The 573,669-nt window shown below is 47.7% G+C and overlaps 7 protein-coding genes, 1 long non-coding RNA gene and 5 pseudogenes across 23 annotated transcripts; 5 read left to right on the top strand and 8 right to left on the bottom strand.

The window, feature by feature from the left end:
* The window catches only part of LOC150015632 (uncharacterized), a 7,657-nt pseudogene extending 63 nt beyond the window's left edge, over positions 1-7,594 (top strand).
* Positions 7,595-12,828: 5,234 nt separating this feature from the next.
* Positions 12,829-122,426, bottom strand: PTPN9 (protein tyrosine phosphatase non-receptor type 9). Its single transcript, XM_090269973.1, has 13 exons — positions 121,909-122,426; positions 72,559-72,702; positions 69,091-69,180; positions 66,224-66,348; positions 61,497-61,602; positions 41,969-42,079; positions 39,543-39,871; positions 29,095-29,188; positions 25,802-25,868; positions 17,339-17,417; positions 16,081-16,231; positions 15,451-15,658; positions 12,829-14,699 (listed from the first exon to the last, which is right to left on the bottom strand). The coding sequence occupies exons 1-13, from the start codon at positions 121,969-121,971 to the stop codon at positions 14,485-14,487; spliced, it is 1,782 nt and encodes a 593-aa protein (XP_090126099.1). The 5' UTR covers positions 121,972-122,426; the 3' UTR covers positions 12,829-14,484.
* A 9,264-nt stretch (positions 122,427-131,690) lies between these two features.
* SNUPN (snurportin 1) lies at positions 131,691-158,657 on the bottom strand. Its single transcript, XM_090269972.1, has 9 exons — positions 158,601-158,657; positions 155,319-155,481; positions 152,708-152,852; positions 147,670-147,774; positions 147,096-147,192; positions 143,204-143,301; positions 135,206-135,283; positions 133,663-133,743; positions 131,691-132,215 (listed from the first exon to the last, which is right to left on the bottom strand). Exons 2-9 carry the CDS (start codon positions 155,474-155,476, stop codon positions 131,901-131,903), a joined length of 1,077 nt encoding a protein of 358 aa, XP_090126098.1. The 5' UTR covers positions 155,477-155,481; positions 158,601-158,657; the 3' UTR covers positions 131,691-131,900.
* Positions 135,501-136,081, bottom strand: LOC150015630 (large ribosomal subunit protein eL14 pseudogene; annotated as a pseudogene).
* Positions 158,658-176,036: 17,379 nt separating the features above from the next.
* On the bottom strand, positions 176,037-177,549 carry IMP3 (IMP U3 small nucleolar ribonucleoprotein 3). The gene has a single exon (XM_090269971.1). It carries the CDS (start codon positions 177,104-177,106, stop codon positions 176,552-176,554), a length of 555 nt encoding a protein of 184 aa, XP_090126097.1. The 5' UTR covers positions 177,107-177,549; the 3' UTR covers positions 176,037-176,551.
* A 672-nt stretch (positions 177,550-178,221) lies between these two features.
* LOC150015627 (U1 spliceosomal RNA) lies at positions 178,222-178,370 on the top strand (annotated as a pseudogene).
* A 4,551-nt stretch (positions 178,371-182,921) lies between these two features.
* On the top strand, positions 182,922-217,468 carry SNX33 (sorting nexin 33). Of its 2 annotated transcripts, none has more exons than XM_090269969.1 (2): positions 182,922-185,609; positions 217,273-217,468. In XM_090269969.1, exons 1-2 carry the CDS (start codon positions 184,142-184,144, stop codon positions 217,326-217,328), a joined length of 1,524 nt encoding a protein of 507 aa, XP_090126095.1. In that variant the 5' UTR covers positions 182,922-184,141; the 3' UTR covers positions 217,329-217,468. The 2 variants fall into 2 exon arrangements, with proteins under 2 accessions (XP_090126095.1, XP_090126094.1); XM_090269968.1 differs by lacking the exon at positions 217,273-217,468 and adding an exon at positions 191,708-196,616 and having other exon boundaries at positions 182,923-185,609.
* Positions 203,466-203,641, bottom strand: LOC150015626 (U2 spliceosomal RNA; annotated as a pseudogene).
* On the bottom strand, positions 206,232-250,541 carry CSPG4 (chondroitin sulfate proteoglycan 4). The gene is made up of 10 exons (XM_090269955.1): positions 250,371-250,541; positions 231,273-231,436; positions 226,123-229,659; positions 224,483-224,965; positions 223,973-224,149; positions 222,258-222,456; positions 222,021-222,155; positions 221,748-221,914; positions 210,054-210,237; positions 206,232-209,758 (listed from the first exon to the last, which is right to left on the bottom strand). The coding sequence occupies exons 1-10, from the start codon at positions 250,456-250,458 to the stop codon at positions 207,924-207,926; spliced, it is 6,969 nt and encodes a 2,322-aa protein (XP_090126081.1). The 5' UTR covers positions 250,459-250,541; the 3' UTR covers positions 206,232-207,923.
* Positions 250,542-260,583: 10,042 nt separating this feature from the next.
* CIMAP1C (ciliary microtubule associated protein 1C) lies at positions 260,584-263,938 on the top strand. Its single transcript, XM_090269970.1, has 4 exons — positions 260,584-260,704; positions 261,703-261,813; positions 262,722-262,835; positions 263,370-263,938. The coding sequence occupies exons 1-4, from the start codon at positions 260,584-260,586 to the stop codon at positions 263,849-263,851; spliced, it is 828 nt and encodes a 275-aa protein (XP_090126096.1). The 3' UTR covers positions 263,852-263,938.
* A 49,362-nt stretch (positions 263,939-313,300) lies between these two features.
* Positions 313,301-323,929, bottom strand: LOC150015622 (uncharacterized). Its single transcript, XR_016509753.1, has 3 exons — positions 323,221-323,929; positions 319,143-319,321; positions 313,301-314,024 (listed from the first exon to the last, which is right to left on the bottom strand). It is a non-coding gene; the product is annotated as an uncharacterized LOC150015622 (long non-coding RNA).
* Positions 323,158-568,779, top strand: LINGO1 (leucine rich repeat and Ig domain containing 1). Of its 15 annotated transcripts, XM_090269957.1 has the most exons (7): positions 323,205-324,351; positions 347,153-347,268; positions 395,047-395,127; positions 460,168-460,255; positions 463,007-463,153; positions 466,656-466,741; positions 525,824-528,602. In XM_090269957.1, the coding sequence occupies exons 5-7, from the start codon at positions 463,045-463,047 to the stop codon at positions 527,678-527,680; spliced, it is 2,052 nt and encodes a 683-aa protein (XP_090126083.1). In that variant the 5' UTR covers positions 323,205-324,351; positions 347,153-347,268; positions 395,047-395,127; positions 460,168-460,255; positions 463,007-463,044; the 3' UTR covers positions 527,681-528,602. The 15 variants fall into 15 exon arrangements, 12 of the variants coding, with proteins under 12 accessions (XP_090126092.1, XP_090126083.1, XP_090126087.1 ...); XM_090269961.1 differs by lacking the exon at positions 395,047-395,127 and having other exon boundaries at positions 323,205-323,482; XM_090269956.1 differs by lacking the exon at positions 395,047-395,127.
* LOC150015621 (ubiquitin recognition factor in ER-associated degradation protein 1-like) lies at positions 440,488-448,421 on the bottom strand (annotated as a pseudogene).
* Positions 568,780-573,669: the final 4,890 nt, after the last annotated feature.

The following is a 573,669-nucleotide window of genomic DNA, read 5'->3' as shown; positions in this document are numbered from 1 at the left end:
AAATGAAATGAAAATATTTGGGTATATTTAGCAAAAGTGTTCTAAATATCCCTGAAGTTCGTCTTGCAGGAGGAACTTATGTTGAACAAACATTTACTACATGTCATATAGGTGTTTGTACTACCCTGGAAAACCTTTGAAATTATACTGTGTTTGAGCATGTCATTAAGAAAATAACCTGACTTCTGGCCAAGATGGAATTGTAGATGGACACACTGCATCTCCCTCCACAACTAAGAAGGAATACAACTATCTCAAACTGGAGACAACCCTGGCTGAAGTGCATCAGTGGATTGGGCATCGACCTGTGAACCAAAAGGTCGTTGGTTTGATTCCCAGTCAGGGCATATGCCTGGGTTGCAGGCCAGGTCCCCAGTTAGGGGTACTCAAGAGGCAACCACACATTGATGTTTCTCTCCCTTTCTTTCTCCCTCCTTTCCCGTCTCTCTAAACATAAATAAAATTTAAAAGAAAAGAAAAATTGGAGAGAACCAGAAGTTCCAGAAAATTGAGCTCCATGTATCTCCAGCAAAAAAAGATACAAAGAAGAAATACTGATCCAGACAGGTAGGAGGGGCAGAGCCAACGCAGAGAGGACAGGGTGTTGGAGGCAGTGGTGGTGGTGACAGTAGCCATGGTGAGCTGGTGGAAAGTGTAGTCACACATTAAAAAAAGTAGGAAAGGACTCCAGGGAAGTGATCCTAGCCTCAGACTAGACCTCACAGCTCATGGTTCCAGTGGTGGGGAAAATAAAGCCTATTGCTTCTGACTGTGAAAAACTGTAGGGGATTGGGGTGGCAGAAGAAACTGCCAGTCTCTCAGCAGAGTCCGCTTGTTTAGAGGCCCCACGGTCCTAGAATATCCACAGACCTTCCCACTCTGGGAACCACAGCCAGGGCAAAAGCTAGAGAGGTGCCAGTCCCATACCAAAAGTAGAAGTGCCTGGAAAAGAGGCGAGTGCTGAGCAGCGACATTGTTCCCTGTCGGACACCTCTCTCACATACAGCGCCACAATGTGGTAATACGGGTTACGCCATACTGACAAATACCTAACAATGTAACAGGTGCAACAGCTCTACCTCAGAGAGGCAAACACAGGGCCTGTAAAGTTGAGGAGACAGAGAAATATGTTTCAAAAGAGGGAACAGATCAAGGTTCCAGTGGGAAAACTAAGCGACGAGGAGATAGTCAACCTAACAGATGCAGAGTTCTAAACACTGGTGATAAAGATGCTCACAGACTTGACATATGCTTGAATGCAGCAAATGCAGAAGGGAAAAAGTGAAGGCTATGCTAAGTGAAATGAAGGAAAATCCACACAAAACACCAGTTTGGGGTTCAAATCAATGATTTGGAACTTAAGGAAGAAATAAACAGTACAGAATGAAGAAACAAGAATTGAAATAAATGAGGAGAGGCTTAGGAACCTCCGGGACAACTTTAAACATGCCAACATCTGAATTATAGGGGTGCCAGAAGAAGAACAAGAAATTGAAAACTTGTGAAAAAATAATGAAGGAAAACTACCCTAATTTGGTGAAGGAAATAGACACACAAGTCCAGGAAGCACAGAGAGTCCCAAACAAGCTGGACCCAAAGAGGACCACCCCAAGACACATCATAATTAAAATGCCAAAGGTTCAAGACAAAGAATCTTAAAAGCAGCAAGAGAAAAGAAGAGAATTATCTTCAAAGGGGTTTCCATAAGACTGTCAGCTGTTTTCTGAAAAGAAACTTTACAGGCAAGAAGGGACTGGCAAGAAGTAGTCAATGTGATGAAAAGCAAAGACCTACAGCCAAGATTACTCTATCCAGCAAAGCTATCATTTAGAGTGGAAGTGCAGATAAAGTGCTTCCCAGACAAGGTCAAGCTAAAGGAGTTCATCATCACCAAGACATTATTATATGAAATGTTAAAGGGACTTAAGAAAAAGAAAATCAAAACTATGAACATTAAAATGACAACAAACTCACAACTATCAACAACAGAACCTAAAAAATTAAAAACAAAAACACACTAAGCAAACAACCAGAATAAGAACAGAATAATAGGTATGGGGATCATTTGGAGGGTTTTCAGCTGGCAGGGGGAAAGGGGAGAAATGGAGAAATGGTGCAGGGATTAAGAAGCATAATTGGTAGGTACAAAATAGACAGGAGGAAGTTAAGAATAATATAGGAAAGGGTGAAGCCAAAGAACTTATATGCATGACCCAGGACATGAACTAATGAGGGTGTGATTGCTGGAGGGAAGTGGGGTACTGGGTGGAGGGGAGCAAAAGGAAAAGAAATTGGGACAACTGCAACAGCATAATCAATATAATACACTTTAAAAAAATGAAAATAACCTACTCCGGTATTTATAATGGGGACCTGTGGTAACTCTAAAGGATAGTGTAATGTTTTCCTTAAAGGTCGCTAATGTAGCCCCAGCTAGAGAGTGTGCAACTTTGTCAACTGTACTAAAAACTGTTCTGTGCTTTCAGCAGATGTGTAGATGAATTGCACCACCACCACTAATGTATCTTATGTTTTCGCTCATGTTAAATTGCCTGCAGGATAGTTTCTAATATGTGGAAGGACTGCTTATTTCTATGTTCCAGCAAACAGTCCTGGGGGACCATGCTCTCTGGGTAGACTGATGGTGTTCATGCCTCAGAAGCCCCACCCCACCCGAGCTCAACGGGAACTCTCCCTTGCACCTGATTGTAACAGCGATTTGCACCTTTTTCGCTCCGGTGAATATGTGCCTTTAACTATATTTGTAATGCCAGCCATGGTAACCTATTTGAAGGTAGAAATAAGTAGATTGGCCTGTGCTATAGCAAAAGCTTGGAATGCTACCTCACAAGCCATCAGTGCCATTAGTCAAGAATTCAGACAAGTTAGAGAAGCAGTATTAGAGAATTGCGCTGCTATAGACTACCTCCTTTTAAGACATAATCATGGATGTGAACAATTGAAAGGACTCTGCTGTTTCAACCTGACTGATAATTCACAGCTCATAAAGCATAAAATAAAGCAAGTAAATGAGGTACTATCCAACATAAAACAAAGGGAGGGATTCTTTGGTATTGATTTGTCTAAACTAACCTCCTGGTTCCCTAGTATTACTGGTCTTAGAGAGACACTTGTTTTTATTTTTGTTGTTTGGTTTTGTTTTGTTTTTCTTTCTTTTTTTTCAGTATCATAGCTTGTTGCTGCTTACAATGGGTCCCCTTTTGTAGTTCTGCAATTAAGTGTATTCCTAAGCCTCCTACCAGATGATCTAATGCTAAAATACATGATCAACAGCAAAATGAGCACTTCCATATGAAACTGGTCTCATAGAAATAAGACAATTTAAACTAACAGTGGGGACATGATGGGGGACTCAAATGTTGGAAAAAGTTTAGTTTCAAGTAATAGCTAATAAACTTAGCAATCAATATATGTAAAAAGCTGTTGTTTCAGGAACTAAAGGTATGACCCATCTTGACTCCAGGTGACCATAAGCAGTTCCATCTTTGTGCCTCAGGAGGACTGCAAGCAATCGAGATCATATCTGAGCCATTATACTTCACAGTGAGATGACCACTGCCCATGACACAGATGAAAGAATGCTACAGCTTTTATCTGATTAACTTTTTCCCTGAATTCCAAACCCCTTACCTACACTTCTCTTCTCCTTATAAAAAGGGTCCATTTATAGTGAAATTTAAAATGGTCTGTTAGGGCACAAACCTGCGATCTTCTCAGATCACTGACCATCTGAATAAAGCACCCATTAAGATCCAGTCTCTGTCTCTTTATTGGGTCTGGTAGGTGACAGGCAGCACGAATGCCAGCTTTTCTGGTTTCAGAAGGGCTCCAGACCCAACTGAGTAGATGCCACAGAAAGCGCTAAAGCAAGGCAGAAATTTATATATAAATAGATGTTCATAGGAGCTCAGAGCAGGTCGATGCTAGCTGAAGAAAACTAGGGAAGTCTTAATGGAGGAGGTGGTACTCAACTTGGGTCTTAAACGATTTCATCAGGCAGAAATGGAGGGGCAACAAGGGCACAAAGAAGTAAACGCAAAACATTGTTAAGGAACTTCAGTGTGGTTGTAGTCATGAAAACCAGGGTTGGAAAGATGGAACCAAATATCAGAATACTTCAGTACCTGGTTAAAATTCTTAGAATTGCACAAAAGAATGGGCAAGCATTACAGTCATAGGGCCACAGGCCCAGAACTATGATTTAGATACTCAACATTTCAGCACCTGGATGGGTTCTGAGGGTGGTTAAGTGAGGAGTACCTACAGATAGCAAGGTGAGGGCCCAAAGGCTATTGTAATACTGGGTTTGGAGACTGCAGATGTGTACCTTCTGGTGGGAGAGGTAGGTGAGGAAAACCAAGAGGTTTCTTTGCTCTCTCCAAGCCACCCAATCCAGAAAGCCTTCCCTACCTTCAAGCAGCCCTCAAGTCAAAGCTCTGACTCAGATTCTTCCTTGAATCATTTGCAGTACTTGTAACTTTCAACCAAAAGGAGTTTCTGTGGGACAGAGGCTACCGTACATGTCCTGTTGATTGAGGCACCCAGTAAAAGTAGTATGGATGAGGTAGTGTGTACAGAATATGAAGGGCCTTATGATCCTTTGGGCAGAATGGGGGCCTGCCGCCAGTTAGACTGTCCCATCGATTCAGGTATGATGTAATAAGGACTTAACCAGGGCAGTGGCAATAGGTAAGCAAGAATAAAAAATGAGAGATGTGTTTGAGAAAGTCTTAAGGGAACTGAGTGACTGATTTAGTGTGAGTAATGGAGGAAATGGAGTCAGTGGCTTCCTGTGTGAAGAGGGAGAAGAGCTTGAGGTTAGTGGTTAGGTAATCTGGGTTCTAGATTTAGCATGGCCAGTGACTGGTGGCAAGTCCCTTCCTCCTTTTAGGCCTGGTTCTGCCCTGTGAAATGGGGGATGGAAATTGGTAAAAAGGCTCTAAGGACAATTCCCTTTCATGGGGCTGGGGGGTCAGATGGGAAAGGAAACTTGACACTAATGTGAGAGGGCAGATAGGAATAAATACTGATTGGGAACAGCAGGGGGTCATATAGGTACAGTGGGGACTAGAACCTGGGTGGTAGCTTGGTTGACAGAATCACTGAGGGGGTGGGGGAAGCCAGGAGATAAGGACTAGTAGAGTCATGGAGGGTGAGATTTACTCTCAGAATGGGGGTTTCCTAGGGTAAGGACCAAGTTTTAGTATATCAGAACACACATCACCCGATATCTGAAGCCCCGTATCAGATTCCTGCTCCACTTCCGACGAAGCTGTGGCCTAGATGAAGGCATAACAGATAACTGTGTAAATGTGAGATGAGGCAGAGTGGTAGAGCAGAAAGCACATTAGTCTAAAAGTTGAGTCCCATGGATCCCACTTAGTCTCTTACGATCTATGGATCATCCTCCTGTCCTGTGCAAGAGGATAGCATAGCAGTCCTTGCCCTGTTATGAAGATCAAATGTAATGCTATTTAATACACCCAGTAAGGTTCTGAGCTTCTCTGGAGGCCGAAGGCCCAATCATTTGGTTCTAAGCCTGGACAGCACATGGTATATTGTAGATGAAGTTACTTATGGAGAATTTACCACTAGAATAGTTAATCCCACTCAAGAGAACCAGGCTTCACTGATACTCCCTACCTTCCTAAATGCACCACCCTGGTGGAAATCCCCTCCAGAACACCCCCTAGATTGAGTTCCTCTGGTACAACTACTCTAACTCACCATAGCAGTCAGCAGTCAGCACAAGAGGCCCATTGGAAGGAATCTAACAATTGCTTCTGACTCAGTACATAGATGCCTGCATAACATAGCAAGTCCCAGACTCTGTGAAAGCGAATGTTTGATTTGGTGACATTTACCCTCCGGCTGCACTTAAGGTCGCATCTACCCCACTTTTCTTTCCTCTATCCTATCAGTGAAGACAGACCAGTGAATGGATCTGGTGAGGGCCTTCCTTGGAGAAGAGACATTGAGGAGCTGGGTTCTGATTCCCAGGAAGCCTCTTTTGTGTGTTAGGGATTACTCACCTACTTGTTGTTGAACAAACTGAGGCTTGTTTGTAGTAGTGAGTAGTAGTAGTGACTTGCCCAAGTTGCCAAGGAAAGTGTGTCTGGGTCCAAACCCCAAGCTTTGAAGCACATGGGAACCCTCACATGCTGTCTGCATACACACTAAGGCCTATGATCTAGGTTGGGGCTTCTGGAGAAAAAGTACCTATCTTCTTGCTCCACCCTTCTTAACCTCCCTAACTCTAAGAGCAGTCTGTCCCCAGATAGTTCTAAATGATTTCTGGCCCTTCCAAAAATATTGTTTTTGGAGAAGCAAGATTTGTCATCCAAGTACATACATGTGTCCTCTTCAGCTCACATATACTCAAAACAACTGTCACCTCTTCAAACACTGTATCTCACAGGCACCTGACACCCACACCCACTCGCTCTCATTCACAGAAAGGACTCACAGTTCTTTAGGATGCCTATGGTAATGGTGACTGAGACATTTAGGCCCTGCACTTCAATGACTTTGAGGCAGGAAATAGAATAGGAAATCCTGAAACACTGCTGCTGTCATCAATTAGCATCCTGATAACAATCAGCACTGTGACTTCCTTAACAAGTGGGCAATCAAGGAGGATTGTGGGAACTCATATGTGTAGGTTAAAATCCTATAAAGCCTGTAACCAGCCAACAGAAGAGCCATTCCTTGGCTAAAGATGATCTGCTCCCATATCTTGGGACACTGAAGTCAAGAGAGCCAAGGTTGAAGCTACTATCCCTTTGGTTCCGGGAAGAAATGAGGATTTTGTGAGGTGGGATGATTTTGACTTTAGAATTTGTAAGATATATGTTTACTTTAGAATTAAATATTTAACTGTACTTTTCGTTATGAGTATATTCCTGCACGTAATTCTTAATTGGTAAAATGCAATTCTTGGCACTTTCTGTATGATTGAAGTCCCTATCCCCCCCCCTCCCCCCATCCTGATGATTAGGCCAAGGGTTGGGAGTAGGGAAGGGGTTAGCTACTAGGAGCAAAGAATTTGGAACTTTTAAGATGACCCCTAAAATACTGTAATGATGTGCTTTCTGCTAGTGGTTATTCACCTTGGTTTACCATGTTAAAACTGTAAATATAACATATGGCACTCTTTAATTGGATTGGGTTTTTCCCATATTTTTGCCTGACCACTTCAGCTACAGGCAGGTATAGGGCCATTTCAGGAGTTGGTCTCTCTCCAATTAAGTGGATCCTAATTGTCAGATTTCCCACTTATTTCCCTGGATATTTTGGTGGTCAGTATTGGCTCTGATGGGTGTTCCTGGTTTTAGGTTTTCTCCTGTTCCTTAGAGGATTTAACAAGTATGATGCCAGAAACTTTCTCTTGCTTGCTTTGCTTATCTTTGTGTGATCCATTCGATTCTTTGCGACCACCAAGAGCCTGGACCCTGTCTCCATTTGCAATAACTTTGTCAAAAAGATGGCAGTGCCAGTGCCCTGCTCACAGGACCTCTGGCAGTTACAGACCAACCATTGCCAGTATGGGAATATCCAGGTGAGGGGCATCTGAGGCTTGCTCCCCACCCGCAACGCAAAGCACCCTACAGGTTCCAGGGGAAAAACTCAAGCTATTGTTTAGAATCCATTTAGCTACTACCTAGCTGGATGTCTTTGACAGGTCATTTACTCATCTTTTTTATTTTCTCATCTGTAAACTAAGAATACCTACTGCAGGGGACTATAATATTAAAAACAAAAGTATGCCTAGCATTTAGTCTCAGACCTTTTTCTCCTTAATCTCCTCCCTACTCCCACTTCTCCTGGCTATTCAAATACAAAGTCCCATCCTGGTCCTGCAGTATGAGAGGAGGCCAGGACAGGCCAAAGGACCAACAATTCCATCGTGTGAAGAAAATCCATTTCTCTGGAAACAAGTTGGCTTAGGATGTACATATTCTATACTTCTGACTTCTGGGTGGCTTTGGATGCTTGGGATCTTTCAGTGGGTATTAAGACTGCTATGCACTGCCTTGAAATGCCATCCCCTCACTGAGCATTAATTTACCCCTCTGGGTCACTTCCAGCCCAAATCTAGAAAATAGGTAAGGTTACCTTTGTTTTTAAAGTGTTTCCTTTCTAGTTGTTTTTTAAATCTTTTTTTAAAGTGTATGTATTGATTTTGGAGAGAGGAGGATGGGACGGAGGGAGAGGGTTTGGGGAGAAATATGGATTTAGAAGAAACATTGACCAGTTGCCTCTGTAAAAGGATCGAACCCACAACCTAGGCATGTGCCCTAACTGGGACCCAAACTGGCAACCTTTTGGTTCACAGAATGATGCTCCAACCAAATGAGCCACATGGCCAGGGCTTTATCTTTTTTTTTTTTTTAAGATTTTTTAGAGAGAGGGGAAGGAGAGAAACATCAATGTGTTGTTGCCTCTTGTGCACCCCCAACTGGGAACCTGGCCTGCAATCCAGACATGTGCCCTGATGCGGAATCAAACCAGAGACCCTTTGGTTCGCAGGTCAGTTCTTCATCTTTTTTAAAAACAGCAGCAGTTTTCTTTGTTCAAATGAAAAAAAAAATTTTTTTTAAGAAATCTATTTTCTTTAAAGATTTTTATTTATTTTTAGAGAGAGGGGAAGGGAGGGAGAAAGACAGGGAGAAAAGCATCAATGTGTGGCTGCCTTTTGCACACCTCAAACCGGGGACCTGGCCTGCAGACCAGGCACTTGCTCTGGCTGGGAATCAAATGGGCGACTCTTTTAATTTGCAGGCTGGCGCTCAATCCACTGAGCCACACCAGCCTGGGCCAAACGAAATCTTAATCAGAGGCCTAATATATGAAAGGTGAGCCTTGCTTTGGTTGAACCAGAGACAGCCTGCACTGCTGTCTCCATTCCTTCATCTCCAATTCATGTCTCCTCCCTGTTAGCCAACCTCCTCCCAACCCCTCCGCTAAAAAGACTGGTAAAACTACATTTCTGAATCCTGTTCACTCATCCTAGCCACTCCCCACTCATAAACTCCCCACTGCTCACCAGTCTGTGAGAACACAGCCTGGCCTTGTCCTTGGTTACTGCCATTAATCGAAATCTTTCATAGGCTTTTCTTCATTCTCCCCTAAGTGTTCATGGCTCTCAAGGGTCTTCTCTATTGCCCTCCTCATTATCATGTTCTCACACACTTCCAAGGATCCTAGCTTCTATGTAAACTAAGTTCCCAATTCACATATCCAGCCCAGTATCTGCCTTGAACATCAGATTTCCTAAATTCACTGTCTGCTGGCCATAGAACAGGTATTCATTAAAGGTCAAGGAAGTAAAAAAAAGGGACCTCATAGGATAAACTGGTTGACCGAGGCTCAGATGCACATGTGGTCAGTCATGAGGTTTGAACAACTACATTAAACAAGTGGCCAGTTCTGATGCAGGGGAGTGGAAGAAAGTGAACCTAGAGTAGGGGAGGGGCAATGTGCACTCTGTCTTTTCTCTACATCTGTCTTGCTTTCCTATTATACTTTCATCTTCATCTGTCCTAACTATCAGGTACCCTGAAGTGTTGAAAGAAATCACTGCTTCCAGTCCATGTTGGCCTTAGCAGGAAAAAAAAAGATTGCAGCATCTAGCCTTGCCTGGTAGCTCAGTTGGTTGGGTGTCATCCGGCAAACCAAAAGGTTGCTGGTTCGATTCCCAGTCAGGGCACTTGCCTAGGTTGTGGGTTTGGTCCGCGGTCAGGGTGCATAGGGAAGGCAATCAATTGTTTTCCTCCCATTCACTCTCCCTTTCCCTCTCTAAAAATAAATAAATAAAATCTTTAAAAATATTGCAGCATATAGATTAAACAGAATGACTTTATAAAGCTGTGGTGACAGGCAGAAAGAAATGAAACAATGCAACAGGTTTGAATGCTAATTTGTTTGTGAAGAAGACCCAGTCTTCTCTGTGGTGTGCAGTGTAGTTGAAAATGCTTAATCTTCAGGACTATTTTGTGATGGTAACTACACGGCAGATAGCTCCCAAGAAAAAAATCTGTTTCTAAAGCTGATGGGAGCTTTTGCTCCTGCTCTTGGTAAGCTAACAGTGGTGAGTGGGTAGTGAACAAAACCTGAGACAAATCTATGACCTTGGCTCGAGGCTCTGGGTCCTTAGTTGAGTCACCCTATCTACTCTACATGGAGCAGCATGGAAGTTGAATGGTCTGTGGGTTACAGGGGAGACTTGACCTGTTTTCCAAGTTGGGGGCCAAGTGGGTAGGAAATATAGGGAAGTGGGAGCTGACCCACCTGGACAAGGTCCTGATGGTTCCTCTGCAGACATCCATTCTTTGGAGGGCCTGTAGTAGGATCATCTAATGCGGCCCCTTATTTTTACAAAAGGAAGCTAGGACTTGAGTGGTGAGACCTCAAAATTACCAAAGAGCTCAGTCATTCTAGGAAAGCAGTTCTATCTGGCCCACCTTCCTCCAGATCTCTGATTTGTGAGTTTCTATATGTGTGTCTGGTCATTCCTAGACATGGGAGTCCAATCCTCCTCAAGCTACAATGCTAAAATAGCCCAGTTTCCCAAGAACCAGTCCCATTCTGTCACTTATCTGCAAACGCGGACATGAAAATTGACAATGGCGGGTCTCCTAGGCTGAGAATGCTGGGGCACCCTTCACATCAGGAGTCCCATCCTAGCTGACAGGGATGCATAGGTGAAGGTACCAATTGTAGGCGGGGTATAAGCTAGGTGAAAAATGGCAATCAAATTAAAGATAGAAGCCTGAGTTAGCCCATGATGCTCTCTTCCCTGAACACTTGTTTCATTTTATGTTCTAAACTGTACAATCCAGCATTTGATTGTGGGTTCTCTCTCTTGCTTTGTTTACCAAATCTCCTGTGTGAAAGCCTTGACTTCCCAAACAAATTTGGGGCTTCTTCTATGTCTTCCCCTTTCTTTACCTTCTTTAATACTGAGTATCGATTATCTTCCCCATGGTAAAAGCTACAGGTGAACTATGGCCATGGGGATATTGATCCCTTTCTCTCAGATTTCGAAGACATCAATTTGCGAACCTTCCTCAGAGTCAGGGACATGGATGAAGACAGTGCTTCTGAAACCTGGCTCATTCTGTCACTCACTTAATCACATACAGGGCAGGACCCAGGAACCTGCATCTTTATGCAGCTCTTATAAATGATAACTTTGCCAACAATCAGATGTTCAAAAAGGAGCTTATGCCTAGCTTCTAAATTTATAGAGCAGTGGGTTAACAACTTCTTCAAATATATGACAGTTCAAGTCTACCTCTTCCAAATTTTTATCATTTAATCCTGTTTCCTATACATTTTACCAGAACCCTACCATTGCTGATCTCCCAGATTTCAGGTATCTCTGTTCTCCAATTTTGATTGCTTGCCCCAAGGGAGTAAAGGATCATCCAAGGAATGGACTGGCTTAATTTTCTCTACACTTCAGGTCTTTAGTCAGAAACTCATGAAAAATTTGTTGGCAGATCAGGAGATTAATCCTTAGAGGGAATCTAGTGTAAGAGTTAACATTAACAGCCGGTACTTTGAAGTCAGATGGTCCAGGTTCTTAGTGGCAAATTAATTTTCCTATGCTTCAATTTTTTCTTCTGTCAATACCTACCTCAAAAAGTTGTTTTGCGGGTGAATGAAATATACCTAGAAAGCACTTTAAGCAGTACCTGGCCAGTTAAGCACCCAGTAAATGTTAACTGCTACCACTTTTATTAAGAACACCTCTATATTTACATACACTCTAGGTCAGAACTGTTCCAACTGGGCAGGCTGTCAATAGGGAGTAGCTATGTGGCATGGGGAGTGGTCCTGCATGGATACAGCTTCTGATTCCATTCTAAGAGAGACATGCAAATAAATGACTCAAGATCTTCCCACACCTGGCTGCTGTGGCTCAGTGGATTGAGCGTCAGCCTGTGAACCAAGTGTCGCTGGTTCGATTCCCAGTCAGGGCACATTACTAGGTTGCACGTCAGGTCCCCAGTTGGGGGCGCGAGTGAGAGGCAACCACACAGTGATGTTTCTCTGCCTCTCTTTCTCCTTTCCTCTCTAAAAATAAACAAACAAATACATAAATTATTTTCTTAAAAAAAGATCTTCCCACAGATACCTGTGTACCCATAGGTATGGAGTGTCCCTGGAAGAATGACCCCTTTGGTATTCTGCAGACCTGAAGACCCTACACACAGAGGTCCTATATGGGAGAATCAGTCACCAAATCTGCTACCCTTCTAGTCTACTTCATGCAACATGAGCTCAAGATCAATTACCTGGAATTTTAAGAACTGTTTATACTCTGAAAGAGAGCTATTAAAAAACCCCTGTAGTTTCAAAAGACAAACACTATTGAGATCTTTGAAAGACAGCAATGCAGTGAAGAGGCCAAAGGCTTTATAAGCAGACCAACCTCAGTTCTAGTTCTAGAGCAAATCACTATAGCCCTCTGGATCTTACCTTCCTCATCTACATAGAAATAGAATAGAGGGAAAATAATCTATCATTGGAGTGTTGTAAGGTTTGATAAGGTAATGGGCAGGGGAAGCATCAAGCATAGAGACTGGCATCCCACGAGCACTCGACTGGTGCTGGTTCCCTATTTCTGCCCAGAGCTAAAGTCACGGCCTAAGGCAAGCTAGATGGCTTTCAAACCTGAAAGTCTCAGAGGCTAAAGACCTGGGTTCACCCCTGCCTCCCCATCCCTCCCAGACCAACTCTTGGACTCCCTCCTCACCTTCGCAGTCCCACACTGCTACTAAATTGATGAAGCTAAAAGGGTTTGATTATGTCAGTATATTTATATGTAAATACAAAACTATTGGTGTAAGATATTGAATATGAACATTTACAATTATTTTCTGAATCTGACTCAGTCAATTGATATTAAATACAAAACGAAAAGATTGTAAAAATAAGAACATATACATTCAAGAGCTTATTACAGTATAAAATTATTGAGGTCTGATCAGCTGCCAACCTCATCTGTGATGGGGGAAGGTTTAGGGGTTCCTGCGATTTCTTGGGAATGTAGAACACTGGGGACTCAATTCCATCCCTGGCACATCAGGCCGGGCAGGCTGGAAGCAGACAGGACAAGCTGAGTGAAAGGGGAATGGGGGGATGGAAGTTGCAGGGGACTGCCTCACCCAGCCAGGAATTAAGGTTTTTATTGACACAGAATCCATCCAGCTTGAGCTCCAGGGTCTGGCAGGCTACTAGGCAGAAAAAGATGCGCATCTGAGTAGATAGGGCCAAGCTGCGTAAGGAAAGGAACCCTTTGGGAAAAGGAAAAGGGGCACCAAGCTCATTCTTCCAGTGAAGGATTCTCATAGTAGTTTCTTTTCTCATACTTGGGCTCCTTCTCTTTTCTTCTAAGGCATTGTACCAATTGCTCTAGCCTCTGGCTGCTCAGTGAGTTCATCTGTACTCCAAGGCTCCAATCCCCGAGGGACAGGAAGAGGAAAGAGAGGGTCTGAAATCACAGTGGAGGTCTATTACCAAAATCAACAAAGTGAACGGATAAAAATCATTAGGTAAGGGCAATCCATGCTGAATTAAACCAGTGTCACCACAAACCAGTATTCTTGGCTCCAGCAGGTAGCATCCTGGAGAGAGAGAAGTCATTATGTAAAGATGAAGGCCCATAGCAGGAACATGGAAAATGGATGTGCCTGTGTCCTCTTCTACAACTCTGTCATCTGACAACAGGAGACATAATCCCTAACTGCAGCTAGTCCAGGATAAACAGTAGGGTACAAGAAGTCACAAGACCTGAACTGCAACATGGAGCCCCAGGAACTTCTACAAAGGAATAACTCTGTGTATATGTATTTATAGAATACAACATATTATCACATACAATAATATATTATATACACACGTACATATGGACCCATACACATAAGTGCACATACACACACACGCACACACACAGAGTAACAGAAAAGACTGGAATACACGTTCTAGGTATAAACGTGTGTGGCACTCGGGATATTCTCTAGAATATATAACTTGGTCAAGCTTTCTGGGAAGGAAGTTGGATGCTCACCAAACCTCCGCATCAAATCCTAGCAAAGGGAAAGGATGGGACAGAGACCTCCAGAAGGAGAATGCATTGGGAAAGAGGGTAGGGAGTTTCCTTTCCCACTTACCTGGCTTGGAGCCCCTGGCAAAAATCAATGGCCACAATTTGGTTATAAGGCACAGTTCAATGGCAGTTGCTAGGACTTAAGAACACATTGTTGCTGGCCCTTTCTATTAACAATTTCACCACATCTATCTTGCCAAAGGGAAAGGCTGCCTTGCGTGCACCAGGAGACACAAGAAAGGTTGGTTCATGGCTTCAGTGTAACTGATGGTGACCTACAGGCTCAGCAGTGTCCAGGATAGTTTAAGGTAGAAGGCTGGCCAGCAGGTAGGAGGCTCATGGGACAGTTATTGACCCTCCATGGCCAGGAGGTTGTGGCTGGATGGCACCATGCCCTCCCTTTCTGCAAACTCCAGTATTGCCTTGTAGCAAAAATAGTACTGCTCAGGGGTCTGGATGCTGAAGGCCCTCTGGGTCCTCATGCGGGATACCGTCTGGAACACATTAAGGGTACCAAGCTCCTCCAGCTGTGCCAGGCAGATGTCCAGTGAGCAGAAGGTACCTGAAGGAAGAAAGGAAGTAGTCATGCCTGGTTTACTTCTCCTCTCCCTATCCCTCTACCAAATAACCCAGGCAGGACTGGATGACTGAATTTAAAGGCAAGGGGCCTCAGGCCTGATAGGACTCGAGGAAGAGGGCACAGTGAGTGCTGGAGGCCACCAAAATAAGGCAGCCTTTTGTCATGTATATGGAAGTAATAGGAAGAAGAGGTGGAGAAGTGAAATCCCAGACAGAACAATAGCACTCCCACACCTGGGCCCTAATTTTCAGACTACAATTTTATCCCAGAGACCTAACACAAACCTACTCTTCCTGACCTTCTCCCAAAGGAATCTCTGATAAGAAATGCCAGCAGTCCCTGCAATGCACATCCCCTTAAGGCTAAAGTTGCTAAGTGGATCCAGAATGGAGAACAAAGAACAAGGTAAGGACCTCCCCAGGGAGGGGGGTGGGATGAAAGCAAGAGCCCAACTGAGCTCTCTGGACACCCACGTGACAGTGATGGGGTCAGAAGATGATCATGCCAATGGGCTATATAAAGCATGAACCCCAGAGGACTTGGCTTGTGAAGTGTATATTCTGGACACACATTTTGCACTAGGGATACCAAAAGGACACTAAAGAAGAATTTTTCATGGCAATTCATCACCAATGGACCAAATTCTCTCAATATGGCAAAGAAGAGCTTGGTTATTCCTTCCCCTCCACTATTGCCACCAGAGGCTTCGAGAGCTGCATCAGTGGATTATTACCTGTCCTGCCAATGCCTGCACTGCAATGGACCACAATGGGTGGCTCAGGGCACTGCCCTTTGGAGTCTACTCCCATGCTGCTGACAGCCAGCCTCTGCTGGCTCCTGACGGCTCTCAAGAAGTCAATGAGGGAAGCTGCTGAGGAGGGGACACCATAATCTGGCCAGCTCAGGAATTGAAAGTGAGTCACCTGGCGTTTCTGCCGCTCCTTGGCGAGAAAAAGAAGCAGAAGTTAGTGAGGTCACTTCTGTTTGCCTTGACTACTTTTGGCTTTTCCAGTTCTAGACGCCCTGGGATCCCTACCACCAAGATTCCTGCCTACCACCCTCAACTTTCTCCACAACTGCTTCTGTACAAACACAAAGGGAAGGTTTAATGTCTGGAAGGGGCAGAATTCCTATTTGTAGAACCTAGATTTCTTCTAAGTTTTATTCCTAAGTAATGCCCCTGTTGTGTTGAAAACAGTGTGGTTATTTTGGCTCTGAATTTGAATATCCTGATCTTATTCCCAGAAAAATGGAACTTAAAAGCAAGCACCCTAGAATCCTGCCTATTCCTTTTGGAGATTTTCTTTACAGTAAAAGTTCTCCCTTAACCCAAAAAAGTAAGAAAATAGAAACCTGGATTTACCTCTGTGTTATGAATTTCTAGCGTTGTTTTCTTATAATGGCTCATGTTCTCCACGCCTAGATTGGTCACTGTGAGGAAGCCAAATCGGATCCGAGAGTCTTTTTCTAAAGGCCAGTACTGGCCACACTTCCTCCTGCCGCCCTCCTCAAAGCTGAAGACACACAGAGCAAGGTAAGCCTCCCATCCTTCCCCTGCACAGCACTAACCGTGCCCTCCCCAGGACTGCTGCACCCTAAGCAGCAGCAGCATCTCTTGTGTTGCTACTAACTTACACCCTTGCCTTTTGGCAGAAAAGGAAGAAAACCTTCATTCTAAATGGATGTAACAGTGCAAGTTTCTGCATGTACTCATTTAGGAGATATTTGCTGAGCACCTACCCCTATCATTTGGCTCCTTTCCTGATATATCTGGGATAAATACTGAGTGGACAAAGAAAGACAGCAGAGAAAATGTTGTGGGCCAGATTGAACTCTCTGCCTTGTGTCTCAGCCACTGTTCATTCTCTTCCCCAATGAAGGCCCTTGGGTGATAGAGGAGTAAGAAAGGCACAGCTCCCAGGAGGTTTGTGTAAAGGCCTAAAATCTACCTCACTGCACTTCAGTGGCTCCAAAGTACTCCAAGGTGATACTTCTTCCATGACCTCCTCTCCAAATCAAAAGTTTGTTGTAAGAATGCCATGAAAAAGGGAAATGAGTTAACACTCTAATTTTTTTGTTCTCATCTGAAATAGGCTATAATTATCATAAAGGTGATGGTAATACTAATGAAATAGTAATTCCTGAAGTTTTGGAAGCTATGTAGACCAAAATTTTAAAAATATTCTTTTCATCAAGAGCTACCTACCTAATGAGCAAAAAATGGTCAAAGTAGCAGGGAAAGGGAGAGCAAAGGGGAACTGGTAATTCAGAAGCCAGGAAGACAGCTGCCCTTTGGAAGCACAGACCAGATTAAAAGTGAATTGTCCCATGTTTCCCAGAACTTCCACTAGTGGATAGGCCAGGACCTCAGAATAGGCTGTAACTGACACAGGGTCACCAGGGCCATGGATTAAAGCTTTGAAAAGTTAGATCTATCAATCATCTCCCCACCCTGGCTGTGTTATCTTTGGGTCAGCAAAAAAGATGTTACAACATATCAAACTCATGGCCATGGCTTTTGTAATCCTCATTGTTTCTACGAGCTAAAGTCCTTTTTTGAATCACCTATACTTGGTGTTAGGGCAGGGGCAGAGAGGTGGGAAGAAAAAAGGTGAACTCACCGAGTGGTCATGACAATCACCAAGACTTTTTGCTCCCATACCATGAGCCAGAAATCACGATAGGTATTCTCCAAAGGGCCTGGAAAAGAAAAGGTACGACTCTGTGAAGCACTTCTTTTCCTTCTTTGGCTGTTCTGTTTTCCTCCCAACTACTAAGTCCAAATCACAGATACTAGCTCCTTGCTCTTCTCACTACATCCCTGCTAGTCCCTTGAACCACCAGAACCAGCACAGACAACACAGGAGCATGGTAGAAATCACATCTTCATGTTAACAAGGTCCCCAGGTGAAACTGTAGGTAGGTTACAGTTTGAGAAGCATTCTTACAGACCCTTTCAGGGCCTTATTACCAGGACTTCACCTATCATATCTATACTGACATGTGTCTCTAGCTGTTTTCATATCATTCATCCCCTTCCATGTCCCATCATCTCAGATCCAACATATTTTCAGCCCCCTCCTTTAAATCTAGCTTTCTCTCTCTACTTTCCCATCTTTGGGAATAGTACTGGCAATCTTCAATCACTCGGTTTTTAAAAACAATTTTTTAGATTATTTATTATTTTTAGAGAGAGGGGAAGGGAGGAAACGAGGGAACATTGATTGGTTGCTTCTTGTGTGCCCCCAGCTGGGGACATGGCCCCCAACCAAGGCATGTGCCCTGACTGAATTGAACCAGTGGCCTTTCAGTTCGCAGTCCAGAACTCAATCCCCTGAGCCACACCAGCCAGGGCCTGTTACTCAGTTTTAAAAATTGGGAGTCAACTCTGACTCTTCCATTTTTTTTTTCTTTTTCTTAAGTATATTTGGTTGATTATGTTGTTACAGTTGTCCCAATTTCTTTTCCCTTTGCTCCCCTCTTCCCAGTATCCCCCTTCCCTCCAGCAATCCCACCTCCCTTAGTTCATGTCCATGGGTCGTGCATATAAGTTCTTTGGCTTCACCCTTTCCTATATTATTCGTAACCTCCCCCTGTCTATTTTGTATCAACCAATTATGCTTCTTAAGCCCTGCATCATTTCACCATTTCTCTCCCTCCCTTTCCCAGCTGATAACCCTCCAAATGATCCCCATAGCTATGATTCTGTTCCTGTTCTGGTTGTTTACTTAGTTTATATTTGTTTTTATTTTTCAGATTCGGTTGTTGATAGTTGTGAGTTTGTTGTCATTTTAATGTTCATAGTGTTGATTTTCTTTTTCTTAAATAAGTCCCTTTAACATTTCATATAATAATGGCTTGGTGATAATGAACTCCTTTAGCTTTACCTTGTCTGGGAAGCACTTTATCTGCCCTTCCATTCTAAATGATAGCTTTGCTGGATAAAGTAATCTTGGTTGTAGGTCCTTGCTTTTCATCCCTTTGAATACTTTTTGCCAGTCCCTTTTGCCTGCAAAGTTTCTTTTGAGAAATCAGCTGATAGTTTTATAGGCACCCCTTTGTAGGTAACTCTCTTCTTTTCTCTTGCTGCTTTTAAGATTCTCTCTTTATCTTGAACCTTTGGCATTTTAATTATGATGTGTCTTGGCGTGGTCCTCTTTGGGTCTAGCTTGTTTGGGACTCTCTGTGCTTCCTGGAGTTGTATGTCTATTTCCTTTGCCAAATTTGGGAAGTTTTCCTTCATTATTTTTTCACATAAGTTTTCAATTTCTTGCTCTTCTTCTCCTGGCACCCCTATGATTTGGATATTGGCACGTTTAAAGTTGTCCCAGAGGTTCCTAAGCCTCCCCTCATTTTTTTCAATTATTGTTTCCTCCTTCTGTACTGGTTGACTTTTTTTTTCTTCCTTATATTCCAAACTACTGATTTGAACCCGTTTCCTTCTCTTCACTGTTGGTTTTGTGTGGCTTTTCCTTCATTTCATTTAGCATAGCCTTCACTTCTTCCCTTATGCGTTTGCTATACTTAAGCATATCTGTTAAGTCTGTGAGCATCTTTATCACCAGTGTTTTGAACTCTGAATTTCTTAGGTTGGCTATAACCTCATCTGTTAAGTTGGCTATCTCCTCGTCGCTTAGTTCTCCCACTGGAACCTTCATCTGTTCCCTCTTTTGGGCCATACTTCTCTGTCTCCTAATCTTGACAGGCTCCTGTGTTTGTTTGCCTCTGTGTCTTAGGTAGAGCTGTTGCACCTGTTACATTGTAAGGGGCGGAGCCTTAGGTATTGTCAGTACAGGGCGATCTGTTTCACCACGTTTAGGTGCTGTTTGTGGGGAAGGGGTCTGAGAGGGAACAATGCCACTTGCTCAGCACTCGCTCCTTTTTCAGGCACTTCTCCCACTTTCGTATGGAACTGGTGCCTCTCTAGCTGTTGCCCTGGATGTTGTTCCCTGAGTGGGTGGGTCTGAAGACGTTCTAGGACCGTGGGGGCCCTTTAAACAAGCAGAGTCTTCTGAGAGACTGGCAGTTTCTTCCTCCACCCCAACCCCCACTGGTTTGCACAGTCAGACGCAATGAGGCTTTATTTTCCCCGTTACTGGAACCATGAGCTGTGTGGTCTGGTCTGGTCCTGGGAGCGCTCCCCAGGTGTCCCTCCTGACTTTTTAAACTGTGTGACTGCACTTTCTGCTGGCCTGCTGCTGCTGCCACTGCCACCACTGCTGCCAGCACTGCACCGTGTCCACTCCACCCCGGCTCTGCTCCTCCTACCTGTCTGGATGAGGATTTCTTCTTTATATCTTTGTTTGTTGACTTCCATGCAGCTTGGTTTTCTGGAACTTCTGGTTGTCTCTAGTTTTGAGGTAGTTGTATTCCTTCTTAGTTGTGGAGGGAGAGGCAGCATGTCTGTCTACGCCTCCCTCTTGGCTGGAAGTCTCTCAACCATTTTCTCTATCTACTAAGTCTTAAGAGATGTGTTACCTTTGAGTTGTTTCTGGTTTTTGTCCTTTTGTCCCTTTCCTAATTCCCTGCTCAATTTCACTGCTATGAGAACCAACCACATCATTTTTTGTCTTAGTACTTTCCTGAACAGGAGTCTCTCTTCCAATCTATTCTGGATACCCCTGCCAGTATAATCTTTCTAAAAAATTGCTTCCTCACAATATAGACAGATCATGCTCACTCCTCCTTATATCCTTTTCTTAAGCCATCTCTCACCTCCAATGCTGTTCATTTTCTACTCAGTTTCAAGTGCTGTCTCTTCCTTGAAACTTTCTCTAACTGTCACACCCCCTGTAGGGTTTCCCCTCCTCTTAGACATTAATGGCACAGCTAGATCAAAACAGCTGAACCATTTAATGTATATGGGCTTGTATACGACATTTAACTTTGTGAGAATTAATCACACCTCAGCAAACATGATGCTGACAGCAAGTGCCATGGTGTCAAATTCTTCTGTTAGAACCTGTACAGGATGAGCATTCAGCCAGAACACTGAAGATACCTGTGGGCCAATAACTCCCTTTCAATCATGGCAGTAACAACTCAGCATAATTCCTTGTACTTTCACAGTGCTTTTTCCTCCTCTGGTTGCACCAAGAGTTGATTTTTGTCCTGGATATTTGCTGGTTTCACTACCGTTTTTGCTAAAGCCTTTTTAGCAAGAACCAACCTTTTATGATACTAGAATTTCCTCTGTGCAGAAGTGGACACTTCCAAAAGTATGTAAAGTCTTAAAAACAAGCTAAATGTCTAACAAAAGAGGATTAAATTATTGCCTACCCCTAATTTGAACAGTCTGTAAGGTGATATTATAAGATCTGTATTTTTTGCTCTGGAAAGGTATGTATAAGATACCATCAAGTGAAAAAAGAGATAATGTATAGAAACAACCCATTTTGTTATATATTTTATATGCATAGAAAAAGGTTTAGAAGGAGATGCTGCAAAATGTTACTATCTCTGCGTCTCAGGGTTATGAGTGATTTTCATCTTCATTTAATGGCTATGTATTACCATAGTACACACATCAAGAAGAATATAAGAATACCCTCGCCCCATCTCTGATCTGTGGTTTATCCACATCCCACTACCCTGCATCACAGCACCTCTCAGATAGTTAACTTCGGACATTCAAACCACTGAAAAATTGGTGTTGCCTATCAGAGCACCTGGTAACCCAGATACCACTCAAACTCAGGCAGGCAGAGGTCATAATTTCCTCAAAGGCATGAGATATTTGGAAGGAAAAGTGGCACTCCCCAGATTACACTCTCTTTAACAGTAGACTTTTCTGAAGAAATAAAGTCACCAGTTTGTGCTGACATGAATAAAACAATCCACTGACTTGCCTTGCTAGGACTTTTGAACCAAACAGACATACTTTCAAACCCTGGCTTACTAGCCACTCATTAGCTGTGTTACACAAAGTCACCTGAGCTTTTTGGGCTTCAGTTTGTTCGTGGATTAACAAAACTTCCTTGCAGAGACTCTATAATAATTAGACGGAGATTGTGTACCTGATACATAATATATACTTTCAATAGATGACAAGATATTATTATAAATATTATGATGATTAAGAATCTGAATACTATAAATATAGCCAAGAAGGTTAGCCAGATAAATCAAATTAGCCTTCTCCACATCACAGGGCCCCCATCTTCTGGTGCTAACACCTTCTAAAGGTGATCAGTCTTTGACTCAAGAAACCCTCTGTCCTATATTCCTAGAGGAGTTTCTTCTGGACAGAGCCTACAGCATCAGCTTAAAGGACCCTATCCTGGCATAATTAGCAGTGCTAAGCAGTGGCCTTGCCTTCTAAACCTGGAGAAAGAAGCACTATGAAGCCCCTGAAAGTCAATCCTTACCCTCTATAAGCCTAAACACGCCAAGACCACCTCCTCAACAAAGGCCCTACTCTCTCAAGCAGATCACATCATATCCTATACCTGCCAAAATCTTTTCTGATAGCTCTCTTGTTTCTTCTTAGGGTCTGAAAGAACTCCTTTTGGAGGGAGTTGTCCCTCCTATGGGAAAAAATAAACCTGTGACCATAAGACCAATTAACAATGTACCAAGAATCCAAAGGCCCTTTTCCCTTTTGTCTCCCTCAGCTTTTATTTTGAAAAAAATTGAATCCAACAAAAAGCTGAAAGAATAGTACAGTATATGCTTATATTCTTTAGTTCAAAAGCTATCAATTTTAGCTATCATTTTGCAATATTTGCTTATCTTTATAGAGTAGTCCTCCTTTATTTGCAGGGGATATGCTCCAAGACTCCCAGTGAATGCCTAAAATCACAGATAGTACCAAACCCTATACATATACATATATATATATATATATATATACATATATATATATATATATATGTGTGTGTGTGTGTGTGTGTGTGTGTGAGTGTGTGTGTGTGTGTGTATGTATACACACACTATGTTTTTTCCCTATACATATATATGATACATAATTTATAACTTAGGCACAGTAAGAGATTAACAACAATAATAAAATAGAATAATTTTAATAATATATACTGTAATAAAAGTTATGTGAATATGGTCTCTCTGTCTCAAAATACCTTATTATATTCTACCCACCCTTTTCTTGTGATGGTGTGAGATGATACAATGCCTATGTGATGAGATGAAGTGAGGTGAATGATGGAGGCATTGTAACAGAGCGTGAGGCTACTGTAAGGGTGAATTGAACTGTGATACTGTGACAGTCAACCTGATAACTGAGGTGGCTACTATGTGACTAATAGGTAGGTAGTATAAACAGTGTTGATACACTGCACCAAGGGCTGAGTCACGTCCCAGGTGGGACCAGTGCTAGATTTCATCAGGCTACTCAGAACGGCATGCAATTTAAAACTTATGAATTGTTTATTTCTGGAACTTTCCATTTAATATTTTTGAAACAGCTGACCATGGGTAACTGCAGAAAGCAAAACTGTAGATAAGCGGAGACTACTGCAAACATACACATTTATTTTCTTTTTAACTGAACTATTTAAAAGTAAGTTTCAATTCTTTGGAAAAATATGATAAAGAATAAAGAAAAATAATTTTTAAAAATGTAATTCTAACTCTCAGAAATAAAAACTGTTTATTTTTGGTTAAAGAAAAAAAAAATTAAGTTTCAGCATGCTCTCCCTCTCGGGAGCCTGCTGGCATCTTTCCTTTTCCCCTCCTACTCCCTTAGATAAATTACCTTTGCCTTTCCCTCTCCTAAGCTCCAGGGACCCTTTCTTCTGCCTTTGTGACTTGGTTCCTTATCCTATGCAGTCTAGCTGACTCACTTCTACTACCTATGTAACTTTCTAAATAAACTTTCTCTTATAATTTGAAAGAAAAAAAGTATGTTTCAGACATTATGACATTTTACCCTTAAATACTTGAATACATATTTAGAAGAACCAAGACATTCTCCTACAGAACAATACCATTATTACACTTAAGCAACTAAACACTGATACAATAATATTACCTAATACATAGCCTCCAATTGTCCCAATAGTTTTGTTACAGAATGGGGGTGTCCAAAAACACCCAGGGCCTGCAGGCTAGGGGATGGGGAAAAGGAAGCAGCTTTCAGGATGCCTTTGCAGGCCTGGGGCTAGTGGCTAGTGTCTTTGTTACACAAATGGCTTTGATGCATCCAAGGCCCAGGTAGATGGGAGGGGTGTTGGACCGTGAGATGGTATGGAAAGAGCACACAGAGCCTGTGTGAGGTTCTGTGAATGGTCAGAACTGGGTACCATGCCCACTGCATCACAGGACGCAGTCAGGGATTTAAAAATAAGTGGCAGATATTTTTAACTAGAAACCCCATGCGGCTTTGAAAAGGGGTACTCCGTGAGGCTTTGAGAAGGGGGTACACCATGCAGTTTGGAGAAGAAAGGTACACCATGCTGCTTTAAGAAGGGAAAACTCCATGCAGTTTACAAGGAGGCTGGAAAATCCATGCAGTTCTGGATTAAAAGCTGGTGGACACCACAACACAGAAAGGCCTTCCCAATCAGAATTGAATGATTGGCAGCTACCGGTAAAGCTGAACTGTGTCTAGGAAGTAGGGAAACGGTATCTCTAAATTTTCTAAAACTAGCCTGGTGTGGTAGGGGGAGGCTGAATTATGTGTTTGTGGGTGTTTTACAGAAAATAAGACGTAACGGCAGAAATCCGCAAATAATCTAAAACTATAAAACCATTAAATAAATAATTCTTTTTCTTTTCACTAAGCTCTGGTATTAAGAGTTATAATTCTGGCGGCGGGTAATTGGGCCCCTAACAAAACAGCCTGTGGGTTCTGTTTCAATCTGAGAGTCCAGGGGTTCTGTTACAGTTTGTCTTTACAGTTTAATCCTCCAAACACAGGCTTCAATCATGGATCACACATTACCTTTGGTTATCATGTCGCTTTAGTCTCCTTTAATCTAGAATGGTTCTGAATTAAAAAAATTTTTTAACAGCATTAAAGTTGGAGAGTTTAAGCATGTTTCTTTTTAATTTTTTAAAAAAGATTTTCTTTATTTTTAGAGAGAGGGTAAGGGAGGGAGAAAGAGAGGGAAAGAAACATCAATGTGCGAAAGATACATAGACCGGTCTCCTCTTGCACACCCCCAACCAGGGACCTGGCCCACAACCCAGGTATGTGCAGTGACTAGGAATTCAACCGGTGACCTTTTGGCTCGCAGGCCAGTGCTCAATCCACTGAGCCACACCAGCCAGGGCTAAGCAAGTTTTCTTATTTTATGTCCCAGAATCTCGATTTGTTTGGTTTCTCATAATTAGATTCAGAATTAAAAACTGGCAATATGTATACAACATAGATTGTATGGTACAGTTCTCACTGTTTCACAGAAGGCAGTTTGATCACTTGGTTAAGGAAGTATCCATCAGATCTTTTGCTAACCATGTTCTGCAATGGTCAAAGGGCCTTAAGCCCTTATGGGGGCCTGTAATGTCCTCCTGTGTTGTGATTTCTGTCTACCCTCTTAGAAGACAACCTAATATTCTCCTTGAGATGGCAGGAGTACTGAGCCCACAGCAACATTTATAAAAACTCCACATGAAATTCTCCTAGAGCCCAGTACTTCATTGTCAGATCTAGCACAGACTATCCATGTTGGAAGACTGCTGAGATGCCCTGTGATGGTACAGGGATCAACAGAGCCTCTTAGGACAGCAATACCCTTTCACAGATTGGACTCAATTTCTAGAAGTCCCACTGCCACTCCTGGCCTCTTACTGGCCATAAATAAAGAGCACCTCACTAGCCAACGAGTTCTGACATCCTATCCCCTTGGATTGGCAATGTAAGACATAGTTCAAAAACTTGTACTAGTGTTGTGTGTTCAAATCTCCAGTTTATCTCTATGTAGTTTCTAGGCACATCTGATAATAGAAACTCTATACTTCTCAACTGCCTTCCTCAAAAACCCCTAATCTTTAGGAAAGGCCAAGATCTAGAGGCCACAACATCATATTAAGTAACCATTTTCTTTAAAAATTATGCTATCATCTGGTGCAAGAATCACACGTAGATGATTCAAAACCAACTTGTGGGGGGCAGACTAACTTACCTTGTGTACCAATGTAAGCATTCTTCTGCTTGTAGCCATCCATGAAACTGGCATTGATGTAATCTGTCTAATGATAAAAAAAGAAACATCATTACAGCTGTGTGGAATATTCCATTTGGGTGGGAAAATGATATACTAGTAGGTAAATAAAACCCAGGGTATGGACATTCTCTTCTAGTCAGGAAAAAAAAAAGAGAAGCAAAAGGGCCAATTTAAAACCTCACTTTCACAAATGTTGCTGGAACAACTGGATATCCACATGCAGAAAAAAAAAAAAAAATCAAGCTGACTCCTTCCTCACACCATACACAAAAACTAACTCAAAATGGATCACAGGCCTAATGTAAAAGCTAAAACTATAAAACTCTTAGAAGGATATATAGGATTATATCTTTTTGACATTGTGTTAGGCACGGCCTTCTTAGATATGACACCAAAGCACAAGCAACAAAAGAAAACAAGACAAATGCAAGTGCATTAAAAGTGAAAACGTTTGTGCTTCAAATAATACCATGAAGTGGAAAAAAACACAGAATGCATACATTTTTGATAAGAAATTTGTTTCTATAAAGAAATCTCACACCTCAGCAGTAAAGAGACAACCCAATTTTAAAATAACCATTTCTCCAAAGAAGACGTACAAATGGTCAACAAGCCCATGAAAGATGTTTAACATCATTAGCCATCAAGGAAATGCAGGTTAAAACCACAATGAGATACCATTTCACACCCATTAGGATGGCTACAGGTAAGAGATAGATAACAGGTTGGCAAACATGTGGAGAAACTTTGAAACCCTTATTCATTGCTGGCAGGAATGTAAAATGGTGCAGTCATTGTGGAAGAGTCTGGAAGGACCTCAGAATGTTACACACAGTTAACAAATGACCTAGCACTTCTACTTGGGAAAATAAAGTTTGTTTTTCAGGTGATAAAAATTTTCAAAAGTTCATTGTGGTGATGGCCGCACAACTCTGCAAAAACATTTAAAAAATCATTGAACTATATACTTTAAATGGGTAAATTGTAAGTTATGTTAATTACATATCAATAAAGCTGTTATTCACATAAAAGGGACTCCATTAAGACTTGCAGGACTACAGCTGAGAACCAAAAGGGAGGCAAGCCTAGCAAACTGAGCAGGACACTCTATCAATGCTGCCACACATAAAAGGCAAATGGTGACTTAAGAAGAAGGACCATTAACAGCATGGGTCACACACCCAGACTCCATTACTACCTGAATATTCAATAGAAACTATGACTAATAGTTTATAATTCTAGGAGCATATCTGGTGAACAATTCACTAATGAAACTGAATCTTCCATTTATTATGGAAATAAAGCCTCTGTCAATGTTTACAGTAATGAGAGGGATTATAACTCAAGTGATGATCTTCAGATTAATTACTGGATAACTAGAATAGTCTCTTGGTATACTGGAATTCACTCATTCCTTCACTCATTCCTGGAACATAATGAATGTCTGGTATGCACCAGGGACTGTTCTAAATATTGGAGACAGAGCACTCAACAAGACAGATAAAACACAGATATTTCTGATTCCAGAGCCCCAACTTAACCATTATACTCCATTAGTTCACAGGATATACTATGACAACTTCAATAATACAGGTGAATTTGCCCTCAGTCAGCCAGACTCTTAGCTAATGCTCCTACAGGAAAACCATCTGTAAGGGTCCTGGACAGGAATTAATTTTATGTGCTTAAAACATTAGGGTCAAAAGAGAATGAAACCTAGGGTCCTGATCCATGCACCATATACAAAATAATGATTCTCCATAAACTTATCTCCCAGAAACAGGAGAGGGGATATAACAATTCCCTATACTGTGTGTCATGTTAAAGTTAAGAGCGCTATTCAAATTCCTTTACTTTGAACCTCAATCAATGCTGTTTTGTTTTGTTTTTAATTTTAAATTTTATTTTACAAAGAGATAGAGAAAGAGAGAGGGAGAGAGAGAAGCATCAATTTGTTGTTTCACTTATTTATGCATTCAGCGGTTGATTCTTGTATGTGCCCTGACTGGAGATAAAACCTGTAACCCTGGTGTATTGGGATGATGCTTTAACCAACTGAGCTACCTGACCAGGGCCCAATGCTGTTTTTAATGTGTATACAAGTCACCAGACAGAACTGGTATATCAGAAGGAAAAAGAAAAAAAATGTAAATACCTTTCTAGTCATTGACCTCAAAATTGTTAGATGCTACTGTAAACAAATTATATTAAGAAGGACTTTAAAAAGGAATAAGTGAATAATTATGCTCTGGACAATGCATGAAGTGCAGGATGAATGAAAAGAAAAAACTATTGCCTAGCTGGTGTGGCTCAGTGAACTGAGCGCTGGCCTGTGAACCAAAAGGCTGCCAGTTCAATTCCCAGTCAAGGCACACGCTTAGGTTGTGGGCGGGTCCCCGGCTGGTGGCATGTGAGAGGCATGTTTCCCTACCTCTCTTTCTTTCTTTCTTTCTTTCTTTCTTTCTTTCTTTCTTTCTTTCTTTCTTTCTCCCTTCCACTCTCTCTAAAACCAAATAAAGTCTTTAAAAAAAGAAAGAAAAACCTGTGCTAATGTTATGTTAATAGTTTTCTGGTTTAGATTAAGTTTTGCAGTGACAACACCATGTACTTAAAAGGAAGTAAAAATAATGTGCTCTGGAAAACTGTTATACTGACTTAAAGACTAGATCCAAATGATGATAAAAACATTGATGTTAAATGTCTGAATAACATTTTCACTATATATCTCTACTATTATATGTGATTTTTAATATGCACAGATATGATCAAATTAATATATTAAATAATAAAATCATTTGACCATTTCATCCCTATCCCTAGATAGTTATGTATATACTAGTCCAAAAATTTTTTTCAGATCTTCTAAATGGAAAAAGCAGAGGTATTTATAATCGGAGTTGACTTATATTGATGCAAATATACTCATCAATATTGTGAATGATATGACTATGTTATACAACTAAGGAGTAAAAGGAGAAATAATTAAACATTTATCGGGCACCTAAATACACCAGACCTTGTGCTATCAGCATTTACATAAAGCATTTCACTTAACTTCCACTTGATACTATGAGACGGGCATATAGGGACTTGCCAGTGTTAACAACAGACTAGTATGTAGCAACATTAAAACTCAAACAGTGTGTCTCTGGCTTAGAATCCATGTTCTTTCAACTATAGTATTAGTAAGCTTCACTTTGTAAAAGGCTTAAATTTCCCTCAGTGCTCCTGAGAAGATGGCATTTGTCTACCTGAGTGTGGCCACTTCGTTTTATCAGCTTCACTCTTGTTTGGTCCAGACAGGGAACATCCCCATAGCGGTTCTTCTCCAGGTTTCCTGGAGACCTGAAGAAAATGAAACAAACAAGTAAAATAAAAAGAAAGAAAAAGTGGCTGCAGTGTGTATGTGTTATGTACAAAGCCTGGCAGTGCAAAAGTGGGTACACAGAGCTTTTCATTATCTAGTCTACATAATTCTATATCATTTAATATTTTTAATGATAAGTATGTATTACTGTCCCTGGCTGGTTTGGCTCAGTGGATTGAGCGTCGGCCTGCGAGCTAAGTGTCGCTGGTTCGATCTTCCAGTCAGGGCACATCAGAGAAGGAAAACTCTGACTCCAAAAAACCTCCGCTGCCTTGCGGCATACCTCTTCAGGGGAAAGGCTAAGGGAGTAAACCCCGACAGAAAATCCGGAGCCGGAGTCCCTAAGGCGGTTTGACGTTGTAGTCAACACCGGCAACTCCTGCGGCGCACCTGAAGCCAAGCTGTATTGACTCCGTCTTTCCCTTGGACCCTTCAGCTGCGAAGAGAGGGGGGGTCTGCTGCATGGGCAACAGCAGACCCTCCATATCACCCTGCCCAGGCTCTGTAGCTTCAGCTTCACTGGAGAGGACACTCCAGCGTCATCGCAAGATGTCGATTCAACACGGGAGGAGACAGATACCGTGTCACTCCCGAGTCGGACTGCGCAGCCATTCTCGGTGGTGCAGATAGACTCTTAAGAAGCTACACCATCGTCTCTCGAGACGGACGGCTGCTGATACGATACCGATATGTATTACTATGGAAGTATTTCCATTCAAAAAAGAAAAGAGAAATAGAGGTATAGCACCAACAAAATCTAGCTGCAAATAGAATTTTCTACTACTAATTTCCCAAAAGATGTTTAAAATAAATCTCCTAAGTTCCAATTTAACACGGTAGGTTGAAACACATGTTTGACACCACTCCATCCAGCAGCCTAATTAACATAAAAAAGTGAACTAATCAGTACAAACCCAAAGTGACAGCAGAGACATAAGTGGACCAAGAGAATTAAACTGATTTGGGCAGAAAGAAATCAGGATTCTGGCTAACTTGGCCAATTACAGAAAGCTAGGACCCACAGAGGTATATCTACGGAGAGACAAAACGACTTCCCCCTAGAAATCCCACACTTTGGGAGGCAACACGAAGCAGAGGACTAAAACAGAGGAATAAATGAAAATCTGAAGGACAGGCAGTGACAATATCCTGTCATTCTCCATGTCCTACCCTGTCTTAGACTCCTATCCAGGCTTGGACGCTACCAGGCAAAAGAGAGGAGGAAGTGAACACCCTACATAAAAGAATCCTGTCATCTGGAGTAAATCAGCAACAAGCGAGCTGGTCATTTTGAGTTGAAGCTCACTCATGCTAACAGTGCTTCCAAGCAGCTTTTAAGAACTCCACTCCTAAGCGTGAGCTAACAGCCAAGAATCTCCAGGTAATTAAGGAAAGCCCTTAACACAAAGGAGACCAATTCAAATACTCAGGGGGAAAAAAGCACAAAATAGAGTTAATCAAAGTTATAACTAATAACCTCAAAGAGAAAAAGATACTGCGTACATGAAATAAGATTAGTGATGCTATTTAAAAAAAAAAGAGAAGAAAAGCTCTTAGAAATTAAAAATTATATTTAAAGTAAGAATTTTAATAGAAAAAAATAGAGAATGCTGAGGAAATTTTCCAGAATATAGACCTAAAAGTCAAAGTGATGAAAAATATGGAAAATAAGAGAATCATTCTAGATAGGACTTGGCAAACTTTGGCCCGGCTACCTGTTTTTAGAAGTAAAAACTGTTACTGGAATACAGTCAAGCCCACCAGTTTAGCACTGTCTGACTGCTTTCACATTACAATAGCAGAGCTGAGTACTTGCAAGAGACTGTAAAGTCCCACAAGCCTAAGCATTTACCATCTTGCCCTTTAAGAAAAAGTTTGTCAGTGCCTGCTCTAGGAAATTCAACCAGACTGATAGGACCATCCCAGAGAGAAAGAATTGACATAATACAAGGAAAGAAATAATGGAAAAAAAAAGTTACAGAAAGTCCTAGAACAAAAGAACACAAGCCTTCAGAGTAAAAGAACCTATCAAGCACCTAACAAAATGGATGAAAAAAAAAGGACCCACACCAAGGCACATTATTGTGACATTTTTAAACAAGTAAGCATAGGAAAACATAAGGATAGGGACATAAAAAACTAAAAGCAATTAAAAAAATAAGACCACTACCACCAGAACAAAAAATGGAATTAATAAGATTTAATATGCTGGATTGTGTCATAGGAGCCCATTTCTCTCTGCAGTAAAAAAAAGAAAATTTACAGTTATAATAATGTACACTGACTTTATAAGATATTGTGACATAGATATACTGGAAAAACAGTTAAGAGAATCGGAGACAGAGTAAAAGAGCTAAATGCTTACCTACTGTAAAAATTAATGAAAGTATTTTAAGCATTTTATCTAGACTTATGGAAGAAATACCAGAAGAAACAGCTCCAAGAGCTGAAAATGTATGACTAGGACAGTGGGACTGAGGTTACAGAAAGGGATTGCTGTTTCTCTGTCACTGCTTTTTTTCTTTGGTACTCTTTTGAAAAATATTATTTGCACACATATTGATTAAAACCAGAAAAAATTAATAACAAAGACTACCAACATAAAGTAATACTCTATATTGTTCATGGGTACAAACATATATGGGACTGGACTGGAAAGAAACATGCCATATTTATACTAGAGGCTGCTTCTGGGACTGAGAATTTATGGTGAGGATTAGAAGGAATTTCAACTCCACAATGCTTTCTTGCATATAATAAAGAAAGATAAAATAAAAAATATATTAAAAATTGTCAGTAGCAATTCTGGTGATGGGAACATAGTTGTCTGTCATACTGTACTTGTCCATATTTTTAAAAATTCCCTCTTCCCACACAAATGTTTTAGTAGAGGAAGGATACTCTTTTCAACAAATGGTGCTGGAGCAATTATATATCTATATCTCCACCCCTTCTCCAATCAACCTAAACCTTATACCTTATACAGAAATTAACAGATTGAAGACTTAAATGTAAAACATAAAACTATAACACTTTTAGAGAAGAAAAAACAACAGGAGAAAATCTTTGGAATCCAGGGCTAGGCTAAGTGTTTACTTAGACTTGGTGCCTAGAGCATGATGATGTATAAAAGGTAAAACTCTGTAAAAGAACTTCATCAAAATAAAAACGTTTGCTTTGCAAGAGAGCTTGTTAAAGGATGAAGACAAGCTACAGACTGGAAGAAAATACAGGTATCCCCGTATAACACGGTACTTCTATAACATGGTTTCACTCTAACACGGTTAGAGAATTGGAGAAAACTCCTGTATAACACAAAATTAGGGAAATCCCTGTATTAAGAGCAAAAGATAACTCATTTAAAAATTTTCATTTGAGCACGTACATCGTGTCAGTTTACTCTAAAAAACATAAAGAAAGGCCTAGATTTAGCTGAACAGGTAGAGTCATGTTTCTTAAATGAAGATCCTTGCACTGAAAGGAGTACAAAGTTTACGAGAGAACTTCAAAAGTGCTTAGGACTGCATAATGAAATTTATAAAGATCTCTCAGCTAAAAGCAAGCAGTCTAAAATAACAGAGTTTTTGCAAAAGTAGAGCACAGAAATCAAGATAATGCTGAAGGAAGTTCAGAGGATGAGGATTTCTTGTCAAAAAGAAAACGCATTCTGTTAATGGACTCAGTAGTGATGATGAAGAAAACATTACTTAATTCATATTAATACATAATACTTTTGATGAAAATTGCTTTAAGAAAGGTTTCTCTTAATTATAAAAATATAATAGTATGTTTAAAAAAGTTTTGGAACCTAACTCTGCTTTCTGTACTAGTTCTTTGTTTTGTATAGCACGGATTCGCATAACAAGGCGTTTGTTAGGAACCTAACAACTGTTATGGGGGGCAGGGGGTACCTGTATTCCCAAATTATGTACCCAACAAAGAACTCTCAAATCTCAATAGTTTTTAAAAAATGCAAATAGAAAATAGGCAAAAGACATTTTACAAAAAGAATATACAGATGGTAAATAAGTATATGAAGAGATGTTCATTAGCAATTAGGGAAATGTAAATTCAAACCACTATGAGATCTTATTACACACCTATCAGAAGAGCTAAAATAAAAAACTGTGACATTGAATGCTGGTGAGGATGTAAAGAAAATGGATCACTCATACATTGCTGGCGGATATGCATAATGGTACAGCCACTCTAGAAAACAGCTAGACAGTTTCTCATAAATCTAAACATACAGTTACCATATGACTAGCAACTGTACTCTTGGACATTTATCTCAGAGAAATGGAAACTTATGTTTATACAAAACCTAGACACAAACATTCATAGCAGCTTTATTTGTAATAACCAGAAACCGGGAACAACCCAGATGTCCTTCAATAGCTGAATGGTTAAACAAAAACAAACAAACTAACTAAAAAAAAAAAAAAGAAAAGAAAAAAAAGAAAAGAAAAACTGCTCAGCAGTTACAAAAGAACCAACTAGTGAAACACATGAAAATTTACGTGAATCGCTAGTGAATTATACCTAAAAAAGGTAATCCCAAAAGGTTACATAAAGCATGTTTCCATTTATATAACATTCTTGAAATTATAAAATTATAGTAATGGAGAATATATTAGTGGTTGCAAGGGTTAGGGATGCAGAGGAGTGGGACAGAGATATGTGGTGATGGGATTCTTCTGTACCTTTTCCTGTGGTGATGGATACATAAACCTAAGTGTATGATAAAAATTACATAGAATTAACAACACACACACACACACACACACACACGCACACATGCACACACACCATGGGAAGATCTGAATAAGACTGGTGGATTATATCAATGTTAGGATCTGGTTGTAACATTTTGCTATACTTTTAGAAGATGTTACTATAGACAAATTGTGGAAGGGGTACATGTGATCTCCTGTATAATTTCTTACAATTGCATGAGAATCTACAATAACTTCATAATGAAAAGTTAAGGTTAAAAAACAAAATCTTTTTAAAAATGGTGTGTAAGGGGCCCTGGCTGGTGTGGCTCAGCAGACTGACCGCCGGCCTGAAAACTGAAAGGTCACTGGTTCAAGTCTCGGTCGGGGCCAGGTCCCTAGTTGGGCGAGTGTGAGAGGTAACTAATCGATGTTTCTCTCCCTTCCCCTTTCTCTAAAAATAAATAAATAAGTAAAAGAAAAAAGATGGTGTGTAAGGGGAAGAAAAAAGGGAATGAAAGTCTCTTGGTCCATGAGCATCCTGGACAACAGTGAGTACCTTGCCATCTACTTCATGAACTAAAATTCCAATGCAGAGTTTGTTCTGTGAGTAGCTTTAACTGGAATTTGATATAAGACAGAGACCTGGAGCTGATGAGGGTTCTGGGTTCTAGCTCCTAAAGTAGGGGGATCATTCATTCAATAAAGAGGCAAGATTAGGATGTCCTTTCATAGGACTGGGATGTGTTCTCTAATTGCAAAATAACAGCTGGTTTGGGTGATGACAAGAGAACAATTCAAACCTGCTTTTCTAACGTGGGGGGAGGAGGCCATGGTAGAAATGACATCTCAAGGACCCCACAGCAAAAGATCCCAGAGCAAGTAAAGAATCCCCAGGACAAGTGTGGGTCTTCTTGGTATAGCCCAGAGTTCCTCCCTGCTCCACATTACACCCCTGACTCAAAACTACAGGGGGGAAAACTGGTTGGAAAAAAATACTGGATGCACATAGGCATTTCGAACTACTACAGAAGAAACAAGAGCTATATGGGAGAAAAGAATACTTTCCACACTTGATAAACGCTCTGCTTTCTCTTTTTCTTCTCTTACTTTCCTTTGCATTCTTGATCTGCTTATTGACTTTTTTTCTCATTTGCTTCTCTCTTAATTCTTCACCTGTTTCCTAACTCATAATTTCCCTTTTTCCTTTTGCTAAAAGGCTCTTTTCCTGCATCTTCTTTACAGTACACTGACATAGTACAGTACATACAGTACACTGGATAGAAATTACAGAAGGGAAGAACTACTAAAAGAATAATGAATTCCTCAAACATTTAAGCTAGACACATAGGTGGATATCTGTCTAACATCACAGGAAAGCTGAAGTGTAGAGGAGGAAAAGAATTTGTGTAAGTCACAGAGGGCATTTTGGCTAGCCTGGAATTTAAGCCTGGGATCAACTGGGACAGCTTCCCCGATTTTCAACAGTTAGAGCTTGACTTGGAGAGAAAAAATTTCTGCTGCAGCCCACAAAAACATGTTAATATAAATGAGAGCAGCAGTGAGAGAAATGATCTATGTTCTATTGCCAACAATAGTTATCAAGCAGCTATGAACCAGTTATAAACTAACCAGGTGGTTTTGTCGTACAATTTGGATTGAAGGAAAATCTTATGAGGCTAAATTCCTAAGAGGCAACTCTTTGCCCTTACCGTGAATTATTTTGTTTTTGTTTTGTTTTGTTTTTCTCTTTTCAGAGGCCATCTGCAGTCTCTTTCTTCTTGCTGCTCTTGCCAACCCTGACACCAACACCAACTAAATTCTTTCATGATTCTAAATCTCAAATTTGCAAAGTACAACTGAAGGCATCAAGAGATCAAAGAAAATACAATATTGCAGTTTTCTATATTTCTTATGTTTCTTTCAAAAAGCCTTATTGTTGTTAAAATATATTTTGCTGGGAGATATTTCAACTAATTTGTCTTTCTCTGGAAACTGGAGACTTAGAGAAACAGCTTAACTGTAAGACCTGTTGCTGGTGCTCTTAGAGTCACAATCATAGAGGATTTCTGAGGCTGGCTACCCTGAGATACAACTTGTAGTAATTGGAAGTGTTTCTGTCAGAACCAGAGGCATTTCCTCACAATCTAGGGATTATTTCTCTGCCTTCACAAAGCACTGTAGAACATCTGCTTGGCTTTAGATCTGGAGTTATTAGAGATCATCTCAAGACAAGAAGATTTTTTATTAATGAATTTTTGAATCCTTACACAGAAGTGGAAAAACTCGAGGTTCTGCATTCTGTCAGTGTTATCAGTCAGTGCATCAGGGTTTTTGCTTGAAAGGATGTGCTATATGTTGCATGAAAGCAAAGAACGGAGACTGGTGAGACAGAATGAAAAACTAAGTATTGGATGTGTAGGCTTGGTGTCCATGGAGCACATTATGAGACTGCTGTTATGGTACCTAGAAATCAGGCACAAGGAAGAAAAGAAATACAACATGTGAGAGGAAGCTCTTAGACTGGGTTGATCTTTTGCAGTACATAGAAATCAGAAATGTTCACAGTTATGACTTATTAGATAAAGGTAAATGATATGAGAGAAATGGAAATTTAGAATTTCAAGTCCATAATATGTACACCTATGAGTTTTATAAAATCAGTTCTTTGGTAGGAAACAGTGGGAAGTATTTTGTTGCAACAATTGTGTAAACTTACTTTGATTTAATATGGCATCTAGAGATGTGTCTGCTGCTTTCCGAGGGAAAACTCCAAATAGCTTTCTTTTTGAGCATATTTAGAAGAGAGACTCATGTGGAAATAGATTCAGCTAGCAGTTTACCTTAAATTCAATTATTATTAAACCTCCTAGCTTCCTCTCCCTTCTTGCCAGGAAGCCATACTATATGTTGACTTAAGAATGTCTAACCCTGTAGAGAATTCTTATAAGAATTTGAGCCACACTACCGACCAAAATGGAGGCCTAGACAGACACACTGCATCTCCCTCCACAACTAAGAAGGAATACAACTACCTCAAAACTAGAGACAACCAGAAGTTCCAGAAAACTGAGCTGCATGGAACTTCAACAAACAAAGACATAAAGAAGAAATACTCATCCAGACAGGTAGGAGGAGCAGAGCCGGGGTGGAGAGGACATGGTGTGGTGGCGGTGGTGGCAGTGGCAGAAGATGCAGGCTGGCAGAAAGAGCAGTCACATGTTTTAAAAACTAGGGAGGGATACATGGGGAGTGCTCCATCACCAGACCAGACCATGCAGCTCATGGTCCCAGCGCCAGGGAAAATAAAGCCTCAAAGCTTCTGACTGTGCAAACCAGTGGGATTTGGGGCAGAGGAAGAAACTGCTGGTCTCTCAGCAGAGTCCGTTTGTTTAAAGGGCACCCACGGTCTTAGGATGTACACAGACCCACCCACTCTGGGAACCATGTCCAGGGCAACAGCTAGAGAGGCAGCAGTTCCATATAAGAAGTGGGAGAAGTGCTTGGAAAAGAGGAAAGTGCTGATCAAGCGGCATTGTTCCCTTTCAGACCCCTCCCCTACAAACAGTGGCACAATGTAGTGAAACAGGTTGCCCATATTGACGGATACCTAAGGCTTCGCCCCTCACACATAACAGCTCTACCTAAGACACAGAGGCAAATAAACACAGGAGCCTGTCAAGATGAGGAGACAGAAGTATGGCCCAAAAGAGGGAATGGTCAAGGTTCTAGTGGGAGAACTAAGCGACAAAGAGATAGCCAACCTAACAGATGAGGAGATAGCTAACCTAACAGATGTAAAGTTCAAAACACTGGTGATAAAGATGCTCAAAGGCTTGGCAAATATGTTCAAGTATGGCAAGCGCATAAGGGAAGAAGTGAAGGCTACGCTAAATGAAACGAAGGAAAATCAACACAAAACCAATGATGAAGGGAAGGAAATTGGGGTTCAAATCAATGATTTGGAACATAAGGAAGAAAAAAACAATCAACCAGTACAGAAGGAGGAAACAAGAATTGAAAAAATTGAGGACAGGCATAGGAACCTCTGGGACAATTTTAAACACACCAACACCCAAATCATAGGGGTGCCAGAAGGAGAAGAGAAAGAGCAAGAAATTGAAAGCTTATGTGAAAAAATAATGAAGGAAAACTTCCCAAATTTGGCAAAGGAAATAGACATACAAGTCCAGGAAGCACAGAGAGTCCCAAACAACCTAGACCCAAGGAGGACCACCCCAAGACACATCATAATTAAAATGCCAAAGGTTCAAGATAATCTTAAAAGCAACAAGAAGAAAGCAGAGAGTTACCTACAAAGGGGTGCCTATAAGACTCTCAGCTGATTTCTCAAAAGACACTTTGCAGGCAAGAAGGGGCTGGCAAGCAGTTCAATGTGATGAAAAGCAAGGACCTACAACCAAGATTACTCTATCCAGCAAGGCTATCATTTAGAATGGAAGGGCAGATAAAGTGCTTCCCAGACAAGGGAAAGCGAAAGGAGTTCATCATCACCAAGACATTATTATATGAAAGTCAAAGGGACTTAAGAAAAAGAAGATAAAAACTCTGAACATTAAAATGACAACAAACTCACAAGTATCAACAACTGAATCTAAAAAATAAAAACACAATCCAACCAAGCAAACCAGCATAGGAACAAAATCATAGCTATGGGGATAATTTGGAGAGTTATCAGCTGGGAGGGGGAAGGGGGAGAAATGGGGATATGGTGCAGGGATTAAGAAGCATAATTGGTTGGTACGAAATAGACAGGGGGAAGCTAAGAATAATATAGGAAAGGGTGAAGCCAAAGAACTTATATGCATGACCCATGGATATGAACTAAGGCGGGGTGGGGGAGCAAAGGGAAAAACAAATTGAGACTACTGTAACAACATAATGAATAAAATATACTTAAAAAAAAAAGGAAACATAATTGGTAGGTACAAAATAGATAGAGAGATATTAAGAATAGTACCAGAAAGGGAGATACCAAAGAACTTACATGTATGACCCATAGTCACGAAGTAAGCGGCGGGGGGATGATGGAGGGAAGGGCAGTACTGGGTAAAGGGGAGCTAAGGGGCGAAAATTGGGACAACTGTAACAGCATAATCAATAAAATATACTTTAAAAAGAAAAGGAGAAAAAAGAAAAAGAATTTGAGCCAAAATTGACAACAATTGCTGGGAAGCAATATCTCAAATGCTCCCATGAATTTCTTTGAAGGCACCTACATCTCTCCCTCAGAAAGTAATGTTACACTATAAATGCTTGAGAGAAAATGCGTAAATGAAAGCACCAGAGATTACTAAGGACAGGAACAGAGAGCCTACACGTCTGTGTTCTTCCTAAAAATACCTGCATTTCAGGAAACTGAATAAAACAATGTGTCCATTATTACAGGGTTTCCCTTTTGTTATCAAAGACCATCAGAAATTTCAGAGCCTAGAATGTTAGCAACAAGCACCAAAGCAGGAGGTACCTCTTTCTGGAGGAAAGAAACCATCACCTATGTGAGAGCGATGATCCCTAACACAGGCCCTGAAGTGCAGAAGGAGCTGTTGCCAGCACATGCCAGAGCATGGTGGTTGGCTCAAACTTTCCTACTTACATGGAACAATGAAAAGTGCCAACAGGGTTCTCACGACGAATGTCTTCATACTCCTCATATATCCCCTGCTTTTGCCTGGTGCTAACGTAATTCATCAACTCTTGGATGGTCATGGCATGGGGACCTGGAACATGCACTGAGTCCCAGTCTAAAGCAGGAGGGAGGGAGAGCAGGATGATCTCATCGAAGGGATCCGGGTGGCCATTCATCTGGGGTAGAAACTGGAAATTCCAAGTGGCAAGGTCCATTTTGATGTACCCACCCAGGTTTTCTGGAAGGCACTCTCTGGGCAGGTGCTGGATGACCTCAGATGTCTTCAATATCTGAATCTGGAAGGCCAGAAATAACCATGTGAGTATGTAGGGGGAAAAAAGGCAGAGAGTGAAGATACAGAACAGATGTGCTTCGGAGATGTAAATTACAGCACAGGGAATGCAGTCAATACTGTTGTACTAGTTTTGTATGGTGTCAGAAGGGTAGTTGAAATATCGAGGTGGGGGGATCACACTGTAAATTATGATTGTCTAACCACTATGCTGTACACCTGAAACTAATATAAAATAATATTAGGGTTGGAGAACAGGACGAGATTGGCCTGAAATACGTGATGTAGCTGTAAAAGTAGACAGTACTTCAACTGCCTGGGATTGAAGTCCTATGAATTTTCCAGACAATTCCCAGAATATATATTAAATTCACTCTTGGAATTAGGGGCTCTGTTATATACCATCTGAAAGGAAGGTATAGTGAACAAAGGTGTTATTTTATATTATTAGCAAGGCTTTCCAGTAACATTTGATGCGAGTACTCACCTATGACTACCAAGAATGCATAGGTAGTGTTATTTCTGTCAACTTTATACTATGCCTGTTAGCTTTTGCTTTAACTCATAGATTGGCATGGATATTCTCCAAGATAGGTTTCTATGAAAGACAAGACCAGGAAAAATGCTAGAGAAGTCATAGTAATACCTAATTCTGCTCTCTGCTTGACACAGCTATACTGGACCATATTACCCTAGTTGGTTGTTCTTGAAATCCATGTGGAATGAAGGTGCTGAACTCTTTGGCTGTTGCCTCTTCCTGGAATACCCTCTCTCCTTCCTTGGCCTCTTTAAGGACAGCTTATAGCATGTGAAGCCCATCTGCCCATGCAGTGTTCTCCTCTCTGCTCCTGCGGAACCACACTTGTCTATCTGTGTCTTCTATCAGAACCATGAGCATCTCCAGGGCCCAGAACCTGGACTGTAAAGGTGCTCAATATAGTTTGAGTTTATGCATGCATTTATGCTTGTATATATAAGTCTAAGAAGTTGCCTAACAAATCTTCTCAAAGAGTTATCTTAGGAAAGATCTACCCTAATCTGAGTCACTAAGTCCCTAAGCAGTTCCACAGAACCAAACATCTTCAGTTTCCCCCCTCCAACTCAAGTCACTTCAGCTATAAAGATCTGCATTGTTATTATTCATATAGCCTCATAAGCCTTTACTATAAAAATCTCTGATGATCTTTCACAACTTTATTATCTTATCCTATTGTTCAATGTTTCAGATGCCCTTTCTTTCAAGGGTAGAAATGAATGAATTTAAATAAGTAAAACCATAATCTTTCAGTTCTGGAATGGTTAGAGGATAACAGAATTAAGATAATTTTAGATAACACTTCTGAAGTTAGGAAGCAACAAGCTGTTTTAAAAGAAAATGCCAACTGCCCTGGCTGGTGTGGTTCAGTGGATTGATTGCCACCCTTTGAACCAAAGGGTAGTCAGTTCAATTCCGGTCAGGGCACATGCTTGGGTTGTGGGTGGGTCCCCAGTTGGGGGTGCATTAGAGGTAACTACACATTGATGTTTCTCTTTCTTTCTCCCTCCCTTCCCCTCTAATAAACAAACAAACAAATAAATAAATAAATAAAAGGGGGGGGTGATGCCAAGAATATAACTAGAGACATAGTAAGAGACTCTCCTCTGCCCCCAATGGTGGTCAAAGGACTGAGTGGTATTTTCAGTTGAACAGATTCAAACACCAGTTCCACTAATGGAATTATATTAGATGTTGTTAAATAATAAAGGCCTCTGTATAGCACTAGGCTAAATTTTGGTAGTAGCTATCACTAAGATACCCATGGGATACGTTCCTTCAGTACTATTTTTATGCCAGGAGCTATGATGGCAAGAGTACTCAACATAAAGTTGTCCAGTTCCTGACTTGAAAGAACTTGTAGTGCAATGGGAGAGCCAGCCTGCACTAAGCTGAGAAAGAACAAAGCAGAGGAAACACATGAACGCACTGACAGAAGCATAAAGTGCTCTAACACATAAGACAGCTGGATGTTTTTGAAGGTAGAAAATTAATTGGCAGGTTTCAACAGCAGCAATGGGAGTCTATCTATTCACCTCCAAATAAAATAAAGCTAGCTTGCCTTACCCTCTCACGGACTTTGTCCTTCAGGAGGAGGCTGATGATGGAATACGGCACTCGGAACCATATGGGTGCTCCCACAATCAGCACTTTCTTCAAACGAGCTGGAAATGCTCCCTGTGAAGAACACATATGAGGATTTCAAGATACCAGCCAGGGTACCGCAACAGAGCCTAATGGAACCTGTGACTATTCAGGCCTAAAGTTTAGGTTTTCCACCCTTCTCTCCATTCTTTCCCAGCAGGGCAAGTCTGCAGCCTAATTCAGGTTTCACTTGAGTAGCTGGAGAAAAAGTGGTTTAAAAGAAATTAAAAGCTGATTACCTTTAAAAGTAATGATGTTATATTCTTGTAGGCATAAACTTTATGGATCAAAACTATTCTCACTTTTCTTATCAGCATACAATGGCGAACCCCCCCCAAAACTGAACTTACCTATAAAAAATTGTGTTTATTCTTATGTTTAAACTTCATTCACTTTCAAAGTACTCTCCATTTGATGCAATATACCTATTGAGATATTTTTTTCCACTGCTCAAAACAGTTTTTGAATGCGTTGATTTTGATGCCATTTAGTGCTTCTGCAGTTTTTTCTTTCACCTCTCCCACATCTGTAAAATATTTCCCTTTGAGGACTTTTTTCAACCAGGGAAACAAAAACAAAAATCAAAAGCCACTAGGGGAGAGACTGGGTGAATAGGGAAGGTAGGGCAAGGGGATCATGTAGTTTTTGGTCAAAAACTGCTGAACATGAAGCGCAGTGCGGGCCGGTGTCCTTGTAAATCACGCATCATAAAATGGGCAAATGTGCTGAAAGAGTCTTCAAAAAAAATTCACTGAAGCCAAATGCAACCTCTTGTAACAAAATACCAGCTGGTATACAGACAGAGATGGGTTCCTAGAACACTCATCTAACAGGGGAAGCCTGTACTACAAGGGGCCTGCCCTCTCTCATACATGTGTGTATCCTTAAATTCTGTTTATTAAAACTTCAAGAAAAATTAGACCATGAATAAACTGAACATGAAAGAAACACTTCTCTCATAACTTTTTTTATTCTGATATCTGTGTATTTATAATATTTTTTTTTACTCAACTCTTCATCTCTTTACATATTCATTTATTTAACCGATAAGTAAGACCTCGTGGACACAAACGCAAATGAGGTCCAGGAGAAAAGGTGACACCCTGATCTGCACAAAGCATAAGAATGCAAAACAATGACTTCATAATCCACAGCTCTAGGTTTCCTTTAGTTTCTCAATATCTCAGCCTTTCTCATAGGCAGGGATACTATGTAATATTGACAATCTAACTGAGAAGAAATTATTCCCAAAGAAATCAAAAAAAGAGGAAACTACAGTATAGCTAAATATCTTCTACCACTTTCTCCCTCTTCTTTCTTAAAAAAAAAAAGTATGTTATTGATTATGCTGTTATAGTTGTCCAAATTTCTTTTCCCTTCGCTCCTCTCCGCCCAGTACCACCCCCCTTCAGCAATCCCACCCTCCTTAGTTCATGTCCATGGGTTGTGCATATAAGTTCTTTGGCTTCACCCTTTCCTATATTATTCTTAACTTCCCCCTGTCTATTTTGTACCAACCAATTATGCTTCTTAATCCCTGCACCATTTCCCCATTTCTCCCTGCTTCCACCTCCCAGCTGAAAACCCTCCAAATGATCCCCATAATTATAATTCTGTTCCTATTCCGGTTGCTTAGTTTTTCTTTTTCTCTTTTAGATTCTGTTGTTGATAGTTATGAGTTTATAGTCATTTTAATGTTTATAGCTTTGATCTTCTTTTTCTTAAATAAGTCCCTTTAACATTTCATATAATAAGGGCTTGGTGATGATGAAATACTTTAGCTTTACCTTTTCTGGGAAGCACTTTATCTGCCCTTCCATTCTAAATGACAGCTTTGCTGGATAGAGTAAGTAATCTTGGTTGTAGGTCCTTGCTTTTCATCACTTTGAATACTTCTTGCTAGGTCCTTCTTGCTTGCAAAGTTTCTTTTGAGAAATCAGCTGACAATCTATTGAGAACCCCTTCGTAGGTAACTCTCTTTTATTCCTCTCGCTGCTTTTAAGATTCTCTATCTTGAAAATTTGCCATTTTAATGATAATGTGTCTGGTGTGGTCCTCCTTGGGTCTAGCTTGTTCACTCTCAGTGCTTCCTGGACTTGTATATCTATTTCCTTTGCCAAATTTGGGAAGTTTTCCTTCATTATTTTTTCACATAGGTTTCAATTTCTTGCTCTTCTTCTTCTGGCACCCCTATGATTCGGATGTTGGCATGTTTAAAGTTGTCTCAGAAGTTCCTAAGACTCTCCTCATTTATTTCAATTTTTGTTTCCTCCTTCTGCACTGGTTAACTGTTTATTTCTTCCTTATGTTCCAAATTATTGATTTGAACCCTGGTTTCCTTCCCTTCACCATTGGTTTTGTGTGGATTGTCCTCTGTTTCATTTAGCTTAGCCTTCACTTCTCTCTTTTTACATTTGCTGTACTCAAGCATATCTGTCAAGTCTGTCAGAATCTTTATCACCAGTGTTTTGAACTCTGCATCTGTTAGGTTGGCTATCTCCTTGTCTGTTGGGTTGGCTATCTCCTCGACGCTTAGTCCTCCCACTGGAACCTTGATCCGTTCCCTCTTTTGGGCCATACATCTCTGTCTCCTCAACTTGACAGGCTCCTGTGTTTGCCTCTTTGTCTTAGGTAGAGCACCTGTCTGGATGAGTAGTTCTTATTTATACTTTTTTTTTGTTGGACTTCCATGCAGCTCGATTTTCTGGAACTTCTGGTTGCCTCCAGTCTTGAGGTAGTTTGTATTCCTTCTTACTTGTGGAGGGAGATGTAGCATGTCTACCTCCACCTCCACCTTGGCCGGAAGTCCTCTGGCTACTCTTCAGTTCTACTAATTTTGGGGTCTGCAAGCATTCCCTATAGAGAATATACAGCATCCAGAAATAACAAAACTATTCAAAGGCCTCTTCACTAAAATCTTAGAAATTACCTTTCACCTTTCGTTTCTGAAAGATGCAACAATTTATTTTCAGGGTCTAAATATAAATGGCCAAGGCTCCTTTAATAGACAAATAAAAAACCAGTCTCAAGAAACTGCTGTATTTCCACAAAAAGATAAATAGAAAGTGGAAGCCATTACTTCTGCTTTCAGGACAAAGAGATACAGACATAGACCTAGTTCTGTAAAATGACTTTTGGGCACACACATATACGACTCATGGGACAGTAACTTAGTAACACCTTATAAAAGGCAACTGGCATTGTATGTTCTTAAAGATGTGTGTATCCTCTGGGTAAGTCCATTTCTGAGACGCTATTCTAAGAAATAATGAGAAACACAAAGAATTATAAATAAAAATGCTTACTACACTTTTGTTTTTTTATTTTTAAAATCCTCACCCAAGAATATGTTTATTGATTTTTTTAGAGAGAAAAATCAATGTGAGAGAAAAACATCAACTCACTCACCCCCACATGCCTCATCTAGAGAACATACCCACAACCTAGGTATGTGCCCCAACTGGGAAATGAACCCACAACATTGTGGTGCATGAGACAATGCTCTAACCAACTGAGCCACCCAGCCAGGGCTACATTTTTATTTTTGACAGTTAAAAATAATACTTTAAAACTGTAAATAATATATGTCTGAAAACGAGTAGTGGTTAACAAAAATGGTATATCTCTTAATAAGATTGTTACTTAACGATTTCAAATATTTTTTAAACTTTGGAAAATGCTCACAATATAATCTTAATTCCAAAACTATAATCTTAATTTTGTTAAAAAAATTACCCACACACACTTTCACAGAAAAAAGATTATAAAAAATTATATCAAAAGCCAAATAGTTTATCTCTTATAAGTGGGATCATAATTTTAATTCTATTCTGTATATTTTATTTTCTATAATACTTTGTATTACTTTTATTTTTTACAACCTTATTTAAAATGTTTAATTCTTTATTCCAGTAATTCTACTTCTAGAAATTCACTTCAAACACATTACTTACTTAATGTGCAAACAAAATATGGATATAAATTGTTTATTATAGGAGGGTATGGGGGGAAAGGGGAAGGGTATAGTCAAAGAAAAGGTATAAAAAACCCATGGACATGGATAACAGGTTGGGGATTGACTGTGGGAGCAGGGGGTGGGCAGGGCAGGAGAGAGGGGAAAAATTGGGATAACTATAAAAGAACAATAAAAAAGTTAATATAGAAAATTTTTAAATCCAACAACATAGAAATAATTAAATATTTTATAGTAAATACAGCATAAACTAATATTCATAAAATAAAGTTGATGGAGCTTATTGTATATAAAAATTCTATAAACATAATTAAGACTGTATTGAAAAACCTCTAGAAGTGCCGTACACCTAAATATCAACAGTGCCATTTCTGTATGATAGTATCAAAGTTAATATTTCTTCTTAATGTATATTGTTTTGAGTTAAAATTTTCTACAATGAATGTTTTTCTAATTATAATAGTATTTTAAACAGTAAAACATATCTATGAAAAAATAAGCCACCCTATAAATAATAAGAATAAAAGTATAATTGTAAACACTTGATTTACAACAGCATGTGTGCACACACACACCACTCATACATCCTATCTGTTCATCTCTCTCTCTCTTTCCCTATAACTCACTGGTCTTAGGAAAAAGATGATTTATCTTTGGTGCATACTGTGTTTTATAAATGTATGGACATATTTTTTAACTTAGAAATATAAAAAAATGCAAGATAAATAATTTAAAAACTTTATTGAGTCCTGGCTGGAGTGGCCTGAATGCCGGCTGCAAAACGAAGGGTTGCTGGTTCGATTCCAGTAAGGGCACATTGCCTGGGTTGCTGGCAAGGTCTGCAGCTGGGGGTGTGTGTGAGAGGCAGCCACACATTGATGTTTCTCTCTCTCCTTCTCTCTTCTCCTCTCTCTAAAAATAAATAAAATCTTTTTTTTTTTTTTAAGATTTCATTTATTTATTTTAGAGAGAACGGAAGGAAGGGAGAAAGAGAGCGAGAGAACATCAGTGTGGAAGAAATACATTGACCAGTCACCTCCCACATGCCCCCAAATGGGAATTCAGCATGCAACCCAGGCATGTGCCATGACTGGGAATTGAACAGTTGATCCTTGGGTTTGCAGACTGGCACTCAATCCATAGAGCCACATCAGCCAGGGCATACATAAAATCTTTAAAACAAAAACTTTCTTGAAAGGCACAGCAAAGACATTTTTTTAAAAAGTATATTTTATTATGTTGTTACAGTAGTTCCAATTTTTTTACCCTTTGTTCCCCTCTGCGCAATACCCTTCTTCCCTCGAGCAATCCCACCCCTCTTAGTTCTTGTCCGTTGGTCATGCATATAAATTCTTTTCTCAACTTCCCCTGTCTATTTTGTACCAAACAATTATGCCTCTTATACCCTGCACCATTTCCCCATTTCACCCCCTTGCCCCTCCCAGCTGATAACCCTCCAAATGATTCCCATATCTATGATTCTGTTCCTATTCAGGTTTGCTTAGTTGGATTTTGTTTTTATTTTTTAGATTTAGTTGTTGATAGTTGTGGGTTTGTTGTCCTTTTAATGTGCATAGTTTTGATCTTTTTCTTAACCAAGTCCCTTTGACATTTCATATAATAAGGGCTTGGTGATGATGAACTCCTTTAGCTTTACCTTGTCTGGGAAGCACTTTATCTGCCCTTCTATTCTAAATGATAGCTTTGCTGGATAGAGTAATCTTGCTTGTAGGTCCTTGCTTTTCATCACTTTGAATACTTCTTGCCAGTCCCTTCTTGCCTGCAAAGTTACTTTTGTGAAATCAGTTGACAGTCATATAGGCACCCATTTGTAGGTAAATCTATGCTTTTCTCTTGCTGCTTTTAAGATTCTCTCTTTATCTTGAACCTTTGGCATTTTAATTATGATGTGTCTTAGTGTGGTCCTTTTTGGGTCTAGCTTGTTTGGAACTCTCTGTGCTCCTGAACTTGTTATGTCTTATTTCCTTTGCCAAATTTGGAGACTTTTCCTTCATTATTTTTTCACATAAGCTTTGAATTTCTTCCTCTTCCTCTTCTCCTTCTGGCACCCCTATGGTTCGGATGTTGGCACGGCTAAAGTAGTCCCAGAGGTTCCTAAGCCTCTCCTCATTTTTTTCCATCCTTGTTTCCTCCTTCTGTACTGGTTGACTGTTTTTTTCTTCCTTATGTTTCAAATCACTAATTTAACCCCAAGTTTCCTTCCCTTCACCACTGGTTTTGTGTGGATTTTCCTTTGTTTCATTTAGCATAGCCTTCACTTCTCCCCTTATGTTTGCTGTTCTTAAGAATATCTGTCAAGCCTGTGAGCATCTTTATCACCAGTGTTTTGAACTCTGTGTCTGTTAGGTTGGCTTCCTCCTTGTCGCTTAGTTCTCCCACTGGAACCTTCATCCGTTCCCTCTTTTGGGCCATACTTCTATGTCTCCTAATCTTTACAGGCTCCTGTGTTTGTTTGCCTCTGTGTCTTAGGTAGAGCTGTCGCTCCTCTTACGTTGTAAGGGGCAGAGCCTTAGGAATTCGTCAGTAGAGGGTGACCCGTTTCACCACCTTGTGGTGCTGTTTGTGGGGGAGGGGATCTGAGAGGGAACAATGTTGTTTGCTCAGCACTTGCCCCTTTTCCAGGCACTTCTCCCACTTTCGTATGGGACTGACGCCTCTCTAGCTGTTGCTCTGGCTGTTGTTCCCAGAGTGGGTAGGTCTGGGGATGTTCTAGGACCATGGGGGACCTTTAAGCAAGTGGACTCTGCTGAGGGAGTAGTAGTTTCCTCCTCTGCCCCAAACCCCACTAGTTTGCACAGTCAAAAGCAATGAGGCTCTATTTTTCCTGGCGCTGGGACCATGAGCTGTGTGGTCTGGTCTGGTGCTAGGAGCGCTCCCCAGGTGTCCCTCCCAACTTTTAAAAATGTGTGACTGTGCTTTCTGCTGGCCTGCCGCTGCCGCTGCCTCCACCACACCGAGTCTTCTCCGACCTTCCTAACTGTCTGGATGAGTATTTCTTCTTTATATCTTTGTTTGTTGGACTTCCATGGAGCTTGATTTCCTGGAAATTCTGGTTGTCTCTAGTTTTGAGGTAGTTGTATTCCTTCTTAGTTGTGGAGGGAGATGCAGCGTGTCTTTCTCGGTCTCCATCTTGGCCGGAAATCCCAAGACTTTTTTTTTTTAAATCACCAAAAAGGACTTATTCAGGAAAAAAGATTAGGGAGTCAGAGCCACACTGGTCCAAAAAAACTTTTAAAAAGCTTAGGATTTCTAAATGGGAGAAGACAGTACTGTAAAGACATCAATCCTCCCTAAGTTAATTTATTAATTATATTTGAATAAAATCCCAGAGTGTTTTATTTCATAAAACTTGACTAAATGACTCTAAAGTTCATCTAATCTAAAGATGAGAAAATTTTAAAAAATTTTCTCAGATTTATCATTTTGAAAAAGTTACCTTTGGGGAATGGCACTGGGGTGTCTGCGGGAGGGGAGTCAGAGACTTTTCTCTGAATTGCTTTTATAATTAAAATAACTAGTTGTAAACTTCATTTTAAGTATACATATTCTATATATCATAAATCCTTAAATAAAAGCACATAAAAGTGTATATATAAAAGAACATCTGTAAGATAGTTAAAACAACATAGAAATAAAAATTATGAGAAATCTTGTCCTACAAGATATTAAACTTTATTATAAGGCTATAATAAATAAAACAGTGCACACATTAGCCTATATGGCTAGATAAATGGAATTGAAGAGGAAGTCCAGAAATAGAAACACCAACCATATGGGAATCTAGCATAAGATAAAAATGTATTATCCCAAATGAATAAGAAAAAATGTATTAATTAGTAAATGTTAGCAGTAAAGCTAGTTGATAGCAGATTATTTTACCTATATTATGTATAAAATATAATGATACATTATTAAATATACTATAGCATATAGCATGGCATATAAAAATTACAATAAAAAATAAAACAGTATGACAATAGACACCATAAAGTTGAACAAATTACACACTACAAAAAATGCTGGCAACATGTACTTAATAATTTTTTTTTTGTTTTTAAAAATGTTTACTGATTTTAGAGAGAGAGGAAGGGAGGAAATGAGAGGGAAAAACATTGGTTGGTTGTCTCCTGTATGCACCCTCACCGTGGATGAAACCTGCAACCTTTTGGTGAATGGGAGAACGCCCCATCCAACTGAGCCACAATAGCAAGAGCCTTAATGATATTCTTTAAAAAAATTTATTTATTTATTTTTATGGAGAAGGGAAGGGAGGGAGGAAGAGAGGGAGAGAAACATCAATGTATAAGAGAGAAGCATCAGTTGGTTGCCTCTCACACACCCACAACTGGGGACCTGGCCCTCAATCCTGGCATGTGCCTTAAATGGGAATCGAATCAGCAAGCTTTGGTTTGCAGGCCAGCACTCAACCCACTGATCCACACCAGCCAGGGTTTGATATTCTTAATAACAAACCTTATAAATCAGTAAGAGAAATACTTTGGTACAAAAATTGGTAAAGCACATGAGAAGACATTTTTAAAAATAATTAGGGCTGGCTGGTGTGACTCAGTGGATTGAGCACTGTCATGTGAACCTATAAAAGTCGCAAGTTCAACCTTCTGGACAAGATGGAGGCCTAGACTGACACACTCCATCTCACCCCACAACTAAGAAGGAATACATCTACCGCAAAACCAGAAATACCAGAAATTCCAGAAAATAAAAGCTACATGGAAGTCCAATGTATGAAGTTACAAAGAAGTGGTGCTCGTCCAGACGGGTAGGAGGGGTGAAGTCGGGGCGGAGAGGTCAAACTGTGCTGAAGGCAGCAGCTGTGGCGACGACAGCAGGACAGCAGTAAGCACAGACACCCGTATTTAAAAAGTGAGAAATACCTGAGGAGAACCCCTGGCTGCAGACCAGACCTGTCAGCTCGCAATTCCAACACCAGGGAAGGCAGACTCCCTTGCCTCAGACTGTGAAGGCCAGAGGGGGTGAGAATGGAAGAAGAAGCTCAGTGGAGAGTAAATGGCAAGAATCCATCTTGGATCCCCACCCCCACACAAAACACCAGTATGGTGAGAAGGGTCTCCCAGTAGTGATGAGTGCATGGGGCTCTGCCCCCTATAGCATAGGTGGTATGACAGCCCCACCCAGGAAGCAAAGGTAAACACAAAACTGTCAGGATGGCACAGATCATGATAGAGATCCCAGTGACAAAGCTAACAGGACAGCAAATACTGATCTAACGGATCAGCAGATAGAAAATCTTTCTGAGGCACAGTTCAGAGCTTTGGTTATAAGAATGCTTATAGACCTGACAGCAGATCTTAAACAAGATGGGGAAGGAATGAAGGCCAGTCCTGCTGAAATGAACAAAAACACATACGTAACAAGTGGTGAGGGAAAGAAAACCAGGGATCAAATCAACAAATAGGGGCATAGGGAAAGAACAGTCAACCAGTGCAGAAAGAGGAAGTGAAAAGTGAGGGAAATGAGGAGAGGCTCAAAAATCTATGGGACAGCTATAAGCAAGCCAACATCCTAATCATAGGGTTGCCAGAAGGTGAAGAAGAAGAACTAGATATTGAAAAATTATGTGAAAAAATAATGAAGCAGAACTTCCCTTACTTGGGGAAGAAAATACTTACAGGTCCAGGAAGCACAGAGAGTTCCAAAAAAACGACCCAGGGAGAACCACACCAAGATACATTATAATCAAAATGTCAAAAATTAAGGATAAAGAGAGAATCTTAAAAGCAGCAAGAGAATTATGTACAAAGGGGTCCCAATAAGACTATTAGCTGATTTCTCAAAAGAAACGCTGCAGGCAAGAAGGGACTGGCAAGAAATATTCAAAATAATGAAAAGCAAAAACCTACAACCACAATTACTCTATCCAGCGAAGCTGTCATTCAGAATAGAAGGGCAGAGAAAGTGCTTCCAGGACAAATTAAAACTGAAGGAGTTCATCAGATCCAAACCACTGTTATATGAAATGTTAAAGGAACTTGTTTAGGAGAAAGAGGATCAAAACTACACACATTAAAATGAAAACTGTATCACAACAACCAACAACAGAAGCTAGGAAATCGAAACAAAGGCAAACTAAGTAGGCAACAAGAGTGGGAAAAGAATTATAGGTGTGGGGAACATTTTGGGGGGAGTTCAGCTGGGCGAGGGAAGGGGGGAAAGGGAGGGAAATGGTACAGGAATTAAGAAGCATAGTAGGAGGGAGTGGAGTAGACAGGAATGTGTTGAGAAGAACTATATGCATAACCAATGAACATGGACTAAGGGAGGGGGGGAAAACTGGAAGGAAAAAAAATTGGGACAACTGTAACAGCATAATCAATAAAGCGTAATTAAAAAAAAATAGTTGCAAGTTCAATTCCAGTCAGGGCAAATGCCTTGGTTGTGGGCCAGGTCCCCAGTTGGAGATGTGCAAGAGGCAGCCAACTGATATTTCTCTCACACACATCCATGTTTCCCTCTCTTTCTCCCTCCCTTCCCCTCTCTTAAAAAAAAAAAAAAAAAACAACTTAAAAAAAACATGAATATGATTAAAATCTGAATAATAAAGTCAAAGAGACTTGTGAAAAAAGGTGTTGATGGAGTGTAAATCTGAACTAAGTTTTGAGAGGGTTATTTGGCAATACTTACCAAATTTCAAATACAGGCACTCTTTGACTCTACAAATTTACTTACAGCAATTTACCCTGAGATGATTGGTTAAATATACAAAAATTTATGTAAAATGGTGTTCACTGAAGCCTTTAGAAATAAAACAAACAAAAAAGGCATGCAGGTAATTTTTCTGCTCGGAATATCTGCAGCCATTAAAAAAGTGAAGAAAAATATGAGTAAGAGCTATATGTATTGACAGAAAAATGAAGAAGATACACTGTTAAGTAAAAAATGGCAAATTACGCCCAGGCTGGTGTGGCTCAGTGGATTGAGTGCAGGCCTGCCAATGAAAGGGTCGCTGGTTCGATTCCCTGTCAGGGCGCATGCCTGGGTTGCAGGCCATGTCCCCAGCTGGGGGCACACAAGAGGCAACCACACACTGATGTTTCCCTCCCTCTCTTTCTCCCTTCCTTCCCTGCTCTCTAAAAATAAATAAGTAAAATCTTTTAAAAAAAAATGGCAAGTTACAACCACTGGATATAACACAACTCAATATTTGTAACAAAAAAAATTGTAGATATATATACACACACATATATACTTTGAAAGCCTCAAGCTCTATATACTTGCAATATCCAAAATGTATGATTATAATATCTTAGTTCTGTCACTTAAGAGCTTGTATTACCTTTGTTAAGTCCTTAATTCTCCAAGACTAAGTTTCTAGATATGTAAAATTGGGGTAGTAATACTAACAGCATCACCTCTCATAATACTGATGTCAGGATTAAACGAATTTTAAAGCATGAGAAGAGCTTAGAAGAGCAAGTAAAGCATTCAGTAAGTATTAGTAATTATTACTTCATAAATATCTACATTAATGAATTTTTTAAAGCTATATATTTTAGCCATGTGTTTCAACCATGCATCTCATAATCAGAAAAATAAAGATTTATTCATCAGGGATGAAGTCCATATTGTCTGGTTTAAATGGTTCATCTAAAACAGTAATTAAAGCCCTGGCCAGTGAGCCTCAGTTGGTTGGAGCTGTGTCCCATAATTGAAAGGTTGCGGGTTCCATTCCCAGTCAGGGCACATTATCCAGGTTGTGGGTTTGATCCCCAGTCTGGGTGTATATGGGAGGCAACCCATCAATGTTTCTCTCTGCATCAGTGCTTCTCTCTCCCCCTTCCTCTCTCTCTAAAATCAATGAAAAAATGCCCTCCGGTGAGGATTTAATAAATAAATTACTGTATTGTTCTCTCCATAAGACACATTTTCCCCCCCAAAGTGGGAGGAAATGTCTGTACGTCGTATGTAGTGAATATTGCATCACAGACCATGATGTGTATTACCTGACCTGTCAGTGGTGGTGACAGCTATTGGAAGAGGAAGCGGTGGGCCCATGCGAAACCCCTGGGGACACTTAAAATGTCCCACTTTACTGCTGAATCTCAGGGCGTCTGGTCAGTTGCTGTCCGTCTCTGCCCATCACCCGTGACCTTGGGAGAGTGCAGAGAATCACCTGACACTCCCAGCTCCAACCGCTGACCTGTTGTATCATCTGAGGCTAATAACGGGTATGAGGCACAGTGCCAACTGCCAATTGTCTTTGACACTGGGCGGGATCTGTGTCAGTAGAACTGCCTCCAAACACAAATCACTGTCTTAAGCTCTGCCAATCACGAGAGGCAGATGGGTGGAGCTGAAGTAACATGTTCTCCGCTGGCTACTGGATCTGTTAGATGCTATAGCTGTCTTGTCTACCTCCATACTGTTTCCAGTGCTCACCAGATTTCTGTGTGAGGAGGCCAGCAGTAACTGGGCGAGCAGCCATAAATGCTGAAGTTTGTAGTATATAAAAGGAGTTATGGTGGGGTCACTATTCTAGTAGTAACACAGGCACTGAGGGGATTAAGGAGTATCACTAGCCGTAATAGGCACTGGGGGTAGTCCGCCAGAACCTGTAACAAGGATAGTGATACTCTCAGTGACTGTTACAACTAGTGATACCTCTTAACTCCCTCAATGCCTGTTATTAAAGGCCCCCATAAATTCTGACACTAGTGATGATGAGTTCTTGGAGTTCCCAGAAAACTAGAAGAGTACTTGACCCTTAAAGTCTCTCCTCATTTGTTAATGACAGTGATGATGGTTCTTAATAATGCTGTTGACTGCTGTTCACTTACATGGTTGAAATATTATTCTGTTATATTTTATTAAATATTTTAGTACACCATTTGGTTCAGAATATTTTCTTCTTGTTTTCCTAGGTGCATCTTATAGTGCAAAAAAATAATTTAAAATAATAATGAAAGTTAAGAATCCATAAGATGGCAACCAAAATAGGGGTTATGACATCTTAAAATTTAAAATGAGAATTAATCCTATGAAATTTACCAAGATGGAAAAATCTACTCAGAGCTTAAAGTCAGAGATTATTATTTTATTCCAGTGTCATATTTTGATCCAATCCTCATCAAGTAACTGCTAGAAATTAATTTATACTTAATAGAAATCTGAAGTGTGAGACTGTTCATTAAAGATAAACTTCTATTTATAATTTTCTTGAGAATGAGGATGATAGGGGATTATATTTAAAATTGTTTGCAATCATAGAGCAACTAAGACACTAATAAGACCATGACATATAGATTCGATAGCAACAGGACTTAATTTCAACCTGTTTGAACTTATATAGCAAAAACAGCAGAACATCTATAGTACTTCATTATTTTGAACCAAATAAAGGAGGACACACAAACTGCATAAGAACATTTGAAAAAAAGATATGACTTTGTTATTACTTAAAGGAGTTTGAACAAACAAACAAAAAGGTTATTTTAGATCTTCTAAATTCAAAAACAGAAAAATTAGAGTAGATACTCATACTTGTTGGTGACAATATAAGTTTTTTTCCCAATGTATGAGGGTAATCTAGTAATAAACAAGAGATACAAGAATATTCATAATCATTAGCCAAATAATCCAAGTCTAGAAGTATCTTCTTAAAATAATTTACAAGGAAAAGCTAAAACGATCACAAGAGCGTTATTTAAGCAACCTGAACAACACAGAAAGACAATCAGATGGTTAGTTAAATTGTCTATAGTATAGTAATTTATCAGGTTAATGAGACTTTGTTAAAACTGACAGTCTAAGCTGTTGTGGAAAGGAGGGACTACTTGATATGTAAAACTGGGGGGGGAAAACAGCTAACCACATGGGGAAAAAAATCAGATTTCTACATCTCATACCATATTCTAAAATCAATTCCATAAAATTGAAACAAACCCACCTCAAAAAATCAATTCCAGAAAAATAAGGCCATAAAAAAAAGAATTTTAAACTTTTCAAAGAAAACAGACTTCCAGTGAAAATGGCAGCTATAGGCAGACAGGGCTCGCCTCTTTGCAGAACCATATAAAAATTATAACTAAAATATAAAACAACCATCACTCTGAACCATCAGAAATCGAGTTGAATGTAAGTCTGACAACTACAAAATTAAAGAAACCACATCCATCAAGACCGGTAAGAGGGGCACAGACGTGGAACAGGCTGGTCCTACACCCACATGTGGTAGATAAAAATTTCGGAGGGATATCTTGGGAGCAGGGAGTCCCAGCCCCCAAGCCCAGGGGTCCAGTGCCAAGAAGATAAGTCGCCACAACTTCAAAGTTTCAAAAACCAGCAGGTATTGAGTTGGTGGAAGAAATGTCTAGAGCCCCAAGCAGTTCCATCTTAAAGAAACCACACACAGATTCACCTACTCAGACTCATTCCCTCTAGCTCCAGCTCCAGGCAGCAGCTTGAAAGGCACCAGTGGGATACTGGGAGAAACTGACGTGTCCAGCATCAAGGTGAGCAGAGGCCATTGTCCCTTTTCTAAACTGTCCGCCCACTGAGCCACAGAGCCAGCAGGCTGGTGCCATATCTGACTCCATCAACTTGGCTAACAGTGTGTGACCCGCCTTGGAGATCCCCAGAGACTCCACCCCACCCAACTTACAGGCCCACCCAAGCTGCTTTTCTCTATGAATAGCTGGTCTTGACTCACACTACACAACTTCCTAAATCTTCAAACAAGCAACAGCCAGCCTCAATGAGGCACAGGCTCAGCACTAGCAACAGCCAGCCTAGAGCCACAGCTTGGCTTTGCCTGGGAATCTCCAAGCCCAACATAGGAAGCAGCCATCTCAGATTGCTTTACAACACAGGCAGGGTGTCCCCAAGCAAAAAACAGGTGGGGGCTGACCTTGGCCTGCACCACCCAGGAAACCCCAGGGCCAGCTAACCAGTGGACAGCTACAGACCACATTGGAGCACCAACCCCCGCCCCCTACACAGCTGATCCTCCATGGAGAACAGAGATTGGTGGTAAGTGGTCACAGACAAGCCTTGCAGCTGACTGGCCTCAGTAAATCCCTCTCATTGATCTGCCAAAAGCAACTGAGGCTCAACTATAAGAGGAGGGTGTACTCAGCCACACGAAGGATGTACCTCAAGTACCCAGCTTGGGTGATAGGGGAGGTTGTGCCACTGGATCCTACACAACACCTACTATATTAGGCCACACTACCGAGACACAGAGTCAAAGTACCTCTATTCAATACACAGAAACAAACACAGGGAGGCTGCCAAATTGAGAAGGCAAAGAAACATGGCCCAAATGAAAGAACAGAACAAAACCCCAGAAAAAAACCTAAACAGAACAGAGATAACCAACCTATCAGATGCAGAGCTCAAAACACTGGTTATAAGGATGCTCAAGGAACTTAGTGAGGACCTCAGCAGCATAAAAAAGATCAAGTCAGAAATGAAGGATATACTAATTGAAATAATGAACAATTTACAGGGAAACAACAGTAGAGTGGATGAAGCCAAGAATCAAATCAATGATTTGGAACATAAGGAAGCCAAAAACAACCAATCAGGACAGCAAGAAGAAAAAAGAAACCAAAAAATGAGGACAGTATAAGCAGCCTCTGGGACAACTTCAACAGATCCAATATTTGCATCAAGGGTGCCAAAAGGAGAAGAGAAAGAGCAAGAAATTGGAAATTTATTTGAAAAATAATGAAAGAAAACTTCCCTAATTTGGTGAAGGAAACAGACATGCAAGCCCAGGAAACACAGAGAGTCCCAAACAAGATGGATGCAAAGAGGCCCACACCAAGACACATAATTAAAACACCAGAGGTTAAAGATAAAGAGAGAATCTTAAAAGCAGCAAGAGAAGTTAATTGCCTATAGGGGAGTTCCCATGAGACTTGTCAGCTGATTTCTCAAAAGAAACTTTTCGGGCAGAAGAGATTGGCAAGAAATAGTCAAAGTTATGAAAAGCAGGGACCTACAGCCCAGATTGCTCTACCAAGCAAAGATGTTATTTAGAATCGAAGGGCAGATAAAGAATTTCCCAGACAAGAAAAAGGTAAAGGAGTTCATCATCACCAAACCATTATTATATGAAATGTTAAAGGGACTTATTTAAGAAAAAAAGATCAAAACTATGAACAATAAAATGGCAAATACATATCAACAACTGAATCTAAAAAACAAACTAAGCATACCAGAAGAACAGAGACAGAATCATGGATACAAAGAGCAAATTGATGGTTGCCACATGGGAGGGGAGTGTGGGAGAATGGGTGAGGAGGTGAGGGTATTAAGAAATACAAATAGGTAGTCACAGAATAGCCACAGGGATGTAAAGTACAGTAAAGGAAATGGAGTAGCCAAAGAACTTATATGCATTACCCATGGACATGAACAATGGTGTGGGGATGCCTGAGGGAGTGGAGGGTGCTGGGTGGAGTGGGGCAAAGGGGGAAAAATCAGATCAACTGCAATTGCATAATCAATAAAATATAATTAAAAAAAAAGAAAAGAGCTCCTCAAATGTTAAATGTAGAATTATCACATGATCCAATAATTCCACTTCTAGTATATGTGCAGAAGAATTGAAAGTAGGAACTCAAATAGATAACTTTGTACACCAATGTTCACAGCAGCATTATTCATAATAGCCAAAAGATGGAACAACCCAAATGTCCCATCAACAGGTGACTGGATAAACAAAATGTTGTACATACATACATACATACAATAAAATCTTTATTGTAATACAATATTAATCTTTTAAAAGGAATTAAATTCTGATATATACTATAATATAAATGAATCTGGAAATATTATGCTAGGTAAAATAAAACACACACAAAAGTATAAAAATATTGTGTGATTCTACTTCAATGAGGGCCTAGAAAAGGCAAATTACCAGAGGCTGGGGGATGGAAATTATTGGGAGACATTGTTTAGTGGGTACAGAATTTCTGTTTAGGATGACAAAATAGTTCTGAAAATGAATAGTGGTGATGGTTGCACTGTGAATGTAGTTAATGGCACTTAAGTGTACAGCTGTACACTTAGAAACTATTAAAATGGTGACTTTTGTTATGTATATTTTACCACATAAAAGATCAACTAAAAATAATAATACATATGGAATCTGTGGTAGAGCAGTAAAAAAATACATTAACATATTTTTGTGATTTTGGAATATGAAAAGATTTAAGAAGCAAACACATTAAACAGGAAATTCAGACACATTTAACCATATTAAAGTTAAGGACTTCTTAGTCAAAAAGACTTAAGTGAATAAACAAGCTATAAACTAAGACAGTATATATTAATACATATGGATATACCTGTATATGAATGGGTTAGTATTAATAATATATGAAAAACTACATAAATGGATAAACCAATAGAAAAATGGGTAAAAGCTATAAATAGGCATTTTACAGAAGAAGAAAACACAAATAAATATAATAAGAGATACTCTCACTAACAGGAGAATGCAAGTTATACTACAAGATGGTATTTTATCCCACTTGATTGGGAAAAATTAACAAGTCTAACATCACCAAGTGTTGAAGAGGATGTGTACCAATGGAAATTTTACACATGGCAGGTGGGTACAATCATTTAGGAAAATGATTTGACACTATTTTATGAAGATGAATCTTCATAGACCTTATGACCCCATATTTCTACTCCTTATGTGTATACTCTAGTGCATGCATTCTCAGTGGGGGTGATGATACCACCCCCAAAGGGATGAAATTAGTTTTAAGGAGAGTGGAGAATGGGCAAAAACATCATACTTTTTTATGCATAAACCACAGATATGCATTCAGTATAAAATGATATGTACAGTACATCTGTGGTATTAGAATTTCATTAAAAGGGCTAGGGGTGAGGGGTAGGGATTGTCTACAATAGGCTCCTTAGTGAGGTAATAATGAAAAAGTGGTCGAGAAACACATGCACCAGAAGACAAGTATAAAGCTATTCATAGCAGCACTGTTCAAATAGCAAGAAATCAGGAAACAATGCAAACAGCTATCGGTACAAGAGTAGATGAGTAAACTGATACATTCACCAATGGATGAAGAATTAAAAGGTAACAGTTCTTCAACTATCAATAAAAAGAAATGAATCACAGCTACACTGGAAGAATTTTAGCAAAATAATCATGAGTGAAAAATGCAAGTCCAGAAAACAACATGCAGTATAATACTTTATTTATATACTTTCTATTGTAAAACTGTAAAAGTAAATAAACAACTCTAGCCCTGGTTGGGTGGCTCAGTTGTTTAGAGCATTGTCCAGTACACCAAAAAAGTTGTATGTTTGATCCCTGGTCAGGGCACATACCTAGGTTGTGGGTTTGATCCCTGGTCGGGGCATGTACAACAGGCAACCCATTAATGTTTCTCTCTCTCTCCCTCCCTCCCTTCCTCTCTCTCTCTCAAGTCAATAAACATATCCTCAGGTGAGGGTTAAAAAATAAATAAGTAAATAAATAAATAAAAACATCTCCAGAAATTTAGTTCCATAGTATTCCCAGGTGAGGACCCAGAACAAAGACTGCTTAGACTTCTAGATGAATGTTTTTCAAACTGCAAGTTGTCACTCAATAGGTCCTGAAATTAACTTAATAGGTTATGACTAACATTTTAAAGATATGAACTAGAAGAGAATAATCAAAGTGACTGTACATAGTAAGGGTAAAGCTGACTTTGTGCTACTTTTTTGTTTTATAAACATGCACAGAGACATACACACCCACCCCTATTCAGAGATTCTGAAATCTAAATAACCATGAAAACCTTAAATTTCTTTTTTAAATTTGCTGCAAACTCATAGGCAGCAATATCTAACCTGAACTGCCCTAGGCTATTTAAAGCCTTTACTTTTCTCCACTCATTTTGAATACTATATTCCATTTCAGAATTAATGTTGGACTACAGACTGGCATACATATTACGTTTTGAAGTTCAAAACGTTAAAAAACACCTCTGGACTTAAGAGGTTGGGATAAGAGATCAAGAACCGTATCTATGTATGCAACTCTACATATATGTGTAAGTGTACATATATTTTTACAGACTAAGCTGTAATGTAAAACATATTTCTGACTAGATTATGTTTAAAAAGTCTGAAAGTCACTTGCTAGGTTACATCTTTGAAGGACATTGGCCATTTGTAGTCCTTCATTTACTCTTATTTGCAAAACTCCAGGAAAGGGACACCCACACCTTTATGATTCAGAATGTTTCTGTGTATTATTTAAATTCTTCCCACTTTACTCATAAGACCATTTCTTGTTCTGAGGAAGCAGGTATTAGTCTTCATTTACAGGTGACCTTTAAACAGAATACAACCTCTATAAAGTTTACACTATTCCTAAATCTCACAAAGAATAGAAAAAAGTATTCTAACCATTGTAGGACAGTTGAGAGGACCCTGTCACAGCCTTACCTTCAGCAAGTTTAGGACTTTCTTGCCAAGATCCAGCTCAAAGTTGGTATAATTAGAACCGCACATGTCATAGATAAACACCAGTCCATTCCTCTGAGTTTCAAAGCTGTAAACCAACCATTGAACAAAAACATTTAAGTAATCAGATGAATGAGGCCAGTTGAAAGCCTGGGGCAAAAACAAAAGTATGGGATACATTTGGGACCAAAATAACTGCCTCCCTGAACTCTGGTCTTGCAAAAGATGATTTACCTTTGGTATCTGCTATGCTTATTGTAATATTGTGACTTGTAATAAGAACTATATATTTGGTCTTGGACCCTGAAAATTCTTCGAATTTCCTAAGAGCTCAATAAAGGTATTTGTTATGTTAATGAGGTGACTGTTGGAATGCCCCAAAGTCACCTAGAATGAAGCTGGATGCCAGGGGACCAAACACCTGATTAGAGTTGGCATTTCAGTCCTACCCCACCCCCACCTGGGAAGGAAGGGTGGGTGAGAGGCTAGAGGCTGAGTTCAATCACCAATGACTAGTTATTTAATCAGTCATGCCTAAGTAATGAGGTCTCCATAAAAATTCAGTAGGATAGGGTTCAGAGAGCTTCCACCAGTTGGTGAACATGTTGAGGTGTTGGGATTCTCACAGAGGGCATGGAAACCCCATGCTTTTTCCCCATACCTTGTCTATGCATCACTTCCACCTGGCTGTTCCTGGGTCATATTATCATAAACCAGTAATCTAGTAAGTAAAATGTTTCTGAGTTCTGTGAGCCATTCTAGCATATTCATCAAACCCAAGAAGAGAGGGGTTAGAGCCTCTGATTTACATTCTGTTGGTCAGAAGCAGAGGTGATACTCTGAACTTGCCATTGTTGTCTCAAGTGGGTAGAAGGGGACAGTCTTGTAGGACTGTAAACCTTGAATCTGTGGAACCTAATGCTATCCCTAGGTGGACAGTGTCAGAATTGAGGTGCATTGTGGAACACTGAGCTGGTGTTGAAGAACTGCTTAGTGGTGTGGCAGAAAGCCTCTCATGTTGAAACTGGAATTGGAATTATACTTACTGACGCATATTTATCCAGATTTATCAAGGGCCAAACTTGTAAGTTACAAATGTTCCAGAGCATCTGGGTTGTCAAAATTTGAACTGTTTCTTCCTGTCTCTGAATCTGCCTATCCAAATTCTGTAACATTCCGTTTAGCTCAAAAGTTTCCTCTTCCATGAAGATCCCCCTGATAACTGTAATCAAATGTACTACCATCCTTTACCTTCTTGAAACTCCATAAATTTTCCTGTGTATCTTTATTGCAGCTCTTAGAGTACACAACTTTGTGTAGCTATCCGATTCTCTCCTAGAGTGGAAATGTGTTTTGGTCACTCATTATCTCCAATAGTCCCTTGCACAGCCTTTGCAACACAAGTCCATAAGGAATGGTCACTGAATTGTATACAGTGTACTGGAAGCATCACAAAAAAAACAAACAAACAAAAAAAAAAAAACAAAAAACTTTAGACTGTGGGAAACTGTAAAACAAAACTCGAAGCTTAATGATTGTGAATTTGTCCCTTTTGACTGTGAGGAAGAGAACCCCCAAATGGTCTTTGGAAAACATCTTCAAAAGTAAATTGAAAGGTGGTCAGTCTATTCCTAAATTGAAGTTAGGAATACATGCAGATATACAAAGTATTCCTCAACGCAATCTCCTAAACGCCTAAGGGCTTTTCAAAGTTGCCTCTTCCATTAAGCCAGATCTGTACTTGCTTTATTCTGTATACAGAATAAATGATTTGGCTGGACTATGCATAGACGATAGCAAGTTTTCACATTTACACTGGAACCTCGGTACTTGCTGTTAATTCATTGTGAGGAGTGGTGAGTAAGTGGTTATTGATGAAGCATTTTCTCTTGCGGGGTATCGTGACTCATACAAGTTCTAGCAAGTGTGAAGAGTGGCGAGCAAGCACAGAGTGCTGAAACATTTTTTCTCGTCAAAATGTGACAAGTACCAGGTTTGATGAGTTCTCAAGCCAGAGTACCAAGGCACCACTGTATTTAAAACTGAGAAGTTTTGGCACAAAACACAGTCATGAAATCAAGGGTCTCACGTTATTTTGTATACTATTGGATAGGCCAAAAAGTTCATTTGGTTTTTTCTGTAAGATTGTTATAGTATTGCTTAGTTTTCTTTACCTTCATTTGAAACAATTTTGTTAGATTGTATTGTGACAGCTGCGGTACCAATGTGCATTAAAGAAACAACTTAGCAAAACTGGCAAATTTTTGTGTAGCCATTTTAATATTGAAGATGGAGGAAAATATGCAAAATTTTCAGCATATTATGCTGTTATTTCAAGAAAGGTAGAAACACAACTGAAATGCAAGAACGATTTGTGCAGTGTATGGAGAAGGTGCTGTGACTAATCAAACATGTCAAAAGTGGTTTGGGAAGTTTTATGCTGGAGAGTCCTTGCTGGACAATGCTCCATCGTCGGGTAGAACAGTTGAAGTTGACAGCAATCAAATCAAGACAGTGAGAACAATCAATGTCACACCATGTGGTAGATAGCCAATATACTCAAAATATCCAAATCAATAAAGTTACCGGTGAAAATTTAAAAACATATCTTTTAGCCCTAGCTGGTGTGGTTCAGTGGATTGAGTGCTGACCTGCGAACCAAAGGGTCCCTGGTTCGATTCCCGGTCAGGACACATGCCTGGGTTGCAGGCCAGGTGTCCAGCCGGGGGCGCCTGAGAAGCAACCACTCATTGATGTCTCTCTCCCTCTCTTTCTCCCTCAATGATGTTTACCTATGTGCAGGTGCTCCTGTGGGACCCAATGCTCATCCTGGAAAGCACGAGCTCTGGTTAGGTCATGCCTGTGTGACAGCTCTGAGTGTCTAAGCTGCCCAAGGAGGAAGGCCAATATTGAGTCCTCCAGTAAAGGAAGCTTTCATTCATTCCCCTGAGCTACAATGCATTTCAAAGGAACCTATATTCTGGACATTGTGCTGAAGACCCATCCCAGAAAAGAAGAACTGAGACATTCCACACTTCTGATTATGCATTACTAGGCCTGAGACACTGCTCATCTTTCCTTAGTAACGTCTCTTTAACAGAACAACACTGTGTGGTTTAAATCTATCTCCCACTATGCATCAAAAGCAGAAGCTAATGACTATGAACAAGTTACATTAACAAGGCTGTTAACAAGTGAACTAGACAGAGAGCACCAACGAAGACAATCTTTTGGCTATTCCCATCCTCTAAGTCAGTGGTTCTCAACCTTCCTAATGCCGCGACCCTTTAATACAGTTCCTCATGTTGTGGTGACCCCCAACCATAACTAAAGCATAGTAATTAATCACAAAAACAATATGTAATTATATATGTGTTTTCTGATGGTCTTAGGCGACCCCTGTGAAAGGGTTATTTGACCCCAAAGGGGTCGCGACCCACAGGTTGAGAACCGCTGCTCTAAGTGCATAGTATGACCAATGCTGTGCACAGCTGTCTCCCTATCTCAGATCTCAGTCCTAGATGTATCACTCCTAAACCAGAGAACCAGCCCACAACACCCAGAGCAATAAGAAACTGCAAATGACAAGCACTAAGGGAAAAAAAATTATGGCAGAAAAACAATACAGTAGGGTATAAATAGCTCTGGCCAAGAGAAAAAGAAAAAACAACAGGATATTAGACCTAGTTGGAGCAACATGTGATGACTTAAGAGAGTCACATAACTTCCGGAGACTTCAGTTTCTTTGCCTTTAGAACAGTAATAATACCATTTACCTTAGAGGGGAAGAGATATGACATGAGCTGCTTCTTTTTGTTTATGTACCTACTGATAAAGATGATGTAGCTTAACTTTATACCTTTGTGCTCTTCTTTCCTGAATGAATGTTGAGTCTCAAAATCCTAAATGACTAACTGGCATTATTCCTACTTCACAAAGAAACTGAGGTCCCAGAGGGTTTTGAAAATCAACATCCAGGGAAGAATGAACCAAAAAGAACCAGCACAGGTCTTCTCCCCCTCAATAAGAATTCTTTAAAAAAAAAATTGTTTATTGATTTTAGAGAAAGAGGAAGAAAGGGAGGGAGGGAAGAGAGAGAGAGAGAAACATCAATTTGTTATTCCACTTATGCATTCATTGGTTGATTCTTTTTTTTTTAATTGTATTTATTTTTAGAGAGAGGGGAAGGAAGGGAGAAAGAGAATGAGAGAAACATCAACTGGTTGCCTCTCGTATGCTCCTAACCGGGGACCTAGCCTGCAACCCCGACATGGGCCCTGATCAGAGATAGAACAGGACCTCTTGGTTCAAAGGCTGGCATTCAATCCACTGAGCACACCACCTAGGGCTCAATCGTTGATTCTTATATGTGCCCTAACCAGGGTCTGAACATGCAACCTTGGCATATTGAGATGATGTGCTAACCAAATGAACTACCTGGCCAGGACTTCTCAATAAGTAATTCTTAATACATTGCGGATTGCTATTTAATTGGCTTTCTCAGCTTCTGTAATCCTGAAAAGAACCATCTTGATAGTACCTAGAAATATGCCAAGCCTTTAAGGACATGGGACATTTTCTATACAAAGCACTCACTGCCCAGGGCACATCCAAGGAGCATAGAAAAGGCACTGCTAAGTTTTATCAAATTGAGAACTGTCCCTTTCCCACCTGGATACAGACCACCTAAAAAATATTTCCATGCTCACCTATCCACAGCTCTGTCTAGTAGGTAAAACAGAGCCTGAAGTACCACATGTTGGACTGACTTGTGGGGATGATGCAATCTGGCAGTGAAGAGGGCGATGGAAGCTCCTGTTGGGTCCCGAACATTCTAGAGCAAATAAAATAAGAAACATTTAGAAATCATACAGAAAGTTCCAATAATAACTATGGCTTCTTATACCCTGGACACAGCTTTCCAATATGAAGAGAACAGATACTGGCAATACTTGTCTGGCTTGCATCAGTTGCTCCAGAAACGGAACAAAGGTTATGTCAGCCTGTGCCTGATTCTCAGCACCCCCCGCCCCCAACCATATTTTGATGATAGGAAAAAGACACATTATCTCAACTCTTCAGTTGCAGAGGTTAAAAGACAGTCTACACTGGCTGATTAACGAATTTTCCGGGCAGGATGCCCAAAGAAATAACAGCAGAGGAAAACAATAAAATCCACCCATTGTATAAATACTTACCTGAAAGGCTACGTCGTCTAAGTGAAGAAAGCTTGAATTCAATTAGATAGGATGGGCCTCTGACACATTACACAGGGGAACAATTTTTAACATAATTCCTGTTGAGTTCAATTTTTCAGCTGTTTTAGATTAAGTAGGCATGCTTGCTGATTTCAAAACTGCAGTTAGTTTTCTATCACATCAAGTTTTTTCTGTACAGCTCATCTTAATGCAACCACTCTAGGCTGGATAGAGCCTGGATCAAGGGAATCACTAGTGCTCTCCTATTGGCTGAGAGCAAACCTCCCTCGAGTGGGGAGGGCTGGGAGACAACCTTGGAGACCAGCAACAGGTTCATACTTGTCTAGGCTATTCAGTTACACATGTACAGTGTGCTGAGAGGTTATGTGCCGCTCTAAATAGTGAATCATATTCTGAAGTGTAGTCTGAGTTCTTGTCTGTATGCAAGGAGTTAGCAGAATTTATTTTTTTATTTACATACGTACTTATTTTCTTTCCTTCAGATCATGTCTGCCTCTGCTATTTCTCGTCATAAGTGCCCAAACAACCCTGATTCATTTTGTTATATCTGTGGCAGTTTCACCATTCCCAGTCAAAGGACAAACATCAGTGCATTTGTCAGGCAAGCCTATTTTGCATATTTTAAAGTAAAATTTGGTGATCAAGATAAGTCTCAGGCCCCCTCACAAGTTGTGCCAGTGGTGTGTCGACAGTTTATGGATGTGGACAAAGGAAATAGGTGATAAATTGCCATTTGGTATACCTGTGGTTTGGCGAGAGCCCAGAGACCATTCAAGTGACTGTTACTTTTGTATAATGAAAACGTCAGGCTATAACAAGAAAAATAAATGTAAAATAGAGTATCCTAGTCTACCATCAGCTATACGCGCAGTGCCTCATTCAGCTGAAATCCCAGTGCCAGTTTTCACTGAACTATCCTCTTTCAAAAAACAGGAGTCTGGTGAAGAACTAAGTGACAGCAATGATGAAGATTTTGAAATTGAAGATGACTCAGTTCGTAAGGGATTTGATCAGCATGAGTTGAATGATTTGGCACGAGATTCGGGACTATCCAAAAAGGCTTCAGAACTCCTAGCACCAAGGCTGCATGAGAAAAACTTGCTTGAAAAAGGCACGAAGGCATCCTACTTTCGATCAAGAGAAAGTGCATTTCTGCAGTGATGGTGGCTTTGTGTATTGCCATAACATACACGGTTTAATGGAGGAATTGTGAATTCCAATCTATAATGCAACTGAATGGTGACTGTTCATCGATAGCTCAAAGTGGAGCTTGAAGTGTGTCCTCCTCCACAATGGCAATTTATTTGGTGCAGTCCCAATTGGCCATTCAGTTTGTTTTAGTGAAGAATATGGAGACATAAAGAGAGTCATTGATCTGTTGCAATATCACAAGCACAACTGGATCATCTGTGTTGACCTTAAAATGGTCTACTTCCTTCTTGGTCAGCAACACGGATACACCAAGTATCCCTGTTTTCTGTGTATGTGGGAGAGCAGAGCTCGTGAGAAGCATTGGGTGGAGTCGTATTAGCCTCCAAGATCTGACCTCAAACCTGGTGATCCAAACATTCTACATGAGCCACTTGTTGACAGAAATAACGTTCTATTCCCACCTCTGCACATAAAACTGGGTCTCATGAAGCAATTTGTTAAAGCTTTGCCAACTGAAGGAGGCTGTTCTAAGAATCTCATTTTGGCATTTCCTAGCCTGTTGTTTGAAAAGATAAAATACCTTAATATGTATGTTTGGTAGCAGAACTTTACTACTTGTACACAATTTGACTTACAGTAACAATATATAGCCTTTATATGAATAAAATAACTAAATAAACAGTATATTCAGGCAATTTTTTCTTTATTTTCCTTTGTATGTACATTTTGAATGATTCTGGGGACAAAGGGAGGGTATCCTGTACCTTAAAAAGTTGACGTGATAGAGAAAAATTGGTATCACTTTTGGATTCAAATGCCAAGTTAGTCAAAAACAAGTGTCAGATCTAACTCAACGAAAATTGTGTTCCCCAGTGTTATATACCCATCACAAAGGCCTTGACTAACTTAAAAACCAATGAAGAAACTTTTCTAATTCTACTGTGCAACTGATTCTCAATAATTTCAATTATTACTGGAATAATTTTATGCCAAACTACATAGCTGCTTCATATCTGCTTCCAACTGTTGAGATTCTCTAGATTTAGGATAAGGTATCCTGCAAAAAAAAAGTCCAAAGAGGACAACAGCTATAAAAGGAAATAATGGAAAAAAGGGGGAAAAATAGAAAATAAATCTTTAATTTTTCTCCTGTTAAAAAAAACAGAAATAATGAGACAGTACAAGAGAGGTCCATGAAGACTCACTAAGATGGTGAATTTTCCATTAAGAATCTCAGAACGGAGAGGTTCTTCATGAGGTTTCAGCTTTACAATGCCTTCCTTCCTTCGTGTTTCCTAAAAATAAAGCACACAAGATGAATTACCATGAAAATATTATATATCCAGAACAGATTTATGCAATCACCAAATTTCAGAGATAAGGGAGGACTTCACAAGTCAGCTAACTGAATCATAAACTCCTTTGTAACCTCCTTCCATGCCAACTGAGTGGTATCAGCATTCCTTTCCTAATGCCACCTTTTCAGCCCCTTAGGTAGAATAGTTTCCTATGAATCAGGGTGAATTCTAACCCTGAGGACCAACCAATATGTATCATTAGCGTGCAGAGTCAAATTTCTTAAACATGCAGCAGTACAGATATTGTACCAGGATATTAAAATATGTGCCCCCAAACTGGCATCCTAACACATCTTCCAGGCACAAGTCTCTCCTATCTTAGAGTCTCCCCTCCTCTTCCCTCAATATCCTCTCCAATAACAGATGCCATGACCTCATTTTTCTCATCCTGAGAGCCAAATTCTTGTTTTTTACTTTTATTAGTATTTATTTTATGCTAAATTTACTCCCAGGCCATAGCTTTGTTTCTTTGGTTTCTTCTGGGATAACTTTTTCTTCTGTGCAACCTCCTCTTTCGGTTTAGGAAAAATCTGCTCTTCCTTTTTTTTTTGTTTTAAGTATATTTTATTGATTATGTTATTACAGTAGTTCCAATTTTTTCCCCTTTACTCCCCTCTGCCCAGTACCCCCCTTCCCTCTAGCAATCTGCTCTTCTTAATAAGATCATTTTAGTGTGGCAGGGAGAACTCATGAATGGGTTAATCCATCCATGAGCTCTGTGAGTTCTGTGCTACATCTTGGGACCTTTGTCCACTGGATGTGCTCAATGACCAGAGAATCTACGTCTAAACCCTTAAGTTCAGCATTACTCTGCATTTTTAAGAATGTGCTGCAAAAATTCAGCACTCTTTTTGGACCACGGACCCTGTGTCCAGCCCCACTGTTAGGCCTGGGCACACCTACCAACGCCACCACTGTAATGACAGAATGGCACGCATTGCTTCTATTAAGTGGCATCCTTCAGGTACTTGGTAACTTTTCAAATATGCATGCCCTTGATGACTTGGGCAGTTTCACGAGTGTTCTTAAAGTGAACGCAAAGATTTGAACCTCTCGATCTGCATGATTTTGTGGGGTTTTCTGGGTCAAGTGAATAGCAAACTAGTTTCAGAGGTCACCTAAAGCTGCTTTTGGGAAGAGTCATGGTCAGATTCTTTAGGCTCACCCTCAGATCCCTCAAGCTCGATCTAATGCATTCTCATGTTGTCTAACTACAGAAAGTCCTTACTATCACTGAATCCAGGAGACATTTTCAGTCCTCCTTTACGTAACAAGGTTGACCACTCACTTTCCCTTCTTGAGACATTCTCTATCTTTGACAGAGAATATTTTCTGGGTTTTGCTACTTCTTCAAATATTCCATCTAAGTCTCTTTTGTGGGCTCCCTCCCCCCATCCCTTTGCTCACTCACGGACTCATTCATCTATTCTGCAAATATTTGTAGAGCAACCATTATGTGCCATGCACTGAGCTAAGTGCTAGGAACATGCTGGTGAATAAAACAAACCAGGTGTTCCCAAATCCATCTTTAAAATCAAATTCAAATGCCTTCAGTAGCAAGTGAAGACAGTGTTGGCGCTGGGATCACAGAAGAGTACATGTCCTACCTAGAGCATTCAAATTCAACTTTTAAAAGAACTTTTCAGGCTGGTGTTGATGCCGACACCAGCCTGCTGTGTTGCATACTCAATAAACCCTCTTGTTCAGCAGAAAAACAAAATAAAACAAAAAACCCAACTTTTCAAACAAAGACAGCAAAAAGTCTTGAGGTGAGATTCTGTCCTACACACCCTCCTACTCCTCACATTCTCCCAGAATGACCTCGCTCATTCTCACGGCTCCAACATTCAGCTCTACTTTGGTCACTCCAAATCTCCACTGCAGTCCAGTTTTATTTTCTAAACCCTAGACTCATATTCCAACCACTTAGAGGTCGGGTCTATCTGGATATCCCAATGGCACTCCAAATTTAACATGGTCAGACTGAACTCACGACCTTCTCTGTCCATATACCTGCACCCATCCAATGTCTCCTGTATCAGTGAATATCCCTGCCATGTACCCTGTCATCCAAGTCAGAGAACTGGAACCCTGGTCTCCTCTTGCCTCACACACCCCTTTAAGCAACCCTGTCCTACTGATTTTACTTACAGAATCAGACTAATTTTTATCTATCTCCACTTTAAATTATGCCTCAAGACACCATAATCATCTCTTTCCCAATAAGTACAAGAGCCTTTTAATTTATCTGTCTTTAGTTTAGCCATTCTGATCCATTCTCTAAAGTACAGTAAGAAAAATCTTTCCTGAATGCAAATCTGATCAAGTCATTCTGCTGTTTATTTCAACAAATTTCTCTGCCCTCAAGAAAAAGCAGCATGGATGGACCTGGAGAGCATTATGCTAAGTGAAATAAGCCAGTCAGAGAAAGACAAGTACCATATGATTTCACTCATATGTGGACTCTAATGAACAGACTGAACTAACAAGCAAAACAGAGACAGAGCCATAGGTGGAGAGCAGATGACAGCTATGGGGGGTGGGGGGGTGGAGGAACTGAGCAAAAAGGAAAAAGGAGTCGTCGACATGGACAACAGTGCGGTGAGGAGGCTATACGGGGACTGCATGGTAATGGAGAAAATACAATAAAGGTTAAATTTTTAAAAAAAGAAAGAAAGAGAAGCAGCAGATAGATAACTCTCTTATCTGGCCCTGTTTACCCCTCAATCTCTTGCTACACCCCCACTCCCTCTCAGTGTTTTTGCTCAGCTCGATTTCTCCCTAGGTATCAGAAACCTGCTGTTATCTCTGTCATACTTTTGTGAACTTTCCCCCCCTAACTTTTAATTCCTACTCATTCTTTAAGATCTTAATTTAGAAGTCATTTCCTTCAGGAAGGCTCACACAGAAACCAGTACTGCCCTATCATAACGTTTCTATAATTGTTTACTCTGTCTTTCTTAACAGTAGTATCAACACCTGGAGCATAGCACTCTACATTTCCGCTGAATAACTGAATAAATATTGAAGGAGATGATCCACAAGATAAGTTTAAGTGAGCTTTTGTCTTAAATCAATACTAGTGCTTCTTACCCCCCTACACCCCCCTCTCTCTCTCTTTTTAATTTATGGGGATATCTCTTCAAAAGGACTCTCTGATCCCAAGGTAAAGCTCTTGAATACTTACCCTTTTTTTTTTTTTTTTTTAATGAGAGTGGAGAGAACACTTAGAACCACTGTGTGGAGAGTGGGGCAAAGAAAACAGGAACACAGAGAACCCAGCTGCCACAGGTCTGGTCCACCAGAGCTACGTACCCTGTAGGAGTGGAACAACTCTACGGCTCGGAGCACATCAAACTTCCGGGCCATGAGAAACTTGACAGCCACATTCCAAGAGAGAGGGGAAACGTTGTATTGAGCTGTCCACTTGTTAATCTCTTCAAGAAACTGCTTGGTGGCCTGTTTGACAAAGAAAGTAAAGAAAAATGACTAAGTAGAGAACATATTTACTGAAACAAAAAACAAACAAGCAAGAAAAAACTCAATCACCCTTTCCTGCAAGCAAGTCTGAAACCAAAGTTTAGGGAGCAGGTAAAGACAAGTTGGAAACATGCCTGAAACCAGAACAATTGAAAATTCATTTATACAACTCGACAAGGCCAGATGAAGGGGGGAGAGGAAGGATCACAAAAGAGATGCAAACTACTGGCCCCAAAGCAAAAAAGTAAGTTTGCTTTCTTTTTTTTTTTTTAAAGGTTAAAAAAAGGTAGATTGGTCCTCCGAAGGGTTATTGCATGATATGCTGTATAGTACAGGAGTCTCAGCTGCTGCTGTGAGCCCACACAAGCCAACTGGACACAGCAAAACAATCAGAAAATGGTTTTGGCTTTGGAATTAGCAGTACTGTTTGAGAGCTGCAAAACTATTAGGAAGAACTTAACAAATCAAAAGGAAAATTTCCCTTTGCAGCTGACTGATCCCACAGGCCCTCTTCATGCTTCCCATGGCAGCCCAAACCACACATGGACAAGAGGACCCAGAGAGTCATTATTGCCCTTTAATAGTGGTCTGGGAGAGAGACTGGGTGGAGAGTCTGATATTGGGGGGAGGGTGGGGAATTTTCATTTTCACTGTCCGATACCAAGCTGGCAAGATACATCTTTATTCATATCTCTTGATTAACCCACATTCTTTTATCCTCTCTCATCCTATTCCTCCTTACATTTTTAACCAATTTCCACTCTAATATACTATCCTTCCATTTCTTCATTACAAATAGAATTTACACGAGAATTTCTGCACAAAAAAATGTATATTGTGCCCTGTTTGATGTGGCTCAGTGGACTGAGTGCTGGCCTGCAAACCAAAGGGTCACCAGTTTGATTCCCAGTCACGTGCCTGGGTTGCAGGCCAGGTCCCCAGTTGGGGGCGCACAAGAGGCAACCACACATTGGTGTTTCTCACCCTCTCTTTCTCCCTCCCTTCCCCTCTCTCTAAAAATAAATAAAATCTTTTTTAAAAATGTAAATTGTTAAAAACTTTCTGCAGAGCTATTCAGTTCCTTCCACCCAAAAACTTTTCTCATATATTGGTCTAAAAGGTGATCAACTTGATAAGAAATCTGAAATTTAATTGACCAATCAATTCAGTTAAAATGTATTTATTAAATTATTGTTTTATTTATTAACAATTTTCAATAGCTGTGCTAAGAAGTATAAGGAATACAAAAATGAGATTTGTTCCAAAAAGTGTACGACCATTCTACTATGTAACCATGGACAAGGCAGTTCTCTCTTTACCTCTAAATTTTCTATTGAAAAACAAGGGGAGAAAGGGTAACAGCAATGACCTACTTTAGAGTCTTGGCAACAAGTCCTACCTTGCAAGTACTATCCAAATTGCTACCTACGTGTTAAAGCAAGTAGCATACTGGAGTACTAGGAGGGTTAGCAATTCCTCACCACAGACCACCTGATTTATTCATTCCCCAATTTCTAGGAAAGGAAAAAGGCACTTTACAAACCAGAGTAAAATCTAAGCGGTCTGGGGCAATACAGCTTATAATACTGGAAAAGGAGAGAAGCAGCAAAACAAATCAGGCAAAGTGCATAATATGATCCAAGAGATAAAGGCCATGAGGAAAAGCTTTCAGATGGTCACTTCGGCCCAGAACCAGCTGAAGTTAGACCAGAGATATGAGTCCCAGAGAAGACAAGACAAACTTAGAAAACAGTGTGAGTAGCCTCAGTGGGATGAATGGTCAGCATCAGAACGAAGAAAGACTGAATGGAAAAAGACGAGAAATAGGCACAGAAAGATCCCAGAAACAAAACTTCCACCAATCCAGAAGGTCCCCAGGAGATTTTGTAAAGGATGTTTGTTTTTTAAATAACATATCATCTTTCAAATCCTGCCCTCTTGGGCATTTTTGAAGCTGCTTGTAGAATAAAACACCAAAATATTAGTATAACATTCTTTTTCTCTTTTTCTAATAAAAACAATAGACAAATCAACACACAGGCAGGAGGAGGGGCAATATATATATGTATATGTAGTTAAATGACCAAGAGATGGGTGATATGAACTCATCACATATCTATTATGACAATTTTTTATTTTTCATAAATAAACCATGCCCCAATAAGAGAACACAGTTTTCAAACACTTAAATCAACATTTTTATTGGCTTCCTTCTATTAACTCAGTTCGTTCAAGATTCTTAATGTCCTGTAGCTCCCAAGAGCTGTTGCCTTGAACTGACCTCTTTCTCCTGCTGGTCAGGATGTTATTCTTGGCTTTAAGCAAGGGAACAATTCCTCCTGATTTGGCCTGTATAGTTTTCGCATGAGGAAAATGCAGTGTACTGTAAACAACGATGTGATATTTACAGATGCAAAGACACACACATCACCTGCCTCAGATTCACCCTCCTGCACATCCCAATCCATCTGAAAAAAGGCAGAAGGGAGGATCTCGCCTTTTTTTTTTTTTCTTTTTTTAAGATTTCATTTATTTATTTTTAGAGAAAGGAGGAGGGAGGGAGAAAGCATTGATGTGTGAGAGGTATACAGATCTGTTGCTTCTCACACACCCCCAATGGTGGACCTGGCCTGAAACCCAGGCATGTGCCCTGCCCTGGATTGGAACCGAACTGGTGACCTTTCGGTTCTGTTTGAAGGCCGGAGCTCAATCCACTGAGCCACACCAGCATGCCTCACCTTAAATAGCCTTCCACTAGACAGTTATTCAGATCTCTCCTTCGGTTTACACATGGATTTGGCACAACCAGTAAATACAGACCAAGCTGTGGTCCTGTTAGTTACCAGAAAACATGAAGAAAAGCTTTCAGAAAATCCAAATAGTCTAATGAGCAACACACTCTTCAGAAGGGGTAATTTAAATTCCTTAAATAAATATTCAGTGTATTCCTGGTGAAAGAAAGAATGAGCCAAAAGATCAGTCATAGCTTACAAAAAAAAAAAAAAATCTTCAACTCAAGGTCAATGGTTTGAATTTAACTAGGCTTCTTGTTTTTTAAAGTATATTTTATTAATTATGTTGTTACAGTTGTCCCAATATTTTTTCCCACTGCCCCCACTCTGCCCAGGACCCCCACTTCCCTCCAGCAATCCCCTCCCCCTTAGTTCATGTCCATGGGTCCTAAATGTAAGTTCTTTGGCTTCACCCTTTCCTATACTATTCTATTCTATTTTGTTTCTACCAATTATGCTTCTTAATCCCTGCACCATTCCCCCATTTCTCCCCCTTCCCCCTCCCTCCTGAAAGCCCTCTAAATGATCCCTATACCTGTTATTGTGTTCCTGTTCTGGTTGTTTGCTTGGTTTGATTTTGTTTTTTAGATTCACTTGTTGATAGTTGTAGGTTTGTTGTCATTTTCCTGTTCATAATTTTGATCTTCTTTTTCTTAAATAAGTCCCTTTGACATTTCATATAATAAGGGCTTGGTGATGATGAACTCCTTTAGCTTTACCTTCCCTGGGAAGCACTTTATCTACCCTTCCATTCTACATGATAGCTTTGCTGGATAGAGTAATTCTGGTTGTAGGTCCTTGCTTTTCATCCCTTTGAATACTTCTTGCCAGTCCCTTTTGCCTGCAAAGTTTCTTTTAAGAAATCAGCTGATAGTTGTATGGGAACTCCTCTGTAGGTAACTCTGCTTTTCTCTTGCTGCTTTTATTCTCCCTTTATCTTTAACCTTTGGCATTCTAATTATGATATGTCTTGGTGCGATCCTCTTTGGGTCCAACATGTTTGGGACTCTGTTTCCTGGACTTGTATTTTTACTTCCTTCATCAAATAAGGGAAGTTTTCCTTCATTATTTTTTCAACTAAGCTTTCAATTTCTTGATCTTCCTTTTCTACTTCTGACACCCCTATGATTCAGATGTTGGTACATTTAACGTTGTCCCAGGGATTCCTAATCCTCTCCTTGTTTTTTTCAGTTCTTGTTTCTTCCTTTTGTCCCAAATCAATTATTTGAATCCTGGCTTCCTTCCCATCACTGTTGGTTCCCTGTATATTTTTCTTTATTTCACTTTGTATAACCTTCACTTCTTCCTTTATTTTGTGGCCATAGTCAATAATTTCTCTGAGCATCCTGATTACCATTGTCTTGAACTACACTTCTGATAGATTGGCTATCTCTGTTTCATTTAGTTCTTTTTCTGGGGCTTTGTTCTGTCCTTTCATCTGGGTCATATTTCTTTGCCTCCTCAATTTGGCAGCCTCCCCGTGTTTGTTCCTATGTATTGAGTAGAGGTGCTTTGACTCTCTGTCTTGGTAGTATGGCCTAATGTAGAGTCCAGCGGCCCAGCCTCCCCTATGACCCAAACTGGGTACTCAAGGCGTGCCCTTCATGTGAGCTGAGTACACCCTACTCTTGTAGTTGAGCCTTAGTTGCTATTGGCAGAACCATGGGAGAGATTTACCCAGGCCAGTCAGCTGCAAGGCTTGACTGTGACCACTGACTACCAACCTCCACCCTCTGTGGAGGATCAGCTGTGCAGGGGCAGGGTGGTGGGGCTCTGACATGGTCTGTAGCTATTGACTGGGTGCACTGGCTCTGGGATTTCCCAGTGGGTGCAGGCCAAGGTCAGCCCCCACCTGTGTTTTGCCAGGTGCCACCCTGCCTGAGCTATAAAGCAACCTGAGATGGCTGCTGCTTGTGCTAGACTTGGATATTCCCAGGTGAAGCCAACTGTGAATCTAAGCTGGCTGCTGGTGGTACCAGACCTAGAGCTCACTAAGGCCAGCTGTTGCTTATCTGATAGGATTTAGGAAGTTGTGAAGCCTGAGCCAAGACCAGCCATTCACATGGAAAAGCAGCTTGAGTGGGCCGGTAAGTTGGGGAGGGCAGAGTGTCTGGGGCTCTCCTAGGTGGGTCAAACAGTGCTACCAGGTTGCTGGAGTCTCAGATATGGCACTAGCTTGCCATCTCTGTGAGGGGAGGGTTTAGAAAAAGAGACAGATCATAAAAAAGAAATTGAAAAAATCAAAAAAGAGACAACGGCCTCTGCTGGCCTAGATGCCAGACACTTCAGTTTCTCCCCGCACACCACTGATGCCTTTCAAGCTGCTATCTCATGTCAGGTTTCAGGGTTTGGCGGAGGTAGTGAAGGCCAGCAGCCAAATGCTGAACAGGATGGTTTATTGAGTATAGGGCACAACAGGCTGGAGTCTTGGAGTCTTGGAGTCAGACGCCAGCAGCTAGGGTCAGGGTGGGGTGAGTTTTTTAAGGAGTTTCTGGGGCTTGTAATGTGGAAACAGCACAGGATAGGCTAAGATGCCTCCTTATACGGCCAGCAGGTTGGCAATTGGCCCAGCTGCGATCTCCTGATAGTTGCCTGAGTCTAGGGCAGCTGGGGCAGGGGTATAGGTGAGCTGCCTCATGTTGGGTTTTTGAATGGCTGGCTTCTACTTCACAACCCAGTGCTGGAGCTCAGAGGGAGTGAGTCTTAGTAGATGACTCCATGTCTGGGTTAAGAGAAACTGCTTGGGGCTCCCTAAGTTTTCTTCACCGACTCAAACCCTGTTGGTTTTTGCAGATAGAAGTTGTGGGGTCTTCTCTTCCTGTCACTGGAACCCTGTGTTGGGGGGCCTAGTGTGGAGCTGGGACGCCTCACTCCTCAAATATCCCTCCTGAATTTTTATCCACCGCATGTGGATGACAGATCAGCCCCATCCGCGTCTGCACCCCTCCTACCCATCTCAACGAATGTGGTTTTCTTTAATTCCATAACTGTCAGATTCCCATTCAACTAGATTTTTGACAGTTCTGGCTGATAATTGTTCTATATTTTAGTTGTAATTTTGATGTGATTGTGTTACAGAACCCCTGGGCTGCTCCAATTGAAACAGAACCCATAGGCTGTTTTGTTAGGGGCCTGATTGCCCGCCACTAGAATTATAACTCTCAATACCAGAGTTTAGTAAAAAGAAAAAGAACTGTTTATTTAACAGTTATATAGATTTAGATTATTTGCGGATTTTTGCCGTTAAGTCTTATGTTCCTTAAAACACCCAACAACACATATTTCTGCCTCCCCCTACCAAACCAGGCTAGTTTTAGAAAAGTTAGAGAAACCGTTTCCCTACTTCCTAGACACAGTTCAGTTTTACCGGTAGCTGCCAATCATTCGATCCTGATTGGGAAGGTCTTTCTGTGTTGCGGTGTCTGCCAGCTTCCAATTCAGAACCACGTGAATTCCCAGCCTTCTTGTGAGCTGCATGGAGTTTTCCCTTCTTAAAGCAGCATGGTGTACCCTTCTTTGTAATTCACAAGGAGAACTTCTTAAAACCATATGGTCAGTCCCCTTCCTTTCAAAGCAGCATGGTGTGTGTACCCTCCTTTGTAATTCGCATGGAGAACCCCTTCACCAAAACCATATGGAGAACCTTCCTTTTCAAAACCGCATGGTCAGTCCTGTTAAAATGTCTGCCGCTTATTTTTAAATCCCTGACTGCGTCCTCTGACGCAGTCGGCATGGTCCCCAGTTTTGATCATTCACAGAACCTCACGCAGGCTCTGTGTGCTTTTACCATACCCCCCCCCCAAGACACCTCCCATCTTCCCAGGCCTTGGGTGCATTAAACCATTTGCATAACAAAGACACTAGTGCCTAGCCTCAGGCATGTGAAGGCATCCTGAAAGCTGCTTTCTTCTCCCCATGCCCCAGCTGCAAGCTGGGGTGGGGGGTTTGGACATCCCCCCTTCTGTAACAGTTTTGCGAAGAGGCAAGTTACATCTGCCTACGTCGCCATCATGACCAGATTCTATCTAGGCTTCTGAGTAACTATGGTGGTTAATGCTTGGCAGTTAAGGAGTGGTCACAGTTCAAACAGCCATGGTCTTCCTTCAGAGAAAGGTCTGAACTGATGTATAGAAAAACTAACATTACCACTTATAACCCTCCTCAACCAGCTTTTCAGATACAGGTAAAATTTGTTTCAGTGTAGTCAAAAACTTACTGTAATTACATACTTTTCCCACAATCATGTTTAAATAGATAACAACAAGTTTCTTGATTATAGCCATAAAGAAAAAGACACTAGATAACCTGCTATAAAATGGCTGAGAAATCTGTCAATTAAGTGAATTATACCCTGGCTACCATCTACTGGTGTTAAAATATGGTATAGAAAAAATAAAACTAACAAAATAGTAGTCTTCATGTTACAGCAAACTCCCCAAAAGATCAATAAAACTGTGCTGGCAGCCCTGGCTGGTGTGGCTCAGTAGATTAAGCACCAGCCTGTGAACCAAAGGGTCACTGGTTTGATTCCCAGTCAGGGCACATGTCTGGGTTTTGGGCCAGGTCCCTGGTTGAGGATGAAAGAGAAATAGCCAAACATTGATGTTTCTCTCCCTTTTTCTCCCTACTGTGCCCTCCTCTAAAAATAAAATAAATAAAATCTAAAAGTAAATGAAATATTTTTTTATATGTGCTGGCAGACTCAGTTTCACAAGTAGTACCTTAAATCCTGTTCTAAGAAAATGGAGGAGAGAGTGGAAGAGCCAGACCTATAAGAAACCTGTTCTTGAAATCAACTCCTGGATATCAGCTACCCAAGTAGCCTCGTGGGTTTGGGAGTCCAAAAAAAAACCCCATCCTCTCACTGCTATGTGACATTTGGGCAAGTCATTTAACCACTCTGAACCTCAATTTCCACCTCTGGAAAGACATGGCTTGAAAGAGACAAAAGACAGAAAAGCATCTACCACAGTACTTGGCATATGGAGATAGTCTCTGAATGGATGATTTTTTTCTTTTTATTCCAGTTATTTCACACTAAAACTTTTTCAACAGAGATAGAGTTCCTCAGAATCAAGTAACCTCTGTTGTTTCTCTTTATCCTATAGCAATTCAATCTCTCTAATCCATTTTATTCCAAGGCATAAACTTAAATTAGAAACTTCCAATATGTGTTAAACTGCAAAACAGAAGTCTCTAAAGAAATAACACCTCCTCATTCAGGGCTCTGTGGCAATATAGATGAAGCAGGCTCCAGAAGTGTTTATAACCCTATTTCCATCTCTAAATCCTGTGTCCCTACTTTCAGACCACACTGGCAGCTCTGGGAATTAACAATGCCATCCTGAACACAAGTCCTTTTTTTTTTAAATCCTCACTGGAGGGCATGCTTATTGATTTTAGAGAAGGGAAGGGGGGGAGAGAAACATCAGTGATGTAAGAGAGAAACATCAATGGGTTGCCTCCTGTACACGCCCCAACCAAGACAAACCCGCAACCCAGGTAAGTGCCCTGACTGGGAATGGAACCCGCAGCCCTTCAGGTTTACAGGACAACACTCCAACCAAATGAGCTACACCAGTCAGGGTGAGCAAATGTCCTTTTCACAGCATCAAACTGACTAAAGGCTATTTCTCATAATAAACAAGCAACTTTGTACAGTACAAACATCAGCAAGAAATGCAGTCACCCTGCACTGAATGCCTAAATAGAGAAAGTGATTCAGTAGAAGACTTAGGGTTGCCTTTTACAAATTGGAGATTACCTCTATGTTTCAGCAAATATGCCATTTCCACAAGAATTTCAGGGAGAAATGCATTAGTAAACTATCTTCCTCTTATGACCATTTTCCCATCTTTCCTTCTTTGTGAATTATTGCCTTGTTATGTCTAATAATATCTTTAGTCCTTATCAATATGCTAAGAAACAGAATCTGACCTAAGACACATTAGCTTGCTATATGTAGTAAAGTGAGGTTTGTTGAATTTTCAGAAACTAGTCTTTCCATTAGCCCTTTGTTAGTATGCCAGATATGGAAATATACTTATTCACTTAGAATTACTATTTACTGGTTTGTCACAAATATTTTCATTTTATCAGAAAAATCTTGTCTTTTCTTAAGATGTGATCTTAAAGAACAAAAGAGCCAGTGCTTTCTAAAATAGGGTTTTACGGCATCTGGAAAGGAAAAGTTTTTAGGACAAATTTCTAATTTTATCATATTATAGAACAATGTAATAAAAGAAATTTGCAAAAAAAAGAAAAGGTTACCAATAATCCTACATACCTATTTACGTGCTTTTAATAATTTAAAAATTAGGCCTGAACCGGTGTGGCTCAGCTGGTTGGACAACATCCTGCAAAGCAGAAGTCGCCGATTAATTCCCAGTCACATGCCTAGGTTGTGGGTTCGGTCCCCATTTGGGGTGCCTACGTTGCACGTCTCCATGTTTCTCTCCCTCTTTCTCCCTCCCTTCCCCTTTCTGTAAAAATAAATAAATCACATCTTTTAAAAAATTAAATTCAACAGAAAAATACTAATAAATACATAATTTTCTAAGTATATGTTCCCACAACCAACACCACCAAAAAAAAAAATCTTGGGGGGGACAGGGAAGAGCAGAAAAAGTAGAACTTTCAAGTATATATTGTTCTAGTTCAGAGAAGCATTTTCTCACTGGCAATTTTCCATGCCTAGCAGCAGTAGTGTTCCCCTTCAGGGCAAAAGAACAGTAGAGCTCTTTCAGGCATCCAGTTAGGTAGTCAGTCAAGCATTTACACGTATGTATCTGTTGAGGCCTACTCAGTGCTAAGCATACAGTGACTGCTGAGGAGCTGCAATTTAGAGATACTCTATTCTGAGCAGTGGGCAGTCATTTAAATACGGAGACAGATTTATTAATAGGTCATTCTCATATAATTTGATAAGTTCTAGGACAGACCTATGAGCCCAGTGCTAAGGGCAATTTTTAAAAAATCTTTTTAGCCCTGACAGGTGTGGCTGTTGGCTGGGTGTCGCCCTGCAAAAGAAGGTTGCTGGTTTGATTCCCAGTTGGGTCACATGCCTGGGGGTTGGGAGTTCGGTCCCCAGTGGGGGCCCATGCAAGAGGCAACCAATCAATGTTTCTCTCCCTCTCTTTCCCTCTCTCTATAAATAAATAAATAAATAAGTATTTTTAGAGGAGTGCCTTTAAAAGACGAGTAAAAATTTCCCAGGCAGGAACAAGCATTCTAGTTAGACAAAACAAAATGTGTAAAGGCAGAGTCATGAAAGAACAGAGATTATTGGGGATACAGTGTGTCCAGCAGTGTGTGACAGAGAGTGGAGGAACATGAGCTGATGTAGAGGCTGAGCTAACTGGGAAGGCTCTGTGCTTCCTATCTATTTCCTTAGCCAAATTTGCATGCTGTGTTCCAGCTTCCAGACAGTACAGACGGGAGGAGTCAACAGAGATCAAAGGGATGAGGGTATAAATTCGCTTTTCCTCCTCCCCCAACCCCACCCCAACCAAAATGACTTTGTTAGCCCAGACTGGAAGGAAAAAAATCTAGCAGCAATGACGAAAGTTTCCTGAAGGTAGGGATCCTGTGCATTTTATTCACCTAGTTGCTAGCACAGTGCCAAGCAAACATAATTACCTATAGTAGTATTTCCTAATAAGTAAGTTTGGTGAATGAATAATAAACAACAGAATTCTGAAGTCATTAACATTTACAGGACAGAGGAGAAAGAACAAAGGAACTTTTAAGATTTACTTTTAGAAAAACTATGACCACTGATTATCAAAGAAATGTAAATTAAAAAATAAGCTACCAAATATTCCCTACAGGAAAAAAAAAAAAAAAAAAAAAAACAGGCTCAGATGATTTTTACATAGTTTATTAAACTTTCAGGATACAGAAAACTCACATGGCATAGAAAGAACAATATAATAGAGGAAATATACATTATAAGAAAAGAGGGTTTATCCCAGGAATGAAAAGATAGTTTACTATTAGGAAATCTAGCAAAGTACTTTCTGTATTAACAGATAATAAGGTAGAAAAAGTGTATACAATCTTCTCAACAGACACTGAAAATGCATTGACTAAAATCCAGAACACATCATGATTTTTTAAAAGTATATTTTATTGATTATGCTGATATAGTTGTTCTGATTTCTTTTTCCTTTGCTCCCCACCACCCAGTACCTCCATTCCCTACAGCAATCCCATCCCATTTAGTTCATGTTCATGGGTTGTGCATATAAGTTCTTTGGCTTCACCCTTTCCTATATTATTCATTTCCCTATTTATTTTGTACCTACCAGTTATGCTTCTTAATACCTGCACCATTTCTCAATTTCTCCCCCTTGCCCATCCCACCTGAAAATTCTCCAAATGATCCCCATACCTATGATTCTGTTCCTATTCTGGTTGTTTGCTTAGTTTGTTTTTGTTTTTATTTTTTAGGTTTTGTTGTTGATAGTTGTGGGTTTGTTGTCATTTTAATGTGCATAGTTTTGATCTTCTTTTTCTTAAATAAATCCCTTTAACATTTCATACATTAAGGGCTTGGTGATGATGAACTCCTTTAGCTTTACCTTATCTGAGAAGCACTTTATCTGCCCTTCCATTCTAAATTATAGCTTTGCTGGATAGAGTAATCATGGTTGTAGGTCCTTGCTTTTCATTCCTTTGAATACTTCTTGCCAGTCCCTTTTGCCTGTAAAGTTTCTTTTAAGAAATCAGCTGATAGTCTTATAGGCACCCCTTTGTAGGTAATTCTCTGCTTTTCTCTTGCTGCTTTTAAGATTATCTCTTTATCTTTCACCTTTGGCATTTTAATTATGATGTGTCTTGGTATGGTCCTCTTTGGGTCTAGCTTGTTTGCAATACTCTGTGCTTCCTTTCTATTTCCTTAGCCAAATTTGAGAAGTTTTCCTTCATTATTTTTTCACATAAGCTTTCAATTTCTTGCTCTTCCTCTTCTCCTTCTGGCACCCCTATGATTTGGGTGTTGGCATGTTTGAAGTTGTCTCCGAGGTCTTAAGCCTCTCCTAGTTTTTTTCAATTCTTGTTTCTTCATTCTGTATTGCTTGACTGTTTATTTCTTCCTTATGTTGCAACTGATTTCAACCCGGTTTCCTTCCCTTCACCATTGGTTTCATGTGGATTACCCTTCATTTCACTTAGCATAGTCTTCCTTCTTCCCTTCTGCATTTGCGGTATTCAAGCATATCTGTCAAGTCTGTGAGCATCTCTATCACCAGTGCTTTGAACTCCGTGTCTGTAAGGTTGGCTATCTCCTTGTCAGTTCTCCCAATGGAACCTTGGTTGTTCCCTCTTTTGTCTGAGGTAGAGCTGTCATACCTATTATGTTGTAAGGGGCAGAGCCTCAGGGATTCGTCAGTACAGGGCAACCTTTTCACCACGTTGTGGCGCTCTATGTGAGGGATGGGACTGAGAGGCAACAATGCCGCTTGCTCGGCACTCACCCATTTTCCAGGCACTTCTCTCAGTTCCCATATAGGACTGGAACCTCTCTAGCTGTTTCCCTGGTTGTGGTTCACTGAGTGGATAGGTTTCTGGACTTTCTAGGACCATGTGGCCCTCTAAACAAGCAGACTCTGCTGAGAGACTGGCAGTTTCCTCCTCTGTCCCAACCCCCTCTCGTTTTCACAGTCAGAAATAATAAGGCTTTATTTTCCCCAGCACTGGAACCATGAGCTGTACTATCTGGTCTGGTCCTAGGAGTGCTCCCCAGGTTTCCCTGCCTACTTTTATAATGCATGACTGCACTTTCCACCGCCAGCCACAGCCACTGCCCTGCTGTCGCTGCCGTTGCCTCCATACCCCATCCTCTCTGCCCTGGCTCTGCCTCTTCCTGTCTAGATGAGTATTTCTTTTTTATATCTTTGTTGAACTTCCATGCAGCTAGATTTTCTGGAACTTCTGGTTGTCTCCACTTTTCAGGTAGTTGTATTCCTTCTTATCTGTGGAGGGAGATGCAGCGTGTCTACCTATGCCCCCATCTTGGCCAGAAGTCCCCCATCATGATTTTTTTAAACATTTAACAAACTAAGAACAGAAGGAACTACCTTAACTTGCTAAGAATTATCTAATAGAAACCTAAACAAGCAATTATTATCGTCGGCAGCCGTCCGTCTCGAGAGACGATGGTGTAGCTTCTTAAGAGTCTATCTGCACCGCCGAGAATGGTTGTGCAGTCCGACTCGGGAGTGACACGGTATCTGTCTCCTCCCGTGTTGAATCGACATCTTGTGATGACGCTGGAGTGTCCTCTCCAGTGAAGCTGAAGCTACAGAGCCTGGGCAGGGTGATATGGAGGGTCTGCTGTTGCCCATGCAGCAGACCCCTCCTCTCTTCGCAGCTGAAGGGTCCAAGGGAAAGACGGAGTCAATACAGCTTGGCTTCAGGTGCGCCGCAGGAGTTGCCGGTGTTGACTACAACGTCAAACCGCCTTAGGGTCTCCGGCTCCGGATTTTTTGTCGGGGTTTACTCCCTTAGCCTTTCCCCTGAAGAGGTATGCTGCAAGGCAGCGGAGGTTTTTTGGAGTCAGAGTTTTCCTTCTCTGAGCAATTATTATACTATTAATAAATATTGAAACATTCAAAGTGTTTCTTTTTCTATTTAAGATGGAAATGCCAGGAAGCCTTCTATTATCACTACTATGTAACACTATATTCAAGGCCATATAATGCAACAAGACAAGAAACCTGATACATAAAGACAGGTATTTTAAAGAGAGAATCCAGAAATAACCCTATGTATATGAGGGGAGACTCAAAAAAAATACCCAGAATTACCTTCTGGAGGGCAGGCCCCTTGTAGTACAGGCTTCCCCCAGTAGGTGAGTGTTCCAGAAAACCATCTGTATAAGTGTACCAGTTGGGGTTGTAGTGAGAGGCTGCCTTCGGCTTCAGTGAAATTTTTTTGAGACTCTTTCAACGCCTTTCCCAATTTCATGATGGGTGATTCACGAGTACACCTGCCCACACTGCACTGAGAGTTCAGCAGTTTTTGACCCAAAACGGCATGATCCCATATCTCACCTCCCTATTCACCTGATCTTTCCCAGAGTGACTTTATTTTGTTTCCCTGGATGAAAAAAGTCCTCAAAGGGAAACGTTTTGCTGATGTGGAAGAAGCGAAACAAAAACAGCAGCAGCACTAAAAGGCATCAAAATCGAGGAGTTCAAAAACTGTTTTAAGAAGTGGGGGAAAAAAGTCTCAGTAGGTGTATTGCATCAATTGGAAATACTTTGACAGTGACTGAAGTGAAACATGTAAGAACAGACAATTTTTTATAAATAAATTCCAGTTTTGGAGTGCATCCTCCCTCATATACTTTTTAATACAGACCTTTGTATAAATATGATTCAAGTTACATGCCAATTGATAGGAAATGTTTGGGTTTTTTTTTTAGATTTTATTTATTTATTTTTAGAGAGAGGGGAAGGGAGGGAGAAAAAGAGAGAGAGAAACATCAATGTGTGGTTACCTATTGCGCGCCCACAACTGGGGACCAGGCCCACAACCAGGCATGTGCCCTGACTAGGAATTGAACCAGCGGCCCTTTGAGTCACAGGATGGCACTCAATCCACTGAGCCACACCAGCCAGAGCTAGAAATGTTTTATATAAATTTATTCATATATGCATAAAATACTTGTAGGAGGATATATTTTAAAATAGGTAATATTGGTCACCTCTGGGGAGAGTAACTGAATTGGGGTGAGGAAATATAGTATGAGGGTAAACTATGGGCTTTCATGTCTTTTAAACTAGGTCCATATTAAACCTAGTAAAAAGCCAAATAAAATCTAAAAAGAAAAGATAAATTTAAAAAGCGATACCATTTCTATCAATTGACAAAAATTTAAATGACTGTTAACATACAGTACTGGCAATACTAAGGGATATGGAGGCTTTTGCACCATGTGGCAAGTACATATGTCACTACTCCTTTGTATCACTATGGTATGTATCTAGCACAGTCTTAAATGTACAAACACTATGACCCACACAACCACTTCTAGGAGTCTACTGTACAAAAACACAGAAACTTACAGAAGGTTCTGGCCGAGAGGAAGGTATAAGTAGACACGCTGAATCTCCCTCCACAATTAAGAAGGAATAAAACTACCTAAAACAAAACAACCAGAGTATGAGAAAATTGAACTGCATGGAAGTCCATCTAAGAAATAAAGAAGAAATACTCATCCAGACAGGCAGGAGAGTCAGAGACAGAAAAGAGAGGCTCAGTGCAGTGGCAGAGGCAGCAGCAGCAGGGCAGTGGCTGTGGCTAGCAGCAGAAAGTGCAGTCATACATTATAAAAGTTGGGAGGGAAATCTGGGAGAAAAACCTGGGGAGTGCTCCCAGGAACAGACCAGAGAGCGCAGCTCATGGTTCCAGTGTTGGGGAAAATAAAGCCTCACTGCTTCTGACTGTGAAAACCAGTGGGGGTTGGGGCAGAAACTGCCAGGATCTCAGCAGAGTCCACTTGTTTAGAGGGCCACATGGTCCTAGAAAGTCCAGAAACCCACCCACTCAGGGGACTACAACTAGGGGAACAGCTAGAGAGGTTCCAGTCCCATATAGGAAGTGGAAGAAGTGCCTGTAAAAGAGCGAGTTCTGAGCATTGTTCCCTCTCAGACCCCTCCCCAACATACAGCACCACAACGTGGTGAAATGGGTCATCCTGTACTGACGAATACCTAAAGCTCTACCCCTTACAATGTAACAGGAGCAACAGCTCTACCACAGAAAAAAAAGCAAATACAGGAGGCTGTCAAGTTGAGGAGACAGAGAAGTATGGCCCAAAAAGAGGGAACAGATCAAGGTTCCACTGGTAAACTGAGTGACGAGGAGATAACCAACCTAACAGAGGCAGAGTTCAAAATACTGGTGATAACAATGCTCACAGACTTGACAGATATGCTTAAGTAGGGCAAACGTTTAAGGGAAGAAATGAAGGCTATACTAAGTGAAATGACGAAAAGTTCACAGAAAACCAGTGGGGAAAGGAAGAAAGCTTGTGTTCAAATCAATGATTTGGAACATAAGGTAGAAAAAAAACAGTCAACCAGTACAGAATGAGAATATAAAAATTGAAAAAAAAGGAGAGGCTTAGGAACCTCTCAGACAACTTTAACATGCCAACACCCTACTCATAGGGGTGCCAGAAGGAGAAGGGGAAAAGCACAAACAAACTGAAAACTTATGTGAAAAACTATTGAAGGAATGCTTCCCTTATTTGGTGAAGGAAATGGACATACAAGTCCAGGAAGCACAGAGACTCCCAAACAAACTAGACCCAAAAAAGACCACAGCAAGACACATCATAATTAAAATGCCAAAGAGAGAAATCTTAAAAGCAGCAAATAAAAAGCAGAGTTACCTACAAAGGGATGCCTATAAGACTATCAGCTGATTTCTTAAAAGAAACTTTGCAGGCAAGAAAGGACTGGCAAGAAGTATTCAATGTGATGAAAAGCAAGGACCTACAGCCAAGATTACTCTATCCAGCAAAGCTATCATTTGGAATGGAAGTGCAGATACAGTGCTTCCCAGACAAGGTAAAGCTAAAGGAGTTCATCATCACCAAGCCATCATTATATGAAATGTTAAGGGAACTCATTTAAGAAAAAAAAAATCAAAACTATTAACATTAAAATGACAACAAACTCACAACTATAAACAACTGAATCTAAAAAATAAAAATAAAATCCAACAAAGCAAAGCAGAATAGGAACAGAATCATAGGTATGGGGATCATTTGGAGGGTTATCAGCTGGGAGTGGGGAGAGGGAGAAATAAGGATATGGTGCAGGAATTAAGAAGTATAATCAGTTGGTACAAAATAGACAGGGGGAAGTTAAGAATAATATAGGAAAGGGTGAAGGCAAAGAACTTACATGCATGACCTATGGACATGAACTAAGGGGGGTGGGATTGTCTGAGGGAACGTGGGTACTGGGCGGAGGGGAGCAAAGGGAAAAGAAATTGGGACAACTGTAACAGCATAATCACAGTTCAACTAACCAAATAAAATACTGTTAACACTTCAGTGAATTATCATTTGTATTCCTAGTGTACCTCCAGATGGGGTCAGTTCCTGGATCATTCTTACAGCTGAAAATGCACACAGAAGATAGTGGAGATGGTGCTTGCAATCAGATCTGTTTCACTTTAATTTTAAAGAAGTATTTACAGTATACTTAATTCTTATTGATTCCTACCACTTTTCTTCATTGTCCTTATTTATCTACTCTATTTCCATGGACCAAACTTCCTAAAAAATTAGTTTTACTTTCATTTGTTTTGATTTCCAATCTTTCCTTCAAAAAGCCAGATAAACTATAGGGTATTTTATTGTCTCTAAAATTTTTTTCTGATTCCTTGTGCAAGCCTTAGCTATAAAACATGACATGCAGTTCCTAAGTCCATCTATTCAAGTGGGTAAGACATTTTTACCTTTCAGTGGTTCCCTTCATTAAGTTTTCTCTACCAATATACTAAATAGCAAGTCCCTTCAGAGAGGACACAGTAAATGTAACTTACTTATGAAGATAAATCATTAATAGGACTACTGTGAACAATGTGGATAACAGTATTTTGGGAATTACAACCAACTACTTAAAACATCCAGCATAGAACCCTACACAGTGCGTATACAAAATTTTTCTTACTTTAAAAGATCTACCATTATCAGGTTTCTTTATTCTGGTATCCATGTATTGCAAAATGTAAAATCTCTTTTACCCATTAAGGGCTCAAGTGAACTTCAAACTCAAAGTCCTATAAATCCCATCAAAAATGCTAAGACTGAAAAAAGAAAAAGAAAAGAAAAAAGCTAAGACCAGATAACCATGAAGAAAAGCCTAGTGCCATCCTCCTGATGAACCCAAATGGAAATGGTTCTGAAATTCCACTCTTTCATATATTACATAAAGCATTGTGCAAAAACAAAACAAAAAACAAAAACAAAAAAACACAAACTGTTATTAAAGGATTAACATCACACTGGGAACTGCACAGTAAAAAACTGTCATGAGCATCTGTTCGTGATTGTCTTTCCTATAAGTCAGCCAGGCAGCTGCTCGGTTAGTTGCCTGCTGAACAGCGCAGCACCAAGGAATAGACAAGAGTCACACAGTAACTATGCTGTTCACTCAGCTTTTATTGATGCAGGGTCGCTAAAGTAGAACATCAACATGCATTAATACCCTATTCACACTCTAACAATCTAAGAGAATTTTAACACAAAAATACACAGCAATCAATGGGGGATAACAAACCCGAGTCCCCGAGTGTCTCAGTCTGCAGGTCCAGGAGAGAGCATGGTGGGCAAGGGAGTTGTCAGCGTCTTGCAAGGAAGGTCTCCGGAGCCAGGTAGGCAGCAGGGCAGACGAAGACCTCAGTCCAGCAGGCCAGAGCCTCTGGCGGCCAATGCCAAGGGAGATCAGCATGGCGTGGAGCAGCGCTCTGGTGTGTGGGGCTCAGCTGTCTTGGCAGTGGCTTGAAACTTGCCTTAGTTATACCTGAAAAGTGGTGTACTCCACCTTTTCGGGTCCTTTCGATACATGTTTCGGCACCCCTGATGCCAAGTTTGGAATTTGTCCAAGCACCTATGGGTGGTACATGGCTGTTTTGCTTGGCACCCCTGCTAGCAAGGGTGGAATTTCCCCAGGAGCCTATCTATGGGCGGTCCCTCTCTGAAGACGTGTCTGTTCTGACCACATGAGTAGATCTCTTAAGTGAGTCCCCTTGCCAGATGTGTCTTTAAGCAGTTTTCCTCATGGTTTACTGAAAGCCATTTTAGTTGACATGAGTGACTCCACTTTGTTTTATATACTTTATGCTATCTTGATCAGACCAGTGTCATTTTATTGGTCCTGCTCTCCACAAAAACCCAAAGTAAGGCTGACCAAATGAAGCTTCCCTTATGAGTCCATAGCTTTAGGCAACACTGAAGGGCCAGAATTAATTGAGCTATTAAACATGAAAAGCACCTCAAAGTTAATGGTTTCCTACCTACAGAAGTGAAGGCTAGGGTTTATCAGCACTCCATCAGCCAAGTGTGAAATCCCCCAGACCAGTAATAGCCAGCCTCCAATAACCTGACCAACAAAAAATATTCTATTCCTTTCAGAATCCTATTTTGGTCTCCCCTGGTTCATGGTTCCTTTTCATATGTTAAGAGAGCACTGGGTTACACATTACAGAAAAGACGGCAATTCAATCCAATCACTTGTTAGAGCAGGACTTTGCCCCTCCCAGTTCACACAAGCCAAAGAGGTGATCCAGCAAGAAATAACAATGGTATCAAACATTTGCAACGCATTTAACAGGTGCCAAAGAAGGAACTGTACATATGTCATACTCAACAGCTGTGGCAAGTAAAGTATTATTAACTATTAGGTAGGACATATAGCAAATCAAGGCAGGGAAGAGGAGGGAGACATGTCTCACCCATTAACTCACCACATAAATCAAAGTACATAGAGCCTAATAAACAAGTTGCCTAAGGTCACTCAACTAATAAATGACAAACCTGAGGTTTCAAGGTTTGAACCCAAGCCTTTTCAAATCCTATAGTCTTTCCACTCCACTAGGTGGTCTTGAGAAACACAAGACACATATCATTCATCTTAACAACAGATAATATATATATCATGTGTTTGTCTATGAACAAAATTACTCTGGAAGTATATACAAGAAACTGGTAATACTGTCTCAGAGAGCTATGTAGCTAAAAGACATGGTAAGAGGGAGAATATTTACCACATTCTCTTCTGTACTTTAAGTTTAAATCATGTGACTATATTATCTACTCAAAAAATAAAATGCATTGATCTTATATTGTCTTATATATAAATAATAGAGATATCTGAACATAATGCTTTAAAAGTAGTATTTTAATGGTGGATTTAAATGAACTGAAATTTTTTTCTTTCATTGTCAGTGCTGTGTGTCCTGTATAGCAAATTCTGCCTACTTCAAGGTCATGAAGATCTATGTTTCCTTCTAGAAGCTTTATGGTTGTGTTTCAAGTTTAGACCTATGATCCATCTTGAAATAATTTTTACATATTGACTATTTTTCTTTGCTATTACTTTGTCGTCACCTGACTGATAAGATTCTTCTAACCCTAAAGATGATCATTGTTCTCTTTGTGAGCTTTAATGGCAGAAGACTGCTCTGTAACTTCTACCAACCACTGCTGCCACCTATTCATTTATGTGTGTTTCCTCCTTGGTGATGGCTCACTGAATCGCAGAGAGATTGAGCCATATCTCTCTCTCCCCCCCTCTCTCCCCTCTCTCTCATAGCTACTCCCCATCACACTTTCAGGGCCTCCAAGGGACTGGTTTTAAAACAAAATATTTAGGAAAGGCATAGGAAAACAGCATCTTGTCCTAAAAAGTTGCCACCTGGAATAATGAAGTATTCCATGGGAATGCATGGTTATGTAAACTATGCCACCAAATGATAAGTTGGTTGATACCTTCATATTAGGGTCAGAGGGAAGAAGTTAGGGGCCTCTACAAAGGGGTAAAGGGTTATAGCTGCTTTTAGGAACCCCTAGCCCTAAACAGGGGATGTTCTCAGGTACTACGGGAACTGCGTCACATTGGGTTTCCTGCTGAAGGCATTGACCAGTGGCATGTTTACTAAATTCAAGCTGGCATCTCTCCTCTCAGACTTAAAAACCACTCTCCAGAAAAAGTCTATCAAAGAGTTTGATGAAGAATTCTCAGAGACAAGGGAGGAAATAATTCAACAACAAAACATTTCTAAATTATCATAAGAGAAAAGTCATGTCAAAAGGTTGAGGGGTAGAAGAATATAACAGAAAAGAAACAAAAATGTGGAGAATAAACAGGAAGCTCCTCACCATCAGCAAGAACAAAACCTTTCAGGTTCCCAGAAGGAGACAAGGGGGAGAGGAACAGATAGTTGATCACTCTCTATAAGGAAAAACCTAAAGGTAGCTTGCCAAATGGTTAAATGTGGGGTGAAGCACACTACCAGAAGAGACTTGGAGAGTCTTTCCAGGGGAAAAAAAATCTAAAGTACTTGGAGAAATAGGGAGTAGAAGAGGCCTTTAATAACAATATTGATCTATTCCAATTGATAGCTGGGACTTTAGAAAAGGAGGAATGTGAATGGCTGTCAATAAGTTGGGAGTTGACTTTCCAAATCACGCTAGAACATTCTTCTCTTTCCCCTACTCCCACATCTGACTTACTCCTAATTCACCCTATAGATGTCAGTCTCAATTCCACTTTTTCATCCTGAAAGTTTTTCCTGCCTTCCTGCCAGGCACACAGTATTCTAAAAGCTTATGTCTATCCTGTTCCCATTATACTATAAGCTTGGGGAGATGCAGGAGCCTAGACTCCCATGCTCACAACTGCATACTCAACACCAAGCACAGTGTGTCTGGACACTTGCCTATCTGATTATAAGAGCTTAACACTGAAAATAGAGGAAGAGAAAGAAATTCCTGGATAAAACTGGGAAAAAATATCAGGAATGACATAAGAATGGGAAAGGTGACTATTAAATGATAAAAGAAAATATCTGAGAATTCAGTTGCCAATATCTTAACTTCAGACATCTACTAGAGATATCCAAGATAAATTAATTTAAAATTTATGAATTTAATAAAATAAATAAATAGGGACATGATCGCTATCCATGAAAATTTGAGTTTAGTGGATTTGTGAGAGCAGTACAGTATGCCAATGGATGGGCAAATTTCATTCAAATTGTAAAAGGGAAAGTGGGATGGCAGGGTGTCTCAAAATGATATTCCCCAATAGAAATCCATAGACTGCACTGGATAATTTCTGAGAGAAACAGAGTAATGAGACATGACACAGCTATTGGAATACTCACACCCTGCTCAATAATGGAGAATGGATTGTTTTCTTGACTCAGGTCCCCAAATTGGCATACTGGCATGGTGATAAAGATGTTAGAGATAGAAACACCAAGCACCTCATCACTTGCTGGATATCACATTTATCTTAAAAGGATGGAGGGAGTAGAAAAATCTGATAAATTATTGCTGACAGTTTCATCCTAAAAGGATGAGGGAACTACTATTATAACGTTGATTGATCTCAGTTAATGTCTTGATTTGATTGCTATCAACTTCAACTGATCTACCCAATCGTGGAGTATTACCCAGCAAGAAATCTCTAGCACGAAACTTCCCAAACCACTTCTGACATGTTCCATCAGTCACAGCACCTTCTGCATACACTGCACAAATTTGTTTTCGCATTTAGTTGCATTTTTATCTTTCTTGGAATAATAAAACATAATATGCTGAAAATGCTGCACATTTTCTTCCATCTTCAATATTAAAATGGCTATACAAAAATTCACCAATTTTGATGCTTTTGTTTATTTTTTTAAATGCATGCTGATATGACAGCTCTCAAAATACAATCTAACAAAAGTGTTTGAATGACATTAAAGACAACTAAGCACTCGTAGAACCATCTTAACGGAAAAAACCCAAATGAACTTTTTGGCCAATCCAATATCTGCCTAGCTCACATGGTCAAATAACTGGCTGTCTGTAAAAGCATTATGCAACCTTACTATACTGATTTAAGTAACACCAGACCTTTAACAAACCCCTGGCTGGTTTGGCTCAGTGGATTGAGCGTCGGCCTGCGAGCTAAGTGTCGCTGGTTCGATCTTCCAGTCAGGGCACATCAGAGAAGGAAAACTCTGACTCCAAAAAACCTCCGCTGCCTTGCGGCATACCTCTTCAGGGGAAAGGCTAAGGGAGTAAACCCCGACAGAAAATCCGGAGCCGGAGTCCCTAAGGCGGTTTGACGTTGTAGTCAACACCGGCAACTCCTGTGGCGCACCTGAAGCCAAGCTGTATTGACTCCGTCTTTCCCTTGGACCCTTCAGCTGCGAAGAGAGGGGGGGTCTGCTGCATGGGCAACAGCAGACCCTCCATATCACCCTGCCCAGGCTCTGTAGCTTCAGCTTCACTGGAGAGGACACTCCAGCGTCATCGTAAGATGTCGATTCAACACGGGAGGAGACAGATACCGTGTCACTCCCGAGTTGGACTGCACAGCCATTCTCGGCGGTGCAGATAGACTCTTAAGAAGCTACACCATCGTCTCTCGAGACGGACGGCTGCCGACGACGAGACCTTTAACAAAATTAGCTACTAACAATAGCTAATATTTATTGGGTACTGAGGTCTATTCACCAGTCAAGATACTGAATTTTACAGGGGGACTGTCAAATTCTCTCAGTGGCCCTAGGAGGTCAATACCATATTATAGATTTTAAAAAACTAAGATCTCCAACTGTTAAGCAACTGCCCAAAGTCCCAAAACAAGAAAAATGGTGGAACCTGAATCAGTTCTAGGTTTTCTGATTCTAGAAAGCCCACATTTTTATCTATTGTGTTAGAGTGCTATTAAAATGTAGATTTCACAAAATTAAAATCTAATAATCTAAAACTTTAAAGAAGACAGATGCTGGTATTTTTATTTATTGATTTTAGAGAGAAGAAAAGTGGGGAGAGTTTTTTTTTTTTTTTTTGAAGAGGGGAAGGGAGGGAGAAAGAGAGGGAGAGAAACATTAATGTGTGGTTGCCTCTTGCGCACCCCCAACTGGGGACTCTGGCCTGCAATGCAGGCATGTGTCCTGACTGGAACTCAAACTGGTGACCCTTTGATTCGCAGGCTGGTGCTCAATCCATTGAGCCACACCAGCCAGGGCTGTTTCACTTATTTATGCATTCATTCATTGCTTCTTATATGTGCCCTAACCAGGGATCAAACCCTCAACCTTGGCGTATTTGGATGATGCTCTAACCAACTGCGCTACCCAACCAGAGTGATGCTATTTTTTTTCTTTTCTTTTTGAATTCCAGAGAGAAAGGAAGGGTGAGAGAGAGAGGGAAACAACAATGTGAAAGAAATATTCAATCAGTTGCCTTCCATGTGTACCCCGACTGGGGATGGAACCACAACCTAGGTATGTACCCTGACCAGGAATTAAACCCACAACCTTTTGGTTTATGGGACAATGCTGCAACTGAGCCACACCAACCAGGGCAATGTATTTTTTTTTTAATTTTTTATATATTTTTAAAAATATTTTAAAATTTATTTATTTTTAGAGAAGGGAAGAAAGGGAGAAAGTGAGAAATATCAGTGTGTAAGAGCTACAGCAATTGGTTGCCTGAAACCCAGGCATGTGCCCTGACTGGGAATTGAGCCAGCAACCTTTTGGTTTGCAGAGCAGCACTCAACTCACTGAGACACACCAGCCAGGGCACAATGCGGTATTTTTAAAAGAAATCCTTAAAAGTGAAACTTTAACAATCAATTATGCAATTAATTATAAATTATACCAATTCAAATTTTAAAAGGGAACAATGTGAAGAGACTAGTATGGTTGCCCAGCATTCTCCAAAGATATAGAGGTAAAAAACAAAAACAAAAAACCACCAACAAACACAAACATGTACAAAGAAGGAGATCACAGTAAAAAAGGTTAAATAGAGTGGAGATTCTTACCTTAAAAAGGGGGGGAAGGGTAGGAAAGTCATAGCTGAGAATGAGCCAAGTCCTATTAATTAAACTTAGGAGAACAAATGGGCTTTGTAAAAACCATCTAGACCTGTTGCTACTTCTTCCATTTCTCTATCAACAAGTATAGTCTTCAGCTTGAAGAGGGGAAGAATAAGCTTTGTGGAAAGCAAGAACTGAAGCTTAAAATAGTACAGCCTCTAATTATTCCAACCCAGCTCAAGCATCCAGACCTGCAAAACCTGACAGTCCTGAGAGTGCCAGGGAGTCTAATGAGCATCTGCTGTTGAACTTTAAGGATGAGCAAGCTGAAGGGTTACAAAAGTTCCCAGTCCCTGGCAACCTGGACCTGAATCCTGGGTAAACTGCACAAATAATCTTTCTTTCACATACGTACACACCTAGCCTTGACCAATGGATTCTTTTTTAAAAAGGTGTGCGTTGGGCTTCTAGAAAGGAAGTGGTGATCACAGAAGTGATTTACTGAAAACAAGCTTTTCAAGAAAGAATACAATTAGACTGAAAAATAAAGGAATGTAATACATAGCAGTGCTACTCAAAGAGAAGTCTGTGCACTGTACCTCTAGCGCTACCTTAGGAGTTTGACGGAAATGCAGACTCTCTCTCAGGCCCCACCACAAACCTGCTCAATAAGAATCTGCATTTTAACCGGATCCTCAGATGATTCTTGTGCATGATCAAGTTTGAAAATCACTGATACGTAGAACTGGTCTACATTTTAGTGAGGCATTTGATGAGCATTAAGCATTTCATGATATATTTGTAGACAGTAATAGTTCCTTCTGTATTAATTTGTTATATATATTTGCAAGGCAAAATGCTAGGCAGCTGACACACTTATTTAATTCTCACAATAACCCTACAAAGTAGGCATTACCTGTAATTTATAGACATTAATATTAGCAAGCATTAAACAGCACTGTCGGCCAAGCACTGTTTCAAAGACTTCATTAACTTATTTAATCCTCATAACAACTCTTTACGATAGGTATTATTACTACCTACATTTTACATATGATGAAACCAAGGCAAAACGAGGACAAGCAATTCGCTCATAATCACAGAGAAACTGTGGTACAGTTCCTGACAAGTGCGCTGCCACAGTGGGGCACAGGACAGCCCTGTGGGACACAAACAATCATACGCCAAAACAGTCAATTTTTTAAAAGATAAATAGGGCCTGCAGGGAGGATTTTAAAGGACGTAAAAAAATTTTTTTAATTTCAAAGGCATTCCCTGAAAGAGGGAGATAAATAGATTAATGTTTATTTAGAGCCTACAGTATGAGGTCATGAGTCAAACACTATGCCTCTGTGTTTTATTCAACCTTTCCAGCAGGCCTATTTGTAGGTATTAATATATTTTATAGAAGAGGAAATAAAGACCCAGACAAGTTAATTATCTTGTCAAGTCACAATACTTGTGATGATACAACCAAGTCTGACTCTAAAGTCCACATTCTTTCCCTTGATTTCCTCTGCACTCATCCTGGCCAGGTCCCATTGCTATAAATGACTTAGATAAGGGCACTGGGTGATGCTGACCATATAAGAGCAGGACCTTTAAAAACAAATATATTGTAAAATAGAACATGGATCTAAAAGGTCAAAGCAGAATGGAATAATGGGCTAGCATAGTATTCAAAGACAAGAGGCTTTGGAGTAAGACAACAATTTGAATACCAGGTTCTATATATACTGTTTAGAATGCAAGCAAGTAACTTAACTTCTTTGAGCCTTAATTTCTACACTCAGAAAATGGGAGTAATGCTCCATATAATTGTTGTAAAAGGGAAGAAAAGGTAATATTTGTAAAATTCTCGGCACATGATAAAGCTCAACAACTGGTAGTAAACATTAAATCTAACAAGATAAAGTTTAAGAAGAATAAATGCAAGGAAATCAATTTTAGAAGCACCAGATAAAATGTAACAGAAGCACATAAGGAAAAACTTAAGGATATTCATTGACTTGAACATGAGTCAACAGTTGGCTAAGAATATCAAAAATTATTGTGAATTCAGAGCACATTACAGAAGCACTGTGTCCAAAACAAGTAACCTCAAAACAAGGAGGCCTATCAGACTTCATTTGTAATATTGTCTTCAGTACTGAGTACTAAACTTTAAGAAAGTCACTGACAAATTAGAATCAGTCCAGGGAAAGAGAAGGTGAGAAGCTTTTAAAACATGGTAACTAGCTCCTTCCTGGTTTTATATTCCCTCGAGGTCATAAAAGTGAACTATTCCCATTCCCTAATAACTAACAACCGCCCCCATCTTCACCTCCCTCTCTCCTCCCCTCCTCCTTCCTCCCTTTCCCTACACACCCCTCAAACACAATTTTGCCAATGTCATATGGATCTGACAGGAGTGGTTTAATGACTTCTAATCCAAAACTTTAGGACTTGGCATGTCAGACCTATTGCTAATCTGGCCCTACCCTGCAGGTTAGACCTGCTACTAATCTAATCTACACCAAATTTAACTGGCCTCCTGCTTCCTTCTAGAGACAGACCCACAACTTGTGTCCTAGGTACCTAAATGAAACCAGAGTCTTTGTCATAGACTGAAGAAACTGGAACTCTCCCTCAAAGTCTCCATAACGCACAACTCCGTTATGCCTTCAAATGGATACAGCTGGCCAGGAGACTGCAATTAGAATATGTCAGTCATCTCAGACTCCAGCTGTTTCAAAATCAGATAAATTTGGGGCCAAACCTATTCATGCTCATAAAATAGTTCAAGTAGATGAGCTTATGTACCTAACAGGCCATTTGCAAACCTACAAGAATGAAGCCTGGAAAAACTGCCTGCAACCTGGCCATCCTTATAGCAGGGCCCCATTTTCAAGTCCAATTAGAACTGGGTTCAGCTCCCTGGCAGGACTAGAGAGTAAAATCTGGTAACTCCTAGCTCCAGACTCTCAGGGCAACTGACACCAGAGTAACATGAGCTTCCCTATGGAATAGCCTTGTCAAGGTTGGCAGTTTTTCCTAGCTGAATCAGAACAGCCTATCTCCTTTCATTCAATACTCCCTTGAAAGCCAAGCATCTCTTTAGGGAATGCCATTTGCAGTGGACATCAGGTGTCTCAATACCCTGTTTTCATGCTAATACCCTGGTTCCATTTCTATTCTCAAGTAGATAGAGGCACTGCTCTTTCTTTGGAAGAGAAAACCCATGGTAAATGCTACTCTGTAAGAACTTGGCCTTACTATTCCCATTCTTTAGGACAGCACAATTCTAGCCCGAAATCAGATGATTCCTGGCATTTTCATCCATTTCAGACTAGCTGTGTACCTAGAGTTCCCAAGGCAATTTATAAATCCAGGCCTTCCCTTCCTGAAGTAAGCCTGAATGTCTGTACTCACTTCTATTAAGACTGACCCAAAAAGTTCATATGTTTTTTCCGTAAAATAAAAGACACATTTTTCATTTTCACCAATAACTTTATTGATTTGGATATTTAGAGTATGTCGGCTATCTCCTGCATAGTATAATGCTGACTGTTCTCAATTGTCTTGATTTGATTGCTGTCAACTTCAGTTGGTCTACCCAACCATGGAGCATCGTCCAGCAAGAAATCTCTAGCACAAAACTTCCCAAACCACTTTTGACATGTTCAATTAATCACAGCACCTTCGCCATACACTGCACAAATCTTTTTTTTTTTTTGCGTTTCAGATGCATTTTTACCTTTAAAGCATAATATGCCAAAAATGTTGCAGATTTTCTTCTAGCTTCAATATTAAAAGATCTACACCAAAATTCACTAACTTTGATAATTTTTTTAAATGCACGCTGATATGACAGCTCTCACAACACAATCTAACAAAGTTGTTTTGAATGACATTAAAGACAACTAAGTGCTGTCCTGGCTGGTGTGGCTCAGTGGACTGAGTGCTGGACTGCGAACCAAAGGGTCGCTGGTTCAATTCCCAGTCAGGGCACATGCCTGGGTTGCGGGCCAGGTCCCCAGTTGGGGGTGTGCAAGAAACTACCATGCATTGATGTTTCTGTCCCTCTCTTTCTCCTTCCCTTCCCTTCTCTCTAAAAATAAATAAGTAAAATCTTAAAAAAAAAAAAAAAAAACAGATGACAATTCACATTCCACAAATTATTAAGACAGATAGATACATCTGTAACCAAGAAATGGTACTTAAGTAAGAGATTCAGCAGCCAAACCAGGATTGGAGCCAAGTCAGTTAGAGCTTCATCCCCATATGCCAAGGTTGCAGGTTTGGTTCCAGATCAGGGTACATACAAGAAGCAACTGATAAATGCATAAATAAGTGGAACAACAAATTGAATTTTGTTTCTCTCTCCCCCTCTCTCTAACAATCAATAAACGAAATTACATCATCAAACTAGAAGTGGAAGTAACACCTATTCTCTTTCCCTTGACTCATCAGCTGCATCAATGAATTAAAACCTGTAACGTGCTTAGAATGATAGTTAGACATTTTTTTACTGTGGTAAAATATACATAATATTTATAATTTTAAAAATTCATAAGTATAAAATTCAGTGGTATTAAATACAATCACAATGGTGGGTACCATCACCACTATCTATACCCAAAACTTTTTTATCACTCTCAATAGAGGCTGTACCCATTAAACAATAACTTCCCCTTCCCATGTTCCCCCAGCTCCCGGTATTCTACTTTCTGTCTCTATGAATTTGCCTATTCTAGTTTAATGGAATCATACACTCGTCTTTCTCTGTTTGGTTTATTTCAGTAAGCACAATGTTTTCAATGACCATCCACACTGTAGCATATATTAAAATTTCATTCTTTTTTAAAAAAATATTTATTTATTTTAGAGAGAAGGGAAAGGGAGAAAGAGAGGGAGAGAAACATCAGTGTGTGAGAGAAACGTCGATCAGTCGCTTTCCACACGTCTCCAGCTGGGGAGACCTGGTCCACAACCCAGGCATGCACCCTGACTGGGAATTGAAACAGCAACTTTTTGGTCCACAGGCCAGTGCTCAATCCACTGAGCCACATCAGCTAGAGCAAAATTTCATTGCTTTTTAAGTCTGAACAATATACACCCCGTTTTGTTTATTCATCTGTCCATGGACACTTGGGCTGCTTCTACCTTTTAGCTATTGTGAATAACATTGCTATGACATGGACTTTTAAGTATCTATTCCAGTACATTCTTTCAATTTGTTTGGATATACATCTAGGAGTGCAATTGCTGGGTCACATGGAAATTTTGTTTAATCTTTTGAGAAACTGCCAAACTGTTTTCCACAGTGGCTGCACTACTTTACACTCCCATTGCCATCAGCAACGTTAACACTTCTTCTTTTCTTGTTTTAATTAGTCAACCTGGTAGGTAGTGCTTAGCCACTATTATTATCACAAGTTTTGATATGAGCTTTTTACCAATCTTTGTAGCACTATAAGGGCATCATGACAATAATCAGACTAGTATTCAAGTTCAAGTGGTCCTAGCAGTTTCATGCAGTACACGTTCCCAGTTGCTTCTAACTTTCTCACAAAACCATCTTCAAAGCTAGCATTTCCCTAGTTTGATATCAATTAGGAAAGAGAATGACTCTTGCCCTGACCGATGTGGCTCAGTTGGTTGGGCATCTTTCCGCAAAACGACAGGTCGCCGGTTCAGTTCCTGGTCAGGGCACATATGAGAGGCAACTAGTCAATCTCTTTCTCTCTCTCGCATCAATGTTTCTCTCTCTCTTTCTTCCCCCGTTCCTAACTCTCTTAAATAAATAAAATCTTAAAAGAAAGGAAGGAAGGAAGGAAGGAAAGAAGGAAGAGAAAGCAAGCAAGAAAGAAAATGACTCTTTGGGTGGAACTCTACTATAAAAGGATTTATTTTTTAAAACAAAAGTATATTGGAAAACCCTGTATATTTAACATTGCTAGCTATATCACTTTTAGGTCTCTTACCTAGCCAGCAATACCATTTTCACTTCACTTGTATTTTCAAGTTATGGAAGAGCTAAAGTCTCAGGAAGACAAACAGCCATTCCCAAATAAAATTGTTTTCTTGTGCTCATGTTTATGTCTAAGGTTTCAGGCCTTTTTGTCAGTAACTCTTTTTCTTCCTTTATAAATATTTAAAACAGAAAATGTGGAAGTAGATAAAGGAAACAAGAGAAAAACACCTCGTTTTTGTAAATGTGTTCTTCCTCAGCTTTTACACTTGGCAAGAGCTGAGAAACAAAATATAGTAGTAACTTATGTACAGACAAAAATATGGGCAAAGTGAAAGTATCATTGAAAAATACTATTTAAAAAGCTGTAGTTTCATCCTAATTATTGGTAGAGAGTATACCATATATACTTTCCATTATACTGATGATAATATTTAAAAAATTAAACTCTACTAATAGAAAACTAAAGACTGATTTTATAAAGACAAAGAGCAGGCTTATGACATTTGAGAGCTACAGCCAGAGACCTATGAACCCTCAAGTTCACTAACCCCATTAAAGCATATAATTTCTTTCATAAATAAGTGTACAATAAGCAACCAGGAACAATGGAGCCACATCACTATAGGGAAATTTGTGAATGGCAAAACCAGGAATGTTCAACTCACAAATGCCAAGAGAAAGCTGTCTTTGGTTTACAGTAGAACCTTAGTTCTCGAACTTAATTTGTTCCAGAAAACTGTTCAAGAAACAATTTGTTCAAAAAACAAATCTTTGTCGCCTGAGAGACACGTGACTGATCATACAGGTGTCAGAATGAAAGTGTTGTCAGGTAGAGAAGAGACCCGAAGTTTTGTAAGACAACCAAGGCCTTTTTTTCCATTAACAACTCGGTGGAGAACCAAACTATTCGAGAACCAAGGTTTGACTATATATGTATATAGGTATTTCATACACAGAAACACATGGTTAAGATAGATGAAGCTTAATAGAGAGAGTGCTGCATTTAATCAGAAAAGTTTGAGTTTCAGTGCTGCATTCCTCAGTAAATTGCTGAAAGCCATCCCTATATCATAAAGATAACCAACCATCCTAGGCAAAACAATACCACTTCATGGGTTGAGTGAGGAATAAATAATTTCAATATAGTTTCACTCATTCTTTAGCAAATATATTTTGAAGTCTCACAATGTGCACTAAAGAGGCAGAGAAGATCGAGTCCCTGTCTTTACTGTGCATAAGAAGTCCTCCTCCATGGTGGGTACACCACCACAATTCAAGAACTATTTAGAAGAACTAGAGGGGAATTCCTCAAGGACAGAGAACCCCCAATTCATGCTGAAGAAGGACCTGGCACACAGCAACAGATAATAAATGACTGCTGAATGAATGAACAAATTGCCTTTCTGTTTATGATCTGTAAAACCTTACTTTCAGCCCACATTAACCTGAAAAGGAAAAGCGGTTAATAATACATAATAATCACCTCACTCACAGGAAGAACAGAGATACTTCATAGCAACAGTCAGAAACATTTGGAGGGGAAAGCAAAAGTGACACTTCCCATTATTATCATTCCATGTCAGGGCTCAGTAGTTTCTGCTCATCATATAAAACACCCTCATTTCTGAAACCCCTTGCAAAGGCTGTAGAAATGACTTCTTTTATCCTCTGTGATAGTTATGCTGCAAGATAGTTAAGTTTTAGAGTAGAGTTTCTCAGTATGTAAAGTCAGCTGCTGAAACCAGTATCTGAGGGCACATAAATGTGTAAACCAAAGACCTATCTTTAACTAAAATGTAGAAACTTAGCCCTTATTGATGTGGCTCAGACGGTTGGGTGTCATCCTACAAAGCCAAAAGTCGCCAGTTTGATTCCCGGTCAGGGCACGTGCCTGAATTGTGGGTTTGAGTCCCAGTTGGGGCGTGTGGAAGAGGCAACCAATCAATGTTTCTCTCACACATCAATGCTTCTCTCCCTCTCTTTCTCCCTCCCTTCCCCTTGCTCTAAAAATAAATTTTAAAAATATTTTTAAATGTAGGAACTTATTGTAACTCTATTCCAATCCCCATGCTATCTCATTTAGGTTCTCAAGAGTTTCTTTTCAAAATCAGATACGAAAATACTCATTCCAGTAGGTAGGCCCTTCTGCACTGAAGAATTCTGGGAACATCTGCCCCTACTCTACGGGAAGACTAGTCCAGTGTCAGAGAGAGCAGCCGAGGAGCTTTTGAGTTGAAGATATGTAAAGGGAAAAATGTGATAGTCACTGGTTTGAAAAAGGAAGTATCCCCAGTTGTCTGAGACATCAAGGTAGATGATAGAACAGGTGTGAAGTGGCTGAAACTGCACTAGAGGGTTTTATTATCTATATATCACGGTTCACTTATCATGGCCTCGCTGTATCGCGGGATTTTAAAAAATATTATATTTAATTATATTTAATTATTTATAGTGGATTTTTCACTATATCGCAGGATTTTGCGATACTGTATACGCATGCTGTTAAAAGTTACGTAGGTTTCAGAGTGTAGGATATGTTTAAGAACATAAGTAGTTTATAAAAGCGTGGAAAAGGTTAATAAGGGACTGGGAACGGCTTAAAAGTGTGTGGGAATGGTTTATAAAGCCTTAAAATATAAACAAATACTAAAATAAATGTAAGGTTCCTACTTCGCGGATTTTCACCTATCGTTGGGGGGGGGGGTCTAGAACGTAATACCCGCGATAAGTGAGGGAATACTGTAATTAGAGTTAGGGGCTGTGGTGTCTAATCTTGACACTGCAGCAAACCAGCCATTCTGCTATAAAGAGGGACTTAATATTTAGAAAACAAACGTGAAGTATCCCAACATTACAATGTCTTTTCCAATACAATAAAGGTATACATGAGAGACAGCTGACATTTAGTACAGGACATGTGAGGCTGTGGGAAAAGAGAAGTTCTTCGCCACAAAAACTAGGACAAAACCCCTGCCCTTGGGAAAAATGCCAAAAATATCTCAGCTACTCAAGACAGTTAAATTTTTAGCATTAGCAGATTCTAAGGTCATAAACCAGAGCACTGAATTAGGATAGGTTTTTGAAAAATATACTATAAAGTTGCAAGGTAACTATTTTCTGGCATTCATAAGAATTCATGCTAAATGATGGTCCCCAAAGTGAATATGAATATTTTCCCCCCTGGAATTGTTTTAAGCTAACTTAGCTCTAAAATCTCTCACTATTCAAAGATAGAGACTATCATGAAAATGGCTGACTTCACTAAAGGTTTACTATGTAAGGATACATGCTCTACATCCATTTGTTTGTTAATCCTTCCACAATGCTATAAGCTCCAAACAATATAAACTCTAAAATAGAAAAAATTTTAGAGACTCTGAATATAAATATTAGATTATTTATTACAGCAATTTCATTTTTTAAGATTTTATTTACTTATTTTTAGAGAGAAGGGAAGGGAGAAAGAGAGGGAAACACCAATGTGTGGTTACCTCTTATATGACCTGGCCCACAACCCAGGCATGTGCCCTGACTGGGAATTGAACTGTGACCCCTTGGTTTGCAGGCTGGCACTCAATCCACTGAACTACATGAGCCAGGGCTGTTACGGCAACTTTAAAGAACTCGTGAATTATTTTTAATGTGAGAGAAGCACTATAGGAGTTATTAAAACCATCCTTTGTCTAAAATGAAAATATGAATAAAAGCCTAAGTACTTTTAAAAAATTATTCTATCCTATCAATCACTACTTGGGAAATCCATGTCAAATTAAAAGATCCTAAAGGCTATAACTGCTGAATTCAAATATCCTCAGAATCCTAGTTAAGAGTCTTTGTTCCGGGGTTTATTACAAAGAGAGAGTTCTCCTCACAACTTATGCCCAAACACAACCCAAGGAATCTCATTTAACTTTCTGAAGGTTACACGGACATAAAGCACAATTATAACAAAGGCATGTGATATAAAATACTTTTAACTATCCTTGGTGGTCAAGTTAATCATAATCTGGCAAATTCAATAAAATTTCAGGTCAAGTTACAAATGTGAACACATGCTTTGGTAAAGTAAAATTAAGATAATTAATAACATAGTAAGAATAAAGATTTGTACTGATATGTAGAAATTACCCATCACATCGCCAAATTTACAACTTTGCCAGCACATTAAACATCAAAAAATATGTATCCCTGACACAAAACACCTTGATTTTTACAGTTTAGAGTGATAATATTCTTCATACTTAGCTCCAAGAACAGTTATTTCTCCTACCCAAAAGAAAAAGAAGATATAAAAAATTACATTTTGCACTGTTGGTGGGATTACAAAATGGTGTAGCCACCATTAGAAAACAGTATGGAAGTTTCTCAAAAAATTAAAAATAGAACTACCTTATGACCCAGCAATCCCACTGAGTATCTGAAGAAATCTAAAAACACTAATTCAAGAAATATATATGCATCCCTATGTTCAATGTAGCATTATTTACAATAGCCAGGATATGAAAGCAATCTAAGTTTTCATTTATAGATGATTAGATAAAGAGGTGGTACATATATATACAATAGAATATCATTCAGCCATAAAAAAGAATGAAATCTTACCATTTGAACAACATGGATGGACCTAAAAGACATGATGCTAAATGAAATAAGTCAGACATAGAAAGACAAATACCATATATTTTTACTTACATGTGGAATATAAAGAACAAAACAAGCAAATAAAAAAGAAATGGACTCACAGATACAGAGGAAAACCGAAGAGGGGGATTGGGAAGATGGATTTTAAAAAGATACAAAATGGCAGTTACAAAAGAGTCTTGAGGAAGATGATGTGTTGTGGAATTGTGTACCTGAAACCTATATAATTTTGTTAACCAGTGTCACCCCAATAAATTCAATAAAAAGTAAAATAATGCCTCATTTAAAAGAAGTCACAGGGATATAAAGTACAGCATAGGAAATAAGTCAATAATGTTGTACTAACTATATATGGTGTGAAGTGGGTACTAGGCTTACATGGGGAATCACTTAATAAGTTATATAAATGGCTAATCATTATGTTGTATACCTGAAACTAATATAATAATGAATATTAAATGTAATTGGAAAAAATAAACCTCCATAAATAAAAATTTTATTGACTCTACCTCAAAAAGGAGAGCTGCCAACTCTATCTTAAGGAACAAAATTTTCTCCAAGAGAAATTTCATTACAATTTCTTGTACAGACTGTATGCTGTTTCTGCTGGCAATATATGGGTCTCACTAAAGTTTTTCCACATTTTTTCCTGTCTGCATTTTTTAAACCATATTTTAAGAAGCATCATCAGAACGAACACATATATATCAATATTAAATCCCACAAAATTAGTTATCACATACCCACGTAGACATCTTAGTAAATTGGCTAATTGCTTAATGAGAAGTTATATAGATATAATAGAGGCAACATTTGCAGTAGTGGCAGAGTAACTTAGATCTGGGTGGAAATCACAGCTCCATCAATTGTTAGGTTAGCTATGTGACCCTGGCAATTTTCTTCTCTCAGTGTGAGCTTCCTCGTGTGCAGAATGAGGTAATACCTCCAATCTTAGGAGAATTAACTGTATGTGAAATGCCTAGCACAGAGCCTGACTCAAAGCAGGAGCTCAGGAAATGGTTACTCTGTTGCTATTCGTGCAAGCTCCTTAAAGGCAAAGCATGGTTCTTCCTATAATTCAACTATAGGCTCTATAATTGAGACCTGAAAAAATAAAGGCAAGAAATATCGAAATTACAAATAATGAGACTATGAAGTAATAATGATGACTTTCACGCTGGTTGGTGTGGCTCAAAGGATTGAGTGCTGACCTGCAAACCGAGAGGTCACCTGTTCAATTCCCAGTCAGGACACATACCTGGGTTTTGGGCCAGATCCCCAGTTGGAGGCAAGTGAGACTCAATCACACTGATGTTTCTCTCTCCATCTCCCTCCCTTACCCTCTCCCTAAAAGTAAATCAAATCTTTAAACAATAATAATAATGATGACCTTCAACACATATCAAAATGAACAATATCCTTATTTTATAAGCCATTCTAAAAGGATATGGTACTGTGTACAAACCACATATAGGATTACTTTCGTTCATTCCACAAGTATTTCCTGAATGTCCATTAAGTGCCAGATATTATGCTAGGCAATGTGCGTATTGTCAGAATATGGTGGCAGCTGGACTGCCTGCCCAGAATTTTGACATATGCAAATGAACCATATGCAAATTAATCTGCCAAATGTGTTGATGGGTAAACTCACCTTAACTGAAATGTATGTTTGGAAAGGTGTGGAGATAGCCCCTGCAGACACACAGGCAGGCAATTCGTACAGGCCTGCGTGGGTAACCAGGAGTCCCCACTTCCTCTTCCTTCTCTCCTCCCCCTTCCTCTTTCGAACCCTTTCCTTTTGCTCCTTGTTCTGATGGGCCCTGGGGGAGTGGACCGGGAGTCTCCATTCCTCCTTCCCTTGCCCCACCCCCGCCCCTTTCTCCCTTTTTCCTCAAATAAACCTGTTGTTTAAACCTAGAGTGGTCTCCAGGAAATTTCTCAAAGCAAGGCTACCTGACAGTTTGGTGCCGAAACCTGGGAGGGGATCTGAGAGTAGTCACCGGAAGCTTGCAGGCGGGGGAGCTGCGGCAGATTACTCCCTGATCCTGTCTAGTGGAACCCTCTCACCCACGCCTCTTGCACCTTGCTCGAACTTGCAACCAGGCTTAACCCCTGATCCCGTCTGTCGGAACCCTCTCACCCGCTCCTCTCCCACTTTGTTGGAGAGATCTGCCAGCCTGACCCCCTTCACTCCGAGAGTGGTCAACATCAGCTTGCAGGCAGGGGAGCAGTGGGCTGAGGCAGCACGTCCCAGGCTTACCCCCTGATCCTGTCTGTCAGTACCCTCTCACCTCCCTGCTTCTCCCCCTGTGCATCTAATGACCACCCTCCAGACCCTTTGCCGTGGCCTTCCCTCCATCCACACCCGACACCAACTAGTCAGAGTTTCATCTCACTGGGTATGTCTCTCGTCAGGTTGACCACCTTGTTTCTGAGCCTTCTGTGGCTCTGCTCAAAAATCCTAGGCCTAGATCGGTCTTCCTGGGGGCCTTGCGCCTCGTTGAACTTCCACCAGAGTTGGGGACGCCCACCCTGTGGACAGTTTGAGACATTTGCACCTTGGAGCCTTTGTGCTCGGTTGAACTTCCAGAGTTGGCTGGGGATGCCCTTCCCCTGGACAGTTCGCTCAGGGCCTTTGCACCTCGTAGAATCAGCGGTTTAAGCGGGGACACTCCTTAACCCTCCTGATTCACTTCGTCTTACACTCACCCTCTGGGTCGTTACTCTCAGCACCACGGGAGCACATCAATCCCTGCCTCCGAAGGACTCCCCTTTGGGTTGTCTCTGTCGGACCCTCTGGACCCTTCAAATAAGAGTCCCAGGTAAAGCTAAAAAAGCTAATTTCTTTCTCCACTGTTACCTGGCCTCGATATTCCCTTCACAACAAATGCTGCTGGCTGGAACATGGAACATTTGACCCTCGAATTTTATTGATCTCGACAACTACCTCAGGCGTAATGGCAGATGGTCCAAAGTTCCATATGCAGAGGGCTTTTTTATTCTTCGCAGCAGACTGTCCCCCTTTGCTCCTCCTGCTCCTCCCTCCAACTTATTCTCCTTCAACTAACCTCCATTTACATTTCCTCTGTGCCGACAAACTCCCCTGACCGCCCCCACCTCCATCCTCATCTTTTACAGAAGTAAATCTCAGACCTTGGACACCCTTCTCCTCTCCATATGCCCCCTCCCGGTCAACAGCCCCCCCCATGATAAACCCTTCTCTCTTATCTCCCTCTCCTCCTGAATTGCCAGCCAAAGACAAGCCATTGCTGCCCCAGGACTCCACCCCTCTCACTTTGCCTCCCCGCACCCATTCTCGGGCTGCTCTCATGCCTTCTCACCCCATTATCCTCGGGCCTGTATCTTCTTTGCGAGGTGGAAGAAGCTAAGGGCATTGTCTGGGTACATGTCCCCTTTTCCCTCATGGATTTAGCCCAAATTGAGGGCCGTCTAGGGCCTCATACTGCAAATCCTACCCACTTTTGCAAGGAGTTCCTATATATAACTCAGACCTATTGCTTAACATAACAAGATGTCTATGTCATCCTAACCTCCTCCACCCCAGAGGAAAAGGATCATATTCTGTCTGCCGCCTATACATTTGCAGACACCATACACATCCGGGATCCCAATAGAAGTCCAACCAGACCCACTGCAGTTCCAGCAGTGGATCCTCACTGGAACTATCAGTCAGGGTCCCCTGATTTGGCTAAGATGTCTCATTTTCTCACATGCCTAGCTGAAGGCATGCATAGGGCTTCCCTTAAGGTCGTCAATTATGACAACATCCTAGAACTTACACAGGAGGTCTCTGAGAACCCAGCCTCCTTCATGAGCCAGCTTACAGAGGCCATTCTCAAGTACACCAACTTAGACCCCCAACTCAGAAGAGGGCAAGGTCTATCTTAATACCCATTTTATTACACACTCCGCCCCCGACATCAGAAGAAAGTTACAGAAGATGGAGGATGGACCCAAAACTTCCCAAAGGGACCTAATTCGATTGCCTTCCGAGTCTTTAATAACAGAGAGGAGGAAGAGAAACAACAAAAATTAAAAAGGGACCAGCATAAATACCTTATGTTAGCTAACACCATTAAGGGTCAGCCCACGAAAAGTCAAGGTCAAGAGAACCAAGGCTTGCCTAAGCCTCTCCAGGACTGTGCTTCAAGTGTAAGCAGACAGGTCACTGGGCATGACAATGCCCCCAACCACAACCCCCACCGGGTCCCTGTCCATTCTGCGGACAGAAGGGACATTGGAGGGGTGACTGTCCTCTGGCCTCTAACCAGGGGAACAGTAGACTACTCCAGTCCAGTTCAGCTCAACTTCAGAAGGACGAAGACTTCAGCATTCCCAATTTGTTCGGGCTTGCCACAGATGACTGACTGTGCCCAGGCTCGGAGCCCCACCTCTGACCATCTCAACGACTGAGCCCAGAGTAATCATGGTGGTGGCAGGTACGCTGGTCTCCCTTCTTGTAGACACGGGGGTGACCTACTCCATCCTTATGAATATGTGGGTATTTTACACCCATCCCCCAACTCTATTATTGGAGTTAACGGGGTCCATACTAAAACCTTAGCTACCTAATCCCTCACATGTACATTAGGGTCCTTAACCTTCGTACATTCTTTCCTGATTATGCCTGAATGCCCAGTCGCCCTCTTGGGAAGAGATATCCTGGCCAAACTAGGGGCATCCTTGTCTCTTAATTTAGATGGAGGGGCTAAGGTTGACTCCATTTCCCTCTTGGCTTTAGCGCAAGAAGCTACCCAAGGGGATACCCATCTTCAGCTGCACCATTATAGTGTGAATGTTAACCCCCTTGTTTGGGATACTGAGGACCCAGCAGTAGCCAGACACCACCAGCCAGTACGGGTCACACTCAAGCCTGGGGCTTCATACCCCAGTCGGTCTCAGTATCCCCTCAGTACACGAGCGATGCAGGGTCTACAGTCAGTCATTCGCCACCTGCTCAAAGCTTGACTTCTACGGCCAGCAAACTCTCCTGCCAGCACTCCGATCCTAGCTGTTAAGAAACCCAAAGGGTCCTTTCGATTAGTCCAAGATCTTCAGGCAGTCAACGAGGTTACTTCCCCAATCACTCCCACTGTCCCAAACCCATACAACTTACTCAATTCTGTCCCACCGGCACAACATTCTTCACCGTCCTGGACCTTTAAGTTGCCTTTTTCACCATCCCACTCAACCCTGACTCCCAGGACCTCTTTGCTTTTACCTGGACACATCCACATACCTAAAAAATGCAGCAACTTACCTGGACCGTCCTCCCACAAGGCTTTCGGGATAGTCCCCACCTGTCTGGACACAGGACTTAGCACAAATTAACCTGGTTCTCAGTCATCTAATCCAATATGACCTGTTGCTGTGTAGCCCCTCAGAAAGACTCTCACTGGTACACGGCCCTCCTTCTCAACTTTTTGGCAACAAGGGATTTCAAATCTCTTTCCACAAGGGGCAATTTACCCAACAAGTCACTTATCTAGGACTAACCTTAACACCTCATTCAAAAGCCCTGATGAATGAAAGAAGGACACTTATAGAAACCTTTCAGTTTCCAGCCACCAAGGCGAACCTCCTCTCCTTCCTAGGACCAGCTAATTTTTTCCGGACTTGGATCCCTGCCTTCGGGGCTATAGCCAAGCCCCTCTATCAGGCAACAACAGGCAATCTTCTGGACTCCCTAGACCCTTCCTCTAACCTTAAAGGTTCCTTTAACAGATTACAACAGGACCTGATCTTGGTGCCTGCATTGACTTCTGCATCCTGAGAAACCATTCTATATTTATGTTGACTCTAATTATGGCTTTGCCCTAGGTGTCCTCACCCAGCGCATGGGGCCCCAACTACAGGCCATCGCTTATCTCTCCAAGCCCCTAGACTCTTCCTCACTCAGATGGCCAACCTGCTTGTGAGTCCTTGCAGCAGCGGCTTTGCTGGTTCAGGATGCCCTGAAGTTAATTCCTTTTGCAGTAATCTACGTTGTGGCCTCTCACTCTCAAGAATCTGCTCACGCATCAGGCGGTAGTGGCAGCCTCACATTCCCGTGTCCAATTTCTGCCTGCCACTCTCAGAAAACCCTAACAGCCATTTAGGACATGGCAGTGCTATCAACCCAGCCAAGTCCCTCCACCTGGCACAGACCTCTTCGCCAACCACAACCCTGCATGACTGCATGGAAATTGTAGGTTCTTTTCTCATCCCTTCCCCAAACTCCAAGAATTCCCCTTATCTGGGCCTGCACCTACCTGGTACATCGATGGCAGCTCCCTAAATGCCCCAGAACATGGGGCAGGATATGCTGTTGTGAGCCTTGAAAGGGTAAAAGAGTCGGGGCCTTTACCTCCTGGGACTACCTCCCAACAGGCTGAGCTCATTGCCCTCATCAGGGCTCTCCATAGAGCTGCAGGTATGGAAATCAACATTTATACTGACTCTAAGTATGCTTTCCATAACCTGCACTCCCATGCTCCAATCTGGAGAGAACGAGGATAGCTCACAGCTAAGCAATCTTCAACAGTCAACAAGAAGCTGATCCTAAAAGTTTTACAAGCAGCCCAACTACCAAAGAAGGCTGCTGTCGTCCACTGCTGAGGACATTGGCATGACAACACCCACATAAACTAAAGGCAATGCTAAAGCCGGCTATGAAGCGTGGTTACAGGCTTGACAAGCAGCTGCTAAACTATGTTTTCTCTTGCCGGACAACCCACCCTCATATACGAACCAGGAACATCAGGACTATGCCCAGCTAGGAGCCACCGTTCGCAATGGATGGTTTATCCTCAATGGCCGTGTCATCCTGCCTCAGGGCCATGACGAAGACATCCTACATGCTTTACACCAACAGACCCACCTGGGATCAAAGGCTCACAGCAGTCTGTTGGTACCCAGCCTACATAACACCCGACTTCTTAGCACCTGCACCAAGATCACTTGTCAGTGCTCAGTGTGCCAAAAGGAGACAGCTCAAGGGAGAGTTAGACCTCCACCGTTCCCTACTCACCTGGCCAGGGGACAAATTCCAGGACAAGATTGGCAAATCGACTTCACCCACATGTCACCAGTTAAAAAGGTCAAGTATCTACTAGTGTTAGTGGATACCTTTTCCAGTTGAGTGGAAGCTTTTCCCACTACCTCAGAAGGAGCAAATGAGGTTGTTCGTGTTTTACTAACAGAAATTATTCCTAGGTTTGGACTGCCTCAATCCCTACAATCTGATAATGGCCCAGCCTTTATTTCTAAAATTACTTCACAGGTCAGCACAACTTTGGGCATTACTTGGAAACTGCGTGTTCCCTACCAGCCTCAGTCCTCAGGGAAGGTAGAACGCATGAATGGCCTTCTTAAAAGCCACTTAACTTGGCTTGCTTGACAGGTATGGGAACCCTGGCCCCACCTGCTGCCTGTGGCTCTCCTCCGCATTCACACAGCCCCACATGAATCTCACTTACTTAGCCAAACAATATCTAAAAAAACCTCTCGACTTATGTTTCTAAGTCCCTATCTATTACAGGACCAGTCTTCACCACGGTCTCCATGCCCCAAGGCCAGCAAATACTCATTTGTGTTTCTTATACTCAACATTCAGGATCTTGTAGCCCAGTAGGTCACCTGCCAGCTCTATGTGACTTCACGATCAATGTAACATGCCAGGAGCAATGTGAGAATCACCCAGCCTCTCATCTGAACCTGGCATCAAAATTTACATACCGCCCTGGCTGGTGTGGTTCAGTGGATTGAGCACTGGCCTGTAAACCAAAGGGTCACTGGTTCAATTCCCACTCAGGGCACATGCCTGGGTTGTGGACTGGGTCCCCAGATGGGGGTGCACGAGAGGCAGCCACACATTGATGTTTCTCTCCCTCCCTTCCTCCCTTACCCTCTCTCTAAAAAGAAATAAATAAAATCTTAAAAAAAGAAAAATTTTCATACCTTCTCCAGTTCACAACCCCTCCCCTACTAAAGCTCGCTGGGACTTGCAACCATACCTCTTGTACTATAAGCCCCTCTCCCCTGCCATTCCCCTTCAGTACCTCCAATCCCAGCTCCCCTGTGAGTGCCAACTGTCACCAGTGGTATAATCTTACTCTTAATCTACGAGGCGTTTTATAGCAAATTTCTCAGTGCCTGACCCCATCCAGGGAATGACCTGGGCAGAGACTATCTCGGTCTGGGAAAAAGAAACCCAGACAATACCTTTAGGAGGTACCTGGAACATCTACGGGGCACTCAATACAGGCACATCTCCGACAACTCTCAGACTTGCCTACCGCCTTCATCTTCAGGTATGCCTTCAACATTCTAGCATTTTCTTTCTGTGTGGATCACAAGCCTACCTATGTCTACCTACTAATTGGACAGGGATTTGCACCATCGCCTTTCTAACCGCTCCCCTCCAGGTGATGCCACCTGACTCGGAGATTCCTATTCCCCTTTCTACGGCGATAAGAGCAAGACGAGCTCCAGTACTAATCCCCATCCTGGCAGCCCTTGGCATAACTACTGGAGTCGCAACAGGAGCAGCAGGGCTGGGAACATCCCTCAAGTATCATCAGGAGTTATCCCTAGAGCTTGAACAGAGCCTAGAAGATATAGCACAGGCTGTTTCTAAATTTGAATATCAGGTAAACTCCCTAGCCGGAGTTGTCCTTCAGAATAGAAGGGCTTTAGACCTCCTTACTGCCCATAAAGGGAGTACCTGTGCTTTGGGGGGCAAGACTGGTGTTTTTATATTAACCAATCTGGACTAGTACAAGATATAGTTAAAAGGCTAACAGACTGAGCTGCCCAATTAAGAGATAAGCAGCTCATCAGATTCATGGTTTAACTTAACTGTCCCTCTGAAGTCCATCCTTCTACCCCTCCTTGCACCTTTGCTAACACTACTTTTAGTTCTCATCCTAGGACCTTGCCTCCTACAACTCCTTGTCAACTTCATCAAAAGAATCATCAATACAGCTATGGTGCAGACAGCCCACACCTTCATGCTCCTGTCTACTCCTTGGTACCAACCCCTGCCAGCACACGAAACATCAGAGATACAGCTACGGAGGGAAATATACACTCTAACTACACCCCCATGCCAGCAGGAAGTAGCCGGAACAACTAACTGCGACACCCTTTTTCCTAAAAAACCCTCCATCCTTGACACTGGACCTCAGCATCATTCTTTTTACTACAAACAGAAGATTGGAAATATCAGAACATGGCGGCAGCTGGACTGTCCGCCTGGACTTTAGACATATGCAAATGGACCAAATCCAAATAAATCATGGGCAAATTAACCTGCCAAAAGTGTCAATGGGTAAAATTCACGCTAACCAAAATGTATGTCTGGAAAGGTGTGGAGACGGCACCTGCATCTGCAAGGCAGGAGACTCCAACGGGCCCTTGAGATAGACCAGGAGTCTCGTTTCCCCCTTTTCTTGCTCCTGCGGACCCTCGTGTTGGTCTGGGAGTTTTCCTCTTCCCTCTAACCCCTTTCCCTCCCTCCCTTCCTTCAATAAACCTGGTGTAAAATCTTAAGACTGTTCTCTGGGTGATTTCTTGGAGCAAAGGCAGCCTGACACACATGATGGAGAGCAAAAGCAGACACCTTTCCAAGCCTCACGGAGCTTCTGTTCACGCCATCTCACAGAGTGTAAACTTGTGGTAAGTAACATAAAGAAGACAGACAGTACATGGTACTCAGAGAGCCAATAACAGAGATCTAGCCTAATTGGAGAAGTCACGAAGGCCTTCCAGAGAAAGTAAAAGCTGAGAGCTGAAGGATGAAGAGGGAGTTAGCAATGGAGGGTTATTTTCAGACAGAGGAAAGCAGCTTGTCCAAAGACCCTGTAGCACCTAGGATCAAAAGGCCAGTGTGCCTGGGGCAAAGAGGAAGTTTGAGAATTATCTAGGGCTCTAGATCACTCAATGGCTGAGGCTTTGCAGACTACATTCAAGAGTTGTGATGACCCCAAGAGCAATGAAAAAGCCACTGAAGGGTTTTATGAATGTTTATTTGGGGGGCAGGTAGGCTGAGGGGAAGATGCTATCAGATCTGCAGTTTGCCTTTAGCTTCTGAAATAACTAAGAAATGCAGGTGGGTCAGGCAGGAAATATAAGTTCTGTCAGGATGTGACAATAGCTTGGGGACTAGGGTGATAAAAGGGGTGATGAAGAAGTCAAAGAATTCAAGAGATATTCAGGAAAACCTGCTGATGTATCAATATAATACACAGGGGCTGAGAGAAAACAGTGTCCATGAGAACTGGGTTTCTGATTCACATGAATGTATGGGAGAAAGGAACCATTCAGGAAGGGATCTGCTCCAGAAGTATCTGTAAGGCAATTTCCCATACTCCAAAGAGAACCTAAATGCATTCCAATCTTGCCTTAACTCAGTTGATCCCCTACTTCATTTCTGTAATAGGAATCCAAGATTTTTCTATTTGCCAAAATCAAATTGACTCTCAAAAGTACAAGATTTTTCCAATATTGAAGATATGTCAAAGATTCTGCCACAGCTTTGAAATCAACTCCAAATAAGTTTAAAATTGTTTGAGTATTGGACTAGCATTATAGAATGTGTCACTTCCTATGACAACTCCTTTGATAAGACTTAACATGCATTTGCTGTTTAAACGTTTTAGAGAAACCTTAAGTTAAGAGTACTCTCACGTAATATTAAAGTAAAATATGAAATTTCATCAAGTTTTACAGTAATAGGAACTATGATACTTGGAACTATGCAGCTTTTATGTTTGTCTTTCAACATTTTGGTTTTTTTAAGTATATTTTATTGATTATGCTGTCATAGTTATCCCAATATTTTTCCCCTTTGCCCTCCTCTGCTCTGTACCCCACTTCCCTCCATCAATACCCCATCCTTTAGTTCATGTCCATGGGTTATGCATTATGAGTCCTTTGGTTTCTCCATTAACTTTAAGATTTTTAATGCCCCCCTGTCTATTTCGTACCAATCAGTTCTGCTTCTTGATCCCTGCACCATTTCCCCCATTCTCTCCCTTCCACCTTCCCACTGATAACCCTCCATATGATCTCCATATCTATGGTTCAGTTCCTATTCTAGTTGTTTGCTTAGTTTGTTTTTGTTTTTTTAATTTGTTGATAGTTGTGAGATTGTTGTCATTTTAATTTTCATAGTTTTGATACTCTTCTTTTTCTTAGATGTGTCCCTTTAACATTTCATATAAGGGCTTGGTGATGATGAACTCTTTTAGCTTGACCTTGTCTGGGAAGCCCTTTATCTGCCCTTCCATTCTAAATGATAGCTTTGCTGGATAGAGTAATCTTGGTTGTAGATCCTTGCTTTTCATCCTTTTGAATACTTCTTGCCAGTCCCTTCTTGCCTGCAAAGTTTCTTTTCAGAAATCAGCTGACAGTCTTATGGGAACTCCTTTGTAGGTAACTCTCTGCCTTTCTCTTGCTGCTTTTAATATTCTCTCTTTAACTATTAGCATTTTAATTATGATGTATTTTAGTATGGTCCTCTTTGAGTCTAGCTTGTTTGGGACTCTGTGCTTCCTGGACTTGTATGTCTATTTCCTTCACCAAATTGGGGGAATTTTCCTTCATTATTTTTCAGCTAAGCTTTCAATTTCTTGCTTTTCCTCTTCTCCTTCTGGTACCCCTATGATTCGAATGTTAATATATTTAAAGTTGTCCCAAAGGTCCCTAAGCCTCTCCTTGTTTTTTATCAAATCTTGTTTCTTAATTCTGTACTGGTTGACTGTTTATTTCTTCCTTATGTTCCAAATCATTGATTTGAACTCTGGCTTCCTTCACTTCACTATTGGTTTTGTGTGGATTTTTCTTCATTTCATTTAGTATAGCCTTCCCTTCTTCCCTTCTGTGTTTGCCATACTGAATCATTTCTGTGGGTTTCATTATCACCAGTGTTTTGAACTCTGTTAGGTTGGCTATCTCCTCCTCTCTTAGTTCTCCCTCTGGAGTCTTGATCTGCTCCCTCTTTTGGGCCATACTTCTCTGTCTCCTGAACTTGACAGGCCTCTATGTTTCCCTCTCTGTATTAGGTAGAGCTGTCACACCTGTTATATTTTAAGGGGCGGAGCCTTAGGTGTTGGTCAGTGCTGGGCAACCAGTTTCACTGCCTTGTGGTGCTGTATGTGGGGGATGGGTCAGAGAAGGAACAATGCCAGTTGCTTGGCACTTGCCCCTTTTCCAGACACTTCACTGGCTTCCCGTATGCAACTGGCGCCCCTCTAGCTGTGGCCCTGGTTGTGGTACCCAGAGTGGGGGGATTTCCATATGTCTAGGACTGTGGGGTCCCTCTAAATGGACTCTTCTGAGAGAGTGGCAGTTTCTTCTACCTCCCCAACCCCTACTGGTTTTCACAGTTAAAAGCAATGAGGCTTTATTTTCCCAGCACTGGAACCATAAGCTGCACAGTCTGACCTGGGACTGGGATCACTCCCTAGGTGTGTCCCTCCTGGCTTTTATAATGTGTGACTGCTCATACTGCCAACTAGCCACAACCACTGCCTTGCTGCTGCCACCACCACATCGCATCCTCTCTTTCCCCACTCCTCATCTCCACCCCTCCTATCTGTCTGGATAAGTATTAACTTCTTTAAATCCTTGTTTCTTGTTTGTTGAACTACCATGCAGTTCAATTTTCTGGTAGTTTTGGCTGTTTTTGTTTTTAGGTAGATGTAATCCTTCTTATGGTCGTGGAAGAAGGTGAAGCATGGCTACTTAGGCCTCCATCTTGGCTGGAAGTTTGTTTTTCAACATTTTGAAATGCCAGTAGAAAACTTAGTATTTTGTAGGAAAAGATATGATTATAAAAAACCACGTAACTTTTTGATCTTAACATACAAATATTTTGTTTCCAACCAGTCCATGTTTACATCCATCAGGTTCATTTGATGTAAAAGATTTTTACTAAACATACTTTCTCAATGCTATCAATATTCGCTTTCCTAATATTTGCACCTAATGCCATTTTCATAGTGGAATACTGATGTCATTAAGTCTTAGAAACATAGAAACTTCAAATCTGACTAACCACCCAAAAAAATAAGTGAATAAGAGTTTTGCCCCTTTAAAATCAACCTAACACATCACAGTTTAGTACTAAAGAATTTCTCTAATTTTGGCAGGATGGGCTCCTTGGCCACCTGCTTGTACTAGGCCCTGACTAGTACGTTATTAAGGCTCAACTGCAGTTACCAGAATGTTAGGATGGCTTATACAGAGCAGTAGCATTCCTTTTTTTCCCCGAGCAGATTTTATCTCAAAATGTCAAAAGGCAAGACTGTGGTCTGAGGCCCAACATGAAAAATTTTATCTCCACGAATGAGGACAAAGAAGTTTTTAAACAGTCAGGTTTTAAACAAGGCCATTAACCAATATTAATTAGTTTGTAAAACCAGATTGTCTCCACACTAGAGACTGTACTATCAAATGTGGTTCTTGGAAAGAAGGGCTGGAAAATCTGAAATGGGTGACCATCTTATTTCAGATTTTTCTTAAAACATGGAATCGGACTCATGGCTCTAAGGCCGGGAATGGGCAGTGCCAAGGGCGAAGCAGGGAAAAGCCTGCAGGGAGCTTGTCTTCCTCAGAAGGTGTGGTCCCTGTCTGCTCCGCAAAAATGTGCGAGAGGGAGTTAGAAGGCCTGGCTTTTCCGTACCAAAGCCCTCAAAATGACACCGCAAACCACTTCCTTCTGGGAAATGACAATCCCAAGCATTAAGGGACAATGGAGCTACACGCAGACTCCTCCGGAAAGATGGAGACCGGAACGAGATGGGGTCGGGAAATGGGACTGCGGCACACAGCGGTCCAGGCCAGGACTTTGGGAGCGTGGGAAGGCCTGTACCTTTCACAACGTGCCCGCAGGCTGCCCAGGCCGCGTGGAGCCCGCGGGTCTCATCTGGAAACCTAGGGCATCCTCCGAGGAGCAAAAGGTCTCCGGAGGAGCCCTGCCAATCAACTGGGGCGTTTCCTCCCCTAAAAAACACAAACCCTCACGGAAGGAAGCAAGACCTGTCTAGGGAGGCAAGGCTGGAGGCAAGGCCGGAGGCCAAGGGTTGCGCAAACTTGGGGCCCGGGAGGCCTGGCGGGGGGGGGGAGGGGAGGGCTCGGAGGGCACGGCTGCGGGCGAGGGCCCCGGGGGCTTGGGCGCGCAGACCCTGGACTCTGACACGCCCACCGTCGGGCGGCTTACCTGCTCCTCCTCCGGGGTCAGCTCCGGCGCCATGTCGGCCTGGGGCGCGGTCGGTGGCTCCATCCCGCCACCTCCGCAGACACCACTGGCTGGGAGCGCGACGCTCACTCAGCAGTCCACGTCTGGCCTGCGCATGCCGCCGCTTCTCGTCCGAAGGCTCCCGAGTGCCGCTGTCTTCTGGGCGGAAGTCCTTGTGTGTTTTCTCCGCTCCTCCGCGCACTCCCACTCCTCTCCCGGAAAACAGCAGACGGGAGCGGAGAGTCGTCGAGAGGCAGGAGGAGGAAATGAAGAACGTTAGAGGCCTCGGTGGTGGCGCCTCGCTGCCACTGAACGTGACGGGTCCTCTGGCTGCCTGTCTGGCCACCGCGGCCCCCTCAGCGCAGCTCCTCAGAAGCCGCGCAGGCCACAGCGAGGGACGGGGAGGCGGCAGGACCTAGTGGGCGCCGAGCTCCGCGCGGCTCCATTGAGAAACTGCGTGTCTCCTTAGCTAATGGGCGGGCCGCAAGCTGGGTCAGCCGGCCCGGGACGCAGTCCGGGAGGGGGCGACAGAGAGGTGCCTGGCGGGGCCTCCAGCTGAAGGAAGAGTGGGCGGGAGGAGGAAAAGGAAGGCGGGAGCGTGCATTTTTGTGAGGCGAAGTTCCCCGGAGGGAGAGGACAGTCTTTCAGAAACGAGCTGTGGCCGGGCACGCCGCCATGGTGACTGGCCTCAAGCGCCTGCAAGTGAGGGACGCAGAGTGTGTCTGCACCTGTCCCGGTCGCTGGCCGACGGAAAGCCGGGTCAGCCAGCCGGCTCTCGCTCTGCGATGCTATCCCGTACTTAACTGTCAACGTAGCTAACTTCAGTCCCCACTCCAGCAGCCTCGCACTTGGAAACCGCATCCAGAACACCTCTGTTTCTGCAAGCCTCCAACTCCCCGCAGGCGGTACAGTGAGTGTCTTACAGCGTGGTCTGAGCCCGTTCCGTCTCAGGAAAAGCAGGGGCGCCCCTGTTTTCGCATCATTCCAGACCGAAAATAAACAATATAAAGGGCTGAGTCCTGGAGAGCTTGGGAGAGACCCAACCAAGGGTCTTCAGACAGCTGAGGCAATGCTACTCTGGGACTTTTAAAAGCAGCCTCTCACTTCATGCATTTGAAGTACACAGGTCCACTTATATGTGAAAATTACTGTATTGTTTTTCTCCCTAAGCAGGCAAATGGCTGGAGGAAAAAATGGCAGGACCTAAGTAGTACATACCACCGAGTATGCACAGGAAAGGACGGAGGCTCTCAACCCACTGTTTACAGTTCTATGATATATTTGTTTTGCCCAGTGAACCTCAGTACACCAAGGTTCAATGATTTATCCAAAGTCACACAGCTAATTAATCAGTATTAAGCTAAAACTTTAACCCAGGCATTTTAATGCCTAGTACAGGGATCAGGTGAGGAGAATTAATAAAGGGAGAAGTTTAGCAGTGGACTGGGAGAGAACTCAACAGTGTTTTTAGAAGCACAGCTGTGTGGGGGGGAACGTGTGGGTGTGTAAGGGAACAGTTTTCGGAACTCACAGGACAACGTTTGGAAGTTTCTGAGCAGAGGTATGGGTAATAAAACTAAGTGCAAGGTAGCTGGCTAAAGTTGCTCTGAGGTAAATCTTAGGGTAATCGGAGTACAAAGGATTTGCCTATAACTTCAGGCTCAAACTAAGGAAATGAAGTATGGTACTGTCATCGTCAATCAAATCTTAAGAGAGCAAAATGGTTTGTAACAGCTAAAGAATGGACACAACATAATGGCCTATCAATAGGAGAGTCAGTAAATAAATTATAGTACACATACTGAAATAATAAGTTCACATTTATTGTATTCTTGCCATGTGCCACACTGTTCTAAATGACTTGCATTCATCTACTCTCATCACAAAAGTATGTGATAGCTGAAATTATGCTCCTTGTTTTACCAAAAAACACATATAAGGTAGATCCATATGTACAGACATAGCCTTCTTGCATTTTTAAATGCTTGGACACAGGGCCTCTAAAGAAAGGCTAGGGTAGGGTTGGAGGAGTGTAGGTGACAGAAATCACATTCTTATTAAATTAACATGAAGAGGAGAAGGAAGATGAAAGGGGTCCAATACAAAAGTAAGGAAGGGGACCAGACTACAGGTGGTAAGCACACAATAGAGTATACAGATGTTGTATTATAAAGTTGTACACCTAAAACTTATATAATGCTATTAACCAATGTTTTCCCCAATAAATTTAATAGTTAAATAATTAACATCAACTTAAATCTGAAAGTGGAAAATAAATTACAAAGGGAATATTAGGGGGAGAGGTGTTACGGTTCTATTTTTGTTTTTTGCTTTTAAAGCCTAGGTTTCAGGTGTCTGTCTAGAAAGCTTATCCTCCCCTTCTTATCTTCATGAGACAAATCTGACTCATCCTTAAGGTCTCAGCTCAAAAGTCACTTCCTCAGCAAGATCTTCTGTGGCTACTCCCTAAACTGAATTAGACTCCCTGTTAACTCTCACAGTACCATCTAATTTTTTACCAGAGAGCAGGTCACAATTTGCTATCATGTACTTGTTCATTAGCCTAGTGTCTGCCTGCTCCTTGAAACTCTAAGCTCCAGGGAGTTGGGAACCACATCTGTCCTATTAGTCCCCAGAACCTCAGTGCCTAGAGCCTAGTACCTAGTAGGCAGGCCCTTCATAAATGTGTGTTGAGAGACTAAATGAAGAGAGTCATCTTAACTCTGAGGTCTTTATCTTACCATTTTCTCCTGCCTTGTTTATATCTGTTCTTGTCTAAGACTAGATACTTCCAAGGCTGTGATTGAAATTTTATAACCCTTCCCCCAAAACAACTTCTAAAATCCAAAGCTACTCAAAATATCTATTGCCTATGAAAGAGACGTGTGTTGTGCTATAAGAAGTGCTTTGGCTATAAAATATCCAAAGTTCTTATTGCCATTTTTTCCAAAAGACAAACAGATACAGAGTAAAGAGGTCATACTGCTAACCAATGTCTTAGGGTGAAAATTTTTTTGTTTACTCATAGGCTATGCCTATAATCACTAGGATGGCTGAAGGTGAGCCTCTGTAAGGAAGGTGAAAAATCTCATCCCTTGTACAATAGATTACATTTTGCCCCATTACCCAATACTACAGGAACTGACTGGTCCTTACCATAGCCATTCTCTGGGTTGTTTTATTTTGTTTGATTAAAATATGATCTGCCTCTTTCCTCACATAATTTTCTCATCTGACACCCCTACTTACCACTACCAGATCACATGTTAATCACTATACTATGTTACTTTTACACCTGATACCTGTGTCTAGAGTTTACACAACCCCAAGTTATAATTATTTGCTTCCTTGATAGTCTCTCCCATTAGATCATGAGCTCTTTGAGGGCAGGGACCATGTCTTATTACTGTCTCTTCAGAACCAGCACAATATACAGTGCACAGTATGAGGTGCTCAGTCACTGTTTGCTGAAAGAATGGGTTTGTCCTTTTCTAGCAAAGTCCAATTCTTACCAAAGAATACCAAACAGGTTTGGTTATCTTGGATACTTAGTTGCTTGTGAAAAACATTCACTATAAGAAAGAGGTACCATCTGAATTAGATTGCATTGCTTTCACTCACTTTGACTTATGTGTGTATTAATGAGGAGGCCAGAGCAGACAGAACCTTATTTGAGCCAGTTTCAATTCCCTCCCTTACAAAACATTTGCTAAAGTCACCAAAGAGTAGCAGAACTGACAGATTTGAATTCCATTTTTTATTTCCCCAGTCTGTCTGCAGAGAAAACCTGAAAGTCAAAAGCAGAGGGAGACAAAAGGCTTGAAAGATTGCCAGCCCACTGGGAGGGAGCAACTTTGTTACAAATGCTAATGGTCTGTCTGTCTCAAGCTCCAGCCAGAAGAGATCTCTAGGTTTCAAAATTTGCCTCTTCAGTCCCACAGTCCCTCAAGATGGGCAGAATGCCCCTGGGCTAGGCACAATAGTTGCCCAGGCTGCCTCTGGCCACCTTTCTGCCTCTGTAAATCACCAAGGCTCAGGTGAGAGTCCCTGGTTGGCAATACTCTGTATTGTCACTCATAGCTACCAAAAAGTTTAATGCTGTCCATGACTCCACTGGGAAAGGAACACTGGAAAATCCACATTTGGAACTTTCCTTGACTCTGCCCCATGCATTTCTTCCCTTGCCTGTTTTAATGTTTCCTTTCACTGTGACAAACTTTTATCATGTATAAAGGCTTTCAGTAAATTCTGTGAATCCTTCTGGTGAATTATGAAACCTAAGAGTGGTCTTGGGGGCTATCCCTAACTTCCAATTAGTGTAAAATGACAGCAGTCTTGTGGATCATCCCTAACTTTGGTTAATAGACATGTAGTGGGATGGGGAGGGCACAAAGGCGAGAATGGCTAATTCTGCCTACTGAGGTAAAGTTTCAAATAGGGATCTGTTGAATAGTTTTAAAAGATGACTAGGTATAGTCATTAGGTGAATGCAATTAGATTAAAGAGGGATGGTGTGGGGGGGGCAGGGGTGTAGTATGAAAAAGATGTGTACAGAGAACATAGAAGCAGCATCACTAGGAAGGAGGAAGCAAAGGAGACAAGGTAATTTATGGGTTATGGAACCAGACAGATACACTAAGGCCAGATCATGAGGAAGTTCCCTAGCCAAGGTGACTAAATGCAATTAACAGGGACAAGGATCCCAGGAAGAGCATGGCTAAGGGAGAAAGCTAATGAGTTCAGTTTGGGACATGCTAACTTTGAGATGAATGGGAGATGATTGAGAGATGACTGGTAAGTGGTCCACTATATTTACAGGGCCAACAATAAGACAGAGGAGGCATCAGCATATATAGGGCAGGAAAAGTCAGGTAATGGGAAATGTCCCTTATCTTTGGAAAACAGGAGACAACCAGCCCCTTGATGAGAACACTTGAAGTGTTATGGACACAAGTCAGATTTCAGTGGGTTGAAACGTAAGTGAGAAGTTAACTAGTGGAGATAAATTATTGCAAAATCAAGTGGATTTGTTTGACACCAACTCTTCCATGCAGTCATTAGAATCCAGCATGGCTTTTCTCAGTTGACATTAAAATAACCAAGACTTCTGACTTTCGGCCAAGACTGAGGCGTATACAGAAACGCTGCATCTCCCTCCACAAGTAAGAAGGAATACAACTACCTCAAAGCTAGAAACAACCAGAAGTTTCAGAAAATCAAACTGCATGGAAGTCCAGCAAACAAAGATATAAAGAAGAAATACTCATCCAGACAGAGAGGAGGGGCGGAGCCGAGGCAGAGAGGATGCAGTGTGGTGGCGGTGGCAGCGGCAGGCTGGCAGAACGCTTAGTCACACGTTTTAAAAAGTCGGGAGGGACACCTGGGGAGGGTTCCCAGCTCCTCACTGGACCTCGCAGCTCATGGTCCCAGCACCAGGGAAAATCAAGCCTCATTGCTTCTGACTGTGCAGACCAGTGAGGGTTGGGGTGGAGGCAGAAACTGCTGGTCTCTTAGCAGAGTCTGCTTGTTTAAAGGGCCCCCACAGTCCTAGAACGTCCGCAGACCCACCCACACTGGGAACGATGGCCAGGGCAGCAGCTAGAGGGGCACCAGTCTGGTGTGGAAGTGGGGAAGGTGCCTGGAAAAGGGGCGAGTGCTGGGCAGGCGGCATTGTTCCCTCTCGGACCCCTCCCCCACATACAGCACCACAACAGTGGTGAAACAGGTCGCCCTATACTGACGAACCCCTAAGGCTCCACCCCTTACAACGTAACAGGAGCAACAGCTCTACCTGGGACGCAGAGGCAAACAAACACAGGAGCCTGTCAGAATGAGGAGACAGAGAAGTATGGCCCAAAAGGGGAAACTGATCAAGGTTCCAGTGGGAGAACTAAGCAACGAGGAGATAGAGAACCTAACAGATGCAGAATTCAAAACATTGGTGATAAAGATGCTCACAGGCTTGACAGATATGCTTGAGTACAGCAAACACATAAAAGAAGTGAAGGCTATGCTAAGTGAAACGAAGTAAAATCCACACAAAACCAACAGTGAAGAGAAGGAAACCGGGGTTCAAATCAATGATTTGGAACATAAGGAAGAAAAAAAGTCAACCAATGTAGAATGAAGAAACAAGAATTGAAAAAAATGAGGAAAACTTCCCAAATTTTGTGAAGGAGATGGACATACAGGTCCGGGAAGCACAGTGTCCCAGGCGAGCTGGACCCAGAGGGGACCACACCAGGACGCATCATGATTGAGATTCCAAAAGTGAAAGATAAACAGAATCCTGGAAGCAGCAAGAGAGGTAGAGTTGCCTACGGGGGGGTGCCTCTAGAAGTATCAGCTGATTTCTCAGAGGACACTTTACAGGCAAGAAGGGACTGGCAAGCAGTATTCAATGTGATGAAAGGCAACCTGCAACCAGGATTACTCTATCCAGCAAGGCTGTCATTTGGAATGGAACGGCAGTTGAAGTGCTTCCCAGACAAGGTAAAGCTAACGCAGTTCATCATCACCAAGCCATTATTATATGAAATGTTAGAGGGACTTAAGAAAAAGATCAAAACTATGAACACTAAAATGACAACAAACTCACAACTATCAACAACTGAATCTAAAAAATAAAAACAAAACCCAACCAAACAAACCAGAATAGGAACAGAATCATAAGTATGGGGATCATTTGCAGGGTTATCAGCTGGTAAGGGGAAGGGGGAGAAATGGGGATATGGTGCAGGGATTAAGAAGCATAATCGGTTGGTAATAAAATAGACAGGGGGAAATTAAGAATAATATAGGAAAGGGTGAAGCCAAAGAACTTATATGCATGACTCATGGACATGAACTAAGGGGGATGGGATTGCTGGAGGAAAGGGGGGTACTGGACAGAGGGGAGCAAAGGGGAAAAAATTGGAACTATTTTAACAACATAATCAATAAATAGACTTTTAAAAAAATAACTAAGACTTCTTATTTTGCCTGGTCGTTTTTTCAGTGCATGGGTTCCAGTGGCACTTGAGCTAAGTTAGATGATCTCAACAATTGTAGTAGTCCCTTGTTAACTCATGCCAAGCTGGTCCTCCAGTCAAGGCAAGTAACTCAGGGCCACACTGAGCAGTGGTATCAGGAAATAAATTCTGGCTACTTTAAATAAGATGAAATTTACTAGATGTTTACAGGTTTTGCAGCAAGAAAAAGAGACACTCCCAACCCCTCCCTGGGCAAAATAAATGAATTCCTACTCATCACTTCCTTTGTTCCTCTACTTGAGACACAAATTCTTAGGAGTGTGTGACTATCCCAAATTGAGTCATGAACCTGATGCTTGGCTAAGGAGGGGAGTTACCCCAAGTTATAGTCCCACCATACCATATTGCCTGGGGAAGAGATAATTCCACAAAAAAGAATGTGGGAAATGTTCAGAAGGGTGGCCAGAAATCTAATATCCAATCACAGTACCATATAATATAACCATCTTTGTAACAGATAGCATCTCACAAAGAACCATGACCAGGACATACATTCTATTTGGTAATTGACAACACTAGCTCCTCAGTTAAAAACAAGGGGCACTCTTGAGATACATCCTTCCAGCAATCATTCAACAATATCAAGTTGCACATGGTGATGTTTGCTGATACGTTCTTTGACTCATGTATTTGTCCACAGAGAGTATCCTTTGGGGAAGTAGTCCTTCCAGACCTGATTATTTCTGGGCAGAGCCCAGCCAAATCTGACTGATGCTAGCTAGCATGCACTGCTCCTGAAATGACACAGGTGGCTGCTGAGAATACAGACTACAGCATTGAGGAGGCAGGTGATCAGAGATGAAATATCTAGGCAGCCAACAACATGATTCTTGATAAGAGGAACACGAGGCTCCTATTGCAGAATTGATCCTACTGGAATTCAGGAAATCTGCAGCCAGCAGGAACATCACTGGGTGTGGGGCAGGTGGCTTCTTCTTGGATTTAAAAAAAAGTTATTATTCTTAAGAGAGAGGGGATGGGAGGGAGAAAGAGTGGGAGAGAAACATTGATATGCGAGAGAAACATCAATCAGTTGCCTCTTGTACACGCCCAACTGGGGACCTGGCCTGCAACCTAGGCATGTGCTCAGACCAGAAATCAAACCTGAGACTTTTCAGTTTGCAGAACGATGCCCAGCCCACTGAACCACACCACTCAGGGGGCATCTTCTTGGATTTGACAGAGTTGGCCTGAGCAGCTAAGAGCCCAGCTGGAAGGCTAAGTCCACTGGTGTGCTGAATCTGTAATTAGGCTCCACTCAACCACAGGTCCCACCAAGATTTGTTCACAGAATTAATCAACACAAAGGAACAACTGGATGTCACACATCTGACCTGGATCCCTCTATAATTTTGTCCATAGTACACTACTGCTGCTAGAGTGGAATAGTTAATTATTCCGTCCAATAAGATAAGTCCTAGGAAGGTGGAAAGCAGTGTGGGAGCAGATTACAGCCAATGGGAAATGAGACATGTTTCCTGAACCCAGAGCAGACACTGTCTTCCTTCCATTCCCACAGCTGACAAAGATCTCTAGTTTATAAATCTGAATGGCTTTTATCCACTCAAAGCACTTCATTGGCTCTTTTACATCCATGACATAAAATCCAAAACCTCTGCATAACACAGTCAGGCCCCTCTCTCTCTCTAGCTTCCTGTCCCACAGCCCTTCAATTCTATGTTATGCTTGAGCCATGCTTGAATTGACTTCAGCAAGTCCCGCCCTATCTGCCCTGCAGGAGTGCAGCTGTGCACACTCCTGCCTCTGTGAGGAACTCCTAACCTCCCTGTCTACAGAGCACATTCCTGTCCCACCTCTGAGCCTCAGTCCTACTCTGACCTCTGTGAAACCTCCTTCTGCTCTTCCCAGCCCCCGAGGCTCTATGGGCCTTTCTGCACTACAGAAGTCATCCCATCGTCTTCACTCACTCTGTATGCTGCTGGTGGATTTATTTTCTCACTGGTCCTGTCTATCTCCATAACCCACTCTACATCACAGAGGCCTAGCACAGGGCTTATTTTCTGGAAGGTGCTCAAACATTTGTTGAAGTAGTGAATGAACACCATTTGCATTTTATCTCTGGCAATGTCTAAACCAAAGAAAATCACATGTGTCTTCTTAGAATAGGAAAGATATTCAAATTCTAAGAACTGCAGTTCCTGGTAAGACCTTTTAGAAAATGACATTAGCAACAGTAGCAACTGGAAACTCAGCAGAATGCTTAAGTGCTAAAACCAGAGTGAAATGGACCATGGTTTAGGGAGCCTGGGAGCTCAAGATTTAAGAGTCACAAGTTCTTGGGTTTCATTTTTATTTATTTTTTTATCCTCACCTGAGCACTTTTTTTTTTCCCCATTACTTTTAGAGAGAGAGGAAGTAGAAAGAGAGAAACATTGACTGGTTGCCTTACGTACTCACCCAGACCGGAAACCAAACTGGCAACCTAGGGACGTGTCCTGACCAGGAATCAAACCAGTAACTTTTTGGTTACAGGGCAATGCTCCACCAACTGAGCCACATGGACCAGGGCAAGTTCTTGGCTTTTAGAACATAAAAGCTACTTTCTGGATTGATGCACTTGCCTGTACAACCTTTAATAAAAAATCCCTTGAGGGGGGTGGGATTGCTAGAGGGAAGGGGGGTAGTGGGCAGAGGGGAGCAAAGGGGAAAAAATTGGAACTACTGTGTAACAACATAATCAATAAAATATACTTTTTTAAAAAAGTCCCTTGAAAAAATAACAAATCATCAGTTTTTTCTTAAGAATCACATATATTTACATTGTGGATTCAGGGTACACTTTTTACAGGAGTTGTTTCCAATGGAGTGGCTTTGGAAAGTCCACTCTAAAATGAAGTCACCTGTTGTTGTCACTGTTCTCCTCCCCAACCTCCTTTCTGGGACCAAGCACCATCCCATGACTCCCAAAGGAGACTCCCCTCTTTAGTTTTCCATGAGGCTCCCGGGCTGGCGCGGATTGCTCTTCGGCTTAGGCGTAGACAGGTGCTCCAGCTCATAGTGCCCGTTGTCAAAGGACTTGTGCATGGGTTTCTCTTTCACGTCCTCCTTTTGGCTCCTCTTGTGCTCAATAATCTGCTGGAGCTGGTGGCCAGCATACTCCGGCCTGGTGGTCAGCGGGCTAGTGGGCACAGCCACACCAAGAATATCTGACACCATGTATGGGCGCAGCCAGCCCACCAGAGGAGTGCTTCCAGGGCTATAGTGGCTCTGCTTGTGGTAGAAGAGAAGTCCATCTACCTATAAGACCGGAGACCAGGGATCAAAATGACTTATGGTGCCACACGTTTCCAGGAGAGCCTATATATATTGAGAAGCTCTTATGATCCAAATCCTTTTTCTGGTTCACTGCCAGAGGAAAGAGTTCTCCTTTCTCACACATACAATTTCTCTAAATGAAGAAATGGCCTAGAAACTAAATTTTAGAAAATAAAAACATAAATAGCACGTTCATGTGTACAGGGTGGTTTCCTACCACTATTACACCCTATTACCCACCATGAGGGTATTTTTGAGATGAGGCTGGCTCAAAGTTCTGGGAGATTCTCTAAAAACAGTATGAAGCAGAAATTCAACTGAACCCAGGTTTTCTCTCTCCAAATCTCACACACTTCCACCACCCAAAAGTCTCATAGTGGGGTATGTTCTCCACACACGGAACAAAGCAGGGGAATTGGACAGGCCCCTATATGATGTTGAAGTGCTGAGCACAGGGGAAACTGGCTTTCAAGAAGCCATGCTCCCCAAGCCATTGATAGCAGCTTAAACCTCCCCCTAAACTGTTTGTGAGCTATGATCTGGGACACTCAGTTTTCTCAATGGGAAGACCTTCCACAGTCCCAAATTTTCTTTTCCAGGAGACATCAAATCATCTCTAAAAGCATTCCTTGTCAAGCATTTATTTATAGCATAGAGACTATAAATAAAGATAGTGTTCTTACCACCTTCTTAATTGACACCCAAAAATAAAGGCAATGCAGCCTTTGCCATTTTCTCATGCGGGAAGCTGTGATCCTTTCTGCAAAATTATATCCAGTTCAAGCAAAAAGTTGTGGGTAACTAGGAATAATTGAAAGGGGTGATGGGCAAAGGAAAGTTTGCTTGTTGAGCCTGGAGAGAATAACTACAGTTTCTGAGGATGACAAAAGACTGCCCAAGACTGAGGAGCTTCTGGAGATGTGAGACTTTCAACACTAAGACTGGAAAAGTCTGGGACTCAGACTGGGACAAGTTGGTCACCTGCCCCATGTCACTGATCTGAAAGCACCGATATACCCAGGGACTGATCGCTCTCCCCAGGAAGCAAGGATTCTGAGTTCATACCCCTGTGGTCACAGAAGCCCCTCTAGACTTTACAACAAGCCATGGCAGTCAAACAAAGGGCCTATTCTCAGGCTTACAGCAGGCAGAGACAAAGAACGACCTAGAAATGGAAGCCTCACTGCGATCTGGGCTTCAGTTTCTGAATCAATAAAATGAGGGAGTGAGATGAGTTGTCTGTTCAGGGCCCTTCCAGCTCTGGCATTTTGACTTGTAGCAGTGAGTGCATCCCTCCCCAGCAATCAGCTTTTAGCCCTTTTCTGATGCTTGGACACAGCAAAGTCAGAAGAATCTTAAGACTCTATGTAACCATGTTTCCCTATGTCATATAATCACATCAGAACAATAAAGACAATGGTTTTGTTACCTCAAAAGGGAAATCCATAGACAGCACCTTACACAGGCTCTCAGGGGTACAAGGAAAATTCTTTAGCCCCACAAATTTAAACTAAAATATAAATGAGAACAAAGAATTAGTAAGTATAACAAATATTGTTTCAGCAACTGAAAAGCTATATCCTTCCAAACCACCTCCTCTCCACCTACCTACTGAATTACTAGGTCAGTGGTTCTCAATCTTGCTTTATACAGAAGAATCCTCTTGGGAACTCTTAAAAATTACTGATACCCAGGAGCCACCCTGAGATTCTGACTGAGGATAGACCCAGGCATTTTTTTAAGCTCTCCAGTTGATTTTAACATGCAGGTTTAGGGATTGTATGTTATTCTCTCAGGCCTCCGGCAGTTGCTCCTAATGAAGGACTAGTGAAACTTCTTTCACAGCAGCCAGGATTTTTAGACTGAAGCAGTATAACAAAGTGATAAGGACTACAAACTCTAAAGTCAGATTGCCTGGGTCTGACTCCTAGCTCTGCCAATTATTTCATTTCTATATGCCTCCCTTTTCCCATCTGTAAAATGGGACAATAAAAGAACCTACTTAATAGGGTTGTTGTGTGGATACAATGAGATAATACATGTAGAACACTTAGAAGAGCTCCCATGTTCTCCTTCCTCAATGCAGTTTTTCCAGGACCTTACTGATACATCACTGGAAGTACTATACAGACCCTGTTTATTGTCCTGTAACTGTTATCCAATTGCCTTTAAAAATGTTGTAAGCAATCCAAGAAAACACCAATCTGCAGGGCTTACCTAATAAAATGTCCTCAAAATATCTGTCACTTATTTAATCATTGAGCAGACAGCAAACACAGTTGGGCTATCATCCTGTACTATGGGACCTTGCGGAAGGCAGTCCCCTCGCTGAGCCTGTACTCTCATCGGTAAAATGATGGAACTGATTACATAAGGTCATTCTCAGCAGAGGTTATCAAAATGTGGTTCATGGACCAGCAGTTTCAGCATCACTGGGGAACTTGTTAGAAATGCAAATTCTCAGGCTTTACCTTAGATCTACTGAATCAGAAACTCGGCCTGACACCAAGAAGTCTGTTTTACCAGGCCTCTTGGTGCTGCTGATGCATGCTACAGTTGTCAACCAAGGTACCAGAACTCTAAATATTTTATTAATAAAAGCAGTTATTAGCATTTTACATGAACCTCTATTTATTGAGAGCCTACCGTAAGTAGGTGCTACAATAAGGGCGTGCTAGGAGGACATGCATATTTTTATCGTTTGGTTCTTAGAATAACCCTGTAAAGTAGGTGTTATTAACCCTTTTATACACATGAAGAAACTAAGGCCAGATGATGTTTTTAACTTATCCTAGTAATTGTTAAAGCCAAAACCAGAATCCAGATCTGGATGACTGTTTAGCCTATAATCTTCCCATTATGCCATACTGTGTCAAAATAGATAATTTCATTCATAATGATTATATTTAGATAATAAACCAATCCAAACCAATCCCCATAAAGAACTCTGCAACCCTAACCGGAGGTCTTACGGGATTGAGCTTGGTGTTCTCTCCCAGTCCTTCTTCTTCTGGTAACTTTGAATGCATCCAGTAGAATCGGAAATCAGTCTGCCACAGAGAAGGAAAAGATAAAATATTGCTCATTTCAAACTATAACAGAAACAAAAACACCTGATTCTAAATAGTGACTTGATTTATGAAGACCTATGCCCTTCTATCATTACCCTCATTTCCCTTAAAACACTGCCATAAGGTCAGGAAGATATTTATAAAATCTTCGAAGATTTCTTTTTCTTTTGATTTGACAGCATGAAAAAAGAACCTTTATTACTTTTATAATAACCTCCTATGTTCTTATACTTTCTTGCCAGATGCTTTCCGGGCTAGTGCTTTCCAGCCCTTCTGGCATGCAGCAGTCACCTGTTTTGCTGGAATCTTCACAGCAGCTGCACCTCTAGCAGCAGGTGCTTTTTCAGGAGAAGCTTTCAGGAAAACTGCCTTCAGAAAATTCCTAACTTCAAGCTCGATTATTCATTTCCTCATGTTCTTTGCCTTCATACTTTGTAATGATCAAAATCAGTCATCGTGGCTTTCTTTTCTCTGGCTTCAATCTTCTTGGCCCATCGCATGGCTGCCCATTTTGTACTGATACCTGCCTTCTGCCAGGCTTGCTGAACATATTTCTGGTGGGCACTTTGGGGGAATTTTAGGATAAAGTCAGTACGCTGCATGCATTTGAAAGGCAGAACTTGTCTCCTTACTTGAGGTCCATCATGCATCAACCAAAGCCCTGTTCTGATTAATAATCTCTACAATTGCAACCAGCTTCCTGGCATGAGGCCCAAAGATATAGGCCACTCAACCAACCACCAGCAGGCACCTGAACACCATGTTGGCAGGGTTGGGTGAAAAGAAAGAAGGCCTGACTATTCTTTTCTTAAAATTTAGTAGGAGTATTAATAGCAGTAGACCCAACACTTATTATGGAAAACCTATGTGTCTGGCTCCAAGTTAAAAACTTCACGACACATAATCATACTAATCCTCAACCACCCTGTGAGAGTTGTGTTACCATTATCTCCATTTTACAGGTGAGAAGTCAAAGGGTGAGAGACATTACATCACTTGCCTAGGTACACACAGAAAATACTAAGGGACCATGCCTCTCCAACTCCAAATCACATTCAGTTGACTTTTATTTTAATCCTGAGAATTACACAGGGGAACAATTTTTAACATAATTCCTGTTGAGTTTGATTTTTCAGCTGTTTTAGACTTAAATAGGCATGCTGATTTCAAAACTGCAGTTAGTTTGCTTCTATCACGTCAAGTGTTTTTCTGTACAGCTTATCTTAATGCGACCACTCTAGGCTGGATCGAGCCTGGATGTAGGGAAGCACTAGTGATCTCCTATTGGCTGAGAGCAAACCTCCCTCGAGTGGGGAGGGCTGGGGGACGACCTTGGAGACCAGCAACAGGTTCATACTTGTCTAGGTTATTCAGTTACACATGAGACAGTGTGGTGAGAGATTGTGTGCCGCTCTAAATAGTGAATCATATTCTGAAGTGTAGTCTGAGTTCTTGTCTGTATGCAAGGAGTTAGCAGAATTTTTTTTTTTATTCACATACGTACTTATTTCCTTTCCTTCAGATCATGTCTGCCTCTGCTATTTCTCGTCATAAGTGCCTAAACAACCCTGATTCGTTTTGTTGTATCTGTGGAGTTTCACCATTCCCAGTCAAAGGACAAACATCAGCGCATTTGTCAGGAAAGCCAATTTTGCATATGCTAAAGTAAAACTTGGTGATCAAGATAAGTCTTGGGCCCCTCACAAGATGCACAAGCAGTGTGTCAAGAGTTTATGAATGTGGACAAAGGAAACAGGTGATAAATTGCCATTTGGTATACCTGTGGTTTGGCGAGAGCCCAGAGATCATTCAAGGACTGTTACTTTTGTATAGTGAAAATGTCAGGATATAACAAGAAAAATAAATGTAAAATAGAGCATCCTAGTCTAGGCTACCACCAGCTTGAGTAAGAGAGTGTTAATTCTTCTCTGAATGTATGATAAAATTCACCTATGAGACATCCAGTCTAGCATTTTCATTTCTTGGGAGTTTTGGATTACTGAATCAACTTTAGTTGGTAGTAATTGGTCCACTGAGATATTATTTTTTCTGGATTCAGTCTTGGAAGATTGTATGTTACTAGATATGTGTCTATTTCTTCCAGATTGTCTAATTTGTTGGAATATAACTGTTTGCAATATTTTCTTATAATCCTTTGTATTTCTGCGGCGTCAGTTGTCACTTCTTTTTCATTTCTGGTTCATCAATCCTGTTTATCTTTTCAAAGAACCAGCTCTTGATTTCATTGATTTTCTGTAGTGTTTTTTTCAGTCTCTATATCATTTTTTTCCACTCTGGTCTTTATTATTTCCTTCCTTCTACTTACTCTGGACTTTGTTGTTCTTTCTCTAGTTCTTTTAGGCGTAGGTTTAGATTGTTTGAGACAGGCCTGAACTTCCCTCTCAGGACTGTTTTCGCTGTGTCCCATAGATTCCGGGTTATTGTGTGTTTATTTTCATTATTTTCCAGGAAATTCTGGTTTCTTCCATGGTTTCATTGTTAACACATTCATTATTTAATAACATGTTATTTAGCATCCATGTGTTTGAAAGTTTGTCACTCTTTTTAATTGTATTTGATTTCTAGTTTCATACCATTGTGGTCAGAAAAGAAGCTTGGTATGATTTCAGTCTTCTTAAATTTATCACGAACTGTTTTGTGGCGTAAAATGTAGTCTGTCCTGGACAATTTTCCATGTGCACTTGAAAAGAATGTATATTCTGCTGCTTTGAGGTAAAGTACTCTAAAAATATCAATAAAGGAATCTGATCTAATATGTTATTTTTTTAAAAGATTTTATTACTTACTTTCAGAGAGAGGGGAAGTGAGGAAGAAAGCGAGAGAAACGTCAATCAGTTGCCTCCTGCACACCGCCAACCAAGAACCTGGCCCGCAACGCAGGCATGTGTCTTGATCAGAAATCAAACTGGTGATCTTTCAGTTTGCCCAATCCACTGAGCCACACCAGCCAGGATTAATGTGTCATTTTAGGCTGCTGTTTCCTTGTTAATTTTCTGTCAGGAAGATCTATCCACTGATAATGATGGTGTGTTAAAATCCCCTTTTGTGACTGTAATTCTGTCAGTCTCCACTTTTATGTCCATCAATATTCACTTTATATACTTAGGTACTCCTATGTTGGGTGCATAAATATTTATAAGGGTTATATCTTCTGGTTGGATTGATCCCTTTAATATGAAATCTCCTTCACTGTCTCTTATTATAGCCTTTTTTCCCATCACCATGTATCCCCTCTCTTTTATCTCCACCCGTCCCCCTCTCCCCTGCAATCCCCACACTGTTGTTAATAGCCTTTCTATTAAAGTCTATTTTGTCTGATATAAGTATTCCTACCCCAGCTTCTTTTTCCCGTTTTCATTTGTATGAAATATCTTTCCCCATCTCTTTACTTTCAGTCTGTGTGTTTTGACCTGATATGGGTCTCTTACAGACAGCATATGTATGGTTCTTACTTATTACCCATTCAGTTACCCTATGGCTTTTGATTGGAACATTTAATCTATTTACACTCAAAGTGATTATCAATAGGTACATAGTTATTGTCATTTTTTTATTCATAGTGGTTTTTTTTAAAGATTTTATTTATTTTTTAGAGAGAGGAAAATAGAAGGAGAAAAAGAGGGATAGAAACATCAATTGATTGCCTCATTCATGCATCCAACTACGGACCTGGCCTGAAACCCAGGCATGTGCCCCGACTGGGAACTGAACCTGTGGCCTTTCAGTTCACAGGCCAGCACTTAATCCACTGAACCAATCCAGCCAGGGCTATTCATATTTGTTCTTTTTGTTTTCCTTCTTCTCCTTAAAGAAGTTCCTTTAAAATTTCTTGTAATACTGGTTTGGTGGTGGTGAACTCCTTCAGCTTTTTCTTGTTTGGGAAGCTCTTTACCCTTCCTCAATTTCAAATGATAGCTTCACTGGGTAGAGTAATCTTGATTGTAGTTCCCTACTTTTCATCACTTTGAACATTTCGTGCCAATCGTTCCTGACCTGCAAAGTTTCTGATAAAAAATCAACTCACAGTCTTATAGGAGCTCCCTTGTAGGTAACTGCTTTTCTCATTCTGATTTTAAGGTTCTCTGTCTTTCTTTAATTTTAATTTTTAGAGAAGGGGGACGGAGGAAGAAAGAGAAGGAAAGGAACATCGATGTGAGGGAGGTATATCAATTGACTGCCTCTCACATGCCCCCAACTGGGGACCTAGCCCACAACCCAGGCATGTGCCCTGACTGGGAATTTAACCAGCAACCTTTCGGTTTGCAGGCTGGCACTCAATCCCATTGAGCCACACCAGCAAGGGCTCTCTTTGTCTTTAACCTTTACCATTTTAATTATGACATGTCTTGGTGTGGGCTTCTCTGTGCTTCCAGAACTTGTATGCTTATTTCCTTTGTCAGCTTGGGGAAGTTTTAAGTCATTATTTCTTAAAATAAGTTTTCAATATCTTGTTCTCTCACTCTTCCCTCTGATACTCCCATGATGCAAATGTTGTTATGCTTGGGGTTGTCCCAAAGGTCCCTTAAACAATCCTCACTTTTAAAATTGTTTTCTTTTTTACTGTTCCAATTGGGTATTTTCTGCTACTTGTCTCCCAAATTGTTGATTCCATCCTCTGCTTCATTTAATCTGCTATTGATTCCTTCTAGTACATTCTTCAATTCAGTTACTGTACTCATTTCTGACTGTTTCTTTTTTATGATTTCGATGTCCTTTTTCATGTTTACTATCTCTTGGCTGATGATCTCACGATGTTCCTTGATCATCCTTATAACCAGTGTTTTGAACCCTGTATCTGGTAGAATGTTTGCCTCCATTACATTTAGTTGTTTCTCACTTTTCTCCTGTTTTCCATTTAGGACATGCTTCTTTGTCACCGTATTTTGGCTCACTCTGTGTTTGTTTCTATGTATTAGACAGATCTATGTCTCCCATTCTTGGCAGAGGGGCCTTACCTAGTAGGTGTCCTAGGGCCCCAGTGGTGTAGTTTCCCTAGTCACTTAAGCTGGGTGCTTCAGGAGTGTCTATTCTGTGGGTTTTATGTGCCTTCCTATTGTAGTTGAGCCTTGATTACTTTGGCCATATCAGTGGCTGAGGTTGACCATGAAGCTGAATAGCTGTAATGGTCATGACCACAGCATAGGAGCTGCTGTGGGGACTGACCCCATGGAGCAAGATTCACCCTCACGGGCTCTGATGCCTGCTGAGACTACCCTTTGTATGGGCTACTTTTGGAACTGATTGTGTGGTACTCTGTCATGGTCTGAAGCCACTCACCAAGTGTGTTGGTTCTGGGGCCTCTTGGAAGGGGCTCTAGTGTAGGCCAAGGCCAGCCCCTGCTTGTGACCAGCCCAGCACTACCTCATTGGAGCCACAAAGTGATCCACAGTTGGTGACTGTGCTGGGTCTGGAGACACATGGGAGACACTACACTGTGAGGCCAGCTGACACCTGTACCAGGCCTGGGGCCACTCAGCTAAAGACTCTGAGCACCCCAAGACCTATTTCTATCTACTAACTGCTGGTAAGGCTCAGCTGCTGAAGGAGCCTCAGGTGGTATAGAAATTTTAGGTGATGCAGGGTCTCATGGAGTCACCTGGGTGGTGCGCGTGGTGTGCAAGTTAATGTAGACTCAGGTTTTGCAACAGTGCTGAGCCTGGAGCCACTCAGTGAGCAAAAGGCACAGAGTACACTGGGGCCAGCAGACCTCTTAAGAGTTTTTAAAGAAAATATGAAGTGTGGACCAAGGCCAGCTGTCTACCACTGAAAGAGTGTCTGGTAGTATGTGAATTGGGTGGAGTGAGGTCCAGGGAGACATCAGGGTAGAGTGAATAGAGTTCACCAGTTTAATGCAAATCTGATTTGGCCATATGGGAGAAGCACTCAACATAGGGACAATGGTGGCTGTCCCTCTAGCCTTCACCCTGAAACCACACTATTCAGTTTCTCCCTGTATGTCTCTGACATTCCCAAGCTGCTGTCCCTTCACTGGAGCCCAGGATTAGTTCTTGCAAGCGAGAATCCACACATGGGCCCTCTAAGAGAACATCTGGGTTTCCAGCAGCCTTCTGTCTCACCTGTAAGGATGAAATCCTCACCGGTTTTCACAGCCAGATTTATGTAGACTACTCTTTCTGGCACTGGTGCTCAGGGCTAGGGTGACCAGTGTGGAACTGCGACCTCTCATTCTTGAGGGGGCACCTGTGCAGCTGAGCTGTCTCCAATTTATGGGTGTGGAAGCAGCCTGTTCCTCATCTCTTCCCCTCCTAACAGTCTTGGTGTGGCTTCTTCTGTACTATGCTTAGCTATAGGAGTTTGGTTCAGCCTTTATTTAGAGGGTTCTCCAATTCAGCTGCAATTTTGATGTGGTCATGGGAGGAGGTGAGCACAGCATTAACTTACTCCACCATCTTGAGAGGAACTCCTGGGAATTTGCATTTCTAATAACATTGAGAACCACTATGACGAACTAATTGACAGGGAGCACTAAAAAATCACCACTACAGCCCTGGCTGATACATCTCAGTGGATTGAGTGCCGGCCTGTGAACCAAAAGAACGCTGGTTTAATTTCCAGTCAGGGCATAGGTTACAGACCAGGTCCCCGGTTGGTGGTGTATGAAAGGCAACTGAGCCATGTATCTCTCACACATTGCTATTTCTCTCCCTCTCTTTCTCCTTCCCTTCCCCTCTCTCTAAAAGTAAATAAATAAAATCGTTTTTTTAAAAATCACCACTATAAAATCAGGACAATGCTGGAAGACTATTGGAAACAGAAATAGAGCATGAAGGGCTGACCTCGCTTTATCATGACGACTGTTATTTTCACTTATAAGAATCACTAATTTGAGAAAAATATTGGGGGAAGTTGAAACTTGAGAGGAGAATACTGGGGCCTATCCTCATTTGGAAAATCTCCTTTTACAGCTATTCTCTCAGAGATTCAAAGCTTTGTGTTATATGAGAAAGGCCCTGCAATTTTTAGGGTTAGGATGTGGTTGGTGAAGGAGCAGAGGTGGCAAGAGTCTACTGTATGATGTCTTACACTCCACCTTCTCTTCCTTGCACAAAGGCATCCCCTTCACCCACAATCTTCCCTGACAGCAATCCTCTCACACTCTGGAAAGGACAGGGGGCAGCAGCAGCTTCTATAAAGTCCCAGCCAAACTCTGCACTCTGTTTCTCTCTTCCTTCCCCTCAAGAATTTTCCCTGACTAGTATGGCACAGTGGATTGAGCGCCTGCCTTTGAACCAAAAGGTTGCCAGTTCGATTCCCAGTCAGGGCACAGGCCTAGTTTGTGGGCCAGGTAACTGGTTGGGGGCATGCGAGAGGCAACCAACTGATGTTTCTCTCACAGATTGATGTTTTTCTTCCCTCTCTTTTTCTCTCCTTTCCCCTCTCTCTGAAAATAAATAAAATAAAAAAATAAAAAAATAAAAGAATTTGCTATACTTTCCTTAGTTCCTCCTACTTTTGTTAAAACAAAGCTAATTTGCCCTGACCGGCATAGCTCAGGTGGTTGGAGTGTCTTCTGGTAAACCGAAATGGAAGGTTGCAGGTTCGATTCTCGGTGAGGGCACATACCAACACTGCGAGTTTAGTCCTGGTTGGGGAGCGTAAAAGAAGCAACTGATGGATGTCTCTCACATCAATATTTCTCACATCAATGTTTCTCTCCCTCCCCTCCCCTTTCTCTAAATCAGTGAGCATGTCCTTGGGTGAGGATTTTTTTAAAAACTAATTTAAACACACTCAAAGAAACACTGAATAATGTTCTTCATATACCACATCTTCTACACACCAAGAACCCATATGCTGAGCCATCTTCCCCAGAGGCAAGGAGAAAGCAAGAGACCTGAAGTGATTATTGATCCTTACCTGACAGTCATAAAAAGGGTGTCCCCGCCAGCACATCACATCCAGCACATAGTAGGTCTGCTTCACCTCACTGTAAATGCAGTCCAGAATGGTGTAGTCTGGGACACAATGCACAAAGCTGTTACAGGGTACCCCTCCAATCAGGGTTCCCTATACCAAAATCCACAGACCCCCATCTTAGGGCTTGTGAACTGAGTCTAACAATCCTCAGTCCTTGCAGCAAGCACCAGCACTGAGAAATCAGAATTCAGTGGGGAGAGAGCATTCTTCTTGATGTAGCAGAAGGGTGACCTGTGCTAGGACAGCACGAGAGGTATCTAGGCAATCCTTAAGCCAGGTGGAAATTCTGAACTTTAGATAAATTGGGACATTTACTCACCTTAGAGAAGCTCAAGTTTACAATTACATTTTAAGATTTTTATTTATTTTTAGAGAGAGAGGAAGGGAAAGAGAAAGAGAGGGAGAGAAACATCGATCAATTGCTTCTCATTCAGGCCTCAATTGAAGACCAAATCCACAACTCAGGCAACTGCCATGACTGGCAATTGAACCAGTGACCCTCTGCTTTGTGGAACAACATCCAGCCACTGAGACACACTGGATAGGGCTACAATTAATTTTTGAGTTCCTATCCTGGACATTGTGTTCTATGGGGACATTAACTGTAAGTAGTCTCTGTCTTTTAGGAAGTTACAATCCAGTTAAGGAGATAAGATGATCACAGAGGAAAGAACCAAGAGCTGAACTATATAGTCCTGACTGGTGTGGCTCAGTTGGTTGGGTGTCGTTTCACAAAGCAAAGGGTTGCCGGTTTGATTCCTTGTCAGAGCACAAGCCTGGGTTTCAGGTTCAGTTGCGGAAAGCAACTGATCGATGTTTCTCTCAAGCAATGATGTTTCTCTCCCTCTCTTTCTCCCCCTGTTCCTCTCTAAATAAATAAATAAATAAATAAATAAATAAATAAATAAATATCTTTTTATAACAAGAGAGATGAACTATAGAGCACAAACTGAGAAAATAGGAATTCCAGAAAAAAAGAGATTGAAGCAAGCAGGAAATGCTTCATGGAGGACATGTGATATGAACAGTCTTCTGAGATAAGAGAATTAAAACAATAGGGCAGAGAGGAGGTGGGAGGGCATTCCAGGCCAGAGTACTGAAGTTGCATGAACAAAGGCTCAGAGGTAGAATAAATTGGGTACATGTGGGGAGCAAGAACGTAAGCCAGATGAACAGAGCTAATGGTGGCTATTGGAGAGTAGGGAAAAACACAAGGACGGGCAAGCCAAAGCCCGTGAGGGGCTCTAAAAGTCAATAGAGGAGTCTGGGCTCAGTATAGAGAACATGAGGAACCAACAAGGGAGTAAGTAGGCAAGGAAGAAAGCAGGGTTCAGTCCAGCTCTTCCTCTTCCTCCCCGAATGACCATGGGCAAGTTATTTAACCTCCATGATATTAGTCGCCTCAGGCAGGAGGAAAAAGCTTAGCTTAGGACAACAATAAAGGAGAAAAATGAATTTGGTAGGGAAGCCCCAGCAACATCTTACTGTTCATTACACTCAGCATTCTCACCAACTGCAGCTATCACCTTGTAATGGTGGTTTATGAGAAAGACATGTTCATTTTAATTCCAGGATTTTTCTTGCCCAAGGACAGTGTCTGTGCAATTTGAAAGGTATGCTTTCAAAGTTGGCTTTTAAAACAACTGACCGATACATAACACTGAAGAAAGAAACTGAAGAAGATACAAATAATTGGAAGCATATACCATGTTCATGCATAGGAAGAATCAACATCATTAAAATGTCCATACTACCCAAAGCAATTTATAGATTCAATGCAATTCCTATCAAAATACCAAAGACATATTTCACAGACCTAGAACAAATACTTCAAAAATGTATATGGAACCAAAAGACCCCAAATACCCACAGCAATCTTGAGGAAGAAGAACACAGTAGGAGGAATCACAATACCTGATATCAAACTATACTACAAGGCCACGGTAATCAACACAGTCTGGTACTGGCATAAGAACAGACATATAGATCAATGGAACAGAATAGAGAGCCCAGAAATAAACCCAGGTCTATATGGTCAACTAATATTTGACAAAGGGGGAAGGAACATCAAATGGAGTGAAAAGAGCCTCTTCAACAAATGGTGTTGGGAGAACTGGACAGGGACATGCAAAAAAATGAAACTAGATCAACAACCTATACCATACACCACAATAAACTCAAGATGGATCAAAGACTTAAATGTAAGCCATGACACCATAAAAGTCCCAGAGGAAAACATAGGCAGGAAAATTTCAGATATCCCATGTTACAATATTTTCACTGATATATCTCCTAAGGCAAGAGAAATAACGGAAAGAATAAAAAAATGGGACTACATCAAACTAAAATGTTTCTGCTCAGCAAAAGGAAACACCAGCAAGATGAAAAGGGAACCAACCGTATGGAAAAACATATTTGCCAATGATATCTCAGACAGGGGACTGATCTCCAAAATATATAAAGAGCTTATACGACTCAACATCAAGAAAACAAACAACCCAATTAAAAAATGGGCAAAGGACCTGAACAAACACTTCTCCAAAGAGGACATACAGAGGGTTCATAGGCATATGAAAGAATGCTGAACATTACTAGCCATCAGAGAGATGCAAATAAAAACCACAATGAGATACCACCTCATACCAATCAGAATGGCCATCATCAACAAATCAACAAATAACAAGTGCTGGCGAGGATTCGGAGAGAAAGGAACCCTAGTGCGCTGTTGGTGGAAATGCAGACTGGTGCAGCCACTGTGGAAAAAAGTATGGAATTTCCTCAAAAAACTAAAAATGGAACTACCTTTCGAACCAGCAATTCCATTGTTAGGATTATATCTGAAGAATCCTGAAACCCCAATTCAAAAGAACCTATGCACCCCTATGTTCATAGCACCACTGTTTACAATAGCCAAGTGCTGGAAACAACCTAAGTGCCCATCTGTAGATGAGTGGATCAAAAAACTGTGGTACATTTACATAATGGAGTACTATGTAGCAGAAAGAAAGAAGGAACTTCCACCATTTGCAACAACATGGATGGAACTAGTGAAATAAGCCAGGCAATGAAAGAAAAATACCATATCACCTATTACAGAAGACTAATGAACAACACAAACGAGCAAAATTGAACAAGAGAGCTATATAAGCCTATGATTTCTTTACCTGAGTGATTGTCTAATACAACAAGGATGCCAGCCTGTTAAACCAAGCACACTGTTGTCCGGAGACAGCCAACTGACCTGGAGTCTGCACGACCCTTCCCCATGTAGGAAGGCCACCCTCCCTGCTACACCCCAACTCTTACTGGGGATTTCTGGACCCAAGGGTAGGTAGGACGATGACCATGTCCAGCTTGAAGCAGCTAGAGGAGCTTGACACCTTCGCCCATTGTCCTTTATAAGATTATAAAGGGTCTTAAGTCTGAGAGGGGGGAATTGTTATTTTTTATTGTTATAAAAAATTAATTAATTAATTTAAAAAATAATATTAGAAAGGGTGAAGCCAGGGAGCTTGTATGCACGACCCATGAACATGAAATAAGGGGGAGTGGGTTGCTGGGGAAGAGGTGGTGCTGGGTGGAGGGAATCAAAGGGGAAAAAAAGTTGGAACTATTATAACAACATAATCAATAAAATATACTTTAAAAAAAAGTGCTGTAACAGGGGTCTGCTAGTAGAAAATAACTTATGCAAAACTACTGTCTGCTCCAGCCCAATCTTCCTGTAAGTAAATTACCCCATAATAAATTTTGTTATATTCTAAAAAAGAGAGAAAGAGAGAGAGACTTAATAATTATGAAACCTAAAAACCAGACAATTTTACGTAGGTACCTTTTGCTGTTGTTGAGTTTCGTTTGTTGCCCCCTGGCAAAAGTGAAGGAAACCTGTTGACACAGTAACCACTCTTGGTGTAGGCACTGGTAGAACCCTGTTTGAAAAGAAAGATACCATTCTCATTAGCTATCAGGTCTCCTCACCCTCTTGCTTCCACATTCTGTGGGGGTGTCATCAGCTCAAAGATGGCTCTCAGAAAATCTTCCTGAAGATTTCAATCCCCATGCCAGGCACAGCTGTTGTGGCAGACAAGGAATATGGAATGCAAAGAATGCCTCTTGTGCCCTGGCCGGATGGCTAAGTTGGTTGGAGCGTCATCCCATACACCAAGAGGTTGTAGGTTTGGTCCCAGGTCAGGGCACATACCTAGAGGCTGCAGGTTTGATCCCTGGTTGGGACTTGTAAGGGAGGCAACTGATCAACGTTTCTCTCATATCGATGTTTCTCTCTCTCTCTAAAATCAATAAGCATATTCTTGGGTGAGGATCAAAAAGAAAAGAAAAGAAGAGAAAAGAATCCCTCTTGCTATAGACCAGGAATGGTGACATAGAGAAAGGAGGTAGCTACTCACCCTGGAGGCCACGATAAGGGCTCTTTTCCCAACAGGGCACACGACCACAATCCATTCCTGCCCCAAATCTGAAGGGACGTCAATTAACCACTCAGATAGCATCAACTGGCAACACAAAATAAGGTGTTAAAAATCAACAGGGAAAAAAAAAATCAACATGGGTGTTCTGCTCCACTGTTTAAAATGACAAAGAATCCACACATTACATCTAATATGAAAATACAAATTAATGATGAGGGCAGAAAAGACTGACAGTGGAACCTGCACCCCACTCGCTCTTAGCAGTCAACTGGTCTGCTCAACTTTTGGGTTGGAGGCCACTTGCCATGAACTCCATTACCTGAATTCATACCCATTCTTACAACCTCACCCTCTGTATCCAGATGATGGAACACTCTTCTTTTCCTTACTTTGTCCACCCACTTACCATTACCATAATTATTATGTTCCAAGGGCTATACCTCAGAGATGAATAAGGTCCTTGACCTTGAAATGCTCTTTAAACTAGATCATTATTTCCCAAATTATGATGACACAAATACTATACTAAAGGATGTTAGGAAATCTGCCTCAAGAAGGGGGCAGGGGTAGGCTGTGGTAAAATGAATTTGAAAAGATTAACTTCCATTCATCACTTATAGTCCCTCCCATCCACATAAACTTAGGCCTATCAATTAATCCCTCCCACTGAATCTTTCCTCTCTCCTTCCCCTTAGACCACAAAATACTTAACTACTAATCTTTAAAAACAAACAAAATGATTGAACACAATAAAAAAATGGAAAAAGAAAAAAAATGAAAATCTTTTTATCACTATACATTTCTGTTAAGCTACTCCACTTTCTCCTTTTTTTCAAACTATCATTGCTGCCTTCCTGCCCTTTGCCACTCATTACAAATCTCTTAACCCACAAGCCCTGCTAAAGGCAATAACTAACTTGCTTGCTGTCAAGTATCTCTTCCTCACCTCCTTCTCCTCCTGCTGCTTCCACTCCCCCTGTGATACTGCCAGTCACATCTTCCTTCCTCCTTGACACATGTTCCCTTGTCCATGTGACACAGTACTATTGTTTTTCTTCCAAATATTCTTCCACATACACTCCCCAAAAACATGTAAATAATCTTCAGAAGGCTCTTTTAGGCCCCCCTTTGCTTTCCTCTTAGATGCTGACCCCTTGGGGGTAGATCTCGACTGTAGCTTCACTCTTCACTCTAAGAGGATGCCTCCAAATTGCCTTCTTTTTCACATCTAGATTTCCTTCCTTTCCTCCAGATGTATATTTCAAGCTAGCCATTTGATATCTCTTTCTCTGTTTGTCCTCTCTGTAGCTTAGACTCAGTATATCCAAAACTAAACTCACTGCCTTGTATTGCTCAAGTATTTCCCAGCCCTGAAACACCCACGCTTTCCCTTCTGCATTCTGTAGCCCTGTTAACTGCCATCACCACTATCTCTGCTACTGAATCTTAAACCCAAGGCATAATCAACACTCCCTTAAAGAATAGTAAATACAACACTAAAAGCAAAAGAGACAAAACAAAAACAGATAAATGATACTACACTAAATTTAAACATCAGTGCTGCCAATAATACCATCAAGAAAGTGAAAAGAACCCAGTGATGTGACACCAAGATGGGGTGTCCCCTGTGCAGGAAGAAATTCCCTCCCAGAAGCTCATCTACTTGCAGCACTTCCAATGACCAGAGGATGGAGGAAGCCAGGAGTCACATAACATGAGGAGAAAATTAAGTGATTCTTAATTTTACTTGCACAGAAATCATAAAATTCTCTAATTTTTATTTTTGTCACATAAGATACTGTGCTCAGGAGGAGGACAGAAGCTGGATAGCCAATCCAAGGCCTCCAGCACCGGGTTTGGATGGGGGCTCTACCCAACTCAGTTACCCCAGAGCCTGCAGATGTGATGGCCTGCTGTGGACCAAAAATGGGGCGCCCCCCTTCCTCACCCCCTTCAGTACAACTCAGTCACTTCTTCAGGAAGATCACTCACTGGGACAAAGTTCGAGGTTTCCTCCCTTTCCCAAACCACACAGTTGAAAACTGAGTTCAGAAGCGGGCTGGAACACACAATTCAGTTCTATGATGAGAAAAGGAGTCAATATTTGGCGGACAATATAGGTTTAGCCTAAATGAGCAAGTGTTGAGTAAGCAAAGAATGTTGCTGCTTTGGGGGATTGGAGGAAGCATGGTCAGTCCTCTAGCTCCATTACCCGAAAACCACACCCATCACCAGAGCTGGCTGTTGAGTGGCCAGGCACATCCACTAACAGAACTAGGAACCAAGGTGCTCTATCTGCACCTAAAGTGTTCAGCATGTACCTTTTAATGCACGTGTCAAGTTTGTTTCCCACTTAGGAAGTGGAAGTCTACATCTTGGGCCTTAGAGACACTGAGGGTCTCCTACTGTGCAGGGCTCCTGGTAGGGCAGAGGCAGCCTGTGTGAAAAGTTCTGTTTTCCTAACACCTCAGCCATGAAGTGCCTCTCAGAAGCTGGCAGGTGGAATGGCTGTCACCTCTATGTCCAGCCTACTTCCTGCCACGTTTCTGTTATTTTCAGGTTTTTAAAACTGTATTTAACTTTTATCAAAAATAGGACTTTGCTATAGGTGTCCTGAAGAAACTAATTCCATGGAAGTATTGGTGCATTAAGAAAGCCATAGGCTAAAGTCAATATTCAGAAATCGAAGGCATTTCTGTACACCAACAATAAAATCTCAGAGATAGAAACTGAAAGAAAAATCCCATTTACCAGAGCAACAAGAAAAATAAAGTACCTAGGAATAAACTTAACCAAGGAGGTAAAAGACCTGTACTCAGAAAACTACATAACACTGAAGAAAGAAATTAAGGAAGATACAAATAAATGGAAGCAATACCATGCTCATGGATGAGAAAAATCAACATCATCAAAATGGCCACACTACCCAAAGCAATTTATAGATTCAATGCAATCCCTACCAAAATACCAATGAATTTTTCGCAGACCTAGAACAAATACTTCAAAAATTTATATGGAACCAAAAAGACCCTGAATACCCACAGCAATCTTGAGGAAGAAGAACACAGTAGGAGGAATCACAATACCTGATATCAAACTATACTACAAGGCCACGGTAATCAACACAGTCTGGTACTGGCATAAGAATAGACATATAGATCAATGGAACAGAATAGAGAGCCCAGAAATAAACCCAGGTCTATATGGTCAACTAATATTTGACAAAGGGGGAAGGAACATCAAATGGAGTGAAAAGAGCCTCTTCAACAAATGGTGTTGGGAGAACCAGACAGGAACATGCAAAAAAATGAAACTAGACCACCAACTTACACCATACACCAGAATAAACTCAAGATGGATCAAAGACTTAAATGTAAGCCGTGACACCATAAAAGTCCTAGAGGAAAAAATAGGCAGGAAAATTTCAGATATCCCATGTAGCAACATTTTCACTGATATATCTCCTAAGGCAAAGGAAATAAAGGAAAGAATAAACAAATGGGACTACATCAAACTAAAATGTTTCTGCTCAGCAAAAGAAAACATCAGCAAGATGAAAAGGAAACCAACCATATGGGAAAACATATTCGCCAATGACATCTCAGACAAGGGATTGATCTCCAAAATATATAAAGAACTCATATGACTCAACACCAAGAAGACAGACAACCCAATTAAAAAATGGGCAAAGGAACTGAACAAACACTTCTCCAAAGAGGACATACAGGGGGTCCATAGACATATGAAAGGATGCTCAACATCACTAGCCATCAGAGAGATGCAAATAAAAACCACAGTGAGATACCACCTCACACCAGTCAGAATGGCCATCATCAACAAATCAACAAACAACTTGTGCTGGAGAGGATGCGGAGAAGTGGGAACCCTGGTGCACTGCTGGTGGGAATGAAGGCTGGTGCAGCCGCTATGGAATACAGTTTGGAATTTCCTCAAAAAACTAAAAATGGAACTACCTTTTGAACCAGCAATTCCATTTTTAGGATTATATCCAAAGAACCCTGAAACTCCAATTCAAAAGAACCTATGCACCCCTATGTTCATAGAAGCGCTATTTACAATAGCCAAGTGCTGGAAACAACCTAAGTGCCCATCCGTAGATGAGTGGGTCAAAAAACTGTGGTACATTTACACAATGGAGTTCTATGTAGCAGAAAAAAAGAAGCAACTTCTACCATTTGCAACGATGCTTGCTGAACAAACCTAAATTATACTGTCATAGAGGATGTTATCTGCGCTGTATTTGGAGCAGAGAAGATAGGAACGTAAGCACCCAGGAACCATATTCTAAAGGTGGGAGAGGATTCTCAGGTGATAAGACACACAGATTACAGAAACAAGTATATGATAGCAGGGTAGACCCCTGCCTTCTGGAATACCTAGACTATCTAGAGCACTAGACAGTCTCCATGCCTGTTTTCCCTATGGCACCACAAGCCACACTGGTTTTCTCTCCTGAACCAACAAGGCACTTAGTTAAGCTTGTTATAGTGATCTGTCATGGTCTCAGCCCCACATAGGCCAGCTGGGTGGCCTGGGGTGGCTGTGTAGGCTTATATTCAAAGGCAGCTCTATTTCCCATTTTCCACCATTTGAATGTGAAGATCCAAGATTGACATCTTAGTCCACTGCCTGGAAAAGGCTGCCAATCTGGGAGGTGTGCTGGGCTGGGCAGGTCCAATCCAGAACAGCTAGGAATGACTATTAAAGAAGTGAGTGCATGAAGCCCATTAGCCTATCAGAAGCAAGCCTTGGGTAATGGTTCCGAAACCACTATTCGGTTGTTTCCATCAGTGATCCCTGTGGTCCGCACATGGCACTATAAACCATTTCTTCTCTTCATCTGTGAACTTTCTAAACATCAGCATTTTCTTTGCAGTTCTCATTCTTTTTCCTGCCTCCTTCCCTTCTCTTTATGGCAACATTTATTTCAGTGGGGTCTGACTGCATATTAAAGGGAGTGGGACTAGCTGTGCCTAATCTTCTCTGGAATACTCACCTGATTAGCATAGCGTTTTGGTAACTTCTTGACAATGTCAATGTCCATTTCTTCATCATCTTTCTTATCTTCTTGCTCACTCTCCATCCCTGTCCAGTCATCTTCAGCCAGTCTTCTGACATGGTTCACATAATCCAGCCGCTTGCTGGAGAAAGAAAAGGCATACAGACAGATCTTTATGTCTTACAGAAAGACAACCTATAAGGTGACAGATTGATTAAATTCAAAGTCTCCAAATTCAGGAGCAATTTAGGGATTCTGATGGGAATAAGAGATGACAGAATTTCCTCTATAAAGCTAAACCAGTGACTGTCTCCTTACAGATCCTAAATAGGACACTCACTCTGAACACACACAGCCTTCCTCAGAGTTTCCTAAGAATGAGCAAAGTGAAATATTTAAAGGAACTTTCAAGGTTCACTAGCTGGAAAGGCTGACCTCACTCGCACCTCTACCCCAGGTGAAAGATGACACTTTTCTGTCTGGCAGATATCTAGTCCAAAGGCCCCCAGTGACTGAAGAGAGGAATTACTAATACGCAGTGAGAATATAAAAACAAGCCTTGGCAGGTGTGGCTCAGTGGACTGAGTGCCAGCCTGCAAACCAAAGGGTTGTCAGTTCAATTCCCAGTCAGGGCACATGCCTGGGTTGCAGGCCAGGTTCCCAGTTCGGGATGCACAAGAGGCAACCACACACTGATGTTTCTCTCCCTCTCTCCCTCCCTCCCTAACCCCCTCTCTAAAAATAAATAAAATCTTAAAAACAGAAAACAAAGAAAGGAAGAAAGAAAATATTAAAACAAGGGCTGCTTCTGGAGCTTTCCATTTTATACAGTTTTCTGAGAAGCAGCCAGGCCTTTTTCCAGCTCCTGTTTAATTTTCAAAAAAGACCACTTAGTTTACAATTTAATATCTTTTACTTGTTTCCCTTTACTGTTATCTTTCTCTTTTTAAAAAACTACATATCGGCCCTAGCTGGCATGGCTAAGTTGGTTGAGCGTCATCCTGCAAAGCAAAAAGTCACCAGCTCAATTCCTGCTCAGGGCACATGCCTGGGTTGCAGGCCCGGTCCTTGGTTGGAAGCAAGAGGCAACCAAAGGATGTTTCTCTCTCACATCAATGTTTCTCTCCTTCTCTTTCTCCCTACCTTCCCTTCTCTCTAAATAAATAAATAAAAATCTTTAAAAATAAAATAAAATAAAATACTCCATATTGTAGAAAGTTTAGGAAAAGAGAAGGTGAAAAATGACCTGTGGAACCTAATTGTTCCAAAGTGATTTGTAGATACCACATAACCTTCTAGGCTTGGTCTCCTCAATGCTAAGACCAAGAGATCAAGCACGTGTTCATGAACATGAAGGTGCACACCGAAGAGAGCATATGCAAGCACAATGGTCTTTTGTTTCAAGAATAAGGGAGAGTTGGCATACTTGTACATGTGCAAAATGGTGCACTGCTGTGGTTATTTCCTGAGCATTGTTTTAAGACAAGAGAAGGAAACTATCTAGATGCCCATCAGTAGGGGACTGCTTAAATTATATCAGAACTGTCCATTCAATGAAACATATGGCACTTTATGTACTGATACAGAACATAAGCAAAATACCACTGTTAACTAAATGTGCAGAACAGTGTACTGTACACTCTACTTGTTTTTTAAAAAACGATCACCACACACTTGTTCATATAGCAGAATATATCTTTGCAAGGATACACAAGAAACTAATAATATGGGAGAGGAACTGAATGACGGGACAGAATGAGGAGGAAGACTTTTCACCAATTATTTTGCAACAGGTAAAATATTCATTATATGTATTCATAGTTCAAAATTCAAAATACATAAGTTATAATTTTTGTTAAAAGGGACGGTGGGGTGATCCTACAATATAATCTGCAAGTAGCCCAGAGGGCCATGGGAACCATTTCTGCTAATATGTCCAGTGATGTAGCACTGGGCAAATGCAGATGGTACAGAAACAGTACAGCTGTTAATAGCTGCTCTTGATTTTCAATTTAACTGATTACCCAAAAGAGGCCCATGTTGCTCTGAGAATAAAAGGACAGGCCCTACACATTCAGAGAAAACCAGCCTCAAACATTCTTATCCTATTCTCTTTCCCTGTATGCTCATTTTGGCACTGAGAATTACGTGTATAGAAAACACGTCATTAGGTTCCCAGTGGAATTATTTGTCTAGAACTCCCAAGAGCTCCACAGAAACATTTGGACTGCAGGCAGAGAGGAAGACCACAGCAATGTCATTACTCAGAATGTGGGAGAAGCTACACAGGGAATGTGGGGAGTGGAAGTCTGTGTGTGACTTTCACAAGTCCATAAATTACAAAGCTCAGTGCTGTTGCCAGGAAAAAAAAAAATTTAAACCAAATAACTGAACTTTTTCTTTCAAACTTCCTCATCGTTTCTTAAGCTCTGGGTATAAAGGACATCTACCTCTGCCAGGATTATCTCCACCCAAATGCGTGGGCAAGATGATCAACTTACAAAGGGTCTGATTTGAAGGTGGTTCTGTAGAGGCAAGCCTAGAGCCTCCTGAATAGTTCAAAATGCCCAGCCTAAAGAAAAAAGACAGGGAGTAAAGCATCCCTTACAGTTTCTGCAGTTCCAATAACCGATGGCGCCGCTCACTCTGCTCCAAGGTACTGTACTTGGACTTGTACTGGGACAGGCGGGGGTGTGGGGCAGCTGTGCTATTCAGATCTTGAGACACAGAAAAGCTACTGGCCAAGGCTTGACTCAGCTCTTCCATTTTCCCTACAAAAGAAAACAAGAAAATGGTTCATGCCCTGGCTGGTATTGCTCAGTGGACTGAGTGCTGGCCTGCAAACCAAAGGGTCACAGGTTAGATTCCCAGTCAGGGCACATGCCTGAGTTTCAAGCCAAGTCCCAAGTTGGGGGCACACAAGAGGCAACCAATTGATGTATCTCTTGAACGTCAACGTTTCTCTCCCTCTCTTTCTCCCTCCCTTCCCCTCTCTCTAAAAATAAATAAAAATTTAAAAAAAAAGAAAATGGTTTATTCATTTCATATAACCTCCTGTGTACAGGTAGATACAATGTGACCTGATGTCCAAATTCCTAAAAAACCTCACTTAATCCGAAATCATAACTGTTAAAGGCTAAATGAGTTACAGATAAGCAGTTACATTATTTGCTGGAGATATTTCAATAATGCTCCTTCTGATAGTTCTGAATGTATAGATATAAACTTAACCATTAGTCACTGAGCAAATTCACCTTGTGATTGAATCTAACTTTTGCACTGTCATCCATCACCAGAGGTCCTGTCATTAATTCCTTCTTACCATCATTGATAACCAGTGACGTGATCAAGTACTTAATTTTTTTCTTGAATAGTTCTAAATAGTCATTTCTTATTAACTAATGTAACTTTCTGATGCAAATTTTATCCAACTGGTTGTTTAACTCTCTAATAAATTGCAATTCACATTAAGAAAATTTAGCTCCAGGAAAAATACTAGTTCTGGGGCCCTGAAGGAAGGTAAGAGAAGCCAATAACCCAAACTTAGCAGTTACTTTCTCATTTTATAGTTTGTTTTGTTTGGGATGGGCAGAAGAAAGGTTTTAGGACTACCTATGCAGGAGTCACTTGAAAAATGGTAGCTAAAAAAAGCAACAACAACAAAAAAGATAGTTAGAATGTGGAAGGCTATCTAACTGGCTAAGATCATGTGCTTTAGAAATGTGAAGGACTGGCCCTAGCCTGGCCAGCATGGCTCAGTTGGTTGGAGCATCTTCTTGTAAACCAGAAGGCTCAGGGTTCGATTCCCAGTCGGGGCACATGCTTATTATGTTGCAGGCTCAGCCCCAAGGTGGGGAGTGAACGAGAGGCAATCGATTGATTGATGTTTCTTTCTTTCTTTCTCCTTCTCTCTCTCTCTCTCTCTCTCTCTCTCTCTCTCTCTCTCACTCCCTCCCCTACTTCCTTCCCCTCTCTCTAAAATCAATAACCATGTACTCTGGTGAGGATTAAAAAAAAATGTGAAGGACTGATATGTGGTACATTTGGCAGAACAGAGAGCAGATGTCATATTGGAGAGAGACTACCCAGGTAGAGCCTAAAGAATAAAAGTGGATAGAAAGACGTGAATTCACACTTCATCCACTCTCCTGTAAATAAAGGTATAAGGTGGCAAATTTAACCCAAGGGTTAAAGGTATGCCTCAGAAGGTAAGAAAATAGAAACATTTGAGAGAAATTTGATTCACACAGCTAGACTGGCTTAACCCTTCAGTTCTAGTGGGCACCACAGTGCTTAAAGTTCACCTCAGGCCAGGTCCCACTGCTCGGAGCACTTCAACCAACAGTTTCAATACAGAGCCTCTATAGTTAAAAATATAAGTTCATGGGCTCTGCTTGGCAATGACTTATTTTCCATTACACACTTGAAGTCAGATATTTTTTCTTAATTTGCAGCATTAAGTTTTTTAGTTTGAAAGGAACTTTTTAAAAGTTGTGGTTTATGGAACACTACTCGGCTGTAAAGAAGAAGGAAACCTTATCCTTTGGGATAGCATGGATGGACCTGGAGAGCATTATGCTGAGTGAAATAGAGAAAGACAAGTACCATATGATTCTATTCACATGCAGAATCTAATGAACCAAATGGAGACAGACTCCTAGAGAGCAGGCTGACAGCTGAGGGGGAGAGGTGCTGGATGAGGGGGTGGAGGGATTGAGCAAAAAAGAAAAAAACAGGAAGAAACTCATGGACATGGACAACAGTGTGATGATTACAGGGGGAGATGGAAGAGGGTATGGGGGAGGGATAAATGGTGATGAAAGGAAACTTATCTTGGGGTGGTGAATACACAATACAGTGTACAGATGAAGCGTTGTGGAACTGTGCACCTGAAATCTGTATAATTTTATTAACCAGTGTCACCCCAACAGATTCAATAAAAAGGGGAAAAAAGGAAAAGAGCTAAAAAAATAAGTGGTTAAAAACTCATGACATGACATAAAACTTACCATTTCACCATACCAACCAAAACAAACAAAAATTATTAAGTGTACAGTTCAGTAGTGTTAAGTACTTTCACATTGTTGCACAATCAATTTCCAGAACTCTTCATCTTGCAAAACGTAACCCATTAAAATTAACACATCACTGTTGATTTGAGGCTTAACACACTTGAAATGCAACCAGGGTGGTCATTTGTGGCTGAGGCTAGGTGATGAGTACTTGGAATCCATAATGGTATGCTATTTTCTGTATTTTTCTGTATTTCTGTATAAGTCTGAACACTTCCATAATAAAAGTTGTGGGTTCCTGCTGCGTCCAGAACCACAAAAATCCTTAATCGTTGCTTTGAATACTGAGGAGGCTCCCTGTACTCTTCTTGGCTGGCTCCTGCTCTTCGAACCCACTCCTCGTATGGTGCAGTCAAGTGTTCTCACCACAGCCCGGATGGGTTAATCCCATCCTCCACCTGCATCTGCCCCCTACTAACTCCCAGGTTTCCGACCCACCCAGGCTCCTCCCCCATGCTCTAGCCGCGGGACCCCAACATCCCCCTCCTCGCCCTCTGAGGTCCCAGTTGCGCGTCCCCAACCCAGGGTCGAGACCTTCTGGGCATCTCTCACAGAATTTCTGTCCTCTCCAGGCGGCCGTTGTCTCCGCCACTGCCTTTCCCTCGGGATGGTGCCGTTCAAGCCTTGCAGGATTCCTCCTTCTCCGGCCTGGAGAAGCGGAAGTGCGCGTCGGGGGCGGGGGGTTGAAGGGGACTGGCTTGCCTCGCCCGTGAGCGGGAGGCCTTGGGAAGTCGGGTGCGAAGCCGGCCGCAGCAAGTCACAGCCTGCACCTACGGGCAGATAGAGCTAGTGGGGCCCAGGCCCAAAGCAGAACTCACCAGGCCAAGGTGACAGTTCACACGTCCTGTTGCCGCCGCCGCCGCCGCCAAGGGACTGCCAATCAGTTGCCCGGAAGGAGCCGGCCCGCCCCTCACCCGCCGAGGCCCCGCCCACCGCCCCGCCTGCAGAATTTCCGGCCTTCCCACCGAGGCGCAGTCTGCGCAAGACGCTACTTCCGCCCCTAGAGGCTGGCCGCTTCTTCATCAGCTCCGGGCTCTTCCTATGAGGTGACAGGGCCGCACTGTTCCCTCGCTGCGGGCCTCAAGCTTCCGGACTCCTCACCCCCACCGCAGGAGCCCCGACCTGGTCTTGGGCGTTCTGAGCCCTCCCAGCTATGGGTCCCGCCCCAGACCCACTCAGGGTGCAGGGCGCTCCCTCAACCTACCCCTCTCGGTGCACTGTCCCTGAATGTCTCCCCGCACCCCTCACACCTCGTCCCCGTTCGCTCGAGCAACACCCCCGGAACCGGACTTGATTACAGCTCCGGCTCGGTTGGGGAGGCTCTTTCCTACTTGGTGGTAGGCTAGGGATAGCGGATACCTGCTTAAGTAGTGATCAACAAGTACAAAGCTAGCGGAAGCAGCCCAGATACAGGAGAGCTAATCAAACTACAGTGCAGCCTCTGTAAGGGAGGACTAATGAGATCAAAATAATAATAGGAATACCAATTATTGAATGCATGCATTTACCAGACACTGCCTCACATGCATTATCTCAATCTGAGAGAAGCGCAAGGAAGTAGAAACCGAAGCTCAGAGAAGTTGAGTAACTTTCCAGTCACACCAGCTTTTGAGCAAAATATTTGGATTTGCTGAATATTTGACCTAGAAATTGGATATTGCTGTCCTACAAAAAGAAAATATACAAAGTTAGCACATCTGAGTCTAAGGTGTGGACAAAAATGGGGGGTTCTATGGAAAGTAACTTCACAGGGTGATCTGATCCTATATTGCTAACTGGGCAGGGCATAGTGGGTAGTCATGCCCCAAGCCTATGACTTATTTAGTGAAAGATTTTAAGGCAGTTCTGTCCATTGTTCTGGAGCATCTAGGTTAACACACTTTTGAAATGAAAGAAATAACATCCTTTGAGGTGGGTGTTAACCTTCAGACCACATAATCTTATTAGGTATATTGTAATCCATCCCAGCCTTGCCTTCTCCAGTCTTTCTTACATCACCTCCTTAATTTCAAATGCATAAAAGAAGATGCAAAACCGTTATTCTCAGGAGCATTTGAGATCTTGCTCCCTGCATATGCGGTCAGTTTGACTCAAATAAACTCATAAAAATTGTCTATAGGTATGACACCAGAAGCACAGGCAACAAAATTAAAAATAAACAAATTGAGCTTCATCAAATGAAGACTTGTACACCAAAGGACAGTATCAAGAGTTAACACACAACTCATAATGTGGAAGAAAATATTTACAAATCAAGTATCTGACAACTAATATCCAGAATCTACAAAGACCTACCAGTCAATAACACAAACCAATATAATTAAAAATGGTCATAGGACTTGACTTCCGGCCAAGATGGAGGCCTAGACAGACACTGTGTCTCCCTCCACAACTAGGAAGGAATGCAATTACCTCAAAACTAGAGACAACCAGAAGATCCAGAAAATCGAGCTGCATGGAAGTCCAACAAATAAAGATATAAAGAAGAAATACCCAGACAGGTAGGAGGGGTGGAGCTGGGGCGGAAAGAGCGTGGTGTGGCAGCAGCAGACCAGCAGAAAGTGTAATCAAACATTTAAAAGAGTTGAGAGGGACACCTGGGGAGCGCTCCCAGCACCAGACCAGACCTCAAAGCTTGCAGTTCCAGTGCCGGAGATGATAGAGCCTCATTGCTTCTGACTGCGCAAACCAGTAGGGGTTGGGACAGAGGCAGAAATTGCCAGTCTCTCAGCAGAGTCCACTTGTTTAAAGAGCCCCACAGTCCTAGAATGTCCACAGACCCACCCACTCTGGGAACAACTGAGCAACAGCTAGAGAGGTGCCAGGCTCATACAGAAGTGGGAGAGGTGCCTAAAAGAGGGGCAAGTGCTGAGCCGGCAGCATTGTTCCCTCTTGGACCCCTCCCACACACACACAGCTCCACAACATCGTGAAACGGGTCGCCTTGTGCTGATGAATACCTAAGGCTCTACCCCTTACAATGTAACAGGTGTGACAGCTCTACCTAAACACAGAAGCAGACAAACACAGGAGCCCGTCAAGATTAGGAGACAGAGAAGTATGGACCAAAAGAGGAAATGGATTAAGGTTCCAGTGGGAGAACTAAGCGATGAGGAGATAGCCAACCTAACATATGTAGAGTTCAAAACACTGGTGAAAAAGATGCTCACAGACTTGACAGATATGCTTAAGTATGGGAAACACATAAGGGAAGACGTGATGGTTATGCTAAATGAAATGAAGGAAAATCCACACGAAACCAATGATGAAGAGAAGGAAACTAGGTTCAAATCAATGATTTGGAACATAAGGAAGAAAAAGACAATCAACTAGTATAGAATGAGGAAACAAGAACTGAAAAAAATGAGGTGAGGCTTAGGAACCTCTGGGACAACTTTAAATATGCCAATATCCGAATCATAAGGGTGCCAGAAGGAGAAGAGGACGGGCATGAAATCAAAAGCTTATGTGAAAAAATAATGAAGGAATGCTTCCCTAATTTGATGAAGGAAATAGACATACAAATCCAGGAAGCACAAGAGTCCCAAACGAGCCAGACCCAAAGAGGACCACACCAAGACACATCATAATTAAAATGCCAAAGGTTAAAGATAAAGAGAATTTTAAAAGCAGCAAGAGAAAAGAAGAGAGTTACCTACAAAGGGGTGCCTATAAGACTATCAGCTGATTTCTCAAAAGACACTTTGCAGGCAAGAAGAGACTGGCAAGAAGTATTCAATGTGATGAAAAGCAAGGACCTACACCAATACTACTCTGTCCAGCAAAGCTATCATTTAGAATGGAAGGGCAGATGAAGTGCTTCCCAGACAAGGTAAAGCTAAAGGAGTTCATCATCATAAGGCCATCATTATATGAAATGTTAAAGGGACTTATTTAAGAAAAAGAAGATCAACACTATGAACATTAAAATGACAACAAACTCACAACTATCAACAACCGAGCCTAAAAAAATAAAAATAAAACTAAAACAAGCCAATCAAACAACCAGAATAGGAACAGAATTATAGGTAAGGGGATTATTTTGAGGGTTATCAGCTGGGAGGGGGAAGGGGGAGAAACAAGGAAATGGTACAGGGACCAAGAAGCATAATTGGTTGGTACAAAATAGACAGGGGGAAGTTAAGAATAATATAAGAGAGGGTGAAGCCAAAGAACTTATATGCATGACCCATGGACATGAACTAAGGGGGTGGGGTTGCTGGAGGGGAGGGGGGCACTGGGGAGAGGGGAGCAAAGGGAAAAGAAACTAGGACAACTGTAACAACATAATCAATAAAATATACTTTAAAATATTTTAAAAATATAATGGGCGTAGGACTTGAACAGATATTTCTCCCAAAATGTACAAATGGACAATAGCACTTAAAAAGATACTCGATATCACTAATCTCATTAGGGAAATGCAAATCAAAATCACAATAAAATACCTCTTCAGACCATTAGGATGGCTATTGTTTAAAAAATAAAGTAGCCCTGGCTGGTGTGGCTCAATGGATTGAGTGCCAAACTGTGAACTGGAGGGTCTCTGATTCGATTCCCAGTTGAGGCACATGCCTGGGTTGCAGGCCAGGTTTCCGGTTGGAGGTGTGCGAGAGGCAACCGATCGGTGTGTTTCTTGCACATCAATGTTTCTCTCCCTCTCTTTCTCCCTCACCTTCCCCTTTCTCTAAAAATAAATAGTTTTAAAAAATAAAATAAATGTTGTGAGGAAGGTCAGAAATTGGAAACCTCATGCGTTATTGGTGGAATATAAAATGGTGCAGCCACTATGGAAAACAATATAGTGGTTCCTCAGAAAAGTAAACATAAAATTACCATATGATCCAGTAATTATCACTCTGAGTACACATTGTGGATACAAAAGGGGTTCAGTAACAAAACTGACAAGTACAATCATGGAAAGTAATCTCACGGAGAGATCTGATCATAAATTCCTAACTGGACAGGTCAGTGTTGGTAGTCACATTTCTGATCTCATTCTTGGGAGTGTTTGAGATCTTGCTTCCCAGCAATTGTCATCGGTTTCGCCCAAGTAAACTCTTGTAAAAATTCTCTACAGATTTGGAGGTTTCTTGTGTCAACATACTAAGTTCTCACTTAATTTATACAACAGGTTAAGAACAAGCAGGGATTAGGGACACTGAACCCACCCCGCCCCACTCTCTCTTCCCATAAGCCTAATAAAACTTATGTTAGCCCTCCAAATCCAAGGATTCCAAGCTAAGAATAAAAAAAATTTTTTTTTTCAATCCACAGTTGGTTGAATCCTAGATGTAAAACCCAGGAATATGGAGGACTGACTGTATATTTATTGGGGGAAAAAAACCCATATAACTGGACTCCTTAGCAGCAAAGCGGCACCAGAATGTTACCAGAAATTGGACCTCAGTTCGCAACCTAGACACTTGAGTTCCGGATAGGAAAGAATTCAGAGCCAAGACTCAAATATAAGCAAAAGTTTGTTTAGAAAGTCACAGAGGCAGAATTGAGGCCTAGAAGAAGTGAGCCAGCTGGGCTCTGCGGGATCAGGAAACAAGTTACAGAGGCAAAAGCAAGGCCCTTGGAACTTAGGGCGGGGGCGGGGCAAAGAAAACACACCACAGGGAAGGAGAGAGGGGGAAAGACAAGAGTCTGAGAGAGCTGAGAGAGAGAGAGAGAGAGAGAGAGAGAGTCCCCCTGGGGAAAGAATGGAGTTGGAAAAGACATTTCTTGAAGGTTTTATCCACTCTCAAAGGTGAGGATCTTAGGGAAGGTCCCAGGGAAGAATCTCAATGGAATATTCATCAGCTTTGTCAGGTGTGTCCCTTCATGGTCATAGTCTCTGGTGATTGGTTGGTGCCAGGGCAGAGGGGTCATTAATCAGTGCAGCCAGTCCTGATGTCAGCATGGCATCTGGTTTTTCGGCTTTTGAGGTCTAAATGTCATCTTCAATTTGACCAAAACTCTGTCTCTGTGGTCAACAGACTTGAGGCTTTGTTCCTAAGAGTATTCGATGTAGGTCATAATCTCATTGTCCCGATGGCTTAATGCTTAAGGGAGTGGTTGTGCAAGGGTTTGTATGGGAGTCTTATGAGGCTATTTTCTGGCTCTCTAGTTCCTCCTCTAAGGGAGTCTACCACATTACTAGTGACATGCTAGGAAAGAAATGGTTAGGGGAGTCCAAATCACATGATCAGCAGTATGGGCTAAACCACGTGACCAGTAATATGCTAGGGGAGGAAAGGTCACCCCAGGGGCAAGGTCCTTATTTTCACAGTTTTGCCCATTGCTCAGTACACAGGGCTTTCCTCACTGGTGACCTTCTGTACCTGGTCTGTCATCCTTGCTCTGCTCCTGACTGTCCATCTGTTACAGAACCCCTGGGCTGCTCCAGTTGAAAACAAACCCATGGGCTCTTTAGTTAGGGGCCCGATTGCCCGCCGCCAAAATTATAACTCTCAATACCAGAGTTTGGTGAAAAGAAAAAGAATTGTTTATTTAACAGTTATATAGATTTAGTTATTTGCGGATTTCTGTCTCACCCCCTTCCAAACCAGGCTAGTTTTAGGAAAGTCAGAGAAACCGTTTCCCTACTTTCCAAACACAGTTCAGCTTTACCAGCAGCTACCAATCATTCCATCTGATTGGGGAGGTCCTTTCTGTGCTGTGGTGCCCTCCAGCTCTCAATGCAGAACCACCTGGATTCTCAGCCTCCTTGCAAACTGCCTTCTTCCTGCAAACCGCGTGGATCTTCTCTCCTTCTCAAAACTGCATGGCAAGAGCCTCTTAAAGCAGCCTGGAGACCCCTTCTCCAAGCCACATGGAGAAGGCCCCTTCACCAAGCCACGAGGAGGGAGCACACGAGAGAGCGAGCGCGCAAGCGCGCCAGAGAGAGTCAGAGCGCCAGAGCCAGAGCGCGAGTGAGAACCCGAGTCAGAGAGCGAGAGCCAGAGAGCCAGAGCAAGAGCCAGAGCGCCAGTGAGAGCTTGAGAGAGTCTGAGCTAAAAATGTCTGCAGCTGCTTATATATCCCTGACTGCGTCATCTGACGCAGTGGGCGTTGCAAACAGTTCTGACCATTCACAGACCCTTACGTAGGCTCTGTGTGCTTTCCATACTGTCCCCTGGTTCAAGACTCCTCCCATCTGCCTGAGGCTTTGGATGCATTAAAGCCATTTTGCATAAGAAAGACAGTAGCCACCAGCCTCAGGCATGTGGAAGCATTTGAAAAGCTGCTTACTTCTCCCCATCCCCCAGCTGCAAGCTCTGGGGATTTTTGGACTCCCTTGTTTCTGTAACACATCTACTGTAGACCCTTGCAGTTCAAACTTGCATTGTTCAAGGGTCAATTGCATAAGAAAACCAATTTTACCATAGATTAATTGATATAAACAACAGTTAAGTTTACAGGTCAATATTACAACAAATGATAATGAATGACAGAAAGAGGACCTGCTATGTATCCAAAAGAATTAAAGACAGGAACTCGGATATGTGTATATACATGTTCATAGCAGCATTATTCAAAATAGCTAAAAAGCAAAAGCAATTCAAATGTTCAGAGACAGATAAGTGGATTTTTAAAAACGTAGTACTGTATTGTTACAGAGCAAAAGGGGGTTCTTTCACGTGGTGCCTTGGTGTAAAACCCAACAACTAGTATTGAGGAAAACAGATTTTTATATACAATATTCCAACCTGGGAAGGGCAGTGAGCACTTCAGCTCAGAGCCCAACCCACAAGCTCTGGGAATTTGGGGGGACCCCACTGTGTAACAGTATATGCTGTTTAAAAAAAAATTCATCAGCCCTGGCTGAGTAGCTCTGTTGGTTAGAGCATCATCCCAAAACCCCAAGATTGTGGGTTCAATCCCCAGTCGGGGCACATATAAGAACAAATGAATGAATATATTAGTGGAACAACAAATCAGTGTTTCTCTCTGTCTCTCCTTTTCTTTCTAAAAAATGAAAATTGAAAAAAATCACCTGAATAAATTTGGAAATATAATTGGCTTTATTAGGTGATTAACGAATTGGGCAGCATCCCACCCAGCAACTGGAAGAACACTCCAAAAGGAGTTGTACAAATGGAAGGTTTTTGTCCACTGAAAGAGGATGGGACTAAGAAGTTAAGAGGGGATTACTTCCTTTAGGGAAGGCATGGGGTTTTATCGGGCAAATTACCTCTCTCTAGTGTGGATAAGAAAATTCCAAACTTGACTGGCTTAAAATTTCAGTCACAAGAGAAACTGAAATTGCAATTAGGTTAGGAATTAAATCTAGATTTAATATTGTTGATGTAAGAAACATTCAAACCTGTAGAGAATTTTTATTAGTTTATTTGAACCAAACTGATGGCAATTTCAGAGAAGCAAAACCTCAAAGACTAAGAAAATGCTCTGGAGAATGGCAATTTTGCAATTTATTTTATACATTAGAATAAAAGGAGGAGCCCTGGCTGGTGTGGCTCAGTGGATTGAATGCTGAGCTGCAAACCAACTGAAAGGTCGCTGGTTTGATTCTTGGTCATGTTACAGAAACAGGGGAGTCCAAAAATCCCCAGAGTTTGCTGCTGGGGGATGGGGAGAAGTAAGCAGCTTTTCAAATGCTTCCACATGCCTGAGGCTGGTGGCTACTGTCTTTCTTATGCAAATGGCTTTAATGCATCCAAAGCCTCAGGCAGATGGGAGGAGTCTTGAACCAGGGGACGGTATGGAAAGCACACAGAGCCTAGGTAAGGGTCTGTGAATGGTCAGAACTGTTTGCAACGCCCACTGCGTCAGATGACGCAGTCAGGGATATATAAGCAGCTGCAGACATTTTAGACTCAGACTCTCTCTGGCGCTCGGACTCTCTCTGGCTCTGGCTCTGGCTCGTGCTCTCACTCTGGGACTCTCGCTCTCTGGCTCGCGCTCTCGCTCTGGCGCTCTGACTTGGACTCTCTCAGACGCTCGCTCTGGGAGACTCTCTGGCTCTCTCTCGTGCTCTCACTCTGACTCTCTGACTCTCAAGCTCTCGTTCGGGCTCTGGCTCTCACTGGCGCTCTGGCTCTCGCTCTCGCGCTCTGGCTCTGGTGCTCTGACTCTCTGGCTCTCGCTCGTGCTCTCACTCTGAGACTCTAGCTCTCGGGCTCTCTCGCTCTCGCTCTCTCGTGTGCTCCCTCCACGTGGCTTGGTGAAGGGGCCTTCTCCATGTGGCTTGGAGAAGGGGTCTCCAGGCTGCTTTAAGAGGCTCTTGCCATGCAGTTTTGAGAAGGAGAGAAGACCCACACGGTTTGCAGGAAGAAGGCAGTTTGCAAGGAGGCTGAGAATCCAGGTGGTTCTGCATTGAGAGCTGGAGGGCACCACAGCACAGAAAGGACCTCCCCAATCAGATTGAATGATTGGCAGCTGCTGGTAAAGCTGAACTGTGTTTGGAAAGTAGGGAAACGGTTTCTCTGACTTTCCTAAAACTAGCCTGGTTTGGAAGGGGGGAGGCAAGGATATGTGTTTGTGGGTATTTTAAAGAGCATAAGACTTAACAACAGAAATCCGCAAATAACTAAATCTATATAACTGTTAAATAAACAATTCTTTTTCTTTTCACCAAACTCTGGTATTGAGAGTTATAATTTTGGCGGCGGGCAATCGGGCCCCTAACTAAAGAGCCCGTGGGTTTGTTTTCAACTGGAGCAGCCCAGGGGTTCTGTAACAGTCAGGGCATGTGTCTGGGTTGCAAGCATGTACCCCGTTGGGGGCGTGTGAGAAACACTCACAATAAAAACAGGGATACAGGACTTGAGCAGCAAAGCAAGGCCTTTATTCACGAGTCCGCAGAGTCGGGCGCACAGCCAGCCAGGAGAATGTGCATGTAAAGTAGGCAAAGAAAACTGGTTTTATACTAATGCGATTAGTTCCCCCTCCCTAACGCGATTAGCTCCCCCTCCCCTCTTCTTCTCCTCCATTTCTCCATTACTGGTTAATCTGGGTTCACAATCTAATGCAATTAACTACTTAACTCAGGGCGTAATTAAATAAGGGTAATCTAGTTATAGGTCTATCTCAAACTTATTTGCAAAGTTATCTAGCTACCTACATCTTCCCATTTCTCTGTTTGGTGACAACAATCTTCTTCCTTTTAATTCCAGAGATATGTGTGAGGAGCTGCAGAATGTCATTTCCTCGCCCCTTTTCCATGATTCATCTGTTAATTATCTCCTACTGGTTTGAGAGTCACTGGCTTGCTTCTTTATCCCTAACAGGCGTGGGAGAGGCAACCAGTCAATGTTTCTCTCTCACATCAATGTTTCTTTCCTTCTCTCCCTCCCTGCCCCCTCTCTGAAAATAAATAAAATCTTATTTATTTTACATATTAAAATAAAAGGAGACATAAGAGGGTTACATGAAATCCCTTGGTGGTGTCACTGGAAAGGGACCAGACCTAGAGTGGGTCTGCCTTGGACAGGCTGGTAGTGTGTGGGTTCTTGACTTTGTGCAGGGAAAATTTCATAGCACAAGTCCAGGTGATTTTGAGAGTAGATTTATTAAATCTGAGGACAGTGAAATAAAGGAAGGGCCCAGAGAAAAGAACTTACAGGAGAGTCTAGGCAGGGCTACTTTGGCTATCTAGAAACATAGGAAAGAAGTGAGTAGCCCTGACCAGTGCGGCCCAGTTGGTTGGGCAGCATCCTGCAAAGTGAGGGGCTGCAGGTTCAATCCTCAGTCAGGGTGCTACAGAACAGCAAGCAGGGTCCTGATGCCCGCCACCACCCTCTAGGCAAAATTGCAGAGGCAAAGGTTTGGTGATAAAGGAAAGGAGTCTTTATTCAAAAACTACACAATTTTGGAATAACAGCTTTCCACATGCATTAGTCACGTAAGCCTATTAATTAGGGCTAAACTCTTTGACACTTTAGTTCACCTATCATTTCCCCCTCTTAGTTTTGAACTTATCTTATTTCTAGAGGGTTAGTTTACAAACTAAAACTGTAACAGAGCAGTGGCCCTCCCCAAAATCCTCACATCTCATGGTTTTGGGGATGGGGAAAGGAGATAATACATCTTTTTTAAGGTCCTTTGCATATCTATGACAAGTTGGTAACTAGATAATAGCTGTGCTGCAGCCCGGGGCTAAAGGGCTAATGAAAGGCTTAAGATACTAGCCTTTCCTGAAGGGAAGCTATGCTGCTCCCAGGTAAAAGGGCAGATGATAGCCTAAGATAATTTTCATAACAATGACGTATGGTGCCCTGGGTCAGCATTTAAAATAAAAGCGGGCAGACGTAATGGAAGAAGCCACACTTCTGAAAAGGGTGTAAACAGGAGTTGGCTGGGAGGTCTGGTGTGTAGGAAGAGAGCCATGATGTAGCAGCTAGGAAGCTTTGTAGGAGAGCTGGTCCACCATGGGAGAGGGCCATGTGGGAAGAGTGAGTACAGAAGAGGGGGAGTAGCCATGAGCCGGAAGGGGATTCAGCCATGCTTCCTGTAGTGAAGCAGCTATGCCATTTGTAGTGAAGCTGGTCTGCGGTGAGGAGGAAGAAGCAGAAAGCAGGCACGCTACTTCTTTGATTGTGCCTGCACCAACTGTCTTCGAAGCCACCAAGGACTCGGCCTTGCAGACCCAGACTGCATCTGGACTCTCGGAACTCGAGACATAAGGAGAGGACACTCTCTTAATACTTGTGACTTTCCTGGACTTCACCATGATCCAGTGCAACATGGCACATGATTTTCTGGACTATTAAATGGAGGCTGATCCTGAAGAAGAGAGCTGCCAGATAAAGAATGGGGAACTATTGGGCTTGGTTTTGATTTATAGCATTTTTAGGAGCAAGAGAAGTTCTGGGCATCATGGGAGAACAGGGCTCTGAGCTGAAGTGCTCCTAGTGCCCCCCAGGTTGGAATATTGTAAATAAAGAGCTGTTTTTCTCAACACTAATTGTTGGGTCATACACCAAGGTACCAAGTGAACAAGCCCTGCTTTACTGGGTAACAAAACAACATAAGATACCAAAACTACACAATTTTGGCAAGCTTCTTTCCTCTAGAACAGGGGTCCCCAACCCTGAGCCATGGACTGCTACTGGGCTATGGCCTATTAGGAACCAGTCTGCGAGCAAAGCTCACCTAAGCTCCTCATCCTGTTCGTACCTCCCACCCCTAGCCCCACCTCCACAAATCCAGTCCTTGGTGCTGAAATGGTTGAGATCCACTGCTCTAGAACACCCAAAGAAGAATAACCCTACTTCCCTCTACCAGGCCAGCTCAATCCTAGGCTGGGCCCAGAGCTTCTTCTCCCATCCAAATTACCATCCGTTGGGAAATGCAGGAAGCTGCAGTGCAACCATCCAGGCATCCTCAAGGAAGAAGAGCCCAAGAGCCAGTCTCTGCCATCTTTTTATTTTAAATCTTCTTGCCCATAATCCCCCCACTCTGGAAGCATTCAGCTTCTCAGCCTATCCTGTCCTAGGCTGTTTACCATTATCTCAGGCAACCTCCTCCTACAGCTTCACCCTACTCCTCCCCAGTGATCTGATCAGATTTCTCTGTATCAATCTTACACCATATCCAGGTAGATAATATTAAAATTCAATTGTGAGACATCCAGATTTGAATTGTAGGACACTCATATATATTTTTCAAAAGATTTCATTTATTTTCAGAAAGTGGGGAAAAGAGGAAAAAAGTGAGAGGGAGAAACATTCATCCATTGCCTGAATTAGTAGGTTGCCTCTTGCACGCTCCTAACTGGGTACCCAACCACAACCTAGGCATGTACCCTGACAGGGAATCGAATAAGTGGCCTTTCGGTTTATGGGCCAGTGCTGAATCCACTGAGCCACACCAGCCAGGACAGAACACTCATCTTTGTCACAGAATTGCTTGATGTGTGACCTGCCCCCTCCAACCGCCACACACACACACACACACACACACACACACACACACACACACACACACGTATTTGGTGACCAGAGTGTCAGAAGTGAAGCATTCTATGAGTAATGTTGTGGTAGAGAAGAGAAACAGATTTTTTTCTTTATATAACCATGGTAGTCAAGTTCATACAGAAGTAGAAGGGTGGAGGTGGATAAGGGGGATGGAGGAGTGAGATGGGGAGGAGTGTTTAATGGGGACAAAGGTTCAGTTGGGGAAGATGAAAAAATTATGGTGATTGATGGTGCTAATGATGCACAAGAATGTAAATGTACATAATGCCAGTGAAGGGTACACTTAAAGATGGTTAAGATGATAAATTTTATGTTACAGACATTTTATCAATAGACAAGAACTGGTAAGTACTTGAAGTACATTTTTCATTGATTACAATAAAAATAATCAATATTACCTTGAAGATCCCTTCTGGTTTGATTTATGCTTATTCACTTTCCTGTTTTCATGAAATGGACTGGCTAATTTGTCTTCAAGAAGTTCCTTATAGGGAAAAGAAGAAGAAAAGAAAGAAAAAAAAAGGGGGGGTGGGGGGACAAGAACAGAAAAAGGAATTTCCTTGGAGACATTCTAACTTCAAAAGCTTCTTGTCATAACCTGTACGAGGAACGCAACTCAGGCAGATATGATACCACTAGGTGTTAGTTAGGGGGGAAATATGTTGGCCCACCTGCTCTGACTTCAGTGTCTTTATTCTGTAAATTCTATAATTTCACTATTATAGAACACTTTAAATTTATGATCAAGTCCAAAAGCATCAAGGCAATTTGTCTTGTCTTCTCTCTCAGACACGATTGTAAAACTTTTCCTTACGCAGTTTCCTTCTAAACTAAAGTAGAAAGAAATGCAATATGATTTAAAGAAAATTACTAAGAAAAAAATTGTTATGAGAGTTTAGCCAACTGCGAAGTCAGGCATACAGCCCATCCACACAAGATTGTCTTCATTTTTGTTTTTAATTTAAGACTGTTCTCATTTTGGACAACATTTGCAAATTCAGGGGGTTCCCCAAACTGTCAGGTTCAGTGATTCACAGTAGAAAGACTCTCCAAACTCACTAAAAGCTGGTATACTCATGGTTATGGGAAATGGAAAGGATACAGATTAAAGACCAAGGGAAGAAGCACATAGTGCTGAGCTCCCATTGTGCTCTCTCCATATAGTCAGGACAGTATACTTCTTGCAGCTTCAATGTGTGACAATATTTGTGGAGTATTTGTCACCCAGAGAAGCTCACTGGGCCATGGTGTCCAGAGTCTTTATTAAGGCTCCATCATGCAGAAACAGTTAACTGCCTAAGAGGTTGATTTCAGTTTCCAGCCTGTCAGGAAGTCCAGCTACAGGACCCAAAGCTCCCACCCTACATCACATTGTTGGTGTGGCGCAGAGCTCCCACCCTAAGTCACATTGTTGCTATTTGGTCCCAGGACACCAGGCAAACAAAAACATTCCTATCAGACATCATGTTCCATGATGTGACTGCTGCCTTGAGACAGAACAAGATAGAAGCTAGGAAAATTCCTTGACAAGTGGAATGAAGGAAACTGAGATAAGAGAGTTAAACAAGGCTGAGCAGTTAACAGCCAGCTAATAAATCACAATATCTTATCTTCCCTAACCAAGGACACTTGATTAAATCATCCTGGTCAAAAAGATAGATAACAGAAACCCAGTTGGTGCCATTATTACCAGCCAAACCCCAGAATGAATGAAGTCAGGGAAATAAATAACAAAAAAAGCTCAATTAGAGCCAGACAAATCCAAGATAAAAGTAAAGCAGTGAAGTTGACCAGGGAATGATCCCAAACTCTTCTATATGCTCATTTTGATGCACCAGCATATTAAAGGACACACCTGGAAACCTATTGAATATCGTTGAAATCTTCCCCTAAAACTTCTGCTTTTAGAAAACAGATAAGAATCCTCAAGACAAAGGACCCAGTGTGTAGTTTCTCTTGAGCACTCGCATCCCCACAACCCCTTTCCTCAGATAGGTACTTTTGCTTTCTTTCTCCTAGCTCTAAAGGTTCCCAGGAGACTTGCAACCAGGGGAGGAGCAGGCAGTGGCAGCCTATCCTGAGCTAACCCCCTTAACCTGTCTCCAAGGGCCCTCCTTTTACCACTAACTTTCTCAGTCCATGAAGCCAAGTGTGGCTCACTTTGTTACTATGACTCCCTCTCCTCTAGGCATCCCAGTCTAGGCTCATTCCTGTTGCTGTGATCTTGTCTCTTCTATCTTAAGCCCTTCCTTTGTTTTGCTGCCCTCAGATTTAATAAATCTCAAAATCACTAGTGTCTTAAATTCTTTTCTGCATGAAGTCGAGAACCCACATATTCCAGCGTGCTCCCCCTCCTGGGAACACACCTAAGCCTTTCTTCCCTTCCACACATATCCTGAACTCTAAGGGTCCCCATGAGACTTGCAACCAGGGGAGCGATGGGGAACAGCAGCCGTTGCTGGGCTACCCCTGAACCTGTCCCCAAAGCCCCCTTTTCTCTGACTTCTCAGTGAGCTGACAGTAGCCCTGCCATGGCTCACTCCTTTCCCATAACGTTTCTAGAGAGCCAAAGCAGCCTGGCCTAGGTCTCTCCTCTTGCTTCTTCTATCCTAGGCTCTTCCTTGTTTCACTGTCTCCCGCTTTAATAAACATACTCTCTCTCAAAAAACAAACAAACAAACAAAAACACAGGAGACGAAACTTGAGATTGAATCAATATTAAGAAAATCTAGATGTAGTTGTCATCATTGCCTATTTCATGGAGAGTCTTCTGATAATATTAGCATGGGGAATAATTATGACATTTAGTCATAAACCTCATTCTTGTACTTTTTTTCTTGCTAGTAATTTTAAGGTCATTATGCAGCAGTTTGGGAAAGCTACTCTATGCTAGGAGAAACCGCATTATCAATATTTTGACAACCTTTGATAAAAGTTTTGTGATGTCTTTTTCTTGCATCATTTTCTCGTCTAACTTGATGCCAGTAACTTATAGAGAATTGCTGGGGATCCCCGACCTGCAGAGATCCCCTGGTGTCATGGATGAAATGAAGACTTCCCAGGCGGCTTGTGCTAGGGAAGAAAAGGCCAGCAAATGTCTGAGAGACAAATGCCTTGATTCCCTTCCTCCAAGGTCTTTTATTGCGAACAGTAAGATTAAGGGCATATAGCATGCACGTAAGGCTCATCAACCAATATTAAACAGTGCTGATTATAGAAAACAGATATTGTTCAGGGATAACAATTGAAGGAACAGTTGAAATCTCCCTCGGGTCAGGGTGTATTGGACACAAAGACTTCAGATGGCCATAAAATAGGGAGGGTAAGTTCATTTTGAGTTAAAATTAAAACCTCTGCTGCTGGTATGATAAAGTGATCAAATGAGGTAAAAGAACAGGGCAAGCTTCAAAGGACATAAAGCATTTTCTCATGGTCCAATTCCCACAGGGGCCCACTGGCTATAGCATTGAGGCACGTATGCACCCAACTTTCCTGGTTTTCCAGTCAGGTCTTACAGGCTTCATTTCCTCTGCCTGGCCTGTGCGGGGCTCCAAGTCTCAATACTTTCCCAGGGGGACCCTGACAAAGAATCTATGTTGTTTGTATTTGAATGACTTCAATATAATTCAGTTCCTTTTTTATTTGACTGAAAGAAGCACTAACAGGTCTTCAGTGTTGTTGTTTTAGAAGCCTAAAGTCAATAAGATGACACCCAACATCAAGATTTAAAAGCATGTAATCTGTGTGAAAGGAATATAAAAAAGAAAACAATGAGTGGTTCCGCTAGAGCATTAGTGCAGGGTGCATTAACTAGACTTGAATTGTAACATGTATATATTTTTAAATATTTTATTTATTTTTGACAGAAGGGAAGGGAAGGAGAAAGAGAGGGAGAGAAACATCAATGTGTGGTTGCCTCTCTTACACCCCGACCTGGGGACCTGGCCAGCAACCCAGGCATGTGCCCTGACTGGGAATGGAACCAGCAACCCTTTGGTTCGCAGGCTGGCGCTCAACCCACTGAGCCTTAGCAGCCAGGCTGAATTGTAACATACTCCTTTTTTTTTCTCCCAAGGGCACGTCATGGGTGATTGCTTAAAAGCCTCAAACACTTTATTCACAGCCTTTTTTTGGTTTTGTTGTTTTTAAATACACAGGTTTCCTGCCATCCAGGGAAAAAGGGAAGTGGTGTCTTGCTGCACGAGGGTTGGGGGGCTTGACTTGGGGCCCTGTCCCATCCCTTTGGCTGGCTTGCTGCCCCCATGGATTCCTCTGCTGTGGGATAAGGCACCGTGTGTTCTGACGAAGGTGTTCATAGCTGACTGGTGGACAACGAGGCGGCCTTCTCAGGGGCTGCAAAGCTGAGGCTGCTAAGGGGTAGAGTTGACTTGGGGCCCTGGGCTATAGATGTTGCAGCCTGGCATGTCTGGCACTGCTGCCTCCCTGCTGGCCCTGGTGTGGCGGCTTCAGGATGGGTAACATACTTCTTAATGTGCTATTTTAATTTTTAGTAGCAAATAAATGTGTATATAGGGCATCTTATTAATATTTGAGGCACAGTTGAGAGCTTTTTAAAAAAAAACCTGACACATCCTAAGTGTCAACTGTGCCAATGTGGAGTTTCTTAAAGGGAGCATGATTCCAGCTCCACTACTTATTGGCTATGCAGTCTGGGGTAACTTGACCCATTCCTGCCTCAGTTCCCTGAAAAGTAGAGAATACAGTAATTGGGTTCCCTACTTCATAGGGGTATTGCATTAAATGGTTAAGATATGTAATGTACTTAAAACCATGCCTGGCACGTAGTAAAGCATTTGTTATTTTCAACCCTTGCGCCTCATTCCCTTCACTGTTCCTTAAAGTGCTGCCTCACACCAAGGGGTATGGAGGAGGCACATGTAAAAGCCATTCCATTGGTCTTGGCATTCTATTTATTCTCCTTGTAGAAGCCTTGTGTAAAACAAGGTGTGCCCCTACTCTTCCTTCCAATTCTCTCCCACCCCTAATAATATCTAAGTTTCCAGGAACCTCCTGGGACACCTCTAACAGCTCGATGGCCAAACAACAGGAATGATATTTCCTGGGGCTGGAATATTAACAGTTCTGTGGGAAAGAGTTCTGTGGAAATTCATTCTGAGGAAGGGACTGGTAAACTGACAAATTTGCCCAGCCCCGTACAACAAACACCCCGCAACCTTTCACTTGTCACCCCTGTTGAAGGCTTCACCTAATTGCAGACAGCTGCTGACCCTTATTCCTTTCCTCTGGGTTCCTGAGCCAAGAAGGCCTACAGATACGACCTTATGTGAAAAAATCAGACAGGCAAAATTTTGCACTTACAAAGCATTTGGACCATTTATTGGCACTGAAAAAGCATTCATTTAAACAAGGGACGGGATACTAAACACTTAAGTCTCACCCATTTCATGAAAACTTAAGACCAAATTCTCCACCACTGGTACACAGCTTAATCACGAACGGGAGCAAGACTTAGAACTAAATGAACCAAACTGTCCCGCTAGGACATAATAAGCGGAAAGCGGGGGTGGGACAGAGTGCAAAGTTTCTGCTTTCACACTACAACGTTCAAGGAACAAGAACCCAATAGTTCCCCAACGCAGCACAAAACCGCTTCCCATTGTTTCAAAGCAGTCATTTAATTATCGATAGTCCAAGGGCTGAGAAAATTTCGTGAAAAACAGGGACATACCCTTTGGCTTCAAGTGTGACCTGCAGCTACGACTGGCTGACACACTTTCGGGGAAAGGCGCCTTTACAGAATCTCTACGATCAGGTCTCAGCTTCGCAACCTATAAAATGTAGCAGTGGCGGGGGAAGACCCGCTAGGCTTCCAGATCAAAGTCATCACGCTCCTCATTGTATTCCAGCACGTGCCGTTTGATCTTGGACGAGTCAACCCAGGTTACGAAGTCCTCCATGCTGCGGGTGACAAGAAAAGCGGGGTCGGTGACCACGTCGGGGCCCACACGCACGTGGCCCTGTTCCACAAAGGCTACGGCAGCCTGGAGGTGCTGCGCCATACGCAGCTTAAGGAGTACAGTGGGCAGGCGGCGGCGGCAGAAGGACGAGGCCGTGACGAAGTCGCAGAGCTCGAGCGAGCCACGTGTGGGCACCAGGCCGAGAGCATACAGTTTGTCCAGCAGTGCGGCCGAGGAGCGCACGCGAAACGGGTCGCGCTCCGGCAGGTCGCGCAGGCGCCGCGCCAGCTCGCGCACAGAACGGCTCAGCTGGTTGTAACGCGTGTAGTCTTCACGCCGCTGCAGCCGATAACGCCGCAACACGCGCAGCTCATGCAGGTTTTGGTCAGTGACCTCCCAGTTCAGGAAGTCCACCTGCTTCAATAGCTTTTGCTCGTGGAACTTAAGCTTTCGTACCATAATGGCGACTGCAGGCTCCCTAGGAAGCAAGACAGAGAGCGAGTTCCGGGTGCCGTGCGACGTCCGCCTGTGCGCACTAAGACCTGGCCGGCGCCAGTTTGGCCAATGAAAGAAATGTTCGTGACCACGCCCCCTACTTCCATTGGTCAGAGTGGGTTCACGCCCCAACACTGTGTCTCGCGTCTCTTCTCGTTCCTCACCCGAGAGTCATGGGATGCGGCTGTAGTGGTGGTAAATTGCCAGGTCCCAGCCCTCTAGTACGGTAATCATTTTTTCTCGTTCAGGAGACTCTTTCAGGGACTCCCAGGAGAGTCTCCCCGCAAGAGCTAAAGAGGCCAGTTGCAAGGAGGAGGAGGGAGGACGGTGCTTGTTTCGTTGGGTTTCCGTAGTGCTGACCGTTAGGTTCCTTTCACTTTGTTGAGGGCCTCCCGAAGTCTGCCAACCCGTGGGCTGACCTAGCAGTCCCCGCCCATCGCCAGAGCCAGGTTCTTCAACCCGCGGGCGGATCGGTTTTTTTTCCCTGCTAAATGGGGCTGGGCTGCAGCGAATCTGTGAAATACAGATGCTTCGGCCGCTTCCTACACGCACAGAATGGGGATCTATACGGGAGCCACCTGCATATCTGAATTTTGACAGGAGTGCCACTTGATTCATAAAACCCAGCAAGTTTGAGAAATTTGGATAGTAGGAACAAGCCCTGACCGTTCAGCGCGTACTCAAACGAATTTCCTTGACAGGGTGGATATCTTGGTCACCTAGTAATGAGTTAACAAAGGTAACCATTTTAGTTGTTTCTGTAAGTTATATCTGCGTGCAGGCTGCAAGACTAACCTCTTCATTTGCCCAAGCCTTTGACACCACCTAGCTTCTTGGTTGATCATTTTGGGGTTTTTTGTACGCTTTTCTTTCTTTCTTTTTTCTTTCTTTATTTCCTTCTGTCTTTTTCTTTCTTTCAAGTATAATACTTGGTATGGAAAATAGTATTTGTATCATATGTAAGTTATAAAGTACATTTAATACTTAAAAACCCAACAGCCAGTTTAAAATATTGTCACCAGGACCATTTCATCTACTGGCCAGTCTCCCAACCTTTGTTTAAAAAGAAAAATAGTTTTATACTTAACTGGCAGGACAGATACCATAATCATGAAGACGGTTTTCCCAGAGCAAGGCTTATCCATTGCACCCTGGATGTGCTGACCCCTGCGACTTCTCCAAATGTGGGAAACACGACTGCATAATTAAAAAAAAAATTTTTTTTTTAAATCTTCAACAGAGAACATTTTTTCCATTGCTTTTAGAGAGAGGAAGGGAGAGAAACATCAGTTTGAGAGAGAAGCATCCATTGGTTGCCTCCCTTACGTGCCTGGAGTGGGATCATCTGAGCAGGAACCTGGATCTAATTGCAACCTAGGTATGTGCCCTGATTGGGAGTGGGAACTGCAACCTTTCCATTACAGGATGTGGCTTCAAACAACTGAGTCACACTGGCCGGGACACTACTACATAATTTTCGGTACTGGAGGACTGTATTCACGCTCTCCCTGGCAAAGAAAAGAAAAAGAAAAATAGTTTTATCGTTACACATGCATCCCTAAATGTGCCTCCTTCTCACTCAAAGTGTAGCCTGTGGACCAGCAGAGAGCTAATTGTTTGGTTCCATTCAATTTATTAATCTTTTCTCCTGTTGGAATTTTTTGGAGGGACATTTTTTTTTTTTTTAGCAGTTCTGCCAGTAACATTCTTATAGGTCTTCCGTTGCCACATATACATAAAATAACTTCTAATATCTTGGAGCAGAATTGCTGAGTTGTAAAGTACATGCAGGTTCAACCTTACTAGATATTTAATGAAAGGGTTGTACCAATTTATAGTCCTTTGGTAGTGAATGACAGTTCCCTTTGCTCCTCATTCTCAATTATTAGTTTTTAAAGTTTTTTGCCAATTTCAGGAGTGTGTGATGGTATTTTATTGTGATTTTCATTTTCATTTCCCTGATGAATAAAGGTTTCATATGTGTTTCCTCCTTTTTGGAATGTCTCTTCATGTCTTTTGTCTATTTTTCTATTAGATTATGTGGTAAGTAGAATAATGGCCCCCCAAAGATGTCCACCCAGAACCTGTGAGTATGTTACCTTAACATGACAAAGGGGATTTTGCAGATAAGACTAAATTAAGGATCTGGAAATGATGAAATTATCCTGGATTATCTGGGTGGGTCCCCTGTTGTCACAAGGGTCCTTGTAAGTGAAAGAGGAAGGTGGAAGAACCAGAAGAGATATGATGATGGAAACAGAGGTCTGAGTGATGTGATTGCTGGTTCTAAAGATGAAAGGGGGCCTAGAGGAGAGGAATATGGTCATCCTGAAAAAGCAAGGAAATGGATTTTTCCTTCTGGAATCTCCAGAAGGAACACAGCCATGCTGACACCTTGATTTAAGCCCTGTGAGACCTAGTTTGGGTTTTTGATCTTAAGTACTGTAAGATAATAAATTTGCATTAAGTCATTTGGAGTAATTTGGGTCATTTGTTACAACAGCTGCAGTAAAAAACTTAGATTGCTTGCTCTTTTTCTCTAACTGATTTGAAGGTGTTCTTTATATATTCTGGATATTAATCCTTAACCAGTTTTATATGGTACAAATATATTCTCCCAGTTTGCACTTTTCTCTCCACTGTTCATATTCCCCTAGACTCATTCCCTTCCAGCTTTTGCTCAACATGTCTGCAGCTGGACTCTTGGCTGACTTCCTTCTCCCCAGATAAACATGCTAAATAAGTAAATTATATGTTAGCAGGTGGTGCCATGAAACAATTCAGCAGGATTCAGAAGGGCTTGGGGTGAAGATGGGCTATGATTTTAATTGGGGTAGGTCTTAACTGAAGTGGTATTTTATAGGAGTTTAGTTAGGTGTATATCTAGGGGAAGAGCATTTCAGAAAGAGGAAACAGTGCAAATGCCTTAAGACAGTAATGTGCCTGGCATGTCAGGAGCAACAGCCATCTTGGCTGAAGCAAAGTAGGCTAGGCAGGGAGGAAGAGGGACTCAGTTAAAGAAGATTGTTGGCCCTTGTAAGGACTTTTTATGCTGAGTGAGATAAGAACATTGCAGGGTTTTGAGCAGGGGACTGACATCTAACTTATGTTTTAAAAGGATCACCCTGGTGCCATGTTGAAAACAGACTATTGGGAGGTAGAGGTAGAAACAGATCATTAGGAAGCTGTTGCAGTGATCCAGGTGAGAAAGATGGTGGCTGGGACCAGGAGAGTAGCAGTGAGATGCTGATTAGAGAGGAGTCCCAGGATAATGAGGAAAGTCAAGAATGGCTCCAGTTTTTGGCTTGGCAACTGAAAAAAGGTACTTATCATCTGACATAGGGAAAGGTGCCAAGTAGAACAGATTTGGGAAGCAAGATCAGAAATTTAATCTTGGCCATGTTGGGTTGGACATGTCTATACATCCAAGGGGAGAAGTCAAAGAGAAAGAGGTGAATTTGGAGTTATAGAGAAAGGGGTGGGCTGGAGAGTTAAAACAAACAAAAGGGTATTATTGGTAGATGGATGATGTTTGAAGCTGTGAGTCTGGGTGAGAACATCAAAGGAGGGAACATGGATAGAAAAGACAAGAGGACTACAATACTGTAGTCACTCTAGTGTTAAGAATTAGTGGAAAGAAGAGGATGAATGAGGGAAGTAGAAGGAAACCAGGAGGCTATGGTTTCCCCAAGGCATGGGAAGAGGGAAGGAATTACCAAATTGGTCAAATGCTACTGGTAAGTTGAGTAGAAGGAGGACTGAGAATCACTATTAAGTCATCGATGACCTTGATTAGTTTCAGTGGAGTGTGAAGGTGAACGAATGGCTAGAAAGATTGAGAAAGGGTTTAATTATAGGCAGCTGGTTGGTATAGGTGTCATTTTGATGAGTTTGCTGCAAAGGTGAGCAGTGAAATGGGCCAGTAGTCTGTGGGGGAGAGGAGTCAATATATATATTTTAAGATGTGGGTTAATTCTTCCCTTAATACCCACATATTGTTGGTTGAAATTCCTGTCTGTTCTACTCTGTGAACTCCCAGATTTTCTTCTCTCCAGCCCATTACCCCTACCCTTACCATGTATTCAGGCTCTGGTCATAGAGACACGAGGCTAAACTGAGTCCTTAGAATCAAGGCTGCTCCTATAAAGGGGGACAAGATTTTATGGTTATTGGTTGAGAGACTTGCTGTACTATTCTCTCTTCCCATCCTGGGGGCTCCAGGTTCACAGTGCCAACCTTCCTTTAACAGGGCTTCCCAAGGAGCAGCTCAAACTGCCTCAATTTATTGATGCAAAAATTCAGGTTTGCCTGACAGTTCTATTGCTCTATGCAAATTAATACCTGAGCTTCTGGGGTTTGTACAAAAGACTTTATTTGGGTCAAATGCCAGCCCTGCACAGGGAGGGAATTGGATCTATTCACTGCACCAATGAATTTGAGTTTTGGAGCCAGAGGCCTGCAAATCAGGACCCTCAAAATAGCCAAAGGTGTCCACCTCTAGCAGTGCTGTCTTTTGCCAGTTAATCTGCAACAAGTGGGGAGAGTGAGAATGAGGGGGAAATAAATCCTAGCTAGAGGGGTAGGTAAGGCTCCAAGGCATATCTAGGAAGGGAAGTAGGAACTGAAGCTTTTGCTTCACAACACCTTCAGTAAGCCTTCCTTGATCCTTGCTCCATTTGGGCTGGGATCTGTGCCCTCCCAAGCACATTTCATGGGACTGGTCGGTCACACACTAGGCAGGGAGCATCTGTCTATTTCTCCAGATACACCTGAGCCCCTGGAAAGTAAGGACAATGTCTTATTCCTCTGCAACCCATGTACCTGATAATAAATACACCACTTAGTCACTGTTTCCTTGACTGCATGACTGAATGAATGAGACAGTGACAGAAATGGATGAATTGAGGTCAAGAGGGTGAACTGTAAACCCTCCAGGGCAGGAACCCACACTGCTTTGTGCTGTAATCCCAGGGCCCCTGCACAGTGCCTGGTAGTCAGTACCCAAAATGTTCTGAATGGGCTGACCAACCAAAGGTCAAATCCCCCTTACCTCTTCCTGGAAGCCTACCCTGACCTCCCCTCACTCCTCGCTTCTGCTGCGGCTGGCCAAGAGAGAACACCAGGTGCCCGACGCTGCACAAAGCAACAGGAAACCATGTTGTGCCTGGGCTTGTTTCTGTCGTTACAAGATGTCGCTCAAGAAACTGCCATGAAGAAAATTTCCCAAGGCAAGGGTGCTCCTGGCTCTGTCTGGCTAAGGTGCTAGGACCCTCAGCGGCCATTATCCCAAGCCACTGAAGCCTCTTCTGTGAGGGTGCTGCCAGCTCTGGGAGCACCTCCAGAGAAAAATCCCGGGCTGCACCACCACCGCCCAGTCCCGCCGGAGCTGGGGTGGGGAGCGCCTGTGACTCTCCAAGCACCCTTCTTCAATCCCCTTCCACGGACACGGCTCTGGCGCCCTCCTTGCAGCCCCTAACTTTGCAAACTTTCGGAGTTCTCCAATGGCGTCACGGAAAAAGCAGGAGGGTGAGTGGATCCCAGGAGGCGAGGAGGCGGTGGTGGTTGGTGGTTGACAACAGGCGCTTAAGACCCTCAGGGCGAGAGGTTCCTCTCCGCGAGGGCAGGCCGTTCTTGAAGGCTCGGGGCCCCCCCGCGCTCCCCCTTCCCCCCAACCTGTTCCCGAATCGTCTCCTTTCTTTCAATTCCCGATCTCAGAGGAGCTAGTGAGGGGCCACCGTGGTAAGTAAGGGGCAGACAGGCCGGGAGGGCGGAGCCTTGGAGTCTGCCTGCTTTCCCTCCCTGCCTCCCTGCCTCCCTGCCTCCCTGCCTCTCCCCCTCTCCCCACCCTGCACCTCCCCCGCGGCTGTTTCCTCCGTTTTCGGACGCCACCTCCCGGAATCGCTTTTTTTGGGGGGAGCTGGCCACTTGCTGGCTGTGCGAAGGGTCTGCAAGTGCCGGAGGAGCGGGCTGGGGCGCAGCCTGCCGCCCACCACCGGACCCGCGGACCAGAGGAGGCCGCCCGGCCCACCGCGCCGTCTGCTCGCCGGAGCTCACTCTGCAAACTCCTGTTGAGTGTGTGGTGTAGGGCCGGGCGGGGGGTCTGTACTGCGGCGCCAGGAGGCCTACCTTTGGACGGGGTCCTCGGACTCAGATCGGGTCAGCCTCAGGCTCATAAACTGCTGAGTAATTAGGCAAACAAAAGAGGCCACTCAGCTGGTGGAGAGAAGTCGCCTGAGCGCCACTTCGCCCCCTTCCTTCCCTTGGGTGGGGACTGGTCAATTGGGCGAGGAACGGGCACCCTAGCCGGCTGGGGTTCCCCTGGCCCTCCTGGTCGGAGATTGGGCGGCCTGTTGTGTAAGCCTCAGTCCTTGTTTTCCCGGCCTGGCTTGTTGGGAAACTGGACACATCCACCCTTGGACTCAATTCAGGAAGCCGCTGCTTTTCTCCTTGCCCATCTTGGATTTTCTGATTTTTGAAAAGCCAGTGGCTCAGAAGGAGGAGGAAGGAAGAAGGAGCAGATCTTAGGAGGAATGTGATAGTCTTCCAAGGCCTGAGGAGTCAGAAGGAGCTGGGAGCCAGAGCTGCCGGGGTTCTGGAACTGTTTCCAAGTGATTCTCTTTTGTTTTAGAACGCCGTTCCAGTGGAAAGTGGAATTCTTGCCCTCTCAGAGCTGATTTCTCCAAGTCACTTGACTTTTCTTCTGGGAGTGGGAGGAGGGAGAGACTCCCCTTCAGGGGCTTCCAAGGGAAGGGAGAAAAACTATGGATGTGAAGTCCCCCTGCCACCAGGCATGTGCTGGGAGATGTGGTAGGGAAGTTTCTGGGCCATGGGCACAGCTTTGAAGAGGAGGAGACTGGACATCATCTCTGGGTGCTGAGACCCGCCTTAGGGGCCAAGAGACTAACCTGCTGGGGCAGACCTTGGTTTGCTAGTACCTTCTTGGACACCTCAGTTCTGGGCAGGACCCTCTCCACATCTTTTTGTACCATTGGCCTAACCATGGCACTAAAAGGCCGAGCCCTCTATGACTTCCAGAGCGAGAACAAGGAGGAAATCAGTATCCAGCAGGGTGAGGACCTGGTCATCTTCAGCGAGACCTCGCTTGATGGCTGGCTGCAGGGCCAGAACAGCCGCGGTGAGACAGGGCTCTTCCCCGCCTCTTATGTGGAGATCATCCGTTCTGGCACCAGCTTCAACCACGCTGACTACTCCAGTAGCCCTGCAGGCTCTCCAGGCACCCAGGTGAGCTTGTATGACAGCCCCAGTGTGGCCAACCCTGGGAGTGGTGGGGGTAGTGGCTTCCTTTCAAACCAGGGCAGCTTTGAGGAGGACGATGATGACGATTGGGATGACTGGGATGATGGATGCACAGTAATGGAAGAGCCACGGGCTGGTGAGATGGGCACCAATGGACATACCCCACTCAACCTCTCCTACCCTGGTGCCTACCCCAGCCAGCACATGGCTTTCCGGCCTAAGCCACCCTTGGAGAGGCAGGACAGCCTGGCATCTGCCAAGCGAGGCAGTGTGGTGGGGCGCAACCTCAATCGTTTCTCATGCTTTGTTCGCTCTGGAGTGGAAGCTTTTATCCTGGGTGATGTACCCATGATGGCTAAGATCACTGAGACATACTCCATTGAAATGGGCCCTCGTGGCCCCCAGTGGAAGGCCAACCCCCACCCATTTGCCTGTTCTGTAGAGGAACCCACCAAACAGACCAAATTCAAGGGCATCAAAAGCTACATTTCCTACAAGCTCACACCCACCCATGCTGGCTCCCCTGTCTACCGGCGATATAAGCACTTCGATTGGCTCTATAACCGCCTGCTTCACAAATTCACTGTCATCTCTGTGCCCCACCTGCCAGAGAAGCAGGCCACAGGCCGCTTTGAGGAGGACTTTATTGAGAAGCGGAAGCGGCGGCTCATTCTCTGGATGGACCACATGACCAGCCACCCTGTGCTATCCCAGTATGAGGGCTTCCAGCATTTCCTCAGCTGCCTGGATGACAAGCAGTGGAAGATGGGCAAACGCCGGGCAGAAAAGGACGAGATGGTGGGTGCCAGCTTCCTCCTCACCTTCCAGATCCCCACAGAGCACCAGGACCTGCAGGATGTGGAGGATCGTGTGGACACCTTCAAGGCCTTCAGCAAGAAGATGGATGACAGTGTCCTGCAGCTCAGCACTGTAGCATTGGAGCTGGTGCGCAAGCATGTGGGGGGCTTCCGCAAAGAATTCCAGAAGTTGGGCAATGCCTTCCAAGCCATCAGTCATGCCTTTCAAATGGATCCCCCCTTTAGCTCTGAGGCCCTCAACAGTGCCATTTCTCACACGGGCCGTACTTACGAAGCTGTTGGCGAGATGTTTGCTGAGCAGCCCAAGAATGACCTCTTCCAGATGCTTGACATGCTGTCTCTCTACCAGGGTTTGCTCTCCAACTTCCCTGACATCATCCACCTGCAGAAAGGTAAGAGCCAGTGCAGCGTGTCTGGAGACCGGTACTGAGTCTGCACTTTGCTGGACATGGGGATGTGAACGTGGCCTCCACAGAATGGAACAGCTCATCATGTCTTTCTGTCTCTGTCTTGTTCACTCATTCAACAAGTATGTTGAGCACCTACTATGTGGCAAGTGCTGTTCTAAATGTAGGGATATTATTTTGAATAGATCTGGTTCCTGTCCTCATGGAGCTTGCTGTTTACCTTCTTGTTGTCCTTTCCTTCCTTTCTTCATTTTTTTCCTGTTACTATCTCCTTTTCTCATTTATACATTATACAATGAGCCCTTCAAGGTAACAGGCTGGGTCAGGGGACACGAAGATGGCCTGGGCCCAGACTTTGCCCTTGAGGAGCCCACACAGATATAGACCCAGACAACGAGCACAATGTGGCCAGTCTTCCCACTGCCTCACAAGCTCACCTCCCTTCAGAGTCTGTTCTTACCACTGCATGTCCTATCTGTTAGTTCCCAATCTGTGTACAGGAAGGTCGTTGTCCCCATTTTACAGATGAAGAAGGTGGTGTCCACAGAAGAGTGGTTGCACAGGGAGTCCATGGCTAAGCTGGGACGATCCCTTCCTCCTGTGCCTCCCCAAGCACACATCCATGTTGGTCACCTCCCAAGCCTGGCCATATTTTCACTTCTCACGGACCCTCTGTAGGGGAGGGACAGGATGGGCCTCTGTTACCGTGGGGCTGTGAAGGAACTGCCAGGGAAGTGACTCATCCCCGGTCACCCAGGGGCACCTGGGCTGGGCTGGGGAGGAGCCAGGGGTCCAGGAGCACATGGCCCATCTAACTCCCATTTCCTGAGCAGTGAGTGGGCTGACCTGACCTAGCGGGCAACTTGAGTTCTAGGATGTCAGAAGAAGGTGTGGTTCTCCCTGGGGCTGCTTGGTAACTCAGGAAGACAGTCTGTAGGCGTGGGGCTGGCTCCTGGGCCCCTAGGCCCTGAGGTCAGGCCTGGCTTGGTTGGGAGTTTTCCTCTGGGTGAGGCCAGGAGTCAGGTCTCTGGATTATGTCGGGGTCAGTAAAGGCCACCCCCTACCTCAATATCCAGGAGAGTCTGGTGCAAACCAGCCCTGCTCTCCCTTACCAGGGGGTTGACTTCTGGATCTCCAAGCTTACTTTCTCCCTTCACTTTCTCTTTTCTCCTTTTCTGCCCTCTTCTCTCATCTCCCCATTCCTCTCCTCCTCCTTTCCTCTTCTTTCAGCTTCAGGAGATAAGAGGCCTGAGTTCTAGTCTTGGCTCTTCCCCATGGAAAGTGCCTTCCTATCTCTGGGGCCTTAGTTTCCTATCTATTAAACAAGGGAGGGTGGATTAAGTGAGCTCTTAGGCCTTCATGGTGGGGGAGGGACACTTATGCAGAGGGTCTGGTTGAGGACGGAATGATGCCTGAGATCTAGCTTTGAGCTCTGGGCAGGGATAGGGCAGGGGAGGTGGCCTGGCTGGTTGGGGCCCACTGGGGCAGGTGTCTCCCTGGTTCAGAGTGGAGCCACGCCCACTGCTGACTTAGGGCCAGGGAAAGCTGGTTCAACCAGTTCCTTGGGTGGCCTGGTGTTTCTGTGTGGGCAATTGGAGGGGAAAGCAGGGGGCAGTGATTAAACCTCTGCCCTGCCCTCATAAGGTGCCTGGGGACCTTCCCCAGGGCAGAGTTGGGGGCAGGAAGGCAGCCCCATACCCAGGGTTCTCAGGCTTGCACCAAAATAGAAGGGCATGAAGCTAGACTGGCCTTTCTGGCCCTTGCGCAGGGAGACAGAGCTGAGAGAGGCCATTTCTGATTTTCCACTTTAGGTGTTTTCTCAGAGGGGCCAACAGTCCTCTGGTGTGATGTATTCAAGCCTAGGCAGAGGCCAGCCCAATGCCCCTCACCTCCCTAATAAGCAAGGACCCTTTGGGCTTATTCTTTCTCCTTCTGGACTCTGCACTGCCATTCCTAGGCCTATGTTCTGGTGCCTTAGGGAGGGTGCTTGGAATCTGGCTGAGACAGAATTGGGCAGGTTTGGGGGCCTATAACCTGCTGGAAGGAGGAGGGGTCCCATGCTGGCTCTGTACTAGAGCCTTTTCTCAGAGGAAGGAGCAGGAAAATTGGGTGCTCAGGATTCTGTCTAGCTTGTCTGAACATCTGAAATATGGTGAGTGTGTGGGAGAGGCCATGGAAGAAAGGAAGTGTGAGGCCTAGATGGGATCAGGAGACTAGGATTTGGACAAACATTGTCTCTGAGGTGACCTTGAGAGAATTTTCTCCCTTCAGTGTTTTGTTTTTAGGTTTTTAATATATAATTTAAAAAAAGATTTTATTTACTTTTATAGAGAGGGGAAGGGAGGGAGAAAGAGAGGGAGAGAAATGTCAATGTGCGAGAGATACATGGATCATTTGCCTCTTGCTCACGCCCACCCAGGGACCTGGCCTGCAACCCAGGCATGTGCCCTGACTGGGAATCAAACCAGTGACCTTTCAATTTGCAGGACAGTGCTCATTCCACTAAGCTGCACCAGTGAGGGCTCCTCTCAGTGTTTACCTTAGTAAAATGGGACATGAAGTCTGGTTGATGCTGAGATGAGGCTCACTAGCCTCTCTGCCCACTCGCCCAGCCTGTGGACTTCAGTCGAAATCAGGGCAGTCTTAAAGGTGTAAGGGGGTCCTAATAATAGTTACCTTGGGACAATGAGGGGAAATAATGACTGTCCAGGGTTGCCACCTGAGAGCCATAGCTCTGTCCTAAGACTCATCACACCCAAGCCAGGGAGGTCGATGTGGTCCCTTACATTTTACTGATGAGGCACAGTTAGGTGGGATGTTGAGCAGAGCAGAAATTGAAGCACAGGTGTGTCTGATGCACAGCCCTGTGTCCACTGTGTCCGACAGATCAGGGAAGGAGCTCCCCAGGGATGGCTGCCTGGGGTAGATGAGCTAAGAGGGGAAGGAGAAGGGAGGGAGGCTTAGATGCTCCAGAGCTAACTTAGCTAGAATCCTTGGTGGGCTAGAGGCAGGCCCAGAACCATAGAACATGCACGGAGGGGCCAAGGAGCTCCTAGATTGGCCAAGGCAAAGTAGCCCTTGAAGGCAGGCACCTGTCTCTGGGTCCTCTGTTCTGGGCTATCATCTAACCCACCCTCTACCACCCATCCTAGGCTTCCATACAAACAAAGAGAATCATCACCGTGAGAGGCTTCCATAAACAAAGAGAATCACCCATCATGAGCTACCACCAGCTGGTCTTGCTGTGACTGAAAAGTAGTTTGCACACAACGACACGTAGCATCTTGAACTCTTTGGTCAGGTGCTGTCTTAAGTACTTTATATATATTAATTCAGTCAAATTTCAGTTACACTAGAGGGTAGGTACTCTTATCCATTTTACAGATGTGGAAACTAAAGCATTATCCTGCTGTAAGCAGTTGTCAGTAGCATCATATCTAGTCCTACCTGATCCCCGTGATGTGGGGAGACCTGTAGACCAGGCAAGAGGATTGGCTTGCTAGAGGTGACACAGTGAGGACCAGGACTTAGGACTCCTGCCCCTAATCTAGAGCAGATGGTAACAATCTCGAAGAAGTGGGGACAAGACTGATTAAGGTGCGAGCTTAGGGACTATGCCTGGGACCCTAGAGCTCTGAAGCTCCAACTTTCCTTCCCCTATTCCTGGGATCCAGCCTATAGGACAGCTGTGAGAGCAGGAGGCTCCTCTGGGTCCTCAGCTCTCAGGTTGAGTCCAAAGTAGAATGTAGGGTGGATACTGGACAGACCTGAGCCCTGACTCCCAGCCAGTTTCTGGAGCATGTTCATGTTAGCTGGTCTAGGTCCCAGATCTGAGTCATAGGGTGGAGAGGTGACAGAGAACAGGGTGGGGCCTCCCCCTCTCTCTTACCTCCTGTATCCTTGCCTGTCTGCCTGTCTTTGGATACCTAGCAATTACAGTAAATTCATTTATATTATTTGGGCCTCAATCTCCTCATCAACCAAAGGGGCCTTCCCTTCCTCCAAGGCCATGGGCAAGAAGTGCCCTCTCAAGTACAAGTCCACTCTCACTGTACCTTCACTCTCTCAGGCAGGTGGAATCCAGGCTGGATAGTGTTTCCTCTTCTAGTAGGTTCCTTTTGCTGAAGCTTAACTTTAGTTTCTTTGTCCTGTTGTTTCCTACCTTCCTTCTTATAATCCTTCTTTATTCCTTGGGACTTTCTCAAATCCCTGAGGCCATTGTCTGGGGGCCCCACACAAATGCCTGGGTGACCTGGTATGGGCTCCCTGCAGTAGAAGTAGTGTCTACTCCCGGCTATGGAGAGGTACCTCTGGGCCAGACACCTCCTATGTGAGGGGCAGGAAGGAGGTGGAGCCCCTAGGCAAGTCCCTTCCCTTACGGCTTCAGTTTCCTCTGTACAGAAGTGGCATGGGGGAGGGGGAGGGCAGCTGGCCTCTAGGGCCTCTCCTGCTCTGAAGTCTCGTATTGATCTTCATCACAGTCCTTGGAGCGATACTGCTTCTGCTGCTCAGGTCTGGGCAGTGGGATGTAACAGAACTGAGTGGGCTGGGAGCTGGTGACTACAGAGTTCTTCTGAGTGCTGTAAGCAGCCTTGGAGACTGTCCAAACTTGAGTCTGTCTCCTCAAAATGCCAGTATTAACCAATTAGCCATGCACTCGTTTACTAATATGGGAGCTGCCAGTTCTAAAGGCTTCCAGAGTTATTTCCAGAATATAGAGCCCTGGGCCTAGCATATAGTAAATGCATCTTGAATGCAGTGAATAATTTGAGGGTAAAAGAATACATTTTGAAGATCCTTGAGAAGCATCCTTAAAGAAGAAATGAGAAGCATGGATAATGAGTATGTTATTTTTGTGCAGTAGATCATTTTGAAGTACTAGGGAGTATGCTGCCCACCATGCCAACCCTTCCCATCTCCTTATTCTTTGCACAGTGGATTCCCTATAGCCCCCCAGGGAGCGAGTGCCAGGCACTGGCAAACTGTCTCCTCTTCTTAGCAACTGTCCCCACTGGCTTCAATGCAGAATTAGTCAACTACCAGTTAATTTAGAACTGGAATCTATTCACCAATTGCTTGTTGATCCATTCAGATTCTTCCAAATTGGGTCACCTGCCCAGCTTTATCTGCTGTCCTCCATCTGTCACCTGGTTAATACAGTGGCCTCCTCTAGTCCTCTGGGAGCTAGAGTGAGGAGGGGCCAGGGCCTGTCTGTGGGGAAGACACAAAGGAAAACTCCAGGTGGCCTTTGAGGCTCTGTTTTAGAATCTACAGTGTGATGGGGTGGGGAGCACTGAGGGACGCTTCTGGTATACTTGATGGGAGGCATTGAATTTTGCATAGGGATCCAGGGTGCAGAGAGATGAAGTTAGGAAAGAGCAGGGTGAATCTGATGAACATGGGGTTGGTGTGGAATGGGTGCAGGGTCCAGCTCCCAGAGGGCCTCACAAATGGGTGTGGACCTTGATATGCAGAAAGAGGGAAGCCAGGGGAGGCTTGTAGCTATGGGTGTCCAGCTTGGTTGCTCCTCAGGTGCTATGGAGAACCTCTCAGAGGTTGGGACTGAGGTGGGGAGGCCCTTGGGAGCCTGTTTTAGTCATCCAGTGAGGAACAGGTTGAATCAGCTCAGTGGATACATATCTGGATCTGCTGTGGGCTAGGCTTTGTTCTGGGTGCTAGAGACATTGAGCTCACAACCCAGAGGGAGGCTGTCAGAAAAACCACAGGGTGATAAGAGCTGTGGGAGCATCAGGAGGCACCTAATGCAGTGGGGGTGCAGGGGAAGAGTTCTGGAGGTAATGTTTGAGCTGAATTAGGACATCCTTGTCCAGGAAATCAGTGTAACTAGCAGAGCTGTGGCTGCTTGGGCATGGGCTGCTGGTGGTGCCACAGTTTTGGGTAAGAATTGGGGACATCCTGGTGGAGATACCAGTGGCTGGACTAGGGGTCTGGAGCCTAGGAGCAAGGCCTGAGTGGAGCTGATAAGGGTACTGTCTGCCCTTGAGGGGACTCAGAGGGTTTAGGGAACAAATTGGGGAGACCAGAGCCCTAATCTCCCTTGTCCTCCGCTCTGCCTGTGCCAGGCGCCTTTGCCAAGGTAAAGGAGAGCCAACGCATGAGTGACGAGGGCCGCATGGTGCAGGACGAAGCAGATGGCATTCGCAGGCGCTGCCGTGTGGTGGGCTTCGCCCTGCAAGCTGAGATGAACCACTTCCACCAGCGCCGTGAGCTCGACTTCAAGCACATGATGCAGAGCTACCTGCGCCAGCAGATCCTTTTCTACCAGCGTGTAGGCCAGCAGCTGGAGAAGACGCTGCGCATGTACGACAACCTCTGACCTCAAGTACCTGGCCCCATCCTACCTTCAGCCTGGTCACTGCAGTATACTCTGGTTTCCAGATCTCCTGCACCAGCAGCAGCTGGAGGCAGGCTCTGGGAGAGTCATGGTTACCCCTGGGGAAGTCCCTTACCACTTAGAGGTTGGGGCACAGCAGGGGTGCGAATGGGGCCAGGAACCCTCCAGGCTGAGGCCTGGGCTGCTGGTCAGTCACTTGAGGCCAGGCCAGTGTCTTAGCCAACACTAGAACCTTCAGAGCTTGTGCTCCTGGCCACCATCCACTCGTCCACCCAGCAGACACTGAAGCCTGCTGTGGTCCTGGGTCAGAGGCTGGAGACTTGCCCTCAGGGTGTCCTCAGTCGAGGTAGGAATCAGACAGAAACAGATGGGGTCAGTGCAGAATGACCCATGGTAAATAAGGGGTTCCTGGAAGCTCACAGAGGGGACCACTCATTTTACCCATCAGGGAAGACTCCATGGGTCAAGTGACATTCAAGTAATGTCTTGAAGAATGACAAGGACCTGCCCAATAATAAATGAGGACAGTAAATGGGAGGACATTCAGAAGAAAAGAACAGCGTGGGCAAAGATGTAGAGGCATGAAAATACCCTTCCTCTCTCCCTTACCTTTCCCAGGCAAGTTTGTTTCTCTGCCTTTTTGGGGAGGGATCTTCCTTGCTCCCTTGTCATCCTTGTCGCTGCCCCACTCCCTGTGGGAGGGGCTGCAGGCCAATCCTCCTGACCTTCGTTCACCTGCTAAGCCTCCATTGCCCTTGCTTAGGGACCATGCAGCATCTTTTTTCTGGGCTCCAGGACCCTGCTGTTACCTTCCTGGAGGGGACACCCAAAAGGTACCAAATATTTGAGTTCACCAGCAGTAGCTCCCCGCACTCCAGCAGGCTCACATGCCGGGCTGCCAGGGTCCTTGACCCTATGAATCCTGAAATCCTTCCTGGTGCGTAGTGGGAAACCCAAGGGAAAAAGATATGCTGGCCTGCCTACCACCCCAGGGACCCTTGGCCCACCCATCCATGGCCAGCCTCACTGCAATGCCCACCTGGGACCTGGCCAGTTGTGCCGTCTCCCACCCATGATTACATCCTCAAAGGGGCTACCCCTACCCCCCCGACCAGGGCGTCCAGGAGTTCTTGGCCATTCCTGGCTGCTGCTGCTTGAATGTTTTATCTTTTTTTCTTGATAAACCTTTTACAATTAAGATAACAAAAACATGACTTTTTAATTTAGATCCCAGAGGGGATGAGGGTGGGGGAAGAATAGTATCTTAATTGTTCCTGAGGCACAAAATTTACTTCAGAATCTCAACAGTTGGTGGGAGGTGCTTTCTGGGGATCTAGAGGTGGCTACGGACCCCAGCTTGATGCACACTCTTCCCAGACTTCACTCCCATCTCAACAGCGGTGGAGTTCTGCCAGGGGTTTGGCTCTGTTGCTCTGATCTTGGGCTAAGGGTCGCATGAGGAAGGGATGGGAGGCTGTGTCCCAGGACAGTCTAACTGGTGGGATTCCTCTCCACAGGGAGACCCCAGTCCAGGGGACGGGGGTGGAGCTCAGAAACCCTGTCCTTTCCCAGGGCAGTCCTGGGTATCAGCCATGTGGTAGCTTCCATGTTGGAAACTGAGGAGGACTCTGTAACCCTGCCCTTGCAAGTGCCCCAGGCAACATGAACAGGAATCTTCACACACAGGAAAGAGCAGTGTGGTGAAACCAGGGTGCTCCTTCAGGTCAGTGGGGACTTGGTGGAGGAAGGAGTGCTGGGGTCCAGGCATCAGGGGAGGCTTTGGCCAGGCCAGGTGCCCAGGAACTCTGGGTAGTGAGATAAGAAAAGGGATGGCAGGTGCAAGGGGAAGAGGGTAGCAAGGGCTCCCCATTCAGGGCCAAACGTCCTCCTCAGAGGAACTTCTGGAATGGGCCCTTGACCCTGGGTCAAAATTAGGTCAGATTTGGGACTTTCTGTGGAATTTTCCCTTTTTCTGTCTTCCCTCCTTCCCTCATTTCCACCTCTGAAGACCTTCCCTACCTTAATCTTTTCTTAGCTTTGGCCTTCAGGTCTCTTTTGCAGAGGGCAATCAGATCACAGCAAGGAGGGGCTGCAGGTGGGGGTTCCTGCTCAAGGCCAGCCTGGGTGGGATGGGAATGCTCTTCTTAAGCCCACAGTGCCTGGAAAGTCCCTGTTCATGCTTCCTGCCCTGGACCTCCCTCTTGCATCCCTTCTTTGAGAGGGAGTCATCTCCCATATCATCCATCCTCAGGGTGAGGGAGTTGGACTTAGGAGAAGAACCAGAATGTGAAGTTTTGGGATGTGCCAGGCCCATCCAGGCATCCTGAGGTCTCTAGGCTGAGATATCGTGTGTGTGGTGGGGACTGAGAATGTCACAGTCCCTCTCTCTCTTCTTTTCTACCTGCATGTGAATTGGGGTGTTGGGGGGATTTGAGATCAGTTGGGGCTGGCCGAAGCCCCTTTCAGCAGGGTACTGGGGGAATGGTGTGGGCAGTATTGTTGGTGACATGACTTGCTGGCTGGCCTCAGTTAACATGCCAGGCACATGTTCCAGATTGAGCTGGGCCCAGCTGCCTCTAGTCCCCTCTCTCATTTTGCTCTGAGAGGGGTGGGAAACAAGGTTTCTCTTTCTGCCCTGGGCAGTTACCAGGACCTGAGGGTTTGGGACTCCTGACACCCAGTCTTGGCCCAACCTGGAGAAGGTGTCTGTTTTGTGGCCATATGTGGGGGGTGCAGGTGGTTCTCTGATCCTGCATCCTGTTGCCTCCTGGCCACAGGAGGGCTGTGAACCACCGTGCCACGTCTGGAACAGAGCCAGGCTTGGGGAGGGCAGGTCCCAGGCCCATGTCACCATGGCCCCTCCATTCTGTTGCACAGGCACACGGTCATCCACACATCCACATGGTCCCAGACACTTCGGCCCAACCCAAAGCAGACACAGCCACACACAGCCACACAATTCCTCCACAGACACATAAGTCACACCTGGCGATATGCACACATGTGTGTGGTCATGTGATCTCACAGTTGCACCCCTGGCCAGAGTACCACACACTGTCAGACATTCATAGCCATGTCCACACATATCATCTATTCAGTGTCAGTCTCAGCTATGTCATCTCTCACAGCCATATCACAGTCTCATGCACACAGTCATACCATCATACAGTGATACATACTGCCACAAAGTCACACATGCACATAGCAGAGGTGTCATACATGTGTAGCTATACCTGAACTTCACCTGCACCACCTTCTGGGGAAGCCAGCTGGGATCATACATCACCGGACACCAAGTTCAGTTCTTCATTCGCACACAAGGAACTTGAGGTCTAGTGTGCCAGGGGATGGGGTATGCTTCAGGCCAGTGTTCAGCTCCCTGTAAGTTCTGTGGCCTGGCCTTGCCCAGCTCTCTCCACCCTCCCACTGGCCACGGCCAGTATGTAGGTTCAGGCTGACTCTGAAGGCCCATGGCTGAAGCCACCAAACAAATCTCCAAGCATCTCCCATTTATTGAACCAGAGCTGAGGCTGCTGTGTCCATAAGAGCAGAAGCCAGGGTGCAGTGGACTGAACCCAGGCCTTGGGCTGGAGGAATATTCCTGTACCATCTCCCCAAGAAAGCAAGGACTGGGCCTGCCCTGCCGGCCTACCTGCTGACTCAGATCTCTAAGAGCCAAGCCAGCTCAGCTCCCTGCTAAACCTTCTTCCCCACCAGTTTGGCTCTGGTACCTCTCTCACTGGCTAGGGCAGAAAGAGACAACGAGCCCTGGCAACAAGATCATGGGGAACAATAAAAATTCAGCTCCCCGACTTAGCTCAGAAAGGCCAATTAGGAAATGCTTCTTCGGGGTTCAACAAAGCTTAACACAGACCTTTTTATCTTGGGTTTTGTTTTGTTCGTCAAAGCCCAATGCAGTCCATTCTGTTTAACAAGCGGTGTCTCACAGAACTGTGGCCTCCTTGTTCCTTATAGCAGCCTTGCTAGGTAGACATCATTGTTTCATATCATGGCCAAGAGACCAAGACTTGGCCAGAAGGAGGATAGGACCTGTCTAGACTCACACATTGAGGCCTCTTACCTCAAATCCAACTCTGGCTTCATTCCTTAAATTAACTCATTTAGGTTTGAAGAAAGAGTAGGTAGCAGATTTCCACTTCAGAGGTGGGAAAGAATGGGAAGGCTGATGAACCCAACTGCTGAGATGTGAAGGGGCTCGAGGGTAGGTGGGCCCTGCCAAGCCCCAGAGATGAAGAGGCTGATGGCGGCATTGCATGGAGCGGACTCGTGCTCCATTACAGATGAACGTATTGGGGCATCACTTCATTTTTCTGTAACTAACCTGAGTTCCTTTCTTGCTTTTTCATTGACCTACATGTTAGAAGATTAATCTCAAATCAGTATGGGGACCGCTTCTTTCCTGAGGGATGCATCTACATTTTGGGGGTGGCACATTTGAAGAACATAGGCAGGCCCCTGACACTTTGAATTTTAGAGGCCGAGCCCCACGCCCTGTCACACAGGACATTTGCTGGCATTCCACATTAAAAGTCAATATATACTTATTTGAGTTGGGTTCATTACTACTCGACAATGACTTGTCTTATAGATATTTAATTAAACTTTATTAATTTTGATTTTGTCTTTTTTTTTCTTTTGCCTTTTCTCTGGTAAGCTTTCCCCACCTGCTGCCTTCCCACCCTTCTGCTCCTTTGATTCCCATCCTGAGGCCTCTGGGGCTGGCCCTTTCTCTGTTTTGGCACTCAGGGCCCCTTCAGTCATCCCTGTACCTTATGGACCTCAGGGGGTGGCAGTATCCCTTCTGTGGGCTTGTGGCCATCAATCCAAAGCTCCCACCTCATGCTCAAGCACAAGGAGCTCTGGGGGCTGCTTATAGACACTGTGCAGCCCTCCGTTAATCCCAGTGCAGGCAGCACCGCGATGGACACTGAGGCCCAGTATTTCATAACCAGCCTGGTGCAAGGGACCAGGAAATGAGACCCAGTGAGGCAGGTGCTAGAGCAGCCAAGGCTGGTGTGAGACAGTATCCAGGCCTTGGCCACCTGTGCTGGGAGGGAAATAGCTGATGCCTTTAGAAGGAGGCTGGCTAGAACCTGGAGGCATCTGGAGACTCTTCTGGGCTGACCCAAAGCCCCTTGCTGCTAGTATGAGGCTCCACTAGACAGCAGTTATGCACTCCAGACAGCAACAAGCTCCCAGGCTTCTTTTCCTCCTCTATCCAGAGGCAGGACCTGAGTGGCCGAGTCCCAAGTGCAAGTCCTACCCTCTAGGTACTTGTTTTAGGGATATTTCTTTCTTTTTTTTTTTTTTTTAAAGATTTTATTTATTTTTAGAGGCGAGGAAGGGAGGGAGAGAGGGAGAGAAACATTGATGTGTGAGAGATACATCAACTGGTTGCCTTTGGCATGTCCCCAGCTGGGGACCTGGCCTGCAACCCAGACACGTGCCCTGACTGGGAATCGATCAAGCTATCTTTAAGTTCTCAGGCCGGCATTCAATCCACTGAGCCACACCAGCCAGGGCTAGGGATATTTCTTAACTGCTCCATGCTTCCATGAGTCCATTTAGAACAGGAGAGTCAGATAGCTTTTAGGGAGTCAGCTGGACAGTGCCTGTACATGAGTGCTCAGTGAGGAGCCTCAGGTATTGCTAGCCTTTGAGCAGAAACTTAGAGCAATTTGAGCCAAGAATATGGGTGCTTCATTTCCTAGGTGAGAAAATGGACTGGGTGAGCCCTTCAAAGGCCACATACTGAATAAATGGCAGGGCTGGTCCTGGAGCCAGGCCCCAGCTACGCCCAGACCTTGAGCCTTGACACATGTTGCCAGCCTGTCTTCTTGGGAGCAGACTTCTTGGGGCTTCCACACTGTCACAGTATTAGTCAGTACAGGGCAGGAGGCGTCCACTGGGCCACAGGCTGTTACATGTTCCATTGCACACAGGATTACATGGCCCAGGGGTTATGAGGCAGGCTCACACCTCAGGACCCCCTCGACTGATTCATTGGGGACCTCAGGCAAGGTCACCACTCAGTCTCAGTTTTAGCCCACATCAGTCATGGTTATCATGATTACACAGGGACATGAAATCATGACTGTAGGTATGCTACTGTCCCAAGTGTGCCGTGTCCTCAAACCACACAGACAAGTAAGGCAGGGGTGGGCTTGAGTGCACAACAGCTACAATGTGCTGAGCATGGTGCTAAGGGTCGCCCATGACAGTCTGACAGGTGGGAACTATTGCTGACCTTTCCCGGCAGATGGAGGCTCAGAGGCTTTGAGTGCCCTGTGTGGGGCTGTGTTGTAGCTTGATGGTCGGCTGGTAGGTGGGGTGGGTGGGTGGGGAGCAAACATCCTGCAGAGTGAATGCAAGGGTGCTGGGAATCGAGGAGAGTAGGGGACAGGTGGTGGATATTGGGTGAAAGTGGCTGTGAGCCTTCAAGTCAAGGTGAAAGGCAGAGGCTTGGCCCACAGAGAGCACTGAGCAAATATTTATTGAGTGATAATTTTCTGTAGGGCCTCAGGCTAGGGTATGGGAGCAGGATCTGGTCATGGAGGAGGGGGTTGGATAGGTGAAACCAAGGGCAGGGAGCTAGAGTCAGGGGCCAGACTCTGGTCTCTGAAAAGCATCTGAGTCAGGAACCTCCTTGCTAAAGGAACCAGTATGGGCAGGAATGAGGGTTGGTAGGGAAACATTGGGGGTGGGGTGTCCTGTGAGTGCCAAGGCTGAGCTGGGAAGGGTGAGGGTGGGTGGGGCTCTGACCTGAGGGCTTCAATGTGAGAAAAGGTGAGGCAAGCAGATGCTGGGTAGTGCGGTCTGTGTCTGTGCCCGGTACCCTAGTGTGTGCATCCAGCTGTGTGGTGGCTGAATGTGTCTGTGGACCCTTGGCCTGAGCGTATATGTTCCCACGGGGGCATGCTTTGCCTGCCCGTGTTCCCCAGCCTAGAAGAGATACCTCTGACCCCAGAGCTCCAGCCCAGCTTGGAATCACACTCAGCTCCTCTCTTTCTCCCACCCTCCACATTTCCACCAACAAAGCTTCGTTAGATCCTCGGAATAGGTCCCAAACCTTACCCGTTTCATCATCTCACTGCTTGGCCTGAGCCACAGGCATGCCTGCCTGGACTATTACAGTAGCCTCCAAGCGGCTCGCCTGTTCTCTCTCCTGCTCCACAACAGTCTAACAGGAGCCAGAGTGATCTTTTAAAACCATATTCTAAATCAAATTATGTCCCTCCCCTGCTTTCGACTTCCAGGGCTTCCTGCCATTTGTAGGATAGATTCCAACCTCCTACCTAGACCACAAGGCCTCTTTCTGATGTCACTGTGATCACAGAATTCCAGGCCCATTGGACTGCTGGCTATGCGTTACATAGGCCAAGCTTGCTTGTGGCTCAGGGCTTTTATACTTTGCTGTCCCCTCTGTGTAGAATGTATTTCCTCCCAGTATCTGCATGTTTCACACTTTAGTTAATTTAGGTCTTTGCTTACATGTCACCTCCTTGGAGAGGGCTTTCCTGGCCATCGAAAGAGTCTTTCTAGTCTTAGTCTTCTGGCCCCAGACCCTGCCTTTTTCTCTTCAGTTTACTTATTGCCAACTGCCAATTATATACATGTATGTATTTAACTTTTTATTATGGAAAGTTTCAAACATACACAGCAATAGAGAAATTAATACAGTACATGTGCCATACCTCAGCTTCAGCAGTTATCAACCCTGGGCTGATATTTTATTCCCCCATATCCTTTGCTTCCCACAAACTCCAGACATCACATAATCTCATCTGCAAATACTTCAGTGCAAAAATTAGATTTTACATGTATCTATTTGTTTGGAGGCAGCCTTCAGGGCCTCTGGTATTTGTCTGTCTTGCTCATTGCTGTGTCCCCCGTGCCTAGAACAGTGCCTCGCTCATAGCAGGTGATTCAGGATGCCTGCTAGGCTGCGTCTCAGGTCTCTGAGGAGGTTGTGTGTGCAGGTTCTGGTGTGCATAGGCCCAGTGCTGTTAATGAGTACATCTGCACATGATTGTGTGCAGCTGCATGTGGCAGTCCCATGAGTAAGTGTCGCTGTGCATGTGTGCTGCCACGGCAGCTGCTTTCTGAATGAATGTTTCCACCCTGACATCATCTCCCACCTTCCAGGACCCAGGATTTGCTCTGGGGAGGATTCCTCTCTTTCTCAGCAAGGTGTGGGTGTGAAGAGATGGGAGGGGATATGCAGCAGTCCCTGTTCCACCCTCCGTAGGGCTGGCTTGAGGCCAGGGTGGCCTTTAGAGCCCTTCTCTGATAAACAGGAAGCTGTGCTATCCCAGTTGATAGAATGGGCAGCCTCCTTCTTCCCTGGCACTGAAGCTCAGCCCAGTATTGCTGGCATCAGCTGGATGGGGTGTGAGGTATGATGTATGTGGGGTGGGGGTATCTTCTCCTGGCCAACTCCTGAGGCTCCTAAGATGATCCCTGGGTAGTTGGACAACTGAGGCCACCCAAACTGGGGGCAACTGGGAACAGAGTTCTGGCCCAGGGTCTCAGCAGTCCCTCCCCCCATTTCTGCATCTTAAAGGATTTGACCCTGGAAGGTGGGCGGTGGTAGAAGAACAATCCTCCAGCCCAGCACCGGGTTTACTGCTGGAGGCTGCTCCCTATCAGATTGGGTCTTTCACAGCACCTTTCAGCCTGGTCACCAGAGCCCCTGTCTCCTCCAGGAAGCCTGTGTTCTGGCCTTCCCTGAACCCACCCATCCCATCCTGCCCTCTTTCTCCAAGGTAGGCCAGTTGGTCCTAGCCCACCTCACCCCCAACCTCAAGGAGAGTCCTCTGAATCAACGGGGTAGGGCTGGAGAAGGGGAGGTCAGAGTGGGGCTGCCAACTTCTACCCAGGACTTGACTCCTTGCTACACACCTTACTCTCCCTTCTAGAACCCAGCGAAGAGTGCCTTGGTGTCTTCTTTTCCAGATGGAGAATGCATGCATTTGGCTTTCCAGGAAGACTGAGCATTTGTTTAGCACCTACTATGTGCCAGGCACTGTGATGGCTATAATAAATTATAATAATAACAAGAACATTAACTTTGAACATTCGTTAAGGACCTACAATATGCCAGACCAATACACAGGGCAATATAAAATCATCACCATTACAAGAGCATTAATCATATGGTCAACATTTACTAAGCATTTACTATGTACTTGGTGCTATTCTAAGAGCTTTGCCACAACAATGACCCTTTGAAAAGAAATCTTGGTCAGTTGCTCTGTTTTGATAGGTCCTAACTCAGGCAGAGATGTGGAACCTGGACGGGGCCATCCTGCTAGCATATCTCATGGATGCCAGTAGGGCTGGGCAATGATTGGTCAGAAATGAAATCAGGAAGTGGGACTCTAGGCAGAAAGCAGGCAGCAAGCTCCTCCAGGGCTAGATCCATACTCTCTGGGGTTGATGATCCCATCTGAGTCAGAACAGGTAGGTGGACTTGTACAAGTTCATTGGGCGGGACAGTCACCACCTCTCCCCTTCCTCCTTCAGGTCATGGGTTTTGTTCCTAGTTTCTGAGATCCTCAGAGCAGATCATGGGACAGAGGAGGCTGAGGTCCACTGGTCTGGAATCTTCTTGGGGTTTACCAGCTCTGCCCCAGCTGCCTGTCTGGATGCCATGCTTACAAGTCAACCTCTTACCAGGATTGACTCAGAAGGGGCCTTTTTGCCCTGAGCCACTGCCTTCCAGGACTCTGCCAGCTTTGCCCATCTGCCTGCTTGCTCAACAACCCTTTAGAGTAGGCTCTACATTCCCCAACAAGATCCTGGTTCTTGGAGGTCTCTACCGAGGCCAGCATGTCTGGTATTGCTGGCCCACCCACACTTGCCCAACGATGCCTCTTGGTGCCCAGAGTCCCACTGCTGAGAGATGTGTCCTTGGTGTCTGGAGGGGCTTTGAGCTCTGGAAAGTATGCTGTGTGGTTGTGACAGTCACTCCCATATGGTTGGGGCTCTGAGCTCTCTGATTGCATGCAGGGTCCTCTGGGTGGAGTAGCATTGGGGGCATCATTGACTCTATTGTGCTCCTTGCTCCTGAAGGTTGGGTCAGGTGAGTGCTGTAGTCATTAGATTAGCTGGCATAGGGCGTTCTGAGGAGGGGCTGTAGGGCAGGAGGAGGCTGAGTGGGAGGGGCCTCTGGGTTGTCTCTTCCTCCTGCCGCATGTAATCAACTTTGATTCTATCTGTGGTGGGCTCTCATGTATAATTTGGTGAAAGTGTCAGAAGCCCATGGGTTTCTGAGCAAATAGACCTGGGGTGTCTGGGTTGAAGGGAGCCACGGGTGAGTATGGAGAGAGAGGAGTGAGCTCTGAAGAGTCTGGGAGGGACAGATTAAACCTGCTCCTTAAAAATGTAGGGCCTGGGGTAAGGTCTTTCTGGGCCCTGAAAGGGATCTGGGAGCAGCAATTGAGAGCCCAACCAGTACCCCTGGGAATGAGGGAATCCAGGGGAACCAGTAGCAACTCAAGAAAGGACGTCTGGATGGGACTGGTGGTTAGAGACTTCTTGGACTGTGGGAAGGGGAGCCTATATTCGGGCAATAGATGTTTACTGAATACATGTTATGCACCTAACCCTGGGCCAGGTTGCACACTGCCCTGAAGGAGGGCACAGCATTAAACTATGTTTACTATAAAAGGTACTGAAGCCCTGGCTGGTGTGGCTCAGTGGATTGAATGCCAGCCTGCAGACCAAAAAAAAGGTTGCCAGTTAGATTCCCAGTCAGGGCACATGCCTGGCTTCCGGGCCAGGTCCCCAGTTAAGGGTATGCGAGAGGCAACCACACATTGATGTTTCTCTCCCTTTCTCTCTCCTTTCCCCTCTCTCTAAAATAAATTTTAAAATATATCTTATTTATTTATTTATTTAAGTATATCTTTTAAAAAAGGTACTGAAGACCTTCGCTCATGCCAGGGCCTCAGCAACCTGGGAGGGGAGGAGAGCTGCGTGTCAGGACCAGGGCAGTACATAGACGGGGCCATGGTCGACATTTGTTCTGGGGGCAGAAGGAACAGTCAGTATGGTTGTCTTTCTTGCTTCTACCCTCTGTGGGACAGGGAGCTCTTGGGAGCCCATTCCGCAACCCCCCCCCCCCCCACCCTTTCTGATCAGGCTTGGTGGAAGCCTGACAAGCAGGCAGCTCCTCCCCCTTCTCTGTTTGTCCCTCTGCTCTGCCATGGTGGAGACAGGTGACCGACTGATGACTTTGGCTGGATACCCCCCTTTGTCCCTCACTGTCTATGTGGAACCCAGACAGGTAGGGAGAAGCCAGGGAGGGAAGGACCAGCTGGGTTGCAGAAGGCAGTGTGTAGGGGGCTGCTGGGTCCCAGGGACCATTCTTTGGGAGGTAAGGTTGGGAATGGGCTGCTTCCTAAAGAGCCTCCCGACTGGATCAGACCTGGCTGCCAGCCTCACCTGCCTCTGCTTCCCTCTTGGCCTCATTGGAGGGCCCTGGAGTAGGAACCCCCACATCAGAACCCTACCCCCCAAATGTGTGGGGTATATAGATACTTCAAAAGAGTATGGGGAGGACAGACAGCCCAGGGTTAGGTGCCTAGTAGATGTTCAGATACTACACTTGATCTTAGCCAAAAGGTCGAGAAGAGATTAGTAGATGTTCAGTAAACATCTATTGTTAGTAGAGTGAAAGACAAAACCCTGGAACAGAGTCATAAGGTCTGACCTCCTTCCAGCTGGGTGATTACCTTTGTGCAGCACGTTTCAGCTGTGTGCCATGAGAATTTTTACATCACTCAGAACCTGACTATTTAGTCAGGAGCACTGACCTCTGTTCCCTTAAATTGTCAAATAAAAAATTGATGAGAGCCAACACAAGAGCTGGTGTGAATGAATCAAAATTATACTTATTTTTTTGCTAGATCGGCAAAAATTTTATTTTTTTGGTGTGCCGCAAAATTTTAGTAATTAGTTTATGTGCCATGAGATGAAAAAAAGGATAGAAAACCACTGCCATAGTGTGATGTTTGCTTGGTTCCTGCCTCTCCCGGCCGTTTCCCCAGTAGTTGAGGGGGAAGACTCAGTATGTCCTCAACTTTGCTGTTTGGTGGTGCTCTAAGTACTTGGGACCTTGTTCAAATGCAGAGTGTGATTCAGCAATCTGGGGTGCACCTGAGCTTCCTCATTTCCAGGTGTTGCTGGTCCCTAGACCCTACTTTGAGTAGCAAAAACTTAGAGAATTTGGGCCTTCAGGACTGGTCACTTGAGCCCTTTGTGACCTCACCAGGCATCAGAAGGAAGCCTTGGGATTTTCTCCCAGCTCCAGGGTAACATAACAGAGTTGGCAGCTCCGAGGCTGGGAGCAGGAGAGCTCCTCCAGCCCACAGTGAGGCTGTGCTCAGGTAGAAGAGTCCCTTTCTGGCCACTGGCTGCTTCTGTCTTTAGGAGTTCTTAGGACACCTGAAATGTGAAGTCACACTGTACAGTCCACCAGTTATCCTAGTGGCCATAGATGCCCTCTGTGAGCTGGCACCCTTTATGAGGATAGCGGCTCTTAGTTAAATAATGCACCTCATTGCACTGAGCATGGAAATGTGATCAGGAGGTAAGCTGGGCATGCACGACTTGGTGGCTGCATGGCTGCCCTTTCCTAGGAAAGGACCAACACTCTCTAAAGGGAGAAGGAAGCAGGCAGAACCAGCTGCCCTGTCACTCTGGGCTCCCCCTCATAAGCCACTCCCACTACTGGGCTCGGGCACACGTCAAGGTATGCTAGTTACTGGCAGGTCTGGGGCGCTTTAGGAAGGGATGGGGGGATTCCTATCTGCAGTTCCCATAGCAGTTTTGGCACAAAATGAACTTGGCAACACCTGACTAATCATAGCAGTAACTACATGATTGTGTTAACTGAGAGGACCTACAGTGGGCCACGAGCTGTGGAGAGAGCTCCTGCTCCACCCACTTGCCAGGGGTCCTTCACATATTATGGCCAGGAACAGGGGACCCAACCAGAGAACTCTGGGGGGTTACCATCCAGGTATCTCCATGCCTTTAAGATCTGGAATATTCAGGGCCCAGAGGAAGATGTCAGCAGTTCCCATAGGTTAGCAGAAAGTGGTGGTGGGGGACCATTTCTCCTGTTTCATGTCAGAGGTTGATGGTTCTAGCTTTGTGGGTTTCACATTTGCCATAGCAACTCCACTTAAAGGGCCAGCTCCTAGAATGAGGAGAGGGGCTAAAAGCAAGACCTTTCTTTAGCACCTAAGAGGTTAAACCATTTAGGGTGGTGGGCAGGGCTTCTAAGCTGGGGAGCTAGAGATTTGGGCCTCTCTGGAACCCCCTACCCTATTCCTCACACCCCCTCCAAAACCACCCTTCCCACCATGGAGCTCTTCCCAATTCTGCTGATGTCACCTTGGGTCTCTGGATGGACAGGACACCTTGGCCCTTGGCTCAGTGTGCCAGTGTCTGGGACTGTGGGAAGGTCACAGGCAAGGAACATATACCTCCAAAGTGTATGGGTACATGTATGTATTATGCAGGCAGGGATTTATCTGTATTGTATGTCTGAAGATCTGAAGGTACACAGCTGTTTGTACAAGTGCACATTGTGTGTGTATGAGAAAGAGGGTCAGAGGCTCCCAGACATTCCTGAACACTGGTATACAGGTTGGCTTCCATCCTCAGTGCCTGGGAGGAGCTGGATCTTTAACAGAAGGCGATGGTATTATTTTGTAAAGTGGATAGCAACCCTCTTAAGCTTCAGGGGCATATCTGAAATTTGCAAGACCCTGGCAGAGCTGCTGGCACGATGCCATGGGCGCCAGCCCTCTGTCCAATAGAGCTTCAGAGGAGCTGGAGTAGACACTGGGGGCAGGGCAGGCTGGTCTGTGTGAACAGAGGGTTGGGCCAGTCCTTTGAGGGAAATCGAAGCTGATGCCAGATCCTGCCTTGCGGGTCTGTCACCCTTGTCTCAGCTTACAGTTCCAGGGAAACTGGTTGCTCTGAGTGGAGACTGGTCCCAGATATCAGGGCCCCGAGGATCCAGCCCTGGGCTTCTGGGGGAGGCAGGACAAATCATGGGTTGTGGCATGGAGACACCCTTGACAGGGCCCTGTGTGAGGCTGGCCTGGAGGGTGGTGAAGAGACCTGGAAGTCAGTCCAAGATTTTGAGCTCTGGATATGGAGGCATCTCTGTGGGGGTCCCCACCTATGGGCCCTGGCTGTCCTCTAGGGCAGGCTTTTCACTGTGGCAACAAGAGCTGGCTAGGCCTAGGGGTCTGGTTTCTGTACTGCTGCCTTGCTGAGTGTGACTCTTTCCCTCTCTGACTCTGTCTTCCAGTGGTCTTCTGGGCCCTTTCAGCAGTGACACACTGGAACCCCAGGGTCCCTCCTGAACCTTCTCAGAGAGTGGAGAGGATCCAGGAAGCCAGATGCTGAGATATAAAGGGCATCAGAGGGAGGGGTGGTCCCGGGGCAGCCAGTGGGGAGGAGGGGATCTCCTTTCTTGCCCTAGTTCCTGGTTTAGGTGTTTCAATGCTAAAGCATGGGAAAGAAGTGACTCTTGGTTTTCAGACATAGGTCAGCTGCCAAAGTCTAGCTGGGGCACTTCCACCTCCAATCTGGCTGTGCTTGGGCCTCTGCCTCCCACCCCTACCCGAGAGCTCAGACACCTCTCATGCTTCTTCTGGGGACTTCAACCTGGAGTATCCCCTGGGACCCACAATCTGTCTCCATTGCAACCCTAGGAGAAACCATCAAAAGGGAAAAAAAAAACAGGGGGTGGTGTCTCCGCAGGAAAACAGAGAGAGCCTTCTGGAGACCCTGTGTCTCCAACTCACCCCTAACCAAATGACAATCTCTTGGGCCACGCACAGGGACAGCTTTCAGAATTCTTGCTGCTTACTCTGCCTTGGAGAAGGAGCACCCTTGGTCCTCTTGTTGGAAGGGCAGAAGCCAGCAGAAATCTTCCTTGTGAAAATTCCAGGGAGCTGAGGGGAGGCACCTGTGGGTGCGGTGCCTCAGCCTCCCCATGTCCCCTTGGTCCAACCTTGGGGTCCCCATGTCCCCTTCACTTTCCTCACCTTTGCTGTTCTGACATCTTGAGAAGGGGGTGGGAGGGATAGGGCTGTGGAGGCCGAAACTCAGGCTAAGCTATCTAGGGCTGTCCACTGAACATCTCTTGGTTTCCTTTTTTGCTTTAAGCTCTTGGAGAGGGCCTAGCCTACATCTACTAAACCAAAGAGCCTTGGTCCCATCCCACAGACAGGGAAGAGATTTGGAAGGCCCTAGGAGGTAGAAGTTTAGGGCTCCTGTGGCCCTGGCCACCCTGCTGGTTGAGGCCCAAGGGAGTACAGGTTGGTGAGGACAAGGGCCCAGTGCACGGTCAGACAAACAACACACAGCTGTCCCTGGAGGGTCCCTTTCTTTCTGTCCTCTGCTCTGGGGAATACCACATCTTTAAATGACCAGGGGGTAAAGTTTTCTCTTAACCCTGGGGCAGAGACAACAGGAGGCCTAGCTTGGAGGGAACACCCAGGAACCTGTCTGCCCCTCCCTTTCTTCTCTTTGTCCTTAAGAGGGTCAGGGGTGACTCACCCAAGGTCACAGACCCAGGACCCGGAGTCCTCACCCATGTAAGAGGTCACTCTGGTTTTGATAGCCCAAACTAGCTCCAGGGCAAGGGAATGACCCTGAGACTGCCTCTGCCCTTCGCCCCTTGTAGTTCTCCACATAGAGTAAGCTGGGGAGATGTCAGTTCTTGACTCCACTCTGTTCTGGGCCCCTGCAAATTTCTCCCAGCACCCTCCACCCCTGGCATCTTCAGGTCTCTGTGGCTCTGGGGACACTCAGCACCAGGGCACAGGAGCAAAGGGGCCAGGGCCTAAGCAAGCCTTTGCCTGGCCGGTCAGCGTCTGGGCCCAGGCCTGGCCTTACACCCAGTACTGGCCATTTTTGAGGGCAGGGTTGGTTGTCTGGCAGAATTGTAGTAGCTCTGGGTCAGGATGGCCCCCTGGTGAGGGCCCCTGGCCAGCCAAGGCTGTGAGTGGGATGGCTTGGCTGGGGTCAACCTTGCGGAAGGTCTCTGTATCGCCAGCCAGGCCGTTGCGGGGCTTGGCTGCCAGCACCTGGACGTGGTGCTTGCCTGTCTTGTTGCGTTTGCGGAGGTAGAAGAGCAGGGGCAGGATGAGTGCCAGGAGCAGGAGGACCAGGCACACGGGGATGATGACGCTGAACATGTTGGCCTCAAGGAAGCCCAGGAAGCCCCCTCTGGCCATGGTGGGCACAGGGCTGGAGGCTGCCAGGCCTGGCTTGCCAGTTGGAGGGCTGCCCTCTGGCCTCTCTGCTTCTGTCTGAGCAGCCTCAGGGAGACTGAACAGGGCCACGCTGTAGGGTTGGGCTGCATTGTAAGGCTCAGTGGCAAAGTCCAACGAGACCACAGCAGGCGGGACACCTCTTGCCCATAGCTCCAGAGTGAGACTGTCCTCTGTGAGGCCTGGGGACCTACCCTCTGGCCTGCCTATCTCCAGCCCTAGCCTTCCATCCTCAAGGTCCTGCTGTGTGAACTGCTCTACTGGCTGGCTGTCCCTGGGCTCTGTTCTGGCCCAGGGAACATGGACCATGCGGCCATACCGGGGTCCCACTAGGAGCTGGAAACGAGGCACACTGCTTGTGCGGTTGGCCAACTCACCCGCATCTAGGATGGTGGAGTCCAGGCGCAGGGTGGCACCCTGGGGCCATGGCCCACCCACCCACACATGCAGCAGAGCCCTCACAGTGACGTTCACTGTGGCTGATGCATTGGCACCCCTGGCCAGTGCCAGGACACTGAAGTGGTCATGGGAGGAGGAGAAGTTGGTGAAAGCAAAGACCACTTCACCCTGGTCCACTTGGAGCTGGCTGAAGGCTGCAGCTGGCTGCCCACCCACCAGGAGATGCCCATACTGGGGCCCCTTGGTGAGGCGGTATGTGGCATCTGGCTCCTCCCGGTCTGAAACCACCTGGAGCTGCTGACGGCTCAGTGAGGAGCGCCCTAAGGCTTGGGGCACCTCTAGGGGTGCCCGCAGCTGTACCTCAATGGTGGATGGCAAGACATCTACAACCAAGGACATGGGCAGGGGTGGACTGTCTCCATCAGATACGCTCAATTGGAAGATGCCTGCCACACTGCTCCCATTGGCCACGAATGCCAGCCGCCCTGTGTCCACATCAGCCTGCGTGAAGCGCCTCACAGGCTCTGCACTGGCCCCTGCCAGGCTCAGGAAGCCATTGTGTGGTGCCCGTTGCACCTTGAACTCGATCTCCTCCGGAGCTGAGTCTGGGTCCAGCACACTCAGCTGGGCCCGGGAGATTGAGGCACGGGAGCCTTGAGTGAGCTGGAGGGGGACAGAGGCCTGCGGTCGAGGTGGCTGCTCATTCACATTTTGCACCGAGATGGCGAAGGCCTCTGAGGTTTGAGGTCCCACTAAGGAGGCCCCTGCTGGCCCCTGGAGGTGGGCACGGAAGTGGAAGCCATCCGGCTGGGTGCCCCCGCCACTGTGGGCGTACACCAGGTGCCCTGCAGCCAGCTGGGACTGCAAGAAGTGGGGCTGCCCCGCGTGAAGGGGCTCCCCAGACAGCAGCAGCTGGCCCCGGGTGGGGAACTGCATGACCTGGAACAGCACATCATGCTCTGGGCGCTGTGGCGATGCGACACTGGCCAGAAGGTTGGACGCGTCAAGGGCAGCTCTGGTGATCTTGGCCTGCTGGCCTTCGAGGACCCAGAGACCTGGGGGTAGAACACAGGCTATGAAGGTCTAGTTCACTAAGGGAAGAACCGTAGACCCTCAGACTGGGGCCTCCAATGCATGGTTTGCCTCCCCACTCAGACCAGGTACCCTAGGATGGGGTTCAGAGTTCCCAGGAGGAACGAGGGCCATGTCTCCCTTCTGAACTCAAAGCCTCTCTATCTGCCCACCCTCCCTATAACATCCTAGTCCAGGGGGCTAACCCTGGCTTTGTGTCTCCTCCTCTCTGGTCCTCTCCCAGTGTCCCCTAACTTCCCAGCCTGTCATGCTGTTCACCTTTGTTTCTCCAGAGGCGAGTAGAGCGCTGGGGACAGGCAGCCTCAAAAGACACAGCCACAGCAAGGGTGGTGGCGATATCGGGGGCAGGGGGTGAGACCAGCCGGAGCTTCACGGTGTCATGGGCCACCCAGAAGGGCTCAGCAGGCATCCTGTGCTCATAGAGAACATTTCCAGCATACACCTGTGGGAGACCCCCGTTGTTGGGACAAGGCAGATCCAGCCTGTGCACCCAGGAGCCCCTTCCCAGGCTGGCACTGGGCATTCTGCCACCTCCTCAGATCACCCCTCAGTGCCAGCCTCACTCTAGGCTCTCCTGGTTGTGGCTGCCTCTATGTCTATAACCTGCACTCTGCCTCAGTAGCTAAGTGGGTCACCACTAGACAGTCGTGTGGCAGTGAAGACTCAGGCTCTACAGCCAGTCACCTGTGTCAAATCTGAACTCTGCTGCCTTGGGCAAATCTCTTCTCTGAACCTCTGGGGAAAACAATACTCCACCTGTGTTTCTCTCAACAGAGGTCCTTCCTCCTTGCACTGATCCCCACACATTTGCCTACCAGACACCACTTTTACCATCTCCCTTCTTTTACTGCGGTGTCAATGTCCCCCCAAATGAATCGTTCCCATAATTATGCAACCATGTTATTCTTTCCTCCACCTTAGAGAAAAAACTCAACTTCACTTTTTCCACAAACATTTGCCACCACCTCCTTACTGTTCTTTGTAGCACAAGTACAAAAGGAATAGTCCACAGTCCCCTCATGCTGTCTTAAGTGTGCTTCACCTGGGCTTTGCTCCTGTCCTGGCTAGGGCACCAGTGGCCTCTGTGTTGTCAGATCCAATGGTGAGTTGGTTGTCAGGCCTCATTTTATCCGCTCAGCAGTGTTTGCCACATGTGAGCATCCCTTCCACTAATGTACCCTTGCCTCCAGGAGGGCCCCCTTTCTTGGTTTTCTTATCTCAGTAGTTGCTCTTTCATGGACTGTCTTGGTCCCTCCACTTCTCGCCAACACCTATGGCTAGGCCTTGGGACTCTTCTCCATCGACAGGCAGGCCCCACATGCTCTCATTCAGTCCTCAATGCCAGCTATGTGGACGGCCCCCTTTTGTGTATCTCCTACCCGGACTGCTCTCTCTAAAACCCTAGCTTCTCATATCCACCTGTGTCCTTGGCAGCTCCTGGGGACTGGCCAACTCCTCATGTGCCACGTGGACTCCTGATCTGCCCATGTCTCCGTTCTCCCACTGCAGAAGACAGCAGCTCTGTTCTTCCAATGGCTCAGGTCAAACTCTGGCATCATCCCTGATTTCCCTCCTCTCCCCATGCTCCATCGTATCTGCCTGGATTATGGGGATAGCCTCCTAACTGTGGTCCAGCCTTGGCCCCAGCATGGGCTCCGCTCCTCCTACAGTTTGTTCTTAACACGAAATCCAGAGTAAGCCTTTGAAAGGTAAGGTTATGTCACTCTTGTTCAGATAGTGGAATAGCCTACCATTTGACTGCAGAGATCCTGTTGTGACCCTCTTACTCCTGTGACCTCACCTCTGACCACTCCCCTCAGCAACTCCAGTCCAGCCAACCTGCTGCTCACTACATGTGTGCATAGTCTTCGTTTTCATTTCTATAAAGAAGCAAATCCCTTCCTCCTCCTGATCCAAATGTGCCCTCTTAGCTTATCTTTCATTTTCCCCTTTTAGAAGACACAGAACTATTTTCCTTCTCTCAGAAAAACAGGACTTGTGCAATAGTAGGATGGAAACTGGTGGGTGTGGGAGACTTCTAGGAGAGTGAGGTTGTGGTGACTGTGGAGCACAGCCCAGTCAAAGGGTGATGGCTTCTCAGATGATTGCATAAGAGGGAACACTGGCCTTTAAAGAAAAAACTGGAGCCCTGGCTGGTGTGGCTCAGTGGATTGAGCGCCAGTCTGTGAACCAAAATGTTACCGGTTCGATTCTCGGTCAGGGCACATGCCTGAGTTGTGGGCCAGATCCCCAGTTGGGGGCGGACAAGAGGCAGCCAATGTTTCTCTCACATATCAATGTTTCTCTCCCTTTCTCCCTTCCTTCTCCTCTCTCTAAAAATAAATAAATAAATAATTTAAAAAACTGGAATTTAGTTTTTTTGGTGAAATCTCCCAGAGATTATATGTTTACCATTAATTTAAACATATTAAATGCATTGTGCAGACCAATTAAAACACAATTTGTTAGGCAGATGTGGTCTTCAAGGATGGTCAGCTGTAACCTTTGGCTCAGGCTGAAGGGTGGGCAGGAAGGAAATGAAGACCCTTGGGAGTGGGGGATGGGAGGATGAGTACCAGAATATCTTGAGTGGGAGGGGTCTGGTTGAGTGTGGGGCAAATCACAGGCGCTGAGAGCAAGCAGTGTCATATGGGGAAAGAAACCTTGGACTAACAGTCAGAAGGCACATTCTTGGCTTTGCCTCTTACTAGTCATGTGCCCTGAATAAACTCACCTGACCTCTGTAAGTCTCAGTTTCCTTATCTGCAAAATGGGGACATCTGTTCCCTGCCCACCCAGCTCAGAGCATTGTGGGGTAGTGGTGATGTCAGACACCACCAAGTCATGCCCAGCCCCCTTCCCCAAGGGCAGATGGGTCTCTACCCTGCAGCCTCCTCCCAGCTTTCCTACGTGATACTGCCAGCTCACCTCCTGGTGGCTATTCAGCGTGGTCTTTCAGATTGCTAGGGTTTGGAGGGGAAGCAATGTAGGATGGGGCAGGGTTCTGAAGGCCTGGTCTGTTCCTCCCACTTCCTGGGGCGTCTGATGACAAAGGCTTCCAGGGACTCAGGGTGCACAGCTACTGCAGCCACCAACCTGCTGAATATTTCATTGTAGGGAGGGGCAGAAAGGGGGCCATAGCAGAAGCCAGGGCTATAGGAGAACACAGAACCCAGGCCTGAGAGAAACCTGTACCATTCCTGTTAAAGCCCTTCTCTTGAGGTCAGAAAGCTCCCATCTCCTCTGACTTAGAAGGGGCGTTAAGCGGTGGCTGCTGGCACTGGTATAGTTAGCACAGAGCTCTCTATGATCCCAGCATACTCGCAGTCTGAGTGTTCACTGATAGCATCTGCTGTGCTGTCAGACAGCCACACCCTGAAACTGCAGTGACAGATACACTCAGCTGCCTTCTATCCACTCATATGCTCCCTGACCTGGGCCCTAGTCTCATACCTCTGTCCACAGCTGCCTTCAACACAGACTCCATCCTCCAGACCAAGCACCACCCTTCACTAGCCAGTAGTGTTCCCCACCCAGTGCACACTTTCTAGCCCCTAGGGTCCAACTGCGGCTTCCTTCTGGAAGCCAAGCCCCAAGGACCTGATCCCTGCTCTGAACCCCGGCTGCCCCGACCTCCTGCATTCTGTGAATGAAAAAGGGACCACACATTAAAACTGACAAGCTCAGGGGAGTCCTGCATGGTGGCTTTACAGGGTCAGAGATCAAATGTAATTATATAACATGGTCTGAAATTAAAACTTCTTAACTAAAAGCGAATCACCTCGTCCTTGGCAGGTATCTTCCTTGACAAAGGTCAATCTTGATCTTAACTGAGCCTATTATATTTTTGCATCTATGATAACATTTGCCCTGGCTGGTTTAGCTCAGTGGATTGAGCGTCGGCCTGCGAGCTAAGTGTCGCTGGTTCGATCTTCCATTCAGGGTACATCAGAGAAGGAAAACTCTGACCCCAAAAAACCTCCGCTGCCTTGCGGCATACCTCTTCAGGGGAAAGGCTAAGGGAGTAAACCCCGACAGAAAATCCGGAGCCGGAGTCCCTAAGGCGGTTTGACGTTGTAGTCAACACCGGCAACTCCTGCGGCGCACCTGAACCCAAGCTGTATCGACTCCGTCTTTCCCTTGGACCCTTCAGCTGCGAAGAGAGGGGGGGTCTGCTGCATGGGCAACAGCAGACCCTCCATATTACCCTGCCCAGGCTCTGTAGCTTCAGCGTCATCGCAAGATGTCGATTCAACACGGGAGGAGACAGATACCATGTCACTCCCGAGTCGGACTGCACAGCCATTCTTGGCGGTGCAGATAGACTCTGAAGAAGCTACACCATCGTCTCTCGAGACGGACGGCTGCCGACGACGATGATAACATACCTTTGGAATGTCTGAGTAATCCCTTTCTTCCAGACCCCTCAGGGCACAATCTCCTACCAGAGAGCAAGACCAGGGATCCCATCACTGTTACTGTTGTCATGCTAATTGTTAACTACTATCTTATACCCACTCAGTGTAAAAGAAGTATGTGTCTATTCCTTTTACTCTTTATCCAACCCCAGAGATTTCTCCGCTTTACTTTCTCCCACCACCCTAATCTATCACTAGTGGATTTCATGTAACTCCCTTACAGCTTCGCCTTTGATTCTGAAGCATAAAATGAGGTGCACAACTGCCATTCTCTGGAGAATTTTCTCAATCAGTTGTGATTTTGCTTTCCAGCAAATGTCAGTTTGGCTCAAATAAGCTCATAAAAATTCGTACAAGTCTTGACGTTTCTTACAATGGTATTTACTTGGCATAGTGCAGCATATTCCAAAGAAGCCCACCGAAGACCACCTTGAAGACCCAGACCCCATGCTAGGTACCAACAGGGACCCATTGTGTTCCACAGGAACCTTGTTTTGTGTCAGGTGAACTTAGGTGAGTTTCGTGTGGAATTCCGGACCTCCCTGTTTTAAAGTAAGAGGTTCTGAGTTGTACTGTATTTTTTTTTTTTTTAAATCCTTGAGGTAGAGCTAAAGGTTAAAGGTTGAGAGAACACAGGCTAAGGCAGTACAAGAGGAAAAATGAGTTGCTGGTTTTTCGTCTTCTCATTTGGAATTCCTTTCTGAGAGTCTGAACAGAAAACCTTTTGCTGGACAAATGAGAGCCTGAACTCATTGGGTTCGAAAGATGATAAGCACTTCCTTCCTCCAGCTCTAATCTTGAGTATTCTTAGGCAACTAAGAATCTGTGTGGCTCTAAGAATTACACATGCTGGTTCTAGCGCTGATGCTCTAAAAATAAATGAAAAAATTTTTTTTATTTATTTGTTTTTAGAGACTGGGGAAGGGAGGGAGAAAGAGAGGGAGAGAAACATCCATAGGTTGCCTCTCGCACACCCCCAACTAGTGACCTGGCCCAAAACTCAGGCATGTGCCCTGACCAGGAATTGAACTGCAACCTTTCAGTTTGGGGGATGATGCCCAACCCACTGGGCCACAACAGCCAGGGCTAAATAAAAATCTTAAAGAAAAAGAAAGGAAAAAAGAAAAAAGAAAACACTGATTCTAAAGTTAAACTGAATAAAAGGGAAACATCTTGGAGATTAGAAGCTTCTAGGGGGAGCACAGATATATTTGTTTTTTTTTTAAAGAAGTTAATAAGAAATTTTAGTCGTGGTTGGTGTGGCTCAGTGGATTGAGTGCTGGCCTGCAAACCAAAAGGTAACCAGTTCAATTCCCAGTCAGGGCTCATGCCTGGATTTCAGGCAAGGTCCCCAGTTGGGGGCGTGTGAGAGGCAACCAATTGATGTATCTCTCGCACATTGATTGTTCTCTCCCTCCCTTCCCCTCTCTCTAAAAATAAATAAATAAATATTAAAAAAAAATAAGTTGAAGCAAATAAAAAAAAAGAAGGAAATACTTAAGAAGTTTTAACTCAAACATGGTGATCATCACAGACCTATAGGATATGATAGTCAGCAACTAGACTCAGTAGCCAGATGGCTCCCTTCCTGCATGATAGCCATATCTGCTATAGACATGTTATACAAACAACCAGAAAAGATAATTATAGGCCTCTCCTTTGTTTATGATCCCCGTTCTGTTAAATTTCTACTGAATTATTATCACACTTAACACTCTGTCAGTCCATTGGCTCTTGCCTTCTGCACCTAATTTTACTTGAACTTGATGCAACAGTCTTAACCCAGTGACTTTGCTACCTTCTTTGCAGGAGGAAGACATCTTTGTCTTCAGTGGGTTTTGCTTACTGACTCCTTTTTGTTCCTAGAAATAGTTCACAGTAAACTTTATTAATGCTGACTTAATTTGGGTTACAGATGGATCTTTGAAAGATGAACAGAGACATTACGGAGCTAGATATGCAATAACTTCTCTGATGAACATAATCGAAGGTTCCTATTTACCTGAATAAGATCTGCCCAACAACCGAATTAATAGTTCTAACTTGGGTTTGTCCATTGGCCAAGGATCAAATAGCCAATAGTCACACTGATAGTAGCTATGCCTTTGGCATAGCCGACAACTTTAGAATATTGTTAAAGCAGCAAATCTTAATTTTCTTAGGGAAGCCCATAAAGAATGGAAAGTACATTGCAGAATTATTACATGTCTATATACAGAAATGAAAACAATGGGCAATTATCAAAATTCCAGGATATTCTAAAGTTGCCACAATGGAAACAAAAGGAAATTATTTAGCTGATGCTGTAGCTAGACAGGCAGCATTAAACAGCCAAATTATCCAGACTTGAGAATGCTCCTTGCTTCCTACTAACCCAATAAAAGACTCTCTTTTATAGTTCCAATGGACAGCTGCAGAAGAAAAGAGGATATGGGAACAAAAAGCGGGAATTTCTGTTCCAAGCAAACAGATATGGCTTGGACGCAATCAAAAACCAATTCTACCTATAGGGGCTTAATTAACTATACTGTACTTTAACATGTACGTGAGCTAAAACGTTAGAGTCCTAAAAGTGATTTCATGGAGTAAACTATATTACTGCTACTGTAGCTCATTAAGTGTATAGCAGATGTTTTACCTGTCCAAATATAAGCCCGGAAAATCATTCCATGGGTCCCAAGAACATTTCCCATTTTCTTTAGGTCCATTTGAGGTACAGGAATTAGATTGTATTCAAATACTACTGTTAGGGCCAAAGACCCCATGTTGCCCACCCTGAAGCCTGCCACCTGTGTCAGGACTTGCAAAACAGGCTATCATCAGTGGTCACTGTGTTCTTGGAAACCACAGCCTGGAGTCTCGCAGAGCCTGAGCCAACACCTGTGCTAAAACAAAGAGGGTATCCATCACTGGCCGTGTACCTGATCACCAAGTTCCCTGTTGTCAGAGGCAACTGAAGCATAGCTGCCAGCATCCTGCTGAGACCTGGTTTCTCTCCCCTTCAGCATTTCCCAGGAGCAAGGACCATAAATCTCCTAAACTTTCTTTTCCCTCTGCAGCTGTCCCTAACCAGAGGGCATTGTTATTTCACCTGCATCCTGGACTCTGGAGCTGACCACCATGGTGACTCAGCCCCCCTGGGGGTCTGCTTCATGCCCTTAAAAATCCCTCTACCCCTTCCCTTGGTGCTGCAGTCCACTCGGACTCAGCCCGCCTGCTTGAATATCCTTCAATAAAGGCTTTGAACTGGTCCAACCAACTCCTCCCTTCTTCCGGGCACAAACCTAACAGCTACCATTTCAGGAATACAAATATGTGTTAGCTATGATTTGTATGGATTGAGGCGTTCCTTGCAGGAGAGTAACAGCTTTAATGGTAAGTAAATTATTAGAAAAAAGTTACAGTGACTTAGGGACTCATTTAACTGACCAAATAATGCAATTCATTTGTAATATCTGGCCTATTCTATAGTATTTTCATTGTGCCTATCACCCCCTGTTTTCTGGATTGGTAGAATATACAAATGATATAATTAAAACTCAACTAAGTAAATTTTCAGAAACTTTTAATCTCCCTTGGCCCAAAGCTCTCCCTATACTGATCCTGAACCTGAAATCTACTTTCAGTAAACATAGCTTTTCTCCTTATGAAATAGTCACCAGCCACCTTGTGAATCTGAATGAAGGACATACTAATCAACTGTTCTAAAAGCAGACATTCTGCATTATTATCATGGGTCCATTAATCAGCTTATGGGGACTGATAAATTAGTAACATTAATTTCACAGTGTGGTCCCAGGCGATGAAGACCTCAAAGATGACAACTTACAACCAGAAGATTTTTGCCCATTGAAAGAAACATTAATTAAAGACTCTTTCCAACATTGTTGGAAGGAACCTTATCAGATTCCTAACCTCAAATGGATATCTGCCCCTGTCTCTGACACTAGCTTCCATCTAAGCAAAGATCAGAGACTACTCAAGGATGAGAAGCCTTTGACATCAAAGACAGGCAGCTATCTCAAAACATCAACAAGGCCTGTAAATTGTTGTTGAACTTTATTTGTTTGATTTCTTTTTTTTTAAGATTTTATTTATTTTTAGAGAGAGGGGAAGGGAGGGAGACAGAGAAGGAGAGAAACATTGATATGAGAGAGAAACATTGGTTGGTTGCCTCGTAGCACCCCAACTGGAGACCGAACCTGCAACCGAGGCATGTGCCCTGACAGGGAATCGAAGTGGTGGGCTTTCACTTTGTGGGAAGACGCCCGACTGAGTCACACCAGTCAGGCTGTTTGATTGTTTTTACCTGCCTGCTAATATTAGTAATAATAATTATTATACTTGTTCTTTAGGCTTTTCTCTTTTCTATTATCAATAATACTTTTTTATGGTTTTTCCTTTGAAATTTAGAAGAAATGCTAGCTATTGCAGACAGAAACAGAAAGATGTGTATATTTTTAAGAGAAGTTAAAAGGAAGTGGTTTGTCCTAATAGGCTGTTTTTTTTTCTGAATGAGTAAAAAGAGACAAACTAAGATAAACAGGGAAGTTGTGGAAAGTTAGTGGAAAAGGAATATTAAGAAAGGAATTTTATGTATAAATGCTAGAACCTAATTATGGGAATGTGCTTACCCCTTAGCCCAACAAGTACTGAAACAGGTAGAATAAAATGTTTCCAAAAATTGCTCCATTGAGTCAAGCCCTATCAGAACTATGGCAGGTATCATTAGGTAGCTATAAAACAATGGTGCAAAACCTACCATGACTTCTTTTAAGTTTGTTTTTCAGATCCAAAGTCAAACCACAAACCCCAAAGACCAACTCAATACCTGGTTGGGAGTCCCTTCCTGCATCCCATAATAAGTCTTGCACAATCCCAGAATGTCTTGCTTTACTGATGCATACCTGAACTTCAGTGAGACCTTAGCATTCCTAAAAATGAAAAAGCCAGCCAACGCCCTGTTTGGTTAACCCCAGCAATTTTCATGATCCCGAGGAATAAAAACCCCTAAACCCCACATTTGGGGTACATAATCTGGGACCCTATCTTAGTATTCTAGCCCTCAATAAATCTGCCTTTGCTTTTATCAGTGTCCCTGGTCTAAATTATTTTATACCAGGAGACAAGAACCCAAACTCATTAATAACAGGACTCGTCGGCAGCCGTCCGTCTCGAGAGACGATGGTGTAGCTTCTTAAGAGTCTATCTGCACCGCCGAGAATGGTTGTGCAGTCCGACTCGGGAATGACACGGTATCTGTCTCCTCCCATGTTGAATCGACATCTTGCGATGACGCTGGAGTGTCCTCTCCAGTGAAGCTGAAGCTACAGAGCCTGGGCAGGGTGATATGGAGGGTCTGCTGTTGCCCATGCAGCAGACCCCCCCCTCTCTTCGCAGCTGAAGGGTCCAAGGGAAAGACGGAGTCAATACAGCTTGGCTTCAGGTGCGCCGCAGGAGTTGCCGGTGTTGACTACAACGTCAAACCGCCTTAGGGACTCCGGCTCCGGATTTTCTGTCGGGGTTTACTCCCTTAGCCTTTCCCCTGAAGAGGTATGCCGCAAGGCAGCGGAGGTTTTTTGGAGTCAGAGTTTTCCTTCTCTGATGTGCCCTGACTGGAAGATCGAACCAGCGACACTTAGGTCTCAGGCCGACGCTCAATCCACTGAGCCAAACCAGCCAGGGCTAATAACAGGACTACTAACTATAGAAACTGAAATGGCTATAAAAACATCGCCCTCTATAACTGCTGCTGAGACACAGGAAATTTACTTATGAAACTCTTGGCCCTGGCTGGGTTGCTCAGTTGGTTAGAGCGTTGTCCTGATATGCACAGTTGCAGGTTCAATCCCCAAAAGGGCACATATAAGAATCAACAAATGAATGCATAGAAAGTGGAACAACAAATCAATGTTCCTCTTTCTTTCTCTCTCTCTTAAAAAAAAAAGCTTACTGTGCTCTGGAATTTTAGATGGTAATTATAACTCACAGCATCGTGTTTTTATAGCCTTGGCCCTGATTAAACCTTAAGGTTACAGCTTCCAATTGCACAACTAGTAGGAATCAGATTAATAACAGCACCTGAGTGCTTCCAATGAGAAGTAGATGGGCCATAGTAAATAGAAACCTGTCTCATGGTCAGATTATGAAAACTGAAAAGGTGTATGGTGTTCCCTCAAACGAAGAAAATGTTATACTAGCCCTGGCTGGTGTGTCTTAATGGATTGAATGTCAGCCTGTGAACTGAAAGGTCGCCGGTTCAATTCCCAGTCAGGGCACATGCCTGGGTTGCAGGACAGGTCCCTGGCTGCGGGTGTGCAAGAGGCAACCAACTGATGCTTCTCTCCCTCTTTCTTTCTCCTTTCCCCTCTCTTGGAAAATAAATAAAATCTTTTAAAAAAAGAAAGAAAAAAGAAAGTGCTATACTAGATGCAAAATACAGAGAAGTGGGACAGACAACAAAACCTGGATCCAGAGTGTTTTTCTTAATAAAGGCCCATGAGACCTGCCTACCTTCCACTTACCTGCTTTTCACTTTTGAGAAAAATTCAGCCTCAAATTCCATCCAAGGTTATGATCTTGCCCCATCCCCAGAGGTCCATCGTTCAGCAAGACAAACTAAGGCTTACAAGAATGAGCCTTCCTAGCACCATGGGACCCTGTTATCCAACCAAAACCTTAGTCATCAATGTATCCTTTTGATTTATTTATAAACAAAAGGGGGACATGTGGATGAAAAGGGGCCACATATTAAACCTGACAAACTCAGAGGAGATCTGCTTGGTGGCCTTACAAACTCAGAGACCTAAAGTAACCACATAGAATGGTCTGAAATGAAAACTTCTTAACTAAAAGTGAGTCATGGCAGGTTGTCATGTCCTAGGCAAGTACCCTCCTTGACTGAGCCTGTTTGTTACCTGTTTGTATCTGTAATAATATACCTTTGGAATGTCTGAGTAATCCCTTTTTCCAGATCCCTCAGGGCACAATCTCGCTCCAGAGTGTATTGTTATTATCCTGTTAATTGTTAACTGTTAACTATTTTATACCTGCTTATGTAAAAGAAGTATGTGTCTATTCCTTTATACTTTTTATCCAATCCCAGAGATTTCCCCACTTTGCTTTCTCCTACCTCCCTAATCCTTCACCCATGGATTTCATGTAACCCCCTTACAGCTTCTCCTTTGATTCTGAGGTATAAAATAAAGGTGCACAACTGCCATTCTCTGGAGCATTTTCTCAAATCATTTGAGATTTTGCTTCTGGGCAACTGTCATCAGATTGGCTCAAACAAGCTCATAAACATTCTTACAGGTTTGGCTGTTTCTTATGACAACACTTCTCTCTCACTATGGAACACTAAGCTTGGTTTGCCTGGGCCTAGTGGCTTCTATAGGGCAAGGCATGCATGGCCTTGACCACAGGAAGCCCAGGGAGTGTGCCGCCAACAATGCTGGAACTGGTACCCACGTCCACGTGTGAGTCTGTGGCAGAGCAGGCCACCTGAGCTATGGCCATAGCGTTGGACCCTTACCTCAGCCTGAGTGAAGTTCTCCAGGGTCTCCCCAGTGCTGCCCTGCTGGGTGTGGAACAGCCAGCCAAGCTGAGGGCCCTGCACCACCCAGTAGAGCAGGCGGTGGGGGTCGGTGCTTGTGCTGGAGCTGGCTCTCAGGCTCTGGCTGCCGAGCTGCTGGACAGACCCTGCGACGGGCAAAAGGGGCCTGTCAGACTTCGAGCTAGGGCAAGGCTTGTGACTGCTAGAGAGGAAGCCTGATCCTGGCATGCCACCCACATTTGGCAGACGCACCTGGGCAGACAGTTAGCATCCGGCTGCCCTCCAGTGAAAGAAGCATCTGCTTCTGGGCTGTCACACGAAAGAAGTGTCCAGGGGAAGAGTGCCTACCATCAGAGAGGCTGAAGTGGAAGCCTCCATCCAGGGCCCCTGAGGTCAGATGCAGAACTGGGTCTCACTGACATGCCCATCCTTAGGGTGCCCCACCAACAGGGTGCCCTGCCCTCAGGGTCTCCCCATCTTGGCACCCACCTTGGTGTGAGAACAGCACAAGCCCACTGTCCAGCTGGGCCTGCGTGAAGTTGTGCACCTCGGTACCCTGTGCCGCCTTCAGCACTACCCGTCCATTGCTGGGCTGCTCGATGCTGTAGACCAGGTCCTCAGGCTCCGAGTCTCCGTCTATGCCCCTAAGGGCTGCCATAGGGATGGGCACAGTGGCCCCCTCCCACATCTGGGGACACAGGCCTGTGAAGGTTCTGCCCCTACCGATGGCCATACTGAGCTCCCCTGCACCAAGTGCCCCACCTATTCACCTTTCCCTGTTGTCCCAGGGCTCCCACACCCAGGCACCCTGCTCCCATCTGCCCTAATCCTGACTGTCCCTCAAGGACAGCTCATGTCCCTCTACCTTAGGAAGCTCCCCGCTCTTACCTCACAGGCTTCTCACCCCCCAAAACCCCCAAGCCTAACCAACAGCACTGCTTAGTCTGGTTGTCTCACAGGCAGAGCAGATGTCCCCGAGATTCTCCACAAGTGAATCTGCGCGGGGACTGGGCACACTATGGGAACAGTGATTTTGCCTGCCCAGGATACTTAGAAATGGGATTCCCTTCCAGGTGAGGGAGCGGGTGGGAGGCAGGGAGAGCTGAAGCAGCACTGGGATCAAGGCAGTCAGCAGCGCCCAGCGGGTGAGTGAGGGGTGCCTGGATGCAGAATGCCCCTCCCTATGCTCAGAGTGGAGGGAAATGCCCCTCAGTCCTCCCACCTGCCAGCAGGACAAGATCTGTTCCCAGAGTCCTGTTACTTGTCCTGCTGAGTTAGCAACTTGGGAGCAGTACTGGGGAGGGGCTCCCATACTTGGAGAACTGAGCCCTTTGGGATGCGGGGGTTCCCTCTCCCAGCCCCAGGCTGACCCCTACCAGAGCTCTAAGAGGAGCGTCACCTTGTATAGAGGTTCCTGGCACCAACACGGTAGACAAGATCACCTGATGGCCAAGCTTCCACACAGCATGACCTGCCTGTAGTCCTTGGGCAGCCCTCAGCTGCCACTGGGCTGCTCCCTACAGTCACATCCTATCCCATAAAATACCTAGTGCTCACGTCACAGACAGCCTGTCAGCCCTCTTCTGAAGCTCCCCTGTCTCCTGCTGACCTGAGCCCATACCCTAGAAGTCAGCCTTCAAGGCCCTGCGCATCTGCTGTCTTGCTGGGTGGCTTTGGTCAAGCCACACTCTTTCTGTTCCACCTGTAATTACACAGAGAAGTTCTGGCACTTGTCTGGGCCTCAGCGTTTACCTCTGTTGAATAGTGGCACGTCTGCTGTGCGCTGTGTGGGGGCAGGGGCTTAGGGAGCCAGGCTGTGAGCTTCACTTGCTGAGGGTGGAAGTGGGGAGCTTAGTGGCTCCCCACCTGGAGTCTACCCTGAAGGGCCTGAAAGCACTTTCTTCAGGAGTTTTGTCCCAAGCCATAGAAAAACCCTTCTGTTGAGTGTGAGTCGAGGAAAGAGTAGGGCCAAGTGTGGCCATTCACAAGGCTGTCTACAGCTTGTACAAGTGTCCAAGAACAAAGCTTCACACCTATGTTCTATTTTCAGTGCAAAAGTTCTTCTCTCTTCCCAACAACCTAGTGAGGCACGTGGCAGTGTCCCTATTTTAAGGAGGAGAAAACTGAGGCTCAGAGAGGGGGAAGCTGTGTATTGGGCCTCTCTCCGGGAGAGGGAGTGGGAGGCAGTCCTCAAAGGCTCTCACCTGTAGGCCTGTGTTTGTGGTGAGGGTGGGGGGTTGGTTGTTGACAGGCAGGATGGTGATGGCGAAGGCCACTGGATGGCTCTGGCGGCCCGTCCCTGAGGCATTAGCCACGAGGACGAAGCTGTCCATCTGTGTCTCGCTCCCATCATGAACATAGCGGATCAGCTGCTCTTCCACCTGTGGGCCCGCCAGGAGCTGGGAGTCATGTTCGGCACCCTTCTTACCTTGGTCTTGGGCAGGGGAGGAGACTGAGTCCCTCAGAGCATCAGTTTCTGCAGGTGGGCATAACCCTTTCTCCCAGAGGAAGGGAATAAAGCAATGTAGGAAACGGGGAACAGTCATTTTTATCTGCCCACAGAAGAGGGAATGAGCGAAGGCATCTGAAGCAGATGTGCGCTCTAAAGCTGGGCTCCATGCCTCCTCTCTGCACACATCTCGACTGAGCATCCCTAGGGCTCCCCAACTCTGCCCCTAGAACTAGGCTGTCCCCTGGGGCTTCCCTGAGCATACCTCTCTCCAGGAGAAGGTGCTGAGGGTCTCATTTTGAGGGTCTTCCTCTCTCTGCAGTGCCCCATGCTGGGGTGACTCCAGTACCTGCAAGTGAAAGTCTGGCAGGATGGGGAAGTAGGGCTCAGTGATGCGGATCAGTGGAGGCGCCAGGGTGCATGTGCCACCCTCGGGGACACTGAAGTTCTGTGCCTCCAGTGGGATGGTGGCAGGCAGCACCTCAAGCTCCATGTGGACATCTTCAAGGGGAGCGCCCAGGCCTGAGGTCACATCCAGGGAGAAGGTGTCACTCCAGACCTCAGGGCGGGAATGCAAGTATAGGACCCTGCCTGCGTCCACTGCCTCCTGAGAGAAGCTTTGCACGGGGTCCAGGCTGGGCAGCTCGGTCGCAGCGGTGGGTTGAGACAGCATTACCAGGTAGCCAGCGCTCGGCGGTGTCTTCACTGAGAACACAATGTCTGCAGGTGGCACTGCCTCCTGGGCTGCCTGGTTAACAGAGGGTCAGGGGGACTCACCAGAGGCACAGAAGGAGGCCGTCACGGCCTCTGAGACACACTTCCTGAGATACACAGTCACACATCCTCAGATTCAGTGACAGACACACAACCTCACCAAACACTGATGTGTGGACAGAGACAACGATTATCCCACACATAGACACACAGTTGTCCCACATGTGCACACACACACACACACACACACACACACATTGTCCCGCCCCCACTACTGCTGCTTCTCACCACCAGAGAGCACCCTGTCCTCTTAGAGGCATAGACTCTAAGTCATGACAGGCTCCAGGGAGCCTGAAGATCTCTGGTCCAGACCAAGGGCTGCTGGGTGCTCCATCACCTGATCATCACCCCCCCAATTTATATTCCTGATTCTGTGCCTTTGCCTGGACTGTTTTTTCTGCCTGTCATACAGTTCTCCCCATTTCCTGCTATGGAAATCCCAGAGGACTCTTCAAAACCTGGCTCAAATGCTGCTTCCTCCAGGGCAAGGACAGCGTGGTGCCAGACATGTTTAGTCACATTCTGCCTAAAAGTCCAGACAGCCAGAACCACAAGGGGCTCAGAAATTGGCAGTGCAAGAGAATAAGACCCAGAAAGGGCAAGAGACCAGCCTGAGGTCACATAGCAAGTTCTTGGGCCTGCTGGGAGGCCTGTAGTTGTTCTGTGAGGCTTCTGGGGGGTCGGCAGCCCTCTCTAGACCATGAGTCCTGGTGTGGGGTATGGGAAAAGAGCTGAGGGCATGAGAGCTTGGGGGGCAGCTAAGGCTATTTCCAAGGCCTATGGTCCTCAAAGTATGTTCCCATGAAAACTCTCCAGAGAAATTATTATTACTAGAATACAGATTATCAGGCTCAACTTCAGAGATCTGAGGGCCTAGGCGGGGCCCAGGAACCTGCATGGTTAGTCGCAGCATGTACACATAGGCACATATCATATGGAACACACACAATGCGCGCACACACAGACAGGCAGCTGTATGTAGACAAATCCCCCAGAAACCCTTTGGCATACAACATTCATATGCAAGGCATGTACACACACCTGACTCAGAAACTACCATAGGCACACTCGAAACATTCAAGCATGCACAGCATGAAGGCCCATATTCCTGCTCCTCCTCCAGCCCTCTACCTCTAGCTGGTCCCTTCTGATCTCAGCTGCCTCCCCCTGGAAGACGTAGACTTTCTTGTGCTGAACCAGGTGCAATGGAGCCAGTGTCCCTTCTAGGGCAATGGTCACATGTAGGGTAGCATCCGTGTGCACAGGCCCTGCATCCACAGAGAAGGTCAGGGTGTCATGGGGGCTGAGGCTACCATTGTGGCTGTAGAGAATGGCCCCATCCAATAGGTCCTGATGAGAGAAGGCTGTGGCTAGCTGGCCTGCCCGGAGCAGCTGCCCCCAGTGTGGGCCAGCTGTGACATGATAGTGGACTTCATCCCCACTGCGGATGTCTAGGTTGGTGTCCAGGTGGAATACAGCTGTGTCAATGGTGCCCTGGCCTCCTTGAGGGACCACAAGGCTAGAGCCATTGACCACACGAAGGTAGGGATCCGAGGCTTGCACTTCAAGCAGGGCGGTGGCCTGGTGCTGCCCATCAGACACCTGCAGCTGGATCCAGCCACGGTCAGCCCCTGAGTGCACAAATAGTACTCGCCTTTTTCTGAGGTCCTCCTGGGTGAAGCGGTAGATGGGCCGTGTGGGCTCATCCACAGCCACAATACTGCCAAAGAGGAGGTCCTTGCGTGTCAGCACCAGCTGGACATCAGTAAAGCCAGAGTCGGCATCGCTGAAAGCCACATCATCTGTAGTGAGTAGCCGCCGCCCACCCCGGGCTACATGGAAGACACGGTTGATGGTCTGTACGGGGGCATGGTCGTTCACGGGCTGAATGGCAACTCGGAATACGCCACGTATCTCCTCCCAGGCCATGCCACTACTGCCCTCACCCTGGCGGGTAGCCACAAATGGGATGTCATCTTCTGTGGTCTCGGAGTCATCATGCTGGTACACCAGCCGGCTCTGCAACAGGTCGTCATTAGTAAAGGATGTCACTGTGGTGGTCTTGTCTTGTGCCCCTCGCCATGCCAACCTCCCATGGCGGGGCCGCTCCATGACCTCATAGAGATAGCTGGCACTGTTGAGACTCTTGACAAAGAGGTGCTCATTGGAGAGGACAGCCTCACCACCTTCAGGCACTGAGAGGAGAACATTGGTGAGGACAGGAGCATCTGGGTCACCACCAATATGGATGGGGAAGGTGTAGAGTGGGGAGAAGTATGGTGGAGCTGTGACACGGAAATGGAAGACATCCTCAACCACCTCTGAGGCACGTGCTGTGGCCCCATAGGTCACCCGACCAGCCTTCAAGTCATCCTGGGTAAAGCCCTGACCTTCTGACAGCCGTGTGCCCTGGAGCCGCAGATTTCCCTTCCTGGGGGCCTGAACCACCTTATAGTGGAAAGTGGTGGGGCTTGGACCTGCCTCCTCCAGTGTGGCCTCCAGGTGGGCTGTGGTGAGGGCCTCCTGCTGTGTGTTCTGAGTGCGCAGTGGCTCCAACCGAAGCATCCACACGGTGGCTCTCTGGACTGTCACTGGGAAGGACAGATTGCTCAGGGTCTCCTGGCCCACCTGGACCTCCAGGTCCAGCTTCTCCACTGTGTCCTTTGTGCGGTGCTGTGGGTCAGTGCTTAGGTACCTCACTCGGCCCTGCTCCACGTCCCGCTGGTGAAAGGCCTGCGTGGCCCGCCATTCTGTGCCCTCTGCCCCTCCTGCTCCCTGCTTCTGCAGCTCACCGAACTGCAGGGCCCCTGTGATTTGGAATAGCACATTTACGTCCTGCCCCACAGCGTTTGTCTCCACTGACAGGTTGGCAGGCAACACTAGCGCAGCGGACCCCTGGGCCAGGCGCAGCCCCGTGTTGTGGAGGATCTGAATGGCTGGCCGGACAGCCACCACCTTCAGTGTGGCTGGAGAGCTGGCCTGCAGCCCATCGCTGACCCGGAATATCAGGTCCTGGGCAGGCCCACCACGGTGGACGTAGACAAGGCTGTCTGTTTCTAAGTCCCGGCAGGAAAACTCAGTCACTGGCTCCCCGGGCCGGTCTCGGCGTTCCACAGGGCTGCTAGCCAGGGCACCGAGGAGTTGGAAGGTAAGACCCTCGCAGGTGGAGTCTGGGTCATAGACCTGGAAAACCTCAGGCCCCAGTGGCTTCTGTGTGTGTTCCAGGATCACCATAAGGCTGCCGTGCGGGAAGATGATGTGGGGTGGGTCATTGACAGGGTTTATCTGGATAGGCAGAATGTAAGTTTGGCCCCTCCGAAGGCAGGAGGGCACGGGCCCCCAAGCTGTCACTGACACCTCCAGCACCAGCTGGTCAGAGGTGTCTTCGGAGCCATTGTGGATAAAGCAGACCTTGCGGTTCACCACGTCCAGGAGGGTGAACATTTGCCGCGCCTGCGCACCTGGAATGTCCAACTCCAGCTTGCCGTTGCGCGGCCCGCGGCTCACACTAAACAGCACCTGGGATTTGCGCAGCTCAGCCTCCTTCAGGTCCAGGGTGGGCTGCACATGCTGCCACTCAAGCCAGGCTGTGCCACCCTCAGCCACCACCAGGGGGCTGACGGTCAGCAGTCGGGTGAAATTGGCAAAGATAGGAGGCAGCCCTGGTTCAGGCACACAGGGCTCAGGCAGCTCCATGGCTGGCCAGAGATCAGGTGCCAGGGTAGAGAAAACTTCGTAGGGGCCATAAGCATCCTCCTCATATTCGTCTTCCTCAGGCCTGCAGCCAGCCACCATGTTACGAGTCAGCAAGGCTTCCCGGAGCCCTTGCCTCTGGCCATTGATGCTGAGGTCCTCCATGCAGCCCAGTAGGGAGACACTGACAGTCCCCGTTGCCAGGCCTAGACGGTGTTCCTGGAGATGGCGAGAGGCCTCTGCATCTAGCCCCCCGAGGAGGAGACTGCCGCGTGGCTCCAAGTAGCTGAGGACCCCACGGTTGGAAGTACGTGTTGGGTACTGGTCCACAGAGATTTCCAGCCGGTGAACATCTATGTGGACACTGACTTCGTGGGGCTGCCCATCAGCCACAGGCACACTGTTGTGGAGCAACACAGTGCCCTGGCTCTTCTCCACCACAGCCCGCAGGTGGCCCTCAAATATGTCCAGGTAGATGAAGTCCCCATGCTGACCCCCTGCCTGAAAGGCCAGGGGTGCCTTCTGGCTCCTCGTGGTTAGTGTAAACTCCAGGGTGCCATCATCCCGAGTGCTCCAGGCAGGGAAGGCAGCCAAGGAATGGGGTCCAGAGAAGCCCAGGGCCATATCATCACCAGCAGAAAACTCTTCAGCACAGCCTTCATGCACATCCGGGGTCAGTGGCTGAAGGAGGCTGCGCCCGTTGAGAGTAGCTGCATGGAGGCAACCCCTCAGGGGTCGGCTGGTTCCCCTCAGGTAGGGCAGGCCCAGGCTTCCAGTGCCCCCCACGAAGAGCCCATAGGGGACCTCCAGAGGGCCCCTCGGGACTGGGGCCGAGGTGTTGAGGAGCCCATCTACTGACAACCAGGCCCAGCCGTCTGACACCTTCAGCCCCACTGAGTGGAGGATAGAGTCGCTCAGCAGCATCTCTGATGGAGTCTGCAGCTTCAGCTCCTCCTGGCCTAGGACAAGTCTGACCTGAGCAGAGATAGAGGGATTGGGGAAGACAGCACTGTGAATCTATCACTTCTGCTACAAAAGCATAGTTGGTCCCCAGAGCAGAGGGCCTGGGACAAAGGCTTCTCATGCCAGCCCCCTCTCCTTCCTGCTATCTCTTTACTCATTCCGCAAACACTCATGAAAGTAATCCCTGGGAAGCCTGGAAGGCTCTGGACCCCAATCTGAGTCAGATGCGGTCCCTGCCCACAAATAACTGACATCTATAAGATGTTGTCCTAGACATTCAACCTGGATTTTTTATTCTTTCTCTCTTTCTTTTAAAGATTTTATTTATTTTTTAGAAAGAGGGGAAGGGAGGGAGAAAGAGAGGGAGAGAAATATCAATGTGGGAGAGAAACATTGACTCGTTGCCTCTTGCACATGCCCCCAACTGGGGCCTACCCACAACCCAGGCATGTGCCCCAACTGGGAATCAAACGGGTGACCTTTCCATTTACAGGCTGGTGCTCAATCCACTGTGTCACACCAGCCAGGGCTATTTTTTCCTTTTTTTTTTTTTTATGGGTAAGAGGTGCCAGAAAACTTACCTTGGAATACAAAAGGTTCCATCATGGGCACCTGGAAACTTTCTGCTGAGGGCTCTGGGTGGGGCAAACAAAGGGAGCAGGGTGTGGGAGAAGGGGGCAGTGGTGGTGGTCACAGAGGCAGCCAGGCTCACTCTTCAGGGTTGGGGAACCCAGTCAGAGGCTCTGTGTTGTGAAGGTTTGGTAAGAAAAGCTCCCTGACCTAAAGTGAGGAGAGATCCTTGGGGAGAGAAGAGGGACATGGTTCTGTCTACAGGACTTTGACACCAGAACTGACTCTGGTGCAGTGTCCCCACAACCAAATTGTAGAATGGGTGGTGTCAGAGTAGGGGAACTGAAATAGCAGAGCACTGAGGACTAAGACCTTGGGAGTCCAAATATGGAGTACCTCTGTAGGGATGTGGCCTCATTGTGTCTGGCAGAGAGGAAGCTTACCAGGACCAGGCTGTACCAGGCTGTGTTCAACAGTGACACCTTATGGCAGTGATGGCTCTCACTTGGACTAAGATCTTGGGTTCTCAAACTCTTCATGGTTATGGGGAGCCTCAAGAGAGCCAGAGAATCCTTGCTAATATAGATTGTGGTGATTTGAAGGATGAAATGGAAAAATGAGAAAGTAGTGGCAGTACTGTTGTTACCATCATCAACAGACATGATTGGTGTTATGCAGAGCCCATATTAGCACCAGTGGGGTGGTGTGGGCCCAGGGGAGAGGGGGGAATTTCCACACTGAAACTTCAAGGAGAGGCTAGAGTTGGACAGGTGGAGGGAGTGGGTGAGGCAGGCACCAGACAGAGGGAGTGGAGTGAGAAAAGGTCTGGCAGCAAGAGACCATAGATAACCATGGAGCTGAAAGACATCTATCAGCACCCAAATGGCCAGCTGGAGTTGTGGTAAGAAGTGAGGCTAGAGAGCAGGAGGGACTCACAGCTTCTGGAATGCTGCCATCCATTTCACAGTGAAGAACTTGAGACACTAAGGTGAGAATGACTTGCACAAGGCTAGGGGCCACTGACAGCTAGAGTCCAGCAGGGAGATGTCACTGACCTGCAGGCGTCCAGAGTAGAGCTGCAGGAGGAGGTGGTCAGCTGGGCCTGCTGCCAGGAGAAGTAGGGCTTCAGGCTGGGATGTGGAGAACTGCAGCTGTAGGTCTATGTTGGTCAGAACTGTGGCCACAAGCACCTCCAAGTGGTTCTCACCAAAGAAAGAGGCTGTGCGAAAGCGGGTATCTTAGTCAAATCTCAGACCCTTGCCAGGAGAAGGGGAGGTGCTACAGAGTGCATAGGTGGCATGTAGGGAAGTTTCACACTGGCACACCCTCATGGTCTCCCATGTGGTTGTATGGTGCCCAGCCTAGACCTTGCCTCTGAAGAAGGCCAGACCCAGCAATTCTGAGCAACTTGGGTCTCCTCTTCAGAGGTTCCTGGGGCCAGGGGCCTCTGCCAGCAATGACTCTCCTCCCCTGTGCCCCAGCAGAATCTCCATCCTGGGTTTGGCCCCTCCCTGGCCCAAAGGGGAACTGTCACAGGCATGATCACCTGCCTGGGGGGGGGAGGTGTCACAAATCCCAGGACTGGCGTTCCAGAAGAGCCCAAACTGATCCCAGCTCAAATTCCTTCTCCTAATTGCCCTTACACTTTGGCCACACTTTCCATGCTATGCCCCACCTCCATGGGTAAGCTGGGGCCATGGCTGGGGCCTGCTGCCAGGCAGCCCACCCATCTTTGCTTTTCTCTTGGGCCATGCTCCCAGTTGCCTTTGAGGGTGGAAGAGGCAGCTTGTTGGCCTGAGTCCACTGAGGAACAAGGTTCTAAGGCCAGATGGAGGCCACGTGCAGTGCTGGACCCCAAATGGGCTAAAACTTCCTGCACCACTGCATGCTGCATCCTGCTATAGAGCTATTAATGGTCCCTGTTGAGTAGTCAGATCTGGTCCCTTGTTTCCATCATGGCCAGGGAGTCAGGGATGACAACATCTGAGTTCTCCAAGCTTGGGTCTGAGACTGAAGTTAAGGCATGGGAGGAGCTGAGGGTCTGTTGGGCAGGCCAGTGGGCCTCCCTGGGCAGCAGGGGTTTCATAGGGTTAGTGGACACTGTGCAGGGTCCTTTTTGTCCTATACTGGGACACCTTCTTCTTTTCAGTTGCTACTTCCTTCTAGGCATTTTCCCAAAATTAGCCTCCCTTGACCTCCAACCAGTTGCGACAATTTCTGGTCTATTCTTTTGTGGAGATTAGGGCCAAATATAACTTTGAGTCTGTCCCCCAGATGTCCAGGGCTGGGAAGAGTGGACAGGAATGGGTTAAAAAGATGATTCATCTCTGTTGGGCTTCCTTTAAACCATGTGTGAGTGAATAAAGGCTTGATGGCTTTGATAGGGATGATCTGGCACCAGCTACATACTTGCTGGTCCTGGGCGAACCTGTGTCAGCTGACCTGTGCCTGAGGAAGTAGCCACTGGAGGAGTCTGAGGCATGCGTGCCCTAAGGGCAGCCAGCACCACCTGAGGGATATCCAGGACAGATAATGCTCTTCTCCTTGGGCTGAGCTGAAATCCCCTCTAATTATTTCCTTTGCCAGCACTTGTTGGATACATCATAGGCTTAGTTTGGTAAGCTAAAAGAGTCAAATAGGATCTGCAAAACCATCTGGGCATCATGGCCCAGCAGGCCCAGCAGACCTCTGTGCTGATGAGGGATGGGCCAGGGTATTGGCAGGTGGTGGGCACCTATGGGGTGACTTATCTGTAAGGATATTGATTCTTTTTATTTTATTTTAATTTTATCTCGTAATTATTGATTTTAGAGAGAAGGAGCTGGGGGCTGGGGAGAGAGAGAGAGATTGCTTTGTTGTTCCACTGGGGATTGAACCAGCAACCTTGGTGTATCAGGACAATGCTCTAACCAACTGAGCTACTGGGCTAGGCAGGACATTGATTCTTAAGAACAAAATGCAGCACACTACACTGAGGGTAGCCACAGTGCAGAGGGTGGGGCATGTGGTCCCATCATGGTGGGCCAGAGATCATAGCAGCTGGCAAGAGCTGATTGTAAATGTTTAGGGATTTTGTGAGCCAGGTGATGTTGCCCAGTGACAATATTTATATAAGGGAAAGAGGCCAATATGACAAATCAGAGCTCCCTGTCTCCCAGAGAGCCTGTTGCTAAACATTTACTTGCCTACCACCAGCAAGGAGTTGAGCCCACAGAGTCATCCGCACTCCCTTTTGCTAAAGGTGGATATAAAACTGCTGGGGCTTGGTCAAGGTCAGGGCTCTGGACCAGGCAGGAACTGAAGTAGCTGGCTGGCTCTAACCGCTGAGCAACTTGCCTCCAATGCCCTCAAAGCAGGTGAGAGCAGCAGCCAGTTTGGCCTGGTTCTCCAGGCCTAAGTGGGAGGCAGCAGGGAGGAGAGGTCCTTTCCAGAGGACTGAAGTCTGAATGGGCTCATTGAGGGCTGGGACCTGCTGTTCCCCGTGGGACCAGGAGGGGAAGGGCTCACACAAGCGGCCTTGTGCTGTGTCGGGAGTGCACAGGCTAGGCGGCCCCTCCGCCCTGGCCCAACAGAGGCTTCTGAGGCCTTGCTGGCCAGGGTTTTGGAAACTCTGACAGCACCCCCTACACCCCCATCTACACCTCCCCTACTGCCTGGTCTCCTTCTTCTGCCCCTCTTACTAACTCTGATGGGCTACAGTTCCAAGAATCTAGAATCTCTGTGCTGGGGGGTGGGCAGTGGAAAGGGACTTTGAATGGATAGGGGGTGCAGGATAAAGAAGTAATTAACTAGTTCTGGCCAGTGTGGCTCAGCTGGTTGGAGCATTGTTCCATAAACCGAAAGGTCGAAGGTTCAAATCTGGTCGGGGCATATGCCTAGGTTTGGGGTTCCATTCCCCACTGGGACCAATTGATATTTCTCCCTTGCATTGATGTTTCTCTCCCTCTCTCCCTCCTTCTCTCCCTCCCTTCTCTTCTCTCTAAAATCAGTAAGCATATATTCGGGTGAGGATTAAAAAAAAAAAAAAAGAAGTAATGAACTAGAAGTCAACCCCTAAGGGCTTCCTGCGGGGTGTAGAGGAACAGAGAGAGAGGGAAATGGGTAGCAAGGCCAAGTGAGAGCCTGGCAGAAATATATAGGCTCTGGAAAGTTGAAGACAGAGGAATGGAGGGAAAGGTAACACACATAAGCCAGGCTTAGTGGCCTGATGGGGAAGAGACGAGGCATTAGCACTGCCTGAAGACCTTCCCTTGACTTTTGGGTCAAGAAGACCCATGATTCATTTTGGGCTGCCTGGGTGGTGCCAAGCCTTCCAAATGGGGAGAGCAGGATACCCACAGAGTCTGGGATATAAGTGAAGGAATGGGAAGAGTCCCACAGGTATGGGTTTCTCTGCCTGAAAAAAGACATATAGGTGAGTGTCCAGGGATATATAAATGTGCATTTACATGGGTGTGCAAGTGTGTGGGTGGCTGCTCAGCATATTTAGGATTTATGTAAGGCTGTGTGTTTGTGCATGTGTGCGTGTGTGGTCTGGGAGCTGCCGGGACAGAGCGGCAGTTGTGCCCAGGCCTGTCTTCTCTCGGTGCTTACCCACCATGACTTGGCCGTGCCAGCTCTATGAAGGGAACTCTGTGTTCCTGGAGGGCTCCTGCCCCTCCTGCTCAGTGCCCATACATCCAAGACGTTTACTGAAGGTGGAAAAAGCCCATAGCATCCCACCCTTCCTGCCCACAAACAGGGTACTACTGTCTGGGCCCAGGGCTGGGCGGCTCCATCCCTGTTCCCAAGACAAGGGCTGGCAGCACAGAAAGAACCTGTGTCCTTCCCCACCAAGCCCCTTCTCACATGGGCCCCTACCCAGACACCCTCTTGCAGAGGATGGTTACATGGGCACCTCTGGCTCCATGGGTGCTCTCCTAGGATGTTTATGAATGGGAGCCTGGTCCCTGCTCCTGGGGGACCGGAAACATGAGGCTTACTTTCATCATGATGCCCGACTGTCTGCCTATTAACAGGTTCTTGGGACAAGGGGCAGAGTATGTGCCCATCAGGCTGCCCCCACCCAGGCTGGCTAGGGGCAGGTTCACGCATGGGCGCCTTTCTAGTCTGGGGGCTGCTGCAGACCCTGCTCCTTCAGAGTCCTCAAAATGCCTGGGGCTAGCCAGACTGTCTCCTTGGCTCTGTCCCATCTCTCTTTGTTTCTGTCTTGGCCTCTCAGTCAACCTGCTGCCTATCTCTGCCTCTGCTTTTCCTCATCTCTCCTTGTCTTTGTCTTGCCTCCCCTCTTCCCTCTGCCCCATCCTGGCTATAACTGGGAGCATCACCCTTGCTCCAGAAGAGTCTAGAGAGCCTGGCTTGGGCCTCTTGCCTCCTCAGCCCTGGGACCCTACTTTCTGGGTGATCGATTCCATACTGTCAGTTCTGCATCCCCGCTTCCTGCTTGATGAGTTCCACACTTTCCATGTTCTCTACAGCTCTACCTGCAGTGGGGCACTTGGCTTCCACTTTTTAGTCAGAAAACCTTCAGTCCTGGCCCTGCCACCTATCTGGGCACCTCCATTCCACCTCACCCCTCCCTGGCAATCCATCCCTGTGTGCCAGCTCCTGCCGCATTTCTGGTCGCCCGGGGGCAGCCAGCAGCCCCACAGCCAGCATGCGTCAAGGGCAGCAGCAGCATTCCTGGTGTCTGCTGCCACCTGACTTTATAAGGGAGAGAGTTTGGGGCCCAGAGCTGCTGGGCAGGGTGGCTGGTGGGGCGAGCCTGGGCCCCATAGTCAGGGTGGCCAGAGAGAGACCTGGACACGTGTGTGTCGAGGAGGGACACATTGGTACCAAGACAGAACAGGGGCTGGGAGATGGATGGGGAGAGAGGTGGAACAATGTAAATCCATTCATTCATTCATTCATTCATTCATTCACAAATACAATACTGAAGTGATGGGGGATAGAGAAGGAGAACCAATGTAGGAAAGACAGAAGGCCTGAGAAAGATATTAAAACTGAGAATGGAAAATAAAGACCCTCCACAAAGACTGAATTTAGGGGATCCAGACTGAGGCCTGAGGGAGATGGAGGAGGAGAAACCCAAGAGAGACAGGGAAGGCAGGAAGTGGGCAGTGAGCCTGCTACTGTGGGCAGGATCGAAGAGGGTGGGGAAGGGCAGCCAGCTGGGGAGAGTGGGGTTCCTGCTCTAGGTTAAGCTGGACTCTCCCACCATAGCCCTTGTCACTAGGGGTGACAAATCCTGATTCCAGACCCAGAGCAAGAAGGCGTAAGACTGGGAGAGTCCCCCTGAGGGAGTCTGAGAGGCTGTGGGGTGGGGTTATTCTGGGAGGGCTAAGGCCAGGATGAAGGACTCTTTGTCTTCCCTCATGGATGTGTGTGTGAGCCCTGTGTGAGAGCAGGGATGGGCCATGCACCCTTCCTCTGCAGCTGGGCCCTTGCTGAGGTTACCAGGCCCTCTTCAACGCTCTGCTCCCCAAGCCAGGGAACCTCTGAGGAGGCAGGGGAAGGGTGAAAAGTTCCCTCTGATTTACAGCCCGGTGGGGCTGATGCTCCCTACACCGTCCCCTCCCATTGTAGATATTGGAGAGCAAATACACTGGTATGAGGACTCAGTCCCACCGAGCAGCGCAGACCCCGCAGCCCTGCACAGTAGGTAGTTGTAGGTGTGAGTGCAGAACAAGGGAGGATTTGTGCTCTGAATACTGGACCGCGACCCTTCCTGGCCAGCCATGCCTATCTACCTGGACTCCTGGGCAAGAGAGAAGCTGTCACTGTGTCTATTTGGGCGTCAGCCCTTCCCTCAGCAGGTCCCACAGTGCCCCTCCCCCCCTGCCCCCCCAAGGCTCAAAGCTCGGCCCTCCCAAACTTTCACTTTCCCCGATGCCGGTCACCTCCAAAGGTAATGAGGGGCAAAGTTACAAGGACACACTCTGCAGGCCAGGCCAAAGGTACACCATAATCTGCCTGCAGTGGTGACACCGGGGTTGTTAAGAGCCAAGTTGGAGATGGCTCACTTCTTGCCAGGGCTGGTTGCCTGCAGATCCTCAGTGCTCACTACCTACGTCCTTGATTCCAGATTGAGTCCATAACCCAGGGCCATGCCAGCAACTGCAAGGCATGGCCATAGGAACAATAGTAGATTAGTTCAAAGTCACAAGGAACTTAAAACGGCAGCTGTTCTTGTTCCTCTCAGGAGGCAACAGCTTGTCTTGGTAAAGTGTGGGAACACCAGGCTCCTGTGCTTGTGGGCAGACCACCATCTCTACCTCTCAACGCTACAGAGACCTCAGCTGTGGTCAAGGTGGCCCTGTCATTCCTCACTTTGAGAACTATTGAGTCACGGGACTCACTCTCAGGGTACTTGACCATGTGTTTGGTTGCCAGGCCAAGGAGGACAGGACAGGACAATGGCTTCCTGACCCTGGTCACTGGCCTCAGCTACCGGTCCATTAACCAAGCGTCTGGACCCACCCATGCCAAGGGGTATACACTGAGGAACATGTCCAATTTAGGGACCCCCCTCAAAATTGAGTTTCCCTGGAGAGGAAGCAGGGAGCCAGTGGGGTGAGATACTGAGCTTGGTCCACAGAAGCCAGTGGGGCAGGGCTGGTGTCCTGGGCTCCCAGCCCCGGGTCCCTGCCTTGGGGTCATGTGGGGAACAGAGGATGTGGGAAAGAAAATGAGAGGTTTAGCTAAAAGAAGCAGCCCAGAGTCCACCCAGGCTGGAAGGCTGGGGCAGCAGGAAGCAGGGCTGTCAGTAGAGTCTTTGTGGAAGCCTACTGTTCTCTGAGCCAGAGGCATAGAAGGGTGGGGCTTTTGTGGCTTGGAGCAATTCAGAGAGGCTTTTCCTTGCCTTGTATTTCTCTCCTTATACAGGGAGGATTTCTAGGCCCTCTTTCACGTTCTCTTTCCCCTGGCTTTCCTGACCCTGGAGGAAATAGGAGTCCCTTATCTCAGTTGACCTGGTTGAGGTAGCAGTTCTGGAGAGAAGAAAGAGCAAGAGAGCTGGCCTGGCATTGGGCCTGCCCAGTCCCCCACCCTCAGCAGGGTCCCTGTGAGATTGCTCCCACTTTACAGGTGAGGAAACTGCTGCAAGGAGGGCAGTGACTGTGTGAAGGCCAAAAGAGCAGTGTGGAGTGGGATGCTGTGGGTCTCGGGGAGGGTGTGCACAGAGAAAGGGGCCTTGGTTGCTTTATGGGACTTGGAAGTGGAACATCTGCCCGGGTGTGAGAACTGGCCTCGTGCCTGGGGAAGACACACTTTTTCCCTTCCTGTTCTCAAGGCTCCCTCTTTCAAGGTTGTGGGGGATGGGGGGGGGAGTGAGGCATGGGGAAGCATTTGCTTTTCGTGCATGGTTTGGCAGTTGGCCTCCCCAGTGTGACTGGATGGGGTCTGGCTTTGGGGCTGGTGGATCAGGGAGGGACCTTCTTCAGGGCTGGCTGAGGATGGCATGTTCCAGAAAACAGTGATAAGTGGGCCAGCCCTGGAGAAGGTTTCTCCCTGATCCACCAGCCCATTGAGATCTTAGAGGTCAGGGAAGAGGTTGGAGTGGTGGGAGACATGGTTTCCACATAAGGTGAGAAGCCTGCCCCCAGGAGGCTGATGGGCCACCTCCCACCCTCTGGCAGAACCCCTTCTGCTCTGTTCAACAGCTGAGGGTGGGCTGTTGGAGAGGGGCCTCAGGGCCTCCCTGAGCCTGGCAGACTGGGCTTGGAGACAGTGAGTGTATAAAGTGGGATGGGGGGAGAGTGGAAGCCATGACTGTTGGTTTGGACAGAGGCCAGCACTATTTCTGCCTTACCCATCTGAAATATAGGGAGGGGAGGTAGGATGACTCAACAGACAGAGGTTCCACGTCCAGGAGACCTGGGGGAAGCAGAGGACACTGCTGCACGCCCAACACACATGCACAATGCACATGTATGTGCGCACACATGCACACACTACCCTCAGAGTCACAGGCTGCCATATACTCTCTCTAGCCTTAGTTTTGCCATCTTTGGAAAGGGATCTGGGTGGAGAGATTGACCCCCATACACCTGGCTCCGGCCAGCTTAGCCCAGCCCAGCTGAGTAGGAACTGGCTGGTGGAAAGGTGTGGTTACTGCAGTGGGCATAGCAGAGCTACCTCTGGCCTGAGAGACCACAGGCCTGGCTGTACTGGAAGCTCTGGAGGACAGGGTGCAGAGCCAGTGTGCTGTGCCCAGGGCATCTGTCATCCAGGAGGACCATACACATGTGCGGACAGAGGGAGCATCAGCATCTAAGGAAATACAAGGACCAAATGGAGGTGGCATTTGGTCAATATGAGGGTTTTCTTTTGGTAGAGCTGACAGCAGGCTTGAAGAGCACAAGCACCGGTACTGGTGGCATGCTGGCAGGAGGGTGTGGCCTGGGAGGGCAGACCAGGTAACCTCAGTGTCCTTGCTAGTGGCATCTGTGCTAAGCAGGTGCTCCAGAGATCCTCAGACTTGGTTTTCCCTGACAGGCCTGAATCCTCTTGGCATACATTCCTGCCTTAGCACCCCCACTAACTCTGTAGACCCCTCCAGTCCGTCAGCACCTTTGACCTGTGCCCACCCTGCCATACTCCCTAGTCCATCTCTTTCCTGGCCTTGGGCACCATCTCTCTGCTATGGTACCCACATCTCTATCTCTGGCACTGCCAACGCCCCCTAGACATCTACACCAGGAACACCTCCTAGAAACCCCCAAACCCAAGCCCACCGATCTCAAGCCAGAGTGTCATCTCTTCCCTAACCAGCTCCCTGTCCAGTGTGGGCCTCACTGCCCACCCACCACTGGGCACAGATGTAAAACTTGTTTCAGACTTTCTGCCTCTTCCCTCCTTGTGGTCCACCCATCCTACCCCTACATTCTTTTTCAAATTCATCTCTCCCTCTTGCTCTTCTGTGCTATCCTGCAGGGCAGATGGCCACCACCCCTTGCCTGGCTTAATATATTTACCGCCTCCTTTTGCTAATAGTTAACCTAAAATGAAAACCACTCCATCACCCTTCTTTGCCTGGAAGTCTTCGATGGCTCCCCATTGCCCCATGATCAAGCCCCAACCCCCTAGTGTAGCACTGATGTTGGGTGCTGGGTGACCGTGCCCCTGCTCCAAAGGCTTTCCTGTGCCCCTCCCTTGAGCACCCCACATGCTACCTTCCCCATACACCTGTTGGGCCCCAGCTCTTGGCCTCTGCTCAGGGCCTTTTACTGGGGAGCTCTTCTTTCCTCTCTGCCTGTGAAATGCCCTCATGCTCTTTCATAAAAGAAGTCCTACCCACATTTCCCCACGGCCCAAAGCTCCCCTGCACTGGGAGTGCAAAGGTGCTCGGCTGTAGCTTGGGGAGCTGTGTCATGTCACCTGTTTTCCACTAGCACGTGAGTCTTGGGACAAGACTGGCTGCTTGGTGTAAGGAGATGGGAAGAAGGGGTGGGGGGCGCCCACAGGGCGAGGGTGGCAGCCACATTCCATGGTGGTTTGCTGGCAAGGGCTGCACCTGGGGGCTTGCTTAGCTCTCCTCAATCTTGTCTCACCTCCAAGGCTTCTTTTCAGTCCCCCCTACCCTCCAGGGCCCCAGTGCCTAGGGGCTGGGGCTTGGACACACTGTTCCTGCTCTGCCCGGTCAGGGAGCGCTTTTCTGGGTCTGTGGTGACACAGTCTGGTGCTTATTTTTAAAGAAAATAGAATCAGAGCCCCTATTTATAGCCGGAGGCCATAGCCCCAGACAGGAGATGGATAGGATCTGAGGCTGTGCAGGCTCCACAGGGGCTGGGGGTGGGGCCTCCCAGGCTGCCTCCTCCCTTTCTCAGCTGCCAAGGAAGTGCTTGTGGGATCTTGACATTCCCTGGGACAGGATGTAGCTGCACTTTGGGAGAGGGGAAGGAGGGGACTTGGGTAAGTGGGATGGAAACTTTCTGGATTGGTCCCGGGGGCCCAGAGTCCCTGAGGGAATAGGTGGAGGTGAGGTGTGTCATGTCTACTTCGGAGGCAAAGAGGGAGCTGTGGAGGTGCCCAGTGCAGAAGGAGCACTTTGGGCTGCCACCAGGACTGGGTAGAGGAAGAACAGAGCAAGGCCAGAGAGAGGGGGCTGACAGAGACAGAGAGAGACAGGGATGGGGGAGAGGTCTGCAGCCCAGGTGACCCCATGTGTGGGAGGGATGTAGAGGGAGCAAGAGAAGGTTTGCAGTGGGGCTTCTGACCCACAGAAAGTCCTCCTGGTGCTCTGGGTAGAGTGGTCAGAGTCTGAGCTGCCTCCATTTAGGAAGGGCAGGAATCAGGCATCTCTGCGGCCTTCACCTCAGAAAGCCAGGCCATGCCCACTTCTATCCCGCAGGGCCCAGGACCTGGAGACCTTCTGTTTCTGGCAGGCTCAGGATGGGAGACCCAAACCTATCTGGAGGCACAGAAATGCTGTTGAAGCAGAGCCAATGCAGATGGGCTTTGTCACCAAGATCCCTGAAGGACTGGGGCAGGGTAGCACTGAGACCACTCAGGGCAGGTCTGGGCTCTGGATTGCTAGGGGGTGAGTTCCTCAGGTCTGGAGGGGTTTCAAGTTTAGGCTCTAGCCTGAGCTCATACCTGCTGCCAGCCTCTATTCTGACCCCTCCCTCAGTTGGACCACTGGGGGCTGTAGCCTGGGGCATGTGTCAGGGAGCGGTAGCCACAACTGGTGACTCAGACAGTTAAAAAAAGAAGCAGCTCCAAGCAGTGACTCAGCTGGCTCTGGAGGGGCTGGGTGGGTCTAGCTGGTACAAGGTGGTGTGGTCTGGGTTTATTTTTGACAGGGTGGGTCTGGGGTCAGGGAGTAGAAGACAGGAACTGGGGATGGAGAGGAGCTACTGCTCTCATTCTGGGAGAGCCCTACGGCCCTGTCCAATAAAGGAACTCGGTTTCCCAATGTCAGGGAGCTCAGCAGTCTGGGATACCTCTCAGTCCCTTCCCAGGTCCAGCCCACCTTGCTATGTGTCCCAGAACAAGCCTCTGGCTCTTTCTGGACAGAAGCAGAGTCCCCTGTCCTGTTCCTAAGAGGCTTGAACTTAGAATTTTAGAGCTGACCTTGGAGAATGAAGATTCTATCCAGAGGCCCAGAAAGGGATAAAAGTCTGCCCAAGGCCACACAGCAGCCTAGGTATCCCACACAAGAGCTACATAGCTGGCTCAGGTTCCTACAACATTTCCCTTGCCCCAGGGCTGTCAACGGTTGGAGGCACAGGCTCCCATCTGAGTACAGAAGTCCCCCCTTATTTATAGTTTTGCTTTCTGTGGCTTCAGTTACCCATGGTTAACCATGGTTCAAAAATGTTAAATGGAAATTCCAGAAATAATTCATAAGTTTTAAACTGCGCGCCATTCTAAGTAGTGTGATGAGTCATCCTTCTGTCCAGCATCTCTATGCTGTACATGCTCCCCACTTCTTCATCACTTAGTAACTGGCTCGACCATCAGATCGTTGTTGTGTTCAAGTAATCCTTATTCTGCTTAATGGCCCCAAAGTGCAAGACTAGTGATACAGCCTGACTTGTGTGGCTCTGTTGGTTGGGTGATTCCTGGTCAGGACACACGCCTGGGTTGCATGTTGGTCCCAGTTAGGATGCCTACAAAAGGCAACGGATGGATGTTTTTCTCCCTCTCCCCCTTCCTTCCCCTCTCTCTAAAAAAAGAAAAAAAAAAAAAAAAAAAAGAAAAGACTAGCGATTGATACGCGCAATTTGAATATGCCAAAGAAAAGGTGTAAAGTGTTTCCTTTAAGTGAAAACGTGTGTATGTAACAAGCATACTTTGGAGGTATTGAGGGTCTGAATCCATACCACCACAATGAAGCAAATACTGTGATAAAGTGAGGTATACAAATTTTTTGGTTTCCCAATGCATATAAAGGTTATGTTTACACTATATTGTAGTCTAAGAGGTGTGCAATAGCATTATGTCTAAAAAACAGTGTACATGCCTTAATTAAAAATACTTTATTGCTAAAAAATGCCATCCATAACATGAAAAATGGCACCAATAGATTTGTTTGACACAGGGTTGCCACAAATCTTCAATTTGTAAAAAAAAAAAAAAAAAAACAACCAAACAAACAAACAAAAAAAACCAACCACAATATCTGTGAAACACAATAAAACTAGGTGTATGTGTTTAGGAAAGACTATAGTATATATAGGGTTTGGTCCTACCTGTGGTTTTAGGCATCCACTGGGGGTCTTGGAACATATCCCCTATGGATAAGGAGGGGTGAATGTACTTGCCCTTGGAGGGCCTCAGCTGGGCTCCAGATGGGTGGCTTGGAAGTACATGGGCAACAGATGCCCAGAAATGGAGCCTCAGCTGGCGGATGGCCCCTGGATTCTATTAGCACACATCAAGGAGCTAGCTGGGCTCTGCCCAAAGGTCTGTTGAGAGGACGCACCCCTATGGTGGTGAAGGCAGAGGATGCCCACACACTGGGATCTCGAGCTCGGGGCCTAGACTCTGGCCAATCTCTTATCCAGAGACTCCCTCGGGCAGTCATCCAGGCTTCTCATTTCCTGAGACTCACTTCACCTTGCCTATACCAACTCTGATCTCACACATCCAGGGACTCATCACCAACACCCCAATGGCTCTAAGCAGCCCAGGACAGAGAGGGTCCCCTACTCCCTCAGTCTGTGTTTTGTTCCTCACTGTGTAGCCACTACTGCTTAATGAGTGGAAGTAACAGCCCCGTGGGAACTCTGGCAGTTGAGCCATCTCATGGCCTTGGCCTCCTGCCCTACCTCTGGAGGGGCCCCCCCTGGGGGGTGGGCAGATGTGGGAAAGATAGATGGTTAGGCTCCCTGTCACGTAGGAGGTTCTGGTGCCTGGTCTTCTCTTTGTCCCCACTCATCTTCTCTCGGGCCAGGTCTGAGCGTCATTTGGTCATTTGTTCAGTATGCATTGATTGTATTGCACCCCTGCTCAATGATCTCTATCCAGGGACTATGAGGTTTTGGGGCGGGGCTGGGAGGGGCTGTCCTGCTTCTCCTCACAGTGGGAGGAGTGGGTGGGTCTCAGCCCAGTGGGTCAGTCAGATGCACCCTCCCCCCATCCCCCTCTCTGAAGGCTCTCAGTGGCTGGTTGACAGCTCCCTTAGAAGCCCACCTCCTTTTCTCCATGTCACTTTGTCCCACACAGACCCTCTCATAGGGCCACCACATCCAATCCCCCACCTTGGAACCTTTGTAAAAGATTCCTAAGCAGGAGCCCCCATCTTGTGGGGGCTGCCCCCATTCCAGAAGGAGGTGGAAATAGAGTAATAGCAATCTCAGGAGCAGTTACCCACTAAGCGTTTACTCCAGGCAAAGGGCTTTCATCCTTAATGAACAGCGGAGGTAAGAATTATTTGTCCATTTTAGAGAGGAAAAAACAGGTTCAGAAAGGCCAAGTCACTTGCCCAAGGCCATGTATTCAGTCATAGGACCGGAGTTAAATCCTAGAGTCTCTGACACTGTTGTCTACCGTTAGGTGTCTGGCCTCCTTCCTCCCGCGCCCTGCAGAGGTTCCCAGAGCTGAGTGCTCCAAGTGGGGAGAGCTGGGGCCTGAGTCAGAACTAACGGTGGAAGGGGAGCTTACTTCTAGTTGCTCCAAGATGCCCAAAAAGGGTGATTTGTTCCTTCCCTGACCATGGTGGGGGGGTGGGGGGGGAGAGAGAGAGAGAGAGAGGGAGAGAGAGAGAGAGAGAGAGAGAGAGCGCGCGAGCCTGGAGGCCTGCCTGGAAGGCCTTCAGCTGCAGGAGAGCTGGGCTGGTCTCAGCCACTGTGCAAGGAGGGGCTGGTGTCATGGGAATCAGCATCCTGGGCCCACTGATATTTATAGTTGTCCCCTCCTGAAATATAGGCGGGGGGCGGGGGGGAGTTGCTCTTAGGTGGGAACGGAAGTTGGTCTCCTTTCCCCAGCCCCCTCTAGGTCCCCAGGGAGCAGGCTGCTCTGCTCCAGAGGCCCTGCTCTGGAGGTGGAGCTGGGGGCTATGTGTCCAGAGTTGGGGGGTTTCCCCAGACCTTCTGTCTCAGGGGCTGGAGGACAATTTTTTTGCTAGGCCCTGAGCCAGGCTGCTGAGCAACACTATGTGTGTGCATGTTCAACTACTGGGCATCATATTGATGGAGACCATGGACCAGGAGACAAAGGCCAGATGTGGGTAAGGGAAGAAAGGTCTGTAACCTTGTAGAGATTCAGGGCAGGGTCCTAGGAGGGCAGATCAGGCTGTGGACCTCAGTAATCAATGATTAGAAAGGTTCCCAGAGGTGGTGCTGGAGCTGAACTTTTAAGGGTAGGGAGAAAAAAGAAAATCAGTTGCAGGGAACAAGTTGGGCGAAGGTGGAAGGGTCCCAGGGGTTATGGATTATTATCTGATTACCTAGTTCATCGGTCAGGCTGTGGGACCCAGGATCACCTTGAAAGTGGAGGCTCATGTTTAGAGGGGGTGGGGGTGGGGACAAGCCCAGTCACAGTGCCTTTGCCGGCAGGTAGCACCATGAGACTCTTGCCTACCTGGATGCTTAGGAATGTCCCATTTGGGGTAGGAGTGGGATTTGGGGGCAGGAGAGGCAAGGCCCCCAGTCCTGGCTGGGAGGAAGCTGGAACTGTGTTTGGCTCCCTGCCTTTGGGCCCCCAGACTGTGCTCCACCTGGGAAAGAACAGCTTCCTGGAGGTCCTTAATATGGATTGTGATTTGGATTCTCTGAAAGCCAGGAAGTTCTTCTTTGTATCTGACCTAAATCTCCCCTGCTGTCAACATGTTTTTTTTAAGTATATTTTATTGATTATATTGTTACAATAGTTCCAGTGGGCAGTCTCTGCAGTAAGGCCTGGGGCAGTCTTGCTGACACACCATGACACTTAAGCCACAGGAGAGACACACACTGAAACAATTTAGCATGAGCAGTGGCAGGAGGCCTGGCAGACCCAGCTCATTCATAGGCTGAGAGCCAGCAGGGCTTGGGCAGGAGCTGAGTGGGAGGAGAGTATGGTCAACAGGATAGGCACTGTCTAGATTATGCAGCCAAGTCACCTTGCTGCTGCAGCCCCACAGCTACTACCCTATACGTGAGACAAATGTGGCTTCCTCTGCCATTTCAGTTGTTGGAGGAGGAGTGGGCTTTCTTGAAGAGGATTTGCTTGTTCTTTCAAAAAGTGGAGAAAATTTGGAGAGGTGAAGGGTGTTGAAGGGAAATGAGGAGATGGGAACATAGATCTAGGGGCCTCAGGGAGAATCTTCTCCCCTGAAGACCCATCTCTCTCCCCTTCTTGGGGGCCTGAGCCCACTGGTCAGTGGCTGTCCACCTGTCCTTATCTGGGAAAGCCTGCTGTCATTGGTACCATGGCCTGTGTGCTCAGTGACCTGAGGCCGGCCCCTCCTGGTCCTGGAGCCTCATTTCCTCAACTGTGAAACTGGATTTTCTTGGCATGCAGGGCTGTGAGGCTGCGGCAGTGTGATCGGTGCTCCCCCCCAGGCCGCCTCTGGGGGTAGGAGACCTGTTATAACATAGCTGCATCCTCTCCCCTGGTCGCAGTTATGGACTCTCCTGAGAAGCAGGAAGAACTAAGACGCCTTACCCCAGAGAATATCCAAGTACAAAATTGTTCATACCAATGCAGTTCATTCACACATGCAGTAATAATGGTAATACAGTACTTCTAAAACATAGTCTACGCCTGCCCCTGAAGAAAGAGTGTTAACTTTAGAATTCTAGCTCTACAGAACTGGACAGATGCTGGGCAGGGGGCATGTTGGAAGCAATGGAGAGCTGGATAGGGCCAGGAACTGAAGGAGCAGAGGACGAGGGAGGGCCTAGGCTCAAATCCTGGACCCAAAGGCCCTGTTGTTCATTTGCTCCTGGCACCAAATAGGAGCCACAGCTCAACATAGAACCCCTCCCCGCATCTTGTCCTCACCTGCTTCCCCCAGGCACCACCCAGGTAGGAGGCGGCAGCCACCCACCAGGTCTGGGAGTGCAGCTGTCTGTGTGCTGGTTTGTCTGTGCTCATGTGTGAACCCACATCTGTGTGCACCAGTGACTGTGTACGTCAGGGTTATTTCCAACTCCCCCTCCCCTGCTGGCCCCTTCCTGGGCGGCACGCCCAGTTCCCAGACGGAGCCTATACGCTTCCTCTGAGAACTCCCCAAACATCTTACTCCCTCTTAGCAGCCATGGCCAGTGGCCTGGCCCACCTAGCCTGGCTCCCTCCTGGGCCCCCTAGGCAGCTACACTGAAAGGCCCTTCTTGTCCTGTGCAGGCAGGCAGGCAAACATTGGGGGCTCAGTTATACTTGGTTCAGGAACAGCTTTTCCAGAGTCTTGGTGGGCTGGGCCAAGAGCCCTGGCCTTGTCTTGCCCCAGAGGCTCAGGGCAGCATGCACGTGGCCTAGACGCTGTCTCCAACATTACTGGGGGGTTCCCCTCACTCCGTAGACCATCCAGCAGAGTCCGCCCTGGTTCAATTCCTTGCACCTGATCTCCCTATGCTAAGACACCCCTGTTAGTTGATAGCCCCCACGTAGGTTACACAGAAACCCTCCCTGCCGGGTACCGCTTTAGCCCCTCACCCACTTTTCAAAGTCAGCTATGCCAGGCCAAGGAGGAGATGCAGGAGCCACTGGCCCTGCATACTCTGTGCTTACTCTGACCTCTGGACTTGGCCTCTCCATATCAGCTCAAACCCAGTCTACCCAATGCTTGTCACTCTGCTGAGGGCCTCCCACACTTGCCACCCATAGTCACAGTGGGCCAAGCCTAGCCCCAACACAGGCAGGAACTCCCTCAATGCAAGACTGGGGGCTCTTCCCTGGCAGCTGACCTTCTTGGTGGGAGTTAGAGCACGTTGCCTCCTCCCTGGGGCCTTAGTTTCCCTCTCTGTAGGCCTAGATGGTTTCCAAGGGTGCTTGACTCTCAGGCCTCCCAACCCTGAATGCCTAATATGCATCACTCTAATACCCAGACCTGGAGGACCTTTGGGGTCAGGAGTGTCCAGGGGTGGTGGGAAAGATGCCCTCCTCAGGAGGCAGGAGCTTCCCCTATTATAGAGACCAGGTTAGGGGGCTAAGTGTAGCATAGTGACAGAGATTGGTTTTTGGAGGGGAGCTCTGCCTGAGAGGGGGAGGGGATACCAGCTCACTCACTCTCTACCCATTTTCAAATCCTTCCTAAAGGCAGAAGTTTTTTTTGTTTTTGTTTTTTAAGATTTACTTATTTTTTTAGAGAGAGGGAAAGGGAGGGAGAAAGCGAGGGAGAGAAACATCAATGTGTGGTTACCTCTCATATGCCCCCAACTGGGGACCTGGCCCGCAGCTCAGGCATGTGCCCTGACTGGGAGTCGAACTGGTGACCCTTTGCTTTGCAGGCCAGCACTCAGTCCACTTACCCACACCAGGCAGGGAGGAAGTTGGTTTAACATTATAAAGCCCCATTGTCACATTCTTCTCTCCTCTCTAAAGCCTTTGGTGGCTCCTCAAGAGGACAAGGGCAGTGGCCTGCATTTTGCCATTTAAGGTTTCTGTGCCCAGTGTGATTGCTTTTCCTGGCTTGTGCTCAAAATGTGCCTTGCAGCCAGGCTGCTGGCCTTCCTAGCTCAACATCTCTCTGCTCATACTCAGGCCTCTGCTCCTCGATATCCTTCCTAGAGTGCTGACCCTTTCACATCCTCCAAGTCTTAGCCAAAGGATCACCCTCTGACCCACCTCAACTTGCCTCTAAATTTCTCTTCTCCATACTCTTTTTTTCTGGGTCTTGATAGAAATGACATAAATTGCTGTTTGAGTTTTAATTTGCTTTTCTGCCTCGTGAATGAATGCAAATTCAGCCTATGGATTCTATGTATTCCTCATTGCCCAGCATGGTGCCTGTACAATGTCAGTGCTGAGGGCATTTTGAGAGGGGCTTTCAGCTGAAGCCCGAGGAAGCAGTGGTACTGGAACCTTTCCCTTGGCTGGAGGCAGGGGAGCTACATGAGTGGACCTCCCCAATCACATCAGGTGCTCCCTTCCTACCTCTTTAGAGGCCCAGCCCATCGCCCAGGCCCTGAGATCTTGGAGGATGGGATCTCTGGGAATGGGAGCAGAAAGCCTGGGGATCCAACTCTGACTCACCCCAGTGTGTGTGGGGGTCCTTCTCTGACTCATTTCCCTTCTCATAGCCTGGGTTCCTGGAAGGGAGACTCAGGCCCTTCCTCTGCTCAAAGTTGCTCTTGGGAATGGTCCCAAAATCTATAAGCTAAAGCATTAATTCATACACGAGGCCACGGTTCTTACGGCATAATTAGACCATGCCTTAACTAAAGGAAGAATGCTGCAATGGTGGGATTTCTGGCACTGTGACCGAGAGGGGACATATCCTCGCACTCTTCAGAAGGCAAACTGTCATTCAGTCTCTGCTGGGGTCAGCCATCAATGCCTGGGACAGGGAGGTTGCCCAGGACTCTCTGGGGGACATGCCCCTGCTGGAGCGCAGGATGTGTAGGGGTGCCAGCTCTGCCTCTAGGGAGGCTGTCACCCACCAGGCCTTCTCAGTAAGGAGAGAGGAGAGAGAAAGACAGGAGGGGGAGGAGGAGGGCAGGAGGAAGGTGGCGATGAAGAAGCCAGACAGAAAATGCACCTGGTTATGAGCGAAGTAGGAGCAGGAGCAGAGTGGGAAGAAAGCTGGAGGAGGCAGAGCCTGAGGTGCCTGTGCCCCCCACCCCCAGCATAGGGTAGGGCAGGGTGGCTCTCTCCCCATTTCTTGCTTTGCTCTACTCCCCATCCCTGGCCTGGGTGGCTGAGGCTGGGGGACTACTCACTGGGTGTCCTTTGGGCACCACATGGTCATAGAAAGCCTGCTGGACTCAGGGAGCCCAGGTGGCATTGAGGCGGCCCCACTGGGTGTGGAAAACAATCCTGCACAGGGCCATGCCCTAGGCAATCCCACTCTGGGGCCAAGTTCAGGAAACCAGAGCCCATGTAAGCCGGAGATGGAGTGTCTATCCCTGGTGGAACTCCCAGAGACCCCAGCGTGGGGTGGCAGGAGCATAGCCTCCTTGTCTCCTGGTCTAGGGGTCACTTCTGGGCCCTCCTACCCCTTTTCTTTACCTAAGGAATCCTCCACAGCTCCTGTCAGTCTGGGTTGGGGTCTCAGGCCCCTCACTTACCTGAAAATGCTGGTTCTGTCAACATAGCCAAGGCCAAAGCCAGGGCCAGGGCAGGGGCTGGGGTCGGGGGCTGAGGGTCTGAGTGCATCGCAGAGGGCTGGCGGCAGGACTTGAGAGGAGCCCAGCAGGATCCAGAACCTGGGCCCAAAGTCTCCAGTTGAGAGACCACGGCTCTTCTTCTTCTCGTGCGGGCTGGGGCTCCTGGTGCCTGCCGCCTACTCAACTCGGGGGGCGGAGCGGGCGCGACCAGACCCGCTCTCCAGTTTCATCAGGCCCGGGCTCCCTGCCTGCCCCCGCCCAACCTTCTTAAAGGGCCCATGCTGGGTTGCTCTTCCCCAGGCAGGAGTAAGGGGACCCTTACAGCTTAGTCAGACCCAGGCCCCACCCTGAAGATTTGAGACAAAGTCTCAGAGGATACCAGACCCCCATGAATTGGGCCAGCCCACTCACTTCTCTCTTCTTTTGCTCGTGCAAGGGCTGCTGCTGCTGGTGGTGGTGGTGGTGGTCCTCACACCAGGCTTAGGAGAAAGGACCCACCCCACAGACTGCTTTGGGGTTTTTGCCTCTGAGGTCTCCTCAGGACTCCATTTGCACAGAGAGGCACGAGCCTCAGGTTCTACACTGGCTCTGAGCCCACTGGCGTTGCCACCTTGACCTTCTCTGCAGTGCAGGGCCTCGGTTTCCCAGTCTGTAACGGAGAGCTATTCTACACTCACAAGGCAGGAGGGATCCTCAGTTCCATGGTATCGTTTGCCTCAAAATAACTCTGCAAGGTGGGTAAAACCACCTTCTTCCCTATTTCATGGAATAGGAAACTGACTCAGAGCTAGAAGTGGTTCTTTCGAGGTCCCTGACCATTTGGTACCAGGCCTCCAGGCCTCCTGACTCCTGAATTCAGTGTTTCAACTTCTTTGGGCTGCCTACTGGAAATCTAGCACTGGATTTAGCTCCTGCATAACAGCTTCAGGCTGGGGCCCTGCTCCTCTTGGCTCCTTCCCAGGCAACATCATCCTTGTCTCAAACAGGAGGAGAAAAGGCTATATTATTGCAGAACTTCCAGGGCCTAGAGGCTCTAGCTGGTCTTTGCTGGCCCCAGCATCAGCATTGCCTGGCCTCAGTTTTTATGTCCAGCAAATGGGGGGAAGAGCACCCCTGGAGTGCGATCCCTTCTTCCATTAGAATCTCTCTGTCACACCTGCCTGCTTCAGTCTACCCTTAACTCCATCCCACCAAGTACACTCCCCCTAACTTCTCCCCTTGACCAGTAACATTCCCACCATGAGTACAGATTTCAGTTTGCAACAAAATTGAGCCCCGTTTTGAGATGAAGAAACTGAGGTTTAGAGACCTTATGGGACTTAAATAAGTCTCCACAGCTGCTAAGAGCTGGAGCCAGGACTTTGACCCCTAGCGCAGCACTCTACCACCATGGCACCATGTGACGGTGCCAGGCCTGTGAGGTGGTTGTGAGCACTGGTCTTGAACCTAGCCCTGATTTCAAATTCCACCTTCTTTACTTAATTGTCCAAATTTGAGCAAGTTGCTTTACCTTTCTATGGCTCAGTTTCTTCATTTCTAAATGTGGATTTGTGAGGACTAAATGCTTTAATGTACCTCAAGTGCCTAGCCAAGGGCCTGGAATACAGCAAGTGCTCAACAAATGCTCATCCTTTTTGTTTCTCCTTTTCTGTAGTCCTGCTGCACATCCTCCTGTGTTTCCATTTGTATACAGTTTCACACTCTTCACCTCTCCCAAAGGAAAGTTCTTTGAAGGCTGAACTTCCCCCTTCAGTGGCAGTGGCATATAGTAGGTGCTCAATAAATGCATTCTGGGATTGACTTAGAAGCCAGTTGCTGCTGTTCTGTGGGAATTTTGGCAAACCTAAGAAGTCCCATCTAGTTCACCCGAAAAGGCCTGGGGCAGGGCTGTACTCAGTTGGTCTCAGTGGCAATAAAGCCATTGATTCCACAACTTGTCCCTTTTTTCCCTTTTCCTCAAGTCAGCAAGGCACCTGGTTCATGTTAGGGGTTAATTACTGGCCAAGTGCGGGCCTGGGGCAGGACACGGGGATCGCTGAGAAGACTGTGTTTGGAGGAATAGAGCTTTTATTTTAGGAATGAAAAAAGAAGATTGGAGAAGGCCTTTGGTTCTTTATGAATCAAAAGCTTCGGGGAGAGTTTTTGATGCACCTCATCTTCCCATTCTTTCCCCTCTTCATCTTCTGCCTTTTGCCAGACCCCTATGCACACAGATTTACCTACCAGGAGTCCACTGTGGAGCCTCCAGCCGCAATTCAGAATGGAGTCAGGGTTAGCTCCAAGCCTCCCCTGCCTTGTTGCTAGGTAGGGAGAGAAACAGGCCCAGAAAAATAATGGCAACTCAGCTTCTCTGCTGGGCCTCCAAGTTTACAAAATATTCATCTGGTCTTTTGACAACCCTGGGAAGTGGTGTGTCGTGAGACAGTGTTGTCTTCTCACTGATGAGGAAACTGAAGCTCTAGTGGGAAAGTGATGCTGGAGCTCTGGCACACAAAGGCCTCTCAGCCCAGCCTGCGGCCCAGCATTTAAAGCCAAGAGCTGTGCTGAGCGGCATCATGCCGAGCAAGCAGGCAGAAAGTTGGGGCCCCACGTTGCTTTTGAACTGGTCCCTGACCACCTCCTACTGTGTCAGAGCAGAAGTCATTGGACTGGGCAGTGCCCACTGCCTGCTCCTCAGTTGTTCCCTCACCAGCCTCTAAAGACCCCTGAGACCCTGGAGCTCTGGTCCTGAGTAGAGCTGACTAGGGCCTCCTCGGCCTCCTCAGGCCTTCTCCCTCTGTATTCTGAACTTTGCCATGACTTTCTCTGGCTTGGTTGGCCGGATGCCTTTGGTGACCATCCCTGACTGCCCCTGCCTCCCTGGCTGCATCTCAGCTTCTTCCAGGAAGCCCCTCTAGTTCTCCTTCCCACCACTGACCTCCCTTTCCACAGACTCCCTGGAGTGGTATCTGTATTCTCTTTGCGCCTAGATGAGTCAGGGCCTCCCTGCTCCCTTGACTGACCCCTTCCCAGCAAAGCATAGGACAGTATCCCTAGGACGGGGGAAAAGGGAGACTCAGAACATATAGAATGAGGCAAGGTGCCTGTAGCCCAGGGGTAGAGAAGGATTCCAAATTTTCTGAAGCTATAAAGACCTGTGGTATGTGCTACCTCAGTTTCCCCAAGAGATTTGCCTCTGGGAGAACAAATAACAAAGATCCCAGCATCACTCCCTTCCCTGCCGGCAGAATTCAGCCAAGCATGTTGGCCAGACCCTCCTTGTCACTCTTACCCCCAGTGCTTTGGGACGAAGAGTGCCTGCTCTGGCAGTGGCCTGGCGCTCTGAATGCCCCTGTGTTTGCACCCTGACTGCTTGGGCCCCACCCAAGGAGCCTGTAGCCAAAGCCAGTTTGCTGGTAAATGGCGGGTGCTCGTGCCCTAGATGAGATGGGACCTGAGCTGGGTGTGCTCCCACTGCCCAGATCTTTTTTTTTTTTTTTTTTAATAATTAAAATATTTATTTGTTTGTTTATTTTTATTTTTAGAGAGAGGGGAAAGGAGAAAGAGAGGGAGAGAAACATCACTGTGTGGTTGCCTCTCATTCGCGCCCCCAACTGGGGACCTGACATGCAACCTAGTCGTGTGCCCTGACTGGGAATCGAACCAGTGACACTTGGCTCGCAGGCCGACACTCAATCCACTGAGCCACAGCAGCCAGGGCCTCCACTGCCCAGACCTTGCCGTCAGGGAATTGGCCCTCTGCCACGAAGGACACAGAACCCAGGCTGCTACTATGCAAGGGGACGCAGGCTTTGGCCCTGATGCTAGTAGTCTCATGGGCAGGAGCTCCACAGCAGTGAACCCTAGGCCTGGGCCTTTGACCAGGGGCCTCTGCTAGGGGTGATCTTGCTTCTGCTCTAGGCTGAAGGTGTTGATGGAGCTACTCCAAGTGCAGGGCCCAGACCCAGAAGGGGAGGGGCCAGCTACTCCCAACAATTACAAAATTCAGGAGCTGAAAAATTGTATTTGCTGCCCTCGGGAGCTGGCTGACGACTGGAGGCCCGTGGCAGGACTTTTGCCTTGGCCAGGGCCAGGGTCTGAGCCATGCCTAAGCCCTAGGGCGACTGGGTGCGGTGGGAGGAGCCTCTCAGAGCCCCTGTTTCCAGGAACACTCATCTTCCTCACCACATCCACAGAGGCTGCGGCTTCAGTGGCCACAGCCAGCTGGCCACAGCTGGCTCCCCCTGGGGCTGCACTATTTCTGAATATTGGTTCATGTTATTAACCCCTGCTTGTGCCCCACTAGTAGACATCCAGCTACCTGCAGAGAGAGTATCTGGGAGGGGAAATGAACAGTCCCCATTTGAATGGAAAATCTGTGCATATACTTACTTAGGGTCCTGCACAGGGCAGCCGTCTTTGGGGACTGGGGAAATCTTCCTATAAGGATGAGAAATACCTGCTCAGAACCATGAATGAGGCTTTAATGGGTGTTAGGGGTTGTGAGTCTGAGCTGGTGGCTGGGCATGGCAGTGGAAAGAATGTGGGGTTAGAAGCCAGAAGTCTGGTTCTGCCAAGCCTTTTTGTGGCCTCTGGTGAGTCACTGCACCTCTGCGCCATTCCCTTCACCTCTAAATTATAGAACCACCGTGGTGCTTGGAAGATGCTCTACAACAGAGTAGCACCTCTTCATAAACTGTGAAGGGCAGTGCCTGGTGGTTATGTTGCTGGGAAGTGTTAATACCAGGTCCTGCTCTCTGCATGACTCCTGGGAGTCCCTTGAAGGAGAGACAAGACTGACAACCAAGAGCCAGCTGGAGCCAGTGGGCAGGGCTGTCTTCAGCCTGTGTGGGGCATAGTCGGTATGCTGCTCTACACAGGAGCGGAGAGCTCAGATTTCAGCCCCATTGGCTAGGTGTCCTTGTGCAGTAAAAAGCCTGTGGTAGCCAGCCTCCAAGATGGCCCTCACCTTCTGGCATTCATCTGGCTGTGTAGCCACCTTCCACATTGAATAGGGCTGACGTGCTTGGTCAATAGGGCATTGCGGAAATGATGCAGTATGAAATTCCAAGGAGAGATCATAAAAGACATGGAAGCTTGTGCCTTGCTCTCTTCTGATTGATTGTTCCGGGGAAGCCCGACGCCATGACTTGAGGACAGTTAAGCAGCCTGTGGAGGACCCATGTGGAGAGGACTGAGTCCTCTTACCAACAGCCAGCATCAAGTCACCATTCATGTGAGTGTGCCATATTGAAAATGAATCTGCCAGCCCCAATCGAACTTTCAGATGACTGCAGACCCTACTTGTGAAATCTTGACTGTGACTTCTTGAGAGACCTGGAGCTAGAACCATCCAGCTAAACCACTTTTAAACTCCTGACACACAGTAACGGTCTTAGATTTTGAGGACAGTTTGTTATGCAGCAATAGGTAACCTGCACAACTGTAAACGGTAGTCCAGTGAGCCAGAATGAAAATGTGCCTGGGACTCAGAACGTAGGACTCTGCTCTCTTGAGCAGTGATGTTTCCTTGATCAAGCAATGGATTGACTCATTCATTCATTCATTCATTCATTCATTCAACAGTATTTCTCAAGCACATACCATATGCTGGAGGCTAGGGACACAAGAGTAAATGACAGAAGCCCTTGGGAGCTCACAGGCTCCCAAGTCACCTGGTGATTGTTGTGGATGTGGGGATTAAAGACAAGTGAGATGCCTAGGACAAGCTCAGTTTTCTAGCTTGGGCACTTGGACGGATGGTGCCGTCATTTATTGAGATAAACAGGCTCAGGGGCATCTCATAAGAAGAAAAGCTTTGGGCATGTTGATTTTGAGATGTTTGTGAGAAACCCTGGTGATATTATGCAAGCTGTCAGACATATGGGTCTAAGCTCCTAAAAAGGTCTCAGTCAGAAGCATATATCCAGAAATTCTTGGGGTGCAGATAATGGGATTGAAGTAATGAAAGAAGAGAGTACTCAGGCAAAAGGAGGGTGGGGGACAAGAGCAAGGTCCAAGACTGAACGCTGACACATCAACATTTTTTTCTCTTAACTTTTTCTTGGACATAATTTAAGACTTACAGAAAACTAGCAAGACCATTATAAATATTTCTCACATACTCTTTACCTAGATTTCCCAAATGTTAATATTTCACCATAGTTTAAACTATTTTCTCTGTACATACATGTGTTTTCCTGAACTATTTGAAAGTAAGTTACAGACATAATGTTCCTTCATCCTCAAATACTTCAGTGTATATTTTCTAAGAACAAGGACCTTCTTTTTCATAATCAGAGTGCAATGATCAAAATCAGGACATTAACATTGGTACAATACCTTTAACTAGCCACAGACTTTTTTCCAGTTTTGCCAATTTCCCCAATAACATCCTTGACAGCAAAGGAAAATTCTGGCTTCTGTGTTGCATTTAGTCATCCTGTCTCTGGGGTTTCTATAAACATGGAAAAGTTCTTCAGTGTCCCTTGTCTTTCATGACATTCAGAAATGTTATTTTTTCTGTTTATATATTTTTCCTTTTTATTGTATTTATTGGGGTGACACTGGTTAACAAAATTATACAGGTTTCAGGTGTGTGACTCCACAACATATCATCCGTACACTGTATTGTGTGTACACCACCCCAAGTCAAGTCTCCACCCATCACCATTTATCCCCACTATACGCTTTCATCTCCCCCCACCCTTCCCCCCACCGCAATCACCACACCGTCGCTTATGTCCATGAGTTCTTTCTCTTTTTATTTTTCACTCAATCCCTCCACCCCCCAGGTCCCCCCACCCCCTGTGGAAATGTTATTTCGTAAAGTGAATCTTGATTTGAGTTTACCTGGTTTCTTCATAACTGAATTCAGATTATGCATCTTTGGTGGGAACAGCCCAGAGGAGATGCTGTGTCTTTCTCAGGACACCCTCTCTGGAGGTACACAACACCTCTGTGTTCCATTGTTGATGATGTTAACGTACATCACTTGGTGGAGGTGGAGCCTGCCAGCATTCTCCCAGTAAAGTTACTGTTTTTCCCTTTGCAATTAATAAGCATGTGCCAACATTGAAAAGCCAGGTTGAGAAAGAATAGTCAGGAAGAAAGTTTGTGAAGGCACAGTGGGGACATGGGAGGAAGACCAGAACATCTTGGAACCAGGAGGAGGTGCTGTAAGGAGGGGGGAGTCATTGGTCAGTTTGTTCCTAGGCTGCTGAGAGGCCAGCTGGGCACAGGTGAAAGCGTCCGTCGGTTGCAGCTTCCGCATGTAGGTCAGAGTTGAGGTGGCATGATGGGCCTGTGGAGAATCAAAGTGTGAAAGGGAGGTGAGAACAACACCAGGGAAATGCCGCTTTGGGGAAGTTTGCCTGTGGACTGGAGGAGAGGGATTCGGGCTGTGATGGAGAGGTGTGTGTGGCCAGGGAGTTGGTCTGTAATAGATGGAAGAATTAGGGTATGTGGAGTGAGCTAGGAAGGGGCCAGATGAGGGGTGAAAGCAAAGAGAGGGGCTATAGAGAGCAAAATGTTCTTGAGGAGGCAGAGGAGATGGGAGAAATCTTAGTGGGTGGGTCCTTCCCAGCCCCAGAGGGAAGTGGGAGCAGGTGATGGGGGAAGCCAGTGGTTCTGATGGTGAGGCAGGGAGGGGCCTCTCCTTTCTCAGCTGAGGAGGAGGTGGATCAGGGGCTGGAGGAAGGGTCAGGCATGAAAAGTGGAATGAGCCATGCTTGAAATGATCTCTGGAGAGAGAGACAGCAAGCTGACCAGAAAGAAGACAGGCAGTTGGGTGGCACAAAGGCAAGTCCAGGATTTAAAGGCCATGAGCTTTTTGCTGCCTGGTGCAGGTGGACAAGGCAGTCCTGGTGACTTATCAGGAAAAAAGCAGCAAGGAGGGCAATGAAGGCAAGATGGAACTGAAGTATGGGGAGAAAGTGCAGGGTCAGTGACAAAGTCTCAGTAATAGTAAGCAATTTGTGCAATTTGGATGAGAAAGGTGGAATGGTGGGCCCGTGTTCCAAAGGGAGGCAGATGGTCAGTGCCATGGAGGCAGGGAGAGGGCCAGGGTGGGCAGGGGAGGGGGGCTGGGAGGGAGGTATCCGGAGATGAGGAGGTCTGGCAGCTGGGAGGCCAAAGGATTGGTGGGAGGTCCCTGGAGAGACCTAAGTCACCAGGCTAATGGCAGGAATTGGGGAGGTAGGGGAGAAGACCATGAGTCAAGGCCACCAGGTGTCTGAGCCAGGACAGATGGCAGCTTTGAGGAGATGCGGAGGGGCACTCTGGATGCTGGATCCCTTGGAGGAGTGGTGCTTTTGACAGGAAGGAGACACTGCCTTGGATGCCTTGTGGGTACTGAGAAGATGAGGGACCCTCTCTACCTTGGACTGGGAGGGACAGGGCAATGGGAGACAGACTGAAGCTTTGGAGAGGACTGATAGCTGTCTTCAGGAGTGAGCTAGGTCTCTGTGAATGCTGGAGGGAGGGAAGCATTTGGAGCAGAAGCAAGGGTGTAGAGTGGCTCAGTTTTTCCAAGAGAGCTGTGCACAAGGGGGAAAGACAGGAGTAGTGCAGGCGGAGGGGAGTGTCAGGGAGGCCCCCAGACCAAGATGGTGGAGGTCCCGGCATCACATCTGGCCCCTGTTGACATGAGGGGACCATCACGGCTCCAGAACAGCGGGCCCACAGCTTTCTTCAGGAAAAGCTGCCGAGGATGGGGGTGTAGAGGCAGCACTGCCCGTGGCCCCAAGCCACAGCCAATGGAGGCTGGGCCAATTCCTGCCTTGCCAAGCCTCGCCTCTGCAGAAATCAGAGGCTTGGCTCCTCTGTAGATGATGTGAAGGGTGTGGGCAAGTCTGCCCACTGTTCTGAGTATGCATGGCTGGTCTGCTCCTTACTGTGCCTGCTGGTGGGAATAAGTGCACAGCATACTTTGGTTTCCATTAGATGAGAGGCTGTGATCCAAAGAGAGTTGTGGGGTTTTGTCCTGGTTCTGTCTTTGCTACTGATGTGTGGGGAGACTTTGGGCAAATCCTTCTCCTTTTTGGGCCTCAGTTGCCTTATCTACGTAGTGGGGCTGTGACAGACACCTTCTCTAAAGCCAGCTGTCATCTGTTTGCAAGATGGAAACCCCTTTCCTGGTTTCCATCAAGTCTCATCTGAGCTATGAACTGGTTGGTGCAAGCAGGCCCCAGCGCCTCCAAAACACTTGGACTTTTAGGGGCGAAGATGTCTCCAGACTTTCCTCGCCCTGGGGCTCTTATATCAATCATATGGCAGATAGGTGTCTTCCCTTCCACTCAGTGTTTCCTCTCACACCCCACTACCCGAGTTGCTCCTGACCACAGGCACAGGAATTGGCTTCTTAAGGTTTCTTAAGGCCTTGGTGCCACCCTTCCACCCTCCTTTATTTGTTTCTCATTTCCTGCCTGAGCTGCCAGTAGCAGACAAGTATTCCTTGAGCTAGACATAGATTTCTACAGATACTGGCTTTGGGATTGGAGTCTAGGAAGCTATCAGACAGTTACACCTTAGTGTGAGGTAATTGGCTTGATCCTTTCCCAAGGAAACGAACTTTGATAGAAGGGAGGGCATCGGTGGGAACCTGGTGGGATAGGTGGGAGGGGTGGTGGGGTAAAGGGCCACCCTAGGGGGCTCTGCAGGCTGCAGGAACTCTTGAGCCATGACTGATCTGTTCTTTCTATTCCTTTCGCTAATCTTAGGGAACCCGCCAGGAGTAAAGAGCTGGCTCCGTCATCCTATCTCTCCCTCTTCCTTCAATGACCCAGGGTCCTGGGGACCCTTCAGGCTATTTAGCTTGGTTGGAAGTAAGGGGCAGTGGGGCCAAGTTCTCAGGGTTCCACAACTGAGCTGCCAGTGTTGAATCCCTACATCACAGTTCAGGCATCATGGCAACGGACAGAGATAAACACCAGGCTTCACAGTCTAAGTTCTGTAGTGATGTCATCTCCAGCTCCTGCCTGCTGGGCCTTGTGGCAGCTGTACCCTAGATGGTCTCAGCTGCTCATGCTGGAGTACTGTCTTCCTTCTCAGCCCCTACACCTCCTCTGAAGTGGGGGAGACTGCGGACATAGGGGCCTGGGCAGGGGCACCTGGAACAGGCCCCACACAAACCCAGCTCCTTGCCTGCTGCTTAGATGTCTCAGTAGCTGCTATCGCTCCTTCCTTGGCCCTAGCCATGAAACTGCCCAAGGCATCCAAGAACTCTTTGTTCTCTGGGAAGCACCCAGAGAAGAAGGTGCAGGTGCCCTTATGGCAGGAGATAAAGCAGACCCCTGCGATCATGGCGATGATCAAAGGTGAGAGCAGACCCCTCTGCCCTGAGCTTGGGCTCATTCCTCTCATGTCAGGGCTGCTGAAGGTGTCCCAGCCTTCCAGCCCTGCCTCCTGAAGTCTCTTCTTGAATCCCACAGAAGATTTGTGACTCCAAGCTGAACCTTGCCAGCAGTGATTAGCAGCTGGGAATTTTCGGGGGTAGGTGGGTAGAAGAGGAAGGGAGTGTGAGGCCTGAAGTGATCCCAGCTTTGGAAGAAGGCTGGGGTTTTATTGGAGCTTTCAGCCCAGCTTTAGCTTTCCTCACTTCCCTTGAATCTTACTCTCAAATGAAAGCAGAAATACTAATTTTTGACTCTGACTGGTGTGGCTCAGTTGGATGGGTGTCATCCTGCAAAACAAAAAGTTGTGGGTTTGGTCCCCAGTCAGGGGCATGAGAGACAACCAATTAATGTTCCTTTCTCACATCAATGTTTCTCTTGCTCTCTTTCTCCCTCCCTTCCCTTTTATTTTTTAGGAAATAAAATCTAAAAAAAAAAATGCTAATTTTTACTACATTGTTAATGACTGATTATTGCTCTATGTGAGAGGTGGTTTAGTATGTAATTATATGTTGGGGCTCTACTGGCTAATTGTCTCAGAATTTTCACATTACCAGCTTGTGTGACTTTGGGCAAATTGACATTTCTGTGCCTCAATTTTCTTATCTGTAAAATGGGAAAAATGATAGTCTCTAGTTTACAGAGTTGGTAGGAGGCTTAACTGAAATAATCCATAGAAAATACTTAGTGTAGTATGTGGCACAGAAGAAATTCTCAGTTAATTGTAACATTACCTTTCTTATTATTCATTGCCTGCACAAGAAAAATTACGTTTTATCTGGGAACACTGCCTTTCACTCAAAGAAGCAGCCTGATGGTGGGATATATGGCACAGTGTCTTCAGGGGAGCAAAGATCCAAATGTTGTCACTGTGCACTGTATTTGGGGCTTCCTGCCTCTGATCTGGTCATCCATCCTCACAGGTCCAGGGCCTGCCAAATACATGCGGCCATCCTGCATAGGCCACCTGGGCCACGACAGCTCCATGTTCTGGGAGCCAGCCTGCAGTCTGCACACACAGCACGAGGAGAAGGGTGAGTGCCCCCATGCCTGTCACTCCCTTGGGTGGAGGGTTATTATTGTTGTATGTTTGGGGGTGGCAGTGAGAGGAAAGGAGCCATTATCTGTAGCCATAGGCTCCTGGGAACCCAGGCCTGCCCTGAACTTGACACCAATGTGATCTGCTGGGTCCAGAAGGAAGTCAGCAGAGATGCCCAGTGGCCCAGCCTACCGCAGAGGTGACTCTGTGGGTATCCCTCTACTGGACTTCCTGAGGGCGCTTGAAAGGGATGCTGTCACTGTTCAGCTGGCAGAGCAAGGTCTCCTGTCTGGTCATTGGCAGGGACCTTTCAGTTCTGGCTACTATGGGTTCACTTGCCATAGCAGCTAGGCAGGAATAGCTGGGGAATTGGGAAAGAGTGGTGGGGATGGCAGCCCCCAAGCCTTCTCAGGTGGCTTAGAACCCCCTGGAAAGGTGGGGGCAGAGAGCCACAGAAGAGCTGGGGCTGCTGGCCAAGGTCAGTGAGAGGGGAGGCAGGGCAGGGTTATGTACGTGGAGTCTGAGATTGAGAGTGCTTGCTAGGCCCCTCTCTGGGCTGGCACACCTGCCTCAGCAGGGGAACCCCTGGCTGAGGCTGGACCTCTTTCTAACCCTAACAATAGCCACTGTGCCTATTACTACCCTTGGCCACTAGTCTCTGGCCTGCAAACCAAGCTGCTGTGAGCCTGTTAGTTCATCTGTATCTCTGAACAAGCTCTTGAGAATGTTAAAAGCCCCATTTTACAGATGAGGAAATCAAAGTTCCCCAAACACCCAAGAGCCCAAGGAATCAAAAGGGAACCCTTAGCTCTTCCATTGGGGAGTAGTGTCTCGCTTGGGCACAGTCCAGGCTGACCCTGGGGCAGCCTCTGGGTCTGACTGAGCTCCTTGGCTGCCCTGCAGAGATCACAGGCCTCTGCAGCCCTGGGCCTTGTTATTTCTTGGATCCTAAGATAACTCGATTTGGAATGTCCAGCTGCCCACAGGTGCCCATGGAGGAGCGCATCTCTAACCTGCGTAAGATGGGGTAGGGAGGTTGAAGGGTGGAGGTCTATACCCTTAGGACCTGAGCAGGGACAAAGGATCATGACTCCCCTCTCCAGGTGTGTCTGTGGATGCTGGCAGGTCCCTGCAATGTCACATCAAGATACCAGTGTCACCATGTCTATGTCACAGTACTTAACGTCTTGAAGCCAATGTTATGCGTATATGTCGCAGGGTGGTTGTTACAATAAAAATGGGGCTCATATTGGGGCAGCAATATTGCTGTACTAATGCACTCCTAGACTGTAATGGTTTCAGGACGTTTTCTTGATGCTATCACAGGGAAAATGTCAGAATGCTGATAGCTCAAAGGTGATGTTCTGATGATACTGTGTTTTTTATATTATGACAATAGTGTCACATTCCGATGTCAGAAAGACCTAAGTCCCTCCCCTGCCCATAGTCCCATGCAGGATTGGATGTGTCCCTGCCCAAAGCTAAGGAGGCTCTAGTGAAGTCGCGTCAGGCTGACCAAGGCCTCAGCTCCCCACCTTCACCCACTTTCAGGCCTGATCTCCACCCCAGCCTCCTGCCACTACTGCTTGGAGAAGACCCACCCTCCTGGGGAACGTAGGGCTCCACAGTACACTTTCGGCTACCGGGTTCCATACAGAGTGACAGACCCCAATCCAGCCCCCAACTGCTACCACCTGCCATGCATGCTGGGGCCCAACATCCCCATCAGCCAAGCTGCTCCTTGCTACAGTTTGACCTCCACAGACAAGAACTGGTTCTACAAGAAGAATGTGGCAGGCGGTCCTGGGCCAGCCATGTATACCCGACCTGAGCCGTCTGTCTACCAGAACCGAAGCCCCATCTACAGCATGGCCAAGCGTTTTGCCTACCCAGTGGACCACAAACCTCAGCCTGGCCCAGGGTCCCATGATGTCCAGCGGGTCACAGTACACAAGCCTTGCACACCCGCTTTCACCATGGGTGTCAAACACTCACCTTACCTGTGCCCGCTTGTCATTGACATTCATGATTGAGTCCCCTCCTGCTATGGTGCACTCACCCAGTCCTCCCCACAGATGATATTTTCTATACCAAATCGATCAACTTACCATGGTTTTGAATAGCAGAGCTGATGCCTGCTGTGTTTAGCACACAGAAGGTATTAAATATTTTTATTGCTTTATTCCTTCATTTGCAAATGTTCATGATTGCTCCCTTTGGGCCCTGCCCTGAATGAGGGGTGGGGATACTGGGAGGCATGAGAGGAGCCCCTGTCTGGGGTATGGTGTCTGTGCTGTGTTCCACACTCTTCAACAAGACTGGGCTGGGCACGCTTGACAGGGAGTGAGTGAGTAAGCTTAGGGACCCATCTGTCTTGCAGTAGATTAGAAAGATGTCATTTTGCTGACAATGCCATTTATTATGAAGGCTGCAAACATTAGTGATACTTGGGCTGAAAGTGTTGGGTAGGAGTGGGGGCTGGATGGTGGCAGCAGCTGATGCTCTTCTGTGTCACTGGGCCAGAGGAGCTACAGGGCACCACCACTGAATAAGGGTTTTCTGATTTAGTGCTCAACCCTTCCCAAGGCCCACCAGTGGAAAAATGAAGAAACTGAGGTGCAGTGCTAGGAAAATAACTTTGACCATATAACATGTTAATGCCTGCCTCTAGATAAAGGTCCTCATTCAGTATGTGAGCAGAGTTGGGGCTCAGTATGTGAGCAGGATTAGGACTCAGTGGATGAGACTCAAGGCATGGCAGAGTGCCCACCAGAGCGTTCTTCTTTCTTTCCTGTGGACTCAATCCTTGGGTCACCCCTGTCAGGGCTGGGTGGTAAAATTATAGTCACATGACCCTCCTGGATGCTGGCCCAGGGGGCTGCTCTCTGTCATTGTATTGTTGCTGGAGACACACTGAGGGACAGTTGTCACAGGCTCACAGAAACTAAGGGGATGGTGGCCCTCGGTGGGGAGCATAGGTGGGGACCTTCCTTCAGGGAAAGACTAATGCACCACAGACGGGCATATAGGTAGGGGCTGTGCACAAACACATGTCCCTTACCCACATATACACAGAGACAAGACAGACACTTCTTACTGCACATGCTCACTTGTGTATGCACACACAACGCATAGGCAGAGACGCCACCCCGCAATACCAGATACACTCCAACGCAGCCCTGATACGGTACTCATGGGGAAAGATAGACGCAACACACACAGACACCACAGCATACACTACACACACCTGTTAACTACCACACATGCATGCCCCTTTGCCCCCAGGCACCCCCTTATCTCATGCACACACCCATGTCCACCCAGGCTCACTCACACTGCCCAGTGCTCTGGAGAATAATGTAGACGAACCAAGAGAATGCCCCTTCTTCTCCCCCTGCCAGAAGGGTTTCTGTGCTCAGGAAGGAGCTGGATTGTGATTCCCAGTCTTGGGGTCAGAGTTGCTGCTGGCTGGCTCCCAGTCCTCCAGTCTAGGGTCTTACCTCTAGATAGGGTGCACATGGCTCTGCCCACCAAGATAAGCCAGATCCAGCACTCAGATGCCTGAGGGGTGGCCCAAGGACCAGTTGACTAGAGTAGGAGCTTCTGCCACCCGGCCCTCCAGGTCCTCATCCTTGGTGGGGATGGGGGCAGGGGAGGTGGTTGGAGGGCATGTGTCCCTAGATTCCTGGTCGGGGTCAGCAGCTGCATCTCCAAGCTCCCTGCAGACGGAGAATCCTGTTCTGGCTTCTCTCTCCTCTCTCTGTCTATGATATTCCATCTGGCTCCTCCCCCTCCAAGTCTCTCTGCTTACATCCGGCTTTCTTCTCTCCTTTCCTTCATTCTCCCTTTTGCTCCCATGTCCCTTTGCCCTGTTTATCCTCTAGAATAAAGACTAACATTTAATTACTCTGCAAACAACAGAGCGTCAGTGGAAGCCCTAACAAGAGGAGGACTGTGTGAGTGCTGTGGCCTGTGGACGGTGTGCTGAGGGCACCCACAGTCTTGCTGTTCTTTGTTTGCTCTTCTCTTCCGGAGCTTCATTTTTCCCTAGGAGAGTGGAAGCATGTTTCCTTTCAGGGAAGGAAGGGAGGCAAAAGAGAAATTTTAAAAAGCCCTTGTTGTAAACACTGTGTTGTGTAGAGTGGGGGCTCAGAAGGAGAGAGGGACTGAGAAAGTGGCAGGGATGGAGACAAGGCAGCTGAGAGATGGGAGAAGGGGGGCCCAGCTGAGCAGAAGCCCCTGCCTCAGGGCGTGAGTGGGTGTGAGCACCAGGTAGAGCTGCCAGGGCGAGCGAGTTGATCTGGGGTGGTGGAAAGCGCTGGAGGAGGGAGGCCTTTATACTACGTCCCAGGCAGTGCCCAGGAGGGACAGGCCCTCCAGGCTCTGGGGACGCCAAGGTGAGTAAGATAGACAAGTGACTGTTCTTGGGGACTGTAAAATCTACTGGAAATAAAAGCAGCGGCTTCATGTGTTCAACACCTGCCATGCGCCAGGCACTTACACAAGCTGACAGTCAGAGGGGTGGGCGGCCTGCCCAGTGATACACAGCCAGGGGTGGGGCGCCAGGGTGTCTGCCCAAATCTATCTGACTCCAACCCTCCCTTCACACAGCCTCTGCTGGGGGACTGGGGCTGGAAAAGAGGGCTGGAGACTTGGCTCTGCCATGTCTGGGTGTGACCTTGAACAAACCCTCCCTTCTCTGGGCCTCAGTTTCCCCACCTGAAAAGTGGAGAGAATGCTGGCTGCTCTGCAGGGCTGTGGGAAGGATCAAATGTCTGGATGTGGGTGTTCACCTAGCTCTGGTTCCTTGGAGAGCCAACTGAGCATGTGGGGGAACAAAGGACACTCAGTGCTGGGGGAGGGACCATCCAGCGGCAGCCCCGGCCTCAGCAGCTGGAAGGAGGGGGACTCCCGCTCAACTCCTTGCTGCCTCTCAATGGCAAGATTTGGGTACTGTAGGTAATCGGTATAGATGGGATTGCAAAAGGATCAGAGCTGGAAGACATCTCTAAAGGAGAGTTGTCTGGTCTCTCTGGTCTTGTTTTGCAGATGCCCAGAGAGGTGAGGGACTTACTCCCAGGTCACCTAGGGTAGAAGCTTGGACTGGGATTGCCTTTCAAGGTAGAGTGCTTCCCCTCAGCCCTGCAGTCTTCAGGAAGCCCCTAAGGGGCCTCAGAGCAAGAGAGGTGGAGCTCTGAATCCTCTGCTTGAAGCCACCTTCTCCAGCTAGTCTTCTAGGGTTTCCTCCAGCAGGAAGTGGCCTTACTCTTGCCCTGCAGGCTTACACACATTCTCTCCTTGTTCCTTCTGCTGCACCTGCCCTGAACTGTCCCTCACCCCCAAGCAAATCAGGCAGTGGGGCCCCTTGAGACATAAGGATGATAAAGGACCATCTTTACTATGCAGGGAGCACCTGCCAGGGGCCCAGCTCTGTCCTGAGACTTTACCTGTATTATACACTTGAGCCTCATGACAACCACAGGAGGTCAGGATAATTTTTGAGTCCCAATTTCTGGGTGAGAAAATAGGCAGAGAAGTTGTAACTTTTAGACACAAAATGGTGGAGCAGGGATTTCAAAGCCAGGTCCATCCATTCTCTGGAGAGGGGCCTGCACTTGGAGATGAAGATTATTCCCATAGCCATATGACAATTGGTTATGACCAGTCACTAAAATGACTGGTCCGGTGGCCTTGGGGTTCAGGTGTCAGCCATGCCACCGTGCTGCTGGGTGACTTTGGGCAAGGCCTTTCTCTGGACTTCTGGTTCCTCATCTGTGAAATACCTGTGTGTGCTGTGGATTACCTCAGAGATCCCTTCTGGCTCTGGGAGTTGGCGTGTCCAGCTTTGGCTTGGCCTGGGGATGGATTGTTCTGAAGGGCAATGGGAAGGGATGAGTAAGTGGCGGGTCTGGGAGGCTGAGCCCTGGCCGGGGAGCCGGGCCCCTTGGGTACACCTCCTGCTTGGGGGTTTTGGGGAGCTGAGGGTATCATGGGGAGGTATGGACTGTGAGGGTAGAAGAGGGGTTCAGATAGTGCAGGTATGAAGTGATGAGCTGGCCCTTGAGCCTGCAAGCCATTTCCTCTGCTGCCTACCCATGGAAGGAAGCAGCTTCATCAATCAGTGGCAATGGGGGGCTGACAAGTGGCCAGTCTCTGCCAGCAGGGTTTGAGGCAGACTCAAAACTCTCACTTGGGGCTGGATTGTAAATTCCTGTGTTTCATGCCCAGCCTCCTGGAGGACAGAAGCATTCAGGTTGTAGACAGGCTGCTCTCCCGTGAGGGGGAGTAGCCTGTTCATGGGACCTGGAGGGCTCAGACAGCCCCCTCCATAGACTCCACAGGAGATGCAGCTGCTGAGACCCCTAGAACACTTTAACCCAGCCAGAGCCATCTCTTCTCAAACCTGGCTACCTCAGCTTTCAATCTCAGCCATTCCTGTGCCCCTGCCTGATCTGGCCCGAATCACCCCAGGGATCACACGTATGGACACTTTCTGTGTCCTCTGAGATCTCATGGGGCTTGTGTCCAAGAGGTACCACCCACGTACCCCCTCTTCTTCTGCTGCTCCACGTGACAGTCCATCTTAGTGATGTTGAAGACAAGGTGGGAACCAGGGTCCAGTCTGTGTATTTTCATTCCAGGGGGGCTGGGGCCCTGAGCCTGCTGCCTCTCAGGGAGAGAGGGCCCCAGAAACCCTTCGGCACAAGGCTGCAGTCATTTATCAACTTCTGCCAGGACTTCTGTCATGCTCAGATTCCAGCCTTTCTTATTTACTTAACACTTTTCTTTAAACTATAATATTTGTGAAGTCAGGGGTCTGATGTGCTAGCTAAACACACACATGAGAATAGATACATGAAAAGACTCAGCTGCATTTTTACATGCCAATAATGAACTATCAGAAAAGGAAATTACGAAAAGAAATACATGTTAAAATCAAATGCTATCTGCGTACTGAGTTTTGTGTCTCACCAATGATGCATACACCATGCTTTAAAAAAAGTGGTTTTAGTCCTTTTCCTTTATTTTACAGACAAAGAAACCAAGGCCCAGGGAGGTGTACGAACTTGCCCAAGGTCACACAGCGCTGGGATTATCAGCCAGCCCACCTGACTCCCAGCCTAACGTTCATTTTACGGAAGCATGCTCACTGTTTGTGGAGACCTCCCTTCTTCCAGAAACACATTGGGTACCCAGAGGCCTTTTGGAGAGTGTGCCCTAATACAGAATACAGTGGGATTCCTGGCAGCAGGATGATGGGCAGGCAGGCAGGTATCCTGAGTCTCCTGGTGGGACTAGGCACAGCCCTGTGCTGTGGCTGCCCCTCTTGGTGCCTATGGCTCCTGCAGTGCCTCAAGACAGGGAACAGGAGGGGGAAAGGAGAGGGGGAGACTGGGCTCAGGCAGCAGCCCTTCCCTGGGGAGCTGCTTACTGATGCTGTAATTAGTGGCATTAGTTTCCAGCCTGGCAAGGCAAGTGGCCTCATTTGTGAGTGCCTTCCCTGAACCACTGCCACCTTCCTGCTTTCAAGCTCCTGCCATCTGCACGGCCACTGCTGCCACTGCTGCCACCATCCTCACCCCATAGATGAAGCACAATGGCTCTTGCCGGAGAACACCTACATGCACAGGTCCATGCAATAGCCGCACAGTGGTATGTTCCTGGAATCTCACAGGACTTAAGGCACAGGGACTGGCTAATTCCCTGAGGGAAGTGAGGAGACAGCAGCTGAGGATACATTTAATGAATTCTTATCATTCCTGACAAGGGAGAAAGGGAAGAAGGGAGGGAGAAAGGGGCAAGAGGGAGGGACAGAGGGGCAGCTGGAGGGGTGAAGGTGAAGAGGGGTGGGAGCAGGTTGGAAGACACTCAGAGCCCAGGGTATTAACCCTTTTAGCTCAGGGAAGGCCCAGGGACCCCATCACTCAGCTCAAATCCCAACAGCAAGCAGATGGACCCTTCAAGGCAAGTGGTTGGACTGGTGTAGAAATTTCCTCAGAGTTCCCTATGCACAGCTGTGGGGATGGAGGACTCACTGTCTTTCACTGAGTAGAAATCTGCCTCTAGGAACCTCCCACCCTCAGTCCCACTTCTTCTTTGTGGGTTCACTGGCTCGGGGCCAGGGTTGCAGGAGACACAACTGCTCGATTGCCCAGGGAGGCTCCCCTGGACACCAGGACAGCTTCCCCCAGCCCTGCCCTGATCTCATTCCTAAGAAAAAGTCAAGGTGGATGGGTGGACAAAAACAGGGACTCTGATGGAGAGAAAAGATGTAAGCCAGGATAGGGGGAGAGGGGGTGAATGGGAGTGCGGCAGAGAGACACAACGACCAGGGATGAGAGGGAGACAGAGACACTACGGAAGAGACAAAGGTGTGTGAGAGACTGAGACTGAGCCAGTGAGAGCCAGGCAGCCCCAGAGACACAGAGGTGATCCAGAGACAGTCAGGATGAGGCAGATCTTATGTGAAGAGAAGCAAAGACAGATCTGGAGACAGGGATCGACAATCCAACTCTGCCACTTCCCCTGGTTAAGTGAGATACCCCATGGAGGGGGATGGAGAGAGGAACCTTGGCCTAGAGAAGATGCTACATGACCCTTTCAGGGCCACCTGACCTCTGAGCCTTGGCCGCTGGTCTATGTCAGAACATGGCAGTCTGGTCAGCGGGATCGCAGGAGGGAGTCTGGCTTCTACGGTGGCTTCTACTGCGGCTGTGCAAGCGCTGCGCACAAAGGCTCCTCCCTTCGGCCTAGTTCCTGCAGGACATCTGTGGCCTACACTACCCCTTCCTTGTCAAAACGTGGAGGTGGCTGGACAGGCCGCCGGACTTTCAATATATGCAAATGAGCTGTATGCAAATTAACCTAGGTCCCAGCTTCCCCCACGGGAAATGGAAATTGACTTTGCTCCTTCCTAGAAGAAATGTTGATGGATCTAGCACAGCATATAGACTGGGGGAAAGCTGGGAAATGTAAATGAAATGTTCAATGTGTTGACATATGAAACGCCCTAACCAAAATGTATGTTCGGAAAGATGTGAAGATGGCACCTGCAAGTGCAAAACAAGAAATTACAATGGGCATTTGAAGTAGATCAAGAGTTTTCTTATCTCTAACTTGTTTTTCTTCTATCAATAAATCTGGGTGTGAAAACGTGGACTGTTGAGTGGGTGACTTCTCAGAACAAAGACAGCTTGTCAGTCAATAAAGTGAGGGTGGGTTGACCCTGCTTCTGAGTGGTTCTGTGATTGAAGGAGAAGTTAGCCTGGCCCTTTGTTCTTTCCACTTGAGCCTGCAGATGACAGTGGGGGATCTTCTTGGCGCTCAAGCCCCAGAGTTGGCAAACAAGATGGCGGGTCTGTGTGGTGTGCTGGGATCACGTGGCACCGAGTGGTGGAGTGTTTAGCCTGATGTTGAAAATGCATAAATATCCATTTTTGGGTACCAAGGCAGATATAATATAGAGTGAGGGTGCAGCTCGCAGTGGTAATTTACCAGCTTGTGCTGGTGGAGACGTGGGCACTTATGCTTGGCTGTCAGGAGTCTTTCTGAGGTGGCTTAATGACCTCCAGCTGCCATCTCAGTCCCTTCTTTGACAAGTGGGTCCTTAGAGATTGCTGCTTGTGCTTGGGGGTGGGGTAAAATGGTCATTGCGCGGCCTTCTCCTGCCTTCTCCTGCCTTCTCCTCCCCTGCTGTCCCTGGCTGAGACCTGGTGCTCTTGGGTGGCATCAGAAGAGCTCCAATCCCCATGCGAGCTTTCGGACTGGATCACAGAGAAGCCACCCAAGGTCCTGCCCTTAGGACTCACACAAGGGGAACTCAGGGAGGAAAATTACATGGCCAATGGTGGCGTTGGCCCAGCATGTCCACAGCCCCAGTGCATTAAGCAGCAGGATCCTTGCCAGAGGATGGGGCAGCAGAGACTATGGCATGCCCCAGACTGAACATAGGGCCTTCCCCTTGCTACTTTTTCAGATCCTTCTCTCTGGGCTAGCAAGTGGAGGCCCTGAGGCAACTCCTTGTCTCTCCTCCCAGAGCTGGAGCATGTGCTTGGGGCATCCTGATCCCTACGACCTGCACACCAAGAAGTGTCTTCCTTCTCCTTTGAGCTGGGATGCAGAGCCCATGGCTATGTTCAGGGGGCCTCCTTCTCATAGCAAAGAAGCTATACCTCCATGGGAGAACACAGAGTATTCTTCATGTTGTAGTCCTTCTGGAGTTTGAGCCTCCAATTTCCAGGAGGGGTGGGGTTGGACTTTTCTGCTCAGAACGAGAGCTCACCTGGATCAGAGGGAGCTGGACAGTCACTCACTGCTGGGGCTGCATAGGGAACCTCCTGGTGGGGGTTGAAGGTGCTGAGTCAGCAACATCAACCTGCTAGGCACAGAGAAGGGGAAGGGTGGGGACAGATAGGGCTGGGTGGGTGTCTGTAGAAGGAGGCCTGAGACTGAGTCTGGGACCAAAGAACTCTCCCTTCTGTTCCTTGCCTGCGCCTCGGTTTTGCCTCTCTACATCATTGTCATGGAGGACCTCTGAGGTGGCACCACCATGAGGGGTGACAGAGACTTCAGGTCTATGCCCTCCAGACCCATCCTGCCAGAAACACCAATAGGCTCAGGGGATACCCAGGTGTCCAAATGGATAGCCTGGTCAACCACTCACTGGCTAATGTCAACTCTGGCCACTACTCTCACATTGACACAGAAAGTGAGAAATGCTGCAAAGATCACTAACCTGGTCTACTGTCACCATACTCTTCTCAGTCCTGCTTCAGGCAACTAGAGTGGGGCATAGGCCAGAGTAGACTCTCCTGATTTGTTCCTGGTTGATTCTCCTGTTAGCTCTCAGTCCCACACACACTTCCTGTGTGTCCTTCCTTACTGCCAGGATGGAAGTCTGCAGACCATATTCCAGGTGCCCTTGCTTGCTGGTTCTCTGTTCAGCTCTTCTGAGGAGGCACTAGCAGCTTTTGACACCTGCACCACAGGTTCCAGTGTCAGCAGTGGTGGCACCTCAAGGGCACAGCAGGGAGCACGGAAGCCTCCACAAGTCCAGATCTGCCTCCTCCTCTCCACCCTTGTCTACCACCCCAAGTGGCCTGGCCCTGGAGTTCTCAGGAGGCTCCTTAAAACAATGCCAAAAGACCATGCTTCTCACTCCTCCAGGGGGAAGAGCCTCAGTGGGCCTTGGGTAGCAGGGAAAGTTCTGTCTCTTACCTGGGAAAGGCTTGCTTTCCCTGTAAATGGACAGGTCTCATGGTATCTTAGCACTCTTGGCAATGTGGACACAGCCAAGCCTCCAGCAATAGCTGCAACAGGAGACTCACTGGCAACTGCTCCCCAGTGTCTCCTCTACTCCTGCCTCCTTTCTGGGGCTTCTTTAGCTTCTTGGGAGTTCTGGTTACCCATAACTCTAGTATATATGTGGCCCCCCAGCATGGCTCCAATTCTACATCCTGACCCCTCTAGACAAAGGCTCTTGGTTTCTGCTTGTGCCATGGACTGACTACTTCACTTGGAAGGTCAAAGTACTTAGGGGGCCAGTCTTGGCCTGTGGTTAGACATTCACGCCTGCTCCAGGGCAACTCAGGGGAGCCATTGGGCCTGGGAGTGGGGCTGTCTTCTTCTTTTTACTTATTTCATTTTAAACTTTTCAATTACAGTTGACATTCAATATTTTATATCAGTTTCAGATGCTCAGCATAGTGATTAGACATTTATATAATTTATGAAGTGGTCCCTCCCCCCATAAGTCTAGTACCTCCACCTGGTACCATACATAGTTATTACAATATTATTGACTATATTCCCTATGCTGTACTGGACATCCTTATGACTGTTATATAACCACCAATTTGTACTTCTTAATCCCTTCACCTTTTTCATTAAGACTTCCCAACACCCTTCCCATCTGGCAACCCTCAGACTGACCTATGTATCTATGAATTTGTTTTCTGTTTGGTCTATTTTGTTCTATAGATTCCACCTGTAAGTCGAATCATATGGTATTTGTCTTTCTCTGTCTGATTTATTTGACTTAGCATAATACCCTCTAGGTCCATCCATGCTGTCACAAATGGTAAGATTTCATTTTTTTTTATTTTTATGGCTGAGTAATGTTCCATTGTATATATGCACCACCACCTTTTTATCCACTCACCTGTTGATGGACACAGGTTGCTTCCAAATCTTGGCTGTTGTAAATAATGCTGTAATGAACATAGGTGTGCATATATTATTTCAAATTAGTGTTTTGGATTTCTTTGAATAAGTAGACAGAAAAAGAATTGCTGGCTCTACTTTTAACGTTTTGAGGAAACTCCATACTGTTCCCCACAGTGGCTGCACCAGTCGGCATTCCCACGAACAGTGCATGAAGGTTCCCTTTTTTCCACATCCTCACCAGCACTTGTTTTTTGTTATTTTTGTTTTTGTTTTTAAACTTACTGAAAGCCATTCTGGACTTCCGGCCAATATGGAGGTGTAGACAGACACACTGCGTCTCCCTCCACAACTAAGAAGGAATACAACTACCTCAAAACTAGAAACAACCAGAAGCTCCAGAAAATCAAATTACATGGAAGTCCAGCAAACAAAGATATAAAGAAGAAATACTCTTCCAGACAGGTAGGAGGGGTGGAGAGGACACGGTGTGGTGGCGGCAGTGGTGGCAGCAGTGGCAGGCCAGCAGAAAGGGCAGTCACACATTTTAAAAAGTCGGGAGGCACACCTGGGGAGCGTTCCCAACTCCTCACCAGCCCTCGCAGCTCACAGTTCCAACACTGGGGAAAAACAAGCCTCATTGCTTCTGACTGCACAGACCAGTGGGGGTTGGGGCGGAGGCAGAATCTGCCAGTCTCTCAGCAGAGTCCGACTGTTTAAAGGGCCCCCACAGTCCTAGAACGTCTGTAGACCCACCCACTCTGGGAACAATGGCCAGGGCAGCAGCTAGAGGGGCGCCAGTCCGGTGCAGAAGTGGGAAAGGTGCCTGGAAAAGGGGCGAGCGCTGGGCAGGCGGCATTGTTCCCTCTCGGACCCCTCCCCCACATACAGCATCACGAAGTGGTGAAACAGGATGCCCTGCACTGATGAATCCCTAAGGCTCCACCCCTTACAACGTAACAGGAGCGACAGCTCTACCTGGGACGAGGAGGCAAACAAACACAGGAGCCTGTCAGAATGAGACAGAGAAGTATGGCCCAAGAGGGGGAACGGATGAAGGTTCCAGTGGGAGAACTAAGTGAAGAAGAGAGAGGCAACCTAACAGATGAGGAGATAGACAACCTAACAGGTGCAGAATTCAAAACACTGGTGATAAAGATGTTCCCAGGCTTGACAGATATTCTTGAGTATGGCAAACATATAAGAGAAGAAGTGAAGGCTATGCTAAGTGAAACAAAGGAGAATCCACACAAAAACCAATGGTGAAGGGAAGGAACTGGAGTTCAAATCAATGATTTGGAACATCAGGAAGAAATAAACAGTCAACCAGTGCAGAATGAGGAAGCAAGAATTGAAAAAAATGAGGAAAACTTCCCAAGTTTTGTGAAGGAGATGGACATATAGTCCGGGAATCACGGAGGTTCCCGGGCAAGCTGAGTGCAGAGGGGACCACACTAGGACGCATCATGATTGAGATGCCAAAGGTGAAAGATAAAGAGAGAGTCCTGGAGGCAGCAAGAGAGAGGGAGAGAGTTGCCTACAGGAGGGTGTCTATTGGACTATCAGCTGATTTCTCAGAGGACACTTTGCAGGCAGGGACTGGCGAGCAGTATTCGATGTGATGAAAGGCAACCTGCAACCAGGATAACTTTATCCAGCAAGGCTGTCATTTAGAATGACAGGGCAGATGAAGCGCTTCCCAGACAAGGTAAAGCTAAAGGAGTTCATCATCACCAAGCCATTATTATATGAAATGTCAAAGGGACTTATATAAGAAAGAGATCAAAACTATGAACACTAAAATGACAACAAACTCACACCTATCAACAACTGAATCTAAAAAATAAAAACAAAATCCAACTAAGCAAACCAGAATAGGAACAAAATTATAGGTATGGGGATCATTTGGAGGGTTATCAACTGGGAGGGGCGAGGGTGAGAAATGGGCATATGGTGCAGGGATTAAGAAGCATAATTGGTTGGTACAAAATAGACAGGGGGTTGTTAAGAATAATATAGGAAAGGGTGAAGCCAAAGAACTTATATGCATGACCCGTGGACATGAACTAAGTGGGGTGGGATTGCTGGAGGGAAGGGGGGTACTGGGAAGAGGGGCACAAAGGGGAAAAAATTGGAACTACTGTAACAACATAATCAATAAAATATACTTAAAAAAAAAAAGAAAGCCATTCTGACAGGTGTAAGGTGATATCTCATTGTGGTTTTAATTTGCATTTCTCTGATGATTAGTGATGTTGAGCATCTTTTCATATATGTGTTGGCCAGCTGTATGTTCTTTTTGAAGAAATGTCTATTTAGGTCCTCTGACCATTTTTTAATTGAATTGTTTGATTTTTGGTGTTAAGTTGTATGAGTTCTTTATAAATTTTGGATATTAATTCTTTATTTGATGTATCATTGGCAAATATGTTCTCCCGTTCAGTAGGTCATCTTTTTGTTTTGTTGATGGTTTCCTTTGCTGTGAAAAAACTTTTCAGTTTGATGTAGTTCCATTTGTTTATTTTTTCTTTTGTTTGCCTTACCCAAGGAGATACATCAGAAAAAAATATTACTTAGAACAATGTTAGAGAGTTTATTTTCTATGTTTTCTTTTAGGTATTTTATGGTTTCAGTTCCTACATTTAGGTCTTTAATCCATTTTGAGTTTATTCTTGTATATGATGTAAGAAAGTGGTCTAGTTTCATTGTTTTTGCTTGACTCCTTCATCATATATTAATTGACCATAGAGGCAAGGGTGTATTTCTGGGCTTTCTATTCTGGTTTCATTGATCTTTGTGTCTGTTTTTATACCAGTCCTATGCCGTTTTGATTGCTATTGCCTTGTAGTATAGTTTGATATAAGGTAGCATATCAAAGGTGATACTTCCACCTTTGTTCTTTCTCAGGATTGCAGTGGCTGTTCATGGTCTTTTGTGGTTCAGAATTATTTGTTCTAGTTCTGTGAAAAATGCAATTGGTATTTTGATATGAATTGCATTAGATCTATAATCTATAGATTGATTTAAGTAGTATGGGCATTTTAAAAATGTTAACTCTTCCTATCCACGAGCATGCTCCCATTCATTTGTATCTTCTTCAATTTTTTCCTTCACTGTCTTACAATTTTCAAGTGCAGATCTTTTTACCTCCTTGGTTAAATTTATTCCTAGGTATTTTATTTTTTTGATGCAATTGTAAATGGGATTATTTACATAATTTCTTTTTCTGATAGTTTTTACAACCAATTTCTGAATATTAATTTTGTGTCTTGCTACTTGAATGAGTCCATTTATCATTTCTAATGATTTTTGGTGGAATTCTTAGGGTTCTCTCTACATAGTATCATGCTATCTACAAATAATGACACCTTTACTTTTTCCTTTTTAATTATGCCTTTTTTCCTTCTTGTCTGATTGCTGTGGCTAGGACCTCCAATACTGTGTTGAATGAAAGTGGTGAAGATGAGCATCCTTGTCTTGTTCCTGATCTTAAGGGAAATACTTTCAGTTTTTTCCCATTGAGTATGGTGTTAGTATGGGTTTGTCATATATGACCTTTATTATGCTGAGTTATGTTCCCTCAATTCCCACTTTGCTGAGAGTGTTTTTGGGGGACCCCAAACCCAGAATTTATTTATAAAAATTATGTATTTATTCTTACATATTTAAACTTCAGTCAACTTTAAAGTACTCTCCATTTGATGCAATACACCTATCGAGACATTTTTCCCAATGCTCAGAACAGTTTTTGAATTTGTTCATTTTGATGCGTTTCATTGCTTCTGGTTCTTTATGTTTCCATATCTTTTTTCATGCTGTTGAAGTTCTCACTAAGTTCCTTGAAGTTCTCACAAAGTTCCCTGAGCATCCTTACAACCATTGTTTTGAACTCTGGTAGTTTGCTTGCCTCCATTTCATTGAGATCTTTTTCTGAAGATTTCTCCTTTTCTTTCATTTGGGACCTGTTTCTTTGTTTCCACATTTTGGCTGATTCCCTATGTTTGTTTCTATGTATTAGATAGAGGTGCTACATCTCCTGGATTTGGTAGAGTGGCCTTCTGAAGTACATGTCCTATAGAGCCCAGTGGTGTAGCCTCCCCAGTCACCTGAGCTGGGCGCTTCAGGTGCACCCCTGTGTGGGCTGTGTGCACTGTCCTGTGGTAGTTGAACCTTGAATGCTGTTGGCATCACTAGGAGAGACTGACCCCTCCAATCCCAGGCCAACTGGCTGTAAGGATTGGCTGTGACTACAGCGGAGGAGTTATTGTGCAGGAACCGACCCTATGGAGCAGGACTTGCTTCACTGGACTTTGGTGCTCACCAAGTCTGCCCCTTGAGTGTGTTGCTCATGGAGGTGGTGGAATTGTAATCTGGCATGGTCTGAAGCTGTCCACTGGGTGCACTGGCTTTTGGGGCTTCCTGGGATGTTCAGGACAAGGTCAGCCACTGCCTATGCCCTGCCTGGGGTCACCCAGCACAAGCTAGAAAGCAATCTGAAGATAGTTGCTACCTGTCCTGGGCTTGGAGGTGCCCAGGAGAGGCCAAGCTGCAAAATAAGGATGGGTGCTGCTAGTGCTAGGCCTGCACTTAGCAAGAGGTAGAGGGTACTCAGAGGCCAAATGCTACTTGTTTGAGAGATTTTAGGGAAGTCCAAACCATGAGGCAAGGGAGGCCATTTGTATGGAAAAGCTACTGGAAATGGCTTGGGTAGGCCCACAAATTGGGTGGAGTAGGGTCTCATGGAATCTGTAGGGTGGAGAAAAGAGTGTGAGCCAGGTTGATGGAGACTCAGATATGACACCGCCCTGCGAGCTTAATGTGGGGGAGGGCTCAGAAAAGGAACAATGGCCTGTGCCAGCATTTCTTTCTGCGAGAAAGCTGCCCCTCCAGCTCTCACCCCAATGCCAGACCCTTCAGTTTCACCCAATGTGTCCTTGCCTTGTGAGCTACTGCCCTAATGCTGGAGCTCAGAGAATGTGAGTCCAAGTCAGTTTTTGTGAGGGCCCTTGAAACTCCCTGGGACTCCAGAAACTTCTGTCTCACTCAGCCACAGTCTCAAATGGTTTTTACAACCATAAGTTATGGGGACTTTTTTCTTGGCACTCAAACCCTGGGCTGGGGGGTCTGGTGTGGGGCTGGGACCCTTGGTTTTTCAAGGGTGACCTCCACAGCCAAAATAACTCTCCCAGTTTTTAACAACTGTATGTGAATGTGGACCAACAAGTTCCACCTTTTTGCCCCTTCTACCAGTCTCAATGTGGCTTCTTCTTTATATCCTTAATTGTAGGATTTCTGTTCAGCCAGATGTCATTCAGTTCTGACTGATGGTTTTTCTGTAGCTTAGTTGTGATTTTGATGTTGTTGTGGGAGGTTCCAAGTGCCACATTTACCTATGCCGCTATCTTGACCAGAATGCCCCTTACTGTTTTTTTTTTTAAATGGTTTCCATGTACTTCTTTTTGTTTGTATTTTTTAAGTATATTTTATTGATTATGTTGTTACAATAGTCCCAATTTTTTCCCCTTTGTTCCCCTCTGCCCAGTATCCCTCTTCCCTCCAGCAGTCCCACCCCCCTTAGTTCATGTCCATGAGTCATACATATAAGTTCTTTGGCTTCACCCTTTCCTATATTATTCTTAACCTCCCCCTGTCTATTTTGTACCAACTGATTATGCTTCTTAATTCTTGCACCATTTACCCATTTCTCCCCCTTCCTCCTCCCAGCTGATAACCCTCCAAATGATCCCCATCCCTATGATTCTGTTCCTATTCTGGTTTGCTTAGTTGAATTTTGTTTTTATTTTTTAGATTCGATTGTTGATAGTTGTGAGTTTGTTGTCATTTTAGTGTTCGTAATTTTGATCTTTTTCTTAAGTAAGTCCCTTTGACATTTCATATAATAATGGCTTGGTGATGATGAATTCCTTTAGCTTTACCTTGTCTGGGAAGCACTTTATCTGCCCTTCCATTCTAAATGATAGCTTTGCTGGATAGAGAAATCTTGGTTGAAGGTCCTTGCTTTTCATCACCTTGAATACTTCATGCCAGTCCCTTCTTGCCTGCAAAGTTCCTTTTGAGATATCAGCTGATGGTCTTATAGGCACCCCTTTGTAGGTAACTCTCTGCTTTTCTTTTGTTGCTTTTAAGACTCTCTCTTTATCTTGAAGCTTTGGCATTTTAATTATGATGTGTCTTGGTGTGGTCCTTTTTGAGTCTGGCTTGTTTGGGACTCTGTGCTTCCTGAACTTGTATGTCTATTTCCTTTGCCAAGTTTGGAGAGTTTTCCTTCATTATTTTCTCACATAAGTTTTCAACTTCTTGCTCTTCCTCTTCTCCTTCTGGCACCCCTATGGTTTGGATGTTGGCATGTTTAAAGGTGTCCCAGAGGTTCCTAAGCCTCTCCTCATTTATTTCAATTCTTGTTTCCTCATTCTGTACTGGTTGACTGTTTTTTTCTTCCTTATGTTCCAAATCACTGATTTGAACTCCAGTTTCCTACCCTTCACCATTGGTTTTGTGTAGATTTTCCTTTGTTTCATTTAGCATTTGCTAAATAAAATGCACTTCCTCCTTTATGCATTTGCCGTACTTACGCATATCTGTTGAGCCTGTGAGCATCTTTATCATCAGTGTTTTAAACTCTGCGTCTGTTAGGTTGGATATCTCCTTGTCACTTAGTTCTCCCACTGGAACCTTGATCCATTTCCTCTTTTGGGCCATACTTCTCTGTCTCCTCATCTTGACAGTCTCCTGTGTTTGTTCGTCTCTGTGTCTTAGGTAGAGCTGTCACACCCGTTGCATTGTAAGAGGCAGAGCCTTAGGTGTTTGTCAAAACAGGGCAACCCATTTCACCACGTTGTGGTGCTGTTTATGGGGAAGGGGGTCTGAGAGGGAACAATGCCATTTCTTCAGCACTTGCCCCTTTTCTAGGCACTTCTCCCACTTTATATGGGACTGGTGCCTCTCTAGCTGTTGCCCTGGCAGTCGTTCCCAGAGTGGGTGAGTCTGCGGATGCTCCAGGACTGTGGGTGCCCTTTAAACAAGCAGATTCTGCTGAGAGACAGGCAATTTCTTCCTCTGCCCCAACCCCTACTGGTTTGCACAGTCAAAAGCAATGAGGCTCTATTTTCCCTGGCACTGGGACCATGACTGCATGGTCTGGTCTGGTGCTGGGAGTGTTCCCCAGGTGTCCCTCCTGACTTTTTAAAATGTCTGACTGCGCTATCCGCCTGCCTGCCACTGCCACCACTGCTGCCGCCACCACACAGTGTCCTCTCCACCCAGGCTCTGCCCCTCCTACCTGTCTGGATGAGTATTTCTTCTTTATATCTTTGTTTGTTGGACTTCCATGCAGCTTGATTTTCTGGAACTTCTGGTTGTCTCTAGTTTTGAGGTAGTTGTATTCCTTCTTAGTTGTGGAGGGAGACACAGCATGTCTGTCTAGGCCTCCATCTTGGCTGGAAGTCTTCCATGTACTTTTTAATGCTTGCTCTCTCTTTGTTGAAGTTCTCACTAAGTTCCCTGAGCATCCTTATACCCTTTGCTTTGAACTCTGTATCTGGTAGATTGCTTGATTCTGTTTCTGGAGATTTTCCTGTTATTTCATTTTGGGACCTGTTTGTCTCCCCATTTTGGCTGCCTGTGTTTGTTTCTATATGTTTGTTTTTATATGTTTGTTTCAGTCTTGGTAGAGTGGCCTTATCTAGTAGGTGTCTTGAGGTGTCCAGTGGTGCCGCTTCCCTGATTACCTGAATGAGGTGCTCCAGGAGTGCCTTTTGTGGGGATTGTGTGTGCCATTTTGTTGTAGTCGAGCCTTGATTGATATTGGCACATCAGTGTGTGGGGTTGACCCTCAGGCTGAATGGCTGTGAGTACTGGCCACCACCAGTGTTTCCTTACAGGAGCTACAAAGCGATCTGTAGTTGGTACCTGTCTGTGCTGGGCTGGAGGCCTATGGGAGAGGCCATGCTGCAAACTGAGGCTGGCTGCCCCCAGTACAGGGTCTGGGGCCACTCAGCAATAGGCTCAGGGGCCCTGAGACCTGCCTTGACCTGCCAGTTGCCTGTAAGCCTCAGATGCTGAAAGAACCTTGGGAGGTGCACAAAGTGGGTGAGGCAGGGTGTCAGGGAGTCGCCAGGGTGGTGTGAGCAAGTGTTCACTAGGCTAATGCAGATTCAGATATGACTGTGGCAGGGAGGGCTCAACACAGGAAAGATGGCGCTCAATGTCTGGCTGTGCAGGAGTAGGGCACAACACAGGGACATGTCTGCTTTCCTTCCAGCCTGGCCCTGAAGCCATACAACTCAATTTCTCTTTGTAAGTCCCTGGTACTTCCAAGCTGCTGTCCCTCTGCCAGAGCCCAGGATGGGTGCCTGTGAGCAAGTGAATCTCTGTGTGGGCCCTTTAAGAGGATGCCCGGGGCTCCTGCCGCCTTGTGTCTCACCAGAATGGACAGAATCCCTGTTGATTTTCACAGTCAGAAGTTGTGGGGACTTGTCTTCCTGGCACTGGAGCCTAGGCTGAGGACCTGGTGTGGGGCTGTGACCCCTTGCTCCTCAGGGGGCACCTCTGCAGCTGATATATCCCTCCTGATTTTCAACTGCCACATAGGAGTGTAGGACCAGCCCACTTTGCATCTTTGCCCCTCCAACAAGTCTCGATGTAGCTTCTTTATATCCTTAGTTATAGGACTTCTGTCCAGCTAGTGTTCAGATGATTATCCAGGTTGATTGTTGTATAATTTACTGGTAATTCTGGTGTGGTTCCAGGAGGAAGCAAGATTGGAGTTTACTTATTCTGCCATCTTGACGGGAACTCTCTTCCCTCAGGGTTATCTTCCTTAAAACAAAGTGGAAATTGGGGCAGCAGATCCCTAGTGGCTGAGAGACAGCACTCCCCCTTCTTCTCCACCAGGATCCCAGCAATGCCTACTGTATACCAAGCACCTCCACGCTGGGCTTAGGGAGAAAACAGAGATGAACAAGACTGAGCCCCTGTTCTCAGGGGATTAGAGTCTCATGCAGGTGACAGGGTGTCCATATGTGGGACATACAAAGATATCCAAAGCTTGGGACACACAGAGGAGGAAGAATTCAGCTCTGACTGAGGGGTAGGAGTGCTTTTATGGACCGGTGATATTTGATCTGAGCCATGAGGTAGGACTTTAGCATGCAGTTCTGGGTTGCTGGAAAAATCGCCGCTGTAGATGTAGATGGTGCAGTAAGGGCAGTGGCTCTGCGTGAGGGCGGGGGAGCTGAGTACTCACCCGCCTAACTTGGCTGGTGAGAGAGCCTGGAGCAGTGGGAGTTTACCAAAAGGGGGGTGCAGGGTCAGCTCCTTGAGGGCAAGTGTATGGCTAATGGTTTTGTTCTTGTTTGGCAGGAAGTGGGGTTCCTAGGAGGATAGATGCTGAGTGGGGGTGGGTGGGGTCCGAGCGGGCGAGAGCAGAAAGGCCCAGAGGGAGGTGGGCAGTGGAGGTGGCCGTGTCAGGAGGGTCTGTGTGGTTGAGCTGCTCTGTTTGTCTGGGGGTAGGGACAAACTAGCCCTCTGGCCCTCCTGTTGGGTTCCCTACCTGCATTTAGGGCTGGGCAGATACACAGCCCTCTCCAACCCAACCCCTCTGACTGCAGCCTGATGTCAGGGTTTAAAATTAGCCTTGTCACTGTGGGGGCAGGAGAGACAGTCATGGGTATTGACCCTGCCTTTCCTTTCAGAGGTAGTGACAAGGGCTGCTGACAGATGACAGACACAGGCCTGGACCCAGAGTGGAGTTGGTGTTTCCTGGACCACCCTAATAATCTGTCTCTGAGAGAAGGAGCCTGGGGGCAAAGCCTGGACTCTCTGTCCTGGCCACCCCTTCCTTTGCCACTGCCAGATGCCTGGGGGAAGGGCAAGCTAGGTTCCGAACCTCCAGAGCCCACAGTTCTGATTAGGCCAGCTTCTTTGTTTCCTGCTTGCTCCTGTGCTCTAGTACATCACTCCACAGTTGCCATAAGCACCCCAGGTGGCTAACGTTTGCCTGAGGCTGGCTTCCTGACAAGACAGGTAGTGGGCCAGGGAACGTGGAGGGGACTGATCTCCAGCCTGGGCTTGTAACTCCTCCCTTCTCCAGGGGCCCAGAGCCTCCATCTGGGCTCTTCCCTTGTAGCCCATTGCCTGGTCTCAACCTCATCTCCTCACTCTCCTGCACTCCTACAGCCTTCCAGCCACCTAGTCTTGACTATTCCTTCCACCTGCTGGCTGCTCTGCACAAGCTTCCCTAACTCTGGCCTGGTACCCCTCCTTCAGCCTGCTCTCCATGCAGTGAGCTCTTTGTCCTTATGTCCTTCCTGGTCTAAAACTCTTCAGGAGCTCCTATTGCCCTCTGAACAAAGCCACGCTCCTGACCATTGCCTGATGGTCCTAGCCTCTCTGTCCCCACTCTCCCACCCCCAGTCTTGTGCTCCTGCTCCCCTGGGATGTTAAGCCTGTGGAATGGGTAGGTTAGTGTGGTGAGCCACACTTCCAGAACCACATAAAGGGGAACAGTAGTAATGTCTCTCCAGAGTTAATGGGTATGCCCTGAAGATGGGTTTCATGTGGAACTCTTTCAGGAAGCACTGTATATACTCTCGTCGGCGTCGTCGGAGTCGTCGTCGGCAGCCGTCCGTCTCGAGAGACGATGGCGTAGCTTCTTGAGAGTCTATCTGCACCGCCGAGAATCGCTGTGCAGTCCGACTCGGGAGTGCTGCCGCACTTGTTACAGGTGAAGGCAGATGGCTGTTGTTGCTGCTGTTGACGCTGCTTCCGCCTCGATCTTTTCTGGACCACCTCCTCGTTGCGCGCAGCCTCCGCGCGTGACGTACCTAGCCTGACCGTGAGCCTCCAGGCTAGGCGGTCGTCTGCTTGAACTTCCCATGTGTTGAGATTGATGGAGCATTGTGTCATGTCCTTTTTGCAGATGTCTTTGAACCGCAGTTTTGGGCGCCCTGTCATCCTCTTGCCTTCTGCTAGCTCGCCGTAGAGGAGGTCTTTGGGGATACGGCCTGCATCCATTCTTTTGACATGGCCGAGCCACCTGAGGCGTCTCTCGCTAAGAACTGCATGCAAACTGCTCATATTGGCTCGCTTCAGCACCTCGGTGTTGGGGACCTTATCCTGCCAGGCGACATGCAGGACGCGTCGCAGGCACCTCACGTGGAAGCTGTTGAGTTTCCTTTCGTGCCTTGCGTAGGTGGTCCACGTCTCGCTGCCATAGAGGAGAGTGCTGAGTACACAGGCTTGGTAGATGCGCAGTCTGGTTTTCTCAGTGAGGCTGGAATTGTTCCACGCTCGCCAGTTCAGTCTGGCCATAACTGTGGCTGCCCTGGCGATTCTCCGGTTGACCTCCAAGTCGACTGACAGAGAGCTCGAGATGGTGGACCCGAGGTAAGTGAAGTCGTTGACAACCTCCAGGGTGTATCCGTCGATGGTGATGCATGGGGGAGTCCCCGTGCCTTGAGCCATAACATTCGTCTTCGTCAGGCTGATGGCTAGTCCGAACTCCTTGCATGCGTGGGAAAGGCAAGTGACTAGCTGCTGGAGTCCCTCTTCGGAGTGTGATGTCAAAGATGGGTTTCATGTGGAACTCTTTCAGGAAGCACTGTATATACTCTACCTCCTGGAAATTCATAAGACACTTTGAGAAGTCTATTTTGCTTTATTGAACCCAGAGATTCCCAGAGTGTTTTCCTATAAATAAGGACAGATAGGAACAGCTCTAGCAATCAGTTTCCCTGGATCCCTCTTTGGAAAATGCTGGTTGGGCCCTAAAGTGCAGTGCTCTGTCCTCTGGGATCTGGGGTTCCATGGGGGCACATCTTGGTATGTGGCAGTGCAGGCATTGGGAAGCTGGGCCCCACCATTAACGCCCACTTCTACTTCCTGGATCAAGCATGGTTCCTGGATGTGTTTTGTTGAAACTACACAAATTCTTTTAAAATTTGACCTGGTTGCCAACAGTTAAAACCTGAGAGATTTCCCACAAAATATTTTTGAATTTTAAAGTTCTCTTATAAAACTAAGAGCCCTGTCATTGCAATGTGCACAGAGCCATCTGTGGAATTGAAGAATGGCATGAACCATTTACATGCAAAGCAGATCATTGCACTCCTGGTGCCTGCTGAAGCCCCTGAAAAGAGTTGTGTTTCTGACCTCTGTCAAGGAAAGTGTGTGGCTCTTCTCAACAGAGATCCTCTTCACTGGGGTGACCTACATCTGACCCACCACTCTCCAGGGCATTGGCTTCTGCTAAGGGCTGAGGTAGGTGGAGCTTCTTCAATGTTCCTCACAACCCATGAAGCACCAGGTACATTATGCAAATCAAGTCAAGGAAGCCCACCTGCCCACTCTACCCTCTGCCCCCAGGCTCTTTTGAGGCACTGGGGCTGCAGAGATGTGGGGCTGAGGGAGGAGCTTGCCCACAGTGTCCTCTCATGTCACCAGCCAGTGATATCAGCAGACCAGGAGACTTGAGGCAGCTGCTCAGGTCACCCTGGTAATGGGAGTATGCTGGTTGCGAGAATCACTCCCTGCAAGAGCTAAAAGCTGAGAACAGTGTGGGGCTGCTGTGGGGACCCTGCTAAAAATAGCCTGATTCTGGGCTGACACTGGAACCTGGGTATACAGAGCAAGAGCAGAGTAGAATTTTGGACACTTTTAACAATGGAGTCACTGCAGTTGTCATGAGCAAGGGAGCATCCCTGAAAGGAGTAACTCAATGCCAGATTTATTAGGGGAGACCTCCCGAATAAGCCAATAGAGTCACAGGCAGGTTACACACAGAGATGGGGAACTTAAGCAATAGAAGTGAGCAGAGTAGCAGAGAGAGTGTGTGGTGGGAAGTCCTGGTCACTGACAGCATCCGTAGGTTAGAGAGATGGGCATTGGTCTCAAGCTAGCAGGGCTCTGAGCATGACCCGTGGGCACAGCCAGGCATGGGCATTGGGTGGTTGGAGTTCTGAGTCTTTGGAACCCACCAGGGGTGGAGGCCCCACTCATATAGCTGTCTAGATGGAGTCCTTATTCAATGTCCAGAGGTATGGTTTTGGGCATTCCGGGCCCCTCCTAAAGGTGTTCCCATTATACCACATTACCCCAGTCCTGACACAGCTGTCATGGCTGACTGTGACTCCATAATAAATTGTCAAAATAATCCAAAAATTTCTCTCTGCTCTTGCTCTGTATACTGGGAAAGTCTGGCTCGGAGGGGCAACCAGGGCAGTCCCTCCTGTATGGGTGCTGCCTGCTGGGGCCTAGAGGCGGGGTGGGGCCAGTGAGAGACATGGCCCTGCCCTAGGAAGACTGTGGGGGAGGCAGAGCTCTGACTTGAGGGCTCCAGTCTGAGAGTGGGTGGGGGGAGTCTCAGACCTGCCTCCCCCAACTCCTACACTGTTAGGGTAACTGAAGAATTGCCTCTGACAAGCTGAGACGAGACCAGAATGGGCTTCTGTCCTAGGTGGGCTGAGGGAACTCCACACAGGCCTCTTCTGCTCAGCCGAACATTGAGCTCTCTGGACTCCAGCCCATAGTCTCCACCAGGTCCCCTCCATCAGGATGCCTGACTTACTGCCATCTCCTGCTCTGCCTGAATATGTCCTTGTTCTTGACCTGTCCCCTTCTCAGCATATTCAAACCCTCCATCCCTTGAGGATCCCTCCTGTATGTCTTCTTGCCTCCAAGAAGCCCCTCTGATTCTTCTGTTTGAGGTACCAAACCCTCCTCCAAACTCATCCCCTCTACCCCCTACTCTCTGCTCATCAAGGCCCCAAGGCTTCCCTTCCCCTAGTGCAGCTCCAGATGCTGTGGCGCCTTGAGCAAGCCTTTGTCCCTCTCTGGGCCTCCAGGAAATCAAGGTCTAGAGCTGGCTAGGGTTCTTTGCAGACCCTATTGTGATGTCTTGTAAATCTCACCAGGCCCCACGCAGAGTCCTAGGGGGCAGAATCTGAGATCTGGGCATGAGCACTGGTCCAGATCCCTCCCAGATGACTGGGGACCCAGCCTCTGCTCACGTGCTTGTTGGGACAGTGCCCTAACTACCTCCTGAGGCAGCCCTACCCTGCCGGCAGCCTCTTTCTCTGCCTCATCTTCAGGGATCTGCCTTCGCCACCATTCCCTGGTGATGGTCTCCAGCCTGGGGGGTGCTGGTGGGTGGGAAGGTTTTCCTCCCCCATAATTGCTCCTGAGATGTCCTGGCACAAACCTGCCTTCTCTGCCAGGGGCAGGGATGACAGTGAGGGGTGCAGATTTCCTATTACTCTTGAGGTGAGGGGCATGACAAAGGCTGGGAGCACAGAGGCCCACGCATCACTAGCCAGCATTGTCTCTCTGCAAGACCCGAGGACAGTGAACCCTTTGGTGTCTGGGAGGCAGGAGGCTCACTTACCTTTCTGGGCAAATTCAGTTGGACCAGACCAGGTCCAGGTTAGTGGGTGACACTCTGGGGACTCAAATCTCACTAACTGAGCAAGTTTCAGCCACTTGCTTACCCTCTCCGTGCTTCAGTTCCTACATCTGTAAAACAGGAATGATAATAGAATGTCTCTCATAGGGTTGTTGTGAGGATTAAATGAGTGTATATAACCAAATGAAGATTAAATGAGTGTGGACCCTGAAGTATAGTATAATTATATATAAATGTTAATTATTACCTTACCCTGGCTGGTTTGGCTCAGTGGATTGAGCGTCGGCCTGCGAGCTAAGTGTCGCTGGTTCGATCTTCCAGTCAGGGCACATCAGAGAAGGAAAACTCTGACTCCAAAAAACCTCCGCTGCCTTGCGGCATACCTCTTCAGGGGAAAGGCTAAGGGAGTAAACCCCGACAGAAAATCCGGAGCCGGAGTCCCTAAGGCGGTTTGACGTTGTAGTCAACACCGGCAACTCCTGCGGCGCACCTGAAGCCAAGCTGTATTGACTCCGTCTTTCCCTTGGACCCTTCAGCTGCGAAGAGAGGGGGGGTCTGCTGCATGGGCAACAGCAGACCCTCCATATCACCCTGCCCAGGCTCTGTAGCTTCAGCTCCACTGGAGAGGACACTCCAGCGTCATCGCAAGATGTCGATTCAACACGGGAGGAGACAGATACCGTGTCACTCCCGAGTTGGACTGCACAACCATTCTCGGCGGTGCAGATAGACTCTTAAGAAGCTACACCATCGTCTCTCGAGACGGACGGCTGCCGACGACGACGAATTATTACCAAGTCACAGGCTTTTTGAGGAATTCAGTAAACTTTTAGACTCCTTTTCAGAAGAAACTCTTTCAGTATCAACTCTTTGAAGCTGACCTGTATAAGAAGACATGACTGAGGCATTCTGCCTCTAATGTGCTTTTTGTTGTTGTCATTGTTGAATTTTTGGGGGTCAAATTGATATATGCAAATAGTTTTAAAAGTCCAAAGATAAATGGCTGCTTCCCTCCTCACCCCCACCTCAGCCCAGGCTTCTCCAGAGGCCACTTGCAACCATTTCCCCTGATATCCCTGTCCTTCTCCATTCCCGACCTCAGGTTCCCCAGGCAATGTTGGCACGGGTGGCAGGAGCCGTGGCTGTGGTGGGCTGGCAGGCAGGCTTTACCCCTCTGACTCACTGCCAGGCTCTGGATTCCACCTTTTCAGTGGCTCTTAGATCTGCCCAGGGGCCTCCAACACCTCTCCCCCTCCCCCCAACCCCAGTCCAAATGCCTCAGTGGTCCCTCACTGGTAACAAGAGCAACTTTCAAGTTATAAATCCCACCACATCCTCTCCTCCTTAAAAGTCCACAGTGGTTTCTTACTGAATGCAATGATTTTTAGCCTCAAAGCTGAGGGAGAAAAAGTATGTAAGTCTCATGATGCCTTGGGTACAGGAAAAGCAGAATTTTTCTTGGTAATGATGAAACCATTAAAGGAGTTTGGGGTTGGCCCAGGGGCCTGTGAGGTCACTGAGCCTAGTCTGGGCCTGCAGTGCCCCTTGGGGTAGGGGCAGAGAGGAGGAGGTGTCTGGAATGAAACCACCTCATGCAAACTTATTGCAATGAGGCTTTGGGAGCAGGATTGACAAGCTGCCAAGAACAAAGGCACTGCGATGCTCCTGTATCCCACCTTCCTAACCAGCTGGCTCCAGTGACATTTTGGGGGTGTGGCTAGAGGAGAGGCTATTTGGAATAGAATCTCAGGCCCTGGATCTCAGGGGATTAGGATTAAAAAAAACCCATGCTTTTGAGCTCATCCCCTGCCCTTCCTTACACACTTGTGCGTGACCCTTGCCTACAAGGTGCTATAGCAGTGCCCCTTGGGCAGGTAGAGTGGTTGGATTTCCAGTTCATGTTGGAATACACTTCCTTTTCTTTTTTTCCTTTTTAAATGCAAAAGTGGGTAAGTCATGGGCCCTGCTTAATGACACTCTCTAATTTTTGGCCCCTGTAGGGCCATTTTAATTAATTAATTTGTTTACAATGATATACTTGTATTTTTTGTTTACGATGGCATGGTGAATACATCAGAACTCAGAACTCAACCTGAGATCTAGATCCTTAACAATATTTTCAACCAGCTTATGCTCCTCCTTATGATGTCCCCTAACTCCTCCTCAGAGGTTACTGAATTTTGTTTTTATAATTCCCTTGCCTTTTAAAATAAAATTTTATTACTGTATGAGCCAGGATAAACTAGTTAAATGCTGCAGAAATAAATAAACACTAATCTCAGTGGCTCACCCCAACAGAGGTTTATTTCTTGCTCCTGCTATGTGACCAGTGCAGGTTGGCAGCCTGTGCCCACTGCAGACACAGCCAGACTGGTGCAGGGTCGTCCTGTCATGCAGCTATCAACACTAAGACCTGGGATTTGCTTTGGATGGGGAGGAGAATAAGAACTCAGCTCCAACCCTGACCCACGTGGCTCAGTTGGTTGGATGTCATCTTGCAAAGTGAAAGGTCGCCTGTTCAATTCCCTGTCAGGCACATGCTTGGGTTGTGGGTTTGGTCCCTAGTCGAGGCAACTGATCAATGTTTCTCTCCCTCTCTTTCTCCCTCCCTTCCCCTCTCTCTAAAAATAAAAATAAAAAAAGAGAAAAAGAAAAGGAACTCAACACCAGTTCTTAGATGTTTCTTCTACCCAAAAGTGACACTGAGCACTGTGGTGACATTTCATTGGCCCAGGCTTTCCCTAGTTTCAGGAGGGTGTATACCTGGAAAGACGAGGAACCAGAGGTCTAGCTGAGCTCAGGTGATGTCACCACAACTGTGCATCTATGGAGGCCTAAACAGTGTTTTTAATTTCAGTTGCATCGTGTTGTGAGTGATCTTTTGAGATTAACTTTTTCTCTCACCATTATGTTGCTGAGGTTCCTCCACACTGTTGTGTGGCACTGTGGTTTCTCCCATCTCATTGCTATCCAGTCGTCCACAGAATGCCTCTACCTCATGAACCCATTTCCCTTTTATAGGGCATTTCAATTGTCTGATTTTTTTTTTTTTTTTGCCATTATGAACACTGCCACTTTGAAACGTCACTTGGATTTCATCATCCAAATGGTAGAATGTGAGTTATCCCTGGCTCACAGAGATGCTTCTGTGCAGCTCCTGCCTCGGCCTTCACAGCCCCAGAGCCCAGGTCTGGCTTCTCAGCAGTGCAAGCCGCCTTCCTGCCACCCACCCACCTCTCCTGCTTCTGGGGAACTAACGAGCAAGGACAGAGCTCTCCTGTGTGCAGCAACGCTGCTTCTCCACATGCTTACAGCAGGAGACAGGGCCGTGTTACAGCTGAGGACAACCTGTCAGTGGTCAGGTCTTCTCTTCCTTTTTACCAATATATATTAAGCTTCGACTGTTGAACCACGGAATAACTCGATAAGTTACGAAGCAGATAGTTGTTTACTTTCTCTGCACACATTCTGTTGGCCTGGGACCACAAAGAGACCTGCCCTCAAGGTGCTCACTGTCTGGATGGGAAAACAGGGACTTAGATATAGTACTGTATTTGCTGAAGTGCAAGTGTGCAGGTGTGCAAATCTCATTGTAATTTTACAAGAATTTTTAAAAAATCTAAGTATTTTTAGTCATATATTTCTAAGTCTGTCTCTGTCTCTATGTACGTATGCATGTATGAAATATGATCTTACTTATGTAAATTCAGCATCCTCAGATCTTACTTATGTAAATTCAGGTGTATGAGTGGTGGCGTCGCCTATGCTTAGCAAGACTTCTGGTTCTCCCTCATTCTAGGCCCATGTGCTCCCGAAGTCAGGGAAAGGTGGGGGCCTTTCATGGCCACATGTGATGGATTTTTTTAAAAATTGTATTAAGATATATATAACATGAATTTTACTGTTTTAACCACTTTAAGTGTGCATTCCATGGCAATAAGTACATTCACGATGTTGTGTAGCCCTCACCATCTATTTCAAGAATTTTTCATTTTCCCAAACAGAAACTCTTTCCCATTAATAACTCTCCTTCTCCCATGATCCCACTGCCCCAGCCCCTGGCAACCACTGTTCTACTTTCTGTCTCTGAATTTGCTGATTCTAGGTACTGCATATAGGTGGAATCATGCAATATTTGCCCTATCATTCTAGCTTATTTCACATAGCATAATGATTTTAAGTCTCACCCACGCTTTAGCACACATCAGAATTTCATTTCTGTGTATTACTTAATACTACGATCATGTGATGGGATTTTGACTTTTCCCTGGAAGCTCTGGCATGCTGGGGAGACTGTCACATAGAATGACAGTGGGCATCTGCTGTTTTGTGTACCCTCTGATCTAGGTGTGGCAGGAGCGTGTGGCAATGGTTCAAGAATGGAATTCCAACCCTTCCAGCCTGTGCAGCCTCATGCCGTGCAGGAAGCTCTTCTTTCCTCTGAAATTCCCAGGGCTCTGTCTGCCTTCTGAGGATCCAGAGCTGAATCTCACAATCTCAGCTGGCCGTTAACTTTTTGGCAGGTGAGGACTGCGCCCCAAACACTCCAGTTTTTCCTCCCTCTGTCCCCCTATGGCAGAGCCAGTGCATAGCTAAGACACTGGAATTGGGGCTCAGGGAAAGGAGTCACCTCCAGACATCAATGGCAAGTGTGGCCCTGGAGGAGTCAGTTTCTCCTATTCTGCCTCCCCTCTCTGCTAGCCCTGGACTGGGTCAGGCTGCATCCCCCCAGCCAGCACCCCCACCTCCTGATGCCTCCTGGCAAGTTTCCTCTCTAGAGCTGGAGTTGAAGGAGACTGAACAAGCCCCAGGGGTGTCAATAATAGGGTTATAATCCAGAAGGATGAGACTGAGTTCTCTGGAGTCTCATAGCATTTTTCCAGCCCTGGCCAACTTTATTACTGATCACTGAGTGATGGGGCTCAGGGGACCTGTGGTTCCGGCAGCCGCTCATGCTATCACTTGCTTGCTTACAATTGATCAAGGTACAATTGGGCTGGGCAGATTCCTGCCACTTCCTGCCCCTGCCTCTGTTCTCACCAGCCCTGCCCCGTCCGGTTCCTCAGGGTTCCCTCCTGGCAGCAGAGAGTGGGCCTTGCAGGTGTAAGTGGCAAGCAGCTGATGCTGACTGCAGGGGCTGTAGACACAGGCTTCAGACCGGGACTCTTCATCCTCATCGTGTGACCTTGGGCCTCAGTGTCCTCCGAACAATAAGGGGCTGGAACAGTTGTGCTCCGAGTTTCCTTTCGGCCCTGACTACTCTGTGGCTTATTACTTTTTTAAGATCTCAAAGCAAATCGCATAGCATTTTCTTCCAAGATTGTGGCAGTGTGAAGGAACTGGGTGGGACAGTGGGACCCGAGTGTGCTGAAACCCCAGGAAATGAGGGCACCCTCCTTTCTTCTCCAGGGAAGCATGTGACTAGCCCCAAGCCAGTGGGCTGGTGACTGTCCTTAAGGCTGCCTAAGAGTCCATCCCACTAGGTCAGAGCTGTGGGGCAATCAGATGACATCTTAACTCAATCAGTTTCCTGCCTCTGAGGGAGAGGTGGCAGAGCAGGCCCCAAGGAGAACCTGGTTGCCACCTCTAGCCCATCTCAGGTGGCTGTCTGTCAGCTGTACTCTAGAAGCTCTCTGTGGAAGGTCATTTCACAGATGAGGGAATTTACTGGTCTAGGGTTTTATAACCACAATATTGGGTCAAGTCATTCTAGTGAGAAGTTGCCAACGATTTACATTTCTTTCCGGTGAAGTTATTATCTAGAGAATGGCTAGGCCTCATTTTAAGCAGATCCAAAGAACAATGATTTTCTTTACAACTTTTTTTTGTCCACCTGGGAAATGCTGCCTCTGACCTTCTAAGATTGCCAGGCCCTCCCTGCTGTCTGTCTGCCACTGTGAGCCTTAAACACTAGGTGATGGAGACAGTGCTCTTGCCAGCACACAGCTCTCCTGGTTTGATGATCTATCATGCTCCCTAAGTAAGGGGCAGGGGAGCCTGGACTGCTCTGTGGTGGCCCCAGGAGCCCTGGGTCTCTCATTTCTGGCATCTTGATAAGGTCATATACCCAAGAGTGATCTGAATTGGCCTAGGAAGGAGACTTCAAGGAAATACACTTAGTAATCCCTCTACAACATGGGAGGGTGGGCTGGTGAGGCATGAGAAAAACTGGGATGATGGGAGAAGAAACATGAGTTCTATTTCTAGCTGTGTCACTAACCATTGCACAGTGTTGACAAGTCTCTGCCTTTTTGTCCCTCAGTGATAGCCCCGCCCTCCCACTGTAGTGGTGTTGACAGGATACAAATGCCGTAGGAATTCTAAAGTGTTTGGCATAGATTTCTACCCCCACCCCTTGGTCAAAACATTTAAGCTTGTACCCAAAGACCAGCATCAAACCTCCTGAAAAAACAAACAAACAAACAGATATACAAATTATAACTTTCAAAGATAGACAAAGTTAGAATAAAGTTTTTATAGCATGTAAAGATGGACCTCTGCAGAACAGATGTGAAAGATGAAATGATTGGACTGCTACACCTCTTTGTTGCTTTCTGTTTCCTAATTTAAAAAATTTTGACTCCTTATTGTTCTACTTTCTTTAGGCTTATTCTTTTGTTCTTTTTCTTTCTTTTTGAATGAATAACTTAATGTGTGTATTCTAAATATTTTCTATATTTTAATTAATTCATGTAAGGCTATATATACATTTACCTCTAAATGTTGTATGAACTGTACCTCACAAGCTCTCAATTGTATTTATAATCTTCATTAGTTACTTTAACATTTTAATATACATATTTACTTATAAATTTTTTAAACAAATTTCAAGGGTTATTCAGTATCTCTATTGTCCTTTCAGACAAGTAAAGAATTTTTAAAAATTGTCTGAAATCTTATACTTTAAAATATTCCACAATTGTAGCCACTGTTATTATTATTATTTTATAATGAATAGTTCATTTTGCTAATTTTTAAAAAGCAATTTCTATAGTCATTCTTGTTTTTTACATCCACTTTCTCCCCTAAGTTCACTTTTCACTTTGCTGGAGTATATTCCTTAGAACTTCTTTCAGTGAAACTTTTTTAGGCATAAACTCTCTTAGTTTTTACGTGTCTAAAAAGGTTTTATTTTGTTTTAAGCTTAAGTGATTATTTAGCTGCAAATAGAATTTTACCCTCCATTTTTTTATACTCAGTACTTTGGAAAATTTGCTCCGTAATTTTCTGGCCTTTTTTCTGTTTGGTGAGAGGTCTGCACATCTTGTCAATTCTTTGGTAGGTAGAAGATATATATATATATATATCGTCGGCAGCCGTCCGTCTCGAGAGACGATGGTGTAGCTTCTTAAGAGTCTATCTGCACCGCCGAGAATGGCTGTACAGTCCGACTCGGGAGTGACATGGTATCTGTCTCCTCCCGTGTTGAATCGACATCTTGTGATGACGCTGAAGCTACAGAGCCTGGGCAGGGTAATATGGAGGGTCTGCTGTTGCCCATGCAGCAGACCCCCCCTCTCTTCGCAGCTGAAGGGTCCAAGGGAAAGACGGAGTCGATACAGCTTGGCTTCAGGTGCGCCGCAGGAGTTGCCGGTGTTGACTACAACGTCAAACCGCCTTAGGGACTCCGGCTCCGGATTTTCTGTCGGGGTTTACTCCCTTAGCCTTTCCCCTGAAGAGGTATGCCGCAAGGCAGCGGAGGTTTTTTGGAGTCAGAGTTTTCCTTCTCTGATGTACCCTGACTGGAAGATCGAACCAGCGACACTTAGCTCGCAGGCCGACGCTCAATCCACTGAGCTAAACCAGCCAGGGCAAATATATCGTCGGCAGCCGTCCGTCTCGAGAGACGATGGTGTAGCTTCTTAAGAATCTATCTGCACCGCCGAGAATGGCTGTGCAGTCCAACTCGGGAGTGACACGGTATCTGTCTACTAATATATATATTAGTAGCTCTTTAGTTTTTATCTTTATCTTTGATGTTCTGCAGTTTTATTACCATGTCCAGCTATGATTAGCTGATATTTTGATGCCAGGCACTCAATGTTTACTTTATTTTTACCCTGAGAACTTACCTTTTTTTAAATACTAGGAAATGATCTGCTTTTGTATTTTTGACTATTGCTTCTTTCCCATCCCTTGATTCTCTTCTGCTGGAACTCCTATTAGGTGTTTGCTGGGACCTTTCAACTTATCTTCTGTTCTTTTTAATGTACCTATCCTATCTTCACTTTTCTATGCTGTGTTCTATGTAAATTCCTTAATAATATCTTTCTATTTATTAAATTTCTTTTTGGCCATGTGTAGTATAGAATTTACCCAATTATTGAGGTGCTTTTTTTTCCAATTATTTTTTATTTCCAGGATTTGCAATTGTTTCTTTTACATATCTATCTATTCTTGTTACATTTATGATTATTTTTGTTTCATATATTCTTATTCCTTTTTGCAGATGCTGCCTTTCTTTCAGTTTTTTAAGGTTTCTAAATAGGCTTATGTTAAGTCATTTTACTCTATTGTTTATCTTGTTTGCAAAAAGTTCATCTAACTGTTGATTTTGCTTTAGCATCAATCTTTATTGCATGTTTTGAAATTTTGCTCTGTAAACTTATTTTGCCAGGAAGTTCATCTCTGTTGTTTTGTCCCTACAATGGTCTGTTTTGCAGTTGCTCACTTAAATTCCCTGAAGTCCCATGTGCAAAATCAGGACTTAAAGTTATTTTGACAATGAGGTGGGGATTGACTGTGGGAGAAGAGGTGGGCTGGGTAGTGAGGAGCAATGGGGGAAAAAGTGGAACAACTGTTATAGAAAAATAATAAATAAATCAAAATTTTTAAAAAATATTTTGCAATTATTGTCTAAAATTTTGGTGGTCCATGTCCCACTCATTCCCTGCCCTCCTTTTACTGGTTTCTGCAGTTCTCTGCTGGAGATGAGCTCTGCCGGCAGCTGCCCTGACCCTTTCCCCCTCATCAGCTCCCCTTCCTGCCTCAGCCCTTTCCTCTTATCCTGAAGCAGGGCTTCGCTCACAGGGGCTCCTGGCCATGGGACATGGGCTTGTAGAGACCCTGGAAACCAGAACAACAACATTCAGTGACCAGAAATAGCCCCCTCCCCATCATTTATATATACAACTTTTTAAAACATAGGTGAGTTTATAGCTGTTTTGTATCCCACAGTATATCATAACATTTCCTCTCGTCATTACAAGTTCTTTAATATTTTAAAGGTCTTTATCATTTATTTATTTCTTTCTCTCAGTGTTATTTCCAGTTATTCATAATTCGAGGTAACCTGATGACATAAAACTTTGCCATTTAAGTGTGGACTTTAGATTGTGTCTTTAGGAAAAACTCTAGAAAAGAATGACAAGTTAAAATCTGGACCCTTTGGCTGTTGATATCTATCTATATCAGACACCTGCATCCCTGCGACATTGGGATTGCAGCTCCCCCAGCCCTGTGACCACTAGCAACTCCGAGTGTGCTGGGAGCAGGGGAGGACCTGAATGATGCTTCAGACAGCAAGTGACTTCATTTCCTCTAGTCAAGAGTTCCTCGGTTACAACAATTTGGTTCCTTTAAGAAAGTCCTACCTGGGCCCCAGATACAGAGAGCAGAGTGCTGAGAAAGCAGAAGGCCTCTGGCTCGCCAGGTCAAGTCCCTCAATTGCTACCAGATGTGAAGTTTGACAAAAATAACAGAATGGCTCAGGGTAGTCAGTAGTGAACATTTTTGTAGGTTCTTGCTTTATAGTTTGCCAGACTGTTTTCATGTACATCTTCACAACCCTTTATAAACTAAGCTGCAAGCCAGATGTCATTATTACCTCCATTTTCCAGAGGAGATGGCTGAGGCTCAGCACTACTAGGGCAGTGCTTCTTAAAGGTAATGCCAATAGGAGGCACCAGGGATTTTGTTAAAACACAGATTCTGATTCAGGTGTTTTAGGACGCGGTACAAAGTTCTGTTTCTAACAGGTCAGGTGAGGTGATTTCCATGTTGCTGGCCCAAGGACCTCACTTGAACAGGAAGGTGCCAGTGAGCTTGGCCAAGTCCCACACATCCCAAGAGACTGAATAAACTCATCTCTGTGTGACTCCAGTGTCTGAGCTCTGTGTCTGCTGTTCACACCCGAAATCCTGCAATTCACTCACTTGCTTTACAGCAGACTAGAGGCGGGGAGGCTTTGGCTGGAAGGAGAGGAAGCTTTGCTCGGGGAGGGGCTGCTCTCACCAGGATCATCCCTTCTCCTCTGGGCTAACGAGGAAGAGAGGGATAGAGGGGGTTGTCCCAGGGTCGTAAAGCTGGGCAGCTGTCAGCGGATATGTTAGAAAAACTAATTTTTTAATTAAAAACATCTTCTCCTCCCCCTCTTCTTCCCCCTTTGCTTTAATGTCTGAATCCGGAATAATTATGAGTCACTCTGGGGAGACTCAGCGTTAGAAAAATTGTTGGTGTCCTTCCTCGAGCTCCTGTCGGTGGAGCACTCCTAACCACTTTCGGTTTGGTGCTGCTCAATTAGAATCGACTTTTGCTCAAATGAACTCTTAAAATGCTTAATATGCCTCAGTTAATCTTTTAACAGTTCTGATGTCAAAAGAGGAAACCAAAGGAGGCACCTGAAAGCCCTCAGGACCCCTGAGCAACCAGATAGTTTCTGGTCAGCAGGATGATATCCACTGGGACACTCCGTTCGCTCCAGAGCCTGCAGTCGAGATCCTGGGAAAACTGGCAGAAGCCGGCAAGGGCTAAAATGATACTGTAAACCCAGAGGCAAAGAAAAACATTCTGAAGCTGTTGTGGAAGGATTTACTAAACCATTCCAAGGAAACACAGCTCTAAATCTAGAAATAGTAATCTTTTGACTTCCATCTTAGTTGACCACCTCCTTAACATAAAGAAGCAAATTAAGGATGATGTGGTTGGATGGCTGGGTCAGCTTCTAGATACCATTCAAGTTACAATGTAATTCTCTGAGAAATTAAAAACAATTGCACTTGTCTTACAAATCAAGTGTTAACGAGAATAGAATTGGAGCTGTAGAAACAACATAAAGTCCACCTATCCTTTTTACCCACCCCGAACCTCTTCTAGTCATTTCAAAGGCTTGAAGATATTGTAAAAGATCTGGATTTAGGAAACAAAATCTCTTCTTGGAGAAATTTACATTCTTTCTCTGTGCCTTTGAGGTTTAAATGTTCTATCTGGTCTTCGCTAGGAATCCAGAACCATCTCCTGAAATGCAAACTTTAGGGAGATGATCTTATCAGAAAAAGGGGTGGAGGACTATTTGGAAACCATGTGAATAAAAAACATTAAAAATCTTTCCCACCAATATTAGTAAAAATTTTAGCCATCTGAACAGATAACTAAATTATTCTATTTGTCAGAAACACAATTTGGGTCCAACTCTTCTTTCATAAACATGTGAGTTTACTAGGTCATAACTGATCAGATCATGTACTTCATAATGAACCATATGTCTTTCTCAAGCGTAATCCCATATTTTTTCTTGCCCAATAAAGTTCTGAGCTAACAGATTGGACTAAAAAATATTGTTCTTGCCCCTCCTTAGCTGTGCAAACTTGAGCAAGACATTTAATCTCTTGGGCCTGTGGTTTTCAGGATTAAAGATGATTTTGTTTTTATGGTTAAATGACTAATATATGTTTAAAAGAAAAAATTTCAATGTGGTACTTGGTATGTATTAATAATTGTTCCTTTTTACTTTTTAGTCCCTTCATAATCATTATATTAAAACACCACATGCATCTTATATTAGTTCTGGTTACATAGGTTATATTTTATTCTTTAAATTTCCAAGAAAATGTTTTACAAAATATATAATATTGCATGACTTTATGTGCGAGAATGTGAAATATTTAAAGAAAACCTGTTGTAAATCTCACAATCTTAAGAGGCAACTCAGGCATGTACAGTAAGGGGGAAAAAAATCTCAAAATATACTCATTTTAAAGGTTAGCTATTGAGTATGAAAGGGTGTTTCTATGCTGGCAAAAAAGGGAAAGGAAGAAGGAGCTCAGTGTAATACTTTCAATATGATGATAATAATTCCAGTTCTTACATAGAAGGGGACTTCAATGAGAGAAAAAATGTGTTCGTCTTATTTTTTAAAAAGACTTGGTCACTTACATATTCAGCACATACTAATTGTTATGAACCGTTTAAATGAGAAAGAAAGTGAAAAATATCAACTTGTATTCTACTAACAAGGAATTAAATCCACGCATCACCCATTGAGGGATGTGTTGCTGAAAACAGCCTTCATGGAGGTCTGTTGATTTTCCTAAAATGCCTACCTAAAATAGGGTTTCATTTAATACCAGAAATAAAACACGTTAGTTTCCTCTTAGTCCTTATCAAAGGCAAGTTTTAAAAGTATCAGGTTTGTCGGTCTAGGCCCAAGATGGAGGCCTAGACTGACACGCTGTGTCTCCCTCCCCAACTAAGAAATACAACTACCACAAACCCAGAAATAACCAGAAGTTCCAGAAAATAAAGCTACATGGAAGTCCAACATATGAAGTTATAAAGAAGTGGTGCTCATACGGATAGGTAGGAGGGGTGAAGCCGGGACGGAGAGGTCAAGCTGTGCTGGTGGCGGCAGCTGCGGTGACAGTGTCAGGATGGCGGTAAGCACAGACACCCGTATTTAAGGGGAGACAAGAAGCGCCAGGGGAGCACCCCCGGCTGCAGTCCAGACCAGTCAGCTTGTGATTCCAATGCTGGGGAAGGCAGATCCCCTTTGCCTCGGACTGTGAGGGATGGAGGAGGAGGCTCTCGGTCTCTCAGCAGAGAGTGAACGGCAGGAATCCATCTTGGACCCCTGCCCCCATGCAAAGCGCCACAGTGTAGTGAGAAAGGTCACCCGGTAGTGACAAGTGCACGGAGCTTGGCAAATGAGGTGTGATAGCCCCGCCCAGGAAGCAAAGGTAAACACAAAACTGTCAGGATGGCACAGATCATGATAGAGATCCCGGTGACGCAGCTGACCAGACAGCAAATATCTAATCTAAGGGCTCAGCAGATAGGAAATCTTTCTGAGGCACAGTTCAGAGCTTTGGTCATAAAAATTCTTACAGACTTAACTTCAGATCTTAAACAAGACAGGGAAGGAAAGAAGCCTAGTCCTGCTGAAATGAACGAAAACACATATGAAACAAGTGGTGAGGGAAAGAAAACCAGGGATCAAATCAACAAATCAGAACATCAGGAAGGAACAAACAGTCAACCAGTAAAGAAAGAGGAAACAAAAAGTGAGGAACATGAGAGGCTCAGAAACCTATCGAACTGCTATAAGCGGGCCAACATACAAATTATAGGGTTGCCAGAAGGTGAAGAAGAAGAACTAGAAATTAAAAATTATGTGATAAAATAATGAAGCAGAACTTCCATAACTTGGGGAAGGAAATAGACTTACAGGTTGAGGAAGCACAGAGATCCAAATAAACTGGATCCAGGGAGAACCACACCAAGACACATTATAATCAAAATGTCAAAAATTAAGGATAAAGAGAATCCTAAAATCAGCAAGAGAGAAGAAGAGAATTGTGTACAAAGGGGTCCTAATTAGACTATCAGCTGATTTCTCAAAAGAAACTCTGCAGGCAAGAAGGGACTGGCAAGAAATATTCAAAATAATGAAAAGCAAAAACCTACAACCACAATTACTCTATCCAGCGAAGCTGTCATTCAGAATAGAAGGGCAGAGAAAGTGCTTCCAGGAAAAAGCAAAACTGAAGGAGTTCATGAGATCCAAACCACTGCCATATGAAATGTTAAAGGGACTTGTTTAGAAGAAGGAGGATCAAAACTATGAACATTGAAATGAAAACTGTATCACAACAACCAACAACAGAAGCTAGGGAATTGAAACAAAGGCAAACTAAGTAGGCAACGAGAGTGGGAAAATACTTATGGGGAACATTTTAGGGGGAGGTCAGCAAGGAGGGGGAAGGGGGAAAAGAGAGGGAAATGATGCAGGAATTAAGAAGCATAGTAGGAGAGAGTGGAGTAGACAGGAAGGTGTTGAAAAGAACTATATGCACAACCAATGGGTGTGGACTAAGGAGGGGGGACAATTGGAGGGAGGGTGGTCACTGGGTGGAGGGGAACAAAGGGAAAAGAAGTTGGGACGACTGTAACAGCTTAATCAATAAAGCATATTTTTTAAAAAGTATCAGGTTTTTTCCTCATGATATTTAAATTTCTTTTTCTTCTACCTTCGTTGTTTAAATAGTGAAAAATTGCCAAAAACATATTTTTAGTGAAGACAAAATCACATCTTGTATTTCATCCTCATTTGGGTAAAAGCAGAAATGACTGTCTTAGAACAGTGAGATCCAGTGTGGAGGAAAAACTATTTTATACACTAATTCCAAGTAAGCAAAAGAAGATTCATGGCAATGTTTAGGGCAGATCCCTGGCCGAAAAAGCTGTATACCATAGGGTAGTGCCTCTTATGAGCAAAAAGGATAGCACTGAAAACTTCAGGCATAAGCCGAAGTGAACAACAACAAAAAAAGCCAGGGCAAGCCCTGGCTGCTGTGGCTCAGTGGATTGAGCGTCGGCCTGCGAGCCAAGTGTCGCTGGTTCAATTTCCAGTCAGGGCACATGACTAGGTTGCAGGTCAGGTCCCCAGTTGGGGGCGCGTGAGAGGCAATTACACAGTGATATTTCTCTCCCTCTCTTTCTCCTTTCCCCTCTCTAAAGACAAACAGACAAACAAATAAATAAAATTGTTAAAAAAAAAAAAAAAAAAAAAAAAAAGAAAAGAAAAAGCCAGGCCAGGTCTGGGAAGAAACTAAAAACCTAGGCAAACACTGGCTTATGTTTATAAAGCCTCCTATTGACTGGTAAAGCCAATCTCGTTTATTCAATAGGGTTGAAAAATGACACTAAATGAACAGCAGAGGGCAGAAGGCTTGCAGAATGCTTTCTAAGTAGGTAGGTATTTCTTGAAAACAGGTTCAACAGAGTATAGAATATAATGCCAAAATGTTAGTACAAAGAACTAAGTTGATAATTTTCTACAAGCCAAGCCCTACCTAAGTAACTGACTGACTTGTTATGGAGCCAAAATTTTAAACATATTTGGTTACACCCTAACTGGTGTAGCTCAGTGGGTTGGACATCATCCCACAAACCGGAGGGTTGCTGGTTCAATTCCCAGTCAGGGCACATGCCTGGGTTGCTGGCCAGGTCCCCAGTTGGGGGCGTGCGAGAGGCAACCTATCAATGTTTCTCTCACACATATTTTTATTCCTCTCTCTCTCCCTCCTTTCCCTTCTCTCTAAAAAAAATAAATCAGTAAATAAAATATTAAAAAGCAATAGTAAATTATCAAAGTATGGCCCTAACTAAATGATGACAAAACATAATGAAAGTATTGAGAGAACTTAATAAAATTTCAGGTCAGCATGTTAGGCAGATTGCTGAGATCTGCTTTTATGATCAAGCAAGTTCCCACAACCATGTAGCCTTTTCTCTCTTACCACATTGACCAAAGACCCATCTATACCAGAAAACTGAGTCAGAAGATCGAATTGATGATAAATTTAGGGTAATGAGCAGGAAAGAGGAAAAACAGCGGTAATTGTTGGATTATGAAGTCAGGAAATTGTCTACAAATCCAAAACACAGGCCACATCCTCCATGGCAGGCTTCATCCTTCCAGGTCCTATCTCACCAAGCTCACCTCTTCTTATTGTGCAATTTTCTGATCTGCCACTTGCTGTAGGAGAGCACAGATAGGCTAGCATAGGATATACCAGAAAATTAGGTCTGTTTCACCATACGACCTCCTATTTCTTACAGAATTGGCAACTCTACATTTATAATGCATTTCCTAAGCATGTGGTGATTATTTCCTTAAGAAGAAAAGCAATGATGGACCCAGGTTTCCAAGACAGAAAGTGGTACCAGGGGATGTATCTGGGCGAGAATGCACCTGATCTGTGCATGAACAACCTTGAAGTCAAAGATGTGCTCTAGCAAAGTCAAGCTTTCCTGACATGACCCAGTTTCGATCTGACCTCTAATACACTAGGAACAACTATGCTTCAGAGAAAGTTAAGGTCTACTGAGCATTATTAATTTAAACGCCTTTCTTAGAATCAAAGCATAATCAAATCCAAAAAGAAGCCACTAGTACTCTAATAGAAGATTCTCCCCTCTCAGACCACATACATAAGAAAACATGGGGGCCACAAGAAAAATGTGGAAAACTAGCTGAAATGAAGAGGTGGCTTTCAAACAAGTTGCCTGGACTTTAGTTTCTTCATCAGCAAAATAGAGCTAGAGCTGTTGGTAACACTCATTTATCTCTGACTATGTGTCCAAGTACCAGGATGGGTACCCTAATGCATTATTTACTTTGTCACTAAAGCCTCAGGAGATTTGCATTCAGGCATTATAGTACAGTACCTGCTCCATGAATACTTTCTAAGCAGACTGTTCCAAGTAGGCTGTCTGATTATTGTATTATGCCCATTCCTTCATGAGGATATTCACATCATCACCCAGCTCTTAAAGTCATTCCCACTCCCTCAGCCACCTAAGACCTACTCTTTATTCATTGCCTCACTTTGACAGAAAAGCTTCTGCTAGCAATAATAAATAAAGATAAAAAATAAAATAAAAGAAAAAAGAAAAATTGTTGGTGTGACCAGTGAGGAATTTATCTGATTAACTGCCTCAGACTTTGAAAGAAAAAGGGTAGTAAATAGAAAAAGGGGGGCAGGGAAAGCACCAGCTCCCATTCTCCGGGCACAAAATTTAATCACAGCATGTGGGAGGTCAGGTGGACACTGGGCCAGCTCCTCCTGGCCAGCCTGGGCCAAGATGGGTAGGACCCTTCCCAGGGCCCCCACCTGCTCCCCAAGTTTTCTCCTAGGGGCTCGGGTATGTCACTGCCTGGCCCAGCAGATGGTGTGTCAGGCTGGGTTCCTGCGAAGCAGAGCTGGGAATCTGAGTGTTAGAGTTTTATTAAAAGAGTGCTTTTAAGTGACGCCCACAAGAGAGTGAGGGCAGCAGAAGAGGAATGTGGGGTTAGCTGAGGTCAGGTCTCAGTCTGATCCCAGGAAGCTCTGGAGCTAACAATAGAATAGCACCAGGGTTGTCCGGAGGTAGGGGCAGGCTTTTGTTCCTGGATCTGTCAGCCATTGGCTGTGGATTGTAACCCCCCAGGCATTCCCTGATAAGGTAGCTCTCCCCTAGCTGAGGGTGACCTCTACAGAATGGGGACAGATGTGCTGGCCAGGTAAAAGGGGCCTGGGTGAGGTCCCAACAGAACCTACTAAAGATGGACTGAAGAGGGTCTGTTGGAGTTGGAGAGAAATGGATGGATTCATGTTGATTTGGGAGGTAGTGTTGATAAGACTTAGTGCGTGAATGAAGAGGTGATGGAGGGTGAAGTGATGAGGGGCTTCCAGGCTACTGGCAGGGTGACTAGATGGCTTGGGGGTGCCAGGCTTCAAGATGGGCACCAGAAGGAGGACAGACCTGGTGGGTTGTGGATTTGATCCCTGGTCACGGCGCATACAAGAGTTAACCAATGAATGCATAAATAAGTGGAACAACAAATTGATATTTCTCTCTCTCAAAGGAATAAATTAAAAATAAAAAAGCTACATGGCATCTGGCACACAGGTGTACTCCTTTAATGGTCCCACTGTTATACAGAGCAGCCCTTATGCCCCCATTTTTGTCACATTGTCCTGTAGTAAATGAGTGTCTTGTGGTGAACAACTGCCTGGCTGCCATCAGGGTGTTGCAGATGTGGCATCATGGACCTGGGAAGCTAGATGGCTGCTGGCTGCTGAGTGGGGAGGCTGGGAAGAGATGCTCAAGGTTGGGAGTATCCAGACTCTCCTGGGAAGGGGCATTGGAGCTGGTAGTCTTTAGTCAGTCCCCGCTCATGATCATCACTAGGGATATGGCAAAGGTGAGACAAAGGAGTCCCTCTGGGCCCATCAACAGATCTGCTGCCCTAAGCGCTGAGTCACTGCATCACCCAGCTCAGGGACCGCCGTTCACATTGTAGTCTACGGAGAATGCCCTCAGAGGTGTGCAACTGAGGCTTAAGAGCTTTTCAGGGTGGCAGTCTCACAGCTTTACAACTGCTGGGGAGATATGGGACAGTGGACAGCTCCTCCCAGCATCTACCTGCTGCATGGGTACCCAGGCCAAGGCCAAAGCCTGTTCTACCCTGTCTACTGCTATTCCCACTACTGGCACCCAGGCCTCTCAGGAATAACCCTGAGCATACCATGTCTGAACCCTGACTTAACATTCTTTTTCCCTGGCTCTGGTCTGGGAACTCTCAGGGGTAAGGCCCGGGCCTCCACCTTCCCCCAGGACTGGGCACATGGGGGCAAATTGTCTTTTATTCCTCTATTGAAGAGACATTTACTTCTCAGCCTTCAGCTGTGCCCTGGGTCCTGCCTGGAGCTGGAGACATAATGGAGCAGACTGACCCTGCACTTGAGGGGTCACAATCTTATGTGTGGGGGTGCAGACATGTAAACAGACAGTAAAAGTCCAGTGTGACCAAGCTATGATAGATGGCGTGAAGGAAGCTACAGGAGCACAAGGATGGACAGAGGGGTAACCCAAGAAGGCTTTTAGATGAGATAATCCCTGCATTGAAAATTAAAGGGTGGGGGTAGGATGGGGCTTGAGTTGGGCAGGGGAAAGACCTGGACCCAGTCCCAGCTCTGCTTCTATGTATCTGTGTGACCCAGGACAAATTCCACCCCCTTACTTCCTCCAAGCCTTGGTTTCCTCATCTATGCAGTGGGAACTGGGCAACATCATTCCCAAAGTCCCTCCAGCTGGGAAGCTCCTGGCCTTCCTTCCAGGAACTTCTTTGGTAACACAGGTTCTGGGACCCTCTGGGTTAATCCAGACTCTGACTGCCAGAAACATTTGCTTTACTGTAAATAGTTCTGCCTCCAAGAGTAGACTGAGTTTAGATCCCTCTTCCTGGGAACACCAAGGTTGGGATCTGCTGGGAGTATGGCTGAAACAGGGCACCTCCACTGCGAGTGCTCCGTTCTGGCCTGCCTGGTCATGAGGGGGATTTCTGAGCTGTGGACTCTTCTTCCAGCTTCCAAGAGGACAGCCAAGCTCTATAATCTCCCTTTGTACTTCTTGCTTCTTCCTGGTCTCTTAGTGTCTTCACTTTATAAGGGAGCCAGTCTGTGCCAGCCAATCAGCTCATGCCTTCGCTCTTGTGTGCTGGAACTGACCAATCACACTTGGTCTGTGTTTTTTCTGTTGTTAGGTGCTGAAAAGCTGGGGTTTTAAAAGTTCAATACTGGTCCTGGAGCTGATGCAGGAGGTTGGGCACTTTGGAAAGATGAATTTAAAATTTCCTGAGCACAGTGTTTACTGGATTCTGTCTACCATCGGGGCTGCTGGGACTCAGGGGAAAGAGAGAGCACCTTGCCTGGGGCAGTCCTGGACTTCCAGGAGGAAGTGTGGATGAAGGGTTTTCCAAGCCCAGTCTTGGTGCCTTTTTCTCCAGACAATAGGCCCTGCTCGGGCCCTGCTGGCAGCCTCAGCACTCCCATCCTGGCAGCACTGGGACACCTCCCTGCGCCTTTGCCAGTTCTGGAACTTTCCTGGTCCCGGGGCTCCACCTTTTTCTAGGCCTCTCCCCCTAGCCCCATACACACCCAGGACTCATGTGAGGCTTTGGGTATCTGTATTACCTCCAGGGCTGAGTCATGGTGCAGACACCCTTCTGTGGTTTGAGGGGCTAGGGGTAGAGGGGGCCCAAGAAATGCCATGGGAGGAGTCAGAGAGAAAGAAAGGTTGCCCTAGGTGTGGAGCATCATGTGAGCAAAGGCTTGGAATTGAGTGTTGGAGGGTATTTGCTTGTATACACATATGTCTATACATGTTGGTGCTTCCATGCATATGCCTTGGGCACACATATGCATGTGTGTTAAGTGCTGAGAAAGGACATTGGTGCCTCCTTGTCTTGGACTTGTGGGTTTTCTCACTTCCCCATGGTCTCGCCATTGGAAGCCTGGTGCCTTGGGTCCTGGGTTCTAGCTCCCTGGGGGCCCAGGCCCCTGTGCCTTGTCCCCACCCAGCCCCCACCCAATGTAGCAACTTCTTGAGCAAGAATATCGATGAGACCAGCATGCACCTCCAAATGGAGAAAATACAAACCAACCCATTCCCCATTCCCTACTACCTGGCTACTGAAGCCCATCTGCCAACCAGTTTTACCTCTTCTGGGTCCCGAGGCCCTTCTCCTACACAGAATATCCATTAAACAGGCCCACTGAAGGTGGAGGGGTAAATAAAATCAGTGTCCCCCTGCCCCAAGCACCTGGGTTTTGCTCCTCAGATTAGACCGGTGTCCTCATCTGTGTGCAGGCTGGTTCAGATCTGAGTGGAATCCAGGTTTCCTCCCACTGAAGGGCTTGCCTGTGTTCTCTGGGCTGCAACAAGGGGTCAGCTCGCTGACATGGGGCAGCAGGAGGAAGCCTGGACTGCGGTCAAGGCCTGGCCTTGCTAGGATTCTGCCTACTCTGAGCCTCAGTTTCTACATCTGTAAAAAAGGGACCATGATCCCTGAGGCTCAGCTGAGGGGGTATGCAGGGGCTCTGTGAACTGTGAACTGCTGGATCCACACTGTGCTGGTATCTATTGGGCCTTTAGTCAGTGGGAGCATCTAAGTTCATAAGCTGGAGACGGCACATGTTTGGCCCATAGGGTAATTATTTACAAAACTGTATAAGTAGCCAATATATATATTAAAAAAAGGGCAGTTTTTGAGGGAAGTCTGGCTTTTGGCTTCTTTTGAAAAATCAGCAGGAGCTTTTATGCAGGACCTGTGTTCTCCTGACCCTTTCTCAGCACACCCATTTCCAGTTACTTGCCCTGACCCTTTCAGAAAATGTTGGCATTTCAAAAGGAGTCTTCTCCAGTGGCTCATAGAGTGAGTGGCCTGTATTCAGATGGAGGAAGGCACAGTTGCCTCCTGGCTCCCCACGCTGGAGCCCCAGCAGTGCTCTGGGGGTTCTGGCTGCTTGCCAGGAAAGGGGTGAAGAAGGAGCTCTGCCCTGGAAGGGGCTGCTAGTCCTCCCTTGCCTTTACTCCTGCCCACATAAAACGTGTGCTTCCAAGACCCATGGAGCCAGCTGAGGGGGCTCTCCCACAGTAGGTGTAAGCTTGGCCAGATATTCCTTTCCCCCCACATCTCTCAGTGAGGCTCCCTTGCATTTAGGCAGCAGTTTGGGCTGTGGCCAGCTCTGTGGGATCAACCATATAGAGCAGGGCTGGTAACACCACTCTAATCAGAATGGAAAAGGGGCAATCTGGAGTTCCTGACCCACCCCTCTTCAGCTCTGTGACCTTTGGAAAATAACTTAACCTCTCTGAGCCTCCGTTTCCTCACTTGTAAAAGACCTACTTCCATGGGTTGTCATAAGGATCAAATGTGATCAAGTGTAAGAGAAATGCCTGGCACACGCCAGGCACACAATAGGTACTTAATGAGTATTTGCCGAAAGAAGGAATTGAGGGTTCTCAAATTTAGCAATGAAGCCTGCATAGTTACTCTGCAATGGAGCCTAACAAGGCCCTGTGGCTGGCTGGGGCTGGATGTGATGAGAAGAGGAAGGGGTTAGTGTTTCGGGACCTTGCCCCTTCTAAGCTGGGATAACTGGGAAAATGTGGGAAGCAAATGGTAAAGGTGTAGCTTCTTCTCTTTTCCCATCCTACTCTTGTACTAGGGACACACCACTTTCCCTATGAGCTGGGATCCTTTTTTAAATGAGAAGGGCCCTTGCCATCTTTAATCACTAGAATCTGGCTACCTGGTTTCTTACTAAGATGGGGAGCCTGGGGGCCCAAGACAGGCAGGGTGTACAAGGGAACAGATGGCCCCCAAATCAATTGGTCTTGAAGTCACCTCCAATCAGGACTTGTGAATGATGGGTGTGGGGACTTAGGGAGACCCTCTCAGACTCTTACCTACTTTTGACTTGAAAGCACAAGTAGGACAAAGATATTCCAGGTCCCCCAAGGGGACAGTTTTAGGACAGAAAATTTGGGCAGCCTCTGAGAGGATGGCTCTTCTTCACCTAACGGCTGCCCTCTGGCCATCTTTTGAACACAACAATGGGGACCACTGCCTTCTCCCTGGGTGTGCTTTCTGCAACCTCAAGTTGGGGGTACACATCTGGGCATGGCTGCTGTCCAAGAGAAGGGGGGCTTCCCAGGGAAGATGAAGCTAATGGTGATGATGATGGCAGCTGATGACATTTCCTGAGCACCTGGGCTAAACACTTCCTGTGGCACTCACCAAAATTCTGGGCTACAACCCATCTCACTGATGTGCATCCTTTAAAGAACATTTAGGTGAGAATGGAACCACCCATAGAGAGGAGGAGAGGTGCATTAATTCATGAACTCAGATTCTCTGTGGTGATGGCGAATCTAAGAAATAGCTCCCCATATGTGCTTACGGTAACAGTCCATGTCCAAACGCTGATTTACTTGCCTTGTTTTAAAGAACATGTCCAGCCCTGGCTGGTGTGGCTCAGTGGATTGAGTGTTGGCCTGTGAACCAAAAGGTTGTTGGTTCGATTCCCAGTCAGGGCACATACCTACCTGGGTTGCAGGCCAGGTCCCCAGTTGGGGGCGCACAAGAGGCAACCACACTGATGTTTCCCTCCCATTCTTTCTCCCTCCCTTCCCCTCTCTATAAAAATAAGTAAATAAAATCTTTAAAAAAGAACATGTCCAAAGAACCAAGTCAGTTTCCAGACTTCCTGCCACAGGAGAGATATATCCAGGACCCTGGAGAGTACCCCAAACTCTCTGGAGGTGGGTGGAATGAATTGGGCTTTTCAGAAATGGTTCATCCCAGGAAATCATTATATAGGGTTTGGGACCTGGGAGCCAGGGTCCTGGAACATGAGCTCCAAAGTTATTAATCAGGTTAGTGGCCTCATGTTTCCAAACGGCCTGACTGCCTGGGGCTGTGTCTTCTGGAACAGACGCAAAAGCAGGGGTAGCATAGCTTGCTTCTTAGTTCTGAGTCTGCAAAGACACAGGTGTCTCACTTTCTTCACTCTAAAGAGTGTGTACAAGTAGGAATGCTGTCAGTCTAACCTGACCCTCAGCACCATCCTGGGTGGCTCTGGGCTTGACCCTCAACACCACCCTGGGTGGCTCTGGGCTTGGGGGCAGTACTTGGCTGTTTTGAGAGGCAACTTGGTGAATGATTGCAGTTGTGGATTCTGCATCCTCTGTCCCTAAAACTAATTCTTGGCTCTGCCTGTCCCAGGCTGTGTGGACTTATCTGTGCTTCTGTTTCCTCATCTGAAAACAGGGATGATAAAGTATCTACTTTATAGGGTGTTGTGAGAATTAAATGTAACATATAAAGCACTTAAAGCCATGCTTGGCATGTAAGTGCAGTAATATGCTTTATTTTTTAATCCCAAGAATTTCTGTTCCAGCTCTGACGCATGGCCAGGTTCTTCCCATGGCACTCCCAGTCTTGCTCTCAGGGTCCGACTGGGAAGAGGCAGGCGTTTCCTGGCTTTGTAAACTGTTGGAGTGCCAGCAGGGCCGTCTGAGGAAGCACTGGTTTGCGAACTGGGAGGCTGCACTGCACTAGGCCAGGGGCTCTGGGACCCCGAGGAGCCTGGGCCCTGGCACCCGCTCCCTCCTTGCTCCTTCTTCATCATGGTTCCAAGCCAGAGAGGCCCAAGCTCACATCTTGGCTCTGAGGCTCACAGGCAATGATCTTGGCAAGTTATTATTAGCCTCTTGGAGCCTCATCTGTATAAGGGCATAACAATACCTATCACGTGGTTGTTCAAGAGGATGAGAGGAGAAAATGTGGGCAGAGGTCAAGCACACGTGCTGTAAGGGCTTTGCAGTGGTGGCTGCCACACAGCTGTCTCCCTAGTGTCTCTGCCTCATTTTGGGTCTTGGCCACTTCCCTCTCCCTCTTCTCCTTGACTTCCTGGCTTGGTCCAACCCAGAGAACTCAGGTTGATTGGCCCATCTGGGCCAAACCTCAAAGAGAGAGGCTTTTAAAAGATAAGAGCAGGTTCTGGCCTCCGGTGGTCCATTTCTTGTGGCCTCACCTGTTCTCTGCACTTTGTATTAGCATTAATGCTCTGAATTTCTAGACAACTCCTTTGTCCCATAGCCCTAGGTAGACACCCCTCTCAAACCCAGCTTTGTCCCATTTCAGTAATAAGTGGTGAAATACTTATTTTATTAATAGCTCAAATTTGACAAGCATAAATTGGGGTAGGTGTGGGGTTGTAAGCCTTATCACATGAATTATCTCACTTAAAATTAGAATTTTTAAAAATATATAATTTATTTATTCGTTTATTTATTTATTTTTAGAGAGATGGGAAAGGAGAGGCAACTGTGTGGTTGCCTCTCACTCGCGCCCCCAAATGGGAATCTGACGTGCAACCTAGTCATGTGCCTGACTGGGAATCGAACCAGCGACACTTGGTTAGAACTTTTTTCTTTTTTTTTAAATTTGAGTCTTGGCTCTGAATTTCTTTTTTTTTAAATTAATTAATTTATTTTTTATTTTAGTTATTCATTTTTAGAGAGAAGGGAAAGGAGAAAGAGAGGGAGAGAAACATCATTGTGTGGTTGCCTCTCATGTGTCCCCAACTGGGGACCTGACATGCAACCTAATTATGTACCCTGACTGGGAATTGAACCAGCAACACTTGGTTCACAGGCTGATGCTCAATCCACTGAGCCACAGAAGCCAGGGCTTGTAATTAGAATTTAATTAGTATCTACTTTGTACCTGGCACTGTAGGAGGCACGTTACACACTTTTTCTTATTTAATCACCCAACAGCCTCTAGATATAGCTATTATTACTAATTTTATTTTATATGAGAAGAAATTGAGGCCTGGAGGGTTTCAGTGAAGCTTGGGCCACATGGAGGTGGTCTGAGAGTCACAGGGAGGAAGCTTGTGAAGGCCTTAGCATAGTGTCCAGTATGCAAAAGGTACTCAACAAAAGGTGACAGCCATGTCCACCCTGGGTTCCTTCCCTGGGACCCCTAACTGGGAGGACTCCCCTCTCTCCTCCCCTTCCTTGTACCAGCTCTTCTGATGGTTGGGAATGCATTAATTTGCATTTGAGCCAGGCACTGTGAGGGGGGACACAGAGAATGGCCATTAGCTCCAATCATGGCTAAGGCCCCTTCCTCCTTGTTCTTATGGTCACATCCAAGAGGGACTCCTGGGCGCTAGGCTGTGGCATTGCTATGAAGTGATGTCTGGTTTTCATGAGCTCTCACCAATGGATTATTCATTCTGCCTGGCAATTTGAACACAGCCTCAGCCCCTCACTCCTCCCCTGTACCTTTTCTGGGCCTGGGGTGTACATATGTGGGGGAAGTGGGCTGGGACTTCAGGGGCTTCAGGTTCTCTTTTGCCACAGGGCCTGGACTTAATCATGATCTCTTTGAGATTTTCACCTTGGCCATAGAGGAGACCTGGCTTCTCAGTGTGGCTCTGCAATGGGCAGTTCACTTTCAGGTCCAGGGCAGGCCTCTGTCCCTCTTTGGGCTTCAGTCTCCTCATCTGTAAAATGGGAGGGTAGGACTGGTTGGTCTCTGACGGCTCTCCCAGCCCTGCCAGACACTAGAGCAAACACCCCAGAGAATCTCTCCCCTTCTTTCTGCCAGCCCTGTCGGAGGGTATTTGGGGACGGCGGGGATAGAGGACCTGGTGCAGAGTAGGATGTGGAGCATGAGGCAGAGGAGGAGTCCCAGTGGTTCCTAGCTCTCTGGCTTGAGCAATTGGTTGGTGGGTCGTTGTTTAAGAGTTGGGAAAGAAAAAGATGAAAAACTGGGTGTGGGGAGGGAAGATGAGTTCAATTTTGGATTCAATGAATTTGAGGTGTTCAAGGGATTGGTCTAAGCAGGCAGCACAGAGGTGAGCTTGAATTTGAACCAGGCATATCTGCATGAAAAGCCATGTTCTCTGTAGCCCACCAGCCTGTGCAGAGTGTATAGGCAAAGTCGAGATGTGGAGGGCTCAGGAAGGGTCAGAGAGGCCGGTACCCGGGAATAGTAACAGTGGGGAGAGCTTCCTGGAGGAGGCCATTGAATGTTGTGTTCTATAGATACCCCTGGCTGGTTTGGCTCAGTGGATTGAGCGTCGGCCTGCGAGCTAAGTGTCGCTGGTTCGATCTTCCAGTCAGGGCACATCAGAGAAGGAAAACTCTGATTCCAAAAAACCTCCGCTGCCTTGCGGCATACCTCTTCAGGGGAAAGGCTAAGGAGAAGGGAAACTCTGACTCCAAACCTCCGCTGCCTTGCGGCATACCTCCTCAGGGGAAAGGCTAAGGGAGTAAACCCCGACAGAAAATCCGGAGCCGGAGTCCCTAAGGCGGTTTGACGTTGTAGTCAACACCGGCAACTCCTGCGGCGCACCTGAAGCCAAGCTGTATTGACTCTGTCTTTCCCCTTGGATCCTTCAGCTGCGAAGAGAGGGGGCGTCTGCTGCATGGGCAACAGCTGGCCCTCCATATCACCCTGCCCAGGCTTTGTAGCTTCACTGGAGAGGACACTCCAGCGTCATCGCAAGATGTCGACTTAACACGGGAGGAGACAGTTACCGGTTATAAGCTCATCCGATTGGCGAAGGAAACGAGCGCCAGGGGTCTCCTCTGACGGTGGGAGAGGTCATCGCACCTCACTGGACAGCTACCGCCCGCCTCAAGCTGGGCAGCCCCCAGCCAATTAGGTGCTGTCTCGCCATGGCTCACCTGCCCCACTGGGTGCGTGGGGATCAGAGAGGCGTCTCTTGAAAAGTGGGCCACAAAACACTCGCACCAGGCAATTCCAAGCAAACAACAAGAAAGAAGCCTCCAGCTCTTCGCCTCGCTAGCTGGAACATCAGGACCATGTGTCCCGGACTTACTGCAGACCTTCCGTGGATCAATGGTGCCAGGAAAACCGCCGTCATCGACAGGGAACTGGCACGACTAAACATTGACATTGCGGCTCTACAGGAGACCCGGTTGGCCGACAACGGAACTATCAGAGAAACCAACTACACCTTCTACTGGCAAGGGAAGTCTCCGGACCAACCAAGACAGCACGGTGTTGGGTTCGCTGGGAAGAACACGCTTGTTAACTCCATAGAGCCACCCACAGGAGGCACAGAGAGATTACTTACCCTCCGATTGTCAACAACTTTCGGCCCAGTTAGCATTCTTAGCGCATATGCCCCAACCCTCTGCGCCACCACCGAAGAGAAAGAACAGTTCTACCATGCACTGGACGAAGCGTTATCCAAGATCCCCAGAAGTAACGCTCTTTATCTCCTTGGAGACTTCAACGCAAGAGTAGGAGCCGACCACATGGCCTGGCCCACCTGCCTCGGAAACTTTGGGAGAGGAAAGATCAATGAGAATGGTCAGCGACTGCTTGAGCTTTTGTGTCACCACGGCCTGTGCGTGACAAACACATTCTTCAAGTGCAAAGAGATCCACCAGGTGTCATGGAGGCACCCCCGCTCCCGCCACTGGCACCAGCTTGACCTCGTCATCACCAGAAGAACGGATATTGGCAGCACCCTCCTCACCCGCAGCTACCACAGTGCAGACTGCGACACGGACCATGCCCTCGTGGTAAGCAAGGTGCGCATAATGCCGAAGAGGTTGCACCACTCCAAGATGAAGGGTCGCCCACGCATCAACACCAGTTGTGCCAGCAACCCAGTTAAGACCCAGCAATTCATCAACAGGATGGAAGATGCACTCGGCGAGGGAATGGCGGCAGATGACATTATCGAATCCAATTGGCCACGTCTCCGCGACGCCATATACAACTCCGCCATTATTGCTTACGGGAAGAAAGAGCGGAAGAACGCTGACTGGTACGAGGCTCACTGGGAAGAAATGGAACCCGTGATCGAGGCTAAGAGGAAGGCCCTACTGGCTTACAAGGCCACGCCCACTCCCAGTACACTTCAAGCTCTACGGGCTGCCAGGAACAAAGTCCAGAAGACCGCCCGCCACTGTGCCAACACCTATTGGCTAAACCTGTGCAGAACCATCCAGGAAGCCGCCGATATAGGCAACGCACGAGGAATGTATGAGGGTATCAAGAAGGCAACAGGCCCAATCCCCTCCAAGATCGCCCCCCTTAAGTCCAAGACAGGTGAGGTCATCACTGACCAGGAACAGCAAATGCGGTGGTGGACCAAGCACTACCTTGAGCTGTACGCGACGAGGAACACCGTAACAGACACTGCTCTTAACGCCATCCCAGACCTACCAGTCATGGAGGAGCTAGACACCCCACCTACTGCGGCAGAGCTCGGCAAAGCCATCGACCGCCTCGCTTGCGGGAAAGCACCAGGAAGCGACGGAATCCCTCCAGAAATCCTAAAGAGCGGGAAACCAGTCCTGCTACAGCCGCTCCACCATCTACTCTGTCTCTGCTGGAAGGAGGGTTACATCCCCCAGGATATGAGAGACGCCAACATTATCACCATGTACAAGAACAAAGGAGACCGCAGCGACTGCAACAACTACCGGGGCATCTCTCTCCTCAGTGTCGTCGGCAAAGTATTCGCCCGGGTCGCTCTTGCCCGCCTGCAGACCCTTGCTTCCCGCGTCTACCCAGAGTCCCAGTGTGGCTTCAGAGCTGGCCGATCAACAGTGGACATGATCTTCTCCCTACGCCAGCTGCAGGAGAAGTGTCACGAGCAGCATAAACCACTCTACCTCACCTTTATCGACCTCACGAAGGCGTTTGATCTGGTCAGTCGAAGCGGACTCTTCAGCTTGCTATGGAAGATTGGCTGTCCACCACATCTGCTTGCTGTGGTCATGTCCTTTCACGACAACATGCACAGCACGGTGTCCTACAACGGCGCAGCCTCTGAGGCCTTCCCAGTCAGCAGCGGAGTAAAGCAGGGCTGCATCCTCGCGCCTACGCTGTTCGGAATCTTCTTCTCCATGCTCCTCCAATACGCCTTTAAGGACTGCAGCGAGGGTGTCTTCATTCACACCAGATCCGATGGCAAGCTCTACAACCTGGCCCGTCTACGAGTCAAGACCAAAGTCAAAGAGGTGCTCATCCGTGAGATGCTCTTCACCGACGACGCAGCCTTGACATCGCACTCCGAAGAGGGACTCCAGCAGCTAGTCACTTGCCTTTCCCACGCATGCAAGGAGTTCGGACTAGCCATCAGCCTGACGAAGACGAACGTTATGGCTCAAGGCACGGGGACTCCCCCATGTATCACCATCGACGGATACACCCTGGAGGTTGTCAACGACTTCACTTACCTCGGGTCCACCATCTCGAGCTCTCTGTCAGTTGACTTGGAGGTCAACCGGAGAATCGCCAGGGCAGCCACAGTTATGGCCAAACTGAACCGGCGAGTGTGGAACAATTCCAGCCTCACTGAGAAAACCAGACTGCGCATCTACCAAGCCTGCGTGCTCAGCACTCTCCTCTATGGCAGCGAGACGTGGACAACCTACGCAAGGCACGAAAGGAAACTCAACAGCTTCCACATGAGGTGCCTGCGACGCATCCTGCATGTCGCCTGGCAGGATAAGGTTCCCAACACCGAGGTGCTGAAGCGAGCCAATATGAGCAGTTTGCATGCAGTTCTTAGTGAGAGATGCCTCAGGTGGCTCGGCCATGTCAAAAGAATGGATGCAGGCCGTATTCCCAAGGACCTCCTCTACGGCGAGCTAGCAGAAGGCCAGAGGATGACAGGGCGCCCAAAACTGCGGTTCAAAGACATCTGCAAAAAGGACATGACACAGTGCTCCATCAATCTCAACACATGGGAAGTTCAAGCAGACGACCGCCTAGCCTGGAGGCTCACGGTCAGACAAAGTACGTCACGCGCAGAGGCTGGGCGTAACGAGGAGGCGGTCCAGAAAAGATCGAGGTGGAAGCAGCGTCAACAGCAGCAACAACAGCCATCTGCCTTCACCTGTAACAAGTGCGGCAGGGATTGTCACTCCCGAGTCGGACTGCACAGCCATTCTCGGCGGTGCAGATAGACTCTCAGGAAGCTACGCCATCGTCTCTCGAGACGGACGGCTGCCGATGATGATGATGATGATGATGATGATGATAGATACCCCTGTAGAGGGTAAGGTCTGAAGGGAAACAGTCAAGAAACACAGTCAGAAGCCCCCTAGAAGGTTACGCTTAGCAAGATTATGTGACTTGTCCAAGGTCACAAGGCTTATAATTAGCAGAGCCAGACTTATAACCAAGTATGGCTCACTTTGTGGTCTCTGTTCTCAATCTACAGGTTAATTATCTCAGGGCATAAGGCCCGGTGTGGGTAGAGGGGAGGGCCAGGAGCTACAGAGTACAATGGACTTAGTCTCTCCCAATTCAGATAAACTTTTCCCGTATGTGGTCAAATGCCAGATCAACAAAGAGACAGCAGAGCTTTGACCCTTGAAGCTGTAGATCACAAGAGCTGGGATTGTCCTAGTTTTAAGACAGATCTGATTCTAGGTATAGGATTGCCTCACATATAGGTGACCTGTATAACTACTCAGCATGTATGAGTTGAGGTGCACTCAGAATCTCTCTTGCCCCCCAAACTGTCATCATGCCCAGTAGTCCATTAGCGCACCTTGACTTTGGAACAGACATGGCTCGACTAGGCCCCTCGCAGGAGGGAGCATTTCACACAGAGGGGACTCACCAGACACTTTTCCCTGGGAGCGGACTCTTCCTCCAGGCGTTGTAGAAGGTCAGTCTGCCATGTGTGATTCCTCTGACAGAAGGGCCGGGAGCCGCTGGGCATACCAAGCAGCAATGGTGGCAAGAGTGACGAATGCCAGCGGTGCAGTGAGTGTGCAGTGTCAAATGGGGTGCATTACACTCCGTGCAAATTAAAAATTAAAATTAATCAAACACTCAAATTGATTTCCTTCCCGTCTGTTTGCTCCACTGTGCCAGCCCAGCCCAGTCCATCCCAGCTTCATGCCAGGGCTGGGCAGTGCAGGATGCTGCACAGGTCTTTGCGACAGGCCTGGGAGAGCCGCTGATGCCTCATTTCCGCATTGGGAAATTGTCCACCCAGCCAGGCCCCCAAGCCCAAGACCCAGTTCTGGGTTTGGAAATGGAGCATGCAGGGAGAGACATCACTCTGGTCCAAAGGAAACACCTGTGCTGAACTGGAAGGCAGAACCCTAGAGAATATATCTGGAGCCATTATTGACATTATGAGCCTGGACACATCTTGTCCCTTGTCTGAGCTCAGTGTCTCCATCTGTGGAATGGGGTGAGAGAGGCAGATGGAACAAGTCCCTCCTGGTTCTAGCACTGGCCTATGAGCTGGACTGGCCTTCCCTTGGGTCTGACCACTGACCCTGCTCCCCCACCTCCACCCCAGCCAGCCAGGATCCCTGGCCTCCTTCTTCTCCAAGCAGGCCCTGACCTCATCAGCTGTGCAATGGTGGGCAAGACATGTAACACCTCTGAGCCTCAGTTTCCTTATAGGTAAAATGGGGATGATAATACCAGTGCCGTGTGGAGGGAGATTAGCATGCAAGATGTCTTCTGAGATCAACAGCCATGGTGGGGTGATGAAGGGAGAAGCAAGCTGGGGCAGAGGAAGAAGGTGAATTGCAATGGGCTGGGATTTCACTGTTCTTTGCAGGGTTGACCTGAGCTGGGTCAAGAGGGTTGGGCCTTTATCCACTGTTTTGACCATGGAAGGGCAAGGTGCTGGCAAGATGCAACTCTGAAATGGGGATGATAATACCAGGATTAGTGTGAGGATGAACCAATGAATGAAAACTCCGGACACATAACCAGTGAAGAGTAGAGAGGGTAGTCAAGAAAGTCTGTTTAAGAATGAAAGGATTTGAGAAGTGAATGGATTGTGTGGAAGCCAAGTGGTGGTGGGACCAGGTGGGGAAAGACTTGGAGGTGGGAGACAGGAAGAGAGATAGCAAGGAGATAGACTGGCTGGGTGGGGGCATTTCTCTAGACTCTCGGTGACCCTGTTTACTTTTCCACCTAACCCAGGAAGCCAGGGGTTGGCTGAGAAGGCAGGCAGGAAATGCCCACTGCCTCCCGGGACTCCACATGGACAACTCAGCCCCAGGCTGGACCTGGCTTGGTGACTGGGTCTGGGACACTGCCAAGTCTCCCCCACTAGTCTGTAGAGATGGCTGAAAACAGCAGAGGGTCCCTGGGCAAGGCATCTACAGGGGCAGGGACCCAACCCTCGTGGCAGGAAAGAAGCTCCTTCCTATAATTGCCCACACTGGCCCTGCTCCTGGCCCCCGGCCCCCAGCTGCTGCTACTCTGGCAGTGGAGAGTGTTTCCTCCAGGTTGGCCTGTTCATTTTTCATGTCTTGCCTCTCTGTAAAGCTTGCTGGGAGCAGAGGTGGCAGTAGCTTCTGGTCACCAGCACAAAGGCAGGACACAAGGGGGCACAAAGGAGATCTCTGTACCTCCCTGGCTCTGTGCAGAACGGCTGGATAGAGGGCCAAGGCCTGGGCCTGCTGAGGGAAAATAAACGACTTAGACTTCTGTTCATTTCCCCTGTGTGGCACACAAGCTTGACCCTGTACTTAGGGGGAACTTGAGGCTCAGAGAGGGCATGCAATGTATCTGAGGTTGCAGAGTGAAGCTGGGGGCATAAATTCCCAAGCACAGACACTAAGGCTGTGTGGCTCCCAGAATTGGAGAGTGGGAAAAATGGATAGGGATGTAGAGTGCTTGGATGTCAAGGACTCTAGGGAAAGGCTGTTTGCTTCTGTCTGGCTTCCCTAGGGCCCACCTGGGAGCCCTGGAAAGACTCCTCAGGAGGTGTGTTGAGCCAGAGCAGGCAACAGCTGTGAGCTCATTTCCCTAGAGGCCTCCAGGAAGCCTGGTAGGAAGGTAGAAGGAAAATGGTCAGGCAAGGAGGGAACAGAAAGACAGTAAGGGACTTGGGGATGGGCCATAAAGCCAAACTCAGGTGTGGGGAAGGAAAAGGCCATTTGCTGAATACGCACTGTGTACTGGCTCATTCATGTGCATTATTCTTCACGAATTATTCACCAACCCTCTTGGTGGCTGAGTGTTTTTATTTCCACTGTACAGAGGAGGACACTAAAGCTAGAATTGGCAGGGAGTATGCCTGACACCAAAGTCTGGGGTCTGTACAGGGCACCTTGATATGTGCATGCCCAAGTTTGGTCATTGTTGGATTCATATCCCAGCCACTATGGAGCCTGGGCTTCTACCACTTCCAGCTCGGGTCAGCAGGGGGAGGTTGTGCTGCATCCTGCTGCAGAGATGGGGAGTGAGGTAGGACTGGGCAAACGGAAGGGAGACTAGGCCTCTTTCAAAAGCTGCTGGATTTGGGAAGCCCTTAGCTATACCTCTGTAATGGCTGAAAGCTGGGTAGGGCTTCTGCTTAGATTTGCTAAGTGGCAGTTCTGCTGCTCCAGAACAAAGTTGAAACTCCTCAATCCAAGGGTCTTAATATCTGCTCTTCCCCCAAATATACCCATCCTTCCTCATTTCCCACTTCCAGGTCTTTGCACATGCTCTTCACTTGGCATGGGATGCCCTTTATGTTCCCTTCTGCCTGGTCAACTCCTACTCATCCTTCAATTCCAGGCTTCAATTTCACATTCTGCAGGAGCTCTCCTGGACCTCCTCCATTCCCCAAAGTTCCATCATACCTACTGTTTTCTCATTTTTTAAAAAATAATTTATTTGTTTGTTCATTTATTTTTAGAGAGAGGGGAAAGGAGAAAGAGAGGGAGAGAAACATCACTGTGTGGTTGCCTCTCACTCGCGCCCCCAGCTGGGGACCTGACGTGCAACCTAGGCATGTGCCCTGACTGGGAATCGAACCAGTGACACTTGGCTTGCAGGCCAATGCTCAATCCACTGAGCCACAGCAGCCAGGGTTGCTGTCCCATTTTCTGAGGGCAGGAATGTATCTAAATCATCTGCATGTCCCCAATACTTAGCACAGGATGGAGCACATAATAGATGTTTAATAAACAAATGACCAAAATGTGTTCCTCTGTGGGAGTTGGGGAGCAAGGGTCTGTCTGGGGTGGGGGGACCAGGTAGATGAAATGCTCATGCACTAGCCCTATCCAGGATCAGGCTGACTAGGAGTCCAGGGGTGCACTTCTTAGGGATATCATGAGGGGCCAGGGAGATCTTTTTTTTAAAAGGGAGATCTTGAATGCGAAAGAGCTCTGCAAACTGCAATGTGCTATCACTGGCAGGTCCTGGGACCTCTTTGCCTTGTTCCACTGACGAAAAGGATGGAGATGGAAGATTGTAGAATGAAGGAGGGGGCAGACCGGGCCTAGTGAGTGTGGGGTGGTGCTGGCCCCAGCTCTCGGAAGCAAGGAGTGGGTGGAATTCTGGGGGCCGAGGGCCTGGCTTGTGCCTCCCTCTCTTATGGGATCTAATACCATATCAGAGGTGGGCATGCTCCCAGAGGTGATGGAAGCCAATGTCCTTCCAAGAAAGTGTAAATTGAGGCCCAGAGAGAGGCAGGCATTTGCCCAAGGTCAGATAGCAGGAGTGGGAGGCCCACCTGTGAGCTCTGTCCCCCCCACATGACAAATGTCTTAACCCTGGGCTCAGCTTCAGACAGCTGCTTCCCAATCCCTCCTCCTCTGGCCACGCAGTCCCAGCGCCCATCCCGACTTCCTCCACACCACCAGCCTGCCCCTAGGATTAGCCGCCAAGGAGCACTGAGCGCCCCCTGGATGGCGTGATCTGGGCAGCTTCGACCGATCTCCTTGACTCACCTCCAGGAGGGAAGGCTTGACTGAAAGGCGGCGCACCGCGGTCCAGGCTACGTCACCGCCCCGCACTGTCCCAGTAGCGGCGAGGCCGCCCTCCTCGGTGCCCCCGGGTGGGGCAGGTCGAACCTGGTGCGCTATCCCTTTAAGCCCGAGAGAGATGGGAGTCGTTAGCGATAGCTTAGGCTAGCGCAGCACCTCGCTGCCCGACAGGCCGGAGCCAGGAGCCCGGGGTCGAGCTGAGAGCTGAGGGGGCGGCGGGCCCCAGGTACTGGACACAGGGTTCTTTAGCCGCCACTGCACCCTCGAAACCTGGACTGCGCGAGCGGTGGGCGGACCCAATGTAATGCGGAGAATGTGAAAGGCAGAGCGGGGCGGCGGGGAGCCGATGGCGCGGGAGAGGGCGGAGGCAAGGTAGATAGCGGGAGAGAGCGGACCCGGACCCGGGTGGGGGTGGGGCGCAGGTCGTAGAAAGGAGAGAAAGCAAAGAAGGGGCCGTGACAGAGAGGGGGAGAGAAGCGGGAAAGCACCGAGCTGTGGGAGGTGGCGCGGGCGACGAACAGGGAGCCGAAGCCTCTGGGTGCGAGCGCCGCAACCCGAGTTGGGCGCCCTGGCCGTGAGTGCGGCCGCAGCCACTGCCCTGTGGGGCATGGTGGCGAAGCAGGGAAGCCAAAAGGGCCCCCTCTGGGAGTGGCAGGGGACCTGAGGCGGGGTCAAGCCGGAAGGGAATGCAGGGTCTTTCTGTGGCGGCTGCGCTCCGCGGACACGGAGGGCCGGGATACCCGGCCCTTGGGCGCGGCGGCGGGAGACGCGCGCCTGCGCGCGCGCGAATGTGAACGCCCCGGGCGGGAGGAAGCGTGAGTTAGGGATTCTGCTGCCATCGCAGCTTGGAGGGCAGGTGGCAGGAGCGGGCGCGCAGGGTAGCGCAGGGGCCCTTCCGCGCACGCGCACACGCCGCGCGCGCGCTCCCCGGCCGCGCGCACACACACGCCCTTTCTGCTCGCTCGTTGCCACTGCTACAATCTCTGAGCCGATCCCTGCGGAGCGGAAACCGAGCCGGAGCGGGAAGCAGAACGGAGACGAGCCGGGGGATGAGGCTTCAGAGCGTAGCCGAGCGCGGACTGCGCGCCCAGGACGGTGAGTGTGACCAAGTCGGGACGCTGAGGCGAAGCTGGCATCGCGGGACACAGGCTGGGAGCTGGGGCGTCTGCCCGCCTGCGGTGCCGCGTGCGCGGCCTCTGATTGGGCGGGAGCTTTGGGGCAAAGGGTGGGGATGGTGTGTTGGGTGCGCGCCCGTGAGAGCGTGCACGCGCGGAGCCGGAGTAGGGTGCGTTGGGCACCCCAGTTCGTGACCGCGCGCCCTCCCTCTGCGCGGCCTCGCTTAACCCTCTCCTGCCACCAGAACCCCGGCGACTTGGAGCAACTTTGTGTGTGCAGGGAGAGGATGGACACGCTTTAATGATAGCACCCGGCCTTTCTTACCTGAGGAGAGAGCGCAAGGGAGGAATGGGGCAGGGCTTAGGCTCTGCCGCCGCGCGGGCAGAGGTGCGTCTCTACCACCCAGTTGGCACCGCCGCCTGCTCTCGGGGACCTCCGTCCAGCCCCGCGGCGCCGCGCTGGAGCACCTCCGGGCGCCGGATTCCTTTGACCCTGCCAGGGTCGGGGTTGGGGACTGCGCAGCTACATCTTCCAGGTCCGGAGTTCGCGAGGTCGTCTTTCCAGCCGGCTAAGGACACTGGGTTTGAGGTGGGGGAGTGGGGAGACGTGCCTAGTGTGTAGGTGTCGGTGTCTCTGCGCCTTCTGTTCCGTGGGAGTGTCGGCTAGAATAGGAACTGCCCAAAGGGTGCATAGCTCCCCGAAGACTGGGGATTTGAAGGGACCCCTTTAGGGCCTCTAGCCTGGTGCCCCGCCATCCTTGCTTTGCTTGGAACCATGCTCCTGCGTGCCTTACTCTGTGTGATGAGGTTGTGGCTGTGCTATGCCCCCGACCTCTGTCCTCGAGTCTCCTCCCACACGCCTGTCCTGCCCTGGCTGCCTCAGGGAACCCCCTCATCACAAACGCCAACCCTGCCCCTGCAGTAGAAGATGAAATGAGGAGTTGTGGTCCAGGATGGTGTCCCTGAGAGGTAGGGAACTCTGTGTCCCCAGGAGTGAGAAACCCAAGGAAGGGTCAGTGGCAGGCCCCCTGAAGGCCCCTCCCCTTTACCAAATCCACCCTGCTTTCAGGCCATGTTCTCCCTCCTCTAGGAAGCCTTCTTTGATTGCTCCTGAATCCTTCTAGCTTGAGCTTCTGGGTTAGAGCAGTTGGTTTCCCCAGAAGCCCTTGTCCCTGACACTTAGTATATGAGCTGTGGAGTCAGATGTCTTGTTTTCAGCTTAGATGCTGGCTGGAGGGGTATGATCCTGGACCAGTCAGTATGTACCTGAGCCTCTGGGGTATGGTAATGTATTTTGTGACCAGCTTTCGGGCTTAAACTTTACTTCCACTTCCATTTTTCCTCTGGAATCTCTCAGACACATTGTAAGAATGCAGGGTCCATGGGCACACTTTCTCTGCATTTCACAGAGGAGGATTTTGAGGCAGAGATGGAGCTCGGAGAACTGTAGTTTCAGGGTGGCCCCTTCCTTTGAAGGTATTAATTCAGGTCTTTGTTGAGGTGCGGGGACGGGGGCAACATGGGCACCAGCTCTCTTTGCTGACTTTGTATCAGGGCTCTGTGACCAGCACCCTTCCCTGATGGGAAGGGAGGTGGGCAGAGCAACTCCCAGTCTGATTCTCCCTGGCTTGACTTCTGACACCTCTTGACTCCAGCCTCATTAACCTTTGCCTGCTAGATTTGGGACCAGAGTCTGCCAGGGCTCTGCATGATGGTTCGCAAATCCTTAGCAGTTGGATGTTGGTATGATTCTGGGGATCAGAGGGGTTTCCCCACCCCCAGCTTGGCCCTTTAGGCTAGGCCCCAGCATTGTCTTCCTGTTTGGGCCCTGGAACCCTTCCCAGTCTCCTGAGATCTCCGTCTTAGAGCTACATAGCTCATCCTCAAGGGAATAGGTTCTCCAGGGAGAGCAGCCTGGTGGCTACTGAGACCACTTCCTTCACAGGTGGCCCACCTGAGGCAGGAAGCTAGAGAAGCTTTCAGACACAGGCAGGCCTCTGTGACCCTCCAGTCTGATGGCAGCCCAGACTCATCCCCAGGGCCACTGAGGCCCTTGGAGACCTCCTATGGGGAGGCAGAAAGAGCTGTTGCCCAGGAATGACCAAAATTCCTCCTGGGGCTGGGGTGGGCCTGCAGAACCTAGTGGTGGCTCCCTCAGCCTCTGCTGCTTCACTCTTGGGCATCCCCTTGCTCACTCAGTCTTTCTTAGTTGTCCTTTCTCTCCGCCCCCAACTGTCAGTCTCCTGTGCATGTGAGCTCTGGACTTTCGCCTCCTGCGTGTTGACCAATGCTCTGGTTGACACTCAAGTGGCTGGAGCATGGCTTAGCTCTACCCCTGCCATCAAGGCCTGTTGGAACCCCAGCCCTAGCTCTTCTGTATCCCCCACCCCCTGAACCCAACTGACTCCAGCAGGATGAACCCTCCATTTGGAGCCTCAAACTGTAGAGAGGGAGAGAGCAGGGTACCTTTTTGGACCCTGATCTCTGCTGTCAAGGGTGAAAATTCCAGCCAGGTGCTCCCAGCTCCCATTGGCTGCCCCTTTAGGAAGACAGCCACTTGCCCCTCAAACCTTCTGACTGGTAAGGGGTAGTGCCTAGTGTGGCCCCTTTAATATTCCTCTCTAGCCAGGCCCTGACCCTGCCATGTTTATGTTTTAAATTATAAAAATATTACATTCTAATAAATTCAATGATAAGAGGTTATTGGGTGGGCTAGGCCTTAGGGTGACTTGAGTAAAGATATCCCTGACCACTCAGGCCTCCTTTTGAGGGAAATGGGGACATGCCACCCTGAAAGATCATCATAGTCCCTTCTGTGGGCTTCCAGAGCCCAGACATTCGCTCCCAAGAACCATGCTTTGGCCTTGCTCCTTACTGCCTGGAATCCTACCCTTGGGGCTTACTCCACATTTGGGAGCATCTCCTGGTTTGAGGTCTGGGATGGACTACTGGGAATACTGCTGACAGCCTGGGCTTCTCTCTGGATGGGCTGTGAAAAGGGACAGAGACATCGACCTACACCCAGGTATGAGGCAGAGTGGGCTGGGCAGCTGCAGAGGTGGGGGAAGGAGGGTGGGCAAGGGGCTATTCAGATAGGTTGGAAGGGCTGGTGCATTTTTTAAAAAAGACTTTATTTATTTATTTTTAGAGAGGGGTAGGGAGGGAGAAAGAGGGGGAGAGAAACATCAACGTGTGGTTGCCTCTTGCACGCCCCCAACCGAGGGCATGGTCCACAACCCAGGAATGCACCCTAAGAATCGAACCAGCAACCCCTTGGTTTGCAGGCTGGTGCTCAATGCACTGAGTCACATGAGTCAGGGCAGGTGGTTCATTAAAAAAATTTTTTTCACGTAAAGATATGCTTTCATTGATTTCTGGAGAGAGAGAAAGTGGGGTAGGGGGGAGAGAGGATGATTGATTGCCTCCCGTATGCACCCCTACTGAGGTTTGAACCCGCAACCTAGGTATGTTCCCTGAGCAGAAATTGAACCTGCAACCTTTTGGTGTACGGACAATGTTCCAACCAACTGAGCCACCTGGCCAGGGCAGGGCTTGTGCATTTTGACCTGCTCGAATGTTTCTGGTGCTTGGTAGATGCTCAGTAAATATGTTGAATAAAATGAATGAATGGAGAATGGGAATGAATGAAGGCTTTCCAGGCATATGGCACAGCATTAGCAAAGGCACGGTGGTGGGAAGCAGCAGGTATGGGTGAAACGTGTTTGCAGTGTAGTAGTTCGCGCAGGGGCACAGCAGGCACAGAGCAAGTTGGCCCAAGACAGAGGAGGACCTTGAGTACCTGACTGAAGAGTATTCCCGGTTTGCAGGGTTGAAGTTCTGGAGGGATTCCATCAGATTTGCAATTTAAACTGCTCCCTCTGGTGGTTGTGGGAAGGGTTGGCCAGGAGAGCCAGAGGCAGGGAGGCAGACCTGAGGCTGCTGTGGAAATACGGGCTTGGTGGTGAGGGCCACAGCAGGACAGGTGCCTTGCTTGCCTTCACCAGGATGGCTAAGAGTCTGTGTGTGGTTTCCCACCAGATGGAGGATGGAGAGATTCGGCCTAGATGGAAAGCCAGGTGGTGCAATGGAGGTCATCAGAGTTGGACAGGACCTTGGGTATCACCCTTCATACCACCTAGGTGTTATACAGAGGGGCAGGTGTCCTGGAGTCATAAGTGTGGGCCTGCCAGTGGCACACATGAGCAAGGCCCTGTGGTCCCTCGGGCTCAGTGTCTGTGTCTTTACAAAGGATAAGTTTATTTTTTTCCCTGGAGACTGGAGTGACTTCGGGTAGAAGTTTTGAACTCAGAAATGGGATACAAAGGGAAGGGTTAGAGGGTCAGCACTGCTGTTTGACAGAGGAGGAGTTTGAGATTCAGAGATGGGCAGTGACTAGCACAAAGTCTTAAAGCAAATTGGGGGCAGGGCATTCCAGGCCAAGGTTTTCCTGGTTGTGCCTGTCTCCTGCTGGGTAGGGATGGGGCAGTGGCTGGTGCCTTGTCCTCAGGCAGCTGCCTTGGCAGTTCAGCTGTCAGGGAGCATATGAGTCCATATGGCCACATCAGAGGAGGCACCAGCCACTGAAAGAGGGATTGCAGCTGCCACCCTGGCCTTCTGGGTTTATGTAGGCACTGCTAGTCACCAGGGTAAGTGTGGGAGGAAGCCAAAGTAGAACCTCAGTGCTCAGGTTGGTTTGGACATGGAGGTTGGACTTTGGCGGGTGGCCCAGTTCCAGTACCCATTTGCCAGGGCAGCCAGACAGGCAGCTCCATGCCCAGGACTGATCCAATTAGCTCAAGACCAGCTGTGCCAGCCATCCTTCCATCCCCTACCCAGCTCTTATGGCTCTGCTTGTCCACATGCCTTGGAATGACACAGCACATCTGATGTCAGGGTTCTGGGCCTCAGTGGAGTATGTGTATGTGACATGCAGCCTCACCCTGAGCATGGATTCTATAGCTCTGAGATTTGGGGTTATGGACGTGGGCCCCTTGAATCAGCCCAGTGTGTTGTGATCAAAAGGGCCTGGGCTTGGTGGCCATTAGGAACTGGGTTTGAATCCTGGCTCAGACACTTCTAAGCTAGGTGAGCTCGAACAAGTCGCTTCAGTTTTCTGAGCCTCAGTTTCCTCCTCTGTATCTGGAAGAATGGTACCTACCTTGTAGAGGTATTATTAGCATATTTTGAAATAATACATGGAAAGCATGTACCAACCTGATCATTGAAGAATCTCAGTCAATGTTGGCTCAGTTGGGTCTCTGCTAGGAGAGGGAGGTGTTGGAGTTTCAGTGTCCAGGCCAAAGTATAATAGAAAGGAGCCTTAATATTATTATTTTCCAGGACAAAATTTTCTTTATAATTTTCCATAACGTTTTACACTCCTTCCCTTATAGTCCATGTGGCAGTTCTATAAAGTAGGCAGAGAGCCACTGCTGAAACTGGGAAGTGAATCTTGACCCTGTCTCTGGACTCCTAGCCAGGACTTTTGCTCCACGGGTATGCTTCTCAAACTTCAGGGGTGGAGGCCTGTGTAGACCAAGCTTGGGGATTCCAGAGATTCCCGGAACAGTCCTGTCTCTGTCACAGGTGCAGGGACAGGCTGTCATGGTGACAAGCAGCCAATCTCAGCTGGGGTGGTATGGGGGACTCTCAGTGAGGCAGCATTTTCTGCATATCTCTGGCTGCCTAGGGAGAGGTGGGCCTTCACTTCTGGGGCAGCTCTGGGCCATGCCAAGGCAAGCAGGACTCAGCTTTCTGGTCAGGGTGGGGAGAGCACTGGGCTTTGCCTCTGACCAGGTCACTGTTCCTCTTTGAGCCTTAGCTTCCCTCTTTGTAAATTTGAGACAATTGCCTCCCTGCCTGCCCCACAAGGCTGCTTGTGAGGCTCTACTATAAATATGTATTTCTATACAGACATGATATTCCATAGCTGTGAGTCTAGGAGTCCCCGGACTTCCGTCTGGTGATCCTATATGCATTCAGCAATTCACTTGTTGGGTACCTTTTCTGGGCTGACTGTGCTGGCCAGAGATGAATGAGACCAGCCCCCACTGTCGTGGGGAGTGCAACCTGGCAGTAACAGTGGACTGTGGCTCTTAACTGTCCTCCAAACACATGCCGGCCATCATGCTCTTGCTTAGCACACTTCAAGGGCTCCCTGTTGCCTCCAGGCTGGTGTCCAGACCCCTTAGTGCCTTGCATAGTTCAACTCTCTGCTCCTCTGTCCTTCTGCCCCAGCAATCTCCCTCTGTGCTCCTCTGTGCCCCCAGGCTCCAGCCAAACACCGTTCACTCTCCTCTTCACGCCTGCTGTGGTCTTCTCCCTCCAGGGCTTGACTGTCAGTTGTCCCCTTCACCTGATCTCTTCCTCCATCTCTCCCGGTATAGACCTTATCCACTTTCCAACATTCAGCTCAAATGCCATATTTAAACACCCCACCCCTGTCTCCCTAGCTGGAAGTAGCTGCTCCTTCCTCAGAACTCTGAGAGGAATGTTATTTGCTTTACATTTAGCAGACATTTGCTGTGTACCTACTGTGTGGGAGGCTTACTGTATGTGAAGCTTGTGACACAGGTTCTGGGAATACCATGGTAGCAGGGACTGGGCTTTATCCATCTTGGGTACTTGGTTCGTCCATGGACCTGGGGCCAGATGGGCTGAGCAGGGGCATGTGGCCTTCCCTAAGGGTCCCTGTGGCTTCTTCCACTTCCTCTTCCCTCTTGGGCTGGGGTTTGGGTGAGGTCCAGGACTCTGGGTGGCTTTTCTGCTGATGTGCTCACCACAGACATGACTGTCCCCACCCCTGGAGGCTCCATTAGACCATAGCAAGGGCCCAGTCTCTGGCCACATATAACTCTTCTCTATGAACTGCATGACACTCATCTGTTAGCAATTGATTACTTGGCGTTCTGATAACTTTCCCATTACTAACCAGCAGAGGTGGATCTGGCCACCATTTGTGTGGGTCGGTTAGACTGGGCTGGGCCATTGCAACCTTGGCCATTTTTCCCTGACCAGAAAGTGCGATAAACAGGAACCAGAGGAAAGGAGGTGCAGTGTACCCTCTCTTTGATGCACTGCTAGGGTTGGTATCGAGCGACATGGAAGAGGGGGAATTGGGGCAGGCAGGGACCTTTTGCTCCTTCCCACTTCTCTCTGTTCCTGCCTTCCATGTTCTGCTTCCAGTCTCTCTTGGTCCTGGGTCTCAGCTTTCCCACTTGTTAAATGGGGGTTCCAGTCTCTTTGTGAGGTAACATTGCCTTTGAGTGAAATGGCCAGGCAGTCTCTAACTTGTCATTCTTTCTGCTTAAATGGGTGGGGGCATTCTGAGGCTCAGGGAGGGTGGTGGCCAGGTGAGGATGGAGCCAGCTTCGAGGTTTCCAGCATAGGGCTTCTCTGCAGGACAGGGGGCTAGTGCACTGGCTGGGGGGAGGGGGTTGGCCCGAAGACAACAGCTGCCTCACTAAAGCGCTGTGTCTGCCTTCTGAATGTGCTAAGGCTTCTAAGTGGGGATCTAGGACTCAGTGGTATCTGTGAAAAGCGATGTCTAGGGAAGCCACATAAAAGAGATGGCAGGGGGGATGTTTAACCTACTTAGGAGACCCAGTTGCCTTTCAGACCCACCAGGAACACAGACATTGTTTGTGGGCTACTGTTTCACATAACCAATGCTGTTTTATTAAAAAAAATTTTTTTGTTAGTGACATTTTAAACATACAGAAAGATGGAAAGAATAGTTTAGGAAACTCCCATATACCCCTCACCTAGACTTAACAGTTGTTGACATTTTGCTATATTTTTTTTCCTGAGCTATTTTAAAGTACATTATAGACATCATGGCATTTCACCCTTAAGTATTTCAGCATCCATCTTGAAAAAATGAGAGAGAATTTCTCTCTAACTTTAAGTGGTCACATATTTCTTTTTATTCTTGAGAGATGAGAATGCTGATAGATGAGGAGACTGAAGCCTGAGAGGTGGCCTGTCCTGTCCAAGGTCACTAGCAGAGAGGGCAAGGGGAGGAGATGTTGGACCCGGGAGGCAGACTGGGTTTCAGCCTGTTCTGGAGCTGGTGGTGGCTGAGCAGGATCTCCCTCTGGGGGTTCCTCTGGCTCAGGCTGGAGGTTCCACCTGGAAACAGGAAGTGACTGTCTTTTAGGTTAATCATCTCTCCCTTTGTCTGCTGCTGGGATTGATCAGGAACTGCAGTGTCAGGAAAGCCTAAAATAGCTTCTTGTTTAATTGAGGAGGATGCTATCAGGTCCTGGCCATGCAAGGGCTCAGGGGGCCTCTGCTGGCATGAGGAGTGGGACTGCCGCCCGACCAGCCACCTTGGGTGGGGCAGCGGGGAAAGCAAGTGGGGCTGGCCTGGTGGGAGGGCTTAGGACCCAGTCTGGATAGCTACAGTGAGGGGAACTGGGGGTATCAGGAGCATGGGGCTGAGTCTGAGATCTGGGCTAGGCTGAAAACTGTAGCCTCACTGATGGAAAGTGAGGCATGGAGGGGTGAGCTCTTGGGCATGTGCAGCAAGTTTACCTCTAGACTTACTAGGGAGCTGTCCTTTGCTGTCCTGCCCACCATCTCCTCCCTGGGGAGGTTTCCCAGGACCGTGTCCTCTGCCAGCCTAGGGCAGGCGCAGGTCTCTCTACGTTTCCTTGTCTCCTTGGGATCCAGGTGATCTGTCCCCACAGCACTTACACATGCTTGGTACTCCTTATTCTGCCTTTGGTGACTTGGGAGCACTTGTTGGCTCTGCAAGAGTCACAGAGGTCATGGGTATAGAATTGAAGAATGATCTTATTCTTCTTAGAGGTTCAAGATAGGAAAACTGAGGCACACGGAGTGGCCATCCCTATCTTGGGTCTCTCAGTGAAAAGCATTGCAGAGCCTTGGCAATAAGTCAGGCGTCTAGCTTCTCAGTTCCAGGATCCCCTGCTTCTGGGTCACCTGGGCTCCCCAAGGTGTAAAAGGGAGGGTGAGCCTAGCTGGGGAAGAGTCGTCAGTTATCCCTTGAGGGAAAACCCCAGGTTCCTCTATTAGGTAACCCCCTCTCCCTCCCTGTGTTGTGGGCAGTTGGCCTTCCAGGGCTGGGACGAGCTTCCTGCGCTCCCATCTCTGCCCCCACAACAAAGAGAGCCTTGACTAGTGCCAGGCTTACTGTTGGCCTTCTTTAGAACCAGATGGGAGCACACTGGGTGGGAGAGGCCCCCTGGGAGAAAGGTGACCACATGGAAAGCAAGAGACAGATATCAAACACCTTTTGATCCCCAGTCTGTGCCCCCATGGCTCTGGCAGACCCTACATCAAGCCTTTGTATTCTTTGCAGTTGGGAAAGGAGAGGAAAGTACCCAACTAAACCCGTGGCTCCATGGGTACAGTGTGACCTGGGGCATGTCACTACCCCTCTTGGTAAAATTAGGCAAGGCATGAACCTCTTCTGCTCTCATGTGGGGCAGGGAGAACTGGGCAGGCCATGAGCTGTTAGCCTGTCTGTTGGCTGGTCCTTCAGCCCGCTGCCAGTGGGAAGTGGGCTAGGGAGAGTCACAGGAGAGAATGCAGGTTCTTGTTGCCCCCTACCCCAGGCCTTTCTTGTGCTCTCTCAGTGCTGCAGTGTAGGGAACCACTTGTCGTGGTTTAGGGAATTGTAGCCCCAGCCTGAGCATGACTGCCGCTGGCATCCCGGTCATGCCTGTCTTTAAGTCTCAACATAAGGCTGTGTGGGAGACATAACCAAAAGCCACTCAGAGGGTTCCCATGGGAATTGGATTTAAAGAATGCTTATTATGCTTTAGAACTTGCTCTGCTTATCTTTTAATATAACATAAATAGTCTCTAGATAGGAATGTATGAAACCTTGCACCTAATGCCAGTGTGGCGTCAAAATGTTTGATAAACCCTGACGCAGACTAGTCACTGTACCCTCTGTACTAGCACATGTAATCTGTTACTGTCCACTGTAATCCTAATGCCTCCAAGCTATTGATGATTCATGGATCTTGACCTTGTATCTCTCATGTGTATCCTCCTCAATAAAAGGCATGAGGGAAGAAGGTCTAATTGCTGTTCTCCACTAGAGAGGCAGTCACCTTCCTTCCCCCAGACATAATAATGTGTCCTGGGTAAAAGTTATTTCATTGGACATAATAAAGTGTCCTAGATAAGAGTTTGTTCCACTGTGGTCAGAAGCCTCTGCTAGACAGAGTGACTTCCAACCGAGCCTAGGCTGTGTGAGGCACCTCTGCCTTACTGCAGAGAGAGGGAGAGCACTTTGCCTGAGGTCTAAGGGCAGGGAAGACAGAAGCACACTGACTGTGCTGGGACCTAGGCAGGGCATGGGAAGATGGCCACCCTCATTAGTGGGCAGAGGAGGAAGCAGACTTATAGCAGTCACCCAGCTGGTTGCTGGTGGAGTGGGATTTCAGGTCAGAACTGACCCCTTTGCCTTTGAGACCTAGTTTCTGCTCTCAGCTGCCCCACTAATTGCCGTTCCTTGGGCATTGGGGGTTGCCTTTGTCCAGTGGGACTGGGGGGGTAGCTTCTGAGAGCTGGATTGCCATCACAGGCTGGAGGAGAGACTGAGCCTTCCTTTGGTCACCTCCTCCATCTGGCCTAGCAGGTTTTAAGGGTTCTGGGGATAGCTGTTCTTGGAGGAATCCTTCGTAAGCCAAGCAAAGTGAGAGGCTCCCTGGCACTATGCTGAGGAATTGGGCTTCTCTGTGTGTGTGACCAGAGCCCTTAAGAGCCTCCCTCACCCCTTGCTGTCAGCAAGCATGTGCCCTCTGTGCATTTATCCTGCGACTGCAAGGTGGTGTGTGAGCCTGTGCACATGTGTGTGGGCCATCCTGAGAGCCACACTTGAGGTCTGAGCATGAAGTGGAGCAGAGGTAAGTTTATCCAACACTTACTAAGTGTTAGTCACAGTGCGAGGCACTTCATATGCATCACCTCATTTAATTCTAAAAACAATCCCATGATATGTACTATTACTATTCCCTTTTAACAGATGAGGAAACAGAGGCTCAGATATATTGAGGGACCTAAAAGATCACACAGCTAGTGAATGGAAGAGCTGGCATTTGAACTTAGGAACCTCTGCTTCTAAAGGAGGCTATGTCTTTTGTACCCCAGACAGAGGGGAGTCTGCTGCAGGTAGGAAGAAGAAAGTTAGGTTTCAGTCAGGGACCAATGGTGGCTGCTCTGTATTTGGAGAGAGGAGGCCAAGGGCCGGGTGGAAGGTCCGGGTGAGGGATGGTGGTTCAGCAGGAGAGGCCTGGCTGGAAGTCAGTGTCCAGCCTAGAGATGTGCGCTCTTAGCTCTGTCATCTGCTCTGGGTCTGTCTCCTCAAACCTGCCTTAACTACTCCCCCCTTTCCTCTCCTCAGGGGAGTGGTGCACATTTCTGGTGGACCCTCATCAGGCAAAGGCCTGGAGTGAGCACAGTTAGGGCAGCATGCCATGTGGTGAGCCTCGGGGAATGAGCCTGCAGAGGGACCGGGCTGTGAAAGCCTCAGTGCCAGCCTACTGGGTGGGTGGCCTCCAGAGTTTGAGCAGGGCCAGGTCTTCGGTTGGGACAGATGGCCCACTGGTGGGGTTGCTTAGTGGGCCATGGCGGCGGGGAAGGGCTGAGAGATCAGAGGCATCTGGGTGGGAACATTTCCCCTTCCTGCCCCTAGCTCCCATCCCTGAAGACTGACGGGGCAGCTTATTTTCCTTACCTCCCATTCTTCTTCCTCCCTTTTCCTGCCTCTGGAACATGGACTGTGAGTGGGGAATGGAGGGTCTCTGGCCCCTCCTAGGCTTCTCCCTTAGGGGCTGTAAATATTTTATCTACACCAAGTCTGCTGCTGAAAATTGCTATTTTTAACACCTTTTTTTCCTTTTGCTTGATACAAATGAATGCTGGAAAAATTCTGTGCTGGGTACTCACTCTGTTGCTTCTGCTTGTGCCCAGAGTCCCCTCCAAAACCTCTTAATTGCTTTTAAGCTGTGATAGTTGGCAAAAGCAGTTTTCTTTACATTATAGAGAAGGGGGAAAAATCCACCACATTTTTTTTCTTTCTTTTTTTTTTACTCTACCCTTTCATTTTGAGTTCCCTCTCATTTTTGCTAAGGTTCTGGAAGAGAAATAGAGTAGAAAGACATGTGGGCAGGGCGGCAGGGCACACGTGGATAGGGCACTTTGCCTTTCTGAGCCTCAGTGTCTCCATTTACAAGGTGGTTGTGTGTCCACTCATTCACTCAGCAGACATTCCCCGAGTACATTCACTGGCAGCAACCTGAAGGCGAGGACTGGCTCTGCCTTCGCTGCTGTGTCCGCATCCCCCAGCATAGAGCCTGACACAGAGTAGGTGCTCAGTTCAGGTCAGGTGACTGGCCAAGCACTGGGAATGCACAGGACCGACCCGATGCATCTGCTGGTCATGAGAGCGCACTGATGGTAGGGGAGCCACCGTGCAAATGTAATTACCATGTTACTGAATCATAGTACAGGTGGGTGCTTGTTACTTAGAAGCACAGAGCAAGGAGGCCTGGAAAAGCTGTGGTAGAGTAGAACTTGGGCTATATCATGAAGAGGGGCTAGGAGTTTTACAGGTGAACTGGGACCAAGGGCGAGGGAATTCCAGAGAGGAAAAAGCATGGGCAAAGGTGAGGGGAGCAGTGGGTGGGGTGTGGTCAGGGGGGAGGTGAGGCTGCCCAGATGGGCCTGAGTTGCTTGGTAGAACTTTGCATGGAGGTGGGGAATTTAGATTTCCTCCGAGTATACTGGGGAGCCCTGAAAAGGTTCTGGGCAGAGGACCTGTGGCTCCACAGTGGGGGGTTTGGGGAGTGGGGTGCTGGCTGGGAGGCTCATCTCAGGTGAGCTCTTGGGGGAAGGAAGGATGGCAGGGTGAGTTTGAGACAGACAAGACAGGAGTAGGGAGATGACCCAAATCCTGGTGCTTATCGTCTGCTTGTGCTGTGGCTCCAGGCCTTCCCTGTACCTGGGGAGGGATTGGGGGGGGGGTGTCCTCTCAAGGTGAATAGCCTTTCACAATGTATAAAGTTCGCTTGTCTCTGACCCTTAGTAGATCTTGGAAACAATCCTCTGAGGTGGGCAGAGTAGGCAGAGCAGGGGCCATTCCCCACTGACAGGTATAGGCCAGGTTTGCCCCAGGGTCCTGTAGGCAAGTGGAGATGAGGCGGAATTCGAACCCAGGACTCAGGGCCTCTAGCCAGCTGCGCACATCACCTCGGCTGCACCCCTTTTTCCCTCAGCCCTTTCCTTCCCTCCCTTCGAGAGTCATGTTCCCCTTCCCTGTTTGCAGAGTGAGTGGAGCTTTTCAAAAGCATTAATGATAGAAAATAAATTGGAATCAGAGAAGAATCATTGCTGGGCAATCTCAGAGGGGCGACTCTGCCCTTGTGTCTCTCAACCATATTGAAAGCCAGCTGCCAGACCAGAATACAAATGAGTCTGGGCTGGGATTGCTCTTAATCTGTCAGAGAGCCCTCCCTGGCCAGACGGCACTCACCAGTGGCAAAGCTGTTTCCAACGAGGCCTCAGCAGTGCTGGGCATCACTGATCAGGACCGAGTTCCCTAGGGTGGAGGCACAGTCCATGGCTGCAGAGGAGGGGTGGGTGCAGCCTGGCACCCAAGTCCCCCCTCCACCTTAAGACCTCTGCTGGGGATGCAGCTCTGAGGCCAGCCCCGGGTGGGGTCATGCATCCCTGTCCAGGGGGGAAGGGGCACAAGTGAAGCTGCTGGTGGTTTCTCAGGATCTGAATTCCTCAACTGGGTATTCAGGCCCCTGTGTGAACTTGATCCTCTGTCCTTTCTCTTCCTGAAAGCTTTCCTTTATCCCTGCCTGGCTTACACTGGGTTATCTATTTTTAAGCCTTTTGTGGCCCCTGGAGCAGGGGTACAAACCTAGTGCCTAGAGGGGACAGGCAGAGGTAACGAGTGGCGCAGGCTGGGTGTGGAGCAGCAGAGAGTGGCGGAGACTGGCAGTGCAGGCACAGGGCACCAGCCTGGGAGGCCTACTCTGCTCAGAGGCCTCTGCTCCAGGGCCGCCGCTCCCAGCTGCCAACTAACGGAGCTCCCAGGGGCAGGCCCTGCTCTCTGCCCCTGCAGCCTGTCTCCAAAAGACATGGCCATGGGCTCGGCATGGAGCAGGCTTCCCATAAAGTATCAGAGGCTCTGGGGGCCTGGGGAATCACTCAGGGCAATCGGAAAACCAAGGCCCAGAGATGGGGGTGGGGCTGGAAAGGGCCCCTGTTCTGCTCTAAGCAGACTGTATATCTGTGCTTTTACAATCCTCACACAGGCATGGAAGGGTGGTTTTCATACTTCTGTTTTAAAGAGGAGGAAACTCAGGCACAGGGTGGCTAGAACCTGAGGGACACAGCAGGCCTGTGTTTTAATCAGTCTGTTGGAACCCCAGTTCCAGCCATATTATTCTGGCAGGAATTGGGGGTGCTGAAGCATGCAGTGTCACCTAAGGGGGCGAGGTACATTGGTGCCCCTATTAAGCCCAGCCAGGGGCAGGAGGCCTGGGATCCCAGCCCAGACCTGCTACTAACTCCCTGTGTGACAGAGGGCAGAGGGTTCTCTCTACATCTCAGTTTCCCCATGCCAGGCTGGGAGAGGCTCTGGAAGAGTTGAGACTTTGGGGGGAATCCACTGGGCTCATGTGGCCTTGGCCTGGCTGCCAGCCCTGCTTTGTGCTTCTGTCCTGCCCCTGGGCTCCCTTGACCCCAGTCCAGACTCATATGAAACCTGTCCCTCCTGTGCTCTCTGGAGTCATCGTCGTGCAGGAGGCGGTGGCTGCCGCACCCAAGCAGGCCTAGTTAGTAGTGTGGGGCAGCCAAGGCAGCCTGTTTTCTACCCTAGGAGGGAAGAGGGCTGCAGGTCACCACCAGGTGGGAGGACTGCCCAAATGCAGGACTGTGTGCTCAGCCCTGCAACCTGAAACCTCACCCCTCCATGGCCCAGAGCTTCCTTTCACCACACAGAATGGATTCACAGGGACCACTCTGTGTAGTCCTGGGCTGTAAGATGGGGAAATAGGCCCAGAGACTCAGGGTTGCCACTCACCGCGAGCTCTGCCCCATTAGCTGTGTTCTTGCTCATCCCCACAAGGTGGTCTGCCATCTTGGACACCTCTCTACCCTGCCTAGGGCCCATATCTATTCCCCGCAACTCCGGAGGTCCTGGCTGGGGCTTGGGGCTGCAAAACCTGTACTAGCCCCTGCCTCCCAGTAGCCCTGTAATGTGCAGGTGGAAGTGGGGCCTCTCAGTGTTCTCTCCTGGGGGACAGCCTTGTTCTGTCCTACTCTGTGGTTATGAATCTTTGTGGTCTGTGGACCCTTTGGGGAATGAAAGCCATAGGGTTTACCTGAAACAGGCATCCCCCCCCACCCCCCCGTGCATAAATTTACATCAGTGCTCGCAGACCTCCTAAGTCCCCCTCATTGGGGACCCTGATTGGGTTCTCCTGCTTTAATCATTTTCCAGGTGACATGGTTAATGTTATTTGTCATGCTGATGTGTGAGGGGAAGCTAGGTATCTCAGTCCCCAGGCCATGCTCTCTCTGCTCTACGCAGTTGCCTTAAGATGCCCCTGTGTGCCTGGCTGGGGGTCAAGTGCTGTGATGATCCACTCATTCTTTCCACAACTTTAGTTTTCGATGCATCCTCTGTGCCATGCTCTGAGTGTAGAAAAGAACAAGACCCACCCCTGCCCCTGGGAAGTCACATCTGTCAGTGGTCACAGCTTGGGAGTCAGGGCAGGACAGAGGTGACACAGGACAGGGATAGCAGAGAGGCTCCTGATCCAGCCTGGAAGAAGAGGTGGGTGTTGGGTCAGAAGAGGTTTCTTAAAGGATACGGGGGGACTGGTCAGGGAGGGAACAGCAAGTGTAAAGGCTTGCAGGCCTGTCTCTGTCAAGGAGGGCAGGTGCCTTGTCTAACTGGAGGGTAGCATTGGAAAACACTGGGTCAGGCATGAGGCGAAGGGCTGGAGATAGGTCTCTGGAATTTGCCACCTGTTGTTGGCCTGTCTTCAGGTCTGCCGCCTGGCCATACACCCTAACGCACATACACGCATCTCCTGGGTCTCCTTTCCCTCAACACACACTACCTCTTCACCGTCATCCCTGGAAGTAACAACACACACTCAACACGCTCTCTGCCCTGGAAGCAGACACACACACACACACACACACACACACACACACTCATACAGTCTGTTCTCTGGATGCAGATACACACACACTCTCATACACTCCTCTGGATGCAGACACACACAGACAAATACACTCATACACTCTCCTCTGGATGCAGACACACACACACTCATTCACTCTCCTCTGGATACAGACACACACACACACACACTCATTCACTCTCCTCTGGATGCAGACACACACACACACACACACATACAGTTCGTTCTCTGGATACAGATGCACACACACATTCTCCACAGTTCACCTCCACAGACCCACATGAGCTCTCTTTCTGTGAGCACCAACACCTGAATACACCAGTCCCCTCTTCTGATACCTACCCCACCCTCTTTCTGAGAGAAACACCCCCCCCACCAACTTTTGTTACTTTTTTTTTTCTCTTCTCTCTCTCTTCTTCCCTAGCATGAGAGCCTGTAATTGTTCAGAGCTGAGCCTCAAAAGCCCCTCCCCTGGAGTTTACTGCAAAGGCCCCTGGGCTCCCCTGAACCTCAGCATAGGGTTCCCCAAGACTGTGGTATCCCAGGATTTTCTGGGTACCTAGGGGAGCCTCCCTGGCTTTAGCCTCAGCCAATCTGGCCTGCCTGTGTGACTGTGGCAACCTCTTGCCATGAGCCTGGTTTCGGGGAGCAGCAGTGTAGCTCCACATTCTGCAGCAGAGAGAGGTCCTTCAGCTGTGTTAGAGCCCTGGTGTCCCTGAGGGAGCCTGGGGGCTATGGGATTGAGGTTAGGGCTGGACAGGCCTCTCCCCTTTCAACCATAACAGGGCTGCTTAGGTCTGCATTTTCTATTAGGACCTGGGCAGGATTTAAAGGAAAAAACCATTAACTCTTGATTGATTTTTCTTTTCTGATTACAAAAGAAAATCCCAAAACATGTTTTTGGGTAACAGAGACCATGAAAGTCCCCTTGTCCGCCTCTTAGGAGGTGATCACTGCAATGTCTGGATATTGCCTTTGAGGGCATATACCCAAAACTGTTATTTATAAAGATGGGCTTATTCTGAAGTAGGATTATATGGGTCGATTTTTTCCATACCTGTTACACATAGAGGTGCCTCCTTCTGTCAGTGGCTGCAGGCTGTTCCACAGTGAGGATGCACTCAATTTTGTTTGTACAGTCCCTTACAAACAGGCAGGCCATTTCCGATTTTTCTTGTACTCTTACTAGTAATGCCGCTGTGAGCATCCCTGAGTATTTATGTGTGTGTGCCTGCACTACCATTTCTGTAAGAGAAGCTTCTGAGAGTGGGATTACTAGGTTCTAGCGTGTGGGTTTAAGATGTCATTCAGGATTGCCAAATTACCCTTTCAGAGGGTAAGCCAATTCCCCCACCCTCCAATGGTCTTGAGTCCTCATTTTCCCACATCCTTGCCAGCACTGGTTGTTACCAATCAATTTAATTTTTCTCATTCTAATGGGTAAAATGGTATTGTATCATTTTCATTTGCATTTCCCTGATTGCTAGTGAGGTAGAACATCTTTTCATACACTTATTGGCAAATTTAGTTCTTCCTCTCGCAGGTTTCTAATTCACTGCCAATCTTTTCTTTTTTTGTCTTTTTTCTTATTGATTTGTAGGGGCTCTTTGTATGTTAAGTGATATTTTCTTTCAGTGTCTCACTTGCCCTTTAACTTCGTTTATAGTGTCTGTGGCTGTACAGATGTTAAATGTGTTCTTGTAGTCAGATTTATCAGATTCTCACTTTATGCCGTCTGGATGTAATGTCTGGCATAGAAAGGCTTCCCCACTGCATAAAATTTCATTTCAAATAAGAATTTTATTGCTGAAAAGTCTCTGCAAAGCCCTGGTTTGGAGGCTCCTCCTGGCATCTGCAGTACTGACTCTGCACCCCCACCCCTGCCTGGTCCCCCACCCCGGCCCCCGCAGCCTTAGTGGGTTGGGTTGAGACAGTGGTTTTCAGGGGGCATCCTCCTCTCACCTTTTACCTACTGCCCTAGTCCATGTGGGCTGCCAGGGCAGAGAAACTCGTTTTCTGCAGGAGTCTGAGAGCAGACTTTGAGCCCATCCAAACACCTCCTCTCCCAGAAAGCCTTCTCAGACAGCTTCTCCTTCTATTTCCACAGCCCTGGACTTGGATCCTCCCTTCGGTCCTCACTGCTCTGTCCATCCCCTGCCCCTTCCCCTGCCTTCTTAGCACTGAGCAACCTGAGGTCCACCTGGCTACCTCTGGGTCTTTGTTTCCACCTGTACTAAATAGGTTGTGAGAGTCTCTACCAGCTTCTGGGAGCCATGGCCCTTGCAGGATACAGCAAAGCTGGTAGGTCTTCCAAGCCAAGCTTTGGAAGGTGTCCTCTTTTGCCCTCTCAGTACTAACACCCCCCCCCCCCCCAAAAAAAGCAAAGAGATGGGGACTTGAGTTCCATAGGGTGAAGACTAATGACTAGGGCTTCATTGTTCTCCCCTGCCCCAGGCCAAGGACAATGTCTGACTTACAGGAGGAAAGAATGAACAATATAGGAAAGTGCTGAACCTGGGGTAGGGTGGAGCAGTCAGTGTCACTTTCCTCATGGTTCCTCATTTCTAGGGACTGAGGGTGCTAATGGACAATACTCCTATGACTTCCTGGAGGTGAAGCCTCCATGTGGGGGCCGAGATAGTGGTTGGGAGACAAATCAGGGAAACTTGGACATCTCTTTGAAGTGTGGCTCAGAAAAGCATAACTATAATCTTTGAGGTAAACTTTCCTGGGCTCCTGCAGCCCTCTGGACTTCTGTTCCAGCATCTTCCCTCTGACCATGATGGCCTGTCTTTTCTCTGACCTTTTGGCAGGCAGGAGTGATGCCCTTCATATCTCTCTATCCCAATTACCAAGTACAAAATAGAATGAATGAATGATGGAAAGCCAAGGTGTTGGGTCAAGGGTTTAGGTCTGAGGGGTCTGAGGAGGAGGAGACCTGGGTTCTGTGCTTGACTTTTTGGTTAACTTGCAGGGTGTCCCAAGCCCTCCTTGGGCCTTAGTTTCCCCATCTATACAGTGGGCATGGGTCTCTCAAGCTCTGTGACCAGAGTAGGTACATGCCTGCCTCTCTCTCTCTCTCTCTCACAACACACACATATATGCGAGTACCATCCGCTTTGATCACTGAGCACCTACTGGGTCCACCCCCCTCCATAGTATGAACCTGCTTTGACAGTATCCTGTGGTAGCTGTGCCCCTATAAGTCCCATGCACCCCAGTGTAACTGAGCAAACTGGGGCTCAGCCATGTGGTGCCTTGACACATGACCCAACAATTCTTGTTGAAGGAAACAGGTTTTTATTAACAGGGTTCCAACTTCGGGGAGGGGGAGCCAGTGCTGAGAGCGCTCATGCCCAGAGCCCTGTTCTCCCATGAGACCTAGCACTTCCCTTGCTCGCCAAAAGGCTATAAGCCAAAACCATGCCCAGAAGTTCCCTGTATTCTTATCTGTCCTTAAGTTAACTGCACAAACAGAGCTCCATCCTCTTTGGAATGTGCACTTGTGGGTTTCAGAGTCACCATCCTCTCGCTGTCCTCAGCCTCCATGTAGTGGTTCAGGAAAACATGTGCCGTGTTACACTGGATCATGCTGGAGTCCTGGGAGGCACACGTCCCGAGAGAGTGGCTTCTCCATACGTCCTTCAGAGAAGCAGAAGTCTGCAGCTCAGCATTCTCGGTCACAGTTCAGCTCCAGGCATCTCCCATGAATCCGTCTTTGGTTAGGCACATCCCTGCACAGCTCCATCAGCTCTGCCTTGATCTCCTCCTTCTTACTCTACCCTCATGGAGTGCTTTTACTCCAGAACATGTAGCTTCCCCCTTACACACCAGGCCTTGTAGCCAACTCCCATTTGCACCCATTTCAGACCGTGTGGCTTCCTCTTACACCCTTTCAGCCTGCATGGCTTCTACCTTCTCTCTCAGCCGACCCTTATTTTAATGCTCGGCTCAGAACTTCCTGTGTGACCTCATATCCAGCCCCTCCTATCACGTGCTACTTTTGCCAGATCCCCCACTCTTTTACCTTCTTTCAGCTGCCATCTTTAGTCAGGGCAAGAGTTCTCCATTACACAGGGGCATCCGCCTCCTGAGTCACTATGTGCTCTTAGTCAGTACACCTTTAGCCCTGGGCGGCAGTTCTCTTCTCTTCCCTTCAAGAAAGGTATGACTGTTAACTTGCCATTGTTATGCAAAGTATCTTAAACAACATATCATCCACTTCTCCCTTCCTCCAACCAAGCTTTGTGGGTAAAATACTCCTATTTTCAGGGGACCTCCTCTCTGTACCCCATTATACCAGGGCACATGGTTATTCTGTTGAACACACAGGCATCTGATTCCAGACCTGGACTCCCCTGAGGGGGAAGGAGCCAGGAGGGCAGGTTGGAAGCCCTCACCTCTTCTGTGGTTTTCTTCACCCCCATTTCTCTGAGGCCTGCAGCTGGGACTCCATGCTCTCCTTGGCACTTGGCACATAAGAAGGCCTTGTGTCCAGGAGAGCTCCTGGCTCTATCTGCATCTCCTCCCTTGCCCCAAATCATTGTTATGCACTGCCTGTGGTCCCATTTCCATAGCAACTCCTTGTGATGGTGTTGAGGAGTGTAGGAGCTTCAGGAAAGTCTGGGGCAAAGGGAGTGAGAAATCCATTCATTATCTTGCAATATGGCAGCGGGGGGCTCGGAGTGGTGCTGTGGGGATGGCTGGCTCTGCTGGCTCAGGTGGAACTAGGCTCAGGGCACAGCCAGGGGTCAGGAGGCCTGCTGTGACCAGGCTGCTGGCTGGTGTGGGCCTGGGTAGCTTGGGCCTGTCCACCAGGAGGCAGCCTGGGCTATCATTTAGGATACTGCCTAGCTCGGCCAGGCCTGAGGAGCTGCCTCTGTTCCAGGTTGGTGCCATTGAGTACTGTCCTGTCCTCCAGGATCAGCAGCCATTAGGAGGCACCCTGGGGCCTGCTGGCAGGAGGGCAAATAGTTAGTTGGAGGCTGGTGAAGTGGGCTAGGCAGGCCCTCTCTTACTGATCTACACTGCTTGGTGGCTCTGTTGTGAGGGTGAGAAGGCCAAGATAGGCCCTAGAACCTGCTCAGGGCCCAAGTCTCTGCCTCCTTCTTGGAGGAGAAGATTGCAGCTCATGAAATAAGGAGATCCTTGCCTCCAAAGAGTCCCTTCATCTTCATCTACCGTGTGCCTAGAAATTCCACCATTTGTACTTTAGACTTGATAAAATGTTGCTTTTGGGAGGGAGTTAGAGGCCTTTGCCATCTTCTGCCCATATTATGGCAATTCTCTCTGAGCCCCATTGATCCTGTCCTGGAAGGTCTTGTGAGCTCCCCTGGGGACCTAGGCCTGTGCTGGATATGCATATGGGGAACAAAGAGCGAAAGGCGGGGCTGGCCTGGCCTTCCAGGGAGAGAGCAAACTGCACGTTCTCATGAGGGCTGCTGGGAGCCACGCCTGGGTTAGATGCCAACCTTTTGTGGTTCCCTTTCACCACCAAGGCTGTAGGCACCTCTGGGCACCACCTACACTCATATCCGCTTAATCCTGGTCTGTGCAGTGACTCGTGTTTGAAGGTGGATTATCAGGAACTCCCCAAGCCATGTATCCATGAAATCACAGCTATGATGCGCCTGTCAGGTTTTTACTACACAAAAAAATAAACACATAACCTGTGGAACTAAAAGAGTTTGCCTGTGTACCACCTATTGTAGAATCCCCTTGCATACCCTCACTGGTGTGTGTTGGTCCCACCCTTTGAGAAGCAGTGATTGAATTGGAACCTCTTGGCAACAACTTAGAAGGGTATTTGGTTCTTTGTTTGAGAGGTTGAGGAAACTGAGGCTCAGGTGGGAAAGCTTTGCCCAGGGCTGTACAACTAGCAAGTGGGAGACTTTCAGCCTGATGCCTGTGAACTTTCAGCCTGGGGTCTTGCCAAGGAGACAGGACTCCATAGTGTTCTCCCCACTCATGGAGGTGGAGACGGGGCAGGGATGGTCCTGAGTTACCTTTGGAGAATGTGTGGTGAGGGAAATGGACCATAAACTGGAAGATGTTGGGGGAGGGCGGGGCGGGTGTGTGGGAACCAGGAGGCTGAGACAGGGCTGGGAAGGAAGGCAGGCCCGGTGGTGGCTGGTCATCTACTGTGTGCCAGTCCACAATCCCTTCTCTCTTTTTATTTTTCTAGCAGCCCTGGTAGGGGGAATGGTATCCCCAATTTTTGGATGAAGGAAGTGAGGCTCAGAGACTTGACTTTCCCATGGTCACAGAACCAGTGTGTGGGGAAGCATATTCAGATCCCCTTCAGTCTGGGGCCAGAAACATCGTGTTCCCAGAGCCCTACCTGCCCCAGCTGGTGGCATATGAATGTGTGCATGTCAGTGAGTGAGAGCACGTGTGAGTTTGTGTGAGCGCGAAAGTGCGTGTGTGTCAGCATAGGGAGCATGTGTGAGATGTGTGAATGTTTATTGCCCAGCTAGGTGGGATCAGTCCAGTTGTGTGCATGGCCCCCGCTGCTCCCTAGAATTGCCCCTTGTTGTCCTGTTCTGGCTGACAGTTCATCTCCTCTTTCTTCTACAGCCTCCTGTGCCCACAGGTCCTGAGCTTCTGGTCCCCACAGGCAAAGAGAGCAACTGAGTCAAGCCCAGGCTGACCCCCAGCGCAGTTACACTCCCCAAACGCCTGCCCGATCTGAGGTAAGAAGCCACTCTGTCACTGGGCTGAGCGGGGTCCCCCAGGGAAAGGATGTAGGGAGGCCATTCAGGGGCAGACTTTCTCGGGCACCTCCCTCTTCCCTCTCCACATGAGGTTCAGTCTAGGAGGTGTGGCAGGCCAGGGCCCTGGCAGCCAGCTCAGAAGCCTGAGCGTTCTTCCGAGCAACAAGGTTTCATGGTCGTGGCAGCCCGTGGGTCCCTGTGTGCTGCGGGAGGTCTCTGACAGTGAGCTGAAAGACCCTGTCCTCGGTTCTTCCACATTGTTGACAAAATATGTGCATGACTCTGGGTTAGGAGGGATGGGAACAGGTGGGCTGAGACAATTGGGGTCCAAGGAACTGTCAGGAGAATGGCTCTAATGTGTGGGTCCAGACACTGTCCAGGCAGGATGAAACTCACCCCGCATGTGTGTACGTGTGACAGTCACTGGCAGCCAGATGACCTTGGCTCTGTGTAATCAGTGGCCTCTTGGACTATATCATGAGGAGTAGGACACTCAGAATGTGGGAGGTGACAGGCCTCCCACACTGTCCCATGTGAGAGAATGTAGAGAAACTACAGCAAGTCCTGAAGAGATGGGAAGTGAGGAAGGAGTGGGAACTGGGTTGCTGCCTGGCTTGACCGCTTGGCTTGCTTGTGACCTTGGACAAATGACTTCTGCCGTTTATCTGAGCCAACCCCTGTCCTTGACAGACCTCTGTGACTCATGAAAAGGCCGCAGAGGAATTGACTAAATAGAAGGGATGCTGGAGAAAGGCTCCGTGAACAGGCTGGATAGGAATGTGGTCCCCATTTTTCAGGTGAAGAAGAGCTAGGGCTCACTCAGCAGGGCCGCAGGCCTCCAACCCCACTCCTCAAGGATTGGGTAACAGTTTTTGTAGGCGTGATGGTAGGTGTGACCAAGGCTTAGCTGATACTGCCCTTTCAACCAGGAGGTTGGCAGGGGTGTGGTGGGGAGCTGACACCTGGTTTTCCATCCTAGGCAGGAGGCCTTGCTTTGAAGTCCAGTTATCACCATCAAAATATTCCTGCTAATCAGCCAGTCCTGGCTAGAATGAGCAGCTAATTAGCCCCTCCAGTTTAACCTGTAATTGCTGCTGGGAGATTGGGAGAGAGGATGCAGTAAGGGTTGTCTTCGAGGTGGCCAGGGTGATGGGAGGGCCCGGGGCAAGGGCCCTGCCCCCACCCTCAGCAAGAGCCAGGGTAGCCTCCCCTTGCTGCCCAGGCAAATAGCACTGTGGAAGCTCAGCAGGCAGGGAGCTCTGGGGGAGCTCACTCAGAGTGGAGCCTACTCTGCGGGGAGACTGGGGGGCTTAGATGAGAAAATGCCTGTGCTGAGGTTTAAAGGCTGTAGGATTTTTAAAGAATGTTCTCTTTTTCTGATTATTAAAGAAATGCATCTTTTCTATAGAAATGTGAGCACTTGAGTATTTTGCCTGTCAGTCTTTTACAAAACATGTATTTATGACATAATTGGGATCAAACTGTACTTACTGTTTTCTTTTTTTTAGGTATATTTTATTGATTATGCTATTACGATTGTACCAATTATTTTTTCCCTTTGCCCCCCTCCACCTGGTATTCCCCTTTCTTCCAGCAATCTCCCCCCTCTTAATTCATGTCCATGGGTCGTGCATGTAAGTTCTTTGGTTTCTCCATTTCCTATACTATTCTTACCCTCCCCCTGTCTATTTTGTCCCTACCAATTATGCTTCTTAATTCCTGCACCATTTCCCCATTTCTCCCCCTTCCCCCTCCCCACTGATAACCTTCCATATGATCTCCATACCTATGATTCTGTTCCTGTTCTAGTTGTTTGCTTAATTTGTTTTTGTTTTTTAGATTCAGTTGTTGATAGTTGTGAGTTTGTTGTCATTTTAATGTTTATAGTTTTGATCTTTTTCTTAAATAAGTCCCTTTAACATTTCATATAATAAGGGCTTGGTGATGATGAACTCCTTTAGCTTTACCTTGTCTGGGAAGCACTTCATCTGCCCTTCCATTCTAAATGATAGCTCTGCTGGATAGAGTAATCTTGGTTTTAGGTCCTTGCTTTTCAGCCCTTTGAATACTTCTTGCCAGTCCCTCCTTGCCTGCAAAGTTTCTTTTGAGAAATCAGCTGATAGTCTTATGGGAACTCCTATGTAGATAACTCTTTTCTTTTCTCCTGTTGCTTTTAAGATGCTCTCTTTATTTTTAGCCCTTGGCATTTTAATTATGATATGTCTTTGTGTGGTCCTCTTTGGGCCCAATGTGTTTGGGACTCTCTCTGCTTCCTGGACTTGTATGTCTATTTCCTTCACCAAATTAGGGAAGTTTTCTTTCATTATTTTTTCAGATAAGTTTTCAATTTCTTCCTCTTCCTCTTCTCCTTTTATCATCCCTGTGATTCGGATGTTGGCACTTTTGGAGATGTCCAGAGTCTTCTTATTCTCTCCTTGTTTGTTCGATTTGCATTTCTTCATTCTATACTGGTTCACTGTTTATTTCTTCCTTATGTTCTAATTCATTGATTTAAACCCCTGCTTCCTTCCCTTCACTATTGGTTCCCTGTGGATTTTTCTTTATTTCACTTAGTGTAGCCTTCATTTCTTCCCTTATGCATTAGCTGTACTCCATCAGTCCACTGAACATCCTTAACACCAATGTTTTGAACTCTGCATTTGATAGGTTGTCCAACTCCATTTTGCTTCACTCTTTTTCTGGAGTTTTGATCTGTTCTTTCATTTGGGCCATACTTCTTTGTCTCCTCAATTTGGCAGCCTCCCTTTGTTTGTTTCTGTGTATTAGGTAGAGCTGCTTTAACTCTGTCTTGGTGCACCTGTTATGTTATAAGAGGCAGAGTCTTAGGTATTTGTCAATATGGGGCAATCCGTTTCACCACTTTATGGCACTGTATGTGGGGGGAGGGGTCAGAGAGGGAACAATGCCATTTGCTCAGCACTTGACCCTTTTCCAGTCACTTCACCCACTTCCCGTATGCGACTGGCATCCCTCTAGCTGTTGTCCTGGTGGTGATTCCCAAAGTGGGTGAGCTTGCATATATTCTAGAACCATCAGAGTCTCTAAACTGACTCTCCTGAGAGATGGGCAGTTTCTTCCTCTGCCCTAACCCCCACTTGTTTTCACAGTCAGGAGCTATGAGGCTTTGTTTCCCCAGTGCTGGAACCCTGGGCTATGTGGTCTGGCCTGGGGCTAGGATCACTCCCTAGGTGTCCCTCCTGGCTTTTATGTGCCACACTTGAATGTGGGACCGCCCGTTCTGCCAGCTGTCTCTGCTGCTTTGCTGCCACCACACTGCAGCCTCTCTGCCCTGGCTTCCCGTCTCCACCCCTCCTACCCATCTGTATGAATATTTCTTCTTTACAGTTCGATTTTCTGGCAGTTCTAGTTGTTTTTTGTTTTGAGTTGTAATCCTTCTTATAGTTGTGCGAGGAGGTGAAACGCGCCTACCTATGCCTCCATCTTGGCAAGAAGTCTGTACTTACTGTTTTCTAACCTTCCTTTTGCACTTAATCCTACAGCAAGATCATTTCCCATATTAAATACTCTTCTGTAATGTGATTTTTAATGACAGTGTAATGTTCCAGCGTGTGTGAGCCATAGCATGTTTAACCAATTCTCCATTGTATATTTTGATTGTTTCCAGTGGTGTGTCATTGTAAATACTGCCTGGATGCACAGATGATGTATGTAGGGCTATGATGGGCAGAGAGGGTTGGGGCAGGGTGTGTGTGGCAACCTAAGCAAAGCTTAGGTTGGGGGACTTTCAGAGTGTTTGGGAGTGGCGTGTCCAGGCCCGGGCAGGGCTGCTCATGGGGAGCCTTGAGGCATGCTGAAGCCCTGAAGCCTGAGGAAGCCCAGATTCTTCCTTGCCCTGCCTGTGCCTCTAGTGCTTCTGTGATTGGAAAGGAGGGGGCAGGATGATGGGATTGGGGAAGGGCAGTCAAGACTGCCCTTGACCTCACAGGAGGGATCATGCCTTGCTCTCCCTGACAGCCCTGCACATGTCTACTTCGTATAAGACAGATGCCCGCGCCAGCTCTGAATCAATAAGGCTTGTGAGTCAGACCTCCTTTGTTTGTCCCCTCGGGTAGCAGTGGGAGGTGGTCCAGGGCCCTGACAGGCAGGCAGAGAAGCTGGGGGTGGGGTGTCTCCTCCAGGAAGCTTTCCTGACCTTTGGGCCCAGCTGGGGGGCCCCTCCCCAGAACTTTCCTTCCTGTGCACATTTGTTCACCCCAGAACTGCTTGGACACTGCATAGAATTGCTCACAGGTGTTGGTTTCTTTCTCTCCACAGACTGTGAGGGCTCTCAGGGCAGACCTAGCCTGATTCGCCCCTTTGTTTCCTTGTGGTGTATACCAGCTGCTGCACAAATGCTTACTGAAGTCACCCGTTAGTTCAATAGTTCATTCATCCTTCATTCGACACAGGCTTGCTGATCACCTGCTGCATGTCAGGGCCTGTTTACATGCCCAGTATCCATGGATCAATAAGTTAGACTAGTCATGGCCCTTATAAAGCTCCAATTCGAGCAGAGTAGATAGAACAGAAACAGATAAGTAATTCATAATATAAAGTTAAGGAGTAATAAGTGATGTTGGGGAAAATAAGGCAGGAAAAGGGAGTGCGCGCGCAGGGGGACCATTCTCTGTTGGGTGTGGTCAGAGAAAGTCCTCTCAGGTGAGGTGCCCTTTGAGGAGAGACTGGAGGGGAAAGGACAGGCCCCTGGAAGTCTGCACAGGCCTTGAGCTGAGAGTGCCTGTCGGGCAGAGGGGCAGGAACCAGGGCTGCGGGGTGTGCGGAGGGGTGGTCTGTGCTCAGGGGCGCTGCCTCACTGCCCTGTGGGCAAAGATGGGAGTGGGGGGGTGAGAGGAGAAGCTGGCAGGCTGGTTAGGAGGCCATGGCAGGGAGGAGTACTTGACTACAGGAGACGGAAGGGTAGTGAGAGACGGGCTATGAGAGCTCAGAGTCTGAGAACTGGTAGGTGGTGGGGCTTTTGACTGAGCTGAGCAACAGGCGGCTGAGCATGGGTTTGGAGGGGGGGAAGAGTCCTCTTTGGAGGTGTTGCGTTTGAGATGCCCATAGGCAGGTGGAGAGGCTGCATAGACTTGGGATGTAAGGCTGTGGCTGAGGGCCACAGTAGGCTGGGCATGTCAGGGGGGAGTCATTCGCACCTGGGGGGGATGCTGTTTTAAAGCTTCCGAGCCTGGACAGGGTCATGTACAGAAGGGATCTGGGCCTCACTGCTTAGGGTGACTCTTGCTCATGGGGCTTCCTGCCCATAGGCAGGCCTGTTACTCCAGCCTTATACAAAAGCCCTCTGGAGATACTGCTGCCAGCGCACCCTCCCAGGTGCTCCTCCCAAATGGCCTAATGGCTGGTATGTACTGTCATTCTGTAACATTCCTCAGGGCTACCGTTGGGCAGGAAGTGGGTGCTGATAGTGGGCCGTCATCTCACCCTTCCCTCCTGAAAGGGAGCCTCATCTGGTAAGTTTGGAACTGCTCAGGCCTCTCTGAGCCCTGCTGGTGGTCACTACTACAGGCGGGACTTCATGTCATGTTCCCCCTCAAAACCCCTCAGTGGCTAAGGTTGAAGTCCAAGCTCCTTGTCCTGGTTATTCAAGGCATTTCATGGTCTGGTTGAAGCCCACTCTTCCTGACCCCCTTCTTTCTAACAGATGACTCTCCTCCATCCTCTGCACACACCAGACTCAGTCACACCTTCCATCACCTACATCTAGAAGGCTCTTCTCACCACTAGCCAAATTCCACTGCTTCTCAGTCATCTTCCCTGACTCTCTCATGCACTATGGCCCCTTTGAATGGCTATTGATACCTTTCACCTGGTGAGCTAGCTGCTTGTCATTTCACTGTCATCATCTTCAACTTGTCGTCATCTTTACCCTCCTCATCCTCTGTCCCTCATGTCTCCTGTCCACACCTGCTCCCTGCCCCCATGCAATATTGTCAAAGCTCTTTGCAAATGGAATCCTGCTCAACCCATGGAACTCTGCCCAGGTTGCCCAAGCCTGGTTCTGTATCAGGACCACCAAGGGAGGTCATTAAAGAGAGGGATACTCAGGGGTCCACCAGGACCTTCTCTGATTCAGAGTCATAAGGGGAAGCCAGGAATCTGGATGGTTAGCAAGCTTCATAGTCACTCTGGTGATCTGCTGGCCCAACTCAGAGTCTCACTTGGGGATGCAACTGTCCTTGCCCACTTGCTGGGATGTGGACCTACCTCTCCCCAGGGATGCCCAGGCCATGGAGGCAGCTCTAAGGTGGAGAAAGTTCTTTCTTGTGTTGACTGAGCTGAACCTGCCCACCTGCAGCCTTCATGAAGGTCTAGGCTCTACATGGGCAGGGGCCACACTTGGCACCTGGGAGCTCTCCTACTCCCGGGGCCCAGGTGGTGGAAGCCTGGCACGTGCTGAGAACTCAGACAATGTCCGTGACTTGGCCGATGGAGGACTTGCCTCTGTCTACCTCTGCCTGCCTGGAGCAACTCTGTGCTGAGACTTTGGCTGTGGCCACATGAGCCACCCCTCTGTCTGTTGATCCAGCCATCAGCATGTGTGTTGAGGACTCTGGCCGTGTCAGAGCATATGCCATTCTTCATTTCATCTCATCCTTATCCAGCCCTGTGGGCTGTTACCCCCCACCCCCCCGTTCTTCCAACAAGCACTTATTGAGCACCTACTGTGTGCCAAGCTCTGTGCTGGGGATGACAGGAACAAGTCGAGGTTTAGAGAGGGGTGGGGGCTTGCCCAGTGTCATAGCCACTAAAGGCCTGAGTCAATACTGAAACCCAGGTCTGCAGGCGTCTCATCATTTTGCTAGGTCTGCTGTAACAAAGTATTGTGTCACAGAGTGGACGGCTTGAACAGAAACCTACATTGTCTCCTAGTTCTAGAGGCTTGAAATCTGAGATAAAGGTGTCAGCAGGGCTGGTTCCTTCTGAGGGCTTCGAAGGAGGGTCTGTGCTAGGCCTTCCTCCTTGGCTTGGAAATGGCTGTCTTCTTCTGTGATCCCCACGCCCAAGTGTTGTTCTCCCAGTATGCATGTCAGTGTCCCAATCACCCCTCCCATAAGGGCATAAACCACATTGGGTTAGGGCTCCGCCCTGTGCCAGAAAGACCTCATCCTAATTAGCTACTTGTATTGGCAATGGCCCAGTTTCCAGGTAAGCTCACATTCTGAGGCACTGGTGGTTAAAACGTCAACATATACATTTTGGGTGGGGGTAGGGCACACAATTAAATTCCTCAAGGCCATACCTAGGATTTCCAAAGCACTGCACAATTGGTAGGGAGCATCTCATGCCTCAAGGTGTACAAGAGGGAAGGTGAGGCTGCCTAAGCTGTCAGGGATGGAGGGGAGATTGCTACATCAGGGCCATGACAAGGGCTATTGGAAGTCTGTTTCAGCTGGGATGTTAAGGGCTCAGGGATAACCTCATCCCTGTATACTCTGGTGGGAGGCAGATATGCATGATCAGGGTGGGAGGAGAAATTCCTGAGGCTCTGCACCCCCAGCTGGGTGACCTGGGGCAGTTGCTTTCACTTCTGGGCCTCGATCTACTTAACTGTGAATTGGAGACTGCCCTGCCTGCCTGTGAGAGAATGAATAGGAAGGTCTTTGCTTTTGTTCATTTTCATGTACTCACCCTGCAGACGTTTATTCCGTGTGGCTGTTTGCTGGGCACTTGGCTGTCCCCAGGGTCACAGAGATGAGATGCTCATGGCCCTGGCCCTTGTCAATGTGAAAAATGTCCATATCTGTAAGAATTTTTATGAGTTTATTTGAGCAAAACTGACAATTGCTAGGAAGGAAAATCTCAAGGGATTGAGAAGATACTCAGGAATTTGGCAGTTTTACCACTTATTTTTTTATACATTAGAGTCAAAGGAGGAGGCGTAAGGGGGTTACATGAAATTTATTGGTGATAGATTAGGGAGGTGGGAGAAAGTAAAGTGGGTAAGGGAGGAAATCTCTGGGATTGGATAAAAAGTACAATGAATAAACACATACTCTTTTTACACTGGTGGGTAACAGTTAACAATTAACGTGATAACAATAACAGTGAGGGGATTTATGGTCTCTATTCTTTGAGGGGTGAGAGGGGCAAGAAGGTATGTTATTATAGATGCAAAAAAACAAAACAAAACAAAAAAAACCAGACTGGCTCAGTTAGGGTAAAGACTGACTTGTTAGGGATAAATACTAGTTTAGGTCGTGACTACTTGCCATGACCGGCTTTTACTTAGAAACTTTTAATTTCAGACCATCCTAGTGATTACTTTAGGTCTCTCTGGGTTTGTGAGTTTGTCAGTTTAGTGTGTGGACCCTTTTCTCTGTCCACACCCTCAAAACATGTGCAGGCCCTGGGTGGGCAGGTGGGTGAAGGCAGCATTTAAGGTTATGCCTGTCAGGGCAGCCCTGCTGGGAGAAATCACCCAGAGACCACTGTGGGAACAGGCAGTGGGTTTATTGAGGGGAAGAGGGTGGAGGGGAGAGGCAGCTCCCAGACCAACTCAAGGGCCCGTAGGAACAAGGGGAATGAGAGCAAGGGAGCGGGGAGCGGGGAGCGGGGAACAGGGAATGGAGAACGGGGACTGGGGACTCCCAGTCCTCCTTGTGGGCCCGTAGGAGTCCCACCACACTTCTGCAGGCAGCTTTTTTATACTTGTCAACCACACATTTTGGTGAGGGTGAGTTTGCTTATCAACATATTCAGTAGGTCATTTACATCTCATTGCTTCCCCTCCCCCTGCACCAGGTGAGTTAACATATTGGGCTAGGTCCATTACCATTTCCCTTGGGAACGGGTTCAGTCCATCAACATATCCTTTGGGAGCCCCGGCCAGGACCAGGTTGATTAGCATATACCAAAAGTCCAGGTGTGCATTCTAGCTGCCTCCTTGTTCTGACAATGCCCACTCTGGAGCCAGACTACCTGGATCCATTCTTAGCTCTGCTTCTTGCTAGCAGTGTGTATTTAGGCCATTTCCTTAAGCTCAATGGGCCTCAGTCTCTTCATCAGTAAACTGGGAATAAAAATAGAATCTACCTTGTGTGGATTAAGTATTGAACAGATTGGTGCATGTGAAGCGCTTAGAGCGGTGTCTGGCACATGGTAAATGCTCAATAAATATAAATCTAAGGGGTGGGATGGGCAGAGGAGGACAAAGGGGGAAAAATTGGGACAACTGTAATAGAATAACAATAAAAATATATAAATCTAAGTCATCAGCTATGGGACAGTATGATGGCTGTGCATTGAGTGTTAGGTAGGGTTTGTGGTCCCGGCTCAGTCTGGGAGCCCTGTCATCCTGTTAATTCTTTAGCCATTTGCCACCCTTTGCTCTGAGGGCACTTTGGGTATGGGGTAGTGAGGGGGATATGGAGCAGGCATGCCCAAAGGAAGAGGGTGGAGGCCTTCTCACAGTCACAGGTAGGAATCTGGAGGTCTGTGCAGGTGGGATGGGACACCTGCCACCCTGCCTCTGTCCCTAGGGAAGGGGTGCCCAGGTGCCAGGTGCTTGGCTTTGTTAGCCTTTGTGTTTAGTTGGCAGGTTTTGGGGAGAAGAGGTGGTGAGGACCCAAAATTAAAATTCTTCTTTGAAAAGTTAACAACTTCCCAATTAAAGGATTATTTGTGTGATGCTTCAGAGGACTTTTCTATCAAGAGGCTCTTCTGAATAATAAAAGGGCTTGAGCTGGAGTTGGAGAGACCAGTTGGAGCCTGAGCTGCAGATGAAAGGGTGGGGCCACTGAGGATGGCCCCAGGACCTTGAGAACCATGGTTGTATGTGGGGCCAAACTGCCATTCCTTCCTGCTCAGTGGAGGGGATGGGGATTGGCACAGGGAGGGCAATGAGGGGTGGAGGTTCTCACTCCCACTCCCTGCAGCCTGTGGCTCCTTCCAGCCCTCCCCTGAATTGCACCCACGGTGCCCTTCACCAGGGACCCGTTGTTTCCCACAACCACCCTCTGTTCTTCCATTCAGACCAAGACGGAGCTGGGAGGACGCTGAGGTATGTGGCCTGGACTTCGGTCTCAGGAGCAGCCAGTCTGGATGGGAGCTAGCATCTTCTTGGCTTCTAAGACCCCAGGCTTCCTGGTACTCATGCCTTGCCCACTGCTCTGATCCAGCTGGCCAGGTGACATCCTGGATATGATGGTGTTGCTGTTTGGTAGGGTGTCCATCTGCATTTTAGCCTGGTGTCCCCACCCTGGCCACCTCACTGTTTTCCTGGAAGACCAGATCTTTTCTGCTTGGGGCTGGATATTCCAAGGGAAGTGCATCCTCAGATCTTGTTGGGGTAAGCCAGCCTAGTGTAGCTGAGTGCCCAGAAGGTGGAACCCCACTTATAGTTGAGGGGGCAGAGAGAAGCTCAGTGAAATGAGGTTGTTACAGAGTGAAAGGGGGTTCTTTCACGTGGCACCTTGATGTAAAACTCAACAACTAGTGTTGATGGAAACAGGTTTTTATTTACAATATTCCAACCTGGGGAGGACGGTGAGCACTTCAGCTCAGAGCCCTGTTCTCCCACGGGACCCAGCACTTCCCTTGCTCCCCAAAAGGCTAGAAGCCAAAAACATGCCCAGAAGTTCCCCATCCCTTATCTGTCAGCTCTCTACTTCAGGATCTGGGGTACGATGTCATCAGCCTCCGTATAACGGTCCAGAAAAACAGGTACCATGTTGCACTGGCTTGCGCATGGTTCTTTCGCTGCTGTTTCAAAGCTGCATGAATCTCTTCTCTCTGCAAACCACATGGTTCTCTCTCTTCCCTCTCCCTCCTTGCAAACTGTGTGGTTCTCTCTCCTTTCAAAGAGGTATGGCTCTCTCTTTCCTTCTAAAACCGTACGGTTCTCCCTACTCTCCCCCTTGTAAACTGCGTGGTGCTCTCTACCTCACTCTCCTTGCAAACCACACGGAGCTCTCCAAAATGGCTGCCGCCTTATTTTTAAATCCCTGACCGCTGGGCCTGTGACGCAGTGGGCAGGGTAATCAGTTCTGACCATTTACAGAACCTTGCGCAGGCCCTGGAAGCTCCTTCCTCACCATTCTATGGTCAAACCCCCTCCCATCTCCTTGGCTCCTTGGAGGAGCTAAATCATTTGCATGACTAAGACACTATCCACCAGCTATAGACACAAAGGCATCTTGAAAGCTCCTCCCTTCCCCCATCCCCCAACTGCAGGCTCTGGGGAGTTTTGGGGATCTGCTCTGTAACAAGGTGATCACTCAACACAGAGAGGGATTCTTGTGAAGAGGTGTATCTCTTCCCATGTCCTCTGAGGCCTTTCCAGTTCACCTAGCAGGGAGCAGCTGGAGGGGACACTGGCTAAGGCCCTCCACTCAGTGAGCAGTAGAGGCCTTACCCAAGGCCCTACAGGATCCATCCTGAGGAACTGTCAAGGTCATTTGAGGAGACCTTGCCACAGTCCAGGCAGTGGCTCTGCTGTCCAGGTGGTATTGTAGGGTGGCAGGAGTGTTTTCAGCCCACACCTGCCACCCCACCCCCCACCCCCCAGTGTCCTACTGTCCTACTTTCCTCTGGAACCACAGGCAATCTGTGTAAATACCCAGAACTGAGAGCCAGGCCCTCCAAAAGGAGGGCCAACCATGCAGGCCCTGCTGGGAGTCCTGGGGTTTTGGCCCCGAGTGGGTCTGCTTTGGTCCAGTTGTAGTGTGTGGGTTCTTGACTTGGTGTAGGAAAGATTTTACAACATGAGTCTGGGTGACTATAAGGATACATTTATTAAAGCTGAGGACAGTAAAAGAAGGGAGGACTTAGCTTAGAAGAAGCAACAGGAGAGCCTAAGCTGGGCTGCCTTAGCTCACTGGGAAGTGAGAGAGAAAGGAGGCTTTGGGGACAGCTTCAGGGGATTAGCTTGGGAGGAGCTGCCAGCTGCCCATTGCCTTAGTGTTTAGGAGACGTGTGCCTGTGGGGAAAGGAGTTGGTGGGGGAAGAAGAAAGGAAAGGGGGTGGTGCAGGCTGCTCCCCAGAGGGAGAGCTTGAGCTGGGTTTTTTGTCTTGAGGTGTTTATCTCTTTCTTGAAGGATGGAATTTTAGGGCAAGTCTCAGGGGAGGGCTTCAGTAGAATATTCAGCTGTTCTCCAGGTGTGCCATTTCAGGTCATGGTCATGTTCATGGTCTCCTCCGATTGGTCAGTGCCATGGCAAGGGGTCTTCATTCATTGTACTTGGTTCTGGCATCACCCAAACTGGTTTTGCTGATTTTCTGGGCCTGGAGCTGAAATACAGTGGAGGCCTAGGTGTTATCTCCAGGGAGGAAAGGCCAGGGGAAAAGAGGTTACCTTGGGGTCGAGGTCCGTGTTTTCCCTGTTTTGCCCACTGCCAGGCACTCGGGGCCTTATGCCCTGGTAAGCTGCCAAGGAATTTTCCTAGCTTCTTACTTCCTGTTTCAGGGTTAGGCCAATAATTGGGAGAGGGTTATGTACTGGTTGGGGACAGGGAGAAGGATGTCCAGCAGCCCAGGAGAGGGTTGGCCACCAGGAGGGGGGAAAGGTTGGTTCTGCAGATCCTGTAAGGGGGTATCCTGAACATATGTTTTGACCAGGCTGGAAGCTGAGAGACTTGGTATTTAAGTTCCAGTTTTGCCACTTACTGTCTGTGTGGCCTCGAGCAAGTGACCCCATGTCTCTGGATCTCAGTTTCCTCCTGTGGGGCACAGACAATAGTGGAGCTGAGGTGGTCACATTGAATAGTGTGTGTGGACTGCAGGGCTGGTGAGTCATGGATGTGGACTGTAGACTTGGTGGGACTGGTTCACCTCTCAGCACTACCACTGGGCAAGTGCTTCACTTCTCTTAATGTCTTTGTCTCCATCTGCACAATGGGCATAATGATACCTGTCTCACAGAGGCGTGCACACCAGAGGTACGTACTCCATCAGTGGGAGTCCTCTGTGCTCGCTCCCCTGAATCATTTAATGAGTCTATCCTTCCTGAATACCCAGGGGGCTTTGCCTGGACTTGGTGGCCACAAAACGAGTAGGTGATATGGTCCTTGTCTGTGGGTAGCAACTTGAAGTTAGAAATGTTATGAACCCCAGGAGAGGGAAGGAGGGGGCTGGACATTAGTGTTCAGGAGGATTTAGGGGAAGGGTGTGGGGCGAGCCTGGTTGGGAGTCATGTGAGCAAAGACCAGGCAGAGGAGCAAACACAGGGTAGGGTGTCAGCTCCTGAGAACAGGCACTGAGGGTGTGGGGTGTGGGACAGCAGGTGCAGTCAGGGCCCAGAGAAGTCCCAGCCCTGCAGCCCTGGTAGGGGTGGGGGACTCGGAGGTGGGAATGGGGTAGCTGTCTCCTGATGTGGGGCAGGGGAACAGCCCACATGTAGCCTGAATCCCAGCACAAAGCCTGATGTGGGGCCTGTCAGGAGGGTTGGGGGTTCGGTGTAGGGCCCATGCACAGACAGGTCTCCCCCCCTGGGGCCTTGGGTGGGAGGTATGAAGGCCTGGGGCAGGCCCTTGGAGGAGGCTGGGGGTAGGTGTCCGAACAAGCAGGCGGGCCTGGGGGAGGCTGTGGTTGGAGGTGGAGGTCAGCCTGAGAGTAGCCCCCAGCCAGGATCAGGGAAGCAGGGGCTCTGGTTCCTCAAGGGCCTAGAGACAGAGCAGTGGGCAGGGCGCGGGGCGGTGGGGGCGTTCTGTGGTGGACTTGGAGGGCCTGGAGACTCAGGCTTATCCAGTACCGCTGTGCCAGGCCTTGAGTCAGCCTTGCTATGCACTCAGCTTGGACAATAGCCCAGGATGGGGGTGGCACTTAGTCGCATCCTTTAGGAGTTGAAAATGAGGCTCAGAGGCTAATGATTCACTTTCCCTTGGTCATAGTCCAAACCTGAACTCCAAACTTCTTGCCTTTTCAGGGTCCTCACACTATTCCCCAAGGCTGTTGTTTTTAGAGGTGATGAGCTCCCAGACTTCCCTGGGTGGCTCAGTAGAGGGACACCCATATATGCAGTCTTCCTTGGCTTTGTCTTTCTTGGGGAAGCTCAGAGAATTCGGGGGTGTGCCCCAGTGCCACACAACACTAGGATCTGCACTCCCTGGTTCCCTGCAGAGGAGGTGCTGTGCTTCTTTCCTTCACGGGTCTGGGGGCCCCTGCCAGGTCCTGCCAGGTCTGAGGATGGAGGGAGGCTTTCCAGCCACAAATAGTCATTTCTTTTAGCCACTGAGGGAGGCTTAAAATCTCAGCCCTGAATTAAAACCTATGAGTTCTTCAAAACAATGAAAAACTTTCCTTATAAAATAGGAGGTACACTTATCATGTCCTAAATGAATGGAGTGACTTTTGGGATTAATCCAGGATGTGTGGGTGGGCGCCCAGCCTGAAAAAGTATGCGATGGATATTGTGACAAATCGTTTGCTCAAAAGACAGACAATTCCTAATGTGCATCGGCTGCGAGCAGAAGGCGCCTTTGCTCCTTCTGCTTGCAGTTGGAGACCTCTCATTAGCTGGTCCTGAGCAGGGACTCTGGACCTTCTGTGCTGACCGTCCAATCTCATAGGCCAGTCTGAGTGGGAGTGGGTGGGTTCTGAATCTGTTCTTAGAGCCTCTGAGGGTCTTTGGAGTCCTGCCACTTCCCCTGCTTGTTCCCTTGGCTAGGTGGGGGAGGGTTCCTCCTCTCCTGTTGTATGGGTTACCTCTTCCTCCTGGACCTTGAGACTCAGGCCTGCCCATTCCTTGACCTCAGACTACCTGGGGAATCTGCCTGTCTCAGTTTACCTGTCTGGGCCTTGGTCAGCTGCCTCCTCCCCAGCTGCCTTACCTCAGTCAGTGTCAGGAGGGGGCAACATTGTTTTTTCCTGGCCAGCTCTCTCAGCTGCCTAAAGTGTCTTTGTGCTGAACCCGGGGAATGGGGGGGCTAAGCCACTTCATACTTGGAAATGTAAAGGTACACCCATGTCAGGGTGCAGAGATGGAGAGAGGCTTCCTATGTCCCACTGCCCACGCCCAGCCCAGGTGTGGCCAGCCCAGAGACAGGGGCACTGGTTTCTGAGTCAGACAAGTCTGAATTGGGGTCCTGGCTCCCTATTTTCGGACTGGGGGACCCAGGCAGCTCCCATAATTTTTCTGGCTCCCTCATCTGTAAGGGTGGGATTCTTTTTATCATTACAGTATTCCCTCACTTATCATGGGTATTATGTTCTAGACACCCCCCCCCCCGTGATAGGTGAAAATCCGCGAAGTAGGAACCTTACATTTATTTTAGTATTTATATATATTTAAGGCTTTATAAACCCTTCCTACACACTTATAAACTGTTCCCAGTCCCTTATTAACCTTTTCCACTCCCTTACTAACCTTTTCCACACTTCTATAAACACTACTTATGTTCTTAAACATATTCTACACTCTTAAACCTACGTAACTTTAACAGCATGCGTATACAGTACCGCAAAATCCTGCGATATAGTGAAAAATCCGTGATAAATAATTAAATATAAAATTTTTAAAAAATCCCGTGATACAGTGAGCCGTGATAAGTGAACTGCAATATAGAAAGGGACTACTGTATATTATCTTGTGTTTTTGAGAACACATGAGGGTCCCAGGAGGTGGGGGTCTTGCTACTGTTCCCATTATGTCGATGAAGAAACTGAGGCTCAGAGAGGTTGAGTGAATTGCACTGAGTGGCTGGGCCAGGGCTCAGACCTGGATCTCTGATTCCCTGTAAGTGCTCCATGAACTTGTTTAGAGAAAAGAACCCAGACCACAGGTGCTTCCCAGTCCCCACCTGCTCTCTTTCCTTAGCTGAGGAGATGCGAAGGCCCTTCAGAGACTGGGGCTGGGAACACTGGAGACCGGGAGTCCTGGCCCTCTTGTCTGGCTTAGAGCTGACTTGTCTTTTCATTCATTTATTGATTTGTTTATCAAGTATTTATGAAATACCCACTAAGTGCCAGGTGATGTTGCAGGTTCTGGGGATCCTGCAGCTAGAACGTTATACACACTGTTCCTGCCTTCAGGTGGATTTCAGCTTGTGGGAGCAATGCTGAACCATACTGCAAATAATTTGGATAACATCAGACTGTGGTAGATTTGCGAGGGAAATAAACAGGGCGATGTAAAAAGGTGGTTGAGGTGGGCAGAGCAACTTTGGAGGGGAGGGTCCAGGCAGTCCTTTCTGAAGAGGTGACAATGAAGCTGAGAGACCTAAAATCTGATCAGAACTGGCCTCCAGGAGGGCTGAGCAACCAGGGAGAGGCCTGGAGGTGGGGAGGAGTTGGATGTGTTTGAATACCAGGAGGAGGAAGACAGCATGGCTGGTAGGTGGGGGATGAGGGAGAGAGGGAGGAAAGGAGGTAGGAAAAGAGGCCTTGGTGGCCCTACTGAGGAGCAGCTTTTATTTGGAGCACACTGGGAAGCTGTGCAGGAGAGTGATAGAATCTGATTTGTGCATTTCAAATTCTGTTCTGGCCACCATGGGGAGAGAATTAGACTAGAATCTATGGCAGGGAAAGCAGGGAGCCTGGTGGAAAGGGATGCAGGGTCTGGAGGAGGGAATTGGGGTCATGGCTTGAATGGTGGGATGGTGAGAGATGAATGATGGAGACAGGCCTAGGGATGGGAGGGCTGAGAGTCCAGGTCAGGGGATGTCATTTTGGCCTGAGCAACAAGATATACAGTGGCACTGTTGTCTGAAATGGGAATCTGGGCCAGGTGTGACAAACCTTGTTTGGACTTGCTCTGTGTGAGGTGCCAAGGAGCCAAGCATTTGGGACCTCCTGCATAGCTGTAGATGCTCTCAAGATGTCTTCTCACATCTGGTCACACTGGTTCCAGGGTCAAAGGCTTTGCCCTAGCATGTTGGGTCATCTCATTGCTAAGTTCATTTTTCACGTGAGGAAACTAGGGCCTCACCTCAGTCTCGCAACCGCACATGGCCTCCCTCTGACCTCTGGCATCTATAGGAAAGAGCAAGAACCTGAGTGACACTTGTTAGGGAGATGGCAGGAGAACTTGGGGCACTCAGGCACTGTCTCCTATCAGTGCCTGGTGTGCATGTGTGCATGCCCATGAGCTTGCTGCCCTCGGGTCCATTAACAAATAGAGAAATAAATTAACAAGTATTCAACCCACCAAATGTTCCTTCTGTTCTGTATAATAGAGCACAGGAACATGATTTTCCCCTGGAGCAAATTGCTATGGCTGAACCTGCTCCTTCAAACACTGTTGGAAATTCTGGTCTCCTTGCTGATTTCGGGTTCTTTCCTTTTCTGCCTCCTGTCCCTACCCTCAGGATGCCTTCCCCTACCTTTCCTGTGCTGAGCCTCAGAGGAGCCAGATTGCCACAGAGAAGGGGGAGGGTCCTGGGGGGTGGCAAGCAGCTCAGGACGGGGACACAGAGGCACAGAGGGCAAGGGGCATTTGATGTACTGAGTATGAATTAAATGCCCAGGATGTGCAGCCTCCCGTGAGGCTGCCACAGACATGCTCTATGACCTTGGACAAGTCACTGCCCTTTCTGCGCTTTAGTTTACCCTTGGCAAAGTATGCTGATCACGTCCACCATCCCACATGAATACACCTGGTACACAGAGTGCTATGTAAATGTGAGCCACCTCCTTCTGAGGACACTGTGCAGGGAATGGGTTACCTCTCTCCCTTACCTCAGGCTTTTCTGTGCAGCCTTTGGACTCAGAGACTGTTGCCCTGCATCTGAAATCCTCTAGGGCACTTGTAATTTTCTTAAAGCAAATTAATTTTGATCCACTTTAATTAACCATGTCATAAAAATGTATTTTTATTTATAGACCTTTTCTCTGTGTGCATATTCTAATCATTTCTGTCTTTCAGAGCCCAGGTTTTCACTTGCAGGCAGCTCCCTTAAGGGTGGTAGTCTGGGTTGGAGGAAGTGACTCTTGGCTAGCTTGGGCCAGGCTGTTACCTTTAGTGGAGGCAGAAGAGGGAAGCTGGAATCTGGTGCTAAGGAGCCATAAAATTCCAGCTTTTTCCTCTGCCTAAGGGTTCTGCTGTGCTTTGTAGAAGATCCAAAGTCTCATCAACCCTTCATCTGCCTCGGTGCTCCTCACAGGGGAGTCAAACCCCAAAGAGAGTGCTGAGGCTTTGTAGGCTGCAATAAGGATGGGCCTTGGCTGGGGCCGACTGTCTGGTCGCTGGTTCAGCCAGCAAGATCTGGCCTGTCTCCAGCCCCAGGACTGCCTAGCACCCTGTCTTCTCAAGGAATCTCTCCTTGACTTTGCCATTTGTCTTAGTTCACTCAGCTGCTATAACAAAAACCCATAATTAATTAATGGCTTAATTAATCAACAGCAGTTTGTTCTCAGTTCTGGAGGCTGTAAGTCTGAGATCAGGGTGCCAGCCTGGTTGGGTTCTGGTAACAACTCTCTTCCTGGCTGGCAGACGGCCATCTTCTCGCTATATCTTCACGTGGCAGAGAGAGAGAGAGAGAGATCTTATGTGTTTCTTTTTATAAGGGCACTAGTCCTATCAGATTAGGGCTTCACCCTTATGACTTCATCTAATCTTAATTACTTCCTTCTGATACAGTAACTTTAGGGGTTAGGGCTTCAACACCTGGGCTTTGGGGGACACAGTTTGGTTCGTAGTGCCATCCCTGCACTCCTGTGTCCTGGCTACATTAAAGACACAGTCTAACATTTGTTGCAAACTGTTGACTTTAATTTTCCCCAGGTCTCCTCCCAATAGTCCTGGGCATACTGGGGACTCTAAAATGATGTTCTGGCTTAAGCTGCTTCCTGGTTGAGGCCACAGTTGGGGGGAATTTCCAGGTCCTTCCCCTGGCATGTGATAGATGGGCTGCACACCCCCAACCTCTTCCACATCCAGCCTGCCTGTTGGAGTCTGAGGTGGGGAGCCACCAGACACATAAACTGGCCACATCCTCTCCTTCAGTGGCCCACCATTGCCCATGGGGAGAAGTTCAACTCCCTTGGCCTGCTCTCTAAGGCCCATTGAACTGAGCCCCTGCTCAGCCCGTTTAGTCTCACTTCCTGCCCCCTTCATTGTCCCAAGAACATGTCTTACAATTTTGTTTACTATTTTTGTACCTATTGTTCCTTCTGCCAGGTATGAAGTTGTCTCCTTATCCAGCCAGTGAATTCCTACTTATTTTTCAAAGCTCTCCTCAGCACAGCTCCTTGGGCTGAGTTGGATCCTCCCTCTTTGAACTCCAGTGGCACTCTTGAGTTTCCCTGCCACAGTGCTTATCGCCCTGGATGGTCCTTGCCAGGGGCTGTGTCTGGTTCAAAGCTGGGTCCAGGTGCCTCCTCAGTGCCTGGCTCCATAACTGTCTGTGGAATGAACGAAAGGATGAATATTTTTTGAGCACCCACTAGTCCCTGCACAGTGTTTGGACCTGGGAGGCTGTCATCATGGAGCTCACATTCTAGTAGAGGAGACAGACTTAAACAAGATGCATATGCAAAATATGTCTTGTGTTAGTGATAATGTTAAGGGGGGGGGGATAAATCAGGGAAGGGCGAAAGGAAATGTCAGTGGTGGGGGTGCCTTACTGAGAAGGTAACTTTTAGGTAAAAGACTGGAGAAGGTAAGGAAGCCACATGGATACCTGGGGAGAGGGCCCTCAGGAGAGAGCATGTCTTGCCTGTGTGAGGAACAATGAGGCCAGAGGGCAGGAGGAAAGGGAGGGAGGGAGAAGTGGATATTAATGTAGAGAGTAAATGGGGCCAGAACTTGTAGACCATGGTGAAGACTTTGGCTTTTGCTCTGAGTGAGATGGGAGTCACTATAGGGTTTTGACTGAGTGACATCTGTGACTTGGGTTTTAAGGGTCCCTCTGGCTGTGTTGTTAAGGACACTAGGAGGTAGGGGCAGGAGCTGGAAGCCCAGGGTGGAGGCTGTTGCAATAATTTAGGAGAGAGGGTGGTGGCTTGGACAGAAGGTGGCTGTGCAGGTAGCAAGAAGTGATCAGATTCCAGATTTTGAAGGTTAAACCAACAAGGCGTGCTAATGGTGGGTCCGCTGTGAGAATAGGAGAAAGTGAAGTCAGAGTTGATTCCATAGATTTTGACAGCTTGGCTGATGGGGGTTCTACCACCTGAAATGGGGAAGCTGGCAGGGTGAGTCTTGGGGTGAAATGTGGCACTCAGCTGTGAGTGAGTGACGTTTGATGCGCCTGTGTTGTCCCGCAGTGGTGACTGTGCTAGGCTGAGTAATGGCTTCCAGCGGTGTCCGTGTCCTAATCCATGAAACCTGTGAAAGTTACCTTACATGGAAAATGTCCTTGCAAGTCTGATGAGGTCAAGGATCTTGAGGTGGTTGGGGGTGGGTGTGGGGGCTCAAATGCTATCACTTGTGTCCTTATTAGGGGGAGGCAGAGGGAGATTTGACCACCGAGAGGAGAACATTATGTCACCAGAGAGGATGAGATTGGAGTGACGGGGCCACAAGCCCAGGAGTGACGGCAGTTGCCAGAAGATGGAAAAGGCAAGGAAGATGTTCTCTCCTAGAGCCTCCTGAGGGTACCAGCTCTGCTCACATCTTGATTTTGGCCCAGTGAAACCAATTTTAGAGTTCTGGCCCCTAGAACAGTGAGAGGATAAATTTCTGTTGTTTTAAGTCACCAAGTTTGTGTTCATTTGTTACAGTAGCCACAGGAAACGAATACAATTGTAACGAGTCTGGTAAGAGAGCAAGGAAAGCATCTTCAATGTCCTGGTGCCATGGAGAGAGGGAGTGTGTGCCCTTCTGTGGGGTGTGAGGTCTGAATGCTCACAATGATGGGATTGAACCTCCTTTGTGATGATAGCAATACTAGTAATAACAATGCCCCATATTGCGCTTGCGTGGCATTTGATAGTTGACTCAATTTCAAATGATTCCCCCTCTAATTAAGACTGCCAGTCTGGGAAGGCTGGGGTGAACACCTACAACGCGTCAGGCTCAGTGCCCGGGCTTTTCTCCTCTAGTTAGCTCAGCGATGAGGGCCATGTCTGCGTGGGGCTGAGTCTTCCAAGGCAGTGGGAATGCCTTGCCTGGCCAGGGCTGCTTTGAGCAGAGCCCTTTAAGAATTGGGCTCTGGGGTGCACCGTCCTGGCTTTGATCCTCGCTCCTCCACTTGCAAGCTATGTGATCCTGGCTGTGCCTCAGTGTCTTGTCTATAAAATGGGTGTATTAGTAGTGCTATTCTCGTGGACTCATCATGATGTTTAAATTATTACATGTAACACATTTAGAACACATCAGCTCTTAACCCTCAGGCCTTGGGGGCGAGGATGTGGTAGAAGGAGTTTTGCAGTCCATGGTTCTTGGTTCGAATCCCAGCTCCCCCACAGACCTGTTGTGCCATCTGAGAGGCTCGGTTTCTTCTCTTGACACCAGCCACCTACCTACAGGCTGTTGGGAGGACTTGGTGGCTGATATGTAAAGAGCCTATTATATTGGGCACCCAAGTTGGGGGCTCAGCCAGGGTCCAGCTCCCTTCTCTCCTTCCCATCAAAGCCTGGGCAGGTGACTCATCTCCCAACCGACCTCTACTGTGGGCAGATTCTGTCTTAGGGCTTTCAGGGCAGCAGTGGGTGCATGGGAGAAGGTGGGCTGGGCACTCTCCAATGGCTCTGGGGGTGCCAGAGAGGGTGGTCAAGGCAGCCAGAGTGAAGCCTGAGGCGTCATTAACATGCTGTGGCTGTGTGTCTGTGGTCTCGTCGGCCCTGGCAGAAGCAACGTATTCAGGCCTGTTGGAATCTGCCAGGAAGATGGGGTGATATTTACAGCCCAAATCTCTGTTCTCAAAAAGGGAGGTGGGGAGAAGGGAGGGGAGGGGAAGGGATGGACTAGACTTTTTGATAATGTCATAAATGAGTCTGTCTCCCTGGAATGGCAGTGGTGATGGCAGCCACAGGCTGACAGATGTGCACACTGTAATATGGGCCCATGATGGTGGTGGTGAGGATATTGAGAGGGATGGATGGGCTGTAACTCACCAAGCCTGGGGCTTGGAATAGCCGGCTATGCTAATGAGGGTGATGGAATGATGGGGCTTAGAACTGGGCATGTTGGGCAACAGTGGGGTGCCTACTGGCCAGGGTTTGGGGAAGATCCTCCAACCTCTGAGGCAGAACAAGCTGGCAAGGAGATACATTCAGAGTTGGAGCCTCCCTGACTCTTTAGCGATAGACACACAGGAGACCTAACCACACAATATTGTTCCAGGTCTGGAGAGGCACAGACATAGGGAAGAGTCCTGGCCTTGGCTCAGGCTGTGGGAGGCTGTGTCACAGGAACAGTGAGTCTGGTGTGAAGGAGGAGACTACTGGGGAGGCTCAGTCATGCCTGGTATGTAGGACCCTGTCCAGGGCTGAGTGTGGTGGACCCACACTGCCAGAGCCTCTGGGGCCAGGCTTTACCTCCGCTGTCTTACTTCAGAGAGTAGGAGGAACTAGCCTTGAGCCATTCAGCCAGTTGGTGCTCTAGCTTGGGCCCCCACCTAAGTTCACAATGACACTAATGAGAAGGCAAGGAGGGACTGGGACCTGCAACCTGGAAAATGTCAGGCTAGGGGGCTGCACTTGCTGCTCAGAAATCTTTGAGGAGCCGGAACCCCCTCCTCCAAATCCTGGCTTGCAGTGGGCACTAACTGCCCTGGGACAGAGCCACCTCCAGGAAGGGGGATCCCTGTTAGAGCTACAGATGGACAAATTGCTTTGGTGGTAAGCTTGCTGTCATCGGAAGTATGCAAGTAGGGGCTTGATGGCCATGGCTAAGGAAACTGGACAGGGAATTCCTGATAGAGAGAGGGGTGGTATATGGGGCCTGTCCTTCTGGGTTTGAGGCACTGCCATCCTGAGTGTAGGAGATAAGACGGACCTTGACATCAGCACTGGGCTCCGCTCCTCTCACATGCATTGCCCCCGAGCCCCAGGTGCAGGAGATGGGGTCCTGGGTCCCAGTGCCAGCTTGGCCTTGATTTGCAGTGTGACTTCATCTAGAGCTCTTGGCCTCTGAGGTGAAGACAAGGAGCACGGCTGCTGTGGGCAGGGAGCTGCTGCTAAGGAACCTTAGGGCCTGATGCTGGGTGGCGACTCTAGACCCTCCCGACTCTTTTGCTCTGCAGACAGTTGGATCCAGGTAGAGGGGGAGGCTAGAAATCTAGGAGCCCCTGTTGATGATCCCTGAGACCAGGCTCAGGGCTCAGCCTGGGGTCAGAAGCTTTCTTTTCATCTACTGTGAGTGACAGTCAACCCTGTGACCTGTTGGCTTGCTGCTGTTGTTGGCGATGTCCCTGGCCTGAACCAGGTAGGCAGGGGTCCTCATGCTGTACTCACACATGCAGAACGCCTGGGCTGCATGTGTGAGCATGCATGTGGACGTATGTGCGGTGAGTGTTGGAGCAGAGCTCCCAAAGGGCGTCCACCTCCTCTGGCACCCAGGGGCGTGGAGGTGGAATCTACAGTAGAAGGTGCTTGAGGGGCAGTGGGCCCTGGGGGAAGTGGGCAAGGGGCTGCAGGGGGCTTGGTTGGAGGGAGGGTGGGCACTGGGCCAGGGAGTGAAGACCCATCAGGAGCGGTCAGTGCCAGGTCAGCATTTCACGTGAGTGCAGGCCCACATGTTCCCGCTCACGTGCAGAGCTGAGAAAGCTGGATGGGAAGTTGAGCCCTCTCCCTGTGCACTCGCATCATCCCCTAGTCTGGCCCTCTGTGGCTTCTAGCTCCCCTCCCTCATTCTCCCTAGAGAGAATGTGGGCTGGCCTTCAGCCCCCAGAGGGTCTGTCCAAGCAGGGATCAAAGCATGAGCCTCCCGCCTTGGGAGCAGCTTACAGGGGTGGCAGTTAGGGTGTGGCTCCCCACTTGGGATCCTGTAACTGCTGTTCTGATGGTCAGAGCTCAGGAGAGTTGGGAGCCCTCCCAGAACTCATGACCCATTTGGAGCATAGAGGTGTGGGGTTGAAGAGGGACATTGTGAGGGCTGGCAGGAGCCTGAGCAGTGCTCTCAGGATTTAAAACGGGGTGGGGTGGACAGAGACCCCTGAGTTGGCAGGACAGATGGGGGCCTCTTGAGTTCCCAGAGGGGCAGCTGCTCACCAAGGTCCCCAGGGTGAGGTCATTGGAGGAGAGCTGTGCTCTGGGTGGGGCCTCTTAGAAGGTGGCTGGGCTCAGGTGAATGTCCAGAACTGTGAAGTGGGGCCAAGAGCCCATGTTCTTAAAATCCTCCCTCTCCCGGGCTCTGTGACCCCCAGGCGAGAGCCTTTATCTCTGTGTGTCACTGTATAATAATATCTCCCATCTTATAGGGCCACTGTGCTGAAAGGGTGCTGAAGGCTGAACAATCTCGTGTTCCTTTCTGTGTGGATCTGGGGCTACTGTCCGGCTGGGCTGCATGGGCTTCCAGGGTGCTGGGTGGGTGGGGATGGGCTCAGTTTGGCCCGTCTCTCTTCAGATCTCACCTACTAGCTGCCACTTGACTGTGATTAGCCTCTTCATCTGTAAAGGACATGGGGAGGGTTGACCTTGTGGGACTCTTTGCCAAGAGTGAGTCAGTTCATTCAAGCCCTGTTACATAGTAGGTGCTCATTAAATGTTGGTCATCATTGTAATAATATCAGAACTAAAAGTGCTCGGAGCTCCACGCAACCCCCTTTCCCTACCAGCCTGTCCCTCCCAGGGACAGAGTATCCAGGGCTCCAGTGTCCTCGGTAGTCACACAGGCAGCTGCAGGGCTCAGATTGGAGATGGAGGTCTTAAGGGAGAGCATAACTGCAGGGACCTAGGCTCTGAGAGCAAATATCCATAGGTGGAAGATGTGGGAGGGGGGAGGCGGTAGGACAGAGAGACTGAAGCCCACTGCCTGGCCTCCAGCCCTCAGAGCCAAAACTGGTTTCTGCTTATCAGCACCAGAAGGAGCCAGGCTAAGGCGCTCTTCCCAGTTTGCTATTAGACGTATCACACATTGATATTTGGCTTCTGGGGGGCAACTGGAGATGGGGGTACTTTTCAGGCTTTTGTACTGTCCACAGGGATTTTCAAGCCTGGGCACTCTCGCCTCATTTGGAAAAATAAGAAAACGTGTTAGTGGACCCTTTGTTACTGAACAGCAAGTTGGGGTCCTACTGCCTACTGCCATCCTCTAGGCAGAGTTCCAGAGGCAGAGGTTCGGTGATAAAGGAAAGGAGTCTTTATTCAAAAGCAGTCACTTAAGCCTATCGAGTCACAGCTTTAATTACTTAAGCCTATCAAGGAAGGCTAAACTGTAACACCTGACTTCTAGCATTCCCCTGTTAGTTTCAGTAGGGTTAGTTTACAAACTAAAAGAACATAATACACAAAAGCCACACAATTTTGGAAGAATGGCAGGCTTCTGCCTCAGAGCCTGCTCCCTCTAGAACACCCAAAGAATAAACCTGCCGCCCTCTGCCAGGCCAGCCTGACCCCAGGCTGTGCCCAGAGTTCCTTTCCATCCAAAATACCATCCACTGGGAAACACAGGCAGCTGCAACACCATCATCCAGGCAAGGAAGAAGAGCCTGAGAGCCTGAGTCACAGCCAGAGCCTGAGAGAGAGCCAGCTTAGGAGCCAGAAAAGCTCAGGAGCTGAAGAACCAGCCCTCTTTTTATTTCCATTGGCCCTGGCTGGCATTCAGCTTCTCAGCCAATCCCGTCCTAGACTGCTTTCCATCACCTCGGCAAACGCCTCCTATGGCCCCTCCTACTTCTTAATTAGATCTCTCTGTATCACCTTCTCTGCAGCTGAGAAGAACAAGTTATGATAGAGGTGACAAACTTCACTTTAATGAGAAGCGAATTGCACTTTATTTTAAACTACAGATTTCCCCCCAATTTTGTGGATTTTGGGCATTGGAAGTAGAAGATGAGGTGTCAGGTAGGAAGGACCTGGGGGCAGGCCTGCTGCTCAGAGAGCCTCCCGCAGCCCCGCCGTTTTGCCTGCTCACACGCATACCTGACCCACAAGCTGTGGGAGTCCCACCAGAGTGGGACTGTCCACCCAGGTCACTCCCAGGGACAGCAGATTAGAGAAGCCACTGTTCAGCCCTGCCCCAAAGCTCCTGTGGTCATAATGACCCAGGAGGAGGGCTGCAGGGTTTCTCTTTCCACACGGATGATGCTATTTAAGTGGTGTTTGTTGCAGGTTTGGAGGTGGGACACACAGCAATGGTAGGAGGCCTACCTTTCTGGTGGCCTCCGAATTGGAGGATTCTAAGAGCACACCTGGAGCCTGGCTGGAGAGGGATGATTCAATTTATGGAACAGAGATGGCAGGTGGCCTGCCCAATATCCCATAGCTTTTCAGGGCCAGGGCTGGGACGGGAGCAGGTACCCTATCCCCAGGATGCCAAGCTGAGCCCAGAATTTTCCTTCCTGAGTTATTGCATCTGTGGAATGGGCCCAACAGCACCCTATGCACTTGCAGGAAGATGATTGGCAGTGGCTTCTGGGGTCTCTGCGAGGCTCTTGCACCTCTCAGCCCCATCTCAGTCTCCTGGCCCAGCTTCCAGGACCCTGAGGTCAAGCTCCGCCTGCGCCTCCTCAGGGATCTCCATGAACAGTGGGAGCTGTTGTTTGCAGAGCTTGGAGTGGGCCTGGGAGGGCAGGACCAGGGTGGGGGCTTCCTTCCTACCCTCTGAGAACTCTCCGGAGAATCCTGGGATTGAGAAATCACAGCTCTCAGACCTTGGTTTTCTAGGTCAGAGGAATCTGTTGCAGACCGCCAGCCTGGGACAGTGTGAAACGTGAGGCCACGTGGGCTGTGCACTGGCCTCAGACCCTGGCCTGCCTCTCGTCACTGGGACCGGCCGCCTGCTGCGGTGCTGGACAGTGTGAGTCCCATGCTCTGTGATGTTGCCTGTGTAGTTGGTGCCCCAAAGATGGTGGCAGATGCAAAATCCCCATAATTGTGGGGCTCTAGAGTCACAGACTTGGAGACCCAGGGTTCTCTAATGTCTAGGATGTTGGAAGGAACCTCTGAGCCCCTGGCCCAGCCCCCACCCTAGAGGGGCCCTCCTCCTCCCCCAGGGCTGTGGTGCTCTCCTCTTTCCTCTGTTGGCCTCAACCTTTCTCTGGCCCTGCTTCACCATGCCAGGTACTTCTGGGTGAAGTGATGTTGTGACAGAGGGGTGGAGTAGGGTTCAGCTTTCTGGGTGGCTTAAGTCCAGAGAAGGTTGTAGTCATCATTCGAAGGCCTGAAGATGGGAACCTGCTGACTCCTTTGAGACCCAGCCCCTGACTTGCCCACGCAGGGGTGGAAGGCGACAGGTGTCTGGCCATCCCTCTGGCCATGGGAGGCAGCCAGCCAAGCCGGTCTGGAAGCTCCAGCCTCCTGTGTCTCTGAATGGCTAAGCCCTGCTCTGGCTGGTGTAGGGCTAGGGAAGGACCTGCTGACTGCTGAGTTGTGGAGGAGGAATCGTTTCTGGAGAAGGGCCCCTGGGTCGGAGCCTACCCTTTCTAGTGTGTGGACGAGTCACTCACCCTCTCAGAGTCTCACTTTCCCCATCTATAAACGGCAGCAGTGAGGCGACCCTGCAGGCACTGATGAGGATTCACTCAGTGCCCAGCACTTGGTTGGTTCTCTCCCTGGAGGGAAAACATTGGTTTTGGGCCTCCCTCTCTGGGGGTGAACCTGGGAAGAGGCGCCATGGGGTCCTCCAATCCAGTGGAAAGCACCACAGGTTATTTGTTTTCTAGGACTCAGGTCCCAAGTCATATGTCCCTCCAGTCCTGGCAACTCGCATCTCAGGTGGGCCCTGGGAAGAACCCAGCTTCCCAGGCCAGCATGTTTGGCCTACATCCCAGCCCTGCCACCTACCACAGTGTGACTGCAGGCAACTCATTAAACCTCTTTGGGCCTCAGTTTCTCTACCTGGAAAATGGGGCTAATCAGGGTCTTAGAATTAAACAAGCATGTGTGTGGCATATTTAGCAAACGTGCAGGTAAGGGAAGGCAGGTCTCCTGTGAGGTGCCTGGCATGTAGGAGGTGCTGGGTGATGGCTATTTCAGGCTTCCCTGGCCCCTCTTCTCAGGGACAGTTTCTGCTCATGGTGTGGGGTGGGGGCACCAGGTGAGTGGATGATGGGTGTGAGTCCCTGTCCGCCAGGAGTGGGTAGGGGGCTGAGGAGCTGGCTCTCTCCTCTCATTCTCTCTCTATGGCAATCCTCCTGCCTCCATCCTTGGCTCTAGTTGGCTTTGACATTGCCTAGCTCAACCTGGGGTATGCAGGGTGTGAGAGAGGGTCTTCCCATCGGAATTTGCCTCATTTGCCCCTTTGCTGACCCTGGCCATACTATTGGCCAACAAACAGATCTCCCAGAGCACCTGCTGTGTGCTAGGGGGAGGAAAGAGAGAGGTCCAAGTCATGGGCGAGACTGAGAGAGCATGGAAGGATCCTTGAAAGAGCAGCCTCAGGAGAACTTGAAGTGGGTTACCTGTATAGAAGGGAGGACCCTTTGGGCAGGTGGCCCAGAAAGAGCAAAGGCCTGGGGGTGGGTATGGGCCAAGTGGGGTTTCCTCCTGTCCATGAGCTCTTGGCAGATTTACACTCACCCCAAGGCTGGCCTTCAGCATGGTCCCTCTGGAGGTCTTTGCTGACTTTGTGGCAGCTGGTGGGGGCTTCCCTCTCAGCTCCTCTTTCCCATGGACAGCCTCCTCTGTTCCAGCCAGGGTGGTGCTAAGTGGTCATCAGCTCCTGGTCCAGCTCTGTGGTCCTGAGTCTGGCCTGGCTCTGGCTACAGCTAGGGCTACATGCTAGGGCCCATAAATTGTCCCTGAGAGCAGTGGGAGCCATGGAAGGCTCTTTCTTGAGCAGGGGAGGCCTGAATGAAAGCAGGGTTTATGGAGGAAGGGCAAGAAGACACCTGCAGCAACGGGGTTAGAGCAGTCGGAGAGAAATGTCTGGCAGAGGGACCCGGCACCCACACCCTGTTAACCCCCTCTCCCCATGGCTGCAGAACCTCATCTGAGCTGAGGGAGGAATGAATTGAGGGTGTAGATCACCCTGTCGAGGCAGGCATCAGTGTCTTTTAGAGGTTGGACTGTGAATTTCTCTCTGCTCTTGCTCTCTGACAAGCCTGGCCCAGGTATGATACATGGGGAGCAAAGAAGGGAGGCAGGACAGAGCTGGAAGGAGAGACCCTCATGCTCCTCCTCCGCACCACCTGGTTCTTTCCTCCCTTCTCCAAGCCCAACACTTGGGCACTCACATTTCTTTCAGAGTCCCTGGGAAGAAATCAGAGCTGTGCTTCCACAGACCCAAGTCCCTTCACTCAGGGCTCACCCTACAATTTGTATTTATTGCTTTACTTGCTTCATGTGCAGCTGCCTTGTTCACAGCCCTGTCCTCAGTGCCCAGGACAGAGGAGGTGCTCAGCAACTGTTTGTTAAATGAAAGGCAGAAAGAAAAACTCAGTAGGCTTGGCCAGACCCCCACCAGGATTCCCCAACCAGGGAGCAGAGTCAGAGGAAGCTGTGTGTCTCTTTGTCTTCCCAGAGGATCTGCTTCTGTCCCTTTGAGGGAGGGGAGGAGCTCAGCAGGGGGAGAGGTGGGAACTGCCCTGGAAGCTGGGGTGCTGGCGGGTAGGGGTACGTGGGGCAGTGAACACTGATAGGTTAGGGCAGCAGAGGGGGGTGTTTAGGGCCATAGATGGCCATAGTGGGGTGGGGATGGGATGGGATGGGGTGGGTCCGCATGGATGTTGCTTTGTCACAAACCCTTCAGTCCCCTGTCCTTCCGTGGGCCACTTGCCAGCCATTTGCCACTCCTTTGGAGCAAACTCTTTTAACTCTTTTTTTACAGATTGTTTGTGTGCTTATTTTCCTACTTCCAGATAACTGCCTTATATACTGCTCCTTGCTTTTCCAGTTTCAGGCATTACCTAGTGAGTTTTACTATAGAAGCTGAGGGTTTAGTTCCATTTGACCACCATCCCTCTCTTCCACCCCACTCACCACATTTGATTACTTTTCCTTTCTTGACAGCTCTGTTTTCTCTGGCATTACTAATTGTCTTTTCTTCAGGTGTGGGGGTAGGGATGGTTAGGTTATTATTATTATTTTTTTAATACCTATCACTAATTCAATTCCCAACTCTTGCCTAGTTGGGTGAATCTCCTCTGGACATAGGTAAACACACAAAGCCCTCTGTCAAGTGGAAGAACTTCTCTTCTTACATCTTCTGGAAGAACTCTCTCCCTGAGCCTTCTGACCTGCTCAGTTGGTTTCTTTGGAGGCCTGCTGTGCCACAGGCTCTCAGGTGGCCCACCTACATTACTCACGCTCCCTGTCACCTCTCTTCAACTGGTCAGCTGTGGCTTCCCTGTGGCTGGTCTGCCTGGGCTGGTTCACTGGGGAGCCCTAATAGCAGAGCTTTCTGGAACTGAGGAGGAGAGAAAGGCTGGGTTGAGGCCTTCAATCCAACATACAAACTTTCCCCTGCTCCTTCAGTTTTCAGTAGGGTCCTCACCCTCCATCTGTCCTGGTGTCTCCCAGTCTGCTTGATCCTCCCCAGAGGAAAACCCCACGAAACTCCAGTCTTCTCTGGGAATAGCTGGGGTTGAAAGCTCCTTGGGGTCTACCTGCTTCTTACAGAGCCTTTCCAACCAGCTCTTTATTCCTATGTCCAGGGCTACCGGGTGCCACAAGGTACTGAGCCTTTGGTGGGTCTGTCAGTTAACAGGACATGGACTTGAGACTCTGCTTTCTCAGCTCTGCCAAATCAATTACCACTCACCCGTCTGCATTCCAACTGTCAAAATTATGTTGCTGTTTCCTTTTCTTCCTTTCTTTGCTCTTGTGGATTTATGTACAAAAAAAATCCTTTGTTGTTGTAGTGGGGTTTTGGAAAGGAGTAAAAGTGAGTGCATGTGTTCAGTCTGCCACGGTTTATCTGTGCACCCTCGCTGATCCACTCTCCTGCCGGTGGGCACTTGCAGTGTTTCCCCTTTCACTTACAAACAAGCTGCTGCCAGCAGTGCCCATCCTCCTTGTGTGTATGTGTTGGGGGAGAGGGTCTCTTGGAATGGGGTGGTGGTGGTAGGGTACATGCATCTTCAGCTTTTCAGGCCAAATCGTTTCTTCAAATGCTTGTGGCAAGTTCCACTTCCACCAGCAATGTAGGAGAGGTCCTCTTGCCCCACAGCCCCAACAATGCTTGACATGATGACTTTCTGGTGCTCACTCTTAATGGGCACAGAATTGTAGCTCGTAGTTTTACTTGACATATCCAAAAACTGTGTTGCACTGAGGCGAGTCTTGTCCTGTGCTGTGGCTCTTCAGGACTCCTCATCCACCAGTTGCCTCTTCCTATTTGCCTTTTACAAAAAGTGAATGATTTGTCTTTTTCTTATATAGCCTGGAAACAATTCTTTTTGTCAACTGTATGTACTACAGGTATAGTCCTCTAGTCCGTCTATGGCTTCTGTTTTTCCCTTGTGATGGTTTTAAATTGTAACAAATTGATTTAAATTTTAACAGTCAAAGATCTCACCTTTATGACTGATGCTTTTTATAACTTATTGGAAATGAGCATTTTTAAGGCTCTTGATACATACATGTGTGTATATATATCTTCACTGAGAAACACTGTCCTGGTCTGCCCTTGGACTGGACGGAGTTGACAGGCATGCAGGTGTACAGATGGGACATGCCTGCAGTGGGAGCGGGGATCAAGGACTAAGGCCATGAATGTGCGACTGAAATGTGGACAGTACACAAGATTTCAAAGTACTTTAGAGGAGAATGCTGTACTTCAGCCTGGACACCATCCTAAAAGGCCACTTTCTTTATTCTCCTTTGGGGTTGGAGGCCTCCTGCCATTGCTCCATCACAGGTGACTGATTTCAGCCCAGCTCCCTCAGTGGCCACTGGGCTGGGAGTTGAGGAGTCCCTGGGGAGGTGGTTAATTAGTGTCCAGGGGAGGTGAGAAGGAGCAGCCCCCTTTTCCCATGGCAGGGAGCTCATGTTGTTGCTGGCATTGGAGTGTTTGTGTCTCCAAAAGATCGTTGCCTGGGGAAGTGGGAGGGGCTGCCACCTACTAGCTCTGTGATCTTGAGCCAGGTCTAGACCTCCCCCATCCTCTCTCCTCCAGGACAGGGTGGGAGCTAGGAGGGTGGTGAGATGACACAGGTAAAAGTACCTGAAGCTGAAAAGGTTTTCTTAGACAGAAGGGAGGGGAAAGGGTGGGCACCCAGGACCATGGCCCAGGCACTGGCTGTGCAGGTAGACAACCCAGGGTTGGTCAGTGAGGGGCAGGAAAAGCCTGGGGGGTGGGGTGGGGCTGGGGCCCTTCATCTTTATTTTTTTGTAAAAGATCTTAGTTGAGAAACACTGACCTTGGTCCAGTGAGTGGGCAGAGGGGAGAGGGGAAAAGTGAACTATCCAGTTTCAGGCTGGGGTGGGGAGTGGGTGGGGAGGTGCTAGGGTCGTCGTCGGCAGCCGTCCATCTCGAGAGACGATGGCGTAGCTTCCTGAGAGTCTATCTGCACCGCCGAGAATGGCTGTGCAGTCCGATTCGGGAGTGACAATCCCTGCCGCACTTGGTACAGGTGAAGGCAGATGGTTGTTGTTGCTGCTGCTGACGCTGCTTCCGCCTCGATCTTTTCTGGACCTCCTCCTCGTTGCGCGCAGCCTCCGCGCGTGACGTCCCTTGCCTGACCGCGAGCCTCCAGGCTAGGCGGTCGTCTGCTTGAACTTCCCATGTGTTGAGATTGATGGAGCATTGTGTCATGTCCTTTTTGCAGATGTCTTTGAACCGCAGTTTTGGGCGCCCTGTCATCCTCTTGCCTTCTGCTAGCTCGCCGTAGAGGAGGTCTTTGGGAATACGGCCTGCATCCATTCTTTTGACATGGCCGAGCCACCTGAGGCGTCTCTCGCTAAGAACTGCATGCAAACTGCTCATATTGGCTCGCTTCAGCACCTCGGTGTTGGGGACCTTATCCTGCCAGGCGACATGCAGGACGCGTCGCAGGCACCTCATGTGGAAGCTGTTGAGTTTCCTTTCGTGCCTTGCGTAGGTGGTCCACGTCTCGCTGCCATAGAGGAGAGTGCTGAGTACGCAGGCTTGGTAGATGTGCAGTCTGGTTTTCTCAGTGAGGCTGGAATTGTTCCACGCTCGCCGGTTCAGTCTGGCCATAACTGTGGCTGCCCTGGCGATTCTCCGGTTGACCTCCAAGTCGACTGACAGAGAGCTCGAGATGGTGGACCCGAGGTAAGTGAAGTCGTTGACAACCTCCAGGGTGTATCCGTCGATGGTGATGCATGGGGGAGTCCCCGTGCCTTGAGCCATAACGTTCGTCTTCGTCAGGCTGATGGCTAGTCCGAACTCCTTGCATGCGTGGGAAAGGCAAGTGACTAGCTGCTGGAGTCCCTCTTCGGAGTGTGATGTCAAAGCTGCGTCATCGGCGAAGAGCATCTCACGGATGAGCACCTCTTTGACTTTGGTCTTGGCTCGTAGACGGGCCAGGTTGTAGAGCTTGCCATCGGATCTGGTGTGAATGAAGACACCCTCGCTGCAGTCCTTAAAGGCGTATTGGAGGAGCATGGAGAAGAAGATTCCGAACAGCGTAGGCGCGAGGACGCAGCCCTGCTTTACTCCGCTGCTGACTGGGAAGGCCTCAGAGGTTGCGCCGTTGTAGGACACCGTGCTGTGCATGTTGTCGTGAAAGGACATGACCACAGCAAGCAGATGTGGTGGACAGCCAATCTTCCGTAGCAAGCTGAAGAGTCCGCTTCGACTGACCAGATCAAACGCCTTCGTGAGGTCGATAAAGGCGAGGTAGAGTGGTTTATGCTGCTCGTGACACTTCTCCTGCAGCTGGCGTAGGGAGAAGATCATGTCCACTGTTGATCGGCCAGCTCTGAAGCCACACTGGGACTCTGGGTAGACGCGGGAAGCAAGGGTCTGCAGGCGGGCAAGAGCGACCCGGGCGAATACTTTGCCGACGACGCTGAGGAGAGAGATGCCCCGGTAGTTGTTGCAGTCGCTGCGATCTCCTTTGTTCTTGTACATGGTGATAATGTTGGCGTCTCTCATATCCTGGGGGATGTAACCCTCCTTCCAGCAGAGACAGAGTAGATGGTGGAGCGGCTGTAGCAGGACTGGTTTCCCGCTCTTTAGGATTTCTGGAGGGATTCCGTCGCTTCCTGGTGCTTTCCCGCAAGCAAGGCGGTCGATGGCTTTGCTGAGCTCTGCCGCAGTAGGTGGGGTGTCTAGCTCCTCCATGACTGGTAGGTCTGGGATGGCGTTAAGAGCAGTGTCTGTTACGGTGTTCTTCGTTGCGTACAGCTCGAGGTAGTGCTCGGTCCACCGCCGCATTTGCTGTTCCTGGTCAGTGATGACCTCATCTGTCTTGGACTTAAGGGGGGCGATCTTGGAGGGGATTGGGCCTGTTGCTTTCTTGATACCCTCATACATTCCTCGTGCGTTGCCTATATCGGCGGCTTCCTGAATGCTTCTGCACAGGTTTAGCCAATAGGTGTTGGCACAGTGGCGGGCGGTCTTCTGGACTTTGTTCCTGGCAGCCCGTAGAGCTTGAAGTGTACTGGGAGTGGGCGTGACCTTGTAAGCCAGTAGGGCCTTCCTCTTAGCCTCGATCACGGGTTCCATTTCTTCCCAGTGAGCCTCGTACCAGTCAGCGTTCTTCCGCTCTTTCTTCCCGTAAGCAATAATGGCGGAGTTGTATATGGCGTCGCGGAGACGTGGCCAATTGGATTCGATAATGTCATCTGCCGCCACTCCCTCGCCGAGTGCATCTTCCATCTTGTTGATGAATTGCTGGGTCTTAACTGGGTTGCTGGCACAACTGGTGTTGATGCGTGGGCGACCCTTCATCTTGGAGTGGTGCAACCTCTTCGGCATTATGCGCACCTTGCTTACCACGAGGGCATGGTCCGTGTCGCAGTCTGCACTGTGGTAGCTGCGGGTGAGGAGGGTGCTGCCAATATCCGTTCTTCTGGTGATGACGAGGTCAAGCTGGTGCCAATGGCGGGAGCGGGGGTGCCTCCATGACACCTGGTGGATCTCTTTGCACTTGAAGAATGTGTTTGTCACGCACAGGCCGTGGTGACACAAAAGCTCAAGCAGTCGCTGACCATTCTCATTGATCTTTCCTCTCCCAAAGTTTCCGAGGCAGGTGGGCCAGGCCATGTGGTCGGCTCCTACTCTTGCGTTGAAGTCTCCAAGGAGATAAAGAGCGTTACTTCTGGGGATCTTGGATAACGCTTCGTCCAGTGCATGGTAGAACTGTTCTTTCTCTTCGGTGGTGGCGCAGAGGGTTGGGGCATATGCGCTAAGAATGCTAACTGGGCCGAAAGTTGTTGACAATCGGAGGGTAAGTAATCTCTCTGTGCCTCCTGTGGGTGGCTCTATGGAGTTAACAAGCGTGTTCTTCACAGCGAACCCAACACCGTGCTGTCTTGGTTGGTCCGGAGACTTCCCTTGCCAGTAGAAGGTGTAGTTGGTTTCTCTGATAGTTCCATTGTCGGCCAACCGGGTCTCCTGTAGAGCCGCAATGTCGATGTTTAGTCGTGCCAGTTCCCTATCGATGACAGCGGTTTTCCTGGCACCCTTGATCCACGGAAGATCTGCAGTAAGTCCGGGGCACATGGTCCTGATGTTCCAGCTAGCGGGGCTGCTTGGCAGGTTCAGTGGTCCAGTGGAGGAATTGGTGCATCTCTTGAATGCACCTCCGGGGAAGCTTCTTGGAGGAGGGCCCATGGACTGAGTGCTAGAAGCAGAAAGGTGTTCAGGAGATAGAGAAGAGACCCAAGTGTGGGTGGAGAGGCCTGCCTGGGAAAAGACCTGGTGGTTGGAGCCTTGTGCATTGTATCGCTCCCCTGGGTGCTCTCCCACTGCAGTCCTATTTCCCCAGACTCCAGGCCAGAGCACCTGGCTATGCAGCGTGGGGTCTGGGAGGCCTGTGCAGAGAACCTCGGCAGGTACTTGCCCCTCTCAGGGCCTCATTCACTCCATCTGTATCCTGAGGGCTTGGTCAGGAACTGATGTGGGCCCGTGGCAAGTGGGCTCCTGACCCAGAGAGGAAGGTGGTCAGGGGGCTCCTGGAGAAGGCTTGCCCAAGGTCTGCTCCTCTGCAGCTATGAGAATGTATCTTGCCCTTGCACTTGGGTCTTGGGCATCAGGTGTGCTTGGTGTGTGCCATGGCCTGACGTTCCATCCAGACCTGACCGACACAGCCGAAGTCCTAGAAGACTGGCCTGTACCAACCGTCTTCATGTTGCTGCACTCTGCTTTCACCTAGCAAGGACCACCTAGCACCACCACAGCCCTGCCCTTGAGCTCTTCCACCCCGTGGTATCAGGAAGCCCCTGGATGTTCTGGCCACAGCCAAGCCTGCCCAGGCGGCTTCAAGGCTGGATCATCAAGTTCCAGGGCTCAGAAGACCCAAGGGTGTGTAAAGCCCCTTTTACAGATGGGGGATATGCGGCCAAAGAGGGTCAGGGTTAGGGATCACACAGCCAGGGATTAGAAGTACAGCACAGGACAGGACTGGGTCTCAGGTGGCTCATGGGCCTTTCCTTGGGGAAACAAGGGAAATGGAAGCAGAGGCCTGCTCCCTGAACACTGCATAGCCAGCCTTGCTCCATCACTCGTGTCTACATTATAGATGGGAAAACTAAGGCTCAAATAGGCCAAGTGCCAGGGATAGAGGCTCTAGGGACTAGCATGTGTCAGCGATGCAGTGAGCTCCTTTGGCGCGCAGTGGCCACAAGCAGCTGGTGAGGGGACTTGGCTTCAGGCCTCTGAGGCCAGGGAACTGCTCTGGCTCCTCCAGCCCTTGGTGCCCTACCTTCTGAGAAGTTATTTGGTCAGAATCTCTCCTTCCATTACTTAGTTGCAATAGGATATTATTTACCTGGACTGTTTTGTACCTGACCTGGGCTGCAGAAGAGGTATTTCTAATGTCCAAACATTTTACCTGCGAAGAACACAATCATAGCGGAAAAAGCTTTCTGCTCATTATGTCCATTTGCACAATTATAACTCAGCCTTTTAAACTGGTTATTACATTCCCCACTATGGTAACAGAGAACATCTGTCCTAGCTCCTGCGCTGTAGGCAAGGATGCTAGGACAGCCTTTGATCATGTGTAATCTTGTGCTTGGACTGGGCTGTTGTGGCCTGGTCTCTCACAGTTGGGTATGGGTCCCAGCACTGTCCCACCCCATGCACCATGAACTAAAAATGGATACTTGTTAATAAAAGCAACAAAATAAAACCTTTTACAACAAATTCTGTGGTTTTTATATTCCTAGATTGCATTCCCCAAATGGAGTGAGTTCTGTTACTCCCATTTCTTCCTGTGCTCCACTTCCCTATTCCCAGGCAGGGCACAAGGGGCTGGATACAGATTTAGAGATTTGGAACCTCAGCACTGGGGGCCGTGGGGTCTCAAACTCAAGTGCACATGTTGCCAGGCTGGGAATGGAAATGTGGGAGGCAGGCTGGGTGGGGACTGTGGGGACCTGGAGGGCCACTGTCAGCCCCAGCTTATTATAGTGATGTGGGAATGCAGGCCCTCTGTGGCCAGGCTCAAGTTTTCCAAGAGAAACCAGAAATTCAGATTTCTCTGTGATTTGTAAAAGTGGGCAACTGATTCTAATCTTTTAAAAACCACTGAGCAGCTCAAACAGAACATTCTGTTGCCCAGTTTGCAACCCTTGGGTATGGTCCACTCTCTGCTTTTACAGATAGGCACTGAGACCCAGTGGGGGGTGGGGACACTGGGTGGGCCTGGGACACCCTCTTGTGGCTTGCTCACTTGCCTCCTGACCCTCTCCACATCCAGCCTGGGCTGTTCACTGTTCCTGTCCCCTGCCCTATCAGTGCTCTCTGCCCCCACAGGGAGGGAGTCTTCACCATGCTTGAGTGACAGCTCTGGAAACAGACTGCTACAGGACAGGTGTGAGTCACTGCCCAGCTCCCATTTGAGGAGGAAAAATCCTGCCTCCTTAGAATTGTCACCTAGGCTCTCTTGGGGAGGGATGGGCCTCTGAGACTCACGCTTTCTGGGGTTTGGCTGCCTGCACTCCAGGCCTTGTTGGGGATGTCATTACCTGGCACCACGTGAGCAGTGGTATCCTGGTTACAGAGTGTGACTTGGATGCCAGCATCCCCAAGGGTATGGCCAGGGGAGAGAATTTGTTCAGTTATGACTTTAAAAGCTAATAGGAACTTTTAAATAAAATGGCTGCGTTACAGATCAAGGTGTTTTCTTTATTTTCTTAAGTGTATTTTATTGATTATGCTGTTACAGTTGTCCCAATTTCTTTTCCCTTTGCTCCCCTCCACCCAGTACCCACCTTCCCTCAGACAATTCTATCCCCCTTAGTTGATATCTATGGGCCATGCATGTAAGTTCTTTGGCTTCACCTTTCCTATATTATTATTAAATCCCCTCTGTCTATTTCATACCAACCAATTATGCTTCTTGATCCCTGCACCATTTCCCCATTTCTCCCCATTTCCCCTCCCAGCTGATAACTCTTCAAATGATCCTCATACCCATGATTCTGTTCCTATTCTGGTTGTTTGCTTAGGTTTTGTTTTTATTTTTTTAGGGTCTGTTGTTGATAATTATGAGTTTGTTTTCATTTTAATGTTCATAATTTTCATCCTCTTCTTCTTAAATAAGTCCCTAAAATATTTCATATAGTAAGGGATAGGTGATGATAAACTCCTTTAGCTTTACCTTGTCTGGGAAGCACTTTATCTGCCTTTCCGTTCTAAATGATAGCTTGCTGAATAGAGTAATCTTGATTGTTGGTCCTTGCTTTTCATCACTTTGAATACTTCTTGCCAGTCCCTTCTTGCCTGCAAAGTTTCTTTTGAGAAATCAGCTGGTAGTCTTATAGGAACCCCTTGATAGGTAACTCTCATCTCTTGCTGCTTTTAAGATTCTTTATCTTTAACCTTTGGAATTTTAATTATGATGTGTTATGGTGTGGTCCTCTTTGGGTCTAGCTTGTTTGAGACTCTTTGTGCTTCCTGGACCTGTATGTCTATTTCCTTTGTCAAATTTCTTTCATTATTTTTTAAAATAAGTTTTCAATTTCTTGCTCTTCCTCTTCTTCTTCTGACATTCCTATGATTCAGATGTTGGCACGTTTAAAGTTGTCCCAGAGGTTTCTAAGCCTCTCCTCATTTATTTCAGCTATTGTTTCTTCATTCTGTACTGTTTATTTCTTCCTTAGGTTCCAAATAATTGATTTGAACCCAAGTCAATTGTGTGGATTTTCCTTCATTTCACTTAGCATAGCCTTCACTTCTTCCTTTTTGTGTTTACCATACTCAAGTATATCTGTCAAGTCTGTGAGCATCTTTATCACAAGTGTTTTGAACTCTGTGTGTGTTAGGTTGGCCATCTCCTCACCACTTAGTTCTCTCACTGGAACCTTGATCTGTTCCCTCTCTTGGGCCATACTTCTCTGTCTCCTGAACTTGACAGGCTCCTGTATTTGTTTTCCTCTGTGTCTTAGGTAGAGCTGCCACACCTGTTATGTTGTAAGGGGCTGAGCCTTAGGGATTTGTCAGTACAGGGCGACCCATTTCACCATATTGTGGTGCTGTATGTGGGTGAGGGGACTGAGAGGTAACAATGCCGCTTGCTCAGCACTTGCCCCTTTCCCAGGCACTTCTCCCACTTCCAGTATGGGACTGGTGCCCCTCTAGCTGTTGCCCTGGCCATTGTTCTCAGAGTGGGTGGGTCTGCGGACACTCTAGGACCATGGGGGCCCTCTACGAAAACGGACTCTACTGAGAGACTAGCAGTTTCTTCCTCTGCCCCCATCCCCACCCCCACTGATTTTCAAAGTCAGAAGAAATGAAGCTTTATTTTCCCGGTGCTGGAACCATGAACTGTGTGCATGGTCTGGTGTGGTGCTGGGATCTCTCCCCAGGTGTCCCTCCCTACTTTTTTTAATGTATGATTGCTCTTTCTGCTGGCCAGCCACAGCTGCTGTCGCTGCCACTGCCTCCACACCACGTCCTCTCTGCCCCAACTCCGCCCCTCCTACCTGTCAGGATGAGTATCTCTTCTTTATATCTTTGTTTGTTGGACTTCCATGCAGCTCGATTTTCTGAAACGTCTGGTTGTCTCTAGTTTTGAGGTAGTTATATTTCTTCTTAGTTGTGGAGGGAGACGCAGTGTGTCTACCCACAACTCCATCTTGACGGGAAGTTTAATCAAGGTGTTTTCATAGGACACTCAATTAGAGCAAGATTCACAGAGATGCAGTTGCCCCTCCCACCCCCCACTATAAGTCGGCAGCTTTTTCCCCAGTCTTGTGTTCAAGTTGGACGTGAGATGAAAGTTGCTCTCAGATGCCCTATGCCTCTGAGATTAGGGCAGGACACCTAGGGGTGCTGTTGAGCATGTACTGTGTGCCATAGATGGCCTTAGTCAATCTTTACAACCACCATGTGAACTAAAGTTGGTGCAACTCCTTCCATTTTTCAGGTCTGAGAGTAACTTGGCCGTGGCCGCTGCCAAGGCCCACCTGGACTGAATTGGCTCTGCCAGTGTGGGCTTTGGTGGGACCCTCGGGTCCCTGTCCATCCTCCCATTTGCCCTCAGTCTTCCACCTGGGCAGGGCCCTTCCAGTCTAGATTTCACCTCCATACTACCCTACTTCTGGGTGGGCCCAAGGGTGCTGGGACCAGCCAGGGGCTTGTAACCTCAGCTCAGAGGCAGGTCCGTGAAGGGAGGGGAACTGTGGGAAAGGTGGTGTGTGCATGTGTGTGCGTGTTTTGTTTACGCAGGTCACAGTAAGTAGAAGGGGTGCCTGCTACTTACTTGCCAGCCCTGTTGTCATATGCTTTTCAGTGCTTCAGGGAAGACCCAGATTTTCTTTCTTACTCATGGAGGGTGGGGAGGTTTAGTCGCAGCCTATAGCAAAGAGAAATCTTGCTGCCATAGTCAGGGGTTCTTGGGTCCTCTGTGGGTTGAACAGAGCATACCCCACCCTGGGACACCTCAGGCAGGCCTAGGCCAAGGTGGGGATGAACAGTGGGGAGCCTCAGGTCAGAGTACTCCTCCTTTTCCTCCTGGCCATCCCTTTTGACAATCACACTGCCATTGCCTCTTTTTCTGTGCCCAGTGTGGTGCCAGGGGCTTTTCATGGTCAGTGGTCCCATCTGATCCTCCCAAGGGTCCTGTGGGGTAGAAACTCTCATCACCATCTTCAGATGAGGGAACCGAGGTACAGAGAGGGTAAGTAACCTGCCAAGGCCACAAAGCAAGGGGAGAGAAGCAGGGATTTGAGTCCTGGCATCTGGCCCTAGAGGCTGTGCTCTTGTAGAGCTCGAGGACTGGCTGCTCCCTGGACTGAATTTAGGTTTTACCTCCTTTGCATAGCACACCCTGACTGCCCAGCCTGCTCTGACCTCCACCAGGTACAGCTGTCTCTCCCTCACAGGTGGTTGTCTTGACCATTCATGAGGGCTTTCTGCAGCAGGCCTAACCCTGCTTCTCCCCTGTCTCCCTAGAGCATGTGGATGGACCATGGGGGGTGAGGAGATACCCAGAAGAGGACAAAAGAATCCAGCTCTGGGAGCTGGCAGGAACTGGGCAGTGTCTGCGTTGCCCAAGCCTCTGCTCTACAGACTAGGCAACGGCATCTGGAGATGGGGGTTTTGGCAGGGGTGCAGTTAGCTGTGAAGCAGGACTCTGCTCTCTGGTCCATTGTTCGCTCTTTTCCACACACCTGCTGCACTGGTTTTATTTCAAAGCAGGGGCCAGGATGGATGGGAGGGAGAGGCAGAGGGAAACCCAACCAGGATTCTTTTTCCTCTCCATTGCCTCTGCCCTTCCAACCTAGCAGTCATGTACATTTTCAACTTCCTTCCTATCCTTCACCTTCCCACCATTTAAAAATAAATGAGAAGTTAAGGGGAGGAGCAAGCTGTTGACTTGAATGCATAAATTAGCCTCACTTTGCAGAAAGCTGGGTGTGAGGATAAATCCATTCCTACAGTATCATGTATATTTTCCTGAGTGGGAAGCTGGTGAATAAATGAATGTTCTTCATATATTATAATGGCCTGACACAGCCAGGGCAAGTAGAGGCCGCCTATAGTGATTAATGAGCAGGTCTTGGCTAATAAGCTAGAGGTTGGGCTCTTTACCAAGGGCCTTGTGCCCTGGGGCCTGAGCCAGGGTGAGGCTGAGCCCCAGGTTCTGGGCAATTCCAGCCAGCCCTTGCTCCTAAGAGGCCTATAGCTGTCTTTCTCCTCTTCACCCTTCTATCTGTTCCTGAGGGCCGCCTCTCTTCCCTTGCTGGCTCTCTTTACTGTCTCCACACCCTCTGTCCTCTCCTCTTGGAACTTGAAGTGATATGTCTGTGGCTGAGGGTCCACTGAGCACCTTTGTTCTTGGGGGAACAGAAGACCTCACTGAGGACACCCTGCAGGAAAACACCATGAGATCCTAATACCTAATACCTGTTCTGGGGGTTCAAACCTCCTGTCCTGTCAGATCAAAGTTAGCACCCCTAGTAGGACTGCCCAGGAAGACCCTTATCAAAGAAATAGTCTCAAACATCAAATCAAGATGATTCCTGGGAATCAGGGAGACCTCCTGGAGGAGGTGACCTTGAGACAGGGACACTATGGGGGAGGGAGAAAGGGGGTGACTTGTTCAAGCAGGAAGGTAGCAAGGCCCTGGTCCTCAAACCTTGCCTAAGAATAGTGGGACTCCTCCCCAGACTTGGGTTCCCACCTCACTCCCTCAGGCTATAGGGGCTCTGGTATGGATGGGGAGACAGGCACAGCAGATCTGGGGGTCATTCCCCACAGCTGGTTTGCAGGGTATCCCTGAGGGCTGCATGTATGTGCATGAGGAGTGCATGTGGGCTGTGGAGTGCTGGGGGAGCCGCACAAACAGAGATATCCAGTACCCTAGGAAGGATGTATAGGGAGGAATAGAGAGTGCAGGGTCATTCCCTTAAAGTGGCACTTTTGCAGCTGTCTTTCAACTTAGTGTGTTGGTATAAGTGTCCTTAAGAATATGGAGAAAATATGTAGAAGCTGTAGAGGAAAGCTGGGTGGTTAGGCACCCAGATGGAGGGAAACAGTCACCAACCAGGGCCACCACCCCAGCTTGGCATTCCCTTTGTGGGATGTGTGTGCGTGTGTGTGTAGTTGTCATTGCATCACTGTGTATGAGTTGTGTCACTTTGTATTTTGTGTGATTGTGCTTGTGAAAGTGGCTAAACTGGAGGTCATCTCCCCAGGCTCTCACAGGGCAGATAGGGAAACTGAGGAAGGAGAGCAGTGTAGGTGGAGGAAACATCAAGGGCAAATGCTTGGCCTCAGGAAGGAGGCAGGAATGTGGTGGAGGAGACAGGCAGGAAGCCAGCCAGCTAGGCACAGGGTACTTATAAAGAGGTGCTAGAGAGGTGGGCATCAGAATGCCCAGCACATAGGAGATGCCCAGTGAATATTTATGACATGAAATCAGGGGTCCAATTATGGAGTTTTCTATGTGCCCTTGGGAAGGTGTTCAATGGAAAGTATAAGCCTGCATAGTTAATGATAGCAGCTCTATTTGTTGAGCACCTGCAGTGTAGGCAGCACTGTTAACCAAGATATTACTGTTTCACATTATCCAAGGATATTACTGTTTCACTTTCCAGATAAGGAAATGGAGGCTCAGGAAGGTAGTGACTTGCTCAAGGTGACAGCACAAATTAATAATGGTATTGGAATTTGATCCCAGGTCTGACTTCAAAGTTTTCCTCTCCTGTGCCTCAGTTTCCCCATCTTCCCTGTGAGGGCCTGGGGAGATGGCCCCAGTTTAGCCACTGTCTGTGAGTTTGAGAAGTTCCTTGCTTTGGAGCCAGAGTCTGCTGACTCCAGAGTTCCCCATTGGACCTGATTCTGAGCCAGGCCTTTAGGAAACCTCCTTCTTCTGGGCCAGATCCCTTGGGGCCAGTGTGGGGACCTGAGCTGGGGTGGACAACAGGAGCAAACTCAGAGCCCTTTGGAGGTGGGGTGTCTTCATGCCCTTGAATGGGATTGAGGGCCCCAGTATGGTCCTAGGAGGGTCCCGGCCCAGAGGGCAAGTTTGTGTGTGTCCGTAGCCTCCTAGTCCCCCCTCCCACAGGCCTTGTGGCAGAGGAGGAAGTGACACCGCATCTGCACAGCCCTGGCCAGGTCTGAATGCTTCCCCCTAGACTGCTTGCTCTGAGCTTTGCAACTACCCTGGGAGCCGGAGACCACAAGCGCCTTTTTATAGGTGAAAAAACTGTTTCATGGAAGGTTGAGTTTCCCAAGGTGCCCAGTGGCTGAGGGCAGAGTTGGGGCTAGGTGGCCTCTGTGCACCTGCCCTCCCTCTGCTGAGAGGGCAGCCCCTACACCTGAGGGGGCATCTTGAGGCAGGGTCTGGGGCCAAAGGGACATCCCTTGCAGGCTCTTTCTTCTCAGAGCCTGTCCTACAGGACAGCCAACAGGTGCCCATGCTGGGACCGCACCCTTCAAGTACCCTGGAGCCGGCTGTGCTGTGCTGGGCAGAGCACTGTGTGGCCCTGTCCCGGGGAGGTGGGCGTGCCTAGTGGATTAATTAATGTCTGCAAAGCACTTGGAGATCTCAGGCTGAGAGGTGCCCGATGCATGTGAGTCAGAGCGGTTCATAATTACTCTGTAATCACGGAGTTTCTGCTGGAGAAATCATTCAGAAGTGAGTGGTGGCTGGGCCGGCACAGGGCCCTGCCAAGGTTGCACCTCAGTAGCAGTGGAATCTACTTTCCTCCCTCCTTTGCTCCCTTTCTCTTGCCTCCCTTTCATTCCTCTTTCTCGTCCTCCCTCCCTTCTCCTCCTTATCCCCCCCAGCTCTGGGCTTGTTATTGGCTCTGCCACAACAAATGTCTTCTTTGTTTCATCTTATGGACTCAGGCTCCTGGCACAGTTGGGAGAAGGAGGTGATTGGGCAGTGGCTTCTCACACTCTGGAAATGAGAAGGATCCAGGAATTGAACCTAATCCTGACCCCAGCAGCTCCTGGCAATGCCTAGAACCAGCAATGCAAACTCTCTCAGCGGTAACTTCCTCCCCTGCGCCCACCTCCAGTCCTCTGTCTCCACAGCTTTGTTCATTTTTTTGTGCCCACTGGACCCAGAGAAAGTCACTCCTAGGTTCAGCACTATGAACAATGGCTAGCTCAGCCTTGGGTCACTGTCTCCTCCCAGCTGAACATAGCCTCAGAGGTCATTCTGACTCAAGCCCTGTGTTGTCAAATGGGGACACCAAGGCCAAGAGAGTGCTAGTGACTTATCCAAGAGTACGGACAAGCTTAGCTTTAGAGCCATCTACAGCCCTGGTCTTCCCAGGCTAGGGTGTTCCCCACTGCAACACACGGAGGCTTTTAGAAGGACTTCCTAATGCTCAGTCAACACTTATCAAGTGCCTACTGTGTGCCTGTCTCTATTAAGCTCAGTGATGGAGGAGTGATGGAGACAGCCAGATATCTGTTCTCTCCACAACAGAGGTTGGCATGGCAGGCACAATAGAATTGTATGCTTGGTTTTGTGGGGCCTGTGAGAAGTGTTCCAGAGTCATGAGGCACAGTAGGCACCTGCAGGATGGAACAGTCAGGAAGGGGCTAGAGTCAAGGGTGAAAGGTGTCACGAAGCCTGGAGAGGCAGCAAGGTAGGGGAAAGCACATGGTGACTGAAGAGGAGGCTAGCATGAGGCCAGGGAGGCAGAAGACCGCCTTGGAGGCTGCAGTGGGAGGCTGGGCAGGCAGGGTCTCCAGAAGAACCCTTCTGGGAACGGTGTCCGTGGCTCTGTGCCCTGCAGTAGGGCATCCGTGGTTCAGGGGAAGCATGGGGCAGGGAAAGGCCTAGGATAAGATAGATTTGGGTTCTTTCCCAAGGTCTGCCACTTGCAGATCTTGTGCCTTTGGGCAAGTTGCTGCTGTCCTCTCTGGGTTTCGCCCCTCTGAAGAATGGGGCATGGTCACATCTGGCATGTGAGACAGCAACTGTTCAGCTTGAGTGACGCAATGGAGTAGAGTGTTTTTACCCAACAGGGACTTAGGAAATGTTGGTGGCCTCGAGATTCACCACTGGGGGTCATGCTCTTACCGTGATGTAGTCTCAGACCTTGTTCATCTTGAGTACATGTGCCCTGCTTCCTAGCCATCTGACCCCTTAGGAGGATGAAGTTTTCTCATACCACTTCTCTCAGGGTTCAGGAAGCAGCGGGGCCAATTGAATGGCTGGAGTCAAAGGCTAAAGTTTTTAGCCCCACTCTCATAGTCCAGGATCTGGGACTAGGGTCTTCCCAAGGCCCCGTGGGAAGGGGCTGAAGATCAGGCTAAGTGAGCAGAGGAGAGGGGTCTGGAGTGGAGAGGCCTGAAGCACTGCTCCCTCCTCCAGGGATCAGCTGGAACCGTTCCTTCCCTGTGTGGCCCCTCTCCTCATAGACTTTCACTGTGCTCCTCCCAGGCATCCCGCTATCCCATTATTACAGGTATTATAATTCTTCCTGTTTCTATGAGGCTTCTTCTAAGTTCTTTCATATCCATGATTCATTGACTCTGCAGGTGAGATGGATAATGGGAACAGCAGTATTCATACTGTTAATGGTAACTATAAAGCATCTGACCCTTATTGAGCACTTACTATGTATAGGCACAGTTCAAAGTACTCCTGTGCTGTATGTAGACAGGGTTAAGTGTATCTCCATTTTACAGAGAAGGAAGTTGAGGCCTGAGGGGAGAAGGGGCATCTTGTGGGCATAGCATAAGTGACAGAGCCTGGCTCACACCAGCTCAGGTCAATGTAGGCTGACCATGATGAATAACATGGCCACCCTGTGCCCTGCCTCTTCACCTGCACACAGGGAGATGGTGGGCTGTGCTCAGGCCCTTGAGAAGTTCACAGTTAGAAGAATCTCCCCAACACATGTCCCTTTCCGACCTGATCTCCTCTTGGCCTGCCAAGTGGCATCACCTGGCCTAATCGCTGGCTCTGGGCTTCTTTCTCTGGGTTGGGCTCCACAAGGGGAGAGGCTCGAGGCACATTGGCTGAAGAATTGCTAGCACTTACCTGGCCCTGGCATGTAGTAGGTGTTCAACTAATACTTGTTTAATGGAGAAATGAGTGTCATTGCATGGATTAAGTGAGACCGTGTATGTTAAGTACTTGGCACTCAACAAATATTTATTGAATACAAATATTCTCTGGGTGGAAAAAAGGAGGTGATGGTGTCAAGTGCCTTAGACTCAGCACGCAGGAATAGCAGCAGCAGCAGGCTCTGTTCTCTTGGGAAGGGCTGGGCGCATAGACTGGAAGCAGGGCCAGCACGTCAGGGGAGAGGTGGGGAGGGGGAAGGCGTTGGAACTGTGAGCAAGAGGCAGCAGCGGGGAGGAGGCAGGTTAGCAGCTGGGCCCCTGACACCCACTCTTCGTGGAGCTGGGGATGGGAGCACGTGTGTGTGTGCACACGTGTGGGTGGCTGTGTGTGTAAAACAAATAACGAAAATGAATTTAATTATAAGGCACTTTTAATAGCTATTTATATTTAATCCTGCTAATTCTGTGTCTTTGTGTAGCCATACTGTAATTCTACTTACTCATTTGCTAGTGAGAGTGGAGAGAGGGGAGACAGAGACAGCCCCATAGGAAGCACGAAGCACAAATCACCTCCCACGCAAGGGCCAGCCTAAGCCAACTGTTGACCCTAAGGGCGGTGAGGAAAGCATCATTGGCAAGGCTGTCTCCCAAGAGGATCTGGGAAATAACCCCAGCTCTGTTTCCAGGGCAGTTCATCTGTTGGTGCTTACTCAGCATCTGGAGGCAGCTTAACCTCAGAGTCAGACAGACCCAGGTTCAAATCCAAGGTAAGCCAGTGTCTTAACCTCAGAGAGGCTCACTTTCTCCATCTGTGAAGTAGACACGATATAACTGTCCCCAGGGTTTTTGGGAGGATTAATTTAGAGAGAGTGGGCCTGTCCATAGTCGGTGCTTACTAAATGCATGTTCCTCCCTTGTGGCCCCCACGCTGGCTACTTCTGGATGCTCACAGACAGCTCCCACTCATTGGCAGAGAGAAGACGATTGACTAACTCGGTGACAAATAAGTGGCTGGGGTCCTGTTCCCTTTCTCAGAGGACCGCTCAATGATGGCAGGGGACCTGGGTGAGGTGGGTTGAGGGTAGACTTGTAACAGGACCTGGGAGGAGTCTTCCTGGGCAGCAATGAGGAGGCCTTTGCAGCGACTTTGGGAGGGGTTGGGGGGAGACATCTGCACAGGTGCATCATCAATAGCCTTGGAGGAGCAAGGTCAGGAGTTAGAACCTTGCTCCAGACTCCGCTCTGCTGTGGAGACTCTGGGCAGGCCAGCAAAGCCTCTGTTTTCTCATCTGGGTCCTGAGGCCAGAGTGTGGAAGACTGAGTGAGCAATGAGGAAGAACGCTGGTTGTAGAGGGGTGCTCACTGGGGTCCTGCCCAGGGCCATGGCACTGCGCTTGTTCTCTGGCAGTGCTTCCTGTGCTCAAGCTGAGCACTGGGGCCTCAGAGTAGCGCTGGGGTGGGCAGGCAGGTAATGCTGTGCCAGACCTCCCTTCAGGATGACCCTCGGAGACCATGTTCTGGAGCAGAGGCCCAGCCTTTCTCCACACGCTGCCTCTCCTGTGCTCTCCTGGTTCTGCTCGCTGTGCCTGAGTGCTCTGTGGTAGCCACCTGAGGGCTCTGGCTCTGCAGGAAGCACGGTGGGTGGCTGCATCTGGAGGCAGAGGGGGCCCCCGAGGGCTGCTCCTGAGTGGGGCTCTGCTGGATTTCTTCCGACCTTCTCTCATCACTCGTACAGTGATGTTGCAAGGGGGAATGTTACTCTCACCAACTGACAGATGGGGAAGCTGAGGCCCAGAGAGGTTAGGGGACAGGATTAGAATTTGGTGGGGGTGTACCCAGAGGGCGGCGTTGTGTCAAAGTCCCGACTCATTAGGAAAGCTCAGAGTGCCTGGTCTGAGTAGGGTTTCTGAGTCCTGGTTTTTATGTCTCTGAGGCCTAAGAAACCTCTGCCCTGAGACCCTGCAGGGCTGATGGTAGTGGCCAGCCACTCATCCTGCCAGAGCGAGACTCATGGAGGCAGCCGTAGCCCCTGATTGGAAGTGTGGGATGAGAGGACTTAGCTCTGGACCCAGCTGCCTTTGCCTTCCGTTGCCTGAGTGAACTCTGGCGAAGCACTTGGCCCCTGAGCTGCAGCATCGATACCAACGTCTGGCACATAGTAGGTGCTCAGTATTACCTGCTTCCCTCCTCCCTCTGCCCACTTTCTCTGCTGATGTGTGGAAGTGGGTAATGACTGAGGGTAGACTTCTCTCTGGGATATTTTCGCTTTATTAGGAGACTTTTAATACCTCTGGACCCCCAAAGGATCAATGTTTCCCTTCAGTGGTGACATGTCAGGTGTGGTGGCAGCTGTGGGGCGATGCTGGGGTGGGGGCTTGCCTGGCTCCTATGTTGTCTGTAACCCTGTTCTCTGGCCCTTCTCCCACCTGCCTCTCCCAAGGCTCCCTCTGCTTTGTTCACAGGCAGGTCAGCATCTCGTTAATTTGATCGAGGGATTTGTTTCGAGCATGCTCGCTCATCAGCTTGGTAAGAACTAGGCCTGGGAAATTGGCAAGAGTTCTGATGCAGGCAGGGCCAGCCTGACCACTCTTCTAGGAAGTGAGGGGTCACTGGAAAGAGAGTAATTAACAGGTACACAGGGGGAGCAAGTAACCAGAGGGAGGGAACTCGGGTGTCCGGTTCTTGGGAAGAGTGTCCAGGAATGGGTTTTACCTGGTAATTAACGCAGACCCCAGGACCTGTCTGTGTTCCCACTCTGACTTGCCATGTCCCCTCATCCACTTGGTCCTACTAGAAGTGCCCCGAGCTTGGGGTGCCCACCACGGCATGGCCATGTTGTCAGGGGCGAGGGAGAGGTACAGAGGGACAGAGCGATCTGGGATTGGTACTCTGGAGGAACAGTCTCGGATGTGGGGATGAGGGTGGCCAAGAATTCTTCTTTGAGGACTCAGCAGAGCTTGAAGGCAGGGAGGGTTTGGAGAGGTTCTTGAAGAGAGCCTGAAGGAGAGGCCATCTGGGCTGAGGCTGGAGGCCCAGGTTCCAGGTTTTGCAGTTGGCTCCCTCTGTGATCTTGGGTAGGTTCCTGCTCTTGCTGGGCCTCAGTTTTTTTATCTGTGCAGTGGGAGTTTTGGTTTGGAAGAGCTAATCTCTGGACCCCTCTGCACCCTCCTTCCCTGATCCTAAGAAAGCTTGGGTAAGAGGATGAACCTGAGGGGGATATGGTGGTCCCAGAGCACAGGGATCTGGAGAGGGCTGGGAGGCAGCTTTATGCTGTCATCATAGCAGCTGGCACATTCATTAAGCATCTCTAAGATGGATCCACTGCACCCCCACCCCCAGTTTACCTGGACCATGGGCCTCAGGACTTATTTCTTCCTGAATGGTGTCATCCATCATGTTAGCTTTGCTTCCAGAGGACATGCCTCTTGCCTAAGCCTCCTGTGGGGTAGAGTACCTTCTTATCCTCCAGGCAGGGCTTCCCTCCACCAGCCATACTCATGCAGCTGATTGTCCTTTACCCACGTGGCATGGGACAACTCCAGTCCTCAGTCAGCCCTCAGCCAGACTGCTGGTTCAGAGTGCTCTAAGGGGTGCTGAGGCAGTCAGGGCTGACTCCTTGCAGAAGGTGGCAGTGTTGGTTCTGGACGTGAAAAAAAATAGCTGGGCAGGAACTGGACAGGTAAAGAGAAGAGTAGGTGCTTTCAGCATTGGGGCTGGGAGAGGGATGTAAGACCACGGAACTAAGTGGAGGAGGTTAGGTTCCTCACTCACACTCAGGTTTCTTACATCCAAGCAGTGCTTGTTGACCAAGTGATGGGTCCTGTCCTTAGTTCTTACAGTTCTGTTCTTTCAGGCTCAGATGTTCTACATCCTTCTCAGATGGCTCAGGAACCATAACGTGACTGCGCATTGGCCTCCATGCACATAGTAACTTCACACCCATCCCGTTAGAGGTGTGAAGTGCATGGCAAGTTCTTTCCCCAACCAGCTGAGTGACCTTGAACAAGCCACTTCATTTTTTTGAGCCTTAATCCTGAGAGAGTTCAGCAGGTTTCACTGCAGAGAGGGCATTTGACATGGCTACTTCCAGAGAGTTCAGTGAGCACAGAGAGGTGTAGTGGCAGTGATTCTAGATTGCAGTGGGACATCTGTGCTGGGGACAGCTTCTTGACTGTCATGTAGCAATTAAGGTCCTGGAGCCAGGCTTCTCTGTTGTGAATTCTGGCTGCACCTTTTACTAGCTGTGTGATCTTGTGCAGTGTACTAAACCTCTCTGTCTCCGAGAAAAGAGAGATACAGATAGTATTTACCTCATAGTGTTGTATTGATTAAATGAGTTTATACATGTAAAGTTCTAGATCAATGCTGAGTACATACTGACTGTTTAATAAAAGTCAGCTGCTATCGTTACTCTTACTGAGGCTCAGAGAGACTAGGGAACTTACCTATGGACACACAACTTGGGATAAAGTTTCAAGATCTAGGCCAATGCCTGATTCCAAAGCTTTGTTCTTTCCTCTCCTTGGGGCAGCTCAGTATCTGGCAGAGGAGCCTGATGCCCTCTAGAGTGGAGGCCCCAAGGAGGTGCTGGACCAGGTTCTGCCTACCACGTGTTCTCTTTCTAGCCCCTTTGTTGGCAGGACTTTGTCCAGCCCACTGAGGAAGGTCAGGGCCTGGCATGCAGAGGTGCTGAAGAAATACTTGTTGAATGGCTTGCTGGATAAATGAAGGCGGGAGGGCCACCCAGCTGCTCCCTGCATGAACTCCTAGCTCTGTGGACCTTCCAGCCCCCTACCTCCAACCTCTTCCTCCCAGGAGCAGGCTGTAGCCAGGGCTTTTGCTCTGCTCTATCTCCTGCCCCCAGTCAGAGGAAATCTTCAGCCTCCCTTCATTCCTCTGTCCTTCCCTCTTGCTCGCTTGCTCTTTAAGATTAGAATAACTCCCAAACTTGACATTTTTATATCTGTTTTGATATTGAACTGTAATTTGACTGTCTAAAGGTCTTAGAGCAAAGAGAAAAGAAAATCAAACCCACTCTGTCCCCAGAGTAGATTCTGTCTTCAGAGGGAACAGGACAAACCCTCATTAGACTGGAGTTTCTTAGGAAAGGCATGGGCACTGGCTTGAGGGTGGGAAGCCTGGGCTGTGAGCCCAATCCCAGGAATCTGTGTCCTCTCAGCTCTTCTGCTCTTCCTTTTACAGAGGAAGTTGTGGCCCCTGGTGCTCTCTGTCTCCTCACCCCTTCCCCTGGGCTAACCCCAGATCCACTTGCCATACCCTATGGTCCCTGCATGAAGGTGTGCTAGAGATGGACGTGACTTATAGAGGGAAGGAGCCCAGAGAGCACAAGAGATTTGCCCGAATCCCTCAACAAGAATACCCTGCAGGGGAGGCTGGCAGGGAAGATGGAAGGATGGGGGTTATTAGTTAGATTGCCTCCCTATCCTTCCCTTCCCTTTCAGTCAGTGGCTCATCTCTCTACCCACTGGGTGGTGGGCAGGGTTCTTTTTAAGTATATTTTATTGATTATGTTGTTACAGCTGTTCCAATTTTTTCCCCTTTGCTCCCCTCCGCCCAGTACCCCCCTTCCCTTCAGCAGTCCCACCCTTCTTAGTTCATGTCCGTGGGTCATGCATATAAGTTCTTTGGTATCATCCTTTCCTATATTATTCTTAACTTCCCCCTGTCTATTTTGTACCAGCCAATTATGCTTCTTGATCCCTGCACCATTTCCCCATTTCTCCCCCTTCCTCCATCCCAGCTGATAACCCTCCAAATGATCCCTATACCTATGATTCTGTTCCTATTCTGGTTTGCTTAGTTGGATTTTGTTTTTATTTTGTAGATTCAGTTGTTGATAGTTGTGAGTTTGTTGTCATTTTAATGTTCATAATTTTGATCTTCTTTTTCTTAAGTCCCTTTGACATTTCATATAATAATGGCTTGGTGATGATGAGCTCCTTTAGCTTTATCTTGTCTGGGAAGCACTTCATCTGCCCTTCCATTCTAAATGATAGCTTTGCTGGGTAGAGTAATCTTGGCTGTAGGTCCTTGCTTTTTATCACATTGAATACTTCTTGCCAGTTGCTTCTTGTCTGCAAAGTTTCTTTTGAGAAATCAACTGATAGCCTTATAGGCACCCCTTTGTACGTAACTCTCTGCTTTTCTCTTTCTGCTCTTAACCTTTTGAGTGCCATGTGTTATTGCTAAAGTTCATGTGAGAAATGCCAGGCTATTTTGCTGAAAAATGCAGAGTTTATGAAAAATGTCTATAAAAATATTATTATTCATAATAATTTACTGAAAATTTCACAACATATAGTAAATACACTCTTCCTTTGTAAGCAGTGTTCTTTGATGCAATTTAGCAAAACATTCATTGCATTAAAATTATTTTATTATAACAATTATTTTAGAAAAAATAAATTCTTTCCTTCAATATGGCTTTTGAAGTATAATATATGGCGTAATATAAAACCTATGATTATAATTTGAAAAAACACATAGCAACATGGATAACAAGCAAGAAGTATGCCAAATATCACACACATTTTTGAAAAAAATAGAAAACTTCATAACGTACAAAAAAATGAATACAAACGGCATTCACACTAGAGACATACATCAAAAGATATCAACAGTGAAAAACAGTTTATAAACAAAAATGAAATGCAAAAACAATACAATAATAGTAAAATGTTTATATATTAACATTTGTGGCTATTGACACATCTTGGGTGCAGCCCTTTGTCACATCTCACACATACTGTTCTTGACCTGATTTTTCTTTCTGGTGTTGAGCATTCCTTGCACAATCCTAGCTTTCTTTCTGGAAGCATCTTTACGCCATATACGTGAGAGGGACCTGGTGGATTTTCTTCATTGCTGGATATGTTAACAGCGTGTCTAACCTCATGCCATTTTCTGGCAAGCTCTTCTATTATGGAGGTGCTGAAGTTCAATCAAGACATTGGTTTGTTCCCACCTAAAAAATTTACTTATAAAGAATGTATGCATTCAGCAGCATTCTTGATAATACATTGAACACAACCTTCTTCTAATACTTTAGTGTTCTTCTTTCATCCAAATACACGTAAAGCATCATATCAGATGTGCCTATGCCTCCCATGTATTGGTTGTATTCCAATGTGATATCTGGCTTGGAAATTGGGGTCATATTCCTTTTTTATGCTGTATTTGACTCTGTTGGACCTTGACTAAGAGCTAAGGAGCAATACAGTACCTGCTTTCTTTGAGGTTTCTTTTCCCTAAACCCACACAGTAAAAGGAAGGCATTTCTAAAAAATCTTAACTCTCCCACATTGAACTTTTGTAGAATCTGGTGAGGGAGAAATTTTTGATTCCTACAAAGTGTTCCTGTAATGTATGTCCCTACTGAGTAGAGGTACCCAGCCAGGGGAATCAAACTAAAAAAATTGTTGCAAAAGATGAGGTAACCTTTATTCGTATAATTTCCTATGGTAAGCAAAATAGTTACTACAGAGTAGTCCAAACCATGTTTTTTCACATCATCTTTGATTGTATTACTGCTTGCTCCAAGATAAGCAGAGAATACAAGAGAGTAATTTGAGACTGCCTCGCACATTATCCAAAATTTTACTCCCTAGTGATGATGGTGTTTATTTGGCAAGTCTTGCAATAATCTGCTGTGACTTTTGGTGCCAACCAAACTCTCATCAATGCTCAATTGTTGGTGGGGAGTATAGTAATGCCAAAAGATACGATTGGCATGATCAACTGTTGGCTGAAATTTAGCACATGGGTCATAAGATGGATCATCAGGAGTGGGGATTTTGGAATTGTCTACAAGACGAAAAAACCTCAGCAATAACTGAAATCGGTTATGAGAGAACATGTGCCGGAACCAAGGAGGTGACAAAGATTTCTTTTTCGACCAGAACCTGTACATGTTGGGTTTAATAGTTATGCCCATGTTCAGTATACAAGCTATAAAAGCTTTTATTTCTGCAACTGTCGTTGATTTCCAAGAACTCACTCTAGAATTGGGGGGTACGTTTTTGTGTGACTGAAGGTGCTGTTGTGCATATCTGTTGGTTTCAGTGACCATCAGCTTCAGCAGCACTTCAGTGAGGAAGAGATGGAAATAAGCAGTTGGCTTAGAATCAGTCAGTGGGGCATGCTTCACATCTGGAAGCTCTGCAAACTGATGTTGAGGTTGTATTGTGTCCTGCCCATCTGCATCCCTCTCAGCCCAACAGCTTTCACTAGCATCACTTTCAGAAGAAGGTGGTTCAGTTTCATCTTCACTTACTTCATCTTCAGATGCACTGCTTTCGAGATGACTTATCACAAAATCATTGTCACTCGATTCATCGCTGATCAATTTAGAAATTTCTTCTTCATGCAAAGTTTCCTTTCTCTTCTTTGGGGCACTCATTTTCAGTTTTTCTATAAATGTCTTTCCAATATAAAAAAGCACGGGCACAAAATGAATAAATACTGCCCATAAGGTCACTCCCTGGCTAAAGTTCAACTGAATCCCTTTCTTCATCTATGACTCGAAAGTAGTCTTGCTCTTGCAGCACAGAAGAATGATCCACTCTAGTATAAGAATATCACTTCACCCAGAGGATACCAACTTTTGATACTTCTTATTAAAAGCAGAAGAAGGTGCGCTTTACTGCAAACACCGTCAGGCAGTGGTGACATCCAAATCTGCTCTGATATAGAGAGACTAACCTTCAGTGTGTTTACAATCTACTTTAGAGATACCCTGAGAGCCAGTGCAGCACTTCACATTTCTGCAGTAAACAACATTCCCCTCATTCCAGAAGGCTGACTCATTGTCAGAGGATATCAGGTCCTTATCTCTCCAGATGAGGGGGTCAAATGTTTCAAGGATGCTCTGTGATTCCGTCGCTGGTGAAATGGACCTAAGATGCAGCACTTTGCATTAGCTCAGTAAACAATGTCCCCTCATCGGAAAGACTGACTCATTGTAAAATGGCATAAGGTCCCCCACTCTATATCATATCCATATTCAGGTTCCTATCTCTCCATGTGAAGTGGTCAGATGTCTCAAGGACTCTCCATGTTTCCGTTGCAGAGCAATAAACCTACTCTGCTGAGACACTGGAAAAAATGCTAACGCTAAACCGTGAAGTAATGAAAATGTCCATTAGCAAAAGCGTCCTTATCATGCACATTGCATAGAGTTTCAACAATTATTGCAAAGATAAATGAAATTAAAAGGATCGTTTAAAATGTAAGTAAAAATTATAACAATTAATGTCAATATTTGAACAAGTGTAAAAATTCAAAATTTGGATCAACATGAGAAAAAGTTATATCAATATATAACCTCAGGTACAAAAAAAGAACAAAACATAAAATACGAATTATTCCATCGTTATTTATATTTATAGCCATCGAAAAAAGAGTCACTGGGAGCGACGCTGGCACTTTTGGGAAAATTTGTAAGTGTCGGTCACAGCGACGTTGGCACTCAAAGAGTTAAGATTCTCTCTTTATCTTGAACCTTTGGCATTTTAATTATGATGTGTCTTGGTGTGGTCCTCCTTGGGTCTAGATTGTTTGGGACTCTCTGTGCTTCCTGGATTTGTATGTCTATTTCCTTTGCCAAATTTGAGGAGTTTTCCTTCATTATTTTTTCACATAAGCTTTCAATTTCTTGCTCTTCCTCTTCTCCTTCTGGCACCCCTATGATTCAGATGTTGGCACATTTACAGTTGTCCCAGAGGTTCCTAAGCCTCTTCTCATTTTTTTCAATTCCGTTTCCTCCTCCTGTACTGGTTGACTCTTCTTTTCTTCCTTATGTTCCAAATCATTCCTTCCCTTCACCATTGGTTTTGTGTGGATTTTCCTTCATTTCATTTAGCATAGCCTTTACTTCTTTCCTTATGCGTTTGCCATACTTAAGCATATCTGTCAAGCCTGTGAGCATCTTTATTACCAGTGTTTTGAACTCAGTGTCTGTTAGGTTGGCTATCTCCTCGTCACTTAGTTCTCCCACTGGAACCTTGATCCATTCCCTCTTTTGGGCCTTACTTCTCTGTCTCTTCATCTTGACAGGCTCCTGTGTTTGTTTTCCTCTGTGTCTTAGGTAGAGCTGTTGCACCTGTGACATTGTAAGGGGAGGAGCCTTAGGGATTCGTCAGTACAGGGCGACCTGTTTCAACACTTTGTGGTGCTGTATATGGGGGAGGGGTCTGAGAAGGAACAATGCCGCTTGGTCAGCACTCGCCCCTTTTCCAGGCACTTCTCCCACTTTCATATGAGACTGGCGCCTCTCTAGCTGTTGCCCTGGCCATCGTTCCCAGAGTGGGTGGGTCTGCAGATATTCTAGGACTGTGGGGGCCCTTTAAACAAGCAGACTCTACTGAGAGACCAGCAGTTTCTTCCTCCACCCCAACCTCCACTGGCTTTGTTTTCCCTGGCCCTGGGACTGTCAGCTGGATGGTCTGGTCTGGTTTTGGGAGTGCTCCCCAGGTGTCCCTCCCTAGTTTTTAAAACATGAGACTGTTCTTTCTGCCTGCTTTCCCGCCGGCCTGCTGCTGCCACTGCTACTGCTGCCGCCATCACACCGCATCCTCTCCACCACACTTCCGCCCCTCCTACCTGTCTGGATGAGTATTTCTTCTTTATTTCTTTGTTGGACTTCCATGCAGCTTGATTTTTCTGGAACTTCTGATTGTCTCTAGTTTTGAGGTAGTTGTATTCCTTCTCAGTTGTGGAGGGAGATGCAGCGTGTCTGTCTACGCCTCCATCTTGGCTGGAAGTCCTAGGCAGGGTGTTTTGCCTGTGCATTACTGCCCATACTTTTTTGTGAACATTCTGGGTGACTGTAGAAATGAGCTGGTGGGGAGGGCAGACCCTGTGTCAGGACTTCCAGCATCTAAATGTCATGCGGCCCACACTCAGCCCCAGATTTCTTACACCTGCAGCTTGGCCTTGCCCTTCCCTCTAGTCTCTGCTAGAAGCAAACCAACCCTGTATCTGCTCACGTCTCTGCTCACCTCCAAGCAGCTTGTCATCTTTGGAACTTGGCTCTCCTGGTGGGGGCATCATGGCCTCGGCTCTGATGGGCTGAATGAAAGTTGTGATTTTGCAGGCCACTGGCTTTATCACAGGCCAGAGCAATGCTCTCTGTGGCTTCTTCCAGGTTTTGGTTTCCTCTCTGTAAAGGGGATGCTGATGCCCTCTGAGAGAGCTACTGGGAGGGCAGGTGAACTGCATGCCTCTTCCACTTTTCCCACGCCAGGCGGTGGCTCAGCGAGGCCCTGTCTGCTGTGACTGTCCGCTAGAGGCCTAGGGAGAAGGTTCAGTGACAGGCTGGCCCGGTTTGGGGTGGGGGTTGGAAGGTGGGGTGTCTTCTCCCCCCTCAGAGGCTCTACACGTGCCCATGGCAGCTACTTTAGCCCAGCTACTTGGGGGCTCAGCAGAAAGGTCGGCTCCTCCGGAGCAGCCCCTCTACCCATCCGTTGGTTTGACAGTAACTGGCTGAGGGCCGCACTCCTGTACTTGGATTGGCCCATGAGCCCCTGTGCACAGAGGGTGGTGCCCAGTATTTCCATCTGCTTCACGTTCATGGCGCTGCCCACTGGGTTTGGCCAGAGACTCTCTCTGCCCCTCTCTCCTAGCAGACTCTTTCCCCTCCTCTGAGCCTCGATTTCTTCCCATACCTCCCCTCTGGCTCAGCAGAGGTCCTGGGGAGCCTCGTGTTGGGATGTTTTGGGCGAGGCTTCCCTGGTCTGTACGGGCACCAGGGCTGGTCTCACTGAGCTTCTTGTATCTCCAACTGTCCCTGATGTCACAGAGCCCGCAGCCTGGGGGCTGCAGTGTGGAAGTTGAGGCGGGAAGCCCCACAGGGTCAGGCCCTGGCAGTGGTGGATCCTGGGGAGAGCAGTGCCACAGTGTAGTCTTTTAGACTTGGGGCCTGCCCACCATGGTGGCCATACCCTGTGTCTGGGGTGGGGGCTGCTGGGGCCTAGGCTCAGCACCCCAGCAGGTCCTTCCTAGGCAAGAGCCCTTAGCCTCTGCTATGTCCTCAACGCAAAGGGCTGGGATGGGGTGGGTCCCCAGGGCCCAAAAGTGGAGGACTAAGAACTTGAGACTGGCCAGGGCAGGTTCCAAAATGTCCCAGCATAACCTCTCAGGACAAGGCAGTGTATGGGGCAGGCGTTGGTTCCTTCAGGACTCATGCTTGGGTGGACTAACTCATGTTCCAGGAGCCCAGCCAGGTCAGAAGCCCTGAGGGGCACAGAAGCAGATATGAGGAGGCACTTCATCAGGACCTTCCCCAGAACTTGCCCTGTCTGAGTATGTTTCCTAGCCCAGCAAATTTCCCCTTGGAGAATCACTTCAGGTGTCTCTGGCTCCCCTTCAGGCTCTGTCCCCCGCACTGGCAACGTGGTATGGTAGCTGCCTAATTTCTGTTCCATGAACTCTTCTGGGGAGTTGGGGGGGGGGGGGCGGGTGAGCTGGTGGACAATGACTGCTTAAGGGCACAAGGGAGGCTGCTATCACCTTTGGAACACACCCTGCCTGCCACTGTTGCCTGACTGCATAGCCTAGTGGAAGCAGTTGCTGTCTGTGAGCCTCAGTCTTTCCGTTTCCCACTCAACTTCTCGGGGGCTGCAGATTAGAGACCAGTCTAGGCAGGCCTCAGTCTTTGGGTGCCCACCTCCTCAGGCCTTTCCTAAGCCTCTGTTTTTGCTGCCCTGGACCTCCCCACCTTGCCCCTTCTCCAAATCCTTATTTATTCAGTCTGACCCACCTCTTCAGGAAATCTGCCCTGATGCCTCAGTACTCACAGAACTGACTCAGCACCGTCTGATGGTGTCTCCAGTTGCTTCCTTCTTGGCTCACACTCCTGGCTCTGTGCGGGCCTCTAGCTACACAGAGACTGCTCAGCATGGCCTGTGTGGGCAGGGGGCCTGTAATATACAGCAGCAGACTGGCGTGGTTTGTGGTGGGGCAGGGGGACCACAGAGGTGTGGAAGCCCAGAGGGAGTAGTACCTTCTGCTCCAGGGCCAATAAGGTGAGATTTCAACTGTACCTCGTAGGGGATGGCTGGGGGTGAGGGAGTCTTGGGGACAGAGACCAAGCTAGTAACGGCCCCGAATGCCAGGTAAGGAACCATGGGGTCTGGCCTCTTTCTGCCAGCAGAAAGCACTGAGGTGAGGTCCATGATTTGGTGGCATGATCCTGAGAGCAGAACTTTCTGTAATGCCTGGAGCCTTTCACCCATACCTTATGTCTGGTGGTCTCCTGTCTGATCTCTGCTCCAAGGACACTTCCTTAGGGAGCTCCCACTGACCACGCTCTCAAGGCCTGCTGGCCACCATTCCAGTGATCACAAAGTGATCATTGAGGCTAACCAGGCTTTAAGGCTATTGATGTAGGGATCAGAAGGCTTTGGTTGTCCCCTGTGTCTTCAGCTCCCAGCCCAGGTCCTGGAAAAGAGTAGGTGCTCAATAATGTTGACTGAGTGAGTGTATACCGGGGCCTGGGACCATGAGTGCCAGATGGAGGGGCTGCTGGCCTGGGAGGGAGGGGTAATGGAGAGGCATGGCCCTTCCGTGAGGTGGGGGCAAACGCTGGGTCCCAGTCGAAGCTGTGCTCTGTGGGTGTCATTAGGCTTCTGCTTAAAGAGCTGGTGCTGGAACAAAAGCCATCTCTGGCTGCACCTCAGTGGGTGGACCACCTCACTTGCTCCCTTTCAGAAAGGCTTTGAAAACAGGTGGACCGAGCCAGCTTGTCACCCACGCTGGCTGGTGACTTTGGGGAGTGGGGACAGCCACAGGGGCCTTGGGAGGCAGAGCTGTTGGTGGGTCCGGCCCTGACCTCAGTGGAATTGTTTTTAAAACCTGCTAGGGAAAGGGGATATTTTTAACCTTTGCTCCATCAAGGCATCCCAAGGGAAAAAGAAGGGAGAAGGAGGCAAATGGAGAGTTGGAAGAGGGGCAGGAGCAGAGGCAGAGCCTTCCAGGGGAGGGGGAGTGGCCCCAGAGCCCCAAGGACAAGCTTTTTTGTCCCCAGCCTTTTAAAAATTTTTAAAAGCTCCAAACCGCAAGAGGGACAGTGGAGTTCATTATATTGAGTTATCTCCTCCACTTCAGGCAAAGATCAGTCTTCCAAGTCTTGCAGCTCCAAGAGGGAGGGTAAGAGAAAGAAAATGGGAGGCGAAGGAAAAAAACTCCCTGGACCAATTTTTGTGGCTAACATGATTACTTTTCTGCCTGGTAGCAGCGCCAGCTGTCGGCAGGCATCCTGGCCCCCAGCCAGGTATGCTCAATTGCCAGCTGCCCCCAAGGCCCTTTCCTGATTGGTACAGGTTGGCAGGTCTGAGAGCTCCAGACCCCACTGAGGCGGGGATGCTGGGTCTGGCTTCCCAGGAGGCCTTATGCCCCGCTGTACTCCAAAGTGCAGCCTATACTCCAGCTGGCCTTTTCTCAGCCATATGCCTACCTCCCTGCCTTTGCTCAGGGGGTCCTACCCTCCTGGGTGTGCCTCTGGTTCCCTCCCACTTCTTTAAAGGAGGCAGTTTGTGTAGGGAACAGGAGCACCTTGAAGGCAGAGAGAGATGGCTCTGCCAGTTCGTTCATTCATTCATTCATTCACTCACATTTATTTATGCATACTTTCACTCATTCAACAAATATTTACTGAGCATCTACTATGTGCTGAACCCTGCACATGGTATACAGGTGGACATAGAGCCAACAAGATGGCCGTGGTTCATCCTTGCCTAGTAGAGTTTATGTTATGATGAGGAGACACATAGGAAAGAAGGACACAAATAAATAAGGAAGATAATGTGAGGTGGGGTAAATACTACGAAAAATGAGGGAGATTAGGGGGAATGGGCGTTTTTGACGTTGGGTGACCAGGGCAGATAAAGGAGTTCCCATTTGAACAGAATGTTAGGAAAGTTGGGGAAGAACATTGCAGACAGAAGGAGCAGCAAGTTCAGAGATCCTAGGACTGCCCAGCATGTGGGGGTTGGGTGGTGAGCAGACTTGAAGAGTCTGGAATTGATTCTCTCTGCCATGGAAACCCCTTGCTTATGGCAGGATAGTGACCGTCCGATTGTCCCACAAGCTGGCTGCTGTGCTATTTAGTTTGGGGCCAAGCAGGAGCTGGAAGCCTGTGAGGCAGTAGGCTGCTGCTGTAGTATCCAGGTCAGCGCTGACTAGCGAGAGGCCTTGTTGGGGAGCGGGCAGGTACTGGGTGTGTGGGGGCTGGGTGGAGAGCTGTCAGTTTGCTGATGGCTTAGGTGTGGGATATGAAAGAGAGGAGTCAAGGCCAAAGAGGATGTAATTTCAGGGGTAAAAATGAAGAGTTCTGTTTTGGACAGGCCTGTTAGATGAACAAGTTGAGATAAGTGACAGGCCTCTTGGACACATGCAGATGATTCTCAGGAGTGAGTTGGGACTGGAAAGAAATCTGAGGTCTTGGCTGGGATTTAAAGCCACATGACCAGGAGGACCAAGCAAAGACTGTGCAGACAGGAGAGAGAAGAGAGCTTGGAGAGCCCTGGGGCCATGGATGTTTGGAGGAGGTGTGGAAGGGCAATCAGGAGAGGTTGAATGCTAGGAACCCAGAGATAAAGGGCATGTCAGAGAATGGCCATGGAGTTTGGCAAAACAGGGGTTTCTGGGAACCTGGAAAAAAGCAGTACAGTGGGGTGGTGAGATTGGTAGCCCAATTGGAGAGAGTGCAGGAAGGGCATGTGGTATGGAGGAACTTCCCTCCCTTTCTCCCTGTCTCTCCCTCCACAGTATTGAGATATATTGACATGCTTTTTTGTAGCTGTGTGAACTTGGGCAAGTAGCTTAACCTTTCTAAGTCTCAGTTCCACACCTGCCAATTAGAGGTGTTACTGGATCTGGTACATAGTTGGTGCTCAGTAAATGGGAATTGTTCTTAAGTAGGTGTTCCTGTAGGGAAATGGTCAGTGAGGCCTCTGCATAGACACTTTTGGAGGACAATTTGGTAATGAGTATCAAAATTTTAAATGTGTGCACCCTTTAGAAATACTTGTACATATGCATAAAGAGGCGGGATTTTTTTCAGCAATGTTTGAAATAAAATTGGAAACCCCTAAGCACCATCCTCAGGGGTCTGGTGAAATAGGGTCAGGGCACGCCTATTCCTCAAGGTGGCACTTTGCTGCATGCAGAGACACTCCCCAGTAGGGTTCTGAGACAGGTTACTGACCTCCCCTCTGTACTTCAGTTTTCTGATCTATAAAATTAGGCGAACCACAACACCCATCTTAGGAGCTTTTGTGTAAATTAATTGGAATAATATGTAAAGCACTCAGCCTAGTATCTGGCACAGAGTAGGTGTTCAGTGACTACAAACAGTAATTGTTATCTTTATGTATAGGCAGGGAAAGGTCTCCAAGATCTCTTGCTAAGTGAGGAATGCAGTTATGTTCCAGCACAGAGGCTAGGCTCCCTCGTGTATAGCCTCATTTGTGTTTATATGTACACATGTGTGCACTTTTCTACACGTGTGTGCAGATGCACAGTGGAAATTTCACACCAAAGGGGCAGCGAGGACCTCTGGAGATGTAGGGAGTGACTGTTTATGCTACAGTAAACACATCTTATTTGAAGCTCTTAATCAGAGAAAACTTTCATGTTTTACTTGTATAATAATGAGTTCAATAAGTAAAAATGCTAATTTAGGCCTTCACTTCTTTCAGGAAGACTTCCGTGATTGCACCAGCCCACAACTGACTCCTCTGAGAGCTCCTTAGTGGTTAGAAGCCACATTTCATGCTGTGGCTGCTTTGAGTATAATGTACATGCATGTATAGATGTGTGTGTGTTCTCCTCAAGTTATCCTATGAACTTCCTGAGGGTGTGGGCAATGCACTTTGCAGGGTGAACACACCTAGGCCTGCAGTTCTCAAAGTGTGGTCCTCAAATGGCAGCATCAGTCCCACCTGGGAGTTTGTTGGAAATTAGGTTCTCAGACCCCAACCTGGATCTGCTACATCAGAAACTTTGGTGACTGATGCACCCGCAGGTACTCACAGGAAATCAAGACACAGTAAGGGGAAGGGCCGGTCCAGGATTATGGGGAGAGCCCATGTCAAAGCTGAGATGACTCAGGGCAGGATCCCAGTCAGAGGTGAAGGAAAGGGCTACCATACCTGGCCCTGGGAAGGTTCACTGCTGTGTGTCCCCAGCCAGAGAGCCCACAGGTGTGACGGTGGGGCCGCTGCACTCACTGGTGTGCATGCCTCTCAGGGGCCATGTGGGGCCGTGGGCCTGCTGCAGGGAGCCTTCCGGGTAAACGCCCCTCCTGTGGCCTCTGCCCAGTTTTACAGAAAGTGGATTCCTGACACTGTGGAGTGAGTCTGGCACCCCTGAGCTGCCCAGGAATTGCAGAGGCAGGATCCAGGTTTGCTCCTGCTCCATCTGTCCAGGTCCATGGGTACAGGTTTGGGTGGGGTTGACTGCAGGATGGGTCCTGTGGGCCAGGAGGCTGCCGGCCCCTCTGTCGTCGCATCACTTTCTCACGGTCAGGGTTAATGGATGAGGTGGGTGCTGGGAGTCTATGTGCAGAGCAGGTTCCAGGGGTTCAGTTTTCCTCTGCTCAGTGCTCTCTTTGCCACGCCTTTCTCGTCTTCCATCTCCTGGAACCAACCCAGCTTTGCTCTCCTCCAGCCATGCTGCGCGTGTATGGGGGCGGGGGCTGTTGAGGCGTAGGGTGTAGAAGGGGGTGAGAAGGTTTGGGAAAAGCTTTCTGCAGGACAGTAGGTGGGTAGCTCCTTGTTGTAACAGGCTCAGGGTGCTGGTGGCCCCAGGCTGCCAGGATCCTGGGGGTGCCTGTCCCAGGCATCAGTCAGGAGTGAGGCTTAGGAATCCTGGAGATCTTCATTAAGCAGGGGGTATGACTGTGGGCCACTTAGCTGAGGGGAGCCTGCGTGTAGGGGGCATAGTTGAGGCTGTGAGTGCTTTGCGTGGTTGGGCTCCAGCCTTGGGGACCTGGTTGTGCACTGTGATGAGTATAGGTATTTGGGGGACATGATTTCTGTGCCTGAGAACACAGTGTGATGAGAGCTGGCAGGGAGAGGCAGCAGCATGTCTTGGGAGCAGACGCTTTTGCATCCCCCCAGCTTCCTGTGTCTCCTCAGACTTTAGTTCCAAGGCAGCTTTGCTGAGTGGATGATTTCTGGGAGTGCTTTTGGCTTTAATTTGGTATCAGGGGGCTCAAGTGCATCTGTTGAGTCAGCCTGCTGCATGCACAGGAGTGGGCGCAGGGTTGTGATATGGGGGAGGTGGCAAGTCCCTCCTAAGCCTTTCACAGCAGCAGCTGGTGGGAGGGGCTACACCCTCCACCCTCATGTTGCAGGTCAGGGAGTAACTGAGATGGAGGTGGACTTCTGTCTTCCCCCTCGGTCTGTGCAACCCATTCCCCTGCATCTCCTCCTCTGTAAATGGGGTTCCTCAGACAACATCCTTGGGGATGTTGTGTGTGTGGAGAAGACCTAGTGTAGACCCTGGCACAAAACTGGTGCTTAATGAATGTTAAAATGCATATCAGTTATTTTGCTGCATGGCCTGAGATCTGCATGTGCAGAGCCCTGGGCCCAGCACGGGGCAGGACTCGTTCCTGGGACGTGTCTGCAGGACTCTCAAGAGCAGAGAGGCGCAGTCCTCATCAGCTCGGAGAAACTGCCCAGCAGACCCGATCCAGGTAGACTGCCTAGAGGAACAGTGTTAATAATTATTAATTTACTGTGGTTGGTCATCTCTTTTAGTATACAAGAAACCTTTTTTCACAGTTTAATTAGCTCATTAATTTTAACAGCAGCAACCAACAGGAGCAGTTCGTGTCCTTCCTAGAGGTGGGTATGGACGCTGGTGGCTGAGGCATGATTCAGCCCGGGTTCCCTCTCCAGGCCCCACAGTCTCCCCATCACTCCCCACTGCTCTGCACATTGCTTCCCAGTTTGGGGCCACCTATGGGGAGGGGCACAGTTGGAGGCCATGCCCTTGGTCACCATGTCCTCTAGCCAGGCCCTCGGGAACTGGGATTTGCCCTCCATGAAGCCATAGCACGTGGAGTGGGAGCTGGAGGACTGCATCAAGTCAGTGGGGATGCCTGTCTGGACCAGACCACCGGGCTGCAAGATGGAGCCACTGGCCAGTCTGCTGGGTTCCCTCTCTGGGACGCATATATCCTTCTGGCCATGACTCATTTCACTCTCCTCCTCCCTGCACACTGATAGCTCAGAGTTTGTCTGTCCCCTTATAGAAGCTACTCCACAGTAACTGTCCCTAGTTGTCCTCTCCAGCCTGCTACCATCCCTTGGTTGACTGAGTAGGCCCCGGCCCCATTTGGTTCAGTGAGGAAAACCTCCAGGTGCTCATACCCTATGGGGCTGAGAAGTGTGGGGTGTCCGCTGTACTTCAGGAGGTACTGAAAACAGACGGGAGGACTGGCAGGCCACTCAGGGAGCCCATAGATGCAGGGCTTGGCAGCAGGGATGCTGTTCCTAGGCAGAGCTAGGAAGGGGCAAATTAAAATCCATGAAACTCTAGCAGACTGAAAGGATGTCACCCAGCACACCTGCATGCAGCATTCTGACGTGGTTGATTATTTATGACTCATGGGACAAAGATGTCATCTTTGGAATAGAAGAAACTGGTGCCGGATCAGAGTCCATGTGTGTTGGAGGTTGGGGAACTTGGCGGGAGGCACTGTGCAAAGTTAGGAGGCATCAGTGACAACAACAACATCACTGAGGGCAGGATGAGGAGCTCCAGGCTGTACCAGGGTTCCGTGTGCAGTTGGGTGGGCACGGGTCATGCCAGCCTCTGCCAGTTTTCTGCCTCATCTGAGGGCACCTCCCAGCGCAGCCCAGTTCACTGGCCTCACTTTCCCTGGGGTCTGAGAAGCTGATGCAAGCTGGGACTGCCCTCATTTTTTAAACAGGGCAACAATTGGGCTGGGTGTCAGGCCTGTGCCCTAAACATCCTGTTCCTGGGGACTTAATTTTCGGCTTTAAAGGTCAGTGTTACTTTGGTGCTCACCTCAGTTGGTCCAACCCCCTGTTCACCAGACCTCTGGGCCTGGGCAGTTCTGAGGTGCTGATAGATTTAGCAGACAACTGAAGAGCTCAAGTTCTGAGCCAGACCGCCTGGCTTCACGGTGCCATTTCCGCCTGTGTGCTGTGCTACTGTGGTAAGTGTTCTACTTTCTCTGTGCCTCAGTCTGTTCGTCTGTGAAATGGACACGGCTGTGGCTTCTTCATGGGGATGTAGAGGTAAGATGAGATGATGCACAAGCAGCCTTTGGACATGCCTGGCAAGGGCCCTGTCGAGGGTTGCCAGGGTGGTAGCTAGTGCTCTCATGGGGGGGGGGGGGGGGAGCAGAGAGCAGGGCAGGCTGAGCCAGCACTTCGGGTCTCTGCACTCCAGGCTGTCGTCGTAGTGAGGGAGGCGGCTCCAGCTTCTGCTGCCGAGGGCTCCGTGACTGAGGGCTGCCGTGGGCACGGCGGCAGTGTGGTTGGAGATGGCCTGGCTCTGCTTTGGTGACTGGTGCTCTCAGCCACCACGGTGCAGGCAGGCACAGAAGACTGAAAGCTCTGAGTCGTGAGGAAGTAGGGTGGCTGCTGTAAGGGGGCAGAGGGAGGCCGCAGTGGCAATGCTGGGGCTGGGTGGTGGGAAAGGAGGACAGAGGGCAGAAGGAGAAGGAACTGGCATGTGTTATGTGCCAGGGAAGTAGCATAGGCTCTTCACACAGGTAACATCATTTGTTCCTCATATGGGAGAGGGATGTTATGAGCCCTGTTTCCACATGAAAAATGGAGCCCAATGTAAGGAAGGTGAGTTGACCCAAGTCACAGGTGAGGCAGAGCTAGGATTGGACCACATGTGTCCTCTGGCCTGCTGGGGGTGGTGTGGCAGAGGGCACAAGAATGGGCAGGGGTGAAGTGCTGGGCTCTGGCTGTTTGGGGCATTCGTCATGCATGGTCCAGGATGTGCGTGCATGTGCAAGCACACGCCCTCTCCCCATTTCAGCAGAAAGCCCTCTGGGCAACTAGGGTGGTAGGGCAGCTCTTTACCACCTCCTACAGTACCGGCACCTGAGGGCGTCACATTCGAGCCTGCTGTCCTGCTTCTGCCTCTCGCGGCTCAGCCTAGGCCCTCGTCTAGCCTGCGAGGAAGGAGGGGTTCCTAGGGCTGGGAGGTGCCTTGGGAAAATACAAATAATTAGTGGCTGAGGCATTGTATGTCAAGCATGAGTAAGTGCCAATTCTTTTGTTTTCCCCATTCTGCTGCTGAGCAAATTGAGGCCAGAGGAGTATAGTGACCTGCTCAATGTCACACAGACAGTTGCAGGGCAGAGTTCTGACCCTGGTGGTGGGGAGGGCTGATGGGCTCAGCTCTGGTTTGCTCAGTGGGCATTCTGACCCTGCCTCTGCCCTTCTGTGGGCCAGGCAATTTCTTACTGTCCCATGTTATAGATGTGGAAGCTGAGGCTTGGAAGGAACTCAGGCCACCTTGGTGTCAAAACCTGGCCTTTATCCCCCACCCTATTACCTCAGAGTGTTTGGTGACTCTCTTTGCCTGCACATCTTCCCATTGCTACTTGGTAGGGTCACGCATCAGGGAGGAAGTGGATGAGGTGGGCTTCCTATTAGTTCCATCTGACTCCAAGCTGGAGCTGTCCTGGAGGCTGGAGGAGGCAGGAGTGAGGTGCTGAGAACTCTCTTCCAGGTGTGGCTATCCCTTGGGGCCTAGCCCTCAGCAGGAACTGGGCCAGTTCTCGGGGCTGAGCCTTAGGCGGACCCTGGTGCAGTCCACCTGCCCTGGGCTGTGCACACAGTACAGCTGTGATAAATGGGCTCCTGGAAGGCTGAGTATTAATCCCATTGTCAGGTTTTGGAAAAGGCAGCTGCCTGAAATGCCAGGGGTCACCTCTGCTGGTAGGTGGTTGGGGTGGGAGCCCAGTATTATTACCGAACCCAACCACTGGTGGTGGTGGGGGTCCTACCACTTACTGCTTACCAGGCAAATCTCCATAGACAGAGTTGAGTGGAAAGGAAAAGAGTTTTTTATTTAACAGTCATATAATTTGAAATAATGGCAAGTTTCTGCCTGAAAGCCCATTTCCTCCCAAAGAAAATCACCCTGCCTCTCTCTGCCAGATCAGTTTAAGGTTGCACCAGGAACCTCTTCTCCCACCCAAGGCATTATAAACGGAGATGGCTTAGCTGGTTTCCAGTCGCTGCCTGGCTTCAGGCATCTTTCAGAGTCTGTGTGTCCAGGCGTCCCACTTGCAGCTTGATGTCCTCTTCCTCTGGGTGTTTGTTGTCCCCAGTGTGTCTGTGTGCCTGGCTGGGAAAGACCCATATAACACAGCTCCAGTTGCTGTGGTGGCTTCCCGTGGTGGGGAGGGAAGCCCCTCCCACCCATGTTGGTTCTGAGACCCCTGCCCAGGCTGGAGTGGGTGGAGTGGCAGTGGGCCATGGCCAGGGAAACTGCTGCTGACAAGCCCATGTGGGGCCTGCCACTGACAGGCCTGTGCTGGAGGGCAGCTGCCGCTGACTGGCCCATGTAGGGGAGGGGCATGGGGCCTGCCCCTAACAATCTCCCAGGGCCCATGGCTTGAACCTCCTCCTCTCCCCTCTTACTGTCCCCAAGGCCCAGGGCCCAGGAGGGGAGATTAAAAAGGAGTGGTCTTTCTGTGTGCTCCTTTTTAAGTGCCCCCAGAATCCGTTGCATGGCCAGTGTGCGCAGCTCAACCCCTCCCCCATTTCTGGGGACCCCTGTTACAGTGTGAGGAAGGAGACACAGCCTGACCTGGCGTCCTACGTGAAGAAGCTTGCTTTGAAGTGTCTCTCTTTTTACCCCATTTGTATGTTTTCTTTGGAGAAATGTCTTTTCAACTCCTTTGGCCATTTTTTGACTTGGATCACGAGGTCTGTCTGAAAAAGTACAGCCATTGTTAATATAATGAGAACGGTTTGTATGATATCGATGTAACCTGGCAGCCAAAGAGAGTGGACTGGAATACGCATGTGTGAACAATGATGACTTCACTGTAACAGTCAGTGGGGGGAGTTGACCCGTTAAGTGAGCCTGTGTACTGTGCAGCCATGACATTCAAAATGACTGAGTGAACAGAGCAACGAATCTGCATCAGATTTTGCATTAAGCTTGAACATTCCTCTGCGGAAACTATTTGGATGATTCAAAGGCTTTCAGGGATGATGCAATGAGCGCAGCACAAAAAGAAGTGTGGCACAAACACTTCAAAGGTGGTTGAGAATCTGTTGAAAGTGATCCGGCTTCTGGAAGGCCCGCAACAAGCAGAACACCTGAGAGTGTTGAACGTGTACAGGCTGCAATCAACAAAGATCAATGACTGACAGTGTGAGAACTAGAAGCTGATCTGGGGATTCCAAAAACTACTGTGCCCGAGATTTTGATGCAGGATCTTGGCATGAAAGGTGTCATTACAAAATTTTTTCCACAGCTTCTGCTGCCAGAGCAGAAGGAACATCATGCTGCAGTTGCTAATGACTTGATTCAAACCACTACCAATCAACCAGATTTCCTCAAGACGGTCATAACTTTGAAGGAGACTGAGGCATTGTTGTCCTATGTACAATGTTTCTTTTATCTTATATCTTCTTCAATAAATGTCTCTCTTTTTCACATTACATGGCTGGATACTTTCTGGACAGACCTCACATTTGGTTTTTGGACATCTAGGAGTTCTAGGACATCTCTCTCTATTCTAGATAGTAACCCTCTTTCAGACATATGGTTTGCAGACATTTTCTCTCATTCCATAAGCTGCCTTTTCACTCCGTTGGTGGTTTTCTTTGCTGTGGAGAAGCTCTGAGTTTGATGTAGTCCTACTTGCCTGTTTTTGCTTTTGTTGCCCGTGCTTTGGTGTCATACCCAAGAAACCACTGCCAAATTCAATGCTATGAGTGCCCCCCCGCCCCCCACCATTTTCTTCTAGGAGTTTTATAGTTTTGGGTCTTTAACTTTTTTCTCTGTTGTAAGATAAGGGTCCAGCTTCATTTGTTTGCAGGTGGATATTCAGAAACTGAACATAGACTGTAGCAACTGCAAGTACATTCTTTCTTATGCATGTCCATATATCCAGGTCCACTGAGAGCAGGACCCATGTCCTCTCCTGCGGGATGGCTGTTACCCTGGCCCTGGCTCCTTTTTCCTACCTTTGGGTGCCGTTGTCCCCAGGTCAGGTAGGGCTGGATTGCTCCCAGGGCAGGGCCTGCATCCCCACTGGGGCGGTGTGAACCACTGCAGGGACACGGGCCTCTGCCTCTCCCATCTCCAGGGCCTCTGGGGCAGGGGGGTCAGGAGCTCTGTGATGCAGGGGACGTGGGTATCCAATGTCAGTCTACTCAGCAAGACTTCGCAGGACTAGTAGCCCAGTGTTAAGACTGGTCATTGGTCAGTGGGAGGAAGGTCATCAGTGAGGCACTCGAAGCCTCTGGTCTCATCCTGCCCCAGTTTTCTTCTGGTGACTTAGATGGTGGTGCAGGGTCCACATTTGCCAACCAGAGGCAGTTCTCACCTTGGCTGCTCAGCTGATGGAATTTCTTGGCTAAAATCCACCAAAACACCTGAAATTTTAGGGCAGGAAAAATGCAGCTGTGCACTTGGGCACAAAAGCTCAATAACCAGGGGAAGGGCACAGGAACAAGGACTGGGATGTTGCTGCCACCCCCATGCCCCCAGGTGTGCTGAGCTGGAGCCAGCTCACACCTCTATCCTGAACCCATTGGCACATGGTCTGGAAGTTTTTGAGCCACTTGTTCAACACAGGCGTCTCAGATGTCCGGGCTTTTCCAGGCCTGGCGGATGCAGGCTCCGCCTCCAATGGGGATGCCTGTGAAGCCGGGGGATCAACGGGCTCTGCCGCTAGCTTTCTGCGTGACCTAGGAAGGCCTTGTCCTCTCCCTGGGCCTCAGTTTCTCCATCTATAAAATAACCCCTTGTTTCTTTCTTGTAGGGGAATTTTGAGGGTTAAACAAGATGGTAGATATGAGTCCGTCTCTGGGGAGTCAGTTATGATGTTATTATTACCTCTCTGGGTAGGGCTTTTTGGTTCCTCTGGGACCCCTCCAATACCCAGAGACTCGGGTCAGGGCAGGTAGTTATGGGTGTCGTGTATCTGTCTGTGCGTGTGTGCACACATGAGTATGCTGGGGGATGGAGTGCCTGAAGGAGGCTGCTGCAGCTGAGCAGACCCGGCGGCAATGGGGCCAGAAGAGGTGCCCTGCCCCTCTCAGCTCAGCTTCCTGGGGCAGCGAGAGGGAGATTGGTTTGTGCCCACTATATATAGCTGATCAGACACACACACCCACTGATGCAGGGGAGGGGAAAGAAAGTAGTCCATCTAAAAATATAGCCCAGGGAAAATATCCCAATGCCTGAACCTCAGCCTGAGCGATCTGTCTCATTCTCTTGCCTCCCACCCCCGCTCCCTGACTTACCTCACAGCCGCCTCCACTCCTTTTGGAACCTTGGGGTTGTTGCCTCCTCCCACTGTGTCACCTTCCCCTGGTGCTCATTGAGTGGGGCTGGGGTCTTCCTGCCACCATTTCACAGGTAAAGAGACTGAGGCCTGGAGAGGGCTTGCCCCAGTGGACTCACAGGCTCCCAGACTTTCTGCCTTGGCCCTGATGAATACCCAGTCTCCCGGCTCCACCAGGCCTTGGACTCAGGTGGGTTTAAGGCTTGGCTCTGCACTCACTTGCTGCAATATCTTCCCTCTGCGCCTCACTTTTTTCGACTACATGGCAGGGATAAATGAAACCACTTACCTGGTAAGGTGGAAGGAGAGGTGCAGGTAAAGCCCACGACATGGGGTCAGGCACTTCAAAAGCACCCAGGAAGTCAGCCCCTGCCACTGTTGTTATTTGTGATCATCTTTGTTCTGGCAGTGAGTCCCTCTTGTCCTGAGGCTGGCATCCTCTAAGCCCCATTTCCTGAGGTTTTGCTTGATACAGTGTCATTTGAGAAATGGTTTTTCCTCTGGGAGCTTCCTAAGGGCAGGTCTGCATCCTGGTGGCCTCTATGAGGGTGGCATGCTCACTGTAGCCTTCAGGAGATCACAGCTTTGCTGAGGAATGCAGGGCCAGTCGAAGGGTGAGTGAGCACCTGCCTCAGGACAGGCTCCCGCTATATAGGCAGGTGGAACGGGACTTTAACATTGGGATCTTGAAAAAACCATGGCCCCTGAGTCACACAGCTGAGATGGGGGACCTGGAACAGAGGCTATCTGACCACTCTGGGCTCCCAAGTCTCTGGGTTAAAGGGGCACCTCACCAGCCTGTCTCCCCTTCTGTGGACTGCGGGAGCCTCCCGGGGCCTCAGTGAAGGCTCTGCCCCCTTCCCCCTACCCCTTCCTGAATGCTCCTTCCTGCCACTTCATACAGTCTTGCTGCCATCTGTCTCTGAACCTGGCCATGCAAGGGGTCTGAGGTGTCCAAGGCTGCTGAAGCTGGGAGTGTGCTCTCCTAGTTTTTTAGTGAATACCCAGTGGGTGCCGGTGTGATGATTCAGTGTGAAAATGTCAACCTACACCTAAGTGGGGAGACTAGTCAGTTGAAGCCTACATTCCCATTAGTGAACATCAACTCATGACCAGACTTGGTACCTCCATACCCACCCACACTCCACACCAATGCCTTATTTTGACATTGTATAATTTTATCCATAAATGCCTCAGAGTATACCTCTAAAAGTGAAGGACCCTTTAAAAATATATAACCATAACGCCGTTACCACACCTTAAAAGTCAAATGTTACCTAGCACTTGATATTTATTACCTGATTCATTCTTTAAAATAGACATTGGCTGGTGTGGCTCAGTGGGTTGAGTGCCAGCCTGCGAACAAAGGGGTCGCCGGTTCATTTCTCAGTCGGGCACGTGCCTGGGTTGTTGGGTGTGTGTGAGAGACAACCGCACGTTGGTGTCTCTCTCTCTCTCTCTTTCTCCCTCCCTTTCCCTCTCTCTAAAAAAATTAAACTTTATTAAAAAAATGAAAATAAATAAATAGACCTCAGGTAGAAGTTAGCATTGCCGTTTTATAGATGAGGAAACTGGAGTCTCAGAGAGTTTAATCACTGGCCTGTGGTCACACAGCTAACAAGTGGCCAAAAAGGGATTTGAACCTGTACCACTTTCTTCTTTTCTCTGCCAGGTCAGGTCCCAAGGATGCCCCCTGCCACTCCCTAACAGTTGCCAAGTGTGTGGCCCCAGCAGGGCTCTGGGCGTACTTTTATTAGGGCGTGTCGGGGGCCCGGCCCCAGGCTCAGCACAGGTGTGTGTGTGGAGCACAGGCTGCGCGGAGCCCAGCACTGAACTGTGTCCTCTGGCCAGTGCTGAGCTTTATGGGACATGAACAAGCCACTTAAAAAGCACTGACAACACACTTTGTGGGTCCTATTTAAGATGTACGAAAAAATAAGCACCGTTTTGTGGAGGAAACTTAAGCATGTCAGGGTAAGATATGTCTACAGTGTCACCAAGGCACGTGTCATCCTACGGGTACTGGGAGGGAGGCAGTGAGTGCCCAGCTTCACCCTCCCCAGGTGGTCTTGGGGGAAGCAGGTACTTGGTGAGCAGGTCAGCTATCTCAAGCTCTGCAGGGGGAGGAGGAAGGATGTCTGAAGCCTTGAGGGGTGTTAGACATCAGGGTTGGGTGGAGCGGGGCATATAGGTGGGGGGCAGAGGCAGTGACCTGCTCCAGGCTGCCCATTTCGCTGATGGAGAAGCTATGGAATGAAATGTCCAAGGTCACACATCCTGAGAGCTGTCCCCAGCAGCCCAAGGGGACACTATCCACAGAGGCACTCCTGTATTTCTCCTCCCCCCTCATCCCAACCTCAAACCAGATGTAGTCAGGCCCTGGGCGGGACCGGAGCCCCCACTGGTTCACTGGACCCTTTCCACCTCCCACCTCAAGCCCAGGTGGGACTAGGGGACTGGGGTACTTAAGTGCTTGTTGGATAGCCCCTCACTTCCTTTTTGGAAGACCCCCAGCAGACACAGGCTCTGATGGTCTCCTGGAGAGCAAGGGCCTGGATCTCCCTCCTCCCTCTATTCTTTCTTTCCTTCCACAAATATTTCTTAAGTGCCTACCTCCAGCCAAACACTGTGATGGGCACTGAGGATACAGCAGTGAACAAACTGAAAGTACAGTCAAATGATCAAACAAACAAACAGAAATGAAGTCTCAGGCAGCTTCATGGAGCTTGCAGTTTGATCAGAGGAGACTGAAGCTCAATAAAGAAGCCAGCCTGCTGTAGGCCTCTGTGTGCATACTGCTCTGGTGGCTCTGCATCCCCTGAGAGGGGCTCAGAGGGGATCAGCCAGGCTGGGAAGGTAAGGAGGCCTTCTGTTAGGAGGTGACACTGGAGTGGAGCACTGGGGGTGAACGGGTGAGCTGAGAGGGCGGGAGGCGGTAGCTGGAGGGATGGGTGGGGCCGCAGGCAGAGGGAGTGGCACGCACCAAAGCTCTGTGGCAGAGCTCAGGGACCGAGGAGGAGCCAGTGCGGCTGGAGTACAGCACCCTTCAGGAGGTGGAGTGGGAGGCGAAGGGGTGGGGCCCGGCTTCCCTGTGGTCCATGAGGGCTTTAAGCTGGGGTGGGAAAGGCTGTGCACTCAGATTTGTGGTGTGGACAGATTTCTGGCTGTTATGTGAGAAAATGGCCTGAGGTCAAGCCAGGTGTGGGATGGGCGGGGGGGGGGTGGGGGTGTGCAGGGGTTAGCTGGGAGGAGCCCGGGGTCTGGACCAGGGGAATGATGCAAGTGCCAACTGCCTAGCTGTCTGCCCACATTATTCCCCCTGGGCCTATTGACCCAGGAAAGTCCCTGCAGGTGTCCAGGAGAGACAGCACTCTGGAACTTCTTATTCTGTAGGAGATGGAGGGCTGAGGGACTTAGGTGGGTGCTTTTCTGAGGTGGGGGCCCTTCCTTCTCTAGGAATCAGAGAAGCCAGGAACAGGAGAGCCTGCTGGCCCAGGGCGCTCCTTCTCTGAAATGCAACTCAGAAGGCAGCTGGGATGTGAGAGCATGAACACTGAGGGTATGACATCTGCCTTGTCACACTCTGAGATTGGACTCAGGAAGGAGCTGGTGCCCTGAGAAGGGAGGGAGCGAGAGAGAAAAAAGGCTTGCTTTACTTAATTATGACTGACGGTGACAGCTTGCATCTTTAGTCTAAAAAGTATCTATGGGGTAAGAACTGCTTTTCTCAATTGGGATAATTATGTTAATTAAAATGCTTTCTTTATAGCAGTTCTGATTAATAAAAACAGTTTTACTGCTCTCCTTAAACACTAACCTTCCGTTGCATGGGTAAGGAGGCCCTTTCTCAGCAATTTATGGATTTCACGCAGATTTCAAGAGGCAACCAGCTGTTGGGTGGCCTGGTGGCAGGCAGTTTGCTCACACACGTGGGGATGGACGCAGGGAGAGGGGCAGGCAAGTAAGTGGACCTGGTGCGTGGCTGGACAGGCCATCGGGGTAGGGATAGAATGGGGTGCTGTGCTGCTGACTTTTGGAGAATAAAAATACTGTTTCTTTCTCTAATTGCTGTTTACTTCCTCTGGAAAGCATGTGGATAATAATGAGCTCCCAATTAAGAAAATTACATGTGGGAGAGAGGTGCCTGGCCAGAGTGGTTCTAAAGCTAAGGGCAAGCTGAAGGACACACCCTCGTCCCCCCTCTTCTGCCTCTGTGGGCTGGATGGGGATAGTGGGAAGAAGGGGTAGTTGGGAGGGAAGGAGGGGAGTCCTTAATAAAGTGGAGGAGGTTGTTGATATGCGGGGATGAGAGATGGATTGAGGGAGGGTCTGGGGTAGGGGAAGACAGGGAGGAAGGGGAGGAAGGGGTGATACCTGTCTCTTACTCCCAGGGAGGCTGAGCTGGGAGGATTGAGAGTGGGGCCTTGAGGCCAGAAATCTGAATCTGGACCTGGCTCTTCCCACCCTGACGCCCTCTGTTACGGACACAGCCTCATGGTCTCAGCCTTCATTCCTCTTCTCTGCCTGTGTCAAAGATCCCAACCAGTGGCTCAGAGGCAGAATCTGCCTCATAGAAGTGTTTGTGTGTGTGATTATGTATGAGTGTCTATATAGGTGAGAGTGAGTATGTGAGTACATGTATGTGTAAGAGTGTATGTGACTGTGTTTATGTGTGTTTGTGAGTGTAACTGTGGTATGAGTATATGAGTGCATTTATATGTGCAAATGAGTGTGTAAGCCTGAGTGTGTGGATACATGTATGTGTATGAGAGTGTGTATATTCCAGCCACCAAATGTGGTAAAAGTCTCAGCCCACAGATTTTGGAAATATTGGGTGTATTTTGAAAAGTTAGAAGTCCAGGACCCTCTGCCTGCTCGTAGCCCAGGGTGGGCAGATGGCAGCTGATCTCAGCAAGCCTCCTCCTTCCCCATCTGCACTGCAGCCTGACTGGGATCTGTCAGCCCTGGTCTCAGAAAGGACTGATGGGCTCTGGCACTCTGTGACCCTGTGCTCAGCTCAGGCCTGTGAAGGTTGGGGGGATGGTCTTGTATGGAGAAGGGTGCTTAGGTCCCAAAGAAAGGAGGGACATCTCTGCTGACTGCTATGCCCTTCTCCTGAGAGCACTGAGTGCAGATGGGATCACAGAGGCCTCAGTGGGAGTGTCCCAGGAGCTAGAAGGTGACCCTGTGGGCTTCCTCACTCCATTCAAATGCAGCCATCCCAGTCCTGGGAGCTGCTCAGCTCAGTCATGGTCACGGCCCAAGGGGCTCAAAGCTGGTGGCTGCCTCAGGGAGGCTGTGAGGACAGGGCTATAGGAGATGCCACAGCAGTGAGGCCCTGGCAGGGAGAGCTGCCTGCTACCCCCTCCTCCTTGAGACTCTAGCAATATGCTGTATGCCCCTCCCAGGCCAAGGTCACTGTCCCCCTCTGGCTGCACTCCTCATTGACTAAGGGCTTTGGCTCCAATTCTGTTCTGTCAACCCAAGCCCCACCTGCCAAACACAGCCCGGCGCCTTGTCTATCTCCTGCTCCCCTCCAATCCCAGTCTAGCCCTGGTCTCTCTTGCTGCCCCCAAAAGAGGAAATAAGTTGAGGGGTTCTTTTTTTAATATGTCATCTGGTTGAAGAAGAGGCTGTTGCCGTCAGGGAGGCTCCTGTAGCCCGCAGAGCATGTGGACCAAGAGGGGCAGGGGCTTGTCCAAGGTCATACAGCCTGGAGCCATGGTCTGGGGAAGGGACAGAGCCCAGGCCATAGTCCCTTGGCCTTGGCCACCTTCATGACCGCTCTGGCTAAGGAGTCCCCACAGCCAGAGGAAGAGATGCTAGAGGCTCCCTGTACCCCTGTACCTCTCATGACAACCCTTTGCAGTAGCTTCTGGCCCACATCTTAGGGGCCTGATACTGGAGTCCAGAGGCTTGCCTGTGCACATGGGTATGGGCACTCACACATGTATGCATATGAGCATAAACACATGTCAGGCGTGTATACACTGATGGGCATGTATGTACACGTGGTATGTGCCTGTACATGTGTACAAGTGCTGGCATATGCCTCTGCACACACACATGGGTATATGCAGGCATGTGGTTGTGTACGTATATATGCATGCGTGGAGTGCTCCTGTGTACACACACCTATGGTCATAGGTGTGTGTACATGTGGCTGTTTAACATATATGTGTTGGGGTGCTGCAACCCAGTAGTTCCCCTGCGTGTTCACACACATGTCTTCCCATGTAGGTCTGTATGTGCTGCTGAGGGACCTGGCAAGGCCACTCCCTAGGCCCTGGAACAGGGTGGCTCTCTAAGCAGGTGCTGACGAGGCAGATGTGAGCCCTGGCCCCTGCTGGGAGCCAGCACCCTTGGGAGGGATGGCACCATCTCTCTCGGTGCCAGTGAGTATGTATCTTCTAACAAGCCGGCTTTCCAGCATGCTGGGCCCCCAGCCCATGCATGAGGAGAGCATGGACTTTGTGACCTACCCTGTGTCTCCACTGCTCAGATGTGCCAAGGAGGCCCAGCTGGGGTGGACCCTTCCCCACATGTTGGAACCAAACCCCAGATGTGTAGTGGGGTCTGAGCAATGCTGAGGAGGGCTTTGGACTGGGGGCCTGTCTGCTGGGACTACCTCTTCAGTGGAGCAGCAGCCTGGCCCGCTCCCAGGCCTGCCCCTTCCTCTTCCCACCAACCAGCTGCTAAGGTAGAAGTCAGCTACACGCCCATCTTTCTCCCCTCCCAGCCGTCTCCCCTGTTATCTGACAGGCTCCTTGGCTGAGCTTATGACCCTCTGCCAAGAGGGAATTGAGTTTTCAAAGACAGGGCAATTCCGACTGCTGAGACGTGGAGGGCTAACGGAGCGGTTCCGGTTGCCCTGAGTGATGCCAGGCACCTCTTCCAGGCAGGAACCCCCCGCCCCTCGGTAGACACAGTTGGCTCTTGTCTAGGTCAGCTGGGACCTGGGCCTACCGCCTCCACTGCAACACGCTATGTGGCTGCCCCTCTCACCTCCACTATATTTACATGTCTGTTTTATGATTTCAATTTTTAATGCCTCTACTCTTTGAAGACACTTAGTGCTTTTGAGCGGAACATTTCCTTCCAGGACCTGAGCTCAGATTGAGGACAGAGCAATAAATCAGCTAATAACTGGAACCTCATTTTCTGCTCCACAGCAGAGTTAACCCCTGCCTTGCTCTGTGAGGAGCCCGGTGAGCTGGTCACTGAGCCAGGGCCCTGCTGCTCTCTGCTCAGACTTCTCCTGTTCCTTCTCTCCTCTCTTCCCCTGGGTCCCTCTCCTACTTGCTTTTGTTTCCCCTCCCTCTTGTTCTCTCTTCATCTCTATTTATTTCTGTCCTGATCAAAGCAAGTAGAGAAGATGTTTGGAATTGGGGGTTGTGGAGGGGACCCGGGATGGTGTGAGAAAGCATTTGTTGGGAACTTCCTAGGCCAGGGCATTGGCCCAGTTTTGCCTTGACCTGTTCTGTGACCTAAGGAAAATACTTGATCTTCTCTGAGCCTCCAGGTCACCATCTATACAAAGGGGTCTTAACACATGGGCAGACAAGGATTTGAATTTTGTATCTGGGACAGACTGGAGGGCAGCAGTGGGCAGTGCCTGAGGTTTCCCCACTTCCTCCCTGCCCATGGTGGCTTGGGGAGAGGAGGACTGGTAGTGGTTGCTCAATGCCTCGTTCTTCCTTTGTGTACATACATCTGCATGTGTTAACTAATGCCTCTGTGTGTGTGTGTGTGTGTGTGTTTCTGCATGTGTCTTGGCCTCTAGAGTCATGAAGCACCACTACCGTTTTTGTTGTTGTTGTTAAATTTATTGAGGTAACATTGGTTAATAGGGCCATATAGCTTTCAAGTGTTCACTACCACCACTGTTGTTCACTTAGGATGGCTCCTGATCCTCTGCAGGACTTGTGAAAGGGCTCATCGTGGGAAACCACATCTGCATTGAAAGGAAGAGTGAGTGGTACAGGTTGGGGTTAAGAGCACAGACTCTGGGACTGCAATGCTTGGGTGCAAATCTGACTTTGTCATTTACTGCTGTGTGACCTTGGGTAAGCCACTTAACTTCTCTGGGCATCAGTTCCCCATCTGTAAAATAGAGATGAGGATTGTTCCTTCCTCCTAACTTTGTTGTACAGACTAAATGAGTTATTTGCCTCTAAGGTGCCTGGTACATGTCAATGCAATGTGAATGTTTGCTGTCATTATTGTAAGACAATCACTCATGTACAACATGATCCCCTGCCCCGACTCACTGACCATGAGATACCAGAGATGCACCTGGTGTGTTCCACAAATTGTAAGTGAGGAGGAGCCCAGTGTCCATCAGAGCAGCCATGGGTGGCTTCCTGGAGGAGGTGGTACCAACACTAGGCCTCAGATAGACAGACAAGAGGATGGACCTGGGAACCTACTGGGGAAAAGCAGGAAGGATATTCAGAGAGTGTGAAGGCCCAGATGGAGGTGTTTACATTGATTCAGAGGGAAGCAGAGAGGCTGATGTTTAGTAGGTACCTACTGCATACAGATATCTTATATATGTTACCTCTCTGTGGAAATGAGGAAACTGCATCTGGACCCTGATATGTGACTTACTCAGGGTCACCCAAGCTGTCAATGGCAGAGGTGGGATTTGAACTTGTGTGTGTTTGACACTGAAGCTCTATTCCACTCATGGCTCAAGTCCCAGCACTGTGAACCTGGAGAATAGTAGCCAGTTCAGTCCCTCCCTGATATGCCCTGCTCTGCGCAGACATCTCTGGTGATGGAGTTACCTACCTTTCAGGATAGTTTGATATTTTTGTATGATTCCACCCATTCTAACAATGATATTCAGGGCAGGCCCAAATCTGGTTGGCATAACTCACCCCTCATCCACCCCACCCTCCCTCAGCCACATCCTGTCCGTGTGGGTGCAGTAGGCTGCACCATTTCCTCCAGTGTCCCACTGACGTGTGAAAGGAATGGAAGTGCCCCACACTGAGCACCTGCAGTGTGCTGGAGCACCCAGCCCTGGAGTGCGAGGCCCCGCGAGCCAGGTCATCACGGGCACCCAGGGAAGAGTCTGGGACAGTGCTCAGCCCCGAGTGTTTGGTTCCCAGAGCATTTAAACAGATGTCTTCTTGGGGCCATAAAGCAGCAAACTTTTACTGCTAGAAGCAGCTGCCAACAAGATGTGGGGAAATTGTCATGTTGAGTCATCTGGGTATCAGTTACTGTTTGGGGGAGAGTGGAGCATGTGGGTTTATAGACATGTGCGCCTTCCCTTGTGCCCAGGCGAGCCAGCCCCGTCAGGTGGCAGAGAGGACACTGCTGGAGGAGCAGATGAGGGAGGGCTTGTGCACTCACTCAGCCAGCATTGTTGAGTGCCTACTATGCACTAGGTGCTGGATGAGGCAGACGCTAACAAAATAAAGGCAAAGAGGGAATTTAAAATTGCTAATGATGTAGTGATGGGAGGGAGCACCTGTGGGAGGGCCCTGTGTGGGGAAAAGGAGGCTGTGTAATGGGAGGAAGCCTCATGTGAGGATATTTGCATGGGACTCAGGCTGAGTGGGGGGCTGAGATGTTTTCCAAGGGGCAGTGACCAGCTACTGGTGGGTTAAATACGGGGTGTCTCATCTGCTTCATGCTTTTAAAAGATCTTTCTGGACGGTGCAGGAGGGGCCAAGAGGGGGAATGGGGTGAGGCAGAAGTGATGGAGGCTTGGGCCAAATGGCAGCCATGGGGATGGAGAGAGGCAGATGACTGCAGACCTGTCCTGGAGGCAGAAGTTGGTGAGTGGGGTGGGATGTGAAGGAGGCAAGGAAGACTGCTCATTTCCTGACTTGAAATGGGAGGACAGTGGAGGCTGAGGATTCGGATCAGACAGGAGTTTGTTCTTCTGCCTCCTGGAGCAGAGATGTTCATTGTAAGTTGGGTGTACAAGCCTGGAGCTCAGGGAGAGGGCTGAGCAGTGGATGGAGACACAGGGGCCAGCAACTGTAGGTGGTGTTTTTAGACTTGGTGCAGGTTGCCCAGGAAGAGATGTAGGTGGTGGAAGGAGAGGGCCAAGGGCACCAACATGGAGAGTTGATGGTGGGGAAAAGCCAGTGCAGGAGGCTGACGGGGTACATTCAGGGAAAGTGAGGAAAGCCAGGATGGTGTGGCATCTCAGAAGCAGAGACGTTTCCAACAGGGAGGGCCAGGTCACCACAGTTGCTGCTATGAGGGGGTGCGGAGATGCATGAGGGGCTGGGACAAGAGAACTGTTGTGAGGGGGTGGACAAAATATAGTTTAAAGTGGGCTGAGAAGAGGAAATGGAGAAATGGTGTCATTGACTCTTCCTGGAAATTTTGTGTAGAGGGGAAGAGAAATGAAGTGGTGGCTGGAGGGGAAGAGTCACAGGAAATCTCTGAGGGATGTACAGGCACGTCCCAGGCCCCTCCCCAGCGGTCCTCAGTGGGAATGTCTTGTGTCACCAGGATGAGATCAGACCAGGTCACAATCCACACGGATACAGTCCACAGACCTCATTCAGATTCCCAGTTATACATGCACTCGTGTGTGTGCATGTATCCATCTCTGTGTCATTGTGTCACGAGTGTGGCTTTGTGTAACCACCACAGTCAAAGCGCAGGACTGTTCCAACACCATGAGGCTTCCTGTGCTACCACATATCCCTCCCTCCCACACTGGCCTTCCCACCAGCTACCTCTCCTTTGTCCTCCATCTCTGTAGTTCTGTTATTTAGTGACTGTTACATAGGTGGAATCATACAGTGTAGAACTTTCTGAGATAGAAATTTTTTTTAATGCAGCATAATTAAGGGAGAGGATTTTTTAAGGACAGGAGATACCAGGGCATGATTGTTTGCTTATGGAAAGGTTGAGGGGCCCAGTAGAGAGGGCAAGACGGGTGATGCTGAAAGACGGCACAGTAGTGGGAGCCAGCTCCTGGAACAGAGGAGATGGGTTCAGAGTCCAGGTGGTGCACCTGATCTTTGACACGCAGCATGGCCCCTTCTGAGGAGGGAAGAGGGGACATGGGCAGAGCAGGTGGGCTTCTAGAATGTGCATGGGGCAGGTGAGGAGGTTGACATTCCTCAGTTGAGAGTGACGACAACTCAGATGGAAATGGAAGGTATGAGGAGCGCAGACAAGCTATGGGTGCCAAGAGGGTGCTGGTTGGATTTATCCAGGTTTCATGGAAGTATTGCCAAGGGAGAGGGGGTCAAGTCATTTGAGGGGTTAATTATACTGATGGACTGTGGAGCCCAAGCTAGGAAATGGGAGAAGAGCAGTGATTGAGAGAGGGAGGTGTGAAGTACTCAGTTTGGTGAAAGAATTGAGGCAAGGGGGCTGAGAGGAGGCAGAGGAAGGCTGGGGCTGGCCTGGGAGTTCTGGCCCAGCATTGTTCTGTGGTAGAGATGAGGGCCAGGCCATGCCTGGGGTAGGGGCTGGAGGAAATGGATGCCAAAGGTTACTGGAGGCAGGAGGTCAGTGAATGGAGACACCCAGTGCTGGCCACCCCTAACATGGCAAAGTCACCTAGAGGACAATCAAGGCTGAGGTGCAAAGGGAGACGCAAGCCTTCTGTGGACAAGAGGAAGTGGCCAGAGAGAATGGAATTTTCTCTCCCTGTGTCTCCCAGAGTGCCAAGGGAGGTCAGAATCTTTATCAGACAGTCTTTGCTGTGGGGGACACAGAGGTGACACAGACACTGTTCCTGTCCCTGTACCACAGTCTCATAGGGGAGAAAGGACAAAATACAAGCAAAGGTGGTAACATTAAACAATAGAATATAGGTCAAGAAACAATTGCTCAAGGTGACAGGGATTTGGGGCTGAAAGATCTCAAAGAATGAAAGAAAGGTCTGGTGACAGATGGAGAAGGAGAAACAAGGGTGAAGATGGGTTTTGAAGGATGGTGTGAGTTTTCAAAGGGGAGGGGAGCTGTGTGAGCCAAGTCCCAGAGAGGGATGAGAGGGGTGTCCACTAGAGCAACAGAGGTGGAAAGGCCAGGTATGCAGGCTGGGTCCTGAGATGTCTTAGTCTTCTCTGGGACAGGTGAACCAGATGCTCCTGAGGCTGGTGAACAGATGTCGACGATGGGAAATTGTCCAGGGGATTCTCTGTGGCCCAGTGTGCCCAAGCCACCAATTGCTGAGGCAGGGGGGGCCTGTAGGCAGGGGTAGGGGGAGGGTGCTGGCTTCAGGGTGCAGTTGACTGGCTCACCTGTGACCCTGAGTCAGCCAGCTAGCACAATGGGGCTAGCCCAGCTACTCCTTGCTGCCTCCCAGGTGGGCTATGGGAGGTGCCATAGGCCTGTTCAGTCTTCTTCATTGAAACTAGAGCTGGCACCAGAACGAAGACTTTAGCTCCTTGGCAGAGAAGTCAAGCAGGAACCCCAGGTGCATCAGAAAGCAGAGTTTGGGGAGAACCTTTGATTTAGAGAACAAGGTTTTGCCATCAAACTGAGATCAGAGAACAGAGGCAGCCTGCCAGGCCATGAAACTGAGTGCTATAAACCTCATTAATCTGATGTCTCTGTGTTCAAAGTAACACCTAATTAGGAAGAGCCCCGACTCTCCACAGGCTGGGTGGCCCATTGTTCCCACTGGACAAGTCACACGAGCTGACTTCAGTGCTGCTCTTCTCATGCCGGGGCTGTGCTGTACCAATTAACCAGCATTAGGGTCTTGCTGCCTGGCTGGGACCTCAGAGCAGTTATCCAGTTCCTGGGGCAGATGGGTGGAGTTGAGTACCCAGGCTCAGGTGGGGATGAGGAACAGCCTTCAGGGCCCAGAGGCCTGGAAGGAGCTGGAGGAGGCAAAGGAACTGCTTCTCTCCCTCATCCACACTCTTTCTTCCTTTCCTTCCAGGTCAAGCTGCTCCTGAGGGGGCCCCAGGAGAGGGCCCAGGATGCCCAGCCAGAGGTCACACTTGGTCTGGGGACACCCCATGGGGTCTTGCTGGTGGTCTGATCTGCATGGACTCTGGGTCCTTGAGTAGATGATGGGTCCTGCCTGCCCCTGGTTTTTACCCTCCCCCTTCTCATTGCGCTAAGGGCTTTGCATTTAGTTCCCTTAGTTGAATGCTGAGAGGCTGGTGACTGCACCAGGACACAAACATGGAGGCCATCAGTGCCGCTCGGAAGCTTTCTGTTAGAGTTGGGCAAGGCTTTAGGCAGTGACAGCACTTTCAGTCTGGATCAGCTGCGTCTATGGACGGTGGGGTTTTTTCTGCCTTCCTGGACATTGAACTGCAGTTGAGTCTAGAGACAAGGAAGAAACATCAGTTAAGACTCAGGGGAGTGAGCCTGAAAGAGCCCCAGACTGGTGACTGGGACTCCAGGATCCCAGGCCTGTTGCTGGCCCTGACTCGTGTGAACGACGCTGCTGTCCTGTCCAGCTCTCTGAACTGCTTACAGCGGGGGCAGGTTGGGGACCAAGTGTGAACTTGCATCTCGGCTGTTCAGAGACCTGGGGGAAGGGGACACACCCAGCTTTGTCTGTGTGCCTCTGTGGGTGGGGTGCTCACTGTCTTTTGATGCTGCTGGGTTTTTTTTATTGCTGGATAGTTGCAGTTGTTGGAATGGTCATTGTATTAATTTTCTACGTCTGCTGTAACAGATCACTGTAAACCTGGCAAAATAAAACAACAGAAATTTGTTTTTATCACAGTGCTTGAGGCTAGAAGTCTTAAATCTAGGTCTAGCGGGGCTGTGCTCTCTGTGAAGGTTCTAGGGGAGGAACTTTTTGCCTCTTCCTGCTTTGGGTGATTCTGGTGATTCTTTGGCATTTCTTGCCTTATATGCATCATTCCAAGCCCCACCTTCATCTTCACAGCGTGTCGTTCCACGTTAGTGTGTCTGTGTCCAAATTTCCCTCTTCTTATAGATACTAGTCATTGGATCAAAACGTGTCCTAATCCAGTATGACCTCATCCTAATTCATTGTATCTGCAATTACTAATCACCCTGTTTCTGAATAAAGTCACATTCTGAGGTTCCAGGCAGACCTGAATCTGGGGGACACAGTTCAGTGTCACTCTCCTCCTCCTGAGGCCAGACTTCCACCCTGTGACTTCACCCCATGGGTCCTCCTCTCCAGCCCCAGCTCTGTCAGCCTCCTGTGCCCTCATCTCCTGTTCAGGGGTGTCTGCTGGTGTTGCAGGAACTTTTCTGGCAGAGTGTCTCTCTTACTTCCCCGGGTGTGGTGTCCCTCCCCCCACTCTTCTTGCCTTCAGATATGGAACACCCGTTTTTCCACTCCAGGACTCAATCTGGGTCTCACCTACTACCAGCCATCTTGATGTGGAATGCCATAACCCCTTCATCTCATTAAAGGAAATTTCTCTTGAGTGGCCTTTAAAAGACATCTCATTACCTAGGAAGAACTGTAATTTTCTTGCATAAGACAGAGGCTCTGGATGAGCTGGTGCCTACCACCCTCAGAACCGTGGACAGGGTTCACCGGCAGCCAGTCTGGCCAGTGGAGCTGAGCTCCTTTCCCCTGCTCACTCCTCTCTGGTCCCTTTCCTCTGGGACCTGGGCACGATCCTCTCTGTTGGTGGGTCCAGGAGGTCATTTGCTCCACAGAGAGAGAAGAGTGGCTGAGTGCCGGGGCTGGGGTGGCAGCCTCAGACTGGTGCCCATGCTTGGATGGCCAGAGCCTTCCCCCAGCCATGCTCAGGGTCTGCCCAGCCCAAGCCCATCCTCCTGAAGGCTGGCGGAGCTTGCCCAGTGGTCAGAAAATCATGGATGGAGGGGACCCTGGCCTCAGCCGCTTGCCTTGTCCTCCCCAGCAGCGTCCTGAAAAGGGACACCAGCTCAGCTTCTTGGGATCAAGGTTTCTCTCCAGTCTTTCAGGAGGTTTCCTTTGTGTGTGGCTAAACCCCAGTTGCCCCACGGCTGACCTGATTTTAAACTCCCCTTTTCCTGTCCCTTTGACCTTGGGCAGGTCACGTGACCTTTCCGAGCTAAGTTTTCTTGCCTGCAGAATAGTCAGGGTTGTTTCTGCTTCAAGGGTCATGGTGAGCGTGGGCTGTGGCTCCAGATGTGGGACGCCTGGCCTTCGGTGCATACTGGGGAGTGAGTGCTTCTTCCCCTTCCCTAAGAGCGGCTGGCCATGGGGCTTCTTTCTCTGTCTCTGCATAATGCTGGACCAAATGGCCACTCGAGTGACATGAAGAATGGCTTCCCAGTATCCCTCAGTGTCCCCGAGTAGGTGTGGTACCCCTCCTGTCCCCTGTCCCCATACCCAGGGCCCAGGGGGTTGTGTATGTGCATGTACTGGGTGCTGGCAGTGATGACTGCTTCCCTTTTTATGGTCCCTGTCTTAGCCATGGGCACAGCTGGGGCCACTCCTCAAGCCTTGCCCTCCCCTGAGGCCATCAGCATGTGTGGGGACTGGGTGGGAGTAGAAGAGCAGCCATCAGGGTGCCCCTTACTGGAGATGCGCTCTATGGGGCATCTTTTTCCATCCTGACCTTCTCGGCTTTTGGCCTTGTGCTGGGCTCCCTGTACCACGTGGTCTCCGCTGGCTAGTTAGGTGGGCCACAGTTAGGGGAAATGCCAGTGTCACCATCAGAACCAGGCCCTTTCAGGAGGCGGGCTGCTAAGCCAGCAGTAGGACAGCTATGGGGATAGACCAGCTTCCTCTGGTCAGTTTCCACAGACCTAGTGGTCAGGAGTTGGGTGCATATATGGGAGGAGGCTCCAGAGTGGCAGGACAGAGTACCCGAGGTTTAGTACCAGTCTCCCCCACACCCTCCCTGCCACCACACCCCTCCTCTGGCCTTTGTGTAGCTCACTGCATCTCCCTGAGACGCTATTCCTCTGGGATGTCTGTCTCCAGCATCCCTGGGCCCTCCCTCTCTGGTCTAGGTGCCCTACTGTGTGCTTTTCAACCCCAGACTGCTGCCACCGAGTTCTCCTTCCTCTCACCTGCACCCAGTTCAGGACCTAGGAGGTCTCGAACAGGCAAGGTTGAAAGAATTCTATTTGTGTGGCCGTCTCTCCCAGGAGTCGCACAGAGAACTGTCTGGGGTATGTCATCCTGGTGCCCTTAGTGCCCAAGCAGTGCCTGGTGCAGATTTATTCAGTGGTTGAACGGTAGGAGGATTGTACCTCATGGCTAGGCCTTCTTCATCAGACCACGACTTCTGGAGGCAGGGACCCTTCCTGCCTCAAAAATTGAGGCTCATCTGAGGGCAGAAGGTGTCTCCTCCTCCTTCTTCTTCCTCCTCCCTGAAGTCTGTTCCCAGGCCCAGCAGGGGATGGGCACCATCTGGCTAAGGAATGGGAGGGGCTGGGCTCTCACCACACACATGGCCATGGTTTGCCGCCAGCACTTTATATCTCACTCACTGGGGCTCCATCCACTGTTCCAGGGGTGCTGGTACCGCTCTGGGGAAACAGGGGTGGGAACAGAGTCCTGCTGCTGTAGGAGCCCCCCGTCTGGGAATGCTTCTCGAGAAGTGGGACTAGGTTAGGGTGAAATCTGGATAGAGATGGTGAGGGTCAGAGGAAATAGCTTTGGCAAACATAAAAGGTGTGACTGATGTCTGTGGCCTACAGTCAGGAACGTGAGAATCTGGGTTTCTGGGAGGGACCATGTGGGAGAAGGTTAGAGGAGTCAAGCTGGGAGATGCTGAGGACCCGAAATGCCAGGGGATGGATGCCATCTGACTCCCTGCTCTGCCAGCACTTCTAGGAGACGTCACAGTGGTTTAATTCCAAGATTCAAGTCCATGAATGCTGTGTGTGAGACCCAGCCCTTCCCGGACACTCCCAACTCCTGAGGTCAAGTTATCCTGAGCATGGCCCACTGCAGGGGGTGTACCTACCTGACAAATGGCTGACCCGGCAGAGCCCAGCATTGAGATGGGTACAATCAGAGGGGCAAGCTAGAATTTTTCTTCTCCCTCTTTTCTGGAGCATCAGAAGGGGTACAGCAGGCATGGGCACTGACCAGGCAGGCAGAGCCATGTCTTTTTTGGGTGTCTGTGTCCAGCAAGTCCTCTTCTGAAACTCTGGATATGGCTTCTAGGACTGGCTAGGGAAGTAGGAAGGGTGGACTCTGCAGTTTGCTCCTGAGTGATGAACCTCAGGGAGGATTACTATTTATTGAGCACCTACTAAGTTCCAGGAACTGGGGACACAGTGCTGAGCTGGATGGGGAGGACAGTGGAGGAAGGACCACAGAGCTCCCAGGTTTTTGGTCTGCACAGCTGGGTCAGTGGTGGAGACCTTCATAGAGGGAGAGCGCTGACGGGGAGGAGAGGGCTTGGGGGAAGATAAGGGCCCTGGGAGGTGTTTGGAGGACATCCCAGGGAAGAAAGCAAGGATCTCAGAACCTTAGTGATCACAATCACATGATTGGTATATTATTATCCCCATTTTACAGATGACGAATCTGAAAGACTACCCTGATAGGATACAGAGCCAGGATACGAACAGGGAGCCACCACCTCTAAAGGGGATCCCTACACTGTCTAGTCTTGTGTTTGAGAAGAACAGGGCTTCACCTGAAAGGATGAGCCATGCGTGGGGGCCTTCTCCCAGGGCACGTCTGCGTTCAGCTGCAGAGTCTCTCCCAATGTCATGCTCCACTGCCCTTGGCCAGGGGGCCTCAGCTGCGCTGGGGAGGGTGAACAGTTCAGCCCTGTGGCCCCATTATGCCAGGGAGGATCCAGAGAAGTTCTTCAATTGTTCAGGTTGAGAAGAGGTCTAAAATTAACCCCAAGTTAGGGCTTTCCCGGGGCAGAGGGTCCCAAAACAGGAGGGCTTCCTGAGTTTCTGCCAACTCCTGTGGCCTTCCTGGATGAGGGAGGGGGCTTAGGGCCTATCTGACCCTCGTCTCTGCTGGCTGGTGGGGCACTGAGAGGAGAGAACATCCTGGCAGCCAGAGGTCTGGGTAGAAAAAGCACTGGACCTGGATGGGAGTCCAGGGCTGCCATTCACCCCTAGTGATCTCAGTATCCCCACCTAAACAAAGTTCAGTGAATGGGTGAGGCCTGAGGCCCTTTCCCTCAGGCATTCAGAATCTCCGCCTTCTAAGGTCAGAGGCAAAACGCAGACCAAGAGCTTGGGTAATAGTTATGGTCAGAGGGTTCAGATAAATGGCCAGAGTGATGGAAGTGGGGCTGGGATGTATGTGGGGTATCTTCAGGCAGAAGCAGTAGCACAGGGTGAAGATGTGGAGAGGGTATGAATAGGAGGGACAAGGCGTTGAAAACACACATCGAGCCCACAACTCCCAACAGCCTCCCCAGTCCATGTGATGGAAGATGAACCCAGTAGCTGCTCTACTAAGAGATGAGAGCCCTCCTTAGAGTCAACTACAACATTGTCTCTGGTGGGCATTGGCTGTGGTGACTGGTGACCAGGTGAGGGCTCTGTGTGAACCGGGTCAGGCATGTGTGACAGGGACCAGGGTTCCTTGTGTGACCAGGACCAGTGCTCCTGATGGACCAGAAACAGGACTCAGTGTGTGACTAGAATCAGGGACCAGTGTGTGAGCAGGACCAGGGTTCAGCATGTGACTAGGATTGGGTTCTAGTGTGTGAGCAGGGTCGGGGCTCAGCCAGGTTCTCTCTGTGGAGCCCTACTGTGGCAGATTTGGGGTCTTACCTCATCCTCACTCCCTTTTAGGTGTCAGTGCTTATCTCCCCTACAGGGCCTGTTTAGTCAAGTGCTCAAGGCCGAGTCTGACCCTGTGGTCCTAATGTCAAGAAGCCATATCCCTGGCCAGGAATCTGGTCATAATGTCCACAGTTCCTCCAGAACTTGTCACATATGTACCAAGTACTGTGTGCTGTGTATCATTTTACTCATTTTATAGATTAGGAAATGAACTCTGAGAGGTGAAGTGACTTTCTTCAGTCAGCCAGGTAGGTAAGTGGTGGATAAAACTCTCTGTCCTGCGCTGGCCAGGTTGCTCAGTCAGTTAGAGCACCATTCAGATACACCAAGGTTGCAGGTTCCTCCCAGGTCGGGACACATACAGGAATCAACCAGTGAATGCATAAATAAGTGGAAAACAAATCGATGTTTTTTTTTTCCCTCTCTCCCTTCCTCTCTCAAATTAATAAATTAAAACAATAACAAAAACCTCTCTGCCCCTTTCAAGGTTTATTTGCACTTAGTGAGATGGACAGGACCATTTTATGTCCTCTCAGGGGAACATCAGTGAGATAGAGAGATGGGCCAAGAGTTTGCCAGCTCAGTTCCACCCGGTGTTTCCCTGCTAGTCCTTTCTGTGTGCCCGGACTGTGGCCCAGAAAGGAGAGTGGGAGAGAATGAGATTTAGGGAGCCAGTGCTCTGTCAGGTCTCAGTGCGGTCTGCACAAGTCACAGCTGTGCCCTGTGTTCAGGAGAGGTGTGTGCAGCTGCAGCAGTGCCAGGAGCTGGTGTGTTTACATGGGAGGAGGTATTGGGAAAAGCAGGCATAGCTAAAGGGCTGTGTGTCAGGGGGACAGGGTTTGGGGGTTCAGCTGCGTGGTTGTCAGGAAGGCAGCAGCCCTGAGCTGACCAGCGCGCTGCATAAAACAGTGTCCACAGGGCTGCTCTGCCTTCTTCCTGGACACCTTGGAGTGCCCTTCTTGCGTCTGAGCCTCAGTTTGCTCACCTAGAAGACTGGAGTGTGATGTCTGCATCGTTGCCTCATGCTGGCCACGCAGCCTGCTGCAGTCAACATGGGCGCTGGGAGGGCTGGCTTGTTGGGGGTATCTCACACCCTTAGGTATCCCCAACCTTTAGGCCTGGACACTTCATGCTCCAGATGAGGTGACTGGTGACCAATGAGGGAAAGACACTTGTGCCAAGAAACACAGTGTGTTAGAGGAGGGGGTCCGGAGCCCGGGGTCCTACGTCCCATTGCCATTATTCCAGGATTGTCCCTCTCCCAGGCTTAGAAGCCTTGTGGGATTTCAACATCTTTGAGGACTCAGAGGAATGATGCTCTAATAGTTGGAGTCCAGGCACTGAGACACCTGTTCTCTTAGGCCTTCCTGACTGCGCCCCTTTCCCCAGTCTCAGCCCATAGGTGGCCTTGTCATAGCTCTAGGCTGAGCTTTCATTTCTCTTGAACCACACCCTGACCACCCCACCTGTCTGCCCTCCACAAGCCCTGTTGGTAACATCCAGCCTTCTGAGTGCTGCATCTCACCAGGGAGGTAGGCTGTTTTCAGACGGGGGAGGGAGGGGCAGACGGCTGCTGGGAGTCCAGGGAGAGACCTCTTTCATCCTTCCCTGCCACTGACCTTCTCAAACTGCCTGGCCCCCCTCCCTCCACCCCCGGGCCTGGGGCAACTGGCACCCACTGTGAGGGGAGCCAGGAAGAGTCTGCCCCCAAAGACCTTCCAAGGCTTGCTTATTATGCCTGAAATGCTCTCTGACTTCAGCCCCAGGAGCCCTGTCAGCCTTTGGCATCTTCTTGTCTATTAGAAACAGTGCTAGGTGTGAGTCCCTGCTTAGCCGTTTCCATCTGTGACCTTGGGCAAGGGACACAGTCTCCTGGAGCCAGTTTCCTAGTCAAATGGGCATAATAATACCTGCCTTCCAGTGTTGTGCAGTTTCAGCCCAGGAGACATACAGAGCAATGACCACCATTGCCCTTCTCCTTCCTCTCTTCCTCTTCCTTCATTTCTGAGGATGTCTTGGAGCCTTGCATGTGAGTGGCAGTGGCTGTCTGGAAGACAGAAGGGGGAAGCTGCAGCTACAGGCTACACTTAGCATAAGTGTTTTAAACACGAGGAGGGCCAAACTGAGCTGCCACCATACCCACAGTGTAACCTCTGACTGCCCCTCTGGCCTGGCTCTGGAAGGTTTCCTTATCCACCCCCAACCCTGCCCCACTCACCCCGGCTCAGGAGTGGCTACTTGGAGTGATGCTGAAAACACTGGGCAACTTGCAGACCTTAGCTGCTGGCAACACCCGCCTTCCCCACCACCCTGCCTGCAGCTAGCCCAAGGCCCAGCGCCCACTCAGCCCTCCACCAGCCAGTCTGGCAGAAGAGAGTCAGGGGTTGTGGGGCAGGCTCAGCCTCAGTTCTACAGTCTATCCTGGCACAAAGAACTCACACACAGCCTACTGTGGAGCAAGTGCCTCCAATGCTTGAGACATTATTATTATTAGTGGTAATAGTGATAGGGGAGGAGAGAGAGAAGGAGGTGGAGGAGGAAGGGGAAGAGGAGGAGAGCAGCCCTACTTCATAATAGAGCAAAGTGAGGCCCAGAGCAGTTGAAAAGCCACCACCTTCATGAAGCCTTCCGGGCTCTGCCCCTTCTACCAGAGTGGCTATTCCTTCTTTTCAACTTCTTTCAGTGTTTCTCCAATGCTGTAGCTTGGTCAGGGCCTGGCATCACAGTGGGGTGAATTCTGAGGTGGGGGTGGGTTGGAGGGCCAGCTCACATGACTGTGGGTGCTATGAGGAGATCTAGGGAGGCCCGTCTGCCTAGGGACCCTCCATGTGGATACACCCCACCCCCAGCCCCTACTCCCCTCCATTGGCTCTCCTGCTGGCCTGCTAAATTATTGAGGAGTGCTAATGTGTGTGGTGAGAGGAGGGCCTCTGCCACCTACCCTGATGACCTTGGCCTCTGCTGCAGTCTCATGCCTGCTCCCTGGAGTGTCTGCCATGTCCTCCTTCCTTGAAACCCCTACCCAACCAGATTCATTTGGCAGAATTCTGATTGCCTCACATCACTACCAGCTGGTTAGCAGTTAAACTCAGGTCAGAAAAAGTTAATTGAACAAAAGTGTGTGTGAGTCACTGGGGATGCTGTGAGGACTGGACTCCAAGAGGCTCTGCCACCAGGGAGGGGCAGGGACAATCGTCTGTGTGCACCTACCATGTACCGAGCACTGGCAGTGTTTTCCCTACCTGACCTCCCGAAAGATGGGGGCTGCCCTGGCTTACTGATTGGAAGAGCAGGGTCCAGGGCAGTGAGAAGCCTGCTGGTGAATGGTGGGTGTGAATTGCTGGCCTTGAGGTCTGCCTTACAGACAGGGAACCAGAGGGGACCAGTGGTGGAGAGTTGGCCCAGGTGGCTCTTGTCAGTAGCAGTGGGAGTATGGAGGGCAGCCTGAGGTCACTGCATGGGTCACCCCCTAGGTCATGGAGCCTGCTGTCTGCTGGGTCTCCCTGTCCTCTGTCCCTCCCCTAACTCAGCCCTGCTCCTCTCCTCTCCCTGAAGCCACCTTCGGGGCCCAACCCAGCTCTGGGCCCTCCTGTTGTGCCCACCCTGACTTCTGTCACCCTCTGGCCCTGCCTGCATGCCTTCCCCTTTCCTCATGTGGGCCTGATGGCCCTACCATTCCCCACCTGTGCCCCTCCTGCCCTCAGAGGAAACCGAGCCCTCCGCCGTGAACTTGCCTCCTTCCACTTCACACTTCCTCTCTGGCTTCCCAGCCCTGTCATGGGGAAAGAGTACTTGTGCTCCAGCCATGTTCATCCCTGTCCACACGATGACCCAACCCCATGATCAGGCATTTCCTTCCCACATTTCTCATTTGGCTTCTTCACCCACTCATTCCCCAGTGCTGGAGGATATCTGGGTTTCCCAAGCCAGTGACCATTCCCAGCCACCCCAATGGTCTTTTATAGACTATAGCAGAAGCCCTGCACCACCTTCACTAATAGACTGACAGCAGCCCTGGACTCCCACCCAGTATAGCCTCAAGTGGCTGTGGAACTTCTGGGTCTCAGTTTCCCTTCTGTTGAGTGGGCCAGAACAATGCCTGGAGCATAGTAGCATTCAACAGATTCTTGTTGAATTAATGAACTAGTTAAGTAACTAATTCCTGGCCTGCTCACCTCACCTGAGTATTATGCAGATCAAAGTGTTAAAAAGGGCTTTGCAAAGTTTGACAATATTGTTTCACTATGAGCATCCTTGGTGTTCAGAGGGATATTGCTGCTGTTGATGTTATAACTGCTGCCTTCACTGCAGATTCTGCCTCCCAAATACCTCTCTAACCTGCCTCCCCCATCCCTTTGACCACTTGAAACCCCGTCAGATCTCCCCTGGCCACTGCCTCAGTCCTCACTCGGGTCACCACCTTAGGTCTTCTATATACCCCGCCCTCCACTGGTGGCAGCCAGAATGAAGCACAAAGGGGACCCTGTCACTCCCCACTTAGAACCCTTCAGGCTCCCAAGGGCTGCTAGCAGCAGACCCCGCAGTCCTGCACGCAGGCCCTCCTCCTCAGCTCATTGTTCATGCCCCTGGGCCTTGGCACAGGAGGCCCTTTCCCCTTCCTCTCTCCAGTGCTTTCACACCCAACTCCCTTTTCCTTTGAGACCCTCTCAAAGATCCCCTCCCCTGGAAGCTGTCTGTGACTTCCGACTCTGGACTGGATACCTCTGCCTGTTCCCCCAGCTCCTTGGACTCCCCTCTCACTCATTCCCTGAGTGGTGGTCTCTTATCTCCCTGTGTGCCCCTCTTCTTCTGCCCACTTGTCCCACTAGACTGTGAGCTCCCTTGCAGGGTCTTGGGCATTTTTGTTCCTTTTAGTTCACAGAAAGCATTAGAGAGCATCTGTTGAATGACTGAATGAGTTGATCAAGAAACACACTGCCCCAAAGCTGTGGGGCCTCTGGGCTGGACCTTCGGACCTACAGTAGGGCACGGGCAGCACAGCATACCTCCAGCTGCCCGTGTGTCCCTCTGGGCTGTGGGCATGGTCCTGGAATGGCCCCCAGCACGTCTTCCTTGCGCTCTGCAGTATCAGTGGCTGCATCTGCAATGAGCGAGGCTAAGGGTGGCACAGGAGTCCTGAGAGGCAGAGACTAGGGTCTGCAGAACCTCCCCACCTGGCTCTCAGCTTTGCTATGCTGTTTCCCACCCAGCTGGAGCATTTGGCCCATGCCACCCTCCCCCCAACAGGTCAGTTCTGCCCCTCTTGATCCCCAAGACCAACCGGGTCCTGGCCTGGCCTAAGCATCTTCAGCACCTCAGCATTGAGTCCACCTCTACACTCTCTGATTCGACTTCAGCTCTGCCTTGTGCCCTGGCAGTCCTGCTGATGGTCTGTGCACCACCCTCCTCTCAGAGACTCATGTCCGGAGATTCCTGGCTTCCTGGCCCAGCTTCCCATGAGTGCCCCCCTTCAGTGGACCCAGCCCCTGCCTCCAAGCCTCCACCTCTGGGCAGAGTCCTGTGTGCCAGTCCTGAGTGTGGGTGGGGCGTGGGGTGGATGGGAGGAAGGAAATGCTGCCTTCAGAGGGAACCCCTAAGGCTGAAGTGCCCACATGCACACAACCACCAGAGACTGGGGTGCTGCTGGAGGAGATGCCCATGGGTCGGGGCAGGGAGGTTTTCCTTGCAGTGATGGTAGTTCCCTATGGGAGCCAGTGAGGATGAGGAAGAGGAGATGAAGAGGAGGAGGTCCTTACCATTTGGCACGGTAGCACAAGCAAAATTGTCCCAAGTGCCCACTCTGGACCAGCCTCATTCCCTCCTGTGGCACAGCCCTCCAGTGGGTGTCATCAGCTCTAACAGACAGGGAAATGGAGGTTCAAAGGGCCTCAGGGACTCACCCAGGGTCATCCACTGTCACGAATGTCATACCTCAGGTGTGGCATCTTTTCAGGCTCCTTCGTGGAGGGAGCAAGGGAGAGTCTGGGGAGGGGGGCTGGAGGCTGGCAACCTCACCAACGAAGTGTCACACAGCTGCTCACTGACTTTTAAGGAGGGTGGCTTTCTGAGATGGTCCTGTTGTTCCCGCCCCCTTATAGGGGAGCCCTCAGTATGAGAGGTTCCTGTCCTGCACCCCCTCCTTGGAAAGGCTGGCAGTTTGCATTTTCAGAGGATAATTCCCCATTATACGGAGATATTAAGCCTAACAGAGGCCAGTAGACCATTCAGGGTAGTAATGTACTCTGGTTTCAACTGTTTAGTTTCCAGAGCTAAACTCCAGGATTAAAGGCTCCTTGCCCTTGCCTTGCCTGCACTCTCCCTGCAGCCATACCTGTGACCTTGACTGCTGTGAAGGGTAGATTTCTCCCTCCCTCCATCCCCCTCTTCTGTGGGCTCCTCCTTTTTCCCTTTCTCTCACTTAAAAAAAAGTATTTTCCTTCTTAAATATTCAGTTGAGTGGCTGTTGCTTAAACCCTGCATGCTCTGGAGACAGGCCGATTGTGCTCACTGCCAGTGAAACCAAAACGCCTGGCTGGCCCCCAGTGGTCACTCAGCCACACTGGCAATCTGGGGGCTAGACCCTCTAGCCAGGCATGGGCACACAGAGACTGGGCAGATGACAGCAGAAGTGGCACCTGATGACCTTTCATTGATCAAGAGAGTGTCTTCTGTAGATGCCTCCTCCTGGCCCCTGGGCCCCCCCCTTGTCAGGTCATCTGTCTCCTCTGCTTCCGTCTTGTCTTTGTCTTGCCTTCTCAGCCCTTTCGCTGCCCTCCTCATCCTGCCCGCGTTCGTCTGCTCACCAGGCTGCCCGTTTGAGCTGCCTTGCACTTCCATGCCAGCAGCGGGGAGCGTGGGATTAAGCACTGGGTATTTGGAATCAGCTAGTCCTGAATTCAAATTCTGACTCCAGGGCTTACAAGCTATTTCTTTTCAATTTAATATTTTGAATTTGGGCAAGTTCCTTAATCTCTCTGAACCTTCATTGCCTTGTCTGTAAAGTGATATGCTACATTCTGAGGGTTCAATGAGCAATGTGGCCAGGCGTGATGTTGGGATGGCAGTTTGCCATGCCATGGTGAACCATCTTCCCTGGAGAGCCCCCACCTTCTGATGCTCCAGCCTTTCCTGCCCAGATGCCCTTTCTCTGCCCATATGGACAGGAAAGGGAAAGGTGGCCAGGAGGGGTGCTTGGCAAGGTGGGCTCTGGATCCCGTTGGTCACAAGCTGCCTGTGCAGGTCTGAGGGGAAGAATGAGGATGAGTGGGAGGGACCCTTCTCCTTGAGTTTGTTTCCTGGGCAAAGTTTAGTGTCTGCTTCCAGGTCTGGCTTGAAGGAACCAACTTTTAAGGGTCTGAGGCAAGACTCTCAGGGACAAAAAGGAGAGAGGGTAGAGGAGCAGCACTTGTGTAATCTGGGATAAATCTTCCAGGCTAGGACTCCACCCCCAGGTTTCAGAAGGATAGGCAAAGAGAGCCTCTAACCTGCCGGAATGCGGACCCTTGGAAGCTAGATGGAAGCCTGGGGTGGGGTGGAGAGATTCCTGCTCCTTCCAGGGCAGGGAATAAGAAGGATGGCCATTGTGGGTGCAGGTGGGGGAGGTCCCTAGGTGTGGAGCCATAGACTCTGGGACTAATGCACTATAAGCTGTGAGCTGGTCTCATTACCTCTCTTGACCTCAGTGGCCTCCTCTGTTAAATGGGGTTAATCACCCTATCCTATCTGCCTCATAGGTTGGGCAGAAGATCCAGTTAGAGAATAGATGGGAGTGTTCTGTGATCTATAATGTCATAATAATAATAACTATCATTACCTTGCCTTCTCTTCACTCTTTGTAACACCACTTCGATCCACACAATCTAGCTGTAATTCATTTGTTGATAAAACTGAAAAAAACTCACAGCAGAAAGCAGCCTCTCTTCCCATTTAGAGCAAACCCCATCCAATATACTTGGCATACATGGTCCCCAGACCTCTACTTGCATGCCCTCAGGGACAAGGAGCTCACTATTCCCAATGCTGAAGAAATATTTGTCTCCCTGAAATCTTTTCTCACTAGACCTAGCTCTGATCTCTGGGCCCATAAATGCCAAGTCTTTGTCAGAGACCTGAAGTCCCCAGGCCCATCCCTTCCTGACAAGACCTCACTTTATCAAAAACCTTCCGGACAGATAGATTTATGACTGGGCATGGATGTCTGGAGGTGGTTTCACCATCTCCATAGCTAGAGGGGCTGGCTCACCCAGCCCCAGGGTCTCCTGGCCACCAGGCTCTCCCTAGCCACTTTGTGCAGGTGGCTCTGGGAATTATTCTCAGGATTCACCCATGTTCTACTGACTCTCTTGCCTACTTTGCCCATTCTCAGGGCAAGTGGAAGAAGGCTTTGTAGAGGGGACCCTGCCTCCCTAACTGACCCCTCCCAGGCTGGACCTACCTTTAAATTTCTATCCTAGTCTCTCAAAAAAGTTGTTCTAGGCAGGGCCAAGGACTAACTCTGCCGATGCCGGTGAGAAGCCACCCTGGGAGCCAGTTTGACCCACCCTGCACACTCCTGGACATGGTTACTTAGCTAACAGTGGAGCAACCTAGCCCAGTTTCCTGTCTCATCCACAAGGATGTCATGAGGGCCTTGCTGGAGTGCATGTCACTCTTTCGTTTTTTTGCAATTGATTATTTTATTTTCCAGTCAGCCAACATTCCAACTTTTTATGCAATGACTGTCCTCTAGAGAAAGCAACAAATCTGCCTCCAGCTTCATCTTCTTCAAACTTTTGGACCAGTGGATGTGAGTTTCTGATGAAAGGGATCTTATCAAGTTTAAATTCATAAGTGGGAGCTCTTCTTTTATTTTTATTTATTTATTTTATCATCACTAGAGGACATTTTTTTTCCATTGCCTTTTTAGAGAGTGGGGAAGAGAGAGAGAAACATCGGTGCGAGAGAGAAGCATCAATTGGTTGTTTCCAGTACACACTCATACCTGAGATCACACATGCCCCTACCAGAAATTGAACGTACCCATACCGGGGGTCAAACCTGCAACGTAGGTACATGCCCTGATCAGGAATTGAACCTGCAACTTTTCGGTTATGGGACGACGCTCCAACCGACTGAGCCACACCAGCCAGGGCAGAAATTCCTCTTTCAATGTCTCCAGGCTTGATTGAGGGAGGGGCTGGGCTTTACATCTTTCTGATTCCCTTCCAGTCTATTCCTGGAGCCAGAGAAGTCTCAGAAGCCCAGCTCTCCAGCATAGCCCCTGTGGTCAGCTTCATCTTCAGTTGACTCCTCATGCTGGATTTGTCTTTAGGCTTCTTTGTAGTCCAGTAGAGCCTCAGAGTCTACATTCATGTCACACTGATAATGGACACAGCCTTGTCAGTCTTGGTCTCTATCATCCACAGTTCAGAGATCTTCTCATTGTAGTTTTCCTTTCCTCAGTGGTCAGACGGGCAAGGTTTCTCAATGTGCTTTCTAATACTACTTTGCGGTTGGTGATGTCCGGGAAGTGTGGGCTCTGAGGCTGAAATTTGGATTACGCGAAGGTTTATACTCTACCTGAACCAGGCAAATTCAGCATCATCCAGTGTGGAAGAGAGCAGACACGCTCTTCAGCCACAAACTCCAGCACACCGCAGTGCATCACAAGGCCTGAGTTCTTCTTGGTTAGTTTAAATAACGTGGGATAGGTACTGTTGGCTGAGTTGATTGAGGCTGAGGGTGGCATAATTATCTTCCTGCCTTTCTGCACGTCTGACCTGTCACTGAGCCCCATGACCATGGACATGGAGACAAAGCAGCATTGTGTGGAAAGCATTTTTGGAAGACCCAGGGAATCAGGTGGTCAGGCATGTTAAAAGAGAACATGATGGCACTTTTGCCTCACAGATGCCACTAGGTCCAGGGAACTGTATGTCATCCCTTTCTGAGCAGCCGAGGGAGGACGCGTGGTTATCTTGTAAGACTCTTCGGTGGTGACCTCGTGTAACTCACTGTTGTCTTTCCTGGTGCTATGTGCAGCCCTTCTAGAACTTCTGTTAGAATGGACATGAAACTCACTAGTCTAAGCCCAAATTGGCTTCCTCTTTTTAAAACAAAAGGAAAACAATGTTAATATTTATAAATGCCAGTTCTTCGCAGATATCATTTCACTAAATCTTCATCACAACTTTGTGTGGGAGGATTGTGGTTGCCACTCTATAGATGAGGGAACTGAGTCTTGGGAAGTAAAATAACTTTAACCTGGCTTCTTATTGGCATTGGCAAGGCTAGTCCTTGGCCTTGCCTAGAACAACTTTTTTGAAAGACTAGGATGAAATCTGAAAGGAGGTCCAGCCTGGGAGGGGTCAATTAGGGAGGGAGGGTCCCCTGTATAAAGCCTTCCACTTGCCCTAGGAATGGGCAAAGTGGACAAGAGAGTCAGGAGAACATGGGTGAATCCTGAGCATAGTTCCCAGAGCCACCTGCACAAAGTGGCTAGGGAACGTGGTGGCCAGGAGACCCTGGGGCTGGGTGAGCCAGTCACTCTAGTAGGGTCCCAGAGCTAACAAGGGACAGAGCTGAAACTCAAACCCTGGGTGGTCTTATTCTCAAACTCATGCTTTTCCCAGACACTGTCCCTCACCCCAGCCCCCATGCTTCCTCCTATAACTTCTCACAGGCTCAGCCAGCATGTTCTTCAGCCAGCATGTGTAGGGGCCCTGCTTTGTGCCAGCTCTTCTGCACCTCTCCCATCCTGCCTCCTGTCCTGTCCTGTCTTTTGGACAATCTTGTCTCCTGTCAGCCTAAATGTGGTACACTCCCCACACCTCCCCACACAACACACCCTGGGCCAGGGAACAGAGCAAGGGCTTGGCCAGGGGAAAGATGCTTCCAGGAGAGTGAGAGACTTGATGGTGGGGGGGCGGGGGGTGGACAGTCTTCATGGGTAGCTCATCTGCTGTGATATTTTAGGAGTTATGTGCTATTTATAGTTGTGTTTGATTTGAGGGGTCTGATGGTAAAGCAGTATGTCTGTGGTAGAAGATCTGGGAGTCATCCTTGATGCCTTTTTCTTACCCCACTGCCCACCTCAGGCCATTGCTTCTGCTACGACTTACATGCTGAGTCCTACTAGTCTCTCCTTCACCCTGGCCCGGCCTGGTCTCTTTGTCTTTGGGCAGCTGTGATAGCCAACCTACTAGTCCCCTGTTCCCAGCCTGTTCCCCTTCAATCTAGGCTCCACTCAGAAACCCCAGGGAACTTCACAATGAAGAAAATATCATAGCAGTCCTATCTCTGTTATAACCCTTCAGCGACTTTTCATTGCAGTTGGGATGAAATCTAAAACCCGTATATTCACCCTCAGAGTCCAACCTCCCTCTGCAACCTCATTTCCCACAGTTGCCCCCATCTTTGCCCATGTCATTCCAGACACCTGGCCTGCCTGCTCTTCCTCAGAAACACTAGCTCTCCCCTACCTCTGCTCTAGGCATGACGAGTTTCTTACCATATAGGTATCAGTTCAGATGTGACCTCTACAGAAAGGCCTTCCCTGATCCCCCAGCTAGAGTAACCTTCTAGCACCAGCCTAGGTACTCTGTCTCATATTAACAGGTTTGACGATCTTAATTGTACTTATCACTGTCTGGAATTATCTTGTTTATTCATTTGCTTATCATCTATAACCTTGTTCTCATGAGAGCACCACATTGGTCTATTTTGTACCCCACCAAATCCCCAGTACCTGTAATACACCTAGCATATAGAAGTGCTCAATAAGTATTTGATGACAGAATGAAAAATAACACAGAAACATGTAAAGGAGAAATACAACATTATACAATTGTGGACATAGTAGGAGTTAGTAATGTAATGTGTGTGCGTGTGTGTGTGTGTATAGCTGGGAATCACCTGCCCTTTTAATGATAGGCTTGGGGGTGCCTGGGCCTGAACCACTGCATGCATGGGAGACATACACATGTATGTGTGGGTCATATGAATGCACATGCATGTGCGCGCACACACACATTTCCCTGTTCAGTAGCAATGTGATCTCTGCTGAGGTCTTTCCCTCTTGTACCTCAGTTGCACCTGTGGAAGGAGGCAGCCTAGAACCGGAGGCAGAGGCCCGGATGCCATGGCCTCTTGAGGTCAGTCCTTGCCAGTGGGAGGCATGTGCAGGCAGCTGGCCTGTTGTGCTGTGCTGAAGGAGGTGGGTGGTGTTACTGAAGTCCATCTCCGCGCGGGCCTGCTCCCCCATTGCCCTCTGAGATGAGGATCTCACCCAGGCAGAGGGAAGTGGTGGGAGGGGGCAGGAAATTGGCAGAAAAGCCTGGAGATATGAGCTTTGCTGCTGGGAGGTAGATTACCATTGCACTAGGGGGTCTCTTGGATGCATCTGATAATTTTTAATTTTTGTGTATGCTTGTTTTTTAAAAAAAAAATCTGTGGTACATTTGTTTTATTTCTTGAACTTTTTTCTTCCAATTCCTACAAAAAGAATTTCCATGAAATTAAAAAGGGAAAAAGCACACACATGCATCTATATTTTCACTGCCTCAAGGCAACAACTGTTTTCTCCCTACCCCTTGATCTCTCCCTGTGAGGACTATACTAGAACCTTATGGAACACATGGGAAGTACAAGTAGCCCTGGACCTCAGGCAAGTTATTTCATGTCTCTGTGCCTCAGATTCCTTACCCCCAAAATAAGGATCTAATAGTTGCTCCCTCTTTCGGTTGTGCAGATAACCAGTCGACATTTATAAAGCACTTAGAAGGGTGCCTGACACTTAGTATGTATTTGTTAATTAAGATGAGTAAATAACTAGAAAGGATAGGACACTCATAATGCCCCCTTCCTGGCACAAAGAGGCAGCTGTGGGATCTTTCCTTAGAGTCAGTAATTAGGACTTCAAGCCCTGGTCGTGTAACCAGGGGTATGTATGTGGCTTTTCTAAGCCTCAGTTCTTTCATCTGTGGAATGGTTATATAATCTGAAACCCACAATACCTTGGTGTGTCCAGGGGTAACAGATGTGAATGGGCTCAGTAAGCATGGAGCACTGCACACTGTGGCAACCCAGCCCCCACCCTCCTCTATGTCCTCAGTTTTCTTGCTCAGTGTTGTTAGGTAAACATTGCTATGCGTCACTTACCCATCTCTATGTTTATCATTTTTAATGGCTGTGTAATATTCCATTGAGCAGAGGTTTCATGATACATTTTGTCATCTCTATTGTGGGATGTTCAGGCAGCTTCCAGCATCTTGCTCTTATAAATAACCCTGTAGTGAACAGTTCTGTGCCCCGACTACTTCGCCGCTAATGGAGGAGTTCCCCAGGTAACCTCAGGGGCATTCATTGAGGCTGCTTTGCTGGGCGGCTGAGGGACAGGCGAGGAACAGTGGCTGGGAGAAGTAGGTCCCTTCAGAGGTGGTCTGATATGCTGACATAGGATCAGCTGCATGGTTAGGGGGGCAGCAAGCCACTCTATGGATGTCCTAAGCATGATGAGAAAAGCAGGGCATCTGGTGTGGTAGTGCTGAGCATGATGGGAGAACATGAAAAGCCACCATGGAAAAATGTAGAGTAGGTGCCCTAGAGATTTGGGATTAGGAGGTAGAGGAACTAGATTCTGGTTTTGTCTTTACCACACTCTTGTTGTGTGACCTTAGGCAAATTCTTTCCCTTCTCTGGATCTCAGTTTTCTTGTATACTGTGGCCAGAGGCTGGGCAAGGTTTGGTCCAAAACGATACTGTTCACTATGGTAGCCACTACCCACATGTGGCTACTTCGACTTAAAAATAAATTAATAAAATAAAATAATTAATTTACTTTTCACACTGTCTGTATTTTAATATCCAGTTGTGGCTGGTGGCCACCACACTGAGCAGCACAGGCACGGAACACTCCGTCCCCGCAGAAAGTTCTGTTGGACTAGGCCTGCTTAGAGGGGTTTCTAGAGAGCCAGTCAGCCTTACTGTGTTGCGATTTGGGATCTTCGTCATCATTTCTTTTTATGGAGCCGAGAGGAAGGTGAGCAGCCCTTAGCTCAGGAGACGAATTAAGAACCTAAAGAGGCTGAGTGACTTTTCAAAGGCCAGGACTCTGGAAGTGTCCTGAGTCTTTAAAAGCTACACCATGTTTCTCTTCCCAAAGTTTTCAGCTTGGCCTCACAGAGAAGCTGGGGAAGAGTGTGGGCCCCGTTGGGGTGGCCCCCAGCCAGGGATAGTGCCCAAGGGAGGGTGCCTTGAAGGCAGAGTAGGTGCTCTCCTGTTTCCTTGGAGGGCTGACACAGGTCTCTGCCATGCCTGAAACACCATCATCTGTTCCCTTAGGTTAAACATTATCCACCCTAGGATTCTCTTAGTAATCTAGACTAGAGATCAAAGAACATGGCTGCCTCACTCAGCTTGTCCCACTCTGGCTGCCTCGGGCCCTAGGCCTAGTTCTGGGCACTCACTGGGAGAGGAACTGTGAGAAATGAGTCCATAGCACTTGAGGATGAAGCTCTCCAACCCTTCCTCACCACCAAACTCACACACTCTGGCAAGAGCACATGGATTCCAGCTGCACTTGCCCCCAAGCCTCCCTCCTCTTCAGAGGGCAGATCTTCTGTAGATGCTTTTCTGTAGCCTGGAGGTTCTCCAGGGGGAGGGGAGGAGCCTGGAGGAAGAGACAGTGAATGGGGAAAATAAGATGCAAGGTGTGAGGAAGTGAAGACAATCTTGACTATCTATGGCCTTTCCTTTGTCATGGTGTGGCCACTGTCTGCCCTACACCCTGTGCCCAAATGTCCCTCTTTCCCCCAAATGAGTCATACTCATCTTAATTCTGTTTTCTAGGGATCCCAAGGCCATGTCCTGTTTGCCCTGAGTCTGTGGGCCACACAGCCTCCCACGGGCATTTCAGAGCTCTGGCCCTTGTCCAGCCCCTGGGCCAGCTCCCAGGCCTCCTTCTCACCCCAGCCTGGGTCAAGGGGACCCCTCAAGCTTCAGGACTCAGTGGGGCATGGTAGCAATCATGGTAGGTGGCATCCCAAGCCTACCCACTCCCTGGCTCCTAGGGATACCTGAGCCTTCTTGGTCCCTGGATCAGGAAGGATACCTTTATGAAAACTAGCTGTCAGGATCGCTTTGGTTGCAAGTAACAAAAAGCCTATCTCAATAAAATGAAATGGTCAGGTCATGTAGCAAAGTGTCCAGAGGTAGGATGGGCTTCAGGCAGGGCTTCATTTAGTGGCTCAAACAATGTGACCAGAATCTGTTCCTCTTCCTTGGTGATGACTCTACTTCTAGTGGTATTTCCACAAGATATGGTCACAAGATGTCTGCCAGCAATTTCTGGGGCAATCTGCCTCCAGGTTTAAATCTGGGGTTGGGGTGGAGACAAAATCTGCTTTTCTGATAGAACAAATACAAGTCCTGGAGTTGATCTTCTGTGCCCTATTGGCAAGATTTGGATCATATTAATCCTTTAACTGGGTGCACAGGGCTTGGAAACACAGATGGTCTGGGGATCAGGGTCCATCCTTCCCCAACTGTTTGCCCAGAAATGAGGGGAAGGTGTTTCCCAAAGGAAGGTTGTGGTCCTGCTGGCAGAAAGGAGATGCCTGCAACTGAGGGAAGCAAATAACAAATGATTATTAGACAGAGTCTGCCCATGCCCTTTTTCAAGGCCCAGGTCAGGAGTCTCCTCCAGGAAGCCTCTGATGACTGCTTTAGCCAGTAGTTATCTCCTTTAGTCCAACTTCTAGCTCCACACTTTTTACAGATGGAAAGACCAAAGCTCAGTGTGCATTTTCTCATCAGTGCTCCTTCAGTTAATGCATCAATGCTGAAGTGAGCTGCTTTCTTTGCCTTGGCTGCTAGGAAACTCATAGCTGGCTTGTGGCCCATTTCTGTTAAGTACTCAGGATGCTGTGGCATGCAGTTGCCCACCATGTCCTCTACAAGTCAGGAATTGTTTTGCTTCCCATCTGCTTCTCTCTTCCCTCCCCATCTTTTCAGAAACTAATGGAAGAGACTAGGAAATCCAGTCCTCTGATAATTAAATTTATTTAACAGGTATTCAAGTGGAGTGATGAGAAGTTTAATGCAGTGATTAGATTTTTCTTTAATTAACTAAAGTGAGACTCATGTGTCTTGGCAGCAAACCAACTTGAGAGTAGCAGGCAGAGATAGTGAAGGTGCTTGTCTGGGTGGGCGCTGAGGGGTGATACAGCCTTTTGACCTGGCAGTGCCATTCTCAGAAGTAAGCCCAGCTCTGATGCCCATTCAGGCCAGTCTCTGATTCAGCTCCCCTTTTCTGAGCCCTATGAGTGCCAGGCTTGAGCTAGACCCAGCATGGAGGTTTCAGAGAAGGGTCAGCAAGGGTGGCTTAAAGCAAGGAGCATTAAGGAAGGATTTCAGGCACTGTGACAGGAGGAGGCATTTGGGTGGCATATCTCATTGCCATGTGCCTTCACCTGCATGTCCAGCCAGAACTCAGTTTACCTCTATTGATACTGGATCAGCTGGGCTAATGGAGTTGGGCCAGTGGGGTGGATAATTGAAAAATCTGAGGAGACCCACAAACTGCTTCCCCTTGGCTTGGGAATACATCCATGCCCCAAGTGTTTCTGAAGGCCAGTTAGGGATGTAAGGATGCACTTCCCACCTTGAGCCACCTCTGCTGGGGTCATGTGGTGACTCGAGCCAAGCAAATGTGGTGATCCCAGCATAGCTGTCTGGACGGGAGCACAGGATGAGTCTTGCCAGGGTAGAGGGTAGGTATAGAACCCAAAGATAGGCCCTGACACCCCAGAGGCTGGACCTGTTGTTTTCAAAGCAATGGGTAAGCCTGGGGAGAGTCCTGGGCCTTGGGTCAGTGAGAGGGGTGGGGGAGGAGCAGAAAACTTCCTTTATGGGGCCCTGACCCAGCCCCAGACTGAGCCCTGACCCTGGGCAGACTGAAGCTTGTTCCTGGTCCCATAGTGAGCACTGACCCCAGCCCCACGCTGAGCCTAGCACTGTCAGAGATATGTCAGCAGATAAACGGGTGTCCAGGCAGGAGGGGTGAACAGCTGTGTTTTCATCTCCCTTGCCAGCTCTTCTGCCCATGAGCAGGGCCCCTGTGCCAGGCCCCACACAATGGGATGGACGGGACGCATCAGACACGGTCCTCGCCCACAGAGCTGGCGGGGGAGCTCACCAGCAAACAGACATTGACAGCCTGGTGGCCAGAGTTGAGGCCCCAGAGGCCCCGAGAGCTGAGAGACTGCAGATCTGCACTCAGAGCTCTCCTTGGGCAGCAGGTGGGCAGGAGGTGCCGGAGACAGTCCGGTAAGGAAGTTGAGAGGGGGTCTCTGCTCTCCGGGATGTGAGAGATCAGATGGATGGCACCCATGGAGGGGTGGGGGGCCTCTAAGAACTGGCTGTGACCCTCCCCTGCTCCCACCCGCCATCCTCAGCTCCTGGTGACCCAAAGGTGTGTGCCAGGTGCTGGGCTGATAACATTACCTCACAAGAGAGGTTTTTCCCCATGGCACAGAAGAGGAAATGGAGATTGGAGGGCTTTGCCTGATGCTGATCACCTGTAGCAGCCTGGTGGGGTGTGTTCCCACGTCTTGCAGCCTCCAAGCCTGCACACTGCTACGCCCACCAGTGAACTTGCCCTGCGTGGTGGCGCTCCTCTTCTTCTGACTCCTCCACCCCTACCTGGATGAATACAGCCTGGGCATTGAGGGGTAGGGGTCTTGAGTTTGGGTCAGGTCAGACTCGTATCCAGGGCTTCTAACCCTAGCTGGGATCCTTGGAGTGGCAGAGGTGAGGAGGGCCCTGACTGGGTAGGGGACTAGCCCCAGGAAGAAGGGTTCTGCTTCCTTCATCCTGCCCCTCCCCTCTTTGGATCCCACCCTTCTGGATTTCCACTCTCTTATCCCATTTCCCTCCTTCCATGGCCCAGCCCTTTCTGAATAACCAGACCTAGAGAACCACCCCACCATGGAGAAACTGAGGTCCTGAGAGGGGCAGGGACCCACTCAAGATCACAGAGCTCTTCCTGTCGTATCACTTTAAAGTAAAGAATCTGTAATCACATCATCTTGAATTTACACTTTAAACACAAGGGTTGTATTAGAGAGGCCTTGGGGGGACATGTGCATACAAATTTATACCACACTGGCAAATGCCCTCAGGGAGCCAACCCACCTCTTTGGGCACCATACCCCCAGATGTGTCATTGGGTTCCAAGAGCTCCAAACCACTGTTTCATTCAATCCTCTCAACAGTCTGGGAAGGCAAGTGAGGGAACCAAGGTCAGGAACTAGGCCACAGCACACAGATAACTGCTAAGAGGGACTGCCTGACAAGCTTAGATGGCTAGGATTGCCCCCTCCTTGCGTGCAAGCAGCTCCGCCCTCCAGGGACCTCCAGCAACCTCCTCCAAGTCCACTGCTGCTTCCTTCTTGCCTCGTGCTCCAGTCAAAACCAGTGACTCCTCCCCAACACTCCCACACTTGCCTACTCCAGGCCCTGCTGGTACAGCTCCATCTGCCCAGATCCTCCTCCTCAATCCTAGGCTAGCCCAAATGCCACTTCCTTTTTTTTTCTTCCCAATTACAGTTTACATTCAGTATTATCCTATATTAGTTTCGGGTGTACAGCATAGTGGTTAGGAAATCAGGTACTTTACAGAGTGGTCCCCTGATATTTCAAGTACCCATATGGCCCCGTACATCGTAACCACCATATTATTGACTGTGTTCCCTGTGCTGTAACCTCCATCTCCATGACTGTTTTGTAACTACCAATTTGTATTTCTTAATCCCTTCACCTTTTTCACCCAGCCCCCTAACCCCCTTCCACCCTGACAACTGTCAGTCTGTTCTGTTTCTATGAGTCTGTTTCTGTTTTGTTTATTTTGTTATTTAGGTTCCACATGTAAGTGAAATCATATGGTATCTGTCTTTCTCTGACTGGCTTATTTCACTTAGTATTAATACCCTCCAGGCCCACCATGCGGTCCCAAGAGGTAAGACTTCCTTCATTTTAATGGCTGAGTAGTTAGTATTCCATTGTGTATAGGTACCACAGCTTTTTTATCCACTCATCTATTGATGAACACTTGGGCTGCTTCCATATCTTAGGAATTGCAAATAATGCTGCAGTGAACATAGGGGCGCATATATTCTTTCAAATTAGTGTTTCAGGGTTTTTTGGATATATTCCCAGAAGTGAAATCACTGGATTATAAGGCAGTTCATTGTTAATTTTTCAAGGAACCTCCACACTGTTTTCCATAGTAGTTGCACCAGTCTGCATTCCCACCAACAGTTAAATGCCACTGCCTGCACTGAGGCCCTCACCCCGATCACAAGAAGCCAGGCTCTCCTCTCCCAAGCACCATCCTACAGCTCTTTGCCTGTCCCCTTCTTAGGCTTCTGTCTTCCCTGTATCTGACTTTGCAGCTGTTTGGAGGGCAGGGTTGTCTCCTGGCCCCTGACTTCTTAACCAGTTAACTCTAGGGTCTAACACACAGTAGGTATGCAAGAGGTCGCTGGGGTCTTCCCCTGAGGAGGCGCTGCACCTCCACAAACTCCTTTCCTCAGCAGTCCGGGGTCAGCTCAGCTGGCCCTACCCTTTCCCTAACCCCAGTTTCCTGAGATCAGCCACTTACTTTAACCCGGGCTGGGTAGAGGTGAGGGCTGGCCCTGGCCCCAGCAGAGCTCCTGTGCATGCTCCCCACCAGCCCAGGTTCTAGGTGCAGGAACAAGGCCAACCCCACCCTTGGGTCTTACAGGCATGTCTCGAAGCTTGGCAAGTACAGGTATCAGGGGAATGCAACCCTGTGTGCTGAGTGTGGCGGAGGGCCGCACGGGCACGCTGCCTGGCTTCTCATACGGTCTCTGCAGGTTCCCAGCTGTGGGACTCGGAGCAAGTCGTGTAATCTCTCTGTGCCTCAGTTCACTCATTTGTTAAATGAGCTGATAACAAACCTTCCTAGAGTTGCTATGAGGATTGAACGAGTCAATACATAGATGCACAGTGTGCTCCCTGACTGTTGGCTGTCACCATTGCTGCAGGAGGGAGTGTGAGGGCTGTGTGTGACATTCATGGAGTGTGTCTAGAAGGCAAGGGCACATGAGCAACAACTTGAGATATGAGGCACAGAAGACAGGAAAGGACATCTGGGAAGAGGGAACCACATAGACAAAGGCCCAGAGGCAGTTTGGGGGACAAACAAGGGAAGTGGGTGTGTCTAGACTTAGGGTAAGAATGAGATGAGGGGTGACCACAGGTGGTGGTGCACAGGGCTGTGTCCTGAGGGATCTTGGGTGCCATACTGAGGAGTCTAGACTTGGTCCTGGAGCCTGTAAAAGACCATCAAATGGGGTCTTTTCTTTTCCCTTTTCTTTCTCTCTCTCTCTCTCTCTCTCTCTCTCTCTCTCTCTCTCTCTCTCTCTCTCTCCCTCTCTCTCTCTCTCTCTCTCTCCCTCTCTCTCTCTCTCTCTCTCTCCAAAAAGCTGGGCCATTTTATGTTCCCACCCTGCCAGTCCAGGAAAACATCTCACTGTGGTTTTAATCCTCACTTCCCTTCTCCCCATTGAGGCTGAGCATTTTTTTTTTTCATGCAGTTACTGGCCACTTATATTTCCTCCTCTGAGTACTGACTGTTCATATTCTTTGCCCATTTTTCTTTTTTTTATTTTTTTTGCCTTTTTCTTATTGTTATAAAGGAGCTTTTAGTATATTAGGAATTTAAAAATGTCTGTCTGTTACGTGTGTTGGCAATATTTTCCTTAGTCTGCCGTTTGCCTTTTTAACTAAGTTTGGCCCTATAGAAGTTTTAGATCTTCAGTTAGTGAAATCCATCAGACTTCTCCTCAGGGCTTCCGAATTTCACATCTTGATCTGCCAGGCTTCCTGGAAGGATTTTAGGCAGAACAGGGATGAGGCCAGGTTTGTGACTGGAAAAAGTCATCTGTGTGCCACTGTGCTGAAGGTGGGGGAGAGGGGCCTACAAGCTGGAGGCAACTGAGAACTTTGTGCTGGGGTGGATGGGTTGGGGGAGAATTTGGGAGAACGTGAGTTTGAGAACTATTCAGGAATTGGCTGTCCATGTGATGACATACAAGGGTGAGAGAGGGTGAGAGAAAGGACTGTGGAGTGATGCTTGAATGTTTGGCTGGGTGCCAGGGTAGCTGATGCTACCACCAGCAGCCTGAGTTGGGGACAGAATTAGTGAGGAAAATGCATGGAGTTGCATGTGAGTGCTCACCTTGGCAGATGCACATGGGTACATGCATGTGCACATGTACATGCTTAGAAGTCCTAGAGATTTGCATGTCTGTGTTGTAGCTCCGTGGTGGGTGGGGGTCTACTTTTTGTGGAGTTTCTGTTCTCTACCAAGTACTGTACCAGGCAGGACACATGCATGGGCCCACACCACACACACGCCCTGTAATCTCTCCTACCACAGGTAAGGACCCAGGCTAAGAGAGGTGAAGTAACTCGCTCAAGGTCACAGAAATAGCAAGGGACAGAAAGGGGCTGTTTTTGTTTTCGTTTCTGTTTTTTGCCAGCTTGGCTGTGACCGCCCACAGACAGAGTTTCTGCCATTGTCATTGATGAGCCTTTCGTTCATTTCTAGCCTGAGCAATGCAGTTTCATCAGGGATTCTCAGGGTGAGTGCTGAAGCCAGACGGCCTGGGTTTGAAATGCAGCCCATTCCTTACAAGGCAAGTTATCCACCCCGGTGCCTCGGTTTTTTGATCCTGAAAATGTAGACAATAGCAGTGCTCACCTCCTAGGGAACTGGTGGGGATTCAGTATGTTAGTGCATGTGAAATGCTTATCTAGTGAGGGACAAGTGTCTGATGATTGTGATGATGATGACGGTGGTGCTGACACTCACCCTCACCTCTTTCTGCGCCTCTTTCCTTTCCTGTCCCCCTCCGCTCGTCCTCCACCTGTCACCTCCTATGCAAGCTCTGCCTCAGTTCCCCACAGGAACTTCTTTCAGCATTTGCCTTTGAATCGATGTCCTCTGTTTTCAGCCCCCAAACCCATGGCAGACGGTGAATTGAAACCCAACCAATCAGCAGAAACATTTCAGGGGGAATGATCCACATTGCACACCAGCACTTTAGTCAGGTGTTTTCCACGTGCTGGTGTGTTCCACGTGCCGGCGTGTTCATCCCGACATTGCTCAGGCCTCTGCGAACCAGAGCATAATGTCCAAGTCTAAGACCCTCTCCTCCGTGAGTGTGGATGCTCCAGGGATCCAGGCTGACTCCAGCCCGGCTAACTCTCCACTTGAGCCATAAACCAGCACTAGACCCCTAACCCCAGGATGGGTAATTCTCAGCATCACTGGCTGGAAACTTGCCCGTAGAAAACAAAAGCGTAGAAGTCCAGCAAATCTTGGCTGCAATTCTTTCCCATGAGCATATTTAAGCAAATCCTGTGGCCATAAGGGTGGGTACAAAGTGTCCAAACTGGGTTAAAGCTTCAGGTATGCACCCAATTTAAATTTTTTCTTATGAAAAAACCAAAACCAACAAACAAACAACAACAACAACAACAATCCCAACTCATGGAAATCACCAAACTCAACATATGGATTTCTCATCATTAAAATTAACTCCCAAGTAAATAAAGTTTCTCTGTAGTGTTTTGTTTACAGTTGCACTGTATCAGTCTACCCTTTTATTTTATTTTTATTTTTATATTTTTAAAGATTTTATTTATTTATTTTTAGAGAGAGAGAAAGGGAGAGAAACATCAATATGTGGTTGCCTCTCATGCGCCCCCAACTGGGGACCTGACCTGCAACCCAGGCATGTGCCCTGGCTGGGAATCAAACCTGTGACCCTTTGGTTTGCAGGCCAGTGCTCAAATCCACTGAGCCACACCAGCCAGGCCAGTCATACCCTTTTATTCTTAACCAAAAGGATAGCAGAATTTACTTCAGTCCTTCCCAGGGAAACCCACCCCAAAGCCTCTGAGAGAGGATCAGTGTGACTGCCCTTTTGGAAGCCCAGGTTCCCGGGTCCCCGAGTCCCATCAGGTGTGTGTCTGTCTTAGGGGCTTCTTTAATTCAAACAGCTCCCACCCCTGCCTCCAACCCAGGTCCCCTCCCCCAGCTCACACAATGCTCCTGCAGGGCGCCACGCAGTGCTACAGTTTCCTGCTACACTGGGCAAAGTTCAAAAACGTAGAAATCTTGACACCAGCATCCATGCTCATATACAAAGGAGCTTCTTTCTAATGGCCTCAAAGAAGTTGCACTGTACTCATGTTATGTTTAGGGGCAGGGGTGTATTCCAGGGCAGCCAAATTTTACTTCTTGGAGAGACGGAGCAGATGCAGGGCATTTATAGATGAGAGAAGCTTTCCCCTTGGGGTGCCTGCCTGCCAGCACCCGTTCCTGTCTTGAGGGGCTGTTTCTTCTCCCTGTCTCTTGGGTTATCCCACACCTGGGTTATCCCACAGGAGCACACAACATTCAAGGCGATAATTGCCAAAGAAAAGTGCCAATAAGTTCACAGCAGAAACCCATCATTCAGCTTGCAGCGTGTGGTCCTTTGCGGCTCCAAGCCCTGTCAGTTTTCTTCCTCTGCATCTGTCTACTCAGGTCAGATGATTTGGGGGCCCCAGGGCCTTTCTGAGAGCTGGTTCCAGATCTGCTTCAGGGATAAAGCTCTGAAGACGCCCCAGCATTTGTTCTACAGTCAAGTTCAAGCCCTTGAATGTAGGCCAAGGCCCCAACTGACATGGAGATATTCCCACCTGCTGCAGCTAACACCTCTCTTCTCCGGGTGGGATTGTCTTGCTGGTGGATCCTGCTGCAAGGCCTGGAACCTTCCCATTTCTTGTGAATAGTGAATTCTTCAACTTGCATATTGAAATTATTCCACCCCCTCTTGAAGTCCTAGTTATTTAGGGGCTCCTAAGTGGAGCTCAGTTCTCATACCCTGAAAGTTATCTGAGCACATCCTCAGACCAGACAGCAAGGGCATGTGCTCCCAAGTGGCAGGCTGGGGTGAAGTAGGGCAGCAAGGTTGTGCTGCACTGACGCCTCTGAAACCTCAGTGATTTAATGCAACAAAGGTTCCCTTCTTCTTTCCTCTTTTAGCATATAACTCACATTACATGTTCAGTGTAGGAAGTGGAGAGTGTGGTAGGCTGTGATCCATACAGTCACAGAGGAGATTGACAGAAGCATCATCATCCTGTAACTGCTCCATCTGAAACATGTGGCCTCCTTCATTCACTGTTGCAAAGAAGAGAAAATGGTAGAGTCACACACTGGCTCTTAAATGCTTGGCCAAGCAACGCACACATCACTTTTATTCGCAGCCCACATTGGCCATATGGCCTCCACTAACTATAAAGGGGCTGAGGAAATGTGGGGGACAGTATGCTGGGTGGGGAGGGTGTGGAGGATATGTGTCCAGACATTCAATGAGCAATAAAATTCTCTACAGGGGGTGAAACTCAGCAAAGGTTCAGAAGAGCCAAGGCCATGACTTCCTGTTCATTCTCTGCACCTGGTGGGAAAAGCTCTGAGAAACAGTCCCTGTGGACAAGCAAGGCCCATGGAAGGCCCAGACCCTACACCCACCAGGCTCCAGGTTTGACTAAACTTCTCCTCTCTCATCCCATTCAGCACTTTAAATTTCAACACCATCCCATAAATCGAATTTCTCAAGAGGGGAAAGAAGCAGGATTGAGAGTGAGGATGCATTCAGCTTTTGAGGGAGAAAATCTAAGAAGAGACATTCAGAAGTCATTGCATCTTATTCCATTCAGGCTGCTGCAGCAAAATCCCATAGACTGGGTAGCTTAGAAACAACAGAAGTTTATTTCTCACAATTCTGGAGGCTGGGAGTCCAAGATCAAGATTCCGGAAGATTTAGTGTCTAGTGAGGGCCTACTTCCTGATTTGTAGTTGGCTGACTGTCTTTTCATGGCACCCTCAGATGGAGAAAGGAGTGAGCAGTCTTTCTGGGGTCTCTTTTATAAGATCACTAATCTCATTCATGAGGGCTCCACCCTCATGACCAAATCACCTCCCAAAAGCCCTGCCTCCAAATACACTGGTGATTAGATTTCAACAAATGAATTGGGAGTGGTGGTTGTGGACACAGACTTTCAGTCTGTGGCATGCTGAATATGACAGCCTCAAGCCCAGGACAGCACCCTTGCTGGGATAGAAAGAGCTGTAAATTGTTGGCTTCCATGTTTTTATTCCTCAGCAAATGTGGCTGCTGTGGGGCATGTAATGTGCTGATTGCAATTGCAGAGTCTGACTCCAGAACCCCCGGGACTGAACCTTGGCTTGGCTTCTTATTAGTTATGTGACCTTGAGCTAGTTACTTCTTTCTGCCTTGGTTTTTTCCTTTAAAATGGGGATATTGATAGCATTTGTCTCTTAGGATAGTTGTGAAGATTGAGATAATATTCGTAAAGCACTCAGAACAATGCCGGGAACATGATAAGGGTTCTATGAATGTTAGCTGTCACCACTATCACTGTTGTCATCATCATCATCACCATCCACATGTTGTTCTAGGTGCTGGGGAGTAAATGTCAAGGTCCCTGCTTTCACATATGATGAGGAAAATGGAAAATAAACAGATAAATAATTCACTTAAGAAGACAATTTCCAATAGTCATGGTACTAAAACAATAAATGAGGCACATGAAAAATCATTAATCATCATTAGTCAGTAGGGAAGTGCAAGTTAATGCCACAGTGAGATACCACTGCATAGCTAGTGCAAGACACTGACTTTTACAGAACAGCAGCATGCGGTGCTGGTGAGGGTGCAGTGCAGACGGAACTCTCATCTGCCACTGGTGGAAATGCAAAACGGTAGAGCCACTTTGGAAAGCAGTCTGGCAGTTTCTTATAAAGTTAAAAATATGCTTATCCTGTAACCTAGCAATCCTACTTAGGTACCCAAGAGAAATAATACATTATGTTCACACAAAAACCTGTATGTGAATATTTATGGTGGCTTTATTCATAACTGCCAAAAGCTGGAAACAACCCAAATGTCCTTCAGCTGCTGAATGGATAAACAATTGAAGACCACTCAGCAATAAAAAAGAATGAAATTCTGATACAAGAAACAACACAAGTAAATCTCAAATGCATAATATGCTAAGTGAACAAAGCCAGACAAAAAGCTATGTATACACATAGATTATTCAATTTATATCACATTCTGGAAAAGGCAAAGCTATAGGGAAGAAAACAGATCAGTTGTTAGGGGCTGGGGGTGGGGAGAGTTCACTACAATGGACAGCACATGGAGATTTTTTAGGGTGATAGAATTGTTCTGTATCTTGATCATGGTAGTGGTTACACAGCTGTATACAGCTGTCAAAACTCATAGAACTGTGCACTAAAAAGGGTCAGTTTTACTGTAGGTAAATTATACCTCAATTAACCTGACTGGGGGAAAAAACTCACTGTGGGATTGTTGAGCCAGGGAAAACCAAATGATGAATCAGTCAGTCAGAGTGTGTGACATGGATAAGGATGGGCTTTCGCACAGAGCAGTCAGGGAAGGCTTTCTGAGGAGGTGCCTTGATCTGAACATGGACAAGGAGAAGCGCCAGGCCTATGAGGATCCAGAGGTTGGTATGTCAGGCAGAGAGCAACAAGGTGGCCCATGTGGCTAGAGCTGGGTAGGGGAGGAAGAGAGGGTAGAAGACAGGTCAGGGGCTTCGACTCTTCTCTGAAGGAAACACTGAAACATTGATGTGGGTGAAATGCCCCAGTGAGGAGCGGAGAGGGGAGGACAGGAAACACTTGTGACCATGTGTAGGAGTGATGGAGGGATGCGATGACCAAGGAGAGGGTGGGTCAGGGAGCCCCAGCAAGCCGGGGCGGGAGGACTGGCACAGGCAGGTGGGGTCCTTTGGGACCTTGCTGAGAGTTTTGCGGGTGGTGGTGGGGAAGAAGTCAGACATGCTGGGTTGAGGACACGTAAGTGAAGCTTATAGGAGACAGACGTGATGGGAAGCAGTGGGAATCTCAGAAAGAACGGGGTGGAGCTGCTCATTTGTGTGTGTGTATGTGTGTATATGTTTGTGTCATGTATATGTATGTGTACATGTGCCTGTCCAGAAAGTATCCAACCATGTACTATGAAAAAAAGATTTTATTGAAGAAGATACAAGTAACATTGTACATAGGACGATGATGCCTCAGTCCCCTTCAAAGTAGGCACTTTGGGACCTCACACAGTTCTCCCAGTTGCCATCAGCTGCCCCGTCATATTTTCCTGAATCTCATCAATGATCTGAAATCTCTTCAAAGTGATTTTAGTTTTGGGAAAAGCCAGAAGTCACAGGGTGCCAAATCTGGGCTGTAGAGGGGATGAGTCACCTGGGTGATTTGATGTTTCACAAAAAAACTCTGCATGAGACATGATGCACAAGAGGATGCGTTGTCGTGATGAAGCTGCCCGTCACCAGCTGCCCATCGCTGCAGCCTTCTGAATCATCCCAATAGTTTCCACAGAGGAATGTTTAAGCTTAACACAAAATCTGATGCTCTACTTGCTCAGTCATTTTGAATGCAATGGCCACACAGTACACATGCTCACTCAGTGGCGTCTACTGCCCCCACTGACTAGTACAGTGAAGTCATCATTGTTCGTGCATGCACATTTTAGCCCACGTTCCTTGGCTGCCAGGTTACACTGGCATGTTGTGCAAATGGTTCTCATATTAACAATGGCTGGACTTTTTCTGAACAGACTTTGTGTATGTATATGTGTGTGCATGCATGCGTACATGTGTATGCATGCATACCTGTGTGTACACGTTGTGAACAAACTTGCAGAGTGGGCTTGACCTATGGGGTCAAGTACAAGATGGTGACAAGTGGGGGCTTGGACAGGACCTTGAATATCAGGCCAGAGAGGCCACTTAAGGGGGCTGGGGCATGGCAGGGGTGCTGGCATCATGAGGCCTGTCCCCATGGTGAGAGGCAGCGTGGGGCCTCACTGGGCTGGGGGACCAGGATCTGTCTTGGGGAACCCGTGCTGAGTTGAGCCCACCCAGGGTAGCAGAAGCCCCATCTTTGCCCACACTAATCTTCTTTCTCTCCCCCTACAGTGCATGCTGGGACCACTGCAAACAGGCTGCTGCTCCCTGGGCCCCCAGAGGCCTGTCTGTTTGCCTCCTGGCACCGTCTGACTCAGGTATGGGGAGAGCAAGGAGGGCTCACTGGTCTCATGCCTCTGCGCAGGGTGAGAGGGCCCTGTGAGTTCTGGAAAATATGATGGGGCAGCTGATGGCAATTGGGAGAACTGTGTGAGGTCCCAAGGATGGAAGCCCTTACTGGGGGCAGTTGTGAGAGGAGCACAGCAGGGTCTCTTGGAGAGGCGTTCCCAGCAGGGAAGGTGGGCCACCCCAGCAGCTATGCACCCTCACCAGGTCACCTGCTGGGGCACTGAGAGACTGACCCTAGCACACAGAATTCCACCAGCCCCTGTTTGCTCTCACACACTTACTGTCTGTGGTTTGTTTAGGACTTTCAGGCACACACCTGTTAAGTACTTCAGCTCAGAGGTTTTGCATTTGTGGGGCTCCCCTTGTGGTTGCTCTGGCTTTTTGCTGCCAGAGTCACTGTACTCATCTTGTGTGCATGCTTCCATGAGTGATGGCTCTGATTCTGGAAGGTTCTGCTCTCTGCAGGACTCCCCAGGGCAGAGGTGCTCCTCTCAACACCAGGCAAGGCCAAGCTCACCTTTCGACTTGGTGTTTTTCTGCAGCTCCTGGACACCTCGATGACACTTTCTGCTTAGGGCCAAGTGTCCCAAGGGCTGGGACGGGTTGTAGACTAGATTTGCCAGAAAAAAACAAAACAAAACCCAGAATGTCCAGTTAAATTAGAACTTCAGAGAGATAACAAATCTTTTTTTTTTTTTTTTTTTTTTTAGTACCAGTATATCGCAAATACTGCATGGGGCATACAATTTTATTTGCTAAATCACAGCCCTAGTAGGGGCTAGTGCTCCAGTTCTCCCCCTCCTCTGGCCAGTCCTCCCTGCTGGACCCACCTTGGCCCCCTCAGATTGGTGGCCTCCAATGCCTGTGACAGGTGTCCTAGAGCCAAGGGTGGCCAAGCTGCTCAGGCCAAAATGAGGGGCCATTGCCAGGCCTCTCAGGTCCCACGAGCCATTCCCACTGGAGGCTGGGGCAGCAGCCATGGCTGTTGAGAGTGGTCACAGGGCCCTGTCTTCCCCTCTCTGGCTCTCTCAGCAGAGTTCAGGCTTAGGAGGTCATGGGTCAGGGTTGGCTGGGCTTTTGTGCCTGTGAACAGAGCTGTGAGGCAGGCCTGAAGCTGTGAAAGGACTCAGGACTAGGAAATTGTTTCATGAGCTTGGAACCCAGAGTGCTTGGGGGTGCAGAGGTAGAGATGGAAGTAACAGGAATGAGGGAAGGTCAGATTATGGAGGGCTTGGGCAGTATTTTATTTGTAAAGGTGAGTTATTTTTCTGACTATTAAGGTAATATTTTTTTTATATGTTATCTATCTACCTGACAATCCAGAAATATTTCAAGCATGTAATTCAAACTCTTCCCATAATTTCTTCCTTCTCAGGACTAAATACTTCTAGACTTTTTTCTGTGCGTTTATAAACATATTTTAAAAGAAAAAACATGGGCTCATGCTAGTTATACTGCTCTGTCACTTTATTTTTTAACTCTCAAATATTGTGTAGCTCATTCCAGAGTTCTTCGCTCTTGTTTTACGCCCATTGATGAGATGATATTTAAATTATGCATCAATTATTAAACCTAATTGTGGCTGTTTAGGTGTTCTCCAGTGTTTGGCTATTTATACAACTCAGACAGGGAATCTCCTAGTTCGTACATCTGTGTGCACTTGTGTTCTGGGTCCTTCAGGAGTGTTTCTGGTAGTGGACTGCCTGGGTCAGAGGGCACTCACATTTCAAGATTTAATCTATGTGGCTAGATCAGCCTCCAGCAGTCTGTGCTGACTTGCCATGCACACAAGAGGCCATGGGCATTGTCAGTCACTTAAACTCCGGACAATCTGATAGGGGAAATGCATTTCGTTTTCCATTTCTCTGACCACTAATGAGGTTGAGTATATTCGTGTGTGCTCGTTGACCACTTCATTTGTGAATTGCCAGTTCATGCCATGTACTCAGCTTATTTTTGTGTTCATCTTTCCATTCATTCGGTAAGCGTTTATTGAGTACCTACTATATGGTGGGCACTATTTTGCTTAGGGACCTAACAATGAACAAAACTGACAAATACCTGCTCCGTGGAAGTTGTGCTGTAGTGTAAGACAAACAGCCAGGAAAGAGATCAGTGAAATATAGTGTGTGTATGAGTGTTAAATACTAAGAAGGAAAAAAATAACACAGGGGAGGGATTGGAAGTGTTGGGCTGCTTGGATATGGTAGTCTGCAAGGCCTTCCCGGGAGGTAGCATTGAAATAAAGACCTGTAGGAAGTGAGTGAATAAGTCATGGAGATGTCCAGGACCCTGAGTCAGGAGCAGGCCTGGTCTACTTAGGGCTCAGTGAGAAGGCCAGTGTGGCTAGAACAGGGTGACCGAGGAGAGAATGGGAGGTATGGCCAGGTACGGATCAAGAGTCAGGTATGCAGGGCCTGTGGGTCACTCTAAGGACCTTAGGATGAAGGAGGGTGCCATGGAAGGTTCTGATTAGTGACATGACATGATCTGAATTTCATTTTTACCAGATCATTCTGGCTGCTGTGAAGGAGGCCAGAGTGGAAGAAGGGAGATCAGTCAGTAGGTTGTGGCAATGATCCAGGAATAGGATGGTGGGGGCTTGGACTAGGGGGCCTTAATGGAGGTGAGGAGATGTAGAGCCAGTAAGATTAGCTGACAGATTGGATGAGGTGGCGTGTGTGAGAGAGAGGGAGCTAAAGATCACTCTGTTAGTCATCTTGGGCTGCCACAGCCAAATACCATAGGCTGGTTGGCTTAAACAACATACTTTTATTTCTCATACTTCTAGAGACTGGGAAATCCAAGATCAAGGTGCTGGCAGACTCAGTTCTTGGTGAAGACCCTCTGCTTTGCTTGCTTGTGCTCACAAGATCTCTTCTCTGTGTGCAGAATGGAAAGAGAGCTCTGGTATCCTTCCTTCTTTAAGGGAACTCATCCCGTCGGAGGGCCCCACCCTTAGGATCTCATCTAGCCCTAATTACCTCCCAAAATGCCCCACCTAAATACCATCACATTATGGTGAGGACTTGAACATATGAAATTTGGGGGCACAAACATTGAGTCTATAACAATGATTCCAATGATTTTGGCCCAAGTAGCTAGAAGGGTGGAGCTGCCAACAACAGAGACAGAGCAGAGACTAGGGAGCAGTGGGTCTGGAGTGGGGGAGCGCCACTGTGGACAAGACTGGCTACATAATGTGCGGGACCTGGCGCAAAATGAAAATGGGTGGCCCTTTGTTTAAAAAAATATTAAGAATTTCCAAGTGGTGACAGTAGGGCATTAGACCAAGCTTGAGGTTCTCCTGACTGTGGGGCCCTGTGTGACGGCCCAGGTGGCACACTGGTGAGCATGCCCTGGTTGTGGACTATAAAAGTTGAGCTACCAGTAGACATCCATGTGCAAATGTAGAGTTGACAGTTGGATAAATGAGGCTGGAGTTTAGGGGATAAGTTTGGCTATAGATAGAAATTTGGGGTCATCAGTATAAAGATAGTATTTAAAACTGTGAGATTGGATGAGCATCAAGGTAGTGAGAACAGATAGAAAAGAAAGACTAAAGACCCAGTCTGGGGCTTCCTTCATCTCGAAGTTGGGGAGCTGAGGAGGAACCGAAATTGTGACTTGAGAAGGAGCAACCAGTGAGGTGGAGGAGAACCAGGCAAGTGTGGGGTCCTGGAAGTCAAAGGCAAGATGTGTTTCAAGCGTGAGGTCAAGTAAGATGTAGACTGAGCATTGATCTTGCCTTAGCCCTGGGGAGGTCACAGGTGATCTTGGTTTTAGTGAGTGGGTGTGTGTGTGTGTGTGTGTGTGTGTGTGTGAAATGCATATTATTGACTTGCAAGGGCAAACTGATTTATAAGAGGGAAAGGTATTTAACCCTTTATCTGTCATATATTGCAATTTTTCTTTTTCACAGCCTTATGGGTCTTTTTATCATTTAAGTTTATGATGTTTTCTTTTACCCCTTAAAAGTTTAAAATTGTCCAGTGGTCAAGTCTGTCACTCTTTTCCACTGCAAACTTTTGAAAATATTGTCTTACATTATTTTCTAGTTGTTTATGATATTTAAAAAATCTTTAAATCTCTCTTCAGCCATAATGTTTTTATGTGTATGGTTTGAGGAAGGGGTCTAAATGTTGTTTCCCAAATGACTGGCTGTTTTGACGCTGTTTATTGAGTAAGCTATTCTTTGCCTGCTGCTCAGACTCTCCATTCCATCGTCTGCTCAGTGTCCCCATAGTCTTCTCTCTGTCTAGGCCTTGGCACATGATTCCATTGATCTTTGCCTGGGAAGAGATTTAGGAAGTAGAGAGAATAGACACACTCAGTTATTGACTGGGTGTAGAGTGTGAGGAGGCGGGAGGTGGGGAACAGTCACCTTCAATGAGGGACAGGCAAAGGGAGGTTAGGGACCTTGGGAGCTCTTGAGTACTGAGGGCCTTGTCCCAATTCTGCAAGGTTGTATCCTATATAACCATTTGCAGACAAGGAAACTGAGGTTCAGAGAGGTTTTGTTACATGTCTAATGGTATCAACTCTTAGGAGGTGGAGCTGAGGCTGAAAGACAGCTCTCTGGGCTCTAGCACCTTCTTTCTGTGGAAGGGAGGTTCCAGGAAGGCCAGAAGGACTCTAGGCACCAAGTGCCCCTGAACCCCACTCTGCCATTTGGCTGAGTCTTAAAGACTTTCCCATTTCCATGAGCAACCTGTTAAAACCCAAATGCTGCTGATGGTGAATCATACTCAAGGTTTACAGCTAACTTCTTAATTATCAGTTACCTCTGTAGGGATTAGCCGACAGCCAGCAGAAGACCTGCATGGCATGTATCTGCCTTGGGAAAGGCCAGGAGGGTGGGTGGGTGGGAGGGGAGGGGACAGGTTTCCAGTAATTCACAGCTGTTTTTCAGGACACTTGAGAAAGAGGGAGGTGGAGCTGGATCGCTGTGGGCGGCAGAGGGGATGAGGAGGGAGCAAGCTGGGAGAAAGGGGAGTGGCAGCTTCTCTGTGGAAACCTATGGTTGGGCTCATAGACACTGCTGTGTCCTGATACCAGAGGAGGCTTCTCACATTCTCAGTCTTGGTCTTGAGAAAATCAGAAATCAGCTACTCATGGGCCACCCTGGAGTCACGCAGTGCTATGACCTGTCTCTGTCACCCACAGACTGAATCTGTTACCAGCTCTGAGGAGTGATAGGAGGAGAGGCTGAGGTCTCTGAAACCTCCTCTAGTTCTTAGAGGGCTGGTAGACCCTGCCAGGACTGGGCTCAGCATGTGGGCAGGGTCGAGGCTCAGTGTGTGACCATGCTCAAGGTTCAATGCATGAATAGGATCAGAGGTCATCCAGGTGAGTGGCCAAACTTCTTTGGCTGAAGGAAGATAGAGCAAAAGGCCCAGGTACCAGGCTGCTTCCTATCCCACTGGTGCATGGGGCAGGGGAGTAGAAAGGCGATGTGGCTGCTTCTCTAAAGCTGACATTTTTCTCCCAGAGGGGCTTCCTTCCCTCTTTTCACTTCAGTCTGCACAGGGGAACTAATCTGTGTCTTTGGGTGATATCATGAGTCTAAAAAGATGACTAGCTGCCCCATTCCGTCATCACGGTGGTAGACCCTGACTTGGCCTTCCTGGGACCCTAGGGCTAAAAGCAGTCCCTTCCTCATCTCTGTTTTCCATCCCTATCTTTTCCCTCCTCTTCCCTTCTCTCCTCTCTCTTTTCTCTTCCCCTCTTCCTCCTTTGTCAACCAACCCTGGCTTTTCCCCCAGCTGCTGGCAGTCAGACCCTGAGACACCCAGACATCCTTTCAGCTGCAGGTTGGCCTAGGTCCTGGGTGACCTGAGTTCAGACACAACCTTCAGCTGTTCCCTCATTCTCACCTGCACATCCTCCCAGATGCACTGCCAGGGGAGGAGGGAGCAGGTGGGAGGGACTGAGCTGGAGCCCAGGACAGATGGAGGAAGGGGCCCTATCTTAGCAAAGGCCTGGGTTTATAGGGGTGCTGGGGTGGGGCCTGTCAGTGAGTTGGAAGGAGGCAGGGAGGTGTGAGGGGTCTGGTGGAGGAGCCCTCCACGGCCAGCTGAAGACTTCAGACTGTATTCGAGACCAGTAGTTTCCAAACTCCTTTTTTCTTCAGTTCGAACATATCAAGGGGAAGCCTAAAGTGGAAAATGGACTCAATCTTTCCTTCAGCAAATATTTACTGGGCACCTAAGCCTTCTAGCCAGAGACCCAGCTGTGAACCAAACAGAAACTCATTCCCTGCCCTTCGAGAGCTGATAGTCTCCAGGGAGGCTGTGGCTGAAGGAGTAAAGGACTTACCCTGTCGCCCGCTCCCTCTGTGCAGTGGCTCCCAGGGCATCTCCACAGGCACATGGACTCAAGGGGCAGGTTCTGGAAACCTGCTTTCTCCTTGAGGGACCTGAAGAAGAAGCTGGAAAAGAGGATTCCTTTCAGCTGATGGGAGGTTCTAGAAGGGAGGATGGCCAAAGGTAAGCGGGAGAGGAAGGGGCAGAAGGCCTTTCAGGAGAGGAGCCCCTACCCACTAAGGTAGAAGAAAGGGATGGGCCCACCCAGGTATGATGGCTCACTTGCCCAGGATTGTCCCAGTTTCAGCAGCTCTCAGCCCCAGGATGCTTGGTCACCTGACCTAAAAGTCTTCCTGCACCTGAGGGTCTGATTGGCTTCTGCCCCTGACCCACTCAGAGCATGCAGTCAAGCTGTTTGGGCCTCTGAGAAACTGGGTGTTTAAGTTTTAGGGTGCTGCCCATGTCTGCGGATTGAGGGAGCGAGGGGCAGATGCCTTGCTGCCGTGGCTGAGCTGCCTTCAGGGCCCCGAAGGGGACTGAGGCCAGATCCAGCAGGCGGACTTGATTCTGAAGCCTGCTGGGGAATCTGAAGGACCTCGAGGCAGGAAGTGGCAGCAGAGCTGCCTGTACTTTTGTGTCCACCTGCCTCTGCCCACCAGAGGCTGGCCACTGACTCAGGAAGTCTGGCCTCTCTTGAGACATGGCTGTGATGGTGGACCAGACTCATCTGAGGGAGGTCTTGCAAAGCATGAAATGTGGCCTGGAGTGATCACTGCTGTGGCTCAGGTACCTGACCCCGGGGGGCCAGCTCCAGGGGCCATGGAGGGCCCTCAGTTAGGGCTGACTTCATTCTTGGGGATAGACAGATGTATGAACTAAAGGTTGAAAACTGGAGGCCCCGATCAGGGATGTGGCTTGTGAATGTGTTTTGTTTCATTTTAAACAATCTGCTTTTTTTAAATTGATATATAATTCACATACTATAAAACTCACCATTTTAAACTGTACAATTCAGTATTCTTTAGTATATTCACAAGATTATACAACCATCATCACTAATTCCAGAGCACTACATCACCTCAAAAGGAAACCCCATACCCATTAGCAATCACTCCCCCTCTCCATCCCCCAGCCCCTGGCAACCACTAATCTTTGTGTCTCTCTGGATGTGCCTTTCTGGACATTTTATGTAAATGGAATCATACAATATGTGGCCTTTGTGTCTGGCTTCTTTACTTTAGCATAATGTGTTCAATGTTTATCCATGTTGGGATCAGTATTCATTCTTTAATATGACCCAATAATATTGTTTTATTTATATGCCACTTTTTGTTTATCCATTCATTAATAAACATGTGGACAGTTTCTACTTTATGGCAATTATAAATAATACCGTTATGCACACTTAGGTAATGGTCTTTGTGGGTTGGGTCTGTCCCAGGAGTGGGATCCCTGGGCCATGAAGTAACTTGGTGTTAATACCTTAGGACATGTGCTCTCTCCTTCTCAAGTCCTGCCCACTTACATTGCATTGCAGCACCTGTTCACTTATTGTCATTTCCAATCTGGCCCCTATAGGCATCTAAATTTTCAGCCCTTGATTACAGAACACTGACGGATGGGCCAGAGAAGGTTCCTGGCCCAGGAAAGTTGTCCTGGAGGGCTTCCTGGAGGAGTATCACCTGAGCTTAGCTTATGCTCAGTGGCCATTTTCTAGGGCAAAAAAAAAAAGCGAGGGAGAGTGCTCTTGGTGGGAAGCAAAAGCAGGGAGATGTGACCCCACTTCCCTTTCCCCACTCTGGTGGGCAAGCCCTGTGAGGAGAGGGCCTCCGGGGGCCAGCTGAGATGGCCTCTGTCCCTTCCTCAGGTGCTTGCCTTCTTTCTGAATTCTCTCTTTCTTGGTCTTCTCTGTTTTCTCCTCAGAGAACTGTAAACAGTTTGATGGTTTGGAGAGGAGAAGGGGAATATGAGGGTGTGAGATAGCCAATGGTCTTAAGCCCCTGCAGAGAGAACCTGAGGGGAGTGGACAAAAGGGTGGCAGATTTTCGCTCTTCCTTAGTTGTGGGCAGAGTCTGAGGAACTAGGTGATCCTGAGCCAGGACACTCGGTGTCCCAGGTGGTGTCCGATGTTTCCTCTCTCAGGTACAGGTGAAAGGTTGGGGCAGGTCTGTGGCAGAGGCAGAGCAAGGCTGAGACCTAGAGCTGCACGCAGTCTTCTGCTTTCTGCTCCATGACCTGATGGGTAATTACACCCTGACAGTGAAGCATAAAATCCCCTGGGAAATATTCAGGCCATACTGGGTTCCACTTCCAGCCTTCTAATCGCCGCCCTTGGCTTAGTTACGGCTTCCAAGGCCACATGTGCCTGGGAGGTCGCATGGACCTTAGTTCCTTCTCAATAGGGAGAGGTTTCATGGTCTGCGCTTCACTTTGGGCTTAAGATGCTGTGTGCGTACATGTGTGTGTGTGTGCATGCCCACGTACGCCCACGCACAGGCACATGCATGCATGTGTGCTGGCCTGTTTCCAGTCTGGACACATTCATTGATGAACTTGGCCGTGTATATATGATCTGAGTATGTTAAAGATATGTGCCTATGATTGTGATACACCATAGGCACATTGCAGCCCACACGGCCGCTGGGCTGTCTCTGATTGGGCTTCTCCACTGTGCCCTGCTTCTCTGATTCTGGGGGTTGCTTACAAGCTGCTCTCAGTGGCTAAAGGGACACCCTGTGTGTGCGACTGGCATGGCATGCATGGTTTTGGGTGTGCACTGATGGCCTTGAGTCCTCATAGGCTCAGAGGTTCAGGGACACCAGATGGTAGCTGCACATTTGCGTCAAGCTTTGTCTCTCTCTGGCTTCAGTGTTTGTTTGATTCCCACCGAGTTTTGAGTGTTTGTGGGGGCCAGGAGGGTGTGGAAGGTATTTGCTTCTGAGAGTTCATTGAACTAGGACATGTCTGTCTCTTTGTCGGTGCCGCCTGGCCACTCAGGCACCCCACCTCTCTCCTCCAGTCCACAAAGCACCTGCATTTGCATTAAGATTACCCTTCTAAAGCTTGCTCTTGCACTTTATTCACTCCTCCACATTGTGCAAGATAGGCAGGACTGGAATTATCATACCCATTTGGCAGTTGGGGAAACTGAGGTCTAGAGAGACATGCTTGAAGTAACTCAGTGAGTCAGGGCTTTCCTCAAGGTCACCAGCTCCCCCTCCTGGAATATGGGCCCTTTGCACCCAGTCCCAGCCCTGGGCCCTAGGTGGAGGGACCCTGCCCAGAGGGAACAGGTTCTGGTTTCAAGAATGAAACCAAATGGAACTTTTCTCCCCTGTTGTCTTGAAGACATGGCCCCAAATCAACAGTCAGGGAAGCACAGGAGGCAATAATATTGATGCCCATCATTGATATTTCCTTATCGTGGCTCTAATTAGCAATTCTTCCACAGCAGAGGCCCGATCTGGCAGACAAGTGGAGAAGCTCCAGCTTATTAATGTCAGCCCATTTATTGTCTCACTGACAAGAGTGATGGAGGAATAGCTTTAGGTAAGAAGGAGAAGTAGGTCCACAGCTTCCTCTTCTCCACCAGGCACTTTCTTTCCCAGAGCAGGTATCTTCCAAGGAAGTTCACTTCTCAGGTTGCCTACTTTACCCCAAGGCCCCTTGCTCCTCCTTGTTCTGCCTGGATGGCTTGGATTAAAGAGCTGCCTCCATACCCTTGGAAAAGCCCTCCACATCAGGTAGGAAAGAAGTTCCTCAGCCCTCTACCCTTTTTCTCCGGCTCAGAGGATACCTCCACCGCCAGCTCACCACCTTCAGATCTGAACACCCCTGTGGTGCTGGCCTCCACAGGTCACTGCACATGTCCCCTGACTTGTGTGCTGTTTCTAACAGAAGGGCTAAGACAAGCACTCCCAGACCCCTGGGAACCTCCTTGCCATCCTCTTCCCTCCACTCCCAGGAATTCTTGGGTCTCTATCCTCCCACCCCCATTCCAACCCTGTTGCTTGCCTCTGTGTTCCTCTGCCCAGATCTCTTTAGATTCTTTGGTTCCTTGAGCAGAGGAAGCCAAGTCAGCCATCATCTGGAGAGGCTGAATCACCCAGCCCTCTCTACCACCTGCCTGTTTGCTGCGTGCTGGGTTTGGGGCTGCTCTGAACTCCTGATGAAGCAAACAGTAGTGGCAGCTCTTGTTTCTTGAGTGATTTTTCTGTGCCAGCTTCTGTTAAGAGAATCTTACAAGCATTTGATCCTCATAACAACACTAAGGGTAAATACACTTATCCGTGTTTTATAGATAAGGAAAGCTAAGATGCAGAGAAGTTCACTTAGCTGCCCAGGATCGAAGGGCTGCTAAGTGGTGGCCTGTGAACCATGCCATGTGGCTCCCTGAGCTGCCACCCGCATCTCTCTCCAGCTCTGGCCTAAGACATGTGGCAGGAGGGCTCCCGCTTCTCTTTTCCTGCCCTGCATAGGATGAGGTGTGGGCAGGTCAGTGTTTGTGGGGAGGGGGTGGTCCCTACCATGGGGACTGAGCCAGATATGGAGTGTGTGAGGACAAAGATGCCCTGCCCATGCTGGGAGGCTCCTTGGACTTAGGGACCAGATGCTCTGGACTGCGCAGGCCTGCATGCACCTGTGGTTGTGGCTGTATCCACCTGGCCTCACCTGCCAGCCATCAGAGCTTCCAGCCTTTGCAACAGCCTCTACGGTGGGCAGAAGGGAAACTGAGGCCCAACAGTGTCAGGGCCCCACCCAGGGTCACACACGAGATAGGCTGCTCCTGCCCTTTGGCACAATGTTGGGGTCCTCCCGAAGACAAGACCCCTAGCTGTCAGGGTCCCAGGTGGATACCCTGCATAGTGCAGAGAAGGCCTGGCAAGAGGTAGTGCAGGAGAGCAAAGGTCAGACAAGGACCCTGGAATGTTGGCAGAGGAGGCTTCCCTGTGGAGTCTTAGTGCTGGAAGGTTTATCAGGATTTTGTTACAGAGTAAAGCCAGGCTCATTCACACGGCTTCTTGGTGTAAGACCCAACAATTAGTGTTGAGAAAAACAGGTCTTTATTTACAATATTCCAACCTGGGGGACAAGGTGGGGCTGGGAGCACTCCTTCTCAGAGCCCTGTTTTCCCATGAGACCCAGCACTTCCCTTGCTCTCCAAAAGGCTATAAACCAAAACCAAGCCCAGTAGTTCCCATCCCTTATCTGTCAGCTCTGTCCTTCAGGATCTAAGGTGCGTTGTCATCAGCCTCCGTATAATAGTCCAGGAAAGCATGTGCCATGCTACAGTGGATCATGGTGAAGTCCAGGAAAGGCACAAGTCCTAACAGAGTGTTCCTTCCATATGTCCCGACTTCCAAGAGTCCAGATAGAGTCAAGGACTACAAGGCATGGTCCTTGGTGGCTTTGGAGTCAGCTGGAGCAGACATGACCAAAGCAGCAGCGTGCCTGCTTTCTTACTAGCCCAGGCCACATGGCCGGATCCTGACTACAAGCTGCATAGCTGCTGCTTCCTTCTCACCGCGGACCAGCTTCACTATGAACCGCATAGCTGCTGCTTCCCTGCAGGCAGCATGGCTGAATCCCCTTTCGGCTCACTGCTCCTTCCTCATGGCTACTCCTCTTCTGTACTCGCTCTGCCCACATGTCCATCTCCCATGGAGGACCAGCTCTCCTACAAAGCTGCTTGGCTGCTACACCAAGGCTCTCTCTCTACACACCAGACCCCCTAGCCGACTCCCATCTACACCCTTTCAGACCGCATGGCTTCTCTTCTTTTTATGGCTGCCTGCCATTATTTTAAATGCTGACCCAGAGCACCATATTTCATTGTTATGAAAAGTATCTTAAGCCTATCATCGGCCCTTTAGCCCTGGGCTGCAGCACAGCTATTATCTAGTTACCAACTTGCCATAGACATGCAAAGTACCTTAAAAGCTGTATTATCTCCTTTCCCCATCCCCAAAACCGTGAGCTGTAGGGACTATGGGGAGCTCTGCACTACACCCCAGCCCCCCGCCCCCCAGCCCTGTTACAATTTGACTGAACCACCTAGTGGCTGATCTCTGGATAAAATCTCACATGTCTCATGGGGCCCAGAGCAGTCCATGAGGGGGCCAAGCACTACCTGGCCATGTTCCCATGTGCACAGCCATGCACATGCCCACCTGTGTGTATAAGCTCATGCTCTTGCATGCTCCGGCCTACTTCTGTTTATACTTACGGGTCTGTGTGTGTCATAGGTATCCAGCTGTTTATCCTTGTGTTTGAAGGAGCATGTCCCTGGGAGTACAATTCTGCATTCGCATGTGTGCCAGCCATGCCAGCAGCCCCACAGGATACAAACTTTTCCTCCCACTTAAGTCAGAAAGCTCCCAAACTTGCCTCTGCCCAGTGTGGGCCCAGCCATGCCTTGTCCCTCACAGGCCCTCCCCTGAGTCCTGAGGCATAGCCTCCTGAAGGACGGGCATTGTGGGTGGAGGTGGACATCAGGCAAACAGCTCAAGCCTAGAGGTGCCATCCAACTCTTTTCTGTGCTCACCTCTCCGTGCCCATGCCTAAGTGCCTGCCATGAGACCCTGACAGGTAGGTGTTCTCCCTCTGCTGCTTGTATGGCTCCTGTGATGAGGAGCTCACTGCCTCCTAGGGCAGCTCCAGGGGGACCTGTGGGTCACTGTCCAGAAAGGAAAGGTCAGGAAGGCAGAGAGTGGGGTCAGGACTCAGCTCTGAACACTCAGAGCCCAGGGCTCTCCCACAGCAGCCAGGCCTGGGGCTTTAGCTCCTGGCGGCAAGGTCAGGCCTGAGGGCTCACCTTGTTGTCAAGATTGTATTTCAGCTATTAGTGACAGTAGCAAGGTGTTTGGGAGGATTTCTCTCATTTTCCAGAGCCTTCAGCAAGCCTTCTCCCTGCCAGGGCTGGGTGTGCGCACGCATGCACACGCTCTCTCTCTCTCTCTCTCTCTCTCTCTCTCTCTCTCTCTCTCTCTCTCTCTCTCTCTCTCTCAGCGTTCCTGTCTGGCTGAGAGAGAGGGAAAGAAAATCCGGGTCAGTCTTTCAGAGAGGGCTTCGTGGCATCTTCCTGCCTTCCCTAGCAGATGCTCAATGTGGCAAACTTGGGCTGTGGTCTGAAGGCCAAGGCCATCTCAGTACTGCCGCAGTCTGCCAGAGGTGCCCCGTGGTGGGATCCAGTCCCTCCCTGGGCCTCCCTGTGCAGTTGACCTCATGCCAGGCTGGGCCCCAGGAACCACAGGCCATTTGTTACCATGCTCTGCTGGTTGCATGGAAGGTAGCAGAAGCTCCCCCATCTCCAACTGGACCTTCCAGCTTCTGCCCCTAGGGTATGGGGACGAGGGAAGGAGTGGTTTGGGGAGTTGGGGCCGTGTAATAGCAACCCCTCCCAGAAAATGCAGACACAGAGAATGGACCCCTAGTGGTGAAACTTTAGGCAATATGGCAGGGGCTGGGGTCTGGAGTCTGGGTCGGATGCTTCAGGAGTGGGAATGGGTTTCTGAGAAAAGGTGGACAGAGAAGAAGCTCAAGGTATTACTGCCATTTCAGGATGGAGCTTGCAGCAGGGACTTGGCTAAATTAAGCTGATGCCTGAGACAAGACCAAAGTCCAGGGCCGAAGACCATCACATCCAGTGATCTCAGGGACTGGACTGGGTGCCAGAAGGAGGTGGTAGGGTTTCCTGTTTAGCTGGGAAAACTGGGAATTACCATGGTTTAAGTCACTCAGAGATCCTGGAAGTCTCCCCTTACCTCTACCCAGGGAGACACCAAAGCCCCTTGGCACACCATTCTCAGGTGACCTAGCAAATCTCTCCTTCCTTCCACCACAGCATGACCTGGGGTCCTCAGTGCCCACCTAAGAATGTTGAGTGAAGGGATAGAAAATTGAGTTGATTTAAGCTACATATAAGGAAGGACTTCCTGATGCCACTGGGTTAGCCTTAGCCTCAAGACGTGGTACATGTGGAGGTGAGACAGATCCTCAAAAAGGCTGTCAGGTAGAGGGGGCTGATCCCAGGCATCCCCAGCTTCCCCCAGAGGCCAGTTCCTTCCTGCCAAGTGTGTATGTGTTTGCACATACCTGTACTACTTACAAGGGGCGAAAGGGAATTTTTTTTTTTAGTCCATAGAGAGAGTGGCTGGACCAGCCACTTATGGAGTGGAGACTCTGTAGCTAGGCATTCAGGGAAATATTAGTGAAGGGAGCTGGTCCTTGATCTTAAGGTCTGGCTGTGAGAGGGATGAAGGCCTTGAAGAAGTGGTAGAGAGTGTTAGGGTTTGAGAGATAGAGGTGAGGCAGGGTCAGTGGTCTCAGGTGGGCACCAGAGCAGGGCTGGATCTCCCCCTCAGACTAGGGTTCCTGTGGCATTATCAACTCTTGGACGGCCTGCCTCCTCCTTGAGAACCTGTGGAAAGGAGTTTGATGCCTCCTTGTCCTCAAGGTCCCCAGCCAGCCCCATCCTCCCTCCACTCAGACCATGTCTGGTGCATCCTTCCCTCACTCCGTGCAGCCTCAGCCAGGATGCTGCCACCCCACACTTGAGTCCCTCAGGCAGAAGCTGGGGCAGCTGGGGCTTCTGCTGGGAGAACAAGAGCTGCCTGCATGTCATCCCTCTAATCGCCTGGCTGACTCAGCACACACTTGGGAGCCCCGGGACCCTGAGGGCTAGGATCACATGCACACGCTACTTGCGCATCTTCCCTGACCAAAAGACAAGGAACTGGAAAAGGTATAATTCAGTCTTTCAGCTGGTTATTAGTTATTGTACTAGAGGTACATCAGGGCACATCAGAGAAGGAAAACTCTGACTCCAAAAAACCTCCGCTGCCTTGCGGCATACCTCTTCAGGGGAAAGGCTAAGGGAGTAAACCCCGACAGAAAATGCGGAGCCGGAGTCCCTAAGGCGGTTTGACGTTGTAGTCAACACCGGCAACTCCTGCGGCGCACCTGAAGCCAAGCTGTATTGACTCCGTCTTTCCCTTGGACCCTTCAGCTGCGAAGAGAGGGGGGGTCTGCTGCATGGGCAACAGCAGACCCTCCATATCACCCTGCCCAGGCTCTGTAGCTTCAGCTTCACTGGAGAGGACACTCCAGCGTCATCGCAAGATGTCGATTCAACACGGGAGGAGACAGATACCGTGTCACTCCCAAGTCGGACTGCACAGCCATTCTCGGCGGTGCAGATAGACTCTTAAGACGCTACACCATCGTCTCTCGAGACGGACGGCTGCCGACGACGACGACGACTACCTCAGTTCTTACTGTGTGTCAGGCACTGTTGTTAACACTGTACTTGTATTAAGTCATTTAATTAATATGCTAACCCAAATGAATTTCTAATTGTTAGAAAGATAAGGGAAGAATGTTGAGTGGGAGGAGGATGAGGGATCAGGAGGCAAACCTCTCTCTCCTTCCTCTAAATCTCCATCCCAGCTCCCACTTGGTACAAAGAAGAGAGTCACGTTTGCACTACAAACCATGTCACGTGTTTGCTGGAGGTCATCTGGGGAGGGCAGGGGAGGCTCTGCTGCTGCTCGCGTGCTCACAGTTCTCCCATGATACTCCTGGGAGGGTACTGCTCCAGGCTCAGCAAGCCTCTCCCCAGGGTCTCAGAGCTCCCATTAGAAAGTCTTTTTTTGACCTGACCTGTGTGACTCAGCTGGTAGGCTGGGTGTCAGCTCACAAAGAGAAACTTATGGTTCAATTTCCAGTCAAGGCACATGCCTGGGTTGTGGGTTCAGTCCCTGATCAGGGCACGTACAAGAGGCAACCAGTCAATGTGTCTCTCTCACATCAATGTTTCTCACCCTCTCTCCCTCCCTTCTCCTCTCTCTAAAAATAAATAAAATCTTAAAAAATCAACGAAAGCCCATTGGTGTAGGGGTTATCACACAGGCCCCCTAAGGAGCCAAAACCAGCATTCCCTATGGTCTCTGAACCTGTCCGGATCTGCTGTGGTTGGGCAGCTGCTTGGCCCCTCTGGTACACCCCTGACTCTACTCCAGGCTGGACATACATACCCTAGAGCCTATCTATGAGTTTGATTTAATGTGAGTCTCAGATGAACCCTTTAGGTTAAGTGGAGCTGGGATGAGGATTCCCATTCTGCAGATGGGGAAACCAAGGCTCAGAGAAAAAAAAAAAAAAAACTGTGCTGAACCCTCCTATCTAGAAGGGTGGTCTAATGAACTCCTGAAGTGAGGGGTGAGGAAGAGCTTCTTGCTTTCTAATGGGGACTCTCACCACTTTAAGCAGACAAATGTGAGATAATGGTGGTATTTCAGACCCCACTCCTTTCCCTCTCCCCCAGGCAGTCTCCTGGTTGTCCTGTTGTAAGAAACAAGGACATAGTGACTCCCAAACCAGTAGAAAATCATTAGTAACACAGGGCAAATGTAATTAGAGGGTCTTAAGGGGCATTCTGAAGGGGGGAAGATAGTCATCGCCTGACAAAGGGAAATTGGGAGAAGAGTTGACTGTAGTAACATATTTACAAATCACAATAGGGGCATTTAGATAATGGCGTTAGATTGTAACTCTGGAGTAACCAGTAATGGAGAAACAGGGAGCTAATCGCTTTACTATAAAACCAGTTTTCTTCGTCTACTTGGGTCGCACAGGCTCCTGACTGGCAGTGCGCCCGACTCTGCAGACTCGTGAATAAACGCCTCGCTTTGCTGCTCAAGTCCTGTGTCCCGATTTTTATTGTGAGCGTTTCTCACACTGTGAACCCTCTGATGGAATAGGTCAGCAGCTGCTCCTAGGTGGTCCCACCCACCCACCTCAGCCTCTCCTAAACTGCTAGCCTTCAAGGTCAGGCTGCCTGGTAACTCAGTAATTGATCTGGGAGACTTCCATTGTAAATCTCCCAGCCGTGACCAACTTTTCCCATATAGCCAGCCACCACACCCACAGCCCATTTTACCCAGCCTACCTTGGTAATGACCACTCCATCCCTTCTGGAAAGGGAGCTGGCCACTCCTTATTTCTTCCCCCACCTCCCAACAGGGCCCCAGGAACTCTAGCTCAGAAGCAGCGTAGTTCTGAACTGACCTCAACCACCAACTGCTGTGTGGTGTCAAGCAAACCACTTCCCCTTTCTGAGCCTCCATGTCCACACCTGGGATATGGATCAAATCAGAGGGCCTTGAGGATTGAGTATGACAAAGTTTGGGAGCTGTCAGGGTGGCCCCTGTGATGAGGGCTCCTATGGGACCCATGCTTGGGGGTCCTCAGTGTGGAGGAGCCCAGGGTATGGCATGATTGTACCTGCCTTTGTTAGCAAGTCAGGGAAGACTTTTCAGAAGAGGTGAAATTTGCACTGGACCCTGCAGGATGACCAGATTTTCCCACCTTTGGGAGTGAGTACAGTGGTGGATAGCATTCTGGAAATGGCAAAAAGGGCCCCATATGGAGACATGACAAGCTGGGGACCTTACGGTTTCTTACGTATAAATCTGACCACACCAAGCCCCTGCTTACACCCTTCAGTGGCTCCTCGATGGCCTTGGGCTAAAGTCCCCACTCGCTGGGGGAGCTTTGGAGGCCTGACAAAATCTAATCCTTGTACTTTCTCCAGGCACCTGGACTGCTGCCCTGCCCCAGGCCTCCAGCCTTGATGAATTTTCTAAACTCTACTGGCTGTAACCTTTGCACTCCCTAATTTGGTTCTATGACCACAATAAAATTTGACTCTGTGACCAAATAAAACCCCCACTCCCTTTCAGGACCCACCAGACCCCATGTGATGTGTCATACCCCTCCTCCCCCCAGAGCTCACCCCTCTCTCTCAGGGTCCCAGACCCTTGTATTGAGTCTTCATGTTTGGAACTAAGCAAAAATGTACCCAACTTAAAGACCAAGGCATTTCCAGGGTACAGAACTTTGAGTGCTAAAACTAGGGCAATCCTAGACACACCATGGTTATCGGTCACCCAACCTCTTCCCAGCCCCTGTGGCAAGGGCCGCCTGTTTCCTTGTCCTCACCACTTTCTGTTGGAAGACCAGTTGTTCCATGTGTTTTTTCTTGTTGGTTGGCTGTCTGCACCACCAGCCTCCAGCTACAAGCGAGTAGGGCCTGCGCTGTCTATTCAGCTCTGAATCCTTCATGCCCAAAGCAGTGCCGGCACTGAGCCAGAATGTGCTCAGAGTTTGCTGAATGAGTGAGTGAGAGGTAGGGACTCAGACCTGTGCCAGCCTCTTGTCTCTGGCCTCAGTTTCCCATTTATGCCATGAGATGGGCTCTGGGTGTCCAGGGAGGGCTTTTGTAGACCCAGTATCCCCAAATGCAGGAAGTTGGAGAGGAGGGGCGGCATGGCTAGGGGAGAGCAGTGTCACAGCCCTCACCTTCCTAGACACATTCCCTGGTGGCCGTTACTGGCCCAGACCCAGTGGTGAGGGTATCCAGAGTGACGGCACCCACCACCAAGCCCCACTCGCCTCTCACCCCCAGGAAACAGATGGCCCAAGCTTGGGCGGGCGGTGGAGATGGGGACTGGCATTTGTGTATATGTGTGGTTTTTAAAAAATCTGACACATTCTTGTCACGTCTTGGTGCATCAGAACAGTGAAGGAGGCGGGAGTGTGAAGAATGTTCTCACTGGCAACTTTGTAACCGTTCCAGTTTCTCTGGGCCTCCTCCCCATCCCCCAGGCCTCTGCAGAGGAACCTCAAAGCCCATCTGTGCCTAAATCCCTGCTCCCTGCCCCCCACCACATCCGTCCATCCATCCATCCATCCTTCTTCCCATCTGTCCTTTCTTTCTTCCAGTCAGCTGACGGAGAGAAAGAACCAGAGGAAGCAGCTCAGGACTCTAAGAGCACTGTGGGCAGGGGGGCAGGGGCCTGATTCTGGGCCTTGCTTGATCCCAGACTTGCTGTGTGGCCTTGTGCAGTTCCTGACCCTCTCTGGGCTCCGTCCATGTGTTCCTAAGCGGTTAGGTTCATCCCTTCGGAGTTCCCTGACTCAGACTCTCATACAGTTGTCTGGGTGGAAGAATTAGAAATGGGGAGAATACATGTGGGATCAAATAGGAAAGCTTGGGGTTCAGAGCATCCAGGGAGAATGACCCCAGGGTGACAGAGAGAGCCACATTTATGAAGCCAAACTAAGTGGGTCCCAGCCTTCATTCCCCTCAGGTTTGGGGCTTAGATTACCCCCACCCCCCACTCAGCCCCCACTCCCCCAAGCCCACCATGGGCAGCTCTTTGGTGACCCAGGGCTGGCTGAGGTCTGGAGCAAACTGCTCCATGGTCAGGTGGTATGAGGAGAGGCCAGGCTGGACAGGCACCCAGACATAACCCACTGCTCTGCTGTGTGTGTCAGTCCTGCGGGGCCTGGGAGAGCAGCAGATGTGTCAGGCGCCAGGAGGTTTGCTTCTCAGCCCCCAACCTGCTGTCTCCAGGCCTGCCTGGCACCAGCTTCCATTTCATTAGTCTTGGAAATGCCAGCTGGCCTGGGAACCTGGAGTCCACACAGCAAGCTGGTAGGAGCTGCCCTGGGCTTGGGGAGCAGTTAGGGGCATAAGGGGCAGTGCTGGGGTGGCTCAGCCATGCCAAGGGCCCGAGCCTTGCTTCCTCATTCCATAGCTCAGAGACCAGGGCTGCTGGTCACAGTGCTGTGCTGTGGGATGCATGGGGGCAGGCAGCTGCTGCTCTACTGCCAGGGGCAAAGAAACCACCTCAGCTCCATTCTGTGTCCTGCATCCCACCATACCTAGCAGAACCCCTAAAGTCCAGGTCATGTCTTGTGGGCCAAAGGCAGCAGGAAAGAGTAGGCAGAAGGAATCCCTCTCCCCCATTTAACCAGCTCGCTCTGCTCTGCCTTCAGGAGCTGAAAACAGTTCAGAGCTGTACCAGATCACTGCTGGCCACAGAAAGTTTCCTACGCAGAGCTGAGACACTTTCTGATTATTGTCCCAACTCCTTGCACCCTGGGTGGGGCTTAAAACAGCTGCCTGCCCTTGAAGACTCCCTGTAGTAGGTAGCCTCGTTTGCTTAGGAGGCTGAGCTCTGGCCAGCACAGCAAATAAACCAGCATCACCTGTTGCAGCCTCTGGGCTAGGACTGCAGGGCTCAGCTGAGTCAGTGCCATGCGAATCTCACCATACGGGTGCATGGTGGCTGTTGGCGCGGGATGGGAGGGGTGCGGGGCGGGGGGTGGTGCTGGGGTTGCCATGAGAACCTGAAAGCTGGCATTTCCTCTTTGGGGGAGGCTGAACCATACTTTGCAGGCAGTGCAGGCTTCTGAATCCCATTTCTCTGTTTTTTAGGAAAGGAAAAAGAGCAGGGAAAGGGGGTGGAAAAAGCAAGGAGGGAGAGAGAGGAAGGCAGGGAGCCTCAGGAGCAGCAGGAGCTCTCTGGGGCTGTTGAGTGTTGATCAGGGGCCTCTGTTCCTCAGAGCTTAGCCCAGGGCCAAAGCAGGACCTGGTGCCCCCCCTTACTCTTTGTCCAAAACTTGGGTAAACATTTTCCTTAAAACATGCAACCCTGTGCCCTGCCTGAGCTTTCAAGTCAACGTTTTGGTCCCTTTCTGGGTTCCTTATCCTCACCTCTGTCCCCTGAGTGTCTGTCTACCTTATGGACAGTGATATTGGAGAGAGAGAACAAAAGACTTGGGCCCTGCTTCTAGGGCCTCAGTCAGTGGCAGGGGTCCGTTCTAACCTGAGTGTGTTGCAGAGCCTTGTCGTTTGGCAGGAGACCTTCACGTGCTGGGTCATGAGTAGAAGGCCGCCTTGAGAGAGAACAAGGAACAGTGCAGGGCGGGGGTGGAAGGTGAGCTTGGGAGGATGTGTGGAGCTGAAAGAAAAGCACTGTTTTCACTCATCCATCTGGAGAGGGTGTGGGGGGTGGATATGCCGAGAATACAGGCTTTGGGGGTGGACAGGCCTGATGTGAATCCAGCTCCATCCCTGGCAACTCTGGCAAGTGAACCTCCCTGAATCCCTGTTTCCTCATTCTGTAAATGGGGTTGATAGCACCTCCCTTACAATGTTCCTGTGGTGTGCCCACAGTGGAGGGAATAGAGCAGCTGCCACTAGTATGATCTTCAGGACATGGTCCCTACCGTTAGCTGAGGACAGAGGGATGAGTGTATGTGGTCCTGAGTAAAGGTGTGGTGGGACCCAGCACAGCTGTGTTCTGGGTCAGCGGCATTGTACCGAGGACCTATCTGACCGGGAAGGAGAATGTGATGACAGGAAAAAGGCAGTGGTGACAATTAGGGATCTTGAGTGTGGGGGCAGAATCAGGCCCAAGCCATGTAGGTAGCTCTAAAGAATCACTGCTGCCTCCACTGAATCCCTGGCTCTCCCTCATCTCCTCTTCCAGAAGCCTCGCCTGTCACATCTGAGGCAGCCCTTTTGGGAAATCCCTTCCAGACCCTTGAGAAACAGGCCCACTAAGCAAGGAGACCAGCACCATCAGTCTCTTCTTGATGTGTGGTCCTGGGAAAGCCCTGCTCTCCGGACTGCGGTTTCCCCACTGTAAGTGGGGTTTCGGACTGCTTCCTTCCCTCGTCTGGTGTCTAGCAGAAAGCAGAGGAGGGAAGTCTGGCCTTATTCCCTTTGGGCAGGGCTGGAAAGTGGGGCTGTTGCCTCCAATGATAACAGAACCTATGTGTTCTATGTGACAAGATCTCCATATCTCATTTCACTCTTACAATAACTAGGGAAGTAGTATCATTCCCACTTGATACCTGAGAAGACAGCCCCAGAGAAGGAGAGTAACTTTCTCAAAGTCATCCAGCTAGAGGAATGGAGACAGGACTAGAACACAGGTCTGCCTAGCCCTGGAACCCCGTTTCATGACCCCTCCAGACCTCTCTCCTCTGACTTCCTCTAGCTCCCACAGACTAGAGGCCCCAGTCCAGTCTCTCCAATGGGTCGTTGTGGCAGGTTGCAGGGACACTGTGTTCATCAAAGAGTGAGAACAAAGAGAAATAGATACTGAGCACCATGGCTGGGAACCTACCCAGCCAACCAGGAGATATAAGATCCCAGCTTAGGAATCAGGTGGAGTGAGACTGATTCTGAACTTTGCTAATTACACACTCAGGTCTCAGCCTGAACCTCTCTGAGCCTCCATTTCCTCATTCAAAAAACAGGAAATGGAGTGGCCCTTTGTCAGTCAGACTACATAGGTTTTGCTGTAATAACAAACAACCTTGAACATCTCAGAGATTTAAAACAGTTCAGCTGCATTTCTTATTTCAATTGCGAAGGAAGAGGAGGATCTGTTCCTCACTGTCGTACAGGACCCCAGGCTGAAGGAGCTACCCCCTTCTCACTGTGTGTACCCACAATGCCATGGCAGCAAGAAGAGGCATAGTCATGGCCACACTGGCTGGTAAATCTCCCTCATGTAGGTGACACAGGTAATAGCCACTAACAGTTCATTGGTCAAAGCAAGTCATGTGGCCATGCCCAACTTCAAAGGGGAAAGGGAAGTGCATTTCCTCACCATTTGCCTAAAGGGAAGAAAACTGGGATCATAGCAAACATTTCTTAACTGATAACCACAGGCGCCTGTCTACAAGCATACCATGTGCTACAGGGAACGGAAGCCCTAGCACACAGAACACACCTAGTAAATGTTAGCTCTTTTCTCCTTCACTCCTAACTCCTAGGAGATCCATTCCCTTTTTCCTTTCTGGCCCTCTCCCCCAGTGGGTTGTTAGGGTTGATGGACAATCCCCATCTTGAAGATGAAGACCTTTGCTTCTGGGACAGAGAGAAGTGGTGCCCAGGGGCACACAGCATGGTGGCAGCAGGGCCAGGACAAGCAGACAGACATCCTCATTCCCAGCTGAGCACCCCGCACTACCACTCACCCAGTGCATCTTTTAACAAATGAAAACATGAAACCCAAATCAAATTCCGTCTCCTGCAATCAACTGGGAGATTCAGTTCTATTCCACAAATGTTCCATTGGACACTGAGAGGGTCCAGGGTGGTCTGAGTGACCGACCAGGCTGGGACCCACCTCTCTTACTCAGCACCTTCCCTCATGCCTAAGGAAGATGCCATGCTCCGTGGCTGGAGGTCACAGGTCTTCCCTAGAGTCCAAGATGGGTAACCAAGCCTGCTAGGGAAGGGCGAGGGGGCAGTGAAAGCAGCTTAGTCTTGAGTTCACAGCCACAGAGGCTGTGTGACCTTGGGCAAGTCCCTTTCCCTCTTTGGCCTTCAGTCCCCCCACCCCCAATTAAGGGATTAGCCTAGGTTCCCATCCCCATATCTGACATCGGGATTCTGAGAGCTTCTTTACCGAACAGCATTTCCTGTCTCTAAAGTGAGGTAGCTAGAGCGGGAAAGATAACCATATCCATCCACTCTATCCCTCACTGCACTAACTGGGCTGGTCAGACCCTGCCTTCTCCCAAAGTAGCTCACCGTCAGAGGAGGAGACAGACAGGTAACCAGCACACTCCCTTCAAGGGGGCTCTTTGGTTATCAGCCATAGCACAAACCAGACAGGCTATTGGTTGAGCCCAATTTCCTGCCCTCTCCCCCTTGTCCTGCCATTGACCACCACTGGACTGGACAAATCCAGGAGAACTCCCTGGTGAAAGAGGAATTGGAGTTGGACCCTGAACCACTTAGCTGGGTAAGGAAGAGGGGGCAGGTTCCAGGTTGAGAACAGCAGGAGCAGTGACTTGGAGGTGGCATGCCTCTGGAGTGGGAGTGAGTGACAGATGTCACCTGGAGGATACACATATTGACAAGGGGAAGCACGATTTCCATGTTCTAGCAAACCTCCCTTCCTCCCTCCCTCCCTCCCTCCCTCTCCCTAGCTGTAGCCACAGGCAAGAGATGTTGGGGTTTTTCAGGAAGACAGAAGAGCTGTCAGCCAAAATTTTATAGTGCAGAGAAGGGGTGCTGCTGGAAGGGAGGCAGGCTTCTGAGTCTCCTAAGACTGTAGGAAGGGACCACTAATACCCAGTTAATTGATAACAGCTGCAAGAATAGTAGTACCTCTTTCTGACACTTTTCCATTAATAGACCACTTTGGATCTATCATCTTATTCGATCACAAGGCCTTCTGAGTGTCACTGTCCCATTGATTCCCTGATTCGCAGGGAAGGCAAAAGATTTGCCCAAAGCCAGTGACTCCATGACATGTCCTTCCGCTGTTTGACTCCATGGTGTATTTGTGCCCACTTTTCAGGAGTCACAGGGGCCTTCATCAGGGGACATCTCCATGGTGAGTAAATGGAGCAAGGTTCTGGCATGGATGGGAAATGGATTCCAGGTTTCCTGCTCTGTGACTTTCCTTGCCTTCTCGAGTTTGAGAGGTCTTCCAAGGCCACCCTTGCTGAGCCTTCAGGCCAGAGACCCCAAGGGCCTGGCCAAGCCCAGAGAACCCAAGTCCCCCAAGCTCCAAATTACTGCAGAGCTGCTTTCCCTGGAAATAAGACTGTGGCAAAAGTACCCATTTACTAGGTGAAGCTGTTTTGAAAGTAGGACTGTGGGGGCTGCTTAATTGCTTATGAAGCCAGAGCATGACTTAAACAAGTATAAACACCCAGGGACAGTGTGGTGCTTTCGGGGTAGAAATGGATGGTTATCTGTCATTACCTGAACACAAACTTGAGCTTTTGTCATTGGCCTTGAGAAGGAACTATTCCCGCTTTTTGCAGATTGGGTTTCCAGAAGCTCTAGGTGTGCCCTGGGCCCCTTGGTGCTAAGATTCCTCTGTCTTCCTAGGCCAGCAACTTTCTCTTTAGCAATTTTAGGTCACACTGACTTCTTCAGCTACTTAGCGCTTTCCGTACAACCTACAACTTACCAGAGAGAAGGTGTCAGCTGCCTTCTTAGAGCGTCCATGTAGCTTTCTGAACATGTTAATTCAGGCTCTGTCATTTACTCAAAAAAATACTTACTGATTATCAAGCACTAGGAACATGTAGTGAAGGAGGCAGTGAGCTCTCAGCTCCCTTCCCACAAATGGAGGACTCTCTCTTACCCCCAATTCACCCAATTCAGCTTTCCATCAAAAGTGGCCTCTGTGTACGTAACCAGATGCATGACTCTGCCATGGCTACTTTTTTCCAATTAGGTTTTTTCTTCTCCACATCCTTCTCCTACCTGACCCCTGCCTTTGACTTAGTCTCTAAAATGTCTACTTGCCCTCTGTTAGCACAGGCTCAGGGTTGGCTTGGGAGAAACACCAAGTCCCCCAAAACCATGCCCTATTCACTCCAGCACACGTACCCTCCCACCACCTACCCCATCTCCCAATTCTGTGTTAGCTGTGCATGGCCTCCCCACTTATGACCACCCTGTGGGACTGCCCTTTCACCCTGTCTCACCCCATCCCATTCTTGAGACTTCTCCATCTTCAGATGCAGCTCCAGTCCCAACCTGGCCTGGCCTTTCCACTCGGCAGCTCCAGTCTATCCTCCTCCCATTGTGGTGGCTTCCAGAACAGAGGAGCCAGATGCCTAGGACAGGGTTCTGGACTGGACTCAACCCTGGCATCTGGGGCCTGCTGCAGGACTTGCCCTGCTCAGCCCAGGCTGTCCCCTGCTGGAAGCCCAGGGTTGCCATGGCGACCCCCTGACTATTTTTTCCCCTGTGTGGAGATAATTGAAAAATAACAGAAAAGACAGTTTTATACTGTGTGCCACCTGGGAGCCGTATAAGCCTCCCCACTCCTTTTGACATGATCTATATATATATATATTGCTTTTAAGATTATCCTGAAATCTCAGGTCCTCTCGTCCTCTTCTCTCTCAATACAAATCTTTATGGCAGAGTCTCTGAGAGCCTTGGATCTTAAAAACACATACATGCACATGCTTTCACAACACAGAGACGTCATATTGGCCTCTCTGATGCTTGTCAATAGACAGGAAAACCCCGGGGACCAGGACTCCTCTGCCTCCTCACATTGCACATCACTTCACAGTTTGCAAAGAACTTTGACATCTGCTCTCATGTGAGGACCCACACAGTAGTATCACCAGCCCTCCCGCTTTTTACATGAGAGTACCGAGGCTTCTGATTCTAGGTGCATGGACCAGTGTCGCCTGGGGCGGGGGCTGAAACTAAGCCTTCGTGACTCTAGTTCTATTTTGCCATCGTTGACCCCTTGGGATGCTAGAGCTGAGGGGGTAGAAGGAGCCCCACTCCTTCCTACTCCCCATTCTCCCCCTTCCAGGGCCCCACTCTCAGTCATAGCAGTGTTGGGAACTGCTGACCCAGAGGGGCAACCTGTGGGGGCTGAGCCTGGGTAGAGGGTCCAGCTGCCCACACTGGGTGCCCAAATCTCCTACTTGCCCTTGAGGGTCCCTTGGTTTCTGTCCTCCAGTTAGAGCCCTTCCCCAGCCACCTCTGGACCCCAACTGACCAGGTCTCTACCCTGAGCCGGCAGCCACAGTCCCTACCCCCAGCTGCCTCTGTGCCCTCCTCCCCACTCACAGTCCTTCTCTCCTTCCCGCACGTGCCCCTTGGCCTTTGTCTCCTTGCGCATGAGTAGAATCAGCCCAATTCCTTCTCCCCCATGGTTTCTCCCATTTCTGATGGTCGGCTCCATATTACAGATTCCTGTGTGTATTTGCCTCAAACCTTACATTTGTAGTAAGGACATGTATTGCCACTGACTTCACACATGCATTTCCATCAACCAGACATATTTTTTATAAAGTCCTCTGTCTCACCAAACACTGAACACAGGCATCACCATCCACTATGTTTGCTTTGAATTCATGACCATTTACAGAGGCCACGGATTAGCCTGGAACATCCCACTGACCTGAACCAGTGTGCTGCTCTTAAAATACATTTTTACATTGTTAGCCAAGGAAGGCCCTGGGTTTGCAGATAATACAAGGGCTGTCCTCTAATGCACCCACATCCCAGCCAGCTGACCTCCCTCAGCATGCAGGGCTGAGGTTCATTCCTTGGTTGTGTCTTAAAGGCACTTATCAAAGTTTGGACTTAGGGCACACAGTTGAAGACTCACAATAACGCACGCAGAGTTGAGCGCCTCCTGGCCTTACAGGCGTGCTAGGAGTGTGTACACAGGGTTTCTGGGGCCGCTGGCATGTGGAATCAGAGGTTTGAGGCCTAGGTTCTGTTGCCCTCACCGTGGATCCTCTGACAGCAGGGAGCAGACTGGGGTCCCAGAGGAGCAGGGGTTTGCCTGAGATCTCCAAGTCTGGAGAATGGGGTGAGCAAAGAGTGACCCTTGGGAAGGGGTCATGGGTTGCTCAGCATGGTCCTGGGGCAGGGGGCTTGGCCCCACTTCATTTGTTGCTACCCAGGGCTTGGTCTGTCCAGTCTTCCTCCTCCTTAGCAGGGTCTCTGAGGCCCAGAGAGGACAGGTCAGAGCTGAGCCAGACTGCTGGAGCTCTGTACCCACTGTTCTTGGAGTCAGGTTCAGGGCAGGTCACTGCATATCAGAAGTACAGTTAACAGTCTTAGAATGAGAATGTAGACAAACATGGGTTCAAATCTTGGTTCTCCCACTCTACAGAGAGCTGGGGGTGGGGGGCACTGCTAGAGTTGCCATGCACATGGTTGCATGGACATTCCAGCTCTACCTGATCAGCTATGTGGCCTTGTGCTAGTGGCTGCCTTTCTTTGAGCCTCAGTTTTCTCCTCTGTAAAATGGGACCCATAATGCATCTGCCTATAGGTTCATTGCATTTGAAGTGTCTGGCCCAGTGTCTGGCATGCAGCAAGTGCTCCTTAAATGCTAGCAGCATGGCTAATGTTAATATTGCAACTATAATTATATATGGGTGATCCTGGGGTTCAGTTTCCTCTTCTGTAGAATGGGATTATGCTACTAGGGGCCCCAAAGTCCTCCCCACTTACCACCCCCTCTCCCTCAGCTGCTATCCCACCATCCTGTCTTCATAGATACCCCAGAACAGAGCCCAGAGAAGGGAGGAAAGAAGTGGGAAGGGAAATAAATATCTCACCATCCAATCTGTCTGTCCATTAGCAAAGGTAGCATCAGTTTTCATCAGGGTGGGGAATCTGCAAAGTAGCAAAAAAGTAGTCCTCTGTGGCTGCAGCAGTCCAGCTGTTCTCTTCCAGGAAAAGTGCTGAGGGCTGAAAATAGGTAAAGGAACAAGGATATCGGAAGGCACAAGGGAAAAAGGAAGAGAGGGGATGGAGGGAAGGGCAAAGTAGACAAGAAAGGGGCATGGGGCAGGGAGGCAGAAAGTGGGCCAGTGGGCCTTCCCAGCCGCCTGGAATAGCATTCAGCAAGGCTATCCTTGACAAGCACCTGCTCTGAGCCAGCAGCCACCGCACGCCCACCTGAACCCAGGCTCAAAGGCAGCACCATCTGTGATCATCAAAGTTGCCGTTGTACCTGTGTATCTTCCTGCTCAAGATCAGGGAGGCCCTTGGGCCCCTGGCCTTTTAGAAATGCTAGCATCTCACCCGGGGAGAGAGACCTTGGAGAGGGATTTCCAGGCTTCTGCTTGGCCTCTGACCATATTCTGACTCTGTCTCCCCACAATGGGTAATTGTGGCCACTCCATGGGCCTTGTGCAGACCCACTCTGTTCAGCCTCTGTACCTTTGTACCTTCTTCCTAGAATGTCTGTTCCTCTCTGCATGGCAGGGTCCTACCATTCCTGCAAGACGGACTCCTCCAGGGAGACCCCTAGGATTCCCTCTCAACCTCTGGGGCTCATCTCTCTTCCCTTTTCGCTCTAATCACTACCGACCTGGTGTCAGACCCTGTTGTGAGCTGGGCCTGCCTCTTCCTGGCCTGTGCTCTGGTAGAGGGATTGGGGCCATTTCAGCTCTGGCCTCCTAGTGCCTTCTGTCAGGAGCAGCATACTCCAGGGGCTATAACAGAGCCGGGTTTGAGAGCCTCTGGGCTTTGGATTCTCAGCAGGCTACCCACCCATCTCTAGACTCCCTTAGGGAGGCCACTAGGGAAACGGCTCTCCCTGCTTCAGAATCAATGCCTGCAAAAAGGCAGTTAGAACAATGAGTTCTAAGTCCCAGACCCCATAGCCACCCAGCCTGGAGCCCTCCCCACGCCTCTACACTCTTCAGCTAGAGTGTACCTGGTGTGCTGGTCTCTGCTTTGTCACTTACTTATCTGTGACCTTGGGTAAGGTCCTGTGCTTCTCTGTTACTCTATTTTGTCACCTGTAAAATGGGGGTGCTAACGGAACCTTCCTCCTAGAGTTGTTCAGAGTGTGAAACAAGTTATCCTCTGGATTATAGGAGGTCCTGGTGTCTGGCTTGGAGTAAATGCTCAGCAAAAGTCAGACATTTTAATTTTTCCCCAGGCTTGGTGGCAGGGCCTGCCTCCTCCTGGGTCCCATTTAGAGCAGCACACCCTCCCTGGCTGTCGGCTAGCCCCAGCCCAGTCACTTATGGCCATGAGAATGGAGACGAGAGAATATCACCCAGACTCAGCCTGGGGAGATATGTCTGGGCCAGGGGCTGGCCCTCCCATTTCACCATGAATGTGGGTTTATACTTTGCCATGGCTGCTCCCAGGAGAGATGGCCAGCTACCCATTTCTCTGGCCCTCCTGAAAGTGGAGAAACCCGAGGTTCTTGCCATGCTTCTCCTGCTCAGAGATTTTGACCTATATTTGAGGCACAAAGAGGAGGGAAGGAGAGCTTGGCCGTCTCAGTGAATTGAGAGCCACAGCCCAGTCCTTTCCCCCTCATCCCCAATCAGCTTTCTTGGTTGTCATGACAGTAGGGAGCTGGGAAGCAGGACTCCTTATGGGAAAGAATCAGTGTGCCAGCATGTGTGACCATGGCGGGGGTGCCTCCATGTGCACGCCAGGTCTTCCTGCAGGCCGGTGTGTGGTGGCGTGGGGGCTGTGTTTGGGTGGGGCCACACTCTCCTGAAAAGCAGCACCAGCACAGGCAGGAACAGTCAGCCCACAGGTGTGTCTGTCCCCATCACACCTCCACCAGGCTTCATGCAGAAGACCCTTCACCACTTTTACGTGTTCCTGGCCCCTGCAGGGAGCAGGCAGTGTAGGCAGTGCTGTCCCAATTTGTAGATGGAGAAGCTGAGGCCTGATCATATACTTATTCATTCACTGGACTCACCCTGGACTGCCAACCGGGCTGAGGCTCTTCTGGGGCCTCCTTGCCCCTGGCAATGAAGTGTCTGAGGACCGTTTGGGATCTTATGCTCCTGGGCTGTCTTCTCTTCCACACCTGAGTAATGTTCACCATGAGGGGAGAATTATGTCAGCAAGGCGTTTAACTGCTTCTCCTTATTTCTCAGTTCAGCGCTAACTGCTGGCTTAAGGAAAGACCACCAGCCTTTCTAAAGTGGTTCTGGAGCCAGCTCTCTAGGGGGACCAATAAGACATGTGTGGGTACAAAGTGAGTGCAGTCCTGCAACTAAGGGCCTGTGGTTAGGGACCAACCTGCCTGGGAATGGGTTGGCCACCACAGCAGGCCTGCCTTCATTTATGACGCTTCCCACCCTTCCGACGCTGCTGGCATTTATCTGAGCCGTGAGTCATGCAGGCATCCCCTCCCTCAGTGTGTCAACTAATGTGAAAGTGGCCCTGCCAAGTTCTAGAGCGAAGAGATAGCTGGGCACGGGGAGGATGAGTGGTGATAAGGTCCACCACTCTGCCACCTGAGTAGGCGAGATGAGAGAATGATGAGAAGGAGTGGACCTCAAGGTCAGCCCTCCATTTTGCCCCACTCTCCCCATCCCATTGTGTGCTTGGGGGCCCTCTCTGACTCTGCTTCCTGAGCTGTGATGTATGTCGTCTGCAAGATGGCTGGCCAGGGCTGCCTCATCCCAGACGTCTCAGGCCCTAACTTGGGGAGTGGCTGGATGGTCTCCTTGACCCTGCTTTCTTTGGGGGAGGATGAAGGCTTCTGGACAGGCCAGCCTCAGGGTGTGTGTGTATGGGAGGTGGAGTGTCTGGGTGTGCAGAGGGGTCCATGAGTCTCTGAATCACTAGGACATTTTCAGGGGGCACACCAAACCCCTCTCCCCACTTGCCAGATGAACCATCATGACAATGCAGATATTTATGGCTGATTTTCACACCCCAACAGGTGATGTTAACATTGTGTCTGAGTGTACGTGCCCATGTTTTATTTGAGAGCATGGGGCCTCCCACTGTCTGAGGCATTCCAGGTCTCTCCACTGTGGGCTGCTGGCCTGACCCACATCATTCATCTACTGAAGGGCGGTCCTCTGTCCAACCCAAAACCTCTGTGACTGTAACGAGGATGAGACCTGGCTGCTGTTCCTGGCTTTACCAGGGCAAGCCACCTCCGCTTTCTGAGCTTTAGATTTTTTAAATCCGTGAAATGGGCACAACAGCCCCTTCTGCAAATGTTGCTGGAGGGATTGAGGGAGCCAGCAAGTTCTGTGTTCATCAGCTTTAGGGGTGGTCAATGAGAAGTCAGCCAGGGCTCAGCTGCCCCTGGCTCAGTCTGTCTCTGGGGCCCATTTTCTGTCATCCTGGGCGCCAGTGCTGGTTCTCTTTTGCCCTTCTGGAGTCACTCACACTTCCACCAATGCCAACCTCGTTTCCCATGTAACAGAAATGCCTCAAGCAGGGGTAGGAGGTAGAAGGAGCAGGTAGATACTCAGGTCTGCCCTTGGGACCCCTGGAACCAGGGCATCCCCTCAATCACCTGCCCCCAAGCTCTGGTCTGCCAGTTGTGGGGGATGGGCTTCTAGGACAATGCAGGCAGAGAAAGGACACAGAGGGACGGCACTGCCCAGGTACAGGTGCTGCTCTTCCGTAGCACAGTGAGCAAGCCCTGAATTGGGGCTTAGGTTTTTGGACTCTGACAAGAAGCCTTGGAGAATGAGGGAGATGCAGAAAAGTCCTGCTCAGGAAGCCTACCCTGACACACACAAAAGAGACAACACCTCATGTTTGATAGTGACACTCGTCACAAGGATCTACTGCACAATACCATTACATTAAAAAAAAAAACACACTAACACAACCAAATGGGTACACACACAAAGCAGACACTGCTTCACCAACTAGACTGTACCACAGTGGTCACTGTCTTGAGGGCTGACCATGTGCCAGTCCCTGTGCCCAGGGGCCTGAATGGATTGTTTCACTTAATCCTCACAACCTTTTGGAGAAGACAAGGGACTTGTCCAAGTGCTGTGCCCGGAGGGGTCCATGTTCCAGAAGGTTCTCTCACTCATCACACCCTGTTTGTAGATACATGGGGGGGACCAAAAAACTGGAACTTATTTGTAAAAAATTGTGTATTTATTCTGACATGGTTAAACTTCAGTCACCTTCTAAGTACTCTCTCTTTGATGCAAGATACCGGTGGAGACATTTTTTTCTGCTGCTCAAAACAGGTTTTGATCTGGTTGATTTTGATACCTATTAGTGCTTCTGCTGTTTTGTTTTTGTTTTTGTTTTTGTTTTGTCTCACCTCATCCACTTTGGCAAAACATTTCCCTCTGAGGACTTTTCATCTGGGAAAACAAACAAAAAAAAAGTCACTTGGGGCGAGATAGAGTGATTTGGGAGGGTGGGGGTCATGCTGTTTTTGGTCAAAAACTCCTGAACACTCAGCATGGTGTGGGCAGGTGTGCCCGTAAATCACCCATCATGAAATGGGCAAACACGTTGAAAGAGTCTTCAAAAAAATTCACTGAAGCCTCTCACAACAACCCCAGTCAGTACTCTGATACAGATGGGTTCCTAGGACACTCACCTAGCAGGGGAAGCCTGTACTACAAGGGACCCACCATTCAGAAGATAATTCTGTTTTTTGGGGGGGCGTCCCCCCAGTCCCATACTGGAGGAAGATTAGGTAGGAGGGCACAAAACCCAAGCATCCTGCCTGGGGTGGCACCAGACTCTTAGCAAGGGTGCCCTGGTTTCTTGCATCTCTACTTGCCTCTGGGCCACAGCTGTGGCTCCTTTCTGGGTGTAAACACTAACCCGTGGAACTTGGGGTATGCCACCTTCCCTACCTCCTTTTCCCTGACCCCTGCACTATGACTGGTGGGGTGGCACACCCAACAATGGCAGGAAGGGGGTCTAGGCCCACAGAAGATGTCCTGCAGAAGCTTCTGGGCCTCCCTTCTTACATGCTCCCTTCCACACACCCCACGAGCCTCTCTTCTCTTGCTGCAGTCTGACAACTGATGGCCTCAGCAGCTCTCATGGAGGCCTGACCTAGGTAGGGGGAAAGAGGACCTTCCTCATTTTGGAGGGTTGACACAACCCCCAGTCCAACCCCCAGGGCCCTACTCCTACCTGGTTCAGCCCAGGCAGGCTTCCTGAGCCCTATTCCTTCTCAGCTCCCAGCACCATCCAGGGCACCTGGTCATCTCTCCCTTTCTCTCCCCTGACCCTTTGAGAGAAGGAAAGTCAGCCAGAGAGATGGGGGGAAGCAGAGACAGAGAGGGACAGACCACTGAGGGATCAGGGAGGGGCTGATGCTGACCTCTGAGAGACATGAGGGGCTATGGTCTTACCTGACCAGCCCACCTCCCAAAGTGAGCATCCACCCGGTTCTTTGTAGCAGTGGGGGGCCATACTGGCTAAACCTTTGCATACTCCACCATTCACTTTGGCATAGACTTTGAAACCAGACAGACACCTTCCATCTCTCCCACATCTGACCTATGCGATCCTGGGCAAAAGATGTCCTTAGGATTGTGTGAGCACCCAGTCCCAGGAGCTGTCCCTTGAAGATTCCTCCAGCCCTCTCTGACCAGCCTACCAGGCTATCATGGCAGGTACCTGCTGCCATCTGCCCCTAGCCCACTGGACAAGTACCAGACAGGCGTGTGCCAATGGCTGGGAGTCCTTATGTGGCAAGAGAGCTCCTGGGAACACCATACCACAGTGGCTGTAATAACATGATGCTGAACACCAATCGTGATGTGATAATATCCCCTACCTCCTCCTGGGGCTGAGTTCAACTGGTGTGGGGAAAGGCAGGAGGCTGAGGCTCTAGACTTCAGAACTGACTTGCTGTGTGACCTTGGGCAGCTGTGATGCCCCTCTGTGCATCTGCAAAACAGGCCATAGTGGAACAGATGAAGGCTGCCCAAGATAAGATAAAGGGATGCAGAGAGGAGCCCTGGAGGAAAGTTCCAGCCCAAAGTATAGCTGATAAGAATTTTCGGGATTTTCTTCTTCCGTCTGGGAGAATGAAACCACTGACAAAACGAATCATCTCCTGGTGGATATTTTAGAACTGGGAAGGGGAGCCTGTCTGCTCCCCAAAGCCCAAGTGATGGGCCCTACTCCCTGTGTGCCCTTGGAGGGTTATGGAGAGTGACCTAGCTGCTTTCCAGGGCCAGGCTGAGGTGAGGGCATCTTCCCTAGGCCCTTGGCAGAGCTGAGCATGCCAGGAGCACCCAAGTGCCCAAATCAGGCTGCCTGGCTCTATCTCCAGAAGGGAGTATCTGAAATACTGCAGACCCTAGCCTGAGAGACAGTGGGGTTCAAGCTCTTCACCATCAAGGAGCCAAAATTCCAGCATTACCAGCCATCACTCCTACCTCTTCCCACTTTCTCTCTGTGTTGACAGCTCTGGCTCTAGAGCCCTGCCTCCATCTTCCTTCCTGCTCCCTGGGGATAAGGGCTCCCTGTGTGTTGTAGAGCCTGGGGTGGGCCAAGCACTGTCAACTGGACACCTTCCCCTCCTCAGCTGTCCCTCTTCCTATTAATGTCCTGGACTTAGGCCTGAATGGAGCATAGACAGGGCCTGGTAGAGGGGAGCCTCATCAGGCCTGACCTAATTAGGAGAGATTGGGGTGGATGAGAGGAGGAATGCCCTATGCTCCAGAGCCTACTGTGCACCAGGAATATCACATGCTCCTTGGACCCCTCCAGACTCCTCCTCGTAGGCATGACTGTCCACAAGCAGTGTGAATGGAGAGCAGCTCCAAGAGGGTGGGTGACATGCCCAAGTTCACACAGCCAGCAAGAGGCTTCCCTGAGAACTGCGCTCTGTGTGTCTGGCTCCAGTGTCCAGTTCTTCCCAACACCCATTTGCCTCATCACATCAGCTAGGCAGGCCCCCAGTGTCTTCTGCAGCAGGTTATCAGGCACATACTTGCACACCCCATGATGGGAGCTCCTAGCCTGGTTTGGGCTCTTCATGTCTGTGGACCTCCTATTCCCCCACCACCCCTTGTCTCCACAGTGGATCTGGAGAGGGGGCAGGGAATGGGGCAGCCTGATCTCAGCATCTCCCTGCACCCTCCCCTCTCATCCCTCTCCCTCTGCAATCAGGGAGGGTGTGGGCGAGCTCATGCAATGCCAGGCGCCAACTGCCCCTTCGTGAGTCTTAGCTGACAAGTTGTTCATGGGTGTGGCACGACACCTCCTTTCTTTATAATTTCAATATTTATAGGCATATTAGTGACCAGGCAGCCACCCTGGGTTTCAGCCAGATGGGTTGGGATGATGCAGCTGGGCACCTCTGCTGGTATTTACTTTCTCCTGCCATCAGTTATGAAGGAGCCCTCCTTTGTTTTTGTACTTAATCACATGCGCTGTTATGGTTCAAACTTCCTTTCTCTTAATCCCTTTGGAGAGAGCCCAGCCTGCCCAACAGGGCTGCGCTGGCCTGGGGACCTAGCTGGCTAGAGAATACAGCTGGCGTCTAGAAACTCTACCAGGGAGAGAGATGGTGGCAGCCTCAGCCCCACCTCCTCAGCTGAGCTGGAGCCACCTTGGGGCCAGTGCCTCTCTGTACCATCCCAGGGCTGGGCCTTTGCACCTGATGTTTTCTCTGCTCAGAGCACCATCCCCCACCATACAGCTGGCTGACACCCACTCACCCTTTGGATTTCAGCTCAGCCATCACCCTGACTCCCCAGTGCCTGCCCTGTGCATGCATGACCCCTGTGCTCTCCTTACCTTAGCCTGGATCGTGCTGTGTGTTGAACCCTTGTATTAGACCATGGCTATTTGGGGCACGGAGAAAACTGTAGTGAGTGCTGAGTGAATAAATGGGTTGGTAGGGATGGAGGAATGCCTCCGCCTGCCTTACCACTAGCCCACTGAAGCCCCTACCAGCCCCTGCCCCAGGAAACCTGTCCTGACTGCTGCAGCCACACACATCTTCCTGTCCTCCCAACTCTTTTAGACCCTCTCACTCTGGGCTGGGGTCCCCAGAGGGCAGCAAGGCCTGGGTCCTCCATTTGTGCCCCGAGCACAAAACAGAAGGCAGGTCAGGATGGAGGGAGGGCAAGTCCTGACCATCTCAGCTCTGCTATATGACCCGGGGAAGCAGGTCATCCTCCCTGATCCTATTTCCTCATTGGTTCTATGGAGATAACAGTCCCTACTTTACTGGGTTGTGACTGAGGCTTATGTGAGATAATTTATAAAAGCCCTAATACAGAGTCCAGTACTTTGTGGGTGCTCAAGCAATATTCATTAAGCTTAACCATTGTCTGTCTGTGAACTGAATTGAGATAAAATTGAACTGAATTGTGTTGAATTTAATCACCTTCTAATTCACACCTTCTGTTGTCTACTCCTTTTTGTTTTTAGTCTACTGTGCTATGTAGCTGGCTCCAGGCTTGGCTCATGGGGGCCTCTGAAAATATTCCAGATTGATTTATACAGACTTTCCCAGCATCTTGATCCATACCAACAAAGGGGGAAGGGGGCGAGTCTCTCCTGTTCTACAGAAGATTAGACCAAGGCCAAGGAGGTAATGTGGTTTCCCCAAGTTAGTAACAAATCAAGGAACCAAGCCCTGGCCTCCCACTGGACTCGAAAGCCCAGGAATATCTCTCAGGAGACCCTGTGCCTCCATTTCTTCCTCTGTAAGAAGATATGATAATTGAATGGACTCCATGGGGTTGCTGAAAGGATTAAATAAGTGAGAACCTGTGCCTGCTCATGGTGAATACTCCAAAGGGAAGGGTTTGGAATAGGTCCAACTCTACTACCTCCCCTTCTGCTCTCCCCAGAGGGTAGCACTGGTGTTGATCATTCTCATGCATGTTTTTATACTTTTCCTATATATGTTGGTATCCATACACAATCTAGGGTTTGTTTTTAAACCTTATGTAAATGGTGCCATTTGTACATGTCTTGGGTTTTTTCATCAACATTGTGTTTGTGAGGTCACCCACACTGATGCACGTAGCTCCAGTGTATCTGTTTTCAGTGCCGTATAATATTCCACTGTGTGATTATGCCACATTCTGTTTATGTCTTCTCCCAACAGTGGGCATTGAGGATATTCCCAGTTCCTCGCTATTACAAACACTACCTTTGTGAGAGTTCCTGTACTTGTCTTCCATGGATGTCTCTCTCCAGGATATGTATCCAAGAGGGAGTTGTTGGGCCATAACGTATATATCTTTTCAACTTTACTGGATAAGCACCTAGTTGCTGTGTCATTTCTCATCCTGGCCAGCAGCAGGCACTTTGCCTACATTGTCTCCGTGCCCAGCCCTGCTGGGAGAATGGAGTTTTTATGCCCATTTTAGAGATGGAGCAGGTATTAGTTATCAGTTGTTTCATAACAAATCTCCCCAAAACTCAGGGACTTAAAAGAACAAATATTTATTATGTTGCAGTTTCTGTAGGTCAGGAATTCGGGCGAGGCTTAGCTGGGCGCCTCTGGCTCAAGGTCCCTCACAAACTGCGCTCAAAGTGTCAGCCAGAGTGGCAGTCACCTCAAGGCTGCCATTGGAGAGGGTCTGCGTGCAAGCTTGCTCGTGCGGCTGTTGGCTGTTGGGAGGTTACAGACATTGGTTCCTTTCCATGTGGGCTTCTCATCAGAGCAGCTATTAACATGGCAACTGGCCTTTGTCACAGTGAACAAGGAAGTAATGGAGAGAGGGTACCCAAGACGAAAGCCACGGTCTTTTTGTAACCTGATCTCAGAAGTGATATCATATCATTTCTGCCATAAATGAGTCAATTAGTCCAGGCCACACTCAAGAGTAGGGGATTGCTCACAGAGGTGTGGGAGAGTACCGGAAGGCAGGGACTATTGGGGGTCATCTTAGGGGCTGTTGAGGCAACTGAGGCTCAGCGTGGTAAAGTGCCTTGCTTAAGGTCACATAGGTTAGATCTAGAGCCAGGACTGGAACTCAAGACTGCTTGGTCCTGAGGCTGGGCACCTTCGAAGCTGCCACACTGCCTTTGATATAGGTTAATAATATGTTCTGACTTAATAAACAAGTTTGCTGCACAACAGAACTCAGGACAAATGCTTAATAAATGGATTTGCTAATTGTGCTGCCTGTTTGCACACATTACCTCAAGTTCCCCCTGATATGATCTGTGGGGACATTTGAGCCCAGGCTTGTGGGAGAAGTTGCTCTGCCAAGCCTGGAGCCCAGATTTCCAAAGAGCCAGGGAGTGGTCCCTTCCCAAAACCGCCTTTTGTGCTTGCTCTTTTGTTTTTTTTCTCTCACTTTAATCATTTGGGTGGTGTGTGTGTGTGTGTGTGTGTGTGTGTGTGTCTGTGTGTGTTTAATGGAGTACACACTCCCTGCATTCTAAGGAGAGCTAACTGCAAGGTCAGAAGTATTAGGTGTTTCCCAGACAGACTTCGGGGCAGGCAGGGCTAACAAGCTCCTTCACTGACTGGCCCCAGAAAAACTTCCTCCTCATCAGCTACTATGGCTGCAGCAACCAGGTGCTCAGCTCAGCAGGACTGTGTGGGAAGACTGAGCAGGGGCCAGCCCTGGGACTTTGTCTCTTTACAGGCCTTCTGCCTTGGGGCCTCCCAGAGCCTTTTGACCTCTGCAGATTCTGAGTACAATTTCAAGTAGTGGAGGCTGCTGCCTACATGGCTTCTAGATAAGTGAATGTCACTGATGCTGGGATAGTTCCAGTGGAGGTGTGGGTGACCTAGACCCTGAGATGAGGGGATGTGGGAATTGAGGACTCAAGAGTACCCCCGACCCCCATTCCTGGACCCTTCTGTGGGGAACCTATTGGTCTGTCCTGATTAATGGAGTTCAGTCAACTTTAATTTGTACACATCAGACCCTCTGGAATCAGGGGTCTGGGCTGTCTTTGGAAATTGGAGGCAACACAAGATCAGTCTGTGCCCTCAGGGTGTTCCTTGTTCTCAAAGGAGGGAGAACTTGGTTGAGGCCTATCCTAGTGGGAATGCTGCAAGGATCCTTACAGAGGATGGCCTCCAGGTTCAGGGGCAGAGAGCAACCATAACAGCAAGTATAATAACCATGAAAATACCTGCATTTATCAAGCACTTACTATGTGCCAGTCCGAGCATCAAGTACTGGATCTATATTGTCATGAGATCCTCACACCAACCCCATGAAATGGGTTCTACTGATATTCCCATTTTACAGAGGAGGAGACTGAGCTCGAAGAAGTGCCCAAGGACATAAAGACCAGCTCAGAGCAGAAGACTGAGGTGCTTAGAGCAGGCTTTTGGAAGAAAGGGACCACATAGGGCCCTGATTTTGAAGGGGAGGAAGGGAAAGGATATGAGATCACGGGTCTAGCATCTGAGAAAGCTGTTGATGTGAAGACATGCCAGTAGTGGGAACTGCCAGGAAAGAGGCTGCCCCAAGAAAGTAAGGGTTCGCTTTCCACACTCTGCCCTCGGAGTATTGGCTTCAGCCCCTACCTGTAAGAATGTCCCTCCATGTTGACCAGCACAATGGCACTTCCAGTTGGACCAGCCACTGTGCAAAGATGACCTGTTCATCTGAGCCCCAGTGCCCTTCCCTTTGCTGGCTGCCCGATGCAGGATGTGGAGGACAAGGAACTTGGGTGTACCTGGATGAGTGGCCTTGAGTAAGACCTTCCCCTTTTAGGTACCTTGGCCTGACTCTCTGTAACATGCCTGGGTGGGACCCTGGTGTTCCTGAGTCCCTGCTGTTTCTTGGGGAGTGGGTTAAGAGAGGGCAGGAAGGCCCTAACCCTGACCACAGCTCCAGACCCACCTCCTAGAGGGGACTTTTCTGCCACCCTGCTCAGGCCCCCCCCCCCCATCCCTTGCCCCACTCCACAGCTGCACCAGCATGCGCTTTGACCTATGGATATTCTGTCATTTCCTGATCCACTTGACTCCAGCCTGAGTCTCTGGGACTTCATTATACCAGTGGCCTCAGCAACCGTTAGCATGGAGGGCTGCAAGAGCACAGGGCTTCTGCTGTGGCTCCTAGAAACTACGGGGACCCCAACTTCTGGGGCTTCAGCCTTCTAGGGACTCAGGGTCATTCAAGGAGCCACCACATGAGGCCTCATCCCACTCTCCCCTGTCTAGGCAGGGCCACAGAGACCTGTCCTTAAAGACCCCCAAGCCAACGCCTCATTGCATACCTGGGAAAACCTTTGTCTGGGAAGGGGCGATGACCCTCTCTAGGTCACACAGAAAGTTAATGAGAGAGCTCAGAATCAAATTTATGGCATAAAGTAGGAACATGGGGACTTCCAACAGATGCTGGGTCCAACACATTCCCCTAACCTTGCTCCATGCTCAATGCTGCTTGCTCAGCCCCCACCTGTCTCATGGGCTCCTGGTTTTTTAAAATTTTATTTTATTTTTATTTATTTATTATCTTTAGAGAGAGGGGAAGGGAGGGAGAAAGAGAGGGAGAGAAACAACAATGTATGGTTTCCTCTTGCATGCCACCAGCTAGGGACCTTGCTGGAGACCTGGCCTGCAACCAAGGCATGTGCCCTGACTGGAATCAAACCAGCAACCCTTTGGTTCGCAGGCCGGCACTCAATCCACTGAACCACACCAGCCAGGGCTTGGTCTCCTGGTTTTAATTTTTCTTGTTAATTGGAGGTCTCACCAGTGACTTCACTGCCCCAGCCACTTTAGAACTATCATTAATTTCAAATGCCTTCAGAAATAATCATTATTGTAAAATCTCATGAGCTGCTGGGATGCAAATGGGCAGGACCAGCAAAGTGCAGGCATACAGGCAAGCCTGTGTGTGCCATCCATTCCTTCCTGGCTCAGGGGACCCCTCCCCCAAAGTGAGGGAGAGCAGAGCTTGGGCTCTTATATCAGAGGCACACAGCCTCAAAACCCAGCTCTCCCTCTAGCACACAAGAGTGAACTTGAGCAAGTCCACAGTCCTCTCAGAGCCTCAGCTTTTTCATCTGTATAGTGGAGATAGCAGTACCAACCCTGAAGTGAGAAGTATGTAAAGTACAGCTCAGTACTTGGCTTACCATAGGGGTGGAGTAAGTGTCAGACAGCCTGTCCTCTCCTCCAGAGTGCCCTGGCAAACCCCTTCCAGCTTCTCTGCTCTGCTGTGAGCACTCAGACTGCAAACGGGTTGGTTCTTTCTCCCAGCCATCAGCTCTTAATTGACTGGGAGTTGCTGAGTTTTCGCTCCAAAGCCAGGATGTGCTCTGTGCCCACCTACATATAACATGTTGTCTCAGGGCTGCCCTTGGAAGCTCCTAGTCTGAGGACAGAGAGGGAGGAGACTAGAACCTTGCCTCTTCTATGCCATTTCAGTCTGGGAGGAGAGAGGAGAAGAGAATGGTCTTTGGTCTTGAAGCACAAGTGGAGACAGGGAGAGGGCATGTCGAACAGGTGGACCAATAAGGACAAAGGCTGGGAGGTGTGGGTTAATCTTCTTCAGCTGTAGCTCCCGAGTATCCTTCCCTGGTTGTGTCAGTGAAGTCCTGGACTGGGCCATTCCCATGTGTCCCCATGGTCCTGGGAACCCTACCAGACAGGAGTGGAGAGATACCAGTTCCCACAGCTCGGACTGGTTGAGGGCTTCGAAACAAGTTCCCCTTTGAAGGCCAGGAGCTAGCATGACTCTCACCAAGCCCAGGCTGGATCCTCCAAGTTCTTCCCTCAGAGCCTGCCCTTCTCCATTATTTCCATTGGTGAGATAAGAAGGGGGATGCTGGGACGGGTCATTTTTTTTGGAGAAACAGGGAGGGAGAAATTGCTTGCATATCGTTGACAATGTAGAACTAAGGCTGCAGGGCAGTTGCTCCCAGACACAGCTCTGCCATCAAACCTGAAGGGATCATTGCGGGCCCCAGAAGACCCTACCCCGGATGGCCAGCTACCTCAGCCAGCATCTGGGGCGGGGTAGGAGACACCGGACTCTCCCTTTCCCCATCTCTGCTGGGATTACTGAGGCAGGGAGCAGGTGAGTCGGGGGCGGAGATGGGCCACAGCCTCGCAGTGCCTGCGTCAGTCGCCACACCAGGAATAGCCCCCGCCCCCGCCCCAGCGGGTCTGCGCTCTCGCGCCCGGCGGCGCCTTCAGGTTGGAGCTAGAGTCTATTCCTGCCGGGCTGGTGGGAGGAGGTGGCGTGGGAGGCGGGAGCTCACGGATAACTCACAAATAGCCCGGGCGGAGGAGCCAGGAGCCTGGGAGCGGGTCCAGGCAGCCGCATTCGCTGGGCTTTTGAAGGGAGGGGACTCCTGTAACGCCTCTCCTCTTCCTCTCCCACCTGTTAAGTCCCTTTGCCAAGCCTGCCCCCTGCTGGTTTTCTCAGCCCTGGAAGGCAATTCCAATTCCCTTTCCAGGCGTATTACCAGCTGTGTGACTGCAGACAAGTCAAGTAATCTCTCTGAGCCTGGCATTCCTTCTCTCTGTCACAGGGGGAACAGCGTCTCCTCCCAGGGTTGTTGGAGGGTGACTGTAGAGGGCACAGCAGCGCAGCATCGGCTTCTGCTAGGAGTGGGGCTCCAGCCAGGCCTAGGATGAAGATGGACGCAGACATAAGAGACAGGAGATGGTTCTCCAGGCAGGACTATCCCTAGCTGTGGTGTGGCAGTGGTACTGAGAGGTACCCAGAATCTGTTTAGCTGCATATGTGAGGCTGAACAGTGGATAAGCAAGATGGTGCTGTGGGGGTGGGGGGTGCTGGTGCCCTCACCATGCCAGCCAGACATGGAGGGGTGGTTGGTCACTGGGACCAGGATGCCGGGGTCTGTCTTGAGACTAAGAGGCCTTTTGCCAGCCTCCTCCCTGTAACCTCAGCGTCTTATTTGCCTGCCAGAACCCCTACCCCCTGTGGGCCCAAGGCGTCAGGAGCACTAGTGTGCTAAAGGAATGCACTCCCAACTGTGGAGAGAGGGAGAGTGTCAGCATTAGTGGTTATCCTAATCAAACTAGCTTAGTGTTAAAGGGCTTCTGGCTTCAAGGAGATGGAAGGTAGTGTACAGTGGAAGGAGGTGAGTTCCCAAGGGTCCTAGCCTGCTCTGCATGTTTTGCCAAGATACCCCCAGCCCCCCGATTCTCTGTATCTGCTGGTCAAGGAGGATTTGAGTGTCTGAGGAAACGTCCCATTCCTTGGTCCCATTAGAGTATGTGGTCCCAGCCCAGGACTCCCTGGACCTTTGGGGTGCAAGGAGAGGGCCCTCCAAGCTCAAACGGAGGCTCTACGCTGCCCTCTGCTGGTCACTGGATGCAGTATCCGTGGCCAGAGCAGCCTGCTGCCCTCTTCTGGACGGAGAGCCAGGCTGGGCGGGGACCCTGACTGCAAAGAAGGGGCAAGACTTGGTTTGGGGTAAAGCCACTGAGCTCGCGCGCCTTCCTCTTTGTCCCCCGGAGCTTCCATGTCTACCTGCCTGACCCCTAGGCTGCCAGACTGTGGGCCCTCCAGCTACTCGCAGACATTTCCGAGAAGTAACAAGGCGCAGGAAAGAGGCTCTGGGCCTGACCCTTCCCATGTCGTCCTCCAAACAACCCTGACTCGGTGGGGAGCTTTGCCCGTTCACGTGCGTGTGTCCGTTCACACAGCAGTGTGCAATGACCCTAGTTAACATGTATGAACACACCTAATTTGACATGCACACGCATATGGCCACCCAAGAGGGTGCGCGCACACAAGAGGGTCGCGTTGGCTGGAGATTCGCCCGGAGCCTGGACTCGGAGAGGCGAGGCCGTGTGCAGAGCTGGACGCTTAGGCGCTGGCTCCTGCGTGTGGCGGGCGCAGTTTCGCCGTTGCATGGGCGCGGAGCAGGGGTTGGGGCACTGCTCGCTCTTCGCCCCCTTTGCGGAAGGGAGACGAGCCCCCCACTTCCCCTCCCCTTTCCTTGGTTGTGCTGCCGCGCTTTCTCCTCCCCCGCCCGGCTCCTGCAGCTCACTCACTGGCTCCCTCCCTCACCACCCCGCCCTCTCAAGCTCACTCCTAGATCCTCGCATTCCCTCCCCGTGCAGTCCACAACGCAGACCCCGGGCGGGAGCTGGCGCGGGAGTCGGAACGGGCGGCCGGCTACAGCGCAGGCGGCGGCGGCGGGTCCCGGCCCCGGAGCTTGCGGAGTCCCCACCCGCATCGCCCCGGTCCCTCTCCCGACGCGGGGCTCCCAGCAGCATGCGCGCCCGCTGCCCGTGGGCCTCAGTCCTGGCCCCGGCTCCAGCCCCGCAGCGGAGCGCTCCCGGCCTCGACCTCGGCCCCAGCGGCAGAGGCAGCGGCAGCGCTAGGCCGGCTCTGGGCGCAGAACCAGGTTCGTGGAACCCGCGTAGCACGTCCTGAGCCCTCCCGTACCTCCGCCCGCCGGGTCCGAGGCCTCTTGACTCTCCGCTTCCGAGCTCGAGCCTCCGGCTCTGGCTGGGCTCCTGCCCGCGTGGGGCGGACAGACGGACGGCCAGCTCCGCAAAGGCTCACGGACCGATCGCCAGAGGTGTCGGCGGAAAAGGAGACGGAGAAGGGGGCTGGGCAGGGGCTGTGGCCTGGCCTTGGAGACATGCAATTGGTGACCGAGCCAAGCGGACGGACGGCGGGCCCGAGATGCAGGTGAGCCGGGCGGCCATGGCCCAGCCCCGAGCGGGCAGCCCCGTCAGCGAACATCTCCGGAGGGCGCTCTGAGTTCCCCAGGGGCTGCGGAGCACCCCAGTGCCACCCAGAGCCCCCGTTGGGGTCAGAGACCTGACCCTCTTCAAGCCTCAGAAATGAAGATTCTTTCATTCCCATTCCCTCACCGCAACAAATTTCAAGTTGGCTAGCTGGGACCCTGGAGCTGTGGAGGGGCCCCCACCAGCATCTCAGTCCTGCTCATCCTCCTTTCCCCCTCCCTCTGTGAGTGCTGTTCACCCCGGAGTGTACGGCCCCTGCTCAGTGGGCTGGGTGGCTGCCTCTTTCCATAGACCCCAGATACCCCCGCCCAGGCGCTCGAGCCAACACCAGGCACCCCCAGGCCGGTGGATGCAGGTAAGGGGCCAGTTTTCTCCACAGGCTTCAGCCTGGGGGCCGGGTCCCTCCCCTCACGAGGAGCATCCCCCGTGGTGAGGAGGAAAGGGAAAATGAGGGGTAGGAGGAATGGAGGACAGGGAATTGGGTCTGTGGAGGACCAAGGAACCCTTTAGGGGCCTCCCCTTTGTCTGCCTTCAGCCCTGGCTTCTCACCAATCCTGCCCCACTTTTTATTCTGAGGCAGAGTGGGTAGGAGGTGGAAACCAGCTGAGAAGAAAGAGGTAAGAAGGGAGCCTCTTCTACTGTTGCCCCCCCCCAACACACACACCAGGTGGCTAAGTGACCCTCAGGAACTGTGCCCCTCCAGGGGGCTCTCGCTTTGAGGAGGGGTGGGGCCAGGCCCAGTGGGCAGTCCCTCCCAGTTCTTTGCTGGGTCCCCAAGCCAGCCCTATCCAGCCCTGGTTCTGCCAGCAGCATCTCCTCTTTGTTCTCAGAGCTCTTGGGGTGGAGGTGGGGAGGATGGGAACAGCCCTGCCCTGGTGGGGTAGGAGGGCAGGAGGCCGTGAAGTGGGGACCGGTACATCTGAGCAAGACCCTTCCCTGCCAGCTCAGCCCTCCCGCAGTTCTCTGCTTGGCTTGGATTACCAGAGGGCATGCAGCCCAGCCTGGCCCTGGGCTCTGGGCTGCTGGCACAGCGTGCTCAGCGCTCAGCCCTTTTGGTCATTATTCTAACAGCTCCAGCACTGGTGCCTCCCATGCCCAGGGAGCAGTGAGCCTGGCTGGGGCTTCCCCTCATCCCTCACCAGTGAGGATGCTGGTGAGGGAGGAAAGAGTTAACTGTCCCAGACCCTTTGTCCTTGTGTGGGCCAGGGTCTTTCAGAGCCCTCACACCTCTGTGAAAATGCTAGCTATCACCTGGTCTGCTGGACTAGCTTGATTGGCCTTCCTGCTTGGCCTGAAGCAGGAGAGAGAAAATAAGGCAGCAGAAGGGAAATGCCAAAAACAATTTGAAACCCGGATGGGGGCTCCAGGCAGCACCCAGCTGCCCCCTCCTGGAGGGGGCTTAGCAAAGGCCAGGGCAGGTTTTCTGTTGTGTTCTTGTTGTCTTGCCCCTCCCCTCCCCTCCCCTCTGCCTACTTAAGTGTGAGATGGGCTTGGTCAAGGTTGCAGTGCTTCCCAGGGCCCGAAGTTAGTGGGTTCTGAATCCATGAGGCCAAGTTATAGGGGATGTGCATGTGCTCCAAGCCCAGGTATCATGCACGACTTGTGGGCTGAGGGCTTCTGTGTGACTGGAGGGAGGTGGAGAGACCACTCTGTCCCTTGTAATAGTGCTCTTTGATCCCACTCCTCAGCTCCTCCATCCCCTGCCTCTGAATACCCACTTTTCCTTGCATTAGATAATGTTTCCTAAAACCCTGAATTCCAGAGGGGAACACACATGCACACACCCTCTCATGAGGGTTGGTGTTCTTCATAAAGCCAGGGAGGATCCCTGAATGATGGTGCTGCTCTCCAGGGGTAGGTCCTAAGCAAATGGCTGGAAGATGACAGTCGAAGCTGAGGCTGCATTCCTGTTGAGAAGTGAGACTGTGCAGTGATTTGCATAGGGGTTCTATGGAAGCATGAAGCAGTGTCGGATGGAGGGTGAGGAAGTGGGTCATGAGAGGCTAGGGAAGGGTCTGGGAGGGAGGCAGAAGGTGGTGGTGGTTTCAGAGTCAGAGTCTTGGTTTTCTGGCCAGTCTTTTAGTCTCTCTGCCCTTTGTGTGGCACATCTATGGGAAGGTGGTAACCTTCCAGTCCCAGAGTCCCTCCCTCCCAATGACTCTCTGTTCCCACCAGTAAGTCCTCTGCATATCCCCCCATCACCTGGCTTGATCCAGCATCCCTACCCAGAGGCCCTCTCCTCCTTTCCTTTTCCTTGCCCCTCCTCTAGGAAACCTTCCTGACTGCTCCAAGTCACTGATCCTCCTCCAGGAACCCACAGTGTAGAATTACATTGGTTTGCACCTAGTATTACACCAACCCATTCATTCATGCATTTATTCTACACATGCTGGCTGAGCTGCCTGCTTGGCTTCAGGCTTAGGTCCTTCCATGGCTCCCATAGATTGCCTTGAACAGTGTGGGCAACTGCATGCTTATCCCCTGATAAGCTCTCCTTACTGGCCCTGGAGTGAGGAAGACACTGGGAGGCACCATGGAGCAGCTGTGGGCTGGTGGCAAGGAATACCTGGAGGGAACACAGTGTCCTCACAGCCTGTATAGATGGACAGAGCTGTGTAACATCAAGGATGCCTCCGGCAGGAGTTGAGAACCAAGGCAGGGTGCTCTCACACAGACACTCAAAGAAGAATGGGTTTTGTTCTTGGGGACTGAGGTGGTCAGGGGTCCCTCCAGGAAGAGTGAGAGAGACTGGGTGGGTCCTGAGTTAGTAGCAGACATTGCAGAGACACAGAAAGCAGAGGATTCCAGAATCAGGGACAGGTCTTTCGAGAAAGTGTGGGAGGGCAAGTTCATTCCCAAATGCATTCAAGGCATCTATGACGCCGACCTTTGTTTCTGTGTTGAATAAATGACTGAATGGACATTCTTGGGTGTGATGGGCTTGGTAGAGCTGTGCTGACAACAGTCTTCTCATGTGTGTTCAGGTTCTTCCAGGTCACTTTATAGTGAAGTGTGGAGGGTAGACCCTGGAGCCAGATGCCCGGATTTAAATCTTAGATCCTTACTGCCTAGCTCTGTGATTTTGGGCAAGTTACTTCATCTCTCTGGGCTTCAGTGTCCTTATTGATAAAATGAGGATAACAACAGTGTTTACCTCTAGGGTCGTAATGAGGATTAAGTGTGTTAATATATGCAAGACATTTATAGCAGTACCTGGTACACAGCAAGCTCTCTAGAAATGCTGGCTACTCATAGTTTCTGTCAGTGAGGTGCTCTCAGTCTTACCTTTGTAGGTGGTACAGAGATTTGATAGGATAGCTAGAAAACAAAGCCACAGAGATGGAATGACTACTTAAAGTCCCTGCTAACAAGCATGGGGCTCAGTCTGGAATCCCTCCTGTATTCTGCTCTGGGGCTCTTGTTCACTGTTCCAGGTGTGACCTCTAATTAACTAACCAATATATTAAGTAATAATAATAATATAGTGAACATCGTGACCCTACTGCCCAACCTGAACGTTAGCATTTTAATAACGAGGTACTTCTTTCCATGTGTGTCTCCTCACCTTATCCATTGGCCTCTTTCTCTGAGGCAACCACTACTCTAAATTATCTATTTAGCATGTCTTTGCCTTTTTTAAATCATATTTTGATACATAGAAATTGTTCAACTTGAGTTATTTTTCAACTTTGTAAGAAGAACATCAAACTACATGTATTTATAAGCTTCATCTCTGTTGTTGCAAATAATAGTAGATGTTCATTCATGTTCACTGATGCATAGTGGTCTGTTGTTTGGATATAACACAGTGCGTTTTCTGTTCTTCTGTTGATGAGCATGTGGGTTGTTTTCCTTTTTGCTCTTACAAACAATGCTTCTGTGAACCTGCTTGTCCTGTCTCCTGAGGCATAGTCTCTGGGGCACAGAGCTGGGAGCGGAATTGCTGGGCTGGGGGGCACATTTGCATTTACTAGAAGTGCTTTCAAAATTGATCAGACCCTTTATGTGTCCCCAGCAGGAGGTGATGTCCTTCTTGCTCCACACCCTCACCAGCACTCCTATACTCAGATATCTTGATTGTTACTGACTGAATGAGTGTAAAATGGTAAACATTATGGTCTTGATTTACATTTTTGAAAATCAGGTTTCTGGTGTGCGAGGTTGAGACAGACAGCAGCCAGTGTGTAACACATGTTCACTCAGCGATTGTCTCCTTTGTACTTCAGTTACCCCAGTTGGAATTTCATCTGTACAACCCATGCTCTGAAGGATGGACAAGGTGAGGGAGGAGTCCTCAGTGAAGTAGGAATGGAAGAGGGGCATTTAGAGTGAAAGGAACCCCAGAAGCACTATGTTCACCTCAGGATAGGCAGGGGTGGCCCTAGCTTGGGAGGTAGAGGGAGCCTGTACTTCATTATCTCAATAATACACAGGGCCCTAAAAACCTGGTCTCTACACCCTGGCACATTGGTAAGTGCTCATTAAGAGTTTGGTGACTTGGGGAATGAAAAGGATGGAGCGAACTATATTTTCTTCTTTCTTCATTCCCACTCTGTGGGGAGTCCTCCCTGCTTACTCTTACCATTGAGTGACTGAAGGTTGGCTGAGCAAACTGGCTCTTGGGCATTTTCAAGGCCCCTTATGAGGCCCTCAAGCCTCCTACCCACAGGGGCTGATAAGATCAGTGCTGGCAAGGTAATTTGGAGCGGCCCCTCTGTCAGTCTGGTGCCTTTCCCAGCCTGGATAGGAGCCCCTGGAGCTGGTTAAGTGAGGAGCGACAGAGCTTGTGGAATAATTATGCTTATTTTATGTGACACCCAAATTGATTGCCTCCAGGGTGACATTAACAGGACATTGTTCCTTGTCTCCAACCTCTTATTACATGTTATTAGGGTATGTGGTATGTGTGTTTTTCTATTCCCCCACCCCCACCCCCCCAATTCAGGGAATTAATCTCTCTGCCACCTCCTCTGCTTCCCTCTGTAGAGAACCTGCTGGCGGCTCCAGGAAAGAGTAGGGCCTGGTCAGCAGCCTTTCACTGCCTGGCCCAGCACAGGGCTGCAGGTGCACTTGGGGGTGTGGCCATCTCAAATCCCTTCACTTGGATGCAGAATGGAAGTATCTCAGAGCTAAGAGGGGCTGCTGAGGTATGGAGTCCAGCAGAGGAGTCTTCCTGCAGTGTCCCTGATCCATGGTCCCTGCTTACATACCTCTCATGACAGGCTGCTCACTCTCTATTTACCAAGGCAGATCTTCCATCTTGAGCCATCTAATCTTCCATTTGATTCCTTACACCGAGGAGAATAGGCCTCCCTTGTGACTGCCCAGGTCTTGGCTCTGCCCTTTTGGCCTGCAATGGACTCTACATCCTCTGCCTTGGGACACCCCTTAGAGATCTGCAGATGTGCCAGCATCCTGTCCCCAGCCTGAGTGGCTCAGGATGGGGAGCTGGGCGATGGCATAAAATGTACGTGAGTAGAGTACGGCACCCATATGTGCTTCCCAGAGGCATTAATTGCCTCTTGGTACTGAGCTCAGTATACCAGGTTGGAAAAATGGGTTTAGGCAAGGGGTTGGCCAAGATTCAGTTGAACAGAAAGGGCTTTGAACAGTCAGTGCCAGGAGAAGGGCAAGAGTTTATAAATAACTCACTGGACCTTGGTTTGTGATGTATTAGGGAGTTGTTTTTAAACGTTTTCCCCTTTTTAAGGCAAATAACCCAAACCTTCACCTTCTGAGCAAGCCCCACCATGTTACCCTGGCATGACACTGGGGAGAGAAGGTGCAGTCAGGAGGTGGGGCTTCTTCCTAAGCCCCATCCCTGAGATGCTATGGAACATTAGACAGGTCACTGATGCTTGTGGGCCTCTGTTTCCTCACCTGTGTGATGATCTCCAGAGCTTTCATGCCTCTGAGTCAGACAAGCCCAGTGGCCTTGGGCAGGTGAGCTAACAGCATGGAGCCTCAGTTTTCTTATCAGTAAAGTGGGATTAATGGTAGCTCCCTCACAGGGTATGTGGTGAGGGCTGGTGGAGTCATTCTACAAAACACTGAGTGTATGTGCTCAATATAAATGTCTTTTCCCTCACCTCTCCTGAAACTCTGCCCCAGCCTGTGAGGGCAGTGTGAAATCTGCCACTTCCTCTTCTGAATGAGAAGTTTAGGTCCCAAGATAAAAAGTCACTTGCCCATGATTGTACAGCTCAGCAGGCCCTTGAACCTGAATCAGGAAGAGGCAGTATACAAGAGTGGTCAGGTCAACCTTGGGTCTCTCTGCCTCAGACCTAATCCCAGCTCTGCCACTTACCACTGTGTGATTTTGGAGCAAGTTGTATCACCTCTGTGCCTCAGTTCTCTAGTCTGTAAACTGGAGATAATATACCAGCCTGACAGGATTAGACAAGTTCATGTTTGAGTTCATACTATGCTACCTCTGCGACCTTGAACAAGTTACAGAACTGCTTTGTGCTTCTGTTTTCTTTACATCTGCAAAGTGGGATTGCTAACAGGACTGTGGTGGGATTAAATGAATTTTTATATGTAAAGTATTTAGAATGATGTCTGGCACGTCAGGGCTTTCCAAATCTCACACCAGTTCCACCACTCCCTTCCGCTCCCCTTTCCCTGCACTGGAACTCTGAGGCTGTGACCTCCCCCCTCTCCCAAGTTCAAGCCTGTGGCCCTCCCATATGGCATTGGCAGTTCCAGGACTCCAGAGCCTGAGCTGTTTCCAGGTGAAGGAGCCCTGAGGGCTGGGACAGCTGGGAGAGGACCCCAGAAGACCCCAGGAAGGTGTGAGGGGATGAGTGGAGATGGGGCAGGTGTTTCTGCCAGGCACCTCCCAAGGGGCCACTGACCTGGGCAGGGGATGAGGCAAGAGGCCTTTAGGGATACCATCTTGCCCCTTAGAGCCCAGGTTGGTATCTCAGACCTGGAAAGAGATAGGAAAGGAAATTTGGGGTACAAGACCTGTTTTGTTTTGTTTTAAAGATTTTATTGATTTATTTTTAGAGCAAGGGGAAGAGAGAAAGAAAGTGAGGAAGAGAATCATCAAAGTGTCGTTGCCTCTCATGTGCCCTGACTGGGAATTGAACTGACGACCCTTTGGTTCACAGTCTGGCACTCAATCCATTGAGCCACACCAGCGAGGGCAGGACCTGGGTTTTCCCTGAGCTTCCTCAGATCATCACATGGGTGCTTGCCTGCCCCTCTTCAATTCTAGGACAGCTTCAATCCACATAGGGGTGCCATTCGCTCAGGTGGGCCCAGCACAGACAGCAAGGAAGCTTCTCCAAACCAATGCCCCTCCTACCGTTCCCCAGCCTAGCTCCTAGCTTCCTGGCTGGTCTCTCACCTCAGAACCACCCTGGAACAGGCAGGGCCCAGAGCGGTTCAGGTCTCATTCAAAATTACACAGCAGGGCAAGGGTGCACTGGCTGGAGCCAAGGCCTGGGACTTGTAAGCCCAGTGCCCTTTGCTCACCCAAAGTGTCCTCCTCTAGGCCTTACCCCACCCCTGCTTCTTCCCACCAAGCTGGCCACTTCTGGAGGGCAGAGCCTGTATAGAGAAGCCTTTAAACACTAAGATACTTTGACAATTAAAATTCATAATTTATCCTGCAAATGGCCTCAGGCCATGGGCTGGCCAGAAGGCTGCAATCCTGAGATGTGCTGTGCTTTGATGGGATAGGTGGTGAGACATTCCTCCCTCAAGTGCAGGGGACCAGGTGCTTGCCCAGGGCCACAAAGGAGCAGCCGCAGAAGCTGGCAGGGAGGGGCGGGAACTGGTGGCTGCCCTAGCAAATAGGCAGGCAGCCCCACATTCCTAGTCAGCACCCTCCAGCCCTGCCCCAGCTAAGAGGTAAGGTAAGCACCTTTGAGAGAGGATTGAGTTTCCAAGTGTACCTAAGAGATGGTGCTGGTGGGTCCGGGCCAGGGAGGGTGGGGAATGTTGGAAGGAGTGGCCATAGGCACACGCACCCACACTGGATGCACTCACACATGGGAGTGGGGGGGAAGCAACTCTTCCCAGAACCAAGAGCAAGAGGAAAGTGAAGAATTATACACCACAAAGGACATGACCTCAGTTGTCTTCTGGGTTGATGGTTCTCTCCCTGTAGGGGCAGATGGAGGAGGAAGAGGAGGAGAAAGGAGGAGGAAAGAGAGATGGCAAAGGCAAGTGGACCAGCAAACAGACTAGGAGACAACTGCCCTCTCCGGGTCCCCTGTGGACAATGCACGCTCCCCACCCGGGGACTGAGCTCCCCCATTAGCAGCTCATACCTTAGACCAGCATCAGCCATTCACACCTCCGCAGGGATTAGCCCTAGAAAGCCCTAATGGAGTGTTCTGGCCCCCTCAGGATTGGGGTGGGAGAGATAAAGTAGGAGTCTCTGGGTGCTCTCCCATGGACCAGGTAGGTCAGTCATGACCACCCCACACACCTTTGCTCTCACTGTTTCCTCTATCGGAATGCTGTCTTGCTTGGCCTGTGGAAATGTGTTTGAGTTCAGGGTGAGCTCATGTGATGCCTCCTCCATGAAGCCTCTGTGAAGAGCCTCAGCTGGGGTCAGAGCTGCTCTGGGAGCTGTCCCAGCAGTGGTTGGGTGGGCTGTCTCTGTCCCATGAAGATGGTCTAGGGGCACTGAGCTATGTCAGCTCCAGCCCTGCCCTGCGGAGCAGAGGTTGGGGTGGGGCTGCTGAGACTCCCACAAGGGAGGAAGGGAGAAAGGTAAACACACCAGCAGGCTGGCACAGGGGTTGTCCTGGGGGCTTGAGAAGAGCTGCGTGTGGGAAGAGACCCACGAGCTGGATTCTGAAGGCCAGATAGGAGATCTCCAGGCACCTTGCAGTGGCAACAAGGCTCACGGAGTGAGTTTTTGGAGACAGGCCTCACTCCACCCTACCTCCACTCCACGGCCATGGCTGCCTGTGAGCAGGTACACTTTCCACAACACACTTGATTTGATGAAATGGTTCCAGCCGCCTCGTGCCCTGGAGCCGAAGGCAAAGAAGGGACCTCAGGCAGGTAGGGACTTGAGATAGGGGGCAAGTCATTAGGACTCTGCCTCTGTTCTTTAGTGACCCAGCATGAGTCCCTTCCCTCTTCCAAGTAATGAAACCTGCTTTGTGGAGTATCAGTGAGGCCAGGGTGTATTAACAAGCCAGGACTTTTGATAGGCAACACAAGCAGGAGGAGCTCAGAAAATGGTAGTTGAATCTGTAGGGTGAGCTCTTGCTCTGTCTTTCCCAGACTCCTGCCACCCTCCCCTGCCCCCATCCTTTCCCTCTACTTTCTCTGCCTCTCGCTTCTGCTCCCTTTCTCCCCTGTTTGCCCACGGTGTGTCTTTCTGTTTCTGTCGCCTCCCCATCTCGTGCTTGCGTGGTCATTTCTTGGCAGAGCTGGGGAGGGCACTAAGCTGTCTTTCAGGAGCCTTCAGCCCCCCCTCCCAGGCCTACCACTTCTCTTCATCAATGTTCACTCCCTCCTGCTGCAGACTCAGTCATAGCGTGTCAGGACAGGATGAGAGCTCGTATACCTGCTGCATTGCCAGGCTGAGAAGCAGAGCCCCTGACGTCCCCAGGGCCCCAGCGATGGCAGCGGTACCTCCCTGCCAGGGATCTCATGCCCCTGTGTGCTGGGGATCCCTGCAGTCCCTGAGTAACAGTGAGTGGGAACAGCATGCAATATGGATACTAGAAACCTACAATGACCAACCATTCCACCCTGTGCTGCAGCTGACCCCAATTTAGGTGAGATGCTAGCATAGACGGTGCAGCAGGCACAGGAGAAGGGTATGTTGGAAAAACACTGAAAAAGTTCAGTGTGTTCAAGATACCATTTTCAAATAGTAGGGGAAAGGCTTTTGTCACACTGGGGGTGGGGGTAGGGAGGTGGGCAGGGTGCTTACTTGCAACTACCTAAGGACTGGTGCCTTCCTTTAGCCCTGGGGCCTTACCCTCACACTGCCCTGTCCTACCTGGTTTGGCCTGTGTATCTGAAAGAATCCCTGCTTCACACCAGGCAGCTCTTGGACCAGGCAACCAGACCAGAAAGAGCAGAGCTCTGTTGCCTCCTAACTTTGTGGCTAGGTCTAAGCAAATGAATTCCCTTTTGGAAGCCTCAGTTATCTGTAAAATGGGTAAGAAATCCTTTTGAACGCTGGTTGTGCGTGGAGGAGACATACCCTTGACCCCAGAAGCATCCGGGTACTGCTGAATGAGATAGCATCACCCTTGACCTTCCTCGGTGATTCTCCCAGTCCCCCCACAGGTGATCTCATTCCCCTTCTGTCTCTACCAGATGCCCGTTACCCACCCTGAGCCCCAGAGGAGACAGCTACAGTGCGAGTACCCTCAGACAGGTCCTTCTAGTCCCAGTGGAGCTGCAGTTGGAGCCCGACCTGCCGCGCTCTTAGTCCCCCAACCACATTTGTGGATGTTGACTCTCCAGCTGGAAAAAGTCAAATTTTATTGTGGTTTTCTCAGGAACCCTGGATTCCAGCCTCTCACTACACAGTGGAGGAAATAGGCCAGAGAGGACAGCCAATGACCCTGGTCACAGTGGAATGGCTGGCGTGGGAAGCCGCTGAGCTGGCTATATCTGCCCTAGATATGCGTGAGGGTGTAATGGTGGCAGCACAGGTCTGATGGGGGTGACTGGCAGCCTTGGGGCTCTGGACCTGGAAAGACTCAAGCTGCTGTGGGTCTGAGCAGTGTGTCCCATCACAGCTCTCCTCTGCTTGCCCACCTGCCTGCCTTCAGTGTTCATTTCCTTTGTATTTATGGTCCAATTTTTAAATTCTTGCCTTTGTGGGAAGCCCTTCATGGGGCAAGGATCCAAAATAAAACACTGATTAAAATGCATAAAACACTTCTTGGCAATTTTAGGAGTAACCTGAAGGATTAATGGTGCAAGGGTGTGCCCTTCTGGAACTCTCCTGGGTCTGTGGAGCACGGCCCTGTGGTCTCACTGCCAGGCCGAGGGTGGCAGCCACACAGGGCAATGCTGACCAACTCTCTTCCTACCAACGTGTTTGAATTCCCTGGGTTTCTCATTGCTTAGCTGCCTGCTTGAATCCGCTCCATCAGACTTAACTTCTGTAAAAACTCAGACACGCATTTCCTTTCAAAACACATTCGCTGGGGTCTGCATGCGCCACTTGGTCTGAGGCTGCATCACACCGTTGGCCCTTGGGCACCTCAACCTCTAGCAGGTGAGATGCACCCGTGACTGTTTGACCGAGAGTTAAACATACTGAACGGCTGCAGGGCTGAGTGCTCAGGCTGTGGAGCATAGCCCCATCTTGACTTAGATCACCAGGAAGCTCTCACTTTCAGTCATTAGAATTTTGTGGCATTCTTTTCTGACCGGCTTGCCTTCTTTAGTTTTATCTTTTTATCGTCTCATTGCTTAACTTTTCTGTCAATTGACTCAATCATTTTTAGAATGATGTGTGCTATGTGCTAGTTACATAATATCAATACTAAGAAATGTAAAGTGCTTCAGTGTTGTAGGCAAGAGATGATTTCTGACTGGGTAGGTCAAGGATGGCTTCATGGAGGAGGTGGCCTTTAGGGTGGAAGGTCACAAAGGCTGCTAGGGCAGGATGCTGGGAGAGTTCTCCAAACAGAGATGGTTTCAAGTCAGGATTGTGAGGACCTGGCCGGGATGAGATAGAATCACTGGGCAGAGTGCTGGGAAAGAAGGTAGACAAGTAGGTTGAGGCAAGGTGGTGGAGACATCGAATACCAGATTTTTGCTTGTGTTAGGAGCTTACCAACATCTCAGGTGGCCTGTGCCCTTGCTGACCCCCTCCAATTCCTCAGCTCCCTCTCTGTCAGCCCTGACCCTGCCCACCAACCCAGATTCTAGCTGGGTGCTGAAAGTCCTGTTTACCTCTACAGGTCCTTAGCCTCATACCTGTGCAGGTCTCCGCCACTACTCCAGTTACATATTTATCACTGTCAGATGTTTGCTTTTCTGGTGGGTCAACTGGAGCATGTGTGACTGTGGAAAATGGCCAGGTGGGGGTGGAGTGGGGAGGAATGAACCACAGAAGAATCTGGAGAGAGGATGAGAGGGACTGAAGGCGGGATGGTGGACAAAGCCCTTGGGGATAACAAAATCTTGCAGTTCTGTCACATGTCAATGACAGCCAGAGCTTGTTCTGGTTAATCAGTCATTTAGTTGATCTATAGCCAGGGAGCACCTCTCATTCCTGAGAAACCACTGGAGCATTGGAAAGCGTGTGGCTCAGCTGGAGTCGGACAGACCAGAGCTCCAGTCTGAAGTCCTCCCTTGTATGGCCTGGGTATTCTTGGGCAGCCACAAGCCCAACAAGCCCCAGTTGCCTTAAGGGTTGAAGTGTGGATGACAAGAACTGTGGCCTTGAAAGCAGAGACTGTGCACAGGTGTGGGGAGAGGCTGGAAGGGGTGGGAGAAGGGCCTGAGCTGGATCAGAGAGGTGGGCTCTGCCAACCGGAGCTTCCAGTTCCTGGAGTGAGCCCTCTTCAGGGCCATGATGTGGGGTGTGTGGACAGGCAGCAGAGCCCCAGGGTGCCAGGCTGGGATGGGATGGATCTTCGCCCCACCAGCAGTGGGAGGGCTTCAGCTTGGCTTCCAGAGGCCATCTTGTTCACCCCTGGGGTTCAGAGAAGTCCACACTAGCCCTCCCAGTTCCTTCCTTACATTGCTGGGCCAGTTTTTCATGTGGTGGTGCAGAGGTGGGAAGGAGAAGATGGGAAGACCATCTGGGTTCAAGTATAAGCAAGTGGCCTCTGAACACAGGCTGGGAGACAATAATCAGGGAGCTGGCTTTGCACACCCATATTCACTTCTTCTGCCGCCTGTGCTCAAGCTGGGTCCTGGCACCGCCATCCTTGTCACCACCACCTGAGTCTTGCATGTTCCTCAGGGCCCAGCTATGACAAGACTCACGTCCTCAGAGCTGCAGTGTGGACCAGCCCCTCCAGGCTGCCCATGCCATCCTGGCTTTCAGGGTTCTAATTGCCTCTCTCTGACTATCAGCTGCACAGAACTTGGCATTAGGATGAAGGTGATTGAGATCCCAAAAGACAGAGCGATGAAGGCTGGAGGGTCTTTGAAGGGGAGCATATTTCCTACTGTGGATCAGAACAAGCTTCTCAGAGCACTGGACATGAAATTACATCCAGAAGCTGAGGTTTCAACCAGGGAGGGCAGGGCATTCCAAGAGGACAGAACTGCAGGAGCCAAGGCCAGGAGAACTCGCTGCCCAAGTCCTGCAGCCAGGAGTCCGGCAGGCCACTGTGGGGACCCAGAGGATGGGGGAGTTGGAGAGACTATGGGGAGGCATCAGGTCTGGGTCCCGGCTTTCTGGTGGGAATGCCCTCCACTGATCTAGAAAGCCACTGGGGAGCAGATTCATGAACACTGACATGTGCCGCTGGGTTTGCTGATTGCACAGAATTTGGGCTGTGGTGTCTGCACCTGGGGCATCTCGGGCTACAGGCTGTGAGGTGGGTCCCCAGAAGCCTGAGAGGAGACTGCTCCCAGAGGCCTCAGCCTTGAGCCCCTTTGGTCTCTCTGTGAACCTCAAGGATAACTCAGCAAGCCTGGTTTTAATCTCTGATGAGCACTGGGGGAAGTGGTGGCTCAGGATGCAGGGGGTGGAGAGGTGCATGGTGCATGCCTGGCATCACACACCTATAAGACAAAACAGAAATGAGGTGGGTGCAGCCTTTGGTCCCATCAGGCTCCTCTGAAACCCCCTTGGTTCCAGAGATGCTGGGTAGGTCCTTCAGGAGGGCTCTGGGCAGGGTAAGGGGCAAGGAGGAAGCAGCATAGGGTTGCAGGAGTTCTCCACCTCCAGGCATCTGGACCTCGCTGTGGGGTCCTAGGCAGGTGTCATATGTCGCTGTAGCCTTTTGCCTCTTTATCTGAGGAAGACAGCAGTGGGGCACAGAGGGCTCAGGGTGGTGTCCAGCCAGATATTATCCTCTAACTGCCGTTTCTGTCCTTTGCTTGCTCTGGGCTGTAGGTAAGCAAGAGGATGCTGACAGGGGGCGAGAGGAGCATGCCCAGCCCCCTCCTGGCCTGCTGGCAGCCCATTCTCCTGCTGGTGCTGGGCTCAGTGCTGTCAGGCTCAGCCACAGGCTGCCCACCCCGTTGTGAGTGCTCTGCCCAGGACCGCGCGGTGCTCTGCCACCGCAAGCGCTTTGTGGCTGTGCCCGAGGGCATCCCAACTGAGACCCGCCTGCTGGATCTGGGCAAGAACCGCATCAAGACACTCAACCAGGATGAGTTTGCCAACTTCCCATACCTGGAGGAGCTGGAGCTCAACGAAAACATTGTAAGCACCGTGGAGCCTGGCGCCTTCAACAACCTCTTCAACCTCCGAACACTGGGGCTCCGCAGCAACCGTCTGAAGCTCATCCCCCTGGGCGTCTTCACTGGCCTCAGCAACCTGACCAAGCTGGACATCAGCGAGAATAAGATCGTCATCCTGCTGGACTACATGTTCCAGGACCTGTACAACCTCAAGGCCCTGGAGGTCGGCGACAATGACCTTGTCTACATCTCCCACCGCGCCTTCAGCGGCCTCAACAGCCTGGAGCAGCTGACACTGGAGAAATGTAACCTGACTTCCATCCCAACTGAGGCACTGTCCCACCTGCACAGTCTTATCGTCCTGAGGCTTCGGCACCTCAACATCAATGCCATCCGAGACTATTCCTTCAAGAGGTTGTACCGGCTCAAGGTCTTGGAGATCTCCCACTGGCCGTACCTGGACACCATGACACCCAACTGCCTCTATGGTCTCAATCTGACATCCCTGTCCATCACACACTGCAATCTGACTGCTGTGCCCTACCTGGCTGTGCGCCACCTGGTCTATCTCCGCTTCCTCAACCTCTCCTACAATCCCATCAGCGCCATCGAGGGCTCCATGTTACACGAGCTGCTACGACTGCAGGAGATCCAGCTGGTGGGTGGGCAGCTGACTGTGGTGGAGCCCTATGCCTTTCGCGGCCTCAACCACCTGCGTGTACTTAATGTCTCTAGCAACCAGCTGACCACACTGGAGGAGTCTGCCTTCCACTCTGTGGGCAACCTAGAGACTCTCATCCTGGACTCCAACCCACTGGCCTGCGACTGCCGTCTCCTGTGGGTGTTCCGGCGCCGATGGCGGCTCAACTTCAACCGGCAGCAGCCCACATGTGCTACCCCTGAATTTGTCCAAGGCAAGGAGTTCAAGGACTTTCCCGACGTGCTCCTGCCCAACTACTTTACCTGCCGCCGTGCCCGCATCCGGGACCGCAAGGCCCAACAGGTGTTTGTGGATGAGGGCCACACGGTGCAGTTTGTGTGTCGGGCGGATGGTGACCCGCCACCCACCATCCTCTGGCTATCGCCCCGCAAACACCTGGTCTCTGCCAAGAGCAACGGGCGGCTCACGGTCTTCCCTGACGGCACGCTGGAGGTGCGCTACGCCCAGATACAGGACAACGGCACGTACCTTTGCGTCGCAGCCAACGCGGGCGGCAACGACTCCATGCCTGCGCACCTGCACGTGCGCAGCTACTCGCCCGACTGGCCCCATCAGCCCAACAAGACCTTCGCCTTCATCTCCAACCAGCCAGGCGACGGAGAGGCCAACAGCACCCGAGCCACTGTGCCTTTCCCCTTCGACATCAAGACCCTCATTATTGCCACCACCATGGGCTTCATCTCCTTCCTGGGCGTCGTACTCTTCTGCCTGGTGCTGCTGTTCCTCTGGAGCCGGGGCAAGGGCAACACGAAGCACAACATCGAGATCGAGTACGTGCCGCGCAAGTCGGATGCGGGCATCAGTTCCACTGACGCGCCCCGGAAGTTCAACATGAAGATGATATGAGCAGAGGGTGGGGCTTCCTCCCTAGCCCTGTGCCAGCCCCCCCTGCCCCCCACTCCTGTCCCGGGCTGCCCTACAGGCCCCCACCGCCTGCCCTCTCTCCACCAGGACCTCAGAAGTCTGGGCCTGGGGAACATGACGCACAGGGGCACATGTGAACATACTAGAGTTGGAAGCTGACAGACCAACATGCAGAAGTCAGTTATTCAATTTTAAAAGTTACAAACTTCCTCTGTAACTTGGGTTTCAATAATTATGGATTTTTATGAAAACTTGAAATAATAAAAAGAGAAAAAAACTATTTCTATAGCTAGTCGGAATGCAAACTTTTGACATCCTGATTGCTCCAGGGCCCTTTCCCAACTCAGTTTCTAGTTTTCCTCCTCCTCCTCTTCCTCCTTTCTCCTCTCTTCCCCTGTGGGGAGGGATCACTCAGGAAAACAGGAAAGGAGGTTCCGGCCCCACCCACCAACTGACCCACCCTGCCAGGGCAGCCTACAGGAGCAGGCAGAGTGGTGGGCATGGGCTCACCTCCCAGCCGGCTGTTTGCTGGGAGCAGGTGGAGGGGATAGAGTTGCCAGATGGGGGCAGGGCTGTCTGCTGAGCTGCCAGGGGTCAAAGGCCTGGTCAGGTGTGGCTGATACTCTGGACAGACACTGGGGTCCTCCTGGAGGACAGCATAGTCAGCCAAGAAAGCCAGGGGCAGGGACAAGGCCTAACTTCTGGTCCCAGCTGTGCTACTGTCTTGCTGTGCAGCCACAGACAGGTCACTGACCCTCTCTGGACCTCAATCTCCACATCTGTACAGATGGAAGCATTATTCCCTGCCCTGCCTACCTCACAGGGCTGTTGTGAGGAATTGATGAGATGTATGTGAAACATTTTGTAACCTGTAAAGTGCTGTGCACACGTGTGGGTGACTGTTCTCATTATGGTCATTATTATCTCGTAGTGGTGAATGGGCCTCCTGAAGGGATCTCCATGGGGTCAGGTTGAGGGCAGGCCAGCGGAGGGACTGCTCAGAGACTTCCAGAAGCTTCTGCCAGGGCAGTGGCAAAAACCATTGGCTGAATTAACTAGGCTTTAGACCCCCAGGGGTATCCTAAGGCCTGTGAGCATCACGACTTCAACCACCTCTGTTCTGGGGTCCCCCCAGGCAGAATACCCCTGTGGCTTTGGCTTGGACCTATCCAGGGATTGGGAACATCAACTCTTCCCACAAGCATTATCGGGTGCCCAGTATTTGGGGATGTGGAAGCAGTTCTGGGGCTGACCTTGGGACTGCCCAGACTTAGGTCACCACCCCAACTTTGCGCCATCTTTCACTGGGCCATGCTCTGAGACTACCCTGGGCTGTGAAGGGTTCTGAATTGAGATCCACCTGCACATGAGCTGACCAGGAAGGTCAGACGTGGCCCCATCCATTCACACCAAACCTTGAAGCTCCAAACTCAAGCCTGGAAAGGGATACCATGGATAACACTTGGTCATATGTCTCTGAGGTTCCAGGTCAGGTCTGAGTGACTTCCTGTTCTAACACTAGCCATTTGGGATTGTTGCTTAACCTCTCAGACCTCAGTCTTTCCATCTGTAACAAAGATGGTCTTCTTATTGTACTTTGGGTTGTTAGGAGGGTAAACAAGGGAGTGTAGGTACATTTGTTGGTTGGTGGAATGCCTTGCGTTCAGGAAACCTTCCACCAGTGGTGGTGATGAGGATTGCTTTTGAGGCCAACCCTGGTGCAGATGCAATGACTGAGAACCAAGAGGCTATAGCTTATTCATTCAAACAGTTACTGAGCAACAGGCCCAGGCCCTGGGAGTGCTGTACTCCCAGAGCCACAGGCTTCTAAGCCTGGCTTGGGGCTTCTCAGAGCCAGGCCTGGGAAACCCCACCTGGCAGGAGACCACTTTGGGGAGCATGGGACAGGAAGAGGATTCCTTGGGCATGAGGGTGGTATGTGTCTAATGAGGACGGTGATAAATGAGGCTCAAGAACCCGACAGGCCTGTCCACATGTGGAGAGACCAGAGCACAGTCCATTGCCCAACTCTGGGCACCCTAGACAGCACTGTCCCCCCCAGGAGGCAGCTGTGGTTTGTTCCTCAATACTCTGGGCTGCCTGGAGCCTTCGGGCTTCACAGGACTCTGGGAAGAACAGGGAATTTATGGAGCCAATTTATTCTTGCCTACTGAGAGAGAACTGGATGCCTGAATGTACTCTGGGACCAAGACTGTGGAATTGTTTTCAGATAGGGGAGAGAATCAGTTTTGGGGGACATGAGTGCCCAGGGTCAGCGCTGGGTTGGCCCAAGCAGAGGAGCATGGGTACTGGGCAGGGCCCAGGCTAGGTGGCATGGGTTTCATACTATCTTTTCTAAGCTAGGGGACCTTCATCAACAGAAGTCCTGCCAAATATATAAGGGGGAACAGCCTGGAAAGCCAGGCTGGAGAGGCTGACTCCTCCAAGGCCTGACAGCCTCTGGAGGGGTGAGAATAGGAGAAAGTACCATCCCTCCCCTGCACCCTGTCCTGGCACACACAGCTGGGAGTCTGAACCTAGAGGTAATTGGGAAGGGAGGGCAAGGCCTTGCTGGGCCCCCCACCTTCCGTACAGTCCCAGTGGCCCTGGTTTACCTTGAACCCTGTAGGGGTTGTGGAGTCAGCATGCCCTGCCACTTCAAACTCTTTAGGGAGCTGTTGCTCTGCTCTCCTTTCAGCCCAGGTCAAAGTTACTAGGGGAAAGGCAAGATAAGATACCAGAGACAGCCTCCAGGCCCATTCTCCCATGAGATGGCTCGCCTTCTCTTTAAAGAAAAGGTGATGAGGCTGGAATCCTACCTTGGACAAGCAAGTGGACCCAGCCAAGGATGGCACCCAGCAGGAAGCAGCAAGCACCAGCATGCACCCTGGTTTTCCCCCTCAAAAGTGATCATCTGAGACTCAGAGAGGGGAAGAAACCTGCCTGGTGTCACACAGCATAGTGAATAGGGCATGGGCTTTGGAGTCAGGCAAAGCTCAGTTCAGATCCCGCCTCAGGTGCGGTGCCTGTTCGGTGTGCAATAATGACCATGACTGTGAGCATGCTGTTAGTATGGGCAAGCAAGGGAGTGGTGGTTGGTCTCAGGAATTGGTAAGGTAAGGGACTGTATGGGGGACACAGTGGGTTATCCTAAAGGGCTGGAATGGGTTTGGGTTAGAAACCAAACCAGGTCATGCCCTTTATTTTGCCACCTAAGGCCTTGGGGCTGATGGGAAGATGGGAGCTGACTAGATCATTGCTCCTGTATGCCCAGGACAGAGGGATGGCCATGCCCTGGGGCCCTAGAGGACAAAGCCATAACCTGTGTGTGTCTGTGGGGGAATGGAGGTCAGAGAGAGCAAGAAAAGGTGAAAAGGGCAGTGCAGACCCCTGGCTGATGTTAACCTAGAGCCTTTTAGGGCTTAAAGTCCGGGCTCATGAGATACAAGGAACCGGGCAGCGCAGACCAGCTGGAGTTCAGTGATTTATTGGGTCCCCCATAGAGCCTGGTTCCATGGTCTATCACCTTTCCTGCTTCTCCCCAATTTTCTGTCCTCTGATGACATGACAGACAGCCTTGCTGAAAGTCACTCCCAGCTCCCATTCCAAAAGCCCAGCCCCAGCCTTCTTCACAGTTGGGCTCACTAAAATCGCTGATCTATTCATTCCTAGTGACCAGAGGGGGGGTGGGGGGGAATATCTCATTGGCCACCTGTCAGCCAATGGGTATTGGCTGCCTCAAAGGCATGTGCTCATTCCCATGTCCTGTCAGCTGAGGCCAAGCAGCTAGATCTTATGCAAACCGAGTTTGGGTGAAGATGAGGCAGAAAGGATGAAGAGAGTGTAACAGTTCTCTATTATTGCATTACAACCACCCCAAAATTTAGTGGTTTAACACAACAGTCATGTATTTGTTCTCAATTTTACAACCTGGGCAGGGTTTGGGAAGGATAGCTCACCTCTCCTCTGCACGGTGTTCCTTTAGGCAGACTTGATTGGGGCTGGAAGATCCAAGGTGGTTCCTGGTGATGTCTGTCACCTCAGCTGGGAAGGCTGGAAGGGCTGGAGGCCAGCTGGCTTCTCTGTGTCCACATGGTCTCTCCAGAGGGCTCGCTGGATTTCTTTATGGTGTCTCAGCACTCTACAATGGCAAAATGGAGGCTGCCAGGTCTCGTGACCCGTAGGCCAGGAAGTCACACAGCTTCGTGTTTATTCTATTGGTCACGGCAAGTCATAGTCCTCCCCTAGATTTAAGAAGAGGGGAACGGATACCAGCTCCGGGAGGGAGGAGCTATAAAGTCACATGGGCAAAAGGACAGACAGGATGTGAGGGCCATTGCAGCCACCTCAACAGGACCCCTGTGCTGCCTGTTCCTTTCAGGAGCCACTCATTAACAGGCCTCCATAGTTTACCCAGGAGTAGGAGACGGACAGAGTGACAGTGACTGGCCTGCAGGCAGATCTAAGTGAAGGGCCAGGACTTGAACCCAAGTTTGCTGCCCCTGGTACAGTGTCCTTTTGAGCAGAAGCAGGAGGGGGCGGCAGGGGTCATATAGCAAAAATAATAATTGCTACTGCCTTTCAAGGGCTATGCCAAGCATGAGGCCAGACACTTTGCCTCTGTTCTCTTACTTAATCCTACCATGAGGAGGTGCTCATATGCTTCCTTTTGAGTGAGAACACCGGGGCTCATCACCAGGGAGTAATGAGGCCAGGATTCATACTCGGGACACCAGTACTTCATGGCAGAAAAAGCACCAGATTGGTCCTCTCACTCAGAACCACCCCAGACTCAGGCTTCCCATCTGTAAAACGGGAAGTCCCATCGTCTCCTTCTGTCTCCTTTCTTTGTGGGATGGAATGAGCTTATGGAAGAGATTGTGCTATGGCAGAGGTGGGTGAGCACTTGCACTGGGGTCGTGATCAAAGCTTCTGCCAGTCAATTCCCTGCTCCAAATTCCCAGTCCACCTGACATCTCTGTGGGGCCCTGGGATCAGAGCACGATGACAAGGCCCAGCTGCCTGTGCTGAGGACCTGGCAATCTGGCTCTAGTACTTGCTGGGCAATTGGGGACTACTGGGGAAGGGTCTGAGAACAGTGGCCACATAATGCAGCCATGGCTCTGACCGCTCAACATGTAAAGGGGTTTATAGCTTCCCCACAAACCTGTTATGGTTCATACTGCACCTCAGCCCAGGCCCTGTCATCATTCCAGGAGACTGCTGCTGTCTGAAGAAGCTAGCCTGGGGCCATTGGGGGCTGTGGAGTCTGAGAGATGCCTCAGGGTCTCAGCCCCAGTCCCACTCCTCTCCTGGTTCCTTCACAACCCAGCCCTCATGCCGACCTATGCCCAGGACGTGATCCAGCAGAGACCAGGGCGAGGATCCCCTGGTACTCCCCACCAGCTCCACCCTATACCCCTACTTCTGTCTGGACTGAGACAAACTGACATAAATCCTGAGGGTGGAATAACAGGTTGTTTGGAGGGACAGGAAAAGGGGCAAGCTGAAGAAAGAGAAAGGCAAGAAAAGGGACCGGTGGGCTCTCCCCTTAACCCACCCTTGCCAATCCTGGTGTTCAGAGCATGGCTGTCTCTTTGTGTCAATGGTGAACAACGCGGGTCTCAGAGAGGCAGAGCAGTCATGCAAGGTTGCGCAGGTGAGTTGCAGCACCTTGGAAAGTACAGAATGCTCAATGTATGCTCCCATTTTGCAGACGAATAAACAGATTCAGAGAGGGGAAGTGACAGGCCCCAGGTCACAAAATGAGTAAGTCAGTGTTAGCCCCCGCTCTGCCTTCTCCTGACCTGGGGTGGTGGTGACAGGCAACCACTGTGTCATCCAGAAAACCTTTCCAGCCCCAGAGCAGGGTCCCACTGGAGGCCCTGACTTTGCTCTCTGACTAGCAGACATTTACATAGTGTGTTAAAAAAGATGGCATCATAAAGAAGAGAGACACAGGCACGGTTAAGCCCCATCCTCTCCATTCCCTGCCAGCCCCAGAGCCTCTTTCAGGGCACTGCAAGGGCACAGGGAGCATCCCTGGGTGGCAAGGGGTTATGGGAACCCCTTGGCAACACCCAGAGCTAGGGCGGGGGGTGGTTTCCAAGTGTCTCTACCTGCTGGGCTCAGACCAACACCCAGCCCCAGGAGTTGGAGACACTTCATTGTGTGACCTTGCACCAGCCCCTGAACATTTCTGGGCTGGCCCTTCCCAAGGGCTTGAGAGAAGGCTGTATCAACTGGGTCTCTGCACACTCTCTGTCAGCATCAGGGCTGCTGCAGACCTCACTGGTGTCTTGTCTCACCTTCCTGCCCCCATGCCGCTGCTGGAGGGGAGCAAGCTTACAGCAGAGGACACTGACTGCCTGACCTGCACCTGCACCCAGAAATGCCCCTCACCATGCAGGGTGTAGTCACCTGGAGCAGAGGTCCTTCGCCTCCCCTCAGCCCTGGCCCCTCAGGCCACCTGTTGCCTATTTCCCCCTACCCTTCCACAGGTGCTGCTCCATCTGGAGCTAGGACAGCCAAAGCACCCCAGAGGCCCAGCCAGCAAAGCAGCCTCTCCCTCCACACACAGCCTAAGGTTCCCCTTTCTGGAGTCTTCCTGTGTCTTCCTCAGGGAGTCTGCCAGTCTTCTACCCCTTGGGATGAGTTCATGCCCCTCTCCTTCACTTTCTCTCTGTACAGCCAGGGTAGGACCACACTGGCTCCAAGAGCTCAGCTAGGCAAGATGGCCCCTGAAGAATGGTGAGTCGGGATGAAGGGGGTCACCGGCAGAGTGGGAGTGCTGGTGGAAGGCCCTGCAGCCAGAGGCACAGAGCAGCACTGCCTGACCGTGGGCTAGCAGCTGGATGGTCAGGAACCAGAGGAACAGCTGTTCCCTTTCTCCTCCTGCAGGGCTGCTGAAGGGGACAGGGGCACTATAAGGGTGATGGGGCCCTGCAGTTGCCCAGAGGCAGAAGGGGCTGCTGGAAGTTGGGGTGAGTGGGAGAATTGCTCTTTGGTGAGGCAGAGAGCTGGAGAGACCAGGCTCCCAGGTGCCTGCTGGCCTCGAACCCTTCCCCGTGGGAAAGAATTTTCCAAACACACTGTAGAAAGGGGAGCATGGTGTGGCAGTGTACACGAGGAAATAACACCAGGTCAGTACCCCGTAGCTGTGGGACCCAGTGTACCACAGGCGGGGGGCGGGGGGGGGGGCTAAGGGAAGGTTACCATTCGCATAGAGAGAGGAGATCAAAGGCAGGTACCAGCATTTCAAGGTTCCCCAGGCCCTCAGCTCCAGTTCTCCTGGCTTAGGACGAGGAAAATCTACGTTGAATCCCTGCCCTTGAAATCTCCCCCGTGTCAGAGACGGAGCTCCCCTCCTGTTGGCTCTTGATCTTCTGTGGGAGGAAGGGCTGATGTACACCGGGGCACTGGGGAAGCTGAGGCAGGTGTTCCGTAGAGCAGGGGTCCCTCACCCCCAGGCTGCAGACTGGTACAGTTCTGTGGCCTGTCCGGAACAGGGCTGCACAGCAGGCGGTGAGCAGGAGTGGAGGGGCAAGTGAGTGAAGCTTTGCTCACATTACTGCCTGAGCTACACCATCTGTGGGAAAATTATCTTCCACAAAACCGGTCCCTGGTGCCAAAAAGGTTGGGGACCATAGCTGTAGAGCACCATCCAGGCAATGGGGAGCTATGGTGGGTGTCTGAGCATGAGAGGGACACATCTCAGACTCTAAGGAGGAAAGATTTGAAGTGTGAGAGCAGAGGAGGCAGAGGCAGAGTATGCATACCTCTCTGCTTACACACACACACACCTACTCAAGTGGGCACATGTGTACAAGAAAGAACTCACATTTGTTCAGCCTCACACATTCTCCCAAACACATGCAAAACCCATGTGTCAATACACAAACCTTTTCACGTACTATGCAAACCATCACCATCAGTGGAAGCCCAGGTGCCATTTCACATTTGTACATCACACTCTCACCCACGCACGTGCACTAAAGCACAGCCCCACAGAACAGCCCTGTACCTCTTCCCACACCCCACAGCACACAGAGTTGGGTCCTCCAAGAGGTCCATGGCCCCTCCCATCCCGTGGCCTTCTTCCTGGGTTCACAGCATGACAAGGCCAGCCCTGTGCAGTGCTCTCACACACTGCACACGCACGTGAGCCCATTTGCTCACGGGCACACGCTGACAGTGGTCTGGATCCTTGCTGCCACCCCAGCCAGGCAATGAGATCAGCTGCCTGGTTCCTAAGCAACCACTCATCAGCTGAGCTACCAGCTACTGGCTGGGAGGGGTGGAGGAAGGACGTGGTCAGGAGGACCACCCTGGCACCTCCACGCCCCCACATCCTTAGGCCCTTCCATAGTCCTTACAGGGTTAGAAGGCAGGGCTAAGCTGAGGGCAGGAGTGGTAAGAGTGCCCCAGAGGTGACAGGTGAGCATCCCAATCAAAGATGCCTTGTGAGGCCTACCCTACAGGTCTATGAAGAAGCCTGGCCTAAACATTCCCTCTGTAACTAGCCTGGCCCCCTTTCTCCTGAGGATTCTGAAGAGTTTGCACTGACCTTTCTTTTTCTCAAATGGAGGGTTCTTTCCCACCAGGCCTCCCTACATGTTCTTCCTTCTGCTTTGAATGCCTCCTACCCTCTCTTCCCCCACAGTGTCCAGGCGTGCGCACACACGCACATGCACACACGTTCTCACTTCTTTTCTTCCGGCAACCTTTAGCGCATGGTATAGGTCACTTCTCCAAATAGTCCTTTCCTCACTACCACTGCCTCTGCCCCCCACCCCCCTTCTGAGTCATCCCCCTGGTTTAGGGCCTGCCACCTGCCAGCACTGGGGCTATGCAAGACCATACCTTGAGGATTTGAATTGCATCGAAAAAACACAAAGCGTGCCAATAGATGAAGCTGGTAAAGGGGGTCAATTGCAGGGGTTTAAGAGCATGGAATCAGGAGCCAGATGACTGGGGTCTAAATGCTGGCTCTGCCATATGCCAGCTGTGTGACTTTGAACAAGGTACCCATGTAACGTGATGATTAAATTAGATCATGCCTACAAAGCACTTGGAACAGTGTGTCTGTTACAAAGCAAGTGACTGACAAATGTTTGCTTCTACTATTACTATTCTTATGGACTTCCCATTATATGTATTTATGCCACCTCCCTCACACAGCTTTCAGCACCTAGCCTTCATTCAAAACAGTCAGGGAGCCCTGGACCAGGTGACTCACAGGTGATGAGCAGTGGAGGGTTTGTCCCTGACACAGCCAGATTTGTTCCAATACCAGATACCCTGTCCAAGAGGTAGACTTGTCCCATCAGGATAGAAATTAAGAGTCCATGGTGTCAACTAATAGTAATTGTCTTTTATTCTATTGAATGGACAAGCTTGTCTGTCTGTCTCTTTAGGGACATTAAAAGCAAGCATGATTTCTTATGGCCCTGTAGTGAGGTTCTGCGGGCCTTTCCAATTCTCTGGCTCATGGCCCACCTACTGCCCACTCTGGGTGGGGCCTATGGTTCTCACCCTTGGAGACAGCCACTACTGTTCATTTCAATTGTTTCTGCTAGAAGAGGGGGTGTGGGGTGCTCTCTGCCAGACAGAGAGGTCTCAGCCACAGGAAGGGGCTTTGCTCAGGGTCTTCTTGCTATTCTCATCCACACTCAGTCTGTAGTTATGTATACATTTCTCCAGGACCACTTATGCCTACAGCCATCCTGAAATCTCACTTCTCCTTTGTCTTCTGGATCAGGGCCTAGCCCAGCTCAGCTGTCAATTGTCTTCCTCTCCCTGGGTTTCACTTTCCCATCTATAAAATGGAGTAATAGTTCTTGCTTTTGGAGTACTCTCTCTCTCTCTTCCTGCCTCCCTCCTGCCCACATACTCATTGAGCACCTACTCTCATAGGTACTGGGCCAGTCACCAGGGATATTATGAGGAACAAGACTAAGCAAAGTTCCTGATATCTCAGAGTGTAGAATCTGGTGGGGGAGCCAGACTCCAAATAGCCAATTGCTCAAATAATACACATTTTAAATTGTGATCAGAGAGATAAATACCAGGCATTTTGAGAAATCACATGGGATGGGTAGAGTGGGTTCTGTGGTTCACAGAGCACTCTGTAGCTTGTATAATAACAGTGCTGGTGATGAGAATAACCACGGCTCGCCACTTAGGAGCACTGCAGAGACCTGACCCTGCCTCTCAGGGCCTGGGCAGAGGGGAGCTGTCTTCAGATGGTCAGCCCCCATCCTCTCATGCCCTATCCCTGCCCTGGGAGGAAGGCAAACCGCAGCCCCCCCCCCCCTCCAACACACACACACACCTTATTGCAGTAGGACCTCCACTCTGCCCTGCTCCACATAATTGGCTTCTCCAGAGATCCGCTGAGGAGATTTGGTATACCCTGGGTTCTGTCTCTGCTCCACAGGAATCAGCCAGTGCCCTGGAGCACAGCTGCACTTCTCTGTAAAACCTGGACACTCAGCCCCACCGTCCAAGGTTATGGAGAAGCTTGGATACAGTGCTATGGAAAGCACCTGGCTTGTGGGATGTGCCCAGTAGATGCCAGCTGCTGTTCCTCACTGGGCCCTCGAGGGCAGTTCAGTGGAGGCTGCTGCAGGTGTGGGGCTCTTGGGCTGGGATAAGTTTTAGCTTTTAGTGCTGTCGGTATCCAAAATGATTTGACTGCAAGAAACAAAAGCCCATTTAAAGACTATCTATTCTAACAAGGGGATTCTGTACAGATATAATCCCTGGGAAGCTGGTCACAAGAAGATTTCTCTCTCTCTCTTAGCTCACCTTCTGGCTGCACAGCAGCTCAGGTCACCAGTCCCTTTCTGCAGAGGGAGTGGCTTCCTCTGCTGCCCAATCAGAGGGTGAATGATGGGCACAGCTACAACTCACTCAGCCTCAGAGTTCAATTCCAAATTCCCAAGAGAAACCTTGATGGGTCAGGATTAGGTCAAGGGTCCACACTGAGGTAGGGCCAGAAAATGGGAAAGGCTGCCTCTTCCAAGCTGTGGTTGGGGTGGGGTCTCTACGTAGGAGTGTGAGTGGAGTGAAAATGGTGGCTTTCTCTAGACCAGTGGCTTTCCACCCTGGCTACACATCAGGGAGCTTTTAAAACTACCTAATTCCCATTCCCAGAGATTGCAATTTCAATGGTCTCCTGGGTAATGGGATTTTCAAGAGTTCCCTTGCTGATTCTGATTTGCAGCCTAAGTACAGACCACCACTCTGAAGACTTTCTGATAGCTGGGCTGAGTCCATCCTGCAGATGTCACCCATCACTCTGGTTTCAGGCCAGATGAGAGGTTCACTCTCCAAGAGGGTGATTCACAAGCCAGCTCCAAGATAAGATAAAACCAGAATCCTGACTCCCAGGCCTGGTCTTACCCTACTGAAGCTAAATGTCTGAGGAGGAACTCTACTGATTCTTATTACTGAGAATGCTGGTGATAATTTTACCTGCTATCCCTGCACCTAAAATGCAGCGATGGGGAAAATCAGCCCAAGTGCATGGACACTTCCGTATAACAAAGGAAGAAATAGAAAGAAACTTTCAGCCCAGCACTGCACAGCTGTCATTAGTAAAGTAGGTGATGGAAACAGTTCTGACACCCTGGATCTTCCTGCTCAAAAAAACAAAGTAAACATCAATTGTTCTGTTGGCTTTGTGTGAGGTGCTGCCCACCCCCAACCATGTGGTATGACTAGGGACACTTTGTGCTTATGGAACCCACCACCCCAGACATAGCCTGCTCTAGGGGAGGGTACCTGACCCAAGTTAAGATAATCCATACCCACATCTCCTCGCTGTTGTGAGTGGACAAGAAGTTGGCACCTGCCCGAGTACAGCTAATCAGAACCCTTCCCTAATAAGTTTGAACTTGAAACCAGAGAATACCAAAATCTCTTTTTCTCTGTAGTTGGGCCTGGGAAAAGTTAGCCTGGGAGTTCCCAGGAGCCATGCTTCTAGTTCACAGAGGATGGATGGAGGAGCACAGGCAAGCTGGAGAGGAATTCCTGAGCCTGGCTCTCGGTGGGCCCCAGGTCTAGTCCCAACAACTGTGGGCACAGCATAGTGAGCACTTTTGCCTCCATATATCATGGGCCACGGACTACCCCTTCTCTCCTTCCTAGCTAATGCCATACTTTATCTGAGGGTCTGTTTCTTATATTTCTGTATTATGGCCAGTGTCAGTGGATTTCTGTCCTTTTCCAAAAGTATCCTTTGAATGTAAGGCTACAGGGAAGTTTTAAGAAACACAATTGCCAAATGAACTGCCAGGCTTTCCTGTCACAGACTACAAACATCTGTCTCTACCAGGATCTAGTAGAATGTCTCTCATGCTAGCTCCCCTCTGCATATCTGCTTCATTCTCCTTCTCATATATGCCAACCAAGGTTCTTCCCTCACCTCATTTAGCTAAGCTTGACCACCCCAAGATGTCAGTGCCCTGCCTGAAGCCACCACAATATTGAATCTCAGTTCTCTGTACCTAACCTAATCTCTGCCCATATTTCAAGTTCTCATAATACACACTGATAGGCCAAGTTTTTTTATCTTAAACATATAATATTTTTTACTTACTTAAAAAATTTTTTTAATATGCTTTAGTAAATATGCTGTTAAGTTGTCCCAACTTCTCTTCCCTTTATTCCCCTCCACCCAGTGGCCCCCCTCCTTTCAGTAGTCCCCCCCGCCTTACCTTAGTCCATGCCCGTTGGTTGTGCATATAGTTCTTCTCAACATCTTCCTGTCTACTCCACTCCCCATTACTATGCTTCTTAATTCCTGTACCATCTCCCTCCCTTTCTCCCCTCCCCCTTCCATGCTGACCTCCCCCCAAAATGTTCCCCATACCTATAATTGTTTTCCCACTCTCATTGCCTACTTAGTTTGCCTTTGTTTAGATTCCCTAGCTTCTGTTGTTGGTTGTTGTGATACAGTTTTCATTTTAATGTTCATAGTTTTGATCCTCTTTCTCCTAAACAAGTTCCTTTAACACGTCATATAACAGTGGTTTGGATCTGATGAACTCCTTCAGTTTTACTTTGTCCTGGAAGCGCTTTCTCTGCCCTTCCATTCTGAATGACAGCTTCACTGGATAGAGTAATTGTGGTTGTAGGTTTTGCTTTTCATTACTTTGAACGTTTCTTGCCAGTCCCTTCTTGTCTGCAGAGTTTCTTTTGAGAAATCAGCTGATAGTCATATTGGGACCCCTTTGTATGTAATTCTCCTCTCTCTTGCTGCTTTTAAGATTCTTTCTTTATCCTTAATTTTTGACATTTTGATTATAATGTGTCTTGGTGTGGTTCTCTGTGAGTCCAGTTTTTGTTGTTGTTGTTATTTTCTTAATTTTAAGTATAGTTTATTGATTATGTTGTTACAGTAGTTCCAATTTTTTTCCCCTTTGCTCCCCTCTTCCCAGTACCCCTCTTCCTTCCAGCAATCCCACCCCCCTTAGTTCATGTCCATGGGTCGTGCATATAAGTTCTTTGGCTTCACCCTTTCCTATATCGTTCTTAACTCCTCCCTGTCTATTTTGTACCAATTGCTTATGCTTCTTAATCCCTGCACCATATCCCCATTTCTCCCCCTCCCTCCTCCCAGCTGATAACCCTCCAAATGATCCCCATACCTAGGATTCTGTTCCTATTCTGGTTTGCTTAGTTGGATTTTGTTCGTATTTTTTAGATTCAGTTGTTGATAGTTGTGAATTTGTTGTCATTTTAGTGTTCATAGTTTTGATCTTCTTTTTCTTAAGCAAGTCCCTTTGACATTTCATATAATAATGGCTTGGTGATGATGAACTCCTTTAGCTTTACCTTGTCTGGGAAGCGCTTCATCTGCCCTTCCATTCCAAATGATAGCCTTACTGGATAGAGTAATCCTGGATGCAGGTTGCCTTTCATCACATTGAATACTGCTTGCCATGCTAGTCCCTTCCTGCCTGCAAAGTCTCCTCTGAGAAATCAGCTGATAGTCTTATAGGCACCACCCTGTAGACAACTCTCCGCCTCTCTCTTGCTGCCCCCAGGACTCTCTTTATCTTTCACCTTTGGCATCTCACTCATGATGCGTCCTGGTGTGGTCCCCTCTGGGTCCAGCTCGCCCAGGACCCTCCATGCTTCCCGGACCTGTATGTCCATCTCCTTCACAAAATTTGGGAAGTTTTCCTCAATTTTTTCAATTCTTGCTTCCTCATTCTGCACTGGTTGATTGTTTTTTTCTTCCTTATGTTCCAAATCATTTATTTGAATCCCAGTTTCCTTTCCTTCACCATTGGTTCTGTGTGAATTTTCCTTCGTTTCACTTAGCATAGCCTTCACTTCTTCTTTTATGTGTTTGCCATCCTCAAGCATATCTGTCAAGTCTGTGAGCATCTTTATCACCACTGTTTTGAATGCTGCATTTGTTAGGTTGTCTATGTCCTCATCTATTAGGTTGGCTATCTCTTCGTTGCTTAGTTCTCCCACTGGAGCCTTGATCTGTTTCCCTTTTTGGGCCATACTTCTCTGTCTCCTCATTCTGACAGGCTCCTGTGTTTGTTTGCCTCTGGGTCCCAGGTAGAGCTGTCGCTCCTGTTAGGTTGTAAGGGATGGAGCCTTAGGGATTCGTCAGTGCAGGGAGACATGTTTCACCACGTTGTGGTGCTGTATGTGGGATAGGGGTCCGAGAGGGAACAATGCCGCCTGTCCAACACTCGCCCCTTTTCCAAGCACCTCTCCCACTTACACACTGGACTAGCACCCCTCTAGCTGCTGCCCTGGCTGTTGTTCCCAGAGTGGGTGGGTCTGCAGAAGTTCTATGACCATGGAGGCCCTTTAAACAAGGGAACTCTGCTGAGAGACTGGCAGTTTCTGCCTCCACCCCAACCTCCACTGTTCTGCACAGTCAGAAGCAATGAGGCTTGATTTCCCCTGCTGCTGGGACTGTGAGCTGCTAGGTCCAGTGAGGAGCTGGGAACACTCCCCAGGTGTCTCTCCTGACTTTAAAAAGTGTGACTGCACTTTCTGCTGACCTGCCACTGCCGCCGCTGCTCCCACCACCACACCGTGTCCTCTCTGCCCCCAGCTCCACCCCTCCTACCTGTTGGGATGAATATTTCTTTTTTATATCTTTGTTTGCTGGACTTCCATGCAGTTTGATTTTCTGGAACTTCTGGTTGTTTCTAGTTTTGAGGTAGTTGTATTCCTTCTTAGTTGTGGAGGGAGAGGCAGCATGTCTGTCTATGCCTCCATCTTGGCTGGAAGTCTCCGTGGGTCCAGTTTTTTTGAAACTCTCTGTGCTTCCTGGACCTGTAAGTCTATTTCCTTCCCCAAGTTAGGGAAGTTCTGCTTCCTTATTTTTTTGCATAATTTTTCAATTTCTAATTCTTCTTCACCTTCTGGCAACCCTATGATTTAGATGTTGGCCCGCTTATAGCTGTCCCATAAGTTTCTGAGCCTCTCCTCATTTTCCTCACTTTTTGTTTCCTCTTTCTGCACTGGTTGGCAGTTCCTTCCCTATGTTCCGATTTGTTGATTTGATCCCTGGTGTTCTTTCCCTCACCACTAGTTTCATATGTGTTTTCATTCATTTCAGCAGGACCAGCCTTCATTCCTTCCTCATCTTGTTTAAGATCTGCTATTAGGTCTGTAAACATTCATATAACCAAAGCTCTGAACTGTGCCTCAGAAAGATTTCCTATCTGCTGCTTTGTTAGATTAGAAATTTGCTGTCTGGTCATCTTCATCTCTGGGATCTCTATCATGATCTGTGCCATCCTGAACAGTTTTGTGTTTACCTTTGCTTCCTGGGCAGGGCTGTCACACCTCCTATGCTATAGGGGGTGGAATCCCATGCACTGGTCACTACCAGGCAACCCTTCTCACCACATTGTGGCACTTTGTGTGGGGGCGGGGGGCCAAGATGGATTCCTGCCATTCACTCTCCGCTGAGAGACCGGGAGCCTCCTCCTCTGTCCCCATGCCCTCTGGGCCTCACAGTCCAAGGCACTGGGGGTCTGCCTTCCCTGGCATTGGAATCGCGAGCTGACGGGTTTTGTCTGCAGCCAGGGGTGCTCCCCAGGCACTTCTCCCCTCCCCTTAAATATGGGTGTCTGTGCTTACTGCTGTCCCACTGCCACTGCTGTCCCACTGCCACTGCCGCCAGCACAGCTGGACCTCTCCACCCCAGCTTCGCCCCTCCTACCTGTCCAGATGAACACCACTTGTTTATAACTTCATACGTTGGACTTCCACGTAGCTTTATTTTCTGGAACTTCTGGTTATTTCTCATTTTGTGGTAGTTGTATTCCTTCTTAGTTGTGGAGGGAGGTGGAGCATGTCAGTCTAGACCTCCATCTTGGCCAGAAGTCCTAAAATTGTTTTTCTATTACAGTTGTCCCATTGTACCCCCCATGATTGGCCAAGGTTTATTCAGGTGACTTCAACCTGGCCCAATTAGCTGGGACTTGGGGACTCCTCCCTTGCTCACCAGATTCTGGAAACCAACATTGGAACTCAGGAACAGGGGGGAGATTACTTTTGGATAAACTCAACTGAAGCTGCATGTTCTCCATGAGGGCTTGTTCCATAGCCAGTCGAGAAGAGAAAGTAGTAGTCTTAACCAGGGGGTTGGCTAATTCTGCCAGCAGGGTCTCATAACTGATGAGGACAGACAGGCAGGGTGGCCCTCACCCTCACCCCTAGAGGCTGCAGCTGCAGGCCTACTTTGCATCCTGTCCAGATATTTCCAGTAACTAAACATTGACACTTTTGATATCATGTTAATTTCACAGGCAGCTGCTCTGCTGACAGTTTCCACACTCTGCCAGTGCCTTTTGTCAGTTTCATGCTCACAGGCCTCCTGACTACAGACATAAAAGCAAAAGGCTCCAAAAGCCCTAGTGAAGTGACAGGGACCAGCATGGGATGCCATTGTTGGGGAGAAATAGCCCTGTCCAGGGTCCTAAAGTCAACCAGGGCAAGGACCAGCTGCAGAGTTTAGTATCCACGAGTGGAACCCTGGTTCGGTCTCTCTACCTTTCTGGGCCACAGTTTTACACTTGTAAAGTGGTGTTAATATTTGGCACTGTTTCTTGGGGACCTACATCTACAGTTGGGGTCAATCCAGGGAGATTCAATCCAAGCGATTGCTGTTGCCTGGCTTTGACCTTCAGCATAACCCCAGAGACATACAAGCGCAGATTTATGACCATTGTGCACAGGAGAAAGTTGAGGCCTAATGCAGGGCAGTGTCACAGTGAGAGGCAGAAGCAGAACCAAGGCAGGAGCTCAGACCCTGGCTCCAGCTGCTTTGATAGCTCTCATCCACATACACTAGCCTCTTGGACCATAGGGATGGGGGGGCCAGATACTCTTCCTTGTCCCAAGCCCAGCCCTTTGGAGCATCGGGGCTTCCTCCTGATAGTCATGAGGTCTGCTGCATATGTATGATCATTCCTGTCACTGATGGAGCTGAGGCAGCACTTTCAAGCTAGGGTCTTCCTATGCTCTAGGACCCTCCCTGTAAACCTGTTTTCCTATGCTGCTTGTGGGCAGCCTGCCAATAGCCCCACCTTACCCCCAGCACCAGGAGCTGAAGGGGGAGCTCCCTTTGGGTGCTGGGCTGAATTTCTTCTTCCTCTGGTCGCTACTTTAGCATTTTTTCTCCAGGTGGGAATAAAAACTTACATCAGCTGGGCTGGTCCTGACACTGCCCTCCCCACTGCAACCCCAAGGCCTAGGTTGGACCTCAAGATGGAATGATACATAAGGGAACTAACCATAAGAGAGGTTATGTTTTGGGTGTATTTAAAAGAAACCCCACTTTCCCCATGAGAAATTGCCCCAGAGTACTCTTCCTCAGCAAGTCAAGAAGAGGCAGAGGGCTGGCTCAGGGGTCAAGTGTCCCTCTGTCATCAGCAGTGTAGTTCCCTATTGAAGGTGTGTCTGTCTCCACCAGGGCTTGGCACAAGGCAGGTGTTTTCCCTGTTTGAGTTTCCAGATTAGGCATCAGTGGGGTGGTTCCAGGTGCTTCTGCCAGTGGACTTCAGCAAGCAGCAAGGACACATGCTGCCTTCTGTCCCTTCCCCAACCCCTCTTCATCCCTGCTCAGCACCTTCAGGATCACTTGATTTTTACAGAGTTTTTCTTCTTAATTACAGTCCATATAACAAATAGCAAATAAACAAGGGAAGGAAAGAGGGAGGGAGGGAGGAAAAGCCTGAAAGCTGCCAGTCTATTGCTGCCACATCCCAGGAACTCTGAGCCAGTACAAAGGTGGTGAATGGTGGGGACAGAGAAAGGGAGGGAGGTTTTACTGGAAAATGGCTCTCGCACGGCACTCAGCAAACCCCCATTTCCCTAGCTCTGCACTGAGGCCTCTTCAGGCCAGATGCTATGGCCCCACGAAACAAGTAGTAGCTGTCTGGACGTCTCCCTTCTCTGGCACCTGATGAGGGGATTGTCTCCTAAAGGAAGATAATCAATTAGAAGTGCCCTTTATTGAGGACCCTCTGTGTGCCAGGCACTCTGCTCAACCACTACTCTTATCTTACAGTAGCCCTTACCCTAAACCACCTTACAGAGGGGAAAACTGAGGCCCAGGATGATGAAGTGTTTCCTTGCTAGGAATTGGGTCAGATTTCAAAACCTGCACTTTTCCAAAAAGATACTGCCTCTCACATGAACAAGTCCACCCTCTCTGGATTTCTCTGAAATTAAGGGGTGGGTGAATTCTACTTCCCCTGGCCCCACAGTTTGCCAATACTAGGTCAAGTATATCACTGTCCAATAGAAATTTAATGTGAATTACATGAGTAATTAAAAAATTTCAGTAGCTACATTCAGAAAGTAAACTGAAATGGGGGAAATTAATTTTAATAATACACTTCATTTAAGCCAAAATATCTACAAAATTATCACTTTAATATAATCAGTATTTTAAAATTAATGAGATATTTTACATTCTTTTTTCTATAGTAGGTCTTCAAAATCCGGTGGGTAGTCTATGCTTACAGCACATCTCAATTCAGACTGGCTACATTTAAAGTGACCAACAGCCACATGGGGCTCAGTGGCCACCACATTGAACAGTACAGGTCTAGTTGGAGAAAAAGATGGTGAACAAGGTAAGTAAGTCAATTATCCTAAATCTTTGGAAGTGACAGTGTTACGGTGGAAAATAAAGCAAGGAAAGGGATAGGGAGTGTTGGTCAGGAGTCCCTGTGACACCTGAGATGCTCCTAGCCCTGGTAATTTTACTCAGGCCGTGGATCTCGTAATTCCCAGGGAGACAGGATGTCAGGAAGCAGTTTTCTTGTCAGTAGACAAGGACTGAGAAGGCTCATCATGCACAACTCTTACCCAGAGCAGGGGATGCCCCTTGGCAGATGGCAGTTCAGCTGCTACTTACGTACTATCCTGATGAGGAGCTCACTGCCTGTCCAAACAGCCTGCTCCTCCTAGTGGGGCCTCTGATTTCACTCCACCTTCTTTCTTGACTTTGCACCCTCAGTGATATTTTTCCCTTAAATATTTATAAAATTTTTAATTACACTTGACATTCAATATTTTATTAGCTTCAGGAACACAGCATAGTGGTTAGATATTTATATAACTTACAGAGTGATCCCCTGATAAGTCTAATACCCACCTGGCACCCTACATAGTTATTACAATGTTATTGACTACATTCCCTGTGCTGTCTATTATATTCCCATGGCAGTTGGGTAACTACAGATTTGTACTTCTTACTCATTTCACCTTTTTCACCCAGAGCGCCAACCTCTCCACTCTGGCAACCATCAGTTTGTTCTCTGTATCTATGAGTCTGTTTCTATTTTGTTTGTTCATTTATTTTGTATTTTATCTTCCACATACAAGTGAAATCATATGCTATTTGTCTTTCTCTGTTTGACTTACTTCAATTAGCATAATACTCTTTAGGTCTATCCATGCTGTCTCAAATAGTAAGATTTCATTTTTTTAATGGCCAAACAATCCTCCATTGTATATATGTACTGCCTGTTCTCAATCCATTTGTCTATTGATGGGCACTTGGGTTGCTTCCATATTTTGGCTGTTGTAAATAAGGCTGCAATGAACATAGGCATGCATGTATTCTTTTAAAAATATCTTCCCTCAAGGATATGTTTATTGACTCGAGAGAGAGAAAAAGGGAGAGAGAGCAACATTAATGTGAGAAACATTGATCAGTCACCTCCTGCAGTCACCCCAACCAGGGATTGAACCCACAACCCAGATATATGCCCTGACTGGGAATGGAACCTGCAAATCTTTGGTGCATGGGATAATGCTCCAACCAATTAAGTTACCTGGCCAGGGCTGTAGTATTTCAAATTAGTGTTTTGGGTTTCTTCGGATATATACGCAGAAGTGGAATTTCAGGGTCATAGGCAGTTCCATTTTTAATTTGTTCAGGAATTTTCATATGTTTTCTATAGTGGCTACACATTCATTTCCACCAGCTGTGCATGAGGGTTCCCTTTCTCCATGTCCTTGCCAACACTTGTTTGTAGATTTATTGGTGATAGCCATTCTGACAGGTGTGAGGAGGTAACTTACTGTGGTTTTAATTTGCATTTTTCTGATGATTAGTGACCTTGAGCATCTTTTCATATGTCTACTGGCCATCTCTATGTCCTCTTTGGAGAAGTGTCTAATCAGGTCCTCTGTCTACTTTTTAATTGAATTGTTTGTTTGTTTTTGGTGTTAAGTTATATGAGTTCTTTATAGATTTTAGATATTAACCACTTATCAGATGTATCATTGGTGAATATTTTTTCTTTTATTTTTCTTTAATATAAAAAATAGAAGCATTTATTGAAGAAGATACAAGATATAAGAAACATTGTATGGAGGAAAATGACACTTCAGTTCCCTTCAAAGTAGACACTTTGGGACCTAACACAGTTTTCCAGTTTCTCTTCCACTGTTCAAAACACTCTGCAAAATCCTGTGTTGGAATTGCCATCAGCTGCCCCATCATATTTTCCTGAATCTCATGGACAGTCTGGAATCTCTTCCTTGTCTTTCTTTTTCAAGTATATGTTATTGATTATGTTGTTACAGTTCTCCCAATTCTTTTCCCTTTGTTTCCCTCTGCCCAGTACCCCCATTTCCTCCAGCAGTGCCACCCCCCTTAGTTCATGTCCATGGGTCGTGCATATAAGTTCTTTGGCTTCACCCTTTCCTATATTATTCTTAACATCCCCCTGTCTATTGTGTACCAACTACTTATGCTTCTTAGTCCCTGCATCATTTCCCCATTACTTCCCCTCCCCCCTCCCAGCTGATACCTCCAAATGATCCCCATCCCTATAATTCTGTTCCTATTCTGGTTTGCTTAGTTGGATTTTGTTTGTATTTTTTAGATTCAGTTGTTGAAAGTTGTGAGTTTGTTGTCATTTTAATGTTCATAGTTTTGATACCCTTTTTCTTAAGCAAGTCCCTTTGACATTTCATATAATAATGGCTTGGTGATGATGAACTCCTTTAGCTTTACCTTGTCTGGGAAGCACTTTATCTGCCCTTCCATTCTAAATGATAGCTTTGCTGGATAGAGTAATCTTGGTTGTAGGTCATTGCTTTTCATCACCTTGAATACTTCTTGCCAGTCCCTTCTTGCCTGCAAAGTTCCTTTTGAGAAATCAGCTGATAGCCTAATAGGCACCTCTTTGTAAGTAACTCTCTGATTTTCACTTGCTGCTTTTAAGATTCTCTCTTCATCTTTCACTTTTGGCATTTTAATGATGATGTGTCTTGGTGTGGTCCTCTTTAGGTCTAGCTTATTTGGAACTCTCCATGCTTCCTGGTCTTGTATGTCTATTTCCTTTGCCAAATTTGGGAAATTTTCTTTCATTATTTTTTCACATAAATTTTCAATTTCTTGCACCCCTATGGCACCCCTATGATTCAGATGTTGGCACGTTTAATGTTGTCCCAGACGTTCGTAAGCCTCTCCTCATTTTTTTGAATTCTTGTTTCCTCATTCTGTACTGATTGACTGTTTTTTCTTCCTTATGTTCCAAATCATTGATTTGAATTCTGGTTTCCTTCCCCTCATCGTTGGTTTTGTGTAAATTTTCCTTTGTTTCATCTAGTATAACCTTCACTTCTTCCTTTCTGCATTTGCCATACTTAAGCATATCTGTCAAGTCTTTGAGCATCTTTAACACCAGTGTTTTGAACTGCACGTCTGTTAGATTGGCTATCTCCTCATCACTTAGTTCTCACACTGGAACCTTGATCTGTTCCCTCTTTTGGGCTATACTTCTCTGTCTCCTCATCTTGACAGGCTCCTGTGTTTGTTTGCCTCTGTGTCTTAGGTAGAACTCTTGCACCTGTTACATTGTAAGAGGCGGAGCCTTAGGGATTCATTAGTACAGATTGACCCGTTTCACCATCTTGTGGTGCTGAATGTGAAGAAGGGGTCTGAGAGAGAACAATGTTGTTTGCTCAGCACTTGCCCTTTTCCAGGCGCTTCTCCCACTTCCATGTGGGACTGGCGCCTCTCTAACTGTTGCCCTGGCTGTCGTTCCCAGAGTGGGTGGGTCTGCAGACATTCTAGGACCATGGGGGCCCTCCAAACAAATGTACTCTGCTGAGAGACAGGTAGTTTCTTCCTCCTTCCCAACACCCACTGGTTTTCACAGTCAAAAGCAATGAGGCTTTATTTTCCCTGGGGCTGGAACCATGAGCTGCATGGTCTGGTCTGGTGCTGGGAGCACTCCCCAGGAATTCCTCCCAACTTTTTAAAACAAGTGACTGTGCTTTCTGTCAGCCTACTGCTGCTGCTGCCACCACACCACATTTTCTCCACCCCGGCTCTGCCCCTCCTACCTGTCTGGATGAGCATTTCTTCTTTATATCTTTGTTTGTTGGACTTCCATGCAGCTCGATTTCCTGGAACTTTTGGTTGCTCTAGTTTTGAGATAATTGTATTTCTTCTTAGTTGTGGAGGGAGATGCAGCATATCTATCTAGGCCTCTATCTTGGCCGGAAGTCGGTGAATATTTTTTCAATTAACTAGATTGTCTTTTCCTTATGTTTGCTGTGCAAAACTTTTAGTTTGATGTAATCTCATTTGTTAATCTTTTTTTTTTATCTCTTGCCTAAGGAGATATATCAGAAAAAAAATATTGCTAAGAACAATGTCAGAAATTTTACTGCCTGTTTTCTTCTAGGAATTTTGTGTTTTTGAATCTTACATTTAAGTCTTTGATTCGTTTTGAGTTTAATCTTGTACATGATGTAAGAAGGTGGTCTAGTTTCATTTTTTGCATGTGTCTGTCCAGTTTTCCCAATACCATTTATTGAATAGATTGTCTTTACCAAATTGTATGTTTTTGTCTCCTTTGTCATAGATTAATTGAACATACAAGCATGAGTTTATTTCTGGACTCTCTATTCTGTTGCATTGGCCTATGTGTCTCTTTTTATGCCAGGATAATGCCATTTTGATTACTGTAGCCTTGTAGTATAGTTTGATATCAGGTAGTTGATACCACCAACTTTATTCGTCTTTCTAAAGATTGCTGTGACTATTTGTGGTCTTCTGTGGTTACATGTAAATTTTAGGGTTATTTGTTCTAGTTCTGTGAAATGCACCATTGATATTCTGATAGAAATTGCATTGAATCTATAGATTGCTTCTGGTAGTGTGGACATTTTAACAATGTTAATTCTTCATATCTATGAGCATGATATATACTTCCATTTATCTGTATCTTCTTCAATTTCTTTCTTCAGTGTTTCAATCTTTTCAAAGTATAGGTCTTTTACCATCTTAGCAAGATTTATTTTTTTATTGTTGTTCTTTTACAGTTGTCCCAATCCCTTCTCCCCACATTGCTCTCCATGGCCTCAAACCTCAGACCTCCTCTCCCACAGTCAATCCCCACCCTGTTGTCCATGTTCTGAGTCATTTATACATGTTCCTTGACTAGACCCTTCCTGTTCTTTCCTCCTTTTACCCCTTCCCCTCCCCTCTGGTCACTGTCAGTCTGTTCCTTGTTTCCATGCCTCTGATTCTATTTGCTCGTTTGTTTGTTTTGTTCATTAGGTTCTTCTAATAGGTGAGATTATATGGTATTTGTCTTTCACTGCCAGCCTTATTTCACTTAGCATAATAGTCTCCAGTTCCATCCATGCTGTCACAAAAGGTAGGAGTTGTTTCTTTCTGCTGCATAGTTTTGATTGTGTAAATGTACCACAGTTTTTTGATCCAATCATCCTCTGATGGACACTTAGGCTGTTTCCGTCACTTGGCTATTGTAAATAGCGCTGCTATGAACATAGGGGTGCAGAGGTTCTTTTGAATCAGTGTTTCAGGATTCTTCAGGTATCATCCCAGCAGTGGAATCACAGGATCAAAAGGCAGTTCCATTTTTAGTTTTTTGAGGAAATTCTGTACTGTTTTCCACAGTGGCTGCACCAGTCTGCATTCCTGCCAACAGTGCACTAGGGTTCCCGTTCTCACCAGCACTTGTTTGTTGATTTGTTAATGATGGCCATTCTGACCAGTGTGAGGTGGTATTTCATTGTGGTTTCATATGTCTATGAACGCTCTGTATGTCCTCCTTGGAAGTGTCTATTGAGGTCCTTTGCCCATTTTTAAATTGTTAATTGTTAATTGTCTGCCTTCTTGGTGTTGATTCCTATAGGTTCTTTATATATTTTGGAGATCAAACAATTGTCTGAGGTTTCATTCACAAATATGTTTTCGCATAGTGTTGGTTTCCTTTTTATTTTGGTGATGTTTTCTTTAGATGTGCAGGAGCTTTTAAATTTGATATAGTCTTGTTTGTTTAATTCTTTCCTTTATTTCCCTTGTCATAGAGGATGTATCAGCGAAAATATTGCTGCATGGGATATCTGAAATTTTATAGCCTATGTTTCCCTCTGGAACTTTTATGGTGTCACAGCTCATACTTAAGTCTTTTGTGCATCTTGAGTTTATTCTGGTGTGTGATGTAAGTTGGTGTCCTAGTTTCATTTTTTTGCATGTCCCTGTCCAGTTCTCCCAAAACCATTTGTTGAAGAGACTATTTTTAATCCATTTTATGCTCCTGCTCCCTTTGTAAAATATTTTTTGACGATAAAAACCTGGGTTTAAACAAGTGCTGGTGAGGATGTGGAGAAACGGGAACCCTACTGCACTGTTGGTGGGAATGCAGACTGGTGCAGCCACTATGGAAAACAGTTTGGAATTACCTCAAAAAACTAAAAATAGAACTGCCTTTTGAACCAGCGATTCCACTGCTAGGACTATACCCGAAAAATTCTAAAACACTAATTCGAAAGAACCTCTGCACCCCTATGTTCATAGCAGCACTGTTTACAATAGCCAAGTGCTGGAAACAGCCTAAATGCCCATCTGTAGATGACTGGATCAAAAAACTATGGTACATTTACTCAATGGAATACTATGTAGCAGAAAGAAAGAAGGAACTCCTGCCATTTGCAACAACATGGATGGAACTAGAGAGAATTATGCTTAGTGAAATAAGCCAGGCAAAGAAAGAAAAATACCATATGATATCACTTAATACAGCAAACTAAAGAACAACACAAACAAACGAACTAAATATGACAAAGAGCAGAATAGCAGTCAATAGAGGGGAGGGGGGAGGGAGAGAAGGGGGATAAGTAAGGGAAGGGTTTAGTCAAGGAACGTGTATAAATGACTCATGGACATGGACAACGGGGAGGGATATGATTTTGGGAGATGGGGTGGACTGGGTCGGGGAGAGAAATGGGGGGAAAATGGGACAACTGTAATTGAAAATCCAAAAATAAAAATAAATAAATAAATAAAATTTAAAAAAAAAGATGTTCATGATACTTTAGGAACCTATAATATGAGTACTCTAAACTGAGACTTGAAGAACAATGTGGTAGATTAAAAGTGGACACCTTTTTTGTGTCTCCTTCCATGAAGATGTGGAGTCTAATCTCTCCATGAATCTGGGCTGTGATCAGAGACTGGTCTGACCAATAGAATGTGTAGAAGAGACGTTTGGGACTTCTGATGAAAAGAAGCTTTGCAGCATTTGTCTTTCTTGGAATACATTTTCTGGAGCTCTGAGCTACCATGTAAGATGTCCCACTACCCTGAGACCACTTTTCCAGAGAGGCTATATGTAGGTGTTTCGGTCAATAGTCCCAATTGCATCCAGATTTCCAGCCATCTCTGCCCAGCACCAGGCATGTGGCTTGAATTCTCTACATCAGACTGCAAACTGCAGCCTATAGACCACGTCTAGTCACCAGCTATATTTATAAATAAAGTATTGTTGGAACTCAAAAAAACAAACAACAAACAACAACAACAACAAAAAAAAAAACAACCTGTGTTTATTTCTGGTCTCTCTATTCTGTTCCATTGATCTATATGTCTGTTCTTACGCCAGTACCAGACTGTTTTGATTACCATGGCCTTGTAGTATAGTTTGATATCAGGTATTGTGATTCCTCCTACTGCATTCTTCTTCCACAAGATTGCTGTGGCTATTCGGGCTCTTTTTTTGGTTCCATATAAATTTTTGAAGTATTTGTTCAAGGTCTGTGAAATATGACACTGGTATTTTAATAGGGATTGCATTGAATATATAAATTGCTTTGGGTAGTATGGCCATTTTAATGATGTTGATTCTTCCGATCCATGAACATAATATTTGCTTTCATTTATTTGTATCTTCCTTAATTTCTTTCTTCGATGTTATGTAGTTTTCTGAGTACAGGTGTTTTACCTCCTTGCTTAAGTTTATTCCTAGGTACTCTATTTTTCTTGTTGCTATGGTAAATGGGATTTTTCTTTTAGTTTCTATCTCTGATATTTTATTTTTTGGTGTACAGAAATGCCTTCGATTTCTGAATATTGATTTTGTACCCTGCTATTTTGCCAAATTCACTTATTAGGTCGAGTAGTTTTTTTGTGGAGTCTATGGGGTTTTCTATGTACACTATCATGTCACCTGCAAATAATGACAGTTTTACTTTCTCCTTTCCAATTTGGATGCCTTTTATTTCTTTTTCTTGTCTGATTACTGTGGTTAAAACTTCCAAGACTATGTTGAATAGGAGTGGGGAGAATAAACATTCTCGTCTTGTTCCTGACCTCAGGGGGAATGCTCTCAGTTTTTGCCCATTGAGTATGATGCTGGCATCAGGTTTCTCATATATGGCATTTATTGTGTTGAGGTATGCTCCCTCTCTTCCCATTTTGCTGAGTGTTTTCATCATAAATGGGTGCTTTACTTTATCAAATGCTTTTTTAGCGTTTATTGATATGATCATGTGGGTTTTTTTTTCTTTCCTTTTGTTTATGTGATGTATTACATTTATTGATTTGTGAATATTAAACCATCCTTGCATCCCTGGGATGAATCCCACTTGATCGTGGTGTATAATCTTTCTAATGTGTTGCTGGATCTGGTTTGCCAATATTCTCTTGAGGATTTTTTAGCATCTATGTTCATCTGCGATATTGGCTGGTAGTTTTCTGTCTTTGTTGTATCTTGACCTGGTTTTGGAATTAGTGTAATAATGGCTTCATAAAACGAGTTTGGGAGTCTTCCCTCTTTTTGGATTTTTTGGGATAGTCTGATAAGGATAGGAGTTAGTTCTTTCCTAAATGTTTTGTAAAATTGTTTTGTAAAATTCACCCGTGCAGTCATCCAGTGTCAGAGCTTTTGTGTGCCAGGGGATTTTTGATTACTGTTTCAATTTCACTAGTTGTTATTGGTCTGTTCAGGCTTTCTGCTTCTTCTTGATTCAGGTTTAGAAAATTATGTTTCCAGAAATTTGTCCATTTCATCTAGGTTGTCAAATTTCTTGTGATACAGTTGTTTGTAATAATATCTTACAATCCTTTGTATATCTGTGATATCTTTCACTTCTGATTTTATTTATTTGGGTCCTTTCTCTTTTTTTCTTGATGAGCCTGGTTAAAGGTTTGTCGATTTTGTTTACCTTTTCAAAGAACCAGCTCCTACTTTTGTTGATCTTTTGAATTATTTGTTTCGTCTCCATGTCATTTAATTCTGCTCTGATCTTAATGATTTCCTTCCTCCTACTCGCTCTGGGATTTGCTTGTTGTTTTTCCTCTAGTTCTTGTAGCTGTAGGGCTAGATTTTTTTATTTGAGATTCTTCTATCCTTTTCAGGTAGGCCTTTATTACTATGAACTTTCCTCTCAGGACTGCTTTTGCTGTGTCCCATAGGTTTTGGGCTGTTGTGTGTTCATTATCATTTGTTTCCAGAAACTTCTTGATTTCTTCCTTATTGTCATTGTTAACCCATTTATTATTTAATATCATGTTATTCATTCTCCATGAGTTGGAATGTCTTTAAGTTTTTTCCTTGAGTTTGATTTCCAGTTTCAAGGCATTGTGATCTGTGAAGATGCTTGATATAATTTCAGTTTTCTTGAATTAGTTGAGGATTGTTTTGTGTCCTACCATGTGGTCTATCTTTGAAAATGTCCCATAGGCATTTGAAAAGAATGCATATTTTGCTTTTTGGGGTGAAAAGTTTTATATATATCAATTAAGTCCATTTGATCTAGTGTGTTGTTCAATGCCTCAATATCATTGGTGTTTCTTTGCTTCAAAGATCTGTTTATTGTTGATAATGGGGTGTTAAAGTTTCCTATTATGAGTATGTTGCTATTGATATCTTTTTTGTAGCCTTCTAGTATTTTCCTTATATATTTGGGTGCTCCTATGTTTGTGCATATATGTTTACCAGGGTTATATCTTCTTGATGGATTGTCACCTTCAGTATGATGAAATCCACTTCTTTGTCTTTTTATGGCCTTTGTTGTGAAATCTGTTTTGTCTGATATAAATATTACTACCCCAGCTTTTTTTTTTTTTCACATCCATTTGCTTGAAATATTGTTTTCCATCTCTTCAGTTTTAGTTTGTGTAAATCTTTTGTTTTGAGTTGTGTCTCTTGGAGACATCGTATTTGTGGGTCTTGTTTTTGTATCCATTCCGCTACCCTATATCTTTTGCTTGGTTTATTTAATCCATTTACATTTAAGGTTATTATTGACAGGTATTTATTCATTTTCCTTTGTACCTGTGTTCCTCTCTCTCTCTCTTTTTTTCTTCTTTTTCTTAAAGCATTCCCTTTAGCATCTCTTACAATGCCGGTTTGGTGGAGATGTATTCTTTTAGTCTCCCTTTGTCTGGGAAACTCCTTATTTCACTTTCCATTTTGAAAGAGAGCCTTGCTGGGTAGAGTATTCTTGGTGTAGGCCTTTGTTTTTCATTGCTTGAAATATTTTTTGCAATTCCCTTCTGGCTTGTGGTGTTTCTGTTCAGAACTCAGTTGATAGCCTTATCGGAACTCTCTTGCATGTTATTTGCTGTTTTTGTCTTGCTGCCTTTAGGATTTTCTCTTTGTCTTTGAATGTTGCCATTTTAATTACGATGTGCCTTGGAGTGGGCCTTCTTGGGTTCATCTTCATTGGGACCCTCTGTGCTTCCTAGACTTGCATGACTTTTCTCTCATCGAGTTAGAAAATTTTTCTGTCATTACTTTTTCAATCAAGTTTTCTATCCCTTGCTCCTCTTTTTCTCCTCCTTGTATCCCTATGATTTGAATATTTTTTCATTTCATGTTGTCCAGCAGTTCTCTTACACTCTCGTCATTCTTTTTCAATATTTTTTCATTTTGTTGTATTGTCTGGGAATGTTTTTCTACATTGTCCTCTAACTCACTGATCCAGTCCTCTGCTTTGTTTAGCCTGCTTTTGAGTGATTGTACTGTGTTCTTCAATTCAGGAATTGTATTCTTCATTTGTTCCAGGTTTTTATTAATAGTTTCTATGTCCTCTTTCATGCTGGTGTAATTCTCTGTAAGTTCCTTGTAGCTTCCCTGAAGTTCTTTGTAGTTTCCCTGGAGTTCTTTGTAATTCCCCTGGAGTTCTTTATAGTTTTCTTTGAGTTTGTCAAGTTCATTGAGCTTCCTTATAACCATTCTTTTGAATTCCATGTCTGATAGTTGGCTTACGTCTGTTCCATCTATCTCTCTTTCTAGGAATTCCTCTTTTCCTTCTATTGGGAGGTTGTTTCTGTGTCTCCCCATGTTGGATTCTTCGTGTTTGTTTTTGCTTATTAGGTTTGTCTGCTTTGATTTCCCGCCTTCATGGTATGATAGTCTGTATAGGAGACCTGGGGGATTCAGTGGTGCAGTCTCTTTGATCTCCTGAGCTTGATGCTCTTAGGATGCTCTTTATGCCATTTGTTTAAACTGTCTGTTTGTATCTCAGTTACTCTTTGGTGGATCCTTCCCTCTGGCTAGTTGATGAAGAGTCACTTTGCCCACCTTGTCTTGAGTTCTTTTGCAGAGATGCTGTTAAAGCATAAACACATAACCCAGGCAAGAAACCCACACCCTCCAAAATATCCCCCACCCACAATCACACTCTCATCAGCAAATGAGCCAGTATTAATATAAATGTAAAGAGGTTAAGACTATAATTCTATAGGAGAAACAGATAAGAGTGGTTTGAAATGAAAGAAAGATGATTTCTGAGAGGGAAGGTGATAGAATAATAATAGTAGCAAGTAGGGTCAAGGCTATGTGAGACAGTAACATTTACATTGTATGTTGTAAAAGGGAGGGAAGAATGCAGAATGAAGTGAGAAAGTGGAAGTGTATAGTATTAGGTTTATATAGCAGTTATATGCTATATGTTTAGTGTGAGAGGGAGGATAAACAAAACAGACAAACAAACAAAATTAAAGAAGAATAGGAAGGAGAGGAGGTAGGAAACAGATTAAAGAAAGAGTTTTTATCCAGTACAACCTTTAGGGGCTGTGTTCTTTTTCTGGATTCGCCCCTGGCCAGATTCCATGGGTTTCAAATCTTTTCTGGCTGGCTGGCTGTGAGGAGATCCAGCTTGATTCTGGGGTTGCTATTCTCTCACTTGTGGGCCTGCTACAGCCCTCTGCTGTGAGCCGCACTTAGCTGAGTCCCCTCCCACTGGTCCTGCAGCACCCTCAGCCCTCCTCAGGCTTGTCTAGCAATGCTGTTCTGCTGGTGGGCCAGCGTGTGCATGCCAATAGTCTCTGCCCAGCCTCGAGTCCTGTCTCCGCTCCTCAAAAAAATCTCTGTGTTGTCTCCAAGCTGAAGCACCAGCCTATGTCCCTGCCTGTACAACTGCATGTGCCACTTGCCTGCCTGGGGTCCCTACCAAGTCTGCAGTTCCGCCACAGCTTTCCCATATGGGCCCCTCTCCCTGGCTCAGTTCTGCTTTTTTGTTTGGTGGAGCCTTGGTGCGAGTGCCCGGTGTGCAAAGTTGTCAGCCCAGGGTTGTCAGCCAAGGGAGTCCCCACCTAGACTCAGTTCATACAGTTCCTCACAGTCCAGGATGTTCACTATCTTTCCATGCCTCTGGCTGTTTCAACCAAACCTTCTTGCTGACTTCCTCTGGGACTTTGCTGGTTGGTGCGCCTATGGCAGGGGGAAGCTTCCAAGCATACCCCAGCTAATGAGCTGGTCAGCAGCTGCCCCTTTCGGGTGCGGTGTGGCAGAGGCGCCAGGCTGGGAGGCCAGGCGACTCTGCTTGGAGAGCTCAGGCTGAGCTTTCTGCCCTTTTTCTCACCACTTCCACACTCCCTTCCCTGTTTGCGCTGTCTGAATTCCACACTCACTCACTCCTCTCTGTGTTTGTACTCCAAGTCCTTCCGATATGGGAGCAAGCAGACAACACTGCTACCTACTCCGCCGCCATCTTTTCTCTTCTGCAACCAATTTCTGAATATTTCTTTTGTATCCTGCCACTATACTGAATTCATTTATTAGATCTAGCAGCTTTTGGGTGGCATTCTTAGGGTTTTTTAATGTACAATGTAGTGTCATTTGTGAATAATGATAGTTTTTCTTTCTCCTTCCCAATTTGGATGCCTTTCATCTGTGGCTAGGAATTCCAGTACTAGGTTAAGTTAAAGAGTGGTAAAAGTAGACGTCCCAATCTTGTTCCTGTTCTAAGGAAAATGCTTTTAGCTTTTCCCCATTGAATATTATGTTGAATGCGGTTTTATCATATATGGCATTTATCAGATTGAGGTATGTTCCCTCTATTCCCAATTTGCTGAGTTTTTATCATAAATGGGTGCTGGATATTGTCAAATGCTTTTTTTCTGCATCTATTGATGACCATATGATTTTAATCCTTTATTTTGTTCATGTGGTGTATCATTTTAATTTGATTTGAAGATATTGTACCAATCTTCTTGCATTCCCAGGATAAATCCCACTTGATCATGGTGTATAATTTTTTTAATGTATTACTGAATTTGCTTAGCTAATATTTTGAGAATTTTGCCTCTGTGTTCATCAGAAATATTGACCTATACTTTTTTCTTTTATTTTATTATTATTATTATTATTATTATTATTATTATTATTATTATTATTGAGTGTCTTTTCTGGTTTTGAAATCAGGATAATGCTGGCCTTGTAAAATGAGCTTGGGAGTCCTCCCTTCTCTTGAATTTTCTGGAATAGTTTGAGAAAGATGGGTGCTAATACTTTTTTGAATGTTTGGTAAAATTCACCTGTGAAGATACATTTTGCATGTTAAGAGTTTTTTGATTACTGCTTTAATTTTGTTGACTATAATTAGTCTGTTCATATTTTGTTTCTTCTTGATTCAGTCTTGAAAGATTATATTTTAAGAATGTATCCATTTCTCTCAGGTTGTCCAGTTTGTTGGCACTTAATTATTTGTAGTGTTTTCTTATAAGTCTTTGTATTTTTGTGGTATCAGTTGTTACTTCTCCTCTTTCATTTTTTATTTTATTTATTTAGGTCCTTTCTCTCTTTTTCTTGATAAATCTGGTTAAAGGTTTATCAGTCTTGTTGATCAGAACCAGGTCTTGGTTTCATTGACCCTTTGTATCATTTTTTTAAGACACTGTTTGGGCTATTTCTGCTCTGATCTTTATTATTTCCTTCGTTCAAGTCATTTTGGGCTTTGTTGATTGTTATTTTTCTAGTTTCTTCAGGTGTAGAGTGTCTATTTGAGATATTTCTTATTTCTTGACGTAGCCTTGTATTGCTATGGATTTCCTTCCCTCTTGGGACTGCTTTCTCTGTGTCCCATACATTTGGGGTTGTTGTGTTTTCTTTTGTCTCAAGGTATCTTTAGATGTTTTTACCCTTGATCTCTCATTGTTAACCCATTCATTGTTTACTTAGTACATGTTGTTTAACCTCCCTGTGTTTGTGTGTTTTTCAGTTTTTTTCTTATGATTGATTTCTAGTTTCATAACATTGTGGTGGAAGAAGATGCTTGATATGATTTCAGTCTTCTTAAATTTCTTGAGACTTGTTTCCTGACCTAATGTGGCCTATCCTGGAGAATGTAACATGTGCACTTAAAGAGAATGTATATTCTGCTATTTTAGGGTGAAATGCTCAAAAAAAACTTCAATAAAACCCATCTGTTCTAACGTGTTGTTTAAGGCTGCTGCTTCCTTGTTGATTTGCTGTTTGGAAGATCTATCCTTTGATGCCAGTGAGCTGTTAAAGTTCTCTACTCTGACTGTATTAGTGTCTATTTCTTTGTTTATGTCCATCAATGTTTGCTTTATATAGTTAGGTGCTCCTACATTCAGTTTATAAGTATTTACAAGGGTTATATCCTCCTGTTGGATTGATCTCTTTATCATTATGTAATGTTCTTCTTTGTCTCTTTATTATAGCCTTTGCTTTGAAGTCTATTTTGTCTAAGTATTGCTACCCCAGATTTTTAAAAATTTTCATCTGCATGATATATCCTTTTTCATCCATTTACTTTCAGTCTATGTGTATCATATATTTATTTATTTATTTATTTACTTATCCTCACTTGATATGTTTATTAAATTTTAGAGAGAGAGGAAGGGAGAGAGGAAGGGAGAGGGAGAAACATTGGTGTGAGAGAGAAACATCAATCAGTTACCTCCTATACATGCCCTGACTGGAGATCAAACCCATAACCTAGGTATACATCTTGATCAGGAATTGAACCTTTAACCTTTTGGTGTACAGGATAATGCTCCCTAGCCAGGGCTGTGTGTATCTTTTACTCTGAAGTGGATTTCTTGTAGACAGCAAGAGATCTCTTTTTTTTATCTATTCAGCTACTCTGTCTTTTGATTGGAACATCTGATTCATTTACACTTAAAGTGATTATTGATAGGTACATATATACTGCCACTTTATTATTTACATTACGACGTTCTTCTATTTATTTCTTTATTCTTCTTGAAGTTTCTTTAATATTTCTTTTTTAAAATAATTTATTTGTTTGTTTGTTTGTTTATTTATTTTTAGAGAGAGGGGAAAGGAAAAAGAGAGGGAGAGAAACATCACTGTGTGGTTGCCTCTCACTCACGCCCCTACCTGGAGACCTGATGTGCAACCTAGTCATGTGCCCTGACTGGGAATCGAACCAGTGACACTTGGTTCGCAGGCCGACACTCAATCAACTGAGCCACAGCAGCCAGGCCAACATTTCTTTTTTTAAAGGGAAGAAGGAGAAGGAGAAGAAGAAGGAGGAGGAGAAGAAAAGGGAGGGGGGAGAGAGAGAAATAAAGAGAGAGAAACAATGCTTTGTTGTGCCACTTGGTTGATTCTTGTATAAACCCTGACCAGGGATTGAATCCAAACCTTGACATATCAAGATGATGCTCTAACTAACTGAGGTACCTGGCCAGGACTTAACATTTCTTATAACACTCTTTTGTTGGTGATGAACTTATTTAGCTTTTTCTTGTCTGGGAAGCTCGTTTTGTTTTTGTTTTGTTTTGTTTTGTTTTTTCTTGGTTTTAAATGTTAGCCTTGTTGAATGGAATAGTGTTGGTTTTAGGTCCTTGTCTTTCATAATCTTGAATACTTTTTGCCAGTTCTTCTGGTCTGAAATGTCTCAGTAGACAGATCTATGGGAACTCCTTTTTAGGTTCCAAGTGTCTTTTCCTTGCTGCTTTTAAGATTCTCTCATTGTCTTTAACCTTTGCATTTTAATGATAATGTGCCTTTGTATGAAACTCTTGGGTTTATCTTTTTGGGACTCTTGCTTCCTGGACTTGTATGTCTATTTTCTTCACCAGGTTAGAAAAGTTTTCAGTCATTGTTTCTTCAAATAGTTTCTCAATTCCTTGTGCTCTCTCTTCTCCTTCTGGTACCTCTATGATACAGATGTTGTTATGCTTGTTGTTTCAGCGATCCCATAAAGTATTCACTTTTTAAAAAATTATTTTATTTTTGTTGCTCTGATTGGGTGTTTTCTGCCAACTTGTCTTCCAAGTCACTGATTCAATGCTCTGCTTCATCTAATCTACAACTGATTTCTTCTACTGTATTTTTCATTTCAGATATTATATTCTTCATTTATGACTAGTTCTTTTTAATGGTTTCTATGTCCATTTTTATGCTGCTGAAGTTCTCATTAAGTCCCTTGAGCATCCTTATAATTATTGTTTTGAACTTTGCATCTAGTAAATTGCTTCCTATGTTTTGTTTCATTCTTTTTGGGGAGTTTTGTTCTTTTTTTTTTTTTTTTCAGTTGGGACATGTTTCTTTGTCTCCTCATTTTGGCTGCCTTCCTATGTGTGTTTCTATGTATCAGGTAGGTCACAGTTTTAGCATAGTGCCAGGTGCTCCAGGGGTGTCCCTTGTGTGAGTTGTGTATGCCCTCCTGTTTTAGTTGAGCCTTGACTGCTGTTGGCACATCAGTGTGTGGGACTGACACTCAGGCTGACTGGCTATGACTACAATGGATGAGCTGTTGTGCAGGTGCTGACCCTGCAAAGTGGGATTCCTGTAGTGGGACTCTGTTGCCTGTTGAGTCCACTCTTTGGGGATGTCTTTTGTGGAGTTAATTGGGTAGTGCTGTGATGTGGTCTGAATCTGGCCATGTATTGAATAGTATTGTTTTAGACAGTTCTCAGTGTGAAGCTGTGGTGAACCTGGCTGACAGAGCAGAACTGGTCCCCATCCACCCAGGGCCTTCCATAAAATAATGCCCTGTGTAGGGAGGTGCCAGGTCAGGAGACCCAGGTTCAAGTGCCAGATCTGCCACTGACCTTGAGTGTAATCTTGAGCAAGTCATAAGACTTCTCTGGGCCTGACCAGGGTTTTGGGGGTGGTGGGTAGATGGAAGGAGTGCTGGCAGCTTGGACAAGGAAGTGAATCCAGCACTGTGCATTTAAAGGCTATCTGCTGCCCTTCTGTTCCAGGCAGGGTGTATGATGACCTCCAAGCTCAAGCAGAGCCTGGCCTCCCAGCAGGGAGAGCTCCAAGCCTCTAACAGAGCAGGAGGCAAGAACAAAGCAGGATTGAAATTCCATCAGGTGCTCACAGAGCCTACTCCCTTAGCTCCCATGCCTTGTTTTCACTTAGTCAATATGCAATTAAACTGAAGTTTCAGCTTAAGAATTTCTAGCAGTGTTGAGACTAGGCTTTCTAAGGGGCTGGCAGAGTAGAGGATACTAGATTCTCTAGCTATTAGCCCTTCATCAGCCTGGTCTGACCCACCCCACCTAGCCTCAAGGACAGCTTCCCCAGACAACCAGGCTGGAGTGGAACTCCCATCTTCCACGTAGCTTAGTGGGTTAGAAGGCAAGGCATCTGGGGGGCAAGAGGATCGGGGTTCTAATGACCCTTGTGTGACAGGGAAAACTAAGAGAGTAAAGCCATGGCACACCTGGAGTCAAGCCTGCCCCGCCCCATCTGCCTACTTTCGGTCTCCTCCTTCCTTTGAGATGCCCAGACAAGGGCACCAACTCCACTGGCTTACTATGTGCTTACTATGTGCATATGCTATTCTGACTCTTTTACATGCATAAAACCATTTAATTCTCAAAACAATTGCAAAAGGGAAGTACTAATACCAATTCCACATGAAAAAACTGAGACATGGAGCACCCAGTGTCACCACCTAGTTGATGGTGGAGCTAAGTACTGAAACTGACAGTGCTTTCTGCAGACCCCTTAGGCACTAAGGGCCCTGGTGTTGGGACCTTACTGTTGTGGGCCTCCTTGGAAGGCATGGACTCTATGACCCCCATTACCAGGAGTCAGCAGAACCCTTAGTCCCCTTCTAGACAGACCCCATACCTGCCACAACAGCTCCTCATATGCCCCTTCACAAACAGAACCAGCTCTCAGGCAGGAGGCTAAAACTTCTGGGACTCACACGATCAACACCTTGAGTCCCCAGTCTTCTTGTGCAGACAGCACTGTTCAGGGACATCTGAAACCCTGCCCTTAGACCAACACTGGCCAACAGAAACATACTGAGCCACAAATGCAAGGCACATATGGAATATCAAGTTTCTAGTAATCACATTTAAAAAAAGAAGCAGCGAGAAACAAGATGGCGGAGGAGTAAGTGGAAGCTACACTAACTTCCTCCCAGAACTAGTCTGGATTTACAACGTAATTTTGGAGAAATCATCTGGAATAACCAACTGAACACTAGCTGGAGAGAAGTCTTATAACCACGGAGAGACAAAAAAGGCCGCTACATCACAACGTGACCGGTAGGGAGTGCGGAGACGCGGAAGGGCTGGCTGGGCTCACACGGGTGACAGCTGAAGGGACTGAGAAACAGCTCAGCAGCCGGGGATTCCCCCTGAGAAGGGCAGGGTCTAAACCCCCAGCTGAACTTCCCAGCCTACAGCAACAGAGTGGAAAGTAAAATAGTATCCAGCTGAGAAAAGCGAAAAGCCACAGGGTTTCTTGCTAGCCAGAGAGAAACAGCTGGAGAAAAAGAGCTCTTAAGCAGATCACATACAAAAATATTTTGGCCCCCACTTACCCTGGGCACAAGCAGAGGGAAGACAGAGAGGACGGGAAATGCTTGGGGAGAGTTTGGTGTGGTGGCTTTGAGGGGAGAGCTGGGGAAGCGGCCGGCCGGGTCCCAGTGCTGACTCATCCCCACACTGCAGGCAGACCATTCCTGGCCAGGTGGCGTCAGCCTGAGGGGAAGCAAAAGCCCTGCCTACAGGAATTAAGCTGCCACACCCACGGTCCTTAAGCCTGACGGCTAATCACAGATTGAATAGATTAACAACTAAAGGAGTCAGACAAAGGCAGTAGATCCCTGGAAGTCTCTAACAGGCTGCCTAGGCCCAGACTGGAACAGGATCTGATGCCACCAGGGGCAGACCCAGGAAGTGCAGATCATTCTAAGAACCACCAACAAACAATAGGAGTCACAAAAATGGGGAGACAGAGAAACAACCCCCCATCGAAAGGAAAGGTAGAGTCCCCAGAAAGAGTACTAAATGAAATAGAGGGGAGCCAACTATCAAATATGGAATTGAAAGCATGTATCATGGAGAAGCTCAATGAGCTCAGCGGAAACTACAAAGAACTCCAGAAAAACTACAGTGAACTCCAGAAGAACTATAAGGAACTTACTGAGAATTATACCAGCATCAAAAAGGACATGGAAGCTATCAATAAGAGCCAGGAGGAAATGAAGAATACGATCTCTGAATTGAAGAACACAGTAGAAGGAATTAAAAACAGGCTAGAGGAAGCAGAAAATCGGATCAGCGAGCTGGAGGACAATGTAGACAAAAACTCACAGACAGTGCAACAAAATGAAAAAAGGCTGAACAAGACTGAAGAAGCTTTAAGACAGCTGCAGGACAACATGAAACGTAATAATATCCGTATCATAGGAATTCCAGAAGGAGAAGAAGAAGAGCAAGAAATAGAAAACCTCTTTGAAAAACTAATGACAGAAAACTTCCCTAACATGAAGAGAGAAAGAATCATGCAAGTCCAGGAAGCACAGAGGGTCCCAATGAAGATGAACCCCAATAGGCCCACTTCAAGACACATCATAATTAAAATGCCAACATTCAAAGACAAAGAGAGAATCCTAAAAACAGCAAGAGAGAAACAACTAATAACATACAAGGGAGCTCCAATAAGGCTATCATCAGATTTCTCAGCAGAAACACTACAAGCCAGAAGGGAATGGCAAAATATATTCCAAGTAATGAAAAACAAAGGCCTACAACCAAGAATACTCTATCCAGCAAGTCTCTCATTCAAAATGGAAGGTGAAATAAGGAGTTTCCAAGACAAAGGAAGGTTAAAAGAATACATCTCCACCAAACCAGTATTGCAAGAGATGCTAAAGGGTCTGCTTTAAGAAGATGAAGAAACAGAGAGAGACAGAGAGGAACATGAGTACAAAGGGGGAAAATGACAATGAATAAGTACTGAAAGAAAGAAGGAACTTCTACCATTTGCAACAACATGATTGGAACTAGAGAGAATTATGCTTAGCGAAATAAGTCAGGCAACAAAAGAAAATTACCTTATGCTATCACCTGTTAAAGGAAACTAATGAACAACACAAACAAATGAGCAAAATTGAACCAGAGGTATGTAAACGAGGAATAAACTAACAGTAACAAAGGGGGAGATGGGAGGGAGAGAAGTGGTAAGAAGGGGAAGGGTCTAGTCAAAGAGCATGTATAAATGACCCATGGACATGGACAACTGGGTGGGGACTGAATGTGGGAGAAGGGAGGGACAGGGTGCAGAGAAGCAAGAGGGGGGAAAAAGTGAGACAACTGTAATGGAAAAACAAACAAACAGAAAAAAATTTAGTGGATGGAAAAATAAAAATATAAAGAATAGAAATGCAAGTTCAGTGAATATTAGAAGGACAAGGATTTTCCTTCACACTGTATATATTTTCTCCCTATCTGATCCCTCCAGAATTTGGCATTCTAAAGAAGTAAGTAATGACCTAAGTTTCTTTGCATAAAACTAATAAGACCAGTTGTTAATAACGATTTTTTGACTAAGACTTTGATTGGAATGTCATGCCTAAAGGAGACATGATTGGACTTTGGTTGTTACCAAAAAGCCCTGAGCAACTGGGACTGACTTTCAAAGGTAATAAAAGTCCATGACATAAAAGACCTGGTACCTTGGATGGATGAGCAGTCCATAGCAATCTTTCCAGGGAAGGAACGAAGGTTGTTTTCCTGAAAGATGGCTAGAAGGGACCTTAAGGCACAATGGAAAACCAGGAGAACCTGGAAAAGACAGGTGTTTACAGGCAAGGCTGAATACCAGGTATGTGGCTCAACTTCTGTGCCCTGAAGGGCAGACTGAAGGTCACCCTAAATGTTCCTTGCGTAAGTTCCAGCAAAGCAGAACTAAAGATCATAAGTGATCATTTGCTGCTCTTGTTGTGTTTATGCAAATGAACAGGATAAATTAAAAATTAACTTAATGCAGTCCCTTTAATGACAAGGAGGGTAATCTTAGGGAGAAAAATCAAGATTCAAGGAAGATCACAATGCCCAGTGGTAGACTATAAAGTAGGGCAGCTAACCATCTTTAAAGTTTCTTTTCATTTAAAATTTGTTTTCATTTGAAAGTTAAACTATGTCTGTGGCATTATCAAAGATGTTTAATTTACAGGCGAGAAGAATGTCAAATGCCTTGCAACTGGATGTCTTTCCGATAAGACAGTCCTACAGATTTAGAGACTTGTATGTGGGTTATGTTACATAAATTAACATGTGTTTTCTGTTTTCAAAGGGCATAAGCCTACGATCTCATTACCTGAGTGATTGTCTGTATGTATAGGCCTCACTTAATCCTGTCTGCATTGCTGCCTCCTGAGACTCAATGGTTTGGCTGAACTAAGTGGCTGGGTTGGTGAAGAACGGGGTGGTCTGTGGGCTTCGCTTTAAAACTGGTTTCTCTTTTCTATCCTAATGGCTTGGACAGAAAGAGCCCAGAGGCCTGAGAGGGGGGAAACCTAAAATATTTCCCTCAGTCCAAACTAAGTATAATGGGAAAAAGGGTTTTGGACAGGTGAGATGTACCTGGCATACCTTCCTCCAAAGAAGCCCTTCTTTTCCCTAATGTGGGACATTGAAAAACTAATACCTGTCTTTTGTCATCTAGTGGTTACGGATTGAATGATGTCCTTTAACCCTGTTGCCCACAGAATACAACAAGGATGCCAGCCTGTTAAACCAAGCATGCCATTGTCCAGAGACAGCCAACCAACCTGGAGTCTGCACGATCCTTCCCCTTGTGGGAAGGCCACCCTCCCCTCCACACCCCTACTCTTATTAGGGATTTCTTGACCCAAGGGTAGGTAGGACGATGACCATGTCCAGCTTGAAGCAGCTAGAGGAGCTCGAGACCTTCGTCCATTGTCCTTTATAAGATTGTAAAGGGTCTTAAGTCTGAGAGGGAGGGATTGTTATTTTTTATTGTTAAAATATTTAACTAATTAATTTTTTTTTTTAAAAAGAAGAAGAATATATGAAAGGGTGAGCCATGGGCATGGACTTGGGGAGGGGATTGTCGGGGAAGGGGGGTGCTGGGTGGAGGGGAGCAAAGGGGAAAAAATTGGAACTATTGTAACAATATAATCAATAAAATATACTTTAAAATAAATAAATAAATAAAAAATAAAAAAAGAAGCAGCTCTGACTGGTGTGGCTCAATGGATTGAGTGTCTGCCTGGGTTACTGGTTCAATTCCCAGTCAGGACACATGCCTGGGTTGCTGGTCAGGTCCCCAGTTGGGGGTGTGTGAGAAGCAACCACACAGTGATGTTTCTCCCCTCTCTTCCTCCCTCCCTTTCTCTCTCTCTAAAAATAAATACATTAAATCTTTTTTTAAAAAAAGAAACAGGTGAAATGAATTTTAAAATATATGTAACCCAATGCATCTGTAATATCATTTCAACATGTAATCAGTATTTAAAAGTATCGAGCTGTTGAACATTCTTTTATTATTCTATGTCTCTGAAATCCAGTGTGTATTTCCCACTTATAGCTCATCTCAATTCAGATGAACCACATCTCAATAGCTCAGTGGTCACATGTGATTGGTGACTCCCATTTTGGACAGTGTAGCCTTGGACAGTCACATCCTATGTTCAGTTAAGATTCTGTGAGAAAAGAGACTATGGGATTCCTTGTTTGAACTCACTCAAACAAGGAGACCTGTGGGAGGAACATCTCAGGAAGGTAAGGTAGCAGGCACATTACCCACCGCAGGGGTTACCTGAGGAGAGGGAGGAAAGGAGCCAGGCCCTGGGAAATTGGACCTGGGGCTCTAGACAGGTAAGGGAAGTGGAGAACATTACCAGAAAAGAGAAACCAGATTCAGACCTAACCCCATCCTTTGTTTACCTCTCACCCTCAGCAGCTGCCACTCTGAGACTCAGGGTACCCTGGGGATGGAGAAAAGAGAGCCCTGTCTTCCCAAAGGAGTTGAGAGCCCCAGATCCAGGTGAGCAGACAGTAGGTGGTCCCCAGAGCCAGGCCCATCTCATTTCCTGCCCCTTCCCCTTTTGCATTCTGAGCTGGTCTTCATTCCTCGTGGCAGCCATGCTGCTGCTATAATCTCTCTTAGAGAGAACAACCCCATGGCTGGTTCTCCAGCAGAAGAATGGCCCTATCCCTTGAGAAAACAGAGGCCATGTTGCCCAAACAAATCAATGCTTGGCCGTCAGAATATTGGAAGTTCAAAGCCATACCATAAATACCTGTGGTTGTAGGGGCACCAAATAGTCCCTGTAAAAAGTTTCAATATGTAAGTATGTAAGGGCTTTAAATGTTCTTTGTAAGAAGTAGCAAGGACTTGCTAAAAGGCCTTGGAAAAAGGAATGTAAGAAGGAGTGTTTATAGCAATTAGCGATTTACAAGCTAAAAGGACTTCAGCCTCTATCACCTCCCATTTGCTTGCTTGTGTCTGGTTTATAACATTTGTAAAGGTTGTGCTTTGCAGAATGTCTAGCCCTTTGAAAATAAATTGCTTCACAGGGAGTTCGTCCCTGGCTGAAGAGTTATGCCGCCACCAGAGATAACCTTATAGCCTTGTGAATTTCTGTTTCTGTTACTGCCAAGACACTCCTGCAGTCCTGCACAGCCCCCTCTTCCTAAGGCTGTTTCCCGCCAAAGAAGAAACAAAGAGACTGCACCAGTATAAAAACCCAGCGTTTAGACTCCATTGTAGGTTGGAGCATGTTAGAGACCTGGCTCAGGGTCTGCCCAACTCCTGGCCATTATTAAAAATCCTTTGCTTACTTTATACACCGCTTCAGAGTGTTCAATCTCGCCTATGTAGCCGTAACATGGTGACCCCTGAGGCAGACTGCCTCCAATGCCCTGCCTCGGTGGGAAACTCCTTGTCCAGCAGAGGTTTCAGGATCATGGAAGAGAGAACAAATTCACCCAGGACAATGTATTTTGTCTGGAGGAAGGAGAGGTGACAAATCTCACTAGTGGAGAAGAGCGTTGAAAGCTTTCTCCTGGTCCCTTTTATTGAGGAGGGGATTCGGGAGGTACAAGGTCAAGACTTATGAATCATCAATAAGCTTTAGATGCTTGGGTTACAGTTGACACTTACTGATTACAGAAATCAATGTAAAGACCACAGTGACCAGTCTCTGTCAGGGTCTGTTAAACATCCTGACGCCATACTGACATTAGGTGCAAGGCTTTATACATTTTTAGCTATACACAGTTTATAGTTAACTAAGAGATAAGAAAGCAGAGCAAGCTCTAAAGCATAATATGCATACTTCAAATCCAATTCCCATGGGAACCTCCTGAGTGGCCTTTGGGTCATGTCTGCCTTTTAGCATTTCCCGGTGTTACGGTTGAGTCTGACAAGGCCCTCAGGAGCCTGGCTCATGGTTTGGGCTATAATTCTCAAAACCACATAGATCCCCTCTAGCCCCATGCCCTGACTCAACCATAAACATTTGCAGTGACCCCCATACCCTGACTCCACCCCAGAAAGGATAGTTCCCCAGACACGTACCAGCAAGGTGGGGACTCTGGGACCTCAAGTGTTGGAAAGCCTCACATCTTGAACTCTTGGAATCTGTTCTTGGAATCTTTCACTCTTTAAAATTACTGTCACAACTTAGATTCTTCTAGTTGTAAAAATGTTCAAAACTGAAGTGTAGAACATCACTCCCTTAGAAGCATTTTATTTGGAGAGCTCTTAACTGAGTTGGACTAAGGTGCTGCCTGGCTTCCCTTTACCCCAGCTGTCCCTGTTGTGGGCAGAACTTTGTCTGAACTGATTTGCCCTGACCCAGGGCCATCCAGGTTCATCCATGCAGATGAACCATAGCTGGAACCTATTTCCTTTGCATGCCCTCGCACTTTTGTAGATGTCTAAACTCTTGACCCTGGTGATCTGGAGTGTTCTGGTAAAATTCTGTTGCTGCTCAGACTCCAGCTGCCACACTTCCTTCCTGGGTTTTCTGTCTTCTCCCCTCCGCATCCCATAACCCCACTGCCTATCCTTTTGGGCTTTGGGCTTGAATCTTACTGCGCTCCAGTTCCTTAGGGCAGGAAGGCTCCTGGGCATTCTCTCTGTCATTCCTGACATCCAGGCAGGGCTGCCCCAGAACAACCCAGAAATCTGACACCCAGTCCCCCAGCTCTCCCAGAGGGAGAGGTCTTGAGAGCAGTGAACTTCTTCAGTCAGCCCTCCAGAAGAAACTAGCAACCGAGGTGCCCATCTCTTCAAGAGAAAAGAGAGCACAGCTGGCAGCGCAATTTCTCAGACCCTCTGTTCCCCACCAACCCAGACTCATAGATCAAATTCTAGGTCTGCGAAGGAACAATATGCTCTTCCCAACCTATGTGACAAAATCTGAATAGGAAGCCCCTCTGGGGATCCATATGTGACCTCAATAACTAGCTGAGATGACCCCAGCCCTTGAGTAAACAAGTGGTGAGGACCCCATGAGGCATCAGGGGAGAGTTTGGAGAGGCTGGGGCTGCTGAGCCTGGGGAAGAGTTCAGGTGAAGAAACAAAGTGGTTGAGGCCAGGACAGCCAATCCTGGAGTTTCTGAGCTGGGACATCTATCTAATGTCCATCCCCACTCCTTACACCCCTGATTAATATAGTAAGCTGATGGCAGAGCTAAGGCCAGAATGTCCTGGCTGGAGATATAGGTGTAGGGGGAACTCACACAGGTGGATAGGAGCCAAAGGGGATGTACCTGTGCAGGAGGTTGGGTGGCCTAAGTGCCAAATAAAGGCAGATGGACAGAATACATGTCCTCTGTCTTGCTGGTCCTTCCTGGATGCGGACATCTTGGGTGGAACTGATCAAGGAATGTAGGACCAGAACCTGGGCACCAAACTGGGACTTCGACCATGAGGGAGGGGCGAGGCCCCAGGAAAACAACCAGGACAGCAAGGGCAGGCAGGCAGCAGCGGTTTAGCCGGACCGAGTTGACCTTCTCTAGCCAAAACTCTGCTGGAGATGCCAGAACAGCTTTGGAATCCTGGCAGAGTCTTTGAAAAAGGATGAGATCTTTAGAAGCACCAGAATCTTGCTTGGGGCATAGGAGGTATTCAGCATGGTCATTCTGAGTCCTAATCTTTAGGCCATAGTGACCAAGTGCAAGTGCAGAGCAGGAGAATGGCCACATGGGAACCCAGCTGTGATAATAATTCTGCAGGGTGAGAGGGCTCCAGCCAACCTGAGAGTGTGGCGCTCTAGACCTGCCTCTCTAGATTAGACCAAAAGACAGGTGTGCTGGGGCCTAAACAAACCTCTTTCCTAGCAACGTCCCCACAGGACACTCCTCTCTGAATGTACCTCCCTTCTAGTTCCTGCCAACCTTTAAGGCCACCTGTGAAGAAAGGGCAAACTGGGATTAAAGAGAAGGCTAAGAAAATATGACAAGAAGATGCAGGGTGGGGTGGGGTGACCATGATGGTGACTAAAAGTCCTCCTCAGCCTTTTCCATCAGGTCCTGCAAGCCTCACACCAAAGCCTTCTGCACCACTCTCAGGATCCTCCCTTGGAAGAGCTCGCAAAGGCTATTGTCACTCTGTTGCAAATGGGCAATGGGAGGATTTAGTCCCTGCTTCCTGACTCATCTCTGCCCTGCATGGCACCTCACA

The sequence above is a fragment of the Furipterus horrens genome, unplaced genomic scaffold (genome assembly GCF_987537825.1).
Source record: "Furipterus horrens unplaced genomic scaffold, mFurHor1.1.pri manual_scaffold_3, whole genome shotgun sequence".
In the NCBI taxonomy this organism is placed as follows: Eukaryota; Metazoa; Chordata; class Mammalia; order Chiroptera; family Furipteridae; genus Furipterus; species Furipterus horrens.
The sequence above is the reverse complement of the archived record's forward strand: the minus strand, read 5'-3'. Positions and strand labels throughout refer to the sequence as shown.

Coding starts and splice junctions, on each gene's coding strand:
- PTPN9 (XM_090269973.1), bottom strand. CDS start 121,971: ATGGAGCCACCGACCGCGCCCCAGGCCGACATGGCGCCGGAGCTGACC. Junction 42,080..61,496: donor AAGTCCTAAACTTGCTGAAG/GTAAGGCTGTGA, acceptor TGTTCTTCACAG/GGAGCATTTCCAGCTCGTTT. Junction 15,659..16,080: donor TAGAAATTCATAACACAGAG/GTAAATCCAGGT, acceptor TTTCTCGCCAAG/GAGCGGCAGAAACGCCAGGT.
- SNUPN (XM_090269972.1), bottom strand. CDS start 155,476: ATGGAAGAGCTGAGTCAAGCCTTGGCCAGTAGCTTTTCTGTGTCTCAA. Junction 143,302..147,095: donor AAACTCAACAACAGCAAAAG/GTACCTACGTAA, acceptor ATTGTGTCCCAG/ACTACACCATTCTGGACTGC. Junction 135,284..143,203: donor ACCCTTTTTATGACTGTCAG/GTAAGGATCAAT, acceptor TCTCTGTGGCAG/ACTGATTTCCGATTCTACTG.
- IMP3 (XM_090269971.1), bottom strand. CDS start 177,106: ATGGTACGAAAGCTTAAGTTCCACGAGCAAAAGCTATTGAAGCAGGTG.
- SNX33 (XM_090269968.1), top strand. CDS start 184,142: ATGGCACTAAAAGGCCGAGCCCTCTATGACTTCCAGAGCGAGAACAAG. Junction 185,610..191,707: donor CATCATCCACCTGCAGAAAG/GTAAGAGCCAGT, acceptor TGCCTGTGCCAG/GCGCCTTTGCCAAGGTAAAG.
- CSPG4 (XM_090269955.1), bottom strand. CDS start 250,458: ATGCACTCAGACCCTCAGCCCCCGACCCCAGCCCCTGCCCTGGCCCTG. Junction 229,660..231,272: donor TCTACTCTGGACGCCTGCAG/GTCAGTGACATC, acceptor ATCTCTGCTCAG/GTCAGACTTGTCCTAGGCCA. Junction 224,966..226,122: donor TCAGAAGGGACCAGCTAGAG/GTAGAGGGCTGG, acceptor TCTGTTAACCAG/GCAGCCCAGGAGGCAGTGCC.
- CIMAP1C (XM_090269970.1), top strand. CDS start 260,584: ATGAAACTGCCCAAGGCATCCAAGAACTCTTTGTTCTCTGGGAAGCAC. Junction 260,705..261,702: donor GATCATGGCGATGATCAAAG/GTGAGAGCAGAC, acceptor CCATCCTCACAG/GTCCAGGGCCTGCCAAATAC. Junction 261,814..262,721: donor CACACAGCACGAGGAGAAGG/GTGAGTGCCCCC, acceptor GCTGCCCTGCAG/AGATCACAGGCCTCTGCAGC.
- LINGO1 (XM_090269961.1), top strand. CDS start 463,045: ATGACTTCCTGTTCATTCTCTGCACCTGGTGGGAAAAGCTCTGAGAAA. Junction 463,154..466,655: donor CTACACCCACCAGGCTCCAG/GTTTGACTAAAC, acceptor CTCCCCCTACAG/TGCATGCTGGGACCACTGCA. Junction 466,742..525,823: donor CCTGGCACCGTCTGACTCAG/GTATGGGGAGAG, acceptor TCTGGGCTGTAG/GTAAGCAAGAGGATGCTGAC.